At 40.8% G+C, this 576,716-nt stretch overlaps 2 protein-coding genes, 1 long non-coding RNA gene and 1 other non-coding gene across 26 annotated transcripts; 3 read left to right on the top strand and 1 right to left on the bottom strand.

Moving 5' to 3' along the window:
* The first annotated feature begins 35,579 nt into the window (after window positions 1-35,579).
* PTCH1 (patched 1) lies at window positions 35,580-105,763 on the top strand. 5 transcript variants are annotated; one of them, XM_061426134.1, is made up of 24 exons: window positions 35,580-36,032; window positions 45,889-46,081; window positions 64,282-64,471; window positions 67,498-67,567; window positions 67,661-67,752; window positions 69,463-69,661; window positions 69,951-70,072; window positions 70,879-71,026; window positions 71,848-71,979; window positions 72,405-72,560; window positions 73,233-73,331; window positions 73,830-73,955; window positions 79,618-79,736; window positions 81,031-81,433; window positions 81,855-82,164; window positions 86,781-86,923; window positions 88,938-89,121; window positions 90,592-90,872; window positions 92,304-92,441; window positions 95,239-95,381; window positions 98,926-99,025; window positions 99,598-99,852; window positions 101,455-102,016; window positions 102,882-105,763. In XM_061426134.1, exons 1-23 carry the CDS (start codon window positions 36,030-36,032, stop codon window positions 102,013-102,015), a joined length of 4,167 nt encoding a protein of 1,388 aa, XP_061282118.1. In that variant the 5' UTR covers window positions 35,580-36,029; the 3' UTR covers window position 102,016; window positions 102,882-105,763. The 5 variants fall into 5 exon arrangements, with proteins under 5 accessions (XP_061282118.1, XP_061282116.1, XP_061282117.1 ...); XM_061426132.1 differs by lacking the exon at window positions 35,580-36,032 and adding an exon at window positions 44,047-44,259; XM_061426136.1 differs by lacking the exon at window positions 35,580-36,032 and adding an exon at window positions 45,114-45,196.
* LOC133253007 (uncharacterized) lies at window positions 39,474-43,172 on the bottom strand. Its single transcript, XR_009738145.1, has 2 exons — window positions 41,409-43,172; window positions 39,474-39,891 (listed from the first exon to the last, which is right to left on the bottom strand). It is a non-coding gene; the product is annotated as an uncharacterized LOC133253007 (long non-coding RNA).
* A 121,402-nt stretch (window positions 105,764-227,165) lies between the features above and the next one.
* Window positions 227,166-574,453, top strand: FANCC (FA complementation group C). Of its 19 annotated transcripts, XM_061426117.1 has the most exons (21): window positions 227,166-227,396; window positions 239,549-239,616; window positions 320,832-320,911; window positions 335,834-335,962; window positions 341,168-341,248; window positions 341,803-342,005; window positions 342,980-343,038; window positions 351,013-351,255; window positions 354,681-354,765; window positions 364,962-365,056; window positions 475,134-475,247; window positions 476,147-476,211; window positions 492,569-492,733; window positions 532,639-532,795; window positions 542,381-542,436; window positions 543,779-543,878; window positions 550,461-550,536; window positions 552,728-552,803; window positions 561,313-561,493; window positions 565,860-566,066; window positions 572,960-574,453. In XM_061426117.1, exons 8-21 carry the CDS (start codon window positions 351,091-351,093, stop codon window positions 573,122-573,124), a joined length of 1,707 nt encoding a protein of 568 aa, XP_061282101.1. In that variant the 5' UTR covers window positions 227,166-227,396; window positions 239,549-239,616; window positions 320,832-320,911; window positions 335,834-335,962; window positions 341,168-341,248; window positions 341,803-342,005; window positions 342,980-343,038; window positions 351,013-351,090; the 3' UTR covers window positions 573,125-574,453. The 19 variants fall into 19 exon arrangements, with proteins under 19 accessions (XP_061282101.1, XP_061282103.1, XP_061282099.1 ...); XM_061426119.1 differs by lacking the exon at window positions 335,834-335,962 and having other exon boundaries at window positions 351,042-351,255; XM_061426115.1 differs by lacking the exon at window positions 335,834-335,962.
* LOC133253525 (U6 spliceosomal RNA) lies at window positions 571,473-571,579 on the top strand. The gene has a single exon (XR_009738318.1). It is a non-coding gene; the product is annotated as a U6 spliceosomal RNA (small nuclear RNA).
* Window positions 574,454-576,716: the final 2,263 nt, after the last annotated feature.

Raw genomic sequence — 576,716 nt, 5'->3', positions numbered from 1 at the left:
AATGCATAAAATACATGTAGATATACATTTAACATATAAAATACGTATTAATTTACTGTATGTGTTTGGTAAGGCTTCTAGTCAGTTCAGTTCAGTTGTTCAGTCGTGTCTGACTCTTTGCAACCCCATGAATCGCAGCATGCCAGGCCTCCCTGTCCATCACCAACTCCCGGAGTTCACTCAGACTCATGTCCATCGAGTCAGTGATGCCATCCAGCCATCTCATCCTCTGTCTTCCCCTTTTCCTCCTGCCCCCAATCCCTCCCAGCATCAGAGTGTTTTCCAATGAGTCAACTCTTCGCATGAGGTGGCCAAAGTACTGGAGTTTCAGCTTTAGCATCAGTCCTTCCAAAGAAATCCCAGGGCTGATCTCCTTCAGAATGGACTGGTTGGATCTCCTTGCAGTCCAAGGGACTCTCAAGAGTCTTCTCCAAAACCACAGTTCAAAGGCATCAATTCTTCGGCGCTCAGCTTTCTTCACAGTCCAACTCTCACATCCATACATGACCACTGGAAAAACCATAGCCTTGACTATATGGACCTTTGTTGGCAAAGTAATGTCTCTGCTTTTCAATATGCTATCTAGTTTGGTCATAAATTTTCTTTCAAGGAGTAAGCATCTTTTAATTTCATGGCTGCAGTCACCATCTGCAGTGATTTTGGAGCCCCCAAAAATAAAGTCTGACACTGTTTCCACTGTTTCCTCATCTATTTCCCATGAAGTGATGGGATAGGCTATTAGTAGGTAAGTTTGGAAGGAGTCAAAAATCACACAGGAATTTTTGACTGCTTGGGTGTAGGCAGCCCTAACTCACATGTATATGCATATGTACAAATATATATATAAAAATACGTGTGTGCTCAGTTGCTCAATAGTGTCTGACTCTTTGTGGCCCTGTGGACTGTAGCCTACCAGGCTCCTCTGTCCATGGAATTTTCCAGGAAAGAATACTGGAGAGGGGTGCCATTTCTTACTCCACATATATATATTACATATACATTATATTTTATATAATATGATATATTATATGATCTACATTAATACATTATATTTTATATAATATGATATATTATATGATCTACATTAGGATATATTATATGATATATATTAAGATATGTATCTCCTGACACTTCTGTTTCTCCCAAGAACTCTAATACACCAATCATTTCCCTGAATTGATACTGTTGAATATCTTATGTCTTAGGCTGGATTTCCTGAGAAAGATTTCTAGGAGTCTAACACATGTGGGCAAGAGGGTTATGCAGTAGTGCTCATAGGAGTAACACTCAAGTGAGTGAGGCAGAGTGAGAAATTGGATTGTAGGGAGTGCATGAACTGACAAGGCCCTTGAAAATCATCCCAAATTCAGGCTAGCAGACCAAGATTTTATAAATTGATCCCTCTTACAGTAGAGCAAAGAGGCATCATGCCTTGTGTCATGTAGCTTTCTTGGACTGAAGTCAGTTCCCAAAGAGCAACTTAGCTGTGAGTTGTTATCAGCCAACATTGCTGGCAGCATAGAGAGTAAGTGTCCCTGTCTTGAAGAGGGAATCTAGGCAGCACACTACAGCATCCACTACACACTGAATGTTTCCACCTTCACCAAATCAATTTGCAATTGGATTGTTTTGTTTGTTTACAGAATCAATCAAGAGACAAAAGTCATTCTTTTTAATCTGTGGAGATGTCTTCTTTAGCTATTTAAAAGCCTTAGTAAGCAAAGCTGAATAAGAAACAAAAAAGAAAATTTGCCCTTGCTGAGTGATGAAAGAATTCTACAGCAATTGGCAAGAACACTGAGGAGTTAGTGTTTAGATATTAAAACAAAACCTCTAAGGTACTTACACAAAACGCTGGCATTCAAAATGGAGAGTCTCACTCACATAGACAGGCAGGCTGACAGACTGACAGAAAAACCAATAGTTCTCAAGGCAAACATCTTAAGTTACAGCAGCTCTTGGCTTATTTATTTTCCCCATTAGATACTGCTTTCAAAAGACCTTCATGTGGTATACTAAAGATCAAAGTACATTTTTTCAAAGAACCAAAAAAAAAAAAAAAGAGCCAGCTATTCCAAATATACATATGTTCTGAGTTGTGAATATTTTTTCATCCTTTGTTATAGGAAAATAAGTTGAAGACAGGAAAGAACTAGGTGATAGAATCAATTGTGTACATATCATTGTCAAGAGAGGATGCCAAATTCAACACAATGTTAGCCTGTCTGTAAGACGAAGATTTCAGAATTTAAAATAATCTGTGACTCCCTTGTTTAGTATAGCTTTTGCTATTATTACCCTTGAGACACTTGTAAAAGATAATTTTCTTTTAGAGAAAAGCTACAGTATATTGATACTCAAAGATACCAAAGCATTTCATGGTGAGTCTCACTTTTTTTCCCTGAAGAAAACAGCTTTTTTCTGCAGAAAGTCATATTTCTCCTTCTATTTCAAGTACACTTTATATTAAAGGACTCCTACAACATTATCCTAGCACCTCTAAGAAAAGAAAAATCACACACCATATTCTTGAACTTTCCCCAATACAGAAGTACCCTAAATAGGACATATTCAGCAATACAGTTCAACACATATTGATTGTTGGCCTTCTATGTGCCAGATATTCTGGCAGGCACTGAGGTTATACCCATGACTAATACACAGTTCATGCTTTCAAAAAGTGAGGAAGACAGGCAATTTCAACATTAGGCAGGAAATTTCAAGACAGTATATAAAGGAACTATCACACAATGCCCTGGAAACCACCTAGTCTTGGGGAGGGAATTACAGATGAGAGATGATTTCATGGAAGAAATGTTGCAGGAGCCTAGACTTAGAAAATGAGCAGGAGTAGATAGGGGAAGAGTACTGGGAAGGGCCTTTCATGTTTGGGGAATGGGAACTACAGGTGACTCAGTGTTGTTGTATATGAAAGAAAGGAGAAGATGGAAGGAGATGAACTGGAGACATGAGCAGAGGACAATTACAGAAGGCTTTCAATGACATGCTAAGCAGTTTCAGTCATTAAAAAAGAACATGGCCAGATTTTCTTTTAGACCAGCTGTTCTGGCATCTGCCTCAGTCAGTTCTGTATCTCAGTCATGTCTGACTCTGAGACCCTATGGACTGCAGCATGCAAGGCTTCCCTGTCCATCACCGACTCCCAGGGCTTGCTCAAATTCATGTTCCATCGAGTCAGTGATGCCATCCAACCATCTCATTCTCTGTCGTCCCTTTCTCCTCCTGCCTTCAATCTTTCCCAGAATAAGGGTCTTTTCAAATGAGTCAGTTCTTCACATCAGGTGGCCAAAGTATTGGAGTCTCAGCTTCAGCATTAGCCCTTCCAATGAATATTCAGGACTGATTTCCTTTAGAATGGACTGGTTTGATTTCCTCGCAGTCCAAGGAACTCTCAAGAATCTTCTCCAACACCACAGTTCAAAAGCATCAATTCTTTAGTGCTGGGCTTTCTTTATAGTCCAACTCTCATATCCATACATGACAACTGGAAAAACCATAGTTTTGACTAGACAGACCTTTGTTGGCAAGGTAATGTCTCTGCTTTTTAAGATGATATCCAGGTTTGTCATAACTTTTCTTTCAAGGAGTAAGTGTCTTCTAATTTTATGGCTGCAGTCACCATCTGCTCAAGAAAATAGTCTGTCACTGTTTCCATTGTTTCACCATCTATTTGCCATAAATTGACGGGATCAGATGCCATGATCTTAGTTTTCTGAATGTTGTGCTTTAAGCCAGCTTTTTCACTCTCCTCTTTCACTTTCATCAAGAGGCTCTTTAGTTTCTCTTCACTTTCTGCCGTAAGTGTGGTGTCATCTGCTTATCTGAGGTTATTTATATTTCTCCTGTCAATCTTAATTGAAGAAAGTAGGGTAAACCACTAGACCATTCAGGTATGACCTAAATCAAATCCCTTACAATTATGCAGTGGAAGTGACAATAGATTCAAGGGATTAGATCTGATAGACAGAGTGCCTGAAGAACCACGGACAGAGGTTCCTGACATTGTACAGGAGGCAGGGATCAAGACCATCCCCAAGGAAAAGAAATGCAGAAAGGCAACATAGTTGTCTATGGAGGCCTTACAAATAGCTGAGAAGAGAATCTAAAGACAAGGGAGTAAAGGAAAGATATACCCATTTGAATGCAGAGTTCCAAAGAATAGCTAGGAAAGATTAAGAAAAGGCTTCCTCAGTGATCAATGCAAAGAAACAGAGGAAAACAATAGAATGGGAAAGACTAGAGATCTCTTCAAGAAAATTAGAGATACCAAGGGAACATTTCATGCAAAGATAGGCACAAATTAAGGACAGAAATGGTAGAGACCTAACAGAAGCAGACAAGATTAAGAAGAGGTGGCAAGAATTCACAGAAGAACTATACAAAATAGATCTTCATGACCCAGATAACCATGATGGTGTGATCACTCACCTAGAGCCAGACATCCTAGAATGCAAAGTCAAGTGAGTCTTAGGAAGCATCACTATGAACAAAGGTAGTGGAGGTGATGGAATTCCAGTTGAGCTATTTCAAATCCTAAAAGGTGATGCTGTTAAAGTGCTGCACTCAATATGCCAGTATATTTGGAAAACTCAGCAGTGGCCACAGAACTGGAAAAGGTCAGTTTTTATTCTCATCCCAAAGAAAGGCAATGACAAAGAATGTTCAAACTACCACACAGTTGCACCCATCTCACATGCTGGCAAAGGAATGCTCAAAATTCTCCAAGCCAGGCTTCAACAGTACATGAACCATGAACTTCCAAATGTTCAAGCTGGATTTAGAAAAGGCAGAGGAACCACAATCAAATTGCCAACATCTGTTGGATCATAGAAAAAGCAAGAGAATTCCAGTAAAACATCTACTTCTGCTTTATTGACTATGCCAAAGCCTTTGACTGTGTGAAAGTTGCTCAGTCATGTCCAACTCTTTGTGACCCCATGGACTATAGCCTACCAGGCTCCTCCATCCATGGGATTTTCGAGGCAAGAATACTGGAATGGGTTGCCATTTCCTTCTCCAGGAGATCTTCCTGACCCAGGGATTGAACCCAGGTCTCCCCCATTGTAGGCAGATGCTTTACCATCTGACTGTGTGGATCACCACAAACTGTGGAAAATTCTTCAAGAGACAGGAATATCAAACCACCTTACCTGCCTCCTAAGAAATCTGTATGCAGATCAAGAAGCAACAGTTAGAACCAGACATGGAACAACAGACTGGTTCCAAATTGGAAAAGGAGTATGTCAAGGCTGTGTGTTGTCATCGTGCTTATTTAACTTATATGCAGAGTAGATCATGTGAAATGCCAGGCTGGATGAAGCACAAGCTGGAATCAAGATTGCCAGCATCTGACTAGAGGAGAGATTTAAAGGAAACAATATAGGATTGGGGAGACTAGGAAGGTGATTCCTACAGTACTCTAGGCAAGAGATGGTGAGAGCCAATCTCATTAGGCAGGGGTACTTGGGAACTAATGAGGGGAATGCTTTGAGAACTACTTTAGGTGCAATAGGAAGATAGGTTACTGATAGGATTTAGGAGTAAGGGAGAAGGGTAAATTAAGTATGATTCCTAGTTCTTTGGATTGGGCAATTGGATGGGTGCACAACCATTAGACAAACAGGGAATTCAGAAGAGCAGGTATAGAACAAAAGCATAGGCGTTTGGTTTCAGATATCTCAAGTTTGAGGGACCCACGAATAATTAAATATAGATGTGTCTAAATCACTGAAAAGAGGGCTGAGCTAAACATGAACTTGTGAATCATTAGCATATTCAAGCATTATAAGGGTATTAATTTTTTTATTGTTTTTATGTGTTTTATTCACCGCTGTATATCAAGTACGTAGAACAGTACATACCATAAATATCTGTTAGATGAAGAGTAGTTTAACTTATGGGAGTGAAAGAATTGTCCAGGTAGAAATGCAGAATAAGGAGAAGTGGTCAGAGGACACTCACTCACATAGAAGGAGATAACTTGTTGGGGATCTCCACTGCTCACACTGCCAGCACCAAAGACCAATCCTGTATATTTCCAGTTTAATAGAAATTACAGAATTTCAAGATAAGGTTACACACAATAGGTTAAGTACATACTTTCTTGCAATTATCCCCAAATTAACACAGGATAAGAAGGGTACTTTCTTAATCTCCTATGTTGGGGAGAAAGCCCATTTTATGTATTTTCAACAAATCTTTATGAGCTAAACTGAATATTGTAAATGGATGAGAAACACACACATACACTTGCAAATACAAACCCTGCATATTTCATCTAATTTTTAAAATCTTGGAAAGAACAGGTTATATAATAATAAAAAGAACATCTTGGTGTCCAGATACGTATACTCATGCCATCTCAACCTCTCCATTTAGAAGACTCAAAGGCACTTCAAAATTATTATGTTGGAAAGCAAACTCACTTTCTTCTCTCAACAACAGTTAAGAGTTGTGAACTCACAACTCTCCATGCAGAGTCACAAGTCATAAAACTAAGAGTCATCTCTGACACCTCCTTCTCTCTTGCTTTCCATAGCTACACCATCCCCAAGTCCTGTCAACTTTGTATATCCCATAAATCTCTAGAATCTAGTCACTTTCTCTCCCCATCAACCCACTAAGGCACTTCCATCTCTCCACTGGACTTCTGCTATAGCCTACTAATTATCCATCTGTTCCCTTACTCTCTCCGACCCTACCACCAATGGTTTTTATGCCAATCTGAGTATTTTTATTTGTTCAAAACACAAACCTGATTACATTTCCCTTCCATATAAAGCCCTTCATTGTCTTCCTGTGGTTCACAGGATGAAGACATCTCCTTTTATGATCTAGAAAGCCTTCACAACAAGACCTCAGCCTTGTTCTCCAGTCTCATCTGGCTCTCTGTCCCCTGAGCTCTCTGTGCTCAGACCTTCCTTTAGATTCTCATGTAGGTTTCCTCCCTCTCACCTGAAATATTCTTATCATCAGGGTCTTTGCACTTGCTAGTCCCTCCTCTTGAAATATTCTTATCATCACCTCCCCACTGTCCAAGCCAATCCATTTAGCCTAGGTAACTCCACCTTACCTGCCTCCTGAGATATCTGTATGCAGGTCAAGAAGCAACAGTTAGAACTGGACATGGAACAACAAACTGGTTCCAAATTGGGAAAGGAGTACGTCAAGGCTGTATATTGTCACTCCGCTTATTTAACTTATATGCAGAGTACATCATGTGAAATGCCAGGCTGGATGAAGCACAAGCTGGAATCAAGATTGCCAGGAGAAATATCAATGACCTCAGATATGCAGATGACACCACCCTTAGGCAGAAAGTGAAAGAGCCTCTTGGTGAAAGTGAAAGAGGAGAGTGAAAAAGCTGGCTTAAAACTCAACATTCAGAAAACTAAGATCATGGCATCTTGTCCCATCACTTCATGGCAAATAGATGGGGAAACAGTGGAAACAGTGACAGACTTTATTTTCCTGGGCTCCAAAATCATTGCAGATGGTGACTGCAGCCATGAAATTAGAAGACAATTGCTCCTTGGAAGAAAAGCTATGACAAACATAGACAGCATATTGAAAAACAGAGACATTACTTTGCTGACAAAGGTCTGTCTATTCAAAGCCATGGCTTTTCCAGTTGTCATGTATGGATGTGAGAGTTGGACTATAAAGAAAGCCCAGCACTAAAGAACTGATGCTTTTGAACTGTGGTGTTGGAGAAGACTCTTGAGAGTTCCTTGGACTGCAAGGAAATCAAACCAGTCCATCCTAAAAGAAATCAGTCCTGAATATTCATTGGAAGGACTGATGCTGAGGCTGAGATTCCAATACTTTGGCCACATGCTGCAAAGAACTGACTCATTGGAAAAGACCCTGATGCTGGGAAAGACTGAAGGCAGGAGAAGGGGATGACAAATAATGAGATGGTTGGATGGCATCCCCCCTTGATGGACATGAGTTTGAGCAAGCTCCAGGAGTTGGTGATGGACAGAGAAGTCTGGTGTGCTGCAGTCCATGGGGTCGCAGAGTCAGACACAACTGAGCAACTGAACTGAACTCCACTTATCTTTCATAACACAGCAGAAACATTGCTTCCTCAGCTTAGATCAGATTTCACTATTAGGTGATTTCATAGGACTCCACTGCTATTGTGCTCCTTCAGAGCACAATCTCACTTTATAGTTATATGCATTCTTCACTGTATAATTATACATTCATTTATATACTAGATAAATAATACCCATTCTTTATGTATATTAATCAACTGTGTGATTAATATAATCAACAATTAATATAATTATTAATTATATTACTGCTTTTAGCAAATTATATTTATATATTATATACTACATATATTATTATAGTATTTTTATATATTTTATATAATATATTATATACATAATGTTCATAAAATATAAATATAATATTTCTTATATTCTTATAATAGTATATATACATTAAATTGGAGAAGGCAATGGCACCCCACTCCAGTACTCCTGCCTGGAAAATCCCATGGACAGAGGAGCCTGGAAGGCTGCAGTCCATGGTGTCGGAGCAACTTCACTTTCACTTTTCACTTTCATGCACTGGAGAAGGAAATGGCAACCCACTCCAGTGTTCTTGCCTGGAGAATCCCAGGGACGGGGGAGCCTGGTGGGCTGCCGTCTATGGGGTCCCACAGAGTGGAACACGACTGAAGCGACTTAGCAGCATACATTAAATTATATAATATATATTATTTACATATATTTTATATAGCAAATAATATATCAAATATATTACATATTAATAATAGTATTAAATATCATAATTATTATATAATTAATTATATTAAACTTCTGATTATATTAAATAATTAAGTATGTAATTAAATGGAGAAGACAATGGCCCCCACTCCAGTACTGTTGCCTGGAAAATCTCATGGACAGAGGAGCCTGGTAGGCTGCAGTCCATGGGGTCGCTAAGAGTCGGACACGACCGAGCGACTTCCCTTTCACTTTTTACTTTCATGCATTGGAGAAGGAAATGGCAACCCACTCCAGTGTTCTTGCCTGGAGAATCCCATGGATGGAGAAGCCTGGTAGGTTGCCGTCTATGGGGTCGCACAGAGTCGGACACGACTGAAGTGACTTAGCAGCAGCAGCAGCAGCATGTAATTAAATAAATAGTATATGCTCTTCCCTGTAGCTCAGATGGTAAAGCATCTGCCTGCAGTGCGGGAGCCCCGGGTTTGATCCCTGGGTTGGGAAGATCCCCTGGAGAAGGAAATGGCAACCCACTCTAGTACTCTTGCCTGGAAAATTCCATGGACTGAGAGGCTCCTCACAGCCTGGTAGGCTACAGTCCATGGGGTTGCAAAGAGTCAGACACGACTGAGCAACTTCACTTTAGATAATTAAATAAATAATACCTGTTTGGTAGTCATATATCTGTATTTTGATCACTATTTTATCCCCAGCTCCTAGATCTGTACCAGGGCACATAGTAAGTACTCAATAAATATCTACTAAAGTAATGGGGGAATGAATATGTGTATGCATGTTTCTATAAAATACCTATTTTGGACATTTGGAAGGCTTTGGAATTATTAATCAAAAAGTATCTCCCAAAACATGAGTACTGTATGTTTCTGCTTTCCTCTTTGTTATTACATAAGATTAAACAACATACGTGTATGTGTGTGTGTGTGTGTTAGTTGCTCAGTAATATCCAGCTCCCTGCGACCCTATGGACTGTGGCCTGCTCCTCTGTCTGTGGGATTTTCCACGCAAGAATACTAGAGTGGGTTGCCATTTGGTTCTCCAGTGTGTATACATAGTCCTAGACAAAGTGTTTATCTGTGGCTGATTCATATTGAAGGTGATTGGCTTAATGTATGTTTCCCCAGAAGTGACCTGGGGAAGGATCTGAGTGCAAGTGGCTTATTTGGGAGTGGCAAGTGGGGATGTACAGTAGGAAGAAAGGGACGGGAAGGCAGCCAATTAAAGGTCCATCATAATGAAAGTCATTGCTGTGGATAAATGAGATTCAATCCCAGTGGGAATTCCAAGGTCAAGGTTATTTCAGACCCACTGGCAGGAGAGCTGAGGTATTTATACACCAGTCAATCCTTGCTTGAAGGCTACTTCCAGAGGTACTCATTCTTCAGCTTCTCCAGCCTGCTGTATGAGGATAGCAGAACCAGTTTGGTGACCAGAGAAAGCCCTCTGGCAAAATTAAAAAAAAAAAAAAAATGCAGATACTGAAGTTGGGGCCAATATAGGCTGCAGTGGTGGGCACAAGGGAACAAATATAGCAGCGGCACCAAAAGTATCTGTCACGGTGATAAACTGTACAGAAATAATTCTCATTTATTGAGTGCTTGCTCTGTTCAGAACCCTTTACACTTAGGATTTTATTTTCCAACTCATAGCAGCACTGGGTGGTTAGTACTATTATTAAAATTTTACAGTTGAAGAGGGAAGATATTTAACTTCTTCAAGGTTAATGAACCACTAATGAACTGCACAATCTATCCGGCTCCAAAGTCTAAGTTCTGAACCACTACCCTGTATTAGAAGGATGTTCCCTGCACCCCAATAAATACATACATACGAACAACTCCACACACAGCGGAATTTTCGCAGGACCAGCGTATCCTTCCTAACTGTCGGGCACTGCACTCTTTGCCTTTACTGGTTCTTTCACATTGGCATTGAGAGCTGTGCCAATTATTCAACAGTCAGTTGACCAAATACAGGACAACTTTGTGCAGAGTAGCGGGGCTCTATGGGCCTTTGACTGAAACGTCCAAATGAACATTCCGTGTGGCCAAGTGCTCAGTGAAAAAGAAGGTCTAATGAATCTCCATGGTGTATGACTGAAAGCAGTGCCCGAAACACCCGAGCTTGAATATAATTATAAGGGGGTTGTCCCAGTACTCGGGGCACAAAGTAACTGTTATCTGAAGTTGGAAAGGAATTTCCTGAAGTAGCTGGGAATTGTACAATGAAGCACACCATAAAAGCTACTGTTCCCCAGTCCCTGATCATGAGGACAAAATTTGACCTGCTGAATTATTGAGCTAGACCATGAAATTATTTTTCAGAGACTTTCCCTCCAAATGAGAAAAATATACCTACCTAAAATAATCATCTTTTAGTAAACTGTTGCAGTAATCCAGGGGTTCATTTGATGAGTATTACTGTGTACATGGAAAGTGAATTTGAACCATCCAAATTCCCAGTCTTCTGAGAAACTCTAGTAATGACTTCTTATATATTCCTATGTTAAAGTCACAGCATTTTAATTTAGTCTTGATAAAGTCTTGAATTCTTTAAAAGTTACATTTGTAACTTCTCAGAGTTCTCATTTTTTTAATAACTGTTCAAAGAATCTCCCTAAGTTTCTTGTTTCTATGGAAAGCCTGCTTTTAAGAAAAAATTCATTTGTCCCTAATCTATTTTAAAAGTATAAAGCTATTCAAAGATACTTGAGAGACAGTTATAACAAATACATGATCAGATGTTTAGGAGGAGAAGCGAGGGGCTCAGCTGGCACAAACCTTCCGTGTTTTGCTAGTTATCTCTATCATGCAAAGTTGTCTACTACAGCTTGCACAACTCTGGATGAAAAAAAAAAAAGTGAGCAGGCTCCATTGTCTGAAACAATTAATTTTAAAAGAGTTTTGCTGCAGAAATGCACCTGAAACAACCTGAAAATCAAATTAGAGTGTGAAACGTTAGCGTCTTCCGTATTCCAGCCAATAAGGAATCCCCTAACATCTCTTCTAGAGGGAACTTTGTTCCCTTAACATAGACATTGTGAAAGAGTCAATGTATAGTAGATGAAAGAATATTAAAAGTACCCCTCAGAGGAAACCACTAAAAAGTGACCATGGGAATGATGGTTTTGTTATCCTGGTCATTGGCACCTCTAAGGTTTTTGCAGTGTCCTCCCCCATTTAAATGTCCACCATCGTCTCCTTTTCTTCAGGTCACAGTGGGCTTCCTTTAGAGACGTGCTATTCTGAAGTCAAACTCAAATGTACTGTGGTTTGTGTTCATTTTTAAAGGATATTCTTCACTACTAAAGCATTCTCATCCATATAGCAAATAGCTATAATTGTGAGACAAACTAAGCAGAGTTTGCATTAAATAGTAAGGTTCATGAAGATCCAGTCAGAATAAATGAAAGTGAGTGAAGACTTTGTGCTGTGAAGAAAAACTCATGGTATGGCCATCCCCATCATCAATGTTATCATTTTAATTATGGATTATGCCTATCAAATTACATCACCTGCTCAAATCAGCACAGATTTGGTGAAAATGCACTGCTGCTGCTGCTGCTGCTAAGTTGCTTCAGTCGTGTCCCACTCTGTGCGACCCCATAGACGGCAGCCCACCAGGCTCCCCCGTCCCTGGGATTCTCCAGGCAAGAACACTGGAGTGGGTTGCCATTTCCTTCTCCAATGCATGAAAGTGAAAAGTGAAAGTGAAGTCGCTCAGTCGTGTCTGACTCTTAGTGACCCCATGGACTGCAGCCTACCAGGCTCCTCCATCCATGGGATTTTCCAGGCAAGAGTACTGGAGTGGGGTGCCTGTGCTAAAAAGACTTTAAGAAATAGACAACTCTGTGTCTTTTTGTTGAAAATGGGGTGGGGGGTGAGGGTTGAGCTGTGGTTTTAAGTAGAAGATAGAGCAGTAGTTTGATATGCTACCTCTACATAGGCTTGGTATGCTAGTCTACTATACATAGACTTAATTATATGTAAAATAATCCTGAGATAAACAAAATTGAAAAATTATGATCGTCTCTGGAGAAGATAGGATTTGAAGTCAAGAGCAGAGCTAGGACACTTACTCTTCGTTCCATACATTTTGTGCTGCATGGCTTTTTATCATGGACATGTATTTCTTCTAAGTACTGAATATTTGAAAATGTATGGCCTACTTAGAAAGCAGGAGCAGAGAAATAGAAAAACCAAATGTGTAGTCATGGGTAGTGAGGAGAGGGTGATCCTGCAGGGAAACTCTGGACACAGCACAAGCCTCAGAATTATACAACCCAAAGCTGAGGGAGCTGGGGTATTGATGCACCAGCTCTGTGAGTCCACATTTTGCAACAACCCTTTCCCAGTGTGAGCTGCTGGGGGCAGGGTGGTTGTTGATTCCCAGGCCATAAAGGGCAGTGTAGATTTGGCTACTGGGGGGACAAGAATTCTCAGGCAGTTCTATGATCTGTTTCTACTCACAACACTTCTGACAGCAAATGTGTGAATTTTCCACACCAAGCAGTTCTCTAATTCTCTGTGGACACCAATTAGGTGTCCTAAAATTTAATTCAATTCTGATACTAACTTCCCAGAGTTAGCACAGGCCCCACCAGTTAAATTCTCAGACTGCCCCTCCACCTCAGCAGCCAGTTACAAATAGTGGGTGCCCATGTTACTCACACCTCTGTCCCCACAACCCCTTCCTCAGGTGTGATAATTTGTTATGATGGCTCACAGAAACTGCTTTACTTACTATTTCCAGTTCTACTGTAATATTGGAAGCAAATGAATAGCCAGAGAAAGAGGTACACGGGGAGAGGACCAAAAGGGCCCCAGTGCAGGAGCTTCTTCTGTCCCCATTGAGCTGGAGGGCACCACTGGCATATGAATGAGTTCACCAACCCAGAAGCTCCCCAGACTCTAGCATTTAGGGATTTTGTACAGGTGTCATTATGTAACCAAAGGTTTATTGAATCATTGACCATTGGTTATTGAGCTCAATCCCCAGCTCCCCTCCCCTTCCTGGAGATCAGGACAAGGGCTGGCAGAGGGGAGTGGTTTCTGGAAATTTCAATGATCTAATCACATGATTGGTTCCTCTGGCAAACAGCCCCCATCCTACAGGTCTCCAGGGGCTCACCAAGAGTCATCTCATCAGCACAAACTTAGGTATGAATGAAAGAGGCTTATTATAACACATTCCTCTCACCTCTATCACTCAGGAAATTCCAAGGGTTTTAGATGCTCTTGTGGAAGGAACTGGGGACAAAGACCAAATACATCTTTCTTATTATATCATCATGCCACACACAGAGATGCAGATTCTAGCAGTTGGAAACCTGAAGAGCACACCCTGCTCTCAAGTGAGTCTGGGAGGTAGGGAGAGGCACTCACAACACCCATTGTAAGCCTCATCTTTTGAGGTCAATCTAGTGGCCTGCCAACCACCACTGAGTATCTCTACCAGTTGGAACAGTTGGAATAATTCCCCACATTCCTGGGGTTTGACTCTAACCAGGTAGAGCTTTGCTTACAAGTCATTACAGGGGACCCTGTGGAAAACAACAAAGGAAATGAAAGGATTGGAAAAGGGGGTGAATACCAAGGCCAGAATAGGGGTAGAAAGCACAGGTCCTACATGCTATCTCCCCGATCACAGCAGACACCACTAGTCAGTCATGTCCCTTCCGTTTGACCTGTGCTGCCTCAGAATTCTCTTCAACATCAGATGATTGGCAGCCACTTTCAGGCTATCAAGATTGGCTCTCAAAATTTCAATTATTTGTCATGTCTTTACTGAGGGTACACATGGTTCAGCCAGACTATTCAGCATATTCAGCCAGGAAATATAAATAACATTTAAAAAAATGTTTTCTTTCTAAGCTCTTGTGTGTGGTCTCAGGGAACAGAGGGAAAATGGGGAAGAAAAAGATGAAGTCTCGTATGAGATTCCTGTTGCTGCTGTAACAAGCTATCACAAACTGAGAGGCTTAAAACAACACAGATGTGTTATCTTACTGTTATGTAGGTTAGAAGTCTGATGTGGGTCTCACTGGGCTAAAATCAAGGTGCCATCATCGCTTCGTTCCTTTCTGCAGACTCTGAGGAAAATTTGCCCTTTACGGGTGGCCACGATCTTTGGCTTGTGGCTCCTTCCTCCATTAAAGCCAGCAATGATAGGGGGAGTCCTTCTTACATGGCATTCAGCCTCTCCTCCTGGCCCCTGTCTTACTTTTAAGAACTCTAGTTTGGATCTACCCACCTAAATAATCTAGGGTAAATAACTCATCTTTCAAGATCCTTAACTCAATTATCTTGGCAAAGTCTCTTTTTCCAGGTAATGTAAAATACTCACAGGTTCTTGGAATTAAGAGATGGACATCTCTTGTTGCTGTTGTTTAGTCTCTCAGTTATGTCTGATTCTTTGAGAGACCATGGATTGCAGCCCACTAGGCTCCTCTGTCCACGGGCTTCTCCAGGCAAGAATACTGGAGTGGGTCGCCATTTCCTTCTCCAGGGGATCTTCCTGACCCAGGGATCGAACCTGTGTCTCCTGCATTGCAGGTGGATACTTTGCCACTGAGTCACCTGGGAAGGCCATGGACATCTGTGGGGGACCATTATTCTGCCTACCAGAGGCTCCTAAAAATAGTGTTTTATCAATGCCTTAATTTTTTCTAAAATGGATCCTGATTCCATGCCATCTCACTTATTCTTTTTAATCTGTGTAATTTTTGGAACTCTAACATCCACAACATAGCATAAAATTCCTGCCAAAGCTATTTCTGGATAAGTAGGCAGAAGTATATTCTAAAGGTTTGATTAACTATGTATTGTGAAGACTAACTCCAAGTGTAAAGCCATCCAGGTGTTCAAAGTAAATATAACATCCTTGAATACGCAGTTTCAGTCAGAATCTATCTTCTAAAATTGGATTTATTATGGAGGAGCTAACACCAGCAAACAGTGGCCTAACCCCTCTCCCCCAAAATAGACGAACACATAAAGTATCTCTGAGTCTAAAAGAGATATTTGCACATTTACATTTATAGAGGTGTTACAACAGCCAAAAGGTCAAAGCAACCTGTGTCTATCAATAGATGAACAGATAAACAAAATGTGGAATAGTCATACAATAGAATACTATTTAACCTTTAAAAGGAAGGAACTTATCACACATGTTGCAACATAGATGAATCTTGAAGATAGTATGTCAAGTGAAATAAGCCCGTCACAAAAGAAAAAATAATGTACTTATGGCCAGGGCCCCTGTGAGAATGAGGAGAGCAAAAGAATATAAGAGAAATTACAGTGGGAGAAGATATTGGATGAAGAAGCAGTGGTGACTTGTGAATTAGCATAGGCAGTGATCTGGGCAAAATAAGAAAATAAAAAATAAACATTTACATAAAGTGCCATTTACATAAAGTTGATCTGTGTGTGTGAGTGTGTGTGGAGAGAGAAAGAAGGCGAGGAATAATATTTTGGTGAGACAATAATTTTTATTTCAACATTTTAAGGTTAGGACACCAGTAGACAACTCAGGCAGAACTATAAAATTTCTGAGTATAAGGGGATTTAAGGAGAAGAACCTCTGGCTGCACTGTGTCCCCACCCCTACCTGGCAACAAAGCATCTGCTGGAGCTAAGTAGTTGCTGGCTACCCCGGACAAGACTCTTCAGTTTGCTCTATTGTCCATTGCTTCCTAGTGTTTCCCCTATATGAAGCTTGTATTTTTTTCATCATTCAGATATATTTAGTTTGTTTTTGTTTAAATTTTTTTTTTCTCTTATAGGCTATGAACTTCCTACCTCTGTTAAAGATCAAACTGCCAATATCCACTGGATCATAGAAAAGGCAAGAGAATTATAGAAAAACATTTACTTCTGTTTCATTGACTACCCTAAAGACTTTGGCTGTACAGATCACAACAAAGTGTGGAAAATTCTTAAGGAGATGGGAATACCAGACCACCTTACCTGCTTCCTGAGAAACCTCTATGCAGGTCAAGAAGCAACAGTTAGAATCAAACACGGAACAATAGACTGGTTACAAATTGGGAAAGGAATACATCAAGGTTTATTGTCACCCTGCTTATTTAACTTATATGCAGAGTATACTATGTGAAATGCCATGGTGGATGAAGCACAACCTGGAATCAAGATTACCAGGAGAAATATCAATAACCTCAGATATGCAGATGATACCACACTTACAGCAGAAAGCAAAGAGGAACTAAACAGCCTCTTGATGAAGGTGAAAAAGGAGAGTGAAAAAGGTGGTTCAAAACGCAGCATTCACAAAACTAAGATCATGATATCTGGTCCCATCGCTTCATGGCAAATAGGTGGGGAAACAATGCAAACAGTGAGAGACTTTATTTTCTTGGGATCCAAAGTCACTGTGGACAGTGACTGCAGCCATGAAATTAGAAGACGCTTGCTCCTTGAAAGAAAAGCTATGGCAAACCTAGATAGCATATTAAGAAGCAGAGACATTACTTTACCTACAAAGGTCCATATAGTCAAAGCTGTGGGTTTTCCAGTAGTCATGTACAGATGTGAGAGCTGGACAATTAAAAAGGCTGAGCACTGAAGAATTGATGCCTTCAAACTGTGGTGCTGGAGAAGACTCTTGAGAGTCCCTTGGACTGCAAGGAGATCCAACCAGTTAATCCTAAAGGAAATCATCCCTGAATATTCATTGGAAGGACTGATACTGAAGCTGAAACTCCAATACTTTGGCCACCTGATGTGAAGAATGGACTCATTGGAAAAGACTCTGATGCTGGGAAAGATTGAAGACAGGAAGAGAAGGGGATAAAAGAGGATGAGATGGTTGGATGGCATCACCAACTCATTGGACGTGAGTTTGAGCAAACTCTGGGAGATGGTTAAAGACAGGGAAGTCTTACATGCTGCAGTCCATGGGGTTGCAAAGAGTCAGACACAACTGAGCAACTGAACAACAACAACCTCTGCTAAAGAAGTTTTCTCCAATCCGAGGTCATGCTAAACTATATGATTTTTATTATTTTACTTTTCACATGTAAACATTCCAACTTTGCAAATATCTGAGATTAGAATACAATTACATTTTCTTCCAGGAGATATTTATTTAGGGCAGCACCATCAAAGTTCCCATGAAATCTTTTTCAAGCTACATCTTCTTCTTTGTTAAATATTAAATTCCTATATTCACTGGGATCTATTCCTATGTTCACTATTCCAGTTTACTCTTTTACTTTCCTTATGACTAGGAGAAGAAAGACTAAGCTCTGAAAGCAAGTCGGAGGATATAAATGAACCCAGGTTCTATCTACAGAATCTGTCTTGAGGTCCTTTCCAGGAAGATAAGATGAACAAAAAGATGATGGATACAAGTGAATAGTTTGGAGGTTGGAAAATGCAGGCAGTTTTGGTGACATTGAGTTCTGTATTCTTGGGAAGCAGCCATATGGTACTGGCTAGTTTGCCATTGAATGAGAAATCAGGAAAGGCAAATGAGGCTGATAATTTGAAACAAAGAAAGCTCTAGCTGTGAAACAAAAAGGAGATGAAGAGTGTGGGCCATAAACACCAAGACTATGATGCTGAGACAAATTTCCATTCCATTCAGGGAGCATTTTCTAGTATTTCTGCTGGGAAGAAACCAACCTGAATATGTGTAAGTCTCTTAGATGAGTGACTGTACCTGGGAGAGAGAGGAGAGAAGTGCAGGTCTTGACCAAGGGAAGCCCCATCTGTCTGCCTACAGAAGTCAAATTTACAAGGCAATTACATCTTCACTTTCCCTTTTGGCCAATCTAGACTAATGGAGCTCACATTTTAGCTGGTACAAGAATCACCATGAAGACTTGCTAGAGCACAGGTTTCTGGGCTCCCATCCCAGAGCTTCTGATTTAATAGGTCTGGGGTGAAGCTTGAACATCTGGAAGTTCACGGTTCACATATTGCTGAAGCCTGGCTTGGAGAATTTTGAGCATTACTTTACTAGCATGTGAGATGAGTGCAATTGTGCAGTAGTTTGAGCATTTTTGGCATTGCCTTTCTTTTGGATTGGAATGAAAACTGACCTTTTCCAGTCCTGTGGCCACTGCTGAGTTTTCCAAATTTGCTGGTATATTGAGTGCAGCACTTTTACTGCATCATCTTTCAAGATTTGGAATAGCTCAACTGGAATTCCATCACCTCCACTAGCTTTGTTCGTAGTGACACATCCTAAGGCCCACTTGACTTCACATTCCAGGATGTCTGGCTCTAGGTGAGTGATCATACCATCGTGATTATCTTGGTCTGAAGATCTTTTTGGTGCAGTTCTTCTGTGTATTCTTGCCACCTCTTCTTAATATCTTCTGCTTCTGTTAGGTCCATACCATTTCTGTCCTTTATCGAGCCCATCTTTGCATGAAATGTTCCCTTGGTATCTCTAATTTTCTTGAAGAGATCTCTAGTCTTTCCCATTCTGTTGTTTCCCTCTATTTCTTTGCATTGATCGCTGAGCAAGGCTTTCTTATCTCTTCTTGCTATTCTTTGGAACTCTGCATTCAGATGCTTATTATCTTTCCTTTTCTCCTTTGCTTTTCGCTTCTCTTCTTTTCACAGCTATTTGTAAGGCCTCCCCAGACAGCCATTTTGCTTTTTTGCATTTCTTTTCCATGGGGATGGTCTTGATCCCTGTCTCCTGTACAATATCACAAACCTCCATCCATAGTTCATCAGGCACTCTATCTATCAGATCTAGGCCCTTAAATCTATTTCTCACTTCCACTGTATGATCATAAGGGATTTGACTTAGTCATACCTGAATGGTCTAGTGGTTTTCCCTACTTTCTTCAATTTAAGTCTGAATTTGGCAATAAGGAGTTCATGATCTGAGCCACAGTCAGCTCCTGGTCTTGTTTTTGCTGACTGTATAGAGCTTCTCCATCTTTGGCTGCAAAGAATATAATTAATCTGATTTTGGTGTTGACTGTCTGGTGATGTCCATGAGTAGAGTCTTCTCTTGTGTTGTTGGAAGAGGGTGTTTGCTATGACCAGTGCATTCTCTTGGCAAAACTCTATTAGTTTTAGAAAAGGCAGAGGAACCAGAGATCAAATTGCCAACATCCGCTGGATCATCGAAAAAGCAAGAGAGTTCCAGAAAAACATCTATTTCTGCTTTATTGACTATGCCAAAGCCTTTGACTGTGTGGATCTCAATAAACTGTGGAAAATTCTGAAAGAGATGGGAATACCAGACCACCTGACCTGCCTGTTGGGAAACCTATATACAGGTCAGGAGGCAACAGTTAGAACTGGACATGGAACAACAGACTGGTTCCAAATAGGAAAAGGAGTACGTGAAGGCTGTATATTGTCACCCTGCTTATTTAACTTCTATGAAGAGTACATCATGAGAAATGTGGGGCTGCAAGAAGCACAAGCTGGAATCAAGATTTCCAGGAGAAATATCAATAGCCTCAGATATGCAGATGATACCACCCTTATGGCAGAAAGTGAAGAGGAACTAAAAAGCCTCTTGATGAAAGTGAAAGAGGAGAGTGAAAAAGTTGGCTTAAAGCTCAACATTCAGAAAATGAAGATCATGGCATCTGGTCCCATCACTTCATGGGAAATAGATGGGGAAACAGTGGAAACAGTGTCAGACTTTATTTTTGGGGGCTCCAAAATCACTGCAGATGGTGATAGCAGCCATGAAATTAAAAGACGCTTACTCCTTGGAAGGAAAGTTATGACCAACCTAGATAGCATATTCAAAAGTAGAGACATTACTTTGCCAACAAAGGTCCATCTAGTCAAGGCTATGGTCATGTATGGATGTGAGAGTTGGACTATGAAGAAGGCTGAGTGCCGAAGAATTGATGCTTTTGAACCGTGGTGTTGGAGAAGACTCTTGAGAGTCCCTTGGACTTCAAGGAGATCCAACCAGTCCATTCTAAAAGAAATCAGCCCTGGATGTTCTTTGGAAGGAATGATGCTAAAGCTGAAACTCCAGTACTTTGGCCACCTCATGCGAAGAGTTGACTCATTGGAAAAGACCCTGATGCTGGGAGGGATTGGGGGCAGGAGGAGAAGGGGACAACAGAGGATGAGATGGCTGGATGGCATCACTGACTTGATGGATGTGAGTCTGAGTGAACTCCAGGAGTTGGTGATGGACAGGGAGGCCTGGCATGCTGCGATTCATGGGGTCGCAAATAGGTGGACACGACTGAGTGACTGAACTGAACTGAACTGGGGTGAAGCAAAGAATTCATGTTTCTAACAATCTCCCAGGTAATGCTGATGTTTCTGATTGAGGGACCCCACTTTGAGAACCATTTGTCTAGATTGAGGGCAGAAGGAGAAAGGGACAACAGAGGATGAGATGGTTGGATGGCATCAACTCAATGGACATAAGTTAGTGCATACTCCAGGAGACTGTGAAGGACAGGGAAGCCTGGTGTGCTGCAGTCCATGGAGTCGCAGAGTTGGATATGACTGAATGACTGAACAGCTATACCAAAATGATTATTTATTACACTAATTAATAAAATTTAACATCAAAATGACTAATAATATTTGAGAGACTTAAATTTTGTAAGAGAAAATCTTATTTGTGAAGGTTTCTCTGACCCTCTCCTGCAGAATTTGTGCCATCTCTGTGTGTACTGATGAAGTGCCATTTGACTGCATCTTAAAGGATGTATGTAAAGGTAGAAGGTATAGGAAGTAGGGGCTTCCCATGTGCTATAGCAGTAAAGAATCCCCCTGCCAAATGCAGGAGATACAGGTAATGCTGATTCAATCCCTGGGTTAGGTAGATCTCCTGAAGTAGGAAACGGTAACCCACTCCAGTCTTCTTGCCTGGAAAATTCCATGGACAGAGGAGCCTGGCAGGCTACAGTCCATGGGGTCACAAAGCGCTGGACACGACTGAGAGACTGAGCACAAATTAAGTAGATGGATGAGATCCATTTGTCTCAGAAAGGCAGCATCAAAGGTACAGCTTAATTTCTTTCTTTAATAAAAATATTTATTTATTTGGCTGCATTGGGTCTCAGTTGTGGCACACGGGATCTTCATTGCATCATGTGGAATCTTTTGTTGCTGTGCATGGACTCTCTCTCTAGTTGTAGCATGTCGGCTCAGAAGTTGCAGTTTATGGGCTTAGCTGCTCTGCAGTGTGTGGGATCTTAATTCCCAAGGGAGCAAACCCGCATTCCCCTGCATTGCAAGGCAGATTCTTAACCACTTGACCACCAGGGAAGTCCCACAGCTTAATTTCTGACTGGCCAATGCATTAACAGAAGAGCCACTGATTGAAAGGAGCAGGTTTGGGGATGAGGCGGGGACAAGCAATTCATCCTTGTCCTGGAGCAGGGCAGGAATATGTTGTTTTAGGTACCTGTGAAGCAGGTGGCCAGGAGGCAGTTGGATATAGAGTCTAAATCTCAGGAAGGAGATTTGGGTGCCAGTGGGCTCATTCTCCAACCTACAAGGGCAAGAGGAACTGAGGTCAGTGATGGGCTCTGGGGAGCACCAACCTTTCAGGAGCAACTGTAAGAATGTGTGCATGTGTGCTAAGTCGTTTCAGTCATGTCTAACTCTTTGGGATCCCATGGACTGTAGCCCGCCAGGCTCCTCTATCCATGGGATTCTCCAGGTAAGACTACTGAAGTGGGTGGTCACACTCTCCTCTAGGGAATCTTCCTGACCTAGGGATCGAACCCACGTCTCCTGAGGCTCCTGCCTTACAGGCAGATTCTTTACCACTGAGCCACTAGGGAAGCCCAAGTGGAAGAATGCTGCTGCTGCTGCTGCTGCTGCTGCTGCTGCTTTAGTTGCTTCAGTCATGTCCTTCTCTGCACCACCCCATGGAGTGTAGCCTGCCAGGCTCCTCTGTCCATGGGATTCTCTAGGCAAGAATACTGGAGTGGGTGGCCATGCTCTCCTCAAGTGGAAGAATAGGAACCAGCAAAGGAAGCTGGGGAGGAACAGTAAGAGATGTAGAAGCAGAACAGAGGCCAAGGCAGAACAGAGCTTTACCATTAGGTGCTACACTTCATTCCTGAGCACAGCACAGTGAAGCGTCAGGACTGCCTCAAAGGTGAAAATCTGTCATCCAGAGGACAGCCCTGATGACCAGGGAGGCTGGAGCCTCTCCAGCCTCAAAGCAGCCTTTGCTGGAACTCCTGGAGTAGAGTGGGATGGGGTCCACATCTGAGGTCCCTATCAGCCTGCAGAATTTGTTGCTCTGTGCTGACAGTGCAGTAGAGCATCAGAGGTGCTGACCGTCAGTGACTGGAGGCAGTGCAGATAGTGAGTAAGGCTCTGAGAGTCAGCTGGGGATGGTCATGTTTCAGATGCTAGAAGTGGAGCTGGTTGGCATTGAGGGTGGGAGGCAGAAAACAGTCTCCAGAAATCCCAAATCTCTGTTTACACATATAATGAATCTGTCTCCTTTTTGCAACTGGTACACTATTTTAACGATGTCAGAGTTGGGTCACGGTGACTGTTCTAATCATGTGTGCCTACTCTGCAAGTTGGAGCTTCACTGTTAATTTGAAATGCTTGTTTTGAAAAAGTTCCATGATGCTATGGGTTGAATTCCACCCCCCCACCAAAGATATATTGAGGTTTTAACCCCTAGTACCTCAGAATGTTGCCTTGTTTAGAGTAGGGTTGTTGCAGATGTAATCAGTTAAGATGCAGTTGTGCTAGTCCAATACGACTAGTGTCCTTAGAAGAAGAAGAGACACAGAAGCAGACAAACAGGGAAAACATCATGGGGAGACAGAGTGAAACTGGAGAGACACATCTTCAAGCCAAGAAATGCCAAGAATTGCCAGCCATCACCAGAAGCTAAGAGAGAAGCCTGAAACCGACTCTCCCTCAGGGCTCTCAGAAGGAACCAACACTGCCAACACCTTGACTTCTGATTCTAGCTTCCAGAATGCTGAGAGAATACATTTCTGTTATTTTAAGAATGTTTTGTGTGATACTGTATTATAACAGCCTTAGGAAACAAACACATGGAAAACTTGAAACCCATTTACATTATCATAAGATATATCAATATGAAATTTGTCAAAGCAAGAAACATTTGCCTAACAAAGAATTTGTTAGATTCTTTGACTGTAATTTCAACAGGTGTACATCTGGGGGGTTTTATCTTTACTGAGTGACAAATAAAATAGTAAGATACTTAAAGTGTACAACATGATGTTTTGATATACATATGCCTTGTGTGTATATATATATATATACACATACAATATACATTGTGAAGATCCTGAGTTAATTACCACATCCACCATCTCACATATTTACTTTTTTTTTTTTTTGGTGAAAATGTTTAAGTTCTACTCTCTTGCTGCTGCTGCTGCTAAGTCACTTCAGTCGTGTCTGACTCTGTGCGACCCCATAGACGGCAGCCCACCAGGCTTCCCTGTCCCTGGGGTTCTCCAGGCAAGAACACTGGAGTGGGTTGCCGTTTCCTTCTCCAATGCATGAAAGTGAAAAGTGAAAGTGAAGTTGCTCAGTCGTGTCCGACTCTTAGCGACCCCATGGACTGCAGCCTACCAGGCTCCTCTGCCCATGGGATTTTCCAGGCAAGAGTACTGGAGTGGGTTGCCATTGCCTTCTCCATCTACTCTCTTAGCAAATGTCAATTATACAACACAGTTTTATCAACTATGGTCACCATGCTATACCCTAGCTCCTCAGACCTTATTTATCACTGAAAGTTTATACCCTATTACCAGCCCCTTCTTGTTTCTCCTACCCCCACCCCCGGAAAACAACTTTTCTATTCTCTGGTTCTTTAGGTTTGAGTTTTTAAAACAATATATTATCTATTTCTTCCTTGCTGCGAAGGCTTTCTCTAGTTGCAGTGAGTGGGGGCTACTATCTAGCTCAGCACTTGGGCTTCTCACTTCAGTGGCTTCTCTTGTGCACAGCACTCTCTCTAGGATAAGCAGGCTTCTGTAGTTGTGGTGCATGGGTTTAGTTACCCTGTGGTATGTGGAATCTTCCTGGGCCAAGGATTGAACCTGTGTCCCCTGCTTTGGCAGGTGGATTCTTAACCACTGGACCACCAAGGAAATCCCTAAGTTTGACTTTTTTAAAAAATTACTCTATATAAGTAATACTAAACAGTGTTTGTCTTTTTCTGTCTGGCTTATCTCATTTAGCATAATGCTCCCCAATTTCACTCATGTTGTTGCAGATGGCAGTATTTCCTTCTTTTTTAAAGCTGAATAATATTCCATTGTAATACTTCATTCATTTATTTATCTCGTAATTTTATAATATAAGAAGATATAAAATTTCCACTAATTCCCCCCATAGATAGATGTCTTCAAATCTCTTCCAGTTTATTCCACTGTGTTGTACCAACATTATCGTTTCTATGTATACCATGACATAAAACGTTGGAAAGAACTAGAAACACTTAAATAGAGGGTGTCAAGAAGTACTTGGTGGAACCAAATGGAATTAATTGTAAGTCTGCAGAAGTGGGGGCATGGAAAGGGGTGGGTCACTCAGTGAAGGGGGGCCTGGGAGCCTGTTTCAAATCAGAAAATTTAAAGAGAAGTGTTCATCTGTAAAAGTAAATCATGAGCTGCAATTTGTAAGCTGCCTTCACCTTCACTTCCTCCAGGCCAAGGCTTGTTTGTAACTGAATATTTCTTAAGCAGTCTGTCTGTCAGTTTATCCATAGCTGAATGACAGTTTCATAAAACATCCCATCAAAAGGCAAATTCTCCATTTTATGGATTTTTACTATTGTTCCCATTTATAACTCTTCATAGTGTTTATAGTAAACAAATATTGCCACCTTATACACGAAGAACCACTGAAATGTCACTATATGATGATCCCATGGAGGGATTACATGAATCAGGTTTTTTTAAACCCAGGTTTGGGCCCATAAAGTAACAGTACATTTGCACGTTTTCTGACTTGACTTGAAGCTTATATATCTTCATTTCCTAGGAAAAGACTACATGGGGTTCTAGTCCTTACCTAGGGCACTGTCATGATATAAAGAAAGCATGAAGGCTGTCCCTCACAGGGTGGACAGGATCAGGTCCAGAAGCAGGGGCTCGGTTCTAAGAACAGAATTTGCTCTCAGCTGCTTCAGGGCTCCCTGCTGCCCCATCTTGCTGTCCCTTCCCAAGGAGTGCCCTTTCTCTCTCCTTTTGATCTGGTCAGCAGTCTCCTCCTTTCTTAGCATCCCCTCTCCCCTTCTGCATGCGCTCAGGAGATGGGGCTCAGGCACACTCTCCCTATACTCTGTGGCTTCTGCACCTGTCATATTATTTGTTCTTCTTCACAACCCACCAGGCCACCCGTTTTTCTAGGGCTAGGAAGTGTGTGGGTGCTCAGTCAGGTCTGGCTCTTCGCAATCCCATGGACTTTAGCCCTCCAGTCTCCTCTGTCCATGGAATTTCCCAGGCAAGAATACTGGAGTAGGTAGCCATTTCCTTCACCAGGCGATCTTCCCTACCCAGGGATAGAATTTGCATCTCTTGAGTCTTTTGCATTGGCAGGTGGATTCTTTATCAGGTGGCTCAGCTGGTAAAGAATCTGTCTGCAACGTGGAAGACCTGGGTTCGATCCCTGGGTTGAGAAGATCCCCTGAAGAAGGAAATGGCTACCCATTCCAGTATTCTTGCTTGGAGAATCCCCATGGACAGAAGAGCCTGGCAGGCTACAGTCCATGGGATTGCAAAGAGTTGGACACAACTGAGCAACTAAGCACAGCACAGTGCACAGTGCCACCTGGGAAGCTGGGGCTAGGTTGATGTCTTTTTAAAAAATGTTTCTACTATGAAATTGATCATACATTTAAAAATGTACTTATCGCTTGTATGTACATTTTAAAGAACAGTAATGAATTGTTTTTGAAACTCCCCAATTCCTTCACCTATACCCCTAGAAGTAACTGTCCTTGAATTGGTTAGTGACAAGTTATGGGTTATTCATAAGTACTGATTTTGAACTTTATAAAAATGAAATTTATATGTGCATTCCCATGAAGCTTGCTTCTGACCTAGGTATTTCACCCAAGATAATGTTTGTAAGATTCATCTCTATTACTATAAGGTAACTATAGCTCATTTATTTTTACCTATTAGTCAGATTCCATTGTGTGAATTCTCCAGTGTATCTTTCCTACTTTGATTGACATTTCAGTCATGTCCAGAGTTATGCCATCACGAACAATACTGATGTGAACATTCGTGAATGCACATCCTGGACCTTGTTTTTTTCCTTAGAGATGTATCTAGGAATGGAATTCAACCTGTTTAGATAATGTCAAATTATTTTCCAAAAGCAATGAACCCAATCTACACTCCAACCAGCAGTGCCCAAAAGCTTTCATTGTTTCAGTGTTGCTCACCCTGGCTATGGTCAGACTTTTAAACTCTGTCAGTTTGATGCATATTTCATAGTGTTTTTAAGGAAGACTTCTTTCTCATTCCCCAATTCCTAGCACCTAACAGGATTATGCAAGTTAATAGAAGCTCACAAATCTTTCATTTGGTGGGAAAATAGCAATCGTGTAATGTGACAAGTACCATGATAGAGAAGAATGTTAAGAATACATGTGTAATTTAACCATGTGTCCCTTTGGTCTTCCAATCTAGCTGCACAACAGAATCACCTGGGTATCCTTCTCTTTTATCACTGGCATTTCATTGTGGAAAAACTTCAAACATACAATAAATTTGGGAGAATTTTACAGGAAATACGTGCGCCTAGATCCTACCATTCTCATTTTACTATGCTTGCTCTAGGGGGATCCTTTTGAAAAATGCCATTGTCCAAGGCCGGGATTCTGAATCTGTAGCTCTGAAATGGAAGAAAAGAACCTATTTTTGTTTCTTTGTTTTTGTTTTTAAACTCCCCAGGTGATTTTGAGGAGCAGCCAGTCTTGGAAACCACAGACTGAAGGAACTCGCTGCAATAAATAAAGACAGATTTATCATTAGCTAGCAGTGTTCATTCTTTGTGTGTGTGTTGGGGGTGGGGGGAGTTCTGCTGGGTGTCTAAAGTCATTTTCTCAGTCCACCAGCATTCTTAGGAAATGTGTCAACCAGCATCAGTTTTGCAAGGGTGTGGACAGGTTCTTGGGAGGTGGCAGACCAGGTCTTCTCAGTACTAGAAGCCAAGAAGTATCTGGCTCCAGCCCCTCTTGATTCCTCCCTCTGAACATCACAGGCAGAGAGAGGAACTCACCCTTCAGGTGCAAGCCAGCTCCTTGTCAACATTTGGGTGTTGTTATGGGCTGAACAAAATTTCCCCCAAAATTCATATGTTGAAGCCCCAGTGTCTCAAGAATATGACTGTACTTGGAGATAAGGTCTTTCAAGAGATAATTAAGTTAAAATGAGGTCATATGATGGACTTTGACCCAATAAGACTGGTGTCCTTACAAGAAGAGGAAATTCAAACCCAGACACAAACGTAGCCAAGTCCACATGAAGACCTAGAAGGCGGCCATCCACAAGCCAAGGGGAGAGGCCCCAATAGAAACCAACCCTGACAACTTGGACTTCTTGGACTTCTAGCCTCCAGAACTGTCAGAAAGTTAACTTCTGCTGTTTAAGACACTCTGTTTGTGGAACTTTGTTATGGAAACCCTGGAAAATGAATACAGGTACGGGGGGGGCGGGGGGGGGAGGCATCAAGCCTGGAGTCAGACAACAGGACAGGCAGACCCAGGCTCCTGCCTCCCGAACTCCCTGCTGAAGAGGCCTCCATCCACAACTGGCCAGAGTTGCCAGAGAAGGCACCACTGGACAGTGTCCTCCCCGTGGAGGCTGCAAGGAACAGAAGCGCACATCTCGCCAGGCACTTGCTCGTCAGAGGGTCCATTTCACAAGCGCAAGAAGCGCTGCTGTCTATATACATGAGAGGCCCTCAGAGACATGGGCAGGCCCACCTGCGGCCAAGTGGCCTCTGAACAGGGGGCAATGACAGGGCTCAGGGAGGCCTTACCCCTCCTGTTGCGCCTTAAACCGTCCCCCAAGCTCCACCAAACCTCGCCTTCACACAGCCTCTTTCTCTTATAGAGTAGAAATGAAATTGGGCTCACTGCTCCAAACCTTGAACCATATAGCACAAGGAAGTGAACTTTGATTCTACACCTTTTTTCACCAGTTTTAAGACACATGATCTGAGAAGCAACAATGTAAATTGTACAAAACAGCATCTTTTGTCATACTGAGGGTATTTGTTTCAGACAGTAAATTTAAAGTCTTCATACTTAAATAAAAATATAAATTATACAAGCATATATGAAAACAACTATTTTCCAAGGACATAGCTTTGCTTTGTATCCCTGTAGCAATAGTGCCGTTACTGTTAAATGCAAAATCAGAACTGTAAGTGTTGCTGTTTTTTAAAATTGAAGTATAGTTGATTTACAATATTGTCTTAGTTTCAGGTGTACAGCATAGTGACTCAATTATTTTTTTCAGATTATGTTCAATATAGGTTATTACAAAATATTGAATATCCTGCCTGTGCTATATAGTAAATCCTTGCTGCTCATCTATTTTGTGTAAACCAGTTTGTATCTTTTATATCCCATACTCCTAATTTCTGCCACCCTCTCCCCTTTGGCGAATGTAAATTTATTTTCTTGGTCTGTGAGTCTGTTTCTGTTTTGTATATAGAATTCATTTGCATCACTTTTTAAATTCTTCACATATGTGATATATGGTATTTGTCTTTCTCTGACTTACTTGACTAACATACAATATTCTCTAGGTCCACCCATGTTGCTGCAAATGGCACATTTCATTCTCTTTTATGGCTGAGTTTTATACACACACACACACACACACACATATATATATATATATATTATATATCACATCTTCTTAAGCCAATTGTCTGTTGATGAGCACTAGAGTTGTTTCCATGTCTTGGCTATTGTAAATAATGCTGCTGTGAACACTGGGGTGGGTGCATGTATATTTTTGAATTAGAGTTTTTGTCTTTTCTGGATAAATACCCAAGAGTGGAGTTGTTGGATCATATGATGGTTCAATTTTTAGTTTTTTAAGGAACCTCCAGAAGACACCACCATTATAGCAGAAAGTGAAGAGGAACTAAAAAGCCTCTTTAAGAAAGTAAAGAGGAGAGTGAAAAAGTTGGCTTAAAGCTCAACATTCAGAAAACGAAGATCATGGCATCTGGTCCCATCACTTCATGGGAAATAGATGTGGAAACAGTGTCAGACTTTATTTTGGGGGGCTCCAAAATCACTGCAGATGGTGACTGCCGCCATGAAATTAAAAGACACTTACTCCTTGGAAGGAAAGTTATGACCAACCTAGATAGCATATTCAAAAGCAGAGACATTACTTTGCCAACAAAGGTCTGTCTAGTCAAGGCTATGGTTTTTCCAGTGGCCATGTATGGATGTGAGAGTTGGACTGTGAAGAAAGCTGAGCGCCAAAGAATTGATGCTTTTGAACTGTGGTGTTGGAGAAGACTCTTGAGAGTCCCTTGGACTGCAAGGAGGTCCAACCAGTCCATTCTAAAGGAGATCAGTCCTGGGTGTTCATTGGAAGGACTGATGCTGAAGCTGAAACTCCAGTACTTTGGCCACCTCATGTGAAGAGTTGACTCATTGGAAAAGACCCTGATGCTGGGAGGGATTGGGGGCAGGGGAGAAGCGGATGACAGAGGATGAGATGTCTGGATGGCATCACTGACTTGATGGACATGAGTTTGAGTAGACTCCGGGAGTTGGTGATAGACAGGGAGGCCTGGCGTGCTGCGATTCATGAGGTCGCAAAGAGTCGGACACAACTAAGCGACTGAACTGAACTGATACTGTTCTTCATAATGGCTACATGAATTTACATTCCCATCAACAGTGTAAGTAGCTTCCCTTTTCTTCATACCTTCTCTAGCATTTATTTGTAGACTTTTTGATGATGGTCATTCTGAGTGGTGTGAGGTGATACCTCATTGAGTTTCTATGTTCATTTCTCTAATAATAAGTGGTACTGAGTATCTTTTCATGTGCCTCTTGGCCATCTGCATGTTGTGTTTGGAAAATATCTATTTAGATCTTCTTTCATTTTTTTTATTGCATTGTTTTTTTGTTACTGAGTTGTTTGAGCTGTTTGTGTCATTTGGATATATCCAACAGCTCAAACAACTCATCATTAGTAAATATTGTCTCCCATTTTGTACATTGTCTTTTCACTTTGTGATGGTTTACTTTGCTGTGCAAAAAGCTTTTAAGTTTCGTAATGTTCCATTTGTTTATTTCTGCTTTTATTTCATTTGCCTCAGAGACTGATACTACCATGATTTATAGCAAAAAATGTCTGTTTGTGTTCTCTTCTAGGAGTTTTAGGATGTCATATCTTATATTTAGATCTTTAAACCATTTTGAGTTTATTTTTGTATATGATATGAGGTAGTCAATCTAATTTCACTGATTTGCATGTAGCTGTCCAGCTTTCCCAACACCACTTGCTGAACAGATTCTTTCCTCCACTGTGGATTCTTGCCTCCTTTGTAATAGATTAATTGGCCTTAGGTGCATGGGTTTATATCTGGGCTTTCTGTTCTGTTACATTGATCTATATGTCTGTTTTGTGCCAATACCATGTTGTTTTGATTATTGTAGCTTTACAGTATGGTCTGAAGGATTTTATCTCCAGTTTTGTTCTTTTTCCAGACAGAGGGTATTTTTTATATTTACTACATTTAATATCTTTTTCAGTCCTCTTAAATACAATTGGAACTTTTTGATAATTCTTCTGACCTGCTTGATTGCAATAAGTTGTTTCCCCTGGCTCTGATCTGCCACCATCACCATCACCACCAGCCAGCCTGGGCACACCTGCCTCCCATACTTTAAAAATCTTCTTTGGCATTTCATTTCTTACCATTCTGCATTGGCAAGGCTGCCCCTGAAGGTCTCCATAGAGGGAGTCCTCTGATCAGAGAAAGTTCATGAGTAAACAACTTGGGTCAGTTTCGTTTTTTGAGGTAGGAGGTTCCACAGGTATTTCTTTTCCCTGCTTCTTTTCCTTCTGAGGTTATTGTCCTACCTTTGAATACTACAACATCTCCATATGTCTCCACATTTGGTAATGGTGGTCCTTAAAAGTCTTTGGTTTATGACTCCAACAGATCACACTCAAACAAAGCTCGTTTATGACACTCCAGGTCTCATTCCACCCATTTTGTTTCCAAGCTGTTTGTGCAGGTTTTTTTGCTCTGCAATCCTGTTTTACTTCTCATTGTTGTTAAAAAAAATTATTCTTTTTCTGTTTCAGCATTGCAGTTACCACTATAATTCAATTGTTCATTCAGTCTCCTAATTCCAACCAACCACCTTGAATGCTTCTTACCCTTCAGTCCTCAAAGCCCCAATTCTGTAAGTTGGTTTGTCTTGGGGTAGGTATCCTCCTGACAGGAAGAGAGGGTAGTCATTTTAGAATGGAAATCTCTACATTGGGCATAATTACTTTTTATGAAAGCTTGGTCTGTCTGATCCAGTATTAAAGAATGACCACACCAAGGGTGACTGACAGAGTATGAGAGTAGCATTCATCCTGAGATGGAGATGTTCTCAAATGTGGACAAATGTTTCTCCTGAACCCTCAGTTATTCATTTGAAACCCTCTAGTTGCTGGAGGTTGCAGCAGGGACGGGATGAGTAAAAGTGCTGAGGCACCCACATTTAGTGGACCCAGAAAGAGGGGAGCATAGAAAGAAGAATGTATGTGCATGCATGTGCCTGTCTGTGTGTTTATGTGTGACAAGGGTAACAACTGTATCTCAAGTAGCAGCAGATATTCAGAGACAAACAGCCAGGAATGACCTTGCCCATCAACAAATTTGATCATGCCCATGTGGTCTGTTTTCAGACCTGTTTCAAAAGGTCCCTCCATTATTCCATCCTCAGATGCCCCATGTGTCTCCAACTGGTCCTGCTTTAATGCCCCGAAATTTCCAACTTGGCAACTTATTCCTCTGGGCATGCTCTAAAAGTCCAAGTTAACTTACAAATGTGTTGTCTAGTGGCCTCATCAGCCACTAACATCTTGATGCCAATTGGCTTATCAGATCGGGCAGGCTACAACTGAGCTCTGCTGTCTGGAAGCCTTGACAGTCATTGACACCTCCATGTGAAGAGGGTTATCAGAGGAGGCAGCACTGGAGCTGGATTTGTAGGAAGGGATGAGACACAAACAACTTTAGAATGGTGGAGGCAGCTGCTTGATGAGAAAGAGCCCACTTACCCTGGCAAAGAGTCTCGGAGAAATGCCAGAAGGTACCAGTGCATGGGGGGATTGGAGAACACATGTCTCAGAAGTGATGATTTAATGTTTCTAACATCTAGGAGTGAAGAGAAGAGAGGGCATAGTACTGAGATAATTTTCAAAACCTGATTTCAGAAGAAGGAAAGGAAGGGCAAGCTGCTATTGAGGGAGAGTATTTCCAGTGTGCTCTCCTCTCCTTCCTGACCTTTCAAGTTCTGATACCAAAGGTTCTATCTCCCTGATTCACTAAACCACCACTGCCCAACTTCAACAGTTCACATTCAAACCAAGCTCATCTTTGCTCCCAACTATAAAGCATTTGATTGAACTGTGACATTAAGACCTTCAGTCTTAACTAGTGGAGGTGAGACCACAAAATCTGGGCAGCTCTGTAACCTCTCCGTTCTTTACTATAAAGGGGTAACTTCACAGGGGGCTCGTGAAGCTTCAGGGCCCCTCCTCCCACAGTTCCCCTTCAATGGCCCTGTACTTGATTTTGTTTGTAATTTGGACTTCCTGAAGAAGCTGTCTCCCCTTACCAAACTGCATATGCCTGAGACCCCACCAAACCTGGGTCCACCCCTCATTATCAGCCTTGGCTATACTCATGGAGCAGGTAGCCAAATGTGCTTGTGCGAGGGTCTTCATTTGAACTGGGAAAGGCAAACTCCACAATTCTGCTGGAATTTCCCTGCAAAACTAGCTTACCTAACAACTTTATATTCTGGGCCATTTAAAAGTTGTTCGCTAAGCTGTTTCCTCTTTTTCTTATCCCCTTTCCTCTTTCATATTCTAGATCACTCTACTTGTAGATGTACTTATACCTTCTTCTTCCTTGTCCCCACCCACTCTCCCCAACCCAGGTTTAGAATAGGGTATGAACAGAATCCTTTGATATGACACCAAAAGGTAGTCTTTCAGAGGGAAATGTTGGTGGGTTTGTTTTCCCAATCATTATAACACAGAATCCATGTTCAGCTAATATCCATTTGAGACCATTTTATACTAAAGTCAACTGGTATGAAATGATAACCACTTTTTGGACCAGCTTAATTCATAGGGCTCCCCAGTATGCCAATGTTTAATTACTTAATGTGTTTCAAACACAAACACCCTGTAAACTCAAATGACCCTGTTAAAGAATGGTATATCATCTTTGGGGTAAGGAGATGACTTGTGGTTTGGGGGGGGGGGGGCGCGGCGGCGGGGGGGAAGGACGCTACATGCGCCCAGTCCTGTCTGACTCTGTGTGACCCCATAGACTGCAGCCCGCCAGGCTCTCTGTCCATGGAATTTTCCAGGCAAGAGTACTGGAGTGGGTTGCCATTTCCTTCTCCAGGGGATCTTCCCCACCCAGGGATTGAACCCCTGTCTCTTGCTTCTCATGCATTGACAGTTGGGTTATTTACCACTAGTGCCACTGAGAAGCCCCTTTGTGATTTTCAGGTATTGTTTTATTTTGTTTTAATGACAACATGTACACACCCACCCACCTCTAATCACACTGTCAGCCCAGAATGAGGTGAAAAAAGGCAGGCTTTTCTTGAAGACCAGCTAGGTAACTTCCGATAGTTTCAGTAACTTGTTACCCCTCCCCCCCTGTATCTGTAATTCATCTTTATTCAAAACGGGGTACATTTAAAATAGCACCTTGCAGCGGTCTGAATGTGAAACAGTTTACCCTACAGGTTTGAGTAGATTAAACATTGCAGCAGAGTCTCTCCTGAATAGGACTTTCCATTTAGGGTAAGAGGCTGAGAGCCACAGCACTTCCGTCAAGCCCAATCACCCAAGCTGGCCTCGTTTGGGAAGGCAGCGTGGGTGGGAGCGTTTGGGTGGCATACCCCAAAAACCACAGTAATTGGAAGGGAAAAGAGCAAATATCAATTAGTGATTCCTCAGCCAGCTACCAATCTTGGTTTCCAAGGGATTCCACTTTAGTCTTACTTCAGAAGTAGCAGCTTCCCAGGGACCTCCGACAGAAGCTGCACGAATCCACATACATCTTAGTACACTGAACATTTCCCCGGGGAGACTCTTGTTATCTGCCCGGCTTCCCTGGCTCTCTGCCTCCCTGTCAGCCTGTGGGCCTGTCAACCAGAATGCTCCCAGCTTCTCGGGGCTTCCGTGGGAATGCGAGCGGGAAAGGGCTTTGAGAACTGAAGACAGGAAAGTGGTGTTCCTCTGCAGCGCTCTGGGCACCCCTCATTTCCCGGAGCGCCGAGGATGCTAAAATGAGCTTCCCTGCTCCCCCCAGCACCGCCCACTCGGGGGTTTGGGCAAGTGGCTATTTGTTAGCAAATAACGTGTGTGGGGTTGGGGAGCAATAGGTGCGGAAGGCGAGATGTTGAGCGGAGACCCCCCGCCCGGCGACCCCCCGCAGACAGAGCCGCAGGGGGCGGGGAGGGGCGGCAGGGGCTCGTTGGAGCTCGCTCGGCGGGGCGCCTCCCAGGAAGGCGGGGAGGGGAGCGCCTGTTTACCCAGGAGGGCTGTGCTGATAGCACGTTCCTCGAGTTTACTTTGCTTTCCTTGAGTTTATTGTAAAGGGGTAAAGTTTTCGGATCTGTCACGTGACCCTGACAGGTCCTGCCTATGGCGCGGCAGACCACCCACGCCGAGGGCCATGGAACTGCTTAATAGAAACAGGCTTGTAATTGTGAGTCCGCGCCGCACTCCGCCGAAAGCCTCCGGCGGCCCAGCGCGCCGGGGTTTTTACACTTTCCGTTCCTTTTGTAAAGACGGAGGAGGAGGAGGAGAAGACGAAGACGAAGAAAAAGACGACGACAGGGAAGACAAAGAGATCTGCGGCGACAAGACTAGGGGGAGACGAGGGAAGACGGGAAGAAGACGGAGGAGCAGAGGACCAGGAAAGGGGGGCGCGGGGGGGAAAAGGAATTGATGTGAAATCCAAGCGCAGCGTCCGCGCCATCGGCACCCGCGCTCCGGGCAGGGCTTGACGGCCGGCTATGGTGAGTGCAGCCGGCTCGGCCGCCGCCGCCACCTCGCCCTCGCGCGGCGTGCGCCCCGGGAACGCGGGATTGCGGGTACTGGCGGGCGAGCGGGCGGGGCGGGCGGCGCGCCGGGGCCGCGGGGCTGGGTGGGCTGCGCCGGCGGGGCTCAGGGGCGCCGGCCCGCGCCTCCAGGCTCGCTCGCTCGCACGCTCCGGGCCCCCGCCCCCCGAGGCCGGCCCCGCGGGGCGGGGAGGGGGCTGTCTGCGGCGGGCCCGGCCGGGGAACGGCTCCGAGGGGAATTCTCACGGAGGGGGTCGCCTGGGATCCCATTTTCACGCTTGAAAGGGTCGCCACCTTGGCTTCCGCTCATCAGCCTGGTGGTGGCTACTGACTGCCAGCGGAGGCAGAGCGCTGGGGATGGAAGGCTGGTGCGAAGAATGACAGCGCCGGGGGGAGGGTGCGGGCCGGGAGCGCGCGCACTCGGGCGAGTTCTCTAGTCTCCCGGGAGCTCGGGGAGGTCTGCCTCCCCTACGCTCTCGCACCCCTACCCAGTGTTCTCGGCACCTGGGCCTGGACTCTGAGTGGGACACCCAGGGCTAGGAGAGAAGTACCTTATCAAAACCCGAAGCGCAAGCATCCTTTCTCCCGGTCGCCGTTGGTGGGAATAAGGGCCAAAGGGGCTTTCCTGGGTTCAGGAAGGGGCCACGGGTAGGAGAGGTATGTGTTGACTCTTGCACCCACGGAATTGGGCATTCTGGTGCCTGCCAACCATTAAAGAGGTGGGCGGCTAGCCCGGTGCTGAGATGGCTAAGTAGGGCCTGAGGGGGATCCCTGAGGTGGGCCAGACTGATCCAAATCCATGTAGACCTGGTGCCAACCGTGGGACCACAAGACCTCCAGAGACTGTACCTCGGAGGTGACATATACTGTGTCTTCAGGTATTTAAGTTTCTGCTAAACATGATTCCTACTTGGTGGATGAGCAATAAACTCCAAATTTTCAGATCTCGATTTCCATTACCTAAGAAGAACCATATGGATTGTTGTCTATGGAAGACACCTAGAGACCTCTGTTTTCAGAGACATGGGAGAGAAGACTATCTTCTTTCCTTTCTAACCTTCCTTCCTCTCTAGGGAGGAACCATATGAAAGAACAGGAGGTAATAATAAAAACCCACTATGGGTGGTTCTAAGTTTTTAATACTTTGATACTGAGGTCTTGAACTCCCACAATAGTCCTTTTTCAGCATTTGGTGTGTTCGATTTTTTTTTTTTTTTTTTTGGCTCCAGTAGTTCAACATGCAATTAATTACCTCTACAAAGAAAGACAATGCCTTTTGGTGTCACCCTTTGTTACTGTAACTTCTTATATCTGGGTGGTATAAATTGTTGCCTCAGGTGCATTGTGTACCCATGTTGTAAAACAAGGGCTTTCAGTTGTGAGTTTGTGTGTGTTCCAGTTGTCACCCAGCTTCCTTCCACAAGACTGTTTCACAGCCTTTCACCTTTGAGTCTAAGACCTTTTTCTTTTAAAATGTTGAATCAAGGTAGACACCCATTCTCAATTTGGGGTATTAGCTTCATTTCAAACTCACTGAGAAGTATATCTAATTTCTGGTTATAACCTAGTCATAAAGTAACAAGCTATTTGAATAGGAATTAGCACCATTTGGAATTATGTTGTGACTTTAAAAAAAAATCATCTTCAACTTTCTACAGATAGAAAAACTAATGAGGCAAATCAATATAGGTTGAATAGATTAAAATATCTGTCTTCCCTATTTTGTCCTTTCTCTCTCTCTCTCACACACACACCTTTTATTTTCTCCCGCCTCTGCCACAGTGTATAAAGCCCTATTGAGACGTGTAGGCGTGATGTGTAAACCGGATTAGCAGTATGAAAGAAAGACACACAATGAGCTGGAATTGTTTTACTTCCCTTTCATTTCTCATGCCTATATCTCTAATAAATTTGTTGCTCCAGCAGTGGGTCAAAGGGATCATGTTGCTCAGCTTCTTTTTCATGCAAGACCCGATGGCAGAGATCACTGAAATGAATGGTGTGCCTTCTGCCAAATGCAGAGTTTGATATGGATGTATTAGATGGGGAGTTAGAGACGAGGAGAGAGATGGATGGAAGAATGTTGGAAGTTTGGGTCTTTCCAGAATACGTCTCTATCTCTTAAAGTAATGTGGCTAAGAAGATATATAGACAAGGGAAGAAATAAATATAAGGGTCAATGCTGTTTTCTTTCAAGTTCATTGTAGACTGAGCATTTTCTCTGCAGTTAGTGACATTCCCAGCAAGAGAATACCAATCGCTTTGGCACCGTAGAAAGTCTTAAGTCCCTTTTCCAAATTAGTATGTGTACCTGGAGTAATAAACATGAAGATTTCAGGGACCTTCTCGGGACATCTCCTTCTACCACCGCCCCCCCCCCCAAGCTCACTGCAAGCACACACACAAAAAAAGCCAGTGCTCCTGGGTTTGTGCTGTAGACCCCTCATTTACTCTTTTGTAGAATTGGGAGCAGCTTCCCATTAAAGGAGATCAGGGGTAATTAGCAGCATTATTTTGACAAGTTGGCTAGAGCTGTTCCCTTTCCTCCAGTTCTGGGGAGGGGGAAATACGGGAGGAAACAGAAGGTTGAAGGGAGAAGGGGAGGGGAGTCATTCTTAAGGGGGTTACATTCTGGGGCTGCTGAATTGGTTTTTTCCCTCCCCCTTTTAGACTCATTTTCTACCATCACCTTTAAGCAAATACAAAAGCTGCCAATGAGGAAATAATAAGGCACTCTTAGGGAGCCAAAAAATGGCTTGAATTGAGTCAACTCTTATCCAAGGTACCTGCTTTGAACTGCTCAGGTTCTGGCCTTTCACTCACATCCAGTGCCCTGGGCTCTCCATCCACAAATAGCATATCACTTTAAATCCCCAGTTCTCTCCCCATCACAGCCTCTCCACAGGAATACTTGTGGGACTTAATGTAATGTTTGCAATTCTTTGCATTTGTGGAAAAGAGTATTAAGCTCAGTAGATAAAATTATAACATGGCCCAAAGGTCAAATTACTAGAATACATCTACTCCTTCATTCATTTGTACTATGCAGATATTAGCTAAATTACATTAGATTTTAAAGGCCTAATTAGTTAGATCTGAGAAACCAGTGAAAAGTCAAGTTCCAGCGTGGTTTCTCATTACTCCACCAAGTGCAGCTCCCACAGTTTCTTATCACTGGAATGTCCAAACACAAAGGGCAGATGTTTTATTTCAATGTCATCATTGGGATAATCAGATGTCATTTTTGAGATGTGTGTGGTGTGACCATGGTTATTTGAATATTGGAGTAGAGAAAAGATAGGAAGGAATCATATTTTAAGAGTTTAAGGAATGTGTTTTGAAAACTACAAATTCCAATGAAGTCTTGGATCATGACAGAGAGACCAAAATGACAATTGATGCATTGAGATGGACTTTACTTGGAAAGGGAAAATGGGACACTCAAGAAAGAGGGCCAGCAACTCCTGCTGGTTGAAAAGGCACCAAGCGTCTCACTTGTTCAGTGCAGAAAGGCCACTAAAGAAGATTTTTCCCAGCAGACACCTTTGCAGCCCTGGCTCCTCCTGTCAGCCTCCTCTCAGGTCTGGAGAATCCCGGTTGAAGTTAACAAACCCGGTGTGGCGCAGCGGTGCCCTGCACAGGGCATGCATATTAAAGCCGACAATGCTTACAAATGTAAATAAGGGCAGATTGATTAGGAACAACATTATCGCTGGGAATGTCGAACTCACATGCATCAGCAATGAGGCAAATTGGGGGCAGCCTCAGCCCTGACCACCCAAGTCGAGCAGGCTTTTACACTGGCTCCTCTTCCTTTCTTAAAATGTTACAGAAACAAGGCCAATTAGATCCTCAAAGTAATTCATCTCCGTGTATGAAAAAAGCAGACCACAGGGGAAGCGGCCACTGGGGGTGGGGAGATTAAGATAGCGCTTGTTAGAGCCCAGGCTGGGGATTGCCGTCCTGGAACCCATGGTAGAATGTACAGGCCGAGACTATTGTCTGAGATACTGAAAAGTTAACCTATCAAACAGCGGGTGAGGGGGCTAAGGGAGCTGAAAACTGGGCCCAGAGATCAGTGTTCAGAACGTTTAGGAATTAAGTCAAACCCAGGGAGATGAACCCGAATTCAAGAGGTTTTGTCATCGAAATGGTGTACATGTAGCTGCGCGGGGAGTAATAGGAAATTGTTATGTGTGCATAGCTTATCATTTCATTTTAGAATTCCATAATCTATACTGAAATTGCAATAAAGGAAAAACTAATGTTTTGGTCTAAAACACTGTATAGAATTTCGTAAAGAAAAACATAGCACCCTGCCTATAGCTACATGGTTACCTTTGCCACACAGCAAGCCTCGTATATAAGACTGACGTGTCTTTTTAGGGGTACCACCCCCAAAACCTTTAAAAATTAATTTCCAGCGGCACGCACAAAACGGTCTGACTTGAAACGTCAGTAGAACCATTCAGTGAAAAAAATATATATATATCACGTGTCCCGATATGCTATTTACCAAACATAATAAAGACCAGGATATTGCTCAAAGATTAAGCTTGCTCTCAGTCGAGCCCAATATTCCTGCGATCTTATTTATTAACGTACTGTCATTGGAAATGCACGCTGCTGTCTTTTCTGAATTTTCGCAACCCTTCCTAGAGCCGCTCACAAAATCACGTGCTCCTTCGGAGTTTTAAGTTTTGAATTTACGCGCTGGTCGGGTACTCAGGTCCTCCTCCCGATCTCGTGAACACCGCCTCAGACACTTCTACTGTCTTTGTCTCTTTATTCTGCAGGACACCCCATTCAGCCCAGGGTACCGCACGCGTTTCGCCAGTTTGGGATTCAGAGGGCAGGGCCTCCCAGTGAAACCAGGAAGGAGAAAAGGCTAGAGGGAAGGTGGTGAGGCTGGTAGGAAGGGGAGAGAAAAAAAGGGAGGGTGAAAGACGAAGGAGAAAGGAAAGGGGAGATTGAAAGAAGGAGGGAGGAGGGAGCCGCCGAAGAGGAAGTAAGGCGGCGGGGAGGGCTGGCCGACTGGCCCCCTGCGGGAGCCGCGTGGGCCGCCCGGGTGGCCGGCGCGCCGGGCTGCAGTTCCTTTCGGGACGGGGCTGCTGAATGGGAAGGAACGCGAGCGATAAGCTATTGGCCGACCACGAGGAGGCCGCGCAGGCATTGGACGACGTAAGGGGGCCGGACCGCCTTCAGGAATGTACTACGGCGCGTCCGGCACGTCCGTCCGCGCCGGTGGGGCGTGCGCCTCCCTTGGGCTCCCGGGAGCCAGCGCTGGAGACTTGGAGCCCGCCTGGCGCTAGCCGAGCGCATCCAGTTCCCTACCTGCTTGACCAGGGTTGCGCAGGAGTTGGGAGTCCGGAGCTCGGCGCGCGCGGTAGCGGGCGCGCTCGGACAATCGCGCGCGCGCAATAGGCCTCCGGGCCCTTGGAGCGCGCGCCGACTGGGCCTTAGGTCACGTGGTAGCGTGGGCTCCGCCTTCTCCCCCGCTCCTCCCCCTTTCCCTCCATCTGGGTTTCTTTCTTTCCTTTCCTTTCCTTTTCTTTCTGTTTTTTTTTTTTTTCAATGAACACACACCGTGTGCATCTTAAAGCCACACTGCCCCATTTCACGGCTTCAGTCGGCTGCTTGCTGCAGGGAGTGCCTCTGCAGTTCAATACTGTTTTTAAAAAAGAAAGAAAGAAAAAAAAAAGTGGCGGTGAGGGGAACCAAATACTAAAATGAGGCAGAATAGAGAGTTTGTGGGTCTGGTCTCTATCTCGGGGAGGAACTTAACTTGCAAAAGAAAAAAAAACTCCAAAAAAAAATTTTTTTTAAATAAAAATCGGAGCCGTGTAGGCAGTTTAATTTGTCTCTGACCCCAGGATCCACCTTAGACTCGCAGGTTTTCTGCCCCAACGGGAAGCGAATCCCCCTGATGTCTCGGTGACACTGGCTGCAGTGTCCGGACAAGTCCTCGCAATCGGCGCACAATTTGTTTCAAATGAATCCAGCATCAAAGCCTTTATTCTCCTTTATGTCACGCTACTATTAAATATAACAGGATGCGTACCAGTTTGGGGGGGGGTAAGGTTTAAAAGATTTTAAATAGGGACTTGTAGTTAATGAAAAGGGGGGAGAGTCCAAATGAATCCAAAATAGGAAAGCTTTTCTCTCTTTCTAAAGAAAACATTTCTGTTTCTCCGGTTGTTAAAAGGATTCTGTTGTTTCTCCTCTACAAACGTCGCATTAAAGATTCAAATAAAAACGCCTCTGCCTCCACGAGACTGCTTCTGTGTCTGGATTCCACGTTTATAAAACACTGACTCCTTCAAACCTGGACTGTGCTGCCGTGGGGTTTAGAGAGGGAAAACGGAGAGGGGGGAGCGAATTTTAAGAAAGGGTGGCTTTTCCCAACGTCCTTACTCTCCTCTAACTTTCCATTTTGTTTATCTTAATGCGAGGCGTTGTTCCCTGCGAGAGCCCAAGTCTTCTCTTTGGTTATAAAAGAAAAGAGAGAAGGGGAAAAAAAAAAAAAAATCTGGCACACACTGGCGCACTATCCACCACCCTGTCATTATTGGTGCAGGCCTGGGAATTCAAGCTGGACCTCCCAGTATTTGCTGCAGCTTGAGGCCAAGGTGCCTCTGAAAGGGTTTTCTTTGAAGAAATTTCTGAAATTGTTTAAGCGCTTTAAAAATTATTACATTTCCCCCCGTGTCTATCGCGAGGCAAATACTCGTGTATGTGTGTGTGTGTGCGCGCGCGCGCACGAGCAAAGCATCTTACAAAAAGAAGACACTGTTGAAAAGAAAAGGAATAAGAAAGAAAGGGAGGGGGAGCATTCCTTAATGGAAGTATTGCATGCGAGAAGGTTGGCGCTCTCGGAGGCTCCCCCCGAAGCCCGGGATGCACACACTGGGGTTGCCTACCTGGGTGGTCTCTCTACTTTGGTGAGCTGTTGCTAAGCAGCTAATAATAGTCATGTTTGCTGAGTAATTTCTGCCCTCCGCGAGCCAATCGCGTTGCAGAAACCCAAGCCATCTGACAGCCCCGGGGGCGGGAGCTCCAGCCTTTTTCTCTTTCGCTCGCTCTCTCCCCCTCCACCCCCTCCCCTCCTCCTCCTCTTTCTCCAAATGGAGAGAGTTCTTTTTTTTCTTCTTCCATCTCATCTATTGAATCAAGGAGCTGCTGCGGCCGCTGCCCGCTGCACACACACACAGCGGAGTCCCCAGGTCCCGGGAGCGAAAGAGGCGCGCTGCACTGGGGCAGAATGGTCCAGCGGGTCAGCGAGGAGCACAAGAAAGCAGAGTCCGGGACCAAGCAGCCACCGAGAAGCCAGCAGCCAGAGCGCAAGCACCCCGAGCAGCCCGAGCAGCAGCTTCAGGAGCCGCCACCGCCAGCAACAACCGCCGCAACTGCAGCGGCGGCGGCGGCTGCCCCGGCCCGACAGCGCTGAGACCCGCCGGGCGCCCACGGACCCCTCGGCGGCGGCTCTGCCTTTACCCTCCGCGGCCGCTCGGGCTACCCGTGAGACGCCGAGAGAGTCAGCGAGGCCGGCGGGAGCGGCGGGGATTTGCTGGCGCTTTCTGCAGTGAAGGGGTCGCGGCGCGGGGCGGGAGGCGGTAGGGGGAGTTGGGGACAGCCAGCCAGGAGCGCCGCGCGAGCGACCGAAGGACAGGCTGGCTCCACGCGCCGGCTCTCGCCCTCCGGAGAACTGGATGTGGGCAGCAGCAGCCGCAGAGACCTCGGGACCCCCGCGCAATGTGGCAATGGAAGGCGCAGGGTCTGACTCTCCGGCAGCGGCCGCGGCCGCAGCGGCAGCAGCGCCCGCTGTGTGAGCAGCAGCAGGTCTGTCAACCGGAGCCCCAGCCCGAACTGCCGGCGGCCAGCAGCGTCCTCGCTAGCCGAGCGCCAGGGCGCGCCGGGAGCCCGCAGCGGCGGCAGCAGCGCGCCGGGCCGCCCGGGAAGCCTCGGTTCCCGCGGCGGCGGCGGCAACATGGCCTCGGCTGGTAACGCCGCCGAGCTCCAGAACCGCGGCGGCGGCGGCAGCTGCAGCGGGGCCCCGGGCCGGCCGGCCGGTGGCGGGAGGCGCAGGAGGACCGGGGGACTGCGCCGCAACGCCGTGCCGGACTGGGACTATCTGCACCGGCCCAGCTACTGCGACGCCGCCTTCGCTCTGGAGCAGATTTCCAAGGTGCATTTCAGTCTCTCCTCTCCTCCCACTCTCTCTTCCCTCCTCTTCCTCTTTGGAATCGTCCCCGCCACACACACACACACACACACACACACACCTCCAAGGGGGGAAAAAGACAAGTGGGGATTGAAAAATTCAAACCCTCCCTCCGGTCCTGGGAGGAAAGGGCTGTCGGAGGTCTGCAGGGGGTGGAGATTGTGTGTGTGTGTGTGTGTGTGTGTGTGTGTGTGTGTGTGTGTGTACGTACGCGCCCTCCCCAGCGTGCCTTTTCCGGAGCACTGGAAAGCGGTCCACAGTGGACCACCTCAAGAGCCGCAGCAGCGCGGCACTGCCCGATACCCCTAAGCCCCCTCCTCCTGCGCCCCTGCCCCTGTTTGCAGCCTAAACCCCTGTAATACTGCCACATTTCTTAACATCTTAGAGGGGGAGGCGGAGTGGAGAGAGGCGGAGAGAGGAGGGGGGGGAGGAGGGAGCAGAAATAAAGGTGGTTTCCTTTTTTGGCAGCCGGTTTTGCTTTTGTTGAGCATGAAATCTCTGCTCCCTTAAAAATTATCCTCGGAAGAGGGCATCTCCTCTCTTCTTTTCCAATTTTTGAGCCACTTCTCATAGTTTGCGGGGAAAGGGAAGTTGTAAACAAATTGCCACCTTAAATTCGTGGTGCGGGTCTGCGGAACGGCCGGGTTCATTGTGTTTACGAGGTTCGCTGAAATGTGTGGAATCTGGGGAAGGCAAGCACCCAGACAGGGGCCCGCCGGGGCTGCGGCCAGCGCAGGGGAAACGCCGCCGCCGGGAACAGCCAGCACCCAGTCAGGACCCCCGACTGCGTCGGCCTGGGCTCGTCCCCTGAGCACTCGGCTGCTTTTCGCGTTTAACCAGAAGGGAAGGGAGAGGAGGGAAAGATCCATGTGGCTGCCCTCTTCCGATCACAAATATTGTCGTAAGTTGCAGATGGCTGCCCCATTTCCTAATTCAGCTCACACGGCGTCTCCCAACGCCATGGAAATGCATCGCGAGTGAGCTCCGGCGCCCACGCTCACCACGTGGATCCCAATTTACTACCAAGTCGGGCGGGGGAATCAGAATGGGGGAGTCCGCCATACATTGTTCCCAAAGCGCTCTTGTACCCAGTCCCTGCCCTCGGCGGAGCACCCCGAGAAGGGTGAAGGCTGGGGCAGAACTTGCGGGCAAGGGCGCAGTGGTTTGCTTGTTCTTAAATGGGCTCCATCGCAGGGATTACGCAGCCCCTCCCTTCCCGGACCGGTGTGAATATTTCCTGTATTGAATGGTGTCTCTCCTCACTGCCTCGGCTTCCTCTTGTTCCCGCAGTCCCTCTTCCCAGACCTTAAAGTCACTCGGGGATGCTACGCAGGCTGCGCGTGGGGGCGCCCCTGCTGTGGCCGAGGTGCAGCTCCCACGCTGCAGCCTGACTTTGATTTATGACCAGCCCCCCCCCCCCCCCCCACGCCGCTCGCGTTTCCTCTGGCCGACCTGGGTTCCAGCCCGCTGGGCAAGCCCCCCCCCACCCCCCGCCATGCCGTCGCGGGATGCCGGACGGGTGCGCGCAAGCGGGCGTGGACGCGCGGCCCGCGACTCCCGGGCGCTCACTCCTCCCTTCTGCTTCATCCTCAGGGGAAAGCTACTGGCCGGAAAGCGCCGCTGTGGCTGCGAGCGAAGTTTCAAAGACTCTTATTTAAACTGGGTTGTTACATTCAAAAAAACTGCGGCAAGTTCTTGGTTGTAGGCCTCCTCATATTTGGGGCCTTCGCTGTGGGATTAAAGGCAGCTAATCTCGAGACCAACGTGGAGGAGCTGTGGGTGGAAGGTAAGAAACTCTGCGCCCGCCGCGGCGCCCTCTCGTCCCCCCAACCCGGGCCCCCTTCCCTTCCTTCCAATTGATAAAGATATTTGCCAGCATACACCTAGATCCCCTAGATCCTTTCTGTGAAGAGCGAAAACCCCCTGCCCGCACCAGGGGGAATTGTTTATTGTTTGGGCGCCTGGCCAGGAGCCAGGCCCGTCCGACAAAGGCCGCGCTGTAATCTACTCCGGGAGCTGCGCTTTGCGAGGTGTTGTGGGAGAGAGTGGCGAGGGCGGGCCGGCGGGGGCGCAAGGGGGCCCCTCCGCGGGACAGACCACTCCGCTAGGCCGGGGGGGCCCCCAGGTCCAGCCGCCACCACCGCTCGCCTCCGCCGCGCGCCCAGACGCGGCCAGAGGAAGGCGTCTGCTCTGCCTGCTCGCGTCCTCAGCTTCCTTCCCTCCCCCACCCCCACCCACGGCGTCCAAAGAGAAAGGAGGGTGGGGGCAGAGAGAGGCCACCCCTCTGGCTGGAGGGAGTGTGCGCGCCCCCGGCGGCCGTGGCCGCCGCGCGGAGGGCGGGGGGCGGGAGCAACGCGGGCCTGCGGAGGCGGCGGCGTGTGTGGTCCTGTTTTTGGACAGCTTTCAACTCTTGGGGAAAAAAAACATTTGTCTCAAGGTACAAAAAAAGGGGGGTGGGGTGGGGGAAAAGGAGTTGAAAAAAAACAGTAAAGCACAGACTGGAACGCTTGTTTGCAAAGTAGATTAATGTTTCCTCGCGGGTGGGGGCTTTTAAAATGGAATTATTCTGGGAGAAAGCAGTGTTTTGCAGGCTGAGAGAATAAAAAAAATGTGTTTTAAGAACGCGGGTTTGGAGGGAGGGGCCATGGGAGCTCTCCAAAGGTTCTGCCAGTCTTTTATCCACATTCCTCAATTTGGGGGTTCTTGAAGTCTTTTTTTTTTCAAGTGGTTGTAAATTTAAAATAGATCACCCATAGACAGAGACATACGCCGCCACCGCTGACGGAAACATTTTACATTCTTTGTGTAAATCTCTTTGATTCAGGGGTTTTGTTTGGGGCGGGGGAGAGAAGGGGGTTGTTTTTGTTTTGTTTTGTTTTTGGAAAGTAACGTTGTTGGTGTTTGGAAACATTTAACTCCTGAACACTACCTAGGTAATCTCTTACAATCAGATGGGAGAGATGGGTTGAGGTAATTATGTAGATACTTCAAACCGGAATATCTGAGGCATTCCTTGTGATATCTAAGACAAAATTTGGAAGCCTAAGAGTACATGCATAATTGCATAATTGATCCCTCTTCAGAATACTCTTGGAGACCTAGCCTTGGAGAATATTAAATCTTGCCTTGTTTGTGAAGATTCAGCTTTCAAGTGTTTTGCAAGCATATGGTGGAGTCTTTAGTTGAGAAGTGACAATTAAAATAATAGTCCAAATAATTAAGACCAGAAAACATTCTTGCCTTAAGTAGCTTAGTAATGAATACAACAGTGTTCTTTGGATTGAATCCATGGGGTAATTTACCTCGACTCAGCGCCTCATTGTCATTAGTAGATAAAAGAAGGGTTTTATTAAGCATATATAATGTCTTAACAGCAAGTTTACTGTGCATCTATAATGGTCCTAGCACGGTGCTGGGCACTGAAGGGACACTGAAGATATGAGACACTCCCTGTGCACAAATTCACACATTTACAACTATTAGAGTTGAATGTCAGACTTGCATTAAATTTGAAACTTAAATGGCAGAAGAAAAAACCTTCCATGGAGGTGGTGAGGCAAATTAGGGCAACCTAGAGCAGAGGAGGGAGGGAGTTCTAAGCAGAAGCTCAGAAAAGGGGTCAAAGGCCCAAGCTGAGTGGACAGCAGCAGTGGGAGGCCCCCTGTGGGGCAGGGATAGGGTGCAGTAGCTCTTTGGGGCCCTGGACCATTCAGAAATGATGTGATTGGCTAGACTGTGGGCAGCTGCCCCAGGTTCTAGGGCAGAGCAAGAGATGAGTAAATTTCCCTTTCTGCTACTTGGACCAACAAATTTGTTGGGTGTCGATGATGATGACAAAAGACCATATCGTTGTTTTGAGCAAGACTTGCCAGTAGATTTTGAATAAGTTTATAGACAACTAATGTTAACTTATTTGTGTGTGTGTTAGTCCAGCTCAGTTGTGTCCAACTCTTTGTGGCCTCATGGACTGTAGCCTGCCAGGCTTCTCTGTCCATGGAATTCTCCAAGCAAGAATACTGGAGTGGGTAGCCACTCCCTTCTCCAGGGCATCTTCCCTGCATTGTAGGCAGATTCTTTAGCATCTGAGCCACCAGGGAAGCCCCCACTTATTTGTATAACATTGTATAAATATTTTTAGAAGTAACTATGTTTGTGCATTACATAACTCATTTCAAGTCCTGGGAGGAGAAACAAGCTGAGGCTCTAGCTTAGTGATAGAGTGCTGGGAAATGACACACCTGAGATAAGACTCATTGTGCCTGCTTTGGACCTCTGAGCTATTTCCTTTCCCATTCTGTTTTGGCAGTTTCAGTGTGGCTCACTGATTCTTTGGCCAGATACTCCATACTATCACTTGTTAAACAACTACCCTTACCATTTATATTATCACATGCCTTACCACTCAGTAAAGTAGCTATCTATTATCTTTATTTTTATCACCTGATAGCCTTTGTAACATTTTTTTTTTTACTAGATGATTGAATTATTGTCCTATTTTGTATGTGAGAAATTATGGATCCTCTGTGTCTCCATGTCCACCCTGCCTACTGGTGACTTAAGTCAGCCTGATCTTCTGTTGCCTTGACCTTGATTTGCCATTCCTTCATTCCATACTCTCTTCCCCTGTAGAAGTAACAGTTTCAAAAGTGTAAATAAACCCAACCAAGGAGGCCACCATACCATTTTATAATTTTAATTTAAATTCAAAGTAAAGGTAACAATGAGGAAGTCTTGTTTGTGACATAGTGAGCTTAGTGTTTGTATCAACAGCAAATAATGGAATTATTTGCTTTTCAGAGTAAGAATTCTCTACTATCCTAAACTTTAGTAGAGTAAAATGAGAAGTAACTTGGAATGTAGGTTAATTTGCACTTTAGTGTCTTAGGTACATTCTTCATCACTATCAGCAAAGAAATCTGTTAGATAGTCATTTCTTAATAGAGACTGCAGATATTCTGGACATAAACAAGGGTGCTTGCTAAACCAAGTGAATGGAGGTCGCATATTTTCTTAGTTAAAAAGCAACAGAAGAAAGGAAAGCATAAGAGATTTCAAGGGGAGAGAGTGCTGAGGAACAATTTATAAAATGTTATTTCTTCTGTTGATAAAAATTGACATGCGTATATGCAAAAGCAACTATACATCTGTACACAGGTACATTCATATCTAGATAAGATTGATTTATAGATAATGTATTAATATCTTCACTTGCCTTTATATCTGTGTATACACATAGACTTACTACAAGTATCCTCATATCTGCCAAAATAATGTTATCTTTTTAATATAGTCAGCAAATTAAAGGGATCCACTTGATAGGCTGTATCTTTGATTTGGCTTTCATGCTTTGTTTAACATGCTGAGGAAACATGGCTTTATAAAGACAGTTTGAATACATTGGCCACAATGTGCAGCCAATATAATCTAGATAAGGAAGATGTTTTTTATGGCATTGGTGATAAGAATTCTTTGATTCTGTAGTTACAGTGTTCATACAATGATTGCTTTTTAAGAAACTGTCAATATACATTAGGTGCTAGCTTGGGTCTTAGGGTTATAGTATTTGCGAGTAAAAAAATTTCAAATCTAGATTGCTTGTGAATGGAGTCCTGAGGGTGGGTGAAATAATATGTGGAATGTTTCAGTAACACCAGCCAGTGGCAGCAAGGTCAGGGAGAGAGTGTTACTTAAAAATACTCATTCAGCACATGTTCTCAGTGACTGCTCTGTGTCAGGTACTGCCTAAAGCTCCAGAGTGATGTTGGTAAAAGACCCTCATCCCTGTCCTCAGGTGACTTCCGCCCAGCAGACACACAGACCAGTGGCAGGATAGCAGGGGCACCTTGTAGGATAGCCCTGAGGAAGGGGGCCTGAGTCAGGGGCAGGGCTGGTGGTGGGGCATTCCAGGTCAAAGGAACAGCATGGGCATAAGGCTCAGAGGACAGGGGGTGTGGTCTCTGGGAGAACTTCCAGTGCTTACCTTTGGTTGGGACCTCAGGTTTGAGGTGGGACACCTTGAGTCTTAGAAGGTCCAGCTATGTAGCAGGAAGGTCTCTGATGTGTTCAGGGTGTTTGGCGGGTGGTGTCAGCGGGGACTTGCCAAATCTTCCTTTAGCCATTCTTTGCCTGCCTTAAGGTTTACACTAGTGTATTTGGCCTCCAGCTCCCTCCTTGGTACCAGAGAGCTTCCCCAGGATCTCACAGAAGGGAAATGCTTTCTTTTTAATCTTGCCCATTTCTCTGTTGGTTTTGCATTTTTGCTTAGTGCTTTTATCCTTCTGCCTCACTTAGTATCTACCCCTCCACTCCAACCCTCTCTGAGACATGAGTTTGTTGTCATGATTCTCCAGTGACAGAACATTCATTTATCTTTTTGAGCTTTTTGTTTTTTTCTCTAAACATTGCCTCCTTTACTACAAAAGATAACAGCCTTGAAATGAATCCACATTGTCTTGTGTTTGGTTATTAACATCTCTGGAGGCCAGCATCAAAAGAGGAGGACACAAGTTATAACTTGGTTTTTTCTTAAGGCACATGGCCTTTTTTTTTTTTTTTTTAAATGCTTGCTTAGTATTTCTAAGTGCTCTAGAGTTTGTAGTTGCTAGCATAAGCCTTCAGTGCTCTTGGCTGTTTTTGGCTCTAACTTAGGCAGTTAGAGGAGATAATTGAGCTTCACCTTTTCAGTTTAGAACAGTGTTTCTCACTATTGACGTTTGGGGCTGGATGATTCTCTGTTGTGGGAGCTGTCCTGTGCACTGAGGTATGTTTAATAGTATCCTTGGATTTTACCCTCTAGATGCTGGTAGCACTCTCCTGGATGTGATAATTGTGTTTCTATTCATTGTCAAATGTGGGGGTGGGGGTTGCAAAATTGCCCCAATTGAGAACCAGTGGTTTAGATAATAGGTAATAGATTGCAGTTAGAAGACGGATGCTGATGGAAGGCTTTTATTACACTGCTAAAGCATTGCCATAAATGTGAAAGCTTTAAGATAACTCTCCCTCCCCATCCCTATATTTACTGACCCAGGTATCTAACTTTTTCCATGCAAATAATTTAAACTTTTGATTATCTTTAGAATTATATTAAGTAGCAAGTAAAAACATCATGAAAACTTGAGAACAGGTGGGGATAGGCCATAGAAGAAGGGAGAAGTGTTATATTCGGATACATTTTTTTTTCCTTTTCCTTTGGGTAACTTAATTTTGCAGATAGACCTCACTGGATTTCCAACACAGTAGACTGAAGGTTTTTAGCATGAATGTGACTTTACAAAAAGCAACAAAAGACACCACTGGACTTCGCTCATACAGCAATAACAGCTCCTTTCCAAATCCCACATAGTACATGGGCTCTTGATGATCCAGTTCTCCAGATGTTCCTGCCACACACTGCTTGTTGCCAGGTGCTCTTGTGCAGCAGAACCAAAGAAACAACGAAGGACTGAAGCCCATCTGCCAGGCAGGCGGTGCACAGGCTCTGCTCTTACTGCCCTCTCCAAGGTTATCAGCCAGTTTCTGGTTTCTGGGGCCGTCAGTTTGGGGGTTTTGGCATTTCACGAAGGAGAGAAAAAAAAAGGCAACAGCTTCTTTCTGCTCCTTGGTCCCCTAGGCACTTTTAAAATGAAGACTATGTGTTCTAGATGGTTATTCGATTCTGACAGTGGGCACATACATACAGGTGGAAGCAATTGTGGCATAGCTTTCATATCTGGAGAAAAACGATCAAAAAATAAATGCCCAACAATAAGTGCTTTAAAAATAACAGATAGCCTCAGATGCCATCTTCCTATGGCAGCTGACCCTCTAAATCCTTATATCTCTTTGGTGCCTGCCACTCTTGACCCTCTGACAAGTTTAGAGGTCAGGTTGGGCGATGGAGTGTTTCAGATATGTGGAACGCTGCTTGGAGGTTCCAGAAGATGACAGCTTCCAGATGTATGAACCGCCAGATCAGTTTGTTTGGATTATGCTCCACAGCTGATGGCGAGATTAACGCTGGCTGGACAAGCTATGGGAGATTTGTCTGGTTTCCACAATGCCATGTTTATATTTCATTGGGATTTCTCCTTCAAAGCTGACCTCCCCATGACCCCTGCAGCTCTGTCCACTCAGGCTGAGCTGTAACTTGTCTGCCCTCCTTCTCTTATTGGGGGGGGGGGGCGGGGATCACAGTTAAGCAGTGGAAGGGGCTGTTTATATGGCTGCCCCCCTACTTTGTTCACACCAGTAGGACTGAATCTGCCCAGATTTAACTCCTGAAGAGTAATCTATTCAACTGGTTGAGAAGAGGGGAGTGTTTTATTTTAACCTTTTTTTTTTTTTGCTTTTAAAACAAGTATGGAAATAGTTTAAATTATTTGAAAGGAGACCAGATTTAATAGAAGCCATTTTGCAAAAATACACTATTTTAACTTAGCACTATTTTAAAAAAAGGTTGAGAGAATTGTAGCTATGTGAGACTTCCCTAAATAATTGCCATACTTGAATGATTCTATTATTAAAATACTGTTATTTGCTTTGCTGCTCATCAGTTCCCAGAATCTTATCTCCATCCTACTTCCTCCCTCCTCCATCACCTGTATCCATCCCTTTGCTCTTCTGCCCTCCTCTCTTCTCTCCTCTCCCTCCCAACTGTCCATCTTCCCACCTATTCATAAACTGCCCAAATCCAATCCTAGTGGCTCTCTGGAATTACTAGTGTGAAATCTGAAATGGTAGTAAATCTGGTTAATCACAAACTGACAGGAAGGAATTCGAAAATGTATTGTTTCAAATCAGCTGTGGGAGATACTAGATGCAGAGCTACCATCTGCATCCTTAGGGTTCTTAGGTTGTATGAGAGTTGGTTTCAAGACTGTTTCTTTGATGGGGTCTTATCAGTAGATGTGCTTCTCCTATTGAAGAGTCATGGCATTTTAATGAGCTTTTGAGGTAACTTTAGAGTCCACTGATGTGTGGCCTATGGAACAAGTCCTAGTCCCCTGCGCTTAATGTGCCATATGAATGTGAAGAATTGGGCCCCATAGTGTTTCTGAGATGCTGAGTGAAACATACACCATGACATTCCAGCCCAGGTCCTCTACCTTCAGGTGTTCCCTGGGTGGAACTCTCATCAGAACCAAAGGTAGCATGGAGCCTGGGTAGAGGTGGAAGAGGACAGGTTTCCACATCCAAATTTTGGCTGATGCCACAGCATTAGATGGTCTGTCCTCATGAGAAATCTCAGTTGACATCCCGGAATGCAGACAGCGCTGCTCATGAAGGCATCTCTGGCAGCCCAGAAAGAGGAAGCTCTGTGGGATTTCCTTGGTGGAAACCTGCCTCGAATACACAGTCATCATCAGGGTCACCAAAATACAAGCATTTTTATTACTCTTCGCTTCTAAACTCTGCATTTAGGAGCTTTATGGTAATACTTTTTAGATTTCTTTTTCCTCTTAATTGGATATAGGCTTGTTATTTCCTTCACTACAATATCTCAGTTTTTCTCCATATGTCTTTAAGTTTGACCAAAATAACTAGCCTTTCAAAACAGTAGAATGCTGCCATTGAGGAACTGCTTGACTGTTGAGAGTTTTAGGAGTTCTATTTACAGAAAGATGCCTCCTGTCCTCAGTCCCTTCAAGACTGTGACCATTTTGTTGTATTGGGGGCTTAGAGCATAGTTGGAAAAACAGCTGTCATGTGTTAAGGAAACTTGTTGGTGGGCAGTCAGGTACCTGCTAATGAGTGACAAGTTTGTTGTTGGAGAGATTTATAATGTGGAGGCAGGGCCTTATTTCTAATCCAGAAACCCAGGTGTGAGTAGGCCCAAATGATCCACACTGCATGTGGGTCCCAGAACACCACTGGCTATGGAGGCAAGGCTAGTGAGAAGCAAGCCTCCATACTGCAGCACAAGCTTTATCTGTTATAGTTAAAATAAATGAAAAACAGGAGACTTCCGTAATTTAGCAACCAAGATAGTCTTCAGTTATTGATGAAGCATATATGAAAGTAAACAAAAGGAGCTGGAAGTGGGCTTTGTTAAGTCAATGTGCATGACTTTTTTTTTCCTTTTAAATCATTGCTTAAGGGCTTCTGGCCCCTAGCTCAGGAATCCTGCCCAAAAATGCCAGATGTATTACACAGTCAAGTACTGCAATGTAAACAGTCCTCTGTGCCATGAGACAGGGTGGTCCACCTCCTATTTAAGAAGAGCGAGAGACTGAGAGGGAACGAGAGGGGTAAGCCTTCTGCAGCGAGCACAGTAGTGATCCCATCATTTGTATTTTTAGCTGCATAGTCAAGATTTGAAACTACAAAAAACCCAGATGAGTTAATACTTTGGACTAGTAAGGAAAAGCAACTTGAATTGGGATGCCAAAGAGAGAAAGATGTGGCTTGTATAATGTTGCTTCATTGGGTCAGATATATTTATATAAAGTTGAACAGAATGGTGGGGTGAGCTGATAGGAAGAAAGCTATTGTCTTCATAGCAGCATCCTCAAGCTACTATGAGCCTTCCCCTTATTATTTGCTGCAAGGAAAAGCCAGCTTCTTTCACAATCCCTTTATACTGGTTGGTACACCTTCTGTGTATAAACCTAAGATTTATCACAAGACTGCTCTGGTCTTTTGTAGCCAGGGTGGGGGTGGGATAACCCAGGTTACACTGCAAAATGAATGACCTTCCAGTTTGTTCCCAATTTCTAAATTTAAATAAAGAATTTGCTAATTATGATCATTTGGAGGTGAGAAAGCAAGCACTTTGGGCCATCCCTTCCGTAGAATGTATCTTATGTGCTGTGGGCAGTTCAAGGAAATTGGAATGGCTAGACAGATCTGCACACCCAAATAATCAAATACTAAGCAGTGCTTACAGTGACTAGACTCAGTGGTTTTAAAAATGAATCGGAAAGTGTTTTGTGAGTTAGGAGGAAATGGGGTTTCAGCTTGGACTTCGGGAATTGTTAAAACAACCTATGATAATGTTACCTTGATTTAATAAATGGGTTCTGTAGAATGATCTGAGAAAATTGCTTTAAGAAACAATGATGATAAAAAGAGGAACTTTGAGATTAAGGAGAATGTAGGCTTTTTGACTCTCTCCTGCCTTCCTCCCGCCCTGCCTTCCCAACCACTTTTTTTCTTTTTTCTTTCTCTGAATTCTCCCATCTTCCCCACCCCCATTCCCTCCCTTGATTTCCTTTGCTCCTGCAGTGGCGAAACCAGAAAATCTCACAAAAATAGATGTAAGTATTACACAGTATCTTTTTAAATAGAAACTTTTTGAAAGATAAGAATTTTCCCAAATTACTTTTAAGACATTCTTCCTCTTACCTGATTTTCCCCCTTGAGAATCATACAGTGTTGTAATAAATTAAAAAAAATGATACCATCATTTTAATCCACACATGATCCAGAAAAGAGCTGCACATGTTTAATACTTTGCTTAATTGCAAACAAAGCTTGCAATTTGAGAGAATTGGGATTAGGGCTAAATATCTATTAACTGCTCTTTCTAGAGATTTGAGGGATAGGATGACCCTTTTTTTTTCTTTTTTTTTTTTTTTTAAATAGGCTACAGTTTCACATGGCTTCCAAAAGAAATCTCTCTCCCTTTTTGTTTCCCACACCAATTGATTTATCATTTTGCTTGCAAGCAGATCCAGAATGTTAGGGCAAGAACACACTCACTTTTTTCTCGTAACTTTTTTGTTGCGGACCGAAACCAGTTGACTTGAATAAATTTTTCTGAGGCCTGAATGTAGCCAGCAACGTGGAAAAATCTTGCCATTCAGGGCCGTCTGAATGTACATTTCAGCCACACAGTAAGCTGCATTGGTAGGCACTGGACTGCTAAATACAACCATTTTTCGCAGCAGCGAGTTAGACAGGTGATTAGCATAATTAGCACCGAGCAGCTATACATATGGTAATGCTGAGTGTGTAAATGCCAGCTGCGGTGTAAAATTTATGTCAGGGGTCGGCAGGGCTGTGCGAAAGTATTGTGTTCCAGCTGCAGGTCAGGGCCGCCAAAGCTTACCTCCTTTTCTCTTGTTGGTGAATACACCAAACAGAAGAGAAAGACAGAAATATAACAGATACGGCTTTGATGGAACAGCCTGGTTCTGTGCAAGAAGGACTGTTCTATAAAACACACGCACACACTCACACACACTTGCAGAAATCCCATTACTTTCTCTACAAATTGTGTTTACTTCATGCAGGGTCCACATGAGTGGTGGCGGCCAGAATGGGAGGCTTGGGTAGGTGAATGGGCCAAATGATGTCAAGGGAGGAAAACTTTTCTGTCGGTGAAAATGTTTAAAAGGAGTTTGAGAGTTGTGCTCTTGGTTTTGTCCCCATCCTCTTGTTTCCCCTGGCTTGCCCCACCCCTGATTCCATCCACGACTTGTGTCCATGGTGTTTTCCTTCAGATTAAATGGGGAAGCCTCCCCTCCTCCCTGGGAGAGCTAGTGCAAGCATCTCTAGAAGAATGAGAATTGACCACCATGGAGGTGTTTGTTCACCTTGAACATAGTAAGGTTCCAGCACTCTCTCTTCCCAAACTGCTTGACTGGTTTTAGCAAAGGGCCCTTGTGTTTTATGGTAGCTATGCTCAGTGACATTCCACGTACTGCCACTGGGAGACTCATGAAATTCTTTATGGATAGGAAAAGAATCGGGTAGGTTTCTTATTTTAAAAAGGAGACAGTCTTCAGTAGTTCATGTCCTTCGAAGTGTACCACAAGGGAATTTATTACTAAGAGGAGTTGAGGCAGTTTTGCCCTGGAAGCATTTTTTCTGCCACCTCCCTCCCAGCCCCACTTTTCAGTTGGTGGCTGTAGGGAGTGGTGGTGGTGGTGACAGAATATAGTTCACACCGTGCTGACCTAGTGATGAAACTTCCTCACAGCACCAGGGGGTCCTTATGCATCGGGCCCCTAATCCAGCTAATCCTGATGGCAACACAATCATGAAAGTGGCCCCCAGTGACGTGCGTCTCCCCACACAGATGCAAGAGGGAAGGGTCAGTGCAGGAGATGGAATTCCACAGGGGCCAGGGAGCCTGTGTGCGAAGGTGGGGACTCATATCGTCTCCCCCACCCCAAGCTGCTCAAGTAGGAGGCCAGTGAAAAGAAGCTCAGGCTGGATAATGGCAAGGAGACTGTTCAGAGCAGAGAGGTGATGTCAGCCTCACAGAAGCCCGGGAGAAGGGAACTGGGGTTAATGTTATGCAACAGCCTGAATGCTAGATAGAGAGCCTGCAGCTTTGCAAAGGCATTCAGTTTTGTTGTTGTTCAGTTGCTTTGGATTTTTATTTTTTTAAACAAGACAGTAGGAGGACTTAAACTGAGAACTTAGAACTTGATAACAAGAGGCTGTCTTGGATCCCTGGTTCTTCTTCCTGGCCCAGCATTGCCTCTGAGCAAACATGCCACCCTGTGTCAGACCCTCCTGGGCTTGCTCAGCTTCTGCAGAAGGACAGGACTGGGGTTTACATCTGCCTGTAGTATCATTTGAGCAGTTGGGGGAAATCACTGTAGGGCCTGGGACAGTTCACAGCTGGGCAAGTATGCACTTAGAGATAGAGCCAAGCTCCACTCTGCCACATTCTGCTGGAAGCCAAGGACATCTTGAGCTCTGCAGGCTTGACTTCACACGGCCCCTCTTAGGTGGGGTTGACTGCAGCCCTCATTTGCCGCAGCAGCAAGCGACCAGTGAAGAATGGGCCTCCTGACAGACGCAGTGTCATCTTGGGAATTGGTGGCCCTGTAAGAAATACCGGGTGGGAGGTGGGGCAGTGCAGGCAGCAGGTCCAGTGTGGGCAGAGCGCTGGGCTGACCTGATCGTGTCCGACAGGGCGAGCGGGCGGCTTCAGGAAAGCCATTCAGAGGAAGCAGCCCGGGTGGGAACAGATGGCACCACAAACAGCTGGTGTGGGGGCTAGTAGTAGGCGCATGCTCAGAGCCGCTGCTACCACAGCACTTGGCCCTCCTCGTCCCCCCACGCAGTCCCTGGGGAGGCGTTGCAATGTGTCTGTCCGGCTCTTGTCTTGTTTTTGCTGTTTTCATGGCACTGGGCTCTGTTCATGAAGACAGATTCTCTTTGGGCTATATGACTGTAGCATTTTCCCATGGCAATACCCAAGGGCACAATCCCACCAGGAGGAAAAAAAAAGCAGCCTAGAAGCTTAAGCAGCATTTGGCTAGTCATGAATAAAAGAGATGGGTAGAAGAGTGACTGAAACTCACAGCCCAGAAGTTTTCAGCCCATTGCCCAAATTACTGAATCTTCATTTTTTTCCAGTTTAGAAAATGAGCTGGTGCTAATAATTTTACAGTTACACTCTTTTAGAGATTTGTACTTTTTCATGCTCACAATTACCAATTGCAAGATTGAAAAGAGGACCTGAAGCAACTAAAGGGAGGAAAAAAAATCTGTCTAGAGGCTGTTAGATAATTCATGGGATTAATCAAATGCAAATGCCCCACTTGCATATACACAGACCCCATTTTCCTAATTGGACTCTGAGTGGGTACTTTTCAGGCTGAAAGGGTCATTTGTTTTGACTGATTGACTTTTGAGGCTTTGGGGAGAATTAATATCTTATACAGATGACTGCCTGTTCCCAAGGCTCTGTATTGAGGCTGTTCATTCATTTATTCATCCGACACACTGAGTGCGAGCCGAGGTGAGTGGGCAGCGGACAGTTCCTCCCTGAAAGGACTTGGAATTTATTGGGAAAAACACTTTGGTTGGTCCTTCAGAACATCTTTATGTGAATTACAATACGCTTTTGGCAAAAGCTTTTTGCATGAATGCCACAGATGTTTATTAAGCTCTGTGCGAAAGGCTGTGCTGAGGAAGGATCCAGCAGAACATCACAGGGAATGTCTGATGTCTGCCATGGACTGGAAGGGCACTGACCCAGAGGTATGGACCCCTGAGCAGAAGGGTTTCCCACCTATCTAATGGCCCTTCTTCACCTGGGAAAATTATACTTAGTTGAATTTGGGGAGGGAAGGATCAGCCTAACTTGATCAAGAACTTTTTTGCAGAAGTGATCCTTTATACACCACTTCTTTGAAAGAACTGGTTTAAGCCTCTGGTTGCTGAAAAATGAAATGGTAGACTTTGTAGGTCAGGGTGCCCTCATCACTCTGCTCCTCTAAGACAGCCCCTCTGGGGACCACAGGAAAATGGGGCCTGTTCACTGCTGCCCTTGGAGTCCTATGGAAAAAAAACTATCTCCTTGATGGTGGTAAAAAATCTGAGAGGTAACATTGCTGTCCTTTAAATAAAGATAGCAATCATTCGTCCTGTGTAATTCTAAAAGCTCTATTGGTGGTCTGGTATGTGGAATTGGGCACTCCTGAACTCGTGTCCTCGGCTGGTGCACAGAAGCCCCGAGGTTTGCAGGGCAGTTGGTTAAAGGTTGACTCCACCTTTGCTGTCAGCTGGGAACCTTGGGCAAGTCACCAAACTCTGCAGCTGTGTTTCCTGCTCTGTAAAGATGGGTGACAATATATGCCCTTCAGTAGACAGAGTAATTAATGGAGGTCTGCTCAGCTCCTGGTTAAGGGTTTGGGAAACTCCACCTAACTGTCAGTCTTCGCACCATCCTGTGAGGTCAGTAGTGCTATTTTTACCCCACGTTACAGAGAAGGTTACTGAGACTCAACTATATCCCAAACCAGCTCCTCAAGTGGCAAGGCTGGGACTCAGAACCCAGGTCTTCTGATCTCTGTTCCTATTGCCTATCCATCTACCTTGCTCCAGCTTGATGGGGTGGGTAGCACTAAGCAGAAAAGAAATGGCAGCCTGCTCCATCATTCTTGCCTGGGAAATCCCATGGACAGAGGAGCCTGGCAGGCTACAGTCCATGGGGTCACAAAGAGTCAGACACAACTTAGCAACTAAGCATAGCACAGCACTAAGCAAAATGTTTAAAGATAAGTAAATAATGAGTGTTGAAGGGCTTTGCAAATGGAAAGCACCACACGCATATAAATTTTATTTTGTATCCCAGGATCCTCAGTATCAGTTTTCCTGAGTCTTGTTCAAAAAGCTCAGTTGTTATTTTGTTGCTTTGTCTGTTGAGTTTAGGAGAAGGAAAAATTATGAGAGGACTTCAGACTATGATAGAGGTGCATAATATTCTTGCATTGAGTTTATTTTTAATTCAGGTGCCTATCAAGTAGCTTTCGTATTTTTCTCTTTTTGTCGCATGGGAATCTTAATTTTATATGTTCTTTGCAGAAGGATTAAGAAATAGAGATAAACCCCCCCAAAGGGAAGCAGGTAAACATTATTCATAAACCACCACATTGTAATAACCATGTTTACATGGTTGTATCCCCACATATGGGTCATTCTGCTCAGTAGTCAAAAATGACTATGCAGTATTGCACAAGTATGAGATTATTTTTTAAGTAATAATGAAGGACTTTGACCTTGACGATGGTGAAGAGAAGGGAGCAAAACATTTCCCCCATACCACACCTGTAATTTCAGTCACCTGAAATGGCTTCCTGAGACCACAGCTTCACACTTGTGCATGCTGATGAAGATGGTAAGACAAGGAACATCTCGGACACCGTCACTGAGCTGTGATTTTAGGATAGGCATTTGCTAGAGCAGCAAAAGTCAGTAAGTCCATAAAACTGCCCTGTCCAAAGGGGTTTCTGTTTCTGGTAGCTTCTTCCAGAGTGCCTTGACTGAATACTAATGTAAGACCATATGAATGCTGTGCGGTTTATGACACAGGTTCACCCGAGAAGGAGCTCAGTCTACCAGTGCAGCCAAGTGAGTGATTAGGTCATGGTCTCACCAAGCTCCAGCCACTCTTGCCTTCTTTCTCTCCCTGCGGCAAGGCAAACCTGAGGACTTTGTGATTGCTGGTTCTTCTGGCCAGAATGCTGTTCCCCCAGCTCTTCCACATCAGCATCAGCATTTCTTCCTTCTAGGTCTTCCCTGCAACTCCATCTGAATTGGCCCTTCCCCTGCTCTCCACCACCCAATAACTCACATGGCATTACCATCTTGATTTCCTCCTTGGTACTTGTCATGCCATGAAGCTACCACATCGGTTTGCTTGTGTACTGCCTGTTTGCTTCACTGGCCAGAGAGCCTCTTGGAATTGTCTTAGCCACCACACACCCCAGTGTGTAGCACATAGCACTTGACCCCTCAAATGCTTACTGGCTGAATGATTTATGGTACAACTGTTTATCAAAGCAAGTGGGTATCAACTAAACTTTTTAAAAAGTTACTGAATAGTTTTTCAAAAACATTCATGTTTGTTTGTGTAAGATGAAGTATTAAGTAAAATATGGTCACATAATATGGAAAAATAACAGTACTCAAAAGTAGGACATAGCATAGCCGGTTGAGAAAACTTTAGAATTCAGAGTCCTTCACCTCTAGTTGGTAAATCTGCCGGTGATAATAGTCTTGGTTAAAACTGGTTGTCACGTTAACAAAATACTCATATTTATCACTGGAGCAAAGAGGTGGACAAGCAAAAGGTTTTTAAGCCTATAGATATGACAAATACACCCCTTTATTAAAATGTAGGTGTTAAATATACATCTTAAAAATTCTGAAAAGATGTTATATAATTCCTGTCTTGCAGGAAATAGCATCATTTCTGAAACCAACTGTGATAAATGATCCACTATGAGGTTGGTCTAGAAGAGTTTTAAGTTCTTAGCAGCATGACTCTTGCATTTGATTTTTATTTTCGTGCGCACTCCTCTCAGGGCATCACCGTATTGGTTATAGTTACAGGCAGCTTCTTGGCCGGGGTGATCGAGGTGGGGGGAAGTGGAATGTCTGTGGTCCTGCTTTGATGTTGTTTGTTTTTATTGCGTGGTTTTAACTCAGATGACATTTTAAGCTTCAGTAAAGGTAAAGCAAGTACTACAACTTTGTAAACAGAATGAGAAATCATGTACTATGCCAGTGTTTAAGGAGGCAGGTAGAAATATAAATGATTGATATGTGTGGGGCATTGATGTCTTATGTCCAGAGAAAAGGAAGGGACTGAGCTTACTTTTTTTCAAAAAGGCTATTTGGAGCTCCTTGGTGTGCAACTCTGTGGTTTTCTGAAGTGACCTCTAGACTAGTAATTGGCTTTTTTTTTTTGGCCTCAAACAGCTTTTCTATCTCTGGAGAACGTGGATTGAGTGCAATTTAGTTCACTAGCTAATTGGTTGAAATAATGCATAGAGATTCCTGCCAGAAGGAGCTAGACCCTGCCTGCAGGCAGCTTTAGTGGAGGATCCTGAGAAGGCCTGTGGTGTTATGTAAATTCTTCCTCTATTGCAAGTTGTTTCCTAGGTTTTCCTATGGTCTTTAACTTTGCATTGATTGCTAGGGCCTCAATAATTCCCTGGGCATTTATCAAAATTTTCTACAGCATCTAAATAGTTTTTATAGCCAACTGATTACTTTTCTGTCTCTTCCCCTCCCTCTCTCTCCGCCTCTCTTCTCCCAACCACCCCTTCCCACTTAACCTCCCCTCCCCCTTCCTCTTCTCTCTCGAACACACACATAGTATGTTCAACCTCACCTCACAGAGTTCTGCGGTGGCCTTGGCCATCTGCGTGAACCTGCACAGATGACCCTGCCAGTCTGCAAATCTGGACTGGTGTTCCTAATGAGGGCATTATTTGCTTTTTATCCTGCTCTCTTGTTTATAAAATATGCCAAGAGAACTAAACAACCCGCTGTTCCCAGTACTTATTTAGTTGCTCAAACCAAATGTTTATGTCCTTGAATACTAAACTTGAAAAGGGATTTCTCCTCATGGGAAAACTGAGGTGATCCCTGAGGGTTCTTTCTGAAAGATAGCTGAAGGCCTGCCTTTCAGTAAACATTCAGCGTACAGTGCCTGTAGGAACTGGAGTGTGTGGGTGCTCCAGGATTCTCTTACGTTTGCTGCCCCTGTGGGTCTTCCCTCAAAGCCCTTACTTACCCATGTTGAATCAAAGCAGCCTCTTCGGCGCTTCTTCTCACAGCGCCCATCCGTGCCCATGGCCCATCTGCGCACACAGCCCCATGGGGAAGTGAGACTCCCTGCCACATGTTGCAGCATCCTGAGCTTGGCATGTTCTAAAGCCCTAATTGAAGTATAACCTAGGACCTGAGGAAGAAGACAAACAGTTTTTAGTAACAGCGTTACTTTGCTTTGTTGTGCTGGCTTTTCTCATCTCCAGCCATGGCTGCCTGCTGGAGATTCTGGGGCGGGGGTTCAGACTTACTAGGGAAGCTTCCAGAACACAGGCAGCCCACCCCCAGGTGACTCAGAACCTGACACCTGTACTTTCTGTATGCTGAACACGTGAGTCTGAGAGAGCAGGTTCCAGGGCCTCCCAAGACAGCCATGGCGGATCCATGTGGTTCCCCTCAAGTGGGATTTCCCCTTGTGCATCTGACATGAATCACATTATTTATTTTCTCCTGGCAAGTTTTGTGCTAAATACACATTTGCCACCTTTCCTTATTTCTTTTTCCAACAAGGAGAAACATTTCCTTGTTACCTTTGCCAGATTATTTAGGAGAAGAGTGTAAATTGAAGCCATTTATCTTGAAATGCACTGCAGGGCCACATTGTTTATACAAGTGAAAGAAATTGTAACAGGGGTATTTGGTCTGGTCTGCAAGGAAAAGGTGTCTCAAGTTTTCCTTCCCCCCTCCCCCTTATACATATGGTGTATTAGTTAGAAGGTGCACAAAGCACGCATGCATTCGGTTTGCGTATGTGACCGGCAGGACCATTGTTAATAGGTTTAGTGAGTATTTTTTATATGTTTGTTATTGGTAGAGTTAACATTGCCAATCATAATAAAGTGAATGTTACTCCTCTAACATCAGCCATAGATCTTCATGACCAGAGCTCATTTATCACGTACCCTGCTCCTTTTAATGAGATAATGGAATGTGAATTTGGGGATTTTGCTGTTCTAATTGAAACCTCTACGTGTTTACCAGTTGGTGGACGAGTAAGTCGTGAATTAAATTATACTCGCCAGAAGATTGGAGAAGAGGCTATGTTTAATCCTCAACTCATGATTCAGACCCCCAAGGAAGAAGGTGCTAACGTCCTGACCACAGAAGCGCTCCGACAGCACCTGGACTCGGCGCTCCAGGCCAGCCGGGTCCATGTGTACATGTATAACAGGTAAGGTGGTGGGGAGGGCAGCCAGCTTCAGACGCCTTTGTTGTAGGCAATGAAGTTGCTCCGGAAATACACCTGGAGTGTTAGTTAGTTCAGGTCGTTTTCCAGTGAAGTGATTTTTAAAGTCTTGATTTGTCTCTAGAGTTTAGTTAACATATGAATTACATTACTTTACAATGTATTTTCAGTAAGTATCTTGGCACTCTACCCAAATGAGTATGGTCCTTCAAACAGTCATTTGGGTGGCTGCCTGCCCATTCCAAAGATGTTTCACTATTTTAGATATTTCTGAACCAGTTACATTTTTGTCAATTCACAAAGAATAAGAAAGAAGTTACTTACTTCTCATTACTTTGTATTCAGTACAGTTGTTAACAATTGGTGTGTGTTACCAAAAACAACAACCAAAAAAATAGTTTGAACTCCTGTGGTGAATTCCTGGGGACAGGTAGGCAGAGTAAGGTGGATTAACACACCTTTGCAAAATACTACCCTTCAACTTCGTAGCTGATTTAGCAATGCTGTAGATGTAGTAAAAGCATAGGAAGTTCTGGAATGAAACCACTGGTCGTTTTTCTTACCTATCTAAACAGAGTGTAGGGACTACATCCTATCCATTCTTATACCCCAACACTTGGATCAGAGTGTAGGGACCACATCTTATCCATTCTTGTACCTCAGCACTTAGATGGGAGCAGGCACTTGGAGTTGCTTGACTGACTAACTGCTTGGATTGCTGAATTTAAACTGAATCTTCTCCTAGAACTGAAAATACCGCTGGGTTGGCATTTAACTAACTTTATCCTCTCCCCCCTCCCCCACCACCCCCATCATCAGACACCTCTAAACTGAGTGCTTGGCAAGTAGTTTTTCACAGGAGAGGAGAGGACGCAGCAGGGTAGGTACATTCATTGTCCAGAGAGAATGAAGGGTGGAGGGTAAAACCAAAATCTGTACTTGTCCCTCCTACTGTAACCTCCAAGTTCCATGGTCGTCATTGGATTGACTCTAAAACCCCATGCCGCTGGAGATCAAGTCCCCAGGCCCCAGCGCAGGACAAGTCATCTATCTTTGGCATACCTTTGTTTCCTCATCTGTGAACTAAGTTTGTGATCGTGGGTGCGTTCTTCTTCTCAGGAGGTTACCAGAAGAAGATCAGGTGCGTGGACATCTGGAAGGGCTCTGGAAAAGGGAAGGAGGGGTTTTAGTGCTGTTGTCAGGCAGACTTGGCCTGAGAGCCCATCTTCACTCTTCTCAGCACAGCCCTCTCAGTCTGTAAGGAGTGCTGTCAGGGAAGCAAGCCCCCAGTGCAGTTTTGCAGAATTTGCAAGTGGAGGCCCATAAAGAACCTGGAAATGGGTGTCCCAGGGCTGCTGTAAGCATGCCCAGTGCATTCCTAACAAAACGGGACCCTGCCTTAAGAGGGCTTGTCCCTTACGCACTTAAGGAGAAGGTGGGAGCATCTGTACGATGAAATTACCATCTTACACAACACTGGAACCAGAGAACTTTTATGCATTGACCTGAACTTTAAAGAACACCTCGGTCAACCCATTTCATTTTTTTTTTTTAGGTGAAAAAACTAGATTTGATTAATTAAAGCATCTGTCCTAGTTCAAATAGTTGTCAAATAGTAGTGCCAGGTTTCAAACCCTTCTGACTCTAAGCCCAGTGGATTTTTTGAAGCATAGCTATGCCCTTCTCAAGCAAGTGTAAGTAAGAGTTAGTTGATAAGTGATGTTGAGAACCTCCTAGTGCTAGATAGTATGTGTTGTGCTGTATGGAATTAAAATGTAAGTATATGTACAGATGGATGAGTGGTGGGTGAGTTGGGCCCAGCTCTCAGGAGCTGACAGCCTATAGTTAGGCAGAGGAAAGACAATACAGAGAAGCAGGTACAAAGCAAACACAGGCAGTTTCTCCTACAGGTGCTCGTGTCAACAAGGAGAGCACTGTTCTGGGTTTCAAGAGAAAGGGGTCACTTTCAATGGGACTGATCAAAGAAAGCTTAATAGAAAGGTGACATTTCAGCGAGGCACTGAGATATGTGGCACTGGGACATATGGGAAGTTTCCATAAGGAAGAGGGCAAAGTCCAGAATGTCCTTTTGGGTAACTGGTACAAGACAGAAAAAGGAGCCCAAAGGAATAGAGCAGTCTAGACAGAGTTTTATATATGTTTTTCTTTACTTGGAATTCTCATCCTTACCCTTTCCTAGTTTTCTCTTTTTTCGAATTGGACTTATTTCCCTAATACACTTGGGAAGAAGGTCTGGGTTTATTTAGCACTCTTTTAGGGATAACAAAACTCTATAATAATAGACAGATGATAGTTAATAGAGGTAATTGTTGATCAGTATATTTAATATAATTTCTATAGGACAAGAATAGAAGAATGTAAAGTGGGAAAGCAGTCTACCTGGAAATATTGTTTACATTTGTGGTTAAGAGGAGAAACATTAATTTTGAACACTGTTAATAAGGACATTACCTACCAATAAAAAAGTAGTATTTTCTCCACCTCAGTATATGTTAATACATTTTCAGTTCAGTTGCTCAGTTGTGTCCAACTCTCTACGACACCATGGACTGCAGCATGACAGGCTTCTCTGTCCATCATCTACTTCCGGAGCTTGCTCATCCAACTGATGAACTTCACTAATTTAGTCCCCACCTATTTTGATTTTCTGATAATTCAGCTCTGAATTATCTGCCCTAAAGTTGTTTAATGTATGTGGAAAAGCAGGTTAATGGTGTAAACAAGATTATTGGGAGAACACTTAAGAAAACAAGACTTTTCAAGTACTTTGGTAGCATTCATTTACATAAACACCCCACATGTTAATTACAGTTGTGTATTATCTATTCATTAAAGTAAGCTTGTTGAATCTGTTTGGGAAAGCTCTGCTCATTTTGACAGATACTGAAAAGTGATCAAAATTGGAGTTCTTTCTGTACATTCTGTAGTTCTGATTTTGCACAGATTTCCTTTATTACAAGAAGTATTTGTCTCTGCTTTTTATTTTATAGGCAGTGGAAATTGGAACATTTGTGTTATAAATCTGGAGAACTTATCACAGAAACAGGTTACATGGATCAGGTATATACTTTCTTTTTGTTTGCAAAAAATTCTCAAATAGCCCAGTAGTATACGTTAGCATAATGCATGGCCTGTTCTTTTCAATTTTGACAGATAATAGAGTATCTTTACCCTTGTTTAATTATTACACCTTTGGACTGCTTCTGGGAAGGGGCGAAGTTACAGTCTGGGACGGCATACCTACTGTAAGTGTGTGATCTTATTTTCTGATCTCTGTGATTTCTAAACCCTATAATCTTTCTCATGTTACTTTATCATTGCTTATTCTATTTTAGTTTTGAACAAAAAATAAAAACATTGAAATTCCATGTGCATGTTTTGAGTGAATAGCTGGGGGAGAGGGCAGAATGTTTTTCCTCTTTTCAAAAAAAGTTCTGTAGGCATCATTAAATTTCATTCACTTTTACCAGCCTATTTATATGCAAATAAAATGCAAATTATTTCAGAGTATGTGTGATTTTTAACTCTTTAAAATGTTTGCAGTTTTGCAGACCTAGCATTTACATAGGTTTAGCTTATTTTTTAAGGAGAGAATTTATTAGTGGGTTCGTGTTAAAGGTTAAGATCTTCCTGTTAAGTGAAATGCTAACCTTTCTTTGGATCACATTAATGACATTTAAGAGAGAAACCTACTATCTTTGAAGGCCATGGTAAGGGAGGCTTCACAGTTTAGCAGTTGAATATTATGTATACCACATCATTTAAGGAATAATTGTTAATTAATGTAGACATTTTCAGTTAATTATGCAAGAGTTAGTGCTTGGGTTATTGTTTCTCTTCTAGCTTGCACATATCTGCAAAAGCAATTTGCAGTGGCCATACCCTGACCTTCAGTGTACAGTTTTAGATGGGAAATAAGGGGTTTTATGTTTTCTGGTTGGGAGATTCTGAATAATGACTTCAGCCTGGTTGAGCAGCTACAGTGTGGTTTGAACCACATAACAGGCAGCCAAAAGCCTTTCTGGTCTGTCAACAGCACAAATTCAAAAGTGAGTGTGGAGGGAAGTGTCCTTCATGGCGGTGATGGCAGAGGCAGCAGGGGTCTTGTGGGGTTGACTGCTGGGCTGTCAGAGAACACTCATAAGTATGGGATTATTAAAGGTAACGGAGATCAAATATTTTTATTGATGACATTTACAAAGCATTTATTAGGCTGGCAAGTGCTAATTTGACTTTGTGATTTCCTCCCCACATTCCCTCCCCGCTTAATGTTGGGTCTTAGTCTTCTGCTTCAGAGCACCCATTTGGCTAATTTTGTTTTTAGGTATTAAATATCCTGTATAAGCAAGTAAAGATTCTTTAATGTTTTTGTTAATTTATAAGCTTTCTGCATGCCATGTCCATTCATGAATTATTTTCCTGATATAGTTTGCATATAGGCATACTGGAAAGGAGGATTCCCTGGTAGCTTAGCTGGTAAAGCATCCACCTGCAATGCAAGAGACCCCGGTTCAATTCCTGAGTTGGGAAATTCACCTGGAAAGGGGATAGGCCACCCACTCCAGTGTTCTTGGGCTTCCCTGGTGGCTCCGCCCATAAAGAATCCACCTGCAATTCGAGATACCTGGGTTCCATCCCTGGGTTGGGAAGATCCCCTGGAGGAGGGCATGGCAACCCACTCCAGTATTCTTGCCTGGAGAATCTCCATAGACAAAGGAGCCTGGGGGGCTGCAGTCCATAGGATCACAAAGAGTTGGACACGACTGAGTAACTAAGCACAGCATAGCAGCATACTGAAAAGGAGCATTTCATTTTTGTTCCAGGGTCCCAGAATTATAGTTGTATCCCCCCCAAAGCATCATACAATCCAGATGTAATCTGGATTCAGTCTGGTTATTTTACTCAGGGCTTAGATGCCTCTTTTTCATTGTCTCACCTCCTAATTTCTTTCACAGAGGTAAGCCTCCTTTGCAGTGGACAAACTTTGACCCTTTGGAATTCCTAGAAGAGTTAAAGAAAATAAACTATCAAGTGGACAGCTGGGAGGAAATGCTGAATAAGGCTGAAGTTGGTCATGGTTACATGGACCGGCCCTGCCTCAATCCAGCTGATCCAGACTGTCCCGCCACAGCCCCCAACAAAAATGCAACCAAAGTAAGTACAGCCATTGCATTCTCCTCAGGAGAGGAAGGGAGAAAAACTTGATATTTGCCCCCATTTTTAGTTCTCTTGTTTTTAAGATTTTGCTCTCAACTGTTTTGGTCTGTGGAACTAGGTTTGTTTAAAGAGCTAAATTTTGCTGTAAGATTTGCCATACACCTCTCATTAGCCTTGTTATTAATGTTCTCACTGAAACAAACAAGCCCTTAATGCACTGGATTTTAACAAGGCATGTGACCTGCCTACTAATTCCTGTAATTATGTGGCTGTCTTTTTATTTTAGCCTCTTGATATGGCCCTTGTTTTGAATGGTGGGTGTCATGGATTATCCAGAAAGTATATGCACTGGCAGGAGGAACTGATTGTGGGTGGCACAGTCAAGAACAGCACTGGGAAGCTTGTCAGGTAATCCACCACCAAGCCGCCTATTCTCTGTCCTCTCCTCAGAAACCACTTCTCTTCTGACATCTGCAAGTGTGTTTGTATTAATTCTTAACTGTTATCCTAGCTAGCTGTCTGGTGTATTCGAATATTAGAAAATATTAGTGACCAGACCAGCTCAAAAATCACCTTCTGGGGAACTTTTCAAAAACAGGTTTCTGATTTTCATCAAGACCATAGTGAGTGATTGTAGAGTTTTAGAAGATCTACCTACTACGTAGAAAATTGGGGAGAATATAAAGTAGGCAAGAGGGATTGGTCGTACCATGTGGAGTTAAGTGATACGAGCTGAACTCTGTCACAGACTGTTAAAAGGAAAGACCAACAACTGACGGCTAGATGAGAATTATCCTCTGTGCACTTGTGGACTCTGCTCCGTCAAGTGTCAGGCACTCCGTCTGAGATTTCTCCCTCGAGAGAGCCTTCGTCTGGGGTTTCTGCACAAGCAAGCATGCAATGCTGAGCCCAGCATATCTGGTCAAGCTATCTACTCCCCTACCCTTCCTGTTGCGTTGGATAGAAACTGAGAAAGGAAATTGCCTATTAATTTAATTTGGGGGTATATCTGTAAAAGGTTTGTAAGGTTACACCTTTAATATGGTACATCAATCTATTAAATAAAATAACCATCCAGGTTCCATTTTAATGGAAACATGTGCTCACGTAGGACAGGATGGCTGTGGTGAGTCAAGGGTGCTGGGTGGGGATTTTGCACAGTGAGAGCTGCTCCCTGGGGATGCTCATGTTGTGGCTTTTCCACCCCGTCACAGTGCCCATGCTCTGCAGACCATGTTTCAGTTAATGACTCCCAAGCAAATGTATGAACACTTCAAGGGTTATGAGTATGTCTCACACATCAACTGGAACGAGGACAAGGCAGCAGCCATCCTGGAGGCTTGGCAAAGGACGTACGTGGAGGTAAATGGCTGGTGTTCTGATGCCCTTTGAATCTTAGTATAGACCCTTTAGTTACTGAGTACTTCCTTTTCATGTTTTTAAAACATTGTTTACACTCGCATTTATTTTCATAGTAGATTGTAATTCTGGGAATCTGGTGGGATGAGACCTTTTTCCTTTTCTCTACTGAAAATCTTCCTAACTGGGTGATGCTAATTCTAACTGCAATGCCCTGAAACATTGTGAGGAACCAGTTGTGAACCCCAGAGCTGAAGCATAACAGAGTTTAAAAAAACACTTGGTTAGCAAGAAAAGGTATCTGGAAAACATTAGCAAGGCATAGAATCTGTTCACAGCTGCAGTCCCCTTGGTTAGGTCATGTGACAGGAGCTGGCCTTTGTTTCCCAAGCAGTGACCTCCACTGAGCTGCATGTGACCTTTTAAAAGTGGCCAGCAAATGAAAGGGGGCGGGAGGAGTGCCCATAAGAATGAGTTGTTTTGGATTAGTGGGGAACTGATGGACCTGCAGATCAGTTGTGGAGTTATGGAGAGGAGAATAGCGGTCTCAGATGCAGAGTAAATAGAGCTCTCAGAGTGAACTTCAATTACAGAGCTTACTGCAGCTCCACGTTCTCACTTGATTAGCAATAGCCTTCAGTGTCTTGGGCCCAGGTCATTTCATATTAATCCAAGTCCAAATACCAATCGTGTAGAACTCTTTTTAAGGCATCCAAAAGTAGTGGGGGTTAGGCAAAGGGGACATGTCACTTGAAGTCCGTGCTCTTGAAGCTCATTGCAGCTTAAATCCCATCTGGGAATTTGTCCTTGCATTGTGACCACAGGTGGTTCATCAGAGTGTTGCTCAGAACTCCACTCAGAAGGTGCTTTCCTTTACCACGACGACCCTGGATGACATCCTCAAGTCCTTCTCTGATGTCAGCGTCATCCGAGTGGCCAGCGGCTATTTACTGATGGTAACAAAACAGTCAGTTCACTTCTTCAGGGGAGGAGGGGGTTGGTTTTGTTTTTCAGTTTCTACCTCTTCATGACTGCCCCTGCTTTTTAACTGCTCTTAACACACACGTGCATCCAAGACAGTGAGAGCTCAGCTTCATAACGGTTTAAAAAGTGGTCATGTAAAGCATTTAGTACCATTTGCGGTTGCCCATCTTTGACTTGTACCATTTCGTGTGATGTCTGTAATGTAAATTTTCGTTGTTGTTGGGATGTAATAAGTTCTACCTTTTGATTTGGGGTGATGGGTGGGGGAAAACATTAGAATCTCTACACATTCTAATGTTTGGCTTTTGTTTTGTGTCTCCCCCTCCCTCTCCCCACCCTCCGATCCCCCGTCATTCCCTCACCTCCCCCGCCCCTGCCCCAACTGTTCTGCTCGCAGCTTGCCTATGCCTGTTTAACCATGCTGCGCTGGGACTGCTCCAGGTCCCAGGGTGCCGTGGGGCTGGCTGGCGTCCTGTTGGTTGCGCTGTCAGTGGCTGCAGGATTGGGCCTGTGCTCGCTGATCGGGATTTCCTTTAACGCTGCAACAACTCAGGTACCAAAGGAGCCATCCATCCGCTGTTGTTGACAAACGCCCCTCTCCAGGCTTGGCCTAGTCGGCCTCCTGTGTGTCCGTGTCACCTCAAGGGTCTTCCAGTCCTTTTTCGCTTGGATGCCCCATTCCTCAGAGAGTGCTGTCTCTCAATGGACCACTTGACAGTGGGCAGGTCCGAATGGGCTTGTTGATTAGTCAGAGATGCCTCATTTATTAGTAGAATTTATATCATGCATTCGAGCAGTGGGTCTTAATCTTGAATGTGCATTAGCATCACCTGGAGGGCTTGTGCAACCTAATCGCTGGGCCCCATCGCCAGAGTTTCTAATGCAGCCCATCTAGGGTGGGGGCAGCTAGCCAGCTCCTATCAGTGCTGGTCTAGGGCTCACGCTCTGAGAACCACTGCTTTAAATGAGTTAGATTCTGTTTCATTTATTAACTTAAAAAAATTATTATACATGGAACTTAGGAATGTACAAGATCTACTGTGAGCTACAACTTCTACATATGGGGATTTAACTATCAGATAAAAGTAGATTTTTCACATGAGTTCATGAAAGCTGTCCATTGGGCAACTATTAGGGGTGCTGGTGGCAATGTTTTAAATAGCTTTAGGATTCCCAGAGTTGGCCCTCATTTGTCTAATGTCACTGTGCTGTGTTTCCACTGCAGGTTTTGCCGTTTCTCGCTCTTGGCGTTGGTGTGGATGATGTCTTTCTTCTGGCGCATGCATTTAGTGAAACGGGACAGAATAAAAGAATTCCTTTTGAGGTAATACAAAAACAAAAGAAGAAAGCGTTGAGGAAAGCAGAAATCCCTCTGTGTTCCTTGAGTGTTTGTCCTTTCCCTTTTCTCAGTCTGGCCCAGTAACTATTTTAGTCCCAAGTCAGAAGATACATTACTGCCTGTAAATAAGTAAGTTATAAGAATCTTAGGACACTTGTTCCAGTATGCACATTTGTCTTTTTGAGTTTTTTGGTCACCTTATTCTCATTTCTCCTTGCCCCTTTTTAATCATATTAAAAATTTACTTAAATCATTATCTTGCAGCGTTGTGCTTTGGGTAGAAATGACCATGAACAACATGTGCCTATAGATAGGTTTTCAGTGTTGGTGTTAGAGAGAAAGGCAGAAATGTCCCCTCACATAAGCATTGTAAAATACTAGTTCTCTTGTTTTGCCACTTATTTTGAATTGTTAATTGTTCAGACAACATGTGGTCTGAGGCCCCACCTTGCAGCTCCCAGCATTGTGGTTTCTCTTTCTCAGGACAGGACCGGGGAGTGCCTCAAGCGCACGGGAGCCAGCGTGGCCCTCACCTCCATCAGCAACGTCACAGCCTTCTTCATGGCCGCGTTGATCCCAATTCCCGCTCTGCGGGCGTTCTCCCTGCAGGTGCGTCTCCAGGGACCGGGTCTGTGAGCACTGCTCACAGTGAGCCTCCCATGTCTCCTTTTCTCCACTGATGTGCTTACGGTTCTACCACCATGAAGTAAAGAAGCAGGCCAGTGTTTGGGGCTCTCTCTTCTGGGGTGGATGCTTCTTTAAACAGTGATGCTGGCACTCCCTGTGAGACAAAGTTCTAGGGTTCTTTCTTTTCCTTTCAAGCCCTGTAGCTCCAAAGCCCTGAGGCCTGGACATCCTCATAACCTACTGCCTTAGGGACTCGCCCTTTTCTTTAGAGTTAAACAAAATGGTACCAGGCCACTCTGTGGGATGCCTAGAAACCCCTGCTCCAGATGAACAGGAGCCCTTGGATTGGTCCCTGGTGCGGCCAGTTCTTAATCACCCCTGCTTCTAAATTCTGTGCTCAACTGCCCTCCCCTGCTGGCCACCCTCTCTTGATTTCCCTGAATGAAAGTGGAGAAAGTATTAGTCACTAAGACGTGTTTTACTCTTTGTGACCCTGTGGACTGTAGCCCGCCAGCTCCTCTGTCCATGGGATTCTCCAAGCAAGAAAACTGGAGTGAGTAGCCATGCTTTCCTCCAGGAGATCTTCCTGACCCAGGGATTGAACCCGGGTCTCCTCCTCCATTGTGGGCAGATTCTTTACCTTCTGAGCCACCAGGAAAGCCCTGATTTCCCTAAAGCAACCCCCAACACAAAGCCACTGCACAAAGCAGACTCACTGACATGGGATGAGGTTGCAGTATAGCCCAGGCTAGGCAAGAACCTAAGACTGATCATGAGATACTTCAGCAGGTGAGGAGATACTGGCCAGTCTCTGCCTGGGGGAGTTCCTTGGTCCCTTGTTTGCTACCTTTCCTTCCTTGGATAACCCCACAGTCTCTCCTGGTCCCTCTTCTCTTTCCTTTTGGTTCCCTACGCCATTCTTAAGCTGCCCCCAAAAACTCAGAATTCCTCTCCCTTTCTTATGCAAGTTTGTCCTTCTTTGTTCTGCTCCTTCCAAACCAGGCCCTTTCACACCTAGAGGCCTCTGAGATATTGTGCCAAGGAGCCAGCTGAGTTGTAAGAATGAAGAGTTCCCTCAACTGGGGATGCAGCTATAGTATGGGCATTGCTCTTCAGCTGCTTGAAACTCATGGGACATCCTGAAATTGGTCAACACAGCAGATAAAGAAGGCTACTTGACCAGTTTGTGACATGGTCTTCCTCAAGGATATTATTGAGGTTTTGTGAATTAAATTCAAATTTCAAAGCTTCAACTGTTGTCCAAGAAAGATTAAAGAAACAGTGACTTTCCTTTCTCTCTGTGTCTTACAATGCAGTAGTAACTCATGAGATGGCCAGGTTTTTAAAGGAAACATTTTATTGCCACTTTTTAAACTTTTGTTAACATCCATCCAGCTTTATTCATGCTGCTTTGCTCCTTTTAATGACCAAAAGGTTCTAAGGATTGTGACCAGGAGAAGAAATTGACAAATCATAGATTAGGTTTATATTTATATTTTTATTAACACACTCAGCTCTTTTTTAACCTTCCAATGTGAATCTTTTTTCACTAATCACCTATATAAGCCTAAGCAACTAGTGATCTTGCTAGCTGTGGACACTACACTTGTTTAACATTTGGTGTAAAATTTTGTACCCATCACTCTGACCACCAGAACCCCCAAAAGAGAAATACTGAAAAAGGTTAAGTTTTTATTATAAATATATAAAAAATATAGAAGTAGTGAGTGAATAAATGAACAAAGTTAAATCTGAAAGTGGGACCAGAATTCAAGGAAAATGAAAATACATCTAACTGCTCAGTAATACGAAAGGTAAATAACAGATGCCCACTAATTATTAGTATTTTTTGGTACAGCTGAAGTTGTAGGACGCCTTTTGCACAGGCGTACATGTGTGCACCACCCGTTGATAGCCTGCTCTTGTATACAGCAGATCCTGGCCCTGAGAAACTGCTCTAGAGTCTTTTAACAGTGGGCCCTCCCTCTTGCCTCTGTCCTTCTCTGCCTGCCTTTTCCCTCGCTGTTCTGGCTGCCTCACACTCCTTCTTTTCTTCTTGTCCCTCTCTCTCATTTTCTCCTGTTCTCTCTCAGTACAAACTGATGATTCATCAAGGCATACTCTCCTTTAATGATATCCTATGGTGTGGTGGTCTGAAAAGCTACATGAGTTTTCCTTACGTCTTTTAGAAAATCCAGTTCGCTAAGTTCTCCTAAGGTAAGCACCTTACTGAGATGAATTGAATGCTGTTGGTTTTGCACTTCTATTCCAGGGTACTGGAGTATCTAGAAAACTGCATCTGCAGCTTCTAGGAATCTTCATTTATTAAAAAATGGCCTCCTGTGATACTGGTTCATTCTCTGTAAAAAAAAAAAAAAAAAAGATGGAAAATGTAAGGAAAAAAAGCATGCCATGATTTTTGCAGTAGCCATCAGACATTTTATGCTTGGTTCCCTTTAAAATGTATTGACATTTGAAATTGACCATTATATAATTTATCTTTCCTTTAGTAACCATGTTAAGTTGAAACTTTGGTTATTCATTTGTATTTGTATATTCAGGATGCTATAGGTTAAGCATATGTCTAAAGGGACATATACAAAACAGTTTTGTCCAGTAATAAACCGACATTTAGAATTTTTCCCTGTCAAGTTTTTTCAATTGTGTAACCTTGTCAAAATAAATAGATTTTTTTCCCCAAAGAAACCTCTTTTTCAGTCTTTACCATCTGTCCAAATGCCACCTCTATACCAGAAAGCAGTGGCACTGTCTATAATTCTTTGAGAACCAATGCCGTGCACCAGGGTTTTGCTGGTAACTGAATGGTATTTGTTCTTCAATGAAAACTCCCGAAACGGGATGCCTTATTGTTCCAGATGGTAAGAGGGTTTAGATGAGGGCCCCTCTAGGCAGGCCAGTTCCTCTCTGCTCTGCAAGTGTCTCAGTGGGGCCACCCATAGATGCTTTGCAGGGGAATGGGACATTTCCTTTAGGCACAGCAATGAGAATTGATTGATGGTATAAAATCATCCCCTGAAAAGCTGGTATAAAATCAGCTTTTCGGATTTACCTAAAATTTCTTAAACTGCTCTTTGCTCTAGTGGTGACACTCCTCTTACTGAGAAATTCTTGCTGTTTGTTTTTACCATTTCGGTGCTCTTTAGAGGATATTGGAGTTCTACAACTTTCTTATCAGAAAATACCCTACTTGTATATTTAATAAGCTGTTGGACAATAAGTTGAGATGGGAGACTGCCTTGGGTTTCTTCTTTCATTGCTCCATTTCCACCACAAAGAGACCAAGCAAGATGCCCATCAAATTTCTTGGATGGATGAGGGCTGGTATCAGATACATCCCCCATCTACTGCAGAAAGCATCAGTGCTGTTCTGGCCACAACATCTAGGCCACCTGTATACATGTTCGTGTATATGAAGTTTTTTCACAGTCTCTGCTCCCATCCCGAGGAACTTCTATTCAAAATGAGATGCCCAGAGTTTCTTATTGTATTATACTCCTGATCTAAGCATGACTGTAATAAAAAGAGAAGCTGAAAGGATCCAACCCCCAAGGCTGAGGTTTCCTGGAAAACCCTTGAGAATCAGGCCCATTCTCCCCTCAGTTCTGATTGGTCAGGAATCCTACCTGTGCTACCCCCCCGCCACCCCCTCGCCCACCGGTCACCATTGTCTGTCCCCTGACACAGACACATCAAGCCTGAGTCTGAGTCCGATTTACTGGGAACCTCAGGTAGGTGGCCTTCCTCTGCACCACTGGTCTTTATTAGGTAACAGGGATGACAGCAGGGCTAATGTCGCCTCCTGGTTGCAGCAGGAATCAGATGGATGCTATGTAACTTAGCTACCTGACCTCCCATCACTCCTGCCCCTTTCTCTAACTCTTAACAGAATTTTAAACTTAGCAGTGCTTCATAGCTCCTAAACTCAGACACCACCTACTGAATTTCCTCCACACATCCTTCCTCCCTGGTTTTCCCAAAACCCTTTTTTGTATTCTCCATCTCCCAAGAAACCTTTCTTGACCACCCTCCCCACCCCCATGTGTACCCCCAACTTCTTGTTCCCCCTCCTCTGAGCCACTCTGGAACTCTGGCCTGCTTTTATTACTACATTTATCAGCCTAAACTGTAATTTGTTTCTAGCTGTGTCTTTCCTTGAGAACGGGACTTTTGTCTTATTTATCTTTGTGTCTTCCATATCTAATATGGAGCCCTGACTTTTTAAATTATTTGCCTGTTAGATTAACCCTCTAGTCAAAATAGTGAGTTGCTTGTAACATATTATTGGACAGATCTTTAAAATACCTTATCACAGTGGCCGGTTAACATGTTTCATATATTTTGAGTTGAAGAGTTTTCAAGGCAGATTAAAAAGAGAGGGATTGGGTCATTTTTAGGAGACTCTTGGTTATTTTTTGGTTTTATAGACTGCTGCTACTAAGTCACTTCAGTTGTGTCCGACTCTGTGTGACCCCATAGACGGCAGCCCACCAGGCTCCGCCATCCCTGGGATTCTCCAGGCAAGAACACTGGAGTGGGTTGCTAGACTGGACAGAGTATTAATCATTGAAAAGCATCTCTCCAAAACTTGGGCTTGCATTTCACCTCAAGCATAAATTCAAAAATTACTATCCAAAGACATTTGCGAAGTTTTCTGATAGTGTTTCATACCACTTATAATCAAGTTTTCTTTTCTCACCCTGAGACATTTACCCAGTTTGAGATGGTTTTACAACTAAGCAGTTCTTTGAAAAACCTCTTAAGAGGTTTTATTTTTCAAGCAAATTTCTGATGATTTCTTGGTTGCTTAGCATTCCACTCACATTTTTTCATCGTGCTCCTTCTTTCCATGCCTTTGTGAATGGGAGAGACTTTCAACTGTCCTCTGTTGACTTTCCCCTATTAACAGCCCAATTGTATAATTTTTACTAGGTCAGCAGGAGACTTGCCAAAGCACTACAGAATCGAGCCCCATGTTTATTCTAGGTTATGGAGTGACTTTTGAATCTGTACTTATTTATTCTGCGTGCTAGAGTCACACACAGGAATTTCTGCTTAACTCTCCTTGACCTTTTATGTTACTGTGCTCACACATACCCCCAGGCTACTCTAGAGGCTATTTGGAATGTGCCTATTAAAAACCTCAGGGGATGTGTTTGAAATTTTATTTCATGTTTTAAAGGTGACATTTTGATATACTCGATCCACTTTATATATAAAATTTCTAAGTGTAAAACCAGGGCTGCGTGAACTCTTAGGAACATTCTAGGAGGAAAATGTTTCTTTTTGTCTTAAAGTAAAATAACAAGTATTTTCTTTGTTCTGCCTTTGTCAGTTTGGTTTGGTTAGGTTGCTAGAAGATGTTAGTTTAGTTTAGTTCCTGTGTTTGTACCCCATGAACTCATGGAATTATTAGAGATGGAAAGGATCAAAATGATGAGTCCCTCCTATTACAGTCAAATGGTCTGTCAAAGTGATAAGAAATTCCAGCATCTATTTTGGGTTTAAATACCTCAGTAACAAAGTAAAAGAAGGATGTTGTTTAAAGCATCTTTATTTTTTCAAAGCAGTCCTCTGACTGGGAGGAGATGTGTTAGTGACCTCCACATTTTTTTTTTTCTCCCAGGCGGCTGTAGTAGTGGTGTTCAATTTTGCTATGGTTCTGCTGATTTTTCCTGCAATTCTCAGCATGGATTTGTATCGACGTGAGGACAGGAGATTGGATATTTTCTGCTGTTTCACAAGGTACATTTTCTGTCTTCTGTCGCCTTTATTTGTTGGGAACATAGTGGTAATGTTTAGAGAACTTTTTAGTCTGTGCACTTGGAAGGGAGTGTAGTTAACAGTGTGCTGGACACAGGGGAGATGATAGACAGAGGGTGCTTCCTCAGGGGGACGTCAGAGTCACGGTGTAGTTAACAGTGTGCTGGACACAGGGGAGGTGATAGACAGAGGCTGCTTCCTCAGGGGGACGTCAGAGTCACGGTGTAGTTAACAGTGTGCTGGACACAGGGGAGATGATATACAGAGGATGCTTCCTCAGGGGGACGTCAGAGTCATGGTGTAGTTAACAGTGTGCTGGACACGGGAGATGACAGACAGAGGGTGCTTCCTCAGGGGGACGTCAGAGTCACGGTGTAGTTAACAGTGTGCTGGACACAGGGGAGATGATAGACAGAGGGTGCTTCCTCAGGGGGACGTCAGAGTCACGGTGTAGTTAACAGTGTGCTGGACACAGGGGAGATGATAGACAGAGGGTGCTTCCTCAGGGGGACGTCAGAGTCACGGTGTAGTTAACAGTGTGCTGGACACAGGGGAGATGATATACAGAGGATGCTTCCTCAGGGCGACGTCAGAGTCACGGTGTAGTTAACAGTGTGCTGGACACGGGAGATGACAGACAGAATGCTTCCTCAGGGGGACGTCAGAGTCACAGTGTAGTTAACAGTGTGCTGGACACGGGAGATGATAGACAGAGGGTGCTTCCTCGGGAGGATGTCTGAGTCACGGTGTAGTTAACAGTGTGCTGGACACAGGGGAGATGATAGACAGAGGGTGCTTCCTCAGGAGGATGTCAGAGTCACGGGGTCTCTCCCCTCCCTCGAGCATCCTCAACAGCCCCGAGGTTGTGATACAGTGGTCATTGTTTATCACACACCAGTGTTGCTGATCATTGGGAGTGGGTTGTATCCCTATGGGCAGAACAATGGTTTAAAACCACTATCTGGAAAAAGTATCACCCTTTGGGTGGTTTGGTTTTTGAGTCTTTTTTTAAAGGAATTCTGCATTAAAAAGGTTCATCAGCATGTAACTTGATTTTTGTCAGCCAGATTCAGGATCAAGCATCCATTTGGCCCCCTTTGACTTACTTATGTCTCTGTCCAGATAGATAAACCAGATGATGTTTGTGGAGTTCAGTGATAACATTTTGTTCCTAAATCAGAACTATGTAAAGTGGATAGAATCAGTCATTGGCAAAAATGAAGGCATTGTTTCCTTGTTTCAGTATCCCACTGCAATATAATTCCCCCTCTTTCAGCCCCTGTGTCAGCAGAGTGATTCAGGTTGAACCCCAGGCCTACACAGAGACTCACGATAACACCCGCTACAGCCCCCCACCCCCCTACAGCAGCCACGGCTTCGCCCATGAAACCCAGATCACCATGCAGTCCACGGTACAGCTTCGCACAGAGTACGACCCCCACACGCACGTGTACTACACCACTGCCGAGCCACGCTCCGAGATCTCCGTGCAGCCCGTCACCATGGCTCAGGACACACTCAGCTGCCAGAGCCCTGAGAGCACCAGCTCCACAAGGGACCTGCTCTCCCAGTTCTCGGACTCCAGCCTCCACTGCCTGGAACCCCCCTGCACCAGGTGGACACTTTCATCTTTCGCTGAGAAGCACTATGCTCCTTTCCTCTTAAAACCAAAAGCCAAGGTAATTACCAAAACAGAAGACTCTATTCTTCAAAAAATAACAAAGCAGGCGCCTTTGAAATTCATTAGATTGCTTCTTCAGATGTGATACATTTCAGGCCTCCTAAGGAGTCAGCCCATTTAGAGCTGGAGGCCATTTTAATGAGCTCATCTTCTACAGGCATGAATCTATATGTGGCAAATGTTTCTTTCAAATTTGCATCAACTCCTTGCATTTTTAACATTTTATACTTTGTGAGCTTGTTTTAAAATGCATTTACCATGATTTTCTGTTTTTATTGCTCTGGAAAAACGACCCCTACATGCTATTTCCAGGCAGTATTATGGTAAGAATGAGGTATAAACCAAACAGCTCATCTTTGTCAGGAGAGGCTCGGTTATGTTCCTCTGGGTCTGATCTCGGGCCCCTTATTCTGTTGCAGGTCGTGGTGATCTTCCTTTTCCTGGGCCTGCTGGGGGTCAGCCTTTATGGGACCACCCGAGTGCGTGATGGGCTGGATCTTACAGACATTGTGCCTCGGGAAACTAGAGAATATGACTTTATTGCTGCACAGTTCAAATACTTTTCTTTCTACAACATGTATATAGTCACTCAGAAAGCAGATTACCCGAATATCCAGCACTTACTTTATGACCTTCATAAGAGTTTCAGTAATGTGAAGTATGTCATGCTGGAAGAAAATAAACAGCTTCCCAAAATGTGGCTGCACTACTTCAGAGACTGGCTCCAAGGTAAGATGCTGCTGGAGGGCACTCATCCTTTGTGAACATTCACCGTTTGGTCTTTGGTGTGTTCGATTTCCACAGGTTCTCTTTGTTCTCTTTACTCAAGTGTTAGATCATAATGTAACACTGACATGTTTCATTGAGTTCTAAGGATTGCTTAAAATTCTTATATAGACTCTGGGGCAGCTCCCAAATCTGGTTTTTACCTGTAAAACAATGCAAACAATTCAAATAGCCAATTGAGAAACTTCTGTAAGAATTTATGAGTACACAGTAGGAAATGGGAAAGTAGGTTATAAAATATGGAGCTGGATGCTTCTAGTACTCTTTTTTTTTTTTTTTGAATAGTGGTTAGTTTGGTGACCAAGTGAAATTCAAATGTTGATGGAATTTCTAGGCTGACTCGCTGCCAGATCATAGCTTACTACACCAGTAGTTTGCATCATTGGAGAATATAATTTAAAATTCCATATTTTGACCATCTCTTGACTTGGCATATGAAATAAACTTAAACGCTCAATGGCATCTGATAGTATATCATAAATAATCAATTCTGCTTTAAAATGTCTTTCTTCACTTCTTACCTTGTCCTTAGAAACATTTCTAGGAACTAGTAGTAAACTGGAGAGAAAGAGGGCCTAAATTTGCTCCTAATTGTTGACTGAATATGAATGTATTCAGTAATTCTAAGAACATCTGTTCATTTATTATGTGTTGACACATGCAAAGTGGAGTGGAGAATCAAGATAATTACACACACAATTCAAGCAAAAATATTCTTACCGAAATACCAAAATAATTATGGCCCCATCATTTTTTGGCTTAAGTTATCCAAATGATTGTCTTAATTTCCCACTTAATTAGGCTTGTTTAAATACAGATTTAAATGCCTTTTATGGTCTTAAGTCAGTACACTTGTATGTAAAGATTAAGCAGCCAGTTTCCCTGTGATTTTGCATGAAATGGTAAACAATGTAAATTCGATTGAAAATTGTTCAATACAGATTCTAGCTTTGACTCATGTTCCCAGAATTTTGTTCTTGTGTGTATTATCACATTTGAGCTCTTTCTCAGGAAGGCAAAAAGGACTACATGACATTAACAATATTTTTTAACATGCTTATGAGATTAACTTAAATTTGTTACAGGTCTTATTTTTTACAGTAGTATGGGAGGCTGTTTTTTTTTTTTCCCCAGATAGTGAATCAAAAGAGGACCCAGAAAGTTGAGAGATTCCCTGCTTTTCATTTTTCCCCCTTTGGCCAAAGACATGCAAATAACTTGCCACAAATAACAAAGAGGTCTGCAGAGCACTGCCAGTATCTGAGCGAAGAAGGGTTATTGTGGAATTGATTCCAGTGTCTTTGGCCATTCCTTTGGATGCTCAGTATGGCATGTTAGGCGGAGCTTGGGAAGGAGGCAGCAGGGCATTGTCTCCAGGCAGTGCAGAAAGCTAACCTTTTTATAGCGTATTATAAATTATCCTCATGCTTTCATCCCTTTAAAGACCTAAAACATTTGGACTTGAGAATCTTTTTAAAAGGTGTGCTTGAATCCTGTTTTCATTGCTAAGTGAACAACACCCATCTAGACCAAATAAGATCCATTCATGGCCCCTGATCTGGGTCCCAGCCAGACCAGATCTCTGCTTCTGACTCTGCCAAGGTCCAGCAGAGCACTGTACACAGAAGGCCAGATACTGGGACCACCAGCTGCCTAGATGCTTTTCAGGCCTTTTGTGTGGTTGATTTGGTCTTTGAACATTTATTTCTTCCAAGGAAGTAGTTGTCCTTGAATCCGCTTTCCTTAAGAACATTTTGGGTAGTTATAAGTGATGGGACCCCCATTAGAAAACCATGTCAATCCCATAGGTCTTTAGCAACATTCCAGTGGTCTTTTTAAGGGAGGAGGGGTTTACTCATAAAAATATATAATCGAAATACAGAAAGTATCTCAAATGTCACCTTTAAACATATATGCAAATGAGGTGGCCTTAGTGATAAAACCGTATTGCACAAATGGTGTTTGTTTATATTTCACACTTCATTACACAAATAAAATTTAGATTAACATTTTCTTTTTAAGCTCTTATATCAAAGAAAAATTGGCAATAGGGATAATTAACTCAAAACTTCACACTAGAAAATAATTTCTGGTATAAAATATTTTCAATGAAAAAGTTGGCCAAAATTTCATGTTTTGCTGTAAAATAAGTGAAACATCACAGTTCTTTGCTGCAGGGCATGTGTCGGAATATGAAGCGTTAGCCAAGGGAAGAAGCAAATTCCTGTTCCTTGTTTTGTGTCAAGATTCTGTAATTTGTGTGCACTTAGGCCAAAACTTATTACTTGAGTTTTTTGATAATTAGTCAGAAAATAATATACTAATTATGAAAGAACTTAGCTTTTCTATGAAGTCAGTGATTATTTCTCATTCATCCTGAAGCCCCAGTAGAGTGAATGGCGAGTAGGGGCCAGCAGCGTCAATGATGAGTTGAACTAAAATAAATAGCCAGTGGGGGGTGACCTCCCCAAATCAAATCCTTCTTTCTTTGTCTCACTCGAGGGTGTCTTCAGAGTATAAATATCCAACAACTGCACTCAGATTTTTGGGACCCCTGATTGCCACTTTGTATCATTGATGCCCATGTTAGCTCTGCTGTCTTATCCTTGAGGCTCCGACAAATGCTTCCTGGGCACTGCAGTGCATTCAGGGCAGTTCAGAGCATCTGTGGTTCAAGCCAACTCTGGAAGAGGCTGCCTCTTCAAAGGTTAACTCCAGCACTTAGCTGCTGTGTGACTTTCCTTACGTCAGTTCACCATTCTAAGCCTCAGTTTTCTCATCTGTAAAAGAATACTAGCAGGCTTAGAAACTCATGAGGTTTTAAGAATTAAATGAGAGGTAGTCAGTGTAAAATGCTTAGACAGCCCCACACTCACTATAAGCCTGAGCTGTTCCTCAGGATTAGCAGGTCAAGAGGAAAGGGTTAAAGTGCCATGGAAGCCACAAAGTGATGAAAATTCTATTACGGTGAGGAAACCAGAACAGGCCTCTTTTCTGGGGGGTTGTGGGGTAGAGGTGGTTTTTTTCTCTCCTGTTTGTTTTTTTTCAAAAACCAAAAAAAAAAAAAGGCTTTAGGTAATAAAATAACATCTGTTCAATACTGAGGGTTGTGTGCATGCCTCGCTATGAAAAACAGTCTGTGTGCAAGGGAAGCACAGCCGTTCCTGGTGGTCTCCCCACCCAGCGTTGCAGCCGCTCCACACTCCCCAAACAGGGCCTTCTTTCACCATGGAGCCCGCGGGCCTCATCCCCAAATTGTTCCTGTGAAAACAATGCCCACAGCAAAGGTTTAGAGAAGATCAGACAGAGAGGGACAGAGAGCACGAGAGAGGGTCTGTGCTTTCCTCTTCGCTCAACTTCAGCCCCCATTTTGAGCACGAAAAACAGAACCAGTTCTGTGTGTTGGGGGGAGTGGGGGGCAGGTGACTTTGAGGTGACTGAAGACGCTCCCTCCGTTCCTACTGATCACGGCTAACCTGTGCGTGTGCAGCTTGTTCAAAAGATGTGGCTTCTTAGGGGCTGGGACTCTGGCGTTCTACGTGGGAGGTGATTTGGGGGTGCAGGGCAACGAAAGGGGTGAGGGTGTCAGAGGAGACTGTGTGTGAGCCAGCAGTTGCTCAGCGCCTAAGGCCGGGTCACCAGGGCCCTGTTTTCTCTTCCAACACGCTTATCTCTTTACAGCTGTAGCCAAACCGTCAGGTCTGTAATGATGGTTTTGATTACAGAGGCCAAGCGCAGCTGTGTGTGGTGGGCTGGTGGGCTCGCCCATCCCCCAAGCCCACAAAGCTCTTTCCTTCCCCCTCCCCGGCCTTGCGGTTTGTCATCTGTTCTCACAGAGCCCCCTTGTATTGGCCTGTGGCTTCCTGTTCTCAATCTGATCCAAATTTACCCTGTGAGGTATTTCCCTGCACACACGCGCACACAAGATCCATCCTCCCCCTCCTTCACACCCCCTCTTCAAGGAAGGGTGGCAAAGAGGAAGAGAACAGTCGAGAGTGAATAGGTGTTGGCTGTGATCTTTACACAACCTGGCAGCCGATCCCACAGCTTGTGTTAGCTCCACAAGTCGAACAGATGGAACAAATTGACAGAATCATGTTCACTCACCCTGGGCTGGAGAAGCAACTCAGTTGCTGTTTGAAGTTGGGGGTTTGAATGTGTTTTTCCTGCTCTGAGTGGAATTTCTGGTTGTATTGAAGAACCCATGGCTTAGTCCCTAATGTATAACAAAACAGTGTTTGAGCCTAGTGTGTCTTCCTCACCCAGCTTTCTCTTGCTTTCTTATGACCTGGGGGAGAAGAGGGAGGAGTTTGGGGTCAAAACATGTGTATTTGTTTCCTAGAAATGAATATTCCCTCCCTTCTGCCTTTTGAAGCAGTGATTATCAGCATCCTGAAGTTCATTCACAAAACACGAGTATCACGTGAAGTCAAGAATAAGCAGAATACAGAATGCTTGGAGTTTATGGCGAACACTCCTCTGTCCTCAGTCCACCCCATTAGGACCAGGATCAATCTGGTTAAGAGTTATAATATATTACACACATTTGCCTTTTCTAGGACTTCAGGATGCATTTGACAGTGACTGGGAAACCGGGAAAATCATGCCAAACAATTACAAAAATGGATCGGATGATGGGGTCCTTGCCTACAAACTCCTGGTACAAACCGGCAGCCGTGATAAGCCCATTGACATCAGTCAGGTACTCTCACTGCCTTACACCTTGGGAGCTTCAGAGAGAGTTGTTGAGCAGGGCTTTGGGGCTTTTTATCCCACTGGATAACTGTGTGGCTGCGGGCAAACCAGGGTGCCTCACCTTGCTCATCTGTCGAATGGGGACAAGTGTGTTACTTATCTTCAGAGCAGTTGTCAGAACAAAGTATAGTTGAGGCAGTGCAGATTCTTTCAGATGTTAGACATACTGTGTTGCGTACTGTTCTCTTTTGAATTCTAGTCCTTGTTACCATGTCAGTCTTGGTTATATTCAAACTTGGAAAGGTGAGTCAGTTGGGTAGCAGAATTTGAAAGAACAGAAGTTGGGGTGATGGATGGGTTAGGAGAGATTACTAGCAGGATGGGAAGATTTGTTAGGTTTGATTCCTTTGGGTCACTGTGGCATGAGGGGTAGGGGAGGACAGACAGATTGCTCTGTCATGAGTGAGGCAGACGGAAATGCAGATCTTTGGACCCTTCATGGACTCACTGTTGTGCTTACCCCCAACGAAAGAAGAGCTGTTCCTGTTTGGTAATCATATTCTCCAGCTGCATTTGCCTCTTGGCTGTGACACTTGGATTCCAGCATATCCCCTCTGATTTCTTGGGCATGCTGCTGAGGGCATTTGGACCCTTCACATTTCAGAGGAGTCCAGTCCCACTCCTGGCTTCCCCAGGTCCTCCTCCCACTGTTCTTTGTAGCTTACTTGCTTCACCTTGAAGCAGAAAACCGTCATGCTAATGATCTTCCCAGCAGCTCTGTTTATTGTCTCCCCATTTTTGCTGGCATTAAAGGTGACAGATTTACAAAGTACATTGTTCAGAGTTATTATGGAGTGTGAACTTAGTGCTTTATGGCCGCATGCAGCGTGCTGTCAGGTTTGACAAGGATGCAGGCAGAGGAGTCTGTCTGAGAGATGGCAGGGGGATGCTGGGGGCTGGGTTGGTTTTAGGGACCAGGGACACCGTGGAACAAATGTGATTGGGCCAGGCCGCCAGACATCATTTCCTCTGCCTGGGAGGGAGAAAAGCGTGCTGGGTGCACGGAGGCCGTGTGAGCTGTACTATGTAATTCCAGAGACGGCTTGAAGACATACAGTTGTTACATATCCTGTGGATTAATTGAATCCAGATCCCTGAAATTTAGTTTTCTCCCTCTCCTCCACTTTCTTCCTTTACTCTTTCCCTATTAACTTCTGTCACTGGTGTTTTTCATTTTGTTAAAGATGAAAAGCATTGGAACCAGGTCTCCATCTGAAGTAAACAGGAAAAAATATATGCATATGTACATGTGTGTTTGTGTGTATTTGTCTCTGGATGTGTTTCACCTATACAAGGCCCGCAGACCAGCTCTAGAGGGAGCGTAGTATTTATTTGGCTTCCTCTTAGGATGTGGCACATATGCTAAATGTGACCACCTCGCTCAGACTAAGATTCCCAGAAAGACCAAGACTGTGCACCCGTCCCTTCTACTTTCTGGCGATGGACATCTTTTGAATACACAGGTCATAGGAGGCTAGTGTTAGCAAAATTTATACAGATGTTGTTTTATTTTTATAGCTCTCCTCCATTTACTGGGTGGCATTTCCTTCAGTGTTAACAGCAGAGGTTAACTGCACACAGACGTGTATGGGGATTCTTGCCAGGTTTTTTTTTCCCCTTTCCCCTCCTATAAATATGTTTCTCCAGATTGTTCATTCTCTGCCTTGGCTGCAGACACTCTTTTAGCATTCAGATTTAATTGGTTCAGTCAATTCCTGGGCCATCTGCCGAACTGTGTGTGTGTGTGTGTATGTGTGTTATAAACATGCCGATTGTTGCATTCTCTGATAAGTGCATTTTAAAAGGAACCAAAGGTGTTCTCATGGGATTTTCTGCACTTGCAAACAGAGACATTCTCTTCTTTGTTGCAAATGCTGGTGCAGTCTCTGCTTCTCTGTAGGCAGGAGTGCATTGACCCCAAGCCCCCACTCTGAAAGTCTCCTGTTCTACCCATTTTGCAGCTGACTAAACGGCGCCTGGTGGATGCAGACGGCATCATTAACCCCAGTGCTTTCTACATCTACCTGACTGCTTGGGTCAGCAACGACCCTGTAGCTTATGCCGCCTCCCAAGCCAACATCCGGCCTCACCGTCCTGAGTGGGTTCATGACAAAGCCGACTACATGCCAGAAACCAGGCTGAGAAGTAAGTAGCCCTCCACTGGACCTGCAAGCTGGTGAGGGCTCCTTGCACCCTGTACTTCCAAGCTCAGTTATAGCCCTCATCCGTTGACACCAATTAGGGTTCAAAAGTGTAAACAGAACAATGTATTTCTTTTAGTTTAAAACTCTGGGAGACAGATGAGGATGTGTAATCAAATACAACTCATGCTCTATCACACTGAGAAATAAGAGTCTCTAATCTCTCTTTGTGCCTTTGACTAAAACATCCACCAGGCATCTCTCTTTAATGCCAGCTGTTCCATGTGAAAGTTGGGGACGCCTCCAGGTTGAGTGTTGTTTTACTATTGCAGAGTTTTATCACTGGGGATTATATGTTTATCTTAACTTTGTCAACTCTGGTGTTGAAGGGATTTTTGGCAAGTTGAGTCATTCCTATAAGCCACCAAGCACCTGTACTCTGTCAAAGCTGTTTAAACCGGAGCAGAAAAGTCTGTATACAACAGCGTCCTCTTCCTTTCACCTCTCAGCCCCAACTTTGAAAGGTGGTTCTGGATGGATTTAATTTGCATTTATGTTAGAGGTATTAGTTGCTTATGCCTTGGGTATGAGGCTGAGGATGGACGTGAGAAAGAAGACAGTCCCTTTGCGAACATGGCTGGAGAGCAGGCGGGTTGTGCTTCCCTGTATCTAAACCTCAGAGCTTGGTGGCAAGCAGCCAAGGCTTGTCTTAATGAAAATTTATAGTTGAGATTATAATAGGGCAAATCATGTTTAGCAAGTCAGCTGAATGACCCCAAAGGGTCTGGAACACACAACGGCAGTAACTAAATGCTTGTTGTGTGAGGATTTCTTCCCCTGCTGCTGAAGACTTAGCATTGCATTAAAAAAGAAGCATGGAAGGTTTAAGTGTGTAAGATCACTAAAAGGATAAGAAAGTTAAGCATTTTTCTCAGTAAAGCATGACTTTTGAGTTATTTTGTTCTCATAAGTGATTAAGTAAAATGGTTTGAACTTAGTATTTTCACTTGTGTCAGTTGAACAGAAAAAAATGTTACCACAATTAAATTCTTAAGTTGTTTAGACCCATTGCAAACAAGGACTGCTTCTAGAAGATTAAAATCTAAGGGTAAATCAATATACAGATCACAGTCTCCTCCTCCACCTGCAACCCCCCTCCCCCAAAATCAAAAGTTCAGTATCATTTAAAATTTTTTAAACCAAAGACTGAAACTGTTAAGACCTTAAGACTATCAAGACCATCACTGGTATTGTTTGTCTTTCACGTTGAAAGAAGAGAAGTAAGCAGACTTTCTTGCTGAGTCCTTTCTCTCCTCATTGCACTTACGGAGAATCTGGGGACTCACGTCTGGGAGGCTAACGGTGGGACGCTTGCTGCCTTTTTTCCGCCTTCGGATGAAGCCTGTTTGCCTCTGTCAGTGTTGCCGGGAGCCCCTGACTCTTGGGCCCTCTCCCTGTTGTCTTTCCTGTGCAGTCCCCGCGGCAGAGCCCATCGAATATGCTCAGTTCCCTTTCTACCTCAACGGCCTGCGTGACACCTCGGACTTCGTTGAAGCCATCGAAAAAGTCAGAACCATCTGCAATAACTACACGAGCCTGGGGCTCTCCAGCTACCCCAATGGCTACCCCTTCCTCTTCTGGGAGCAGTACATTGGCCTCCGCCACTGGCTCCTCCTGTCCATCAGCGTGGTGCTGGCCTGCACGTTCCTCGTGTGCGCCGTCTTCCTCCTGAACCCCTGGACGGCCGGGATCATTGTGAGTTGATTCTAAGGGTCTTTGTGGAAGTCAAATTCCTTTCAGCATAGCTCTTTCTGCAGCCGGGAAGTTTTGTTTATGTCTGGGCCTCGGGAGGAGGGTATAGATTGCATCATCCATACTGTATTTATTCTACTGGAGGTGGCGAGGTTCATGCTTAGGTAGAGTCTTTAATGGCCTTAATCTTATGTCTCCTCTCCTATAGCATTAAACTTTTTAGGTAAAGATGGGGGAGTTTTTGAGCACACTTTCCATAATAGAGCTGAGTATATATTGATACAAACACTCAAAGCATAACTAATTTTTTTTTTATTCAAGTGTCATTTTGTTATGACACCCATACCAAATATAGAGAAGATTCTTCTAAATGGAGGGATAATTAGAGAAGTTGGGACGGTGGTATATGGATAAATCATTTTAGAGATGGTTTTGTGTGGTGTATTTGTTTTAACTCTTAGGGAGAAATGATAAAGTATTGCCAATCTATTTTTTTTACGTTCTTTCACCAAGTATAATGCTTGCAGGTTTGAAGCTAGTTTCGTGTAGAGTCTAATAAAATCATGGCAGTGTTTAAATTCCATGAACTGTGGTATAGCCTTCAAAATGCCAAAATTATAAAAACAGAGACCAGGTCTTGTTTCTGCACCATAAGTCTGTGCAGCAGGTATGTTTAAAGGTAAATGTTTAGTCTGTAGGAGTTTTCATGGTACTTAAGCAATTGATGTTATCCATCTTTCATTAGCTTATTAAAAGAAAGCAAAGGGGACTTTTATTGTTCTTGTCTGCTCGCCCTTCACTGCCTGCTGTCCCCCACCCCCAGAAGGAAAGATCATTCTCTCCTTCTCTTGTAAAGTTTATTGTTTTATTTGTATTTTCTCCTCTTTGGCCCAAAAAACTCCAAAGTCCACCTCACGGATTCTTTCCATCTCCCTAGAAATTTTTACAAGGCAGATGAAAGAACGGCAAATAAAAAAAAGCTTTTCCCTGGATTTAACTGTTTGCTTTGTCCACTCCAGTGACTCCACATTTCTTCAGAGTGAAGGGGCTGTAACCTGACCCGCATCAGCTGACCATACGTCCCCTTTCTCCTAAGTCATCCTCACTCAGCCCACAGGCTCTCCAAACAAAAGCAAAGTAACTTCTACGTAAAAGAATATTTATTCAGCCTGTCCTATCAACTTGCTTTAGGATGGAGGGCAAGGCAACCAAAAAAGTTTCAGCTCAGTTACAAGTTGAAGGATGGTCTCTGATGGTTAAGATCAAAACAGAAGGAAACGCCTTGTTTTAAACTATATTAAATTTGTAGCCAGCAATAAGTACATATCTGTATAACTCTTTATAGATCACACTCATGGAATAGTTTGGAAAGAATTTTTGCAACACCCAGAGTGTGTTTGTGCCCAGCCACTCATCCTGTGTTTTTTTTAAAAGGTGACAGTCTTGGCTTTGATGACAGTTGAGCTCTTTGGCATGATGGGCCTCATTGGAATCAAGCTGAGTGCCGTGCCTGTGGTCATCTTGATTGCTTCCGTCGGCATTGGAGTGGAATTCACTGTTCATGTCGCTCTGGTATGGGAGATAGTTTCAGTGAAAGCTGTGAAAAGGCAACCTATTTCCTCAAGCTCGTTTAGTTTACAAGTTGGGAACCTTTTCATTTTCTCCACCATCAAGGAGCACATCTGACACATCACAGCAAAAGGCTTGGGAGCACAGACACTCCCCAGGAGTGGCTGCAGTTCAGCTGGACTCCTTTCCCTCTGAGGGAATCTAAGAAGCAGGTCATCAAAGGTGGACGTTAGCCGGGCCATGTCAGCAGTAGACTGTGTCCTCGGTGTGTCCGAGTGGGCCCAGAAGGGTTCTGCTTATTTGGTGGTGTCAGTTGTGTCACGGGTCCTAAAGGTGTCAGCTGTTCCTAGACAGATGTTATATGAGTATGTGTGTGCACAAATACATAGTTTTTAAAACCACAGTAATGAAGCGGGAATAACATGAGACCACACTCGCAGGCATGGTGGGCGGGCATAGTTGAGAGTGAAGTGAATTGGCAGCTAAGGAAATACCCTGGGGCTAATGAACTCCCCATCTGAGCACCACCCCCCACCCCAGTTCCTTCGACCTCCCAGCCTCCAAATTCATGACAACAGAACATAAAAGAACTAGTGTTGCTCTCCATAGGAATCTCTCCCCTCTCTCTGTGGGCCCAGTCTTGTGAAAAAGGAGGGTAAACTTCAAGAGGAGTCTAATCCATGAGACAAGTCCTTCGTATACATTTATCAGAGAATTATTTAAAAGCCCCACAGTGATGTGTAAATTGTGCTCCATCCATACTTGTGTTTATAGCCTAAGACCTTGGGTTTACATAGGCATTCAGTAAATACTTGTTGACTGAATAAATACTGATGTTTGGAATCCTTGGCCAGGAAACCTCGCACTGGACTTGGATCAGATTACTTTTAGCCTTGCTTTTGCAGTCTCTAGCATTGGGCTCAACACATGGCCTCTGTGTGTCTACACACTGTCTACTACTTTCTATTGTCCTCTTTCAGGGCCATATTTATGCTACTTAGGGATTATAAACTTTTGTATTTCAGAAAGAATGTTCTGTTGCAGTTAACCTGTTCTTCCCCCAGTGTATAATAAAATGGTAATAATATAGAAACAGTTCTCTAAATTTTGAGCCTACCCAAATTGCTTTCCTCAGTTGAGCTGGGAAGAAGGAGAGGGGATTTTTAGAAAGAAGAGCTTAGAACTTAGAAAACACATAATATCATTTCTTTGAAAAATGAGAAAAATTTATATATGAGCTAAAAATCCAAAATCATTTTATTCTGTTGTGAATGAAAACCACTCTTTTTGGTGGCTATCATTACAGACAAGGGTGGTCCTAGATCAGATTTTTTTTTTTTTTTAGATCAGATTTTTGTGGTGGAAATGCTTAATATCTTTTCTTAAACTGTTGCAGCACCCTGGGTCTCTGAGGTAGTAGGAACATAAATATCCATACCAGTGTTGAATAAACAATGAAGGAACGCCTCTACTCCTCATGCAAGATTTAATCTTGAGAATGTAAGGAGTCTCAAGAGCCAACTTGGCTTTGTGCTGCTAGCCCAAGTCTTCATCAAGAGACTATCCACACACAGGACATGGCATTCTTACCACATCCTGTATGTGAAAGTCATCAAAGGATCAGTGGGCATCTGGCAGTTTATTGTTCCAGTAGCATAAGTTGTATGCAAGAAGATCAACTCAATTCTGGTGCTTATGGCCTCATGGCCCAAATACAGCACAGACAGCATGGTTCCAGGCCATTTTAGTGCTTTCCTCTCAGGAGAAAAAGATAACTACTTTGACCCTAAAGTCTCCTCAACTCTGAAAGAGCATCACTTACATAGACCCCACTTTAGAGAAAAGTAATACACCTTGGTACACTGTGTGTAGTTTTATTTCTTCATCCATTAAGCAGTCCTTAATGGACATGTCTTTCCCCAAGACGCATATGCCACCTGCAAGGGCTCCAGGCCCTCTTCTCAGCATCCCAGAGCAGCCTGCACTTTCAGAGAGCAAGCTTGTACCAGGCTCGGCCCTCCCTGTTAGGTCCCACTGAGGGGAACAGGCAGGGTGTAATAGTAACTAACCCACATTAAAATGGTCTTGGGTCATACTCTCAAGCCAATAGTGTGATATACCAAGACCTACATAAGGTTTCCATTTGGTATCAACAATGCCCTTGACCTAGAAGACCTAGAGAACACAAAAGAGTTGGACATGTCCACCCATATTTAGAACAGGCTTGATTGAATTTCTTGTGATACGTTAATAGTACTTACATGTCCTACATATTAGTCTGAATACAGTGACAGAAATTCTAACCTCAGTATAATCATGAGGAAATACGTACTTGGCACCTCGGTGCTAAGCCCATTTTAAAGTAAGATCTTGACCTTTCAAAAAATCGGGAGAAATGCTGTTGCTTTCACAACTAGAGATCTCCCATGTGAATAATGTAAGATCGCTCACATGGGGAGTGAACTCAAGGGTGAGTGACAGTGAAAAGAAGGGAACATTTTGCTCATTTTTATATAGTTTTGGCATCGTTTTTAAATTTAAATACGCTTTCCATCTTTTTTGTTGTTGTTCAAGATTTACATCAACACCAAATACAATCCATTATTATTAACAGGTCAATTTAGTGTAAGCCTAGATTTAGCCAAGATGAGCAACCCCAATTAAACATTCCAATAGCTAGACAGTAAGATCTGAGGGGTACAGTGGAGTCAGATGAAACCGGCTTATAGCATTTAAGACGAAGCTGGCCACTGACTAAATGAAATCCAGGAATCTGATCACCCGAACTCTCATTGTGCAGGCCTTTCTAACAGCCATTGGTGACAAGAACCGCAGGGCCGTGCTCGCCCTGGAGCACATGTTTGCGCCTGTTCTCGATGGTGCCGTTTCCACTCTCCTGGGAGTGCTGATGCTTGCAGGATCTGAATTTGATTTCATTGTCAGGTAAGCCTTGTTTTCTAATGTGTTCTCTGTAACTTATTTCCTTTTGTCTCTGAGCGATTGCAGCTTGTCTTCGTCTTCATTGTGACTACTTCCTACTGAGCCTGCCCCCGCCACAGCTTTACTGAGGAATAATTGACAAAAATTGTATGTATTTACGGAGTGCAACATGGTGTTTTGATATACATATATATTGTAAAGGGATGATTGTCACAATCTGTGACTCCACTTGCTTTTGAGTTTGTTAACTCCAAGGTGGCACAGTGGTAAAGGATCCACCTGCCAGTGCAGACGCTGCAAGAGACTTGGGTTTGATCCTCGGGTCGGGAAGATCCCCGGGAGTAGGAAATGGCAACCCACTCCAGTATTCCTTGCCTGGAACATTCCATGGACAGAGGAGCCTGGCAGGCTGCAGTCTGTGGGGTTGCAAAGAGTCGGACGCGACTGAACACGCATGCACACGCTGAGAGGCATAAGAACAGGCTCTCTTCTAGAGCTGTTTTGGGGAATATCCTGAGGACAAAAGATGGAGGGTTTGGGGCTAGAAACAAAGGCAGCTCTGCAGCTTGACACCACATCCCAGCTCTTGGTATTAAGGTTAGACATATCAACAGAAGGAAATGACCTGGTGCCCTTTGACTGACTAAATTTGGCCTTCCATTGGCCTTCAAAACTCCAGAGAGGAAAACACGCAGATACCTAAAATTTTCAGAAATTTTATTCTTTTAGGAAGTGAAGACAGCATACCTTGATTTCATGTTCAAGTTCCTTACAGTAAGATTTAAGAAACATTTACTGTGTGACTTTGGTGTCAAATTTTTAAAATCCAAGCCTCATTTGGATACATCTTTCTATTTGGATTTCATGGCAAGCAGTTTCTGGTGAATTTATTTAAGGACTTGACTTTGTGAAGTATGAAAGGAGAGCAAGTTTTCCTTTTGAAAAGAATTTGAGAACTACAGGGTGAGACCATTTTCTTCTCTGAAGAGCCTCCACAGCTTTTTTAAACAGCTGCTCTTAGATGTAACCCTGCTGCTCTGTGGAGGGTCGAGGCCAGAATCATCAATAAGTAAAAGATAGTCCAGAATTAGGACCATAGTAAAGCAGAATGAAATGTGAGAAATGACTGGATTGTTAGGCACACTTTGGTAATCTGGAGAGAGAATCTAAACCGGCTTTCCTAGTGTGTATGTTGTAATAGGACTTTCAATTCCAAGTGAAAAAAAGAGGATTTTAAGGATTTTAAATTGTAGCCAAAGTTTCTTTATTACGAAAGACGATAGGTCCTTGGCATCATTATGGAGATGTAGCCTTCCTAGAATGAGTGCCAGGGTTGGCTCACTGTCGTTTGAGTGGAGAGTGAGTGGAGAGGTGTAAACCAGTACTTCTCAAACTATAATGTGCTCATGAATCATCGGGGCTCTCTGTAAATGCAGATCAGACTTCATCGGGGGTGGGGAGCGGGATCTGAGTTATTAGCCAGCTCCCAGGTGATGGCCCTGTTGCTGATCTCTCAGCACAGAGGATTGATCCATTAGCAAGCCAATTAGTACACCTCGTTGGCTAGCATCAGGTAGATATATATGCCTAAACTAGAAGAAGGTTTTGGTCTGGGTTTTGTTGTTGTTGTTTTTTTTGGAGGGGGGGTTTGTTTTGAGCTCTTAATTTGATGTTGACTTTTCCTTTATTTGAGCATTAGTAGTTGTTTCTCTATGATGTACAAACGCTACATCCAGGAAAGATTCTTTTGTGTAATTTCTCATTCAACACTATGGTGAACACCTCATAAGTGCCATTTCACACACCAGCACAGCAGTAACGTCGTCCTTGTCCCCCTCTACATAGCTATGGTCTATGGCGGAGAGAGACAAGGTCGCAAGCAATTCAAAACCATGGGAAACAGAGTGTGATGGGATCTCAAAGGATCTAACTCAGCCTTGTTGGGGGATGCCAGGGGAGCAACAGAGAAGAAACTTAGCCTGATTAGAGCAACCATCTGGGACCTGGGTGGAGGGCAGGATCCCAACTCTCTCATCTAACCCATGGCTTCTTGTTCTCTCCCAGAGATAGCAGGGCTCTTATTTCAAGCACTTAAAAGGGCTTCCCATTTTCTAGAACTGGATGGATTAACCTGATAAAGCCCTCACTGAGGTCGACTAAATGAGCAGACATTGTATACACTAAGCCGTCAGAAATCTAATTGGTCTGTTTATTCTACCGTTAGATGGATGGGATGCAAATGTCTTAATGCCTGCTGCTGATATATGCCTAAACCTAAAGTTCCAGGAGTTTACATTAGTGCAAGACATCGGCTGCTTGGTTTTACTAATGCAGCTCAGAAGTTTCTAGTGTTTACAATAGCTGCGAGGTATTTGTATTTTTATAGAGATTCTCTTTCCTTTCATCTAAGAGCGAAACATATATAGGCACAGTGAAGTTTGGAGCCTGTTCCGTTTTATGATCAAGAGGACCATTAACATATAGATATCTTGCCCTCCCTCTTCCCAGAACATCCTGAGCTCTCCCCCACCCCAGCCCCCTTCCAGCAAAACTGCCCTAGAAACCGATAGTTAGAGAAACACATGCTTGCGTGTAGCCTTCTGCCTCCAGCTGTGTGGAACATCCGCCAGCCACCCTCCCTGGCTGACAGGTTCACCTTGGTATTCGTGAAGGATCCCAGACCTTAGCCCTCAATGGTGGGAAAGCAGGGCCACTTGTGCACTCTCCTCTTCTTCATGGTGCTGCGGCCTTTATGTCTGAATTGGCTGACGCAAAACAAGAGTATTCAGAGATGCTAAATTGTTCAACAAAAGATTGGCCAGCAGAGCAACCCGTCATTGTGGACCGCCCTCCCCCGAAAATGCCCCAGCAACCACAGAATGGGCAGTGTTTTCTTTGCGGAAAGCTGGTTCCAGTGTTCTAAAAAGGTCGCAGTTGGAGCTATTTGGTAAAACTGGAACTCACAGAATTCTAGGCAGAAAGTTGTGGTTAATGAAAGCCCAGGGAAAGCCTTACCTGATACACTGGAGACTTAATTAGAGATTCTGCTCTAAGATGCAGAAGCATTTCACAGTGGATTAGCTGCCTGCAGAAGTGGGCTGCTTTTCCTCCTGGGCTAAATTGTTTAAATTCTACACCCTTCACTTCATTTGTTTGCTTCTGCTGGGTTTTCGTGAACGGGGCCCCTCTGCATTGTATTTGTGCTTTCAGTCTGCTCAGCCATTCAGTTCACATTCCATATTTTTGTGTTTGTGTAACACATTCATAAATAACATTACATGCCATGAGATTTCAGCAAATTAACAACCTAATTTTTTTTTTTCTTCCCTTCATGAACTAACACTTTGGGTTGCGGAATGCAGTCCTCAAAGTCAGAAGGTTAAAAGAAAAACGAAAGTAATCCTGTGCTGGGTTTGAACTGAAGTTTTGTAACAGCCTTTTCACTGGTGTGGGTTTTGTTCATTTTTGGCTCTGACATTTGGGCACATGAAGGGTACCTTAATTCACTTGCCATGGTAAATGTTCCTGTTTCCCTTTTATGTTTAAGGTACTTCTTTGCTGTCCTGGCAATCCTAACAATCCTGGGTGTTCTCAATGGACTAGTTTTGCTGCCAGTCCTTTTGTCCTTCTTCGGACCGTATCCTGAGGTCAGTAATCGTTGCTGGTGTCATGTGCAGCCCACAGGCCATCTGTATGCTATTTTTCCTGGTGTCGGTCTTAATTTAGATATTTACGCTTTATCCCCATTTTCTGGTTGTTTACTTTTTCAGCAAACAACTCAATAACTATAGCCTTTTTTCTCTTCAGTTTATTAGTGTTGGAGGATGTTGTGTTGGTTTGGTTTGGTTTGGTTTGGTTTAGGTTGCTTTTATTTTGGTTTTTTGAAACCTGGTGATTGGCAACCTAAGTGTTATAGGTCTCTATCAATAAAGCATTTTCCACTCAAGATGAATATCTGGGTTTGAACAGGAGTGAAAAGGGCATAACCTGCCTTTCCAGTGTGTGAAAGCAGAGGGCAGTCCTTTTGCTCCATCTGTCATGCCCAAGGGTCCTCTAAGTGGCAAGGATTGGGCTAAGTGAATACAGAGTAGTGTGGGAGGCCAGGAGGGGGAGTGAGGGAGGGCAGCGACCCCTGAACAGTACTGTGTTTTGAACCTTGAGTGTAGCTCCCAGGTAAATGGATGATAACATACCTGACATACGGAACCCCCTTAAATAGGTGTCTCCAGCCAATGGGCTGAACCGGCTGCCCACACCTTCTCCTGAGCCACCCCCCAGCGTGGTCCGGTTTGCTGTGCCCGCCGGTCACACAAACAACGGGTCTGATTCCTCTGACTCGGAGTACAGTTCTCAGACGACCGTGTCAGGCATCAGTGAGGAGCTGCGGCACTACGAGGCCCAGCAGGGTGCTGGGGGCCCTGCCCACCAAGTGATCGTGGAAGCCACAGAAAACCCTGTCTTCGCCCGCTCCACTGTAAGTCACAAGTCACCCCAGGAGGCAGCCCCTGCCTGCTCTGAACAGCAAAACACAGGATGCAAAAAAAAAAAAAAAGTATAGGTTAGGTAGAATCATACTATAGAAATGTCAATTTCATATGGTTGTATCTCATATGGATTGAAAAGGGCAGGGGCCAGTATTGGAAACTACACAAAGCATCCATCAGCATATATCTTGTTTAAGAACCAGAGGTAAAGCATACCTTGCTTCCCTACCCACCCTCCCACCCTTATTTTAAAGTTACATAAATTTTAGGATGATATTTATTTTAAAATATAATGGTATTTTTATTGCCAGCAGAAGTTATTTTTTTCCCTTCCACCTCTGTTACCTTTAATTGCCCTTAGTATAAAATTACTTCAATCACTATTGTCTGAGACTTCACCAGAAGCTTTTATGGCTCCAAGCTCGCATTCTGTGTGGCTGGAAGGAGCGGAGAAGCTGAGAACCAGCCTTCAGTAATTCAGGAAAACCATGAGCGGCCCAGGAGCCTCTCCTCAGAGGCTCGGAGAGCCCCAGCTACATTCTCCCCTCTCTGTACTCCCTAGGATGTTCTCAGCCCCCCAGGCCTGGAGCACAGCACACAAAACCCAAGGAAGGTTCTAAGGCTAATGTTGCTCCAACTGGGGGCCTCCTGCTGTCCCTCCAGGAAATGGGTATTCCAGTCCCAGGCCGGAGCTGCCCTTCCATGAAAGAGAGAGAGGCCAACCAAATAACCTAAATTTTCCTCCTCTTACCCCCCGTGACGATGCCTGCTGAGCTGCAGTGTGAATCTGGTTTTGTTCAGCGGGAGCCTAAAAATAGGTACAAGCTGAACGACTTTGAAGTTGGTCACGGTCCTTTTGATTGATGTGGCCACTGTGTTGCTCCGTGCTTTGTATAGAGACCCAGAAACCAGATTCCTAACAACAGGACAGAGCAGTGCTGCCCCATAGAACTTTCTGTGACAATGCAAATGCTCTCTCTGCCTGCACTCTCCCGTGCAGCAGCCACTGCCCACATGTGGCTGTTGAGCACTTGAAATGTGGCTACTGTGACTAAGGGGCTGAAATTTTAATTTTAGTTAACTTAAATGTAAATAGCCATATTCAACAGTGTAGGTATAGACAGTCCTGGCAACGTCCTGCGTGTGGGTGAGCCAGGGCCAGGCACTTGGCAGTTTTAGAAGAAGAGGAACTCCAGATCTGACTACCCAGCAGGGTGGGGTGGCAGACTATGGGAGGGAGGCAGCTGGATGCTTAGACCACAGCCCTGCATTTATGGGCTGCAGCCCTATGCATCCAGCCAGCTGTGCCGGAGAAAGCCTACACGCAGGGTCCAAGTAGGGCGCTCCTCTGCCCCGTTGTTGAGGTTCAAAGAGAATGGGTTTTTCGTCTGTGGGTAGAAGGCCCTTGTTAGCTCCCCAGGGCACTCCCAGCCACTTGTGGGGTTGACTGAGCTCTAGTTCAGAAAGAGCTGTGTGTGGGTGGCCAGGCAGGAGCCAGAGCCAAGAAAGAAGAGGGGGCTGGAACAGCAGGGGGTGGCGCCCAGCCTGGGGTTAGCACTGGGCCTGTTTCAACCTGCCCTTGCCCTCTGTAGGTGGTCCATCCTGAACCGAGGCATCACCCACCCTCAAATCCTCGACAGCAGTCCCACCTGGACTCAAGGACCCTGCCACCTGGACAGCCAGGACAGCAGCCCAGAAGAGAAACCCCCAGAGAATGCTTGAGGGCGCCTCCATATAAACCGCGCAGAGACGCTTTCGAAATTTCTACTGAAGGGCATTCTGGCCCTAGCAATAGGGACCGCACGGGCCCCCGGGGAGCCCGTTCTCACAACCCTCGGCATCACAACCCAGCGTTCACTGCCATGGGCAGCTCCTTGCCCAGCTACTGCCAGCCCATTACCACCGTGACGGCCTCGGCGTCCGTGACTGTTGCCGTGCATCCTCCGCCCGCCCCTGGGCCTGGGCCCAGTAGGAACCCCCGAAGCGGGCTTTGCCCAGGCTACGAGGACTACCCCGAGACTGACCACGGGCTGTTTGAGGACCCCCATGTGCCTTTTAATGTCCGGTGTGAGAGGAGGGAACCCAAGGTGGAGGTCATTGAGCTGCAGGACGTGGAATGTGAGGAGAGACGCCACGGCAGCAGCTCCAACTGAGGTGGGCGGGGTCGGCGGGAAGGTGGGCGGGGCTCTTCAGTGGTCCCTCAGCTTCCATGGAGACGTGGGTTTGATCTCTGGGTGGGGAAGACCCTGTGAAATAGGAAATGGCAACCCACTACAGTTTTCTTGCTTGGAAAATTCCATAAGCAGAGGAGCCTGGCGGGCTACAGACCATAGCGTCCTGAAGTTGGACACAACTGAGCACGCATGCTCTCCGGGACTAGAGGGCTGCAGACAGAGTAACCTCTTAACCTACAGACAGGGCTTCCTGTTCAAGCTTAGTCATCCTTGGAGAATCAGTGGAATTCTAAATCGGGTCTGTCCCTTACTGGGCTTCCCTGATGGCTCAGAGGATAAAGTGTCTGTCTGCAATGCGGGAGACCTGGGTTCGAACCCCCGGTCGGGAAGATCCCCTGGAGAAGGAAATGGCAACCCACTCCAGTACTCTTGCCCGGAAAACTCCACGGAGGAGCCTGGTAGGCTGCAGTCCATGGGATCATAGAGAGTCGCACGTGACTGAGCAGCTTCACTTCTCACTTCACTTACTGTAAGCTTACAGAGGGGGAAGGTGTTGGTGCATCTCAACAATAATATTGATCGCTGCCCCTTCACCTCTTTTTCCGTCTTCTAATGCCATATAGCAGCTGTGTCTGATGAACACACATCACAAAATGATCACATCCCTGTCCCCAGCCCCAGATCGAGGAAGGGATCATAATCTGCCCCTGGAAGCCCCTCATGCCCTCACCCCAGCCCCCACCATCCTGATTTCTATACCTCAGACTTATTTTGCCTGTGTTTGTGTTTTATAAATATGAACTCATAGACCTGTTACTTTATTTGACTTCCTTTTTTCTTTAAAGGGTGAGTAAAATCTGAAGCAAAGAGGCCAAAGATTGGAAGCCCCTCCCTACCCCTACCCCACCCCACCAGAACTGCTTGAAGAGAAACGTGGAATTAGAAAGGTGTGCTGTGCCAGAGAGCAGTTCATCGTTACTGTAACCGATTGTATTATTTTGTGAAATATTTCTATAAATATTTAAGAGGTGTACACATATGTAACATACGAAGGAATGGATGTAAAGTAGTGTGATTTACTGGGGTTTCCCCACTCCTGCCTCCAGAGTGGGCAGTGGGGGGATCACAGAGGGGCCCTCCCTGTGTGTACATTGGTCTCTGTGCCACAGCCAAGCTTAACTTAGTCTTAAATTTCAGCATATTGTTGCTGCTGCTTAAATATTGTATAATTTACCTGTATAATTCTATGCAAATATTGCTTATGTAATAGGATTATTTTGTAAAGGTTTCTGTTTAAAATATTTTAAATTTGCATATCACAACCCTGTGGTAGTATGAAATGTTACTGTTAACTTCCAAACACGCTATGCGTGATAATTTTGTTGTTGTTTAATGAGCAGATATGAAGAAAGCACGTTAACCCCGATGGCTTCTCTAGGTGTAGTTGGGTGCGATTCTCCTGTTTGGCTGTGTGTGTGAACACGTGTGTGATTTCCTAATGTACTGTACTGTGATTTTTTTTTTCTTTTTTTTGTTTCTTTTTACTATCTGTAACCTTTGGTGGGCTCTACCTTAGGCCGAAGAGTCAGGATATTTCTAGTGCTAGTGGTGGTGGAGGGCTAGCCCTAAACATCGCCTTATCCTTTTGCCAGATTTGCTTCGAGTTCAGGGCATCTCTTAAGATCATTGGCTGCCATCCAGACACCCCAGCTCATGCTTCAGAGGAGATGAGTTCCTTTGCATGGACCATTGTGGTGTATGTTGGAACCTCAGGGTACAGAGTTCACACCTCTTCATCTTCATTGGTATTAAAACCTAGAAAAATTGCCTCGTGGGGAGCCTCAGCTGGGCTGTGAGCATATCCTCTAAGTATGCAGCCTTCATTATACCTCTCTTGGAACCAACACATAGCGCACACACACACACACACACACGCGCGCGCGCACACACACACACCCCACCACCACCACCACCACCACCACCCAAGTTTAAGAGTGGATTATAAGTCTTTTGGAGACAACGACCTCTTAATTCTGGGTCTACAATTAGCCCAGAAGTGATGTTTTGAGTCCCTACAATTTAAACTCCCTCTTTTGCTAAATTGCACAGTTGGTTGGGGCTTTCTGGATTTGTTTGCATCCTCTATATAGTGAGCATCCAATATGGTGGTACAGAGTCAGAAATTCTACAGGATATGAGCTTCAGAAGGATGATTCTCCACTTGTTAATACTAACATTATAGGTGCACGCTTCCTAAAGTAACTCATCTCCCTCCTCTCACCATCATTAGTACATTTATTGAAGACTAGGAAGATGCTAATTGCATACCACCCTCCCCCTCAATGAAGAATGTATATAGAGATATGTCTCTCAACCAGGCATTATTTTAAAAGATTTGCTTCCATATCAATTCTGTTGCCTTGCTCTGAGGTTTGATCTTCCCGGGCTCTCAGCCAGAGACCAGCAAGTGTTGGGAAGCACTTGGTACCCAGACTAAGCTACTGTAGGAGTGCACACATGGCAGCTCCCATTATGCCTCCTGTTTTACATGGAAAATGTTCATCGAAAGGCAACAGCCCCCAGTAGTACCAGCAGTGTAGTGACCTCAGACTCTCAAACTCGCCACTAGACCGTGGCTGCCAGATGTATGTGTTACTATGCCAGGGGCCCCATGGCCCCACTGCTACTGTTGGTGCCTCTGTCAGCTACACTGTCTGTCTACCTAACACTAGGCTCTGCTCAGAAAACATATATCCTGCGTTCAGGAGAGAGATGATGCAGAATGCAGAGGTCTGCTTCCCTCTGGCTCGAGGCATGCCTCGCTCCTTTCCTGAGCCCAGCTTGTGTGGTGCGTGACTGCTTGCCTGGCCCCTGCTTTCTGCACAGCATAGAACTTTCTCCGATAGTCACATTGGCAAAGGGAGAACTCGGGGGCTGGCAGACAACCAGAATTTCTCTCTCTCTTTTATAAAATAGTTTTATTTTGTCTGTCTTGTTTGTTCATTTGGATGTTTTAATTTTTTTTTAAATCTTTGCTGATATTTATAATTTTGTATCATAAGAATGTTTTCCTACAGTATTTGTCATGCCAGTTTATAACAGAAAAATGCAGGGATTTTATTTCTATTGGAAACACTATTACAGCTATGTTTTACTTTTGAACAGAATTTTTATTTGTATAGAGTGCTTACTAATGTTAAATAGTTCAGAGTATATAACATTTTCATTAAGGACTCATGGTAGGTTTTAGTGTAAGGAGTTTAAAGGAAATATTCAAACTGGGTCTCATTGTCTGCCAATTTTGGCAGGAATGGGTTTGTGTCATTTCAATTACAAAGATAAAAGTATGCCATATAATTTATTTATATGAAAATTTATTTTTGTAGTGTACATAGTAGTCATCAAGTCTTTTGACAGAAGTATATTTTTAAAGAATTTATATGTGATGAATCCATAATGTCTGGAACTTTGCTGAGACATGAGTGGGGCACACTTTTCATTGTAAAGTACAGCAAGGAAAAGAAAATGTCTTAACAGTGTTAAGAGAGTGAGATTGAGTGAATATTCATGGAGTTGTGGAATGTGTTGTATTAGTTACAATTTGTGACCTAGTGTGGTTCTCATTTTAAACCTCGGAAGGCAAAAATGTACAAACTCTCTAAATATTAATGTTCAAACACTGATAGAAATTCTAACATGAATAAAAAATAATATAACTTGTTGGTTATGTCTTTGTTTGTGGAATGTTTTTTAATTAGAATATCTTACAAAGGCAGCATGTCAGGTCATCATAAACTTTGTTGTTTTTGTCTGACTAACCTCGTTAAATACTCATTTTTGTTCTTCATGGAGGAATTATTGACATAGGAGGAGTTCTACATTTTTATTTTCTGTCACCAGGAAACCTCCTAAATTACCCTTCAAAATGATCCCTACTGTCATCTCTTAGCCTTTTTAAAATTTTGTGTGTGTGTGTGATGCCTAATAATTAGAGGGAATATTTATAAATCCAATTTAATGATTATTAAAGGAAGATATCATATTTAAAAACAGTATAGCTAACAATATGGGACTGATTGAACATGATACAAAGTATTTTTTCTGAGTATTTATCAGATGATTATACTCTGTCTTCATCATGTTCTTGTTCAATTACTAAGTCATACCCAACTCTTTGCAACCCATTTTTCTTCATCATAGGGCTGGAGAAAAGTAAGACTAGAAATAGCATCCTCATTTTACAGCCGAAAGCAGGGAGTGGTGGGAAGAACTCAAATTACTATCAGCGTATGGTGAGGGGTCAGCAGACTACAGCCTGTGGGCCACCTGTTTATATAAAGATTTATCAGAAGACACACACACCCACGCATGTAGAGATTGTCCACTTCCACTTACCAGCTACATCAGCAGAGTCGAATAGTTGCAGCACAGACCATACGGCCTGCTAAGCCTAAAATATTTACTAACTGGCCCTTAAGAAAGCATTTGCTGACCTATCTTAAGGTTACCATAGCCCAGTGTTGCTCACATGGGGTGCCTGGATCGGCAGCACTCACATGCTTTGGAAGTTTACTAGAAAAGCAGATCTTCAGGGCCACCCCAGACCTACTGAGTCAGAATCTTGGGACTGAAGCCCAGGAATCTGTGCTTTCATAAGCTGTCCTGGTGGTTCTGATGCACCAGCGAAGGCGATCTCTAAATTCCTTCCAGCTGAATGTGGCCTTGGTTCTATAATTTGACTCGGGCTGCATGGCCAATGCAGGCCAGATCTGGAAGCAGCGTAGGGATCCTGACTCTGTGTGGTCTTTCCACAAAAACACATGTTCGTCTGTGGGAGAGTGGAGGCCTGTGAACTCTGCGTTTGTGCCTGAGAGTCAAGAGACGAATTCGCTTTTCAGTGCTCTGCCGCAGCTGTGGGGCAGTGGAGGGCTGGGGAAGGGAGAGGTCCGCGCCAGGCCAGACCCTCTCCCACCCTTCCCTCTAAGAGGGCTCCAGCTGACCCACTGACTTGGGCAAGTCATTTGAAACTTCAGGGCCTCTGTGGCCCTGTCTGTATATAAATGCATGTCCCTCATAGACTTCTGAAGGTTGAAAACAATGTTGTGAAGAGGTCTGGACCAGAGGGGACAGGAAGAGTCAACTGAAAGAATCAGAAACAACCTCTGGACCTCACACTGAGTTTGGTTCAATCACCACCTTTTGGCCTCCAGGGCAACATGGGCCCTCTCATGTACACAGTGTGAGAGCAGCTAGGGAAAGGTTTTCAGGTGAACAGTAAACTGACCAGGGAATAATACAATGTCCTCTTTAATGGATACTTTACCTGGGGAGGGGGGAGGGGGGAGGGGGGGTGGATCATAAAATATTAAGCAGCGTTTTATATCTTATATAATCTCATTTTCTACCTCAGGGGTAAAGTTCATACAAAATGCTCGCTTGGTTCATTCAGAAGTCATGGGGAATCTGTACTCCCTGAAACCGAGCATGTAAAAGACTAATTACATTAATTGGGATTCAAATTGAGAGACACTTTCTTTTCAATGTGTTTTTTTATACCACTAAAATGACCGTTCACTGCCATCTAATTTTATATTCTTTATAAATTACATATACCTAAGTCAGCTAACTTAGTTTTTCATATTGGCCTAATATTTAATCAGATTTGTGTCCCCAAATCCACCGTATTTATTCAGGACTTAGGTAAACATAAGGCCCCATTTTTTTTGGCACGACAGACATATTTAACAGCTTCAGGAATGCTACATGCTGCTAAATTTCGGGCAGCAGCCACATTGATGTAAAGGCAGGTGTTTCATTTTTGGTAACTGGTAATTGACCTCCCAAAACGAGAAGTGGAGATGGCCTATTAATCATCCAAAAAGAATATTTGCCAAGTTTTAATTACTTTTAATGAAGGCTGCACCTAATGAAAACATGCCTTGAACACAAATCTGTTAAATTGTTCACGTCAATATGGAAGGCATGTTTGACATCTTTTCTGCATAGGTTCCCTGCTAAGAAATTACAATAACTGCCATAATAAGGATCTTGAAAGGACATTCTGGTCTGTTGGGAACATGGTGGACCTCAGGAAAACAGAGGGACCCAGGGAACTCTGCTACAAAAAGAAGTGACCAATAGAGATATCCCCAACTCAGCTTGATGTGGCCAAAGCAATAAATTCTACATGGCAGTGTTACTATCATTGGTTTATGCCTTCTCCTTAGGGGTTTCCTTTCTTTGGACAAAAGTAATGAGACCTTTCAGCCAAGATGCTGTGAAGGGAACCACATTGTAGAGGCAGCATTTGCCTGAGAATGAGACACCCCAGCAAGCAGATCAAGAAGAAGCAACCACAGCCAGATCTTTCTCAAAGTCAGTTAAATCCCTTTACATCCTTTTTTTCCCCTGGAAAATGTTCTCTTCATTCATTTCCTTCCTATCCACAGGATTGACGGTATAGAAGTGTGATATAAGCTACCAACGGGGCAAAAAACAAAGCCAAATAAGAGTTCACACACTGAAGTAAGCCCATGAAATACCTCTGTCAACAGCACCATCTCTGTACACAATGTACAACAGCTTGTATTTTGTGGAAAGAGGGGTGGTAGAAAAAAAAAGAAAAGCTTTTTTTTTATATATAAAAAAATATAGAAAGAAGAGAAATTGATGAGCAAGTCCTGACTAGTGAGTTGTTATATAATAATGAGGGTTGCAGCATTTAGCCTGAGATGCCAAAAGAATAATCTTTCTAATTACAAAGTTCAATCAGCAGCATGGGTAGGTGGACTCCTGTTGAGAGTCTCCTTTGAGCAAGAGAAGGAGCAAGATGAGGCAGGAACAGAGAAAAGCAGGAGGCCCCCTGCCCTGCGTTGAGAGAGAAAAGAGCTACCTCCGTAATTAGAAGAGAGAGAAGAGGCACCCACTCAGATGTCCAGAAAGTAAGGCCAACCCTATAGGAAAAACCATGAAAATAAGGGAGGGGTATGAAAAAGTTTGGGTGGAAGAAATTGTCAAGAGATGGTCAGAACACCCATAGGCTACAAGAGCAGTTGCCAGACCATAACACTCATATTCTGACTGCTGCAGTGTTGATAAGCTCACTTGGCCCTTCTACCAGTGGATGCTTTACCTTTTCCTGTACAGATCCCACCTTCCGTGGAATCATGACAGGTTATCATGAATCTTGGGAGCTGGACATGAATCATGGAAGACCAGGGCTTCCCCTGTGGCTCAGTGGTAAAGAATCCACCTGCAATGCAGGAGACTCAGGTTCAATCTCTGGGTCAGGAATATCCCCTGGAAGAGGGCACAGCAACCACTCCAGAATTCCTGCCTGGAAAATCCCATGGACAGAGGAGCCTGGCAGGCTACAGTCCATAGGGTTGCAAAGAGTTGGATGCAAATGAAGCAACTGAGCACACATGCAAGCACACACAGAAGACTAAAGCTATATGAGTCCATTGTCATCTTGTATCCAAGAAATCTGGAGACATCATGACACGCCTAACATAAACCAACACCTTCAGTCATCAAGTCAGATTTAGAACATCTAACATTCTTATTCTCTCTTATTGCCCTCATTCCACCTGCATTTCTTTCACATGATAATTTCAAAAGGATGGGTGACTGCTGTCCACACAACTGTAACAGAAGAGTTCCGGGACTCTCAGTCACTAACAGATCAGATCAGTCATTCAGTCGTGTCCGACTCTTTGCAGCCCCATGAATCGAAGCATGCCAGGCCTCCCTATCCATCACCAACTCCCGGAGTTCACTGAGACTGACGTCCATCGAGTCAGTGATGCCATCCAGCTATCTCATCCTCTGTCGTCCCCTTCTCCTCTTGCCCCCAATCCCTCCCAGCATCAGGGTCTTTTCCAATGAGTCAGCTCTTCATATGAGGTGGCCAAAGTACTGGAGTTTCAGCTTTAGCATCATTCCTTCCAAAGAAATCCCAGGGCTGATCTCCTTCAGAATGGACTGGTTGGATCTCCTTGCAGTCCAAGGGACTCTCAAGAGTCTTCTCCAACACCACAGTTCAAAAACATCAATTCTTCGGCGCTCAGCCTTCTTCACAGTCCAACTCTTACATCCATACATGACCACAGGAAAAACCATAGCCTTGACTAGATGAACCTTTGTTGGCAAAGTAATGTCTCTGCTTTTGAATATGCTATCTAGGTTGGTCATAACTTTCCTTCCAAGGAGTAAGCGTCTTTTAATTTCATGGCTGCAGTCACCATCTGTGGGCACATGCATGACCATGCACACAGAGTTTTGTCTGCACTAAATGTAAGCAGCTGCAATTGGGGAAGCAATTAGCAAATCTTTGAATTATCCTTCTGATTACACTTAAATTCCAAAAGCTAATTGGCTAAAATGTTCCTCCGTAATTAGAAGCAATTAATATGTGAAACTAGGTTTGCATTTCACAAGAGAGTTTGCATTTCATGATTGAAATCTCATAGTTCATTTACTAATGGTCTCTAATGGCCTGTAATCATAAGGCATACTCAATTACGGTAGACTTTTCAAAGTGTAAGTAAGGGAGGATGCCTGTATTCTTCCACTGCTGAGGGCATAGCCTGCATCCACCCTGGACTGCAAAGCACAGATCATGTTTCCATGTACTTGCCCAAACATATGCACATGCACAGGAAGTCCTGGCCCATCAACTTGGCTCATGCTTATGCTCAGTCGCTAAGTCCAGCTCTTTGTAACCCTATGGACTGTAGCTGACTAGGCTCCTCTGTCCATGGTATTTTTTCCAGTTAAGAATAATGGAGTGGGTTGCCATTTCTTCCTCCAGGGGATCTTCCCAACTGAGGGATCAAACCGGCATCTCCTGTGGCTCCTGCACTACAGGAGGATTTTTTACCACTGAGCCATTGGGTAAGCCCTGACCTGTCAACTTTGACCCCTTCCAAATTTACTCCTCTCTACTCTCATTCTCCCTCCCATAAGAAGGCTTGTTCCCTCAAACACTCAGTGGAGTCAGACTCTCAGCATCAAGGGCAACAGAAGTCTATCCAAAGTACAGATGCTAACAGTGGAGCTCCACCCTGGGTAGCAGTGACATTAGCAATAAAACCACGGTTTCTTGCTCAATATGTTTCAGGTCCTAATTTATTTCACCGAACAAACCCATTAAATATGACACTAAGAAGGACTGAAAATGAACAGGAAAGAGTGCTAAACTGCAAATAAAAACAGAAAACATGAGGAAGAGAGAAGGCTAGGGCAGTGAGGAAGGGAGTGAAGCAGCAGAGAAATTAGAAATTATGAAGGTGAATTAAAAGAGGAGGAAAAGGCAAAGCCTGAATTAGAAGATATAAACAGAGCTGAGGCCATGAAAGGAATTCCACACCATACACCAAAGGAATTTTTTGGCAGAGGTGGTGGTGCTCTAAAACCAAAGTGAGAAGATGAATTATAAAGAAACAGTACCTTTGTTTTATGTGTTTCTTTTTTCATCTTCCTTTCGTTTTCCCAAATCTTAGAGTGAAAGATGCATTTAGAGCAAGAGTCAGCAAACCACGGCCTGCAGACCCAATCCAGACACCACTTGTTTTGTAAATAAAGTTTTATTGAACTCAGACATGTTCATTCATTTGTGTATTGTCTATGCCTGCTTTCATGCTGCAATGGCAGAGTTGAGTAATTGTGATAGAAACCACGTGGCCCACAAATCCAACACTATTTGCTATATGACCATTTACAGAAAAAGTGCGCTGCCTCTGATTTGGGGTATGATGCCTCCACACCAAAGCCACTGTGCAGACAAGTAATGCTGCTACTTGCTAGCTCTCAAACACCCCAGGCACTATTCTGCCTCAGGACACTTGCACTTACTCTCCCTTCCGCCTGGACTGGACTTTCATCTCCCAGATAGACACATTACTATCTCCCTATCAAATCCGGGTCTTTGTTGAAATGTCACCTATTCAAGGACCCTGCCCAAGAATCCAGGATAAAATTGCAAATACAATCCCCATCCCTACCCCAGCACACCCCATTTCCCTTTTCTGCCTAATTTCTTCACAGCATTTAGCATTTTCTAACATCCTCTATGGGCTTCCCTGGTAGCTCAGTTGGTAAAGAATCTGCCTGCAATACAGGAGACCCTGGTTCAATTCCTAGGCCTGGATGATCCCCTAGAGAAGGGATAGGCTAACCACTCCAGTATTCTTGGGCTTCCCTGGTGGTCTGACTGTAAAGAATCTGCCTGCAATGTGGGAGACCTGGGTTCGATCCCTGAGTTGGGAAGATGCCCTAGAGAAGGGCATGGCAAACCACTCCAGTATTCTTGCCTGGAGGATCCCAATGGACAGAGGAGCCTGGCAGGCTACAGTCTATGGGGTCACAAAGAGTCAGACCCCACTGAGTGATTAAGCACAACACAGCAACATCTTGTATATTTTGCCAATTGTTACCTCTTTGAAGAAAGGAATTTTTGGCTATGATATTCATTACGGTATTCCTGGGCTTCCCTGATGACTCAGCGCTAAAGAATCTACCTGCCAATGTAGGAGATGCGAGTTCGATCCCTAGGTCAGGAAGATCTCCTGGAGAAGAAAATGGCAACCCACTCCAGTATTCTTGCCTGAAGAATTTCATGGACAGAGGAGCCTGGTGGGCTACAGTCTATGGGGTTGCAAAGAGTTGGACACGACTTAGTGCCCAAACAACAACTGTACCTCTAAAAGCTACAAGGGTGCCTAGAACACAGTTCTTCCTTAAGCAAAGTATTTGTTAAACAAATGAACTCTACAAAGTAACTACTCTAATTACTTCTGTTTTACAGATGAGAACCCTAAGACCCCTATGAGGTTAAAAGACTTGCCAGGGACAGTACTCTTGCCTGGAAAATCCCATGGATGGAGGAGCCTGGTAGGCTGCAGTCCATGGGGTCGCTAAGAGTCGGACACGACTGAGCGACTTCACTTTCACTATTCACTTTCATGCATTGGAGAAGGAAATGGGAACCCACTCCAGTGTTCTTGCCTGGAGAATCCCAGGGACGGGGGAGCCTGGTGGGCTGCCGTCTATGGGGTCGCACAGAGTTGGACACGACTGAAGCGACTTAGCAGCAGCAGCAGCAGCAATGCAAGGAAGAAGGAGAATTAGTAATGGACTTCTGAGCCTCAAGCCTTAAGCATTACTTACGGAAACTGTTTCCATTGCTGCTGTTTGCCTCTACTGTTCTTTACACAGCTAGTTATTAGGTATAGCACGCTATCTAGATCCAGGCACTGTTCTATATCCTGTGCAGTACTGAAAAAAAATATGACCACAATCCCTGAACTGAAGAACCTTAAAATTGATTTCTCTCTCTATATATGTGTGTATGTGTGTAAATGTTAAGACACATATATGTGCTTATTTGTTTTTGCTTTACTATGGAAAAATTTCCAACACACAAATAGAGCATAAAATGATCTCTATTCCAACAATTCATTCATCTATTTCCCCAATTAGCTTTTGTCTGTCCTCCTCCAATTTTTGGTTGTTTACTGGAGTATTTAAACACAAAGCTCGGACAATACGCCATTTCACATGCAGATATTTTCATAAGCATCTCTAACCAAGAATTTTTAAAATCTAACAACTCTGGCTATTATTACATCAAACAGAATTAACAATAATTCGCTCATATCATGTAATACCTAATTCATATTCAAATTCCCCTGATTGTCCTCAAAATGACTTTGTGTTTTTATTTTCTCCTATTTTTTGAGGCAAACATTTCTATAATTATCCAGAATAAAATTTAAAAGGAACAAACTTTTTTTATATTTTAAAGACAAATGTTAGATAAATTAAGAGATATAAACAATTGAATATTATATAATACAACGACTCATTTTTCTAAAAGGAATAAATTAAGCAAAATGGGGCATAAAGGGATAGATCAGGAAAGAGGTCCTAGAGAAGAAGGCATTTGAATATGGCCTGGAAGGATAGAATTTCAGCAGACAGAGATTATGGGAAGGGCATTATCAACAGAAGGAAGAGACTAAGTCCCAGAGGATAAGAAAATTGGAGTGGGGCAGGGCGCCCTGGAACGGGTTTGCCCTGAGAGAGGGGCCTGTGCCTTGGAAAGTGTCACGGTTCCGGCAGCATCCGGTGAGGTCTTGCTGGCCCTTGAAAATCCAGGGGAGAGGGTGTAAATCTCGCCCCGGCCGTACCCATATCCGCAGCAGGTCTCCAAGGTGAACAGCCTCTGGCATGTTGGAACAATGTAGGTAAGGGAAGTCGGCAAGCCGGATCTGTAACTTCGGGATAAGGATTGGCTCTAAGGGCTGGGTCGGCCGGGCTGGGGCGCGAAGCGGGGCTGGAGGAGGCGCCGCCACCCCCCCAACCCACCACCCCACCACTCCTGGGGCCGCCCCTGTGGGCCCTTCCCCACCGGACCCAGCTTGGCTCCCTCCCATCCCGCCCCCCGCTCCCCCCCTCCCCCCCTTCTCCGCGGGGGGCGGGGGGGGGGCGGTAGATGCAGAGAAAGCCTTTGACAAAATTAACATCCATTTATGATAAAAAATCTCTAGAAAGCAGGAATAGAAGGAACATACCTCAACATAATAAAAGCTATATATGACAAACCCACAGCAAACATTATCCTCAATGGTGAAAATTTGAAAGCTTTTCCTCTAAAGTCAGGAACAAGACAAGGATGCCCACTTTCACCATTACTATTCAACATAGTATTGGAAGTTTTGGCCACAGCAATCAGAGCAGAAAAAGAAAGAAAAGGCATCCAAATTGGAAAAGAAGAAGTAAAACTCTCACTGTTTGCAGATGACATGAACCTCTACATAGAAAACCCTAAAGACTCCACCAGAAAATTACTAGAAATAATCAATGAATATAGTAAAGTTGCAGGATATAAAATCAACACACAGAAATTCCTTGCATTCCTATACAGTAATAATGAGAAAATAGAAAGAGAAATTAAGGAAACAATCCCATTTACCATTGCAACGAAAAGAATAAAATACTTAGGAATATATCTACCTAAAGAAACTAAAGACCTATATATAGAAAACTATAAAATACTGGTGAAAGAAATCAAAGAGGACACTAATAGATGGAGAAATATACCATGTTCATGGATTGGAAGAATCAATATAGTGAAAATGAGTATACTACCCAAAGCAATTTATAGATTCAATGCAATCCCTATCAAGTTACCAACGGTATTCTTCACAGAGCTAGAACAAAAAATTTCACAATTTGTATGGAAATACAAAAAACCTCGAATAGCCAAAGCAATCTTGAGAAAGAAAAATGGAACTGGAGGAATCAACCTGCCTGACTTCAGGCTCTACTACAAAGCCACAGTCATCAAGACAGTATGGTACTGGCACAAAGACAGAAATATAGATCAATGGAACAAAATAGAAAGCCCAGAGATAGATCCATGTACCTATGGATACCTTATCTTTGACAAAGGAGGCAAGAATATACAATGGACTAAAGACAATCTCTTTAACAAGTGGTGCTGGGAAAACTGGTCAACCACTTGTAAAAGAATGAAACTAGAACACTTTCTAACACCATACACAAAAATAAACTCAAAATGGATTAAAGATCTAAATGTAAGACCAGAAACTATAAAACTCCTAGAGGAGAACATAAGCAAAACACTCTCCGACATACATCACAGCAGGATCCTCTATGACCCACCTCCCAGAATATTGGAAATAAAAGCAAAAATAAACAAATGGGACCTAATTAAATTTAAAAGCTTCTGCACAACAAAGGAAACTATAAGCAAGGTGAAAAGACAGCCTTCAGAATGGGAGAAAATAATAGCAAATGAAGCAACTGACAAACAACTAATCTCAAAAATATACAAGCAACTCCTACAGCTCAATTCCAGAAAAATAAATGACCCAATCAAAAAATGAGCCAAAGAACTAAATAGACATTTCTCCAAAGAAGACATACAGATGGCTAACAAACACATGAAAAGATGCTCAACATCACTCATTATCAGAGAAATGCAAATCAAAACCACTATGAGGTACCATTTCACGCCAGTCAGAATGGCTGCGATCCAAAAGTTTATAAGCAATAAATGCTGGAGAGGGTGTGGAGAAAAGGGAACCCTCTTACACTGTTGGTAGGAATGCAAACTAGTACAGCCACTATGGAGAACAGTGTGGAGATTCCTTAAAAAACTGGAAATGGAACTGCCTCATGATCCAGCAATCCCACTGCTGGGCATACACACTGAGGAAACCAGAATTGAAAGAGACGTGTACCCCAATGTTCATCACAGCACTGTTTATAATAGCCAGGACATGGAAGCAACCTAGATGTCCATCAGCAGATGAATGGATAAGAAAGCTGTGGTACATATACACAATGGAGTATTACTCAGCCATCAGAAAGAATACATTTGAATCAGTTCTAATGAGGTGGATGAAACTGGAGCCTATTATACAGAGTGAAGTAAGCCAGAAAGAAAAATACCAATACAGTATACTAACGCATATATATGGAATTTAGAAAGATGGTAACAATAACCCTGTGTACGAGACAGCAAAAGAGACACTGATGTATAGAACTGTCTTTTGGACTCTGTGGTAGAGGGAGAGGGAGAGGGTGGGATGATTCGGGAGAATGGCATTGAAACATGTATAATATCATATATGAAACGAGTCGCCAGTCCAGGTTCGATGCACGATACTGGATGCTTGGGGCTGGTGCACTGGGACGACCCAGAGGGATGGTTATGGGGAGGGAGGAGGGAGGAGGGTTCAGGATGGGAAACATGTATACCTGTGGTGGATTCATTTTGATATATGGCAAAGCCAATACAATATTGTAAAGTTAAAAAGTAAAATAAAGTTGGAGTGTATCTGAAGACGAGGGGCTCGTTTCATTGGAGCAAATGCTACCCATGAGCCATGGTTCTCAAACTCTGGTCCCAGGACTAGCAGCTTCAGCATAACCTTAGAAATTGCTAGTCATGTAAACTCACAGACCTCAGCTCAACATAACTGAATCAGAATCTCTGAAATAGAGGCCCAGAAACCTATATTTTAATAAGCTCTCCAGGTGATTGTTAAGTTACTGAAGGTTGAAGAAGCACTGCATGTAAGGCACGTTGGGAGAAGATGACCCTGAAATCTAGCTTAAAGAAAACGGTCTTACCTGTTTACCAAAACAGGGACACCCCCCTGAAGACTGTTGAACAGAGAGCTGATCATGTCTGTGTTTTCAAGCTCTGAAGGAAGGATGAACCATGCTAAAAGAGAATCTTGAAGCAGGAAAGCCACAGGAAACTTTTGCAGTGGCTGTGAAGTGGAACTATAGAGACAACCTATGGTTTATGTTCTCCAACATCCAAACATTCTGTGGATAACCAAGTTTCTTCCAGAGGAAGCATCCCATTCCCCATCTCTATTTGCTTCAAGTAGAGTTGCCTTCATCCCAGGATTCAGGATCAGTGACTCAGGCTGTCTGACAAGAGCATCATCTCCTGGCCATGGTGCCTGGTCCAAGGATCGGAGCATGAACCAGTTAGAACCTGTTAGGTGTTATGAAGCTTTCTCTGAAACTTCTAAGAGCAGATGTAAGATGTGTCTATCCATAGAAATGTGGGAGGGGTAGAGTTTTTCTGGGAGAGGAGTCAATATGGCAGAAGGCAGAGCCAAGGAAGGAAGAAAATGAAGTCAAGGCTGGCTACATCATTTCAAACCTGGATCAAGTTGTATCTAAAACTATGCCTGAAACTTTCAGTTCTGAAAAGGCTTTTTATGCTCAGGCCTAATGAAATCGGGTTTTTTGTCCCAAATGATGTAGGCTCAGCCATGACATTGGACTTGATCTGGGAGCCACAGATTCACAGGCCACTGTGACAGGCTTTGGATTGTCATTGAAAAGGGAAGAGACTGGGGATGTCAAAAGTGACAGACCATGTTGAAGGTTGAATTGCAGGAGAAGCAGACTCGGAGAAGGAGATTTGTGTACAGAGTTTTCCTGGGGAGTGCTCTCAGGGTCACAACCTGGGAAAGCGAAGCAGCGCCAGCAGAGGCAGAAGTCAAGCTGCCATGCAGCTGTTCCCATGGGAGCTGATGTGGCCTTTCAAAGTTGGCTCAAATTATGGCAAAGAGGCCAGAGCTTGACATCTCACGTTGACCAGTCACTGGGTGCAGGCTGCCGCCAGGAAAAGGGCACAGTCGAGGGCCAGTTGTCTTTCTTCCATCAAGTGCAACTCCCAGTGAGGGATGAGCCCAGACATCAGCCAACCATGGTCCCACAGCTGGGGAAGGAGTGCAGAGTCTGGTGTGGCCGGAGCAGTCCAGCATGACCAGCAGCTAAGTGTGCTACCTAGGTGAGCCGCTGTGAGGACATGGATGTCTGCAAGTGAAATGAGGGAGTGAGGGGGAGCAGACAGAGTTGGGGAGGACATGGATTTACTTTTGAACCAGTGGTATTTAAACACTTGAAAAGATGTTATTCCCAGAGGTCCAGAAAGATGTCAATCCAAGAACCACTGGAATAGAAACCATAGTTGATGAGTACCTGCCAAGAAAGAGGTTAGATAGAGAGAAACCAGGGAGGGTGGAGCCCAGGGAGTGCCCCAAAGAGGGAGCAGAGGAAGCAAAGGAACCCATGAAGTGAGAAATGAAGAACAGTTAAAGAAGTAACGTAACTAGGAAGAGCTACAAATTCCATGATAACAGTTGTATTAACTCATTTCTGGATATGGAATTTTAAAATGGTGATGGCCAATGAATCAGGCAGGAGTTCATCAGTTGATGAACATTTAATTAGGGAAAGACTCTGGAATCTGGGCTTAAGACAGGTATACTTGAAGCATGTGTATTTGCTGGCTAAAATGTAAAAGTCATAGCATGTGTCTGTTGAATAAATTTTATCTTTACTTTTTGGGTTCCTTTACTGTTAATAGCTTTATTGAGCTATAATTCACATATCATACAGTTCACCCACTGAAAGTATACATCAGTTCAGTTCAATCACTCAGTCACATCTGACTCTTTGCAACCCCATGGACTGCAGCACCTCAGGCTTCCCTGTCTTTCACCAACTCCCGGAGCTTGCTCAAACTCATGTCCATCAAGTTGGTGATGTCATCCAACCATCTCCTCCTCTGTCGCCCCCTTCTCCCACCTACAACCTTTCCCAGCATCGGGGTCTTTTCCAGTGAGTCAGTTCTTCACATCAGGTGGTCAAAGTATTGGAGTTTCAGCTTCAGCATCAGTCCTTCCAATGAATATTCAGAACTGATCTCTTTTAGGATGGACTTGTTGGATCTCCTTGCAGTCCAAGGGACTCTCAAGAGTCTTCTCCAACACCACAGTTCAAAAGCATCAATTCTTCAGCACTCAGCTTTCTTTATGGTCCAACTCTCACATCCATACATGACTACTGGAAAAACCATAGCTTTGACTATGCTGACCTTTGTCGTCAAAGTAAATATCTCTGCCTTTTAATATGCTGTCCAGGTTGGTCATAGCTTTTCTTCCAAGAAGCAAGCATCTTTTAATTTCATGGCTGCAGTCACCATCTGCAGTGATTTTGGAGCCCAAGAAAATAAAATCTGTCACTGTTTCAATTATTTCCCTATTTGCCATGAAGTGATGGGACCAGATACCATGATCTTTGTTTTTTGAATGTTGAGTTTTAAGCCAGCTTTTAGTGAACATACCAATCATTTTTGGCGTAGTTACTATTATGCAACCATCACCAGTCAATTTTAGGACATTTTCATCTCCATTTAGCTTTCACTCCTCTATCTACCCCATTGCCCCTACCCCCAGTCCTAAGCAACAACTAATCTGCCTTCCGCTCTATTTAAGATGTTTCAGATAAGTGGAATCATGTAGTATGTGGTCTTTTGCAACTGGGTATTTTACTCAACATAATGTTTCAAGGTTCATCCATGTTGTAGCCAGTATCAGTACTTCATTCCTTTTATGGTTAAATAAGATTTCACTGTATGGCTAGTCAATGTTTTGTTTATCATTGTTCAGCTGAGGAACATTTTGGTTGTTTCTGGCTTTTGGTGATTAGGAATAATGTTGTTATAAACATTCTTACACCAACTTTTGTGTGGACTTATTTTTTCATTTCTCTTGGGTATGTCGTAGTAGAATTGCTATGTCACATGGTAACCTTATGTCTCATCATTTGAGGAGAGAGATATACAGGATGAATGTGAGTGCGTCCCATCTGAAAATATGTGGGGCTTTACAGGTGGCACTAGTGGTAAAGAATCCACCCGCCAATGCAAAAACACAAGAGATATGGGTTCAATCCCTGGGTTGGGAAGATGCCCTGGCGTAGAGAATGGCATCCCACTCCAGTATTCTTGCCTGGAAAATTTAATGAACAGAGGAGCCTGGCACGCCACAGTCCATGGGGCTGCAAAGAGTTGGACACAACTGAGCAATTGAGTACAAGCGGTAATAATAAAACCAAACAAATGACCATCCTAAGGAGCTACTTAACCTCTGAGATTTTAATTCTTTAGTACAAAAGAGATGCCCCATTGGGTTCTCAGAGTAGCCATAAATTTAGCCATATACTCATCTTTTCCCATCACTGCTTGGTGGTGGAGTGAGAAAGGAGGACTAGGTTGAGTCCATTGATCCCAATAACACACATATTTTGCTTGCAAAGAGTATTATGCAGCTTATGAAAAAGTTTAAGATGCATTCAATTTAACCAATATCTACCCCAATCTTTTTGGGTACTTTAGTGGGAGCTAGGGAGGGAACAAATGATGCATAATGTAGTATATCAGATGATGGTGGTGGTGATGGTTTAGTTGCTAAGTCCTGTCCGACTCATGTGACTCCATGGACTGTAGCCTTCCTCGCTTCTCTGTCTGTGGGATTTTCTAGGCACAAATACTGGAGTGGGTTGCCATTTCCTTCTCCAGGAGATCTTCCCAACCCAGGGATCGAACTAACTTCTTCTGCAATGCAGGCAGTCTCTTGCATTGCAGGCGAATTCTTTACCACTGAGCCACCAGGAAAGCCCATATCAGATGATATAAGGACACTAGAAGGAACATAGGGGTTAAGCTTCAGGAAGAGGTAAACAAAACCTAGAAATTCAGAGGCAGGAAGCATCACTTTGAACTGGCAGTCATTTGTGGAGAGAGGACTGGCTTTTTGAGGTTACATATCTGGTAAAGCTATAGTCACCCTATGAATCAATGTCCAGAATTAGGTGGGAGCAAAATAGTTGACATCTTTGCCAGGTACTGTGCTTTGCATCCACTCTCTCATGTAATCCTTAGAGAGCAAGCCTAGTGTGAGACAGTAAGTCCTAAGATGCAATCAAACTGAGGTTCAGAGTGTGTATCAGTTAGGGTTCAACCAGAGAAGCAGAGGCAGTAAAAGAGAGAAATAAATGACAGATGGACAGATCGATAGATTTATTACAGGAAATTGACTTATGAAATTATGAATCTGGCTAAGCAAATCCAAGGTCCTTCTTTGTGCAGACAGGAAAAAAAGATCATGAGCAGGCTAGATAGAACCCCACAGGCATGAGCAGAAACTTGTTCACAGGAGAGAACCTCTAAAGTTGAGGAAGGCCTAAACCTTCTAACTGATTGGGCCAGGCCCACCCATAATAACCTTTTTAATGAACTTAAAGGTGACTGAGTAGGGATTTTAACCACATCTGCAAAATTCCTTCACAGTAGCACCTGTGTTAGTGTTTAATTGAACACCTGGGAGAAGGTGGGTGTTGGTGTTGTTTTTCAGTTGCCAAGTCATGTCCAACTCTTTGCCACCTCGTGGACTGCAGCACACCAGGCCTCCCTGTCCCTCACCATCTCCCAAAGTTTGCCCAAGTTCATGTCCATTGAATTGGTGATGTCACCCACCCATCTCATTCTGTTGCCCTCTTCTCCTTCTGCCTTCAATCTTTCCCAGCACCAGGGTCTTTTCCAATGAGTCAGCTGTGTGTACAAGCTACAAAATGGCCACTGCTTCCCTTCCATGCTCCGAGTCTGGAAGAGAACAAACCTAATCAGGAACACACTGGAAATAGAACGCTGGGGGACTGCAGTTAAGCCTAGTCAAGGAAACACACCAAAACCACCACAGAGAGGTTAAGCAGCTCTGTTGGCTCCATTACAAAGAGAAGAATCCATTCTTTGCAGGTTTAAGCAAAAAGAGATGTGTTACAAGGTAATGAATGATTGAGAATAACAGAATTATTGAGAATACCAGAGAGGAAAGCTGTGGGCTGAGTTTTGAAAAGCAGTGTCAGTACCACAGAAACATACTACCAAGAGGGTTTCTGCTTCTTAAAATCAAGAAGCCACCAGTCACACTGGAAAGTTCTTGGCACCATGCCACCACAACCATGCTTTCCAGGAGAAACACCAGAAACCACAAAAATATGGCCCTGAAATTCACTTCTGCTTCCTCTGACTGCCCTGAAGGGGTGGGATGAAACCACATCCTAACCACTAGCTGCAAAGGAGTCTGGAAAGTGTTTTTATTTCTTCACCTTGGAATGGATGCAGGGCACTGGTCCACCACAATTATATGTACCACCATCTCAGCCATTGAGGAGCAAAGACAGGATTCAAACTCAGGTCATGCTCTTAATCCCCACAGTGTACTTCTTCCCGAGATCCAGAATGGTCTTTCTTACTTTTTCAGATTTGGGTTCACTGTTGTCTAGGACTTGCCTACAAATATTTCTGATCTCTAAATTTGCATTTACCTATTACATCCACACTTTTTTGTCATCAGCTGCAGACTTTTCTGACACAGCCTATACCAGGGAAAATAAAAGCAATCAACCCTGTTTCTAGCCTGTCCTTATCACCTCAGGCTTGGGAAGGCTGTCATATGTATAGCACTCTCTTCTTCCTGAGCCAGTCATTTCAAAACACTTCTGTTTATGAAAGCCAGCAAAGCAGTTACTGGGCAATCAAGCCCAGTGGTCTTAGTGATGCTTGGAATTATAAAAAGCATTAAAAAAAAAAAAAAAAAACTTCTGACAATGATAATAAGAAATATCTGCAATGAGAAGCAAACATTGCTCAGTCTTTGTGTCTTAACTACATCAGTCCGACCTGTCAAAATTTGTAAATAAATCCAAGTGAACACACCTGGGCAGGCACATTGATGTAGCAACACAGAGTTGTCAAAGGACCATCACCATCTACTTCAGCAGTTACTGAATGAAGAAAGATTTGCACATGGTCAGTATGACTCATCAGAGAAGGCAATGGCACCCCACTCCAGTACTCTTGCCTGGAAAATCCGAGGGATGGTGGAGCCTGGTGGGCTGCCGTCTATGGGGTCACAGAGTCGGACACGGCTGAAGCGACTTAGCAGCAGCAGCAGCAGTATGACTCATATCCATTAGGAAGTTGTAAATAGACATTTTAAAGTCTCTAAAGGAAATCAAATCAGCATTTCTAACAAACATTCCCAGTATCAAATTTCTAGGTAAATGATACATAACTTCAAAATATGTAAATCTGAAAAAATGTACAGTTCTTCGTAGGGAAGAATCCATATAGTAAGCCCTTCTTTAAGAGATATAACCTTTTTCCCCGTGACTTGTTCAGTAAATACCACACATATAGTATATTTGTCTGTATATGCATAAGAGGGCTGATAAATGATATAGCAAAACTTATATACATATTTATTAGGGACAGTTTGATTATCTGAGAATTCAGAAAAATGTTTGAGGGTGTACAGAGACCAATAGCTACCAACACTGAAAAAGTTCATGATCTATCGATCAATTAAAAAACAGGTTACAAAAAGTTGGTATATTATAATTTTGTTTCTGAAAAAAAGTATCTTTGTATGAGAACAGAGGCAAAGTTGGAGGAAGGTGAACATTTTCATTATATTATTTAATATGCAAATAGTATTCAATATTGCCTGTCAATATTAATGTAATATTATTTGATAGTTATATATTATTAATTAATGTTTCATTATTATTATATTATGTCATCATATTATTGTTTGAGTGACATATTTTGTATGTATCTATATTTTTTAATTTGTCTACAAAGAAATCATCTTTCTGTTACAAAGCACTTTTTTGAAAAAGATTTTATCATCTTCCTTCCTCATTTGCTTTTCCCCCTCTTTCCCTCTTTCTCCACACTTCTTTCCTCTTTTCTTTTTCAAACTAACATTTTGAAAACTGATGTTTTTCAAGGATTTCTCACAGCAGCTGTGATTCATCATGGAAGCAAGGAGCCTCCTAGAATATCATGTAACTTTGTGAAGGATGCAGACGTGCTTTGGGAGAAATGAAGGCAGCTTGGGCCCTGGGAGATGCTGCAAAGCAGGCAAGACTGGGCTGGAGTCTGCCATCAGACAAAGGGACCACTGCGCATGGGAGGCGAGCAGATGCCAACAGACAGCTTTTGTGAGTCCCTTCATGTTAATTAACTTTTGTGAGAACCTTCATGTTAATTAACTTTGCTTGAGCTTTCCCTGGACTTGAAAGCTTTGGAGTGGTTTGTTTTTGTAAAATGCTTTGACTCCAGAGAGAGCCGCTTCAAGAGGGAAAAAAGAAGAAACAAAAAGAAAGAACGGGAAAATTTTTAAGTGGGGCTTTGCTTACCAGGAAATTTCTTCCCTTGTCTCCATCCCTCCCCTCCCCCTACAAGGACTGACTCAACCATCAGAGAGAATTTTAATGGCCTTTTTCTTACCCTAAAAAATAAACCAGAACCAGACTTCCACAGCAGTGGGAACTGGCTCTGCCTCACCCAGGGAAGACAGGTGTGTGTGTGTGTGTGTGTGTGTGTGTGTGATGCATGTGCACCCACAAAGGAAATAAATTCAAAGTATGTTTTAAAGGAAGTAAATTCAAAGTATGAGGAACTTTGGCCTAATTGATTCTAGGTTAGAGAAAAAGGAAATTGGAGTTTGATTTGTGAGGTCTGGTTCTATTAATGAACAAATTTGCCCATCCATGGAGCATTAGGACTCAAGTAAGACACAAGTAGTGGCTCCCTTGTTTCCAAGACTGATGTGACTGGACCAGATGTTAGATTCTAAAAGAGGGCAAGTAAAAAGAAAGTGCTGAAAAGTGGAAAATCTAATTGGTCCTCTAGTTATTTGTAAAACCTCCATAGCACCAAACTACCAATTTACCTTTCTCTTCTATCATTTTATTATGAAAATTTTCAAACATATAGAAAAAGTTGAAAAAACTATACAATTAATACCCATACCCACCACCTGCATTCTGTAATTAACATTTTGCTGTATTGCTTTTTTCACATTAGTCATCATCTATCTTTTGCTCTTGCTTTCCTTGTGGCTCAACTGGTAAAGAATCCACCTGCAATACGGGAGACCTGGGTTCGATCCCTGGGTTGAAAAGATCCCCTGGAGAAGGGAAAGGGTACCCACTCCAGTATTCTGGCTTGGAGAATTCCATGGACTGTATGGTCTATGGGGTTGCAAAGAGTCCAACACGACTGAGCGGCTTTCACTTTCCATCAAGTCATCTTATTTTCTAAGAGTTTTAAGATTGCTGACATCACCCTTAAACACCTAAACATACATCTATTAATTTGAGTTCAACATTCATTTATGATTTGTGGAATTTTTAAAATAAAATTTACATGTGATAAAATGCGCAAATTTGAAGTGGACCTCTTTTGATGTGTTTTAACAAATGCATACAATTCACTTTCTTAAAAAATAATTCCAAATTTAGCGAAAAACAATACAGAGATCTCTCATTTACCCTCTACCCAGATTTACTACATTTACCATTTACTAGTAAGTTGTATACATCATGTACCTTTTCATCTTAATAATTCTGAATGTATTTCCTAAGAACTGACTTTGATATGACACTTGGATCTAAAATACAGTCCCACAGTCCAACATATTGCAGTTTTGACAATTGCTCCAATAATTGTCTTTATAGCATTTTCCTTTCCAATATAGGTTCCAGTCCTTTGTGAATTATGGTTTTAACTTCAGTAATTGTCTTTCTTTATCTTGTTTAATGCTTTTTGATTTAAATTCCACTTTGTCTTGTATCACAATAACAATCCTTGAATTCTTATTGTTTCCACTAGCCTGGTAAATCTTTGTCCATTTCTTTGTTTTTACTCTGAATCACTGTGCTTTAGGTGTGTATTTTGATCACAGCAGAGAATTAGTTATATTATAAGCCAATTTGAAGATCTTTTCATATTTATAGACAAATTAGAGCACCTTCACAATATGACATATGTTTGGTCTGAATTTTGTCACACTATTTTATAATTAGAGTGTATATTATATTTTATTTACTATTTAGAAAATCATCTATATTCATTTTAAAGTTTCTTTCTGTATTTAAGAATTTTTTTGTTCTAGTTATTCCTTTTGTGATATGTGTGTGTGTGTGTGTATCTATATATAGATAGATAGATAGATACACATTGTAGTTCCCGAACTCCTTTTTTCCTATTGAACCTTTTATTATCCAACCCATCAATGGTATCATTTGACTCCCAGTTATCACAACAAGCAATGGTCTTATTCTGCTTTCCCCTACATTTGTCCTGTGTACTCCATTTTTCAGTTGTATTCTCTCTACTTTATCAGAATATATAATTTTTATATGCTTTCCTCTCACTTTCCCTCCCCCTTTTTACTCCTAACTCTACAATTAGCTACATAAAGGGCTCAGTTCAGTTCAGTCGCTCAGTCGTGTCCGACTCTTTGCGACCCCATGAACTGCAGCACGCCAGGCCTCCCTGTCCATCACTAAACTCTGACTCATCATTGGTTATTTTGCTGAATGAAGCTCATTTTCTAGTCTATTCTTCAGAAAGAAAATATGTACAGTATCCCATGCATGGTTTAAATGGCACAGATGGATATAAAATTCTTGACTAGCACTTTCGTTGAGTTTCATGAACATGCCGCTTCACTGCTGTCTTAATTTGTGTGAGTCTCAGGGGAAGCTGATGACGTGCCTGACTTTTCTCCTGTGAGTAACTGAATCTTTTTGCCTGGAGGCTCTAAGAATTTCTTTCCTTTATCCTAAAGTCTAATAGTTTAACAAGGATATGTCTTGGAAATCATTGTCTTACATCGACTTTCAGAGTTACACAGTAGTCTACTCTATATATTGATGGAATTTTTCTTTTATTTCCAGAAAGTTATCTTGGAATATACCTTTAAATACTAGTCCCATTCCAATATTTTGCTTGCTTCTTCAGAGACTAAAATTCTTCATGTCTGGACCTTTTTGTCCGCCTTCTGTGTCAGCCACTTTCTCATAGACGCTTTTAACTTACTTATTTCACTTTCTCTTGTTTGTTTTGCTTTCCTCAGTGTCCCTTGTTGAAATTTGTAATTTATTCTTAATTTCTGAGGTAAGTGAGTCTTTTTCTCAATATCTCTCTTGAATTTAATCAGTTTATACTGCATTTATTCCTGTCTTACATCCATTTATGTTCTTAGTTTTTTAATTTATGATTTCTAGGATTAATAAAATTCTATCTCCATATATTTGCTTTGGGATACTTAATTCAGTTTGCAGGGTTGTGCTGTTTCGTTCTGCTTTATGAATGGTTTTGGCGGTGGGTGGGGGGAGGATTTTTATCAACTCAAATCTTATGATGTACATTTGCTGTTTTCTTTTTGTAATTGTTTCATAGGAAACAATTTTCTAATTTATAAGCATTTGTGGGCAGGGTTCCTGCAGTACCTTCTCATGTCAGTTTATTGAAATGCATTTTCTTTAGTGGATAATGTTGTTGGCAGTTGTGATGGTGGTGATAGAGAAAGGGGATAACTTGGTGCAACAGTGTGCTGATAAATGTTTCACAATCAGATCCCCAGAAGGATCAGCAGCCTGATTTGTAGCATTTGTTAGTTATTGAGGTGTGCATACTCCCTCCATGCTCCACAGTGCTTTTCAAGCTACTACCGGGATGTCATTGAATACAGGATCATGAGCCATTGTATCTCCTAAACATTCTGTTTCTCTTTTGGTTTTTTCATGATCTTTAATTTTCTCTATTTTCTTCTGGTTCTTCATGGCAACATCTTCCAGGCCACAATCACTTCTCTGTCTGATTTTTTCACTGAAGCAGCAGTGCTTCTTCAAGGCTTCCACTTCCAGGGCTGCTCAGTTGAAACCCCTCTGCAGCAGCTGGCACTTTGAACTACCAAGTCCAGACATGGGTTCAGTATTTTTGACACTTACTGTTGGGCTTTTCTGGGGTGATTTTGCCTATATTTCATGTACTTTTACTTTTGTCTCTTATTTTTTTTGTGGGTCACTTAAGTCTCCATCTCTCTACTCTCAGCATTCACAAGCTTGAGGTGATGGTGGGATTCACCTGAAATTTGGTGTTTATTTCTCTATTTTCAGGTTATATGAAGGTCATGGTATTCTCGGTATACTAGTAATGTTGAAGGTGTGGGCTATGTGTGGAATTTTTGGTGTGTGCTACTTGGTGATTTTATGTTTGAGAATTAGATGTATAGTATATGTAGAGAGAAATCTAGATTCAGGTACCCATCATTAACCCAGATATGAAGATCTTTTTGGCTTGACTTTTTACTATCATTTGTTGTTGTTCAGTCACTAAGTCATGTCCAACTCTTTGCAACCACATGAACTGCAGCACGCCAGACTCCTCTCTGTTCACTACTATCTCCCCAAGTTTGCTCAAACTCATATCCATTGAGTCAGTGATACCATCCAACCATCTCATCCCCTGTCACCCCCTTCTGCTCTTGCCCTCAATCTTTTCCAGCATCAGGGTCTTTTCCAGTGAGTCTACTCTTTGCAGCAGGTGGCCAAAGTATTAGAGCTTCAACTTCAGTAACAGTCCTTCCAATGAATATTCAGGGTTAATTTCCTTTAGGATTGACTGGTCTTGTCTTCTTGCTGTCCAAGGGACTCTCAAGAGTCTTCTCCAGCCCCACAGTTTGAAAGCATCAATTCTTTAGCGTTCAGCCTTCTTCATGGTCTAACTCTCACATCCATACATGACTGCTGGAAAAACCATCGCTTTGACTACATAGACCTCTGTCAGCAAAGTGATATCTCTGCTTTTTAATACATTTCAATGTCACATTGATATAGGATGTGAAACTTTCACTTTGCCACACTTCAGGCGAGAAGTACAATATTAATATTAGTCAGAATGATTAATACAGTGAATAGTACATGTCATCTCCACAATTCTGGGTCAGTGAGGCTGATTAATTGATCCAACCAAAACTTTAGGCTAAGTCTCATCTACCTGTTCATGTCAGCCTGACCTCAATGTATGGCAATTAGGCAGAAATACTTGGTTTATTAAATGCATTTGTGAATACTGAGAGCCAGAGGAGCATTGAACAACTTTTAACTGAAAACCTGCCCCATGGTACCACACACCAAAATTAAAACTAGCTTCAAATTGCTATTATTTTGACATATTCACCCCACTTTCCCTCTAACACAGCTACCAAAAGCCAAATATTTCTGCCTAACTGCTATAGGTAGTTAGCACAGACTACAATTCCATATGCTCACACACACATTCATTCAGTCAGCTGATCACTCAATCATAAACGTATTTTGAGCACAAGCTCCAGGGACTGGTCTAAAAATTATGGAAAGAAGAAGTGAATCTGACATAGATTCTGCCTGGAAGTAGTTGGACCCTCATTTCCTTGCTGCCTTCTACCTCCAGTTTCAGTTCTGGGCATCTACTGTGTCTGTATAATACTAAAAAAAATTAATGGAAAGTCCAGTGTACTGTCTGTGTCTGTATTTTTTGTCTATACCTTTAGATTTTTTATTCAAACATTGAAATAACTCACCATTTTTATGTATCTGTTATTGAGATGGTAAATGTCAAATCTGACTTAATTTTCACTTTTCATTTCTCTGTTTTGATGTGTCATAGGCTCAACCACAGTTTTACGGGCCTGGAAAAAAACTCAATTTTCTGACTGGCTTAGAATGGAGTATCTGTCAACTAGTACATAAACACTTGTAGAATTTTGAATTTCATCTGAAAGAATTTGTTGTAAACCCTAGTATGTTGTTTTGATGGAAAGAGATAAATATGTCTACAGAAAGATTATAATGTTTTTGAAGATCTTATTCCAAGATTGCCTTCTGGTAATGGGAAAAAATTAATTAGGCTTCAAACTCACTGGCCCTGCAGTATTTGGTTTAGTGAGGTAAAATTCCAGATGGAAACCCTGAAATTGAAAGACAGTAACGGAAATCATATGTCCATCCAAGGGATTTAAATAATACACATACACACATACATGTAAGTACACCCTTTGGATCCTCAACAATATGATTTTCTTTGCAGTGATTCTCTTGTATATCATGATACAGGCCCCACTTGGCAAGCAGCCTGCTTTGAAGCAATCCATCATGCTTGACTCCTTAGATCTTGTAACCTTTCTTTGCTTGTAATACATTTACCAACATACCCCTCCTAATTATACATGCCACTGTGGACCCTTATTGTGCGGCTCCAGCTTACTTCAATGACTGAGTGAGGGAGACCCTGTTTGATTTCCTAGCTTCACTGATGTGGAGAAATGTTTCACTACCTCTCATCTTAAATGGAGAGCTAAAATGCTCCCTTGCTTGGGTTGTATTGAAGGGTTTATAAAGAAACAAGATGATTAAAGCTGGAAGGGTTTCACTGGCTGTTGAGATGATGGATGATTTTTTTTTTCACTATTTCTCTTTATTTTCCAAATTTTTTTCAATGCCTGTGTATTACTTTTCTCAAAACCACATAATCAAAATTTATTTTAAACACACACATGTTAAAAATTGAATGGAAACACACCAAAAGTATACACCCTGATGCTGGGAAAGATTGAAGGTGGGAGGAGAAGGGGACAACAGAGGATGAGATGGTTGGATGGCATCACCAACTCAATGGACATGAGTTTGAGTAATCTCCGGGAGTTGGTGATGGACAGGGAGGCCTGGTGTGCTGCAGTCCACGGGGTCGCAAAGAGTCAGACACAACTGAGTGACTGGACTAAACTGAACTGATACCATTATAGAGGAGTTGGAGTGTCCTTCATCCTTTTCAGTTCAGTTCAGTTCAGTTCAGTTGCTCAGTCGTGTCCAACTCTTCGCAACCCTATGAATTGCAGCACACCAGTCCTCCCTGTCCATCACCAACTCCCGGAGTTTACCCAAACTCATGTGCATCGAGTTGGTGATGCCATCCAGCCATCTCATCCTCTGTCGTCCCCTTCTCCTCCTGCCCCCAATCCCTCCCAGCATCAGGGTCTTTTCCAATGAGTCAACTCTTCACATGAGGTGGCCAAAGTACTGGAGTTTCAGCTTCAGCATCAGTCCTTCCAATGAACACCCAGGACTGGTCTCTTTTAGGATGGACTGGTTGGATGTCCTTGCAGTTCAAGGGACTCACAAGAGTCTTCTCCAGCACCACAGTTCAAAAGCATCAATTCTTCACCCTTTTAGTGTTTACTAAATATTATTTTTAAATGAGAACAATAACACAAAAATATCCATGAACTACCAACATAAAAATGATCCTTTTTATGGCAGTCAATAAGCATTATCAAGCAGTCTTAAAAATTCTAGATGTCGATTCTTATTGTGTTCATACTAGATTCCCATTGTGTTCATACTATACTTCAGATAACCCTTCTTGATAAATGTTAACGTTTAAAACCTTTCAACTTTATTGACTGTTTTAATGTTTCACTGCATGTGACTATTTACCACATCTCTGAGGCATCTGAAAAGCAAGTTTGCACTTCTTGGATATTAACAAGGCAGTCATTGGTGTATTTGTCTAGCTCTGCACAAAATCTACACTGTCCTGATTACTACATTGTTAAAAAATAAAATAAAATATTGGTATCTGGTAGAGCAGTTTCTCTAACTTTGGCCTAAATCTGCAGTGTCCTATATAGTAGCCACTAGCTATATATATTTGTTGAGCCCTTGAAATGTAGCTAGTTTAATCTGAGATATACTACAAGTATAAAATACATACCAAAGTGTTAATACCAAAAAAGAATGAAAAGGACTTCCCTGGTGGTCCAGTAGTTAAGAATTTGCCTTGCAACACAGAGGACACAGGTTCGATCTGTGGTCAGGGAACTAAGATCCCACATGCCCCAGAGCAACTAAGCCTGCATGCCACAACTAGAGTTTCCATTGCCGCAATGAAGGATCCCACAAGATGTAATGAAGATTCCATGTGCTGCAACTAAGACACAACATAGGCAAACAAATAAGTCATTTTTGAAAAGGAATGAAAAATATTTGTTAATAATTGCTGTATAGATCACATGTTAAAATGATAATATTTTTAATATATTGGATTAAATAAAATTCATTATGACTAAAATTTATCACACCTGCTTTTATCCTGAGTCATGTCCAACTCTTTTGATACCCCATGGACTGTAGTGTGACAACTAGAAAAATTTTAATTACACACATGGCTCATATTTTTGGCTCACGTTATATTTCTTTTGGACAAGCAGTGTTCTAGAACTGTCTGGTTTTTCTACTTTCTCTTAATTCAAAATTGGTAGTTTTTTTTTTTTCCCTAGAAATTTTTTCCATTTTGTCTAATTTTCAAATTAACTAGCATAAAATTGTTTGTAATATTCTCTTTTAATCTTTCTAATGTCTACAACATCTGTAATGATGTCTCTATCTTGATAAAATTTCTGATTTGAGTTTTTTATGCCTTCTCTTTTTTCTTGATTAGTCATGACAAGAATATATCAATCATCGATCTTTTTAAAGAACCAACTTTTGACCTTACTGGTCCTCATTTTACACATTTGTTTTGTATTTCACCAACTTCTAATCCTATATTTATTGCTTCCTTTTTAAAATCCTCTATTTATTTTGCTGTTCTCTTTCTAATTTTTGAGATGTATGCTTCAGTTGTTAATTTTTAGACTTTACTCTATTTTAAGATGTTTTCTGTCCCATATGTTTTAATATGTATTATGTAATTTTGGTTCAAATGTTATCTAATTTCGATTGTGACTTCTTTGACCAATAATATTTTAGGAGTGTCTTTATTATTTCCAACCAAATGGAAAAGTTTTATTTTAATTTTGGTTTAACTTTCAATGCATGCATGCTAAGTCACTTCAGTTATGTTCAACTCTTTGCAACCCCATGGACTGTAGTCCACCAGGCTCCTCCGTCCACGGAATTCTCCAGGCAAGAAGCCTGGAGTCAGTTGCCATGCTCCTCTCCAGGGATCTCTTCCCGACCCAAGGATCAAACTTGTATCTCTCATGTCTCACGCATTGCCAGAAGGGTTCCTTATCATTAGCACCATAGTCTTTTTAAGCATAACAAATTATAATTATGTTAGAATCATAATTTCATTGTGGTCAGAGAACATTCTTCAGTAAAATTTATTGAGACTCATTTTTATGGCTCATTAGGTTGTAAATTTTTATATGTTCCCTGTTTGCTTCAAAAGTGTGTATTTGCAATTGTTGGACATGGGTTCTACATATAATTTAGGCTGAGTTTGTCAACAATGTGCAAATCTATGTTGTGAATTTTTCTTTCAACGACTGAGAGAAATGTCGTTAAATTTTGTCCTGTAATCATAAGCATACCTATTTCTTATTTTAGTTGTCAATTTTTAATTTAAATATATTCAGTTCAGTTCAGTGGCACAGTCATGTCCAAATCTTTGTGACCCCATGGACTGCAGCACTCCAGGCTTCCCTATCCATAACTAACTCTCAGAGTTTACTCAAACTCAAGTTCATTGAGTTGGTAATGCCATCCAACCATCTCATCCTCTGTCATCCCCTTCTCCTCCAGCCTTCAATCTTCCCCAGCATCAGGGTCTTTTCCAGTGAGTCAGTTCTTCGCATCAGGTGGCCAAAGTTTTGGAGTTTCAGCTTCACCATCAGTCCTTCCAATGAATATTCAGGACTGATTTCCTTTAGGATGGACTGGTTGAATCTCCTTGCTGTTAAAGGGAATCTCAAGAATCTTCTCCAACACCACAGTTCAAAAGCATCAATTCTTCGGTGCTCAGCTTTCTTTATAGTCCAACTCTCACCTCCATACATGACTACTAGAAAAACCATAGCTTTTACTAGATGGACCTTTGTTGGCAAAGGAATGTCTCTGCTTTTTAATATGCTGTCTAGGTTGGTCATAGCTTTTCTTCCAAGGAGCAAGCGCCTTTTAATTTCACGGCTTCAGTCACCATCTGCAGTGATTTTAGAGCCCCCCAAAATAAAGTCTCTCACTGTTTCCATTGTTTCTCCATCTACTTGCCATGAAGTGAAGGGACAAGATATCATGATCTTAGTTTTCTGAATGTTGAGCTTTAAGCCAACTTTTTTTCACTCTCCTCTTTCACTTTCATCAAGAGGCTCTTTAGTTCTTCTCACTTTCTGCCATAAGTGTGGTGTCATCTGCATATCTGAGGTTATTGATATTTTTCCCAGCAGTCTTGATTCCAGCTTGTGCTTCATCCAGTCCAGCATTTCTCATGATGTACTCTGCACATAAGTTAAATAAGCAGATGACAAAATACAGCCTTGACGTACTCCTTTCCCAATTTGGAACCGGTCTGTTGTTCCATGTCTAGTTCTGTTGCTTCTTGACCTGCATACAGATTTCTCAAGAGGTAGATAAGGTGTCTGCTATTCCCATCTCTTTCAGAATTTTCCACAGTTTGTTGTGATCCACACAGTCAAAGGCTTTGGCATAGTCAATAAAGCAGAAATAGATGTTCTTCTGGAATTCTCTTGCTTTTTTTGATGATCCAGCAGATGTTGGCAATTTGATCTCTAGTTCCTCTGCCTTTTCTAAATCCACCTTGAATATCTGGAAGTTCATGGTTCACGTACTGTTGGAGCCTGGATTGGAGAATTTTGAGCATTACTTTGCTAGCATGTGAGATGAGCACAATTATGTAGTAGTTTGAGCATTCTTTGGCATGACCTTTCTTTGGGATTGGAATGAAAACTGACCTTTTCCAGTCCTGTGGCCACTGCTGAGTTTTCCAAATTTGCTGGCATATTGAGTGCAGCACTTTCAAAGCATCATCTTTCAGGATTGGAAATAGCTCAACTGGAATTCCATCACCTCCACTAGCTTTATTCACAATGATGCTTCCTCAGGCCCTCTTGACTTCACATTCCAGAATGTCTGGCTCTAGGTGAGTGATCACACCATCGTGATTATCTGGGTCATGAAGATCTTTTTTGTATAGTTCTTCTGTGTATTCTTGCCACCTCTTCTTAATATCTTCTGCTTCTGTTAGGTCCATACCATTTCGGTCCTTTATTGTGCCCATCTTTGTATGAAATGTTCCCTTGGTATCTCTAATTTTCTTGAAGAGATCTCTAGTCTTTCCCATTCTATTGTTTTCCTCTATTTCTTTGCCATGATCACTGAGGAAGGCTTTCTTATCTCTCCTTGCTATTCTTTGGAACTCTGCTTTCAAATGGGTGTATCTTTCCTTTTCTCCTTTTCTTTTTGCTTCTCTTCTTTTCACAGTTCTTTGCAAAGCCTCCTCAGATAACCATTTGGCCTCTTTGCATTTCTTTTTTGGGGAATGGTCTTGATCCCTGCCTCCTGTATAATGTCAGGAACCTCCGTCCATATGTCTTCAGGTAGTCTGTCTATCAGATCTAATCCCTTGAATATATTTCTCACTTCCACTGTATAATCATAAAAAAAAAAAAAAGTGAAAAATTGAAGTCGCTCAGTTGTGTCCGACTCTTTGCGACCCCATGGACTGTAGCCCACCAGGCTCCTCTGTCCATGGGATTCTCCAGGCAAGAGTACTGGAGTGGATTGCCATTTCCTTCTCCAGGGGATCTTCCCAACCCAGGGATCGAACCCTAGTCTCCCGCATGGCAGGCAGATGCTTTATCCTCTGAGTCACCAGGGAACACACATAATCATAAGAGATTTGATTTAGGTCATATCTGAATGGTCCAGTGGTTTTCCCTACTTTCTTCAATTTAAGTCTGAATTTGACAATAAGGAATTCATGGTCTGAGCCACAGTCAGCTCCTGGTCTTGTTTTTGTTGACTGTATAGAGCTTCTCCATCTTTGGCTGCAAAGAATATAATCAATCTGATTTCAGTATTGAACATCTGGTGAGGTCCATGTGTAGAGTCTCCTCTTGTGTTGTTGGAAGAGGGTGTTTGTTATGACCAGTGCATTTTCTTGGCAAAACTCTATTAGCCTTTGCCCTGCTTCATTCTGTACTCCAAGGTCAAATTTGCCTGTTACTGCAGGTATCTCTTCACTTCCTACTTTTGCATTCAAGTCCCCTATAATGAAAAGGACATCTTTTGGGGGTGTTAGTTCTAGAAGGTCTTGTAGGTCTTCATAGAACCATTCAACTTCAGTTTCTTCAGGTTTATTGGTCAGGGCATAGACTTGAATTACTGTGATATTGGATGGTTTGCCTGGGAAACAAACAGAGATCATTCTGTCATTTTTGAGATTGTATCCAAGTACTGCATTTCGGACTCTTTTGTTGACTATGATGGCTACACCATTTCTCGTAAAGAATTCTTGCCCACAATAGTAAATATAATGGTCATTTTAGGAATTAGTTCACTAATTCCTAAAATGTTGATATTCACTCTTACCATCTCCTATTTGACCACTTCCAATTTGCCTTGATTCATGGACCTAACATTCCTGGTTCCTATGCAATATTCCTCTTTACAGCATTGGACTTTACTTCCATCACCAATCAAATCCACAGCTGGGTGTTGTTTTTGCTTTGACTCCATCTCTTCATTCTTTCTGGAGTTATTTCTCCACTGATCTCCAGTAGCATCTTGGGCACCTACCGACCTGGGGAGTTCATCTTTCAGTGTCCTATCTTTTTTACTTTTCATACTGTTCATGGGGTTCTCAGGGCAAGAATACTGAAATGGTTTGACATTCCTTTCTCCAGGGGACCACGTTTTGTCAGAACTCTCCACCATGACCTGTCTGTCTTGGGTGGCCCTACTCAGCATGGCTGATAGTCTCACTGAGTTAGACAAGGCTGTGATCCACATGATCAGATTGGTTAGTTTCCTGTGATTGTGGTTTTCAGTCTGTCTGCCCTCTGATGGAGAAGGATATGAGGCTTATGAAGAGACTGACTGAGGGGGAAACTGAGTCTTATTCTGATGGGTGAGGCCATAGTAATAAATCTTTAATCCAGTTTTCTGATGGGCCAGGCTGTGTTCCCTCCCTGTTATTTGACCTGAGGCCAAACTATGGTGGAGGTAATGAAGAAAATGGTTACTGCCTTCAAAATGTCCCATGCTGGCACTGCTACACTCAGTGCTCCCAACCCTGCAGCAGGCCACCACCGACCCACACCTCTGTCGGAGACTCCTGGACACTCACAGGCAAGTCTGGGTCAGTCTCTTGTGGGGTCACTGCTCCTTTCTCCTGGGTTCTGGTGCACACAAGGTCCTGTCTGTGCCCTCTAAGAGTCTGTTTCCCCAGTCCTGTTTAAGTCCTGGCAGCTCTATGGTGGGGCTAATGGTGACCTCCTCCAAGAGGGCTTACACCATACCCAGGTCTACTGCACCCAGAGCCCCTGCCCCTGCGGCAGTCCACTGCTGACCCGTACCTCCTCAGGAGGAGACACTCAAACACAGGTCTGTCTCAGTCACTGTGGGGTCTCTGGGTCCTGGTGTGCACAAGGTATTTTTGAGCCCTCTGAGCATCTCTGGCAGGTATGGGGCTTGATTCTAAAGATGATTTTGCTCCTCCCACCATCTTGTTGGGGCTTCTCCTTTGCCCTTGGATGTGGGGTATCTCCTCAAAGTTGCTCCAGCACCGTGCAGCCGCAGCTCCAGAGCTAACTGTCTTGCTGGGGCTTCTCTGCCCTTGAATGTGGGTATCTCCTCATAGCCACTCCAGCGCCACTTCACTTCTTGTCCTGAAGATCCTAGATGAGCCCCCCAAGATGATGGCCTATGGTGAACGAAGTCAGATTCATGATCTCTGAAGAAGAAGATTTAGCTTTGGGACCAAAGATCAAGCTTTGGGCCAGGCTTGATCACTCAAGAGCTTTTGTATAGCAGAGTTTTATTAAAGTATAAAAAAGGAAAGAGAAAGCTTCTGACACAGACATCAGAAGAGGGATGGAGAGTGCCCCCCCTTGCTAGTGTTAGCAGGGGAGTAATATACTTTTTTCTTTTTTAATATATTAAGGCTATACAATAGTATTGATATACATATATACAAATTTAAAATTATTATTCTTGTAAATCTATCTTGTGTCATTATGAACTAGCTCTCTTTAACTCTCATATTGCCTTTGCCTCAAAGTCCATTTTATCTAATATTCATACAGGTATACAAATTTTCTTTGGTTAATATTTCCAGATATTTTTTCCATCCCTTATATATGTCTCTCTTAAACACCATGTAGTTGAGTGATTTTTAAATATATATGAAATATTGACAATTTTTTGTCTCTTATCTGAAATTAGTCCATTTATATTTAATATGATTCTTGGCTTATATTTTCATTTAAATAAAGCACCTTGTTGTGTGCCTTTTATTTATCCTATCTGTTTTGTGTATATTCTTAAACTTTCTTCCTTTTTTCTCATTGACTATTTTTATATCAATCCCATTTGATTATTCTTATATCAATCCCATTAACTTAGAAGTTATACATATTGTTTCTATATCGTGGTTAATTTTAAAATTACAGTATGCATATTTAATTGATAAAAGGTATAGTTAATACCTTTCTAATCATTTCTCCAGTGTTCACAGTATCAGTTAATGATACTTCTATTTTTCCAGTTGCTCAGGCCTAAAATCTTGATCAGGGTAGGCTTCAAGGACTTGTAACCTGTATGGTCACACAGCCTCCCACACACAAAAGGCCTTCAATTTGACTTAATGCCCGTTAGCAGCTGTCTTGAAATTCTTCACAAATTTTGAGCAGGGAGACTTGAGATTTCATTTTGTGCTGAGCTCTGCAAGTTGTATAACCATTCCTGACCTTGATGCATACTTCACTCCTTTTTTCTCTCATACCTCGCATCTATTACATTAGCAAATTATTTTGGCTTCCTTCCTAAATATATCCAGAATTTGACAATTTCTCACCATCCTCCCCCCGACCTCCATCCTAGTCCAAGTCACAATTATCCTTTGCTTGAATTTAGAGCCCAGTGATCCTGCTCAAACTCAAGTCAGATCATGTCAGTCTGCTCAAACTTTCTGAAGGTGTCCCATATTCCTCATGGTGAGACTTACTGAGTCCATACCATGACATAAAAGTCCCAAAGGATCTGGCCCCATTCCTTTTCTGATTGCATTTCCTTCTATTCTCTCCTTTTATTCAAATCTAGCCACACTAGCATTCTTCTTGTTTTTTGAGCACTCTAGGCTTGTTCCCACCTGAGAGCCTTTGCAGCCTTCTTTCTACCTAGAATGTTCTGTTTCTCCATCTGTCCCCTCCCTGTCCCACCTGACACACACTCGAGGTATCCAGTTGGCTAGCTTCCTCAGTCCTTTCAGACTGACTCAACAGTCACTTCTCTGTGCAGTCTTCCCTAACAAGGCCACATATAATGTAAAAGCCAGCACCCAATATTTTACATTCCTCTGACTTGTTTTAATTATTTCTGTACTTACCACTTTATACAATACTTTAAAAAATATTTTATGGTGTTGTCTATTTTCTTTGTTCATTGTAGAATATAAATAAGCTCTAAAAACCAGGATTTTTGCCTGTTCATCATTGCATTCCCAGTACCTAGAACAGTGTTAGGTACATAATAAAAGCTCAAATACTTTTGTTGAATGAATTAATTAATGATTAAATTTATAATATATAGTCTTTAGAATTAAAATCAGTAAGTATCTGCTGTTTACAAACTGTCTTAATTCTTTTCTCTGAGAATGTTTTTATCTCTTCTTCTCTTTTGGAAGATGGTTTTCCTGGGTGTGAAATTTTAGATGATAGTTACCTTCTTGCAACACATTGCAATGTTATTTCTCTGACTTTGGACTTCCATTATTGCTAATGAGCCTTCAGTCTAACTGCTAATCCACTGAAGAGAAATTATATTTATTCTGTGGTTACTCTTTTTTTAAAATTTGTTTTTCTGCACTTTCATTTCAATGTGACTATATGTGAGCTTTTTTATTACATTTAATGTGTGTGGTCGGTTGAAAACTGGCCCCTAAAAAAATACATCCATGTCAATCTCTGGAACATCTGAATTTATTGGAAAAAAGAATATTTGCATATGCAGTTAAATTATTTTGAGATGAGAAGGTTATATACACAGGCCCTAAATGCCACCACAAATTTCCTCATAAGAAGAGGCAAAGACAGATGTGACACAAATAGAGTAGGACTCACTGTGACTACAGAGGCAAAGGTTGAAGTGATATATCCACAAGCCAAAGCTGCCAGAGGCTAGAGGACGGAAGAAATAGATTCTTTTCAGAGTTTTCTGAGGCAGTACAGCCCTGCAATAGCTTGAGTTCAGACTTGCGCAGAAATGACAAACCTAGACGATGTATTAAAAAGCAGAGACATTACTTTACCGACAAAGGTCCATATAGTCAAAGCTATGGTTTTTCCAGTAGTCATGTACAGATGTGAAAGTTGGACCATAAAGAAGAACTGTGGTTTTGGAGAAGACTCGTGGAAGTCCCTTGGACTGCAAGGAGATCAAACCAGTCAATCCTAAAGGAAATCAGTCCTGAATATTCATTGGAAGGACTCTTACTGAAGCTGAAACTCCAATACTTTGAACACCTGATGAGAAGAGCTGACTCACTGGAAGAAAAGACCCTGATGCTGGGAAAAATTGAAGGCAGGAGGAAAAGGGGATAACAGAGGATGAGATGGTTGGATGGCATCACTGACTCAAAGGACATGAGTTTGAGCAAACTGCAGAAGATGGTGAAGGACAGGGAAGCCAGGTGTGCTGCAGTCCATGGGGTTGCAAAGAATTGGACACAGCTGAGTAACTGAACTGAACTGTGAAAGAATATATTTCTGTTGTTGTTTTAAGCCACATTTGTGGTAATTTTTTACAGCAGCCACAGACAACTAAAACAGCATGCCTGGGGCTTACTGTACATCTCAAATGTATATACAGATGTCTTTAGTCAGTTCTAGAAAATTCCTAGCCATTACCTTTTCAAATATTGCCTTTGCTATTTCTTTCTCTCTTCTCCTTTTGGAAATCAAGTATTTGTTATATTTATCAAACTACATTATAGCTCTTACCTTCTCTTCTCTATTGTCCATATTTATTGTCTCTTTGTGCTACACTCTGGGTTATTTCTTCTGATTTGTATTGCAATTCATGGATTCTATCTTCTTCTGCTAAACAGTCTTTTTTTTTTTTAATTATTTTATTATTTGTTCCTTCTGCAAATTTTGTTTGACTCATCTTCATATGTATACATGTTTGTCATATTTTATAATTTCTTATTCCACGTACATAAATAAGTTGGCATATAGGAGACATTTAAGTTGGATAACAGCTCCTAGGAGCTAAGGGATATGTGGTCCCACAACAGCCCAATGTGCCTCAATTAGCAGTAATTAAGTCTGGATAGAATGGCGTAAGAATCGTGGTATGGTTTTTGCAATCGTTGGACTGGACTCAAATACTTAAAAGCCTATAAAGTTTGTTGTTTTTTTTTTTTAATATTTATACTGGCTACAGTGCTACTAGCCCAGACTAAAAGGGGAGATATAAGAATGCTTATGTCTATAAGTGGTTATAAGATTTTAACTGATATTTATGATCCCCCCCATTATGCATTCCATGTTCTGTTTCAATTTGGGTTTTACTTTTCAGGGTCATTTATCCAATGGAGTAATCCCAAACGGATCTGAGCACTTGGTCTCACTGCACAGGGTTGCTGTGGTCTCTCATTAATTTTTAATCACTGAACATGGTGAAACCAGTAAGTGGATCCTCTGGATTCCCCTCATACTCCTCCTAGATTTTGCTAGGTGGCACAAACCAGCTTTCTCTGGAAAATTAGTATAAATCAACCTAATTAACAATTCAACTTTTGTCTGATCACTTAATAATATGAAGAACCTCAAACAATCAATGTGGAACTCACAGCTTCCAATTCAGTGGCTGTGTGCCCAGGAGAAGCACTCCTCTTTTGGGGTCTAAGATCTCTAAATCAATAGAGCCCAGAATCATTAAGGCAATAAACAAAATTTTGCAAGGGCAATAAGGGGAAATTTTCTAAGTAGGTGTTTGAATGTAATAATAAGAGTTGCCATACCTTCTTCAACTCATTAATTCTGTCAGTGGGGAAAAGCCACACCATTGGTCACTGATTCTAAGTATTTGCATATCTCATGAAACAACATGCCATTGTCACAAGGTGGTGTTGGCAATATACCTGTCTTCTATAGGCTATTTTGTTATGAAGTGAGATGCTTCTGGATATGTAGGAAGTGAAACTCATTTTTTATTTTTCAATTGCCTTACTTCTTTATGAAGTGAGCTTTTTTGTCAAAAACACAGAGATATATAGATATTCAGAAAGTCCACAAATGACATTGCTGGGAGAAGCATGGTGGGTAGGGAAAGCAAATCCAAACCCGAAGTAAGTATCTATGTAGGTTCATCAGCTGCACTAAGTGTACCACTCTGGGGAGGGATATTGATTATAGAGAAATTAGGCATATGTGGGCTCACAGGGTATATGGGAAGTCTCTGTACTTCTGGTGAATTTTGCTGTGGACCTAAAACTGCTCTACAAAATAAAGCTTACTTTAAAAAAAAAAAATTACATGCACTCTCCACCTGCCACAGGCAACTAGCTTGTCTTAACAGGCATGATACCTTGGCAGGGTTTCGGGCATGGTCACTACTTCTGGCAAGTTAGGCACTCCAGAATGAGGTGATCAGTCTTGGTGAAGGGAAGTGACATGGTTTTGTTCATTGCCAGCCTCCTTTCTTACTTCTATAGCCACTTTTTAAAGAAGCCCATAGAGTAAGCAACTGGTAGACTACAGAAAGAGGACAATTAATATCCTCAGGGTAGGTCATTTGTCCACCTGCATATTTGTAGCCACCTCTGTGGTACAGGCTTTAGTGTGGCCAATCACACGGAATACAAATATTCTTATACATTGCAACAAAGAAGTCTATTCACAATCTTCTGCAAGCCTCCTTGTTACCAGTCATCCGATCTTGGGCCTTCTAAGTCTCTGATCATTTTTCCAAATGATAGCTACTGCCTATGAAACAATAAAGATCCTTACTTCAGGCAATCTCACCTTTCACGAAATGTAAACAATGGGGCTTCCCAGGTGGTAAAGAACCACCTAGTGGTAAAGAACCCATCTGCCAATGCAGGAGACATGGGTTTGATCCCTGGGTCGGGAAGATCCCCTGGAGAAGGGCATGACAACCCACTCCAGTGTTCTTGACTGGGGAATCCCATGGACAGAGGAGCCTGGTGGGCTATGGTCCATAGGGTTGCAAAGAGTCAGACACAACTGAAGCAACTTCAGATCAGATCAGTTGCTCAGTTGTGTCTGACTCTTTGTGACCCCATGAATTGCAGCACGCCAAGACCTCCCTGTCCATCATCAACTCCCAGAGTTCACTCAGACTCACGTCCATTGAGGCAGTGATGCCATCTAGCCATCTCATCCTCTGTCGTCCCCTTCTCCTCCTGCCCCCAATCCCTCCCAGCATCAGAGTCTTTTCCAATGAGTCAACTCTTTGCATGAGATGGCCAAAGTACTGGAGTTTCAGCTTTAGCATCATTCCTTCCAAAGAAATCCCAGGTCTGATCTCCTTCAGAATGGACTGGTTGGATCTCCTTGCAGTCCAAGGGACTCTCAAGAGTCTTCTCCAACACCACAGTTCAAAAGCATCAATTCTTTGGCGCTCAGCCTTCTTCACAGTCCAACTCTCACATCCGTACATGACCACAGGAAAAACCATAGCCTTGACTAGACGAACCTTTGTTGGCAAAGTAATGTCTCTGCTTTTGAACATGCTATCTAGGTTGGACATAACTTTCCTTCCAAGGAGTAAGCGTCTTTTAATTTCATGGCTGCAGTCACCATCTGCAGTGATTTTGGAGCCCCAAAAATAAAGTCTGACACTGTTTCCACTGTTCCCATCTATTTCCCATGAAGTGGTGGGACCAGATGCCATGATCTTCGTTTTCTGAATGTTGAGCTTTAAGCCAACTTTTTCACTCTCCACTTTCACTTTCATCAAGAGGCTTTTGAGTTCCTCTTCACTTTCTGCCGTAAGGGTGGCGTCATCTGCATATCTGAGGTTATTGATATTTCTCCTGGCAATCTTGATTCCAGCTTGTGTTTCTTCCAGCCCAGCATTTCTCATGATGTACTCTGCATTTAAGTTAAATAAGCAGGGTGACAATATACAGCCTTGACGAACTCCTTTTCCTATTTGGAACCAGTCTATTGTTCCATGTCCAGTTCTAACTGTTGCTTCCTGACCTGCATACAAATTTCTCAAGAGGCAGATCAGGTGTTCTGGTATTCCCATCTCTTTCAGAATTTTCCATAGTTTATTGTGATCCACACAGTCAAAGGCTTTGGCATAGTCAATAAAGCAGAAATACATGTTTTTCTGGAACTCTCTTGCTTTTTCCATGATCCAGCAGATGTTGGCAATTTGATCTCTGGTTCCTCTGCATTTTCTAAAACGATCTTGAACATCAGGAAGTTCACAGTTCACATATTGCTGAAGCCTGGCTTGGAGAATTTTGAGCATTACTTTACTAGCATGTGAGATGAGTGCAATTGTGTGGTAGTTTGAGCATTCTTTGGCATTGCCTTTCTTTGAGATTGGAATGAAAACTGACCTTTTCCAGTCCTGTGGCCACTGCTGAGTTTTCCAAATTTGCTGGCATATTGAGTGCAGCACTTTCACAGCATCATCTTTCAGGATTGGAAATAGCTCAACTGGAATTCCATCACCTCCACTAGCTTTGTTCGTAGTGATGCTCTCTAAGGCCCACTTGACTTCACATTCCAGGATGTCTGGCTCTAGGTCAGTGATCACACCATCATGATTATCTGGGTCGTGAAGATCTTTTTGTACAGTTCTTCTGTGTATTCTTGCCATCTCTTCTTAATATCTTCTGCTTCTGTTAGGTCCATACCATTTCTGTCCTTTATCGAGCTCATCTTTGCATGAAATGTTCCTTTGGTATCTCTGATTTTCTTGAATAGATCCCTAGTCTTTCCCATTCTGTTGTTTTCCTCTATTTCTTTGCATTGATCGCTGAGGAAGGCTTTCTTATCTCTCCTTGTTATTCTTTGGAACTCCGCATTCAGATGTTTATATCTTTCCTTTTCTCCTTTGCTTTTCGCTTCTCTTCTTTTCACAGCTATTTGTAAGGCCTCCTCAGACAGCCATTTTGCTTTTTTGCATTTCTTTTCTATGGGAATGGTCTTGATCCCTGTCTCCTGTACAATGTCACAAACCTCATTCCATAGTTCATCAGGCATATCTATCAGATCTAGGCCCTTAAATCTATTTCTCACTTCCACTGTATAATCATAAGGGATTTGATTTAGGTCATACCTGAATGGTCTAGTGGTTTTCTCTACTTCCTTCAATTTCAGTCTGAATTTGGCAATAAGGAGTTCATGGTCTGAGCCACAGTCAGCTCCTGGTCTTGTTTTTGCTGACTGTATAGAGCTTCTCCATGTCTGGCTGCAAAGAATATAATCAATCTGATTTCGGTGTTGACCATCTGGTGATGTCCATGTGTAGAGTCTTCTCTTGTGTTGTTGGAAGAGGGTGTTTGCTATGACCAGTGCATTTTCTTGGCAAAACTCTATTAGTCTTTGCCCTGCTTCATTTTGTATTTCAAGGCCAAATTTGCCTGTTACTCCAGGTGTTTCTTGACTTCCTACTTTTGCATTCCAGTCCCCTATAATGAAAAGGACATCTTTTTTGGGTGTTAGTTCTAAAAGGTCTTGTAGAATGAATGGAACCATTCAACTTCAGCTTCTTCAGCGTTACTGGTTGGGGCATAGACTTGGATTACTGTGATATGGAATGGTTTGCCTTGGAAACGAACAGAGATCATTCTGTCATTTTTGAGATTGCATCCAAGTACTGCATTTCCGACTCTTTTGTTGACCATGATGGCCACTCCATTTCTTCTGAGGGATTCCTGCCCTCAGTAGTAGATACAATGGTCATCTGAGTTAAATTCACCCATTCCAGTCCATTTCAGTTCGCTGATTCCTAGAATGTTGACATTCACTCTCGCCATCTCTTGTTTGACCACTTCCAATTTGCCTTGATTCATGGACCTGACATTCCAGGTTCCTATGCAATATTGCTCTTTACAGCATCGGACCTTGCTTCTATCACCAGTCACATCCACAGCTGGGTATTGTTTTTGCTTGGCTCCATCCCTTCATTCTTTCTGGAGTTGTTTCTCCACTGATCTCCAGTAGCATATTGGGCACCTGCTGACCTGGGGAGTTTCTCTTTCAGTATCCTATCATTTTGCCTTTTCATACTGTTCAGGGGGTTCTCAAGGCAAGAATACTGAAATGCTTTGCCATTCCCTTCTCCAGTGGACCACATTCTGTCAAATCTCTCCACCATGACCCGCCCATCTTGGGTTGCCCCACGGGCATGGCTTAGTTTCATTGAGTTAGACAAGGCTGTGGTCCTAGTGTGATTAGATTGACTAGTTTTCTGTGAGTAAGGTTTCAGTGTGTTTGTCCTCTGATGCCCTCTTGCAACACCTACCGTCTTACTTGGGTTTCTCTTACCTTGGGCGTGGGGTATCTCTGGCTGCTCCAGCAAAGCGCAGCCATTGCTCCTTACCTTGGACGAGGGGTATCTCCTCACCGCCGCCCTTCCTGACCTTCAACGTGGGATAGCTCCTCTAGGCCCTCCTGCGCCCGCGCAGCCACGTCTCCTTGGATACCCGGCCACCGCCCCTGGCCTTGGTCGTGGAGTTGCTCCTCCCCACTGCTGCCCTTCGCCTCGGGCTTAGGGGCTTGGGGTAGGTCCTCCCGCTCGTCGCCCCTGGCCTCGGCCTTGGGGTGTGGGGTAGCTCCTCCTGGCTGCCGCCCCTGACCTCAGAAGCGCAGTAGCTCCTCTCGGCCGTTCCTATGCTGTCACAGTCTGGTACTCTCGGCCGCTGCTCCTGACCTCTGACGTGGGGTAACTCCTCTTGGCCGCCGCCCTTTGGGCATGGGCTCCTCCCGGCTTCTGCCCCTGACCCCAGACATGGGGTGGCTCCTCTCGCCTGCGCTTTGGCACACCCGTCGCAGCACTGCACAATTAAATTTCAGAAAACTGGGATGATTTTCCTCACCAATGTTCTGCTGACCCATTGAATTCACGTTTCAATAAATCACCCGAGAAGGCCATCAAGACCACTTCCAATTGTGCAGGCTATCCTAATGAGTCTAGATTCTTTGGTAGGAGATCTTGAAAAGTTCAGGTTTTCCATTATTCAAATAATTGTTATTCTAGAGAGTAGGAATAGAGGAAACAGAGGGAAAGAAATTAATAATGACATAATGTAAGAAATCTTCCTATAACCAAGGATACAGGTTTCTAGATGGAAATGGCTTAGCCCTACAGATGAAAATTAATCCATACCATGCCACTGTGAAATTCAGAACCTCCAATGTTTCAGAGACTATTTTTTAAGGTCACAATCTGATAAGACATAAAAATGCTCTTAGACGTCTCAGCAATAACATTGGAAACTAAGAGTAATGTAGCAATACCTCAAAAAAAATTGAAAGAAAAATTATTTCCTATCTAGGTTCTATATACAACAAACTATCAATTAGATATGACAGTAAAATAAAGACCAGTTCAGGCATTCTAGTTTTCAAAAAATGTATCTCCTACACATCATTTCTCAAGAGGCTACTAGAGGATACTTTCACAAAAATGAGGAAGTAAACCAAGGAAGAGGAAGATATGGGCTATGGAAAACAGGGCATTCTACATAGCGTAGAATCAAAGGGAGTCTAGGAGGCTTGTTAAGAGAAACCCCAACATACAAGTATAGCCAGTCCTGACAGAGACAGCAGGGCACAGGGAACATGCTCATCTCCACGTCCTCCGCCACTGTACACCTGTTTGTCATCCTCAAACTAACACATGCTTATAGCTTCAAAAGCCAAATAGTACCTAAACACATTCATAAAATAAAGTTTATCTGGCAATCAAAGCTACATGCAACAACATAGATAATCTCAAAAATATTTTTATATAAAGTTCTAGAATTGGCAAAACAAATCTAATTTATTGTGATGGATATCAGACCAATGGTTATTTGGGGAGTGTGGGGTGGCACTAACTGGGAAATGGCACAAAGCAACTTTTGGGGGTATAGAAATGGTATATATCTTACTTAGGAATATTCATTTATCAACTCCCCTGAACTATACAATTAATCTCCATGCCTTTTACTGAGTGTAATGATATTGTGTAATGATATCACTGTAAACTTAACATACACTATACATGTGGGTATACAGATATATGGGAGAAGGCAATGGCAACCCACTCCAGTACTCTTGCCTGGGAAATCCCATGGACGGAGGAGCCTGGTGGGTTACCGTCCATGGGGTTGTGAAGAGTCTGACACGACTGAGCAACTTCACTTTCACTTTTCACTTTCATGCAGTGGAGAAGGAAATGGCAACCCACTCCAGTATTCTTGCCTGGAGAATCCCAGGGACAGGAGCCTGGTGGGCCGCTCCTGTGAGGTCACACAGAGTCAGACACGACTGACGTGACTTAGCATACAGATATATGTGTATATGTATGTATCTGTGCTTTGTCCATTCCATTCCTCCCCTGAGAAGATGTAAGATCTAGGAACTAGGGAATATAATCCCTAGTCAAGGCAGCTACAAGGATGACAGAAAAGAAGTTTCAGGTGACATCTACACCATTGGCCCAGAGAGAAGGAGAAGGGAGGTCTGTAGGATCTCCAAGAAAATAAATGGAATGGATGGATTCCTTCATGAGGAAGCCTGAGGACTTTCCCTGTAGAAAGTTGTACCAGGAGGTTATTAAATGGTGTTGGAAAGAAGAAGAAAGGCAATCATTAACTTCAGGAGGGAAAAGGTTAAGGAAGAATAAAATGCTCAGCTAAGAATATCTGTACAGCCATAGTAATGGAAACACTAAGTATTGACTAATTCTAAACTTTGTGACATAATTATATTGGGGGAACAAAGGAAAGAAGGCTGAGGGGATGGCTCCCCTTCGTAGTAGTATGAAGTCAGTAGATAAAACAGATGAGTCAAAATAATTCACTCAGTTACATACATTACTTAGACATGGACATGTAAATGGCAGGAAAAACTAGCTTAAAAAACTGTTGTCCCTAGGACAGGAATGGAGGGATGAGGAGAGCAGAAACCACAGTTTTGGGACAAGCTGTTGAATACTGTTTCACTTTATAAATATTGTGCATGTACTGCATTGATAAAATAAAAATTACCTAAAAATAGTTGTGGACTTAACATTCTATTTACAGGGCAACATCATTCTTTTCCCACAATGGAGTTCAACTTTCTAGGGAGATTTTCTGAGCAATTTGAAGGTTTACTAATTCTGAAGGCTTATTAATTCAAGAGGACCTACAGATACATAGGACAGATTACTCATTTGTTTTCTTATTTTTAAAGGTTCAGACTAAAAACAAGTAAACAAACAAAATTTGAAAGTAGCTCTGAAGCAAAGAAGAGATCGGAGCTCATACCTCTTGGCTGTGAACGGGAGCCAGAGTCCCTCTTCTTAAGCAATTTGCAGACCTGAGATCCCTTTGCCCCTAGGGTCTTATTTATCCACCAGGCAATTCATTATAGCATTTCCTCAGTTCTAAGATTGTCTACTCTAGTATCCACCATCAATTTAATAACAGCTTTGGGGTAGGCAGAATGGGGAAGGGTTGGCAAGCCTACTTTAGCATGAACTGCAAAATGCAGCCCAATTTCGGATATATTAACTTGTGAAGCCTGTGTATCTCTCAACAGAGGGATACTTTAAAACGCCCTGTTTTCCGGTCTGGTTCATCTTGGCCTGAAGGCTGTGGTATTTTTATACACCGTACTGTGACTCCATCTCCCAGAGTCCCCTCCAGAACTGAGGCCCTGGTTCCCTAAGCTGCACTGAGGGTTGGCTGCCAACAGCTTTAACTGAGTGCCTCCCTACGGTTCTGAACAACAACCTTTCATGCCCCTTCCCCAGGACAGCTCCCATCTAATGAGTAGTGGGGCAGAAGGGTGAAATACCAGCCCTCAGAGGTCACTTCCAGCTCCAGAGCTGCTGGGGTTGGCTGAGGCCTGGGCTGAGACTGTCTGGCAGCTCAGTCCTGCTAGACTCCGTTCTCCCCCAAGGATGCAGATCCTAAAAATGCCCCTCAACACAACTGCAAAATGCAAATCTCCTGGGATCCGAATCTGGGAGGAAGTCTAATTTCAGACTTTGGCCTCTCCCTTCCGGGAGAAGGTAAGAATTCTGGCATTAAAGATTTTTAGGCCTGACAGGATCACTGTTGTCTGTGTGGAAATGACACCACCACACTGGAAGCTTTGACTTACTTCCTAAGGCCAAGGGCTGGTGGTTTTCTGGGCCAAAACTGATAGCTCCTGACCATCGGACTTAGACAGACACAGGCTGCAATCCTGCTTTTCTACTGATGAGACATCGTGGGTGCCTGCTAAGTCGCTTCAGTCATGTCCAACTGTGTGACGCTATGGACTGTAGCCCACCAGGCTCCTCTGTCCATGGGATTCTCCAGGCAAGAATGCTGGAGTTGGTTGCTGTGCCCTCCTTCAGGGGAGCTTCCCAACCCCGGCACTGAACTCACATCTCTCATGTCTCCTGCATTGGCAGGCGGGGGGTTTTTACCACTAGCGCCACCTGGGAAGGCCAAAGCTCCCTTCCGTAAACTGCTTGCTGTCCCCAAGCTTTCATGTCCTCCACGTAAAATGAGGACGAGTGGGAGAACTGCTGAAAAAGCACTCAGCACAGGTCTGGCACATGGCAGGGGCCCAGACAATAGCCTTCCCATTCCGGTCTCCTGTGCCCACTCCAGGTGGTACCATATCGCAGCCAGGTGCCCCTCACCGTGCCCTCTCTGAACATCCTACCTAAGATCAGGAAAATGGGCTCAGCTCAGGTTCAGAGCAGACGCCACTTGAGCCTGTAGCAGAGGGCAGGACGTGAGCAGACAAGCTTTTCCAGGCACGGTAGGCCAGCCTGGGCTCTCGCCCCAGCCCCAGGGAAGAGGCAACGACAGTGAGTGAACCCGAGGCACCCAGGAGGAGAGCTCAAACTGCCTCCTGTTCCCTTGGGAACTGGCAGGGGTGTCAGGATGCACCCCCTTTATGTGCTCAGCTGGGAATGAGCTGGTGGATCATTTCTCCCTCCAGCAGAGACTGCTCTTCCCCTCCCCCGCCGCCACGCCCCCACCCCCTCCCCAGCCCACCAGTTCTCTGGGCAACCCTGGTCTGCAGTTTGGGCCTTTCTTTCTACACACAATTGACAGGGAGAGCCCAAATCTGGTCCATTCAAACAGCACATGGAACACTATGTTTTTGTCACTCAGCTTCTAGAAACATGATCTTAGCCAACAGAGGCAAAATCCAACTAGCCAGTCCTCTTCCAGTTATAATGTTTGTGCCTCCTCCCGTGGCATGGTGTTTTCTGAAATTTATAGATTTAACATTTTAAATTATTTTTAATGGGGGCTCCTACATAGACACTAAGTTCTGGTTACTTTTTCCCCTAGTGCTGAAAAGGTTCGATTCTTCCATCTATCCATCAACAAATCGCATTGAATGACGGTGCTCAGTGACCCAGGATGCCACTGGAGACAAAACACACCATACATATTTTCTGGTCTCCCTGGAAAATTGGTGCAAACACTTTCATCACTGCAGAGAGGGAAAATATGCACAGAAGAGGTGAAGATTTGCTTTGGGTTTTTGTTTTTGTTTTTCTAAGAAGAGATCTCTCCCTCTTCCAAACAGTGAAAGTTATATTGTTCTTATTTGTCTGCAAATTAACCAGTTAACTTGAATTCCTGCGCATCTCACTCACTTGCTCCCAGTCAAGGTCCTCCTTTCTCCCTACCTTGTATTCTATATATGCCAGGATCACAGACTTTCCTTCTCTATAGTGGCTTGAAATTCGTTTCATTTTCCTCCTGCCTTGCTAAAAGTAGTGCTGAAAATATTTTAATTTGAATTCCTATCCTCTATGTCCCTCTTTTTAAACCCCATTTTAAAGAATCCTCTTTTGTTCAGGAAGGGCTTGTTTTTAATTCGGTTGGGTTGCTCAGCTCTTTTTCTCTCTTCTGCTAAATTTTCCCCTTTATGATGAGATACAATCTCACCCTCTGGAAATTAAGCGGGAGGAGACCTCGGAGCTCTGGGCCTCTTGGAAGCTCTCACGTTGTGCTGTCTGTGAAGTCGCCCGTCTGTGAGGTGGGGGGGGACAATTACTCTTACTATACAGAAATGGTGCCTGAATGCTTTAAGATGAAAATGTTTGTGTACAGGGTGGTCTATTTAAAACAGTTCCCCCATGATGCAATGCAACTTGAAAAGGAAACTCTTTCAGATGAGTCACTCATTTAACAATAATAATTAGCATTTGGGAATCTTGCTTGGAACACCCGGCAGAATATTTTATTGATTCCTTAAGAGTTTCCACACTCTGGCTGGGGCCTCAACAAAGCAACATATTAAAGACTAACATTCAATTTCTTTCGTAGGAGTTGGGAATGGGGGAGACCAAGTTTACAACAGTTCATGAGAAAAGAACTTAGGGAATTGAGAAGACTTCAGATTTAGATAAGCCATCAGGGGGACCACGCTGTTCAAAAAGCCAATAAAATGTTGGGATGCAATAATAAAAGTCTAACATCTAGAACAAAGAAAGTAATGGGCCCATTGTACTGTCTTATAGTCAGGCCATATTGGGATATTTTTGCAGTTATAGACAGTGGATTTTAAAATAGACTTTTATAAGAAAGCCCCAAGGAGGAGAATCTGAATAATGAAGGATCTGAAAACCATGCAAAATAATCACGCCTAGATTAGCTAGAAAACAGAGTTCTGAGTTAGATACAGTCCCAGCTCTATAACTTATCTGCTGTGAGCTTGGGAAAGCTACTTAACCTTGCCTCTGTATCCTCATCTATAAAAATGGAATAATAATAATAAACCTATGCATGCATGCGTGCTTAGACACTTTGGTTGTGTCGGACTCTGTGCAACCCCATGGACTGTAGCCCACCAGGCTCCTCTGTTCGTGAGATTCTCCAGGCAAGAAGACTGGAGTACGTTGCCATGCCCTCCTCCAGGGGATCTTCCCGACCCACATTTCTTAAGTCTCCTGCATTGGCAGTCAGTTTCTTTACCACTAGTGCCACCTAGGAAGCCCGTGATAATATATGTGAAGGCAGCTTATAAACTGAAAATTTGTGCACAACTATAAGGTAATACAATGACTATGTTTTGTTATCAATAATAATATCTAATATTTGCTGAACATATATTATATGCCAGGCCCTGTGCCACAATATATACATGAATGATCCATAGGATCATTTTAGTTTATACACTGGCTTCACAGATAACATCACATTTTCTCATGTTCACATTTAATGTGAGTTAGTCGTTACTAGCCTCATTTTAGGAAGAAGAGAACTTCATGTGTCCATAGGGCTTTTTCTTCCTTCTCAGCTGCTGAGCACTGATCTCCTATGCTACCACCATATTGTCCTCACAACCCAGAGTGGCATCCTGGTACCCAGCTGCTGACTGGGTGGAACAGTCCTACTCCTGAGGAGGGGGCTGTGGACAGCCCAGATGGAGAGTCCCTGACAGTCCATTCGGCTGGTGTTTTGATCACAAAGGCTTTGGTCAACCTGACCTTCTGTGAATGGCTATATCTGTAAGTGATAAATAGATTATTGTGCATTGTTGTCAAGCTCATTGCCTTGAGAAAAAACAGCACCCAAACTGGCAGCAGGAGCGCCTTGAGCAAGTAATTTAACATCTGTGCATGTTAGTTTCCTTAGCCAAGAAACAGAGACCCTTCCTGAATTAGTCAGCTTATGAATCAAATGTGTTAGCATGTGACAGTCTTCTGAAAATACCAGAAAGTGCCCACAACAGCATTGTCAATTTCAAAGCAAGTGAAACCTTTAAACACCAAAAACACTGTAGGTCAAGGCTATGTTAAACAGAGCAGACTTATGTAAGAGTCATTGGGCAGATATTGATAAAGAGACCTTCATGTGTCTGGAGTGGGGACCCTCACCTATGTCATGAGCCTTCCAACATAGCAACCTGGCTCACCCAGTCCTGCCTTGGCTGCCTACATAAAAGCCCAGGCAGGTACACCCTGACTCCTGGCCTCCCCACTTTCTTTGGGGAATTCTCTGGACTTTTCTAGTGTCCTAGTCTTTCACCCTATCTGCCCTTTTGCACTTCTGCTTTAGGCACCCTTATCATTACTGGTTATTCTTCTGGCACAGTTTCTGGCCCCCAGAAACCCTCTTCTCAAGCCAACTTCCAGTCCGTGAGGAAAGGAGCCAAGGATTCACTCTTCACCTTAGAAGGCACCTCAAGGACATGGCATCTCTGGAGCTGAGGTCTGAGCCTTAATGTGAGGTCTAGGGAAAAGCTCATGACTTTGGTCTTGGCAGTGATATCATGGACAAGACACCAAAACATAGGCATGAAAAACAAAAATAAACAAGTGTGACTCTACCAAGCTAAAAAGCTTCTGCACAGCAAAGGTAACCATCAATAGAATAAAAAGGGAACCTACAGAATTGGAGAAAATATTTGCAAAATATATATCTGATTAGAGGCTTAGTTCCAAAATAGATGAGGCACTCCTACAACTCAATAATAAAAAAAACTTAATAACCCAATTTAAAAATGGTCAAAGGATTTCAACAGACATTTCTCTAAGGGCAATATACAAATAAACAATGTGCTTAGTCACTCAGTTGTATCCACCTCTTTGCTATCCCATGGACTGTAGCCCACCAGGCTCCTCTATCTGTGGGGATTCTTCAGGCAAGAACACTGGAATGGGCTGTCATGCCATCCCCCAGAAGATCTTCCCAACCCAGGGATCAAACCCAGGTCTCCCGCATTGCAGGCAGATTCTTTACCATCTGAGCCACTGGGAAGTGCAAGAATACTGAAGTGGGTAACCTATCCTTTCTCCAAAAGATCTTCTGGACCCAGGAATTGAACCAGGGTCTCCGGCATTGCAGGCGGATTCTTTACCAGCTGAGCTACCGGGGAAGCCCCAAATAGACAATAGGTATAAGAATAAGCGCTCAATGTTTACTGTTCATCAGTTCAGTTCAGTCGCTCAGTCGTGTCCGACTCTTTGCGACCCCATGAGTCGCAGCACACCAGGCCTCCCTGTCCATCACCAACTCCCGGAGTTCACTCAGACTCACGTCCATCGAGTCAGTGATGCCATCCAGCCATCTCATCCTCTGTCGTCCCTTTCTCCTCCTGCCCCCAATCCCTCCCAGCATCAGAATCTTTTCCAATGAGTCAACTCTTCGCATGAGGTGGCCAAAGTACTGGAGTTTCAGCTTTAGCATTATTCCTTCCAAAGAAATCCCAGGGCTGATCTCCTTCAGGATGGACTGGTTGGATCTCTTTGCAGTCCAAGGGACTCTCAAGAGTCTTCTCCAACACCACAGTTCAAAAGCATCAATTCTTTGGCGCTCAGCCTTCTTCACAGTTCAACTCTCACATCCATACATGACCACAGGAAAAACCATAGCCTTAACTAGATGGACCTTTGTTGGCAAAGTAATGTCTCTGCTTTTGAATATGCTATCTAGATTGGACATAACTCTCCTTCCAAGGAGTAAGCGTCTTTTAATTTCATGGCTGCAGTCACCATCTGCAGTGATTTTGGAGCTCAAAAAAATAAAGTCTGACACTGTTTCCACTGTTCATCAGGGAAGTGCAAATCAAATCCACAATGAAATACCATCTCACACCTGTTAGAATGGTTTTTATTAAAAAAAAAAAAAAGATAACAAGTGTTGGCAAGGCTGTGGAGAAATTGGAATCTTGTACCCTGCTAGTGGGAATGCAAAATGGTGCACAGCTACAAAAAAACAGTATGGAGCTTCCTCAAAAATTAAAAACCATAACTTACCATATGATCTTAGATTCCTACTTCTGGATATTTATCCAAAAAAATTGCAGGATCTCAAAAACATATTAGCACTACCATGTTCATTATAGCACTATTGTCAATAGCAAAGATGTAGAAACAATCTACAGATAAATGGACAAAGCAAATGTGTGTGTGTGCATATGTGCACACAGGTGAGAGAGAGAGAGGGAGAGAGAGTCTAGCAGTTCAGATACACAAACATCCTGTAGTTCTGGGCAAGGTTAAACCTACATTCTGCTTTAGAATCAAGCTCATAGGATGGCAATGCCTGGAATAAAAATAAATATATTCAAAGTTAATCAGTTTATTTTTAAAAGTATTTTATGTGTATGCATATGTATCTGTGTGTCTCTGTGTAGTTCTCTCTAATAGGTTGAAAGTATTTTTGCTCTGTCTTTTCTCAATTTTATTTTCTAACTTAGAGAAATTTATGAAGAATTTCTATTACTGAACAATAAGAAACTCATAAGAGCTTTACAACAATCTGGGGCTATTGTAACTTGTTCACAGAAAGTAACATTAGAAATGTCCCAATTTCCAAACGATGGTGAATTGGCAGAACCTGATAGGGTCCATCCAATATCCATTCTCTCTCTGTTCCTTACCATCAATCTATGACTTTATTTGGGGCAGCACTGGGCCCAGAAATCACTCACCTTCTCTTGCAGCCGAGTGTGTTCACACAACCCAGTTCTAAATGACAAGATGTGAGCATAAGCCACGGGGTGGATCTTAAAGTTTATTCTTGTTGTGATTTTCTTCTATCATATGCCTGTGTTAACAGAAGCTTGTATGAAGTATGAATTCAAGCATTTTTCTAACCCAGGAAAATTTTAATACAGAATTGAAGATCATGAAAGCCAGGTGGGCAAACACCTGGAAATAGCATAGGGGCAGAGTCCTTAATAGGGTACAACACCCATTCGCCCTTCTCACAAGAATGTTGGACTGTGATTAGACTCCAAATTTGGAGGTCTTTTCAAATGAACTCGACAAAGCAGTGGCAGTAGACCAAGGGAAGGAAGGCAGGTGAGGTGTGAGTCTTTTCCTCTCCTAAATTCAGTAATTCTGAATGTCACAAAGGTTCTTTGTTTAAGAATGCTGCATGTTCCAAGCAATTCCCGGAATTTTTTAAATGGCTTCCACTTTCCTGGAGAAGAAGCTTGTAATGATCTGCTTGGCTCTCTGCCTTTAGAGCCTCTACTGGAGTCACTTAACCCCCAATTTGTAGGTTCAGCCCTGCTCTCAACCCCATCCCCAGGCAGGGGGAGTCCACCCAGTCTCTCCTGCCTGTCCTCCCCAGTCACCTGGCTCATCTATGAAAAGCAAGGATCCTGTTAGTCTCTGGTAGAGATGGCCATTTTACTCCTGGGTAGAAGTAAAAAATAAATGATTTGTTAATTTTTAAAGCCCATTTATAAATATAAAATGAAGGTGAAATCTTAAAAAAAAAAAAAACGTGTTCCAAAACACCCACCATGTATCCGCACTATGAGGTGGTCAAGGCATTTTTAACACGTGGAGACCTTCTTTTTCCAAATGGTCACAGGAGGCTTAGGCAATCCTTTAGGATTTATTCTGATTTTCCAGGAAACATCCCATTTAAAGGAAGAAAAAAATACTTTAAAAGAATTCCGTGAAGCCTCCACTATACAACCTTTAACATACAGACTCTTCCCTTAAAAACTTACACATTTCCATACTATCCCACTTTTATTCAGGCAGGTAAAAACTGTGCTTTTTTTTTTAACTTAAGGAAAGTAATTTGATGAAATTTAACAACCCTAATGAATTAAGCTGAGGAAAATGCAGAAGGCTTTAATAAGAGCAAACCTATTGAAATGAAAGAGCCTATACATTGTTCTACTGACAGACTTACTAGCGGAGCAAACCAGATGTAGGTTGCCAAGAGAAGTTCAGCTTGTAAATTGTAAGAAAAGAGTATACTGCCAGGCTCTGCTGGGCTGTTATTTCTTCATTAAAATGCACTGTCAATCAGGTTGAAAAGAAATGTCTAATTAACACCATAGGGCACCAAAAATTTAGTGTCAGAAACTCAACTGCTATCCCGTTTTACAACTGTATCTCTCTAAGCAACTCCATGCATCTCTTTCAACCTTCCTCCCCGAATAGAGCCCCCCTTCGACTCAATATTCTAGCTTATGATCAAAAGCATCTCAGAAATTGCAAAATACATTGCATTAGTCTCTTCTTTATAGCTATAAATTAACTAGAACTAAGGTTTCTAGCAACATCCCTTCTTTTGCATTAGGCCCTGCATCAATGTGAGGACCAAAAATACAATAGAACATAAACAACCAACAGGTTCCCCCTCCTAGATATGGAATAATTAAAAGAGCTCTAGCCTGGGAGAGTCTAGTGCTGGCTTCACCACTAAACAGCTTGTGTGGCCTGGAGGAGTCTTCTTTCATACTCCTAAGTCTCAACTTCACCACTCATCAAATAGGGATAAGTAACAAGGTCTTGTCAGCCTACTTCAAGGATTGCTTCCAGGATCAAATGAGATGGGGCCTAGAAGAGGGCTTTGTAATATTTGATGCACGATTATTAATACCCTGTGGCAGCGGAGTTGTGTAAAGTCCACATGTGTTTGGTTAGTAGGAAGCTTACTGCATCCTGATGCTTCCTGAGGGGTTACGTAGCTCCCCTCTGGTCACACATTGCTCATATTCAGGTCATCGGGGCCATTGCAAGCTCAGGATGAATCCAGGGATTTGGGTTGGGGTAAAAGTCCTAGGAGAAGGGAATACAAGATGTTAATCAGAGCCTCTAAGGCTTAGACTAGAATCCTCCCTACTCGCTTGTCATCCAGCCACCAAATATTGTTGGTTTCTCTATCAGGATTGCTTTTCTTCTTCCACAGATTCTTTCCACTCTCATTTCTCTTAGGAGCACACACCAGCACTCCTGCCGTGGAATTTCCAGTTGATCTTTATGACACCCTCTCACCTCTAGTCCCTTCTGCATACGGCTACCAGAATAGTCCTAGTTAAACTCCACTTAACATATGTCAGTCTCACAATGGCTCCATTATGTCTGTATACGAAGTACCATGTTTTTCACCTGGCAAGGCTCCCCACAGTTTTGCCACTACCTGCTTTGCAGGTTCATCTCTCATCACTTCCCTTTCTACATCTGCCTGGTCATTTTGAAGTCTCTTGCTCCTTATTTATACTTTTAATAGCCTCTTTCATGTATTCAAATATATTCAACATAGTGATTTTATGCTCTGTGATCACGTTAATATTTGGTATCTTTGCTGATCTGGATCTATGGTTTGTTATTTTACTATCACTCATAGTACATTGTTTACTTACACATTCTCTGATTTTTTTAAAAAATTTCTTTTTGCTGCATGTTCCCTATAATTTTCTCTAAAGAAGTTCTTAGAGGCCTGGTTTAAGAAGCATCCCTCCAGAGAGAATTTTAGTTTGCATCTGCCATATATCTCAGGCACTGTCAACCCTGGTTTACTCTGAACCAAATTCTTAGCTGAAATTTACCAAATCATGTGGGCAGTGTGAATTTAGGCCACACTCCTCCATAAGGAGCTGGCCTGCGGTTGTGAATTCTTGGTGGTGTTTTGTTTCTTTTTTTTTCCCTCTGAGCTACAACCAGAAGAGGACAAGTTTTCCTCCAGTCTCCCTGTGAGGGGGCAGATTTTTGTACAGATAACCCACTGAAGTAGTTGCAGGTTTACGTGGGAATCTCCACTCTGACATCCCTTGTCTTTGTCATCCCTGGACAGCCTGGCTCCAGGCAGTCAGGGGCTGACAAAGGCTCCCATGGCAGCAGCTGGTTTCAGTGCTCATTAATTCCTTACATCCATCCTTTTCATACATCTTAGAATTCAAAGGTTTCCCTTATTTTTTGAAAATTTAGCTATACATTTAAAAAGACGAATAATCCCAAATTTTAGGGACTTTGTAGGGGAGGAATTTTCAGGACATATTACTATGACTTCTACATAAGACCTCGTGGATCATCCACATAATCTTTTCTCCGTCCTGCCGTGCACCTTGCAGACTCCTCACCATAGCACGTCAGGTCTGGTTTGTTTGGAATACTGCAGCCATCCTCACCACTCCCACCTTGAGGCTTGTCTAAGCATTGCTCCTTTATGAAGGGCCAGCGAGGCCCACTTCCTCCAGAAAGCCTTTCCTCGCTACTTTCTGTGCTAATCTCTACTGCACTTTGTATCACCCAGCTGTCATTTACCTGTGCAATAATGCCCCCTTATCATGTTATTTATCTTTCATTGCAGTACTGAGGGCTTCTCACATGTCAAGCACAAAGCGAAGTACTTTTGATATATCATTTAAACTCATAAAAACCTTAAGTGACTCTAGCACCTATTTTTTAAGACTTTTTTTGAATAGCAGTCTTAGATTCTGAACAAAATTGAGAGGAAATTACAGAACTAGCCCATATGCCCTCTGGTCCCCCTACTCCCCATTCGTAGCCTCCTGCATTATCAATATCCCCCACCAGAAGAGTATATATTTGTTACAATTCATGAACCTACACTGACACATCATTATCACCCAAAGTCCGTAGTTTACATTATGTTGAACATTCTATGGTTTTGGATAAATGTATAATGACATGTATCCACCACTATAGTAAATCTTTTGTTCTCCATCTGTCTATCCCTCCCTCTCTGCAACCTCTGGCAACCACGTATCTTTTTACTTTCTCCAATGTTTTGACTTTTCCAGAATGTCATATAGTTGGAATTATTCAGTATGTCACCTTTTCAGATTGTTTTCTTTCACTTAGTAATATATACTCCAGGATTTTCCATGTCTTTTTATGGCTTGGTAGCTCAGTTCTTTTTAATGATGAATCATATCCCACTGCCTGGATGTACCACAGCTATCTATTCATCCACTAGAGGACATCTCGGTTGCTTCCAAGTTTTGACAACTATGAGTAAAGCTCTTATAAACATCTGTGTGTAGGTTTTTATATGCACATAAGTTTTCAACGCCTTTAAGTAAATACCAAGGAGCATAACTGCTGAGTCTTAGGATAAAATTAGGCTTAGTCTTTTTGAGAAACTACCAAACTATCTTCCACAGTAGTTGTATTGAATTCCCACAAACAATGAATGAGAATTCGCGGTGTTTCACATTCCCACCAGCCTTTGGTGTTGCCAGTGTTTTGAATCTTGGCCTTTCTAATATGTGTGTAGTAGTATCTCATTGTTTCAGTTTGCACTTCTCTTATGTCATACGATGTGAAATATTTTTCATATGCTTATTTGTCATCTGTATATCTTCGTGAGGTATGCTAACATTATTGGCCTATTTTTAAAACTGCATTATTCATTTTTTTAATTGTTAAGTTTGAAGAATACTTGTTTATTTTGGATAATGGTCCTTTATTAGACATGTCTTTTGCAAATATTTTCTCCAAGTCTGTGGCTTATCCTTTTATCCTCTTGAGAGTATCATTTGTAGACAGAAAGCTTTAATGAAGTTCAGCTAATTCTTTCTCTCATGGATTGTATTTTTGTTGTTGTATCTAAAAAGTCATTGCCACATTTGCCACAACATAGATGGACACAGAGGGTGTCACACTGAGTGAAGTAAGTCTGACAGAGAAGAAGTATTGTATGAAAACCCTTATATGTGGCAACAAAAAAAGAAACGATACAAATGAACTTTCTTACGAAACAGAAACTCACAGACTTCAAGAAGGAGTTTATGGTTGCTGGGGAAAAGCATAGGGAGAAGCGATGGTTAGGGAGTGTGGGATGGGCATGTACACACTGCTGTATTTAAAATGGGTAACCAACAAGGACCTACTGTACAGCACAGGGAACTCTGCTCAATGTTATGGGGCAGCCTGGATGGGAGGGGGGTTTGGGGGTGAACGGATACATGTATATGCATGGCTGAATCCCTTCACTGTTCCCTGAAACTATCACAACATTGTTTGTTAATCAACTATACCCCAATACAAAATAAAAAGCTTTTTAAAAAATAATAAAAATAGTCATCACCAAATTCAAGGTCCCCTAGATTTTTTCCGGTTGTCTTCTAAGAGTTTTTATTTTTATTTTTATCTTTTTTAAACACAAAACACATTTTGTATTGGGGTATAGCCAACTAACAATGTTGTGGTATTTTCAGGTGAACGGCGAAGGGACTGAGCCATACATACACATGTGTCCATTCTGCCCCAAACCACTTTCCCCTCCAGGCTAGCACATAACACTGAACAGAGTTCCATGTGCTGTACAATAGGTCTTTGTTGGTTACCCATTTTAAATATAGCAGTGCTTCATGTCGTTTCCAAAGTCCCTAACTATCCCTTTTCCCTGGCAACCATAAGTTCCTTTTCTCAGTCTGTGAGTCTCTTTCTCTTTTGCAAGTTCACCCATTTATTTTTAGATTCCACACATAAAGGATGTCAAAAGATATTTCTCCTTCTCTGTCTGACTTACTTCGCGCAGGATGACACTCTCTAGGTCCATTCATGTTGCTGCAAATGGCACTATTTCATTCTTTTTAATGGCCGAGTAATCTTCCACTGTATATATGTACCACACATTCTTTAGCCATTCCTCTGTCAATGGACATTTAGGTTGCTTCCACGTGTTGGCTACTGTGTGGTAGCAATGAACATTGGGGTGCATGTATCTTTTCAGGCCATGTTTTTCTCTGGATATATGCCTGGGAGTGGGATTGCAGGGTCATATGGTAGCTTTCTTTTTAGTTTTTGAATGCACCTCCATACTGTTCTCCATAGTGGCCGTATCAATTTACATCAATTTACATCTTCTTTCCACACACTCTCCAGCATTTGTTGTTTGTGGATTTTTTTGAGGATAGCCATTCTGACCAGTGTGAGGGGATATCTCACTGTAGTTTTGATTTGCATTTCTCTAATAACTAGCGATGTTGAATATCTTTTCATGTGCATATTTGCCATTTGTATGTCCTCTTTGGAGAAATGTCCATTCAGATCTTCTGCTTATTTTTTGAGTGGGTTCTTTTTTTGATGCTATTAACTGTCCTAGCTGTAAATTTTGAAGACTAATCCCTTACTGGTCACCTCATTTGCAAACATTTTCTCCCAATCTGTGGGTTGTCTTTTCATTTTGTTTATTGTTTCCTTTGCTGTGCAAAAGCTTTTGAGTTTAAGTAGGTCCCATTTGTTTATGTTTGCTTTTATTTCCATTATTCTGGGAGATGCATCAAAAAGATGTTGCTATGACTTATGTCAGAGAGTGTTCTGCCTATGTTTTTCTCTAGGAGTTTTATAGAGTCTGGCCTCACATTTAGGTCTTTAACCCATGTTGAGCTCATTTTTGTATACAGAATTAAGGAATGATCTACTTTCATTTTGTAACATGTGGCTGTCCAGTTTTCCCAGCACCGTTTGTTGAAGAGACTATATGTCCAACATTGTGTAGTCTTTCCTCCTTTGTCATAGATCAATTGACCATAGGTGCATGGGCCCATTTCTGGGTTTTCTATCCTGTTCCTTTGATCTATATTTCTATTTTTGTGCCAGTACCATACTGTTTTGATGACTGTAGATATATAGTATAGTCTGAAGTCAGGGAGCCTGATTCCTCCAGCTGTTTTTCTTTTTCAAGATTGCTTTGGCTATTTGGGGTCTTTTGCGTCTTCATGCAAATTTATTTTTGTTCTAGATTTGTGAAAAATGCAAATGGTAAATTGATAGGGATAGCATTAGATCTGTACGTTGTCTTGAGTAGTATAGTCATTTTGATAATATTGATTCTTCTAATCCAAAAACATGCTATATCTTTCCATCTATTTATGTCTTTGATTTCTTTCATCAGTATCTTATGATTTTAAGAGTACAGGTCTTTTGTCTCCTCAAGTAGATTTATTTCTAGGTGTTTTATTCTTTTTGATGCAATGGTCCATGGAATTGCTTCTTGAATTTCTCTTTCTGATCTTTTGCTGTTACTGCATAGAACTGCAGCAGGTTTCTATGTATTAATTTTGTAACCTGCAACTTTACCAGTTTCATTGATGAGTTCTAGTAGTTTTTGGGTAGCGTCTTTAGGCTCTTCTGTGTAGAGTATCACATCATCTGCAAACAGGGACATTTTAACTTCTTTTCCAATTTGGATTCCCTTTACTTCTGTTTCTTCTATGATTGCTGTAGTTAAGACTTGCAAAACTATGTTGAAAAAGTGGTGGTGAGAGTGGATACTCTTGTCTTGCTCCTGATCTTAGAGTGAATGCTTTCAGCTTTTCACCGTTGAGGAAGATGCTAGCTGTAGGTTTGTCATATATGGCCTTTATTATGTTGAGGTATGTACCCTCAGTGCTTCTCGGAGTTTTATACTTCTGTGTTACAAATTTAGATCTAGGATCTTGAGCTAGTTTTTGTCAAGCGCATAGGATCCATATCTAGATTCATCTTTTTTGCATGTCGATTTCCAATTGTTCCACCACTACTTATTGAAAAGATTACATTTATCTGGGTTTATTTTGGGGCTCTCTATTCTGTTTCATTTATATATTTGTCTCCTTTCACCAATACCACACCGTCTTGATTACTGGAGCTTTACAGTAAGTCCTGAAGTTGGGTTGTGTCAGCCCTCTTCCCAGGTCACAGACTTCTAGTTTTATCCTCACCTGGTGGATGGGGCTAGGGAATCTTATGGGATCTCTTTTATAAGAGTAGTAATCCCATTCATGAGGACTCTACCCTCATGGTTTAATCACCTCCTAAAGGCCTCACAAAGTAATACAATCACCTTTGGAGATTAGGGTTTCAGTATATAAATTTGGGAGGAACACAAATATTCAGATTTTAATATTACTTTAAATATTAATGATCTAAAATGCCAATTAAGAGACAGATATTAACAGTCAGTTCAGTCGCTCAGCCGTGTCCGACTCTTTGCAACCACATGAATCACAGCACACCAGGCCTCCTTGTCTATCACCAACTCCCGGAGTTCACTCAAACTCACGTCCATCGAGTCAGTGATGCCATCCAGCCATCTCATCCTCTGTTGTCCCTTTCTCCTCCTGCCCCCAATCCCTCCCAGCATCAGAGTCTTTTCCAATGAGTCAACTCTTCACATGAGGTGGCCAAAGTACTGGAGTTTCAGCTTTAGCATCATTCCTTCCAAAAAAATCCCAGGGCTGATCTCCTTCAGAATGGACTGGTTGGATCTCCTTGCAGTCCAAGGGACTCTCAAGAGTCTTCTCCAACACCACAGTTCAAAAGCATCAATTCTTTGGTGCTCAGCTTTCTTTATAGTCCAACTCTCACATCCATGCCTAACCACTAGAAAAACCATAGCTTTGACTAGATGGATTTTTTTAATGGCTTTAGGATCTGCAGGGATATCCCCGTTTATTCCTGGTTTTACTGGAGAATTTTACCAAACATATAAAGAAGAAATAATATCAATTTATACAAACTCTTGCAGAAAGTAGAGGAGGAGAGAATACTTTTGAACTCATTTTGTGAGACTGTTAGTCACTCAGTCATGTCCGACTCTTAGTGACCCCATGGACTATACCGCACCATCCATGGAATTCTCCAGGCAAGAGTACTGGAGTGGGTTGCCATTGCCTTCTCCATTTTGTGAAATTAGCCTGATTCCAAAACCACACAAAAACAGCCCCCAGTACTCCATATTAATATCTCTCATGAGCTTACACATAAAAGCCTTCAGTAAAATATTTGCAAACTGAATCCAGTAATGAATGAAAAGAATTATACCATGGCTAACTGGAATTTATTCTAGGTACAGAAGGCTGATTCAACATTTTAAAATTAATCAATGTAATCTACTAACCAATGGGCAAAAAAGAACTAACCACAATTAAATCAATTGATGCAGAAAAAGTATTTGACAAATCCAATACCCATTCATGATAAAAAAAAAAAAAAAAAAAAAACAGCAATATAGGAACAGAGGGACCTTCCATGACTTGATAAAGAGTATCCACCAAAAAAGCTGCAGCTAGCATTCAATAATGAATTACATAACAGTCTACCTCTGAGATCAGGAACAAGGCAAGAGAGCACCCCTCTTATTCAATATAATACAAAATTCTAGCCTCTGCTGATAAGATGAAGAATATACACATAAAATATACACATAAAAAGATATTCACCATTACACACCTATCAAAATGGCTAAAATAAAAAACAGAGAACACCAAACACTGACAAGGATGTGAAGAAACCAAATCACTCATAGATTTCTGGCCAGAATGTAAAAAACAGCCACTCTAGAAAACAGGCTGATAGTTTCTTATGAAACTGATCATGTCACTACCATATCATCCAGTAATTTTACTCTTGGGCATTTATTGCAGAGAAATAAAAACTTATATACAAAAATCTGCACATAAATGCTCACAACAGCTTTGTTTGTAATAACCAATGTGTGAATGGTTAAACAGACTTTGCTGCATCCAGAGCATGGAAAACTTCTCAGCAATAAAAAGGAATCATTGATATATACAACATGCAATGACTTGAATGAATCTCCAAAGAATTATGCTGAGTGAAAAAAAATTAATCCCCAAAGGTCATATACTGTATTATTCCATTTATATAACATTCTTGAAATGACAAAGTTATATACATGAAAAGCAGATTAATGATCACTTAGGACTTCCCTGGTGGCTCAGTGGTAAAGAACCTGCCTTACAATGCAGGAGATGGGAGTTTGAGCCCTAGGTTGGGAAAATCCCCTGGAGAAGGAAATGGCAACCCACTGCAGTAGTCTCACCTGGGAAAGCCCATGGAGAGAGGAACCTGGTGGGCTACAGTCCATGGGGTTGCAAAAAAGTTGGACATGACTTAGCAACTAAACAATAATAACAACAATGAGGGAGAAACTGGGTATAGCTATGAAAGGCAACAGAGAGATTCTTCTGGTGATGGCGTTGTCCTGTATCTTGACTGTATCAATGTCCATATTCTGGTTGTAATATTATACAGAGTTTTGAAAGATGTTACCACTGGAGGGTAACTGAATAAACAGTATATAAATCTCCCTATATTATTTCTTAAAAATATATGTGAATCCACAGTTACCACAAAATTGAAAGCTAAATTTTATTTTTAAATATTTACACACACATAGTAACAGGAGACAAAAATGCACACATGAGGAGGAGTGCTGTTCTCCCAGAGTTAAGTGGGGAATTAAGTTTTTATGGATGATACAGCCATTGACTTGATCTTACAAGCCAAGCAAATGTTCTCCAGATGAACAAAGGAAGAGAGAAAAGGCACTGGAATTAGAGAACATATTCCTCCAAGATGGGTAGACAAATTTGCCCAGAGAGGGGGAAAAAAGAAGTTCAGGATATATTATCTCCTTAATGATCAATTCCAGGAATGCCTAACACCCCCAAAAGAATCATCCAAGCATGGGGATAGTCAGAAGGTCAATTTAGCTTAAATGAAATTGTGTTTGTTGCAATCCATTTGAGTAAAATAAATTAACTTGCTGGTATAGAATTAGAAAATTTGGAGATAACTTCTGAATTATAATCAATGTAATCATTTTGTTGATAAAATTATATTTTCTAAAATATAATAAGGAAAAACAAATGAGTCAATGCTTTCACATGTGTGAAATCACATGTGAAATCACATGTGTCACAAATCTCTGTGACACAAGAGATTTCTAAAATAGCATATTTACTATAGGAGGATTCTGTTTTAGCAAAGTGACAGTGGCATTAAGGAAATCTAACCCTTCTGCTTTGTTCTATTCTGGGGTCTGAGATTTCAGAGCATGTCATCATTTTGAAATGCAGGTCAATACAAAGTTAGGATTAAGATAAGCAAATAAGCTTAACAACCACATGGAATGCAAGTTTTCCAAACAGTGGAATATTTCTGTGCTTACTGTTATCTCACCATCTCCTTTTCTAGAATGAATTAATCTGGTTAGAGAAGAATCCCATTAACCATCAAGGGTACCTGAAGACAGATTGTAATTGACAAAATCTTATGATACTCCCAAAGCTGCTTCATGAGACTCCCTTCAGCATCTTATTTTCTAGAAATAAAGAGAATATTTTCATTGTTAGGTATCTGCAAATTATTTTATTAATTGTGAGTATATCTATCAGATATGCAGATGATACCACTTTAATGGAAGAAAATGAAGAGGAACTAAAGAGCTTCTTGATGAAGGTGAAAGAGGAGAGTGAAAAAGCTGGCTTAAAACTCAACATTCAAAAACTAAGATCATGGCATCTGGACTGATCACTTTATGGCAAACAGATGGAGAAAATGTGAAAACAGTGTCAGATTTTATTTTCTTAGGCTCCAAAATCAATGCGTACAGTGACTGCAGCCACCAAATTAAAAAACACTTGCTTCTTGGAAGAATAGCTATGACAAACCCAGACAATATATTAAAAAGCAGAGACATCACTTTGCCAACAAAGGTCCATCTAGTCAAAGCCACGGTTCTTCCAGTAGTCATGTATGGATGTGAGGGCTGAACCATAAAGAAGGCCGAAGAATTGACGCTTTTGCACTGTGGTGCTGGAGAAGACTCTTGAGAGTCCCTTGGACACCAAGGAGATCAAATCAGTCCATCCTAAAGGAAACTAACCCTGAATATTCATTGGAAGGACTGCTTCTGAAGCTGAAGCTATAATATTTGGCCACCGGATGCAAAGAGTAGACTCATTGGAAAAGACCCTGATGCTGGGAAAGATTGAGGGGACGAGGAGAAGGGGATGACAGAGGATGAGGTAGTTGGATGGCATCACTGACTCAATGAACATGAGTTTGAGCAAACTCAGGGGAATAGTGAAGGGGAGAGAAGCCTGGCATGCTGCAGTCCATGGAGTCGAAGAGCCAGACAAGACCTAGCAACCAAACAGCTACAAAAGTACGAAGTTGGCAGAAATGCAGACATCAATAGTATTTTACACAGGGCTGGGGCATATTTGTAAATGTTATTCAATTAATTTCTGTTTTTAGTCTTTGGTTCATCTTGGATGCTTCATTTATTTTCAGACCCCAGGCTAAAGCTAACTTGTTGAACTTTCATTAGCCCTAGAAAGATTTAGAAGGAGACCAAGCTTACATTTGGCCACCATCTCATCTTCCAAAAGCTAGTTTTTCTCCTTCACCTCTCTCTAAAGCATCCAATATTTATGAGCCACCCCTCAAAATCTATTAAATCTTCTCCTATAAATTTAAGTGAATTTGACGTGTTGCCAGTCTGACCAGGGCAAAGGATCTGAAATGCAACTGAGTTGTAGATGAGCTTTCATTTTAAAACCACTCTGAGAAAAGACATAAGCCAAAATGTGGGGCCCTGGAGAAAGTCTTAATTTGATGGCTGTGTGATGACCCAATGCTGGCTGGTTCCCAGTTGTCAAATAACACAGTAGTGGACTTCAAACAACAAACCTTAAGTAAGCTCCTTTTATGTGCCTGAGACTGTGCTAGGTACTGGGAATAACAAGAAGATGTAACCTATGCCTTCAGGTAGTTCAAGATCTTTGAAGAACACAGGGACCAAGGGAAATAATTACAGCCCATCATTAGTTGCTCCACCTTAGAATTTCCATTGCATTAGCCACAAACAGCTGTTGGCACTTACCTCACACTATGGTTTCCTCAGGTCCTAACACAAAGTCAGGCATACAGCAGGCTCTCAAAAACACCTGATGAGCGGATGAGAGAACAAACAAGTGAGTAAGCAAAACACTGTTGAATTACCAATACAGAGCATGGCAGAAGCAATTAACTCTGGCAGAAAAAGGACGTCTTACAAGAGATGGTAATTTGAACAGAGGTTTAAAGCATGTCTAGCACAGTGTCTGACCTTGAGTAAAGTGAAAGTGAAGTCGCTCAGTTGTGTCCAACTCTTCTCGACCCCATGGGCTATAGCCTGCCAGGCTCTTCCGTCCATGGGATTTTCCAGGCAAGAGTACTGGAGTGGGGTGCCATTGCCTTCTCCAGGAGATCTTCCTGACCCAGGGACTGAACCCGGGTCTCCCACATTGTAGGCAGACCTTGAGTAGGCTCACAATAAAAGTCAGGTAATTCAATTAAGTGAAAGTTCAGGTGGAGAAAGAGGGCATGTAAAGGCAAGGATAAGGATATTCTAGGGCAAAAGAAGTTCCACCAGCGCTTAGTGTACATAATGCCTGGCATGTGGTGGGGACACAAGGTGTATTTATTGAAGGAATGAATAATGGGTGAATGAATGGATAAAAGAATGTAACTAACAGCAAGTACAAGTATTGTAAAAAACAAAAAGGGCACATTTAAGGAATGATATATATGGAAAATTATATAATTATAAAAGAGAGAAGAAAGAAAGATGGTTAGGGCAAAAACGAATGGAGTATATAAGAAAAACATGATGCAAGGAACAGAGCTGCTTGGAAACAGAGGAACTGGACAAGGAGAAAAGAAATTTTTTAATGAACACATGGGACTATTCCAGGGACTATGGAATTGGAGACCGGTGGCTGTGAGGAATGAACTTAGGTACATCGCAAGAGTCAAAGGAGGGCAACAGGGTTCTGACTGGGAAAGAAGTCAGCAAATTATTAACGAAAGATCACGCAAGGGAGCGCAGTCCAGGAGGAGCTGACCCTTCTTTATTTTCCATAAAGAAAATAAAAATGAAGACAGTCAGGGGAAAAAAATGATCGTCTTTAAGTTGGGGCAAATCTGACTGAGCTTTGTTAGTATGAGGTGAAGTTGCTCAGTCGTGTCCGACTCTTTGCGACCCCATGGACTGTAGCCTACCAGGCTCTTCCATCCATGGGATTTTCCAGGCAAGAATACTGGAGTGGATTGCCATTTCCTTCTCCAGAGGATCTTCCTGACCCAGGGATCGAATCCAGGTCTCCTGCATTGTAGGCAGACGCTTTACCATCTGAGCCATCAGGGAAGTCTGTTATCTAATACTGCATAACAAATTAACCTCAAAAATAGTGGCTTTTAAACAATAATACATATTTATTACCTCACACAGTTTCTATGAGTTAAGAATTCAGGAACAGTTTAGTTGGCAATTCTGGCCTCAGTCTTGTCCTAAGATTGCAATAAAAAGGCTCTCTGGAGCTTCATCTGACACTTGGCTGGGGCTGGAGAATAACTCAGTCACATGTCTGTAGGAGGCCTGAGGTTCACCTTACATGGAACTTTCCACAGAGCTTCTTGATGTCCTTGGGGCATGCAGCTGGTTTTCCCTGAAGCAAGTATTCCAAGAGAGGGCAAAGTGGAAGCTGCAATATCTTTTATGACCTAGCTTTGGAAATGAAGCCCCATCATTTCTGCAATAACTATTGGCTACATAGATCATCCCCATTCAAAGTGGGGCCTCCATAAAGGTGAATACCAGGTGACAAGAATCAGAGGGAGGCTATCTAAGAGGCTACCTTGGAGGTTTGTTGGAGGCTGGTTATTGTGTCCTCTGATTACTTGATCTGATGTAGTTCTCTAAATTTGTCAGGCAGGGAGGTTCAATAAGAGGTGACAAAAGTAGCTTTCCATAGCTCCAGGGTTATGATATCCTTGTCATAGATGGTACTTCTTTTAAAAGTAAAACATTACTTCTTTCTATCCAGGCTCCCAGCTTTGAGTCTCACTGGCATGTCTTGGTTCCAATAAAAAAACCACGAGCCCAATCATTGTGATGGGGTGGGTGGGGAGGTATCGACACAGGTACAGCTCTATCAGAACTGCTGGGCTGAGCATGACAGAGCCACTGGCAGTGTGGCTCCTGCTTCTGGCTTGATTCCTCCCAAAAGAAGACGTGTAGGGCAAATAACAGAAGAAGTGGCAAATGCCCTTACAACCCCAGCATAAAAATATGTCCACTCTGGCCATATCTAAGGTCTTCTTTGGCTGGAATAACATCACATCTTTTATCTCCCTGTCTTTTTTTACCAATATATTTTTATCATCTGAGTGTGCTGAAAACGTAAATATATCACCCAGCAAAATATGTGCAAGACTTGTGTGCTGAAAACTATGAAACATGGTTGAGAAAACTAAAGAAATTTAAATAAATTCAAAAATATACTGTGTTTAAAGATTGGAGACAGAATATTGTTACAATATCAGTTATCCCCAAATTGATCCATAGACTCAATGCAATCAAAATAAAAATTCAAGACCTTTTTTATGGTCCAAGTTGACAATAGGATTATAAAAGTTATATGGAAATGAAAAGGACTTAGAATAGCCAACACAACATTGAAAAAAAAAAAAGAGAGAATTTACTTTACCTTAAAAGCTACAATGATCAAGACAGTTTTTTATTAATGTACCAAAGGAATGTTTCATGCCAAGATGGGCTCAATAAAGAACAGAAAGAGTATGGACCTAACAGAAGCAGAATATATTAAGAAGAGGTGGCAAGAATACATAGAAGAACTATACAAAAAAAGATCTTCATGACCCAGATAACCACAGTGGTGTGATCACTTACCTAAAGCCAGACATCCTGGAGTGTGAAGTCAAGTAGGTCTTAAGAAGCATTACTACCAGCAAAGCTAGTGGAAGTGATGGAATTCCAATTGAGCTATTTCAAATCCTAAAATATGATGCTGTAAAAGTGCTGCACTCAATATGCCAACCAATTTGGAAAACGCAGCAGTGGCCACAGGACTGGAAAAGGTCAGTTTTCATTTCAATCCCAAAGAAAGGCAATGCCAAAGAGTGTTCAAACTTCTATACAATGGTGCTCATTTCACATGCTAGCAAGGTTATGGTAAAAATCCTTCAAGCTAGGCTTCAACAGTACATGAACCAAGAATTTCCAGATGTTCAAGCTGGATTTAGAAAAGGCAGAGGAACCAGAAAGCAAATTGCCAACATCCAAAAGCGAGAGAATCCCAGAAAAACATCTACTTCTGCTTCATTTACTACACTAAAGCTTTTGACTGTGTGGATCATAACAAACTGTGGAAAATTCTTAAAGAGATGGGAATAGCAGACCACCTTACCTGCCTCCTGAGCAACCTGTATGCAGGTCGAGAAGCAACAGTTAGAATCAGACATGGAACAATGGACTGGTTCCGAATTGGGAAAGGAGTACACCAAGGCTGTATATTGTCACTCTGCTTATTTACCTTATATGCAGAGTACATCATGAGAAATGCCAGGCTGGATGAAGCACAAGCTGAAATCAAGATTGCCAGGAAAATATCAATAAACTAAGATATGTAGATGATCACCCTAATAGCAGAAAGCAAAGAGGAACTTGAGAGTCTCTTGATGAAGGTGAAAGAGGAGAGTGAAAAGCTGGCTTCAAACATAACATTCAAAAAACTAAGATCATGGCATCCAGTTCCATCTCTTCATGCAAATAGATTAGGAAAAAAGAAACAGTGACAGACTTTATTTTCTTGGGCTCCAAAATCACTGCAGACAGTGCCTGCAGCCATGAAATTAAAAGACACTTGCTCCTTGGAAGAAAAGCTATGACAAACCTAGACAGCATATTAAAAAACAGAGACATCACTTTGACGATAAAGGGTCAGTCTAAGCTATGGTTTTTCCAGTAGTCATGTACAGACGTAAGAGTTGGACCATAAAGAAGGCTGAGTGCCAAAGAATTGATGCTTTCAAAATGTGGTGTTGAAGAAGACTCTTCAGAGTCCCTTGGACAGCAAGGAGATCATACCAGTCAATCTTATAGGATATTAATCCTGAATATTCTTGGATGGACTGATGCTGAAGCTGAAGCTCCAATACTTTGGCCACCTGATGTGAAGAGCCAAGTCACTGGTAAAGACCCTGATGCTAGGAAAGATTGAGGTCAGGAGAAGGTGGCGACAGAGAATGAGATGGTTGGATGGCATCACTAACTCAATGGACATGAGTTTGAGCAAGCCCAGGGAGATAGCGAAGGACAGGGGAGCATGACATACTGCAGTCCATGGGGCCACAAAGAGTCAGACAAGACTGAGCAACTGAACAACAAAAGACAGACATAGATTAGTGGAAGAAAATTATGTCGAGAAACAGACGCAAATATATACAATCATTTGACTTTCAACAGAAGTGCAAAGGTAATTCCATGAATAAGGACAATCTTTTCAACAAATAGTGGTGAAACAATTAAATATCTGTATGTTAAACAATGAAATTCAGTCCATATTTCACATGATGTATAAAAATAAACTCAAAATTGGTCACAAACTGAAATGTGAACCCTAAAACTATAAATCTGGTAGAAGAAAACATAAGAGGAAATCTTTGAAACTTTGGGTTGATCAAAAATTTGTTTAAATCACAAAGTATAATAATTTTGAAATTGGTGTCAGATTTTTGTCAAATTACGAACTTCTATTCATAGAAGTTCAAAGAAAAGAATGAAAAGTCATGCTGCAAATTGGGAGAAAGCATTTTTGAATTAGAAATCTGATAAAGGATTGGAATCAGAATATAAAGAGAACTTTCTCAAAATTTAACAATAAAAATAAAAGTAGAGCTTCCTAGTGATCTACTGGTTAAGAATCTGCCTGCCAATGCAGGAGACACAGGTTTGATCCCTGGTTCAGAAAGATCCCACATGCCACGGAGTAACTGTGTGCTCCATGTATGGAACCTGTGTGCACAAGTACAGACCCTCTGCTGTAGAGCCCAGGAGCCACAACTACTGAAGCCCGTGCACCCTAGAACCTGTGCGCCACAGGAGAAGCCACTGCAAGGAGAAGCCTGCACACCACCACTGTAGAGTAGCCCCTGCTCACCACGACCACAAAAAAGTCCGTGTAGCAACAAAGACCCACCCAGCACAGTAAAAAAAAAAAAAAAAAAAGAACTACACACTTGTTTTCAACTCTTAAGTGTTTCATGAATTGAGAAGGAGAGGAAGAAGCATAGAGACTGAGGAGTTTTCATGTTTAAATGGTAACACCACACTCCTATGTGACCCCAGGTGGTAGATAGGAAGGAAATCTTTGGCCTTTGGTGTAAAAAACAGGTTAACACTGGTTATTTCTCCCTATTTTAACATGGAGATCTGAGGAATTGTGTATAAATTATTAGCAATGGTTTGCCCCAGATGAAGTGGGTTCTGGGGAACTAACAAGGAGTAAATAACGTCTGAAATATGGAACTAGCAGAGACCACTTTGATTTCATTCAATATTATTTTAGCATTTTACCAATTTTATTTAGGAATTGAAGCAGACAAATTTTTTTCCTGGGTGTTTAAGGACTTACTGAATTTCAGTTTTAAATGACCAAATCTATCCGGTTTCTATCACTGAAAATTAGCTCAAAGTAATGTTTTTCCCTTGTTCCTCTCAAGGTATGCAAATATATTAAGCACAAAAAATTCTTCAGGCTTGGTCTCCTCACAAATCTTTAGAGTACCCACTCTTTATACAAGAGAGAAATGAATCCAGTAAACAAAATTGGCATGGTTGTCAAAAAATGATTATTCAGGAGGGACAAGTATACTCATCAGATGAAGATGTTGTGAATACCAGTTGAGAGAGACGATTCCAAAATACTTCCCAGCATTTCTGCCTGGTCATTAAGAAGAGATTCATTCCCAGGCCCTCTAAATCTGTCAGCAAAATCTCTTTCCCAGGTGATCTCTAGCCTGGTCCTAAAGTGGGGCTGTTCAAAGAAAGGGACTCATAACTTTTGGAAGAAATCTCCACATTGAATGCTGAGTTTTCACAATCATTTCCAAGATACAAAGTAGCAAGAGACAGAGTGCATCTAGTTGACATGTGATGTGAGTACACTTATGTAGGGCTCTCTTAGCCCCGGGCTTTGCAGGTGGCGCTAGTGGTAAAGAACCTACCTGCCAGTGCAGGAGACATAAGAGACTCAGGTTCAATCCCTGGTTGGGATGATTCCCTGGAGGAGGGCATGGTAACCCATTCCAGTATTCTTACCTGGAGAATGCCCATGGACAGAGGGGCCTGGTGGGCTACAGTCCATAGAGTCACAAAGAGTCAGACACAACTGAAGCAATTTAACACACACGCACACTCTTAGACCTGCAGTTTGCCAGCCCACACATTTTTCTCTGCAAATCCCAGAAGAAGGGAACAGGGGTGGGCAGAGTAGGGAAGAAGCATGCATGGATTCACGTGGTTCCAGGCAGGATGAGAGGGGTGCCTGAAAAGATGATGAAGACTTGGAATTCTGTAGACCCTGGGGGCTGCTGAATGTGGGAAAAGTCAGTTTTCATTTTACAACTTGTAGGAAATATCAAGAATATAGTGTTACCAAATGGGTATGTGCATGCACATTAAGTCTCCCAGTCATGTCTGACTCTTTGCAACCCCATGGACTATAGCCCACCAGGCTCCTCTGTCCATGGGATTCTCCAGACAAGAATACTTGGAGTGGGTTGTCATGCCCTTCTCTAGGGGATCTTCCCGCTCCAGGGATGAAACGCATTTTCTCTTACATCTCCTGCTTTGGCAGACAGGTTCCTTACCACTAATGTCACCTGGGAAGCCCCCAAAAGGGTTTGCCTTTACCTAATTCAGGGAATATTTATAAAGTCAGATTAAGTCAGAAACTGTAAGGTGCTGGAAACACAAAGATCTCTTTGGGCAGAAGGTAGGCAGATAAAGAATGATTCAGGAAGCATTGGTGGATATACAAATGACTGATACAGGTATGAGTATCAGCTAGGCTGCTTCTGACTGGAAATAATAGTAAAGTAACTTGGAACAGGCTTAAGAGATCAAAGAGCTCTACTAGTCCACTGAACTGAAAAGTCTGGAAATAGAACTGATCCAGAAGCTGCCTCATGTTAGCAAGGCCTCGATTCCTTTCCCGTTTTCGCTGATGCTTTCTGCTCATCCTGAGGTGGTTCCACCCATGCCCCCAAAATGGTTGCCACCAGATTCTAGGGCTTCAGGCTTTTGACCACATCCAGCAGAAAAGAGTGATTTTGTCACACCCATTCCTGTCAATGTCCTGAGAACAATGCTTACTGAACCCCATATGGAGCAATCTCTGTGGCCAGGAGATGAAATGCAATTTTGAAAAGAAATTATCTTAATTAACCTCTAGGTTGCATCTCAACACAAGGTAGGAAAATAGTTCAGTAGTTCAATTTATCAATAAACATGTGTGTGGGATGTTGGGTGCAAAAGATGAGGGGATATCTGACTCTGCCAGAGGAAAGGATGGTGTGGGTTGGAGAGAAGAGCTTGGGGAGTGCTTCACAGTAAAGGAGATGCCAGCAGGGGCCAGAATATAAAGAAGCTTGAATGCCAAGAATCTGGGCTAAGAATCTGCGCTAAGAATCTGGGCCTTCAACCTGTGATGAAAGATGTTGTTACAGCAAATTCATAGCATAAGCTACATGGACTTATTAGTATCGAGACATAATTTTCAAAAAGTTAAAACATGATTCTCATATGAATCTAGGATGTGTACATGTCAAAGATTTTATTCAGTTCGTTAATAAGGATCTGATAAGAGTGTGAAGATGGATGGAGCATCTCAGGGACAAGGGTTTCTATCACTCATCAGGAAAGTCATTTAAAAAAAAGGGGGGAAGGAGGTTAGAAGAATATTCTAACATAAACCATTCAGGTATGACCTAAATCAAATTCCTTATGACTATACAGTGGAAGTGAGAAATATATTTAAGGGATTAGATCTGATAGACAGAGTGCCTGATGAACTATGGATGGAGGTTTGTGACATTGTACAGGAGACAGGGATCAAGACCATCCCCAAGAAAAAGAAATGCAAAAAAGCAAAATGGCTGTCTGAGGAGGCCTTACTGTGAAAAGAAGGGAACCAAAAAGCAAAGGAGAAAATGAAAGATATACCCATTTGAATGCAGAGTTCCAAAGAATATCAAGGAGAGATAAGAAAGCCTTCCTCAGAGATCAATGCAAAGAAATAGAGGAAAACAACAGAATGGGAAAGACTAGAGATCTCTTCAAGAAAATCAGAGATACCAAGGGGACATTTCATGCAAAGATGGGCTCGATAAAGGACAGAAATGCTATGGACCTAACAGAAGCAGAAGATATTAAGAAGAGGTGGCAAGAATACACAGAAGAACTGTACAAGAAAGATCTTCACGACCCAGATAATCACAATGGTGTGATCACTGACCTAGAGCCAGACATCCTGGGATGTGAAGTCAAGTGGGCCTTAGGATGCATCACTATGAACAAAGCTAGTGGAGGTGATGGAATTCCAGTTGAGCTATTTCCAATCCTGAAAGATGATGCTGTAAAAGTGCTGCACTCAATATGCCAGCAAATTTGGAAAACTCAGCAGTGGCCACAGGACTGGAAAAGGTCAGTTTTCATTCCAATCCCAATGAAAGGCAATGCCAAGGAATGCTCAAACTACCGCACAATTGCACTCATCTCACATGCTAGTAAAGTAATGCTCAAAATTCTCCAAGCCAGGCTTCAGCAATACATGAACAGTAAACTTCTAGATGTTCAAGCTGGTCTTGGAAAAGGCAGAGGAACCAGAGATCAAATTGCCAACATCTGCTGGATCATTGAAAAAGCAAGAGAGTTCCAGAAATACATCTATTTCTGCTTTATTGACTATGCCAAAGCCTTCGACTGTGTGGATCACAATAAACGGTGGAAAATTCTGAAAGGGATGGGAATACCAGACCACCTGACCTGCCTCTTGAGAAACCTATATGCAGGTCAGGAAGCAACAGTTAGAACTGGACATGGAACAACAGACTGGTTCCAAATAGGAAAAGGAGTACGTCAAGGTTGTATATTGTCACTCTGCTTATTTAACTTTTATGCAGAGAAACGCTGGGCTGGATGAAACACAAGCTGGAATCAAGATTGCTGGGAAAAATATCAATAACCTCAGATATGCAGATGACACCACCCTTATGGCAGAAAGTGAAGAGGAACTAAAGAGACTCTTGATGAAAGTGAAAGAGGAGAGTGAAAAAGTTGGCTTAAAGCTCAACATTCAGAAAACGAAGATCATGGCATCTGGTCCCATCACTTCATGGCAAATAGATGGGGAAACAGTGGAAACAGTGGCTAATTTTATTTTTCTGGGCTCCAAAATCACTGCAGATGGTGACTGCAGCCATGAAATTAAAAGATGCTTACTCCTTCGAAGGAAAGTTATGACCAACCTAGACAGCATATTAAAAAGCAGAGACATTACTATGTCAACAAAGGTCTGTCCAGTCAAGGCTATAGTTTTTCCAGTGGTCATGTATGGATGTGAGAGTTGGACTATAAAGAAAGCTGAGCACCAAAGAATTGATGCTTTTGAACTGTGGTGTTGGAGAAGACTCTTGAGAGTCCCTTGGACTGCAAGGAGATCCACCAGTCCATTCTAAAGGAGATCAGTCCTGGGTATTCATTGGAAGGACTGATGTTGAAGCTGAAACTCCAGTACTTTGGCCATCTGATGAGAAGAGCTGACTCATTGGAAAAGACCCTGATGCTGGGAAAGATTAAGGGCAGGAGGAGAAGGGGATGACAGAGGATGAGATGGTTAGATGGCATCACCAACTCGATGGACATGGGTTTGGGTGGATTCTGGGAGTTGGTGATGGACAGGGTGGCCTGGCGTGCTGCAGTTTATGGGGTCGCAAAGAGTCGGACTGGACTGAGTGACTGAACTGAACTGACTGACTAGCTTGAAGGTAAAACTGGTTAATATGCTTCAGAGCAGTGAAATCATAACCTTTGGAGATATTTTTTCTATGGAAAGAAATTACCTGCACTTCTGTTGGATAGGATACACGTCTGCAAGTTAATAATCAACTGCATAAAGTCTGAATCTTTAGTAGTAGCTAGAGAAGTACAGTAACATAATAGCTCAACTTCCTAGACACAGAGAATGAAATAATCCTTAGACGGGCCTGCTAAACCATGCTCTGACTGTATGTGTTAGTCACTCAGTTGTGTCCGACTCTTTGAGACCCCACGGACTACAGCCTGCAAGGCTTCTCTGTCCATGAAATTCTCCAGGCAAGAAAACTGGAGTGGTTTGCCATTCCCTTCTCCAGAGGAACTTCCTAACCCAGGGATTGAACCCTGGTCTCCTGCATCACAGGGAGATTACTGGAGTGGGTAATCTAAGAATACTGGAGTGGGGCCATTCCCATCTCCAGTGGATCTTCCCAACCCAGGGATCAAACCCAGGTCTCTCCTTTGTGGGCAGATTCAAACCATGCTCTATTGCTATTGCTAAGTCACTTCAGTCGTGTCCGACTCTGTGTGACCCCATAGACGGGCAGCCCACCAGGCTTCCCCATCCCTGGGATTCTCCAGGCAAGAACACTGGAGTGGGTTGCCATTTCCTTCTCCAATGCATGAAAGTGAAAAGTGAAAGTGAAGTCGCTCAGTCGTGTCTGACCCTCAGCGACCCCATGGACTGCAGCCTTCCAGGCTCCATCCATGGGATTTTCCAGGCAAGAGTACTGGAGTGGGGTGCCATTGCCTTCTCCAAACCATTCTCTAGTATGACATTAAAAAGACATACACCTTCAGGGCTTTATTTCTAAGTTCTGGATAATTTTTGTTATTATCCAACACCACCAGAGCAATCTATTTAAGGTAGATTTTTTTTTTTTAATGGACTTCAGTCTTGTAGTACTTACATGTCAGTAAAAAATGTAATTAATTTAAACATAGTCATTAAAGGGGGCTTGAGGAGAACTACTGAGAGAAGGAAACATTTTGATTGATTCCTTGAGTGGAAAGTAGTTGAAGTTAGATCCCCTTCACTAGGAGGACACGGTGTCCTGCTACTGTCAGACTAGAGAAGAGTCGAGTAAGAGAAGTCGGAAGAAATGAGAAGGCCTTGGGACCTCCAGCGCCCACAGAGACAGTTGTTCCAGGGATTACTCAAAAAGCAGCTGGACTGGAAATCAGGTGAATCCATCCTAGACTGTGATAGTCCTATTTCCTGGCCCCCTTCTTGCCCATGAAATGTTTTGTTTAAAAGAGGGAAACGTTCTATACACTCAGTAATTAATATGGCCAAGCTAAGCCAAGCTTAGGCCCACATTTTTGGATAGCAGGTTTATTAATGGGCTGGTTGAGAGAACTGAACCATGTGGTGTTTGGGAAAATTGGAAATTTTAAAAATAAATACTTGGCATCTTTTCTCTCTGACTGTTAAGATATGTTCATTTACTAATTCTTAGGAATAAAATTTCCACATTGAAGATTAATTTGATAGAAAAATTTTAGCAGCTTTTCCCTAAAAATATAGTACAAAATATTAAAAGGCTATTTCCATTTTATAAAATGGGTAAAAAAATAGCTCACTTGTCCAAATACAATTTTTAACTTATTGTTTGAGCCTTAGGTATAACAGTTACTACGTCATAGAGAATATACACCTTCCACACCCCCTTAAAACTAGGGTTGCCGCATTTAGCAAATAAAAACAAAATATGCCCAGTTAAATTTGAACGTCAGAAAAACAATGAATACTTTTTTAGTATAAGTAGGTCCCATGCAGTATCTGGGACACACTTGTAGAAGGCAGAAAAATGACCCAAAGAGATGTGCACATTTTAATTTCTGAATCTTGTTTACCTTATATGTGTAAAGGGACTTTTCATATGTGATTAAGTTAGGTTCATCAGATTATCCTGGATTATCTGAGTAGATCCAATGCAATCATAAGGGTCCTGATAAGAAAGGTAGACGCATCAGAAACAGAGAGAGATTAGAAGATGCTACAATGCTGACTTTGAAGACAGAAGAAGGGTCCACAAGTCAAAGAATTGCCAGTGGCCTCTAGTAGCTGTAATAGGCAAGGAAAGAGATTTTACTTTAGAGCCTTCAGGAGGAATGCATGCCTGCTGACACTTTGATTTTAGCCCAGTGAGACCCAGTGGGATTTCTGGCACATAAAACTGTAAGATAATAAATTTATGTTGCTTTAAGCCACCAAATATGTGGTAGCTTATTATAGGAGCAATAGGAAACATACAGAACTTACACTAAAAATTGTTTATCTGACATTCAAATTTAAGTATGGTGTATTTTACTTAAAAGCAGGAGGCAGTGGGATGTGGTAGAGAACATGCTTGCATAGGAGACAGATGCCTGTTTTATTTTCAGGCCTGACTCCTCAGATGGAAAATGAGGAGCTTGGCCTGGATGATCACTGTGGTCCCCTAGTGGCCCCTGATTCCATTATAGAAACATTACTTGCCAAACAAAATAAAACAAACAGATGAGTTTCTAAATGTTCCTAGTTCAGAACAGTTGTCTTTGCCGACTGTGTTGGTGTTCTTTCTTCTCAGTTGTTTAGTCATTAAGTCATATCTGACTCTGCAACCCCATGAACTGCAGCATGCCAGGCTTCTCTGTCCATTACTATCTCCCTGAGTTGGCTCAAACTCATGCCCGTTGAGTTAGTGATGCCATCCAACCATCTCATCCTCTGTTGCCCTCCTCCTCTTGCCCTTAGTTTTTCCCAGCATCAGGGTGTTTTCCAATGAGTCAGCTCTTTGCATCAGGTGGCCAAATTATTGGAGCTTCAGCTTCAGCATCAGTCCTTCCAATGAATATTCAGGGTTGATTTTCTGTAGGATTGACTGGTTTGATCTTGCTGTCCAAGGGACTCTCAAGAGTCATATTCTCAGTAGTTCTCCTTCAAGTACTCACTCAGCTATGGATGACCCTTGCTTCCATTTGTGTGTTTGTCAATGACAAGGTATGGCCTTGCCTGTGTCCTGAGTTCTTGTGTTTCTTTCCCTCCTTGCTGCAGGTCTCTTCACACCTTCTCCTAACTCAAACTTTGTGATGGGCAACACTAGTTGGCTACTGTATCAGTATCCTAAAGCTTCTGTAGCAAATTATGCTTGGTTGCTTAAAACAACACAGATTTATCTTACAGTTCTGAAGGCCAAGATTTCAAAGTAAATCTCACTGGGTTAAAATCAAAGTCACAGTCACACAAAGTGGCACAAAGTGCAGTCATAGGGCTGCTTTCCTTCTGGAGACTCTAGAGAATCCATTTCCTCGCCTTTTCAGACTTCTAGATGTACTTACTTTCCCTGGCTCATGGCCCTACATCACTTGGACTCCTACTGCCATCATCACATCTCCTTGCCATCTTCTTTTAAGCACCCTTGTGATTGCCTTGTGTCCACCCAGAGAATCCAGGATAATATCCCCATCTGAAGAGCCTTAAATGAATCAAATATGCAAAATGTCTTTTTTCCCATGTAAAGTAACTTAATCACAGGTTCAGTGATTAGGGGATGGGGACATGTTTGGGGAGATGGTTAGATAGCATCACTGATTCAATTGACATGAACTTGAGCAAACTCCCGGAAATAGTGAAGGACAGGGAAAGCTGGTGTGCTGCAGTCCATGGGGTTGCAAAGAGTCACACATAGCTTATCAGTTGAACAACAGCAACAACAAATCTTTGGGAAGCCATTATTCTACCTACCACACCTACTCAATATCTATTCTTCCCTTCTTTCACTTTAACATTTTGTTCAGGGTAACAGTAAGACTGGCTGAAAAAATTTATTTATAAATTTCCCTGGAAGCTACATGTGGTCATGTGACATGTCTGCCCAGTGAGATGTTGGTAGAAGTCTACTGGCCCATAAGAAGTAGAATTCTGGCTTCAAGAAAACTGTTGTTTTCCTGATTAAAAGGGGCAGATTCAGCTGTCGCATACCATTTGCCCTCTTCCATTAACCCTGCTGCTGCTGCTAAGTTGCTTCAATCGTGTCCGACTCTGTGCGACCCCATAGATGGCAGCCCACCAGGCTCCCCTGTCCCTGGGATTCTCCAGGCAAGAACACTGGAGTGGGTTGCCATTTCCTTCTCCAATGCATGAAAGTGAAGTCGCTCAGTCGTGTTCTACTCTTTGCGACCCCATGGACTGCAGCCCACCAGGCTCCTCCATCCATGGGATTTTCCAGGCAAGAGTACTGGAGTGGGTTGCCATTGCCTTCTCCTCCATTAACCCTACATCCTGCATAAAAAATGAATATGATACCCAGAAGGGCAGCTTCATGACCATTCTCATGGTCAGCATGAGAATGAAAATCACACATGAAAGACAGCAAAGCAAAACCAGTTAAAGGATGTGAGATCCCTGATGGCATTGTGGGAATGCCTCATGAGCCCAAGGCTGCCAATCCCGAGGCTTGTTAGCTAGAACAAAGAAATCCCTAATCGCTGGCACAAGGGTAACCGTTCATACAACTCATTCACAATTGATGTGACTGAGGCACAGGTTCTGTCTGAATTCTCTCTGCTCAAGGTGCGCTCCCTGAACCAGCAGCAAGGGTGTCACCTGACAGTGTTACAGTGCAGAATCTACGGCCTTTCTCAAGATCAGCTAAATCAGAATCTGCATTTTAACAAGAAAAGTACGCACTTTCATTTGCTGGGGTTGATCTAGATGTACTTCAGAGCTGGAGGCATACCACTCTGGAGCTCACAGAGGTCAAGGAGGGACATTGTCCTGGGTTTTTCTCTTCTGGGCTGAAAGAGCCGGTCTGTCTAGATACAATACTACCCTTGGGATATACTGGGATAAACGTCAAATGTTGAGAGGTGGGTACAAAATTGTATATTTATGATCCTTTAGTTTGTTTCTCACTGCTTACTGCCTCTCTGCAGTGGTTACCCTGATTTAGTTCTTTTCTTGTTCCTGTTTAAAGCGGTATTTCATTGCTAGTCAGCCTAAGGCTGTATTTTATTCAATCAAGACCAAATTGATAAGGAGTTGAATACTGGGTGAAATCAGGAAAAGGAGAATGACTGTGAGTGAAAGTCACTCAGTCATGTCTGACTCTTTGCGACTCCATGGAATAGTCCAAGGAATGTTCCAGGCCAGAATACTGGAATGAGTAGGCATTTCCTTCTCCAGGGGATCTTCCCAACCCAGGGATCCAGCTCGGGTCTCCCGTGTTCCAGGCGGATTCTTTACCAGATGAGCCACCAGCGAAGCCCAAGTGAGGGCCTGCCCTCATCTCCTCTTTTAAAAACTCTTGGTGATTTGTAAAGACACTTGAAGTGTCTTTGGTGTGATCCACAACCCAGATACAGAAAGTGCAGTAAATATGTAAATTCACAGAGAGGGAAAGCCAAAGAACCTTTTAACACACTGCACTTATTCCTATGAAAGCTGTTAATTTATATAATTTAATATAAACTATAAATTATAGGCTAATTTCTTTGCAATGATTTCTATTAGAGTATTACCAAGAGACATAGAGGATAAAACACAACCACCAAGTTTCCTGGAGAATGGAGGGAAAACATCAAAGAAGCAGATCTTCTATTTTTTTAGTTTTATTTTTTTATTTTTGACTGTGCTGGGTCTTCGTTGCTGTGAGAGCTTTTTTCTAGGTGGAGCAAGCAGGGGCTACTCTCCAGCTGTGGTGCACAAGCTTCTCACTGCAGTGGCGTCTCTTGTTGCAGAGCACGGGCTCTAGGGCTGGTGGGCTCAGTAGTTGTGGTTCCCAGATGGAGTACAGGCTCAATAGTTGTGGTGCACTGATTTAGTTCCTCCACGGCATTTGGGATCTTCTCGGATCAGGAATTGAACCTGTGTCTCCTTGCACTTGCAGGCACATTCTTTACTAATGAGTCACCAGGGAAGCTTGGAGCAGATTTTCTGATTGAATTTGCCCTCTTGAAGACTGTTTTGTGTGTTTTTTTTTTTAATTTTAAAATTAATTTTTGAATAGATAAATCCAAAAGGCACAGAAGAATACACAGTGAAAAAAATCTCTCCCTCATTAACCCCTCCCTCCATCTGCCACATTTCTCTACGTCAAGGTAACCACTGCGACCAGTTTCTTGGGAATCCTACCACATGGGAACTTTGCATGTTGGAAGATGCCTAACAATGAGGTTGAAAACCGAGTGTAGGGTCGATTGCTCTGAATTGCGCTTGAGGCCATACATTAAAATTAACCCTTCTCATCATGCAAGTGCTTTCTGTTAAGATCTTATGCTGTCATTTAATTTTTTTATATTATAGATCTCTGTCAGGTAAAGATCAAGAGTCTTGCCACCTACTCATCTCAGAGAACTAAGGGGATGGTGCTCACAAAACACTCAAGAAAGGCTCAGAGTAAACATAAGCGGTTGCTATAGCAGAAGCTCCTTTCTATATAATTTGCATTTTATAACTCATTCCTTACCCCAAAGCCTACCACCCACTTTTTCCCCACTGCAGCACCTTTTAGGGGTGAGAAGATAATAAGAAAGGGTGATTGATATAAGGCAAGACTAAGGAGAATGCTTTGAGGATTTTTGACTTGTTTGCCTACAGCTTCCCAACCCATTGTTCTTCAAGAAACCTGGACTTTTTTCAAAAAGAGAGACACTTAATTGCATAACTTCACAGTTGTGTAGCTTTATTTAATAATTCAAATAATTTGAGAATATTTGCCTTTCTTTTAAAAAAGATCAGATCATATTTTACATACTTTCTTCTTTCACTTAGTAATATGGTCACTGTTCTGAACATGTTTAATCATGTATAGCATGAGTATTTGAAAATAAGAATAGCTGCTATTCTATTTATATATTTAAAGATGCATATAAAGAGATTTGGTTCACTTTTATACAGTCAAATAAATATATGTTTTAAGAGGACTTCCATGTGCCAAGACCAAAAAGACACTGCATAGACACCTAAGATATTTTCCCTGCCCAATACAAAACCTTCTGTCCAATACAAAACTGATTTGTGTGAAACTGAAAGATTCAGAGAGAGTTCTCTGGGAACTGAGAAATGCAGGTGGTTACTTAAATTGTAGTGTTTTGAGAAGACTTCTTGATTTTGTCCTAGATCATTTTGAATACTGATTACACTCCAGTGTACTGATTAACAAATAGGTGGACTTCTTAAAAAGATTAAAAATCCTGTACAAAGATGCTTAGAAACAATATGAAACTGACTCTGGCAAGGGATATACAAATTATAAGCAACTGAAGTAGATAGAAATTAGTAGACTTTATTTCCTTTTTAAATACAAGGCCTTTAATTAAAGCACTGTTGGGCAGAATGCTGCATGGTGATTTAAATCATCTGATTGGCCAATGTACAAAACAATAATTGCCATGTTCATTTCAAATCAAAGGGAATGGCCCATAAAGATAGTATTAAGAGTTTCTATTTCCTTCTCCTTAATTTTGTACTATAGCTAACCTCCCAGACCCAAGACATTTCTAGCAATTAATGATTGGTTGAAGTTAATAGTTCTGACAAAGCCTTAGTTCACTGATCCTCCTCAGATGGTCATTAACCTCTAGAAGCTGGTCATTAACCTCCAGAAACCACTAAATAGGATGCAAAAAAGGATTTTATTAGTATCATCTAAAAGGCTGTATAATTATTTCATATATATATATATTAATGTAAGAAGATGTCTCTCATATATGTATTGTGCATAGTAAAGTTTCTAGAATGTTCTTCCAATACAGAGGAATAATTTGACATAAATATGCTATGTATGTAGGGAGAACTATTACTAAGATCTGATATCCTGAAATGTTTTTGTTTGTCAAAGAAAAGGGAGTATAAAATTCCCCTTAAAGTTGGGAGTGTTTGTTTTTGTCCTTAATACTTTGGGTGAACTTTTAAAAGTCATAATGAGAGTGAATATTGGGTTGTAGGTAAAAGTCCACTTGAAAATGGTACTGTATGTTTCCAAAAGTCTTAAAAGAATTGAATACAAACTACTTGAAAACATCACAAACATAGGCTAGTTTATTATTATAACCTCAAATCATATTTTCACAGTAATCTGTTATGATGTGGGAATTTTCACAAGGAAAGATATGAAGTCTCAGTTGATCATTAAATTGCTTACTTTTTTAAAAAATAGTCTTTCCTCTGATTTTATGTCCTGAGTCCATGAAGCTTATTAAATGACATTGCAAAATTTCTTTAGATGGTGGAAGCTTTGGCTAAGTGAAAAAGCCTGTTGAGGTTTTTTTTTTCCCCTGTAGTTCCCTAATTAGGGCTTCCTTATTACATCACAAGCATTAATTACCACATTATCCAGTAACAGATCAGACTAACCCTATCTTTCAGATCCTCATTACTCTACCAATAAAGTTACGAGCTCCATTAATATGGTTACATTTAGAATGTTTCCCCGAAGCACAGTATACCCATTACTGGGCTGAATTATGCAAAATGCATACGTCTCCTTTAGGCTGGAGATGTTTCTGAAAAGTCAGCTCTGACAGAACAGCCTTCCCCACACTATCTACATAGGATTCCTACAGAATGTTTGCTTTATTTACTCTTTTAGCAGTGAAAGAATTCTCTCAGCAGGATCCAGTTTGCTTCTTACAGAGTCCAAACCATGTGCCGTTGTCCAGAGCTTGGCTGGTTTCCATTTGGAATGGTTGAAAAAGAATGTGAGATCTTCCTATAGTGTGATCACCTCATCAAGCAGAGGGAGTGCTGCCATTTCCTTGCAATCCTAAACCAACCAGTATTCCCTGAATGCAAGTGCTCCCAGGATGACTGACGGTAAAAAGGGCACAGCATTGAGCTCACCTGTCCATCGCTGAATGTGTCCAGTTCAGACGCAGAGCCTAAAATGGTCCTGCAGGAGCACCAGTCACAGAAAGGAAAGACTCTCCAGCCATCCAGGCAGTCTGTGGGTCTCTCATTTATGAGCTGTGGGCGTGGGGGATTTTCCTTCATAACCTAACAGAAGGAAGTCTCTGAATCTCTCAACTTAACTTTATCGAACTCACAGCATCGTTGCTGCATTTAGCAGTTACTTTTTGCCTTCTTATTTTCTGTAAAAAAGTAGATAGATTTCAGCATGCTGTTTCCTACAAAGGATGTCAAAATGAATAAGAAGTTAAGATATTACTATCTACATATGGTATTTATCATAAGACATTTAAGAGAGCTTACATAAATACAAGATACTCTCAAGAAATTTTTTAAAATTAGAAAATATTTTCCTGAAAAGAGGATATTGAAGTCAATGAATATTTTCTCCAACATGTCATCTAGATAAGACAAAATTCAGGCAAGATAAAGGAAGGGAAATATTCAATACAAACAGAGGTCTGTTAAAACAACTTAGTGATAATTTTTTTTAAGACCATGTCTCAAAGATTAGAAATTATGAATTTGTGAGCAGTCATGTAGTTATCAAATTTTTTAGAAAAACAATTTAGTCTTGGAATTTGGGGACTCGCTTCATTCTTGAGATCAAGAAAACCCTTTACTGTTTAGTAAGTGGCAATGAAAGGTAAGGAAAAATGAAATGAGTCTGGAAACAAATGGCCAGTTTCTTGGCTTCAGATAAGCATTTCTCAGAGTCTTTCATGATATTATTGTAGAGCACATGGAGAACTAAGGCCTGGGTAATGGTACAGTCTGGTGGATTTATAGTTGATTAAACCAAAGAGGTCAAACAGGCAAAGCATCAATGTTATATGGGAAAGAAGGCCTTTAAAGGAAAGGTCTGTATTTGAGCTTGCAATGGAGAAATGTGCTTCTCAGATTTGTAAAGTATGTAAAACTCATGATTCAAAAAGATCTCTAAAGACTAAAGAGATGGACAAAAATCAACAAAATGAAATGTAATGTACATGAATAAAAATTAAAACCTACATTTAGGCTCAGAAATCCCACTGTTAAAGTACGCACCCCGATGTTAAGTTTGTATAAGAACACACACACAGACACATTCTAGATGTTTTAGTTAATTTCAAGGGGAAAATGAGATGAGAATGTGAGCTGGTGAATGAACTAATGAGACCTTAATTTATATTAACTAAAGGATGGCATCCAGATCAAGGGAAATAACCATCCCAATAGGCGCGTCCCTGGTCTAGTCCACATCTGGAGTTGCAATTCTGTGCGCCACCCTGGGGAGGCCAGGCTGGGCTGAAGGGTAATGGAGAACAGGCAGAGGTCAGCAAGGAGGGAGGTCGAAGGGATGACTGGGGGTGATGCGGAGAGAGGCAGGCTAATGAGAATCTAAGTTTTTGAAAGCTCAGAAGTTTCCCATAAGAGGGAATGAAGCTTATTTCCTCGAGAATGAAGGTAGAACATTAAAGGGGCTGAGAGAAAATTTTAAATAAAGGAAATTCACTGTTACATGGTACTACAACAAGTAAAGCAGTAATCTGAAGTATTCATTAAGGGATTGCTTCAACAAGTCAGGGGCATGAAAAAGAAAAGGGAAATGGATGGATTTTGAAAGAGCCTTGAGAGATTTATAAATCAAATGAATTGTGTGGGCCTTCTTGATTCCAACAATTGTCTGGTAGATCAAAGATTTTTTTAGATAATTAGGGAGATTACTTTTCATAAAAGCTTTATTGAAATGAGTCACATGCCATAAAATTTACCCTTTGAAAGTGTACAAATCAGTGACTTTTCATAGAATAACAGTATTACACAGCACTAACCATTATTTAGGTCTTCCCTGGTGACTCAGACAGTAAAGTGTCTGCCTGTAATGCGGGAGACTCAGGTTCGATCCCTGGGTCAGGAAGATCCCCTGGAGAAGGAAATGGCAACCCACTCCAGTACTCTTGCCTGGAAAATCTCATGGATGGAAGAGCCTGGTAGGCTGAAGTTCATGGGGTCGTAAAGAGGCGAACATGACTGAGTGACTTCACTTCAACCATTATTCAATACCATCCATTTTTATCACCCCAAAAGATGCACCATAGTCATTAACAATCACTGCCCATTCCCCCTGATCCTAGCCCATAGCAAACATTAATCTATTTTCTGTCTCTGTGGATTTGCCTTTTCTGGACATTCATATGAATGGAATGATACAATATGTGCTTTTTGGGTCTGGCTTCTTTCACTTAGCATAATGCTTTCAAGATTCACTCACCTTGTAGCAGGGTAGCAGTACTTCATTTCTTTTTATGGATGAATAATATTTTTTTCTACAGATATGCCACATTTATTAATCCATTCATCAGTTGATAGACATTGGATTGTTTCCATTTTGCGGGTGATTATGTAAAATATTGCTATGAATATTCATGTACAAGTTTTGTGCGGACATGCGTTTTCACTTCTGTGGGATATAACAAGTGGAATTGCTGTGAAGCTCCATTTTAACATTTTGAAGAATTAGCAAACACTTTTTCCAAAGTGGCTTTGGAAAAGCCTTTTTACTTTCCCACCGGTGATGTCTGAGAGTTCAAATTTCTGCATGTATTTAATACTATCCATTTTTAACCTAGTTGGTATGTAGCAGTGGCTTATTGTGGTTTTGATTTGCATTTCTCTGTTGATTGATGATATTGTGAATCTTTTCATGTGCTGATTGGACCTTTGTATATCTTCATGAGAGGAATGTCTATTCAAATATTTTACTGATTTTTATTTTGGCTTATTTATCATTTTATTGTTGAGTTGTAAGAATTCTTTATTCATTCTAGATATAAGTCTCTCATTAGATATATAATTTGTAAATGCTTTCTCTGATTCTGTGGGTTGTTTTTTCACATTCTTGATGATATCATTTGAGGCACAAAGTTTTACATTTTGATGAAGTCTATTTTCTCTAATTTTTATTTTATTTGTGCTTTTCTTTATGTTTCTATAGTTGGATTTTTTCTTAATTTTATTTTATTTTTAAACTTTACATAATTGTATTAGTTTTGCCAAATATCAAAATGAATCCGCTACAGGTATACATGTGTTCCCCATCCTGAACCCTCCTCCCTCCTCCCTCCCCATAACCATCCCTCTGGGTCGTCCCAGTGCACTAGCCCCAAGCATCCATTATCGTGCAGCGAACCTGGACTGGCAACTCGTTTCTTACATGATATTTTACATGTTTCAATGTCATTCTCCCAAATCTTCCCACCCTCTCCCTCTCCCACAGAGTCCATAAGACTGTTCTATACATCAGTGTCTCTTTTGCTGTCTCGTACACAGGGTTATTGTTACTATCTTTCTAAATTCCATATATATGCGTTAGTATACTGTATTGGTGTTTTTCCTTCTGGCTTACTTCACTCTGTATAATAGGCTCCAGTTTTATCCACCTCATTAGAACTGACTCAAATGTATTCTTTTTAATGGCTGAGTAATACTCCATTGTGTATACGTACCACAGCTTTCTTATCCATTCATCTGCTGATGGACATCTAGGTTGCTTCCATGTCCTGGCTATTATAAACAGTGCTGCGATGAACATTGGGGTACACATGTCTCTTTCCCTTCTGGTTTCCTCAGTGTGTATGCCCAGCAGTGGGATTGCTGATCATAAGGCAGTTCTAGTTCCAGTTTTTTAAGGAATCTCCACACTGTTCTCCATAGTGGCTGTACTAGTTTGCATTCCTACCAACAGTGTAAGAGGGTTCCCTTTTCACCACACCCTCTCCAGCATTTATTATTTGTAGACTTTTGGATCACAGCCATTCTGACTGGCGTGAAATGGTACCTCATAGTGGTTTTGATTTGCATTTCTCTGATAATGAGTGATGTTGAGCATCTTTTCATGTGTTTGTTAGCCATCTGTATGTCTTCTTTGGAGAAATGTCTATTTAGTTCTTTGGCCCATTTTTTGATTGGGTCATTTATTTTTCTGGAGTTGAGCTGTAGGAGTTGCTTGTATATTTCTGAGATTAGCTGTTTGTCAGTTGCTTCATTTGCTATTATTTTCTCCCATTCTGAAGGCTGTCTTTTCACCTTGCTAATAGTTTCCTTTGATGTGCAGAAGTTTTTAAGGTTAATTAGGTCCCATTTGTTTATTTTTACTTTTATTTCCAATATTCTGGGACGTGGGTCATAGAGCATCCTGCTGTGATGTATGTCACAGAGTGTTTTGCCTATGTTCTCCTCTAGGAGTTTTATAGTTTCTGGTCTTACGTTTAGATCTTTAATCCATTTTGAGTTTATTTTTGTGTATGGTGTTAGAAAGTGTTCTAGTTTCATTCTTTTACAAGTGGTTGACCAGATTTCCCAGCACCACTTGTTAAAGAGATTGTCTTTAATCCATTGTATATTCTTGCCTCCTTTGTCAAAGATAAGGTGTCCATATGTGCATGGATTTATTTCTGGGCTTTCTATTTTGTTCCATTGATCTATATTTCTGTCTTTGTGCCCGTACCATACTGTCTTGATGACTGTGGCTTTGTAGTAGAGCCTGAAGTCAGGTAGGTTGATTCCTCCAGTTCCATTCTTCTTTCTCAAGATCGCTTTGGCTATTCGAGGTTTTTTGTATTTCCATACAAATTGTGAAATTATTTGTTCTAGCTCTGTGAAGAATACCGTTGGTAGCTTGATAGGGATTGCATTGAATCTATAAATTGCTTTGGGTAGTATACTCATTTTCACTACATTGATTCTTCCAATCCATGAACGTGGTATATTTCTCCATCTATTAGTGTCCTCTTTGATTTCTTTCACCAGTGTTTTATAGTTTTCTATATACAGGTCTTTAGTTTCTTTAGGTAGATATATTCCTAAGTATATAGTTGGATTTTAATGATAACTTTTCTATGAATTAATTTAATGCAGTTAAATATGTTGTTAAAATGGTGAAATAACCACTGTCATAATTGTGGAAGAGATGTTAAATACACTTCATTTCATTTTATTAAAGTAGTTTGGGACTGCTTACCAAGATTAAGATGATAAATTTCCCATGATAAACTAATCAGCTCATGTTTTTAAGCTCAATTATACCAGCAGTTTAACTATCACAATGATTTAGTCAAGTCTGGAAAAGAGTAGACCTTGGTGGAAATCATTGACTAAAACGTTATTGTTGTTCAGTGGTTCAGCTGAGTCTGATTCTTTGTGACTCCATAGACTGCAGCAGGCCAGGCTTCCCTGTCCTTCACTATCTTTCTGAGTTTGTGCAAGCTCATGTCCCTTGAGTCAATGATGCTATCCAGCAATCTCATCTTCTATCACCCGCTTTCCCTCCTGCCTTCAATCTTTCCCAGCATTAGGGTCTTTTCCAATGAGTCATCTCATCATATCAGGTGGCCAAAGTATTGGAGCTTCAGCTTCAGCAACAGTCCTTCTAATAAATACTCAGGGGTGATTTCCTTTAGGAGTGACTGATTTGATCTCCTTACTGCCCAGGGAACTCTCAAGACTCTTCTCCAGCACCACAGTATGAAACCATCCATTGTTTGGCACTCAGCTTTCTTTCTGATTCAACTCTCACATCTGTACATAACTTCTGGAAAAACCATAGCTTTGACTAGATAGATGGACCTTTGTTGGCAAAGTGATGTCTCTTCTTTTTAATATGCTGTCTAGGTTGGTCATAGCTTTTCTTCCAAAGAGCAGGCGTCTTTTAATTTCATGGCTGCTGTCAACATCCACAGTGATTTTGGAGCCCAAGAAAATAAGGTCTCTCACTGTTTCTATTTTTTGCCCATGTATTTGCCATGAAGGGATGGGACCAGATACTATGATCTTAGTTTTTTGAATGTTGAGTATTAAGCCAGCTTTTTCACTCTCTTTTTTTACCTCCATCAAGAGGCTCTTCTGTTTCTCTTCACTTTCTGCCATTAGGGTATCTGCATTTCTGCATATAGGAGGTTGTACATATTTCTCCTGGAAATTTTGATTCAGGCTTGTGATTCATCTAGTCCAGCAGTTTGCATGATGTACTCTGCATATAAGTTAAATAAACTGGGTGAAAATATACAGTCTTGATGTCCTCCTTTCCCAATTTGGAAACAGTTCCATGTTCCATGTCCAGTTCTAACTATTGCCTCATGTCCTGCATACAGGTTTCTCAGGCAGCAGGTAAGATGGTCTGGTATTCCTATATCTTTAAGAATTTTCCACAGTTTGTTATGATCCACACAGTCAAAGGCTTTAGCATAGTCAATGAAGAAGAAGTAGATGTTTTTCTGGAATTATCTTGCTTTTTCAATGATCCAGTGGATGTTGGCAATTTGATCTCTGGTTCCTCTGCCTTTTCTAAATCCAGCTTATACGTCTGGAAGTTCTCGGTTCACATACTGTTGAACCCTAGCTTGAAGGATTTTGAGCATTACCTTGCTAGTATGTGACATATGCACAATTGTATGATAGTTTGAACATTCTTTGGAATTGCCTTTCTTTCGGACTGGAATGAAAACTGACCTTTTCCAGTCCTGTGGCTACGCCTGCGTTTTCCAAATTTGCTGAACTATTGAGTGCAGCATTTTAACAGCATCATCTTTTAGGATTTGAAATAGCTCAACTGGAATTCCATCACCCCCACTAGCTTCATTCATAGCGATGCCTCCTAAGGTCCACTTCACTCTAGGATATCTGGCTCTAGGTGAGTGACCACACCATCATGGTTATCTGGGTCATTGACAGCTTTTTTGTACAGTACTTCTGTGTATTCTTGCCACCTCCTCTTAATCTCTTCTGCTTCTGTTAGGTCCATACCATTTCTGTCCTTTATTGAGCCTGAAATGCTCCCTTGGTATCTCTAATTGTCTTGCAGAGATCACTAGTTATTAACATTCTATTGTTTTACTCCATTTCTTTGCATTGTTCACTGAAGGCTTTCTTATCTCTCCTTGATATTCTTTGGAATGCTGCATTCATATGGGCATATCTTTTCTTTTTCTCCTTTGCCTTTCTTTTCTTTTCTTAGCTATTTGTAGGGCCTACTCAGATAACTATTTTGCCTTGTTGCATTTGTTTTTCTTGGGGATGGCTTTGGTGATTGCCTCCTGTACAATGTTACAAGCCTCTGTCCATAGTTCTTCAGGCACTCTACCAGAGCTAATACCTTGAATCTGTTTGTCACTTTCACTGTATAATCATAAGGGATTTGATTTAGGTCATACCTGAATGGCCTAGTGGTTTTCCCTACTTTCTTCAATTTAAGTCTGAATTTGGCAGTAAAGAGCCCATGATCTGGTCTTTTGCTGACTGTATAGAGCTTCTCCATCTTCGGCTGCAAAGAATATAATCAACCTCATTTTGGTATTGACCATCTAGTGACGTTCATGTGTAGAGTCACCTCTTGTTTTGTTGGAAAGGGTGTTTGCTATGACCAGTGTGCTCTCTTAGCAAAACTCTGTTAGCCTTCACCCTGCTTCATTTTGTACTCCAGGGCCAAATTTGCCTATTACTCCAGATATCTCTTGACTTCCTCCTTTTGCATGCCAATCCCCTATGATGAAAAGGACATCCTTTTTTTGGTATTAGTTCTAGAAGATCATGTAGGTCTTCATAGAACCATTCAACTTCATCTTCTTCAGCATTAGTGTTTGGGACATAGACTTGAATTACTGTGATGTTAAATGGTTTAACTTGGAAATGAACTGAGATCATTCTGTCATTTTTGAGACTGCACCCAAGTATTGCATTTTGGACTCTTTTGTTGACCAAGAGGGCTACTCCATTTCTTTTAAGGAATTCTTGTCCACAGTAATAGATATAATGGTCATCTGAATTGTTTGTTCATTCCCATATGTAGTATAAAATATACATTGTTTGAAAATTCTTTCCCTTGCCCCCAATTTCACAGGACAGTTATGCTCATGAATAAGAGGAAAAAAGATTGCTTCTAACTCGAGTATTCTTGCCTGAAAAATCCCATGGACAGAGGAGCCTGGCGGGCTACAGTCCAAAGGCCCGAAAAGAGTGTGACCTGACTAAGCAACTAAACACACAACACACACAACAAAATCATTCTTAACAAAGTGTTACCAGCTTCATCCGTCACCTGTTCTCCTTCCTACCCCAGCAGGGGGAACTAATTAGAATCTGAGGAAATGAGAAAATGTGATTTAAATAAATATATTTATTTAATGCTTCATATTTGAAAATTGCAAATAAAACCTTACTTTTGTAATTCAAAATATAGAATATAAAACAATAAATATATTCTATTCCCTTAAAGTAAATTTAACAGAAATGGCAAGGACTGGAAGAAAAGATGAGTTAAAAAAACTCATTTGTCCAAAAGAGATACTCGTTTAAAAATATTGAGAAACAGTAGCCCAGCAGAATAAATTATTAATGTTATAAAAGGTCGAATCACAATGCTTCCAGCCATCATTTGTTTAATGTTTAAGTGTCTTTAAAGACTAGATACTTTTAAGATAGTTTTGCATGAATGAGCATATGTGGAGTAAAACTTGATTTCATTTCATAATGTGTTCTGATGTAAACTCAAATCCATAATCTCTGGGTCATTATACATAACTCTAAAAATGTACAAACACTTTAAATACATGTATTAATCTTAATTAAATCGGTGATTCAGCTTCATTTATTCTATGGTGGATTCTTACCTTCACCAAACTGAAATTCACACAGATCAAAATCTTGTGATTAAAAAAAAAATCTTATGATTATTTGTAGTGTACAAAGGTATATATACATTTTATGAGGGTGAGCTGTAAATTTTAGTTTTGAAAGAGCATGATAAAATTCAAGAAATGACCCTCAAAAGAAAAATGAGTGTTTTTCTTTTATTTTTACACAAATAATATTTATATTGGTCTTAATGCAAATCACTTGCAATTAAATAATTTAATTTTTGCTCCCTCCCAAAACTGCATTAAAATAGGGCAAAATAAATTAGACATAAATGCAGAAGAATTAAAAAAAAAAAAAAAAACAGAATAGACAACAACATAGGCAAGAGCTTAACAAAACTTTGGAAGCTGGCAGGCAAACCAGTGGCTGTCATCTGTCTTAGCAAACCAAAGCTAAAATCTCCACCTGCTGAGAAGATCAGAAGTGATCAGATTTGCACTACTGAACCCTGGGATGGCCTGGGAATTGGAGCTGCTGGGTACTTCCGAAGTGTGGGTGCACAGCAGACCTAAAAGCAGGAGTAAAATTGGTGGTGTTTGTAAGAAATGGACCCCCAAGCCTTACTCCACCTCTTTCCACCACACAGATGGAGAATTACCCCACCCCCATGAAAGGTTGTTGTTGAACCATGCAAAGACACCAGGATCCTTGGCCTCTGGAGGAGAAGAATTCAATCCAGGGCCAGAGACGAGGCTTGATCATTCAGAGCTTTTGTGTAATAAAATTTTATTAAAGTATAAAGGAGATAGAGAAAGCCTCTGACATAGACATCAAAAGGGGGTAGAAAGAGTACCCCTTTGCTAGTGTTAGCAATGGAGTTATATACTCTCCAATAAATCCAAAGAATGTCTGGAGGTTGTAAAGACCTCACCAGACATACTCCCATAATTTACACTTTAAAATAACAGAATTAGCCAGAAGGTTTAATCCAGAGACTGTCCTCAGGCAGGATACATTATTATATAATCCTAAAGAATGTAGAGGAAGAAAAAGTTTGTCCTTTCTTCCTCCTTGAGAATTCCAGACTCCTCTCTCCTTGGGGACCCCTAGACTTCTTATCAACCTGCCTAGGAAGTGGCTCTCTCATTCTCCCCTTTTCTTTTAGGAGAATTATGTTGCCAAGGGAAAGGGGCGTCAGTTTCACTCCATAACTACTTCCTGCTGCTTAGGGGCGTAGTCCCTAAATTGTTGAGGCAACATCCTCAAGACAATGCCTTCCTGTCCAGTAGGTCTGGTGAGGTCTTTACAACCTCCAGACATTCTTTGGATTCATTGAAGAGTATATAACTCTGTTGCTAACACTAGCAAGCGGGTTCTCTTTCTGCCCTCTTCTGATGCCTATGTCAGAAGCTTTCTCTATGTCCTTTATACTTTCATGAAACTTTATTACACAAAGCTCTGAGCAATCAAGCCTCATCTCTGGCCCCAGATTGAATTCTTCTCCTCTGGAGGCCAAGAATCCCGGCGTCTTTATGTGGTTCAATAACAACTTTTCATCTTGGGGGCTCATCCAGAATTCTTCAGGACAAGGTAAGAATGCTTGGAGCTCTAGTTCTTTGTTCTCCAAGCGAACACTTTTTCTGCTGCACTTTACTAACTCTACGGTGTGCTTGCATGAATGAATGAAATGCCCTGTGTGAAGCAAGTGAAGAGCCCTGCTCTGCTGTTCTGCAGTGACCTCATACAGCTTATGGCAGAAACCTCTCGGGGGTTTATACCGACCTGCCAATGCCAAGAGGCACCCAACGTCTCCTTTGGGAACTGACCAGAAATGGGCAAAGCGTATGGACCAAACTCTCCTTTCTTGGTCAAACTTTTCAGTCTCTTTGACCATTTTATAACTCCTTGGAAATTAGAAATACTAACTTAATCTATCAGGTCATAGACTTTCAAGGGACTTGTGATCTATGCTGTTATTGTGTACTATGACTTAGGTCCCAAACTTGGATTGGTAGTCAGGAAGCTCCTAGCCTCGCTAGGAATCAAAAATTTGGAAGCTAGATGGAGCTCTAGCTACAAGAGCATCTCTGAGATTAAAGATTCCTTGGATTGGAACTGCAATGGGATTTTTTCTTTTGGTAGCACTGGCTCTTAGTGGACCAGAGGAGACTCTTATACTGGTGTGGTGATGCTTGGAAGGAACATCTCAGTTTTATGTACGTATTGGTCTTATTGTGGTCAGGAATATACTCAGGGTCATGCACAGGCACTCAGGTGACGAATGGTGCCCCCAGCGGTCTTAGCCTGGGAGGCATTCCGGAAGGTTACTCTGATTGCACCCCGGGTGGCATCAGAGGTAATGGTAAAGATCTGGACGTCAGTTGAGGATGCCATCAGGTCTACCCCTGGTGCATCCCCACCCCATCTCAGTGGTAGAACCGGGAGGGATGAGTACGGCACCTGCGTTGGTAAGGGACAGACTAAGTCCGACCAGGAAAGGAAAGCTTTGGTGTAGTCTGTCTACACCCCCATCTAGAGCAGGGAGGGACGACTCCAGTAGAAAGATGGCACTGGTCGCTTTTTTCTCTCTTACAGACTGTTAGCTCTCTTACAGATGGGAGCTAACAATTCCAGTCTCACTCCTTTGAACTGTATCCTGAAAAACTGGGATAGATTTGATCCCCAGGGTTTAAAGAAGACACATCTGGTCTTCCTATGTGATACTGCACGGCCACAGTATCCATTGGAGGATGGTGAATGGTGGCCGATTGGAGGGTCTCTTAAGTATAATACTGTTTTACAATTAGACCGGTTCTGTGGAAAACAAGGGAAATGGGTAGAAGTAGCATATGTGTTGCCCTTTTTCTCTCTGCAAAACATGCCAGACTTATGTCCTAAGGGTATAGATTTGGGTGTGACTCCTTCTGCTCCTTCCTGTCTTCCTACTTTGCTAGATGAGATGGAGGACAGGAGACAAAGAGATAAAGAAAAGCAGGTTTTGCCAATCTATCCCTGGGATCATATGTGAAGAGCAGCTGCCTGAGGAACAGCCACACAAGCTGTTGCCTCTTTATGAAGCACCCACTGGGAGATGTAATCAGTCTATCAGAGTTAATAAGCCTTTTTCTGATCAAGAAATACAAAGAATCAAGGAGGATCTGGGAGACTATTTAGAGGACCCAGAAAAATATATTAGAGCTTTTAAAGGTGTTACTCTGCTTTATGACCTTACTTGGAAGGATGTGATGTATATCTTGAAACAAACGCTAACTCCCAACTCAAAAAGTTGAGTTTTGGGAAAAGCGGTTGCTTATGGAGATGAATGGCTTGGTAATGAATCAGTAGGGAAGAGGGAGGACGAGATAATCACCCTCCGCACTGGGAATCAGGTGGTCCCAACTACAGAACCAGACTGGAGCTACAACATAGCTGAAGGAAGATGGGATCAGAGTCATTTTGTCAGATGTATTCTTGAAGGACTCAGGCAGGCACGCGCTAAGCCTTTAAACTATGGCAACTTGGCAAACATAGAACAGGAGGAGAAGGAAGCTCCTGGTAAATTCCTAGATAGACTAAGAGAAGCCCTTCTCAGATTCACTGAGATTGATCCCAAAAATGAAGACGGAAAAGTGATCTTATAGGATAGATTTCTCACTCAGTCGGCTCCAGATATCTGCCATAAGCTATTAAAATGGGCGTATGGACCAAATCAGTCTTTAGATAATCTGTTACAACTGGCTCAGACAGTCTATTATGGTAGGGAATATGAGGAAAAGAAAGAAAGGCAGAAAAAGACAAAGGAACAGGCAGAAGCCCTCTCAATGGCTATGAGAACCCTTCTTAAACAGCCTGAGAAAAATGCCCAGAGGGACCCAGGTGAAAAGGGATGGGCTTGCTATTACTGTGGAAAGGAGGTGCACCTCAAGCGGAATTGCCCTCAGGCATCTAAGCCACCCCCAGCTCCATGTCCCATCTGCAAAGGACCACACTGGAAGAGAGACTGCCCCCAGAGGCGTAGGTTTCAGGGGTTGGACTCTCAAAGACAATCAGGACTGAAGGTGCCTGAGGGTCCCCACACAAGCTCCCATCCTAATTACACCTGAGGAACCCCAGGTATCAATAACTGTGGGGGTGGGGGCCCAATCCGTTGATTTCCTTTTAGATACTGGGGCAACTTACTCCATGCTTACTGAAGCCCCTGGCCCACTTTCTTCCCAATCCACTTCCATAATGGGACTGTCTGGACAAGCCAAAAGATGGGCCTGATAATCTATGTGAGCCTAATTCTGCTGACTCCAAAAATCTTGAGTCTGCCGTTTGGCATTCCTGTCCTGGGCTCACTCCTACACTGCATTTCATAATCTGCTAACTGCTGGGTCTATGGAGAGGTCCCCTCTTCATCAGTGGAAGGTTTCCTGTGGTGGACATCTCCACTTCAAGAAAAAGACTTTCTCCAAGTGTGCAAATACCTTAGACAACAATCGCATGTGATGTCTCTTCTTAAACTGGTGACATCTAACAACCTTAAGAATGACTGATGTAACTATGGACATAATGTGACTTTTCATTTTGATTTTAACTTGTTTTAATGACTATTTTGCCTTGCATCTGTAGCTGTGTAATTGGATTTGTTTCTAGTCACATGAAGGTTTTTAAGTTACAAATGGTTGTCCAAGGTCCTACAAGTGCCACAGCCTCCTCCAACTATTACTTGGGGCCCCTGGATCAGAGACCCTCAATATGAGAGTTAGGAGAATATGTTGTCTCAACAATTTAGGGACCACGCCCCTAAACAGCAGGAAGTAGTTATGGAATGAAAACGACACCCCTTTCCCTTGGCAACATAATTCTCCTAAAAGAAAAAGGGGGAATGAGAGAGTCATTTCCTAGGCAGGTTGATAAGAAGTCTCAGGGTCCCCAAGGAGAGAGGGGTCTGGAATTCTCAAGGAGGAAGAAAGGACAAACTTTTTTTTTTCTCTACATTCCTTAGGATTATATAACAATAGTTTATCCTGCCTGACAACAGTCTCTGGATTAAACCTTCTGGCTAATTCTGTTATTTTAAAATGTAAATTATGGGAGTAGGTCTAGTCTTTACAGGATTATATAACAATGTATCCTGCCTGAGGACAGTCTCTGGATTAAAACTTCCAGCTAATTCTGTTATCTTAAAATGTCCACAGAATGATCTGTTCCTTTCCAAGGCAAACCATTCAATAACACGGTAATTGAAGCCTATGCCCCAACCAGTAACGCTGAAGAAGCTGAAGTTGAAGACCTACAAGACCTTTTAGAACTAACATCCAAAAAATATGTCCTTGTCATTGTAGGGGACTGGAATGCAAAAAAGAAAATGCAAACACTCTCTTTCAACAACACAAGAGAAGATGGTCAACACCAAAATCAGACTGATTATATTCTTTGCAGCCAAACATGGAGAAGCTCTATACAGTCAGCAAAAACAAGACCAGGAGCTGACTGTGGCTCAGATCATAAACTCCTTATTGTCAAATTCAGACTTAATTGAAGAAAGTAGGGAAAATCACTAGACCATTCAGGTATGACCTAAATCAAATCCCTTATGATTATACAGTGGAACTGAGGAATAGATTTAAGGGACTAGATCTGAAAGACAGAGTGCCTGATGAACTATGGATGGAGGTTTGTGACATTGTTCAGGAGACAAGGATCAAGCCCATCCCCAAGAAAAAGAAATGCAACAAAGCAAAATGGCTGTCTGAGGAGGCCTTACAAATAGCTGTAAAAAGAAGAGAAGTGAAACGAATAGGAGAAAAGGAAAGATATAAGCATCTGAATGCAGAGTTCCGAAGAATAGCAAGGAGAGATAAGAAAGCCTTCCTCAGCGATCAATGCAAAGAAATAGAGGAAAACAACAGAATGGGAAAGACTAGAGATCTCTTCAAGAAAATCAGAGATACCAAGGGACCATTTCATTCAAAGATGGGCTCGATAAAGGACAGAAATGCTATGGACCTAACAGAAGCAGAAGATATTAAGAATAGGTGGCAAGAATACACAGAAGAACTGCACAAAAAAGATCTTCACGACCCAGATAATCATGATGGTGTGATCATTCACTCACCTAGAGCCAGACATCCTGGAATGTGAAGTCCAGTGGGCCTTAGAAAGCATCACTACAAACAAAGCTAGTGGAGGTGATGGAATTCCAGTTGAGCTATTCCAAATCCTGAAAGATGATGCTGTGAAAGTGCTGCCCTCAATATGCCAGCAAATTTGGTCAGTTTTCATTCCAATCCCAAAGAAAGGCAATGCCAAAGAGTGCTCAAACTACTGCACAATTGCACTCATCTCACACACTAGTAAAGGAATGCTCAAAATTCTCCAAGCCAGGCTTCAGCAATACATGAATTGTGAACTTCCATATATTCAAGCTGGTTTTAGAAAAGGCAGAGGAACCAGAGATCAAATTGCCAACATGTGCTGGACCATTGAAAAGCAAGAAAGTTCCAGAAAAACATCTATTTCTGCTTTATTGACTATGCCAAAGCCTTTGACTGTGTGGATCACAATAAACTGTGGAAAATTCTGAAAGAGATGGGCATACCAGACCACCTGACCTGCCTCTTGAGAAACCTATATGCAGGTCAGGAAGCAACAGTTAGAACTGGACATGGAACAACAGACTGGTTCCATATAGGAAAAGGAGTACGCCAAGGCTGTATATTGTCACTCTGCTTATTTAACTTCTATGCAGAGTACATCATAAGAAATGCTGGGCTGGAAGAAGCACAAGCTGGAATCAAGATTGCTGGGAGAAATATCAATAACCTCAGATATGCAGATGATACCACTCTTATGGCAGAAAGTGAAGAGGAACTAAAGAGCCTCTTGATGAAAGTGAAAGAGGAGAGTGAAAAAGTTGGCTTAAAACTCAACATTCAGAAAACAAAGATCATGGCATCTGGTCCCATCACTTTATGGGAAACAGATGGGGAAACAGTGGAAACAGTGGCTGACTTTATTTTTTTGAGCTCCAAAATCATTGCAGATGGTGATTGCAGCCATGAAATTAAAAGATGCTTACTCCTTGGAAGGAAAGTTATGACCAACTTAGATAGCATATTCAAAAGCAGAGACATTACTTTGCCAACAAAGGTCTGTCTAGTCAAGGCTATGGTTTTTCCAGTGGTCATGTATGGATGTGAGAGTTGGACTGTGAAGAAGGCTGAGCGCCGAAGAATTGATGCTTTTGAACTGTGGTGTTGGAGAAGACTCTTGCGAGTCCCTTGGACTACAAGGAGGTCCAACCAGTCCATCCTAAAAGACATCCGTCCTGGGTGTTCGTTCATTGGAAGGACTGATGCTAAAGCAGAAACTCCAATCCTTTGGCCACCTCATGCAAAGAGCTGACTCATTGGAAAAGACCCTCATGCTGGGAGGGATTGAGGGCAGGAGGAGAAGGGGACAACAGAGGATGAGATGGCTGGATGGCATCACCGACTCGATGGACTTGAGTTTGAATAAACTCCGGGAGTTCGTGATGGACAGGGAGGCCTAGTGTGCTGTGATTCATGGGGTTGCAAAAAGTTGGACACGACTGAGTGACTGAACTGAACTGATGGGAGTAGGTCTGGTGAGGTCTTTACAATCTCCAGACATTTTTGGATTCATTGGAGAGTATATAACTGCATTGCTAACACTAGCAAGGGGATACTCTTTCTACCCCGTTCTGATGTCTATGTCAGAAGATTTTTCTATCTCCCTTATACTTTAATAAAACTTTATTACAGAAAAGCTCTGAGCTATCAAGCCTCTGGCCCTGGATTGAATTCTTTTCCTCCGGAGGCCAAGATTCCCGGCGTATTTGGGTGGTTCAGCAATAACCTTTCACCCACACTGGCTAAAGACAGAAAGATTGAATCATATGGACTCTGATTGTAAAACTGCACTCCAACTTATGGCAGGGTAAAGTTCTGTACTGAGAAACTCCAAACTGAAAGAACAGTAGCTCCATATATTCTGCTCAGGTCCCTTACCACTGGTAGCCAGGGATATGCTCCCAGGAAGGAGCTAAGAGGATTCTTCTCTGCTGAAAGACTAACCAGCCCCCTTCCCCAGATTCTACGGCTACCAATTTTTAAGGTTCCCAGGTGGCTCAGTGATAAATAAAACTGCCTACCAATTCAGGAAACCCAGGAGACGTGGGTTCAATCTCTGGGTCGAAGATCCTCCAGAGAAGGAAATGGTGACCCACTTGGGTACTCTTGCCTGGGAAATCCTATGGACAGAGAAGCCTGGCAGGCTACAGTCCATAGATTTAAAAGGAGTAAGACATGACTAAGTATGTATGCAGTCAGTTGGTGAGGTTAGTCATTCAGTTGCATCTGACTCTGCAACCCCATGGACTATAGCCCAACAGGCTCCTCTGTCCATGAAATTCTCCAGGCAAGAATACTGGAGTAAATATCCATTCTCTTCTCCAGGACATCTTCCCAACCGAGAGATCGAATCCAGGTCTCCTGCATTGTAGGTAGATTCTTTACCATCTGAGCCACCAGGGAAGCCCTCTCAGCTACAAAAAGGACAGACTGACACCTATCACTACCCAGTAAGGACCATCCATTAACAGGATCCAACCAGGTATGTGGGATTTCCAAAGAGTTTGTAGCGCCTCAATCTTAAATAGACAAGTAAATAGAATAGACAAGTAAAAGTTGTTGAGTCGTTTCCGACTCTTTGTGATCCCATGGACTGTACAGTCCATGGAATTCTCGAGGCCAGAATACTGGAGTGGTTAGCCTTTCCCTTCTCCAGGGGATCTTCCCAACCCAGGGATTGAACCCAGGTCTCCTGCATTGCAGGTGGATTCTTTACCAGCTGAGCCACAAGGGAAGCCCCATAAGTAGATGAAGTTCATCCCAAATTTGAAGAAATCTTTCAGTATAGAAAACAAAAACAGGAAATAGAGGAAAAAATCAGTTCAAGAAAACTTCAGAATAAGAGAACATATTGCACCCATGATACAAATGGGAGATAGTAACTATGGAACATTTTAGAAAATAAGAAAGTGCTTTTGAAAATAAAATATGATTGTAGAAATGTATAATTCAACCTAACATTAAAAAAAAGAAGAAGAAATATTCCAGTCATTAAAAGGAAAAAGGCAAATAGAAAATTGGAAGATAAGTTATAAGAAAAGTTGAGCATCATTCATTCATTCATTCAACCAATATTCATTGGAAGCCTGCTTTGTGCCAGACATTTGCCTGGGTATTCAGGATATATCAGTAAGCAAGCCAGAAGATCTCTACCCTCAAGGCTTTACATGTTAGTTGGAGGAACCAGAAAATAAACAATAAAGGTAATAAATAAGTAAATTACGTAACATGTTAGAAGACGCTTTGGTCAAAAAGAATAAAAATTGAGCATGATAAGGCAGTTGGGAGTGCTGGGAGGGTTTTTGTTTCCATTTTAAATAGGAGCTTCAGGATATACTTCATTAAGGAATACTAGAGCAAAAACATGAAAAATGTGAGAGAAAGAAGAAGTGACGGCTAATACAATATCTGCTGGATCATCGAAAAAGGAAGAGAGTTCCATAAAAACATCTATTTCTGCTTTATTGTCTATACCAAAGCCTTTGAACGTGTGGATCACAATTAACTGTGGAAAATTCTGAAAGAGATTGGAATACCAGACCACCTGACCTGCTTCTTCAGAAACCTATATGCAGGTCAGGAAGCAACAGTTAGAACTGGACATGGAACAACAGACTGGTTCCAAATAGGAAAAGGAGTACATCAAGGCTGTATATTGTCACCCTGCTTATTTAACTTCTATGCAGAGTACATCATGAGAAACGCTGGGCTGGATGAAGCACAAGCTGGAATCAAGATTGCTGGGAGAAATATCAATCACCTCAGATAGACAGATGACACCACCCTTATGGCAGAAAGCGAAGAGGAACTAAAAAGCCTATTGATGAAAGTGAAGCAGAAGAGTGAAAAAGTTGGCTTAAAGCTCAACATTCACAAAACGAAGATCATGGTCCCATCACTTCATGGGAAAAAGATGGGGAAACAGTGGAAACAGTGTCAGACTTTATTTTGGGGGGCTCCAAAATCACTGCAGATGGTGACTGCAGCTATGAAATTAAAAGACGCTTACTCCTTGGAAGAAAAGTTATGACCAACCTAGATAGCATATTCAAAAGCAGAGACATTACTTTGCCAACAAAGGCTCGTCTAGTCAAGGCTATGGTTTTTCCTGTGGTCATGTATGGATGTGAGAGTTGGACTGTGAAGAAAGCTGAGCGCCGAAGAATTGATGCTTTTGAACTGTGGTGTTGGAGAAGATTCTTGAGAGTCCCTTGGACTGCAAGGAGATCCAACCAGTCCATTCTGAAGGAGATCAGCCCTGGGAGTTCTTTGGAAGGATTGATGCTAAAGCTGAAACTCCAGTACTTTGGCTACCTCATTCGAAGAGTTGACTAATTGAAAAAGACTCTGATGCTGGGAGGGATTGGGGGCAGGAGGAGAAGGGGACGACAGAGGATGAGATGGCTGGATGGCATCACTGACTTGATGGACATGAGTCTGAGTGAACTCCGAGAGCTGGTGATGGACAGGGAGGCCTGGCGTGCTGTGAATCATGGGGTTGCAAAGAGTCGGACACGATTGAGCGACTGAACTGAACTGAACTGAAGATGGGACCTTTCACGTCATGCTCAAGGAAGAGCAAAAAGGTCAATGTTCTGAAGCCAAGTGAGCTAAGGGGGAATTCAGAGAGGGATGATGTCACAGCAGTAGTGAGAATTCAGACATGGTGGGCCTTGGTAAGCCAAGCTATGGACTTTGACTTTTTTTTTCCTGAGACACGCAGGGTGCAACTGGGGGATGTTCAGTGAAGTGTCAACTTTGGCTTTTAAAAAGGACTATATAGTTGCAAAGTGGAATCAGAGACATCCAAGAGCAATGCTGGGCAGTGATCCAGATGAGAGATGGTGACACCTGGGACGAGTAGTGGCAGCTGAGCAGTTCTTTTAGGGGGAGATGCAGATGTTAAAAAGTTTAAGAAGTCAATAGGGATAAACATGAATACAACCACTGCTGAACAAGCATATTGTATAACAGACTAGCAGAAGAAATCTCAAAGTATCCAGTGGAAAATAGGAAAAGAGAAAAAAAATAATGTATTCCTTGATATAAAACAGAAAATTTGAATTGGTTAATTTTTAATTTTTATTATTTCTTACTAGTTTACGTTTTCTGAAATAAACCTGCATTGCTTTTTAAATTTTAAAGAATTTAAAGGGTTGAGCCCTCCTGTGACTCACTTTGGAAAACTGGTCTTGGGCTCCTGGAACAGCTTCACCAGTCTAACATCTAGAAGTCTAGTATCTAGAAGCAGAGTTGGGTTTTGGGGGAGCGGTGGCCAAAAAGAGGAAGAAGGTAGGGGCCCACCTCTGTGATCTTGCTCCTTAACTGGTCCTTCTTTATTGTTGCTGTTCATTTGCTAAGTTGTGTCTGACTCTTTGCATGCCAGGCCTCCCTGTCCTTCACCATCTCCAGGAGTTTGCTCAAACTCATGTCCAGAGTCAGTGATGCCATCCAACCATCTTGTCCTCTGTTGTCCCCTTCTCCTGCCATCAATCTTTCCAAGCATAAGGGTCTTTTCCAATGAATCTGCTTTTCACATCACATGATCAATGTATTGGAGCTTTGGCTTCAGCATCAGTCCTAATGAATACTCACGGTAGATTTCCTTTAGGATTGGCTGGTTTGCTGCTGCTGCTGCTAAGTCGCTTCAGTCATGTCCGACTCTGTGCGACCCCATCGATGGCAGCCCACCAGGCTCCGCTGTCCCTGGGATTCTCCAGGCAAGAACACTGGAGTGGGTTGCCATTTCCTCCTCCTTGCAATTCAGGGGACTCTCAAGAGTCTTCTCCAGCACCACATTTCAAAAGCATCAATTCTTCAAAGCTCAGCCTTCCTTATGCAACTCTCACATCCATACATGACTTCTGAAAAGACCATAGCTTTGACTATACAGATCTTTGTCAGCAAATTGATGTCTCTGCTTTTTAATATGCTATCTAGGTTTGTCATACCTTTCCTTCCAAGGAGCAAGTGTCTTTTCATTTCATGGCTGCAGTCACTGTCCACGGTGATTTTGGAGCTCAAGATGATAAAATCTGTCACTGTTTTCACTTTCTCCACTTCTATTTGCCATGAAGTAATGGGACCCAATGGCATGATCTTAGTTTTTTCAATGTTGAGTTTTTAGACAGCTTTTTCACTCTCCTCTTTCATCCTCATCAAGAGGCTTTTTAGTTCCTTTTTGCTTTCTGCCATTATAGCGGTATCATCTGCATATCTGCAAAGTGAAAGTGAAAGTTGCTCAGTCATGTCTGACTCTTTGCGACCCTATGGACTATAGCCCACCAGCTCCTCTGTCCATGGAATTCTCCAGGAAAGAAGACTGGAATGGGTTGCCATTTCCTTCTCCAGGGGATCTTACTGACTCAGGAATCAAACCCATGTCTCTTATACCTCCTGCATTGGTAGGTGGGTCCTTTACCATCTCATCCACCAGGGAAGCCTGCATATCTGAGGTTGTTGATATTTCTCCTGGCAATCTTGATTCCTTCTGATCTTGCTCAAAATTTCCCTCTGTGAGGTACTCCTACCACAGAGCTGGCTCAGGCTTTCCCACAAACAATGCAGAACACCTAGAACAGGGACCACAAACTTGAATACTTTTGAGGTCAGTCGAGTAACAGATGTGGCAAGGCTGAAAATGTTAAATTATAGTATAATGTGGGAATGCACAGAAAATGCATGTCTTAGGCTTGTTCCCCAGAAGCAAGTGATTTATTAAGGATTGTCTGAAGAAACTGGGTAGGGGATGGAGGAAGAAGGACAAGGAAGAGGAAGAAACCAAGCAAGTGTTCAATTTCACAGTCTGTGCCTGCAGGTAAGGTGGCTCCAGGAGCCCAACTCCAGCTTTTCAAAAATAGTCCATGCAGGGCCTGACACTTAGCACAAAAGCATGTAGAACCCAAAGGAGGGGCACTAGAGTCAGTGTAAGAGGTTTAACAGGAGCTGGGGGATGCAGTGCCATGTTCTTAGAATTTCTTTATGTTTATTCAGTGTGGTCTTACTCATGAACCCTACCCTTTGGTTCATGGTGGGGGTGGGGAGTAGAGAGGGAGTTAAATTAACTGTTAATTCTACCTGGCTTAAAGATTATAGCAGTGTCTTTAGTTGTTGTTCTGTCTTCTCAGATAGAAATGTTTCTCACTTACCCCTCCCCGCTTGCTTCTCTTAAGACAATATCTTAAGATCTTAGGGGTAGAGTGTCTTATACACTCCTGTGGTGACAGAGAAGGGTTGGGATATCCAGTTGAGGTATACTTTGACTTCTCTGGCCTCTGTGATCATGGCTCTAGTCCTGTTTACAAGTTGCCTGGATATCCACCTCTGATTTGGTCTTCTTGTCATATTAGTCACAGTCTGGGGTAACCCCTCCAACCTGGCATCACACTGCCCTTCACTGACTGTAGATCTCACTGAGTCTATGTCACACATTCCCTCCAGCCTACAGGCTCAGCAGTCACAGGTCCATTTAGTGTCCACTAACTCTGACTATCAACTTTTATCTCACCCACACTATGTGGGGAGCCCAGAGACAAAAAAAAAATTTGTTGTGGCAAAAAATGTATAACATAAAATTTGCCATTTTAAGTGTACAAATCATCAGCATTAATTTGATTCAGTGTTATTGGACTTCCCTGTAGCTCAAACAGTAAAGAATCTACCTTCAGTACAGGAGACCAGGGTTCAATCTCTAGGTCGGGAAGATCCTCTGGAGAAGGGAATGGCAATCCACTCCAGTATTCTTGCCTGCAGAATTCCATGGGCAGAGAAGCCTCACCGGCTACAGTTCGTGGGGTCGCTAAGAGTCAGACATGACTGAGAGACTAACACACACATTATACAACCATCATTACAATCTCCAAAACTTTTTCAACATCTGAAACAGACCTTCTCATTACTCCTTTTTCCCAGGCCCTGGTCATGTCTAATCTATCTCTGTCTCTATAAATCTACCTATTCTAAATATTTCACGTATATATAATCATACAATATTTCAATATTTGTCCTTCTGTGCGTTTGGCTAATTTCACTCGTCATAATGTCCTCTACATATATCTATGTTGCAGCAAGGATGAGAACTTCATCCTTTTTTTTTTAAATGGCTGGATTATATTCCATTGTAGGCATATACCTAATTTTGTTCATCCATTCATTTGTCTTGGGCTGTTTCTATTTTTTGGCTATTGAGACTAATGGTGCAATGAACATTGTTGCACAATTATCTTTTTGAGTCTGTTTTCTATTTGGGGGAGGGGGAGAGGGGAGCTAGTAGGGAACTTGCTAGATCATATAATCATTCTATGTTTAGCTTTTTGACGATCTGCCAAATTGTTTTCCGAAAAGGCTAAATCATTTTATATTCTAAGCAACAATGTATGAGAGTTCCAATGTCTCCACATCACCACTAACAATGGTTGTTTTCTGTTTTGTTTCATTTTTATAATAACCATTCTGTGTGTGTGTGTGTGTGTGCGCGCGCTACTCAGTCGCATTCGACTCTTAGTGACCCCATGGACTGTAGCCTGCTAGCTCCTCTAGCCGTGGGATTTCCCAGGTAAGAATACTGGAATGGGTTGCTATTCCCTTCTCCAGGGGACCTTCCCAACCCAGGGATGGACCCAGGTCTCCTGCATTGCAGGCAGATTCTTTACCATCTGAGCCACCAAGCAATCTCAATAATCATTCTACCAGGTGCGAAATAGTTTTGATTAGCATTTCTCTGTTGACTGATGATGTTGAACGTCTTTTCATATGCTTATTGGCCATTTGTGGATCTTTGGAGAAATGTCTAAGTCCTTTGCCTCTTTTACATTGTGCTGTCTGTTCTTTTGTCAGAGGCAGATTTTTAGACAAGTGTGAGAACAAAAAAAACCCTTATGCCTTCACGTGGACCTTACAGAATCTACATATTTCTCTGGAGAAGGAAGGATGTTTAAGACATGCTCCCACCGTGGGCTGAAGGCCTTGTGCCTCTTTATTCTTCCCTGGTGTGTGTGTGTGTGTGTGATAGGGTTAGCCACGACCTTTGTCTAGAGCAGTACTTCTCAAATTTTATTTCATATCCACATCACCTGGGTATGCTGTTAAAGTGCAGATTCTGGTTCAGTAGAGCTTTAAACAAGCTCCCAGTTGATGCTAATGCTGTAGGTTCATTGTTACAGTTTGATTAGCAAGGCCTTAGAGAACAATTTACACATTAAAAATGTTTTGTGCAGATTTTCAAATAGTTTCTGGGCCAAACATAGCTTTAGGAAGCAAGTTCCACACTTGAAAAATAAGAGCATACTATTAGTATCACTAAAGATATCTACAGCATGTCTACTACAGAAGTCCCAAAGTAAAGTGCTTATTGGGGTCAGTCTAGGGTGGGATGGAGATTACCTAGATGGAGAACCTCTGCCTGTTTATAGGAGGTACTGCTCTTGAATATCAATAACCTCAGATATGCAGATGACACCACCCTTATGGCAGAAAGCAAAGAGAAACTAAAGAGCCTCTTGACAAAGTGACAGAGGAGAGTGAAAAAGCTGGCCTAAAACTCAACATTCAAATAAGGAAGATCATAGCATCCACTCCCATCATCTCATGGCAAAAGACGGGGAAACAATGGAAACAGTGACAGACTTTATTTTCTTGGGCTCCAAAGTCACTGTGGACAGTGACTGCACCCATGAAATTAAAAGACGCTTGCTCCTTGGAAGAAAAGCTATGACAAACCTAGATAGCATATTAAAAAGCAGAGACATTACTTTACCAACAAATGTCCAACTAGTCAAAGCTGTGGTTTTTCCAATTGTCATGTAGGAATGTGAGAGTTGGACCATAAAGAAGGCTGAGTGCCAAAGAACTGATGCTTTTGAACTGTGGTGCTAGAGAAAACTCTTTCTCCAAAGAGTGTCTTTGACTGCAAGGAGATCCAACCAGTCAATTCTAAAGGAAATCACTCCTGAACATTCACTAGAAGGATGGATGCTGAACTGAAGCTCCAATGTTTTGGTCACCTGATGCAAAGAACTGACTCATTGGGAAAGACTCTGATGCTGTGAAAGATTGAAGGCCGGAGAAGAAAGGGATGACAGAGGACAAAATGGTTGGATGGCATCACTGAATCAATGGACATGAGCTGAGCAAGCTCCAGGAGATGCTGAAGGACAGGGAAGCATGGCAAGCTGCAATCCAGTGGAATCAGAAAGAGTTGGACATGACTGAGTTACTGAACAACAACTGCTCTTGAACTATAGCTGATGGTTCTGTCAAGTCAGCTTATTTCTCTTTCTCTGTTCTTTTCTTGTCACAGCAAATATTAGGAGTGACAGACCAAAGAGTGTAAGATGACAGACAAGTCACAGCTCAGTTAGGCTCAAGCAGAAAGATATTTTATTAGACAGGTACTCCAAAAATACAGGAGCAAGCTGATCCCAAAGGAAGTCCTTCTCATTTTTCCTACTGAGCCTGTTTGGCTTCTTGCTTTCATCGTCCCAGTCTCCTTTTGGTTATGGTGTGTGCAAAGTAGAGCTTGTACACATCACCAGTCAACGAAAGGAAATGCAGTGGGGATACATTCAAGGCCAATTGACAATTGTAAGTTATACAACAGCAGACTGTGTTATTTTTGTCTTCCCATAATTCAGTTCAGTTCAGTTCAATCGTTCCATCGTGTCTGACTCTTTGCGACCCCATGAACCACAGCCAGGCCTCCCTGTCCATCACCAACTCCTGGAGTTTACTCAAATTCATGTCCATTGAGTCAGTGATGCCATCCAACCATCTCATCCTGACGCCCCCTTCTCCTCCTGCCCTCAATCTTTCCCAGCATCAGGGTCTTTTTAAATGAGTCAGCTCTTCGCATCAGGTGGCCAAAGTATTGGAATTTCAACTTCAACATCAGTCTTTCCAATGAATATTCAGGACTGATCTCCTTTAGAATGGACTGGTTGGATCTCCTTGCAGTCCAAGGGACTCTCAAGACTCTTCTCCAACACCACAGTTCAAAAGCATCGATTCTTCATCACTCAGCTTTCTTTATAGTCCAATTCCCATAATTCAGTCTGTTATAATTAGATATAGAATATTCATGAGCCCTTACTGGGCCCTTAACTGCCTAAGTTTACTTGGAGAATCCCCTGTGTTTATTGTGTATCCACTGTATGTCTAGGGCACATGTGCAGGAGTTGAAAAGTCTCTGTGGTTACTTTGTAGCATATCTGTGAGCCCTCCTGGGTGTGTCTGGGATGCATCTTAGAGATCAGCTTGCATCCCTTTCAGCCAGGCCTCCTCTTGTCCCTCATGTCTAACTTCCCACATAACAGTTCCCAGGCAGAAATGCTGGCCCAAGATGCCCATGTTTTCCATTTTATAAAGAAGAAGAGGGATATAGAGAATATTTTGTGAAATCTTCTGATTTCTAAATGTTTTCAATTCATTTTCTTTTCTCCAGCAGTCTTCAAGCTAAACAAAACAAGTCTGTTAGCCATATGCAACCTTCAGGGTGCTGGCTTATTCTTTCTGGCCCAATGTTTTGTTGGATCCTCAAGAGATACAGAAAAATAGGGCCTGATTTTGAGGCAGGAGATAGATAGGTCCGCCAAGGTAAAGTGATTGGAGATTCATTCCCTGTGGACTGAAACTCCAAAATATTAATAGTGGGACAAGTGGGAGAGGAGGCTGGGCTCTGGCCAGATAGAAGATAAGAGACTCCATATTTCTCCTTCTTGAAGTCAGAAGACCTCCCTGACTACACAATGTAGAAAGGCTCCTTGGAAGTCAAAAGGGGAGTAATGCTAACTATCCATAGGCCTCTTAAGTTGAATCCATCTTGGCTACGAGATGAGTGCGCCCACATGGGAGGATCCTGAGATATACCAGATATGGACTTTGAGCCAGGCAAATAAATATAATTGGCCAAAGGAAACCCAGAGGAAATGTCCCATAAAAGTAATTCAAACTGCCATGAGAGCGGGACTCTCTCAGAGTCTGCCCATGTGTCTCTCTACATGTAGTATCCTCCTTTTCCTCCTAATAAATATTTACTTGATTACTTTCCTTCTTTATGAGAATTCTATTTTTTGCAAAGCTTAAGGGCTAGGGCCTGTCACTGACCAATAATTGTTCTAGTGGTTAAGATTTGATGCTCTCAGCACTGTGACCCAACCTCAAACTCTGGCCTAACTGAAACCCGCTACAAGCTGCTGTAGGTTGAGGCCACTAGCAATCAGTTTTAGCTCTTAAGGTGACTGTAACCTTGCTGGGAACTAAGATACATACACATGAGGGCAGGGAGCAACACAAAGACAGGCATCTGTCAGTGTGAAAAACGAGATCCAAGCCATTTAAGGAAGCTGTGATCAAGCCCCAGAGAGACTGTGGATGATGATCTGTCTCTTGCTGTCCTAACTTTCTTTTTTACAGTTAAAATGATTTCTCCTGATGCACTCTCTCTTTTGGCTTACATGCAACATGGGAGTGACATTTTTAAAAACTACACTTACATGTGATGAGATTATGCCAGAAAAACTAATCAAACGAGACAATAAAAGTAATGTGCTTAGCAAAATGTGTGACATTATAGATGCTAGTTAAATGTTAGTTTCTCCCATTAAATGTTAGTTTCTCCCATTTCCCTTATAGATCTTGGACCCTGAGGAATAAAAATATAGTGCATATATGTAAGTGTATATATATATGTGTATGTGTGTGTGTATGCTATGCTATGCTAAGTCACTTCAGTCGTGTCCGACTCTGTGCGACCCCATAGACGGCAGCCCACCAGGCTCCCCCGTCCCTGGGGTTCTCCAGGCAAGAACACTGGAGTGGGTTGCCATTTCCTTCTCCAGTGCATGAAAGTGAAAAGTGAAAGTGAAGTCACCCAGTCGTGTCTGACTCCTAGCGACCCCATGGACTGCAGCCCACCAGGCTCCTCTGTCTATGTGATTTTCCAGGCAAGAGTACTGGAGTGGGGTGCCATTGCCTTCTCCAGTGTGTGTGTACACATATATATATATGTCATATTGGTGTCACTTTTGGGATTTCTTCCTTTATCAAGCAGCAGATTTTTTTCTAGCTTTTTTGAGTTATAATTGACATATAACATTGTATGAGTTAAAGTGTACAATATGGTTTGATACACATATATTTTGTGAAATGATTATCACAGATAGATTAGTTAACAGCTCCAGTTCAGTTCAGTTCAGTTGCTCAGTCGTGTCTGACTCTTTGTGACCCCATGGACTGCAGCACACCAGGCTTCCCTGTCTATCACCAATTCCTGGAGTTTGCTCAAACTCATGTCCATTGAGTCAGTGATGCCATCCAAACATCTCATCCTCTGTCATCCCCTTCTCCCTTTGCCTTCAATCTTTCCCAGCATCAGGATCTTTCCCAATGAGTCAGTTCTTCACATCAGGCAGGCAAAGTATTGGAGTTTCAGCTTCAGCATCCATCCTTCCAATGAAGTTAACAGCTCCATCACCTCACATACTACCATTTTTAGAAAATGAGAACAAAGAGATTTACTGTTAGTTTACTCAAAGATTTACTCGTTGTGACTCTTAGGCAGCAAAGAGTCAGATACGACTGAACGACTAACACACACACACTCTTACATCTCTCCATTTACCCACTCAGCAGCAGTTGTTTTATTGTATGATCTGACTGTACTGAAACCTTAATGTAGCACATGAATAAATGCAGTTAACTAGTCTTACTGGAAAATGCTAGGCAATTGAAGGGTCAATCTGAAACAGACACAAGATCGGGAAAACACTTATTTTTGACTTAATAGTTGCCAGAATTAATCAAATCATAAATGTGCATAATTTGCTATTTTTAAAGTGCTTATTCTTAGGAGTTCTTTACTATTAATTTCATTCCAAGTGAATCATTATGAAATCCTTATGAAGAAAATTATTTTTAAGCCATGTGTTTATTTTAAAATATAATTTATTATTTTTGCAGGCAATAAAAATGTGCTATGTTGGTTACAACACACCATGATTGGTGGGAATGCATGCTCTAAATAGGAATGCATTTTTTACTGAACTAAAAAAAAAACAGACTAAAACTGCCTTTAGATACATACATATATATGCATATGCATTGATGATAGTGTGTGTTCGTCACTCAGTCATGTCCAGCCCTTTGTGACCCCACAGACTGTAGCCCACCAGGATCCTCTGTTCATGGAATTTTCCTGCAAAGAATGCTCGAGTGGGTTGCCTTTCCCTTCTCCAGAGGATCTTCCTGACCCAGGATTGAACCCAGGTCTCCCAAATTGCAGGCAAATTCTTTACCATTTGAGCCACAAGGAAAAGCACATATATATATATATATATTTATGTAAAGTTTTTGTTGTTTTCTGGGAATGCTGTCAGAGATTGCAAAATGATAGTTATTTCTCCATTCTACATTTATAGGCTTTTAGTAAGAGTCCTTCCTGTTTCTTGAGGTGGTTTAGGATTCCCTCCTCTGGCTTTTTTGAATGAAACATAATAGTATTTTGAGTTTATCTTGTTTTGACATTTATGAGACTAGAAGAGAAGATGTTGATTAATTAAAAGAAGATCCCCTTCACTAGGCTAAGCTTCACAAGGGCAGAGAATATGTATTTTTTTCTCTTTCTTTTATTTTTTTCATCACAGTAACCTCAAATCCTATGTATAGTCTAACCTCAGCTGAGTTCAGCTGCTAGGAAGAGAGATCAAAAATAACCGTAATTGAAACAAAACAGATTTGTTTTTCTTTTTTCTAAAAGAAGTTCAGAGCTAGGCAAACCAGATGACTCTCATGATTATTGGGGACCCAGTGTCCTGAATATTCATTGGAAGGACTGATGCTGAAGCTGAAGCTCCAATACTTTGGTGACCTGATGTGAAGAACTGCCTCATTTGAAAAGACTCTGATGCTAGGAAAGACTGAAGGAGGCAGGAGAAGGGGACAACAGAGGATGAGACGGTTGGATGGCATCAACAACTCGATGGATATGAACTTGAGTAAACTCCAGGAGTTGGTGATGGACAGGGAGGCCTGGTGTGCTGCAGTCCTTGGGGTTGCGAAGAGTTGGACATGGCTGAGCAACTGAACTGAACTGAACTGAGGGTCCTTTTATTTCCTTTGTTCTGCCATCCTATTCCAAGACCACTGTCCTTGAGGTACTTTATGGTCTAAGATGACTGGACCTCTAGTAGAGGGCAAGAGAAAGGGGGAAAGGGCTAAAGCTCCTTACCTACTGTCTATCTTTCGAGAAGCCTTTCTGAAAGTCCCATGCAACAGCTTCCACTTTTCTCTCACTGGCTACAACTTTGTAACATGGCCACCCCCTAATAGCAAGGGAGTCTGGAAAATGTGGTCTTTTTTATTGGGCACATTGCCATGCTGAAAGTGAAAGTGATAGTCACTCAGTCATGTCAGACTCTTTGTGACCCCAGGGACTGTAGCCTGCCAGGTTCCTCTGTCCATGAAATTCTCCAGGAAAGAATACTGGAGTGGGTTGCCATATAAGTATTAATAAAAGCAGTGTTCTCATACTAATAAGGAAAGAGGAAGTGGTAAAATGAGATTAATAAAGACAATCTAATCAGTTTTTCATTAAGTGAAATTTATTCAATTTATAAGATTGTTCTTCGAGACTCTTTCCCATCCTTCTTTTTTTTTTTAAGTCAAAAATGTTTCTAAAAAATTGAAATAATGGTAGATTCTACCTTACTCCCCAAAGTTTTTATTTGACCTAATAAAAAGTTAACTCTTTTAGTGCTCTAATATTATTGACATTTTACTGGCCCACATCTAGGGAGCTCCTGGACTATAGAGGTGAGCTGTGAGATTTCTCCCAACTCCAGGATAGTTCAATGGTTCTGTGTCTTCAGTGCACCCTATATGCTTCATGCCTTCTGCTTGGGAGGTGCTCATGAGGTATCCACGGATTTATCAAGTAGTTTTATCCAAAGTGCTAATGCCCACTGACACAAAGAAGAGCTGCCACCTCCAGGTCCTTGATCAGGGCTTGCTTTGCAGTAAGGAAGAGAAATTCATGGAAGTCAGAATAAGTGAAGGAGTGATTGTTGCAAGGATATAGGGGAATCTCATGGACAACTAAAACAGAAAAATAAGCATGCTCAGTTTGCAACTGGGATTAAACATGGGAAGTTGGAAATGGAAACTACCCTCTCTCTCTCATGGAATAACATGATCTTTCAAACTTCTCTGTTTTTTTCTGCCAACCAACTTTGTTTGCTACTTAAATTTTTTCTTCCCTCAGTAACTATGGTTGGCATGAGGTTTGGCTTCTGTGATGCAGGGGTGGTACAATCAATCTCAGAGCTGCAACTGCAAATTCCCCAGCAAAAGTTTAATTGGTTCAGCAAATATCAGATTACTATTTCTGGTTCAAGTAGTTGTGGCAAGGAGTTGGGCAATTAGTACAAATATGTCTTTCTAAGGTTCATTCTTTTCAACAGGACCTACGGTATGAGCATGTTGAGGGAAGGGGCAGTACTATGCAACGGTTATAATACATTTCTCTTTTCTTGTTAATTTCCACCTCTGGCAGCCCTCTGTTTCCTGACCTCAGGTCCTTTCCCTCCTATCAGGGTGACAGATCAAAGACCTTCACTATTACTTGGACCATTTCATTAAAAAAATTATTTATTTGGCTGTGTCAGTTCTTTGTTGCCACACACAGAATCTTCACTGCATCACACAGTATCTTTTATTTTGGCACACAAACTCTCTCTAGTTGTGGCGAGTGGGCTCCGAAGTTGTGGCTCACGAACTTCAGAGCGCTGTGGTGCAGCTTCACAGTGCCCTGGCACACGGCTTAGTTGCTCCTCGGGGTGCGGGATCTTCATTCCCTGACCAGGGATGGGACCCATGTTCTGTGCATTGCAAGGCAGATTCTTAACCACTGGACCACAAGGGAAGTCCCTACTTGGAGCATTTCTCCATGCATTTCATGCACAAACATTATTACTACTGTTATCATTTCCATACTGTCAGCATTCATTTCCTCATTCAGAATGTTTTATACGGAAAGCAGTGCAGTGATGAACATGCATAGCCTTCGGGGTCACATCACCCCTCCCCCACCGCTGCACACTAAAACCTTGAGAAGTGGTTTGTTACCCAGATTGGGGCATAAGCAAGAGAACGGCAAGTAATAAGAAGCACCAGAGTCAATCTACTTGTATGTGAAGATACAGTATCTATTAGTAGAGACTGCTGTGTGCATCAGCTTCTTTATCTGTGAAACTGCAATATTATCTACAACATAAGGTCACTGTAAGAAGTAAAAATAATCAGCCTAGGGCCTGGGACTTAAACACTTATTAAATAGTCATAGATGAGGTACCAGCAGCAAATATCAGAGTCAAGGACAAGATAGTGTTAAGTGTTGTGAGAGCTGGAAACTAGGTGGTGTCTGGACTAATTCTGGAAATATGAGTCTTATTACAATGGCTACAAATGCCAGCAAATTTGGAACACTCAGCAGTGGCCACAGGACTGGAAAAGGTCAGTTTTCATTCCAATCCCTAAGAAAGGCAATGCCAAAGAATGCTCAAACTACCGCACAATTGCACTCACCTCACATGCTAGCAAACGAATGCTCAAAATTCTCCAAGATAGGCTTCAAAAATATGTGAACTACCAGATGTTCAAGCTGGTTTTAGAAAAGGCAGAGGAACCAGAGATTAAATTGCCAACATCCATTGGATCATTGAAAAAGCAAGAGAGTTCCAGAAAAACATCAATTTCTGCTTTATTGACTATGCCAAAGCCTTTGACTGTGTGGATCACAATCAACTGTGGAAAATTCTGAAAGAGACAGGAATACCAGACCACCTGACCTGCCTCTTGAGAAATCTGTATGCAGGTCAGGAAGCAACAGTTAGAACTGGACATGGAACAACAGACTGGTTCCAAATAGCAAAAGGAGTAAGTCAAGGCTGTATATTGTCACCCTGATTATTTAACTTCTATGCAGAGTACATCATGAGAAACGCTGGGCTGGAAGAAGCACAAGCTGGAATCAAGATTGCTGGAAGAAATGTCAATAATCTCAAATATGCAGATGACACCACTCTTATGGCAGAAAGCAAAGAATAACTAAAGAGCCTCTTGATGAAAGTGAGAGAGGAGAGTGAAAAAGTTGACTTAAAGCTCAACATTCAGAAAACAAAGATCAAGGCATCTGGTCCCATCACTTCATGGCTAATAGATGGAGAAACAGTGGAAACGGAGGCAGGCTTTATTTTTTTGGGCTCCAAAATCACTGCAGATGCTGACTGCAGCCATGAAATTAAAAGATGCTTACTCCTTGGAAGAAAAGTTATGACCAACCTAGACATCATATTAAAAAGTAGAGACATTACTTTTCCAACAAAGGTCTGTCTAGTCAAGGCTATGGTTTTTCCAGTAGTCACATACGGATGTGAGTTGGACTATAAAGAAAGCTGAGTGAAGAAGAATTGATGCTTTTGAACTGTGGTGTTAGGAAGACTCTTGAGAGTCCCTTGGACTGCAAGAAGATCCAACCAGTCCATCCTAAAGGAAATTGGTCCTGAATGTTCATTGGAAGGACTGATGTTGAAGCTGAAACTCCAATACTTTGGCCACCTGATGTGAAGTGCTGACTCATTTGAAAAGATCCTGATGCTGAGAAAGATTGAAGGCAGGAAGAGAAGGGGATGACAGAGGATGAGATGGTTGGATGGCATCACTGACTCAATGGACATGAGTTTGAGTAAACTCTGGGAGTTGGTGATGGACAGGGAGGCCTGGCATGCTGCAGTCCATGGGGTCGAAAAGAGTTGGACACGACTGAGCGACTGAACTGAACTAAACTGAACAATGGCTAGAATCCAAAACAGTTGATTTTATTTGTTTACTGAATGCTTCCTTTGTGGCTAAGCTGGTAAAGAATCCGCCTGCAATTCGGGAGACCTGGTTCAATCCTTGGGTTGGGAAGGTCCCCTGGAGAAGGGAATGGCTACCCACTCCAGTATTCTGGCTTAGAGAATTCCATGGACTGTTTAGTCCATGGGGTCACAAAGAGTCAGATCATCTGAGCGACTTTCACTTACACTTTATTGAATGCAGAAGGAGGATTTGGTAATGTCGGTTGCAGCACTCAGCTGTGATGTTTATTCCTAATAGAATGTAAAGATTCTAAAGGGTGGATTCCATTAGAATGGATTCTATTTCTAAGGATGAAACAGTTTTCACCTCTGCATGCCATTTTTCATTTTTGCTCTATTACCTAAATGTGATTTCACTCTATACTGTAATCAAAATTGTTTCTAGAAGCACACATACTTAATTTTCTATTGAGTTAAAAATAGGATTCATATCTAAATATTTTTCTCAGGAAGCTTTTCAGGCACTTTACAGAGTGCTCATCTCCTTAGTGCTTAAAGTATTAGGATAGCTCCATACATACGGATGCCAGATAAAATGAATGTCTATACTGAAAGTGAAAGTGAAAGTCACTCAGTTGTGTCTGACTCAGAATTTATACTATACTTGTTACCCATTTAAGTCTGCTGCTGCTGCTGCTAAGTCACTTCAATCATGTCCGACTCTGTGCAACCCCAGAGACAGCAGCCCACCAGGCTCCCCCGTCCCTGGGATTCTCCAGGCAAGAACACTGGAGTGGGTTGCCATTTCCTTCTCCAATGCAGGAAAGTAAAAAGTGAAAGTGAAGTCGCTCAGTCGTGTCCGACTCTTCGAGACCCCGTGGACTGCAGCCCACCCGACTGCAACACTGGAGTGGGTTGCCATTGCCTTCTCTGCATTTAAGTCTAAATTAGGCTTAATATGATGTTCTTTCATATACTGTTGAGTCATGCAACTCTTTATTAACTACTGAATTTAAAAGATATAAAACTACTATGGGTACTCCCGGGTGGTGCTAGGGGTAAAGAACCCACTTGCCAATATAGGAGAGGTAGGAGATGCTAGTAAAGTGATGCTTAAAATTCTCCAAGCCAGGCTTCAGCAATATGTGAACTGTGAACTTCCAGATGTTCAAGCTGGTTTTAGAAAAGGCAGAGGAACCAGAGATCAAATTGCCAACATCCACTGGATCATCGAAAAACAAGAGTTCCAGAAAAACATCTATTTCTACTTTATTGACTATGCCAAAGCCTTTGACTGTGAGGATCACAATAAACTGTGGAAAATTCTGAAAGAGATGGGAATACCAGACCACCTGACCTTCCTCTTGGGAAACCTGTATGCAGGTCAGGAAGCAACAGTTAGAAGTGGACATGGAACAACAGACTGGTTCCAAATAGCAAAAGGAGTAAGTCAAGGCTGTATATTGTCACTCTGCTTATTTAACTTCTATGCAGAGTACATCATGAGAAACTGTAGGCTGGAAGAAGCACAAGCTGGAATCAAGATTGCTGGGAGAAATATCAATAACCTCAGATATGCAGATGACACCACCTTAATGGCAGAAAGTGAAGAGGAACTAAAGAGCCTCTTGATGAAAGTGAGAGAGGAGAGTGAAAAAGTTGGCTTAAAGCTCAACATTCAGAAAACTAAGATCATGGCATCCAGTCACTTCAAGGCAAATAGATGGGGAAAGAGTGGAAACAGTGAGAGACTTTATTTTTCTGGGCTCCAAAATCACTGCAGATGGTGATTGCAGCAATGAGATTAAAAGACGCTTACTCCTTGGATGGAAAGCTCTGACCAACCTAGATATCATATGAGGGATGGTATGGGGAGGGAGGAGGGAGGAGGGTTCAGGATGGGGAACACGTGTATACCTGTGGCGGATTCATTTTGATATTTGGCAAAACTAATACAATTATGTAAAGTTTAAAAATAAAATAAAATTAAAAAATTAAAAAAAAAAAGAGACATTACTTTGCCAACAAAGGTCCGTCTAGTCAAGGCTATGGTTTTTCCAGTGGTCATGTATGGATGTGAGAGTTGGACTATGAAGAAAGCCGAGTCTAGAAGAATTGATGCTTTTGAACTGTGGTGTTGGAGAAGACTCTTGAGAGTCCCTTGGACTTCGAGGAGATCCAACCAGTCCATCCTAAAGGAGATCAGTCCTGGGTGTTCATCAGAAGGACTGTTGTTGAAGCTGAAACTCCAATACTCTGGCCACCTGATGCAAAGAGGTCACTCATTTGAAAAGACCCTGATGCTGGGAGGGATTGGGGGCAGGAGGAGAAGGGGAGGACAGAGAATGAGATAGTTGAATGGCATCACTGAGTCAGTGAAGATGGTTTTCGGTGAACTCCGGGAGTTGGTGATGGACAGGGAGGCCTGGCCTGCTGAGGTTCACGGGGTCGCAAAGAGTGGGACATGACTGAGTGACTGAACGGAATTGAAGAGATGCTAGTTCTGTCCCTGGGTAGGGAAGATCCCCTGAAGAAGAGCATGGTAACCCACTCCAGTGTTCTTGCCTAGAGAATCCTATGGACAGAGGAGCCTGCTGGGATATGGCCCATAGGGTCAAGAGTCAGACACAACTGAAGCAATTTAGCACAGTTCAGCACAAAACTATAATACGGCAGGACCTCAATTAACATTCAGTTCAGTTCAGTCACTCGGTCATGTCCTACTCTTTGTGACCCCATAAATCGCAGCACGCCAGGCCTCCCTGTCCATCACCAACTCTAGGAGTTCACTCAGACTCACGTCTGTTGAGTCGGTGACGCCATCCAGCTATTTCATCCTCTGCCGTCCCCTTCTCCTCCTGCCCCCAATCCCTCCCAGCATCAGGGTCTTTTCCAATGAGTCAACTCTTAGCATGAGGTAGCCAAAGTACTGGAGTTTCAGCTTTAGCATCAGTCCTTCCAAAGAACACCCAGGACTGATCTCCTTTAGAATGGACTGGTTGGATCTCCTTGCAGTCCAAGGGACTCTCAAGAATCTTCTCCAACACCACAGTTCAAAATCATCAATTCTTCGGCGCTCAGCTTTCTTCAGTAACAGAACATATTTTCTCTAAAGAAATACATAGTTTAGTGGCTTCCCTTGCTGGTAAACAAACCTAAACTTGCTCATATTTGTCACCACAAAAATGACTTTCTTCCTAAGGCCAAGGGGCATGATGAATGTCACTCAAGTATGTAGCTCTCTACCTAAGCTCTGCTGTGGATCTACCTACACTGAACTAAGTGAAGTGAAATGAAATGGCTCAGTCGTGTCCGACTCTTTGGGACCCCATGGGCTGCAGCCCACCAGGTTCTTCCGTCCATGGGATTTTCCAGGCAAGAGTACTGGAGTGGGTTGCCATTTCCTTCTCCAGGGGATCTTACCGACCCAGGGATCGAACCCAGTTCTCCCACCTTGTAGCCAGACGCTTTTACCATCTGAGCCACCAGGGAAGTTCTGGGAAGCCACCAGGGAAGACATTGAACTAGGCACACATCAAATAAGCACAGACCTCTTTAGCTGGCAGACAATATTTTCAAGAATATGTTTAACATCTCATTCCTTTATATAGCTACAGTTCTTGCTAATTCTGTCCCAAATTCTAGATAGGGTTCTTTTTGTAGCTCCTTGATTGGGTCGTTTAGGCTTTCCTGGTAGCTCAGACGGTAAAGTGCCTGCCTTCAATGCAGGAGACCCGGGTTCGATCCCTGGGTCGGGAAGATCCCCCAGAGAAGGAAATGGCAACCCACTCCAGTATTCTTGTCTGAAAAATCCCATGGACTGAGGATCCTGGTAGGCTACAGTCCATGGGGTTGTAAAGAGTCAGACACGACTGAGCGCCTTCACTTTTAATAAAAAAAAAAACAAAAAAACAATTTTTTTTGTTACAGTTATCCAACACATTAACTTCCTTACTTACAAATTTAATATATTATCTAATCCCTGAATCCAATTTATTTGGTAAAGTAGGTATTCCTTCATTAAAGAAGGCTGAAGGTGCTTGGTTATTTTTATTATGTGTGTACCTTGCCTTGTTTTTTGAAAGCACCTGTAAAATTGTAATTTTACAATTGTAAGTCATAGATAAAAAAAAGTTAAATCTTAAAAATATTTCCTCAAAAAAAATTTTTTTAAGAACTTAAACATTTATGAAAAAACTTCATGCATTACTAGGTTCAAGAATTAAAAATCCACCAAGACACGCTAATACGACAAAAATGGAAGTTTGTAAAAAAACAAAAAAAGATGCCTTCCATTTAAGTGGTTTAAATGCAGCGTAGAACTGATTTGAACCCAATCAAACACTGTATGGAACTGATTTTGCTGGTGGTGAGGGATCCAAAGAAAGATTCCCTTTTTTATGTGACTATACCTAGAAAATATTCTAGGTTTTGTTTAGTGGTTTTACATTCCTGACAAAGACTCAATTTTTCTTTTAAAAATTTTCTGCATTTTGAACAGAATCTTGAAATTGAGCAACAACCTATTTAAAAACCCAGGGTTTTCCCCCTTCAGGTCCTTCCTGCGGTCTACTTGAAACCCGCGACACCAGCTTAGTGCTCAGGAACAACTAAGGCAGCCTCAGTAGGACCCCTCGCCTAGGCCCGCCCCAACGGACCGACTTCCGGCCGAGCCTGGGCCCGCGTCCCGCCCCACGAGCACGAGATTCGTCGGAATTTTCCCGCGAGGCCGCCGGGGTGCAGGGTCGCTGGCCAAGCCCCAGAGTGCACTGCGAATACGTGCGCGCGCGGCTCAGCTGCCGAACAGCCGCGGGAAAATTCTAAGAGTCAAAACAGAACACAAAAACCAATACGAGGGAAAGTCAAATTTTCAAGCCACAGAACCCGGGCGGTTGGCAGCCTTGCCGCCACTGCCCAAACTGCTGAAGTTGCTCTGGCGCGGACCACCGGTAAGAGAGAGGCCGCAGAGCGCGAGTGAAGGCGTCGGCCTCCCTCGGGGGTCTGGCCGACACGTCAGCTTGAGGGTGTGGGTTGGGGTAGGGGGGAAAGGCTCGCGAGAACGTCCGCTGCGCGCACCGCACCTAGGTGAGTGAGCAGGGCTTGGGCGGTGAGCGGGGCTGCGAAGTGGATAGAGGTTTGAGGTGGGGCCAACCCTGGGGGGCGGGGCCGCAGGCTAGGGGCGTGGTTAGAGGGCGGGGCAGGCTCAGGGGGTGGAGCCGACCGAGGGGTCGAGCGGAAGGGAGCCCTCCCCATAGCTGTGGGAACTGGGGATTGCTGTTTTGCTTCTTTCTGTTCATGAAGCGGAGGCAGCTTAAAAGGACAGGAGCAAAGGTGACTTTCTTTGCCCTGGATCCTTGGGCGCTCTGAAAAGCTCGCCATTTAAAATTCATCACCCTTTAAAGCTGGCTGCCTGCTCGTCGCACCGCCCCCCGCCCCCAGAGTGCTGGGTGGTGGGGGCCCAATTAGAGGAGCCCGGGGCGGTTTGTTACCCTTCCTGCTTTCCCAGCTTTGCATCTTAGGAGGAGAGTTGGGTTCTGATGGGCGACAATTTCCCAGAAACTCACTTTTTTGGAATGGCAGGCCAAATAGCGTCCAAAGCCTTGGGGAGGTGGTTTTTTTTTTTTTTTTTTTTGCGGAGGGTTGGGGATGTTAGTTTAGCTTGCTTTTTCGGTAATTTTTTACGTGGACGCGTTTACAACATGAACCCTCTATGGTCATGTTGCATGGGCTGGAAGAGTCCGGAAAGGGAAAAAAGATTTGGAGTTTTAAAAACATAGGAAATTTGGGACCAGAATGTCAAGGAAAGGCTGAGGAATTTTCCAGCAAAGACCTATGTTGGAATGTTTGTCGTAATCTGAAATTGTTGGAAAGCTCTCGGGCTCCTGGTTTCATTCTAACCCTTTTCCCATTTAATGCATCATAACTGAGATGTGGTTGACTTTTTATCACATGAGTAGGGCACTTTTGGGCCACCAATATTCAGTTCTTTCCGGATGTCACTCACCTTTAGTGGTGTGCAGCTCAAAACATTTTTTCATTACTTCCCTCAGGAGGAGAGGAAAGATTGTTACAAATGGTAGAATTCATACCACGTGTTGGGATCACTTGTACAAAAACTTTGATAGAAAACATAATCATTGTGAGTTTATCCATTAAACTTAAAATGCTATTTCAATCTAATATACTGCACTAGATTCGTAGGGAAGTAAGCCCTCATATACGTTATTCATATGTGTACAAGAAAGACCGCATCAGAAAATAATTTGCTTTTCCTAGTTGTATCAAAGCCCTCTTTCTGGCAGAGTAAAAGTTAGACCCTGCTTCTTTAAAAGTGAGTTAACTATACCTTGGTATATTATATATTTTAATTCACCCTTTTCATTATTTAGTCATGTACCTCTTGATTTCTTGAAAAACACTAAGTAAACATGATTTTGGAAGATCTGAGTTTTCTATACTGTAATAAAAAACATTAACTTGATTGATTAGCTGAATGTGAAAGATGTGGTGCTGCTTGTATGTGAAACTGTGTGTGTACATTTAAAAATAAATGGTACTTTTAACTAGTTCCATATTTCACCAAGTAGTTCCAGTAACAATTATACAAATTTTGTATTTATGAAAACCAGTTAAAGGTAGGCCATCCTGGCCAGTAAAAAGTTGGATTGGTTGTCCAGGCCACAGAGACAGCCTAGGAAACCTCACATCAGTGGCAGTTTCAGGTTGGTAATGGTGGAGCCTCAAGTCAGCCTGGAAATCAGCATCAAATGTATTATTATTATTTTAAAATTGAAATATAGTCAATTTACAATATTGTGTTAGTTTCAAGTTACAGTGTTTTTGCAGATTATACTCCATTATAGGCATTACAAGATAATGGGAATAATTTCATGTACTATACAGTATAGTTGCTTATCTATTTTATATGTAGTAGTTTGTGTCTGTTAATCCCATACTCCTAGTTTGCCCCTCCCCCCTTTCCTTCTCTGCTTTGGTAACCACAAATTTGTTTTCTATATCTGTGAGTCTTTTTCTGTATCTATGAGTCTTTTTCGGTATTATACCTTCATTTTTATTATTTTTTAGATTCCAAATATAAGTGATACAATACAGTATTTTTTTCCTCTGTCTCATTTATTTCACTAAGCATAATATCTTCCAGGTTCATCCATGTTGCTACAAATTTCATTATTTTTTATGGCTCACTTTGTGTGGATCACAATAACCTGTGGAAAATTCTGAAAGAGATGGGAATACCAGACCACCTGACCTGCCTCTTGAGAAACCTATATTCAGGTCAGGAAGCAACAGTTAGAACTGGACATGGAACAACAGACTGGTTCCAAATAGGAAAAGGAGTATGTCAAGGCTGTATATTGTCACCCTGATTATTTAACTTCTATGCAGAGTACATCATGAGAAACACTGGGCTGGATGAAGTACAAGCTGGAATCAAGATTGCTGGGAGAGATATCAATAACCTCAGATATGCAGATGACACCACCTTTATGGCAGAAAGTGAAGAGGAACTAAAAAGCCTCTTGATGAAAGTGAAAGAGAAGAGTGAAAAAGTTGGCTTAAAGCTCAACATTCAGAAAACAAAGATCATGGCATCTGGTCCCATCAGTTCATGGCAAACAGATGGGGAAACAATGGAAACAGTGTCAGACTTTATCTTTTTGGGCTCCAAAATCACTGCAGATGGTGACTGCAGCCATGAAATTAAAAGAGGCTTACTCCTTGGAAGGAAAGTTATGACCAACCTAGATAGCATATTCAAAAGCAGAGACATTACTTTGCCAACAAAGGTCCGTCTAGTCAAGGCTATGGTTTTTTCTGTGGTCATGTATGGATGTGAGAGTTGGACTGTGAAGAAGGCTGAGTGCTGAAGCATTGATGCTTTTCAACTGTGGTGTTGGAGAAGATTCTTGAGAGTCCCTTGGACTGCAAGGAGATCCAACCAATCCATTCTGAAGGAGATCAGCCCTGGGATTTCTTTGGAAGGAATGATGCTAAAGCTGAAACTCTAGTACTTTGGCCACCACATGCGAAGAGCTGACTCATTGGAAAAGACCCTGATGCTGGGAGGGATTGGGGGCAGGAGGAGAAGGGGACGACAGAGGATGAGATGGCTGGATGGCATCACCAACTCGATGCATATGAGTTTGAGTGAACTCTGGGAGTTGGTAATGGACAGGGAGGCCTGGTGTGCTGCGATTCATGTGGTCACAAAGAATTGGACACGACTGAGCGACTGAACTGAATATTACATTGTTTTTATATAATTCACATCTTAATCCAGTCATCTCTTGATTGGGTATTTGGGTTGTTTTTATATCTCAGCTATTATAAATAGTGCTGCTGTAAACATTGGGCTGGATGTACCTTTTCAAATTAGTGTTTTTGTTTTTTCCAGAAACATACACAGAGTGAATCATATGGTAGTTTTATTCTTAGTTTTTTAAGGAGCCTTCATACTGATTTTCATAGTGGTTGGCACCAGTTTATATTTCTACTAACAGTGAAGGAGGGTTCCCTTTTCTTCACATCCCTGACAACATTTGTTATATGTAGACTTTTTGATAATGGCCTTTCTGATAGGTATAAGGTGATATCTCTTGAGGTTTTGATTTGCATTTTTTATAATTAGTGAAGTTGAGCATCTTTTCATGTGTCTGTTAGTCATCTGTATGTCTTCTTTGGAAAGATGTTTATTCAGGTCTTCTGCCCATATTTCGATTGGGTTGTTTAGTTTTTGATGTTAAGTAGTATGAGCTCTGTACATTTACTTCTTGTCATTTGCATAATTTGCAAATATTTTCTCGCATTCTGTAAGTTGTGGTTTTGTTTTCTTGATGGTTTCCTTTGCTGTGCAACAATGTTAAAATTTAATTGGGCGCCATTTTGGAGAACAGAATGGCAAACCACTCCAGTATTCTTGCCTTGAGAACCCCATGAACAGTATGAAAAGGAATAAGATATGACACTGAAAGATGAATCCCTCCAGGTTGATTGACTTCAGTTGGTCAGTTGTGTCCAACTCTTTGCAACTTCATGGATTGCAACATGCCAGGCTTCCCTACCCATGACCAACTCCTGGAGCTTGCTCAAACTCATGTCCATCAAGTCAGTGATGCTATCCAACCATCTCATCCTCTGTCATCCCCTTTTCCTCCTTCCTTCAATCTTTCCCAGCACCAGGATGTTTTCCAATGAGCCAGTTCTTCACATCAGATGGCCAAAGTATTGGATTTTCAGCATCAGCGTCAGTTCTCCCAATGAATATTCAGGACTGATTTCCTTCAGGATTGACTGCTTCGATCTCCTTGCAGTCCAAGGGACTCTCAAGAGTCTTTTCCAACACCACAGTTCAGAAGCATCAATTCTTCTGTGCTCAGCTTTCCTAATGGTCCAACTCATATCCATACATGACTACTGGAACAACTGTAGCTTTGACTGTACGGACCTTTGTTGGTAAAGTAATGTCTCTGCTTTTTAATATGTGACCTAGTTTTGTCATAGCTTTTCTTCCAAGGAAAAGCGTCTTTTAATTTCATGGCTACAGACACCATCTGCAGTGATTTTGGAGCCTAAGAAAATAAAGGCTGTCACTGTTCCATTGTTTTCTCACATATTTGCCATGAAATGATGAGACTGGATGCCATGATCTTTGTTTTTTGAATATTGAGTTTTCAGCCAGCTTTTTCTCTCTCCTCATTCGCTTTCATCAGGAGGCTCTTTAGTTCCTTTTGACTTTCTGCCATAAGGGTGGTATCATCTACATATCTGAGGTTGTTGATATTTCTCCCAGCATCTTGATTCCAGCTTGTACTTCATCCAGTCCAGCACTTTGCATGATGTGCTGTGCATATAAGTTAAGTAAGCAAGGTGACAGTATACAGCCTTGACATACTCCTTTCCCAATTTGGAACCAATCCATTGTTACATGTCCAGTTATAACTGTAGCTTCTTGACCTGCATACAGACTTCCCAAGAGGCAGGTAAGGTGGTCTGGTATTCCCATCTCTTTAAGAATTTTCTACAGTTTGTTGTGATCCACACAGTCAAAGGCTTTAGCATACTCAGTGAAGCGGAAGTAGATGCTTTTCTGGAATTCTCTTGCTTTTTCAATGATCCAGTTTATGTTGGCTATTTAATCTCTGGTTCCTCTGCCTTTTCTAAGTCCAGCTTGAACATCTGGAAGTTCTCAGTTCATGTACTGTTGAAGCCTGGCTTGGAGAATTTTGAGCATTACTTTGCTAGTGTGTGAGATGAATGCAATTGTGCAGTAGTTTAAACATTCTTTGGCATTGCCTTTCTTTGAGACTGGAATGGTAACTGACCTTTTCCAGTCCTGTGGCCACTGCTGAGTTTTCCAAATTTGTTGGCATATTGAGTGCAGCATTTTAACAGCATCATCTTTTAGAATTTGAAATAGCTCAACTGCAATTCCATCACCTCCACTAGCTTTGTTCATAGTGATGCTTCCTAAGGCTCACTTGACTTTGCACTCCAGGATGTCTGGCTCTAGGTGAGTGATCACACCATCATGATTATCTGGGTCATGAAGATCTTTTCTGTATAGTTCTTCTGTGTATTCTTGCCACCTCTTCTTAATATCTTCTTCTTCTGTTGGTCCATACTTTTTCAGTCCTTTAATGACACTCTAGGTTTATAGGTGTCCAATATGCTACTGGGGAGGAGTGGAGAGACAGCTCCAGAAAGAGAGCTGGATCAGAGTGGAAATGACACTCAGTTGTGGATGTGTCTGGTGGTAAAGGTAGTACTCTTGCCTGGAAAATACCATGGATGGATGAGCCTGATAGGCTGCAGTCCATGAGGTCGCTTAGAGTCGGACACAACTGAGTGATTTCACTTTGACTTTTCACTTTAATGCATTCGAGAAGGAAGTGGCAACCCCCTCCAGTATTCTTGCCTGGAGAATCCCAGGGACAGGGGAGCCTGGTGGGCTGCCGTCTGTGGGGTCGCGCAGAGTTGGACATGACTGAAGGGACTTAGCAGCAGCAGAGAACAATATTGCATAGGAACCTGGAATGTTAGGTCCATGAATCAGGGTAAATTGGATGTGGTCAAGCAGGAGATGGCAAGAGTGAAAATTGACAGTTTAGAAATCTGTGAACTAAAATGGATGGGAACGGGCAAATTTAATTCAGATGGTCATTATATCTACTACTGTGGAAAATAGTCCCTTAGAAGAAATAGAGTAGCCCTCATAGTCAACAGAAGAGTCCGAAATGCAATACTTGGGTGCAGTCTTAAAAATGACAGAGCAATCTCAATTTGTTTCCAGAGCAAGCCATTCAGCATCACAGTAATCCAGGTCTATAGCTCAGCTACTAATGCTGAAGAAGCTGAAGTTGAATGGCTCTATGAAGACTTAAAGACCTTCTAGAACTTACACCAGAAAAAAAAAAAAAGGATGTTCTTTTCATCATAGAAGGTTGGAGTGCAAAAGTAGGAAGTCAAGAGATACCTGGAGTAACAGGCAGAATTGGCCTTGGAGTACAACATGAAGCAGGGGAAAGGGTAACAGAGTTTTGTCAAGAGAACACACTGATAGCAAAACCCCTTTTCCAGCAACACAAGAGATGACTCTACACATGGACATCACCAGGTGGTCAATATCGATATCAGATTGATTATATTCTTTGCCTCCAAAGATAGAGAAGCTCTATACAGTCAGCAAAAAGTCGTGGAGCTGACTGGCTCAGATCGTGAGCTATTTATTCCAAAATTCAGGCTGAGATTAAGGAAGGTAGGGAAAACCATTAGGTCATTCAGGCATGACCTAAATCAAATCCCTTATGATTATACAGTGGAGGTAATAAATAGATTCAAGAGGTTAGTTCTGGTAGATGAGTGCCTGAAGAACTGTATTCATAACGTTGTGCAAGAGGCCGTGATGAAGACCATTGCAAAGAAAAGGAATGCAGGAAGGCAAAGTGGTTGTCTGAGGAGGCTTTACAAATAGCTGAGAAAATAAGAGAAGAAAAAAAGCAAAGGAGAAAGGGAAAGATATACCAAACTGAATCTAGAGTTCCAGAAAAGTGCAGCAAGAAATAAGAAAGCCTTCTTAATTGAACAATGCAAAGAATTAGAGGAAAACAGTAGAATAGGAAAGACTAGAGATCTCTTCAAGAAAATTGAAGATATCAAGGGAACATTTCATGCAAAGATGGGCATGAGAAGAGACGAAATGGCAAGGAGCTCACAGAAGCAAAAGAGATTAAGAAGAAGTCACAAGAATATACAGAAGAGATATACAAAAAAGGTCTTAATGACCTGGATAACCATGATGCTGTGTGGTTACTAACCTAGAGCCAGACATCCTGGAGTGTGATATCAAGTGGGCCTTAGGAAGCATTACTACCAATAAAGCTAGTGGAGGTGATGGAGGCCCATTTGTTTGTTTTTGCTTTTATTTATTTTTCCATAGAAGACTGACCGAAGAAAATACTGCTATATTTGTGTAAAACTGTTCTACCTCTGTTCTGTTTGGGGAGTTTTATGGTTTCAGGTTGTAAACATTTAGGTCTTTAAACCATTTTGAGTTTATTTTTGTATGTGATGTGAGGAAATAACCTAATCTCATTGTTTTACATATGGTTGTACAGTTTTCCTAACACCAGTTATTCAAGAGACTATCATTTCTCTATTGTATATTCTTGCTTCCTTTGTCATAGAGTAATTGAACATTGGTGCATAGATTTGTTTGGGGCTCTGTATTCTGTTTCATTGATCTGTGTGTCTTTTTCTGACAATACCATGCTGTTTTGATTACTGTGGCTTTGCATTATAGTCTGAAGTCAGGGAGGGTTGTACCTCCAGCTTTACTGTTTTTTTTCCTCAGGATGCTTTGGCAGTTCAGGGTTTTTTTTTGTGGTTCCATATAATTTTAGGATTATTTGTTTTCATTCTGTGAAAAATGTTAGGGGTATTTTGATAGGGATTACATTAAATCTGTAGATTGCTTTGGATAGTATGGGCACTTTAATAATTTTAATTCATGTCGTCCAAGCACATGAGTTAGCTTTCCACTTCTATTTTATTCCCCCTTTTCTTTTGAATCATTTCAGTTTCCTTCATCATTGCTTTATAATTTTCAGAGTATAAGTCTTTTACTTCCTTTGTAAGTTTATTCCTGTGTTTATTTTTTGGGGTACAATTTTAAATACGTTTATTGTTTTACTTTTTCTGATGTTTCATTATTAGTGTAACAGATTATTAATACAATAGATTTCTACATATTAATCTTGTATCCTGTAGTCTTGCTGATTTCATTTATACTTATAGTTTTGGGTGGAAGCTCTAACGTTCTCTATAGAGTATCATGTCATCTGCAAATAGTGACAGTTTTACTTCTTTCCTTCCAGTTTGGATACCTTTTATTTATTTTTCTTGTCTTATTGCTGTGTCTAGGACACAGCAATGGAAATGACAAGAGTGGGCATCTTTGTCTGGATTTTTAATTTAGCTGAAAGGGTTTCAGCTGAAACAGTTGAAAGTTTTAATTTCATTTAATAGTTGGGTCTTAATTATGTTGGCTGTGGATTTGTCATAAATGTCTCTTGTTATGTTGCGATATATTCCCACCATATCCAATTTTTATCATGAATGAATGTTGAAATTTGTCACATGATTTTTCTGCATCTGTTGAGATAATTGGACTTCCCCACTGGCACTGTGGTACTGTAAATAAGCATCAACAGTGGCTACTGCTGTCTTAGCAGGCCCACACCCTACAGACCCTCTTGTCGCCTCGGTGTCCCTAGATTGAATCTTTCCCCAGGTCCTGGCTACTCTAGAGCCAGGGCCAAGCTGTGACAGGGACAGAGAAGGGGCAGGGATTTTTCTCAGAGTGGAGTGGGGAATGTGGCAAGGGAGCAGCCTCTAAGACAGACCTCCCTCCTCCCTGTCTAGTGGTGAGGCAATACCTATGCACCTCTTTCTAGTGGAGCCTTGACTTCTTCAGTCTATCTGTCCTAGTAGCAGCCAAGGGGGCTTGTCTCATCCACATAGGTCCCCAGGACTGGGACACCCATTCTGTGGCTTGACCCACTCACTTTCACAGGATAAGTGTCTGCTTGTGTGATCTCCCTTTTCCTTTTAGTCCCCTCCCAGGGGCATAGGTCCAACTCATTACTCTTCTTTCTGTCCTGCCCGATTATGTGTGTATCTTTATTATAGCTTTGATTTTATAGTTCTTCTGCCAGTTTCCAGGTAGTTTTCCTTGAGAATTGTTCCACATATAGATGTGTTTTTGCTCTATTTATGGGGGAAGGTGACCTGCATGTCCTCTTATTCTGCCATCTTGATCCCCCCCACCCCAAAATGGATTTATTCAATTTTATTTTAGGCTGGGGTATGTACATTTTCTGTTTTTGTTCATAGATCTTGAAAGACTGATCTTTTAGTATGAAAGAAACATCTATAAAAGAAGTGCATTGACTTTGCAGTGTTTTAGTAGAGAAGGAAAAACTTTAAAAGTTCATCAGAAAATAAAGTAGATAAAAAGGCAAATCTTGAGCATTGAAAATTTTATACTAAATATCACACTTATTTTTTGGACTTTCTTTTTTAAGAACATGAAAAATACAGATCTCTATTTTTACATATCTTTATTTTACTTTGTTTGTAGCTGTAACAGGAAAAACGTTTACCTTAAAAAGATAGCCCAAACCTATGTAATAATGGTAGCAAGCCTATCACTACCCCATGAAACACATTAAAAAAAAGAGACATTTTTGGACTGATTTTTGAAGAGACTTTGCAGAGTTCCCTGGTCCATTCATTCTCTTAGGCTCTTCAATAAACTGTGCTGAGTGTGTAGAAAACATTTCCCTGTTAAGATAGGAACATCTATAATCTTCCTCTTACGTATCTCTAATAACAGGAAAGCAAAGTTCATATAAAAAAATCACCTTTTGGAACTGTATCCTCTTTTCTAAATAAGTGATTTTTAGTAAATTTAGAAGATTTTTGAGATTGTGCAGTGATCACAGCAATTCAGTTTTAGAAATTTTACATCACCTTAATAAGTTTGCCTCTGCAGGTTTTGTACTCAGACCTGGTGCTGGCTTTTAGCCTCAGGAAACCATTGATTTGCTTTCTATCACTATCAATTAGCCTTTTATGGAGATGGATTTATGAAATAAGTGCCATCTTATGTCTGGCTTCATTTAGCATAATGGTTTTGAGATTCATCCATGCTGTAGCATGTATCCGTAGTTTGTTCCTGTTTATTGATAAATAACCATTGTATGATTATACTACATTTTCTTTATCCATTCATCAGTTGATGGACATCAGTTGTTTTTACTTTCTGGCTATTATGAATAATGCTGCTATGAGCATTCATGTACAAGTCTTTGTGTGGACATATGTTCTCATTTTTCTTGGATAAATACCCATAAGGAGATTACTGGGTTGTGTAGTAGGTTCACATTTTAATTTTTTAAGAAACAGCTAAACTGTTTTCCAATATGGCCATACAGTATCATGTTCCCAGAAGCACTGTGTGAGAGTTTCAATTTTTCCATATCTTGACTTGTTACTGTGTCTTTTTTCATAGCCATCTTAGTATGAAGTAGTATCTCATATTAGTTTTAATTTGCGTTTCTCTATTGGCTAATGATGTTGAACAAATTTTCAAATACTTATATACTGTTCCTATGTTGTCTTTGAAATGTCTACTGAAATCTTTAGTCCATTTTTGGATTGGTTTGCCTTCTTATTGGGCTGTACACATTCTTTGTGTATTCTGGGTACAAGCCCAATGTATGTTTTATAAATTATTTCAGTAAATAATTTATTACCCAGTCTGTTGCTTGTCTTTTCATTTTCTCTGTGGTATCTTTTGAAATACAAGTTTTTATTTTGAGGAAGTCCAGTTTATCAGTTTTTTTAAAAAATAATGCTTTAGGTTCATGTTCAATTTCTACTAACTTTTGTGTATGGTATGCAGTATGGGTCCAAATTCATCTTTTTTGTGTGTATGGATATCCAGTTGTTTTAGCATTATTTGTTGAGGAAAAATAAAAAGATCCTTTTCCCATTTAATCGCCTTTGCACCTTTGTCAAAAATCAAGTGACCATAAATTATTTCTAGACTCTCATTTCTGTTTGAGTCATTGTTATGCCTCTTCTCATACCAGCACCACACTGTCTTGATTATACGGTATCTTTGTAGTTAGTTTTGAAATTGGGTAGTATAAGTCTTCTGATATTTTTTTCTTTTTCAAAATTGTTTTGGCTATGCTGGTTTCCTTAGATTTCCATATAAATTTTAGTATCATTTTGTCATTTTTTCCGAAAAAGCCTACTGTGATGGATTTTGATAGAAACTGCATATAATCTGTAGATTTGTTTGGGGGAGAATTGCTGTTGCCATCTTAACATGAACATGGACTGTCTTTCTGTTTTGTACGACATTTCATTTCTTTTAGCAATGTTTTGTAATTTTCAGTGCACAAGTCTTGCCCTTCTTTTGTTAACTTTATTTTGAAGTGTTTAACTTTTTTGTGCTATTGTGAGTAGAGTTTTTCAGATTTTGTTTTTGGATTGTTCATTGCCAATACGTAAAAATATAATTGATTTTTGTTTATTTATCTTGTGTCCTGCAACCTTACTTTACTATTATATTAAGCAGGGTTTTTTTGTGTGTGAATTCCTTAGAATTTTCTACATACAGTATCATGTCATTTGCAAATATAGACAGTTTTTACTTATTGTATCTCAGTTCAGTTCAGTCGCTCAGTTGTGTCCGACTCTGCGACCCCATGGACTGCAGCATGCCAGGGTTCTTGGCCATCACCAACTCCCAGAGCTTGTCAAACTCATGTCCATCGAGTCAGTGACGCCATCCAGCCAACTCATCCTCTGTCATTCCCTTCTCCTCCTGCCTTCAGTCTTTCCCAGCATCAGGGTCTTTTCCAGTGAATCAGTTCTTTGCATCAGGTGGCCCAAGTATTGGAGCTTCAGCATCAGTTCTTTCAATTAATATTCAGGACTGATTTCTTTTAGGATTGACTAGATATATCTTTGTATCTAGATGCCTTAATTTTTTTTTTTTTTTGCCTAGAACCTCTAATACGTTGTGAACAGAAGTAAGGAGCATGGATCTTATTGACTTGTTCCTGATCTTAGGAGGTAAGCATTTAATCTTGTGTGCCCAATGCACAGTGAGGCCAAACAAAATTGAAAGGTCAGTGTTTGGAGCAGAGAAAGGTTTATTGCCGCACCGTGCAAGGGGACAGGTGGCTTATTTCTCCCCGCAACCCCCCAAGTCCCAAACTCCCTGAAGGGTTACAGCAAAGCATTTTTAAGGGCAAAGTGAGAAAAGGGTGCCCTTGTGAAATGTTGTTGCTGAACCATGAAAGATGCTGGGATTCTTGGCCTCTGGAGAAGAATTCAATCTGGGGCCAGAGACAAGGCTTGATCACTCAGAGCTTTTGTGTAGTAAAGTTTTATTAAAGTATAAAAGAGATAGAGAAAGCTTCTGACATAGACATCAGAAGGGGGCAGAAAGAGTGCCCCCTTGCTAGTATTAGCAATGGAGTTATATACTTTTAATTAGTTATTTTAGTGAATCAAAAGAATGTCTGGTGGTTGTAAAGACCTTACTAGACCTACTCCCATAATTTACATTTTAAGATTACAGGATTAGCCAGAAGGTTTTTTTTTTTTCAGAGACTGTCCTCAAGCAGGATACATTATTGTTATATAATCCTAAGGAATGTAGAGGGAAAAACAGTTTGTCCTTTCCTCCTCCTTGAGAATTCCAGACCCCTCTCTTCTTGGGGACCGCTGGACTTATCAACCTGCCTAGGAATTGACTCTCACTTGGTTGGTTGGTTGTTGCAGACTGTTGGTGCAGGAATTCTTTGTTCTTGCAGCTGTCCACATAGGTCAGGTCATGATGTTGTAAACCTCCAACAAATGTTATTCCTTCTTCTGCAACTTTTTATCTGTATATGAATGGACTTTTAAAGATCTGCCTTGAAAATAGGTTATCCTATATATTTCAGACTATATGCAATCATTGTTAACTAAAGCAAAAGAAACAGGTCTAATGTGGAGTCAGATTTGTTCTTCCCTGTTACTCTTTTACCATTAGGAATGATGGTAGCACTGTGATCTTTTCAGAAATGCCCTTTCAGAAAGTTGGGAAACTTTCCTTCTGTTCCTAGATTGTTGAGAGTCCCTATCATGAACAAATGTTGGATTTTGTTAGATGCTTTTCTGCATCTATTGAGATAACCATGTGGTTAGTTACTTTATTCTATTAATATGACTCATTGCATTAATTGATTTTTTAATGCTATACTGGCTTTGCATTCCTAGGATAAATCCCACTTGGTCATGGTATATAATCCTTTTTATGTGTTACTGGATTTGGTTTAGTAATGTTTTGTTTAGGATTTTGTGTCTGTGTTTTTGAGGAATATTGGCAGGTGATTTTCTTGTGCTGTCTTTGACTGATCTTATGGCAATTCTGGCATTTTAATATGAGTTGGGAAGTGTTCTCTCCTCTTACATTTTCTGAAAGAGTTTGTAAAGGATTAGTATTATTTCTTCTTTAAATATATGGTGGAATTCATCCATGAAGTTATCTGTTCATGAATTTTTATTGGAAAAATTTAAATGACAACTTCAATGTCTTTACATGTTACAGGTCAATTTTGATTTTCTCTTTCTTCTTGAGTAAGTTTTGGTAAGTTGATTCTCTCTAGGATTTCCCCGCCCCCCCCTATTATCTAAGTTGTGTCATTTGTTGGCATAAAAGTGATCCTATAGAGTCAGCAGTGATGCCTCCTGTTTCATTTCTGATTGGGGTAGTTAGTATCTTTTTCTCTTCTTGCTCAGTGTAGCTAAAAGTTTATTGGTTTTGATATTTTCAAGAACCAACTTTTTGTTTCATTGATTTTACCAGTTGTTTTTCTGTTTTCATTGATTTCCGCTGTAATCTTTATTATAGCTTTCCTTCTGCTTGCTTTACGTTTAGTTTGTTGTTCTTTTTCTAGTTTTTTAAGGTAGAAGCTTAAGTTATTGATTTGAGACCTTTATTCTTTTCTAATACAACTGTTCAGTTACAAATTTCTCTTTAAGCACTGCTTAGGCTGCATCCCCCAAATTTTGATATGTTTATGTTTTTGTCATCAGTTCAAGATATTTTCAGTTTACTATGTGATCCCTTTTTTGAGCCATTGATTATTTAGAAGTGTGGATTTAATTTCCAAATATTTTAGGGTTTCATGTATGTTTATTGTTGATTTTAAGTCCATTGTGGTCAGAACATGTGCTTTTAAAATTTATTAAGGCCTCTTGTTTGATTGTATAACAACTAACTGTATTTCTGCCCAACAAGATAAAGCTATTCTTACAAGTGAAGACATTTTTTTCTTTCTCCAAATGAGCAAATGCACAATTCCAAGAGTCATTGTATTATTACTTACTATGTCACATTTCAAAATCAGCCATGGCTTAGTCACTCAGTTGTGTTTGACTCTGTGACCCCAGGACTATAGCTCACCAGGCTCCACTGTCCATGGGGATTCTCCAGGCAAGAATAATGGAGTGGGTTGCTATGTCCTCCTCCAGGGGATCTTCCCAACCCAGGGATCAAACCCAGGTCTGCCGCATCGCAGGCAGATTCTTTACCATCTGAGCCACCAGGGAAGCCCAAGAATACTGAAGTAGGTAGCCTATTCCTTCTCCAGGGGACAGGCTTCCTGACCCAGGAATCCAACCGGGTCTCCTGCATTGCAGGCGGATTCTTCACAAGCTGAGCTAACTGTTTGACTCAACAATTCCTTTGCTACATGTATATACACCAGGATGTGTAAACCTGTGCTCCAGGAGTGTCATTCAAAACAGCAAAATCGCCGGCTGGTCGAGGCCACTGTGGCGCTCCTCCTTCGCCAGTGTGCGCCGGCAGTCTGGGCACACCCACAGCGGCAGGTGTAGCATGCTGTTGCCCTTGGGCACCATTGACAGGGCCAGTTTGCTTACGGTCTTCACTCCACTCTCTAAGAACGAAGAGTCCTTCCGCACTCTTCTGCACAGGAGACAGTAACCCCCAGCGGGGTAGGGTGGTGGTCTATGATTCATGCCAAAATTAAAAGGAGTCTCTAAACGCTTTCTAAAATCAGCCATAGTCCCACTGAATGTTCTGTTGTGTAAAGACAAAATTGTAAAGCCATCTTCTAACAACTTGTCCATAAAATAAAAATGATAAGGAAAGAGAAGGAAATTTGTTAACATATGTATGTGTGTGTGTGTATATATATATAAAATAATGTATATTAATACATATATATACACATACACATATAATGAGCAAATAGAAAATATGTAAAACTTTTACAATCCTTGTTCCTCTAGTTGACCATAAGGCCATAATTGATATCCATGACTTCTTTGTACAACTTATTCCGTATTTCCTGGGCCCTCAGCCAGAGCCTTAGATGGTTAGAATTTTTTCCCGGTAAATGAGCAGACCTTTATCCTTGAAGGATCTGAGCTTCAGAGCCTTCTCTTGCTCTGATTCTACTCAAAGCAGGCAGCTTTACCCATGACTCTATAGATGGGTCAAAATAGTGCATGCAAATGTGTTGCCTTCAAAATTCAAAGAACTTATTGCACAACTGTGCCTCTTTTCATGATAGGTGGTACATTAGAGCAGCTTATATTTCACCTTGCAGAGTATATATCTTGCATGCTGTGGGTCTGATTTGGCCTATTACCTGTTTTTGTGTGACTTGTAAGCTAAGAATTTTTAAAAATATTTTTAAATGTTTGGGGAAAAAAAAAAAGAATAAAGGACAGAATCCGTAAAGCCTAAAATATTTATTATGTGGACCTTTATAGAAGAAGTTTGCTAACTGCTGCTTCAAACTATTAAACCCCATTTACTTCACTGAGGTGGGGGACCCATGAGTTTCTCGGGGTTTATTGGCATGTGTGTTAATAAGGCAACTAAAGGACTTTGTCATTTCTTGTTCATCAGATCCAGTCAGCATGGTTGTGTTCAAGTAGTAGACCAGTGTGATATTTTATGTACTGTCCGGTCAAGTGCCTCTCACTCCTGCAGCCCACATGACTTCCTCAGTGTCCAGCTTCTGTAGCTTGAGTGATTCCTCAGAGCTCAGCTCCCCGACTGCCTGGCTCCTGGGACCTGCAGTCCCTCTAGCAGGCTCCTGGGCATGTGCTGCTCCTCTGGTGCCCAGTCCTGGGGTGCAATGGGGCCAGTAGCACTTAGTCACCTGCAGCTTGCCCCAACATTCCCCTTGGGTGATTTTTTTTTTTTTTTTAATAGAGTGCCTCTGGTGAGACACTTGCTTGCAACCAGGTTTTCCTGGCACCATGTACGGTAGGTATCTGGCAAGTTACAAAAGGTGGATTTCCATCAAGTTCTACTGGCACAGCACCCATAGAGACTTCACTGTCATTTGGTTAGCCGTGGCTGTGTCCTCTCCAATAAGATTTAGATCTTATCGGGTGCCTGGTGGGTAGAGTCAAAGGGGGTGTTGTTCTTGGGTGCTGAATTCCACTACCAGAAAGTAGTGGGTGCTGTTTATATCTGCTATTCCTATATTCTTTAGATTTCTTTTTACTTTTGACTAGCCAGTCTCCTGGTTAACTCAGTTATAGTGAATAATTCTTTATATTTGATTTCCCTTATTCAAACTGCTGTGTGGTTTTTTTCCTTCTGATTGGACCCAGGTTGATCTATTCTCTTTGCTTCTAACTTCATAAGAGAAAGTAAATGGTGAGAGTAATTAGCTTATTCATTTTCTTGAACTGTGAAAGTAAAACTTGAGGATTATTATCACTTCCAAATCACAAAAGGTAGGTTTTGATGAGATTATGTCATGCTTTTGCGTAGTGATGAATTGGGCTTTATAGTTCTTTGCTTCTTTCAGACCTTTGAAAAATAGAGTATAGGTATCAAGGGAAGTGGGGTTAGGGAGTAAGAGGGAAGGGGAAGAGGAAAGGAATTGGTGTTGTGGTCAGTGTTATGGCATCCAGTGGGTAGGACCCCGGATGGCATGATTTTACATCTGTCTGGCTATACTTCTTATTATCCTTTATCCCATGGTTTTCATTTTTCAGATTTTTAGGACTGTAGTTTTTTCATTTTCCTTTAGAAGCCCAATGCTGATTTTGTAATACAGAATATATGTTATATGTAACATTTTTAATGTTTACTCTGTTTTTATATAATCTGAGATCTGGAGTCAGATATTCTGCTAACTACCCATAAGACAGTTAGAGACTGCTGTATTTTACATACACACACAATTATTCAGGGAAGGCATTATTTAAACATTTGAGTTTGGCTCGGTGATCCCTTACCTAGTCAGCTTTGAAGGTGTAGAATTGCTAAACTGATTGACTTCTTTCATGGGAATTTGGAGGGGCTCTTTAGCTTAATCACTTCCAACACCCTCTTGGAGCTGGTTCCTTTGTTGTTTTTTATTCAGAGTAATCACATTATACATCCTCCTTGTACTTAACCCTGATCCCATTTCTCTGATTCTGTGTGTACATTTATGTGCTGTTCCCATAGATCTCCTTACCAAGCCCTGGTTGCTTGATGATCATTTCTGGTCCTTACGCACTGTTGTTCATACTATTGTCTTATGTGTGTGTGCTGTATTTCCACAACTCTTCGCCTGCTGCTTCATGATTGTTGACCTTGTTGGGTGCCTACCCAGCATCTTTTCTTGCTTTTTTCCTTCCTAACAGTGCCTGGATTTTCTTTCAGAAGTCACTGTTACATAGACTCCGGGGAATACCAGTCTCACTACTAGCTTCTCTGGTAGACTCTGGTTGTCTTAAACAGTCTGCCTTAAATTAGTAAAATTTGCATGATCACAGTCATTGGTTAGGGATGGGCATAAGTTTAAGCAAATACACTCCAAAAAACATCTGAGGTCTTTTACTTGGGCTGCTAGAGCAGAAGTGTATACTCTCTTTTTGGGTGGTATGTTGTATAATGGGACTCCCATAATGACTGAACTATTTTGCTGTCATTAGGGGATTAGGATGGAGGTGGATTAATCATGAGGTCTGCCCTATCTCTAGATTTGCCAGTTTCTTTTTTATTTTCTTTCTTTTATAAAATTATTTATCTTTTGATTTAGTAATACATATCAGTTCAGTCACTCAGTCATGTCCGACTCTTTGCGACCCCACGAATCGCAGCACGCCAGGCCTCCCTGTCCATCACCAACTCCCGGAGTTCACTCAGACTCACGTCCATTGAGTCGGTGATGCCATCCAGCCATCTCATCCTCTGTCGTCCCCTTCTCCTCCTGCCCCCAATCCCTCCCAGCATCAGAGTCTTTTCCAATGAGTCAACACTTCACATGAGGTGGCCAAAGTACTGGAGTTTCAGCTTTAGCATCAGTCCTTCCAAAGAAATCCAAGGGCTGATCTCCTTCAGAATGGACTGGTTGGATCTCCTTGCAGTCCAAGGGACTCTCAAGAATCTTCTCCAACACCATAGTTCAAAAGCATCAATTCTTCGGCGCTCAGCTTTCTTCACAGTCCAACTCTCACATCTATACATGACCACAGGAAAAACCATAGCCTTGACTAGACGAACCTTTGTTGGCAAAGTAATGTCTCTGCTTTTGAATATGCTATCTAGGTTGGTCATAACTTTCCTTCCAAGGAGTAAGCGTCTTTTAATTTCATGGCTGCAGTCACCATCTGCAGTAATTTTGGAGCCTAAAAAAATAAAGTCTGACACTGTTTCCACTGTTTCCCCATCTATTTCCCATGAAGCGATGGGACCAGATGCCATGATCTTTGTTTTCTGAATGTTGAGCTTTAAGCCAACTTTTTCACTCTCCACTTTCACTTTCATCAAGAGGCTTTTTAGTTCCTCTTCACTTTCTGCCATAAGGGTGGTGTCATCTGCATATCTGAGGTTATTGATATTTCTCCTGGAAATCTTGATTCCAGCTTGTGCTTCTTCCAGCCCAGCGTTTCTCATGATGTACTCTGCATATAAGTTAAATAAGCAGGGTGACAATATACATATAAGTGGTATAAAATTCCCCATAGTGCAAAAACCTAACCTTGAACAATTACCTAGTTACCTTCCACAGAGCTTATCACTGTAACCCTAAAGCATATATTTTCTCCCTAAGGTGTATCAAAGCCTTCCTGTGTTTAGTAATACTAGTTAGCACTTGAGCCCTATGCTTAGGGGACATTTTAAACAGCCCCCTGTGGAACTGCTGGATCATATGGTAGTTCTACTTGTAATTTTTTGAGGAATCTCCATAGTGTTTGTTATAATAGTTGTACCAATTTACATTCCCACTAACAGTACACAAGAGTTTTCTTTTCTCTACATTCTCATCTACACTTGTTATTTCTTTTTTTTTAATAACAGGCATTCTAACATGTGAGATGATACATCATTATGGTTGTGATTTGCTATGATTTGGCTGTAATTGGGATGTGATTCGCCCTGATGACTAGTTATATCGAGCAATTCATGGACTTTTAGCCATCTGTATGTCTTTGGAAAAATATGCAGATCCTCTGCCTATTTTTTAGTTGGCTTGTTTGGGTTTTTTTGATGTTGAATTTGAGTTTGTATATTTTTTATATTAACTCCTTATTGGATATAGGATTTGCAGATGTCTTCTTCCTATCAGTAGGTTGCCTTTTTGTTTTGATGATAGGGAAGCGTCAGGGTGGGAAAAATTTTAGTTTGATATAGCCCTATTGCTTATTTTTGCTTTTGGTTCCCTTGTTTTAGGAGTCCACTCCAAAAAAAAAAAAAAAAAAAAATCACTAAGACCAGTGTCAGTGAAGTTATTGCCTACATTTTTCTCTAAGAACTTTATGGTTTTAGGTGTTAAACTTTTTCCCTTTCCAGTTTATTGAGATATAATTGACATCTTGTGCTCTGTAAGTTTAAAGTGTATAGCATAATGATTTGACTTATATGCATCATGAAATTATTATCACAGTAAGTTTAGTGAACATCCATCATCTCATATGGATACAAAATATTAAAAAATAGAAAATGATTTCTTCCTTGTGATGAAAAATCATAGGACTTACTCTCATAATACCTTTCTTGCATACCATAGAACAGTGTTAATTATATTATCATGTTGTACGTTACATTCCTAAGACTTATTTACCTTTTTTTCTAACTTTTTTTGAAGTATAGTTGATGTACAATGTTCTATAACTTTCTGGTGTACAACATGGTGATTTGCAAATTTTAAAAGTTATACTGTGTTTATAATTATAAACTATTGCATATATTCCCTGTACCTATTTATCCTATAACTGGAAGTTGTACCTTTTGATTACTTTCATCCAGTTCCCTTTCCCCCCCACCTCCTGCCTCTGGTAACCAGAAACCTGACCTCTTTTTCTGTGAGTTTCTTTATTTTTGAAGAATAACTGATTTACAACACCCTGTTAGTTCCTGTTACGCAAAATACAGATTTGGTATTTCTGTATTTTTCAAAATGATCACCATAAGTCTAGTTATTATGTTATCATACAAAGATATTACACAATTACTGACTCTGTTCCCCACACTGTACATCACCATCCATCTAATCTATCTGTGATTATTTTAAATTGCTGATCTCTTAAGCTCTAACACATTTTAACAATCCTTCATTTTTACTGTTTTTGACATATTTTACATATTTTTGTGTTTTGTATCTCTTAATTACTTATTGTGCATATAGGTGTTTTTTGGTTTTTGTCTTTAATCTTCCTTTTATCTTTATACATGGCTGATTTACTACCTTTACTGTGTGTTTGACCTTATCAATGAGACTTTACTTTTTGTAATTTTCATGTTTCTAGTTGTGGCCTTTTTAGTGTAGAGAAGTCCCTTTAATATTTGTTGTAAAGCTGGTGTGGTGGTGCTGAACTCAGCTGCTTGCCTGTAAAACTTTTGATCTCTCCTTTAAATCTGAATAAAAGCCTTGTCAGGTAGAGGAGTATTCTTGGTTGTAGGTTTTCACTTTCATCACTTTAAATATATTGTGCCACTCCCTTCTGGCATGTAGGGTTTCTGTTGAAGTTAGCTGATAGCCTTATTGGAATTCACTTGTTCTTAACTTGTTGCTTTTTCCTTTCTGATTTTATTAGTCTCTCTTTATCTTTAATTTTTGTCATTTTAATTATAATGTGTTGTTGGGTTGACCCTGTTTGGTACTCGGTACCTCCTGAACTTGGCTGGATATCTGTTTCCTTTCCTAGGTTAGGGAAGTTTTCAGCTATTGTGTCTTGAAATATGTTCTCTCTCCTTTCTTGCTCTCTTCTCCTGGGATACCTATAATGTGAATGTTAGTATGTTTGATGTTTTCCCAGAGGTCTCTTTATTCTTTTTTCTATTCTGCTTCAGTGATTTTCACTACTCTCTTTCAGCCTGCTGATCCATTTCTTTGTATCTTCTAATTTATTTTTGATTCCTTCTAATGTATTTTTCATGTATTCTTCATCTCTGCCTAGTTCTTCTTTATATTTTCCAACTCTTTGTTAAAAACTTCTGATTTCTCAATCTGTTCATTCAATTTTCTCCTGAGTTGTTTGAACATCTTTATAATCATTACCTTGAACTTTCTATTGAGTAGATTGCCTTAACTTCTGTTGAGTAGAATACCTTAACTTAATTTTTCTTCTGGGGTCTCATTTTATTCCTTTGTTTTGAACATATTCCTTTGTTGCCTCATTTTGCCTAATTTGCTGTTTTTATTTCTGTATATCTGGTTAGTTAAGTCACTCAGTCATGTCCAACTCTTTGTGACCCCGTGAACTGTAGCCTACCTGGCTCCTCCATCCATGGGATTCTCCAGGCAAGAATACTGGAGTGGGTTGCCATTTCCTTCTCCAGGGGATCTTCCCAACCCAGGGATCGAACCCAGGTCTCCTGCATTGCGGGCAGACGCTTTAACCTCTGAGCCACCAGGAAAGAAGCCTCATATATCTGGTAGGTTGGTTATATTTACAAACTTTGGAGAAGGACCTTTTGTTGGAAATGTTCTGTGTGTCCCAGCAGTGCATTCCCTTCTTGTCACCAGAAATGTGTACTCTAGGGATGCCCTCTGTATAGGCTGTGTGGGTCCTTCTGTTGTGGCTTGCTGAGTAGCCAGGAGTAGCTGGCCCTGGTCCAGTTGATTGCCAGGTCTGACCTTGTGTGCAGGCTGCCAGCCACTGGTGGATGGTATTGGGTCCTAGTATAGCTGGCTGCATGGCCAGAAGAATCCCAGTCCTGATGTTGGTGTACTGGTAGCTGGGGCTGGGTTGTAAAGTATATGACTGTAGAGCCCCTGGGATCCAAGAGCTAGTGTCAGCCTGCTTAGGTGGGGCAGTGGTCCCAGGGATCTCAGGATTGCTGTCTCTCCATTGGTCCTGGCTGGTCCCAGCACTAGTGGGACCCTTGGGGATGCAGCCCCATTCTGAGGTCTCTGGCTACAGAGCCCTGGGGGTCCCAGGGCTAGTGCCAGTGCATTGGTGTGCTGGGCTGGATCCTGTGCCCTCTGGTGATCAGGACCAATCCCAGGGTTCTGTGGGCTTAGATGGTCTTAAGGCAGCAGGTCTGCTGGTGGGGGTTGTGTCTCAGCCCTGCTAGTTGTTTGGCCAGAGGTATCTCAGTACTGCTGCCTACAGGTTGGTGGACATGCCTGAGTCTCAGCACTTATAAGCTAGAGGAGTGATTCCAAAATGGTGCTTATCAGCACCAGTGTCCACCAGGTAGAATGAGCTTCCCAAAATGGCTACCACCAGTGTCTGTGCTTCCAGAGTGAGTTCCAATTGCCTCCTGCCTCTCTGGGAAGCTTTTCAAGATCAGCAGCTGAGTCTGACCCAGGCTTCTTTCAAATGATTGCTTTTTCTCTAGGTCCTAGGATGTGTGAGATTTTGTATGTGCTCTTTAGGAGTGGAGTCTCTATTTTAGACAGCCTTCTGGCTCTCCTGAAAGTAATCCACTCTGACTTTTAAAGCCAAGTGTTGTGGAGGCTCATCTCAGTGCAGGACCCCTGAGCTGGGGAGCCTGATGAGTGTCTTGGAGTCCTTGCTCCTTGGAGAGAACCTCTGTGCAACTGTAATTATTCTCACATTTGTGAGTTGACTACCTGGTATGGGTCTTGACTATCCTGCATCTCCACTTCTCCTTCCCTTTGTGGTTCCATCTTTGGTTTTAGAAGGTCTTTTTTGCTAATATTTTCTAAATCTCACTTGAACATCTGGAAGTTCATGGTTCACATACTATTGAAGCCTGGCTTGGAGAATTTTGAGCATTCCTTTGCTAGTGTGTGAGATGAGTGCATTTGTGTGGTAGTTTGGGCATTGTTTGGCATTGCCTTTCTTTGGGACTGGAATGAAAACTTACCTTTTCCAGGCCTGTGGCCACTGCTGAGCTTTCCAAATTGCTGGCATACTGAGTGCAGCACTTTCACAGCATCATCTTTTAGGGTTTGAAATAGCTCAACTGGAATTCTATCACCTCCACTAGCTTTGTTCGTAGTGACCCTTCCTAAAGCCCACTTCATATTCCAGGATGTCTGGGTCTAGGTGAGTGATCACACCATCGTGCTTGTCTGGGTGGTTAAGATCTTTTTTGAATAGTTCTGTGTCTTTTTGACACTTCTTCTTTTTATATTCTGTTAGGTCCATATCATTTCTGTCCTTTACTGTGCCCAGCTTTGCATGAAATGTTCCTTTGGTATCTCTAATTTTCTGAAGAGATCTCTAGTCTTTCCCATTCTACTGTTTTCCTCTATTTCTTTGCATTGATCACTCAGGAAGGCTTTCTTATCTCTCCTTGCTGTTCTTTGGAACTTTGCATTCAAATGGGTATATCTTTCCTTTTCTCCATACATATGTCAAAACATATCAAATTGTACTCTTTAAATATGAATACATCCTTGAAACCATCACCACAATTAAGATAATGAACATGGATATCATACCCTCAACTTTCCTAGTGCTCCTTTGTCAACTTTTCTTCTACCTGTTTTACTCCACTCTCTCCTCCCATTCCCATATCAGATCAGATCAGTTGCTCAGTCGTGTCCGACTCTTTGCAACCCCATGAATCACAGCACGCCAGGCCTCCCTGTCCATCACCAACTCCTGGAGTTCACTCAGTCAGACTCACGTCCATCGAGTCAGTGATGCCATCCAGCCATCTCATTCTCTGTCATCCTCTTCTCCTCTTGCCACCAATCCCTCCCAGCATCAGGGTCTTTTCCAATGAGTCAACTCTTCGCATGAGGTGGCCAAAGTACTGGAGTTTCAGCTTTAGCATCGTTCCTTCCAAAGAAATCCCAGGACTGATCTCCTTCAGAATGGACTGGTTGGATCTCCTTGCAGTCCAAGGGACTCTCAAGAGTCTTCTCCAACACCACAGTTCAAAAGCATCAATGCTTCAGCGCTCAGCCTTCTTCATAGTCCAACTCTCACATCCATACATGACCACAGGAAAAACCATAGACTTGACTAGACGAACCTTTGTTGGCAAAGTAATGTCTCTGCTTTTGAATATGCTATCTAGGTTGGTCATAACTTTCCTTCCAAGGAGTAAGCGTCTTTTAATTTCATGGCTGCAGTCACCATCTGCAGTGATTTTGGAGCCCCCCAAAATAAAGTCTCTCACTGTTTCCACTGTTTCCCCATCTATTTCCCATGAAGTGATGGGACCAGATGCCATGATCTTTGTTTTCTGAATGTTGAGCTTTAAGCCAACTTTTTCACTCTCCACTTTCACTTTCATCAAGAGGCTTTTGAGTTCCTCTTCACTTTCTGCCATAAGGGTGGTGTCATCTGCATATCTGAGGTTATTGATATTTCTCCCGGCCGTCTTGATTCCAGCTTGTGTTTCTTCCAGTCCAGCGTTTCTTATGATGTACTCTGCATATAAGTTAAATAAACAGGGTGACAATATACAGCCTTGACGTACTCCTTTTCCTATTTGGAACCAGTCTGTTGTTCCATGTCCAGTTCTAACGGTTGCTCCTCCCATTCCCAGGCAATCACTAATCTGCTTTCTGTCACTATAAACTAATTTACATTTTGTAAAATTTCATATAAATTGATTCAGATAATACATCCTCTGTTTTGAGGGGTCTTTTTTCACTTAGTATAATTGTTTTGGTAACTGTGTTGTGTAGCTTGTGTTACTAGTTCATTTTTATTGGTGAGTAGTCTTTCATTATTTGGATATAGCAGTTTTTTGTCTCCTTTTCATGGACATTTAGGTAGTTTTCAATTTTTTTTATACAGATAAAACTTATGAATATTTATGTTAAGGTGTTTGGATGAGCATAGCTTTTATTTCTCTTGGGTAAAAGTGTAGGAGTGGAAGGGCTAAATTGTAGGGTAGGTAAAAGTTTAGCTTTTTAAGAAATTGCGGTTTCCGGTTCCAGATGGTAGAGTAAGACATGTGCCTATCTCCTGGGAGAGCAACAAAATCACAATTAGCTGTTGAACAGTGGTTGAACAATGGGGGATGCTGGAACCCAACAGAAAGAGATATCTTATATCCAAAGACGAAGAAGCTCCAACAAGGCAGTAGGAGGGACGCAATCACGATAAAATCAAATCCAATACCCTCCAGGTGGGCCACCCAAAAACTGGAGAACAATAATACCCAAGAAGTTCTCCCACTGTTATGAGGGGTCTGAGTCCCATGTCAGGCTTCCCAGCCTGGGGATCCAGCAAAGGGATTGGGAAGCCCTTGAAGGCCAGCATGATTTGATTACATGACTTCTACAGGATTGGGGGAAATAGAGACTCAACTCTTGGAGGGCACAAACAAAATTGATATGCACCAAGATCCAAGGGAAAGGAGCAGTGACCTCACAGGAGACTGAACCAGACCTACCTGCTAGTGTTCAAGGGTCTCCTATGGAGGCGTGGGTTGGGGGGCTTACTGCAGGGATGGGAGCACTGGCAGCAGCAGTCCTGGAAGCTGTCCCTTGGTTTAAGTACTCTGAGAGGTCACCATTAACCCTACCATGCATGACCCTATAGACCCCAGGGCTGGGTCAGTTCAGTTCAGTTCAGTCGCTCAGTTGTGTCCGACTCTTTGTTACCCCATGAATTGCAGCACACCAGGCCTCCCTGTCCATCACCATCTTCCAGAGTTCATTCAGACTCATGTCCATCGAGTTGGTGATGCCATCCAGCCATCTCATCCTTTGTCGTCCCCTTTTCCTCCTGCCCCCAATCCCTCCCAGCATCAGAGTCTTTTCCAATGAGTCAACTCTTCTCATGAGGTGACCAAAGTACTGGAGTTTCAGCTTTAGCATCATTCCTTCCAAAGTACACCCAGGACTGATCTTTAGAATGGACGGGTTGGATCTCCTTGCAGGCCAAGGAACTCTCAAGCATATTCTCCAACACCACAGTTCAAAAACATAAATAAAACCCAGGGCTGAGTCACCTCAGGACAAAAAGCTAACAGGGAGTACAGTCCCATCCATCAGCAGATAATTGGATTAATGCTTTACTGAGCAAGGCCCTGCCCACCAGAGCAAGACCCAGTTTTTCCCACACAACCCCTCCCATCAGGAAGCTTACACAAGGCTCTTTGCCTCATGCAGTAGAAGGCAGACAGAAGAAGCAAGAAGAACCACAATTTCACAGTGGCTAGAATGGAAACCACATTACAGAAAGTTGATGAGGATAAGAAAGCAGAGAGTTATGTCCCAGATGAAAGGAGAAGATAAAACCCCAAAGAGAACTAAATGAAGTGGATCTAGGCAACCTTCCAGAAAAAGAATTCAGTATAATGATAATGATGATCCAGGATCTCAGAAACAGAATGGAGAAAATGCAAGAAATGTTTGCCAAAGACCTACAAGAACTAAAGAACAAATAGAGATGAACAATATACTGGAAGGAATCAATAGTAGAAGAACTGAGGCAGCATAACAGATAAATGACCTGGAGGACAGAATGGTGGAAGTCACTGTTACAGAACAGAATATAGAAACAAGAATGAAAAAAAAATGAAGACAGTGTAAGAGACCTCTGGGACAATGTTAACTGCACCAACATTATAGGGGTCCCAGAAGAAGAATACAGAGAGAAAGCACTTTAGAAAATATTTGAAAAGATAATAGCTGAAAATTTCCCTAACATGGGAAAGGAAACAGTCAACCAAGTCCAGGAAGTGCAGAGCATTCCAAGCAGGATAAATGCAAAGAGGAATACACTGAGACACATAGTAATCAAACTGACTAAAATTAAAGACAAAGATAAAATATTAAAAGTGACAAAGGAAAAACAATAAGTAACATACAAGGGAACTCCCATAAGTTTATCAAATGATTTCTCAACAGAAACTACAGGCCAGAAGGGAATGGAATAATTTATTTAAAGTCATGAAAAGGAAGAACCTACAACCAAGAATACTCTACCCAGCAAGACTGTGATTCATATTTAACAGAGAAATCAAAAGCTTTCCAGACAAGCAAAAGTTAAGAGAATTCAGCACCACCAAACCAGCTTTACAACACTAAAGGAACTTCTCTAGGCAGGAGACACAAGAGAAGGAAAAGACCTACACAAAATAAACCCCAAACAATTAAGAAAATGGTAATTATATTGCCAATTACCTTAAATGTAAGTGGATCAAATGCACCAAACAAAAGATATAGACTGGCCGCGTGGATTAAAACAAGTACATGTATGCACTTCTGCTTACCACACTGCTCTACTTAACCCCTCCAAATTGTATGTATTTATTTTATATTGTTAGGTTAATCATGTTTCCGTTATGGCTTGCAATTGTAATTATCTTTTGTTTTTGTCTGGCTATTGATTGTGAAAACATCTTTTACTATTGTGATTATGTAACTATTATTAATTTAGTACCACTGTATCATGATTGGTCAACAGAAAATAATATAATTTTATATCACTAAAACTACCATTTTATAGAAAAACCTGTGACCACTTTTTAAAATCCAGATGGATATCAGAATTATCTTGGAAATTTTTGAAAAATACAGACGCTCAGATATTTCTTTTTTTTCCCTCCAAAGCTCCAGATAAACATATTTAATGAGCAGCCATGTTTAAAAACAACTAGACTTTATGATGATATTTTCATTTTATATAGTTGGTTTCACTTTTTCTGTTTCCTTTTCATTGCTCATTTATGTTTTTCAATTTTCTGTCTCTTTATTTATTTATTTTTCTATGTTCTTTCTCAAGTCTTTATTAAGCATAGTAGCAATCAGGCATAGTAGAAATGCTTTTGTGTGTGTATGTATATGTGTGTGTATATATGACTGCAGCCATGAAATTCAAAGATGCTTACTCCTTGGAAGGAAAGTTATGACCAACCTAGATAGCATATTCAAAAGCAGAGACGTTACTTTGCCAACAAAGGTTCGTCTAGTCAAGGCTATGGTTTTTCCTGTGGTCATGTATGGATGTGAGAGTTGGACTGTGAAGAACGCTGAGCGCCGAAGAATTGATGCTTTTGAACTGTGGTGTTGGAGAAGACTCTTGAGAGTCCCTTGGACTGCAAGGAGATCCAACCAGTCCATTCTAAAGGAGATCAGCCCTGGGATTTCTTTGGAAGGAATGATGCTAAAGCTGAAACTCCAGTACTTTGGCCTCCTCATGCGCAGAGTTGACTCATTGGAAAAGGCTCTGATGCTGGGAGGGATTGGGGGCAGGAGGAGAAGGGGACGACAGAGGATGAGATGGCTGGATGGCATCACCGACTCAATGGACGTGAGTCTGAGTGAACTCCGGGAGTTGGTGATGGACAGGGAGGCCTGGCGTGCTGCGATTCATGGGGTTGCAAAGAGTCGGACACGACTGAGCGGCTGAACTGAACTGAACTGATACATGTTTGTATGTGTAAGGATATATACATACCTTATTCAAGATGCCACATGGCATTTAATTGCATTGAGCAGTTTCAACTGCATACAACAAATTCTGGTAAATTTCTCTTTTCCTTTTTATTCTGTTACAAGTGCTTTCTATTTCCTTGTTATGACTTCTTAGGTAACACCCATCATTTGAAAGTAGACACTTAATTTCCAAATGCATGGGATTTTTAAAGTATCTTTGATATTAATTTCTCATTTTGGTATTAATTTCTTATTAAAATGTTTCTCTGTAATTACTGTCTGTGTTTTTTCAGTCTTCTGACTTTATTGAACCTTTCAGTGGCTAAGTCAAGATCTCTCTTGGTAAATGTCATATCACACTTGAAAATATGTGAGTTATTTTCAAATATCTTTTGATATTGATCTCTAATGTAATTCCACAGTGATAAGAGAACAGACTCTGTATGATTTCAGTACCTTTAGACTATCAAATTTTTGAACCTGGTCTTATGTCCCTGAATATGTTTTAGTGTCTCATAGTTTATAATCTGTGGGAAGTTGAATAGAATTTTTATTCTACTGTTTTGTGAAAATTATATAAATCTTAATTATGTTGAATTGGTTCATAGTACTTTTCAGGTCTACTATATCCTACTTCTCTGTATATTCATTCTATTAAGTTTTGAGAGTTTGATATTGAAACTCCAACTAAAAATCTTAATTTATCTACTTAAAAATAATTATATAGTAGAACTGTAACTTTGTTCTGTATTTTCCAAGTCTCCTGTAAGTGTGTTATCATATTTTCATAATTTAAAAAATAAAAAGTAACAGACAAAAAAATTACTGTGTACACCTGAAACTAATACAGTATTGTAAATCAGCTAGCTTACTTGAATAAAAAAATTGCTAAGTTATTTTCAAAAGGGGTTATACCATTCTATTCCCACTTGCAGTATATGAGAGTTTCCAGTTCCACATCCTCACCAACACTTAGGATGGTCAGTCTTTTTAATTTTAGCCCTTCTAATGTGTTTGTAGTAATATTGCACAATCATTTTAAATTGTATTTTTGTAATACAAGTCCTTTGTCAGATACATGATTTGCAAATGTTTTTCTCCCAGTTTATGACTTCCTTTTTTATTTTCATAATGGTATCTTTTGAAGAGCAAGAAGTTAATTTTGTTGAAGTCCAGTTTATTGATTATTTTACTTTAAAGTTTGTGCCTTTTATGTCCTATATAGGAAATCTTTTCCTAACCCAAGGTTGCTGAGATTCTTTTTTTTCCTATGTTTTCTTTCAGAGATTTTATAGTATTAGCTTTTACACTTTAGGTCTATGATCCATTTTGAGTTCACTTTTATATATTGTATGAGCAAAGGGTTCAGGCAATGGCATCCCACTCCAGTACCCTTGCCTGGAAAATCCATGGACGGAGGAGCCTGGTGGGCTGCAGTCCATGGGGTTGCGAAGAGTCGGACACGACTGAGCGACTTCCCTTTCACTTTTCACTTTCATGCATTGGAGAAGGAAATGGCAACCCACTCCAGTGTTCTTGCCTGGAGAAGCCAAGGGACAGGGGAGCCTGGTGGGCTGCTGTCTATGGGGTCGCACAAAGTTGGACACGACCGAGTGACTTCACTTTCACTTTTACTTTTATGCACTGGAGAAGGAAATGGCAACCCACTCCAGTGTTCTTGCCTGGAGAATCCCAGGGACGGGGGAGCCTGGTGGGCTGCTGTCTATGAGGTTGCACAGAGTCGGACACGACTGAAGTGACTTAGCAGCAGCAGCAGCAGCAGCATGCCTTGATTACTATAGCCTTTTGATGAGTCTTGAAATCAATGTAAATGTAAGTCCTTCAACTTTGTTCTTTTCAAAGTTGTTTGGCTGTTCTAGGTTATTTACATATATGCCCTTTATTGGGTTGTGGAAGTTTTTCTCTATTCCAGGTCTGATGAGATTTTAAAAATCATGAGCGGTTATTTTTGATATGTGCTTTTCTGCCTACATTGAAGTACACATAAGTTCTTGAAGATTGTATTCTCATATAACTGTTTTGACTGCCTTTGTGCTAATTTTATGGTTGTTTTCCACAGTCCCATATGTTTTGAAATTCAAGCCATGGTGTCTGTAATGGGATTGAAGATCATTATGTAAGCATTTGTCAACCAACTCAGGGACAGGAATCTTTGCACTTTTGATGCCTAGGTTCTTACTTGACTGAGGCACTTAAGTATTTACTTAGGCATTCATTTCACAAATATTCAACACAGTATTAGTCAAAGTAAATACTAGTTATGGTAACAAAATCCTAAATCTCAGTGGCTTAACATAATACAAGTGTTAATTTTTGCTAGTGTGACAGTTCAGTTCAGTTGCTCAGTCATGTCTGACTCTTTACAACCCCATGGATGGCAACGTGCCAAGCTTCCCTATCCTTCACCAACTCCCAGAGCTTGCTCAAACACATGTCCATTGGGTCAGTGATGCCATCCAACCATCTCATCCTCTGTTGTCCCCTTCTCCTCCTGCCTCCAGTATTTCCCAGCATCAGGGTGTTTTCCAATGAGTCAGTTGTTTGCATCAGGTGGCCAAAGTATTGGAGTTTCAGCTTCAGCATCAGTCCTTCCAACGAATATTCAGGACTGATTTTCTTTAGGATGGACTGGTTGGATTTCCTTGCAGTCCAAGGGTCTTCTCCAACGCCACAGTTCAAAAGCATTAATTCTTCAGTGCTCAGCTTTCTTCATAGTCGAATTCTCACATCCATACATGACGACTGGAAAAACCATAGCTTTGCCTAGACGGACCTTTGTTGGCAAAGTAATGTCTCTCTGCTTTTTAATATGCTGTCTAGGTTGGTCATAGCTTTTCTTCCAAGGAGTAAATGTCTTAATTTCATGGCTGCAGTCATCATCTGCAGTGATTTTGGAGCCCCCCAAAATAAAGTCTCTCAGTGTTTCCACTCTTCCCCATCTATTTGCCATGATGTGATGGGATTAAATGCCATGCTTTTAGTTTTCTGAATGTTGAGTTTTAAGCCAACTTTTTCACTCTCCTCTTTCATCAAGAGACTCTTTAGTTCCTGTTTATTTTCTGCCATAAGTGTGGTGTCATCTGCATATCTCAGGTTATTGATATTTATCCTGGCAATCTTGATTCCAGCTTGTGCTTCATCTGCCTGGCATTTTGCATGATGTACGTCAGTTGCTGCATGATGTATGTCAGGCCGCTGTATGTCAGTTGTCTCTCTTGTGCATGTTTTTATATACAGATTTCCTGAAGGTTCCCCAGTTTCTCTGGGGGTCCTTCCATTTTCTAGCTGCACTGATTCAGTTCTTTACTTCCAGCTTTGTGTTTTGGGGGAGAATTTAGAAGACTGCACAGGTTGTTTTAGAGGTCAGGCATGAAAAGGCATGTACATCATTTATACTCTCATTTCTTTGGCCAGAACTTAGTCATACAGCCAGCCTAACTTCCAAGCTGCTGGGAAGTATTCATTTGCCACAGATGTGGGGAGTGCTGGTAAACTCTGTCACATACAACTCTGATGACTTAGGCACTGTGCTAGGTGCTGGGGATGTAGTAGTGGACTTGATTCTTGTTCTGGCTGAGGTTACCTTCCAGGTTGGATTGGGAGTAGAGGGTGTTGTGGCATACCTGGGTATTTGGTAAAGGAAGAATCATTTACTGTCTTCCATTTGTGATTGGCCAGATGACTTCTCTTGCTTGATGAAGTTAAGGTAATAATTTTCGTAGGAAAAAGTAAACTGTTGAATATATTAACATGAATTATAATATAATTGAAGCATTAAAAATGTCACTAAACTTCTTATTAGTCTTGTAAGTAGTATTTTAACTAGATCTGTAAAGAACAAATATGGTAGATGTATATGGCTTGCATGATGTCTGAAAATTTTTTTGTCAGTGTGATCTCGGATGGCCTTGGCCTATAGTGGCTCCAAGCTGGATATCCGTTCCTGGCCAGAGATTGAGGTGGGGAGAAACTCTTCAACCTGGGGCTCATCTATCTGCTACCTCAATTTACCTACATTTAAACACTAAGTTACTTTACTTATCTTTAAGATGAAAGTTATTTTCAGCTTATCTTTAAGCTGAAAAGCAGTCTGACAATACTAAATCTGACTTTTTTTGGCAGCAGCTGGCAGGAGCTAAGTTCTGGCCATCTTCTTTGGATAGTCTTTACTTTTCTGGTTGCCTCAAGCCCATCTGATTGCTTTACTCATTTTACTGACCTCTTTTGAACATTTGAATTTATGACTTTTGTATGAAGTGATTTACTAACTTTTGGATCGTCTTGAAATGACACTTAGAAAAAGAAATGGGTAGTTCAGAACAAATGTATCATACTTATTGGGGAAATTGCTATAGTTAGTAATCTATGTTCTCTGATGAGTTCAAAGTTTCATAGTTGTAGGGAAGAAAAGCTTATTGTTATTCAGTTCAGTTCAGTTCAGTCACTCAGTCATGTCTGACTCTTTGCGACCCCATGAATCCAGCAATAATATACCATACGCCCTTTAGAAATCAGAGCTTTTGTTCTAATGATTTTTGTTTAAAGTTTATTGATTTTATAAGCTTGGTTTTTTTTTCACTATTTTTGGGTCTTGGTTCATTTCTAATATTACCTTGGTCATAAACCCTACTAAATGTGTTTCATACTTCATGAAACCATACGTACCAAAGTAAGACAGGTATTCAAACGAAAAATAGAGTGGAGCTTTTTCAAAAAAATTAATTTGGACCAGGATTAGGGGTTCTTGAGAGATTGCCCAAAAGAACATAGCTGCTGAAGAACTGCTAGGGTTACTTCTGTTGTACATCTTTTAAATGTGTCTTAATTCTTATGGCATGATAATGTTTTCAGTTACTAAAAGAGTCAACTGATTTTAGCAGAAAACATTCACCTTCAATAATAATTTCTCTTTGAAATGTTTACAGAGAAGGAAAATGAGGTTGCTTAGTGGCAAAGCTGTTGAGTGTTTTCCCGGGAAACTAACTCTTGTCTGGTGCTCTTTTCATTGCACCAGCAGCTCCATATCAAGGGTTTCTGATGCTTCCTATTGAAGCATTCTTAAGCAAGTTTTTGGCAGACTTTTTTGTTGCATCTTTCTACTGTGTAAATAGAGGCATTAGAAGAAATGTAACTTTTGAATACTGCTTAACCAGTTTCTGCTTGGTAATGTGCCCCAAGACCCTCAGTGAATGCCAGCAAACAAATTAGACCCACAGTGTATTTGATATGTATATCTTTTCCCCAAACAAAATTTGAATTCTACAAACACAAATTGAGTCATTTTCCAAATGTTTGTATATGAATGGAAGTTTTTGTCCCATCCTTCTCTAACCAATACCATAAAACTTCTGAAGGTCTATGATGCATTTGTTTTACAATGTTAATCCAAAACAAAACTTTATTCTGACTAAACTTGTAGCTATAGAGAGATACCAAACTCATTTCCATTGATCAGTACAACATGTTTGTACCAACTATACCCCAAAAAATGTGTAAAAGAGTGCCACGCTGTAAATTATAGTTGTAAACACAAGTGCAGCTGTTACAAATCTAGCAAAACCTCAGATTAAACAATTTAAAATTTACTGAAGATGACATTCCAGACCCATTTTTCATAATATAAACACTCTGGGACATGCCTTTGAAATGAGTGGGATTGTCATTAATATTAATGCCACTGAATTCAAGACTGGGAGGTCATTTCTTTTGAGCTTCATTTTCACTCCTAATTTTGGAATAAAATATGCTTTTAGCCTAAAATATGACATGTTTATTCACGGCCTGAAAAAAATTTGATCCTGTTGTTTTTGAATTGTAGGAATGCAAAAATATGGTATAAATATTTTATTCTTTATTTATGGCCTTATAACTTAAATGAATTTGTTATAATTAAATTTGGCAAAAATTAGCTGCTAGTGGAATTCAATTGCTTTGGTCAATTAAAAAAAATAAAAAGGCACTAAAAATAGTTGCTATTTTAAGATTGTATTAGTTTGACATTTTAGAATCCTGTACTTAAGGAATTTTATTTAAATGATTCTGAGCATGTTTCTTGTGGTTTTGCCTTTCAGCTAGACCAGGGTGGGACAAGCATTCAAAATCTGCACCACTCTAATTTGCTTTTCTCCTTATTTTCCACTTAGTGGTACGACTGGTTGAGTATCAATTCAGCATTATAATATTTTCTAGAATTACATTCTGTGCTCTGATATCTTTTGACATCTTGTATGAATTTTGAGTTTATAAGGATCAAATTTAAGCTCTTTGAATGAACTGGGCTAGTAGTTCTGGGTGGTAGCGGGTGGGGAGGAGAAGGCAAGGTGGTTGTTTTGGTTTTGTTTCCTTGTTTATTGTTGACTAGATTTTAAAATTCATTTGCCTTTTCTGAATTTCTTATCTAGAGTTTTGAGGGAGCGTTTAAATTGGGTAATGGAGCACTTATGTGACTGTTGATAAACTATCCCTAGTCCTTGAATAAAAAGAGGCATTTATCAAAAGAAGCCAGTAAAATCTCTCATTTACATTTGTTCTCTAACTTCAGTCGAACATATTTTTTTGATCAGGAGAATTGCCAGCCACTGTCAAGTATCATGTTGTAACCTAACATTGGTAGTTGTGAAAGCACGTAGCTGATCTTGTTATCCCTTATTCAGAAGAGCTTTGGATATTTCTGTCAACATAGAAGATTGGTATACCACAATGACTGCTGCTGTTGCTTTTGCCTTCCTCTTCTTTCTTTTTTTCCCCTTTCTTTTTACTTTAAGAGTTTGTGAAGGTTTAACTCTTTTGTTATTTACATGAGGTAGAAATCTGGGCAGATATAAATAACCCCTTCTTTTCTTGTTTAAAAGTTTCTTTGCAACCATCTGAGGATTTTTCTTCCTTATCATCCATTCTTCTATTCTTTGTCTGGTATTATATATATCTTCTCTTTACTGTATCCTCTTTGTTGGTTAACTCCTTGCTTTTGGGGGAGCACGTCTTCTAGTACCTTCTTAAAATGGTGTGTGGGAGGTTAATTATTTCTAGTCACTGTACTAGTTATACTCGATTGATAGTTTGTCTGGATATAGAATTCCAGGTTGGAAATCATTTTCCTTCAGAATTGTGAATTCTGAGTAATTTTCCTTCAGAGTTGTTCCATTTCCCTCTGTCTTCCAATTCTTTTACAGTAAAATCTTATAATGATGTGCTGTTGTATGAAACTTTTCATCCATTGTGATGGGCGCTTGGCTAGCCCTTCCAATCTGAAAGTGCTTGTCTTCTAGTTTTTTTTTTTTTTTTGTAAGTTTTGTTGATTATATCTTCCCTTCATTTTCTTTGGTGCTTGACCTCCAAATATTTAAAGTTTGCCTCCAGGAGTAATGCTTCTATAAGCAGGTTTTTTTTTTTTTTAGTATAAAAATGTTTGTTGTTTGATAAGTTGGGGGTGCTCAAGACAATCTCCAGGTTTGATAATTTACTAGGAAAACTCAGAATTCAGCATATAGTTGTTTCCATGCCTATGATTTATTGCAGGGAAAGAACACAAAGCAAAGTCAACAAAGGAAAAAGTGCATGGGATGAAGCCTGGAGGAAACCAGACACAAGCTTCTAAGAGTCTTTTCCTTGAGGAGTCACACAAAACACATGTAATTTCACCAGCAGAATTATGGCAACACATGTGAAATGTCATCCATCAGGGAAGCTCATTAGAGATTCAATGCCTAAGGTTTATTTTGGGGGCTGGTTGCATAGTCATCCACTGTCTAGCAAGTATCAAAATTTCAAACCCTTGGAAGGAAAGCAGATGTTCAAGATCAGTGACATTGTTTGTAAAGTTTGTGCAGAGAGAGTCCGTCTTAGCAGTTAGGTCAGTAGGAACTATTACAGTATCCAAGTTCCCAGACCCTAGCCAAGGGCCACCCTTGCAAGTTCTTTCTTTCTTTTTTTTTTTAACTTTTTATTTTTTATTGGGGTATAGCTGATTAACAATGTTGTGATAGTTTCAGGTGAACAGGAAAAGGGACTCAACCATACATATACACGTACTGATTCTCCCTCCAAACTCACCTTCCATTTGGGCTGCCACATAACAATGAACAGAGTTCTATGTGCCTTACAGTAGCTCCTTGTTGGTTATCCATTTTAAATACAGTAGTGTGTACATGCCCATCCCAACCTCCCAAACTGTCCTTTACAAGCTGTTCTTTCTAAGGAGAGCGGTCTTGGACCTGCTGTGCTAACTATTTTCTGCATAGTTAAAGAGGAAAGAAGTTATTTTTGAGGACCAAAGATAAGTTTTACTTTCAATGAATTTCAGAGTTGTCTGATGGCAAGGTTAAAACTTTACTCAGGTGTAAACTGGTCGTGTGGTAAGAGAAGGCAGAAAACTAAGCCTCTAGAAGATTATGAATTAAGGGCAGGAATATGGCTCATGAAATATTGGAACTCATGATAAAAAAGCTACTTAAGGGAGAATGGAAGATTGAGCAGAGACTGAATTTTGTCACCACCCCCCCAACCCCCCCGGAAATTCATACACTGAAGCCCTAACCCCTAGTGTGACTGTATTTGGAGATAGGCCCTTTAGAGAGATAATTAAGATTAAATGATGTGTTTTTGAAAAAGTTGGCTTAAAGCTCAACATTCAGAAAACAAAGATCATGGCATCTGGTCCCATCATTTCATGGCAAATAGATGGAGAAACAGTGAAAACAGTGGCAGACTTTATTTTTGGGGGCTCCAAAATCACTGCAGATGGTGACTGCAGCCATGAAATAAAAAGCCACTTACTCCTTGGAGGAAAAGTTATGACCAATCTAGATAGCATATTAAAAAGCAGATGCATTACTTTGCCAACCAAGATCTATCTAGATAAGGCTATGGTTTTTCTAGTAGTCATGTATGGATGTGAGAGTTGGACTATAAAGAAAGCTGAGCGCTGAAGAATTGATGCTTTTGAACTTGGTGTTGGAGAACACTCTTGAGAGTCTCTTGGACTGCAAGGAAATCCAACCAGTCCATCCTAAAGGAAATCAGTATGGAAGGACTGATGCTGAAGCTGAAACTCCAATACTTTGGCCACCTGATGCGAAGAGCTGACTCATTTGAAAAGACCCTGATGCTGGGAAAGACTGAAGGCAGGAGGAAAAGGGGATGACAGAGGATGAGATGGTTGGATGGCATCACCAACTCAATGGACATGAGTTTGAGTAAACTCCATGAGTTGGTGATGGACAGGAGGCCTGGCATGCTGCAGTCCATGGAGTCGTAAAGAGTCGGACATGACTGAGTGACTGAACTGAACTGATGTGTTAGTTGCTCAGTCATGTCTGAATCATGTGAACCCATGGACTGTAGTCCATCAGGTTTCTCTGACCATGACATTCTCCAGGCAAGAATACTGGAGTGGGTTGCCATTCCCTTCTCCAGGAGATATTCCCAACACAGAGATTCAACCCAGGTCACCTGCATTATAGACAGATTCCCAGCCTTCTGAGACACTAGGAAAGCCAGAGTGGAATCTAATCTGATAGGTCTGGTGGCCTTATAAAAAGAGGGAAGAGATCTCTTTTCCTTCACACACCAAAGAAGAGGTCATGTGAGTACACAGAGATAGATGTCAGGGAAGAGGATCTCACCAAGAACCAAGTTGTCCAGAACCTTTTGACTTTTTAGCCTCTAAAACTATTAGAAAATAAACTTGTGTTGTTTAAGCCACCCACCGTATGGTTTTTGGTTTTTTCACCCTGAGTTAAGACAGCTTGAGATCAGAATAGGACCTCAGCTTTATCAAGGTGAATCCTATGTGAACCAAGAGAATATTATCAATAACATGGTGCTGGATTTTTTGTTGTTGTTTTTTGTGTGTTTTGTTTCTCTTCTTGTCTGTTAGCTTTCAAACTTTGCTAACTTATCCACATACCATCTCTTCTGAATTAGCGGAAGTCATTAACCCAGTGTTCTAGATCTGTGCCATCCAGTATCATAGTCAATAGCCACACGTCATGATACAAATTAATTTAAATTAGTTAAAATTAAGTGTAAATTAAAATTAAGTTCCTCACTAGCACTAGCCACCTTTCATGTGTTTAATAGCCACCTGTGTTTAGGGATGTGGTTGTTGTTATTCAGTCACTAGTCATGTCTGACACTTCCTGATCCCATAGAGTGCAGCATGACAGGCTTCCCTGTCCTTCACCATCTCCTGGAGCTTGCTCAAACTCATATCTATTGAGTTGGTGATATCATCCAACCACCTCATCCTCTGTTGTCCCCTTTTTCTCCTGCCTTCAATCTTTCCCAGCATCAGGGTCTTTTCCAATGAGTCACTTCTTTGCATCAGGTGGCCAAAGTATTGGAGTTTCAGCTTCAACATCAGTCCTTCCAATGAACACCCAGGACTGATCTCCTTTAGGATGGACTGGTTGGATCTTCTCGAAGTCCAAGGGACTCTCAAGAGTCTTCTCCAACACCACAGTTCAAAAGCATCAATTCATCAGTTCCTTGGTGCTCAACATCCTTATGATACAACTCTCACATCCATACATAACTACTGGAAAAACCATAGCTTTGACTTTGTGGACCTTTGTCCCCAAAGTAATGACTCTGCTTTTTAATACTCTGTCTAGTTTGTCATAGCTTTTCATCCCAGGGGCAAGAATCTTTTAATTTCATGGCTGCAGTCACCATCTGCAGTAATTCTGGAGCCCAAGAAAATAAAGTCTGTCACTGTTTCCATTGTTTCCCCTCTGTTTGCCATGAAGTGACAGGACTGGATGCCATGTTCTTAGTTTTTGAATGTTGAGTTTTTTTTTTTTTTAATTTATTTATTTTAATTGGAGGCTAATTACTTTACAATATTATAGTGGGTTTTGCCATACATTGACATGAATGTTAAGTTTTAAGTCAGCTTTTTCATTCTCCTCTTTCACCTTCAGTTCCTCTTAGCTTTCTGCCAAAAGAGTCTTATCATCTGAATATATGAGGTTTTGATATTTCTCCCAGCAATCTTGATTTCAGCTTGTGCTTCATCCAGCCCAGCATTTCACATGATGTACTGTGCCAGATCTGTTGGATCATTGAAAAAGCAAGAGACCTCCAAAAAAACCCAGCTACTTCTGCTTAATTGACTACACCAAAGCCTTGACTGTGTGGATCACAACAAACTGTGGAAAATTCTTCAAGAGATGGGAATACCAGACCACCTGACCTGCCTCCTGAGAAATGTGTGCAGGTCAAGAAGCAACAGTTAGAACTGGACATGAAACAATGGACTGGTTCCAAATCAGGAAAGGAGTATGAAAAGGCTATATATTGTCACCCTGCTTATTTAACTTATATGCAGAGTATCATGAGCAATGCTGGACTGGATGAAGCACAAGCTGGAATCAAGATTGCTGGGAGAAATACCAATAGAAGACACCACCCTTATGGCAGAAAGTGAAGAAAACTAAAGAGCTTCTTGATGAAAGTGTAAGAAGAGAGTGAAAAAGTTGGCTTAAAACTCAACATTCAGAAAATTAAGATCATGGCATCTGGTCCCATCACTTCATGGTAAATAGATGGGTAAACAGTGGATACAGCAACAGACTATTTTCTGGGGCTCCAAAATCACTGCAGATGGTGAGTGCTGCCATGAAATTAAAAGCCGCTTGCTCCTTGGAAGAAAAGTTATGACCAACCTAGACAGCTTGTTAAAAGCCAGAGAAATTACTTTGCCAACAAATGTCCATCTAGTCAAAACTGTGGTTTTTCCAGTGGTCAAGTATGGTTGTGAGAGTTGGACTGTAAAGAAAGCTGAGCCCTCAAGAATTGATGCTTTTGAACTGTGGTGTTAGAGAAGGCTTTTGTCCATTCCTTGGACAGCAAGGAGATCCAACAGAGATCGTAAAGGAAATCAGTCTTGAATATTCATTGGAAGGACTGATGCTGAAGCTGAAACTCCAATAGTTTGGGCACCTGATGCAAAGAAGTGACTCATTGGAAAAGACCCTGATGCTAGGAAAGATTGAAGGCGAGAGGAGAAGGAGATGATAGAGGATGACATGGTTGGGTGGCATCACCAACTCAGTGAACATGAGTTTGAGTAAACTTTGGGAGTTGATAATGGACAGGGAGGCCTGGTGTGCTGGAGTCCATGGGGTCACAAAGAGTTGGACACGACTGAGCTACTGAACTGAACTGAACTCTGCAGGTAAGTTAAAGAAGCAGGGTAACAATATACAGCTTTAACTTACTGCTTTCTCAATTTGAAACTAGTCTGTTCCAAGTCCGGTTATAACTGTTTATTTTTGACCTGCATACAGGTTTCTCAGGAGTGCAGTTGTGCAGTAGTTTGAACATTCTTTGGGCTTTCCTTTTTTCAAGTGGTAAAGAATCTGCATGCAATGCGGGAGACCTCGGTTTGATACCTGGGTTGGGAAGATACACTGGAGAAGGGAATGGCTACCCACTTCAGTATTCTGGCCTGGAGAACTCCATGGACTGTATAGTCCATGAGGTTGCAAAGGGTCGGACATGACTGAGGGACTTTCACTTTCACTTTGAACATTCTTTGGCATTGCCCTTCTTTGGGATTGGAATGAAAACTGACCTTTTCCAGTTCTGTGGCCACTGCTGAGTTTTCCAAATTGGCTGTCATTTTGAGGGCAGCACTTTATAACAGCCTCATCTTTTAGGATTTGTAGTAGCTTGGCTAGAATTCCATCACCTCAACTAACTTTGATCAAAGTGATGCACCCTAAGGCCCACTTGACTTCACATTCCAGGACGTCTGGCTCTAGGTCACTGATCACACCACTGTGCTTATCTGGGTCTTGAAGATCTTTTTTGTACCGTTCATCTGTGAATTCTCACCACATCTTAATCTCTTCTGCTTCTGTTAGGTCCATACCATTTCTGCCCTTTATTGTGCCCATCTTTGCATGAAATGTTCTCTTGGTATCTCTGATTTTCTTGCAGAAATCTCTAGCCTTCCCCATTCTATTGTTTTCCTCTATTTCTTTGCATTGTTCACTTAAAAAGGCTTTCTTATCTCTCCTTGCTGTTCTTCATTTCAGTTCAGTGCAGTTCAGTTGTTCAGTCTTTGCGACCCCATGGACTGCAGCTTGCCAGGCCTCCTATCCATCACTAACTCACGGAGTTTACTCAAACTTGTGTCCATTGAGTTGGTGATGCCATCCAACTATCTCATCCTCTGTCATCCCCTTCTCCTGCCTTCAATATTTCCTAGCATCAAGGTTTCCAATCAGTCAGTTCTTTGAATCAGGTGGCCAATATACTGGAGTTTCATCTTCAGCATCAGTCCATCAAATGACTATTCAAGACCGATTTCCTTTAGGATGGACTGATTGGATCTTGCTGTCCAGGGAACTCTCAAGAGTCTTCTCCAATACCGCAGTTCAAAAGCATCAGTTCTTTGGTGCTCAGCTTTCTTTATAGTCCAACTCTCACATCCATACATGACTACTGGAAAATCCATAGCTTTTACTAGACAAACCTTTGTTGGCAAAGTAATGCCCTGCTCTTTAATAAGCTGTCTAGGTTGATCATAGCTTTTCTTCCAAGGAGGAGGCATCTTTTACTCTCATGGCTGCAGTCACCGTCTGTATTGGTTTGGAGCCCCATAAAATAAAGTCTCTCACTGTTTCCACTGTTTCCCTATTTCCCATGAAATGATGGGACCAGATGCCATATCTTAGCTTTCTGATTGTTGAGCTTTAAGCCAACTTTTTCACTCTCCTCTTTCACTTTCATCAAGAGGATCTTTAGTTCTTCTTCGCTTTCTGCCGTAGGGTGGTGTCATCTGCATATCTGAGGCTATTGATATTTCTCCCAGCAATCTTGATTCCAGCTTGTGCTTCATCCAGTCCAGCATTTCTCATGATGTACTCTGCATATAAGTTAAATAAGCAGGGTGACAATATACGGCCTTGACATAGTCCTTTCCCAATTTGGAACCAGTCTGATGTTCTATGTTCAGTTCTAACTGTTGCTTCTTGACTTGCATACAGATTTCTTAGGAGGCAGGTCAGGTGATCTGGTATTCCTATCTCTTTCAGAATTTTCCACAGTTTGTTGTGATCCACACAGACAAAGGCTTTGGCATAGTCAATAAAGCAGCAGCAGCTGTTTTATGGAACTCTCTTGCTTTTTTGATGATCCTTTGAATGTTGGCAAGTTAATCTCTGGTTCCTCTGCCTTTTCTAAGTCCACCTTGAACATCTGGAAGTTCACGGTTCACATACTATTGAAGCCTGCCTTGGAGAATTTGGACCATTCCTTTGGTAGTTTGTCAGATGAATGCAGTTGTGTGGTAGTTTGAGGATTGTTTTGCATCGCCTTTCTTTGAGCTTGGAATGAAAACATGTTTTCCAGTTGTGTGGCCACTGCTGAGTTTTCCAAATTTGCTGTAATTTTGAGTGCAGCACTTTCACACCTTCATCTTTTAGGATTTGAAATAGCTCATCTGAAATTACATCTCCTCCACTTGTTTTGTTCTTGGTGATGCTTTCTAAGGCCCACTTAGCATTCCTCTAATGTCTGGCTCTAGGTGAGAGATCATACCATGGTGATTATCTGGGTCAGGAAGATCTTTTTTGTAGGTCTTCTGTGTATTCTTGCCACCTTTTCTTAATATCTTCTGCTTCTGTTAGGTCCATACCATTTCTGTCCTTTATTGTACCCATCTTTGCACAGGCTTCCCTGGTGGCTCAGAGGTTAAAGCATCTGCCTCCAATGCGGGAGACCAGGGTTTGATCCCTGGGTCGGGAAGATCCCCTGGAGAAGGAAATGGAAACCTACTCTAGTATTCTTGCCTGGAGAATCCCATGGACAGAGGAGCCTGGTTGGCTACAGTCCCCAGGGTCGTAAAGAGTCGGCACAGCTAAGCAACTTCACTCACTCACTTGCATGAAATATTCCCTTGGTATCTCTAATTTTCTTGATGAGACCTCTAGTTTTCCCCATTCTGTTGTTTTCCTCTCTTTGCGTTGATCACTGAGGAAGTCTTTATATCTCTCCTTGCTATTCTTTGGAACTCTGCATTCAAATTGGCATATCTTTCCTTTTCTCCTTTGCCTTTCACTTCTCTTCATTTCATAGCTGTTCCTAAGGCCTCATCAGACCACCATTTTGCCTTTTTGCATCTCTTTTTCTTGGGGATGGTGTTGATCCCTGCTTCCTGTACAATGTCATGAACCTCCATCCATAGTTCTTTAGGCACTCTATCAGATCTAATCCCTTGAATCTGTTTGTCATTTCAACTGTATAATAGTAAGGGTTTTGCTTTAGGTTATACCTGAAGGGTGTAGTGGTTTTTCCTACTTTCCTCAGTTTTAGTCTGAATTTGGCAATAAGGACAGAATGGGTTAAAGATTTACTGAGCATGGCCCTGCCCATCAGAACAAGACCCCGGTTCCCCCTCAGTCAGTCTCTCCCATCAGGAAGCTTCCATAAGTCTCTTATCCTTCTCCATCAGAGGGCAGACATACTGAAAACCACAATCACTGAAACCTAACCAGTCTGATCACATGGACCACAGCCTTGTCTAACACAATGAAACTATGAGCCATGCTTTGTAGGGCCACTGAAGATGGACGGATCATGATGGAGAGTTCTGACAAAATGTGGTTGACTGGAGAAGGCAATGTCAAACCACTTTAGTATTGTTGCCTTGAGAACCCCATGAAAAGTATAAAAGGCAAAAAAAAAAATAGGACACTGAAAGATGAGCTCCCCAGGTTGGTAGGTGCCCAATATGCTACTTTAGATCAGTGGAGAAATAACTCCAGAGAGAATGAAGAGATGGAGCCAAAGCAAAAACAACACCCAGTTGTGGGTGTGACTGGTGATGGAAGTAAAGTCCGATGCTGTAAAGAGCAATACTGCATAGGAACCTGGAATGTTAGGTCCATGAATCAAGGCAAATTGGAAGTGGTCATACAGGAGATTGTAAGAGTGAACATCGACCTTTTAGGAATCAGTGAACTAAAGTGGCCTGGAATGCATGAATTTAACTGAGATGACCATTATATCTATTACTGTGGGCAAGAATCCCTACGAAGAAATGGAGTGGCCATCATAGTCAACAAAAGAGTCCAAAATACAGTTCAGTTCACTTCAGTTGCTCAGTCGTGTCCGACTCTGTGACCCCATGAACGGCAGCACGCCAGGCCTCCCTGTCCATCACCAACTCCCAGAGTCCACCCAAACCCATGTCCATTGAGACAGTAATGCTATCCAACCATCTCATCCTCTGTGGTCCCCTCCTCCTCCTGCCCTCAATCTTTCCTAGCATCAGGGTCTTTTCACATGAGTCAGCTCTTCGCATGAGGTGGCCAAAGTTTTGGAGTTTCAGCTTTAACATCAGTCCTTCCAGTGAACAGCCAGGACTGAGCTCCTTTAGGATGGACTGGTTGGATCTCCTTGCAGTCCAAGGGACTCTCAAGAGTCTTCTCCAACACCACAGTTTAAAAGCATCAATTCTCGGTGCTCAGCTTTCTTTATAGTCCAACTCTCACATCCATACATGACCACTGGAAAAACCACAGCCTTGACTAGATGGACCTTTGTTGACAAAGTGTTGTCTCTGTTTTTTAATATGCTGTCTAGATTGGTCATAATGTTCCTCCAAGGAGTAAGCGTCTTTTAATTTCATGGCTGCAATCGCCATCTACAGTGATTTTAGAGCCCAGAAAAATAAAGTCAGCCACTGTTTCCACTATTTCCCCATCTATTTGCCATGAAGTGATGGGACCAGATGCCATGATCTTCGTTTTCTGAATGTTGAGCTTTAAGCCAACTTTTTACTCTCCTCTTTCACTTTCTTCAAGAGGCTCTTCTTCACTTTCTGCCATAAGGCTGGTGCCATCTGCATATCTGAGGTTATTTATATTTCTCCTGGCAATCTTGATTCCAGCTTGTGCTTCTTCCAGCCCCGCGTTTCTCATGATGTACTCTGCATAGAAGTTAAATAAGCAGGGTGACAATATACAGCCTTGATGAACTCCTTTTCCTATTTGGAACCAGTCTGTTGTTCCATGTCCAGTTCTAACTGTTGCTTCCTGACCTGCATACAGATTTCTCAAGAGGCAGGTCAGGTGGTCTGGTATTCCCATCTCTTTCAGAATTTTCCACAGTTTATTGTGATCCACACAAAGACTTTGGCATAGTCAATAAAGCAGAAATAGATATTTTTCTGGAACTCTCTTGCTTTTTCAGTGATCCAGTGAATATTGGCAATTTGATCCCTGGTTCCTCTGCCTTTTCTAAAACCAACTTGAACATCTGGAAGTTCAGTACTTGGAACAATCTCAAAAATGCAGAATGATCTCTATTTATTTCCAAGGCAAACCATTCAGTATCACACTAGTCCAAGTCTGTGCCCCAACCAGTAATGCTGAAGAAGCTGAAGTTAAATGGTTTTATGAAGACCTACAGGACCTTCTAGAACTAACACCCCCAAAAGATGTCTTTTTCATTATAGGGGACTGGAATGCAAAAGTAGGAAGTCAAGAGATACCTGGAGTAACAGGCAAATTTGGCCTTGGAGTACAAAAGGAAGCAAGGCAAAGGTTAACAGAGTTTTGCCAAGAGAACACACTGGTCATAGTAAACACCCTCTTCCAACAAAACAAGAGAAGACTCTATGTATGGACCTCACCAGATATTCAATACTAAAATCAGATTGATTATATTCTTTGCAGCCAAAGATGGAGAAGCTCTATACAGTTAGCAAAAACAAGACCGGAGCTTACTGTGACCGGAGCTTACTGTGACTCAGATCATAAACTCATTATTGCCAAATTCAGACTTAAATTGGTATTCTTAGATCTCTGCATTCAGATGGGTGTATCTTTCCTTTTCTCCTTTTGCTTCTCCTTTTTTTGTCACCTGTTTCTAAGGCCTCCTCAGTCAACCATTTTGCCTTTTTTCATTTTCTTTTTTTTTTGAGGATGGTCTTAATCACTGCCTCATGTACAGTGTTATGAACCTCCTTCCATAGTTCAGGTACTCTGTGTATCAGATCTAATCCCTTGAATCTATTTGTCACTTCCACTGTATAATTGTAAGGGTTTTGATTTAAGTTGTACCTGAGTGGCCTAGTGGTTTTCCTACTTTCTTCAATTTAAGTCTGAATTTTGCACTAAGGAGTTCAGAGCCACAGTCAGCTCCCAGTGTTGTTTTTGCGGACTGTATAGAACTTTTCCATATTTGTTTGCAAAGAATTAGATGGCATAGATATAGAGCAAAAATTTTCATCATTGTAGAAAGCCTTTCTTAGCAGCACTTTTCTAAATAGTTGCTTCAGATGTCTCACTATTTTCTGTCTCAAAGGTTCCAGATTTCTATAGATTCAGGGCATACTTATGAATATTAAAGTTGTTGGTGGATATCCTTAAAATGTTTGAAACTAAGAAATGAACACCAGTTACAATGCTGCTGCTGCTGCTGCTGCTAAGTCGCTCCAGTCGTGTCCGACTCTGTGCGACCCCATAGACGGCAGCCCACCAGGCTCCTCCGTCCATGGGATTCTCCAGGCAAGAACACTGGAGTGGGTTGCCATTTCCTTCTCCAATGCATGAAAGTGGAAAGTGAAAGTGAAGTCCCTCAGTCATGTCCGACTCTTAGCGACCCCATGGACTGAAGCCCACCAGGCTCCTCCGTCCATGGGATTTTCTGGGCAACAGTACTGGACTGGGGTGCCATTGCCTTCTCCCTATTACAAAAGTGCAAATTCTGTTAAAGTATAATATGTCAAGCTCAGTCTGTAACCATATTTGCGATTATCAAGCTATTCTTTTGGTCATGCTTCTGTAGTATTTCCCCCTAGAAAGTGTTTTCTCCTCCTACTGGGCTTGCTATGTATCATAGGATGAACAACTTGGATAAACATGCCTTTATACCCTGACACACTGTTCCCTATTTTACTCTTCTGGATGTTTGCTCTGCTCTCTCCTGGAGGTAGTAGATGCAGGTGCTTTAGAAGGAAGCATCAGTATCCAGGTTGTTCTGCTGAGCACTAATTAACCTGAGGAATTATAGACTGAGGGGAGGTCAGTAGAAATGGCAGTCTGGCATTATTAGGAACAGAATGTTTCATGAGAGAATAAACTGTACAGAATTGTTCAGAAGGGTCATAGTCTCCATGGTAACTGGCTTACCAGTCCATATTGTCATATGTGGGACCTGGTCTTCAGAGTCCTCAAAACAACCCTGTGTGGTATTTATTGTTCCACTTCCAAAGCCAGTTGAAGGTAACACTCGGAAATTTTCATGTAGTTTTTCCTGGGCCACTGAACTAGTGAATAAAGATGCTGGATTCAAGTTCTTTCAGTTGATCTTCACAACTTGTGTTTTTTGTACCATAATGCAGCTAGGCTGTGTCTGTGGCACTTCCTCTCCACTGAGTGGGACAGCTGACTCAAAGCTGTGTTCTGTGTAAAAGGGGTTGTTTGTAGATTGAATACGCATTTAGCTTCCCAGGTGGCTTAGTGGTAAAGAATCCATCTGCCAATGCAGGAGAAACAAGAGACATGAGTTCATTCCCTGGGTCAGGAAGATCTCTTGGAGTAGGAAATGGCAACGCACTCCAGCATTCTTGCCTGGAAAATTCTATGGACAGAGGAGCCCAGTGCGCTACAGTCCATGGCTTAAAGAGTTGGACATGACTGAGTGTGCACGTGTGCGTGCACACACACACACACACACACACACACACACAAAGAGTGAGTGACCTGGAAGGGGATGTTTTTTCTTTTACTTTAAGGAATTTTAAGGGATTTTTGTTATTTTTGTTTTAATTACATTTAAAAATGCAAGAAAAATGTAAAAGAGGTAAAAATCACTCATAATATGACCATTTCTTTTGGAATCATTTAAAAACTTTTCCTTTGCTTGTAGAGGCATAATTTTGCAAAAATGTTAGCATGTTATTATACGTATCTTCTGCAACTTCTTCATTGACTTCAGAATTTAGGATGAATGTCTCTCCAAGTCAGTCAGGAATATTCTCTGTGTGGTTAACTGCTCTGTTACTTTAAAAATGTGTGTGTGTGTGTGTGTGTGTGTAATGGTTATTGTTATACCCACTTTAACCACTCTCCTTCATTTTAGCCTGTAGGTCTTATTTTTTCTTTGTATGGTGTTACTAAGAAGTAATCGTAGGAGGGGAACAAAGCCTTATATTTGGTGGCACTCAGCACCAAATAATTCCAGATGTTTGCTTTCCCTGTGTGTAGAGAGAACCCACGCTGATGCTGTGTTTGTTCTTTTCATCCTCCTTTGTCTTTATTTCTCTTCCATTTCATTTAATTTTAACCTCAATGCCAGACTTCTTTTGTGTAGTCCTTGGCCTGCTGCTGTGGTATATTTGCCACTGGCTCTCGTTCCAGCCCCCAGTCACTAATGTGTCTCTTGGCAGGGAATGGAAATGATGGTGGTCCTCTCAGTTGACTCAGGAGCACCCCAAGTCAGCAGTAATATTTGGCATAACAAGTACCAGGGTGGGATAACCACATGTCTGCGGACTGGGATTTTAAAGTTGTTAGTTGTACTGAGAGCTGTGGTTTAGTGATAATTTAAGCAAGAGATTAAATTTATTTCCTGCAGGCTTCTTCTTCTTGGTCATACATCCAACAATATTACCTTATTATTATCTTTCATATTCCTTTTTAATTTTTTTGGCTTAAATTTTCCTTTTACTTAAATTTTCATTTTACTTTGATTTCTTTTTCTTTTCTTTTCCCTATTTCTGATTCCTCACACTAATCAGATTTTCCTTCTGCTTGAATCTAATCTAGTTTTCAAGTGAGTGGGGACAGGAGGGTGAGACAGGAAGATGGTGGGGGTAAATATGCCACCTGATAATTGTTTAATATAATGTTAAACAGGGATATTAAGGAACCTAATTTCTTTTTGATTCCTTGTGTTTGGGAGAATATAGAGTCAGTTGGACACTAATATCAAGTGATTTTTGTGTGCAAAGCCTTACAAAGAGACAATAACGACAGATACTGTGGCTGTCACCCCTCACAAGTGGATGTGAGCTACCTGGACAGGTCAGTCCAGAACCTGGGAAACAACTCGTGCATCCAGCACTGGGGAGGAGGCTGGCCACAGCGCTCAGGCTGAAGGGTTCTGGAGCCCCTTTAAATGTGGGCCAGGAACCTTTCATGCCTGTAAGGAAGTGCCCATATGGATAAAAGAGTACAGCATATGAAATGTTGGGTTGGATGAAGCACAGGGTGGAATCAAGATTTCCAGAAGAAATAGCAACAACCTCACCTGTGCAGGTAATACCACCCTAATGGCCAAAAGCAAAGAGTAACTAAAGAGCCTCTTGATGAAGGTGAAAGAGGAGAGTGAAAAACTTTGCTTCAAACTCAACATTCAAAAAACTAAGATCATGCTATCTGGTCCCATCACTTCATGGCAAATAGATGGGGAAACAATGGAAACAGTGACAGACTTTATTTTCTTGGGCTCCAGAATCATTGCGGATGGTGACCGCAGCCATGAAATTAAAAGCCACTTGCCCCTTGGAAGAAAAGCTGTGACAAACCTAGACAGCATATTAAAAAGCAAAGACGTTACTTTGCCGACAAAGGTCCATATAGTCAAAGGTGTGGTTTTTCCAGCAGTCATGTACAGATGTGAGAGTTGGACCATAAAAAAGACTGAGCACTGAAGAACTGATACTTTCAAATTGTGGTGCTGTAGGAGACTCTTGGAGTCCTTTGGACCCCACGGAGACCAAACTAGTCTATCCTGAAGAAAATCAACCCTGAATTTTCACTGGAAGGACTGATGCTGAGGTTGAAGCTCCAGTACTTTGGCCACCTGATGGGAAGAGCTGACTCATTAGAAAAGACCCTGATGCTGGGAAAGATTTAAGGCAGGAAGGAAAGGGGGTGACAGAGGATAAGATGGTTGATTGGCATCATTGACTCAATGGACATGAGTTTGAGCAAACTCTGGGAGATGTAGGACAGGGAAGCCTGGCATGCTGCGGTCCATGGGACTGCAAAGAGTCAGACATGACTGAGTGACAATAACAGCAGCAACCCCATCAGAATCCCCTGTAGCATTTCCCCTCCTCTTTCTCCCAGACAGTAGGAATGGCACCACTCTTTTACCACAGACATTTCCCCTACAAATTTTCTTTTTTAAAAAAATTGAAAGACAGTAAATGACCACCTGTACACACACACACACACACACACACACACACACACACTTTTCATTTTCATTTTGCTAACATTTGTTAAGTGTGGATATGGTGGCATATCTCCCCACCCTGCCCACTACTTCAGTATTCATTGCCTAAGAATAAGGAGAAGGAAATGGCAACCCACTCCAGTGTTCTTGCCTAGAGAATCCCAGGGACGGGGGAGCTTGGTGGGCTGCTGTCTCTGGGGTCGCACAGAGTTGGACACGGCTGAAGTGACTTAGCAGCAGCAGCCTAAGAATAAGGACATCCTAAATGACCACAGTTGAGTTATCACACACCAGAAGTATAGCATCTGAAGTATGTTCCATATTAAAAATTTCCCGATTATCCACCCTGCTCCCACAAAGTCCCCATTTCCCATGAGTTCATGGTGTGCTGTGGGAAAAGGTACTTGCCTGTGTAGAAGGTGCAGGAAAAATATACCAGCAAAGGTCTACAAACACAATGGTAAGAAACTGGTATCAGTGACACGTACATTGTGAATGGATGATAGATAAAAACGGAAAGACTTTCAGAAAGAACTGCATTTTAAGTATATACAGATTTTATTTTGGTAATAGAGCTATATTGTTAGTATATATAGTGTACTGTACTTATTTGAAGAAAAGTTAAGTATTGACTAAGGCATAGCACTAGTTCTGGGCCTCAGAAAAAAAGATTTTGAATAATAATTTCGGTATGCAGTTGGACAAATTTTTACTAAAATGTGTTCTGAGTCTCGTTATTGAATATGTGCGTGCGTGCTAAGTCGCTTCAGTTATGTCCAACTATTTGTGACCCTCTGGACTGTAACCCGCCAGCCTTTTCTGTCCATGGGATTCTCCAGGCAAGAATACTGGAGTGGGTTGCTATGCCCTCCTTCAGGGGATCTTCCTGACCCAGGGAGTGAACCTGCATCTCTTATGTCTCCTGCACTGGCAGCTGGGCTGTTTACCGCTAGTGCCACCTGGGACACTTTGGTTATTGATTATATCTAAACTTATATCCAGGGCTTCCCTTGTGGCTCAGATGGTAAAGCGTCTGCCTACAATGTGGGAGACCTGGCTTTGATCCCTGGGTCGAGAAGATCCTCTGGAGAAGGAAATGGCAACTCACTCCAGTATTCTTGCCTGGAAAATCCCATGGATGGAGGAGCCTGGTAGGCTACACTCCATAGGGTTGCAAAGAGTCGGACACGACTGAGCCACTTCACTTCACTTCACTTCAAACTTATATCCGGAGAAGGTGATGGCACCCCACTCCAGTACTCTTGCCTGGAAAATCCCATGGACGGAGGAGCCTGATGGGCTGCAGTCCATGGCGTCATGAAGAGTTGGACACGACTGGGTGACTTCACTTTCACTTTTCACTTTCATGCATTGGAGAAGGAAATGGCAACCCACTCCAGTGTTCTTGCCTGGAGAATCCCAGGGACGGGGGAGCCTGGTGGGCTGCTGTCTATGGGGTCGCACAGAATTGGACACGGCTGAAGTGACGTAGCAGCAGCAGCAGCAGCAAACTTATATCTAGCAATAGAATAATTGTTAATGAAGCAGTTAACAACCAGTTAACAATCAAGATTGCCAGGAGAAATATCAATAACCTCAGATATGCACATGACACTACCCTTTGGCAGAAAGCAAAGAGGAGCTAAAGAGCCTCTTGATGAAAGTGAAAGAAGTGAAGTGAAGTGAAGGTCGCTTAGTCATGTTTGACTCTTTGCAACCTCAGGGACTATAGTCTGCCAGGCTCCTCTGTCCATGGGATTTTCCAGGCAAGAATACTGGAGTGGGTCACCATTCCCTTCTCCAAGGGATCTTCCCAACCCAGGGATCAAACCCAGGTCTCCCACATTGCAGGCAGATTCTTTACCATCTGAGCCACAAGGGGAAGTCAGGAAAGCCACTAGGAAAGTGAAAGAGGAGAGTTAAAAAACTGGCTTAAAACTCAAAACATTCAGAAAACAAAGATCATGGCATCTAGTCCTATCACTTCATGGCAAATAGATGGGAAAACAATGGAAACAGTGACAGACTTTATTTTCTTGGGCTCCAAAAATCACTGCAGATGGTGACTGAAGCCATGAAATTAAAAGACTTGCTACTTGGGAGTAAAGCTACAACCAACCTAGACAGCATATTTAAAAGCATAGATATTGCTGACAAAGGTCTGTCTAGTCAAAGCCATGGTTTTTCCATTGGCCACGTATGGATGTGAGAGTTGGACCATACAGAAAGTTGATTGCTGAAAAGTTGATGCTTTTGAACTGTGGTGTTGGAGAAGACTCTTGAGAGTCCCTTGGACTGCAAAGAGATCAAACCAGTTAGTCCTAAAGGAAATCGGTCCTTAATGTTCATTGGAAGGACTGATGCTTAAGCTGAAGCTGCAATACCTTGGCCACCTGGTGAGAAGAGCCTACTCATTGGAAAAGACCCTGATGGTGGGAAAGATTGAAGCCAGGAGGAGAAGGGAATGACAGAGGATGAGATGGTTGGATGGCATCACTGACTCTATGGACATGAGTTTGAGCAAGCTCTGGGAGTTGGTGATGGACAGGGAAGCCTCGTGTGCTGCAGTTCATGGGATCACAAAGACACAACTGAGCAACTGAACTGAACCTCTGGGTGAATCAGATTGAGTTTTTTGAAAGAACCTGTTTATCATCTTCGGGAAAGTTCTAGTTGAAACTGGAAAATTTTTAATTTTATTCTAGCTCATTACGTATTATAGGGACTTCAATATTGTTCATTCAAAAATTCAGTACATTTTAGAAACTAGCTATTAGTTGACCTTAGCTTTGTACATGTTTGTTACTTTGCAAGAGTACTCTTAAGGCTCAAATCAAGTTAAAATTAGGGTAGATGGTGTGTACCTATAAAGTCAGACTAAAGCTGTATTTTTTTCCTGTCGACACTTGAACAGAAAAAAGTAACCTAAGAATCATGCTACAGTGTACAGTCTTATTCAAAACCACATATACTATAGTATTTTTAAAACCTGGAACCAAAATGTAGAATCATTGTGTTTAATAGCAGTTAAACTACATCTGATATTACTTGTATGACTTTGCTGCTCTGTTTCAGCTTTTGGATTACATTAGTGGTATGAGAATGATTTTTATATTTAAGTAAGATACACTGCTTCACTGCACAGATGGTATCAGTTTTGAATTACAGTACTAAGTAAAAAAATTCTAGAACAACAATGATTTTGCCAGTCCGTTCTTACTGATTATTTATTTTGGATGATTGTAGTCCTTTTGAAGGTAGCAGACTTAACCTAGAAACTGGAGCCAAGAACCGAATGGGTGGGTGCTCCTCCTATTCCCTACTACAGGTCTGCTCATTTTTCCCAAGAGAATCAGTGCAAGTTCTCCGTGAATGCAAGACTTTACTTCCTTAACAAAACTACTGTCTTGATTAACTTCACTCTGCTCCTCGTTTAAATAACCACGGGTCAGGTAAGTACTCTGTAGCTCTCATATCCCTATGACCTTGGCACAGTCCCTTTTTTTTTTTCTCATTTTTTTTTCATCCTCCCTAGATTAGCTCATCCCTTTCCATGGCTACAAATACCGTCTATCTGTTGATGGTTCCCACATCCATGTCTTTAGCTCAGATCTGTCTCCTAGCCTACATACTCATTGGACATTTTCACTTGTGTGCCTCAAGTATCTTGTTCTCAACACGCCCTAAACTAATGCATCTTTCAATCTAGGTGTGTCCTTATTGTTCTGTTCCTTCTTTTAGTACACAGTGGTACCCTGCATCTAGTTCCCTGGTCAGAAACCCGAAAGTGAAAGTCACTCAGTCATGTCCGACTCTTTGTGACCCCATGGACCCCAAGGACTGTAGTTGTCTAGGCTCCTCTGTCCATGGGTTTCTCTGGGCAAGAATACTGGAGTGGGTAGCCGTTCCCTTCTCCAGGGATCTTCCCAACCCAGGGACTGAACCCGGGTGTCCCACATTGCAGGTGGATTCTTTACTGTCTGAGCCACAAGGGAAGCCCCGGAATGCTGGAGTGGGTATCCTATCCCTTTTCCAGTGGATCTTCCTGACCCAGGAGTCAAATCAGGGTCTCCTGCATTGCGGGTGGATTCTTTATCAGCTGAGCTACCAGGGATATACACCATCTTACCAGGGGACCTGAATGTTATCTTTAATTCCTCCCTCTTCATGTTCAGTCAGACACTAAATATAAATATTATATACACTATGTCTTCAGTGTCTCATATCTAGGCACTTTTCTTCATTCTTTCATGCATTAGACTAGGCCTCGATTACTAAAAAATGATCATCAGTCTTCCTGTTTTCTACTCATTTTACGTGCTGCTTCTATGTAATCTTTCTAAAATACAAATCTAATTACATCACTTTTGTGGTAAAATTCTCCAGTGGCTTCCTATTATTCAGAATAACGTCCAATATCCTTATCAATCTTATAAGGCTCTTTCAGTTCCATCTACTGCTTGCCTAAGCAAGGTGACAGCCTTGGTCAAATTTATTTTTTTAACCTGCAGTCCTCTTGACACTTATCATTCATAATGTTTTTCTTGTGAGAAGCCAGAAATTTTATTGTGGTCTACTGTCCATTAGTAAACCCCAGTCAGAATTGTGTTTTTCTTCATAGAGACACTTTGTACATATTGTAGCAGATAGTTGTACTAGCTGGCAAATTCCTTGAAAAAGCTCTACCTAGAAGTTATGCTTGATATTATTTCAATGTTTTTATTACTGACTATAAAGAAGCTATGTACTTTATTGAGCCCGATAAAGTAATAGAGGTGATTAGATGTCACCGTAGTCTGTCATTTTTCCCCAGACAAGGTGATAAAGAGTAAACATCAGCTTCTGTTGAAGCAATTGCTCAAACATGCCAACAGAGGTTGGTTGTAGGTAAGTCTCCTCTAAGAGAGTGGTGTTCCTGAAGATCTTAGGAAGGAAGGAAGGAAGAAAGAAAGAAATGTCTCCAGTGGAGGGATGTAAACGGTGAGGTTGAGACACAAAGCACTAATAGAGTAATCCTTTGGCTGGTCTCTATCTCTAGATGCCCTAAGATGTTTGTTTTCATGATTAAAAAAGAACTCACTGTAGGGCTTATCCAGAAAGGAGAGTAAGTCCTGATTTGGCAAGATCCTAAAACAGCTGCGTTACATCTTGTTAGTCTATTCTTTGTCTACTGACAGGTCCTCTTGCCTCAGTCTTTGCACACGCTGTTCCCGTTGCCTGTAACATCCTGCCTCCTATTCACTTGACGATCCCCCACATGCTGTTCAGGTCTCTTTCTTGACACCCTGGGGCTGGGTTAAGTGCTCTGCTGAGTCTGTCTTACTATGGGAACATTTATCACACTGCAGCTTTAGTTTTAAGTTCAGTGACTGTGACTAATCTTACCATTTAAAATGAAGGGGATTTTAGAAGTCTTGCTTTTTAAGAGAATTGACTAGAGTTATGAGCCATTTCTCCATTCCTGAAACCAGTAAAGCTATGAGTTGCCTTTGAACCTAATTACAACTTTGAAAAATTTGGGTGTAACACACCATAAGGTATTCTATGGATGAGAGCTAGCCTACCCCAGCCTAGTGCAAGTGTCTTGAATGTGAATGCTGGTGTTCTTTTTTTGGTGTGTACTCCGGTTGAAAAGCCAGCCCAGTCTTGTCCCAACACATGACTTGTGCTTATTTGGCTAATTCAATATATCCTACCTGCCTTTTCTCTACTTTCATCCTAAAAGTTCTCTTTGCCCTCTTTGGCACTTACCCCTAGATCTCCTCCTGTTAGTATGGATATTTGCTTTCATTAACTAGATGCTTTTCCTCAGGTGGTATTATCTAGAACTGTTGTTTTGAGAGCACTTTTATTTCTATGCTCAGAGGAGTTGAATATACTTGATATACCATAATCCAATAAGGATATATATATATATTTTCCTAACTTATAGAGAAACGCTGGACTGGAAGAAACACAAGCTGGAATCAAGATTGCTGGGAGAAATATCTATAACCTCAGATATGCAGATGACACCACCCTTATGGCAGAAAGTGAAGAGGAACTCAAAAGCCTCTTGATGAAAGTGAAAGTGGAGAGTGAAAAAGTTGGCTTAAAGCTCAACATTCAGAAAACGAAGATCATGGCATCTGGTCCCATCACTTCATGGGAAATAGATGGGGAAACAGTGGAAACAGTGTCAGACTTTATTTTTCTGGGCTCCAAAATCACTGCAGATGGTGATTGCAGCCATGAAATTAAAAGACGCTTACTCCTTGGAAGGAAAGTTGTGATGCACCTAGATAGCATATTCAAAAGCAGAGACATTACTTTGCCAACAAAGGTCTGTCTAGTCAAGGCTATGGTTTTGCCAGTGAGAGTTGGACTGTGAAGAAGGCTGAGTGCCGAAGAATTGATGCTTTTGAACTGTGGTGTTGGAGAAGACTCTTGAGAGTCCCTTGGACTGCAAGGAGATCCAACCAGTCCATTCTGAAGGAGATCAGCCCTGGGATTTCTTTGGAAGGAATGATGCTAAAGCTGAAACTCCAGTACTTTGGCCACCTCATGTGAAGAGTTGACTCATTGGAAAAGACTCTGATGCTGGGAGGGATTGGGGGCAAGAGGAGAAGGGGACGACAGAGGATGAGATGGCTGGATGGTATCACTGACTTGATGGACGTGAGTCTGAGTGAACTCCGGGAGTTGGTGATGGACAGGGAGGCCTGGCGTGCTGCGATTCATGGGGTCGCAAAGAGTCGGACATGACTAAGTGACTGATCTGATCTGATCTGATACTTTACTGGAACCCTATTGGACAATCCAAACAAATTACTTTTGGTTAAGAAAAAAAATACTTAAAGATATAGAAATCTGATGTGGAATCTAAAGGAGCATTGATAAAAAGAGAACATTTCTTTTCAAATATGTTTTCTTCACTTTATCTCAGTCTTCTTTGTCATTCAAAAGACATGACACCTGGGCCCTCTGTCTCTTTTCTGTTTTCCAGGCAATGAATCCTCCTGTTACATTAGATCAGTGTGTCTGTATCATGATTCTTACATCATTTTACATTGGAGTGTGATATAGAAGGTTTTCAATATAATATACAGTCGACTTGATATTTTCAGATTTAACATGTACAGTTCTGAATATTTGCAGTTGATTTAAAAAATCTATGACATGCAGTAAATTGTAGTTTTGCTGAGATTCATATTTGAGTAATAGATACTATGAGGCAAATTTGTGAGCCTGAAGCATTGACCTAGTGAGTAAGCTTAACTCACGCCTTACAGTCTGCCTCAGAGTGAATTTACTGTCTGCTCGGCATCAGAGTTTACACAATAGTTTTTATGAAGTAATAAAACATTTTAAAATGCATTATAAATAAAATGAACTACTAGTCCTATTGAAGAAAGAGAAGAGAAAATATTAAGATCTAAGAACATGTTGATTTTTTGGTGTGAATAGTGAAGTTTTGAATAAATTAAAGATTAGGATATCTAATTGTGATTATGAACTAAAATGTGAATGAGTCCATGGTAGTCATCAAGTTAGTGAACCTATTTCATTGAGTACTCTAGCCAGTGTGAAATTTGCTCAGGTGAATGAGAAATTGTAGAAGTTGAAGAGGTAATTGTGTACTCTGAAGACAGGAAGGAGAAGTCTGTTATTCTTTGTGGAAATTTTTTTGTAGAAAACCAGGGTCATGGATATAAAATATGAAACATCAAGTATTTGATGTTTTTGATTAATAGTCAATTTCTATTAATAAAATAACCTTTAGTGTGAGTAAAGGTCCATAATTTTGAAGGGGGGATAAAAATTATACTTTTGTTTTACTACGTATAGAAACATATGGAAATATCAAGGGAACATTTCACCCAAAGATGGGCACATTAAAGGATAGAAATGATAGAGACTTAGTGGATGCTGGAGAGATCAAGAAGAGATAGGAAGAATACATGGGAGAACTGTACAAAAAAGATTTTGATGAACTGGATAAGTACGGGCATGTGGTCAATCACCTAGAGCCAGACATTCTGGAGTGTAAAGTTAAGTGGGCCTTCTAGTCGATCTGATGGAATTCCAGCCAAGGATGATGATGCTATCAACGTGTTGCACTCAATACATCAGCAAATCTGAAAGGCCCAGCAGTGGCCACAGGACTGGAAAAGGTCAATCCTCATCCATTTCCCAAGAAGGGTAGTACTAAAGAATGTCCAAACCATTGGACAGTTGCAGTCATCTCCCATGCTAGGAAGGTCATGTTTAAAATCTTGCATGCTAGGTGTCAGCATTACGTGAACCAAGATAGGCAGGAGAAACATCAACAACCTCAGATATGCAGATGATACCACTCTAATGGCAGAAAGCAAAGAGGAACTAAAGAGCCTCTTGGTGAAGGTGAAAGAGGAGAGTGAAAAAGCTGACTTAAAACTCAAAGTTCAAAAAGTGAAGATCATGGCATCTGGTCCCATTACTTCATGGCAAATAGAAGGAGAAAAAGGTGGAAGTAGTGACAGACTTCCTCTTCTTGGGCTCCAAAATCACTGTGGATGGTGACTGCAGCCATGAAATCAGAAGACAATTGCTTCTTGGCAGGAAAGCTGTGAGAACTAGACAGTATGTTAAAAAGCAGAGCCATTACTCTGCCGACAAAGGTCCATATAGTCAAGGTTAGTGGTCTTCCCAGTGGTTACATACAGTTCTGAGAGCTGTAAAGAAGGCAGAGCACTGAAGAATTAATGCCTTCAAACTGTGGTGCTGGAGAAGACTCCTGAGAGTCCCTTGGACAGCAAGGAGACGAAAGCAATTGATCTTAAGGGAAATCAACCGTGAAAACTCATTGGAAGGACGGATGCTGAAGGTCCAGTATTTTGGTCATCTGATGTGAACAGCCAGCTCATTGGAAAAGTCTTTGATGCTGGGGAAGGTTGACGGCAGAAGAAGAGAGCATCAGAGGATGAGATGACTGGATGGCATCACTGATGCAATGGACATGAACTTGGGTAAACTTCGGGAGATGGTGAGGGACCGGGAGGCCTGGCGTGCTGCAGTCCATGGGGTTGCAAAGAGTTGGATGCGACTGGGCGACTGAAAAACAGCACGTATAGAAAACAAAGGCTAAATGAATAGTCACTAGACAATTTATAATTAACATGCAGAAGATGATTAGGAGATCTTTTTTTCCTTTTAAAGGTCTGCAGTCTTATGATCTGATTTTCTTTGTGTAACACAAAGTTAATGTGAAGCATAAAACAGTCCTAGTGTTAGGGACAAGTTTCCTCTTGAGTTCTAGAAGGTGAAGATGTTTTAAACTAGAAATGTGCTCCACAAGATGACAGAGACAAAAACAAGTGAAGGAGATTATGAATAAGCTGTATATGATTTTCAGAACTCTAGGAAGTAGTCTAATATAGAAGTTGCTAACTGCCATATTCAGTCACTCATTGATGAATTGAAGAATGCCTGAGCAGTAAATTTCTCATTAGCTCCATGTAAAATAAATTTGTAAAAATGTAGAAAGGGAAAAAATAGTTACTAAGTTTTCTTTAAGGGGCAGGGGATTAAGAGATAAAACTACTATGTGTAAAATAAATCAACCAGAAAAGATATACAGCAAGGGAATATAGCCAATATTTTATAATTTCTATAAATGGAGTATAACCTTTAGAAATTATTGAATCACTATGTTGTATGCCTAAAATTTTTATATTATAAAATTTTTATAATATTATAGCTAATTTATAAATTAGCTATACCTTATTTTTTTTTAAAAAAAGGAAAGAAAGCATCTACCACTTTCTTTGTTTTTCTCCTTTGAATTTTTCACATTATGGATTAAAACTGCCCCCCCGCCCCCCATGTTTTTTTCCACCACTTGTTTCTTTCCCTGATATAACTGCTTATGGCCATCCCACGGTCAGAAGGACCTTGCTGAAAGGTTATTACCTGCTCTTTTGTACCTTTTGTCTAGGAGGTAACTGGATGGCACAAGTAGTGATGGGCATTTTGTATATGGAATCTTACCATATGTGGCTTTTTGTGTCTTTCTTCTTTCAGTTACTATAATGTTTTCAGGGTTGATAATTGTAGTAGGTATCAATATTTCATTCCATTTTATGATTAAATAATAACCGTATTTTATCCCATTCATCAGTTGATGGATATTTGGGTTGCTTCCACTTTTTGATTATTATGAATAGTGCTGATTTGAACATATGTATACAATTTTTCTTCGAATACCTGTGTGTTTTTTTTTTGGGGGGGAGGCTATAACCAGGACTAGAGCTTCTGGGTCATATGGTATGTCTGTGTTTAACTTTTTGAGAAGATGCCAGACTATTTTCCACAGCTTGCTGCACCACTTTACCTTCTCACCAGCAACATACGAGGGTTCCAATTTCTCCCCAACTCATTAGCACTTGTTATTATCTTCTGTGTCACTAGCTTTACAAATGATTTTTTAAAATTATAGTTGCTTTGCAACATTGTGTTAGTTTTCAGTGTATAGGTTCAGATTCTTTTTCATTTGGGTTATCACAGGATACTGAATATAGTTCCATGTGCTATACAGTAAGTCCTTGTTATTTATCTATTTTATATGTAGTGATGCATACCTATTAATTCCATTTTGTTGTTGTTCTTCAGTCACTAAGTCTGTCCCACTTTTTCCGACCCCGTGGACTGCAGTTTGATAAGCTTCTCTGTCCTTCACTGTCTCCTGAAGTTTGTTGAAATTCATGTCTTTTAAGTTGGTGATACCATGACCATCTCATCTTCTGCCACCCTCTTCTCTTTTTGCTTTCAGTCTTTCCCAGCATCAGGGTCTTTTCCAGTGAGTCGGTTCTTTGCATCAGGTGGCCAGAGTATTGGAGCTTCAATTTCAGCATCAGTCCTTCCAATGAATAGTGAACTGAAAGTTGCTTAGTCATGTCTGATTCTTTGTGATCCCATGGACTATACAGTCCATGGAATTCTTCAGGCCAGAATACTGGAGTGGGTAACCTTTCCCTTCTCCAGGGGATCTTCCCAACTCAGGGATTGAACCCAGGTCTCCTGCATTGCAGGTGGATTCTTGACCAGCTGAGACACAAGGGAAGCCCAAGAGTACTGGAGTGGGTAGCCTATCCTTTCTCCAATGGATTTTCCTGACTCAGGAATTGAACCAGGGTCCTTCCAATGAATATACAGGGTTAATTTCCTGTTGGATTAACTCTTTGATCTCCTTGCTGTCCAAGGGACTCTCAAGAGTTTTCTCGAGCACCACAATTTGAAAGCATCAATTCTTCAGTGCTCAGCCTTCTTTACGGTCCAGCTCTCATATCCGTACGTGACTATTGGAAAAACCATAGCTTTGACTAGATGGACCTTTGTCAGCACAGTTGTAATATCTTCGCTTTTTATTTTTTTTTAATTTTTTTAAATTTTATTTTATTTTTAAACTTTACATAATTGTATTAGTTTTGCCAAATATCAAAATGAATCTGCCACAGGTATACATGTGTTCCCCATCCTGAACCCTCCTCCCTCCCCATACCATCCCTCTGGGTCGTCCCAGTGCACTAGCCCCAAGCATCCAGTATCGTGCAGCGAACCTGGACTGGCATCTCGTTTCATACATGATATTTTACATGTTTCAATGCCATTCTCCCAAATCTTCCCACCCTCTCCCTCTCCCACAGAGTCCATAAGACTGTTCTATACATCAGTGTCTCTTTTGCTGTCTCATACACAGGGTTATTGTTACCATCTTGCTAAATTCCATATATATGCGTTAGTATACTGTATTGGTGTTTTTCCTTCTGGCTTACTTCACTCTGTATAATAGGCTCCAGTTTCATCCACCTCATTAAAACTGATTCAAATGTATTCTTTTTAATGGCTGAGTAATACTCCACTGTGTATATGTACCATAGCTTTCTTATCCATTCATCTGCTGATGGACATCTAGGTTGCTTCCATGTCCTGGCTATTATAAACAGTGCTGCGATGAACATTGGGGTACACATGTCTCTTTCCCTTCTGGTTTCCTCAGTGTGTATGCCCAGCAGTGGGATTGCTGGATCATAAGGCAGTTCTATTTCCAGTTTTTTAAGGAATCTCCACACTGTTCTCCATAGTGGCTGTACTCGTTTGCATTCCCACCAACAGTGTAAGAGGGTTCCCTTTTCTCCACACCCTCTCCAGCATTTATTACTTGTAGACTTTTGGATCGCAGCCATTCTGACTGCTGTGAAATGGTACCTCATAGTGGTTTTGACTTGCATTTCTCTGATAATGAGTCATGTTGAACATCTTTTCATGTGTTTGTTAGCCATCTGTATGTCTTATTTGGAGAAATGTCTATTTAGTTCTTTGGCCCATTTTTTGATTGGGTCATTTATTTTTCTGGAGTTGAGCTGTAGGAGTTGCTTGTATATTTTTGAGATTAGTTGTTTGTCAGTTGCTTCATTTGCTATTATTTTCTCCCATTCTGAAGGCTGTCTTTTCACCTTGCAAATAGTTTCCTTTGATGTGCAGAAGTTTTTAAGGTTAATTAGGTCCCATTTGTTTATTTTTGCTTTTATTTCCAATATTCTGGGAGGTAGGTCATAGAGGATCCTACTGTGATGTATGTCAGAGAATGCTTTGCCTATGTTCTCCTCTAGTAGTTTTATAGTTTCTGGTCTTACATTTAGATCTTTAATCCATTTTGAGTTTATTTTTGTGTATGGTGTTAGAAAGTGTTCTAGTTTCATTCTTTTACAAGTGGTTGACCAGATTTCCCAGCACCACTTGATAAAGAGATTGTCTTTAATCCATTGTATATTCTTGCCTCCTTTGTCAAAGATAAGGTGTCCATATGTGCGTGGATTTATCTCTGGGCTTTCTATTTTGTTCCATTGATCTATATTTCTGTCTTTGTGCCAGTACCATACTGTCTTGATGACTGTGGCTTTGTAGTAGAGCCTGAAGTCAGGTAGGTTGATTCCTCCAGTTCCATTCTTCTTTCTCAAGATCGCTTTGGCTATTCGAGGTTTTTTATATTTCCATACAAATTGTGAAATTATTTGTTCTAGCTCTGTGAAGAATACCGTTGGTAGCTTGATAGGGATTGCATTGAATCTATAAATTGCTTTGGGTAGTATACTCATTTTCACTATATTGATTCTTCCAATCCATGAACATGGTATATTTCTCCATCTATTAGTGTCCTCTTTGATTTCTTTCACCAGTGTTTTATAGTTTTCTATATATAGGTCTTTAGTTTCTTTAGGTAGATATATTCCTAAGTATTTTATTCTTTCTGTTGCAATGGTGAATGGAATTGTTTCCTTAATTTCTCTTTCTGTTTTCTCATTATTAGTGTATAGGAATGCAAGGGATTTCTGTGTGTTGATTTTATATCCTGCAACTTATTCATTGATTAGTTCTAGTAATTTTCTGGTGGAGAGGATCATGTCATCTGCAAACAGTGAGAGTTTTACTTCTTCTTTTCCAATTTGGATTCCTCTTCTTTTTCTGCTCTGATTGCTGTGGCCAAAACTTCCAAAACTATGTTGAATAGTAATGGTGAAAGTGGGCACCCTTGTCTTGTTCCTGACTTTAGAGGAAATGCTTTCAATTTTTCACCATTGAGGATAATGTTTGCTGTGGGTTTGTCATATATAGCTTTTATTATGTTGAGGTATGTTCCTTCTATTCCTGCTTTCTGGAGAGTTTTTATCATAAATGGGTGTTGAATTTTGTCAAAGGCTTTCTCTGCATCTATTGAGATAATCATATGGTTTTTGTTTTTCAATTTGTTAATGTGGTGTATTACATTGATTGATTTGCGGATATTGAAGAATCCTTGCATCCCTGGGATAAAGCCCACTTGGTCATGGTGTATGATCTAAGTGTTGTTGGATTCTGATTGCTAGAATTTTGTTAAGGATTTTTGCATCTATGTTCATCAGTGATATTGGCCTGTAGTTTTCTTTTTTTGTGGCATCTTTGTCAGGTTTTGGTATTAGGGTGATGGTGGCCTCACAGAATGAGTTTGGAATTTTACCTTCCTCTGCAATTTTCTGGAAGAGTTTGAGCAGGATAGGTGTTAGCTCTTCTCTAAATTTTTGGTAGAATTCAGCTGTGAAGCCGTCTGGACCTGGGCTTTTGTTTGCTGGAAGATTTTTGATTATAGTTTCAATTTCCATGTTTGTGATGGGTCTGTTAAGATTTTCTATTTCTTCCTGGTCGAGTTTTGGAAAGTTGTACTTTTCTAAGAATTTGTCCATTTCTTCCACGTTGTCCATTTTATTGGCATATAATTGTTGATAGTAGTCTCTTATGATCCTTTGTATTTCTGTGTTGTCTGTTTTGATCTCTCCATTTTCATTTCTAATTTTATTGATTTGATTTTTCTCCCTTTGTTTCTTGATGAGTCTGGCTAATGGTTTGTCAATTTTATTTATCCTTTCAAAGAACCAGCTTTTGGTTTTGTTGATTTTTGCTATGGTCTCTTTTGTTTCTTTTGCATTTATTTCTGCCCTAATTTTTAAGATTTCTTTCCTTCTACTAACCCTGGGGTTCTTCATTTCTTCCTTTTCTAGCTGCTTTAGGTGTAGAGTTAGGTTATTTATTTGACTTTTTTTTTGTTTCTTGAGGTGTGCCTGTATTGCTATGAACTTTCCCCTTAGGACTGCTTTTACTGTGTCCCACGGGTTTTGGGTTGCTGTGTTTTCATTTTCATTCGTTTCTATGCAAATTTTGATTTCTTTTTTGATTTCTTCTGTGATTTGTTGGTTATTCAGCAGCGTGTTGTTCAGCCTCCATATGTTGGAATTTTTAATTGTTTTTCTCCTGTAATTGAGATCTAATCTTACTGCATTGTGGTCAGAAAAGATGCTTGGGATGATTTCTATTTTTTTGAATTTACCAAGGCTAGCTTTATGGCCCAGGATGTGATCTATCCTGGAGAAGGTTCCATGTGCGCTTGAGAAAAAGGTGAAATTCATTGTTTTGGGATGAAATGTCCTATAGATATCAATTAGGTCTAACTGGTCTATTGTATCATTTAAAGTTTGTGTTTCCTTGTTAATTTTCTGTTTAGTTGATCTATCCATAGGTGTGAGTGGGGTATTAAAGTCTCCCACTATTGTTGTGTTATTGTTAATTTCTCCTTTCATACTTGTTAGCATTTGTCTTACATACTGCGGTGCTCCCATGTTGGGTGCATATATATTTATAATTGTTATATCTTCTTCTTGGATTGATCCTTTGATCGTTATGTAGTGACCTTCTTTGTCTCTTTTCACAGCCTTTGTTTTAAAGTCTATTTTATCTGATATGAGTATTGCTACTCCTGCTTTCTTTTGGTCCCTATTTGCATGGAAAATCTTCTTCCAGCCCTTCACTTTCAGTCTGTATGTGTCCCCTGTTTTGAGGTGGGTCTCTTGCAGACAACATATGTAGGGGTCTTGTTTTTGTATCCATTCAGCCAGTCTTTGTCTTTTGGTTGGGGCATTCAACCCATTTACGTTTAAGGTAATTACTGATAAGTATGATCCCGTTGCCATTTACTTTATTGTTTGGGGTTTGAACTTATACACCGTTTTTGTGTTTCCTGTCTAGAGAATATCCTTTAGTATTTGTTGGAGAGCTGGTTTGGTGGTGCAGAATTCTCTCAGCTTTTGCTTGTCTGAAGAGCTTTTTGATTTCTCCTTCGTACTTGAATGAGATCCTTGCTGGGTACAATAATCTGGGCTGTAGGTTATTTTCTTTCATCATTTTAAGTATGTCTTGCCATTCCCTCCTGGCTTGAAGAGTTTCTATTGAAAGATCAGCTGTAATCCTTATGGGAATTCCCTTGTGTGTTATTTGTTGTTTTTCCCTTGCTGCTTTTAATATTTGTTCTTTGTGTTTGATCTTTGTTAATTTGATTAATATGTGTCTTGGGGTGTTTCGCCTTGGGTTTATCCTGTTTGGGACTCTCTGGGTTTCTTGGACTTGGGTGATTATTTCCTTCCCCATTTTAGGGAAGTTTTCAACTATTATCTCCTCAAGTATTTTCTGATGGTCTTTCTTTTTGTCTTCTTCTTCTGGAACCCCTATGATTCAAATGTTGTAGCATTTAATATTGTCCTGGAGGTCTCTGAGATTGTCCTCATTTCTTTTAATTCGTTTTTCTTTTATCCTCTCTGATTCATTTATTTCTACTATTCTATCTTCTAATTAACTAATCCTATCTTCTGCCTCTGTTATTCTACTATTTGTTGCCTCCAGGGTGTTTTTAATTTCATTTATTGCATTATTCATTATATATTGATTCTTTTTATTTCTTCTAGGTCCTTGTTAAACCTTTCTTGCATCTTCTCAATCCTTGTCTCCATGCTATTTATCTGTGATTCCATTTTAATTTCAAGATTTTGGATCAATTTCACTATCATTATTTGGAATTCTTTATCAGGTAGATTCCCTATCTCTTCCTCTTTGGTTTGGTTTGGTGGGCATTTATCCTGTTCCTTTATCTGCTGGGTATTCCTCTGTCTCTTCATCTTGTTTAAATTGCTGAGTTTGGGGTGTCCTTTCTGTATTCTGGCAGTTTGTGGAGTTCTCTTTATTGTGGCTTTTCCTCGCTGTGTGTGGGTTTGTACAGGTGGCTTGTCAAGGTTTCCTGGTTAGGGAAGCTTGTGTCGGTGTTCTGGTGAGTGGAGCTGTATTTCTTCTCTCTGGAGTGCAATGAAATGTCCAGTAATGAGTTATGAGATGTCTATGGTTTTGGGGTGACTTTGGGCAGCCTGTATCTTGAAGCTCAGGGCTGTGTTCCTGTGTTGCTGGAGAATTTGCTTGGTATGTCTTGCCCTGGAACTTGTTGGCCCTTGTGTGGTGCTTGGTTTCAGTGTCGGTATGGAGGCGTTTGATGAGCTCCTGTCAATTAATGTTCCTTGGAGTCAAGAGTTCCCTGGAGTCAAGGTTTAGACTTAAGCCTCCTGCTTCCAGTTATCGGTCTTATTTTTACAGTAGTTTCAAAACTTCTTCGATACAGCACCATTGATAAAACATCTACGTTAAAGATGAAAAGTTTCTCTACTGTGAGGGTCACTCAGAGAGGTTCACAGCGTTACATGGAGAAGAGAAAAGGGAGGAGGGAGTTAGAGGTGACCCAAATGAGATGAGGTGGAATCAATAGTGGAGAGAGTGGGGTAGCCAGTAGTCACTTCCTTATGTGCACTCCACAACTGGACCACTCAAAGATGTTCACAGAGTTATACAGAGAAGAGAAGAAGGAGGAAGGAGACAGAGGTAGCCAGAAGGATAAAAGGGGGAATGAAAAGGAGGGAGACAGATCCAGCCAGTAATCAGTTCCCTACGTGTTCTCCACCGTCTGGAACACACAGAAATTCACAGAGTTGGGTAGAGTAGAGAGGGGTTAGGGAGGAGACACAGGCGACCTGGTGGAGAAAAAGGAGCGTCCAAAGGGAGAGAGAGTAGTCAAGCCAGTAATCTCACTCCCTAGTGAAAAATGGGTCCTGAAGATTGGATTCTTAAAGGTACAAAATTGGTAACAAATACATAAAAGCAAAAATTAAAAATCTAGAGTAGAGTTTGGAATTTCAAAAATACGATGTTAAAGAAAAGAAGAAGGAAAAGAAAGAGAGAAAATACTAACAAAGAAAAACAAGATCACGAAAATTATAAAGAAAATACAGGTACAAAATTGATAACTAATACCAAAAAGCAAAAATTAAAAATCTAGAATAGAGTTTGGAATTTCAAAAATACAATGTTAAAAAAAAGGAAGAAGAAACATAAAGAGAAAACAAACAAACAAACAAAAACAAATAATGTCGCAAAAATTATAAAGAAAATACAGGTACAAAATTGATATAAAATACCAAAAAGCATAAATTAAAAATCTAGAGTAGAGTTTGGAATTTCAGATATACAATGTTATAAAAAGAAGAAGAGAAAGAAACAGAAAAAAAAAAAGTCACAGAAATTATAAAAAAAACTATAGGTACAAAATTGATAACATATACTAAAAAGCTAAAATTAAAAAACTAGAGTAGAGTTTGGAATTTCAAAAATACAATGTTAAAGAAAAGAAAAAAAAACAAGGTCAAAAATTATAAAATATATATATATGAAGTTTGCTGAAGAAGAAAAAAATAGGGTCTTTTTTTTTTGTGCAAAGTAATAGGTTATAAAAGTGAAAATTAAAGAATAGAGGACTTAAATTTTTTTTTTTAATTAAAAGAATGATCGTAAAAATAGTAAAAATATATCTAGGACTTTCTCTGGTTTTGTTATGAGTATTGTGGGTTCAGTTCATTTTTGGCTAGTTCCTTGGTCCGACTTATATTTTTCAAGATCTATAGGCCCCTTCCTATGTAGTCGGTAGTAACCACAGGGTTTAATCTATTGCCTGTAGCTTCCAAGGGGTTTCCCTCTGTTATAACTTCTTCTGTTTGCTGGTCTCTTCAGTGTCTGGTTTCCGCCCTGACACAAAGGGGACGGTGGAGGAAACTTTTTTTTTTTTTTTTTTTTTAGGCTCACTTGTTCAGTCGCGCTGTGGGGAGGGAGGGAGGGATGCTGCAAACAAGTAACACTGGCGTGCGCTCGCAGTGCCTCAGCCACACTGGGTCTGCCCCCGCTCACGGCGCGTGTAGCCTCCCTGCCCACACTGCTCGGGCTCTAGGTTGTTCCGCCAGGAACAATCCGAGGCCGGCCCTGGGCTACATGTACCTCCCAGGTCCAAGCCACTCAGGTTCAGGCACTCGGGTAGTCCTCAGAGGCGCAGACTCAGTTGGGCCTGCGTTTTGTGCTCTTCCCAGGTCCGAGCAGCTCAGGTGATGAGGTGTTTGGCGAGCGCCAATGCTGCGACTTATCGCCTCCCCGCCACTCTGTTATCTGGGTGTAAAACCGGCACACCTTCTCAGGCAGATGTTGACCGTCCAGACCCCCAAGAAGTTTTGGTTAGCAAAGAAGCCTGCTTATAGTTTTATAGATAATGTCTCTCTGGGGCTGCAATTGCCCCCTTCCGGGTCTGGCTGCCTGTCACTGGAGGGGGAAGGTCTGCAGCCAGCTATCTCTGTTCAGTCCTTTGTTCCGTGCGCGGGCCTGGCGGTGTCTTAGGTTGGGGCTGGCTTTTCGCGTGGTAGATATCCCTCAGTCTGGTTTGCTAGCCCAAATTATTTCGCTCAGATAGCGCTCAGGGTATTCAGGCCAGATTCTTACTCTCAGCGATGCAGCCCGCGCCGCGCCTCCCTGCCCAGCCCCCGCTTGCTAATCGCGTGTGCAGGCGTCTGCGCTGCTTCTCCACTGGGGGAGTTACCGTAGGGCTCGCAATCTGCGAGTTTTAATTGTTTATTTATTTTTTCTCCCTGTTATGTTGCCCTCTGTGCTTCCAAAGCTCTGCACAGATTCGGCAGTGAGAAGGTTTCCTGGTGTTTGGAAACTTCTCTCTTTTTAAGACTCCCTTCCCAGGACGGAACTCGTCCCTCCGTCTTTTGTCTCTTTTTTTGTCTTTTATATTTTTTCCTACCTCCTTTCGAAGAGTTGGGTTGCTTTTCTGGGTGCCTGATGTCCTCTGCCGGCATTCAGAAGTTGTTTGTGGAATTTACTCGACGTTTAAATGCTCTTTTGATGAATTTGTGGGGGAGAAAGTGTTCTCCCCGTCCTTCTCCTCCGTCATCTTGGCTCCTCCCTCTATCTTTGCTTTTTAATTCTCTGTCTAGGTTTGTCATAGCTTTCCTTCCAAGGAGCAAGCATCTTTTAATTTTGTGGCTGCAGTCATTGTCCACAGTGATTTTGGAGTCCAAGAAAATAAAGTCTGTCACTGTTTCCTTATTTTTTCCCATCTATTTGCCATGAAGTGATGGGACTGGATGCCATGATCTTAGTTTTATGAATGTTGAATTTTAAGCCAGCTTTTTCACTATTCTCTTTCACCCTCATCAAGGAGCTGTTTAGCTCCTCTTCAAGTTCTGCTTTTATCCCTCTTCCTCCCCTTTGCCCTTTGGTATCTTTAAGTTTGTTTTCTATGTCTGTGAGTCTGTTTCTGTTTTGTAAATGAGTTGATTTGTATTATTCTTTTAGATCCCACACATAAGTGATATTGTGTAATATTTGTCTCTCTCTACCTGACTAAAGATGATTTTGATTGGTACAGCAATTAAAGTCTGAAAGAGCCATTTAAAACTTTTTGTAATTTTTTTGCCCTGTGATTTACTTTAGTAGTATTGACAAAGGTCTCAAGGACATATTTCTTGTATAAGGTTTTTATATTTAGGAAATTTAATTTGTAACAGATTCATAACTAGGTTTTGAACTTTTCTTCTTTAAACTGTTTCTTCTGAATAGTAATCTAATATTTCCTCCTTTTTGCTATTATTTGGATTCTTCTTTTTTTCTTCTCACTTCTTGAGATACCTAACTTATTAATTAAATTTTTTTTCATTGTGGTAAAATATACCTAACATAAAATCTAAATAACATATAAAAGTATACATAACGTAAAAGTTTCACTGTATGTATACCCCACAGTTTGTGTGTCTGTTCATCTGTTGTTGCTACCTTTTGGCTGTTATGAACAGTGCTGCTTGAACACTGGTGTACATGTTCTGCTCACTGCTTTCAGTTCTTTTGGATATATACCCAGAGGTGGAATTGCTGGGTCGTATGGTAATTCAGTTTAATTTTTAAAGGAACAGTCGCATGCTCTTTTCCATAGTGGTTGCATCATGTTCCATTCATTCCAGCAGTGCTCAAGGGTTCCAATTTCTCTACAGTTTCACTGGCACTTATTTTCTATTGTTTGTTTTGATGATAGCCATCCTAATGTATGTGAACTGATAACTTTTGGTGGTTTTTAATTTACACTTCCCTAATGATTAGTGGTTCTACTCTTTTCATGTGCTTATTAGCCATTTGTATATCTTGTTGGGATAATGTCTATTTAAGACCTTTGCCCATTTTTTAATCAAGTTGATTTTGTTGTTATGGTTGAGTCATAGGACTTCTTTGTATATTCTCCATTTTAACTCATTAGAAACATGATTTCCAAATATTTTTTCATTCTTTATGTTGTCTTTTCACCCTCTTGATTGTATTCTTTGATGCCTAAAAGTTTTAAATTTTTATGAAGTTCAGTTTCTTTTTATACCTGTACTTTTGATGTCATATCCAAGACAACATTACTGAGGTCAGTGTTATAAAGTTTTTCTCCTATGTTTTCTTCCAAGTTTTATAGTTTTAGCTCTTATGTTAAAGTCTGATCCATTTTGAGAAATTTTGTGCATGAGATAAGGTTGAAGTGAAAGTGAAAGTGTTAGTTGCTCAGTCATGTCCAACTCTTTGCATCCCAGGGACTGTAGCCCACCAGGCTCCTCTATCCATGGAATTCTCCAGGCAAGAATACTAGAGTTGGGTAGCTATTCTCTTCTCCAGGGGATCTTCCTGACTCAAGGATCAAACTGGGGTCTCCTGCCTTGCAGGCTAATTCTTTACCATCTGAGCCATGAGTACATTAATTTTTAAATGTTTAAAAAATATACACAGTTATAGCTATAAATACTTTAATTATGTCCCACTTGTTTTGATTATGGAATTATTCCATTTTCTTCTTGGGAGTTCTGTCAAATTTTGCTTTATGTAGGTTGATACTGTATCATTTGGTGTATTCAAATTTAGAATGATTATAGTGTTCTCATGAGTTGAATTTTTGTCATGATGAAGTGAACCTCTTTCTCTGGTAATGATTTCTGCTTTAAAGCCTGTGTACATCAACCCTATTTTTGTCAGTGTTTATATCTATACTCAGCTTTTCTTGAAGTTTTAGTTGTCACCCTGATAAACACTATATGTTTGGATTTTAAAAATTCATTTTGATCATCTTTTTTAAACTAGATCATTTTAGTCTATTTACATTTGATGTGATCAGTGGTAAATCAGCTTTTTATTTCCATCCTTCTTTGTACTTTATTCTGCATTCTATTTTCTCTCCTTTCTTGCATTCTTTTTGATTGATAGTATAAAAATATAGTTCATAGTTTGTTCATGTTATTTTCTAAATTACCTAATCTATATCTGTGCTTTTAGTGATTATCCTAGAAGTTCTCCTCACTATATTCTTTCTCCACTTCCCTAACAGTTTACTTTCCAAATAAACTACTTCTGGGAAACCTCAAATAAGGCATTTATTGTTCTTGGGATTTAGAGTTCTAAGATCTGTGGATTAACGTGCATATTGATGATGGGAAGATATAATTGGAAGATGTTCAGTTTCCTTAATGGTAGTAGATATGGAAATCTGTGTATCAAGTCCCTTTAGTTCTCATGAGGTTTTTATATATTTTGGGTCATTTACCACTCCTCATGCTTGAATATTATTGTTTGGAACCCAGTGATATCCTTACCCACTCAGCAGGGAGAAGTAATTGATACACAGAAATCCTCACACATTCTTCAAAGTTTACTGCAAGATTGGATGGACATGAAGACCAGTTTTCTGGGAACATTCTCTTAGCAGGCCTAAACTTAAGGCATGTCTAAGCATCGTTCTGAAATTTGTATGCTACAGTAAAGGTTAAAATTAAAATTTTTAAAAAGTTTGAGAACAATGGAGGATTTATGAATATTAGAATTTATATGAATTCTGTGGAGAAGAGTGATTTATGAACTTTAGCATGATTAGAAGCCTTAGCTATTGATATTAACACATAAAATTATTATTCTGTTGGTATAAATGTAATTGTGGTTTCAGACCATGAATTTTAAATCATTATAACTAGGCTCAAACACATCTTTATTAAGCAAAATAGTAATGATTACAATCGACGCATTTTTGCCAATGAGAAATAGGTTTATTCCTGTAGCATAAAAATCTGTGCTTAGGGATTTGAAAAACTCTTGGAAAGCGTTTTCTGCATCCTGATGGTTGTAAAAGCATTTTCCCTGCAAAAAGTTGTCAAGATGCTTGAAGAAGTGATAGTTGGTGAGAGGTCAGGTGAATATGGAGGATGAGGCAAAACTTCTTAGCCCAATTTGTTCAACTTTTTAAGCATTGCTTGTGTAATGTGTGGTTGTGCATTGCCGCAAAGAGGAAGGGTCCTTTCTGTTGACCAGTGCCAGCTACAAGCATTGCAGTTTTTGGTGCATCTCATCAATTTGCTGAGCATACTTCTCAGATGGGATTCAGATCCCATACTTCTTTGCTGGGATTCAGAAAGCTGTAGTGGACCAGACAGGCAGCAGGCCACCAAACAGTGACCATGACTTTTTTTTGGGTGCAAGTTTGACTTTGGAAAGTTCTTTGGTGCTTCTTCTCAGTCCAACCACTGAGCTGGCCATCGCTGGTTGTATAAAATCCACTTTTTGTTGCACATCACAATCCAATTGAGAAATGGTTTGTCGTTGTTGTTGCCTAGAATAAGAGAAGATGACACTTCAAAATGACATATGTTGATTTTCGGTCACCTCATGAGATACCTACTTACCTAACTTTTTCACCTTTCCAGTTTGCTTCAAATGCCAAAGCAGTGGTCAGTGTTGAGTTCTTCAGCAACTTCTCATGAGGTTGTAAGAGGATCTACTTTGATGATCCTCTCAATTGGTTGTTGTCAACTTCTGACGGCTAGCTACTGCACGCTCTTTATCTTCAAGGCTTTTGTTTCCTTTGCAAAATTCCTGAACTGTACATTCATTAGCAGTTCCTGGGCCAAATGCATTGTTGATGTTGTGAGTTTTCTCTGCTGCTTTACGACCCATTTTGAACTCATATAAGAAAGTTGCTCGAATTCGCTTTTTGTCTAACATCATTTCCCTAGTCTAAAATAAATAAAATAAACATCAAGTAATGTCAGTAGCAATGAAACACAAACTGAGAAATGCACTTTAAAATGATGTATAACATAACCACATTTATTTAAGAATGTATTCCAATTTCAAACACCAAAGTTCATTACTGCAACCACAATTACTTTTGCACCAACCTAATAATACCCTAATAATTACTTTTGCACCAACCTAATAATACCCTAATAATACCAACCTAATAATACCCTGTGCAACCACAATTACTTTTGCACCAACCTAATAATACCGTAATAGTACAAGTGCAAAAGACAACTATCCTTTTATGGAGGGCTACCCTGGTGCTCAGATGGTAAAGAATCTGCCTGCAGTGTGGGAGACCCGGGTTTGATCCTTGAGTTGGGAAGATCCCCTGGAGGAGAGCACAGCAACCCACTCCAGTATTCTTGCCTGGAGAATCCCCATGGACAGAGGAGCCTGATGGGCTACAGTCCATTGGGTCACAAAGAGTCGGACAGGACTGAGCACAGACCCTTTTATGGTGTGCTCTTTTTATAATATAATCATGTTTATTTATTCAAGGTTCAATTGTGTAGTTTTTAGGTTCCTACTATAACTAGTAATAATAGGAAAAGGAGTACGTCAAGGCTGTATATTGTCACCCTGCTTATTTAACTTCTATGCAGAGTACATCATGAGAAACGCTGGACTGGGTGAAGCACAACTGGAATCAAGATTGCTGGGAGAAATATCAATAACCTCAGATACGCAGATGACACCACCCTTGTGGCAGAAAGTGAAAAGGAACTAAAAAGCCTCTTGATGAAAGTGAAGGAGGAGAGTGAAAAAGTTGGCTTAAAACTCAATATTCAGAAAACGAAGATCATGGCATCTGGTCCCATCACTTCATGGGAAATAGATGGGGAAACAGTGGAAACAGTGTCAGACTTTATTTTTCTGGGCTCCAAAATCACTGCAGATGGTGACTGCAGCCATGAAATTAAAAGACGCTTACTCCTTGGAAGAAAAGACCAACCTAGATAGTATATTCAAAAGCAGAGACATTACTTTGCCAACAAAGGTCCATCTAGTCAAGGCTATGGTTTTTCCAGTGGTCATGTATGGGTGTGAGAGTTGGACTGTGAAGAAAGCTAGTGCCAAAGAATTGATGCTTTTGAACTGTGGTGTTGGAGAAGACTCTTGAGAGTCCCTTGGACTGCAAGGAGATCCAACCAGTCCATTCTGAAGGAGATCAGCCCTGGGATTTCTTTGGAAGGAATGATGCTAAGGCTGAAACTCCAGTACTTTGGCCACCTCAAGCAAAGAGTTGACTCATTGGAAAAGACTCTGATGCTGGGAGGGATTGGAGGCAGGAGGAGAAGGGGATGATAGAGGATGAGATGGCTGGATGGCATCACTGACTCAATGGACCTGAGTCTGAGTGAACTCTGGGAGTTGGTGATGGACAGGGAGGCCTGGCATGCTATGATTCATGGGGTCTCAGAGAGTCGGATACAATTGAGCGACTGAACTGAACTGAACTGAATATAACTAGTGGAAATGCAAACACTCAGTGATTGTGTGAAAACTGTACCTGTTAATTTATATATACGTCAGTGGAAGGAGATAGTGCTATATGTAGGAAGTATATTCTTCTGAGCATTTACTTCTTCAGGGTTTTTAAAGGTTCAGAAAATTAAAAAAAAACAAAGACTGAATCCCATGTAATGCCTTTGACAAGCTGTAAAAGGTGCATTGTTGTTGTTTTTCAGTTGTTGAATTGATCCAACTCTGCGACCCCCAATAGGCTGCAGCACGCTGGCTTCCCTGTCCTTTGCCATCTCCTGCAGTTTGCTCAAACTCACGTTCATTGAGTCAGTGATGCCATTCAACCATCTCATCCTTTGTCGTTCCCTTCTCCTCATGCCGTCAATCTTTTCCAGCATCTGGGTCTCTATCAATGAGTTGGCTCTACGCATCAGATGGCCAAAGTATTGAAGCTTCAGCTTCAGCATCAGGTCCTTCCAATGAATATTCAGGACCAATTTCCTTTAGAATTGACTGGTTTGATCTCCTTGCAGTCCAGAGGACTCTCAAGAGTCTTCTCTAGTACCACAGTTTGAAAGCATCAATTCTTCAGCACTCAGCCTTCTTTATGGTCCAACTCTCACAACTGTACATAACTACTGGAAGAATCATAGTTTTGATTATACGAACCTTTGTGGCCAAAGTGATGTCTCTGCTTTTTAATAATCTGTTTAGGTTCCAAGGAGAAAGCATCTTTTAATTTTGTGGCTGCAGTCACCATCCACAGTGATTTGGAGTCCAAGAAAATAAAATCTGTCACTATTTCCACTTTTTCCCCATCTATTGCCATGAAGTGATGGGACCAGATACCATGATCTTAGTTTTTTGAATGTTGAGTTTTAAAACAGCTTTTTCACTCTTCCTCTTTTACCCTCATCAAGACGCTCTTTAATTCCTCTTCACTTTCTGCCATTAGAGCGGTATCATCTGTATATCTGAGGTTGTTGATATTTCTCCTGGCAGTCTTGATTCTAGCTTGTGAGTCATCCTGCCCAGCATTGCATTTTGTATGTTGTATATGCTCTTCATGTAGTTAAATAAACAGGGTGACAACATATAGCCTTGATGAACTCCTTTCCCAGTTTTGAACCAGTCTGTTGTTCCATGTCTGGTTCTGTTACTTCTTGACCTGCCTATACGTTTCTCAGTAGACAGGTAAGGTGGTCTGGTATTCCCATCTCCTTAAGAATTTCCCACAGTTTGTTGTGATCTACACAGTAAAGGCTTTAGCATAGTCAATGAAGCAGAAGTAGATGTTTTTCTGGAATTCCCTTGCTTTTACTGTGATCCAGCAGGTTTTGGCAATTTGATCTTTGATTCCTCTGCCTTTCTAAATCCAGCTGTACAATCTGGAAGTTCTCAGTTCATGTGGTGTTGAAGCCTAGCTTGAAGGATTTTGAGCATTACCTGCTGATTTCACATTAGTGAAATATAAATGGAGAAGCTATAGATTAAAATTAAATTCTTAGAGGAGCATAAAAATGAAAGAGAAATGTGATTGGAAATAAGAAAAAGAATGAAGTGCTATAGTGCTAATCAAATAGAAGCACTGAATGTGAATACTCAACAAATGAATCAAGATGGAAGAGCACAGGAAATCACAGGCTTGATAATGCAAGATGTTAGCACCAGTATTAAACACTGAATCCAGGTGCTAGGTGATATAACTATTACCTATTATGAGAATGCATACAAGGAAATTTACAGAAAGCATAAAAGCACAGACACCTGTATGAGAGTGCAACTTGCCAGGAGAATTTGTATCATGGCATGCTTGGACCAAGCAATAATCTTGACATGGTCCAGTGGTTTTCAAGTATTAATAACACATAGGCAGATAAATAAAATACATCAATGTCTAACTTACAACTATTAAGATCTGTTGGAGCAAATAGTTCCATAGCAAGTTTAGTTATCTCTTAACAGATCTATGGTTTTTCCAGTGGTCATGTATGGATGTGAGAGTTGGACTATAAAGAAAGCTGAGCGCTGAAGAATTGATGCTTTTGAACTGTGGTGTTGGAGAAGACTCTTGAGAGTCCCTTGGACTGCAAGGAGATCCAACCAGTCCATCCTAAAGGAGATCCGTCCTGGGTGTTCATTGGAAAGACTGATGTTGAAGCTGAAACTCCAGTACTTTGGCCACCTTGTGCGAAGAGTTGACTCATTGGAAAAGACCCTGATGCTGAGAGGGATTGGGGGCAGGAGGAGAAGAGGACGACAGAGGATGAGATGGTTGGATGGCATCACTGACTCAATGGACATGGGTTTGGATGGACTTCAGGAGTTGGTGATGGACAGGGAGGCCTGGTGTGCTGCAATTCATGGGGTCGCAAAGAGTCGGACATGACTGAGTGACTGAACTGAACTGAAAGAGAGATCATCTTACATAAAAAAGACACAATCACTTGGACAGTTCAGTTCAGTTGCTCAGTTGTGTCCGACTCTTTGGGTCTTTGCCAATGAGTCAACTCTTCACATGAGGTGGCCAAAGTATTGGAGTTCCAGCTTCAACATCAGCCCTTCCAGTGAACACCAAGGACTCATCTCTTTTAGGATGGACAGGTTGGATCTCCTTGCAGTCCAAGGGACTCTCAAGAGTCTTCTCCAGCACCAGAGTTCAAAAGCATCAATTCTTCGGAGCTCAGCTTTCTTCACAGTCCAACTCTCACATCCATACATGATCACTGGAAAAACCAATGAAATTGTATATAAACCCTACTTTAAAAATTATTCTTCCTTGCTGAAACATTAGCCTTTGTTTTAGAGAAAGCATGAATGTTTTTAGATAAAAAACCAATTTTAAAAATCTCATTCATTAGTGTTAAGTGTCAGACATTTTACTTTCATGTCAGATCCCCTGTTCTTAATACACAGATTGTCAGGAGCTCAGGACATGAATTTGTACAATTTACAAATTAAATTTCAGAGCTCTTGAGAGAAATTGTGACTTGGGCTTGGGAGGATAGGGAAATCTTATCAGCTGGAAAAATGGATTTTACTGTGTAGCAGTGGTAAAATCCCTTATCTTAGATATGTGTCTTGAATTTTTACTTAAGAAAATAGAAATGTATTTTATTCAGGAAAAAGCATACTGCAGGTATACAGTTTCTTTCTACAAATTCCTGCCTTTTTGTTAGAGATAAAATAGCAGATTTTCTAGTTTAACTTTTTGAGGGCAATTTGAATCGTTTCCATCTTGCAAATTATGCAATTTCATATTAAATAGCCAGTGGTGAGGTGGTCGCAGGGAAGTATTCAGTTCATTCAGCATCATCAGATTGATTTGACAAAAGGGATTCTTTTAACTGTGTGGAAAACATTTTTCTCCCTTTATCCTTTGGCAGAGGCAGACATTGTCTTTGGTTTCCCCACAGAAGTTTGGGTGGGTAGACTTGGGATGTGTAAATAGAAACAGCAGACAGAGAGATTGCCTCTGACAGTTGGAAGGACCCACTGAGAATTTTAGAATGAGCCTGTTGACCCTGATGATGTGGTATGGGATGGGGTTGTTAGAGAGATTTGAGAGAAGAATTAAGCAATTTGAATGTAAATGAGGAATGCAAATACTCAGAATAAAATGATAATTTATCCTTAAGAAAATAAGCCAAAATTTTTAGGTTGAGTCCCTGAAAAATTTTGCTTTTGTTAACAGATAAAAACAAAAGTTACTTTTCATATTCAGCTTTCATTTCCTTTTGTGACATGTCATCAGTGTTTTGTGATGTGGATGAGTGCTTGATCTATTTCTCAATGAATAAGATATGTGAACTTGGGCAAGAAATTGAATCTCTCTTTGCCTCAGTTTCTTCATTTATAAAACAGTGTTGTGGATATTGAGACATCAAAAGAGCTAATGGTTGTTGTTGCCATAGAATAAGCACTGTGTAAGTGTTAGCTGCTATAATCATCATCATTTTTATATCAAGAGATTGAGAAAGTCTGTTGAGGATGAAGTTATGTCTTCCTCTAATAACCTCAGTATATTTGATGTATTTTTATAGAAATGAATCAAGAATGAATTGTTCAGTGTTTAAAATATTTTGTAATATGTTCATGTTGCCTTTTAAAAATTAACTTTTGAAAGATATACATATTTTCTTAACTTTTTTCCTAATTAAAACAGCCAATAAATGTCACATAAAAAAAATACAGCCACATGGGACCATTTAGTTTTGGGGCAAAGAACTGTACATACCCCAGTAGTCCCTAAGGGCATTATTATATTACAAATCTATACAGCGGTTCTCAGTGATAGGCAGCCCCCAAGTCATCCAGATTTTAGGATGTGCTTTCAAAAAGACATGGAACTGTATGTTTGTTTTTGAAAGAAATCTCCATCATGAGGACATATAGCAAATCTGGGCACTTAAAATTCCTCTGTGATTTTAGCAAGCTCTGTCGGGTTTAGTGAATTCTTAAGTGCATTGAAATTAAAGGTTTCTGTGTTTTTTTCATGGCCTTGAAGTTAGCATGAGAGAAACAGAGCTCTTAGTCTTTGTTGCAGGTTTTCATACTCCTTTTGTAGTACTGTCAGTACATACTGTGTAATAGGGCAGTGATGGCTTGAAGTACTGTCTTTGTTTTTGTTTTGTTTAACCTGTGCAATTGGTCAGGTTTATGTTGTGGTGGTGGTAAGTTTGTTTTCTTGTTTAATAAACTGCCATTGAGCCAACAAATTCTCTTACCTGTGAAGAATAAAGTGGAAGATGGATGATAATTAAGATTTTTGTATTTAACTACTAAAGTTTACTAGTTTAGAACTCTTAGAAGTAATAGCAGACAATCTCCCAATTTAGAGATGGGCCAAGAAGTGCACAGTAAGTGTTCAGGTAAATGTATTTTGAATGACAAATAAATTAATCACATCTAGATGTTACCATTTTCTGAAGAATGCAGTAGCTCTCACACTTTCCTTCTCAGGAGCAAGAAAACCTTTCCTGGAGGCCTCTATCCCAGATGTCTCCTTGTATCTCCTTGGCCAGGATACAGTTATGGTTGTAACTTTACTCCAGTTAAGAGATGTGGGATTACCCTCATAGACTTAGCTGTAATAAGTGTTTTGGGTAAACCACAAGGATGACTACACTACTGGATATAAAAATAATACATTTCCTTTTATCTTGGGAAATTTAGAAAATAACGAGAAGTATAATTAAGCAAATAAAATCACCACACAGAGGTAACTATTGTTAACATTGCAGTATTTAGCTTTTCAGTTTTTGTTGCACAAATATATTTGTGTATATAAAATTGCAGTCATCCTGTGTATAGTATTTTATAGTCTTAAATTTAGTCATCTAACACAAGCATTTTTCCATGCCACTAAATCATGTCCCTCTAAAATGAGACAGGGGTTTGTTGGTACTTTTATCTGGCTATATTACAAATTAGTTAGTTGCTTGTTGGAAATTTAGATAACAGTTTTTTTGCTGTTGTATGCAGTGAACATCCTTATATATCACTCATTGTGTACATAGCTGGTTATTTCCTTAGGCTCTGTTCCTAGAAGTGGGTTTATAGGTGAAAGGGTGTAAACACTTTCAAAGCTTTTGGGATACTTTTCCTATTATCCTCCAGAAAAACTCGTACAAGTTACACTCCCATAAACCTGTATATGAGTGGCCATTTAACTGTATTCTTGCCAGCACTGGGAATTACTTTTTAACTGCTAATTTTATAGTCAAGAATTGGTATTCTTTTGTTTTACTCTGATTTTTTTTTCTGTTTTTTGTATTACCACTGTTATTGACTATTTTTTCATTTAATCAGCAGTCCAGATATCAGTTGATGAAAGAATAAATATGTGTTTCTTGATGTGATCTTCTTAACATGGCATCATTTTTACTTTTTAATTATGATATACATAAAAGAACATAATGTTAATGTTAAGTGTAAAACTTCATAGAATTTAAAACATTCTACTTTATGTTTACTTAAAATATTTATTTTATTTATAATATTGTACTAATTTAAAATTATAGTTTCTCTGAGCCAACTCTGGGTGAATTATTCCATCATAGTTGTAACCTTCCTGAAGTTCCTAATTACATATAAATTTCATCTTTGATACTGACTAAAAAATAGCTTCTTTTCAAAGTCTTTCATGTTATTTAGTAGATGTCTGTGATTTTTACTCACAGATCTTTGCTGCGACAACATAGCATTTTCTTTATCTTCACTTTCTCTCAGGTATAAAAAAAACCTTTGTTATATAGGAGGAATTTTTAAATGTCTTTTTAAGCTTTCCTCCTTACATCGTAGATTATTTTTTCTTTTTCTTCTTTTTATTGTATGAGTGTGTGTGTGTGTGTGTGTGTGTGTGTAGGAGTAATCTCAGAGCTCAAGTAAATGATGTTTTCCTGTGTTATTTATTAACAGTTACAGCTACTGCACATTGTCAACATTTGTCTCATTTAATCTACTTTTTATTTCTAGGCGATTGGTATCATTATACTTTTTGGTTCTAGGCGATTGGTATCATAACCCTTTTCTTTTAAAGAGATGAAATATTGTGAGCCACACAGCTGACAACGGTAGAGCTAGTTTGGAGCTCCGTTTCCTGGTGACGTGCTTGGATTTCACATTATTCGCTGTGCTGTGCTTGGTCTTGCGCATTAAAAGAGACTGAACTGAAGTTTTCAAGTTATCTTGAGAAATTTACAGTTTAGTTAAATTTGGTTCTCACTCTCAAGTAGACTCTTCTCCATATTATTTGCAGCTAGAAAAATAAAAGGCCTCAAATATAATTTAATATAACCATTAAGAACCATAGCACTTTTACAGTCATTTTTGTTATAAACGAGTGTTTATACAGCCCATGACTTGATAGCAGACCAAACCATCTTATATTACCATATTTTGAATGTAGCAGGAACTGGCTTAGCAAAATTTTGAAATCTCTGACTCTAATATTTGTGGTATAGTAAAACAAACAGCTCTGTGGCTTTCAGGTTTGTGTGGTGCAGCCTGTCCAAGGCACTGATGCTTATTCTCTGTTGATTCCCTAGGTTTCAGGAGTGCTTTTGCTGACAGGCATTTAAGTTCACCAGGAGAGATTATTTCTACCTAGTGGAGGAATCTTGGAGAAAGATATCATCATTGTTTGTTAGAAATGCCATAACTAATGATAGTAGCTAACATTTTTTGAGTGCTTACAGTGTGCCAGGCACAAGTCTAAGTGCTTTCTGGATAGTAATACATTTTATTATTCACAGTAATTCCTAGGTTTTCCCCATTTAAAGATGCAGAAACTGAGGCATGAGGAGGTTAAGTAATTTCCCAAGGTCACAGGGCAAAGTGAGAATTCAAACCTTGGCAGTCTACCTCCAGAGGCAGCCTCCTTAGTTACTCTGTTACACTGACACTTACTAGATGAAGAGGGAGAGGGTAGACTCATAAGTAGCTGTTCATGTTTTTGGAAAAGGTTAATCTTATTTCTAGTGGCAGTCAAAATAATTAAGCTATTCAGTTCAGTTCAGTCACTCAGTAGTGTCTGACTCTTTGCAAGCCCATGGACTGTAGCACGCCAAGCTTCCCTATTCATCACCAACTCCCAGAGCTTGCTCAAACTCATGTCCATTGAGTTGGTGATGTCATCCAACCATCTCATCCTCTGTCGTCCCCTTCTCCACCTGCCTTCAATCTTTCCCAATATCAGGGTCTTTTCTAAGGAGTCTGTTCTTCACATTAGGTGGCCAAAGTATTGGAGTTTCAGCATCAGTCCTTCCAATGAATATTCAGGCCTGATTTCCTTTAGGATGGACTGGTTGGATCTCCTTGCAGTCCCAGGGACTCTCAAGAGTTTCCTCCAACACCACAGTTTAAAAGCATCAATTCTTCAGCGCTCAGCTTTTTTCACAGTCCAACTCTCACATCCATACATGACCACTGGAAAAAAACATAGCTTTGACTAGACGGACCTTTGTTGACAAAGGATGGTCTCTGCTTTTTAATATACTCTCTAGGTTTGTCGTAGCTTTTCTTCCAAGAACAAGTGTCTTTTAATTTCATGGCTGTAATCACCATCTGCAGTGATTTAAGACAAGATGGTAGAGTAGCTATTGCCACTCATTAAATTCTTAACTCATAAAAATGAGTTGTTTTATGCCTAATATTACTGTGGAACCCAGTGAATATTTAGATAAACTTGCACTTCCAGTAAATAGTTTTCTAGAAAGATGGTGTTTAAAACAAAATGTAAAGAGTGGGTTCAGAATCAATGTGACAGTCACAGAATGAGTGATCTTGCTAATGCTTTATAATAAATATTGCAGACCATGCCTCATTGATTGTGTACTCTGTGCTTTATAACTATATCTTCCAGAAATGGCAGGCTAAATAATTTGGAATTGCCCAGGCTGGCTGTAGGCAGAATTTGCATTTGACCCCTTCTCGTTTCACCTATCATTGATTGGGACCTTCGTCTGTTCTTCCTTTCCCTGTTTCAGCATGCTCCTCCTGAGACATTGGTATTAATGTTTAAGAGTATGTTTCATCTTCTCAGGGTATTTGCGTTTAATAAAAACTCAAGGGCCATGCTGCAGAATTACTTCCACTATTTGCCTCATTCCTTGATGAGGCTCAGGAAATTTCTTCATATCATCATCTCTCTTCCAGCAGTCTATTTTGCTGTCAAGTCTAGACCTCAAGAAGGAGGCAGTGAATAGGGAGAAGAGTAGATGGAGAAAAGTCTAAATGAGATGGGAAGGCATGTGTGTAGATCATGAGTGGGAAAAGCAAGGGATCCCAGAGAACTCACGGAAGCAGGAAAGAATAATGCTCCGTTTGGAAATGAGGCAAGTAAGGTAAATTGAAGATATTCAGGACAGATGGTTCAAAAATGAAGGAACTTCTCCTGACTGAGTATAATACAATGAAACAAGAATATAGACACGTGATAGAGTTAAGATTTTGCAATAAAAATGCATATAATATAAGATTATGCATTTAATTTTTTATGAATTATCTTTTGAATTATTTCTGGTTCACAATTGATTAAAACAATGAAACATTTTATAAATTTTGAAACTATTAAATATAAAAGTAAAATTTTATGTGAATTGCCGCTGTTAAGGAGAGTAAGAGGTGATGGTGATATTTTTGGTGAGTGCCTTCAGAAATGTTATCAGTGCTCATCTTTTGAATGATCTCTTTGTTTTGCTTTGTAAAAGGTTTTTCATTTGATGCAGTCCCAATTAGTTTTGCTTTGGTTTCCTTTGCCTGAGGAGATATATTAAAATTTATATATTCCTGAAAACCACTGTCTGTTTTCTTCTAGGAGTTTTATGATTTCAGATCTTACATTTAAGGTCTCAATCCATTTTGAGTTGATTTCTGTATATAGTGTGAGAGTAATCCAATTTGATTCTTTTGCATGTAGTTGTCCAGTTTTCCCAATACTATTTATTAATGAGGGTGTTTCTTTCTCATTGTATTGTTTTACTTCTTTTGTTGTAGATTAATTGACCATATAAATACGGGTTCACTTCTGGGCTCTGTTTTTTGTTCCATTGATCTATATGTCTGTTTTTGTGCCAATACCATACTCCTTTGATTATTGTAAATTTGTAGTATAGTTTGAAATCAGGGTATGTGATTCCTCCAGCTTTATTGTTCTTTCTCAAATTTGTTTTGTGCTAAAGTCTTTCTGTTTCTACCCAAATTTTGGAATTATTTGTTTCAGTACTAAGATGCCATTGGTGTTTTGAAAGGAATTGCATTGAAGTAGTATGGTCATTTTGTAGTATGGTCATTTTAACAATATTAAGTCTTTAATCCATGAACATGGTATATCTTTCCATTTCTTTGTACCATCTTCAATTTCTTTCAACAGTGTCTTATAATTTTTCACATAGGTCTTTTACTTCTTGGTTAGATTTAGTCCTAGACATTTTATTCTTTTTGATGCAATTGTAAGTGGGATTGTTCCCTCTTCTTCCCCTCCCTGCTCCCCCCACCACTGCCAGGCATTTTATTTGTAGGTATTACATCCCTCGAAAAAAAAATCCAAGGATTTTCCTTCCTGTGTGTTTTCATCTTGCTTTTTCATGGTTCATGATGCCAGCTGAAGTTGTCAGTACAATGAAACCAAACTGACAGGATGGGAGCAGGTTATTCTGGCATTTTTCTAGATGTTAATCTGGGGCTGATCACTCCACACTTATTTAGCCTGCCTGTGAGGTTCACAGCAATTTTCCCAGCTCTGTGATGATCTATGATTTCAAATTCACCAATGTAACCATGCTTCACCATCATAGTTAGAAACCTGACGATGACTTTGGAGCACAGCCTAATAAGCACCTGGCATTTGCCTCTCTTTTCAGCACTGTTGATACAGGACATTCACACTTTTTCACTCTCCTCTTTCACCCTCATCAAGAGTCTTTTTAGTTTCCTCTTTGCTTTCTGCCATTAGAGTGGTATCTGCATTTCTGAGGTTGTTGATATTTCTCCCAGCAATGTTGATTCAAGCTTGTGAGTCATCCAGCCTGGCTTTTAGCTTAAAGTACTCTGCATAGAGGTTAAATAAGCAGGGTGGCAATTGACAGCCTTGACGTACTCTGTTCCCAGTTTTGAACCAGCCTGTTGTTCTATGCCTGGTTCTAACTGTTGCTTCTTTCCCTGCATACAGGTTTCTCAGGAGGCAGGTAAGGTGGTCTGATATTCATTCCCATCTTTTTAAGAATTTTCCACAGTTTTTTGTGGTCTACACAGTCAAAAGCTTTAGCGTAGTCAATGGAACAGAAGTAGATGTTTCTTTGGAATTACTTTGCTATTTTTAATGATCCAACAGATGTTGGCAATTTGATCTCTGATTCCTCTGCCTTTTCTAAATCCAGCTTGTACATCTGGAAGTTCTTGGTTCATGTACTGTTGAAGCCTAGCTTGAAGGATTTTGACCATTACCTTGCTAGCATGCGAAATGAGTGCAATTGTGTGGTATTTGGAACAGTCTTTGGTGTTGCCTTTCTTTGGGATTGGAATGGAAATTGACCTTTTTGAGTCCTATGGCCACTGTTGAGTTGTCCAAATTTGCTGGCACATTGAGTGCAGCACTTAGCAGCAGCATCTTTTAGGATTTGAAATAGCTTAGCTGGGACTCCATCACCTCCACTAGCTTTCTTCGTGGTAATGCTTCCTAAGCCAAAGGTTACAATCATGCTTAAGCTGTGAAAATTTTCAAGATTTTTACCCATAGTTATTAAGCAAATAGACTCATACTCTTTCTTTGATGTTTTAAATTTTTTATCTTAACCAGATAGATATGGTTAAACTTTTTGAGCATTGCCAGACCAAATACAGTTCTTGTGGTGTGACAGGGAAGGATCAGTAGATCAGTAGCACATTATTAGCCCTTAGGCTGGGCACATACATACCTACATAATTAACCTGTTACTTGAGATCACCTTGCCTCTAAACAAGTGGTCTTGAAAATGAGGTAGAGAAAGGTAAAAAGATCAGACTGCTTGTGACAGGGAGAGGAACATCTGTTAGAGGAAGGGTTTAAAGAAAATCTGGCCCGTGGAATTAATGCCAGAGGGCATGTGCTGCTGTAGAATATCCTGTAGTCTAAGTTGGATGAATAAACAAACCAAGCAACCAAAAAACCTTCATATTTTACATGTGAGAGGAGCTCTCCCTTATGAAATTCTTAGTTGACATTGGAAATGCATAGTATCTTGAGGGTAGAGTTAGGGGGAGACACAATAAAAAGCTTTTGTATTTTAATTTCCTGGTGGTTGAGGAGTCACATAGTAGACTTTGAAGCAGATAATACCTCACAGTATAACCAACACAAATTATCCTCTATGTCTGGAGGAAGCAAGCATCTGGCTGTCTGAATTTATGGAATTGTAACTCAGAGAACTGATTAATTTTACTATATAGGGTGTGAGGGCTGCAGCTGCTGCCAGGTAATAGTTGAGATCCATTTTTTACCTTTTTCACTCTGCTCCTGCTATTTCTGAACCTTATTCTTTGAGCGTCTAGAGTAGATTTGAGTTTTGTTGAGCCAAAATTGCTCCTGTCACCATGGCCTTTAAAAAAGACTCTTTTATTTTATTTTATTATAGAGGAGTTTTAGGTTCTTAGAAAAATTGAGTAGAAAGTACAGACTTACCATATAGTTTGTTCCCCTACATATGTACAACCTCCTCCATTATCAACATCCTTGCCACATTAACTGTACACTTGTTACAGTTAATGAACCTTCACTGACATATCATAATCATCCAAAGTCCGTCGTTTACTTTAGGGTTCACTCTTGGTATGGTACATTCTATGGGGTTAGAAAAATGTATAGTGACATATATCCAGCATTAGAGTATCATGCAGAGTGGTTTCGCTGTCCTAAAAATTCTCTGTATCCTGCCTATTTATCCTCCCCTCTTCTCAACCCCTATCAGCCTTTTTTTTTTTTTAAATTACCCAAGGAGCCAGTTCTGTTATAATTCCATTGCTCTGTACAACTGTTGCACTGTACTTTGATCACAGTTAGTTCAGAGGATTTTTTTCTTCTATAAGGACTGCTGATATCTTCTTTTTACTCCTTTCCTCAAAGTAATGGCAGGTCAGTGACCAGATTGTATAACAGAGATGGTTTTTTGTTTCCTAAGATTTCCCTGATAGTCTGCTAATTGAAGATACTTCTGGATATTAAATGATAAAACCTGAGAATACAGCCCTAAGTAGTAAGGTTTTGCTATAGACTCATAGAGCTAGAAGGAAGTTTTAGTGTCCTACTCTTTGTTTACAGATTGTGGTCATCTCTTCCATAGATCTCAAATACAGAAATGACGCAATTCTCCTGAGTGTCCTTAACTAAAAGAGCTATATAACTCTTGATTACCATAATGCACATGCTGATCATTTCCTCTTTGCCTACCTGCCTTTGAAGAATCTGCACAGACTTTAGTACCTGTCAAACACCAGTCTCTGTGGGATGAGCAGCTGACCCGGTAGAAAACAATTTAGAGACTTTGTTGAATGCATTGAGCCAATTAAATTTTCTTCCTGAGAATATGGACCCTGAGGGTCTGAGTTAATTAGATGATGATGAATCCTTTGACTGAAGGATCACAGGGACTTGTGACTCGGTTCTGAACTACACCGTAAAAGCCATGAGCTGGTCAGAGGGAACAAAAGTGCAGAGGAAGCCAGTCTAAAGTGAGAAGCTGTGGAGTGGAGCAGATGCACGGAGACCCATGAGAGACGGCGGCGGGAGCTTCTAGTTTCACTTCCCATTTGGTCCATCTAAACTCCATTTTCCTTTCTCGGATCTCCATGAGATCGTTTGTAGCTTTTCTGTAATGTGTTCCCTCCCCCCCCATTTGACTTGAACTAGTTGTGTGAATTTTTATTCTACAACTGAGATACTGCTAGTAGAATCTCATGTAAGAGAGTCTTTAAGACTCCTTGAGTTGAGTCTTATAAGGTCTTATTATAAGATCTTAAGAAAGGTCTTATTATTAGTGCAAAATAAGTGTACATCAGGTGGCCTCTAGCCAGTTAATGTTTTCTTCACCTCTAGGCATTTATTAACTCATTTACTGTGTGTGTGCTGAGTCAGTTGTGTCTGACTCTTTGCGGCCCCACAGACTGTAGCCCACCAGTCTCTGGCCATGGAGTTCTCCAGGCAAGATTACTGGAGTGGGTAGCCATTCCCTTCTCCAGGGAATCTTCCCAACCCAGAAATCAAACCCGGTCTCCTGCATTGCAGGCGGATTCTTTACTGTCTGAGCCACGAGAACGACCTTCTCTTCCCTTTTCTAGGCTAAAGAATGTCTATACAATTTCATCCTTTCTCAAAAGAGAAAAAAAAAAGGTTTTGTTGTTTTCTGATTCTATTCATCACATTTTTCTTCAGTCCTTTCATAACACCCTGGGTAGAATACTAGGGAGTTGGTGCTAGGAGACTTGGACTCTGTTCTTGCTGGGACTCCAGCCAGATGGATGGTCTAAGGAAGGTACTTCCTTCCTCATGCCCCCTGTTACCTCTGCAGTGATGTGAAAGGGCTGGGCCAAATCACTGACTTCCAACCTATACCTCTTGCTTTCCTTAAAAATAATAGTAACAGGTTCCAGGGATTAGGATGTGGATATGTATTTTAGATGGGGGAGTAGCATCTAGCTTATTGTAGATGAGATGGCATGTTTGAACCATTTTTTAAAATTTTGTCCCATATTCTTGATAAGACATTGATGAAGAGGGCCAAGAAATCAATCTACTTACCAGGTGGCATTTATCATACTGTAGATGAAATAAATATATCTTAATGTACCTTACATAAGATATATTAAATAAATATATCTTAAATATATCTTATTCTATATATAGAAATATAATTCATTTCTGTAAACGCAGTCACTAAGTGAAAAGCCAGTGAAGAAAAAGCTACCTCTTAACTTTAATGGAAAAATTTATTATGTGTTTCAACCTAAGATACCCAAACATTTTGCACAAATAGACAAATATAACATTGAGCAATGAAAGCATTTGTATATAAGAAGTAAATAAAATTTTGAAAATAACTACAGTTTATACATAAAATTTAATGATGCTTTGTTGCCTCAATAAATAAGAAAGAGGTGGCATGATAGGCTGTGGGAATTGATGGAAGAGGGAAGGAACCATTCTTTGCAAGATGGTAGAGAGTCAGGTTGGAGAAGGAAATGGCAACCCACTCCAGTGTTCTTGCCTGGAGAATCCCGGGGGACAGGGGAGCCTGGTGGGCTGCCATCTCTGGGGTCGCACAGAGTCGGACACGACTGAAGCGACTTAGCAGCAGCAGCAGAGAGTCAGGTGATGAATTTTCAGGCATGTGTTCAATATCAGTAGTGCTTAGTGATAATTTTTTTTTTCCTTTGGGACTTTGACAGAATAAACTTCTGATTGTGGACACCTTTGACATCAAAGAAGAAGTATTTTTTGGTACAAAAAAAATAGCAATATATAAGTTTACAATTCATATACCTCCTTGAAAGATGCTGCATTAATTGCCTGAGGCTGCTGTAACAAACAATTACCAATTTAGAGACTGAAAGCAGAAGAAAGGTATTTTATGGTTCTGGAGGCCAGAAGTCTGAAATCTGGCAGGACTGCTTTCCCTCTGGGGACACTAGAGGAGAATCCGGTCCTGGCTTCTGGTGACTGCCAGCGAAAGCACTTCTGAGCTCGTGACTACATGGCTCCGATCTCTGCCCACCTGTCTCCTCCTCTGTGTGTCTGCCTCATACTCCCTGTTTCTCACAAGGATACATCTGATTTCTTTTATGGCTTACCTTGGTAATCCATTATAAGTACTTCCTTTCAAGATTTTTAATCATATTATTTGCCATACAAAGTGAATATGAATTCACTCCTTCAAAGTAATAATTGCAGGTCCCAGGGAGACCATACATTTGCGGGGGCCATCATTTAGGCTACTATGTATGCAATGGCATTTGAATAATTTTAAAAATCTTTTCGTTCTGTCATATTCTTGACAAGAAACTGATGTGTTGAGTGAATTAATGAGTATTCTTTATCTGAAATTATAATGTCGGTATGTTGCCTTTAGTGATTTATGTAATATTCTATGAAGTGAAAAGATCAGGTAATGAGGAGAAAAAACGGAGTTATTTTCCAAAAAGTGGTCTATCTTTTTAAGAGCCCTCATGGCAAGGAGCCATCACCTGAAACCTGTGTTTGCCTACTGCACCTAATCCTAAGGCTGGCTTCTATATCATGGTGAGATAGCTGTGAGCGGCAGCTGGAACTCTTATTTCCTTCTTCACATCTGACAAGGAGAGAGTCTGTTCTCAGAAACTCCTGGGCTAGTGATCGAGTGTTCTAGCATGGGTGAGGGAGTGACATTTTGGACCAGACAGTTGCTGGTCTTGCGGACTGTCCTGTGTATTGTAGGAAGTGTAGTAGCACCCGTGGCCTCTATCCACTGGATGTCAGCAGCACACTCCTCTAGTTGTGACAACTAAAAATGCCATCAGACATTGTCAGAGGTCCCCTGTGGGTCAAGGTTGTCCCTGATCGAGAACCACTGCTTAACCCAATCAGAGCTCATTCTTGTCTCACCAAAATCTGCTGGCTAAGAAATTTTAGGTTCCTGTTAGGAAGGAGGAATGTAGAAAATAAGTGTTGGAGAGGTAACTGCAAATGTTCACTACATCTGAAATTCTAATGAGGGCCCAAACGGGGTCAAATCTAGCAGACCTACTAAATTTTTTCTAGGCCTCTGTTGGTATATTGTTGTCCAACTCTTTGTTGTGTCTGACTTTTTGCAATCCTATGGAGTATAGCCCACCAGCCTCCTCTGTCCATGGGATTTTCCAGGCAAGAATATTGGAGTGGGTTCCCCTTCCCTTCTCCAGGCAATCTTCCCAACCCAGGAACTGAACCTGCATCTCCAGCATTGGAAGGTGGATTCTTTACCACTGAGCCACCTGGGAGGCCCCTCTGTTGTCTAACATTATTTTTTAATAATATCTATTTTATATTGGACAAATAAAACCCAATATTATGTCTTTTTTTCCCCCCAATTCTATGGGCCTGTGAATCACATGTTTTTTTTTTTTTTCCCTGCTTTATTTCTGTCAACTAGTTGGTTGCTTTTTATCTTAGAATTTGCCTCTTTCTTGTATAACCTCATTCTTTCCCAGCAAGTCTCTCTGCTGAGGTTTTCACATTCAGTTGGATTTACCCTTCCTATGACACTGCTCTGGTTTCCCGTTGCTGCAGGGCTTTAACAAGCACACCATATAGTGCAAACTGCACTTAGCATAGCCATGTATGAACACAAGAGAACTGTGATTGGAATTTTTCTAGAGTATCCTCTTTTATTCTACGAAGCAATTGAAATAGAATAAAGACATATTTATTGCTTTGAAATTTTCAATGATTTCCAAGTTAACAAATTTGTACTCTTACAGGCATCAGATGACTGGCATTTTGGGGCGATGTGTTATTTCTTCCATGGTTGTGCCGTGTAGAGGATCCCCTCTATTTTCGTGTGAGTACTCTGGCTATGGTGGAACCCCTGACAGTAACTGATGACAGAAAGCACGACATGATCGGGATTAAACATGAGTTGCTGCTTTTTCATCACACTTAAGGCCTGGTAGAGGTTATGCATACAGTGGCTCATAAACAGAGTACCCCCATCGGACCAATAAAAAGTAACAAGACTACATGACATATAAGCTAGAATTTATGTGAGCTGTTCAAGCAAGTCTGGGTCAAGGATTTTGTAATTGGCAGTAACTAAGAGCTTCATGAGAGCCTGAGGGGCTACAGAAAGAGCTCTATTTTTGCCATGGCTTTTGCTTTATTCTGTATATATGCAGCATAGTAGAAACAATCTGCCTTACTATGATATTAGTTACACAACCCCCCAAACTGTCCTTCTCTGTGTATTTTCTTCTGTATTTTACTAGCAGCTCATTTGGCCTCCAGCTTTGCTGGTCTAGAACTTCTGTGTTCATTTTAAGCTCCTCGAGGGAAGGGGGGCTACTGTAATCATCTTCAAATGAGTTTGAAAAAAAGCACAATTCCCCAGTCTTAGTATTGTGCCTTGTGTGGTTTAAAATTTGACTGAATGACTTGATATATATCCTTTCTAGACTCATTAGAACCCATAGGTTGCCCCCTTGAGTTTTCTCTGCTTCTTGGAAAACAGATAGGAGAAGAGATCTAGAAATAGAGTATTCACTGAGATAGCTGAAGCTGAGTAGGATACTGATAGTAGCAAGACTCATTTTACTATGGTTATTAAAGCAAAAATGAGGGCAACGATTCCTTTTTCAGGAGGTCTTGGCAAGGACCCTAGTTTTAAACAAGAAAGAGACACAGCCAGTTATATTGAAATGATTTGAAGTCCATCCCTCCACAGTCACGTTTTTCTGAAGCCAAGGTAAACAGTTGGTTAGAGGTGGGTATAGAACAAGCCATTTTTTGGTAAATGGATAAATTGTCCCTTGGAACATTTCAGTAGGTGGTGCTCTTGTGCCATACTATAACAAAATTTTTAGAAAATTTATGAGACCCTGTGGCTAGTTCTAGAGCCTTTGTCCCTCTTGATCCCCTTGAGTGACTACCAGGTATACCACTTGGATAGCATGATGTGGGTGGTTTTAGTGAGAGATTTTATATCTGGAAATAAGGCAAATTCAGGTCTCTTACCTTCTTTAGCTTGGCTGAGTTCTGCTTTCCAGGGGAACCTAAATGAGAGGTTCACTAATCTTTATGAAAAATTGATGACTCTTGTTCAGTCGTTCAGTCATGTCTGACTCTTTGTGACCCCATGGGCTGCAGCATGCCAGGCTTCTCTGTCCTTCACCATCTCCTGGAGTTTTCTCAAACTCATGTCCGTTGAGTCGGTGATGCCATCCAACCATCTCATCCTCTGTCGTCCCTTTCTCCTCCTGCCTTCAGTCTTTCCTAGCATCAGGGTCTTTTTCCAGTGAGTAAGCTCTTTGCATCAGGTGGCCAAAGTACTGGAGCTTTAGCTTCAGCATCAGTCCTTCCAATGAAAATTCAGGGTTGATTTCCTTTAGGACTGACTAGTTGGATGCAGTGGCACCCCACTCCAGTACTCTTGCCTGGAAAATCCCATGGATGGAGGAGCCTGGTAGGCTGCAGTCCATGGGGTCGCTAAGAGTCGGACACGACTGAGCGACTTCACGTTCACTTTTCCCTTTCATGCATTGGAGAAGGAAATGGCAACCCACTCCAGTGTTCTTGCCTGGAGAATCCCAGGGACGGGGGAGCCTGGTGGGCTGCCATCTCTGGGGTCGCACAGAGTCGGACACGACTGAAGCGACTTAGCAGCAGTTGGATCTCCTTGCAGTCCAATGGACATTCAAGAGTCTTCTCCAGCACCACAGTTTGAAGGCATCAGTTCTTTGCACTTAGCCTTTTTTATTATCCTGCTCTCACATCCATACAGGACTACTGGAAACACCATAGCTTTGACTATACTAACCTTTGTAGGCAAAGTGATTAGTCTAGTCTTTATCTAAACAATTATGATGTGTGTTATATATTACCAGTTTTCTGAGACCAGTTGTTCTATTGGAAATCGTCTGTGGTCCTCCCGATAACTTCAGATAACGTCTGTTAAATGAAGATATTACCCTCCAGATAACATCTGTTATCCTTTCCAGATAACTCAGGCTTTCATTCTTGTTTCTTTATGCTTCCAGACAAGACGCAATGGAATGAAATAATATGTTGTAAAGAAATTTATAAGTGGTGAAGGATCAAAGACGAAAAACATCAAGTTCAGATAGCAGCTGATGATAACTAGAGCTGACATTGAACCCTGTTGGCATCAGCTCCTTGTCTCAGTTCTTTTGCTGTATGTGTAATGAGTCCATTGGTCTGAAGTTGGTTGTGATACCATGACGAACAAGACATCCAAAAAGTCCATGTTAGGGGCTGCTGGCAGAAACATGGTGGGCAAGAAAGAGAAATTTAAATCCAGACTACATGTCATTCCAGGGTGGACAAATCTCTTGTTGCTAGAAGTTTTTAGAAACATTTAAAGTTCTGCTTTTTCAGGAGGCTTTTTGTTTCTAAAATGAAAGACAGTCACCTCACTTTGTATCCACAAACTGTTAAGAAAGCGGCAAAATGCTCATGGGACTTTTGCCTCAGCATGAGCGTGCTGCTCTGAGATGCTTAATTCCCCATCGTCTCAGCTGCAGCTCTAGCGGCTTGTCTCTTGAGCCTTGCAGTCCAGCAGATCCAGTGATATTCAGGGTGCTTTCTGGTAGCTTTTGAGATTTTCTTTTTACAATTAATATTTTAGTCTGTGTGGGTTTTAAAAATTGATTTATTTACCTGATTATTATTTAAGTTGGAGTATAATTGTTTTACAATGTCATGTTAGTTTCTGCTGTACCACATCTGAATCAACTATTAGTATACATATATCCCCTCCTCCCATAGGCCCCCCTCCGGCCCACCCTTCTAGGTCATCACGGAGGACAGAGCTGAGCTCCTTATATATCTATAATTTTTAAATTGTCTTTTTCAGTATTTAGAATGTACTGTTAATCTAAGAACTCATGTATTTCTTGAATATTTCTTGCTTTTATCTCTTTAAGTATTGTTTCTCTTCCATTCTCTTTACTTTTTCTTTTTTTCTGTTTTGCTGTGACACCTTCTAGATGTTTGTTAAACTAACCTTTATGTTTCCTAACTTCTCTCTCATAATTTTTGATTTTCTTTCTGGGCTGCATTCTGAGTGAATTTCATAGTATTGTCTTCAAATTTTCTAGCTCTTTAGTTTTGCCTAAAGGATCTTGTGTACTGTGTTTTTAATTTTAATGACTGTATTCTTCACTTATATAATTTTCAATTGATTCTTTTTTAATCATCTATTGTTTTAACTCAGAGTTTGTGCTTTATAATTTCTTATTTTTAATTAAGTTTTTAACATCTTAAATACAATTACTTTGATTTTGAATTGAACTATAATTTACTTACAATGTTGTATTAGTTTCAGGTGTGTAACATAGCGATTTGATATTTTTGTACATTACAAAATAATGACCACAGTAAGTCTAGTTACCATCTCTTACCATACAGAATTATTACAGTATTACTGACTATACTCACCTTGCTGTATATTATATTCCCATGACTTATTTATTTTATAAATGGAAGTTGGTAGTTCCTCTTAATCCCCTTTACCTATTTTGCCATTTCTACTTACTCACCTCTCCTCTGGCAACTACTAGTTTTTTCCTGTGTTTCTATGAGTCTTTTTCTGTTTTGTTCTATTTGTTCATTTGTGGTGTTTTTGTTGTTGTTGTTCAGTTACTTAGTCGTGTCTTACTCTTTGCAACCCCTGAACTGCAGCATACCAGGCTTCCCTATTCTTCATATCTCTCTGAGTTTGCTCAGACTTATGTCCATTCAGTCAGTGATGCCATCCAACCGTCTCAATCTCTGTCGCCCCCTTCTCCTCTTGCCTCAACCTTTCCTAGCATCAGGATCTTTTTCAATGAGTCCACTCTTCATATCAGGTGGCCAAAGTATTGGAGCTTCAGCTTCAGCGTCGGTCCTTCCAATGAATATTCAGGATTGATTTCCTTTAGGATTGAACTGGTTTGATCTTGAAGTCCAAGGGACTCTCAAGAGTCTCTCCCAGCACCACAGTTCAAAAGCATTAATTCTTCGGTGCTCAGCCTTCTTTATGGTCCAGCTCACATCCTTACATGACTATTGGAAAAACCATAACTTTGGCTATACGGACCTTTTAAGACTCCACATATAAATGAAATTTTATGGTTATTTGTCTTTTTCTATCTAACTGATTTCATTTAGCATAATATCTTCTATGAAGAGATCCACCCATGTTGTTTCAAATGGCAAGGCTTCATACACTTTTATGGCTGAGTAATACTACATTGTGCGTGTGTCTGCATCTGTGCTTCTCCGTTGTGTGTATGTGTCTGTTTGTACGTGTCTCACATCTTTACTCATTTATGTATTAATGGACTTCTGGGTTGCTTCCATATTCAACTATTGTAAATAATGCTGCAGTGAACTCTGGTTTGCATATATCTTGTTGAATTAGTGGGGGTTTTTTTGGATAAATACCCAGAAGTGTTATTGCTGGGCCATATGGTAGTTTTATTTTTAATTTTTTGAGAAACTTCCATACTATTTTCCATAGTGGCTGTACCAATTTATATTCCCACCAGCTCTGTACTAGGGTTCCTTTTTCTCCACATCCTCACTAATATTTATTCTTTGTTATCTTTTGAATGATAATCATTCTGACAGGTTTTGATTTGCATTTCTCTGATGATGAATGATATTGAGTATATTTTCATGTGCCTGTTGACTGTCTCTATGTCTTCTCTGGAAAAATGTCTTCACGTCCTTTATTTTTTTAATTGAATTTTTAAAAATATATTGAGCTGTATGAGTGTCTTATATGTTTTAGTTATTAACCCCTTATTGGATGTATCATTTGCAAATGTCTTCTCCCATTCAGTTGGTTGCCTTTTTGTTTCGTTGATAGTTTGCTTTGCTGTGTAAAAGCTTTTTAGTTTGATGTGGTCTCATTTGTTTATTTTTGCTTTTGTTGCCCTTGCCTGAGGAGACAGATCAAAAAAAAATTCCTAGAAACCGATGTCAAAGAGCTTGCTGCTTGCTTTCTTCTAAGAGTTTTATGGTTTCAGGTCTTAAATTTAAGTCTTTAATTCAGTTAAATATACTTATTTTGTTGGACTATTTTATAATATTCATTTCATCTGAAATGAATTAGTGGTTTGATGGCTGATTTTGTTAGTTGCCTTTATTGGGATTAGATTTCCTCATGTACTTTAGAACTTTGGTTGAATGGCATGTTTTGAATGCAGCATATTTTTTAATTGCTTTCATTGATTCATTTTCTGCCTCTCTTTCTCCCTCTCTGCTTAGTCTTCCTTGTTTAAAGCAATTTATATTTGTCTCTGGGGCTTTCATGGAGCCCTAGTCCAGAATTGCTGTGGTGTTTCAGTTACTTGGGCAATCACAGGCTGCTTCATTGAATTCCTCATCTCTGGCTGGTCTGTGTTCTCCTTCCTCTCTAGGCCACAGCTCCGGATGAGATAACCAGTCTTCTTTCAGGAATCAGGAGCCCTCCTCCAGTTTCACCTCCAACCCTGCCTCAAGTAGGATGCTAGGTCTGACTCTGTCCTTTGTGGGTTATGCTTAGTTTGAGCAAACTCCGGGAGATAGTGAAGGACGAGGAAGCCTGGCATGCTGCAGTCCACGGGATCACAGAGTAGGACTCAACTGAGCAACTGAACTACCACCAACTTTTGTAGGTTTCATGCTTCCAGTTACAGTGCTTGTTTTTGGATCCTGAGCTTAGGAGGCTAAAGGCTTTAACCCTGAGGATTTACTCCACTCTGTTTCTGCCTCATACCTATTAGACAGAAATTTTTCTATTGTTTTTGAACTTGCTTGCATCCTTTTGGTTTTCTCTTCTTGTTTCCTCCCTCTTTGCTGTGTTTGGAGGAGAGGGGATCTATCAAGGAGTGAATTTACTTGCCATCTTAACTGGAGGTCACATGGGCTGAGGGTTTAAAGGAAACAAAGTGAGATATTTGGTTTTACATAGTACTAAAAGCTAACCACAAAAATGCTTTTCTGTTTGAGTTCAGTGACCCACAGCATACAATCATTTAAACTCCTCCTTCAGAGGCTTGCAGCCCCAAAAAGATGAGTGGGATTAAGCAGGTGGGATTTATTAGGATGCCATGGTTCTCTACAAGGATTTCACTTTTTATTTTTTATTTTGATGGTAATTTTAAGAATTCAATTGTTTCCAAACACCCACAGTTCTAACTAAATAGTGTCTTAAGACGTCAGAGCCTGCAGTTGTGTTTGTCTTGGTGCCAAGTAGCACTGCTTTTAGATGCTGAAACCGGAACAGAAGTGAAAATGTAAATAATATGTGTGAATGAGAGAGTGAGTGAGTGCTGTTCCTGGCCGGCTGGGGTGCCCCTTTTTGATGCTGTCTGTAGCATTCCATGTTTTCTTCTCTCCCAGCCCTTCCCAGAAAGAATTATGTTTTATCTGTTTGCAGTTCATGATTTCCTCATTAGCTATGGGTTGCTTGAGAGGAAATGGGAATGCTGCCATTTTTTTATTTGCAGTGTTTTTAGAGTTCCTGTCATATGGTAGTTGTCCAATAAATATGTGGGATTTTTTGTTTTTATTTATTTAGTAATAAATTATGAGTAGAACCAAGGATGGAAAGAGGCAGAAATAACTTGGAGCCAAGTTACTAATGACAAAGGCGAGAAGATTTCTAATATTTTAATATCGAATGTGCTTCTCAGCCCATTTTTCTTCCAATCTCACTGAAAGCTCACAGTCTTACTGTCTGTCAGTTAAGTGAACTGAGGACAAGAATGCAATGAAAGTAAGTCACCACTATTTCTAACAGAATGTATGTGGGAAGACTGATATTTCTCAAGTCTCAGTGATAGGTCCTTGCTGCTCTGATGGAAAACAAGGTCAGGAGTTTCTATCTGAGCAGCTTCAAAGGCAAGCAGTCCTAAAGGGATGTTTCTATTTGGAGGCTAGATCCAGAGAGCAGCTCGTTTTCCCACGTGGCTTGGGGCATGGATGGGAGAATGGAGCTCAGTAACCCCCCAGAAAGTTATCTGCTAGGTTAAGTTTCCTTAATTCTTTGCAAAACTGAGTGAAGAGTATGTACACTCTGCACCTGGATTGCAGTTGCCTCCTCTGATTTCTTTGGTCCAGGTTTTGTTTATGATTGGGGTTTGTTTGAAATTATCTGCAAATTTCAGGTCTGTGTTTTTGATTAGAGTGTCTCAGAGACAAAACACTCCTGACTCAACAGAGAAAAAGCCAGCTCCTCCTAGTGGAATTTTTCTTAAAACCTCATTGTTTTAACAGGAAAATGTGTGTCATTTGTTTCTTTCATAAGCACTTTATGGGAGCAAGAATATTTTATTGTGAAATTTTTTAAAGAAAGCTACAAATACATGGACAAATTTATCAATCCTGTTTAAAGTAATGAAGCAAAGAAACATTAAAAAGTAAATTGAGAATACTGGTATCAGGGTTTCAGTAAGGAAGAGGAAGGATATTGTCAAATTTAAGCATAGTTGAGCATAAATTTCGTAACTTTATATTTGATTATATTTAATGGAGGTTTTAGGTAGTTTCTGATAAGGCCATTGTACCCCTAGTTAATGACATTGACTGGAGGCTAGATATTTGTCTCTTTTCCTTCTCCCATAAACACTGTGTTTTCTAGCCTTCTGTCCGTAAATCTCTGTGTAGTGCTTATTTCATGGGAGAAGTGACTTCAGTTGATTCAAACTCAGGGAAAATGGGGGGGAAAAAACCCAAAACAGTGCTTTTTATCAGGTTGCCACTGAGTAGGTTATGGTCTATATTTGGCAAATGTAGACTTACCTCTCATACTTGGAGATTGTGCAGACCAAATGAAAGTAATTTCAGAACCTTTTGGCCACCCTGACGGGTATATAATACACAGCCATTTTTGATACTATGAGATTTATAGTGAACTTCGTTTTAAATGTTGACAGTATGGGAACTGCATGTCTTTCTGTCAGCCCCAAAGCCAGCATTTTATCTGAGTCTCTCCTCTACAGCAGCCTTAGTGGATTTATTTGTTTACTTATTTATTCAGCAAATATTTATTGAACTTCTACTGTGTGCCAGCTACATACATAGCCTTGGTTTTCAGAATGTGTTCAGCAAACTAGGTTCTGAGGAGATGTGCCAGCGAGGACACAGTTGACTGTAAGAAAACCCAATAAAAGGTGGCTTAAACCAAAAGGGAAATTCCAAGGTTGGCTGCTTCATTCCCTTAGCTGTGCTAGTGAGGGGACCCAGGTGCACCTTTCTGCTTTGCTGTTTGCAGCATGTTAGATTACTTACTCCTTGAATCCCTGGGTAACAAGAAGACTGCAGTGTATAATACAGGGGAAAAGTGAATTTATCCACTAATATTCTCCAGTGGAAGCTCAGTTCTTATTGTCCAGAGTTGTATAACATTGCCCATTCCTATAGTTAGTTGAAAGCCAAATGGAAATACCATGACTGGAATACACCAGCCATTCTGAAAATGTGATGTTGGGTATCTCTGAGAACTTTCAGAAGACTGATGAGGGCAAAACCGTTTTCATAGTGGTGCTAAAACGTCATTTGTGTTTCTTACTCTGATTTTCTCACTAGTCTACAGTAGAGTTGTTAAGAGTTCTTGATTTATGGTGATGTCATTGCTCTGGAATGTATTCCAGCTAGTGGAATATATTCTTGGGTTTTAAATTTTTCTTAGTTTTAATTTGTAATGTGGTAAATATTGATATATATAACTCACATAAATAAAAGTTGTCAGTAATGCCCTCAGTGATGTGTATGACTGTAAAGGGGAGTCTGAGAACAAAATGTTGAGATCCACTGGTCTCATTAATCAAGATTCACCCCTGGTGAGAAAATAATAGCAAATGAAACAACTGACAAAGGATTAATTTCTTAAATATACAACCAGCTCATGTAAGTAAATACTGGAAAAACAAACAACTCAATCAAAAAGTGAGAAAAAGACCTAAACAGACATTTCTCCAAAGAAGACATACAGATGGCTAATCAGATCAGATCAGTCGCTCAGTCGTGTCCGACTCCTTGCGACCCCATGAATCACAGCACGCCAGGCCTCCCTGTCCGTCACCAACTACCGGAGTTCACTCAGACTCACGTCCATTGAGTCAGTGATGCCATCCAGCCATCTCATCCTCTGTCGTCCCCTTCTCTTCCTGCCCCCAATCCCTCCCAGCATCAGAGTCTTTTCCAATGAGTCAACTCTTCACATGAGGTGGCCAAAGTACTGGAGTTTCAGCTTCAGCCTCATTCCTTCCAAAGAAATCCCAGGGCTGATCTCCTTCAGAATGGACTTGGTTGGATCTCCTTGCAGTCCAAGGGACTCTCAAGAGTCTTCTCCAACACCACAGTTCAAAGCATCAATTCTTTGGTGCTCAGCCCTCTTCACAGTCCAACTCACATCCATACATGACCACAGGAAAAACCATAGCCTTGACTAGAGGGACTTTTGTTGGCCAAGTAATGTCTCTGCTTTTGAATATGCTATCTAGGTTGGTCATAACTTTCCTTCCAAGGAGTAAGTGTCTTTTAATTTCATGGCTGCAGTCACCATCTGTAGTGATTTTGGAGCCCAGAAAAATAAAGTCTGACACTGTTTCCACTGTTCCCCATCTATTTCCCATGAAGTGGTGGGACCGGATGCCATGATCTCCATTTTCTGAATGTTGAGCTTTAAGCCAACTTTTTCACTCTCCTCTTTCACTTTCATCAAGAGGCTTTTGAGTTCCTCTTCACTTTCTGCCATAAGGGTGGTGTCATCTGCATCTCTGAGGTTATTGATATTTCTCCCGGCAACCTTGATTCCAGCTTGTGTTTCTTCCAGTCCAGCGTTTCTCATGATGTACTCTGCATATAAGTTAAATAAACAGGGTGACAATATACAGCCTTGACGAACTCTTTTTCCTATTTGGAACCAGTCTGTTGTTCCATGTCCAGTTCTAACTGTTGCTTCCTGACCTGCATATAGGTTTCTCAAGAGGCAGGTCAGGTGGTCTGGTATTCCCATCTCTTTCAGAATTTTCCACAGTTTATTGTGATCCACACAGTCAAAGGCTTTGGCATAGTCAATAAAGCAGAAATAGATGTTTTTCTGAAACTCTCTTGCTTTTTTGATGATCCAGCAGATGTTGGCAATTTGATCTCTGGTTCCTCTGCCTTTTCTAAAACCAGGGTGAACATCAGGAAGTTCACGGTTCACATATTGCTGAAGCCTGGCGTGGAGAATTTTAAGCATTACTTTACTAGCGTGTGAGATGAGTGTGGTAGTTTGAGCATTCTTTGGCATTGCCTTTCTTTGGGATTGGAATGAAAACTGACCTTTTCCAGTCCTGTGGCCACTGCTGAATTTTCCAAATTTGCTGGCATATTGAGTGCAGCACTTTCACAGCATCATCTTTCAGGATTGGAAATAGCTCAACTGGAATTCCATCACCTCCACTAGCTTTGTTCGTAGTGATGCTTTCTAAGGCCCACTGGACTTCACATTCCAGGATGTCTGGCTCTAGGTCAGTGATCACACCATTGTGATTATCTGGGTCGTGAAGATCTTTTTTGTACAGTTCTTCTGTGTATTCTTGCCATCTCTTCTTAATATCTTCTGCTTCTGTTAGGTCCATACCATTTCTGTCCTTTTTCAAGCTCATCTTTGCATGAAATATTCCTTTGGTATCTCTGATTTTCTTGAATAGATCCCTAGTCTTTGCCATTCTGTTGTTTTCCTCTATCTCTTTGCATTGATCTCTGAGGAAGGCTTTCTTATCTCTTCTTGCTATTCTTTGGAGCTCTGCACTCAGATGTTTATATCTTCCCTTTTCTCCTTTGCTTTTTGCTTCTCTTTTTTTCACAGCTATTTGTAAGGCCTCCCCAGACAGCCATTTTGCTTTTCTGCATTTCTTTTCCATTGGGATGGTCTTGATCCCTGTCTCCTGTACAATGTCACAAACCTCATTCCATAGTTCATCAGGCACTCTATGTATCAGATCTAGGCCCTTAAATCTATTTCTCATTTCCACTGTATAATCATAAGGGATTTGATTTAGGTCATACCTGAATGGTCTAGTGGTTTTCCCTACTTTCTTCAATTTAAGTCTGAATTTGGCAGTAAGGAGTTCATGGTCAGATGGCTAATAGACACATGAAAAGATGCTCAAACATTGCTCATTATTATTGACATACAAATCAAAACTACAATGAGATATCACCTCACACCAGTCAGAATAGCCATCATCAAAATGTCTACAAACAACAAATGCTGGGGAGGGTGTAGAGAAAAGGGAACTGTCTTACACTGTTGGTAGGAATGTAGATTGATACAGTACTGTGGAAGACAGTTTATGCTGTGCTTAGTTGCTCAGTCACATCTGACTTTGTGACCCCATGGACTGTAGCCCACAGGCTCCTCTGTCCATGGGGATTCTCCAGGCAAGAATACTGGAGTGGGTTGCCATGCCCTCCTCCAGGGGATCTTCCCAACTCAGGGATCAAACCCAGGTCTCCTGTATTGTAGGCATATTCTTTACCCATCTAGGTCACCAGAGAAGCCCAAGAATATTGGAATGGGTAGTCTGTCCCTTCTCATGGGAACTTCCTGACCTAGGAATTGAACTGGGGTCTCCTGCATTGCAGGTGGCTTCTTTGCCAGCTGAGCTACCAGGGAAGCCCAGAAGACAGTATGGAGACTCCTTAAAAAATTAGGAATAAAATCACCATATGACCCAGCAATCCTGCTACTCGGCATGTACCCTGAGGAAATCAAAATTGAAGAAGACACATGTATCCCACTGTTCATCACAGCTCTAATTGCAATAACTAGGACATGGAAGCAACCTAGATATCCATTGACTGATGAATGGATAAAGAAGCTATGGTACATATATACAGTGGAATATTACTCAGTCATATAAAGGAATGCATTTGAGTCAGTTCTAATGAGGTGGATGAACCTATAGCTAAGTATGTCCAAAAAAGAAAAACAAATATCATATACTGACACATATATATGGAATCTAGAAAGATGGTACTGATGAAATTATTTTCAGGGCATCAGTGGAGACACAGACAGAGAACAGACCTATCGATATAGGGGAGGAGGGTTGGGGAGGAAGGAGAAGGTGGGATGTGTGGAGAGAGTAACATGGAAACTTACATTACCATATGTAAAATAGATAGCCAATGGGAATTTGCTGTATGACTCGGGGAACTCAAACTGGGGCTCGGTAACAACCTAGAGGAAGTGGGTTGGGGTGGGAGGTGGGAGGGAGGTTCAAGTGGGAGGGGACCTATGTATATCTATGGCTGATTCATGTTGATGTTTGGCCGAAACCAACACAGTTCTGTAAAGCAATTATCCGTCAATTAAAAAAAAAAAAAAGATTCACCCCTGGTATTTGGGAAGATCCCAGCCTTCCCCAAGACTCAATAGCTATGAGATTTCTGGACAAAACTGATTCTCTTAGCAAAGAAGCAGTAGATGGGTTAAGGCTATTGGATGGGCAACCAGCAGTGTTTATGGAATTATTCTGAGGGAGGGGGCTTTGGTGGAAGGGCATGACTGGAACGCAGGATGTGCTCCAGGTCCTACCTCAGCTTTGACTGGAGTCACTGCTGGTCTATTCTTTTTTTTTTTTTTAATTGTGGTAAAATATAGAAACCATAAAATTTATCATTTTAGCCATTTTTAAAAAGTGTACAGTTCGGCAGCCCTGAATTACATTCACATTGTTGGGCAGCCATTACCACCATTCATCTCTAGAGTATTTTCTTCTTCCCATCTGAAGCTATTTACCCATTAAACAGTAAATCCCTGCCTTCTCCGTTTCTCTCAGCCCCCAACAACCACCATTCTGTTTCTGTCTCTATGAGTTTGCCCACTCTGTAAGTATCTCCTATTAGTGAAATCATATAGTATTTGTCCTTTTGTGTTTGGCTTATTCCTCTTAACATAATGTTAACACTGTATGGATTCAGGGTTCATCCATATATATATCAGAAACTCCTTCCTTTTTGTGATTGAATGATATTTCACTGTATATATTTATATATTTAGTTTAGCCATCCATCTTTTGGTGAATATTTGGGTCGTTTATACCTTTTGCCTATTGTGTATGCTGCTATGAGTATGAGGAAAAAATTATCTATTTGAGTCTTTACTTCTATTATTTTGGGTATGTAATAGAAGTGGATCAGATGGTAATTCAGTGTTTAATTTTTTAAAAGTAATCACCATACCATTTTTACATAGCGATACTGTTTTGCATTTCCACTAGCAGTTGAGGTTCCAGTTTCTCCACATTCTCACCAGCACTTGCTATTTTTTTTTTTTTTTGATGATAGCCAGCCTAAGGGGATTAAAGTAATATCTCATGGTGGTTTTGATTTGCCTTTACCTAATGATTAGTGTTGAGCTTTAAAAAAATTTTTTTTTCAATTTTATTCAAGTATAGTTGATTTACAATGTCCTGTTAATTTCTGTATACAGCAACATGATTCAGTTATACATGCACACACACGTACACATACTTATGTATTTATTCTTTTTCATATTCTATTCCATTATGGTTTATCACAGCATACTGAATATAGTTACCTGCCCTATATGGTAGGACCTTGTTGTTTATACATTCTGTATGTAACAGTTTGTATCTGCTAATCCTTATCTCCCAATACACCCCTCCTCCACTTCCTTTCCACCTAAGCTCTAGGATGTCTCTAGATGGAACCGCCATATGGGATGTGAAAGTGTCATTCAGTAGCAATACTAATTGAGGGCCAGAATATCACAGGTTAGATTATAGATTGTGTATTTTTTCACCCTGAAGCTTAGTAACTTAGGATAGGAAAATAATGTCACATAACATTAAACGAGAGGCTGAAGTTGCTCACGTCACTAGTGGTCACTGGTCCTAGCACTGTGGTACACTCAACATCCTCTGCATCCCTGCCTGTGGCTCTTTGACGCTGGGGCTGCGTCAATACTCAGGTGTTAACACACAACTTTAGGAGCCTACTTTGCTTTCTGAAAGATAATTTGAGAACCACTGTTTTAGGGCAGTCCCTTGCCAGGTTCTTAACACTTCTTGATTACTAAATTAAGGGAAATGTTTTTATTTTTAATGGATTAGGGCACTTTGCTCCAGTCTATCTCCCATTTGTTTATTTTTTGTTACCTTTCTTCCAACAGTGCTTAAGTGTTTTGATGCTGTTATTTCCTTCTTCCAATCTAATGAATTATGCTTGGTGAATTCCTCATATCTCGTGTAAACATTTCTATGAAATTTTTGGTTATATCCTATTTTCTAAAGAAAAATAGCACTAAGTCATGTCCAAGTCTTGCGATCCCATGAACTGTAGGCTGCTAGTTTCCTATGTCCATGGGATTCACCAGGCAAGAATACTGAAGTAGATTGCCATTTCCTTCTCCAGAGGAACTTCCCGACCCAGGAATTGAACCCAGGTCTCCCACATTGCAGGCAGATGCTTTACTGACTGAGCTACATGGGAAGTTTTTCTAAAGAGGCCAACATAAATGGGGAACTTTTAGCCCTAAAGTATTACCTCTCTCACCTGCTACACTCTGAATCTGAGCCCTGTCAATTTGGCAACTTTCAGTATGAACCTTTATAGACAGTTTATCTTTGTGCCATCATGATTTAAGTTCATAAAAAAGTGCTTTAGCAAGCAACAAAGTAGCTTTTGACCAGTTTATAAATGAGGGGGAAAGGACAAAGGCCCTTGATCCAAACCTGAGACATTTGGACTCTCTTTTCAGTATCTCAGATGTTTGAAGGACCCCAAGGCTGGTTTCCCTTGCTACTTTGTTTCTTCCCCTCCCACCTCCTGCTTTCCTCTGATGAACCCAAAACAGGGACATGAACAAGCACATGGGAGTCTTTCACAGGTTAGTCACTTCTATTCAGATGTCCAGGTCTTTCTGCTCATAGGACTGTTACTTTAGTTCAATCTACATGAGAATTTCTGAAGCTGATTTTATTTTCTTTGGGAAACATAAACTGAGACTAACAGTTACTGTTAATTTTAGTCTCTGTATGTGGAGAAGGTGAAAACATGATTTGATTCTGTATATTTAAGAAATGAAAAGGGAGATTTCCTTCTAACTTTCTATGCCCTTTGCTTTTGCTATATTAGTACATATTGGGGGGTTTGTGTGTATGGAAAATGCTTGATAAAATCCTGAGTTTTGAAGAAATGTCATTGATCATCCACCTTTCTTTTATGCTCTTAAATAAAAAATGCTAAATAATATTTTGTTAGTTGTTTGTATGAAATTAATATAGGCAGAGATATCCATGTGAAGGCATATATACTGAGCAGGACTCTAAGAAAGCCAAGGATTTACACTGGGGGCAATATCAAGGATTTGATATCAATCAAAAGTGTAGTTTTCAGTTCTCTAATTAGTGTGTATATTCAGTTTAGCTCAGTTCAGTTGCTCAGTCTTGTCCGACTCTGCGATCCCATGGACGGCAGCACCCCAGGCTTCCCTGTCCATCAACAACTCACGGAGCTTGCTCAAACTCACGTTCATTGAGTCAGTTTACCATCCAGCCATCTCATCCTCTGTCATCCCCTTCTCCTCCTGCTTTCAATCATTCCCAGCATCAGGGTCTTTTCCAAGGAGTCAGTTATTTGCATCAGGTGGCCCAAGTATTGGAGTTTCAATTTCAGCATCAGTCCTTCCAATGAATATTCAGGACTGATTTCCTTTAGGATGGACTGAATGGATCTCCTTGCAGTCCAAGGGACTCTCAAGAGGCTTCCCCAACACCACAGTTCAAAAGCATCAATTCTTTGGTACTCAACTTTCTTTATAGTCCAACTCTCACATCCATACATGACTACTGGAAAAACCATAGCTTTGACTAGATGGACCTTTGTTGGCAAAGTAATGTCTCTGCTTTTTAATATGCTATGTAGATTGGTTATAGATTTTCTTCTAAGGAGCAAGTGTCTTTTAATTTCATGGCTGCAATCACCATCTGCAGTGATTTTGGAGCCCCCAAAATAAAGGAGCAGTGACCCAACAAGAGACTGACCCAGACTTGCCCATGAGTGCCCAGGAGTCTCCAGCAGAGGCATGGGTTGGTGGTGGTTTGCTGCAGTGTTGGGGGCACTGAGTGTAGCAGTGTGTGAAACCTTTTGAAGGAGGTCTCCAATATCTTCATTACCTCCACTATAGTTTGGCCTCAGATCAAACAATTCGGAGGGAACATACTCCCGCCCATCAACTATAATTGGATTAAAGATTTACTGAGAATACAAGAATCCCTTAGAAGAAATGGAGTAGCCATCAAAGTCAACAAGAGTCTGAAACGCAGTACTTGGATGCAGTCTCAAAAAAGACAGAGTGATCTCTGTTTGTTTTCAAGGCAAACCATTCAGTATCACAGTATTCCGAGTCTATGCCCCAACCAGTAATGCTGAAGAAGCTGAACGGTTCTATGAAGACCTACAAGACCTTCTAGAACTAACACCCAGAAAAGATGTCATTTTCATTATAGGGGACTGGAATATAAAAATAGGAAGTCAAGAGATACCTGAAGTAACAGACAAATTTGTCCTTGGAGTACAAAACGAAGCAAGTCAAAGGCTAATAGAGTTTTGCCAAAAGAACACACTGGTCATAGCACATGCCCTCTTCCAACTTCACGAGAAGACTCTACACATGGAGGTCACCAGATGGTCAATACTGAAATCAGATTGATTATGTTCTTTGCAGCCAAAGATGGAGAACCTCTATACAGTCTGCAAAAACCAGACTGGGGCTGACTGTGGCTCAGGTCATGAACTCCTTAGTGCAAAATTCAGACTTAAATTAAAGAAAGTAAGGAAAACCACTAGACCATTCAGGTATGACCTAAATCAAATCCCTTACGACCATACAGTGGAAGTGACAAATAGATTCAAGGGATTAGATCTGACAGACAGAGTGCCTGAAGAACTATGGACGTAGGTTTGTGACTTTGTACAGGAGGCAGTGATCAACACCATCCCCCCAAAAAAGAAATGCAAAAAGGCAAAATGATTCTCTGAGGAGACCTTACAAATAGCTGAGAAAAGAAGAGAAGCTAAAGGCAAAGGAGAAAAGGAAAGATATACCCATTTGAATGCAGAGTTCCAGAAAATAGCAAGGAGAGATAAGAAAGCCTTCTTCAGTGATCAATGCAAAGAAATAGAAGAAAACAATTGAAAGGGAAAGACTAGAGATAGATCTCTTTAAGAAAATCAGAGATACCAAGGGAACTTTTCATAAAAAGATGGGCAGAATAAAGGGCAGAAATGGTATGGACCTAACCGAATCAGAAGAGATTAAGAAGAGGTGGCAAGAATACACAGAACTATACAAAAAAGGTCTTCATGACCCAGATAATTACCATGGTGTGATCACTCATCTTGGAATGCAAAATCAAGTGGGCCTTAGGAAACATCACTACAAACAAAGCTAGTGGAGGTGATGGAATTCCAGTTGAGCTGTTTGAAATCCTAAAAGATAATGCTATTAAAGTGCTACACTCAATATGTCAGCAAATTTGGTAAATTCAGCAGTGGCCACAAGACTGGAACAGGTCAGTTTTCATTCCAATCCCAAAGGCAATGCCAAAGAATGTTCAAACTACCACACAATTGTACTCATTTTACATGCTAGTAAAGTAATGCTCAAAATTCTCCAAGCCAGGCTTCAACAGTACATGAACAGTACTTCCACATGTTCAAGCTGGATTTAGAAAAGGCAGAGGAACCAGAGATCAACTTGCCAGCGTCCACTGGATCATAGAAAAAGCAAGAGAATACCAGAAAAACATCTACTTCTGCTTTATTGGCTGTGCCAAAGCCTTTGATTGTGTGGATCATAACAATCTGGAAAATTCTTCAAGAGATGGGAATACCAGACCACCTGACCTGCCTCCTGAGAAATCTGTATGCAGGTCAAGAAGCAACAGTTAGAACTGAACATGAACATCAGACTGGTTCCAAACCGGGAAAGGACTACGTCAAGGCTATATATTGTCACCCTGCTTATTTACTTTATATGCAGAGTACATCATGAGAAACGCTGGGCTAGATGAAGCACAAGTTGGAATCAAGATTGCCAGGAGAAATATGAGTAACCTCAGATATGAAGATGACACCACCCTTATGGCAGAAAGTGAAGAACTAAAGAGCCTCTTGATGAAAGTGAAAGAGGAGAGTGAAAAAGTTGGCTTAAAGCTCAACAGTCAGAAAACGAAGATCATGGCATCCTGTTCCATCACTTCATGGCTAATAGATGGGGAAACAATGAAATCAGTCAGAGACTTTATTTTTTGGGGCTCCAATATCACTGCAGATGGTGACTGCAGCTATGAAATTAACAAGATGCTTGTTCCTTGGAAGAAAATCTGTGACCAACCTACATAGCATATTAAAAAGCAGAGACATTGCTCTGTTATAAAGGTCTGTCTAGTCAAAGCTATGGTTTTTCCAGTAGTCATGTATGGGTGTGAGAGTTGGACTATAAAGAAAGCTGAGCACTGAAAAATTATGCTTTTGAACTGTGGTGTTGGGGAACACTCTTGAGAGTCCCTTGGACTGCAAGGAGATCAAACCAGTCAATCCTAAAAGAAATCAGTCCTGAATATTCATTGGAAGGACTGATGCTGAAGCTGAAACTCTAATACTTTGGCCACTGGATGCGAAGAACTGACTCATTGGAAAAGACCCTGATGCTGGGAAAGATTGAAGGCAGGAGTAGAGGACAACAGAGGATGAGATGGTTGGATGGTATCACTGATTTGATGACATGAGTTTGAGTAAGTTCCCTGATTTGGTGATGGACAGGGAAGCCTGGCGTGCTGCAAGTCCATGGGGTCTCAAAGAGTCGGACGTGACTGAGTGACTGAAGTGAACTGAGAATGGCCTTGCCCATCAGAACAAGATCCAGTTTCCCCCTCTCCCATCAGAAAGCTTCCATGAGTCTCTTATCCTTTTTCATCAGAAGGCAGATGGAATGAAAACCACAATCACAGAAAATTAACCAAACTGATCACATGGACCACAGCCTTATCTAACTCAGTGAAACTATGAGCCATGCCGTGTAGGGCAACCCAAGACGAACGGGTCATGTGGAGAGTTCTGATGAAACATGGTCCACTGGAGAAGGGAATGGCAAACCACTTCAGTGTTTTTGCCTTAAGAACCCCATGAACAGTGTGTAGATTAACTGGGATTTAAAAAAAAAACAAACAGTGCGTTTGTGAAAAAAAAGTTGAAATCTCCCTGAATCTGAAGAGCCATCCCTATTTTACAAGGCATTTCTTTCTTTTTGAGATGCCTTAACCCTGCCTGATGTATGAACACAGATCACCTCATGCTCTCACCAGTTATTCTCTTCTGTGTGGTAGATTGGATGTCTTTTCCTTCTTGTGGCAGTAGCCCTTACAGGGCAAAGCAGTAGCCATATAAATAGCTAAGGGACTGGATATGGAGGGAGAAGCCTTGGATTTTCTCTTCTTCAGAGCCAAGACTGGGAAGACGGAAACATTATATGAGGACAGGCATGAGAAAGACAAAGAAAGCACTGGAAATATATCCCTGGCCACTTCTGGTGGTTTTTAATTTTTCTAGAGAACTTAGCTGAAAATAGAAAATGCAGACTATTTCAACAATTTAAAACCTTTTATTGTGCTCATTTGGTAAGTTATGTCTTGATGGCTGCAGTCCATGAGGTCGCTAAGAGTTGGACACGACTGAATGACTTCACTTTCACTTTTCACTTTCATGCATTGGAGAAGGAAATGGCAACCCACTCCAGTGTTCTTGCCTGGAGAATCCCAGGGACGGGGGAGCCTGGTGGGCTGCCGTCTGTGGGGTCGCACAGAGTCAGACATGACTGAAGCGACTTAGCAGCAGCAGCAGCATTTATGAACTGTACATTTTCTTTTTTTCCTTACCTTTGGGGCGATGTCTGTACAGTAAATATGTAGCTGGAAGTTAAAAAAATTTTTTCCTGTTATTGTGGAAGGTAATACATACAGAAAAGTGCATAAGCATAATTTATACTTTAATAAATTAGTAAAACATTAATACCTATGTTACTTTCATCTAGGTCAATAGATAGACGATTGCCAGCATCCCGGAAACCATTCACATGTACCCTCCCAAAAGGACTGCCTTCTTTCCTCTAAAGGTAGCAGATTTCATGGCTTTTTTAGGGTAATCGCTACAGTTTAGTTTTGCCTGTTTTTGAATTATATAAAATTATATAAATGAATCATATCTTATGGATAGCTTATTTTTCTCAACCTTATGATTGTCAGATCATCTCTATGCCTATAGTAGTAGTTCCTATATTTTCATTGCTCCATAGTATTCCCTTTATGAATATTTTGTTTATTCTACTCTTGATCGGCACATGGGTTGTTTTCAAATTGGGCCTGTGACGAATAATACTTCTTTGAGCATTCTGGTAGTGTACATAAACACTTAAGTTCATAGGGTGCTTTGAGGGAAGATGTGTACTTTGTAGATCGTTGTCTGATTATTCCACAGTTTACTGTGAGATGTGTGGAAGTTTCTTGCTATGAGTCTCTGAAATTGCATGGGTCAAAAATTGAAAAAATAAAGGTTAGACTGTGTGGTTGAGGTATTGCTGGGGACGCTGAGCTTGAGGATAGTCTCTAGAGTTTTCTTTGAAAGAACATTTAGAAATGTTTTTTATTGATGCCGATTAAACTCATACAGGTAACAGGCAAATCTATGCTGTTCATTCTGATTTGGTAACTAAATGAACCAAAGTACCATTTGAAAGGAGGAAAGGAAAGAAAGAGAAGCAGGAGAAAGTGGAGGGGGAAGAAGAGAAGGAGGAAGATAAAGGGAAAAAGAAAAAGAGGGACCAGAGGTGCGAGACGGGACTCATGATCATGATTAGAGCCTGAATCCCTCATGTGAGTATCAGAAGTAGAAGACGAACTCTTAGGGTTTTGGGGTCAATCTAGACAAATTAATTCAAATGATAATATAAAATAAAGACTAGTTAATGAATCGTTCTTTAAAAAAAATTTCCTGCTGTGACTGCAGTATTTTCCTCGTAGTTATGTTATTTCTGTGTTATATTTTAAACTTTGCATTTTGTTTTACATTTCTATGTTATTAGGTGCATGCAGATTTAGAACTCTCACATATTCCTGGTTAATTCAACATTTTGTCATTACGAAGTGATCCTTTTTACCTCTAGTAAGCTTTTTGCCCCCAGAGTGTGTTTAAATAGAAACTGTTTGATTTTTTTGGTTAAGTTAGCATGGTATTTTCCTCCTATTCTTTTAACCTCTCTATAATCCCAGTACCCTTATGTTTTAGATATGTCTTTTATAACAGCATATAGCTTTTTAAAAATTTTCTAAACTGATAATATTTGGCTTTTGCTTGTAGAATTTAATCCATTTGTGTATTATGTAATTACTGATGTATTTGAGTTTAAAGTCAACCATTCTTATTGTGTATTTTTTCATTTGTTTTGCCTATTTTGTATTCCTTTTCTGTCCAGTCTTGCCCTCTTAGGAATTAAGTGTTTTTTACTATAAATTTTTCTCCTCTGATAACTTGGAAATTATATACTACCTTTTATTCTCTCATTAGTGGCTAGCATAGAAATTATGATATGCATTTTTGAATTATTAAAGTCAAACGTTAACACTTTTTTCCTCATTTTCCTGGATAATGCAAGAAATTTAGAACTCTATAAGTCTGTCCTTCTCCTAGAGTACGTACTATTGTTTGGTATATTTTAAATTTAAATTATATATTATATATATATATATAAAACTAATGATACTGTTCTTATTTTATACTCTAAGTACTAATTTTAAATTTCCCATGATACACTATTTTTTATGGTTTCCATTTCTTCTAACATCTCTAGACTTCCACCTGGGGTCATTTCCATCTGCCTGAAGAGCATCGTCTAGAGCAGATTTACTGGTGAGAAATTCTTTCAATGTGTCTGAAAGTCTTTCTTTTACCTTTTTATTCCTGAAGAATCTTTTCGCTGGATGTAGTATTCTCAGTTGGTCCTTTCTTCCTTTCATTGCATTGAATATATGCTTTCTAGCTTTTTCTTACTGTATTTCTATGTATCTTATCCATTCTTCTGTAATTTCACACTGTTTTTACTTTCTGTGTTGAATTCTGGTTAGTTTCTTCTAATACATCTTCCAAGTCCATCAAATCCCTTTGCAGCTGGGTCTAATTAACTGTCAGACCCATTTGTTGAATTCTTCATTTCAGTTTTTTTTTTTTTTTTTTAGTTCTAGAATTCTGCTGTATTGTTTCTTCATCTGCAGGGTCATTTTTTATAATTTTTAGTTTCTTGATGAAATTTTTTATCTTCACAAGGGACCCTCTTAGTTACTTTATATATTTTTTTAATTTATTTATTACCAGATAATTGTTTTACAGAATTTTGTTGCTTTCTGTCAAACCTCAACATGAATCAGCCATAGATATACATATATCCCTTCCCTTTTGTACCTCCCTCCCATCTCCCTCCCCATCCCTCTAGGTTGATACAGAGCCCCTGTTTGAGTTTCCTGAGACATACAGCAAATTCCCATTGGCTATCTATTTCACATATGGTAATATAAGTTTCCATGTTACTCTTCTCTGTACATCTCATCCTCTCCTCCCCTCTCCCCATGTCCATATTTCTGTGTCTGTTTCTCCATTTTTGTCTAGTTTTTAAACTATCTTGAGTCCCTCTCTGTTTCATTTTGTGTTTGTTTTTGTTCATTGTTTTGGGGCTTTTATGTTTTTTTTTCCTTTCTGTATGTTTGTCTTTAATTATGCAATTTTTGTTGGATTTGAAAAATTTAACTTTAGAAATAATTAGAAAACTACGATGATATTACTTTTTTTCAGAGAGGGAGTTGTTTGCATCTTCCAGGTGGCTAGCAGCATTAGTAACCTGGGACCACTTTAATTAAGTTTTGGTTTCATAGCCGGGCTATAGTCTCCATGTTGACGAGTTCATTTCTGGGCTACCCATGGTCTCAGGGTGCATCTCTGTGGGTGCAGTCCTCAGTGTGAGGTGGTTTACCAGGACCTCACTTTGACAGGCTTGGCCTCCTACTTTTACTCTCTAGTAAAGTTGTCAAAAGAGCTGCTTTGCCATTTAACCACCTCTGCAGGATTGGAAAAGTCTCCTTTGGCCTGTGCAACCTTATGTGCCAAGATCTTTCTCTGAAAATTCCACACTCTCTTGCTGTTTGATGATTTTTGAATTATGTTTTTATGTTTCACATAGCCTTATAGAATAACTTTCAGCAGGAGGTTGGTCTTAACTCTGTAGTCTGAAATAGAACTGAAATTGGGTACAATTTTAACTAAGTATGTTTACATTAAATATAGTCTGTATCATACTTTTGTCTGCCTCACCTATCCTGGTTAATCAAGAGAACGTGTTATAGATTTTACCTCCAGCCATTTTAGAGTGGCTAAAAGAGCCTGATAAAACGTATTTGGAAGATATTGGAGAACTGTGAATGTACTCACAACTCAAGGGTTTAAGATCTTGGGATGAAGGCAAGTCCTAAGTTCTGAGCAGACATTTTACTGCAGTTTTTCAACCTCAGGGCCTTGCCATTCCTTGAGAAGCTAGAACCTAGAAGAGGGCCTGTGCCACTAAAAGTGAGAAAAGTTAGCAGTATTTTTGTCAGTTTCACAGGATTGTGGAGGCATACATTGGAGTTGCAAGGGAAATTTTGTTAATCTGACTACCTAAAAATATAAAGCTTCTAAACATCAAGAAATATAAACACAGGAGAATGGATAAAGTTAGAAAAATCAGTATTTATCATCCTCTAATAGACCTAAAATGTCATCAGTGGATTCTAAAGCCATTAGCGAAAAAGTGGTGGTGAACTTTATAATGGATGGATTTGGTTGATAATATCTGAAACCACTCATCAGTTTCAACATTATGATATGTGGGACTACCAAATTATGTATACCTTCTCATTTAATTTGAAGAACACAAATCCACAAGTGAAATATTCTTGCAAAGGAATTGACTCTGAATCTAATGAACCTTCTAGATCTAGCTGTCAGTTTATGAACAATAAAGAAGAGAACAAAACACATCACACAATACCACAAGAATGCTAAATGTACAAGTATGAGAAATTCTGTAGGTCATATGTGTTGGTTTCTCCAGGGGTTAAATGAAAAGGTTAAAACAAATAAAAGTGGGATACTTGTTACAAGTTAGAGATTTACATTGTTTTGTTACAGCTTAAAGGAAAGATATCAGTATTGACTGCATGCAATGTGTTGATGTTGTTTGGATTGTAATATAAATAATCCAAATATAAAGGGAATTTTTTAAGAAATCTGAACATAGAAGGGCTGTTAGATATTATTAGTGGCTTTATTGGGTATGAAAGAGGTGTAGTTAAGTTTCTTTTTTTAAAAGTCTTTTAAAAAAAGATATAAATAAAGGTATTTTGAGTAAAGTGATATGGTATCTGTGCTTTGCTTTAAAAATGGAAAATCTCGATAATTGTTTGAACTGGTTAAAGGGTAAATAGGGTACATTTGGCTGTTTTCTCTACCATTTTTTTGTATACTAAAACATACTTACAGAACAGTTATCAAAAAAAAGAGAAGAATAAACATCATAAACAGAATTTCGCTTGTGCCCCATAATTTGTGTTTTAAGTGAGATCATTATAAATTACTCTCCTTATTGAGTGAAAGTATATGGTTTATGTCAGATCAAAAGTGCATAAACTTGTTTTATCTGTATAGTGTATTTCCCAGTTGTTAGTTGTATCTGTTAGACCCATGTAACTCTTCCAGTTCTGAGGAGGCAAACCTTAGTCTCATTAAAACCATGCAGAAGAGAAGGGAAGTTCTTCAGAGCAAAAGTGAGGTGCATATGTAGTTATCCCTCTATATCTGCAAGGTGTTTATTCCAGGACCTTCACAGATGCCAAAATCCACAAATGCTTAATTCCCTTATATAAAGTGGCATAATACTTGTATATAACCTATACACATTCTTCCATATACTTTAAATCATTTCTAGATTTCTTAAAATACAATGTAAATGCTATATAAATAGTTGTAAATATAAGATAAAAGTTATGTATATAGTAGTGGGTGCATGGTAAATTCAAGTTTTGTTTTTTGGAAACTTCTGGAATTAAAAATTTTTTCTATCCATATAGATGCAGAACCTGCAGATAAGGAGGGCTGACTATACATTAAAAGAACAGGATAGGGTGTTGGGGGGCAGAAACAACAGATATATCCACTGTCTCATGTTGGTTACTCAGGACATTTGAACCTATTGCTTTCCATACACAGAATTTTTAAAACAGTTTCCACTAACATAATTTAGCTCTCTCTTCCTTCCGAAAAGGGAGATAATTCAAAGTAATGCCTGGTTAATGCATTTAGCTTCAAGTCCAAGAGTTCTGGATAATGTCAGTTCCTCTTCCCATCTTTGTTATTTTCTGTAAATTATAGATTTTTAGCAAATCTATCCACTTATAATATACTTTATATATGCAGTAGTAGAAGGGGAAATAAAAGAGAAGGGAATTTTTAAAAGTTATATGACATAGCAAGCAAGACATATACAGATAGCATCCAGAAACCTCATTCATGCATTTTGACCCAGCAGGCGTAATTTGCACATGATGACAGAGTGCTGCTGGGCACACCCAGCTTTGTGGCTTGGAGATCAGTCCAGTCACTGAGGGCTGTTATAAGCTTTTTCCAGAATCCAGATCTTCCACACAGGTTTTCAAGAGCATAGGGTGTCGTAGCTGACCAGAGCTGGGTCATAGCTGAGTGGCAGAGCAGTTCAGTATGGACAGATAAGCTGTGCAGTGATTGTTGCTCTGGGCTCTACCCATATGTTCTCTTTCTCTGGCAAATGGATAAGCCAATGAGTGGTCTGAAACCCATGTAGTACATGTTACCTTCAGAATCCCAGAGGTATCAGCCAAGCATTTTGCCTCTTAGTGGGTGTGAGGTAGGTATAGCAGTTATCATTCACCTTATTTTTGTTTGTTTATTATTTTGAGTCAGTAACTAGTACACATGGCATTAAATTGAAAAAGTGCAAAAAAGTGTACAGTAAAATTACAGAAAAGATTTCCTTTCCTGCACTTACCTTCCAGCTACCTCGGCCTCCACAATGGAGGCAACCTCTGGTACTGGATTCTTGTGTATCTTCATTTTAAAGACACGTTGTCATCTAACACAGATCGTTGGATTATAAGAAACTTCTGGAGTGGCAGACCCTGTATGTTCATGTGATTTGTATCCCACCATATGGAATACAGACAAAGCACCTGTATCTTCATACTCTCCAGGTTCTGTCAGCCTGGTATCTTCACTGTGGTAGACCAGTGTAATGTGCTGTATCTGGAGTTGATATCTCTGAGGCAGGTAAAAGGCAACTGCTTTCTCATATCCTCAGTTTATCCCCATGGAGAAATGGAGATAACCCGTTCATAACTGAATTCTAGGTGCCAAGGGTATTAATTTGCCCCAGTCAGGACTCACATCCAAAAGTGCACCTTGAGTTGGAGTGACCACTCGATTATGACAGTGTGATATTGCTGAATAAGACCCATTGGCCCCTCATCTGGGAAGTGGGGTTCTCTCTTGAGTTGGAGTAACCACCCGATTATGACAGTGTAATATCACTGACTAAGACCCATTGCCCCTCATCTGGGAAGTGGGGTTCTCTGCAAATCATCAGATGTTTGACTGTTTTGATAGTCCAGTGCTTTCACTTAGCCATTCCTACTAGAATATCTTAATGATTCAGGGCCCTTGTGTGAAGGTGATGCCTCATTGATCTGTATTACCCTCTTCCATGGACTTCTGGTTTCCAGTTCCATAATAGGAACAGGAGTTTCGCTGCCATTTTACCTGACTTGGCCTAGGAGCCGTTCTAAATTCCCCTCCTTTCTGCAAAGATGTGTTGTCTGCAGCCCACTATCTGGTATCAGTTTGTATCAGATATTATATAACATCAGAGATATCAGTTTGTGTTCTTGTGTTAAAAATCACAGAAACCAACAGTCATTAATTTAAGCAAAACTATTATTATTGGAAGGCTCCTGGGTAACTGACCGAATCAAAGAGAACGCTGCAAACTCATAGTTTGTTAAGGACATGCATAGAGATCTAGATCAAGAGACTCTTTGGATGGCTTAATTCCACCCTTATCACAAGCTACTGAAGATTCAGATTCCCAGCAGAGTGTCTGCTTTGTTAAATTTGAATCATCCTCTCACTCCTTGGCTTGATGACATAGGTACCATAAAATGATTAAAGGATCTGCCAAGACTTGGGGAATGTAAGAGAGATACTTTCCTAAAGGAAGAGTAAGATGTTGTAACTAAAAATGGAGGAGGAATGGTAAACAGACAAAACCAACAGATGTCCTTTCCAGAATGTTCAGATTAGGTCAGCATTTCTCAGTTGGGGCATCACTGGCCTTTGGGGGAAGACCATTTTCCTTTTTGAGCTGTTGTTCCAATGCATTGCAGCATGTTCCGTGTCCTTGACTCTGGGATACGAAATGTCAGGACCACCCTTACTGTTCCCATCACAGCCAGAGCACCACCCATTTCACAATCACTACCATCAGGCTGCTCCCACTGCCACCCTCCCCAGATAGGCTGTGAAATAGAGCATCCAGGACCACTACACTGCATGATCTCTAACGCATTTTGTTATAACATTTAGCTTAGAACTATACTTTGGAAAATATTCCCTCATTCAACAGTTATTATTGGCCATGCTAATGCTAAGTCACTTCAGTCGTGTCCGACTCTGTGCGACCCCATAAACGGCAGCCCACCAGGCTCCCCCGTCCCTGGGATTCTCCAGGCAAGAACACTGGAGTGGGTTGCCACTTCCTTCTCCAATGCATGAAAGTGAAAAGTAAAAGTTAAGTCACTCAGTCGTGCCCGACTCTTAGCGACCCCATGGACTGCAGCCTACCAGGCTCCTCTGTCCATGGGAGTTTCCAGGCAAGAGTACTGGAGTGGGGTGCCATTGCCTTCTCCGATAATTGGCCATGCATGGGCTAAATTCAAGGATGACAGAGGATGTATTTACCAGTAGAGGAGATAGTAAGTGAGTGAACAAATAAATGCCCAGAGTAATTAACTGATTTGCCAAGAGCTGTGGAGGAATCAGCAGAAAGACCTGGAAGCAGGGTTTCATATGTTGGTAAATAGATGCAAGGCCTTGACTGGACTGGTCAGCTGGCTAGAGGCAACATAGGAGGTGGGTGGGTATGCTGGAGCTCTGTTTATCAAGGTCTTATTAGAGACTCTGGTAAGGAGCTGGGATAATTTATGCAAGGAGTTGAGATTTCTTTCCAAGGAACGTATTGAAGAGATTTTTAGGCAAGAGTGGGTCTGATTTACATTTGGGAAAGTTGTTTTTGTTGACAGTGTAGAAAATGAATTGGAGAGGAACAGGTGGGACCAGATAGAAGACTCTAGGAAAGAAATAGACAGGAATGGGGTGGGATAGCAGCAGTGGAAATGGAAAGAAATGAATGAGGTCAAATTAAAGCATGAATATTTATTTTAGGAATAGAATGAACAGGTATTGGTGATGGCTTGGATGAAGATAATAGGAGACAATAATCAGATGTCTGGATTTTTGACTATTGGGTGCCATTTGATAGTATGCATATATTCTCTATTATTAAACTTTTTAAGAAACTTTATGGTACTTTTCAAAACTAAATTTTTAGTTCTATTTTAAAATTTTCATCTTCCTGGTCTAGATTTTTTTCTTTTGCACTGTAGCCAAATTGTACGACCTTCTTATTTTTTTCTTACTTTCTTGTTTAGTAATGAAAACCTCCTTTGTTGATGTTTTTGGCATTTAATTGGGAGCATTTTATCTGTTAATTATTGCTTTTGAAGATTTAAACTCACTCACCCCTTGCAGAGTAGTCTTTTGAAATTAGATAGCTGACTATCATCCCTGCCCCAGGAAAGTAGGAGTCTGTAAAAGCCTGCACCTGCTGAAGGTAGCCTTCCATTCTCTCCCCTGTATGCTTCCTAGGACTGTGGGTGGCGAGGAGCTGGGGTGGTGGGGAGGCACCTGGAGTTTATTTACCCGACTCTGCCTGAGGCATATGTTCTCTGTGTATGTAACTCTACGATTCTTTTTAACATGTTCTTCAGATGTGTAGTCAGGTTTATGGGTTTTTATTTTCTGTCACTTAGGACAGATATACCTTCCCAATAATTAGAGTTTATCTTACTTTACCAAAATATGATTTCTTCTTGTGAATGGAGATGAAGCATACACAGCAGTCTTTAAATAAATTAAGCAGATTGTTCAAATCCGTGCATGTGGAATGAATTATTTTACTTTTTTCTAAGAATTGAGAAACCAGGAAGAAAATTCATTAGACAGTAATGCCCAGAGATTTTTTTTTTTTACACCTAAATGAGAAGCCAGAAATGCATATAAAACATAAGAACTTCAAAAACATTTCTTAGACACAGACTATTATGAAACTTCCATGGATGTTTTTGATTTCCCATTACATTAAAATACTCAAATGAACTTCATATTCAGAACATTTAAAAATAGCTCAATCTTAAATAGAAGATATAAAGTATTATCAGCTGTGCTTTTTGTACATAATTAGTGATGTGCCTGTGGAGGTATAATGACTTTTAGTGTAATGATATTACTCATGATAGAAAGTTCAGATGGTAAAAATTGGAGATACAGCTGGGTGACACATTTTAAAATAACTCAAAGATGACTTCACAGAAGGCATGCTGTTTTGATCCCTTGTAATCCTCCTTGTAACCCACTGTCAAAACTCATCAGTGGTTGTGAAGACACTGAGAAAAGATTCTTTCTTAATGTTTTATTTCCCCCTCTTTCTTACAGATTTGACATATGTTTACTGTTTTCTTCAGTGTGTAGCCAACCACCGTGAAGGCACAATACTTCGTCCCTTTTTCTGAGATGGCTGAAGACTCAGCAGGCCTTCCTTCTAATTATCAGTTTTGGATGCAGAAACTTTCTGTCTGGACCCAGGCCTCCACTTTGGAAACCCAGCGAGACATCTGCCTTCACCTGCCACAGTTCCAGGAGTTCCTGAGGCGGATGTATGAAACCTTGAAAGAGATGGTGAGTAGTGGATCAAAATGAAGTAATAGTGTTATTCTGTGACATCAGGAACTCTTCACCAGACTTCATTAAGCCTGAATGCAGTCAGGGACTTGTGGTATTGACCTCACATACTGAAGGATTAGACAGACAAATTACCTATAAGTAATGGAGACAGGAAGTGGTTTGCTAGTGTCTGATTTATTATGACTCCAGTCTTTTCCTTCTTGAAGAGTTATATTGTCACATGAGACTTCCTGACCAATCAAGTTGTTTTTAAATAAACAAGACTTTGACACTTGTTGTCAGGTCATAATTGGGGTTCTTTTAAAGGTCTTTGTATCTCTCAAATATTGAAGAGTTTGAAGAAATGCTTACTCTTTTCTCAACTCTGTTCTAAAATGGGCTCAACTAAGAGATGATAAAATTTAAGATCTCTTCTTTCAGGTATTTTAAGTGGACTTTTCTTGTGACTACTAAGATTATGAGTGTCTTCACTATTGTTATGTAAGTTATTGTGTTCAAAATTTGATGTATTTTTGTTTTGACATAAAATTTCTTAGTTTTATTGCAATAGGTATTTTTGTGAATTAGTGCATTTTCATATTATGAAAACATTATACTTATTTTCTAATTTCAAAATGAGAAGCAAAATTACCATTTAATATAGGTATTCTTGTGTTAAAATTTTCTTTCCTTAATCAAAGGAGCAAGTAGGAAATTTGAAGAATAATTCATAGTGATGATGTCAGTTCTCATGTCTCTAGAAAGTAGAAATGTTGCAGTCTGTATGAACAACTAATGCTAACTTTTTTAACAAGACTTTTGTAACTTGACCTTAAAGTGATTCTGGAAAGTCCAGGGCTGACACTAATGCTGAGACATATGTGAGGAATTTATTGCTTCAGCAGTAGGAAATGCGTATCATTTCAGCTTATGTGTACATTATCCCAATTTGGTCTTATTTCATTTTTTAACTTTCTTGAAAGGTAAAGAAGTAGGAAAAGGGGCATGTGTATGTTTGAACCTTAGGCTGTTTTCTATTTGATGGATATTTTTGTGTATGTTAGGTTTTAGGTTGTTGTGGACAAGTATGAGGTCATTTAGCATATAGTAATCACAATAGTAATAAACAGAGATATATATCTGTATGTTTTGGCTGCTCTTATTTCTTTTTACAAGTTCCAGAGTTCTTGTCCTTCTAAACCTTACTTGAGATAGTGCTACTGGAGCTGACACAGGAAGTTCTCTTATTATGTTAGAACTAAAAAAAATGAGGGTGAAGATATGGTGTTATGTAGATATTCAGTTCAGTTCAGTTCAGTCGTTCAGTCGTGTCTGACTCTTTGCGACCCCGTGAATCGCAGCAAGCCAGGCCTCCCTGTCCATCACCAGCTCCCGGAGTTCACTCAGACTCACGTCCATCGAGTCAGTGATGCCATCCAGCCATCTCATCCTCTGTTGTCCTCCTTTCCTCCTGCCCCCAATACCTCCCAGCATCAGGGTCTTTTCCAGTGAGTCAACTCTTCGCATGAGGTGGCCAAAAAGTACTGGAGTTTCAGCTTTAGCATCATTCCTTCCAAAGAACACCCAGGACTGATCTCCTTTAGAATGGACTGGTTGGACCTCCTTGCCGTCCATGGGACTCTCAAGAGTCTGCTCCAACACCACGGTTCAAAAGCATCAATTCTTCGGCGCTCAGCTTTCTTCATAGTCCAACTCTCACATCCATATATGACTACTGGAAAAACCATAGCCTTGACCAGATGGACCTTTGTTGGCAAAGTAATGTCTCTGCTTTTGAATATGCTATCTAGGTTGGTCATAACTTTCCTTCCAAGGAGTAGCGTCTTTTAATTTCATGGCTGCAATCATCATCTGCAGTGATTTTGGAGCCCCCCAAAATAAAGTCTGACTCTGTTTCCACTGTTTCCCCATCTATTTCCCATGAAGTGATGGGACCAGATGCCATGATCTTCGTTTTCTGAATGTTGAGTTTTAAGCCCACTTTTTCACTCTCCTCTTTCACTTTCATCAAGAGGCTTTTTAGTTCCTCTTCACTTTCTGCCATAAGGGTGGTGTCATCTGCATATCTGAGGTTATTGATATTGCTCCCGGCAATCTTAATTCCAGCTTGTGCTTCCTCCAGCCCAGCGTTTCTCATGATGTACTCTGCGTGTTCATCACCCATAATTTTTTTGCTTTTAAGCAGTCTTTGTTATTTTTTAATAAAGTGGCCTTTCTTGACTTAAATATGAGTAAAATAAAGTTAATTCTGCAACAAAATTGATTTTTACCTAAACTTGCTATAATTCTTAGTTTTAGTGAGCTGGTTTAAGGATAAAGTATATAGATTTAAAGGTAAATTGTCCAGGCCAGAATACTGGAGTGAGTTCAGTTCAGTTCAGTTCAGTTTCTCAGTCGTGTCCTTCTCTTTGCCACCCCATGGACCACACCATGCCAGGCTTCCCTGTCCCTCACCAACTCCCGAAGTTTACCCAAACTCATGTCCATTGAGTTGGTGATGCCACCCAACCATCTCATCTTCTGTCGTCCCCTTCTCCTCCTGCTTTCAATCTTTCCCAGCATCAGGGTCTTTTCAAATGAGTCAGCTCTTCACATCAGGTGGCCAAAGTATGGGAGTTTCAGCTTCAACATCAGTCCTTCCAATGAACACTCAGCACTGATCTCCTTTAGGATGGACTGGTTGGATCTCCTTGCAGTCCAAGGGACTCTCAAGAGTCTTCTCCAATACCACAGTTCAAAAGCATCAATTCTTCGGCGCCCAGCTTTCTTTATAGTCCAACTCTCATATCCATACAAGACCACTGGAAAAACCATAGCCTTGACTAGATGGACCTTTGTTGACAAAGTAATGTCTCTGCTTTTTAATATGCTGTCTAGGTTGGTCATAACTTTTCTTCCAAGGAGTAAGCATCTTTTCATTTCATGAGCTGTACCCTTCTCCAGGGGATCTTCCCAATCCAGGGATCGAACCCGGGTCTCTCACATTGCAGGCAGATTCTTTACCAGCTGAGCCACAAGGGAAGCCCAAGAATACTGAAGTGGGTAGCCTATACCTTCTCCAGCAGGTCTTCCCAATCCAGGAACCGAAGTGGGGTCTCTTGCATTGCAGGTGGATTCTTTACCAACTTAGCTCTCAGGGAAGCCCAAAATAAAGTTAATTTTGCAACAAAATTGATTTTCCTAAACTTGCTGTAATTCTTAGTTTTAGTAAGCTGGTTTAAGGATAAAGTATGGTGATTGCTTGTTAAACTTTATTAGAATTATTTACTTAAAGTTCTTCTCTAATCTGTTTTTCACCTATTTTTGTAAAATACACATGAAATAAGAAGCATTCAAGTTCTCTCAACCTATATTGACAGTTCACTATTTTTGAGTTGTGTAGTGTCCTTCTACTGACCAAATATAATTTTCTTTTATAGGATTCAAATGCAATCATTGAAAGATTCCCCACAATTTGCCAGCTGTTGGCAAAATCTTGCTGGAGTCCTTTTATCTTAGCTTACGGTAAGAATCCGAAGCGTGTCCTCTAAAAATCCAATCTTTTAATGATAATTTTAATCTTTGCATTGTTTAACAGCATTCAGAGCTTTAAATGATAAGCATTTCTCTTATTTTTCATGAAACAACTTATCAAATGTATTCCTTGTTCTTTTACAAAGATGGGATTCTTTTTTGTTGTCCATATATGTTTGTGTACATGTGTATGGATACACACACACACAGATGTGTAGGAGAATAGAAAGTCTTGAATTAGACAGCAGATGCTCCCGGATGATTCTTGCAGCCTCATTTTTTAATTCAGTATAAAATGATTATAGTGAAATAATTTTGTTTCACAATTTAATATTAACTCATGTGCTCTTTTCCATGTGTAAAATTCTTTAGTGTCTGAATCCTGCCTTGGCTCTGCCATTATTTAGGGAACACATTTTGGTTTTATCCAAGGTTAGGAGGAATTTGAAGACACTTTGAGGGAGGTGTCCCTTCACTGACCTCCTACCTACCTGTCTAGCCACATTTCCTGTTGCAATATCATGTGCCTTGTAGCTAGGTTAAATTAGTAACAGTGTTTGATGTTTGGGCCTGTGACATGCAGTTCTTTTTGCTTGGAACTTTGTTGTCATCTCAAATCCTCAAAACTTCTTTGAAATAGCTTTGCTAGGACTCAGTTAGGAACCTTCCTTAGTGTATCCACAGTTGCCAGCATCTCCCTTAATTATAACTCTTACTATACTGCTTTATAATTATTGGCTTGCCTGTCTAATGTCCTGGAAGACTGAACGTCGCAGGAAATGTGGTTTTTGTTCTCTTGGTTTTCACAGAGCTTAGCATAGGGTGGAGTAGGCATATCTGAAAGTGTACATAGAGATTTAATGTCTTGATTTGACTATGTTGTTAGCTAATAGAATCTTTACTTTTCATGTTTTTAAAAGTAAAAAACTAATTGCATAATATAATGATGCTGTGTGCTCAGTTGTGTCTGACCCCATGGACTATAGCCTGCCAGGCTCCCCTGTACTTGGAATCTTCCCACTAAAAATACTGAAGTGCGTTGCCATTTCCTCCTCTGGAGGATCTTCCCAACCCAGGGGTTGAACCCACATCTCCTTCATCTATGGGTAAGATATACCCATCTGAATGCAGAGTTCCAAAGAATAGCAAGGACAGATAAGAAAGCCTTCTGAGTGATCAGTGCAAAGAAATAGAGGAAAACAATAGAATGGGAAAGACTAGAGATCTCTTCAAGAAAATTAGAGATATCAAGGGAACATTTCATGCAAAGATGGGCTCAATAAAGGACAGGAATGGTATGGACCTAACAGAAGCAAAAGATATTAAGAAGAGGTGGCAAGAATACACAGAAGAACTATACAGAAAGATCTTCATGAGCCAGATAACCACAATGGTGTGATCATTGACCTAGAGCCAGCTATCCTAGAGTGTGAAGTCAAGTAGGCCTTCGGAAGCATTATTACGAACAAAGCTAGTGGAGGTGATGGAATTCCAGTTAAGCTGTTTCCAATCCCAAAAGATGATGCTGTGAAAGTGCTGCACTCAATATGCCAGCAAATTTGGAAAACTCAGCAGTGGCCACAGGACTGGAGAAGCTCAGTTTTCATTCCAATCCCAAAGAAAGAATGCTCAAACTACCACACAATTGCATTCATCTCACATGCTAGCAATTTTGAGAATGCTCAAAATTCTCCAAGCCAGGCTTCAATAGTACATGAACCTTGAACTTCTAGATGTTCAAGCTGGAATTAGAAAAGGCAGAGGAATTAGAGAGCAAATTGCCAACATCCGATGGATCATCAAAAAAGCAAGAGAGTTCCAGAAAAACATCTACTTCTGCTTTATTGACTATGTCAAAGCCTTTGACTGTGTGGATCACAACAAACTGGATAATTCTTCAAGAGATGGGATTACCAGACTGCTTTACCTGCCTCCTGAGAAATCTGTATGCAGGTCAAGAAGCAACAGTTAGAACCAGACATGGAAGAACAGACTGGTTCCAAATTGAGAAAGGAGTATATCAAGGTTGTATATTGTCACCCTGCTTATTTAACTTAGATGCAGAGTTCATCATGCAAAATGCCAGGCTGGATGAAGCACAAGCTGGAATCAAGATTTCCAGAAGTATCAATAACCTCAGATACACAGATGATGCCACATTTATGGCAGAAAGTGAAGAAGAACTAAAGAGCCTCTTGATGAAAGTGAAAGAGGAGAGTGAAAAAGTTGGCTTAAAACTCAACATTCAAAAAACGAAGATCATGGCACCTGGTCCCATCACTTCATGGCTAATAGATGGAGAAACAGTGGAAACGGAGGCAGGCTTTATTTTTTTGGGCTCCAAAATCACTGCATATAGCAACTGCAGCCATGAAATGAAAAGAAACTTGCTCCTTGGAAGAAAACTGATGACCAACCTAGACAGCATATTAAAAAGCAGAGACATTACTTTGCCAACAAAGGTCCGTCTAGTCAAAGCTGTGGTTTTTCCAGTAGTCATTCATGTATAGATGTGAGAGCTGGACTATAAAAAAAACTAAGTGCCGAAGAATTGATGCTTTTGAACTGTGATGTTGGAGAAGACTCTTGAGAATCCATTGGACTGCAAACAGATCTAACCAGTCTGTCCTAAAGGAAATCAGTCCTGAATATTCATTGGAAGGACTGATGCTGAAACCAAAACTCCAATACTTTGGCCACCTGATGTGAAGAACTGACTCATTTGAAAAGACCCTGATGCTGGGAAAGATTGAAGGCAGGAGGATAAGGGGATGAGAGAGGATGAGATAGTTGGATGCATCACTGACTCAATGGACATGAGTTTGAGCAAGCTCTGGGAGTTGGTGATGGACAGGGAAGTCTGGCGTGCTGCATTCCTTGGGGGCGCAAAGAGTCAGACATGACTGAGCAACTGAAGTGAACAGAACTGGTACGTCTTTTGAATTGGCAGATGGATTCTCTACCACTGAGCTACCTAGGAAGTCCCCATAATGGTAATGGAATCAAAAATAAAACGAATATTCCCCTTTCATGTTTTAGAGAATTATATAATATCTCTGTCCTCACCTGTTATAAGTAATTATAAGAAGATTGAACTTGATGGGGAAGGGACAGCATTTGCATTTACTTCCATGAACGTACATGTGTTGGTATAGTATGTATACTCACATTCATTCACTTTGCCACCGTCTTCATCTGTTGTTTTTCTTCTTCACTTACACTCTTCTTGCTTCCCCTTCTCCCTTGGGTTGACTCTTCCTCCCTTGAGTTGACTCTTAGCTTTTTCAAATTCTTGGTCTAAAATGGCAAAGGCATCACTGTATTTGTGTACCAGGGCCATGCCTGTCCTAAATTTATATATTTCAACTCAGCTAGTGTTTCTTAAAAACTTTTGACCAGAAATACATTTTCTGTACACGTGTATATATGTGTAGATACAGTTACACACACACACACACACACACATTTCATGAAAATATGCTTACTTTTATTACCTGCAATTCGTATTCACAATACCATTTTAATGGTTTTCATGACCCCAAACTCATTTTACAATCCATCAACGGATCATGACCAAAAGTTTGAAAATCATTGAGCTAGGCCATTGGTGGCAAGAGAAAGGAAAAGAAACTCTTGAATTTCCTCCATTTAAAGGCATAATTCATTGTTAGATACTTCATGAATTGAATAACCACTTTTTAGCAAAAGGAAATAATATGTCCTTTAAGTGTACCTAGTGGTGAGGAACTAAAAGCCTCTTAATGAAGGTGAAAAGGAGAATGAAAAAATTGGTTTAAAACTCAACATTAAGAAAACTAAGATCATGGCGTCTGGTCCCACTGCTTCATGGCAAACAGAAGGGGAAAAAGTTGAAACACTGGCTTTATTTTCTTGGGCTCCAAAATCACTGCTGCTGCTGCTGCGTCACTTCAGTCGTGTTCAACTCTGTGTGACCCCTAGACTGCAGACCACTAGGCTCCCGTGTCTCTGGAATTCTCCAGGCAAGAACACTGGAGTGGGTTGCCATTTCCTTCTCCAATGCATGAAAGTGTAAAGTGAAAGTGAAGTCACTCAGTTGTGTCTGACTCTTAGCGACCCCGTGGACTGCAGCCTACCGGGCTCCTCTGTCCATGGCATTTTCCAAGCAAGAGTACTGGAGTAGGTTGCCATCGCCTTCTCCCCAAAATCACTGCAGATAGTATGAAATTAAAAGACCTTAGAAGAAAAGCTCTGACAAACCTAGACTGCATAGTATAAAGTAGAGACTTCACTTTGCTGACAAAGGTCCATATAGTCAGAGCTATGGTTTTGCTGGTAATCATGTACAAATATGAGAGTTGGACCATAAAGAAGGCTGAGCAGCAAAGAGTTCATGCTTTTGAACTCTTGTGCTGAAGAATACTCTTGAGAGTCCCTTGGACTGCAAAGCAATCAAACCAGTCAAACGGAAATCAACCCTGAATACTCATTGTAAGGTCTGATGCTGAAACTGAAGCTCCAATACTTTGGCCACCTGATGCGAAAAGCTGACTCTGGAAAAAGACCCTGATGCTGGGAAAGATTGAGGGCAGGAGGAGAAGGGGACGACAGAGGATGAGATGGTTCGATAGCATCGTGACTCAATGGACATAAATTTGAGGAAGCTCTAGGAGATAGTGAAGGACGACATAGCCTGGCTTGCTGCTGTCCATGGGGTTGCAAAGATCTGGACACAACTTAGCAACTGAACAACGGCAGCAGTGGATATAGGACATATCCTTAATTCAGAAATGTTAATATGTTAAAAAGTTTGGGTTGTAGAATTGAAGTAAAATGAGCAGCGTTGCTCACTTGGTATTGAGCACTGTTCTCTACGGATTGCATAGTGGGTCTGATTGAATTCATGATAGGTTTGCAGGATAGTTATTTATGGATTACTATAGATATGCCACTTTTCTCAGAATACAGAACTAATAAAATTCAAGATTTGACTCCTCTAAAGCCTGCATTTTTGTAATGATCTGTTCCTGCGGATTATACCACTGTGGTTGAAATGTTCCAGTCCTGGCTTTACCATGAGCTAGCTTCATGTGAATGTATATATTCACTATTCTTTTAAAAAACAGCAAGCCTTAGGAAAACATGGCTCACAATTTCTGCACCCAAGGAGCTTCTGGTTAGGGAAAAAAGAGACCTAAGTAGGTCAGCCAGACTCAGGATGATGGTTGGTGCTGTGGAGCTTTGCATGAGTTGCTGAGGGGAAGGAGAGGTTCACAGGGGAGGTTTTGTGGGGACTAGCTCTTGAAGGACAGTAGATGAGATGGGATTTTCTAAGGCAAGCCACCCAGCTCACTGGATCTCAGATTCTTTATGTGTGAACGTGAGGGGCTGTACTGATTTATCCCTGTGGCCTTAAACTTGTGTCTGTCTGTGATCTCTCCTTAGCACCTAATCTCCATTACTTTGGCCCCTCTGACAACCAGAAGCAAATTCTCCATCTCTGTTTAAATGCTTATGTTACCTTTTGAATTGCCCATTAAATTTTAATTTCTTGAATTGCCCATTAAATTTCAGTTTCCTGCTTGAAGTACCCATTTGGTGTCAAGCTCCTGGAGGAGACTGACAGGCAGAGAACTCCATGAGTGAGCAAATCTTGGCTGTGTTGCCACTGTTGTTTGACTCGCTGGGCACTTTCTTCCAGGAAAGTATCTTTTCTTATGATTTCATAGTATCAAAATTACCTTTGAAATACAATACAAAATAAACAATTTCCATCAAGGAAAGAAGTAAGTTTCCCTTAATGGTAAGTGAAAATAAGATCAGAAATAAGGATAATAAAGAAGGAGGAGGGATTTGAAAATTAAAAGACACAAAGAGAAGAGAAAAATTAGATAATAGAAAGGGAGAAAACGCCTTTTATTCAGTGGTGTTCTCTGTGTAAAATTACTGCCTTCACCTTAGAGTTCTGGCTGGTAGGTTCTAACTCTGCCCTCATGATTCACATATTAATATCATAACTGTAGCCTCTTCTGGGAGAAGGCAATGGCACCCCACTCCAGTACTCTTGCCTGGAAAATCCCATAGACGGAGGAGCCTGGTAGGCCGCGGTCCATGGGGTTGCTAAGAGTCGGACACGACTGAGCGACTTCACTTTCACTTTTCACTTTCATGCATTGGAGAAGGAAATGGCAACCCACTCCAGTGTTCTTGCCTGGAGAAGCCCAGGGACAGGGGAACCTGGTGGGCTGCCGTCTATGGGGTCGCACAGAGTGTGACACGACTGAAGTGACTTAGCAGCAGTAGCAGCAGCAGCCTCTTTTACTCATGCTTTTTGTAATGCTCAAAATTCTCCAAGCCAGGCTTCAGCAATAAGTGAACCGTGAACTTCCAGATGTTCAAGCTGGTTTTAGAAAAGGCAGAGGAACCAGAGATCAAATTGCCAACATCCGCTGGGTCATGGAAAAAGCAAGAGAGTTTCAGAAAAACATCTATTTCTGCTTTATTGACTATGCCAAAGCCTTTGACTGTGTGCATCACAATCAACTCTGGAAAATTCTGAAAGAGATGGGAATACCAGACCACCTGACCTGCGTCTTGAGAAATGTATATGCAGGTCAGGAGGCAACAGTTAGAACTGGACATGGAACAACAGACTGGTTCCAAATAGGAAAGGAGTATGTCAAGGTTGTATACTGTCACCCTGCTTATTTAACTTATATGCAGAGTACATCATGAGAAACGCTGGACTGGAAGAAACACAAGCTGGAATCAAGACTGCCGGGAGAAATATCAATAACCTCAGATATGCAGATGACACCACCCTTATGGCAGAAAGTGAAGAGGAACTCAAAAGCCTCTTGATGAAAGTGAAAGTGGAGAGTGAAAAAGTGGGCTTAAAACTCAACATTCAGAAAACGAAGATCATGGCATCTGGTCCCATCACTTCATGGGAAATAGATGGGGAAACAGTGGAAACAGAGTCAGACTTTATTTTTCTGGGCTCCAAAATCACTGCAGATGGTGACTGCAGCCATGAAATTAAAAGACGCTTACTCCTTGGAAGGAAAGTTATGACCAACCTAGATAGCATATTCAAAAGCAGAGACATTACTTTGCCAACAAAGGTCCATCTAGTCAAGGCTATGGTTTTTCCAGTGGTCTTGTATGGATGTGAGAGTTGGACTGTGAAGAAAGCTGAGCACCAAAGAATTGATGCTTTTGTACTGTGGTGTTGGAGAAGACTCTTGAGAGTCCCTTGGACTGCAAGGAGATCCAACCAGTCCATTCTGAAGGAGATCAGCCCTGGGAGTTCTTTGGAAGGACTGATGCTAAAGCTGAAACTCCAGTAGTTTGGCCACCTCATGCGAAGAGTTGACTCACTGGAAAAGACCCTGATGCTGGGAGGGATTGGGGGCAGGAGGAGAAGGGGACGATAGAGGATGAGATGGCCGGATGGCATCACTAACTCGATGGACGTGACTCTGAGTGAGCTCTGGGAGTTGGTGATGGACAGGGAGGCCTGGCGTGCTGTGATTCATGGGGTTGCAAAGAGTTGGACACAACTGAGCGACTGAACTCACCTGAGAGTTTGCCTTCAAACTTGGCAACTGAAAACAATAAATATTTATTGTCTAAAAATATGCTGCTGTCAGTTTGAAACTATAGAATTAATTTAGCTTTCATTTAGACTTTCAGTTCAAGATATCAAAAAATAAAATAATTGGGTGACAAATACATGTTAGTATTCCTTTCCCCTACACTAATTTTTAGAATGCAGATTTGCACTGATGACTGCCCACATGATGAATCCCAGGCAATTTTCTATCCCCAGTGCCCCAGCCCTGGTACCTGAGCCTCCAGGGAAGAACCTGACAGATGCCATCCCCTGTGGACAGTGCTGGTGGCATTCATGAATAACAAGTGGTGGCTTTCATTTTTAAGTCTCTAAAGCAAAGTAAGCTCATTAATAGTACATTTCAGTGCATTGATTCTGGGCAAAAAAGGCACCTCCTTAAGGCTGGTTGAAAGTTATTCTGGCTCTTCTTGTTGAGAGAAAAGTAAAAAATAATACACTTGTTGAAATAAATGTGCAGAGTCACTTAATACCTGGGGAAAGATCTCATTTTTTGGATTTTTTAGATTTGTGCTTTATCGCTAACATTTTCATTCTTCGTCTTTTTTCTTTTTATTGGTGAAGTCTGATTTTTTGGAAATGCTTCCCATTGGGTTGCATTCTCTTTAACACAGGAAGTTGCTTGCATAAGCCTATCAATAGATGTATTATCACACTTGTGACATGCAGATAGTTATAATTTCTTCAGATATTTAAAACAGTACAACAGATTTTTAATCAATGGCATTGGTTCAGCCTGAAGAACTCTAGAATCTTCAGAGGGTAAATAACATGATTCTTGCAATAAACTGATTTCAGGCAAGCTAGTGATGGTATTTGAGCTCATAAAAACTAGGAAAAATATGAATATCTCTCAGGATAACTCCTGGTAAAGTTTGTTCAGAAATGTTAGTTATTAGAAGAGCATAGGCTTATGAATGTTTATGGGGGGGGGGTGGCGAGATGGGTTTAAAATTAGTATCAGAGTCCTTTGATGTGTGGTAGAAAATGCAGAGGTAGCTTACTATAGTTTGTGTTCTCCTTATTTCTTGTTAAGAAGCCATCAGAAATGCTCTGTTTATGAAATTGCAGTTGATAACAAAGTAAAGAGCATCAGGTGATCTGCAGAGGTGTGATTACAGGTGCTGGATTTCCTCAGCCTGAGCTCCATGGCCTTGTGGTAGAGTCCACAGTAGCTTGGCTCTAGTTCAGATACTGACATCTTCAGTTTTTAGGCCTCATTTTTGCTTTCCAGTTGTGTTCTAAAATCTCTAACTTGAATGGACTTAGTTGCCAAAGGAGAAAAGAGAAAATGGCTTACCAAATAGATGTGCTGTCCACATAGAAGATTTCAAAGGTCGACATTGTTATCACATATTTAGTAAAGTTTTACGCTTTAGAGTAAAGCATTAGTGAAATCAGGTGGCCTCAGCTTGCAAAAGCTTGGAGGGGGACTTGGGTTTCCAGCCAGAGACTGAGGCTGGGCTGTGGCGGTGAAAGCCCCAGATTCCTAGCCACTAGACCAGTGGTTAGTGACAAGGGCCCTGGCCCTTCAGCTTCGCAGAAAAGGATTCCCACAAGGACAGAAAGTGGTGAAACAAAGTATTTATTAAGAGGGGGAAAAAGTACAGTTGTGTGGATAGACACACAGGCAGACTCAGAGGGAGAATCCCTGAGTGCGTCCTTGTGGCAGTTTGAATTACTTTTGTGGGGCATTTCTTCCGTTTTTCCTTTGGCCAGTCATTTTGATTTACCTGGTTCACGGTCCATGTTTGGTCTATCTCAGGATCCTCTCGGGTGTGCACACACGTCTTAGCCAAGGTAGATTTTACTAAAAAGGTGTCTGGGTGGGGAACATCCTTTAATACAACTCTCCTTTGACCTCTGAGGAGCCTTTTCTTCAAGTGTGAGGTCAGGGAGGTCTCCTGACTTCGAGAATAAGAAATATGTGGATTGGGCAAGGCCCAGCCTTCTCCCTTAATTGTCCTGGTATCCACAAGGAATGAACCTCCAGTTGCTTTACTCTGAGAAGGAGCCCATCTACCTCCTGCCTCATGAGGAGCATGTGAAAGGCTTCTGTTTTGTCCAAACCATCTGGTATTGAAAAGAATGTTTTTTAAAACAATTCTTTTTGTTAAATTTATTTCTAACAAGTGAAGGTATTTTGGCCAATTAGATTAAATCATAAATATTGACTACCACTCATAGCAGTGATGTTGCCTTAAAAAGGTTGAAATTACTAATGGTTTGAAAATAAAATAAAGAACTGATCTTGAAAATAAAAAGGACTGATTCTCTTAGTTCCTTCCATCTTTCTCTTTTGGCTTTAAAAATTGCTTCTGTGACAGAAAAGGAATTGACCACACAAAGGCTAAGCATAAGTAATCCTTGAACCCAAGAAGGAAAAAAAAACCCACAAAATTAAGTTTCACACATGATCCCGGATGCTTGTTCAGTGAACCTTCGTAGTTTGTGATTTTTCTAAAACATTTATAATAAATGTGTTTCCTTTAAATATAATGTTTACAGATTTTATACTGATTATCTTTTCTTTCTATTTTATCAAGCCTACTTATTTTAACCTTCATTTCTGCAGATGAAAGCCCCAAAATCCTAATATGGTGCTTGTGTTGTCTGATTAAGAAAGATCCACAGAATTCTAGAGAATCAAAACTTAATTCCTGGACACGGGTAAGTGTACAAAAGCCCTGTACTGCTTTAAATTCAACTGATTATTTAAAAATGCTGCTTTGATAGTCTAGAAACTTTCAAACACATCCTTCACTGTTACATTATCTTGCTGGTTATAAAGTTTTTCAAGAGATTTCATTTTTGTTTGATTGTGACTTCCGTATGAGATAGATCCTCAGGGTGAACCTCCCTATGCCTACAAAAGCTAATTTTGAGCAGTTTTAGAAAGTTGCTCTTAGGTAATTGAAAGAATGTACTCTCTTTCCTTCTATGATAGCAACTGTTTCTTCCTACCAACCTACATTAAATACTTATATAATTCCTCTTCAGATACTTCTATGCCTCTCTCAGAATGCATTCCGTACTAAAACTGAATTTTGTAAGTGCCCTGGGAGCACTTTATTTTGTGTCCTGAAGTTGGTACTCTGGTCAGTGTGCTCAGACTAGCATCTGGTACTGATTGGCTGTTGCTGCAAACACCGTCAAATCAGTTACCCAACCATGCTAGTTCAGGCAGCTGACAGCTTCCTGAATTCCCGCTGTCTGTTTCTGCTTTCTTTTGAATGATGGGCACAAAGAGGAGAATTTTGTAAAGCTGTGCTTAGCTGCCCTCACCACCAGTAACTTGGCTGTTCTTTCTTACCTCTTGCTGTCCTGCTGCAGTAACCCCAAGGACTTACATGAATGTCAAACTCCACTTACTATGCATATGGTCCAGATTAGCTGCTTAGTATTATGAAATCACCCACCCAAATTAACGCACATGGTTTTGTCTGACTGGTGATATCATTCCATTCACTGCTTTTTACCATTCCTTTGTTTTATACAAAGTGGCTGGCAGAGATAACAAAGACAGTGTATTTTTTGTTAGATTAAAAGGAGAATTGGAAGGACGGTAAGAAGTGAAAAGGATTGAGTGAGGGAAGGGAAAAAAATGCACCTTTTAATTGGAAAGAAAGTTAATGTTAAGAGCTAAAGAAAGGAACTGATAAATAGAATTAGGGAAGAAAAGATCCGAAAAACAGGCTATAGAAGTAGAATAACATATTTAGTTTTTAAATTTCTTAATCATTGCTTTTGTTGAATGTTTGCTCTCTTAATGATTATTTAGGACATATATTTTTATTGGCTAGCTCATTCAGTCCTGGAATAGGCCATCTAATAAAGTATTTTTAGAGTGATCGGGTTCAGTTCAGTTCAGTCACTCAGTCATCCGACTCTTTGCGACCCCATGAGCTGCAGCACATCAGGCCTCCCTGTCCATCCCCAACTCCCAGAGTCTACCCAAACCCATGTCCATTGAGTCAGTGATGCCATCCAGCCATCTCATCCTGCCCCTTCATCTCCTTCTCCTCCTGCCCTCAATCTCTCCCAGCATCAGGGTCTTTTTCAGTGAGTCAGCTCTTCACATCAGGTGGCCAAAGTATTGGGAGTTTCAGCTTCAACATCAGTCCTTTCAATGAACACCCAGGACTGATCTCCTTTAGGATGGACTGGTTGGATATCCTCACAGTCCAAGGGACTCTCAAGAGTCTTCTCCAATACCACAGTTCAAAAGCATCAATTCTTCTGCACTCAGCTTTCTTTATAGTCCAACTTTCACATCCGTACATGACCACTGGAAAAACCATAGCCTTGACTAGATGGACCTTTGTTGGCAAAGTAATGTCTCTGCTTTTTAATATGCTATCTAGGTTGGTCATAACTTTCCTTCCAAGGAGTAAGTGTCTTTTAATTTCATGGCTGCAATCACCATCTGCAGTGATCAGGTTAACTTTCTTCATTTAACTAGTGATTATATTAGCCTAGTTTAAAATTTTTAGCCTTGCAGTTTATTCTGTAGGTTTCCCTTATTTAATTTTATGTCCATTTAATAAATACATACTCATTAAGAATAGCCCAGGCAGGTAAATTTATTTTATTTATTTTTTATTTTATTTTATTTTTAAACTTTACATAATTGTATTAGTTTTGCCAAATATCAAAATGAATCTGCCACAGGTATACATGTGTTCCCCATCCTGAACCCTCCTCCCTCCTCCCTCCCCATACCATCCCTCTGGGTCGTCCCAGTGCACTAGCCCCAAGCATCCAGTATCGAACCTGGACTGGCAACTCGTTTCTTACATGATATTTTACATGTTTCAATATCATTCTCCCAAATCTTCCCACCCTCTCCCTCTCCCACAGAGTCCATAAGACTGTTCTATACATCAGTGTCTCTTTTGTTGTCTCATACATCGGGTTATTGTTACCATCTTTCTAAATTCCATATATATGCGTTAGTATACTGTATTTATGTTTTTCCTTCTGGCTTACTTCACTCTGTATAATAGGCTCCAGTTTCATCCACTGCATTAGAACTGATTCAAATGTATTCTTTTTAATGGCTGAGTAATACTCCATTGTGTATATGTACCATAGCTTTCTTATCCATTCATCTGCTGATGGACATCTAGATTGCTTCCATGTCCTGGCTATTATAAACAGTGCTGTGATGAACATTGGGGTACACGTGTCTCTTTCCCTTCTGGTTTCCTCAGTGTGTATGCCCAGCAGTGGGATTGCTGGATCATAAGGCAGTTCTATTTCCAGTTTTTTAAGGAATCTCCACACTGTTCTCCATAGTGGCTGTACTCGTTTGCATTCCCACCAACAGTGTAAGAGGGTTCCCTTTTCTCCACACCCTCTCCAGCATTTATTATTTGTAGACTTTTGGATCGCAGCCATTCTGACTGGCGTGAAATGGTACCTCATAGTGGTTTTGATTTGCATTTCTCTGATAATGAGTGATGTTGAGCATCTTTTCATGTGTTTGTTAGCCATCTGTATGTCTTCTTTGGAGAAATGTCTATTTAGTTCTTTGGCCCATTTTTTGATTGGGTCATTTATTTTTCTGGAGTTGAGCTGTAGGAGTTGCTTGTATATTTCTGAGATTAGTTGTTTGTCAGTTGCTTCATTTGCTATTATTTTCTCCCATTCTGAAGGCTGTCTTTTCACCTTGCTAATAGTTTCCTTTGATGTGCAGAAGCTTTTAAGGTTAATCAGGTCCCATTTGTTTATTTTTGCTTTTATTTCCAATATTCTGGGAGGTGGGTCATAGAGGATCCTGCTGTGATGTATGTCAGAGAGTTTTTTGCCTATGTTCTCCTCTAGGAGTTTTATAGTTTCTGGTCTTACGTTTAGATCTTTAATCCATTTTGAGTTTATTTTTGTGTATGGTGTTAGAAAGTGTTCTAGTTTCATTCTTTTACAAGTGGTTGACCAGATTTCCCAGCACCACTTGTTAAAGAGATTGTCTTTAATCCATTGTATATTCTTGCCTCCTTTGTCAAAGATAAGGTGTCCATATGTGCGTGGATTTATCTCTGGGCTTTCTATTTTATTCCATTGATCTATATTTCTGTCTTTGTGCCAGTACCATACTGTCTTGATAACTGTGTTTTGTAGTAGAGCCTGAAGTCAGGTAGGTTGATTCCTCCAGTTCCATTCTTCTTTCTCAAGATTGCTTTGGCTATTCGAGGTTTTTTGTTTTTCCATACAAATTGTGAAATTATTTGTTGTAGCTCTGTGAAGAATACTGTTGGTAGCTTGATAGGGATTGCATTGAATCTATAAATTGCTTTGGGTAGTATACTCATTTTCACTATATTGATTCTTCCAATCCATGAACATGGTATATTTCTCCATCTATTAGTGTCCTCTTTGATTTCTTTCACCAGTGTTTTATAGTTTTCTATATATAGGTCTTTAGTTTCTTTAGGTAGATATATTCCTAAGTATTTTATTCTTTCCGTTGCAATGGTGAATGGAATTGTTTCCTTAATTTCTCTTTCTGTTTTCTCATTATTAGTGTATAAGAATGCAAGGGATTTCTGTGTGTTGATTTTATATCCTGCAACTTTACTATAGTCATTGATTAGTTCTAGTAATTTTCTGGTGGAATCTTTAGGGTTTTCTATGTAGAGGATCATGTCATCTGCAAATAGTGAGAGTTTTACTTCTTCTTTTCCAATTTGGATTCCTTTTATTTCTTTTTCTGCTGTGATTGCTGTGGCCAAAACTTCCAAAACTATGTTGAATAGTAATGGTGAAAGTGGGCACCCTTGTCTTGTTCCTGACTTTAGAGGAAATGCTTTCAATTTTTCACCATTGAGGATAATGTTTGCTGTGGGTTTGTCATATATAGCTTTTATTATGTTGAGGTATGTTCCTTCTATTCCTGCTTTCTGGAGAGTTTTTATCATAAATGGATGTTGAATTTTGTCAAAGGCTTTCTCTGCATCTATTGAGATAATCATATGGTTTTTATTTTTCAATTTGTTAATGTGGTGTATTACATTGATTGATTTGCGGATATTGAAGAATCCTTGCATCCCTGGGATAAAGCCCACTTGATCATGGTGTATGATCTTTTTAATGTGTTGTTGGATTCTGATTGCTAGAATTTTGTTAAGGATTTTTGCATCTATGTTCATCAGTGATATTGGCCTGTAGTTTTCTTTTCTTGTGGCAGGTAAATTTAAAACACTTAATTCCTGTGTGTGTTAGTCTCTCAGTTGTGTCCAATTATCTGGCTCTTTGTGACCCTGTGGACTGTAGCCCACCAGACTTCTCTGTCCATGGAATTCTCCAGGCAAAATACTAGAATAAGTAGCCATTCCCTTCTCCAGGGAATCTTTTCAACCTTAGGATCGAAACTGGGCCTTCTGCTTTGCAGACGGATTCCTTACCGCCTGAGCCACCAAGGAAGCCCCACTTAATTCCTACCTTCAGAGAATTTACAGACTCTACCAGGTCATTCTAGGGCAGTGCCAGTGGGTTATTGGTAGAGCTGTGTATAGGGGTGATGGTGACACAGCGGATGGACACTTGTTCAAACTTGGGCATTTGGAGACCTTTCCTGGGGGCATTATACATCAGCTGAGTTTTGAAGGATGACTAGGAGAGGTGCTGCTAGTGATAGAGTCTGCCTGCCAGTGCAAGAGACACAAGAGACTCGGGACCGATCCCTGGTTTGGGAAGATCTCCTGGAGTGTGAAATGGAACCCCACTCCAGTATTTTTGCCTGAAAAATTCCACAGCAGAGGAACCTGGCAGGTTACAGTCCATGGGGACACAGAGTCGGGCACAATTGATCACAACACATGATGTATTCTGGGAGCTTCAGGTGCTTAGATATGCCTGAGTTTGGGATTTTATAAGGTTGATAATGAAGCATAAAGCCTTATGTATGATTATAAGAAGTTTTTATTTTGCCTTGAAAGCAGTGGGAAAACCGCCAGAGTATTTTCAATAGAAAAATCATATGGCCAGGTGTGAGTTTTAGAAACTAAATAGCAAAAGGAAGTTGATTTGGAAGGCGTCAGGGATAGCACTTTCAAAGCTATTGTAGTGGTAAAAGCGAGAAATTGTGAAAACCTGAATGAAATGGAGAGGAGGGGCAAGATTTATGATATTAATAAGGTAAATATGTAAAGATATAATGACAGATTAGGTGCAGCTATACTTAGGCGTAGGTGGAGTTGAACCTAGTGTTTTCAGGAGAGTGGCTGATTTGCACATAGGCGTTGACAGTCCTCAGGATTTGGGAACAGTGAAAGCCCTGGATAGGGGTGAGATTACCCAGGAAGAGTATCTAGTGTGAGGAGGGGAACGGGCCTAGGGACAACCTTGGGAGACTCTGGCATTTAAGGAGTGAGTGGAAGAAAGTTACACTGCACACTAGAAAGGGGGAGTCCAAGAAGTAAAAGGGGAAAACAGCAGCATTTCAAGAAGGAATGAGTGGTCATTTATATCTAATACTAGTATGGCACTGTCCAACAGAAACAAAGTACATTCTAATAGCTGTTTTCAATTTTTTATTAGCTGCTTTAAGAAATGTAAAAAGAAAAAGTTGAGACTAATTTTAATAATTATTTTTATTTAGCCCCATATATCTAAAATACTATTATTTAAATACATAATCTATATAAAATTATTAATGTGATTATTTTATAATATTTTTGTATATTGAATCTTGGAGATCCAGTGTATATGTTACACTTAATTCAGTGTATATGTTGCCTCTTAGTTCAGAGGCTAAGTTTTCATTTGATATTCTTGATCTATTTTATAAAATACAGCATTGAAAAAGTAGGTTCACATATCCAAATTGTTTCAGAGAAACTTAAAACTGAATCAACTGTTTTCAAATTTAAATTTAATTAACAGTTAAAAACTCATTTTTCCTCATTATACCTGTTACACTTGAAACTGCTCAATAGCTGAAGTGAAGTGAAATGAAGTCGCTCAGTTGTGTCCCAGTCTTTTCGACCCCATGGATGGTAGCCCACCAGGCTCTGCCATCCATGGGATTTTCTGGGCAAGAATACTGGAGTGGGCTGCTATTTCCTTCTCCAGGGGATCTTCCCAACTCAGGGATCGAACCCAGGTCTCCTGCATTGCAGACAGATGCTTTTACCATCTGAGCAACCAGGGAAGCCCAATAGCTGAATAGGTCATAAAGAGTTGGACACAGCTGAGCAACTTTCAGTTTCTTTATGGCTGTTAGTATTTGCCTTAATATATTGGAGTGTTCCTGTGTTGAGTATATATATATTTTTATAATTGTTGTATCTTTTTTTTGGATTGATTCTTTGACCATTATGTAGTGTCCTTCTTTGTCTCCTGTAACAATCTTTATTTTAAAGTCTATCTTATCAGTAGTGCTTCCTTTTGATTTCCATTTGCATGGAAAATCTTTTTCCATTCCCTTACTTTCAGTCGGTGTGGGTTTTTTGATCTGAAGCTGGTCTCTTATAGACAACACATATACAGGTCTTGTTTTTGTATCTATTCAGCCAGTCTATGTCTGTTGGTTGGAGCATTTAATCCGTTTAGTGAAAAGTGAAAGTCGCTCAGTCATGTCCGACTCTCTGTGGCCCCATGGACTATACAGTCCATGGAATTCTCCAGGCCAAAATACTGGATTGGGTAGCCTTTCCCTTCTCCAGGGGATCTTCCCAACCCAGGGATCAAAACCAGGTCTCTTGGATTATAGGTGGATTCTTTACCAGCTGAGCTACCAGGGAAGCAATCCATTTATGTTTAAGGTAATTATTGATAGCATATTCAAAAGCAGAGACATTGCTTTGCCAACAAAGGTTCGTCTAGTCAAGGCTATGGTTTTTCCTGTGGTCATGTATGGATGTGAGAGTTGGACTGTGAAGAAGGCTGAGCACCGAAGAATTGATGCTTTTGAACTGTGGAGTTGGAGAAGACTCTTGAGAGTCCCTTGGACTGCAAGGAGATCCAACCAGTCCATTCTGAAGGAGATCAGCCCTGAGATTTCTTTGGAAGGAATGGTGCTAAAGCTGAAACTCCAGTAGTTTGGCCACCTCATGCGAAGAGTTGACTCACTGGAAAAGACCCTGATGCTGGGAGGGATTGGGGGCAGGAGGAGAAGGGGACGCCAGAGGATGAGATGGCTGGATGGCATCACTGACTCGATGGATGTGAGTCTGAGTGAACTCCGGGAGTTGGTGATGGACAGGGAGGCCTGGCATGCTGTGATTCATGGGGTCGCAAGGAGTCGGACACGACTGAGCGACTAATCTGATCTGATCTGATGTTCCTATTGGGGCTTCCCTGGTAGCTCATCTGATAAAGAATCTATCTGCAATGCAGGAGGCCCCGGTTCCTGTCCTGGGTTGGAAAGATCCCTTGGAGAAGGGATAGGCTATCCACTTCAGTATTCTTGGACTTCCATGGTGGGCTCAGATGGTAAAGAATCCACCTGCGATGTGGGAGACCTGGGTTCGATCCCTGAGTTGAGGATCCCCTGGAGAAAGGCATGGCAACCAACTCCAGTATTCTTGCCTGGAGAATCCCCATGGACAGGGGAGCCTGGCTACAGTTACGGGTTGCAAAGAGTCAGACACCACTGAGCAGCTAAGCACACTGAGTACAGCGCAGCACGTGTTCCTATTGCCATTTTCTTAGTTGTTTTGGATTTGTTTTTGTAGGTCTTTTTTCTCCCTTCCTCTTTTGTTCTCTTCTCTTGTGATCTGATGACTAACTTTAGCATTGTGTTTAAATTCTTTTTTCTTTTTTTTTGTGTGTGTATCTATTGTAGATTCTCAGTTTGCAGTTACCATGAGGTTTTGATACAGCAGTTTATATATAAACAAGATTGTTTTAAATTTCTAGTCTTCTAATTTCAAATGCATTCCCAATATCCTGCATTTGTGCTCTCTTCTCACAGTTGCTGATTTTGATATATTGGTGTGCAGATGATTTACTACATTTATGTTTGCCTTACTGGTGAGCTTTTCTGTTCATAATTTTCTTCTTCCGAGTTGTGGCCTTTTCTACTTAAAGAAGTTCCTTATAGCATTTATTACAAAGTTGGTCTGATGGTGCTGAATTCTCTTAGTTATTGCTTGTCTGTAAAGCTTTTGATTTCTCTGTTGAATCAGAATGAGAACTTTGCTGGATAGCATATTCTTGGTTGTAGGCTCTTCCCTTCCCTTTTAAATATATTGTGTCACTCCTGAACTTCCCTGGTGGCTCAATGGTAAATAATCCACATACAATGCAGGAGACATAAGTTCTATTCCTGGGTCGTGAAGGTCCCCTGGAGAAGGCAATGGCAACCCACTCCAGTATTCTTGCCTGCAAAAAAATCCCATTGACAGAGGAGCCTGGCCGGCTCCTCTGGCAGTCCCTTCTGTCTACAGTTTCTGCTAAGGTATCAGTTGATAACCTTACAGTATTCCCTTGTAGGTTATTTGTTGCTTTTAGTGTTTTCTCTCTTTAATTTTTGTCAGTGTGTTTAGTATGTGTCTCAGCATTTTGCTCCTTGGGTTTATTCTGCCTAGAACTCTGCACTTCCTGGACTTCAGTGACTATTTCCTTTCCCACGAAAGAGAAGTTTTCTGCTATTATCTCTTCAAATATTTTCTCAGGTCTTTTCTCTCTCTCTTCTTCTGGAACCCCTATAATGCAAATGTTATTGCATTTAATATTGTCCCAGAGGTGTTTTTAGGCTGTCTTCATTTCTTTTAATTCTTTTTTTCCTTTATTCTGTTTAATGGCAGTGATTTTCACCTTCCTGTCTTCCAGCTCACTTATCCATTCTTCTGCCTAAGTTAGTCTGTTATTGTTTGTTCTAGTTTATTTTTCATTTCAATTATTGTAGTGTTCATCTCTGTTTTTTAAGTTTTTCTACATCTTCATCAAACATTTCTTGCATATTCTCAAACTGTGCCTCCATTCTTTTTCTGAGATCTTAGATCATTTTCACTCTCATTACTCATTACTCAGATAGGTTGCCTGTCTCCGCTTCACTTGGTTGTTCTTCAGGGGTTTTATCTTTTTCCTTCATCTGGGACATATTCCTCTGTTTTCTCATTTTGGTCCGACTTTCTGTGATTGTATTTTCTGTTCCGCAGGGCTATAGTTCTTCTTGCTTCTACTGGCTGTCTGAGAGGCTTGTGATGGTGGGTAGGTCTGGATCCTGCTCACTGGTGGATGGATATGGGTCTTGTCTCTTGGGTGGACAGGGCTATGCTTAAGAAGACTTTAAGCAGGCTAACTGCCAACAGTTGGAGCTGTCTTCCTATTCTGTTTGTTGTTTGGCCTGAGGTGTCCCAGCACTGGAGTCTGCAGCCTGATAGGTTGGGCTAGGTCTTAAGGAGAAAATGGTGACCTCCAGGAGCGCTTGTGCCAATGAATGCTTTGCCAGAACTGCCACTGCTAGTCTTGTCCCTGCACCTCTGCAGGAGACTGTCAGATACTCACAGGTAGGTCTGGCCCAGTGTCCTATGAGGTCACGACTTTTGTCCTTGGGTCCTGGTATGTATGGGATCTTGTGTGCACCCCCCCACCAACCGTGGAGTTTCAGTTGCCCCCAGTCTTGTGGAATTCCTCTGATCAAACCCCACTGGCCTTCAAAGCCAGATTCTCTGGGGGCTTCCCTTCCTATTGCTAGACCCTCAGGCTGGGAAACCTGATGTGGGTCACTCCTATAGGAGAATTTCTGTGGTATAATTATTTCCCAATTTGTGGGTTGCCCACCCGGCAGGTATAGGACTTGATTTTATCTTGATTGTGCCCTTCCTACCATCCTGTTGTAGCTTCCTCTTTGTCTTTGAATGTAGGGTCTCTTTTCTGTTAGGTTTCAGCATTGTTGTTTGTTTTGGCAATAGTTTTTAAGCAGTCATTGGTGATTTTGGGGTTTTTTTTAAGAAGCAGTGAGCTCACATCCTTCTACTCCATCTTGCCAGCCCTCCAATGATGGCACAGATAGCATCCAATGGAAGATGGTGCAGAGGCAAATTCCATACTTGTCCTGGAAATTCTGCCTGATGCTTACTATAATGTTAATCTTTGTTAACATATTGTTTTGGAAATACATTAATTTCTCTGGAGTTTTACTAGTAACCACAAATGTACCATCAAATAATACCACCTCAATAGCTATTCTTACAGTTTAGAGACTGATTGAAGTCATAGGACTTTTTTCACATCTCTTTGGAATGCTTGGTTTTTGAAAAACTTAGTTTTACCAGTGAATCCACTGAACTGATACTTTTTGAGAACTTACTGTTTTCCAGGCAGTAAAGAGCCCAACGATACCATCATAGATGTGAAAATAGTCTTTTCTCAGAGTTTATAATCCAAATCTAGGCCTGCCAAATATAGGAAATACCTGTCTTCTTTGAATAAGATTATACCACTATTATTTTTAATCTGATGAGATGGAAATGGCAGAATAACAGAAGTGGAGATCAGTTAAAATGCTTTTATTCAATCTTTATACCATTTCAAAATGCAGTAGTAAGTAATAATCAGATGTTCCTGTATTCCTTCTGTCCTCTTCGTGATTCTTTAGAATAATAATGAAAAAACTTTAAAATTACAAAATCTAACCAATATACAAAACACTGCATGAACCATAAGTGCCAAGCTTAATAAATTGTTCCATATAAATATCCTTGCAATTCCCACCAGGTCAGGTAATAAAACAGAATATTGCCTGCCTCCTAGAAGCTACCTGTCCCGCGAGGGCCCTTTCCCATTTGTATGCTTTAGTGCATGGCTAACAGTAACTACTATCCTGACCTTTATTTACATTGCTCTAGCTTTTACCGCTTAATTATGCTGTTTGGCCTGCTATTTTAATTTGGTAAAAACAAAATAATGCAGTATGTGTTTGCACTATTGTGACTTATAAGAAATATCTATTTGGTCATTCAGATGATCAATATATATTTTTTATTTATTTTTTGGTCTTCATCTTCATTTCCTGGACCACAGCTCCCAAAACCCTTGGAATCACCTAGGTGTTGAGAGTGATAAAAGGTGTTTTGTGTTATGTTAATAAGGTGATGTTTAGAGGGTCATATGTTAGCTTTTGTTAATATTGTGTTGAGAGCTGGTTCCCAAGAAAACCAACCTTGTAAGCAGAAGGTTGGAGCTTTCAGTCCCACTCTCTGACTTCCTGGGAGGGAAGGGGGCTTGAGGTTGAACCAGTTGCCTTTGGCCAATGATTTAGTCAGTCATGGCTTTATAATAAAGCCTCCCTAAAAACCTGAAGGACAGCTTTTTGCCCCTTTTCAGAGAGCTTCTATACAGAACAAGAATGATACTGCATGCCATCTTGACAGGCCTCAAGTTCTACAAGGACAGAAGCTCCTTTGTTTGAGACATTGCCCTGTGCATCTCTTTATTTGGCTGTTGGTTTGTGTCCTTTAACGTCATTTTATAATAAGTTGATCATCTAGTGTGTAAATGGGTTTCTTGAGTTCTGTGAACCACTCTAATAAATTAATTGAACTCAACAAGGGAGTGTGGGGACCTCTGATTTAGCCAGTTGTTCAGAAGTACAAGTAATAATCTGGGTTTGGGGTTAGCATCCTGAGTTGGAGGAAGTCATTTGGACCTTTAGTTTGTAGCCAGTCCATCAGAAGCATAGGTAACTGCCGAGGACCAGCCCCGGCTGACCCAGGGTATTTGAAGGGGAGATGGCGTCGGCGACCTATTCAAATGGTAATTAGAGATATAAAGAGTAATAGAATGAGGATAGCTCAGTAGGAAAATTCAGTGGAGAAAAGAGGCTGAGCAGCTTGGTTTACGCGGAAAATCAATATAACCCGTGACACCAGGTTAGCTCTGACCACGGAGGCCGCAGGCGCCCTCTCGAATAGCGGAAGGTGCCCCACCTTAGACACCTTCTCGAGTGGGTCTTAGAAGCCCAGGCAAATAAGTGGTCGCAGAGGATATCCACGCTCCAGATGGAGACTTCAGCTGGAAGTTAAAGGAAAGAATGACATGGGGAGACCAAGCATTGGTGAGCAAGGCCCGTAGCTTTATTTTCAACAGGGGCTTTTATACCCTAAGTTACACATAGAGGATAATAGGGGATGCAAAGTCAGTAGTTTTTGATCCTTATCAAAAACCAGGGTTTCTTTCCTGCAAATTTACCGTATACAAATGATTTAGGTGATTTACATCATCTTCTGGCCAGAAGGCCTACTAACATTTTATGACTCTTGACAAGGACTTATCAACAAAGACTTATTTTCTCTAAGAGTAATTATTTTAAGGTTTGGCGCCATCTTCCAAAGATAAAATTGCATTCCTATAGGGCGGATGTGTAATGGGTTTACAACAAAGGAAAGAATTTATTACCTTAAGGGTCTAAAGTTACTAACACCAAGGCCACTACTTATTTTTTCTATATACCAACTATTAATTAATACATATTCAAGGATACAATTCAGGGGATGTGAAAACTTGGCAACAAGCATTGACTCATCAATGAAATCCTTTACTAGTTTATTCTGACAGTTTCTAACTCTCTGAGAGGTTCTAAGCTATTTGAATATCTTAAGCTTCCTGTGCCTCTCGAGGCTGGGAGACTGTAAACAACCGTATGCATAGCTGTAGGAGTCCGGGTAAACTTGTCAGGTGAGTTAGAGAGCCATCTGAGGGGTTTGGATTTAAACACTCCTAATTGCCCAGGAACTTTATTAATTGGAGCTCTAAGTTAACTCTTTGACAGAGAGAGAGAGATGGTGGTAGGGGACAGCCCCCAGTAAAGTCAGAGGTGAGAGCACAAAGCAATAAAGTAGGCAGACTCTGGTTTTTTTGGGGGGTAGATGCTCGAGAATATCCAGGCGGACTCCTGAGGCTCGATCCCGCCTTTGCATATGCCGAGCCTCCTTCCTCATGACCTTTGTCACGAGTGGAATGCCTCACTGGGTCCCGGCAGGTAACAACACAGGCTTTGATGATGATGATGAAAGTCATTCAGTCGTGTCTGACTCTTTGTGACCCCATGGACTGTATAGTCCATGGAATTCTCCAGGCCAGAATACTGGAGTGGGTAGCCTTTCCCTTCTCCAGGGGATCTTTCCAATCCAGGGATCAAACCCAGGTATCCCACATTACAGGCAGATTCTTTACCAGCTGAGCCACAAGGGAAGCCTAAGAGTCCTGGTGTGGTAGCCTATCCCTTCTCCAGTGGATCTTCCTGACCCAGGAGTCGAACCGGGGTCTTATGCTTTGCAGGTAGATTCTTTACCAACTGAGCTATGAGGGAATGGCCTCTAAAGTACCTGTCATGCCTTTTTAAGGATGACATTTAAAATTTTATTGTTGTGAGATTTATTAATCTTTTCCTCTGTGATGAGTAAATTTGTATCTTATTTCAGAAAATTTATCCCACTTCAGAATCATGAAAACCTACATTATCTTCTAAAAAAATATTTATTTGTGTTTCCCATTTATGTCTGTGATCTACCTGTAACTGTTTCATTGTGTGACCTAAGGTAGGAGTCTATTTTCACTTTGTTTCCACATAGATACCTCATTGTCCCAGTACCATCATTGAAGAGTCTTTATTCTTTCAGTGAATCACAGTTTGTTGTGATACACATAGTCAAAGGCTTTAGTGTAGTCAGTGAATCAGAAGTAGATGTTTTTCTGGAATTCCTTTGCTTTCTCTATGATCCAACAGATGTTGGTAATTTGATCTCTGGTTCCTCTGCCTTTTCTAAATCCAGGCTGTACATCTGGAATTTCTTGGTTCATATAATGCTGAGGCCTAGTTTGAAGGATTTTGAGCATTAACTTGCGAGCATGTGAAATGAGTGCAATTGTGCAGTAGTTTGAGCATTCTTTGGCATTGCCCTTCTTTGGGATTGGAATGAAAACTGACCTTTTCCAGTCCTGTGGCTACTGCTGGGTTTTCCAAATTTGCTGGCATATTGAGTACAGCACTCCAGCAGCAGCATCTTTTAGGATCTGAAATAACTCAGAGGGCATTCTATCACCTCCACTAACTTTGTGGTAGTGATGCTTCCTAAGGCCCACTTGACCTCACACTCCAGGATGTCTGGGTGTAGGTGAGCAATCACACCATCGTGGTTATCCAGGTCATTAAGATCTTTTTTTGTATAGATTTTTGTGAATTCTTGCCACCTCCTCTGTCTACCCTCTTGAAAAAAAGATGCAGTGATATCTGGGTATTAGCGTTTTTTTTTTCTAGTTAGAGATAACTCAGTAGCACTGGATTGTGCCCTGAATGGCTGCTGCAATTGTCATGTACTGTTCTACGTTCGGATCCTGTGCCTCAACAGCTAACAGTGCCTCCTAAGATAAAGAAAATTCGCTTGCTATTTCCTGTATCATGAATCTCCTTGCTTCTGCAGTTACTCCTTCCTCTTGTCTCTCTTCACTCTTTGTGTTGCACACCAAGGAGTTCAGTGACATTGTCCTCTTGCAGATCTACCCCCAGCTTTTCACTGAGAGTCACTAAATTGCTGAAGACCTCTTTGGACTCTTCATCCATTTTCTCAAATCCACAAAACTCATGAACAAACTGCAAGCAAAGATTCTTCCAAATCCCATTCATTGTGATGGCAGTAACCTCATGCCAGGCAAAGTCAGTGCCTGATTAGTCACTGCCTGATAAAAAGTGTGACATAAATAAATATTTTTTGGAAGTCACTCTAACTCTCTGGACCATAGGTTGAATGAGTACCATAGTATTTGGTGGTAGATGCAATACTTTGACATTGGGATGAAGGTCTCCATGAATGGAGCATTGTCAGGCAACAAAACAGTGTTGAATGGATGTAGTTCTCCAAGCAGTATTTCTCTACCTCCAGGATAAAGTGGTGGAAAAACCAGCCCTGGAAAATTGCCTGCATAAGCAAGGCTTTGGGATTATAATCTTCTACACAACAGGAAGGGAGCCCTTAGCTATGTTTTTTAAGGGCTCCTGGGCTCTCTCAATGGGTAAACTAAGAGAGGCTTCAGCTTCATATAGCACCAAGCAGGAGTTAGCGTGTCATTTGCTGCATTATAGCCTAGCATCAGCTTTTCCTGCTTACTGAGGTAATTTCAGTTTGACATCCTCTTCCAGTACAGTCCTGTCTCATCCACGTTTAAAACTTGCTCAGGTGAATATGCGCCTTCATCAATACTTCTCAGGGTGGTTCATGAAATTCCTGGACAGCTACCAAATCTGCACTTGCTGCCTTGTCATTTACTTTAATGTTGTGAATGTTGGCTCTGTCCTTGTTCTGATGAAACCAGCCATGGCTGGCATTAAAAGATATGCCCTCTGACTCTTCATCATGTTCCTTCTTCAGATCTTCGTAAAAGCTTTTAGCGTTCCCTTCAGTTGGCATTAAGCTGAATGGGACTTGATCCTACTGCAGCCACACACTGAGAAGTTTCTCCATCTCCTCTAACACTTTTCTATGCTTCTTTGATATTATTGTTGACATCATTAGCACAGCAGACTTCACACATTCCATGATATTATCCTTATTCTTTAGAATCATGCTGATGGTTGAACAATTTGTTTTATAGGTATAGGCGACATCTACCATCTTTTTGCCTCACTCTTCTCTCTCAATTATTTTCACTTTTGATTCCATTGTTATTGCTTGGCACTTCTTAGCAGTACTAGCGGCGTCACTGCTGCTTTTACACTTGGTTCTAGACATCCTGGGGTTGAAACAGAGATACTGTATGGTTGTATTGTATACAGTACTGTGCAGTAAAGTCCCCAAAGTACAACCACGTCTAGAGGATGCATGCACGTGACAGTCTACACCAGACGTACGAACTCACTTAGCTGACTGGACGTGAGAAAGTTTAAATTTTGAACGTTCATATGTAAGAGACTTACTGTGTATAGTAAAGGTAGTAGATTAATCACTTATAAAGCTAATATGAGGCTTAAAAGACAAAGTAGCTATGATTACAATAATTAGTTAAATGATACACAAAATAAGAATACAAAAAAAATGATATAAAATGTGTTATGGGGAGAGTAAAAATGCAGAGCTTTAGTGCATTCAAATTTGAGTTGTTTTCAACTTAAAATACAGTATTATAAATATGTTACAACTGACATCGATAAAATGCATAGGCTCTTAAGAGACCACATTGAACAACTGAACATACCAATAAAATGGACAACCTAAAAGAATGGATAAATTCCTAGAAACATACCACTTATCAACAGTTAATCATTAAGAAATGGAAAATCTCAATATTCCAATTACCAGTAAGAGGATTGATTCAGTAATTAAAATTCTCCCAACAATCAAAAGTTTAGAACCAGATGGCTTCACCGGTGAATTATAGTGATAGTGAAGTCGCTCAGTCGTGTCCGACTCTTTGCAACCCCATGGACAGTAGCCAACCAAGCTCCTCCGTCCATGGGATTTTCCAGGCAAGAATACTGGAGTAGGTTACCATTTCCTTCTCCAGGAGATCTTCCTGACCCAGGGATCGAACCAGAGTCTCCCGCATTGTAGGCAGACGCTTTACCATCTGAGCCACCTGAATTATACAAAGCATTAAAAAAATCAAATTACCAAAATATACAAGAGGAGGTAATACTTCCCAACTCATATTGTGAGACAAAGATTACCTTTATAACAAAACCAGATAAAGACATCACAAAAAAATTATGGTCCAGTGTCTGTGATGAATATAGATGCAAATATCCTCAGTATAATTTTAGCAAGCTGAATTCAAGAATACATTAAAAAGATCATACACCAAGATGACGTGGTATTTACTCTGGGATTTTTCAGCATTTGCAAATCAGTTCAGTTTAGTCACTCAGTTGTGTCCAACTCTTTGAAACTCCATGGACTACAGGATGCCAGGCCTCCCTGTCCATCGCCAACTCCCAGAGTTTACTCAAACTCATGTCCATTGAGTCAGCAATGCCATCCAACAACCTCATCCTCTGTCATCCCCTTCTCCTCCTGCCTTCAATCTTTCCCAGCATCAGGGTCTTTTCCAGTGAGTCAGTTCTTCACATCAGGTAGCCCAAGTATTGGAGTTTCAACTTCAGCATCAGTCCTTCCAATGAACACTCAGGACTGATTTCCTTTAGGATGGACTGGTTGGATCTCCTTACAGTCCAAGAGACTCTCAAGAGTCTTCTCCAACACCACAGTTCAAAAGCATCAATTCTTTGACGCTCAGCTTTCTTTATAGTCCAACTCTCACATCCATACATGACTATTATAAAAACCATAGCTTTGACTAGACGGACCTTTGTTGGCAAATGAATGTCTCTACTTTTTAATATACTGTCTAGGTTGGTCATAACTTTTGTTCCAAGGAGCAAGCCTCTTTCCATTTAATGGCTGCAGTCACCATCTGCAGTGATTTTGGAGCACAAAAAAATAAATGTCTCTCACTGTTTCCCCATCTATTTGCCATGAAATGATGGGACCAGATGCCATGATCTTAGTTTTCTGAATGTTGAGTTTTAAGCCAACTTTTTCACTCTCCAGTTTTATGTTCATCAAGAGGCTCTTTAGTTCTTCACTTTCTGCCATAAGGGTGATGTCATCTGCGTATCTGAGGTTATGGATATTTCTCCCGGCAACCTTAATTCCAGCTTGGCTTCATCCAGCCCAGCATTTCTCATGATGTACTCTGCATGTAAATTAAATAGGCAGGGTGACAATATACAGCCATGATGCATTCATTTCCTGATATGGAACCAGTCTGTTGTTCCATATCTAGTTCTAACTGTTGCTTCCTGACCTGCATACAGATATCTCAGGAGGCAGGTTAGGTGGTCTGGTATTCCCATCTCTTGAAGAATTTTCCAGAGTTTGTTGTTGTCCACACAATCAAAGGCTTTGGCATAGTCAATAAAACAGAAGTAGATATGTTTCTGGAACTTCCTGCTTTTTCTATGATCCAGTGGATGTTGGAAATTTGATCTCTGGTTCCTCTGCCTTTTCTAAATCCAGCTTGAACATCTGGAAGTTCATGGTTCATGTACTGTTGAAGCCTGGCTTAGAGAATTTTGAGCTTTACTTTACTAGTGTGTGAGATAAGTGCAATCATGCCGTAGTTTGAGCATTCTTTGGTGTTTCCTTTCTTTGGGATTGGAATGAAAACTGACCTTTTCCAGTCCTGTGGCCACTGCTGAATTTTCCAAATTTGCTGGCATATTGAGTGCAGCACTTTCACAGCATCATCTTTCAGGATTTGAAATAGCTGAACTGGAATTCCATCACCTCTACTAGCTATGTTCATAGTAATGCTTCCTAAGGCCCACTTGACTTTGCATTCCAGAATGTCTGGCTCTAGGTTGGTGATCACACCATCATGATTATATGGGTCATGAAGATCTTTTTTGTATAGTTTTTCTGTGTATTTTTGCCACCTCTTAATCTCTTCTGCTTCTGTTAGGTCCATACCATTTCTGTCCTTTATTGAACCCATCTTTGCATGAAATGTTCCCTTGGTATCTCTAATTTTCTTGAAGAGATCTCTAGACTTTCCCATTTTGTTGTTTTCCTCTATTTGTTTGCACTGATCACTGAGAAAGGCTTTTTACCTCTCCTTGCTATTCTTTGGAACTCTGCATTTAAATGCATTCAAACTCTGCATTCAGATTTGCAAATCATTCAATATGATTCCCTGGTGGTGCAGATGGTAAAGAATTTGCCTGTAGTGCAGGAGACCTGGCTTCGATCCCTGAGTCAGAAAGATCCCTTAAAGAAGGAACTGGCTACCCACTCCAGTATTCTTACGTGGAGAATTCCATGGACAGAGGAACCTGGTGGGCTACAGTCCATGGAGTCGAAGAGTCAGACATGACTGAGTGACTAACAGTATGATACACCATGTTAACAAACTGAGGGTTGAAATCATATATCCTTTCAATAGATGCAGAAAAAGCACTTGTCAAATTCAACATCCATGTATGATAAAAACTCCCAGCATAGTGAGAGTAGAGGGAATGTGCCTCATTGCCCTTCTTTGGGACTGGAATGAAAACTGACCTTTTCCAGTCATTGTGGCCTTTGCTGAGTTTTCCGAATTTGCTGCCATATTGAGTGAAACACTTTCACAGCATTATATTTTAGGATTTGAAATAGCTCAACTGGAATTCCATCACCTCCACTAGCTTTGTTCGTAGTGATGCTTCCTAAGGCCCACTTGACTTCACATTCTAGGATGTCTGGCTCTGGGTCACACCATCGTGAATATCTGGGTCATGATTTTTTTTGTACATTTCTTCTGTGTATTCTTGCCACCTCTGCTTAATCTCTACTGCTTCTGTTAGGTCCAGACCATTTCTGTGCTTTATTGAGCCCATCTTTGCATGAAATATTCCCTTAGTATATCTAATTTTCTTGAAGAGATCTCTAGTCTTTCCAATTCTCTTGTTTTCCTCTATTTCTTTGCATTGGTCACTGAGGAAAGCTTTCTTATCTCTCCTTGTTATTCTTTGGAACTCTGTATTCAAATGAGTATATCTTTCCTTTTCTCCTTTGCTTTTCACTTCTCTTGTTTTCACAGCTATTTATAAGGCCTCCTCAGACAGCCATTTTGCTTTTTTGCATTTCTTTTTCTTGGGTTGGTTTTGATCCCAGTTTGCTGTACAATGTCACGAGCTTCCATCCATAGTTCATCAGGCACTCTGTCTATCAGATCTAGTCCCTTAAATCTATTTCTCACTTCCACTGTATAATCATAATGGATTTGATTTAGGTCATACCTGAATGGTCTAGTGGTTTTCCCCACTTTCTTCAATTTAAGTCTGAATTCGGCAATAAGGAGTTCATGAACTGAGCCACAGTCAGCTCCTGGTCTTGTTTTTGTTGACTGTATAGCGCTTCTCCATCTTTTGCTGCAAAGAATAATCAGCCTGATTTCAGTGTTGGCCATCGGTGATGTCCATGTGTAGTCTTCCCCTGTGTTCTTGGAAGAGGGTGTTTGTTATGACCCTGTACTGCATTCTTGAAAGTTGCTAGTAGAGTAAATGGTGAAAATCGTTCTCACAAGGAAAAAAAGGTATGGTGATGGACGGTAACTAGACTTAATGCAGTGGTCATTTCACAGTGTACAGAAATACAGGATCATATGTTGTGCACTCAGAGGGGAAAAAAGTGATTCTTGAGTGAACCCCAAATTGTGTTTTGTTACTTTTAGTGTAACACATCAGCATCAGGGCATTTCTACAGAAAGCATTCTGCTTTGCTAGGAAATCAGTGTTTTTAGATACAATGGTGTTTTATACCTCAATATTTAAGAGAGGTAGGGGACTCAGACTGAGAAGGCCATGGCACCCCTCTCCAGTACTCTTGCCTGGAAAATCCCATGGACGGAGGAGCCTGGTAGGCTGCAATCCATGGGGTCGCTAAGAGTCGGACACGACTGAGCGACTTCACTTTCACTTTTCACTTTCATACATTGGAAAAGGAAATGGCAACCCGATCCAGTGTTCTTGCCTGGAGAATCCCAGGGATGGGAGAGCCTGGTGGCTGCCATCTATGGGGTCGCACAGAGTCGGACACGACTGAAGCGACTTAGCAGCAGCAGCAGGGGACTCAGAGGAAATGGACAGTGGGTTTGGTGCAGCATAACTGCACTAGGTATTGGTCAGCCAGGGGAACATGATTATGTCTGTGTTATTGGTGATTTCTACTATTATTTGTTTTTGTTCTGTTTTGGATTTGAAAATGCTAGCCTGGTGCAGCTAGGATATCAAAATTTAGGGAAAGAATAATTGTCCACATTTGAATGGTATTTTAAAAGTGAAAATAGCATTTTTCTGGGGGTGATTAGTAGAACAGGAGAGGCAAGGGGAAATTCTGGGAAAAGACTAGAATGAAACCTTATTTGTTCAAAATATACAGTGAATAAATAATGAATTCAACAAAATACTTTTAGTTTCTTAAAAGTTGCATTTATTGTTATTGTTCAGTCCCTTAGTCGTGTCCAACTCTTTGTGACCCCATGGACTGCAGCACACCAGGTTTCCCTGTCCTTCACTATCTCCTGGAGTTTGCTCAAACTCATGTCCATTGAGTCAGTGATGCCATCCAACCATCTCATTCTCTGTTACACCCTTCAGTCTTTCCCAGCATCCAAGTCTTTTCTATTGAGTCAGCTCTTTGCATCAGATGGCCAAAGTACTGGAGCTTCAGCTTTAGCATCAGTTCTTCCAATGAATATTCAGGGTTGATTTCCTTTTAGATTGAGGATCTGATCTCCTTGCAGTCCAAACGACTCTCAATAGTCTTATTGAACATCACAGTTCAAAAGCATCAATTCTTTGTCACTCAGCCTTCTTTATGATTCAGCTCTCACGTATATCACTTAACTACTGGGAAAACCACGGCTTTGAGTATGTGGATCTTTGTTGACAAAGTGATGTCTCTATTTTTTAACACATTGTCTAGGTTTGTCATAGCTTTTCTTCAAAGAAGCAAGCGTCTCTTAATTTTATGGCTGTAGTCAGCTTCTGCAGTGATTTTGGATCCCAGGATGAGCAAAAATTGCTTTAATTCATACTTTATTGTAAACATAGTTGTTTTTTCCACTCACTGTGCAACTTGTGTTTTGAAAGATGTGTTTGAAGAGGGTGTCCTTTAAAAGACCATCGTCAACATCATGGTGACATAAGACTTCCCTCAGTTTAGTCTCCCTATGACGTCTATAATTTGACAACTGTCTGTGAACAAAAGTGCCTCTGTGGGAGCTGTGGGATCTAGCACCATATACTGAGTGACCCAGGAGGAGTCTTACTGTTGGAGGATGGAGAGGATGAAAGTGCCCATTGAAATAAGAAGGCATCTTAAGATCGAAAAGTGAGTCAGGCAGCTCCATGTAATCAGTGGAGCAGTTTATTATAGGGTAAGTTACTCACAGATGGAGTCTATGTTGGGTGGATAATGATCCAGAAGCATTCACAGATCCACTCTGCATTGCTCAGGGGCCATAAAGTTAAAATTAACTTAAGGTATGGGGACAGGTGCTTGAAAATAGGATCTGCAGTCCTAAGTGAAGATTTATGAATAGGTAACTGGTCTTGTGAACTCCAGCAATGTGTCAGGAAAGGTTTTCATCATTGTTTGGGAGCTAGAATCCACTTTGTCCTAATGATTATTAAACAATATCCTTTAAGTACAAAGCCCTTGACAACAGACTAGAGATTCACTGCACAGTACAGTTCTGGGTAGGGTCAGTGAAAAGACAGGAGAAACTGTATGGACCCAAAGTAGCATCAAATATGCTAACAGCCATATGCTTGGTCACCTGTGTAGAAATAGGGTAAAAGGCAGGAAAACTCTGGTTTTGGAAGGGAACAGCAGGAGCCTGTGAACCTGCTCCATTTCTGGGGCACCTGGAAAACACTAACTTGGGCAGATACTGATGAATTCAGGAGCCTCATGGAAACCTAAGCTTCTAGAGGAGAAATTCCACTACTTTGTTGGAGAAAAAATAAATTTGGACACAGTGGAGTGGGGCCTCTGTGAGAAAGAACAAGTTGAAAATGGAACTCTAAGGCAAATGAAGCAACCCCAGTCGCTACGATGATCTCTGATTTTATGTTGGTATGGACTGTGATTTCAGACATTAGAGATTTAGAATCAGAGGAAATGTGGCTGGATTTTCAGCCAGTTTCTTTAGCATGGGTAAGACTAGGCCTGAGGAGCCTCTAGGAAGAGACAAAAATGTTAAAACATAATAGATCATGTAGTTCTCGTTGAATATAAATTATATTACTTTTCTTATAAGCTAGGAAACCTTGAGCATTCTTATTTATAAATAAATTAGAATATACTGTATATCATATATATTTATGCATACCACTAAGCATAATATCTAGGGAGTTGAGAGGGAGACTAAATTCTTTTTTATTGTCTTTTTCGGGTTACTTATTTGAGCCTTACTGACTTCACCTAGAAATGGAGATTATAGCAGATTCTACCTGATTAATTTTTTTGAAAATTAAATGAAATAATCTATGTAAAGCCCTTAAAAGAGAAAGAAAGAAAAAGAGGGAGGGAGGGAGGAAGGAAGAAGGCATCCTTCCCAGCCTCTGTACATTTTCAGTATTTTGCACACTTCTGAGGTGAGATCATGATATATTTGTCACCTCACACTCATTTCCATAGTAGCAGGCTGAAATGGCTTAAACTAAAATAATGAGTGTCACCACAAGATCTTGCCAAAAGAGAGAGTGGCCTTCAAGTGACACCTGACATCCCATATTATAGTTTGCCATACAGTAAAAGAGTGGCCAATATAAATTTCTTTGCTAAATATCCCTTTCTCTGATGTGTATCCCCACAAAAACTCTTCTTCAAGTCAGTTATGAGTGGTATACCTCTTGTTTTCTTCACATTTGAAGCTTTCATGTATAGTATAACCTTGATTTGGTGCATCATTTTTTAAAAAGCTTCTTTGCAGCATTCTTGGGAAAAGTGACATAACTTAGATATTTTATGGATGTGGTTTTAACTTTCTGCAAATACTGCAGTGTAGGCCATTTCAGGAAAATAATGTACAAGGATAAACTAATGTTCTAAAAATACTGTTTGCTAAGACTTGTAGATTCAAAGGTTCAGGCTTAAAACTGAATACTATAATAAAAAGTCAAATTGTTAAAATGGAGTGTAGTTACAGTAAAAAAAAAAAAAAAAAAAGACTTTCCTACTGAGGTTAGACAGTTTTGCAGTGAAGATGATGGTCCTTTATTCTTCCATAGGCCAGATGCAATGTAGAAAGCAAGATCTGTGCTTCTCCAGACTTCTGCCCATGAAAACAGCCTTGACCTGGTAAAATCACCCACTCACGTGAAAAGCATTTAGACTTGGCCCACAGTTCATATAGTATGTGTGATTGCACTGTGTCTACACTTCCTACAGCAGAACACTGGTAGTGACCAGTGACAGAAAGGTCTTTCACTGTCCTCCAAGCTGCTGGGGGCATCAGAAGGCAGAATTTTCTTCATGTGGCTTTGGAAAAATATTTCCACTTTTTCTTAATTGAATATTTAAAAAATTTATATTACTAAAAAAATTTAAGGAAGCACTGTTTAAGCAGTACTTGTCACTTTGTGTGCTGTGCTTAGTCGCTCACTCATGTCCAGCTCTTTGTGACCTCATGGACTGTGGCCTACCAGGCTCCTCTGTCTATGGGATTCTCCAGGCAAGAATCCAGGAGTGGGTTGCCATGCCCTCCTGCAAGGGAGCTTCTCAATTCAGATCTCCTGCATTGCAGGTGGATTCTTTACTGTCTGAGCCACCAGGGAAGCCACTGATCACCTTCAGTTCAGTTCAGTCGTGTCCGACTCATTACGACCCCATGGACTGAAGCACACCAGGCTTCCCTGTCCATCACCAACTCCCAGAGTTTACCCAGATTCATGTCCATTGAGTCGGTGATGCCATCCAACCACCTGATCCTCTGTTGTCCCCTTCTCCTCCTGCCTTCAATCTTGACCAGAATCAGGGTCTTTTCCAATGAGTCAGTTCTTCGCATCCAGTGGCCAAAGTATTGGAGTTTCAACTTCAGCATCAGTCCTTCCAATGAACACTCAGGACTGATCTCCTTTAGGATGGACTGGTTGGATCTCCTTGCAGTCCAAGGGACTCTCAAGAGTCTTCTCCAACACCACAGTTCAAAAGCATCAATTCTTCGACGCTCAGCTTTCTTCACAGTCCAACTCTCATATCCCTACATGACTACTGGGAAAACCACAGCTTTGACTAGACAGACCTTTGTTGTCAAAGTAATGTCTCTGCTTTTTAATATGCTGTCTAAGTTGGTCGTAACTTTTGTTCCAAGGTACAAGTGTCTTTTAATTTCATGGCTGCAGTCAGCATCTGCAGTGATTTTGGAGCCCCCCAAAATAAAGTCTCTCACTGTTTCCACTGTTTCCCCATCTATTTCCCCTGAAGTGATGGGTCCAGATGCCATAATCTTAGTTTTCTGAATGTTGAGTTTTAAGCCAACCTTTTCACTCTCCTGTTTCATGTTCATCAAGAGGCTCTTTAGTTCTTCACTTTCTGCCATAAGGGTGGTGTCATCTGCATATCTGAGGTTATTGATATTTCTCCCAGCAATCTTGATTCCAGCTTGTGCTTCATGCAGTCCAGCATTTCTCATGCTGTACTCTGTGTATAAGTTAAATAAGCAGAGTGACAATATACTGCTTTGATGTACTCATTCCCTATTTGAAACCAGTCTGTTGTTCCATGTCCAGTTCTAACTGTTGCTTCCTGACCTGCATACAGATTTCTCAGGAGGCAGATCAAGTGCTATAGTATTCCCATCTCTTGAAGAATTTCCCACAGTTTGTTGTGATCCATACAGTCAAAGACTTTAGCATAGTCAATAAAGCAGAAGTAGATGTTTTTCTTGAACTCTCTTGCTTTTTCGATGATCCAACAGAAGTTGGCAATTTGATCTCGGTTCCTTTGCCTTTTCTAAATCCAGCATGAACATCTGGAAGTTCATGGTTCACGTACTGTTGAAGCCTGGCTTGGAGAATTTTGAGCATTACTTTGCTAGCATGTGAGATGAGTACAATAGTGTGGTAGCTTGAGCATTCTTTGGCATTGCCTTTCTTTGGGGTTGGAATGAGTTAAATTCCACAGAATTGAGTTGTGTCTGTTTTCTTTATTGTATTTCTAGCTTATAGCAAGCACACAATTTAAGATTACTAAATGGATTAAAATTAAGTAAATTTTAATAATTTTGAAATATGTTCATTCTGTTTTTCCTAAAATATAGATTAGCGCATCTGTTTTGTTTTATTTTGAGATGAATCTGTTTCAGGATCAAACAGGGAAAGAGCCATGAAAGAGGGACAGATTGTTGTGGTGGGGAAGGGCATAGGAAGATGTGTGTATGTACATATGCTCTAAGTCGTCCTAAGCTTACATCTTTAGGTCAGACCTCTCCTCTGAGCTCCAGACTTATAACTGCTTCTTTGATGTCTGCACTCAGATGTCCACGAGCATCCTAAACTGAATATCTCCAAAATGAATTCCTGTCTTTTCCCCAAATTTGTTTTCCCTACAGACCTCCTTAACCCAGTTAAAATCAACCTTCATCCTTCTTATTTTTTAAATCAAAAACTCTGGAGTCATCTGTGGCTATTCTTTTTCTCTTACAATTCAGTTATCAACAAATCTGTGGATTCTCTCTATGAACTACATCCAGAATCTGACTACTTTTCACCAGCTTGAGTGCTACTGCCTCCATTCAACCTACCATCACTTCTCATCAGGACCACTGCAGTGTAGTCTGTCTGTCTTCCTGCTTTCACCTTGCTTTCCTATGGATTCAGCCTGAATGATCTTTTAAAAGATGCCTCTGCTTGTAAGAATTCTTTATCAACAATATATATATATATCAATTATTTTCTTCCAATGTGGCTTGAATTTTCATTTTCTGATGACTTTTCATTTCCCAATATACTAAAAACTTTGTTTTGATGCAGTACATTTTATCAGTGTAATATGTCTCATAGTTCATATTTTTTTGTGCCCTCAGAAATCTTGTCTGCCCCAAGGTCACAAAGATTTTCTCCTATGTGTTCTTCTACAAGTATTATAATTTTAGCATTTCTACTTAGGTCTGTTAATCACTTCAAATTCATTTTTGCATATAGTATAATGTAAAGTTTGAGATTAATTTTTTTTCCATATTATGCATTGGAGAAGGAAATGGCAACCCACTCCATTGTTCTTGCCTGGAGAATCCCAGGGACGGAGGAGCCTGGTGGGCTGCCATCTATGGGATTACACATAGTCGGACATGATTGAAGCGACTTAGCAGCAGCAGCAGCAGTATCTAATTGTTCCAACAATGCTTTTTAGAGACTATCCTTTTCCCATTAAATTTCCTTGGCACATTTGGTGAAAACCAATTGAGTGTGTGTGTGTGTGTGTGTGTGTGTGTGTGTGTGTGTACTGAGGGGTCTGTTTCTGGACTCTCTTGGTCCCTGGTATACATGTAAAGTAATTTCTGAGCTGTGAAAAATTTGTTAGTAACCCGTTTTCACCAGCACCACTGTATTGCTTGCTCTGTTCTCTGTGCTAAGTCTGTATGTCATATATATATTTCTGTCATTGAATATGTAATATGCTATAACTACTTGTTAATAATAATAATGATAATGAGTATATAAAATATGAAAGCTCCTCTGCTCAAAACTTTCTGATAGCTTCACGTATTATTCAGAGTGCAATGCAGTGTATGTTTTGCTTACAAGGCCCTGTGTGACCTGGCCCCAAGTGCTCTTCCTGATCTTCTCTCCCATTTTCTCACTTCACTCCAGCCATACTGGCCTTGCTATTCTTCATGTATACCCAGCAACCCCCTCCCTGGAGTTTATACAAGTGTTTCCACAACTCTTTCCCAGGGAGCCACATGGTTCTTCTGACACCTCATTCAGGCCACAGCTCTAATACCACCTTATCTGAGAGGCCTTCCTTCTCATCCTGTCTCAAGCACTTGCTCGTCTTATTTTGAACTATTTTTCTTCTTAGTGCTGATCATCCTCTAACATACTAATTTTTTTTCTGTCTCCCTGTTACCTTGCAACTAGGTTAGACGTTTCATAACAGCAGAGACTTTATTCTAAAACCTAGTACATAGTAAGCATTTACTTATTATTTGCTGAATTAGTAAATAAATGAGTACGATTTTAGATGGTAAAATATGGTAGTGGTGGTAGGTAGAAGGGGTTTCTACTTGGAAAGAAGAGAATGAACAGAGAGAAGGTTGACCATGGCCAAGAAAACACAAATACTCCTAAAAGTGAATATTTCCTAAGTAAATGTATTTATTTCTTAATTAAATATATGTATTTCCTTAATATATGGATGGATGTTTGAATAGCATCACCGATGCAATGGACATGAACTTGAGCAAACTCCAGGACATGGTGAGGGACAGAGAAGCTTGGCATGCTCCAGTCCATGGGGTCACGAAGAGCTGGACATGACTTGACTACTGAACAGCAACAAATTCCCTCAGTAAACATAAATGCAATAGTGGCTTTACTGTTGAAAATACATTTGAGAGTATATTAGGGCAGAACTTGATACTGATTAATTGTTAGGGAAAGGAGAGAGAAACAGTTAAGAGTAATGTTGAGGTTTGGGAGAACTAATAAACTACACCTCTGTCTTCTCCTGAGATAAGAAACAGTTAAGATGTAAAATATCAGAGGTAGGCAGTTGGAAGTCAAAACATCAGTCCCTTAACTGTTTCAAGAATGTAGCTTATTGTTCAGTTGGACTTCTCTGGATTTAGGCTCCTCATCACTGCTAAGATGAACCACTATAGCTATGACTGCCTGCCAAGGAATAAGCCTTCCTGGCTAAGCATGGTTCAACAGTAAATCAGATCACATCCTTTCTTCATGTGGTAAGTCAGAAAGACACATGGAGAGGAACGTGTGGTACTGAGCATTTTTAGTTTCTTCTCCCAGACTGACCAGTTCTTTTCCTGGAGAGGAGAGAGTGAGGGGATTGAAAGATGATGTCATAGTTTGGGCTCTCTGGGAATCTGACTTTGAGATAGAGTGTGCAGGGAGTGTCTTGGGGAGTGACAGTTGTAGAAGAAAAAGGAAGGAGGCAGGACAACAGAGAGAAAAGATTAGCTGCAATGTAGTCTCAATAGAAGCCTCTGCTGTGCAGGAACAGAGATGGGAGAGCCTTAAGAGCTGTCCTGTTTGGAGAAGGAGGACTGGGCCTTTATACCTCTGTGTTCATCAGTCACTGAGATATGGCCACCTCTGGGAAAGGGACGTGATCTTGGGTAAGGCAGAGACAGCTGAGAATGATGTGACTTCACAACATTCTTCACAGATACCAGAAGTATTCCTTCTCTGCTTTTTCCTCCTAGGAAGTGGGGAGGACATTTTATTTTCTCTGGAAATATGAGGACTGAACAATTTATTTCCCTCTAAGAGAGAACTCCTGGGTGTCTGACTTGGGCATTGTGGTGGATGGTAGTACTATTCACTGAGAAATGTAAGAGGCAGAGAAGGCAGGATCCTTGAAATAAGTCAAGAATGTACAAGAGACAGAAGGAGGAGATCAGGTCATCCCAGCTGTCCCCTATTCCTCTTGCATGCCATGTTCAAGCACATGGTCATGTAGAGAGCCTGTCTTCTCCCCTGCCTTCCTTACTGCTCTTTATTGTCCCTGTACATGCTTGGAACCATAGTGCAGGGAATATAATACAAACTGAGTCCTTTTCCATTTATCTTCATGTCTGTAATTGAATAGAACTGGCTGGGAACAGGGAAAGTGTGAAAAACTTTATAATTTTCTTCATGTATGCTTCCTTGGAAACCACCAGAGCTGTCTGCCATACTGTGTTTGGGCAGTGGAGTCTGGGAGTAGGCTAGGTTCAGCAAATACTTGTAAATCCATAAAACGGCATCTGCCTTACAAAATACAATGTTTTTAGTCTGATAAAGTTTTCTCAACATTTCATAGTTTTGCAGTGTAAATACAATGTTTAGGATTTTTCAGGGCTCTGGAAAATCTGAAAATCACTGCTATCCTCATTCCCAAGTATTTTAAGTTCATTTTATATGATCAGCAGTTCATTGCATATATAATGTCTAGTTGTGAAATTTTTTTTGTCTTTATATGTCCATGTTGTTGAGGAAGTTGAAATACACTGAACTTGTTATTAAACTTCCCATATTGAAAGTTTGCTTCCTCTGAAGGGACAAAATGAGATACCATTTGTGTTCATGGCTAGGTTTTTCTGTTTTTCATTTCATTTAGATGGAGTTCTGCTTATTATAACTCTAAATCGTATCAGATTGTTTTTTAGTAAGTTGCCACTGCTCAAATAGGCCAGATCAAGACATTTATTGCCAATTAGGAGCAGGATGTTTGAGATGTTTAGTGATGTTCTCCGGATGACCTGTTTTATGTTTTCTGTTTATTTTGTTTTACTTTTGTTTTATGATCATGTTGGCTTTTCCATTAAACTATAACTTTAATTGAGTTGGCTTAGTAAATAGAACATTGACCAGATCCCCTTCTCAGATCTCTCCTCATTCCACTCCCCCCACCCTCACTTCTCTTATTGTGCCCCAACCTTAGTCTGGAGTGAGTGGAATTTTTAGATCTGTGCATTACAGATAAAATATAAGTTTCTAAGATATAGGCTCACCATATTTCAATCTAAATTGCCTGGATAGTTCTTCTTGGGCTGTTTAGGGATAAATCCCTATGAAGAGCAAATTTAAACAGTAATGTCTGTAGCAAAGTGCATTTCTTAGTGAACGGCCACTGGTGAGGGGCTCTGTGGGTGCCTGTACTGCATGTGGCAGCATGGTCTCTACATCTGGTTTAAAGTTCAGTTATTTCCCAGACTACATGTGTATTTCTTTAGGAGACTAACCTCTCTCTCAGGATCAGACATTATAAGCTGGTAACTATAAGTGACTTACTCTTTTTGACCTAGACATTGTATACTCTGTCTTAGTTTGACTATTGTTCCTATCAGATCTGGTTCTGTTTAACAATATGGACAACATTGGAGTTTCCATAAATTAGCAGCATGACAAAAGAACCAGGCATATTTAAACCCATAAATCTTGATTTCCAGATCTTTTAAAAGCTTTGTGGTTTAAATAGTCCTTTACTCTATGGTAGACATAGCAGTACTTACCAAAATTCTGGCTATCAGAAGGCTTTCATAGTTCAACAGGAACTAAAAAATGACCTCAAATGAGTCACTCTTTTAAGAATCAGAAAATCCAAATCTGTTCTGGCCCTGCTAGTGAGACCTTTTATGAATCACATGCTCTCACTTCTTTGTTTTAAAAAAAAAGAATAACAAATACTGTATGATTCCACTTACATGAAGTATCTAAAGTAGTCAAATTCATAGAAACAAAGTATGGAAGCAGCGGGGAGAGAAAGAGGATTTATTTACAGGGCATAGTTTTAGTTCTGCAAGAAGAAAAGTTCTGGAGATTTATTACACAATAGTATAAATATACTTAATACTACTGAACAGTACATGCAGTACTACTGAATGGTTAAGATGGTGAATTGTATGTTATTTTTATCATAATTTTAAAATGTTTTTATTTTTTAAATTATTAGTGTTACTGTTAATTGAGTGCCTAGTGTGTGCCTTAGAAGCATTATCTCAATAAATATTCACAGCTCCATTAAGTGGGTATTATTACCCTGTTTTATAAATGGGAAAACTCATACTTAGTAAAGTAATCTACTGGCTAATAAGTGGCAGACCATTCTGGATCTAAGTGTGACTCTAAAGCAATTCAAAAAACAGAGTGCTACTGCTCAGCACAAACCAGACTGTGTGTGTGTGTTAGGCCTCAGTCGTCTCTGATGCTTTGAACCCCATGGACTGTAGCACACCAGGCTCCTCAGTCCATGGAATTCTCTAGATAAGAACAGTGGAGTAGATTGCCATTCCCTTCTTCAGGTGATCTTCCCACCTGAGGGATCAACCCAGGTCTCCCACATTGTGAGCAGATTCTTTACCATCTAAGCCATCAGGGAATCTATGAGTTTATGATTCTTAGATGCCCTGGGGACCCTGCAGAAACCTTGCAAGAAAGAAAAAAAAAGTTTCAATGTTTGGGTGTTCAAAGACTACTCCTTTATCATTTATAGTGAATAAAAATTGCCGTACTAGATTTAGTTTGTGGTACATCAGCAGTTCAAAGTGCTGTTTATGGTAGGCCAAGATGTAAAGAGCGATATTGCATAGGAACCTGGATTGTTAGATCCATGAATCAAGGCAAATTGGAAAGTGGTCAAACAGGAGATGGCAAGAGTGAACGTTGACATTCTAGGAATCAGCGAACTAAGATGGACTGGAATGGGTGAATTTAACTCAGATGACCATTATGTCTACTACTGTGGGCAGGAATCCCTTAGAAGAAATGGAGTAGCCATCATAGTCAACAAAGCAGTCTGAAATGCAGTACTTGGATGCAATCTCAAAAACGACAGAATGATCTCTGTTTGTTTCCAAGGCAAACCATTAAATACATGGTAATCCAAGTCTATGCCCCGACCAGTAACACTGAAGAAGCTGAAGTTGAATGGTTCTGTGAAGACCTACAAGACCTTCTGGAACTAACACCCCAAAAACATGTCCTTTTCATTATAGGGGACAGAAATGCAAAAGTAGGAAGTCAAGAAACACCTGGAGTAACAGGCAACTATGAACTTGGAGTACAGAATGAAGCAGGCAAAGACTAATAGAGTTCTGCCAAGAGAACGCACTGGTCATAGCAAACACCCTCTTCCAACAACACAAGAGAAGACTCTACACATGGACATCACCAGATGGTCAACACCAAAATCAGATTGATTATATTCTTTGCAGCCAAAGATGGAGAAGCTCTATACAGTTAGCAAAAACCAGACTGGGAGCTGACTGTGGCTCAGATCATGAACTCCTTATTGCCAAATTCAGACTGAAATTGAAGAAAGTAGGGAAAACCACTAGACCATTCAGGTATGACCTAAATCAAATCCTTTATGATTATACAGTGGAAGTGAGAAATAGATATAAGGGGCTAGATCTGATAAATAGAGTGCCTGATGAACTATGGAATGAGGTTCGTGACATTGTACAGGAGACAGGGATCAAGACCATCCCCAAGAAAAAGAAATGCAGAAAAGCAAAATGGTTATCTGAGGAAGGCTTACAAATAGCTGTGAAAAGAAGAGAAGTGAAAAGCAAAGGAGAAAAGGCAAGATATACCCATTTGAATGCAGAGTTCCAAAGAATAGCAAGGAGAGATAAGAAAGCCTTCCTCAGCGATCAGTACAGAGAAATAGAGTAAAACAATAGAATGGGAAAGACTAGAGATCTCTTCAAGAAAATTAGAGATACCAAGGGAATGTTTCATGCAAAGATGGGCTCTATAAAGGACAGAAATGCTATGGACCTAACAGAAGCAGAAGACATTAAGATGAGGTGGCAAGAATACACAGAAGAACTGTACAAAAAAGATCTTCATGACCCAGATAATCACGATAGTGTGATCATTCATCTAGAAATTCCAGACATCCTGGAATGTGAAGTCAAGGGGGCCTTAGGAAGCATCACTATGAACAAAGCTAGTGGAGGCGATGGAGTTCCAGTTGAGCTATTTCAAATCCTGAAAGATGATGCTGTGAAAGTGCTGCAACTCAGTGTGTCAGCAAATTTGGAAAACTCAGCAGTGGCCACAGGACTGGAAAAGGTCAGTTTTCATTCCAATCCTAGAGAAAGGCAATGCCAAAGAATGCTCAAACTACCACACAATTGCACTCATCTCACACGCTAGTAAAGTAATGCTCAAAATTTTCTAAGCCATGCTTCAGCAATACATGAACCGTGAACTTCAGATGTTCAAGCTGGATTTAGAAAAGGAATCAGAGAAAGAGGAACCAGAGATCAAATTGCCAACATCTGCTGAGTTGTCGAAAAAGCAATAGAGTTTCAGAAAAACATCTATTTCTGCTTTATTGACTATGCCAAAGCCTTTGACTGTGTATATCACAATAAACTCTGGAAAATTCTGAAGGAGATGGGAATACCAGACCACCTGACCTGCCTCTTGAGACACCTGTATGCAGGTCGGGAAACAACAGTTAGAACTGGACATGGAGCAACAGACTGGTTCCAAACAGGAAAAGGAGTATGTCAAGGCTATATATTGTCACCCTGCTTATGTAACTTATATGCAGAGTATACATCATGAGAAACGCTGGGCTGGAAGAAGCACAAGCTGGAATCAAGATTGCCAGGAGAAATATCAATAACCTCAGATATGCAGATGATACCACCCTTATGGCAGAAAGTGAAGAGGAACTAAAGAGCCTCTTGATAAAAATGAAAGAGGAGAGTGAAAAAGTTGGCTTAAAGCTCAACATTCAGAAAACGAAGATCATGGCATCCGGTCCCATCACTTCATGGGAAATAGATGGGAAAACAGTGGAAACAGTGAGAGACTTTATTTTTGGGGGCTCCAAAATCACTGCAGATGGTGACTGCAGCCATGAAATTAAAAGACACTTCTGGGAAGGAAAGCTATGACCATATTAAAAAGCAGAGACATTACCCTGCCAACAAAGGTCCGTCTAGTAAAGGCTATGTTTTTTCCAGTGGTCATGTATGGATGTGAGAATTGGACTATAAAGAATGCTGAGCGCCAAAGAATTGATGCTTTTGAACTGTGGTGTTGGAGAAGACTCTTGAGAGTGCCTTGGACTGCAAGGAGATCCAACCAGTCCATCCTAAAGGAGATCAGTCCTGAATATTCATTGGAAGGACTGATGTTGAAGCTGAAGCTCCAGTACTTTGGCCACTGATGTGAAGAGCTGACTCATTTGAAAAGCCCATGATCCTGGGAAAGATTAAGTGAAGGAGGAGAAGGGGATGACAGAAGATGAGATGGTTGGATGGCATCACCGACTCAATGGACATGGGTTTGGGTCGACTCCAGAAGTTGGTGATGGATAGGGAAGCCTGGCGTGCTGCGGTTCATGGGGTCGTAAAGAGTCGGACACAACTGAGTAGCTGAAATGAACTGAAGATGTTATTCAAATGTTGGAAAAATTAAGATGCTAATAGTGAGTACTTCTCTAGAAAGGCTTGGTTCTCAGAGACTGAAAAGGGTTTCCTTTTCATTATATGTATTTCTGCTTTTTGAATTTGTAATAACATATGTTTTGTTGAATGTGTTCCCCGCCAAATTCATGTGTTGAAATCTTAAATGCCAGTACCTTGAAATGTGAACCTATTTGTAAACAGGATCACTGTACATGTAATTAGTTAAGAAGAGGTTTGCTGGAATGGGGTGGGCTGCTAATCCAGTGTGACTCATGACCTTATAAAAAGGGAAAATTTTGACACAGAGGCACACAGGGAGAATGTCATGTGAAGGTGAAGTTAGAGATTGCAATTATACTTCTGTGAGTTAAGGAATGCTGAAGACTGTCGGAAAATCACCACAAACCAGGGCAGAGGCAAGTCACAGTCTTCCTTGCAGAAGGAACAAACTTTGATGACACCTTGATCTCAGACCTCTAGCCTCCAGAGCTGTGAGACAATAAATTTTTGTGATTTTAAGCTACTCAGTTTGTGGTATTTTTTTACAGCAGCCCTAGCATCCTACTATAACTTCTAAAGTGAAAAAGGAAAAAAAAATAAAAATGGAGAAAAAAAAGTTAGTTGTAGTTATTGGGGGTTTATCCCAAGCAATATTCAAATTTAAAAAGGATCTTAATACATGATGTTCATTATAATAATTTTCATGATTGGGAAGAATAAGTAACCCAAATATCTAGGCATTAGTGAATAACCAAATTATAGCATGTCTACTTGATGGAATATTCTGTTGTCATTTTATGTAGCCTAAGAGATATTGTGAAGAATGTGTATAATGTAAATATATAAAAAAGTTGCATGTAAAATTGCTTATATCAAATGATAACAGTTGTGCAAAGTATATGTGCCTTCACTAAGATCAGAAGGGAACACAGAAATGAAAAGTAGTGGGATCTGTGTAGATTTTTCCTTTTTATGTTTTTCTAAATTTGTTACTTTTATTACATATAATTATGATAATTTATTGTGGTTATAATATTATTTTTAATAATTAGCTTTATTGAGACAGATTATACATAGAATAAAATTTGCCCTTTTAAAGTGTAAAGTTGGATAGGTTTAATGTATACATCCTTATAACCATCATAGCAATCAAGAAATAAAGCATTTCTTTCATCATAGAATGTTCGCTATTGCCCTTTTACAGTCAGTCAGTCTCTCAGTCCTGGTCTTAGTCAACTCTGATCTGTTTTCTGTCACCACAGATTAGCTTTTTCTTTCCTATAATTTCTTTTAAACAGAGTAATATAGTATATACATTTCTGTCTGCTTACTTTCCTTTAGCATAATTTTGGTGAGCTTTATCCATGTTGTAGCTTATCTGAGGACTTCCTTAGTGGCTCAGTGGTAAAGAATCTGCCTGCCAATGCAGGAGACATGGGTTCAATTACTGGGTCAAGATGATCCCCTGGAAAAGGAAATAGCAACCCACTCCAGTATTCTTGCCTGGGAAATCCCATGGACAGGGAAGCCAGGCGGGTCACAGTCCATGGGGTCATAAAAGAGTTGGAAGTGACTTAGTGACTAAACACAAGTTTATCTGAGTAGATTTCTTTTTATTATTAAAGAGTATGTTCTTTAGTAGCTATACTAATTTGTTTACTCATTTATCTGTTGGTATTGATTTGCGTTCCTAATTTTTTACTATTAGGAATAGGTTGCTGTGAACATAGTTGTACAAGTTTTGAGTAGTCATATGTTTTTATTTAGCTTGGATAAATGCTTTGGATGAGAATTGTTGGACTGTGTAATAAGTACATGCTTAACATTGTAAGAAACTGCCTCACTCAGTAAAGAATACACCTGCAATGCAGGAAACCTGGGTTTGATCCTTGGGTTGAGAAGATCCCCTGGAGAAGGAAATGCCAACCTACTCCAGTATTCTTGCTTGGAAATCCCACGGACAGAGGAGACTGGCAGGCTATAGTCCATGAAGTTGCAAGAGTTGGACACAACTTAGCAACTCAACCACCACCACGCAGAAGAAACTGCCAAGTGGTGTATATTCTTTGCAGCAATGTATGAAAATCCTACTAGCTCCACAGAGTCACCAGCATTTCATATTTTTTGTCTGTTTTTGTTTTAGCCATTCTCATGGCTGTATAGTAGTCTTTGTTGTTTTAATATAAATATATCCGATAATTTGATATTAAAGCTTTTCCTGTGCTTATATTTTCATTTGTAAAGTGTCTACTCAAATATTTTCCTCATTAAAAAAATATTGCCTTCTTACTAAAGTGTAAGAGTGCTTTTTAAAAATTTTCCAGATAGTGTTGCTTTATCTTTCCTTAGAGCAAGTATTCACTCCATTTGTGGTTTGCCCTTTCATTTTCTTAATAGTATATATACCTCAAAGTGCAAAAGTTTTAAGTTTTGTTGAAATTTGTGTTTGTCAGTTTTCTCTTATGATTCAGAGTTGTGTGTGAAAATTTGCCTATACCAAGTTTATATAGGCCTTCTCATGTTTTCTTCCAAAAGTTATATAGTGTTAGCCTTTGCATTTAGATACACGATCTATTTTGTGTTAACTATTTTATGTAGATGTGAGGAAAGGGGAGAGATTTATTTTCTTCTAAATTGATATCCAGTTATTCCAACCATATTTATTAGCAGTTTCTTAAAAATTGTTTGAAATGATTTTGATTGGAATCTATAGATCAATTTGGGGACAATTTAGTGTTCAGTGTTGAGTGTTCTAATTTGTAAGCACAGTGTAGCTGTCCATGTCTAAGTCTTTAACATCTTTCATCAGTATTTTACAGTTTATAGTATATATTTCTTGGTTATATTTTGTTAAATTTATATCCAAGTATTTCATGTTTTGGAATGCTTATTATTAATTTAATTTTCCAGTCTTGTATGGCCAGTTTATGTAAATAAACTTTTAAAAATTGACCTAGTATTCTGGGACCTTGCTGTACTTACTAGCTCTACATAGTTTAAGATTTTGTATGTAGTCATGTTTCAGTATTTACTTCCCTATCTATGTGCCTTTAGCTTTTTCCTTGCTTAATTGAAATGGCTAAAACTGCACTACAGTGTTGAATACATGCTGTGACAGTGGACACCTAGCCTGTTTACTGATCGTAAAGCATTCAGCCTTTCAGCGTTAAGCATAACTTTAGTTTCCATAGGTATCCTTTATAAAGTTGAGGAAATTCCCTTCTATTTATAGTTCATTGAAAGTTTTACAACAAATCAATGTTGAATTATTTTTTAAATGGTGGTAAAATATACATTTATCATTTTAACTATTTAAGTGTACAGTTCAGTTGCATAAAAATTTGCACTGTTGTGCAACCACCATCACCATTCATCTTCAGAATTTTTTCATCTTACAAAATTGAAACCCTGTACCCACTGAACAAGAACTCCACATCCTGAAGCCCTAGGTAACCCTTGTGTTTTCTTCTTTAAAGTATTGGTTGTTTAAGAGTGTGTTGTTTTATTTCCATATACATGTGATGTTTCTATATTTTATTCTACTATTGTTTTCTAGTTTCATTCCACTGTGATTGAAAAAAAATACTTTGCATGATTTCTGGCTTTTTCAATTTATTAAGACTTGTTTTGTAGCCTAAGGTGTGGTTTGTTTTAGAGAAAGTTCCATATGCATTTGAGAAAAATGTGTATTCTGAGATTATTGGATGGAATATTCTGCACAAAAGGAAAAATCCTATTGGTAAGGACACATATGTAGTAAAGGTTGTAGATCAACCAATTATAAAGCTGATAGGAAGGTTAAAAGACAAAACAGTAGATTATCGACATCTGGAATAAATAGTTAAGAAATACACAAAACCAAAAGGTGCAAAATATAACATCAAAACATTAAATGGAGGGAAAAGGGTAAAAATGCAGGGTTGTTAAAATGTGTTCAAATTTAAGAGACTATCAACTTAAAATAATCATATGTATATATATGAACAGATACATATATATGTGTATATATATGCACACACACACACACATATATATAAATCTCATCATTAACACAACCAAAAGTCTATAATAGATATACAAACAAAAAAGAAAGGAATCCAAACTTAACACTAAAGATAGCTATCACACCACAAGGGAAAAGAGCAAAAGAAGAAGAAAGGAATAAAAAAGAGCTACAACCTGAAAATGATTAAGAAAATGGCAGTACGTACAAGTGAAAGTTGCTCAGTCATGTCCAACTCTTTGCAGTCATGTCTGATTTCTATACAGTCCATGGAATTCTCTAGGCCAGAATACTGGAGTGGGTAGCCTTTCCCTTCTCCAGGGGATCTTCCCAATTCAGGGATCGAACCCAGGTCTCCCACATTGCAGGCAGATTCTTTACCAGCTGAGCCACAAGGGAAGCATTAAGTGAAAGTTGTTCAGTCGTGTCCAACTTTTTGTGACCCCATGGACTGCAGTCCATGGAATTTTCCAGGCCAGAATACTGGAGTGGGTAGCCTTTCCCTTCTCCATGGGATCTTCCCAACCCAGGGATTGAACCCAGGTTTCCCACATTACAGGCAGATTCTTTACCAGCTGAGCCACAAGGGAAGCCCAAGAATACTGGAGTGGGTAGCCTATCCCTTCTCCAGCAGATCTTCCCGACCTGGGAATCAAACCAGGGTTTCCTGCATTACTGGAAGATTCTTTACCAATTGAGCTAAGAGGGAAGCCCTACTAAGTACTAACTTATTAATAATTATTTAAACATGAATGATTAGATGCTCCAATAAAAAACAAAGAGTGGCTGAATGGATGCAAAAACAATTCCCATATATGCTGTATATAAGAGACACTTCAGATCTGGACACACTTAGAATTATAGTGAGAAGTAATGGAAAAGGTATTCTATGCAAAGGAAATGAAAAGAAAGCTGGAGTAGCAATACTTCGATGAGACAAAATAGTACTTAAAGTAGACTATAAGAAGAGACAAATAAGGACATTACATAATGATAGAAAAATTGACCCAACAAGAAGATACAACAATTGTAAATACATATATATATATATATATGTTAACATAGGAGAACCTAAGTACATAAATCAAATATAAACAGATATAAAGAGAGAGAGTGACAGCAACATGGTAATAGTAGGGGACTTTAGCACTCCACGGACATCGATGGAGAGATCATCTAGGTAGAAAATCAGTAAGGTAACACAAGCCATAACACATTAGACCAGATATTGTATAATATTCCATTCAAAAGCAGCACAATGTTTATCTTTCTCAAGTTCACGTTGAATGTTCTCCAGATTGCTCAATTGGTAAAGAATCTGCCCGAAATGCAGGAGACCCTGGTTCAATTCCTGGGTCGGGAAGATCCCCTGGAGGAGGGATAGGCTACCCACTCCAGTATTCTTGGGCTTCCCTGATGTCTCAGCTGGTAAAGAATCCGCCTGTAATGCGGGAGACCTGGGTTTGGTCCCTGGGTTGGGAAGATCCTGTGGAGAAGGGAAAGGCTACCCACTCCAGTATTCTGGCCTAGAGAAGTCTATGGACTATACATGGGTCGCAAAGAGTTGGACACAACTGAGCAACTTTCTCTTCACTTCACTAGATTACAAAACAAGTCTCCATAAACGTAGGAAGATTGAAATCCTATCAAGCATCTTTTCTAACCGCAATGGTATGAGACTAGGAAAAAAACCACACACACAAAAAATAAGTCAAAGAGGAAATTTAAAAATACCTAGAGACAATGAAACATGAAAATGAAAACAAAAACACCACACTCCAAAACCTATGGAATGCAGCAAAAGCAGTTCTATAAGGGAGATCTTAGTGATACAAGCCTACTTCAGGAAGCAAGAAAAATCTCAAGTAAACAACCTAACCTCGTACCTAGAAAAATAGGTACTAGAAAAATAAAGAGAAACACACAAAAGTGAGTAAAAGGGAAGAAATCATAAAGATCAGAGCAGAAGTAAGTGAAATGGAGACTAACTATCAATAGAAAAGATCGATGAAACTAAGAACTATCTTTGAAAAAGTAAAATGATAAACCATTAGCCATACTTATCATACATATGGATGTGAGAGTTGGACCATAAAGAATGCTGACCATCAAAGAATTGATGCTTTCAAATTGTGCTGAATAAGACTTGAGAGTCCCTTGGACTGTAGGGAGATAAAACTGGTCATTCATAAAGGAAATAAACCCTGAATATTCACTGGATGGACTGATGTTGAAACTGAAGCTCCAATATTTTGGCCACCTGATGTGAAGAGCTGACTCATTGGAAAAGATGCTCATCCTTGCAAAGACTGAAGGCAAAAGGAGAAAGGCGCACAGAGGATTAGATGCTTAGATAGTACCACGAACTCAATGGACATGAGTCTGAGCAAACTCCAGGAGACAGTGAAGAACAGGGGAGCCTGGCATGCTTCAGTCCAAGGAGTCACAAAAAATTGGACAGAACTTAGCAGTTGAACAGCAACAACAACATACTCATCAAGAAAAAAAGGGTGGGGGGAAGCCCAAATAAAGAAAATCAGAAATGAAAAAGAAGTTACAACTGGCAGCACATAAATGAAAAGGATCATAAGAGGTTACTATGAATAATTATATGCCAATAAAATAGACAATGTGGAAGAAATGATTAAATGCCTAGAAACATACAATCTCCTAAGACTGAATTAGGAAGAGATAAAAAGTATGAAAAGACTGGTCACCAGTAATGAAATTGAATTAGTAATCAAAAAACATCTCCAAAAACGTAAATCTAGGATCAGATGACTTCACAGGTGTATTCTACCAAACATTTAAAGAAGAATTAATACCTTTTTCTTCTTAAAACTATTCCCAAAAACTGCGAGAAAGAATGCTTCAGAGTTTATTCTATAGGGGCAACATCACCCTCCATCTAAAATCAGACAGAAATAACACAACAATAAAAGGAAATGACAGGCCATTATCAATGATAGACATAGATGCAAAAATCCTCAACAGAATAGTAGCAAACCAAATTCAACAGTACATTAAAAGGATCATATACTGTGATCAACTGAAATTTATTCTGGGAATGCAAGGATGGTTCAATATTTGCAAATCAATCCACATTGATACATTGAAGACTAAAAATCATAATTTTCTCAAAAGATGCAGAAAAACGTTCAACAAAATTCATGATCCATTTATGATAAAAACTCTGAACAAAGTGATTATAGAAGGAGTGTATCTCAAAATAATAAAATCTGTATATGACAAACCATAGCCAACATTATATTCAGCAGTGAAAAGCTGAAAGCTTTTTCTCTGGAATCAGGAATGAGACATGAAACATGACATCACTTTATTCAACATTGTATTGGAAGTCCTAGACAAGACAAAGAAAAGGCATCCAAATAGGAAAGGACAACACAGCCACTGTTCGCTGGAGACATGAACTATGTGTAGGAAATCCTAAAGATGCCACAAAAAGTTTATTGGAACTAATAAGTGAAATCAGCAAGCTTGCAGGATACAAAATTAATATACTGAAATCTGTTGTGTTTCTGTCCACTAATAATAAACTATCAGAAAGAGAAATTAAGAAAACAGTCCCAGTTATAATTGCTTTTAAAAAATAACATAAATATGAATAAATTATACAAGGAGGTGAAAGACATATACTGGGAAAACCAGAAAACATTCATGAATGAAATGGAAGATGATGCAAAGAAATGAAAAGATATATTGTATACACAGACTGGAAGAGTTTGTATTGATTGCTAAAATGGCCAAACTACCCAAGGCAATCTACAAATTCAATGCGTTCCCTGTAAAAATCCTCATGACATTTTTGACAGAACTAGAAAAAAGAATCCTAAAATATATATGGATATACAAATCACCCTGAGTAGCCCAAACAATCTTGGGAAGCAAGATCAAAACTGGAGTTACTATGCTCCCTGATTTCACATTGTATTACTAGTCTACAGTAATCAAAACAGTATGGTCCTGTTGCTAAAACAGACACATAGATCAATAGAACAGGATAAAACCCAGAAATAAAACCACACTTACGTGGTCAGTTAATCTATAACAAAGGACACAATATACAATGGGGAAAAGTCAGCCTCTTCACTCAATATACGTGGGAAAACTGGACAGCTGCATGCAAAAGAATCAAACTAGATTAGTTTTTCATAGCATGTATAATAATTAAATGAATTAAAAACTTAAATGAAAGATCTAAAACCATGAAAAGCCTAGAAGAAATCAGGCATAATGCTCTTTGACATCAATTTTCACAATAGTTTTCTGAATCTGTCTCCTAGGGCAAGGAAAAAATGCAAAACTAAACAAATGGGACTGTGTCAGATTAGAAAACTTTATATATAAACTATATATATATAAACTAAATATATATATATTATATATAAACTAAATATATATATATTTATATATATAAACTAAATATATATATTTATATATAAACTAAACATATATATTTATATATAAACTGAACATATATATATTTATATATATAAGCTAAATATATATATTTATATATATAAACTATATATATATATGGAGTTAATATCCAAAATATGTAGGAACTCATGTAACTCAACATAAAAAAAAAGTAGGCAGAGAATTGAGGGGAGAACAAGATGGTGGAGGAGTAGATGGACGTGGGTACGTCTCTCTCGACGGATACGTCAGGAATACACCTTCAGACGCTGAACTGCATGCAGAACACCAGCTGAGAGCAGACAGGAGTACCTGACAAGTGGAACAGAATATATAGAACCTTGCAAAACTCCGTAGGATGAAGGAACTAGGGGGAAAACAGCAGTGTTAGTAGGACTGAACCTGCCCTCAGCAGGTGGGGGAACTGAAGCAGGGGTCCAGTCCCCACATTGGGGCAGTTGAGTCAGAGGAGAAACATTTAAGGCTGGGAGTGAAACAGCTGACCTGTGGCAGCCTAAATGGAATGAGAATCAGACAGTCTTTGCTGCAGCCATACATACTCCAGACAGGGACTCAGGTCCCCTGGAAGGTGCAGTGGCTGGGAGCTAGAATTTAGGTATTATGGAACACTCCCAAGGTGAGGGCTGCTGTTGACTGCAGAGAGACAGATAGAGGTATGTGAGGGAGGAGATTTGGAGGGAAATGCCTGTGGAGGAAAGCCTGGCAGCCATGGAAGCAAGTTGATACTGCTGAGTCACATGTAGCGGGTGGAGCCATCACCATAGCCTCTCTCTCCCCACACGCCAGTGTCATAGCAGCTGAACAGTAGAGAGACTGGCCCCATCAAAGGCCTGACACACTGAAGTACAGAATAGGACCCCACCCAGGGTGCCCCTTTAAGTGCCTGACGCACCAGTCTACAAAGTAGGACCCCAGCCAGGAGGGCCCCTCTATTTGCCCGATGCACCAAACAACAGAGAAGGACCCCAGGCAAGGGAGCCTTCTAAATGCCTGAATGGGTGGAGCTATGGAGAAAGAATGGCCAAAGAGGCCTTCTGATCGCCAGCTACAAGAGGCTCAAAAAAGACTCTGATAGGGCCATAACTCCTGCAGCGGAGGCAGACCGTGTCCCTGCACACTTTGCACCACTAGGGTCCTCGCAAGCCAAGCAGCTGCACCACCTTCACACTCAACTCTCACTGGGGCAGAGCTGCCTCAGGCAAAAAAAAATCTTGCATCTATGCACGCAGGGTCGCTTCAGTCATGTCCAACTCTTTCTGACCCTGTAGACTGTGGCCTGCCAGGCTTCTCTGTCAGGGGGATTCTCCAGGCAAGAATACTGGAGCATATTGGCCAATGCTGGTTGCCATACCCTTCTAGAGCACTGTATTTCCTGCTGCCCTAGCTACCCACTCCCCTGAGTACCTGGTTATGCCAGAATCCCTGCGACCCAAGCAGCTGCACCACCTCCACACCTGGCCCTCACTGGGGCAGACCCAAGTCCTCCAGGGCAGTCTCAAGAGCAAACTTCAGTGGAAAACCCACATGCAGAGGTGGAAATAAAACCACAATTGAAACTAAGGGGCAGTGTGGCTAAGGAAGAAGACCCAAAACCTTCCCACCAGCTGTACAAGCTGCAGCTTAAATCCACATGGTCAACTAGGCAGACTCTGCGTCTATGGAATATATAAAAGGACATTGAGAGCTCCCAAAAAAGAAAACACACTGGTTCTGATAGCTGTGGACATTGGAGGCAAGGACACACAGGAGTAGGACCAGATTAGAATCTGAGCTGCCCCAGCAACAGGTCCAGAGATCAACACAGTGTTGGAGGGCATCCTAGGGAGGTGAGGTAGACTGTGACTCCCAGTGAGCGAAAGGGCTCTGACAGCAGTGACTCAAGAAAAACATTTATTATTCTTATGTTTTGACTTGTTCTGTGGATTCTTTTGGATTTTTAAAATTTCTTTTCCCTTTTTTTCTCCCTGTTGTCGATTTTATTGGCACTATGAAATCTAATTAAGCTTTTGAGCTTTTTTCTCCCCGCCACAGTCACATTTTTATTGTTGTTATAAACCTCTCCCTCAACGTTGGGCTTTTGCAGTTCTGTAGAGTTTTCCTTTTTTTTTTCCTTTTCTCTTTTTTAAATTTTAATTTTTAAACCTATTATTATTTTTTCTACATGTTTTCCTTTGTTTGCTTTTCCTACTATTCTTTTCCCCTTGCAGTTAATCTTTATATAAATCTTCTTTATCTACCTCTATTTAGCTTTGTGTATCTATTCTTTCTTTTCCTCTCAACATATTTGTTAGTTTTATTTTCATTGCTTTATTCCACAATTGGTACCTTGCTTTACTTTTGTTTTCCACTTTGTGCTTTAGTTTTGTTCTTAACTGGTAGATAGAATTTTTGGTTTCCTTTGTTTTCCAGGTCAATCTGTTGTACTTTATTTCTGTTAGACTGTTTTGATTTTGCTTATGGGTATATATGTATATATTCCACTATTTTAATTATTATTTGCCTGATTTTGTAACTGCCATTTGTCTGGTGTTTATCTTTGGTTTCTCGTTTTGGGGTATTTGTTTTAATCTCACTTAATGCCATAACAAACCACTTATGGAATCTTTGTTCCTGACCAGAGATCAAGCTCTGAGCCTTTGGAGTGGGAACACTGACTCTAAGACCCTAGACTACCAGAGAATTAACCCTAGAGAGTATTTTACAGCTACATGTAAAAGAATGAAATTAGAACACTTCCTAACACCATACACAAAGATAAACTCAAAATGGATTAAAGACCTAAGTGTAAGACCAGAAACTATAAAACTCTTAGAGGAAAACATAGGCACAACCCTCAATGATGTAAATCAAAGCAAGATCCTCTATGACCCACCTCCTAGAATAATGGAAATAAAAACAAAAGTAAACAAGTGGGACCTGATTAAACTTAAAAGATTTTGCACAGCAAAGGAAACTATAAGCAAGGTGAAAAGACAACCCTCAGAATGTGAGAAAATAATAGCAAATGAAACAACTGACAAAAGATTAATTTCCAAAATATACAAGCAGCTCATACAACTCAACACCAGAAAAACATACAACCCAATCAAAAAGCGGGTAAAAGACCTAAACAGACATTTCTCCAAAGAAGATATACAGATAGCTAACAAACACATGAAAAGATGCTCAACATTGTTTATTATTAGAGAAAAGGAAATCAAAACTACAATGAGCTATCACTTCACACCAGTCAGAATGGCCATCATCAAAAAGTCTACAAACAATAAATGCTGGAGAGGGTGTGGAGAAAAGGGAATGCTCTTGCAGTGTTGGTGGGAATGTAAACTGATACAGCCACTATGGAGGACAGTATGGAGATTCCTTAAAAAACTAGCAATAAAACCACCATATGACCCAGCAATCCCACTCCTAGGCATATACCCTGAGGAAACCAAAATTGAAAAAACACATGTATCCCATTTTTCATTGCAGCACTATTTATAATAGCTAGAACATGGAAGCAACCTAGATGTCCATTGAAAGATGAATGGATAAAGAAGTTGTGGTACATATATACAATGGAATATTACTCAGCCATAAAAGGGAAGACCTTTGAGTCAGTTTTAAAGAGGTGGATGAGCCTAGAACCTGTTCAGTTCAGTTCAGTTTAGTCGCTCAGTTGTGTCTGACTCTTTGCAACCCTGTGAATCGCAGCACGCCAAGCCTCCCTGTCCATCGCCAACTCCCAGCGTTCACTCAAATTCATGTCCATCGAGTTGGTGATATCATCCAGCCATCTCATCCTCTGTTGTCCCCTTCTCCTCCTGCCCCCAATCCCTCCCAGCATCAGAGTCTTTTCCAATGAGTCAGCACTTTGCATCAGGTGGCCAAAGTATTGGAGTTTCAGCTTTAGCATCAGTCCTTCCAATGAACACCTAGGACTAATCTCCTTTAGGATGGACTGGTTTGATCTCCTTGCAGTCCAAGGGACTCTCAAGAGTCTTCTCCAACACCACAGTTCAAAAGCATCAATTCTTCGGTGCTCAGCTTTCTTCACAGTCCAACTCTCACATCCATACATGACCACTGGAAAAACCATAGCCTTGACTAGATGGACCTTTGTTGGCAAAGTAATATCTCTGCTTTTCAATATGCTATCTAGCTAGGTTGGTCATAACTTTCCTTCCAAGCAGTAAGTGTTTTTTAATTTCATGGCTGCAGTAACCATCTGCAGTGATTTTGGAGCCCCCCAAAATAAAGTCTGACACTGTTTCCACTGTTTCCCCATCTATTTCCCATGAAATGATGGGACAAGATGCCATGATCTTAGTTTTCTGAATGTTGAGCTTTAAGCCAACTTTTTCACTCTCCACTTTCACTTTCATCAAGAGGCTTTTTAGTTCCTCTTCACAGAGTGAATTAAGTCAGAAAGAGAAAGATAAATATCATATTCTAACACATATATACAGAATCCAGAAAAATGGTACTGAAGAATCTATTTACAGGATGGAGAAACAATCCATCCTGCAATGGAGAAACAGACAGAGAATAGACTTATGGACACAGGGAAAGGGGAGGAGAGGATGAAATGTATGGAAAGAGTAACATGGAAACTTGCATTACTGTATGTATAAGATAGCCAACAGAAATTTGCTGTATAGCTCAGGAAGCTCAAGCAAGGGCTCTATATCAACCTAGAGGGGCAGGATGGGAAGGGAGATGAGAAGGAGGTTCAAAAGGGAAGGTATGTCTGTATATCTTTGGCTGATTCATGTTGAGGTTTGACAGAAGACAACAAAATTCTGTAAAGCAATTATCTTTCAATAAAAATAAATAAAATTTAAAAATTGTAGCAAACAATTCCGCAAACATTAAAAAGCTCATTCACACAGACACACACACAAAACAGAGGATTTTAAAGTTGAGATGGCAGAGTAGGAGGAAATGGAACTTGTCTTGCCTTACAAGTACATTAAGCATATATCTGCAAATGGAACAGTTACCACAGAGCACCTGATGAATATTAGCAGAATACTTCAGACAACTAAGAAAACAATAAAAGTTTCCTCACAACCAGGTGGAAGAAAAGAAAGAAAAAAGGAATTGAAAAAGGGATTAGGAATCCTGGCAAGAAGTTGGAGGTGAGAGATTCCCAGTGGGAGAGATCAGCTGGGACAGAAAGGGACTTCCAGGGTATTGAGGAGGAATGCAGCAGATGGTCTGTGGAAGGCAGGACAATGTAAGGACTGTGGTCTGTGCCACAGTTCTGTGCACCGCAGTCTGAATGGTGTGTCTCCTGTTGTGGAGGGGGCCTATGTGCTGGAAAGTTGGATTTGGAGCATGAACCCAGGGAGGAGACAGCTGTTGGCTGTGAAAAGACAGCCCCAACAGGCAGGAGTAAGGAGATCCACAACTGGGAATTTATGAGGTAGCCTGGGACATGACAGAAGCAACGCATTGTTGTTGAGTAGCATGCAAAGGATGGGGCCCACCTGCAGCCTTCTGCTTCTGTGAGCACAAGGAAGGGCACCCATCTGAGCAGGCTTGCCGACCCCTCCAACCATGGCTTCCTCCACCCACGTAGACTCTGGGGTCCTAGGCACCACCCATGCCAAACCCTTGTCAGGAATCAGCCATGATGCCCCAGAGATAGGAATCTGCTGTTATTTCCAGTGTTAAAGCCTGGGGATAAAAAGAATATCCAGGGAAGGGACCACTGTTGGCTGCATGAATATAACAGGTGGGATGGGAGTGAGGGGCTCCAGAGCCATGAATGCTCCTAGAGGAAGCCTGGTCTGCCTAGGAAAGGAGGTGCCATTGTTGAATGGTATGCAGTGGGTGGGGCCACCACCACCCGCACACACCAGCCCCTGCCTCTGCGAGCACTTGGAGGGACTTGCAGCACAGCAAGGGTGCCCCAGTCTTTTGCAACTGCCTGCTGCTTTTCACTGTCACAGGCACTTGGCACCCCAGTCATGGCCACCTTCAACCTCCCCAACCTTGAATGAGTAAGTGTGCCCCAATCAGCTGCAGCTTTCACCCCCTCTCACGGACACAGGGAATGGATACCTGAGGGTGGCACACATGCAGAAGTGGGACCTAAATCAAATCTAAGCTCCAGGGGCTCTGTGAATAAGGAAGAGAAATGGAAATCTCTGTATGCAGCTGTACAAGCCAGGATTGGCTCGGTAAATCCTACATGTGTAGAATATCTGATTAGATAATGACTGTTCCTACAAGTGAGAGCAGTTTAGTTTTAGCAGCAGTGGACCTTGGCAGCAAGTACATGTGGAAGATGGACCAGCCAGGTCATAGTCTGAGCCAGCCCCAGAGTGCCCACAGTGGATCTAGAGACCCACCTCCAGGTATTGGATGGCCTCCTGGGGAGATTCTGGGTCACTGTGGTAGCAGGGACACTGATGGAGGAGGCCTCAAGATAATACTTTTATTACTGTTTTTCTTTCTTGTTTGTTTTGTTCAGTTTTGTTTGTTGTTATTATTTATTTTTTAATTTATCTTTTACTTTTTTTGTTCTTTTGTGTTTTTTCCCCTTGTTTTCATTCTTTTTTCTTTTGACCATTTCATGTGTTTGCTCTATTTTTTCTTCTTTTTTTTAGTTTGCTTTCTGTTTTTGTTTTTGTTTGCCATTTTTTTAGTTTTGTTAGTTTAGTCTTCACTGATTCTTTTCATTTCTGAGTTCTGTTCATTCTTCTTTTGTTTTCTGGTTTTTTTTTATTTTTTCTGTTTGCTTTTGTTTTTATCATTTGTCTTGGGCTTGGTTTATCTGTTGTTTTCTTTTTATGTGTTATTGCTGTTTGTTTTTGTTTTTGCTATTTATCTTGGGTTTTGACTTTTGTTTTCCTCTTTTTTTCCTTCTTTTTCCTTAGGCTGTGCTGTGTGGCTTATAGGCTCTTGGATCCCCTGCCAGGGGTTAGGCGTGGGCCTCCAGGGTGGGAGCACTAAGTCCAGCACTCTGGTTTGCTGAGAATTCCTGAGCCCAGTTCAATTCAGTTCAGTCACTCAGTCGTGTACAACTCTTTGCGAACCCATGAATAGCAGCATGCCAGGCCTCCCTGTCCATCACCAACTCCCGGAGTTCACCCAGACTCATGTGCATCGAGTCAGTGATGCCATCCAGCTATCTCATCCTCTGTCGTCCCCTTCTCCTCCTGCCCCCAATCCCTCTCAGCATCAGGATCTTTTCCAATGAGACAACGCTTCGCATCAGGTGGCCCAAGTATTGGAGTTTCAGCCTAGCATCAGTCTTTCCAAAGAAACCCAGAACTGGTCTCCTTTAGGATGAACTGGTTGGATCTCCTTGCAGTCCAAGGGACTCTCAAGAGTCTTCTCCAACACCACAGTTCAAAAGCATCAATTCTTCGGTGCTCAGCCTTCTTCACAGTCCAACTCTCACATCCATACATGACCACTGGAAAAACCATAGCCTTGACTAGATGGACCTTTGTTGACAAAGTAATATCTCTGCTTTTGAATATGCTGTCTAGTTTGGTCATAGCTTTCCTTCCAAGGAGTAAGTGTCTTTTAATTTCATGGCCGCAATAACCATCTGCAGTGATTTTGGAGCCCCCAAAAATAAAGTTTCTCACTGTTTCCACTGTTTCCCCATCTATTTCCCATGAAGTGATGGAACCAAATGCCATGATCTTCGTTTTCTGAATGTTGAGCTTTAAGCCAACTTTTTCACTCTCCTCTTTCACTTTCATCAAGAGGCTCTTTAGTTCTTCTTCACTTTCTGCCATAAGGGTGGTGTCATCTGCATATCTGAGGTTATTGATATTTCTCCCGGCAATCTTGATTCCAGTTTGTGCTTCTTCCAGCCCAGCGTTTTTCATGATGTACTCTGCATAGAAGTTAAATAAGCAGGGTGACAATATACAGCCTTGACTTACTCCTTTTCCTATTTGGGACCAGTCTGTTGTTCCATGTTCAGTTCTAACTGTTGCTTCCTGACCTGCATATAGGTTTCTCAAGAGGCAGGTCAGGTGGTCTAGTATTCCCATCTCTTGAAGAATTTTCCACAGTTTATTGTGATCCACACAGTCAAAGGCTTTGGCGTAGGCAATAAAGCAAAAATAGATGTTTTTTTGGAACTCTCTTGCTTTTTCGATGATCCAGCAGATGTTGGCAATTTGATCTCTGGTTCCTCTGCCTTTTTAAAACCAGCTTGAACATCAGGAAGTTCGCAGTTCACATATTGCTGAAGCCTGGCTTGGAGAATTTTGAGCATTACTTTACTAGTGGGTGAGACGAGTGAAATTGTGCGATAGTTTGATCATTCTTTGGCATTGCCTTTCTTTGGGATTGGAATGAAAACTGACCTTTTCCAGTCCTGTGGCCGCTCCTGAGTTTTCCAAATTTGTTGGCATATTGAGTGCAGCACTTTCACAGCATCATCTTTCAGGATTGGAAATAGCTCAACTGGAATTCCATCACCTCCACTAGCTTTGTTCGTAGTGATGCTTTCTAAGGCCCACTTGACTTCACATTCCAGGATGTCTGGCTCTAGGTGAGTGATCACACCATCGTTATTATCTGGGTTGTGAAGATCTTTTTTGTACAGTTCTTCTGTGTATTCTTGCCACCTCTTCTTATATCTTATGCTTCTGTTAGGTCCATAGCATTTCTGTCCTTTATCGAGCCCATCTTTGCATGAAATGTTCCCTTGATATCTCTTATTTTCTTGAAGAGATCTCTAGTCTTTCCCATTCTGTTGTTTTCCTCTATTTCTTTGCATTGATTGCTGAAGAAGGCTTTCTTATCTCTTCTTGCTATTCTTTGAAACTCTGCATTCAAATGGGTATATCTTTCTTTTTCTCCTTTGCTTTTCACTTCTCTTCTTTTCACAGCTATTTATAAGGCCTCCCCAGACAGACATTTTGCTTTTTTGCATTTCTTTTCCATGCGGATGATCTTGATTCCTGTCTCCTATACAATGTCACGAACCTCCATCCACAGTTCATCAGGCACTCTATCAGATCTAGTCCCTTAAATCTATTTCTCACACCCACTGTATAATCATAAGGGATTTGGTTTAGGTCATACCTGAATGGTCTAGTGGTTTTCCCTACTTTCTTCAATTTCAATTTGAATTTGACAATAAGGAGTTCATGATCTGAGGCACAGTCAGCTCCTGGTCTGTTTTTTGCTGACTGTATAGAGCTTCTCCATCTTTGGCTGCAAAGAATATAATCAATCTGATTTCAGTGTTGACCATCTGGTGATGTCCATGTGTAGAGTCTTCTCTTGTGTTGTTGGAAGAGGGTGTTTGTTATGACCAGTGCATTTTCTTGGCAAAATTCTGTTAGCCTTTGCACTGCTTCATTCTGTATTCCAAGGCCAAATTTGCCTGTTACTCCAGGTGTTTCTTGACTTCCTACTTTTGCATTCCAGTCCCCTATAATGAAAAGGACATCTTTTTTGGGTGTTAGTTCTAAAAGGTCTTGTAGGTCTTCGTAGAACCGTTCAACTTTAGCTTCTTCAGCATTACTGGTTGGGGCATAGGCTTGGATCACCGTGATCATTGGGAATGAACAGAGATCATTCTGTCGTTTTTGAGATTGCATCCAAGTACTGCATTTCGGACTCTTTTGTTGACCATGATGGCTACTCTATTTCTTCTAAGGGATTCCTGCCCACAGTAATAGATATAATGGTCATCTGAGTTAAGTTCAGCCATTCCAGTCCATTTTAGTTCACTGATTCCTAGAATGTCGATGTTCACTCTTGCCATCTCCTGTTTGACCACTTTCCAATTTGCCTTGATTCATGGACCTGACATTCCAGGTTCCTATACAATATTGGTCTTTACAACATTGGACTTTGCTTCTATCACCAGTCACATCCACAACTGGGTATTGTTTTTGCTTTGGCTCCATCCCTTCATTCTTTCTGGAGTTATTTCTCCACTGATCTCCTGTAGCATATTGGGCACCTACCGACCTGGGGAATTCCTCTTTCAGTATGCTATATTTTGCCTTTTCATACTGTTCATGGGGTTTTCAAGACAAGAATACTGAAATGGCTTGCCATTCCCTTCTCCAGTGAACCACATTCTGTCAGACCTCTCCACCATGACACGTGCATCTTGTGTGGCCCCACACAGCATGACTTAGTTTCATTGAGTTAGACAAGGCTGTGGTCCATGTGATCAGATTGGCTAGTTTTCTGTGATTATGGTTTCAGTGTGTCTGCCCTCCGATGCCCTCTCACAGCACCTACTGTCTTACTTGGATTTCTCTTACCTTGGACATGGGGTATCTCTTCACGGCTTCTCCAGCAAAGTGCAGCTGCTGCTCCTTACCTTGGACGAGTTCGCCCCTCCTGACCTTGAATGTGGAGTAGCTCCTCTCCGCCCTCCTGTGCCCATGCAGCTGCCGCTCCTGAGATTTTTAAATTAGTTTGTGCTGTGTTGACACTTAAGACCCAGCTCCACCCAGCTGCCTTCAGGCTCCAGTGCTGGACACCTCACACTAAACACCCAGAGAAACAGGAACACAGCACTACCCATCAGCAGACTGTCTGCCTAAAATACTAAGTTCACTGACACCCCAAAATACACCACCTGATGCAGCTCTGCCCATCAAAGGTAAAAGAAAGCTCCACCCACCTGAGTGCAGGAACTAGCCCTCCCACCAGGAAGCCTACACAAGCCCCTGGGCCAGTCTCACCAACGAGAGGACAGCAGAACAAAAGGAACTACAACCTGCAGCTTGTGAGGAGGAGACCACGAACACAGTAAGTCAGGCAAAAGGATACACAGAGAAATATGTTGCAGATGAAGGTGCATGGTAGAAACGCACAAGACCAAATAAATGAAGAGAAAACAGGCAATCTACCTGAAAAAAAAATTCAGATTAATGATAGTAAAGAAGATCCAGTATCTCAGAAATAAAGTGAAGGCACAGATACAGGAAATATTTAACAAGAACCTAGAAGAACTAGAAGGACTAAAGAACAATCAATGATCAACAAAAGAATAACGGAAATAAAAAATACACTAGAAGGAATCAATAGTAGACTAACTGAGGCAGAAGAATGGATGACTGAGCTGGAAGATAGGATGGTGGAAATAACTGCTATGGAGCTGAATAAAGAAAAAAGAATGAAAAGAAATGGAAAGGCCTTAGAAACCTCTGGGATATTAAACACACCAACATTTGAGTCCCAGAATGTTGAATTATAGGGATTCCAGAAGAAGAGAAAGAGAATGGGTCTGAGAAAATATTTCAAGTGATTATCATCAAAAACTTCCCTAACATGGAAAAGGAAATACTCACCAGCATTCGGGAAGTGCAGGAAGTCCCATAAAGTCAAACCCAAGGAGAGACACGCCAAGACACATATTAATCAAACTAACAAAAACTCCATATTGGATTGGCCAAAAAGATCCTTTGGTTTTTGAGTGAAATAAAGGACATTTTTCATTTTCAGAACTTTATTGAATGACATATCCACCATTTTGTTCCACTACCTTCTGCCACTGTTCAGACAGCTTCATAATGCCATCTTTCCAAAACTTTTTATCTTTCTGAGCAAAGAACTCTTCCAGATGCCTTTTGCAGTCTTCAGGGGATTGAAATATTTTTCATTAAGAGAATTTTATAAAAACCAAAGTAAGTGGACATCCAAAGATGAAATATCTGGTGAATATAGCCAGTGAATCAGAACTTCTCAGACAAGCTATAACAGCTTTTGCCTGGTCATCAGAGAAACATGTGGTCTTGTGTTATCCTGATGGAAGATTATACATTTTCTGTTGACTAATTCTGAATGCTTTTCATCATATGCTGCTTTCAGTTGGTAGAACTGGGAGCAGTACTTGTTGGAATTAATTGTTTGGTTTCCTAAAAGGAACTCACAATAGAGGACACCATTCTAGTCCCACCATATACACAACATCACCTTCTTTGGATGAAGACAGGCTTTTAGTGTGGTTGGTGGTGGTTCATTTTCCTTGCTGCACAATCTTTTCCATTCCACATTATTGTACAGTATCCAATTTTCATTGTCCATCACAATTTATTTTAAAAATGGAACAATTTCATTACATTTAAGTAGATAATTGCATGCAGAAATATAATCAAGGAGATTTTTTCCTCTTAGCTTCTGTGGAACCCAAACATCAAAGTTATTAACATAACTAAGTGGGTATAAATGATTTTCACTGTTTGATTTGGATATTTTGAATATGTCAGCTATCTCCCACATGGTATAGCATTGATTATTGTGAGTTAATGTCTCATTTGATCACTATCAACTTGAAGTTCAGTATTATTCAGCGTGAAACTTTGCAAACCACTTTTGACATGTTTGATCAATCACAGCACTTTCTCCATCCATATAGTGCACAAATCTTTTTTTCCATCTCAGTTGCGTTTTTACATTTCTTGAAGTAATAAAGCATCATATGCTGAAAATATTGCCTTTTTTCTTTTATTCTCAGTATTAAATTGATTACACAAAAATTCACAAATTTTGATACATCTTTATGGTGAATGCATGCTAATATTATAGCTGTCACAATACAATCTGACAAAATTATTCTGAATGAAGTTAAAGACAACTAAGTGCTGTTAGAGCTATCTTACAGAAAAAAACCAAACGAGTCTTTTGGCCAGTCTACTACAAAGAAAAAATATTAAAAGCACCAAGGTAAAAGCAACAAATTCAGTATCACCAAACCAGCTTTACCTAAAGAAAACCATATGATCATCTCAGTAGGCACAGAAAAAGCTTTTTAACAAAATTCAGCTCCCATTTATGATTAAAACTCTCCAGAAAGTGGATATAGAGGGAAAGTACCTTGACATAATAAAGTCCACATGTGACCAACCCACAACAGACATCATTATCAATGGTGAAAAACCAAAAGCATTTCCTCTAAGATCAGAAATAAGACAGTGTCCTCTCTCACCACTTTTACTCAACATAGTTTTGGAAAGCCTAGCCACAGCAGTTACAGAAGAAAAAGAAACAAAAGGAATCCAAATTGAAAAAGAAGTGAAATTTTCACTACTTGCAGATGACATGATACTATACATAGAAAATGCTTCAGATTGCACCAGAAACCTACTAGAGTTAATCAGTGAATTTAGAGAAGTTGCAGGATACAAAATTAGTACACAGAAATCTCTTGCCCTCCTATACAGTAACAATGAAATAGCAGAAAGAGAAATTGGGGAAACAATTCCACTTAGCATTGTAACAAAAGAAATGAAATACCTAGGAATAAAGGAGACAAACCAAAGACAACTACTTGGAGATGGAATGATATACCATGTTCTTGGATTGGAAGAATCTACATTGCAAAAATGACTATACTCACCAAAACACTCTATATATTCAGTGCCATCTTTATCAAATTTAGCAGTGGCACTTCTCATAAAATTAGAACAAAAAGTTTTTACAATTTGTATGGAAACTCAAAAGGCCCCAATTAACCAAATGAATTTTGAGAAAGAAAAATGAAGATGATGGAATCAGGCTCTCTGACTTCAGATTATACTACGAAGCTACAGTAATCAAGCCAATATGGTACTGGCAGAAAAACAAAAATATAGATCAGTGGAATAGGATAGAAAGCCCAGAGGCAAACCCATGCACCTATGTCACCTAATCTATGACAATGGATAAAGAATATACAATGGAGAAAAGACAGTCTCTTTCAAAAGTGATAGTGGGAAAACTGGATAGCATCATCTAAAGAATGAAATTAGAACACTCCCTAACACCATATGCAAAAATAAACTCAAAATGGATTAAAGACCTAAAGGTAAGGGCACACGCTATAGAAACTCTTAGAGGAAGACATAGGCAGAACACTCTTTGACATAAATTGTAGCAAGATCTTTTTTAATGCACCTACTAGAATCATGAAGAAAGCTGAGTGCTGAAGAATGGATACTTTTGAACTGTGGTGTTGGAGAAGACTCTTGAGAGTCCCTTGGACTGCAAGGAGATCCAACCAGTCCATTCTGAAGGAGATCAGCCCTGGGTGTTCTTTGGAAGGAATGATGCTAAAGGTGAAACTCCAATACTTTGGCCACCTCATGCGAAGAGTTGACTCATTGGAAAAGACTCTGATACTAGGAGGGATTGAGGGCAGGAGGAGAAGGGGACGACAGAGGATGAGATGGCTGGATGGCATCACCAACTCGATGGACGTGAGTCTGAGTGAACTCCGGGAGTTGGTGATGGACAGAGAGGCCTGGCGTGCTGCGATTCATGGGGTTGCAAAGAGTCGGACACGACTGAGCGACTGAACCAAACTGAACTGAGAATAATGAATATAAAAACAAACACATGGGAGCTAATTAAACTGAAAAGCTTTTGCACAGCAAAGAATGCCATAAAAAAGATGAAAACAAACAGCCTTCAGCATAGGAGAAACTATTTTCCATTGAAGCAACTTACAAGAGATTAATCTCCAAAATACACAAATAGTTCATGCCCAGTCAAAAAAATGGATGGAAGATCTAAATAGGCATTTCTCCAAAGAAGATATACAGATGGCTAACAAACACATGAAAAGATGCTCAACATCACTGATTATTGGAGAAATGCAAATCAAAAGTACAATGAGGTATCACCTCACACCAGTCAGAATCGCCATCATAAAAAATATCTATAGACAGTAAGTGCTGTAGATGGTGTGGAGAAAAGGGGAGTCTCTTACACTATTGATGAGAATGTAAATTGATACAGTCACTATGGAGAACAGTATGGAATTTTCTTTCTTATTTATTTTTTGCCTGTGTTCTGTATTTGTCGCTACGTGAACTTTTCTGTAGTTGCAGCAAGCGGGGACTCTGCAGTTGCAGGGCATGGGCTTCTCCTTGTATCGGCTTCTCTTACTGAGGAACATGAGCTCTAAGGTGCACGGGCTTCAGTAGCTGTGGCATGTTGGCTCTGTATTTGCGGCTCCCAGACTCTGGAGCATAGGCTCAGTAGTTGTAGTTCTTGGGTTTGGTTGCTCCAAGGCATGTGGAATCTTCCCAGACCAGGGATCAAACCCCTGTCTCCTGCCTTGGCAGGTGGATTCTTCACCACTGAGCTACCAACGAAACCCAAGAGGTTTCTTAAAAAGTAAAATGACCTGTCAATCCCACTGCTGTGCATATACAGAGAAGAACATAATTCAAAAAGGTATATGCACCCCAATATTCATTGCAGCACTATATACTATTGTAAATAGTATTTACTATTATAATAGCCAGAATAATGAAACAACATAAATGTCCACTGACAGACGAATGGATAAAGAAGAGTTGTGGTACATATATTCAATGAATATTACTCAGCCACAAAAGGGAATACAATTGAGTGAGTTGTAGTGATGTGGATGAACCTAGAACTGTCATACAGAGTGAGTAAGTTAGAAAGTTAGAAGAAACTTACTTCTCACTTACAGAAGTAAGTTAGAAAGAGGAAAACAAATATTATATATTAAACCATATATGTGGAATCTAGAAAAATTATATAGATGATCTTATTAACAAAGCAGACAGAGAGAGAAACATGTATGTAGACAACAAATGTGTGGGTACCAAGGGAAAAGAGTGGGTGGGAGATTTAGACTGGTATCCCTGATAGCTCGGTTGGTAAAGAATCCTCCTGCAGCGCGGGAGACCCTGGTTCTATTCCTGGGTCAGGAAAATCCACTGGAGAAGGGAAAGGCTGTCTACTCCTGTATTCTGGCCTGGAGAATTCCAGAGACTGTATAGTTTGGGGGCTCACAAAGAGCCGGACACGACTGAGTGACTTTCACTACACTACACACACACACACTGCTATGTATAAAATAGGTAACCAGAAAGGACTTACTGTATGGCACAGGGAAGTCTACTCAGTGCTCTGTGGTGACCAAATTGGGGAGGAAATCCAAAAAAGAGAGGATACATATATACATATGGCTGATTCACTGTGCTGTACAGCTGAAACTGACACAGCAATGTAAAGCAAATATACTCCAATAAAGACAAAAAGAAAAGTGGTCAGAGGACCTGAATAGACATTTTTCAAAGAAAACATATTATGGCCAACAGACACATGAAAAGATGCTCAACATCAATCATTAGGAGAATGCAAATTAAACCCAAATGAGCTACCACCTCACACCTGTCTAAATGGTTTCCATCAAAAAGCCTTGAAATTACAAGTGTTGCTGAGGATGTGACCAAGGAACCCTCATGTACTGTTGGTGAGATTATAAATTGTTGCAGCCAGAATGGAAAACAGTTTTAGGTTCCTCAAAAAATTAAAACTAGAGCTACCATATTTCACTTTTTTTATATTTACTCTCCCCTCCCCCTGAAAAAAAACAAAAAACACAATCACTAATTCAAAAAATATATGAAGCACAGTGTTCAATGTAGCATTATTTACACTAGCCAAGATAAGGAAGCAATCTAAATGTCCATTAAAAAAAAGATAAAGAATATGTTATAAGTATGTATAATGGAAATTCAGTCAACCATAAAAAATATGAAATCTTGCCATTAAGGGCAACATGAATGGATCTAGAGGGTATTTTGCTAAGTGAAACAAGTCAGATAGTGAAAGTTAAATGTTGCACTTATATGTGGAATCTAAAAAGCAAAACAAAAAACAGATTCATAGATAACAGAGAAAAACAGGTGATTGCCAGGAGAGAAGGGGTTGGAGTAAGTGGGTGAAATAGCTGATTGGGATTAAGTAGTATAAACCTCCAGTTATATAATAAATAAATCAAAGGGATATAATGTACAGCCTAAGGAATATGATCAGCAAATAATATTGTAGTAATTTTGTATGAGGGCAGATTGTTATTAGACTTATCATTGTTATGATTTCATAATGTATGCAGATATAAAATCATTATGTAGTATACCTGAAACTAACATAATATTGCATGTCAACTATATATATATATTTTTTTGCTTTTAGGAACATTCTAGTTCAAGATTTTATTTTTCCTGTAGTTTTAAGATATAATTAATATAAAATAATTGCATTAGTTTAAGGTGTACAACATAATGAATCGAAACACGTACATACTACAAAATGATCACATCAGTAAGTTTAGTTAACATCCATCAATCACTCATGAAATTATAATTTTTTTTCTTCTGATGAGAACTCTTAAGATCTATTCTTAGCAACTTTTATTTTTATTTTTTTTATATTTTATTTTTTAACTTTACAATATTGTATTGGTTTTGCCATATATCAACATGAATCCGCCACAGGTATACACATGTTCCCCATCCTGAACCCTCCTCCCTCCCCATACCATCCCTCTGGGTCATCCCAGTGCACCAGCCCCAAGCATCCAGTATCGTGTATCGAACCTGGACTGGTGACTCGTTTCATATATGATATTATACATGTTTCAGTGCCATTCTCCCAGATCATCCCACCCTTTCCCTCTCCCACAGAGTCCATTTAAAAACCTATCATAAAATCTTTCTCTTTAAAAAATAAAATGGGTTCTTATTCATGTATTGGAATGATGTTATTCCTTTATACTATTATTAGTATCACAAATTGCATTTACTGATTTTAGATTGTTAGCAACCCCTCTCATTCTGAGATTAACCCTATTTAGTGGTGTACCATAATCCTTTTTTATATATTGCTACTTTTTATATGCTAAAATTTTATTCAAAGATTTTTATATTTATGTTCATGAAGAATATTGGTCTCCAGTTTTCTTTTGTCTAGGAGGTTTTGATATCAGCATTCAGTTCAGTTCAGTTCAGTTGCTCAGTTGTGTCTGACTCTTTATGACCCAATGGACCCTGGAGCACACCAGGCTTCCCTGTCCTTCACCAACTCCTGGAGCTCACTCAAACTAACGTCCGTTGAGTGGGTGATGCCATCCTACCATCTCATCCTCTGTCATCCGCTTCTCCTCCTGCCTTCAATCTTTCCCAGCATCGGGTGGCCAAAGTATTGGAGTTTCAGCTTCAGCATCAGTCCTTCCAATGAATATTCAGGACTGATTTCCTTTAGGATGGACTGGTTGGATCTCCTTGCAGTCAAAGGGACTCTCAAGAGTCTTCTCCAACACAACAGTTCAAAAGCATCAGCTCTTCAGTGCTCAACTTTCTTTATGGTCTAACTCTCACATCCAACGTGACTACTGGAAAAACCATAGCTTTGACTACACAAACCTTTGTTGGCAAAGTAATGTCTCTGCTTTTTAATATGCTGTCTAGGTTGGTCATAGCTTTTCTTCCAAGGAGCAAGCGTCTTTTAACTTCATGGCTGCAGTCACCATCTGCAGTAATTTTGGAGCCCAAGAAAATAAAGTCTGTCACTGTTTCCATTGTTTCCCCATCTATTTGCCATGAAGTGATGGAATCAGATGCCATGATCTTAGTTTTTCAAATGTTGAGTTTTAAGCCAACATTTGCACTCTCCTCTTTAGCTTTCATGAAGAAGATCTTTGGTTCTTTTTCACTTTGTGCCATAAGAGTAGTGTCATCTGCATATCTGAGTTTATTTATATTTCTTCCAGAAATCTTGATTCCAGCTTGTGCTTCATCCAGCCTGGCATTTCGCATGATGTACTGCATGTAAGTTAAATAGCAGGGTGACAATATACAGCCTTGATGTACTCCTTTCCCAATTTAGAACCAGTCTGTTGTTCCATGTCCATTTCTAACTCTTGCTTCTTGACCTGCATATGGTTTTCTCAGGAGGCAGGTCAGGTGGTCTGGCATTCCCATCTCTTGAAGAATTTTCCACAGTTTGTTGTGATCCACACAGTCAAAGGCTTTGGGATAGTCAATAAAGCAGAAGTAGAGGTTTTTCTGGAACTCTCTTGCTTTTTCTATGATCCAGTGGATATTGGCAGTAAATCCAGCTTGAGTATCTGGAAGTTCATGGTTCGTGTTATTCACCTGTATTTTCTAAGTGTATATAGTAGCAGTATTTTTTTATTTCTTAAATGTTTAATTAATATGACTAATGAAACTATCTGGTTCTGATATTTTCTCAGTGGGAATGTTTTTAAATTATGTGTTTATTTTCTTTAATAGGTAATTCTATTAAGTTCTTAATTTCCTTTTCAGTCAGCTTTAGTAATTTTTCACTTCTCCATAATTTCTTCATCTCATCCTAACATTCATTTTAAGTACTTTAATTTCTAAAGGTTGTTGCAATGTCCTTACATTTATTTCTGACATTAGAACTTATGTCTTCTCCACTTTTTTTCCCGTGAAAGGAGCTCGGTTTTGAATGAATTTATTAAATTGTCTTTTAAAGAACCCAATTTGATCCTCATCAATTTTTATGTTTTTCATACATTTCTGTTTCTTTTATTTCTCCTATTATATTTATTTCCTTTTTCTACTTACTTTGGATTTGTTTGAATCTTTTTTCCCTCTAATTATTAAGCTGGAATTTAAATACTTTATCTGAGCCCTTTCTTCATTTGTAACAGTAAAAGTGAAAGCTATAAATTTCCCTCAAATCATTGCATTAGTTGCTTATAGATTTTTTCTTTGACTCATTGATTATTTAGAAATACGTTGTTTAATATCCAAGTATGTGAGGGTTTTCCAGATACACACACACACACACACACACACACACACACACACATACACATTTGTGTATATGTATGTATATCTGTTAGTGATATATAGTTTAGTTAGATTGTGACTAAGAAAATATTTTTATTATTTCAGTCATTTTTGGTTCTCAGAGACTGTTTTGGTGAGTATTGCGTGTAAACTTGAAGATAACATTAGATGGAGTATTCTATCGATGGCAGTTGAATCGAGTGGTTGAATGTTGGGAAGACTGTGAAAGGTCTGGGGTTTTCCCTGCTTGCAAGTTGACAGGGTAGTCTGCCACTGTTCAATGCCTGCTGTCAGGAGACGTAGACCTCCTGAGTCAGAAACAAAGGACTTTATCGCTCATAGCACAACGAACAGTGTGAGTTTGATGTTTGTGTCTGTTTCCTGTGTCCCCATATCTTATAGGGGAGATTCACAGAATCCCCGGTAAATACTGTTCATAGATGTGTTTCAGTCACAGCTAAAGAACCTTCATCTTGGAGTCCTCAAATCTCTTATAACAGGCTAAAGACAAATTTCATTTTACCCTGGAGGGATTCGTAATATATTGGATAGTAAACAAACTTGCCTTTAGCTTATGACTGAGACCCTATTTCTCTCTTCCAAAGCTGTTTGCTATAGAAGCATCCTTGAAAAGATAGTCTGGCAGAAAGGCAGTCAGTGCCTCTGTTCACAGAACATTCAGAATTACAAGAGACTCATGGAGAATTGTCTCTTAATAATAGTGTCATTCAAGTCTTCTGTAGCCTTACTAATTTTCTATCAGTTAATGAGAGACAGTGTTAGAGTCTTTAATTATAAGTGGGAGTTATCCACTTCTGTTTTCAATTCTGTCATTTTTTTTGGTTTCGTTTATTTTGAAGCTTTGTTATTGGGTACAAGCACATTTAGAACTGCTATGTCCTCTTGTTGAATCAACTGTTTTATTATTAGTGAAATGTATGTTTTTGTCCTGAGTAATACTTTTTATTCTGAAGTTTACTTTGTCTGATATTTAAAAAAAAAACAAAAACTCTAGCTTTCTATTAATTAGTGTTTACATGATACATCCTTTTTCATCCTTTTACTTTTAAACTATTTGTATCTTTATATTTAAGGTTGGTTTCATATAGGTAGCATGTAGTTGGTTTCTGGTTTTTATTAGTCTGACAATTGCTGTCCCTTCATGTTTAAAGTATTTAAATGTCTCTACTTAGTGTAATTCTTGATGTGCTGGGTTTAAATCTTTTGTACCAGTTGCTATTCTGAAGTAACAAGCTGTTCCAGAATTAGTGACATAAAATAATGATCATTTTAATTCTCTTTTGGATTCTCTCAGTTAAGAACTCAGAACATATGTTATGAATAGAAGTTCTGAAGACACCTGGGGTGCTTTAAAAATATCTGAACAAATTAATAAGGCTTTAAGAAATTTCCAAATCAGTTTTATATATTAGTGTGTATAGTAGGATGCTACTTGCCCTCTGTATAATTAACATTTTCAGATAACAAAGCTCTATTATAACCTATCCGGCTGCTGCTGCTGCCGCCAAGTTGCTTTAGTCGTGTCCAGCTCTGTGCGACCCCATAGATGGCAGCCCACCTGGCTCCACCGTCTCTGGGATTCTCCAGGCAAGAACCCACTGGAGTGGGTTGCCATTTCCTTCTCTAATGCATGAAAGTGAAAAGTGAAGTCGCTCAGTCATGTCTGACTCTTAGCGACCCCGTGGACTGCAGCCTACCAGGCTCCTCCGTCCATGGGATTTTCCAGGCAAGAGTACTGGAGTAGGTTGCCATTGCCTTCTCCATAACCTATCCTATAAGCATATAAATTGTAAAAGTTTGTAGAATGTATATGAAATGTTTTAAGAATCTTTGTTGTCAGATAATTGTCATTTGTTAAGACTGTTAAATTTTGAAAGAATTTTGGGCATTTACGTCAGATCTAGTAGTAATTATTCCAATCTGAGACTGTTTTATAATGAACGCACTGTGCAGCATAACTGTCTGGATTCAAATTCTGGGTCTGCCACTTCTTCAGTGAAAGTTAAGTTGCTGAGTCGTGTCTGACTCTCTGTGACCCCATGGACTGTAGCCTACCTGGCTCCTCCATCCATAGGATTTCCAAGGCAAGCGTACTCGAGTGGGTTGCCATTTCCTTCTCCAGGGGATCTTCCTGACCCAGGGATCAAACCCAGGTCTCCTACATTGTGGGTAGACACTACCGTCTAAGCCACCAGGGAGACATTAACTTGATATTAATTCAGGCAAGTCACATAACTTCTCAGAATTACAGTTTTCTTCACAAAGGGAAAATAATTTTACCACCTCATAGTGTTGTTAGGATAATTAAATGATTATATGTATGATATATGTGAATGTGGGTGTACAGGTGTGTTGTGTGTATATAAAGTTTTTATAGCAGTGCTTGACATTAAGTGATGATAAATGTTAGTTATTATTGTCATTGTGAGTGTCATATCAGGGGAATTAGTTTCTGATTAGATTAACATTTATTCCTCTAAAGCTCAATAATTTTTTGGTTTTTAAATTGTAGCATCCCTTTAAAAAAAAAAAAACCTATGTGTATCATTGTAGAATTTAAAGAATAATAAATATGTACCATTCAGCATTAGGAATTAGCTGTTATTAGAGTCAGCCATATTACTTTTCCCCCTCACATAGTTCATTCTCTCTCTTATCTTATCTTGATTTTTCTATTTATTACCTTGCTTTTTTAAAAATAGTTTGACTACATACTTATTTTGGGGGGCTCCAGAATCACTGCAGATGGTGACTGCAGCCATGAAATTAAAAGACACTTGGTCCTTGGAAGAAAAGTTATGACCAACCTAGACAGCATGTTAAAAAGCAGAGACATTACTTTGCTGACAAAAGTTAGTCTAGTCAAAGCTATGGTTTTTCCAGTAGTCGTGTATGGATGTGAGAGTTGGATTATAAAGAAAGCTGAGTGCAGAAGAATTGATGGTTTTGAACTTGGTGTTGGAGAAGACTCTCGAGAGTACCTTGGACTGCAAGGCAATCCAACCAGTCCATCCTAAAGGAAATCAGCCCTGAATATTCATTGGAAGGACTGATGCTAAAGCTGAAACTCCAATACTTTGGCCACCTCATGCAAAGAGCTGACTCATTTGAAAAGACCCTGGTGCTGGGAAAGATTGAAGATGGGAGGAAAAGAGAACAGCAGAGGATGAGATGGTTGGATGGTATCACTGACTCAATGGACATAAGTTTGAGCAGACTCCAGGAGTTGGTGATGGACAGGGAGGCCTGGCATGGTGTAGTCCATGGGGTCACAAAGAGTCAGACACAACTGAGTGACTGAACTGAACATACTGATTTAGTTATAAATAATACATAATGTAATTTCTATGTTTGAATTTCATATAAATATGATGATGTGTTATTCTCCTACTTGCTCAATGTCATATATATACTTTGAGCTTCATATATGTAGCTGTAGAACATTCGTTTTCACTACCGTATAGTGTTTTTCTTACTCCAGGTTTTGCTGTTACAAACAGTGTGGCTCTGAATATTTCTATACCTACCTCCTGGCATCCGTGTGCTAGAGTTTCTCTGAGTATATGTCTAGAAACAGACGTCTCAGGTTCTAATTTTCATCTGTCTGCTGGCGGAGAGCAGTCCAGCATGGAAGTACATTGTTGTAGTAGGCCAGGCAAAGGATTTTGGGGACTTGAACCAGAATGGTTACCAGGTGGTTAAAGAAAGCAGAGGTACTTCAGATTTGGTTTCAGAATTAACAGGTGTTAATACTGTATTTCATAAAATGGGGGACCATACAAGGAAGATGGGGCATCAAGGATGACTCTCAGGCCCCAACAAAGACACTGCATCACACTCAGGAGAAACGCAACTCCCCCAGGCTCCTGCTCCAGCCTCTCAGGTCCCTCTCCTACCCCGATAGGGTAGTGACAACTACTGCGAATAGGAAAAGCGTTGTTTGCACCTACTCTGGCTGTCACCCCTGCAACTCCAGCCTGAAGGGGCGTGTGGCTCATGCTCAGATCAAATACAGACCTCCCACCAAAGCCACTGGGCACATACAGACTGGAGAGAGAGGAATCATATTTTAAAAAAAGAACAAAAGAGAAAACCCTAATGAAACAGATAATACTTGATAAATAGTAAAACAAACAAAACCAGAAACAGTTTTTTTTTTTTTTAAAGGAATGGAAAAAAAAGACAAATTAAAAAAAAATCTAAAATATATATATATATAAAGTCAAGGTGAAGAATATAATAACTGAGAGGGAAAATATACTGGAAAGAATTAGCAGCAGATTAGGTGTTAAAGAAAAACTCATAAGCTATTTGGAAACTAAGAAAATGGAAATCAATCAGAACAGCAAAAAGAAAAGAAATGTTTTTGTTTTTTTTTAAAGGATAGTTTAAGAGACTTTTGAGACAACATTAAGTGTATGAACATTTGCATTTAGGGATCCCAGAAGGAGAAGAGAGAGAGAGGAAAAGAAAATGTACCTGATGAGATTATGGCTGAAAACTTCTTGAACCTGAAGAAAGAGACAGATATCCAAGTAGAGGAAGCACAAAGAGAGTCTCAAACAAGATGAACCCAAAAAGACCCACAATAAGACATATTGTATTTAATAATGCATTGGCAAAGTTAAAGATAAAAAGAGAATTTTAAAAGCAGCAAGAGGAAAAGAGAGGTTGTTAGTTGTCTAAGTTTCATATATGTGAAGTATGATCCTGTTAAGGTCTTTTGTCCAAATTTAAGTAATTTAAATGCAGTGACATTTGGAGGTAAAAGGTTATGGCTTATCTGTTAAAGCAAAGTGGGAAATAAGGGCCTTGGCAAATGAGATCAAGTCTGAAGCTCTCTGTTGGAATCTAGGCCCTACTGCTGATGACCTGTGTATTAATTTCCTATTTCTTTTTTAACAAATTACCAAAGATTTAGTGGCTTAAACAATACGTTTTTATCTTACTGGGAAGTCAGAAGTACAAATGGGTCTCAGTTCAGTTCATTTCAGTTCAGTCGCTCAGTTGTGTCTGACTCTTTGTGACTCCGTGAGCTGCAGCATGCCAGGCCTCCCTGTCCATTACTCCTGGAGCCTACCCAAACTCATATCCATTGAGTCAGTGATGCCATTCAACCATCTCATCCTTTGTTATCCTCTTTTCCTCCTGCCTTCAATCTTCCCAGCATCAGGGTCTGAATTTTCAAATGTCAGGTCTTCGCATCAGGTGGCCAAAGTATTGGAGTTTCAGCTTCAACATCTCACTGATCTAAAATCAGGTGTCAACAGAGCTGCATTCCTTTTAGAGATTCTAGGAGAGGATCCATCTCCTTGTCTCTTCCAGCTTCTAGATGCTACCCATATTCCTTGACTTGTGGTCCCTTCTTCCATCTTCGGAACCAGCAAGTCCTTCTCAAACTCCGTGTCTCTGGTTCTTCCTTTGTGATCTCCTTCTTCTACCTTTAAGGACGCTTGTGATTAAACTGAGCCTGAGTAGATTATCCAGGATAATCTCCCTATTTTAAAATCAGCTGATTAGCAATTTAAATTCCATCTGCCACCTTAATTCTCTTTTGGTGTGTAAATGACATGCTTACAATTTCCAGGGACTGGACTAGGACATGTTTGTGTTTGCATATACATACCTACACAAATTTAGTGTCCACAGGCCAGTCACATGGGCAATTTGAGCAGCTTTTTAATCTATGAAACTAATAATGATAATAATGCCACCACCCACCTGTGTGATTTGGACACACAGTTGTAGGGGTTTTGGGAGGACTTTAAAGAATAAACAACTTGCGAATGTTGCAAATGTAATTTTTGTTACAATTTGTACTGAGACCAGTATATAATACAAAAGACCCTTAAAGGCTCATAATCCACTTTAATCTTGTGTTTGTGTGTCCATAAATCAGGCACTTTTAAGGAGATTTGTATCAATTTTAGTGTATTCAGTATAATGTGTATAAGTGAAATATTTAACATATGTATGGTACTTCGCTGGTGGTCCAGTGGTTAAGACCCTGTTTTCCCAATGCAGGGGCTTGGACTTGATCCCTGGTCAGGGAACTAGGGGATATGCCACAACTGAGAATTTGCTGCCACAACTAAAGGTCCTGCATGCTGCGTTCCCATTCTTTCTGGAACCTGCATGCGCAAAGATTGAAGACCCGGTGTACCACAACTAAGACCTAGTGCAGCCAAATAAATATTTTTTAAAAAATAGGTGTTACACAGATTCTAATCCCTATTTTCTAACCAGGTCAGGGACAAATAACCTTATGGGCCCAAGACCTCTGGTTCTAAAATTGAAAACTCCTTAAACTTGAAACCGTATCAGGTTAAAAAAAAGAAGAAAACTGCCTTTGTATAAAATAGCAGTAAAGTAGTAAAGGATATGTATGGGTGACTTTTCTCTTAAAAGGCTTATGGATTAGCAGAAGTCATTTAAAGAGTTTACTACTTTGCTGTCCTTTACCTCCTCCCTGAATCTCTTGCCTACTTCTTAAGAAGTTTACTAGAAGATGGAGATTAAGAGCCAGACCAAAATGCTACAGCCAGAGCCATTCGTGTCATACTCATAGTCTAATCGGTATTAGTAAAATTCTAAAATAAACACCAAAAAGGAACTCTTAAACAATCTGAGGCCTTTAACTCAAAGACATAACTTTATAAACTTATATGTATATTTTTGTTTTCCCTTTCCTTGGAACTAAGTAAATTTAAGCTAAATTAAGCTTCTAAACATAAACTACTTTATGGTCTACACAGCTTTGTGTCATTTTTTTATCTTTGTAGCATTTTGCTACGTAATGAGGTAGGTTGCAGTGGGTCTCAGGAAGGTTGTGAGAGAGATACTTAGGATTGTTCCTTCTTCTCTCTGCCCCATCACTGAGTAGCAGAGCCATCTGCCATTCACAGGAGCATACATCCAGGGTAGCGATGGGAAATGATGTCTCCTGGAGGCCAGTACAGTTCAAAGTTGGTTTTCTCTGTCTTGGTCTTGTGGTTTGGGGGGTTTTATGGCTTTATGAGGTATGTTTGGGAGAGAAGGATCCTCATTCCTTGCTTAACCTATGCAAATAATCTTCAAGGACTTTGATCACTGGGAAGAAAAAAATGAGACTGTCATCTGTCCTCCAGATGAAAGGCTCATTTTGGCAGGAGCATTACAGAGATGGGTCCGATTTTTTGGTTGTTTTGATTTTATGCCTCTATAAAGGATCTTTTAAAAAATTCTTATGGTTATTTTGTTTTCTTTTATTCTTTCGGTTTCCCTCCTATTTAGTGATAAAAGCCATGGCCAGCTGTCTGTGTGAGCTCACTCATGCGTTCTTCCCAGGGCAGGGGCTCTGAAGTAGGCAGGTTTAGGTGGAGGTTTGGAGGTCTTTCTTACTTGTCTTTGGGCCAGTCCTGCCTGCCAATTTCTGGTTGAGCTGATCTTTTTTAAAAAGACCTTAAAGAAAAACCCAACTTCATATTATCCTGGCTTCTACAAAAAAGGCCTGCTATGCCTGAGTGACAGCTTCTTCAGCAAGGTGGGAAGGTAGGATTGGGGGAGGTTGGTTCAACAGCCAGGATTTGTAGCATTCCCATTCATTTAGTTCACATTATTTTTCTGAATGCCTGTTCTGGGTGTTCTGACTGACTTTTTCACACTACCTAATATTCCTTGAAAAGTATGTCTTTAAAACCACATTACCCTTGGGAAAATTAGAATGGAAAGCACATATTTTATAGACAACAAGTTTAGGGGTTAATAGGCTTGCAGAATTTTACAACTGTTGTATTCCTTGGTATTCTCTCATGTGTGTAATCACTGGAGAGATGTGAGGGTGAATTGTTCCTTGGTATATGTTTAACCTACATTTTAGCTACTTATTAAGGGGTTTAACTTGGGCTATATATCTTCTTTAAGAGGATTGAAGGGAATTTGGAGTGGCATATCTGTTTTCATTGTAGCTTTAGATGTATGGTAAGTTAAACCATTTTTGTGAAAGTTGAAAGTGTAATATTAAAAGTATCCAGTTTTCTAGCCATTTGTGCACATTAAAAATAACTTGCTATTCATGTTCAGTGGTTTTCCTATTAGACAGTGTAGGGGACTTGCCACAACACATGCAACGGATTATAAAAAGACTGCAAATTTAATAATTACAACATGGCACAAACCATGCTGGCAGATACTGGAGTACAGCACTCTCTTTAATCACGGTGCTTCCCATAGTGTGGGTGGTCACGGTCCACAGACATTTCAGGCCGTCCAGACCCCTTATGAGAGGATTGTGAAGCAGAGCACAAGTAAACAGTGCTTCACAGGCTTTTCAGGATTTTCATTTCTTTTCGGTTGCTTTTCCACTTTTTCTTCTCAAATCTGCTCCTTTTAAATTTTTGTTGCTTAAATTGTTCATTTTTCTCAGATGAAACCTTATTGCATATGCTTTTGCTTTCTTTGTTCAGCTTTTTTTTTTTGGCAACATAATAAAGTATAGTTTTAACACTTTAAAATTCTATGTCAGTCCAAAAGCTGGAAATGACTAGTAGGATGTTGCGATGATTACAAGTTAGTAGTTTCTCACAGTAAGCCCTGTAAAGTTGCATTTAATCAATTTATTTTCTAATTTTATTTTTTAAAACATCTAACTTTTGTCCCTTTTTTCCTTTGATGTTTGTTTGACTGAAAGGAAATTTGAATCATTTGCAAAGATTTTCTTCCTCATTCAAAAACATTGTGCTTGCTACCCTATTTTCTTCTTTAGTAATCTATTTTCCTTTTTCATAAGCTTTTATTGTCTTGATCCTTAACGTTTATGAATATCGATGAAAGCAGCAAGTGATGGAAATGCAAAGTTGCTGGTTTTTGTGCATTCATGAGAAATAATGGAATTTATTGAAACTCTTAGTCAGTTTCTCTAGGGAGGAGCTAAGTAGTAAATGTGTACAAATGGTTATTTATTATCTTGAAGCTTTAACATTTTCTCTCTGAGAGGGTGATTTTTAAAAGAAAGACTTGGAAAAATATAGATATGTTAGTAAAAGAGAAGTTAATGTTACAAATGTGTACCTTTACCGTCCTCTCACCTCTCTTGTCTTAAAATTATGGACAGTCTGTTACTAGTCTTCATATACAAAATTATAGGCAGACTGTTTCTAGTTGTTAATGTTTTAATTAAAACATACCATTTTAGTTGATATATTAGCATACATGATTAAGTAATATAAAGAAAGTATGTAAAAGGAGAAAATAATTTTCAGTCATATTTCATAAAATAGAGTCCCTAATAAAGTCACGTTATATTGTATTTCTTTTCCATAAACTGATTATAAATAAATTGCCTGTGATTCTAATTTATAATGACATTGTCAAAACCAGCTTAAAGAGCAAATAGAGTGATTATATGTTTTGGAAGAAATGAGTTTCTTTTAAATCATACCTGTAAAAAAAAAAAACAAACAATACTCTACATAGATCTTTGGAGAATTTTATTGCTGTTCATGAAAGCATTTAAAAAATACTTTAGTCATTTTCATTTATGATAAAGCAAATCTAATTCTGTGTTCTAATGCTACTTGCCAAGCTTTAGATCACAACGGCTTAATTTAAGAAAAAAAAAAAATTGCTGGCTAATCCCCTTTGGTATTTTGCAGCTATTTTGGGCGCCCTTTGTTCTATGGTACATTACAGTCTGTTTATGGGGAGCCATCGGGTGTTTGATGTGGGACCCTCTGGCAGAGAGGATTGGAACTTGAGAGTCTGGGTGCAACTGGGACAAGTTAAGGATGCTGAATTTAACTTTCTTTTGGATTTGTCTTTCATCTATAAATTGAAGGATTACTTTAATTTTAAATGGAGTAGGGGTAAGGCAGGTTGGTTTTGGTTTTAGAAATTACCATTTAGAGTTTAGTAACAATATCAAAAGCAGGGATGTTGACTTTTTTTTTCAGTTTAATAGTACTGGTTAAGATACATTTATGACTGAGTGTTCCATCTTCCTTTTTCTGAGCTTCCTGATGGTTCCCAGAATTTGCCTTAAGACACCAGCGTAAACCCTTCTTCACAGAACATGTGCCTTAGAGTCATAAATGTCTCTTTTCAGGCTCTTGTGTGGTTCTTCACTGCCTGAATCCAGAAGAGGTTCAGCAGACCTGTTTTCAAAGTATTGCTCCAGTTATGATTATGCTGATGTCCTCATGACAGAGATTCATGGGTTTATATAGATGTAGCCCCTTGAATTTCTTTCATAGAAAAGATATCTAGCAATTTGAGAGAGAAAAGTAATAAGAAGACTGAAAGATATTGTTCTGTATGGTTATTTATTTATTTTTTTGGTTTCTTGAGTGAAATTAAGGCATAACTACATTAGAAAGAAAGAAAGAAAGTGAAGTCGCTCAGTCGTGTCCAACTCTTTGTGATCCCATGGACTGTAGTCTACCAGGCGTCTCTGTCCATGGGATTTTCCAGGCAAGAGTACTGGAGTGGGTTGCCATTTCCTTCTCCAGGGGATCTTCCTGACCCAGGGATCGAATCCGGGTCTCCTGCATTGCAGGCAGACGCTTTACCCTCTGAGCCACCAGGGAAGCCCACATTACATGAATTTAAATTACTTTTCTTAAAACGTAAGACCAGAAACTATAAAACTCCTAGAGGAGAACATAGGCAAAACACTCTCCAATATACATCACAGCAGGATCCTCTATGACCACCTCCCAGAATATTGGAAATAAAAGCAAAAATAAACAAATGGGACCTAATTAAACTTAAAAGCTTCTGCACAACAAAGGAAACTATAAACAAGGCGAAAATACAGCCTTCAGAATGGGAGAAAATAATAGCAAATGAAGCAACTGACAAACAACTAATCTCAAAAATATACAAGCAACTCCAGAAAAATAAATGACCCAATCAAAAAATGGGCCAAAGAACTAAATAGACATTTCTCCAAAGAAGACATACAGATGGCTAACAAACACATGAAAAGATGCTCAACATCACTCATTATCAGAGAAATGCAAATCAAAACCACTATGAGGTACCATTTCATGCCAGTCAGAATGGTTGCAATCTAAAAGTCTACAAGCAATAAATGCTGGAGAGGGTGTGGAGAAAAGGGAACCCTCTTACACTGTTGGTGGGAATGCAAACTAGTACAGCCACTATGGAGAACAGTGTGGAGATTCCTTAAAAAACTGGAGATAGAACTGCCTTATGATCCAGCAATCCCACTGCTGGGCATACACACCGAGGAAACCAGAATTGAAAGAGACACATGTACCCCAATGTTCATCGCAGCACTGTTTATAATAGCCAGGACATGGAAGCAACCTAGATGTCCATCAGCAGATGAATGGATAAGAAAGCTTTGGTACATGTACACAATGAAGTACTACTCAGCCATTAAAAAGAATGCATTTGAATCAGTTCTAATGAGGTGGATGAAACTGGACCCTATTATACAGAGTAAAGTAAGCCAGAAAGAAAAAAACCAATACAGTATACTAATGCATATATATGGAATTTAGAAACATGGTAACAATAACCCTGTATACGAGACAGCAAAAGAGACACTGATGTATAGAACAGTCTTTTGGACTCTGTGGGAGAGGGCGAGGGCAGGATGATTTGGGAGAATGGCATTGAAACATGTATAATATCATATATGAAATGAGTCGCCAGTCCAGGTTCGATGCACGATACTGGATGCTTGGGGCTGGTGCACTGGGATGACCCAGAGGGATGGTACAGGGAGGGAGGAGGGAGGAGGGTTCAGAATGGGAAACACATGTATACCTGTGGCAGATTCATTTTGATATATGGCAAAACCAATACAATATTGTAAAGTTAAAAAATAAATTAAGACAACAACAACAACAAAAACTCATTTCCTTTCCTGGCCTATAAAGAGCATATTAGCATATACCTATGTGATATTTACATGCTCCTGTAAATAAGTAGTTTAAGTCCTGTAGTAGTCCAGTAGTTAAGTCCTGTGTCCCCCTCACCTCGCCCAAAGTGTAAATATTCACCACTGTGTTTTGTGTCGTTGATTAGCAGCTCTCATTAGCAGTGTGGTTCAAGGAAATTGGAATCTCCAAGATCCTTCCAGGAAGCCTGCTGTATCCTTCCTTTTCCAATTATGTATCTTTGTAATGCTGGATTTCCTTTATAAATAGAACCAAAACAACGTGTCAAAATAGACTGAATGCAGCAATAGACATGAGAACACAGTTGTCTTCTATTGTCAGACATTAAAGAAATTTGCCCCCAGAATGTAAAACCATGCACTCTAACTCAAAACTTTTTTATTTTGAGAAGTACAGTTTTTTTCATAAATAATATTAACATGTAAATGGTTTATTATTATCTCTAGTGAATTAATAGATAATATTGTAAATTTTTCTGAGATTTAATTACTAATATAGTAAATAGTGTCTATAAAATCTATATAAACAAAATTCTTTGGGGTCCTAAGATGAGGAAATTTAATAATTGTTATTATAGATATTGAAACTGTTTCAGTGGTTCTCAAATCAATCTTCCATTGGCTTCTCTGAGAATCTGATCCCAGTGGGCCTATAAAATATATAAAATTAGCCCACAGGTGTGAGGTTTTAATGAAATGTCTCCTTTACATTTTCAGGATGTTTTCATAATTTGTCTTTTTATAAATGAAGTATCTATCAAGTAAACTGCCAATGCCCTCTTGAAAATTTAAGGAACCTGTAGAGTTATGATCACTTCTACTTATTTAATTGATGTGCTTTGAAGTTTGACCTAATCTCCCATCTGTATACATGACTTTTAACAAACATTGTAGATTGCCATGATTCATATATGACTCTTATGGTAATCATAGCATCCATAAAAATTTTAATAAACATAGAATGCCTTGATGTTATGTGTACTTAGGATGTTTCTAACCACATTTGCATCAGTTACCTAACTTTTTTTATTTTTCAATTGATTTCTAGTTTGGGAATGAAGAAGAAAAAGAAAGTAATTGGCAAAATAACCATTACTTTGCATTTATTCTTATCTTAAATCTTTCTTTGAATTGAAGTATAGTAGCTGTACAGTATTATATAAGTTACAGGTGTACAATATAGTGATTCACAACTTTTAAAGGTTATACTCCTTTTATATGCTACGCTACGCTCAGTCACTTCAGTCGTGTCCAACTCTGTGTGACCCCATAGACGGTAGCCTACCAGGCTCCCCCGTCCCTGGGATTCTCCAGGCAAGAACACTGGAGTGGGTTGCCATTTCCTTCTCCAATGCATGAAAGTGAAAAGTGAAAGTGAAGTCGCTCAGTCGTGTCCGACTCTTAGCGACCCCATAGACTGTAGCCTACCAGGCTCCTCCGTCCATGGGATTTTCCAGGCAAGAGTACTAGAGTGGGGGTGCCATTGCCTTCTCCAACTCCTTTTATAGGTATTATAAAATATTGGCTATATTCCCCATCTTAATGGGCTTTTGTGGTAGCTCAGACAGTAAAGAATCTACCTGCATTGCAGGAGACGGGTTTGATCCCTGGGTTGGGAAGATTCCCTGGAGGAGGGCATGGCAACTCACTCCAATATGTTTAAAGGTTATACTCCATTTATGGTTATTATAAAATATTGGCTATATTCCCCATCTTACACTATACAATATACCACTGTAGCTTATTTTATACCTAATAGTTTTTACCTCTTACTCCCCATCCCTATGTTCCTTCTCCCCCTTTCCTTCTCCCCTCTGGTAATCACTAATTGGTTCTCTATGAGTCTGCTTCTTTTTTGTTATATTCACGAATTTGTGTTATTTTTTTAGATTCCATGTATAAATGATACCATACAATATTTGTCTTTCTCTGTCTGACTTATTTCACAGCATAATGCCCTCCAGGTTCATCCATGTTGCTGCAAATTGCAAAATTTTGTTCTTTTTTTGGCTGAGTAGTATTCCATTGCACACCCCATCTTCTTTATCCATTTCTCTGTTGATTGACACTTAGGTTGTTTCCATGTCTTTTGCAGTTTCAAACAGTGCTGCTTGTAAACATTGGGGTGCATGCAGCTTTTTGAATTCGTGGTTTGTGGTTTTTTTTCCAATATATACTCAGAAATGGAATTGCTGGGTCATATGGTAGTTCTGAGATTTTCTGAGAAACCTCCATACTTTCTCCACAGTGGCCACAACAATTTACATTCCTGCCAACACTGGATGAGGGTTCCCTTTCTTCCATATCCTTGCCAACATTTGTTATTTGTGTTCTTTGTGATGATAACTATTCTGACAGGTGTGAGGTGATATTTCATTATGGTTTTGATTTGCATTTCCCTGATGACTAGTGATATTGAGCATTTTTTTCATGTGCCTATTGGCCATCTGTTCACTTCCTCTTTGGAAAAATGTGTATTCGATTCTTTTGCCCATTTTTTAATCAGGTTGTTTCTTTGTTTAATGTTGAATTTTACAGGCTATTTATATATGATCTCTTATTGATCATTTACAAATTTTTCTCACATTCAGTAAATTGTCTTTTCATTTTGTCACTGGTTTCTTTTGCTTTACAAAAGCTTTTAAGTTTAATTAGGTCCCATTTGTTTATTTTTGCTTTTATTTCCTTTAAGAGAAGGATCCAAAGAAATATTGCTACAATTTATGTTAAAAAGTGTTCTGCCTATGTTTTCATCTAAGAATTTTATAGTATCTTGTCTTACATTTGGGTCTTTAATCCATTTTTAGTTTATTTTTATATATGGTATTAGTGAAGTGAAGGGAGAAGGCAATGGCACCCCACTCCAGTAGTCTTGCCTGGAAAATCCCATGGATGGAAGAGCCTGGTAGGCTACAGTCCATGGGGTCACTATGAGTCGGACACAACTGAGCAACTTCACTTTCACTTTACACTTTCATGCATTGGAGAAGGAAATGGCAACCCACTCCAGTGTTCTTGCCTGGAGAATCCCATGGATGCAGAAGCCTGGTAGGCTGCAGTCCATGGGGTCGCACAGAGTCGGACACGACTGAAGCGACTTAGCAGCAGCAGTGAAGTAAAAGTCATTGGGTTGTGTCTGACTCTGCGACCCCATGGACTACACAGTCCATGGAATTCTCTAGGCCAGAATACTGGAGTGGGTAGCCTTTCCCTTCTCCAGGGGATCTTCCCAGCCCAAGGATCATACCTGGGTCTCCCACATCGCAGACAGATTCTTTACCAGCTAAACCACCAGGGAAGCCCATACAGTATTAGAGAATGCTTTAATTTCATTATTTGCATGTAGCTGTGCAGTTTTCAAAGCACCACTTATTGCATAGGCTGTCTTTTCTCCTTTGTGTTTTCTTGCCTCCTTTGTTGTAGATTAAGTGACCATAAGTGTGTGGGCTCTCTGTCCTGTTCTGTTGATCTGTGTGTGAGTTTTTGTGCTAGTACCATTATGTTTTGATTACTGTAGTTTTTAAGTATAGTCTGAAGTCAGGAAGCTTGATTCCTCTACCTTTGTTTTTCTTTCTCAAGATGATTTTGGTTATCCAGTCTTTTGTGTTTCCATACAAATTTTAGAATTATTTGTTCTAATTCTGTGAAAAATGTCTTTGGTATTTTGTTAGAAATTGCAATGACTCTGTAGATTGCCTTGGGTAGTACAGTCATTTTAATGACACTGATTCTTCCAGTTGAAGAGCATGGTCTATCTTTCCATCTATTTTTGTTGCCTTTAATTTCTTTCATCAGTTTCTTATGGCTTTCTGAGTATGGGTCCTTTGTCTCCTTAGGTAGGTTTATTTCTGGTATTTTATTTTTGATGCAGTGGTAAATGGGATTGTTTCCTCAGTTTCTCTGGTAGCTCATTGTTTGTGTATGGAGATGCAACAGATTTCTGTTTGTTGATTTTGTATCCTACAACTTTATAGATTTGATTCATGAGATCTAATACTTTTCTGGTAGCATCTTTAGGATTTTCTGCTATAATATCACATTATCTGAAAATTGCCAGTTTTACTTCTTCCTTTCCAATTTGGAACTCTTTCATTTCTTCTTAAGGCTGCTAAGTCACTTCAGTCGTGTCCGACTCTGTGCGACCCCATAGACGGCAGCCCACCAGGCTCCCCCGTCCCTGGGATTCTCCAGGCAAGAACACTGGAGTGGGTTGCCATTTCCTTCTCCAATGCATGAAAGTGAAAAGTGAAAGTGAAGTTGCTCAGTCGTATCCGACTCTTAGCGACCCCATGGACTGCAGCCTACCAGGCTCCTCCATCCATGGGATTTTCCGGGCAAGAGTACTGGAGTGGGGTGCCATTGCCTTCTCCGCTTCTTAAGGCTAGGACTTCCAAAACTATGTTGAATAAAAGTGGCAAGAATGGGAATCTTTGTCTTGTTCCTGATCTCAGAGGATATAATTTCAGCTTTTCACCATTGAGTATAATGTTAGCTGTGGGCTTGTCACATGTGGCCTTTATTGTGTTGAGGTATGTTCCTTCTATGCCCACTGTGTGGAGAATTTTTATCATAAATGGATGCTGAATTTTATCAAAAGCTTTTTCTGTGTCTATTGAGATAATCATATGTGTTTTATTCTTCAATTTGTTAATATAGTGTATCACATTGATTGTTTTGTGGTACTGAAAAATCCTTGAATCCTTGGGATAAATCCCACTTGATCATGGTATGTGGTCCTTTTAATGTATTATTGGATTCAGTTTGCTATTATTTTGTTGAGCATTTTTGCATCTATGTTCATCAGTGATATTGGTCTGTAATTTTAAAAAAAAAATTTTTTTGGAATTTATTTACTTTTACTTGGATAATTGCTTTATAATATTGTGTTGGTTTCTGCCATATATCAACATGAATTAGCCATAGATGTAATTTTCTATTTTTGTCATATCTTTGTCTGGTTTGGTATCAGGGTGATGCAGGTCTTAATTGAATTTGGAAGAGTTACTTCCTCTGAAATTATTTGGAAATAGTTTAAGAAGGATAGATGTTAACTCTCTTCTAAATGTATGGTAGAATTCACCTGTGAAGCCATCTGGTCCTGGACGTTTGTTTGTTAGAAATTTTTAATTACCGATTCAATTTCATTACTAGTAATTGGTCTGTTCATATTTTCTATTTCTTTCTGGTTCAGTCTTGGGAGATTGTGCCTTTTTAAGAATTTGTCCTTTTCTTTTGATTGTCCTTTTTATTGGCATATAGTTGCACAGAAGTCATTTCTTATGATTCTTTGTATTTCTGTGGTGTTGGTTTTAAGTTCTTTTTCATTTCTGATTTTATTGGTTTGGGCTCCTACCCTCTTTTTCTTGATGAGTCTGGCTATTGATTTTGTTTATCTTTTCAGTGAACCAGCTTTTAGCTTCACCAATCTTTTCTATTGTTTTCTTAGTCTCTATTTTATTTGTTTCTTCTCTGATCTGTATCATTTCTTTCCTTCTACTAACTTTGGGTTTTGTATGTTCTTCTTTCTCTAGTTCCTCTATTTTTTTATATTAAAAAAAATTTTATTGGAGTATGCTGCTGCTGCTAAGTCGCTTCAGTCGTGTCCAACTCTGTGTGACCCCATAGATGGCAGCCCACCAGGCTCCCCCGTCCCTGGGATTCTCCAGGCAAGAACACTGGAGTGGGTTGCCATTTCCTTCTCCAGTGCAGAAAAGTGAAAAGTGAAAATGAAGTCGCTCATTCTTGTCCGACTCTTAGCGACCCCATGGAATGCAGCCTACCAGGCTCCTCCATCCATGGGATTTTCCAGGCAAGAGTACTGGAGTGGGGTGCCATTGCCTTCTCCTTATTGGAGTATAGTTGATTTACAATGTTGCCTTTGATTCAGGTGTACAACATGGTGAATCAGTTAACACACATACATATATCTAGTCTTTAGATTCTTTTTTCATATAGGCCATTACAGTGTATTGAGTAGAATTCCTATGCCATATAGTAGGTCCTTATTAGCTATCTATTTTATATATACGTATATGTGTATATGTCAATCCCACTCTCCCAATTGATCCCTCCCCCGCTTACCTCCTAGTAACCATAAGTTTGACTCTACTTCTATTTTGTAAATAAGTTCATTAAGATTCCACATATAGGTAATATCATATAATCACTCTCTAGAAAGTGGACATGAAGTGAACGTACCTGAACATGATAAGGGCCATATACAACAAACCCACAGCAAACATCATTCTTCATGATAAAAAGCTGAAAGCTTATATTTGTGTTACTCTCTTTGACTTACTTCACTCAGTATGATAATCTCTAATTGCTTTAGATATAAGGTTAGGTTGTTTATTTGAGATTTTTCTTGTTTCCTGAGATGAACTTGTATAACTATAAATTTCCCTCTTAGAACCAATTTTGCTGCGCCCCATTGGTTTTGGATTGTCACATTTTCATTTTCTTTCTTTTTTATTTTATTTTATTTTTTTAAATTTTATTTTATTTTTAAACTTTACATAATTGTATTAGTTTTGCCAAATCATTTGTCTCTGTCTTACCTTAAATCTTTTCTTTTTAGTTTATCTTGCTTTGTAACTAATCTCTTAGAATGTGATACTTCTGAATCAGAAGTGGCTAGTTGCCCTATGGAGTAAACTCCTGTATTGAAAATGGATTCATATAATATCTGATCCAGTTCCTTTGTCTCTACTTAGAATTATCTTAAACCTTTGGAACAAGTTATTGCTTATCTTCTATGTATCTCCAGAAACATGGAGTATTCCTTGGCAATTTATGGCTGAGTTGATTCACAGATCAATGTAGGAAGTTGTCTAACTTCTGACCTCTGCTGGGAGAGCTGGCTTTTTCTTAAAACTGGACTCTCTACACCTTGTCCTCTCTACTTCTGCTGAGGGAGTTTCCCTAGCCCTCCACACAGCCAACAACACCTCTGAAGTCTTCCATTTAGTCTCTAGTCACATGGATTAGGGAGGAAGTTTCCATCTTCTGAGGTTAATGCAGCAATTTTATATATTTGGTATTGTAGGTGATTTGCATGATAATTCAAATCTTATTATATCTTGAGTTCTGCCAAATACGTATCTAATTGATTTTTTTTTCAATTTTCTTCTGAGATTATAGTACTAAAGAAGCATCTCCCTTCTGTATTCCATGGGTACAGCTGTAAATGCTTTCTTTAAGTAAGCAAAATGTGTGTATCTTATTATAGAAAAGGTGTTTATTATAGAAAAGCAAAAAGTGTGTATATTATTATAGAAAGTAATGCAATATCATAATCTGAGGTTTGGAGTATTTAAAGGACTTCGGACTTTGGTTCTGGAAATATTTTTAAACTTGGAAACCTTTTAAACCTGCTATTACCTATCACAGATCACAGATCTACCAATCAGCAGATTAAAATTATATCTGCTGCTAAGTAGGTGGCCTTCTGTGTCTTGACTAGGATGACAGTGTGGTGTTTTCTTATGCATAAAGAAAGAACTTTAAATCACTAGGTGCTAAACCAACAGATTTCATTGTGGATTATTTAAGAACTATTATAGTTTTTGTTATGTAGTAACATAAATGGGTTTTTTCCAGAATTTTGTTTACTTAGAATCTGTCTGCATTCCTTAAACTTTTCTTTTTTTTCCTGAAAAAAGAAATAGCAGTTTTATTAGTGGGTTGCTTTGAAGAAAATGCAGAGAGAAGGCGGGAACTAGACTGGACCTGTGATTGCTTTTCATGAGTGTGGATAAGCATAGACTTCAGGGCTCACCAGGACTTTAGTCTTTGGCTTTTTTTTTTTTCTTAACATTTCCAAGGGTTTTGTTAGTGACTTTCAAATGGAACTTCAGATCTTGGATCAGTTCCATGAAAAGTTGTGTGGTCTTAGCCACAGTAGCAGCATAGTTTATTTTTCCTGTACTAATTTCACAGAGGTTAACTGAGCTGGAATTGATGAGAGACTAGCAGTGCAAGGGGTGTGTGTGTGTGTGTGTGTGTGTGTGTGATGTGCAATAAAAAATGCTTTAGCTGAATTAACATTTGCCTGTTGCTTAAAAAGGAAGCAAATAAAATGATTCTAAAATGGTTAATGTTACATTATTTAAAGCTTTTAAAATGATCTTTTATTAATTGTATTTTTATATTGCTTAGTACCAGATTGCATTGTGTGGATTTGCTTTCTTGTTAGGACATGTACTTCAGTTTCCAGCAAAGTATAATTTTAATCGACTTGTTCTAGAGAATATATTTTGATTGTTTAAATCTAAAAGAACATTTGACTATGTTCAGATCAGATTAGATCAGATCAGTCGCTCAGTCGTGTCCGACTCTTTGCGACCCCATGAATCGCAGCACGCCAGGCCTCCCTGTCCATCACCAGCTCCCAGAGTTCACCCAGATTCACGTCCATCGAGTCAGTGATGCCATCCAGCCATCTCATCCTCTGTTGTCCCCTTCTCCTCTTGCCCCCAATCCCTCCCAGCATCAGAGTCTTTTTCAATGAGTCAACTCTTCTCATGAGGTGGCCAAAGTACTGGAGTTTCAGCTTTAGCATCATTCCTTCCAAAGAACTCCTAGGGCTGATCTCCTTCAGAAAGGACTGGTTGGATCTCCTTGCAGTCCAAGGGACTCTCAAGAGTCTTCTCCAACACCACAGTTCAAAAGCATCAATTCTTCGGTGCTCAGCCTTCTTCACAGTCCAACTCTCACATCCATACATGACCACTGGAAAAACCATAGCCTTGACTAAACGAACCTTTGTTGGCCAAGTAATGTCTCTGCTTTTGAATATGCTATCTAGATTGGTCATAACTTTCCTTCCAAGGAGTAAGCGTCTTTTAATTTCATGGCTGCAGTCAGCATCTGTAGTGATTTTGGAGCCCAGAAAAATAAAGTCTGACACTGTTTCCACTGTTTCCCCATCTATTTCCCATGAAGTGATGGAACCAAATGCCATGATCTTCGTTTTCTGAATGTTGAGCTTTAAGCCAACTTTTTCACTCTCCACTTTCACTTTCATCAAGAGGCTCTTGAGTTCCTCTTCACTTTCTGCCATAAGGGTGGTGTCATCTGCATATCTGAGGTGATTGATATTTCTCCCGGCAATCTTGATTCCAGCTTGTGCTTCTTCCAGTCCAGCGTTTCTCATGATGTACTCTCCAGTCCAGCGTTTCTCATGATGTACTCTGCATCAGATCAGATCAGATCAGTGGCTCAGTCGTGTCCGACTCTTTGCGACCCCATGAATCGCAGCATGCCAGGCCTCCCTGTCCATCACCAACTCCTGGAGTTCATTGAGACTCTGCATATAAGTTAAATAAACAGGGTGACAATATACAGCCTTGACGAACTCCTTTTCCTATTTGGAACCAGTCTGTTGTTCCATGTCCAGTTCTAACTGTTGCTTCCTGACCTCCATACAAATTTCTCAAGAGGCAGATCAGATGGTCTGGTATTCCCATCTCTTGAAGAATTTTCCACAGTTTATTGTGATCCACAGAGTCAAAGGCTTTGGCATAGTCAATAAAGCAGAAATAGATGCTTTTCTGGAACTCTCTTGCTTTTTCCATGATCCATCGGATGTTGGCAATTTGATCTGTGGTTCCTCTGCCTTTTCTAAAACCAGCTTGAATATCAGGAAGTTCACAGTTCACATATTGCTGAAGCCTGGCTTGGAGAATTTTGAGCATTACTTTACTAGTGTGTGAGATGAGTGCAATTGTGCGGTAGTTTGAGCATTCTTTGGCATTGCCTTTCTTTGGGATTGGAACGAAAACTGACCTTTTCCAGTCCTGTGGCCACTGCTGAGTTTTCCAAATTTGCTGGCATATTGAGGGCAGCACTTTCACAGCATCATCTTTCAGGATTTGGAATAGCTCAACTGGAATTCCATCACCCCCACTAGCTTTGTTAGTAGTGATACTTTCTAAGGCCCACTTGACTTCACATTCCAGGATGTCTGGCTCTAGGTGAGTGATCACACCATCGTGATTATCTGGGTCGTGAGGATCTTTTTTGTACAGTTCTGTGTATTCTTGCCATCTCTTCTTAATATCTTCTGCTTCTGTTAGGTCCATACCATTTCTGTCCTTTATCGAGCCCATCTTTGCATGAAATGTTCCTTTGGTATCTCTGATTTTCTTGAAGAGATCCCTCGTCTTTCCCATTCTGTTGTTTTCCTCTATTTCTTTGCGTTGATCGCTGAAGAAGGCTTTCTTATCTCTTCTTGCTATTCTTTGGAACTCTGCATTCACATGCTTATATCTTTCCTTTTCTCCTTTGCTTTTCACTTCTCTTCTTTTTACAGCTATTTGTAAGGCCTCCCCAGACAGCCAGTTTGCTTTTTTGCATTTCTTTTCCATAGGGATGGTCTTGATCCCTGTCTCCTGTACAACGTCACGAACTTCATTCCATAGTTCATCAGGCACTCTGTCTATCAGATCTAGGCCCTTAAATCTATTTCTCACTTCCACTGTATGATTGAGAAAGGCTTATTCTTAGTTCAAATAAATATCATGAACTTAAAATAGGTGCTTTTTATTCCTTATGTTTTTAAGAAAAAAATGATCTACCATTTATATGTGATCTGCTTTTTATACATGTAAGTTATTTGAGGAATAGTGAATTTCTAAGGAAAATGAAACTATATTAATACTTTGGATTTGATTCTGTTTAGTAGATTTCAAGCCAAATGCATATGTAGCTCACTTAATTCTCACAACAACTTGTGATATCGCAGGGCAGATACAGTTATCTCTGTGTCATAGATGAGAGGAGACCCATAAAACATTTGCCTGAAACTTCTCATTTGGCAAATCAACTACTTCAGGGAACATTTTGCGATCTTCTGTGAAAGTGAAACAGCCACACTGCCTTATGGTTAGACCTCCTTTGTATTTTACATGTGGATGAAAAGTAGTAGCAGTACTGTTGATAACGCACACCTCCTGACCACATACAAAATGCCACCTACTTGGAAATAATGTCTTATCTCATTTAATCCTTCAACAACCTCCCTATTTTGTATTTGAGAAAACTAAGGTAAAGGGAGATTAAGTATCTTTCCTAAGGCTGTAAAGCCATTAAGTGGTGGGTGCCAATTTGAACCCCAGAAGTTTCAGGGTTCCTAAGTGCTGTCCTACATTAGCTCGCAGTAGTGGTTCATCTGCGCCAGTTTTCAAACTCCAAGTATTCACTAGTTGTTCTAATAGCATCTTTTTGCATTTGCCTTTAATATTAGAGATTTGACAATGAAAATTTAGAAATGAGAGGTTTTAATCTTCAGATTTACACCAAAAGACAGAGAAAACATTTGTAAATGTTAAATATCTATTACTCTCAGTAGATATGCTAACTAGCATAAGAGCAAGACCAGTGTTTGCTGAAAAAGAAGACTCATATGAGCTGTGAAAAATTTTACCTGATACGTGTCCTTTCTCTTATATAGAAGGTTCTTAATAATGTAAGACTTTGAGGGGGAAGTAAAGTATGGAAGAGTCTCTTCCAAGCAAGAGAGTCATTGTTCCAAGGTGAATATGTATCTTTCAAAACCCTGGAAGGATTCACAGCTGTAAACACTCATTCTTGAAATGGAAACCAGGGACCTCTAATGGTGTTTTTCTCTCTGTTCGTCCACTCAGTCGTTTACCAGATGGAATGCCTGTGTGTACCAGGCCCTGCCTATTCTGTGCTGAATGTACAGTGGTACTCAAACTGACCAGGTCCTGCCCTGTGGAACGCGTTTCCAGGGTGCAGACTGGCATCAGTCATTGCTCACTTAGACCAAGGGACCATGCCTGTGAAAAGGGGTGGGCCAGTAACATCATGGCAAATGGACATGAAGTGCTGTTGGCTGGAGCTGACACCTAAAGAGGGATTAGCAGTTTAGTAGGTTAAGAGCAGAGGGAAGGGGATACAGGAAACAGGCAACATGTAATGAGAGGGACCGTGATGAATATAAAGGGCTGAAGGAAGCAGTGAAAGCTGCGGGGTACAAGGTAGGGCTGCAGGGGTCGACTCTGGGAAGGCTTGTTTATATCTGAGCAACAATAAGAGGGCATGGATGGGATTTTAAGGGGTGTGGGAACTTTTAAAGTGTGACCTGAGTGCAGATTGTTTTAAGGAGATGGTAAATAGGGTGATATTTTTGCATACTAGTTTCTTAGAAAAGATATTTTATAATGCCACCATGGCTGTCCTGAAGTGAAATTCATAAATACTTTCTCTATTTTAAAGATAAATATTTAAAGAGAAATATTTCTCTATTTTCTCTGATACAAACATTGCTACTCCAGCTTTCTTTTGAATTCAATTTCCATGAATATCTTTTTTTATCCCTTCACTTTCACTCTGTATGTGTCTGTAGATCTGAAATGGATCTCTTGTAGAGAGCATAAATGTGGGTTTTGTTTTTGTATACATTTAACCATTCTGTGTCTTTTGGTTGGGGCACTTAATCTGTTTACACTTAACATAATTATTGATATGTATTTTCTCTTTGAGCTTTCTAAGTGGCTCTGTGGTAAGGAATCTGCCTGCCAACACAGGAGATGAAGGTTTGATCCTTGGCTTGTGAAGATCCCCTGGAGGAGGAAATGGAAACCCCCTTCAGTATTTCTTGCCTGGAGAATCCCATAGTCAGAGGAGTCTAGTGGGCTGCAGTCCATAGCGTGGTAAAGAGACACGACTGAGCAGGCAGGCATGCATATGTTCTTTCTGCCATTTTGTTAATTGTTTTATACATCTTTTTCTTTCCCCTTTCCTCTTTTGTTCTCTTGTAGTTTGATGACTACCTTTAGTGTTGTGTTTGTATTCCTTTTTCTGTGTTGCATCTATATAGATTTTTGTTTCTGCAGTTATGAGGTATTGGTATAGCAGTCTGTATATACATGATTGTTTTAGGTTGCTGGTATCTTACTTTCAAATACATTTTAAACATTCTGCATTTGTACTCTCCTCCTCTCAAAATTAACTGGTTTTGATATCATATTGGTGTGTACATGGTCTCCTTCCTTTACTATATGTTTGCCTTTACTGATGAGCTTTCCCATTTTGTAGTTGTCTTGTTTCTAATTGTGACCTTTTCTGCTTAGAGAAACTTCTTTTGCATTTATTGCAAAGCTTATCTGATGGTGCCAAATTCTCTTAGCTTTTGCTTATCTGTGAATTTTTTTATTTTTTTCATCAAATCTGAATGAGAGCCTTGCTGCATAGAGTATTCCTGATAGGTTTTTCCCTTTCAGACTTCAAATATATCTTGCCACTTTCTCTGGCTTGCAGAGTTTCTGCTAAAAAATCAGCTATAATCTTATGGGGATTTCCTTGTATGCTATTTGTTGATTTTTCCCATGTTGCTTTTAATATTTTCTCTTTCTCTTTAAATTTTAATCAATATGATTATTATGTGTCTCAATCCTTCTTAGGTTTATCCTGTATGTGGCTCTCTGTGCTTCCTGGACGTGGGTGACTTTCTTTCTCATGTTAGGAAAGTTTTCAGCTATTACCTCTCCAAGTATTTTCTCAGGTCCTCTCTCTCCCTCTTTTCCTTCTGGAACCCTTATAATGTGAATATTCCTGTGTTTGACACCGTCCCAAAGGTCTCCTAAACTGTCCATATTTCTTTCCATTCTTTCTTCTGTTCTGTGTCAGTGATTGCCGCCACTCTGCCAGCTCACTGATCCATTCTTCTGTCTCATTTATTCTGCTATTGATTCCTTCTAGTGTATTTTTCATTTTAGTCACTGAATCCTTCAGCTGTTTGTTTGTTCTTTATATTTTTTATTTGTCAAAAACTTGTTGCTCTGTGCATCCATTCTTTTCTTGAGTCCTTATATCATCTTTCAACTGTTACTCTGAACTCTTTCTCAGAGAGACTGTTTCCACTTCACTGAGTTGTTGTTCTGGGGTTCATTCATCTGGAACATATTCCTTTGTGATCTCATTTTGTTTAAATTTCTATTTGTATTTTTATGTATGTGTTAGGTTAGTTGTATTTCTTGACCTTGGAGATAGCCCTCTCTAGGGGATGTTCTCTATGTCCCAGCAATACACTCTCCTCTTGGCACCCAAGAGCCAGAAATCAGCTGGTCCCAGAATAGTTTCTGATCTCTGTTCGCAGACTTAATTCTACAGGCTGTGGGATGGTAGTTTCCTTGCTCCTGGTAGCTGCCTCCTGATGAGTGAATTTTGTCTAGAGGCTTGTGTAGGCTTCCTGGTGGGAACAGCCAGTGCTTGCCCCCTGGTGGGTGGAGCTGGGCCTTGGCCGTCTGGTGTCTGGTGGGTAGGGCTGTGTTAAGGGACTTGTCTAGAGGTGGCTGTGTACTCAGGAAGTCTTTAGGCGGCCTGTCTGCTGATGAGTGGTGCTGTGTTACTGCCATATTGGTGGTTTGGCCTGAGGCATCATAGCACTGGAGCCTATAGACTATTGGGTGAGTCCAGGTTTTGGCACTAATGATCCAAGCAAGGGTCTTGATGTGTACCTCCAGTAAGAGTTCCCAGAGATGAATAGTCCCCAGTATGTTCGCCACCAGCTTTTATAACCCCAGAATGAGCCAATGCTACCTTCTCCCCACCTCCCCAGGAAACCCTTCAGGACCAGCAGGTTGGTCAACCCCAGATTCCTGTAAAGTCACTGCTTTTCCCCTGAATCCTGGTATACTAGGGAACCTGAAAGTGCCCTCCTAGAGTGGAGTCTCTGTTGCCCACAGTCCTGTGGAGCTCCTGCAGGCAAACCCTACTGGCCTTCAAAGCCAAATGCTGTGGGGGCTTGTCCAGTGCCAGGACCCTAGGGTGGGGAGCCTGACATGGCACTCAGAGCTTTCACTCCTGTGGAGGAGCTTCTGCAATATAATTGTTCTTCAGTTTCTGGGTCCCCTACTTGAGGGGTATGGGATTTGATTATATCACAAGTACGCCCCTCCTAGCACCTTGTTGTAAGTTTTTTTCCCTTGTATGTATTTGGATGTAGAATATCCTTTTTGGTAGGTTCCAGTTGTCCTTTTGATAAGGAACTGGAAAGCAAAAGTAGGAAGTCAAAAGGTGCCTGGAGTAATAGGCAAGTTTGGCCTTGGAGTACAAAATAAAGCAGGGCAAAGGCTAACAGACTTTTGCTGGGAGAACACACTGGTCATAGCAATGCCCTCTTCCAACAACACAAGAGACGACTCTACACATGGACATCACCAAATGGTCAGTACTGAAATCAGATTGATTATATTCTTTGTAGCCGAAGATGGAGAAGCTCTATCAGTCAGCAAAAACAAGACCAGGAGCTGACTGTGGCTCAGATCGTGAACTCCTTATTGCAAAACGCAGACTTAAAGAAAGTAGGGAAAACCATTAGACCATTCAGGTATGACCTAAATCAAATTCCTTACGATTACACAGTGGAAGTGACAAATAGATTTAAGGGATTAGATCTGATAGACAGAATGCCTGAAGAATATGGACGGAGGTTCGTGACATTGTACAGGAGGTGATGACTAAAACCATCACCATGAGAAAGAAATGCAAAAAGGCAAAATGGTTGACTGAGGAGACCTTACAAATAGCTGAGAAAAGAAGAGAAGCTAAAGGCGAAGGAGAAAAGGAAAGATATATCCATCTGAATGCAGAGTTCCAAAGAATAGCAAGGAGAGATAAGAAACCCTTCCTCAGTGATCAATGTGAAGAAATACAGGAAAACAATAGAATGGGAAAGACTAGATATCTCTTCAAGAAAATTAGAGATACCGAGGGAACATTTCATGCAAAGATGGGCACACTAAAGCATGGAAACAGTATGGACCTAACAGAATCAGAAGATGTTAAGAAGAGGTGGCAAGAATACACAGAAGAACTATACAAAAAAGATCTTCATGACCCAGATAATCACCATGGTGTGATCTCTCATCTAGAGCCAGACATCCTAGAATGTGAAGTCAAGTGGGCCTTAGGAAGCATCACTACAATCAAAGCTAGTGGAGGTGATGGAATTCCAGTTGAGCTATTTCAAATCCTAAAAGATGATGCTGTGAAAGTGCTGCACTCAATATGCCAGCAAATTTGGAAAACTCAGCAGTGGCCACAGGACTGGAAATGATCAGTTTTCATTCCAATCCCAAAGAAAGGCAATGCCAAAGAATGTTCAAACTACAGCACAATTGCAGTCATCTCACACACTAGCAAAGTAATGCTCAAAATTCTCCAAGCCAGGCTTCAACAGTTCATGAACCAAGAACTTCCAGATGTTCAAGCTGGTTTTAGAAAAGGCAGAGGAACCAGAGATCAAATTGCCAACATCCTCTGGATCACTGAAAAAACAAGAGAGTTCCAGAAAAACATCTACTTCTGCTTTATTGACTACTTATTCTGTTCATCTTTATTGACTACTGCAAATGGTGACTGCATCCATGAAATTAAAGGACACTTGCTCCTTGGAAGGAAAGCTGTGACAAACCTAGAAAGCGTATTGAAAAGCATGCACATCACATTGCTGGCAAATGTCCATGTAGTCAAAGCTATGGTTTTTCCAGTAATGATGTATGAATGTGAGAGTTGAGCCATAAAGAAGGCTAAGCGTCCAAGATGCCTTCGAACTGTGGTGCTAGAGATGACTCTGGAGGGTCCCTTGGACAGTGAGGACATCAGACCAGTCATTCCTAAAGGAAATCAACTCTAAAGGAAATTACCTGCTATAGTAAGTATATTCAGTAAAGTATACACTTCCAGGTCTATCTACTTAGAGTCTTTCTACATTACATGATTATTGATATATTTTAATGCCATTGTTTGAATCATTCATTGGAAGGAGGGATGCTGAAACTGAAGCTCCAATACTTTTGCCACCTAATGTGAAGAGCTGACTCATTGGAAAAATCCCTGATGCTGGGAAAGATTGAGGGGCAGGAGAAGAAGGGGGTGGCAGAGGATGAGATGATTGGATGGCATCACCAATTCAATGGATATGACTTTGAGCAAACTCCAGGAGATGGTGAAGGACAAGGAAGCCTTGGCACGCTGCAGTCCATAGAGCTGCAGAGTCAGACATGACTGAACAACTGAACAGTAACAACAGAACACCCTTTAGTGTTATTCTGATGGACCGGAAATAACATCCATAGTCCCTATTACCCCAACCTATAAAACACTATGTGTTTGGAATCCTGTTTCATCTCCATTCTCATTTCATACCATTCTTCCCTCTGCTCACCACGGCCCGGGTCCACTGGCCTTCTTGGGTTTTTTTCTGTAGCACTTTCTTTCTTGCATTTGTTGTAAATTTGCTGATTGCTTGACTGGGAATGCTCTTCCTTCTGCAAGGTCAGTCTTCAGAGTTGCCTTTCCTTACTTATCTGAAGTAAATCCACTCTCCCCCCGCCTCTTTCCCCTACTTTTTTTTCTAATCACAGCATCCTGATTGCTTCCTCTATAACACCATGTCACTTCACTGTTGATCTCTTTATTTATTCATTTCCTCTTCCCCTTCCCCCTACTAGAGTAAAAACTCCATGATGCAGCAGTCTTGTTCACTGCTATGTCTTTCAAGTAAGGTACAAAATGAGTGCTCAGTAAATGAGTTTGCCCACCGCTAGGTGATGAGATGAGAGATTCTTGCTAATTGCGGTTTTTTCTTCAACTGTAGATGAGGAAAGGTCTTCATCAGGGAAGGGGGGCATGGTGTGATGAGAGAGAAAACATGAAATATTAATAATTGCTCAGGAAGTTGCCAAGCAGACTGACTAGAGAAGCATAGGAGGGTTGGAAGGCTGCACCAAGCCTGTCAAGGAATGTGGTAATGAAATCAGAGTCATCGGCTCAGGTGTCTGATGTTGTTAGCAGTTCAGCTTTGCAGGCAACTGGTGAAGAGAAATACAGAATTGAATTCACAAAGGTTTTACAAGGCATGTACCACAATACTGTAGAAAGGGGGGAGGGGTGCAGGGAATTGAGGATGTGGTTATTTAAGCTTGGCAAAGTATCAAACATGTGACCTGCTTATAGTAAGTATATTTAGTAAAGTATACACTTCCAGGTCTATCTACTTAGAGTCTTTCTACATTACATGATTATTGATATGTTTTAATGCCATTGTTTGAATCATTCAGATTGTTATGAACTAAAGTTCAGGCTTATTTTCTGAAGCCTTTTGATTTTGGTTTTTGGAAAGTCAACTCTATCCTCTCTCCCCTGCCCCCCGGAACTAATGAGTGAGCATGCAAGAGGTTCTGTAAGCAAAAGTAAAAAGTGCAGACTCTGTTATGATTGGTGCTATGTTTAGAAATTCTGTGAATTGTGTCATGTCAGCATCCTGCTCGTGGAGTAGGCTATGTAAACAGTGGGTGTTGGGAGGTTCATTGAATGAGCAGCCTTCCTTCATGCTTTACAAACTTAACCACTGTGATTCTCCAGATTTCTGAGTGTTTATTTCACAGTTAAAACAACAAAAAAAAGACTCTAAAAACACCTGGCCAGTTAAATTTTTATTGTAGATCACTTCATTTAAGCTGCAGTATGCTTTAGTCACTCAGCCATATCCAGCTCTTTGCGACCCCATAGACTATAGCTCACCAGGCTCCTCTGTCTGTGGGGTTTTTCAGGCAAGAATACTGGAGTGGTTTCAATGGACATATAAATTTTAAAATGAAAAAAAAAAAAAACGTTGAAAACAGAATTTTGAAGGAAAAGCTGCAGAAATCTGTCTGCAGTAATTTGTTTTGGCTATGGTTGTAAAAGTACAACAGGAATGGGAATAACTTTGTTCCAATTGATGTTCAAAGGATTCAAATAATAGCATAGCTGAATGCATAGTATGCCATTGTGAAAATATTACATATACCAAGTTTTAAGTTAAAAGAAATTATTTTTGAACTTGATTTTAAATATCATTATAACTTTGTATTTGTAATATTATTTTTAAAATTATAGAGGAGTATCATACCATAATTTTGAGTGTCCAGAGTGAAATGAGAAAAAGATTAAGAAAAGAGGCGGGGGTCCACAGATCATGCAGGGAAGGATTGTTTTTGGGGAGGTGTGAGGTACGCTTTATACAATGACAGAACGGAAACTGCAGGAAGTAGAAATTAGTAGGAATTAATTAATCTTTAGAGAAAACAGGCTCAAACAGTTTTTTAAGACTACATGGTAATACTGGTAGCAACAGTTTTAGGGATATAAGTGTTACTGATTGTATAGCCTTAAAAGTACGGACACAAATAATAAGTACAAGGGAAAAATAATGTTTTTTGCCTTTCACTGGGCAAGAATTTCTGCCTTCCCAGGAACTCAGGACCTTCTTCATGGGACTGAACAGTAGAGTTCTAAGCCTATGGTTCTTCCTAACTGTGTCCTCTGCCCAAAAGCAAAAATAGCATGAGAGGGGTGGGGGGTTCGGTAGGAGGCAGGGGCAAGAGCCAAGGTTAGTTTTTTATGGGAAGGACTGCATGAAAAATACCACCTTTTACGTACTCAGAAGCCATGGCCACGGTGACACATAGCTGCCTTCCTGGGATCCCTGAAAAGTGGACGTTTGGGAGAGAAAGAGGAACTTGTGTCTCTAATTTGGGGAAATTAAAAATACTTGATTGTTTTTTTTCTCTTTATCTGAAAATTTAGTATTATTTAACAATATGCTTTTTGGTTATCTATTTTAAATACAGCAGTGTGTACATGTCAATCCCAAACTCCCGTTCTATCCCTCCCCCCATTCTTACACTCTAGTAACCACAAGTTCATTCTCCTCAAGCGATCTTGCTACACAGGGTAGTCTAAGGCTTGTCTGGACTGCTGTTATAGTAGATTTTTGTGACAAGAGGAAGGAATGGCTCCAGCAGAGGTAGGGAGGTGATAGGGTGACCTGGGCTTCTCTCTGTTCTCTTGATTTTCTCCGCAGTGCACAGGAGACAAGTATACAGTGTGTTCAAATACCCAGTGTTTGGGCGGTGGTCAGGTGCTCAGGTCACAGTGCAGTGTGATGGCTGGTGGTCCTGATGGAAAAGCAGATCCTAGGGGTCTTCAGCCTGAGGTTTTGATTTAGTGGACTGTCTGCATGGTAGTAAGAAAAAAAGATGATTCAGATCAAGGTATTTACACATCACACCAGGAGAAACATTGAGGGAGGCAACCAGTTTTCACGTATGGGTCTTCCTGGACCTCTTCATACATTTCTTATTTGATTGTGGCAAACCTCGAGATGCTACCCTCACTGTTAGATCTAAGTGTATGCAAAAGCAGGCATTTATGGTGAGACAGAGAGCAGGAGGCCAACCTTGACTGTAATAGTGAAGAGAGAGAAGATTAAATATACTTAGAACCCAGGAATAGGTTCCTTTTTTACCCAAATGAGACAAAATATAACAGCAGCCATTGATGATGAAGGATATGCTGTGAGCTGACATGTTATGCTAGCCACTTCCCATGTGTATGCCTAACAATTTTATAGCAAACCTATAGTGTCAATTTTATAATCTGCATTTTATAGAAGAAGGAACTGAACAGACCTACACATGGTTAAATTAAAAAACAAATTACCCCAAGGTCATGTACCTAGGACTCAAATCAAAGTCTGTTTAACTTGAAAGCCCCATGATCTTTTTTCTTTTCTTTTTCACTATTTCTTAACTCATACAAAAATTCATTAATATAGTCTAATACAACCTACAGATGGGAGAAAACATTTGCAAATGCTGTGACCAATAAGGGATTAGTCTCCGAAATTTACAGTCAATGACTGTTATACTCTGGCTTCTTCCCTGGTTTGAAATCATGTTTGAACTTTTAGAGATCTGAGAGTGTGGTTTATGAAGGAGGCAAAATAATCAATGACTAACTACTTATTGAATTTTGCTTCCCAACCATGTATTAGAGAGAAAAGTGTTTCTCAACACATTTTCTTCATGTAGTTAGTTCTTCATGTATGGTTAGTTTTTCTTCAGTAGTAAGTTGTTCACTGAATTAAACTTTGTCCACTTATACTTAAGGAGATACAGACTTTGTAAAATTGGAAGTCATTTAACAGTCATTTAATTAAAATGAAAGTAACTCTTATAGTTGCAGATCTATTACTTTGAACCTGTGATGCTCTAATAAGACTAATAAGCAAGACCGTTACCTGTTGGAAACAAGCTGTTACATTCTAGGTTGGAAATTAGACATTGTTTTCTTTGGCATTCTTTAACTTAATTTATTTGGACTGCCATCTTGTGTTTGAAGGTAATAATGTGTTAAGTCCTAAGCTTAGCCTATTTTAATTACATAAAAAGTATAACCATCCATTATTATGCCTTTGCTGAAGAATACATTATCACAAATATTTGTAATGAAAACAATGAGGGCTTTTTCCTCAGAATAATTTTAAACTAATTTAGTCATGTCTGATTTTTAAAGAATGCATTAGAAATAAACCTATACCTTAATTGAGGACTCATTTCTTCTCCATTTTAATTATAGATAATTCTATTATTAGATGTACCAGTTGCACATTGAACAGTCTTTTAATCTGTAATTTATATTATAGAAATAATAAATACATGGAAGCTTAAAAATGTTTAAGAGAATCCTAAAGAAGTTTCCAAGCAATTTTCATCGTGATTTTTTTAGTTTTATCATCAGCAATGGGTTTGCATTATATCTCATATAATGAAAACAATCTTCCTTATTATTTCAGATATTAAGAAGGATTTCGGATTTTAGAAGAGTTAAAAGTCAAACTACATCATAATAATATTTCCTTCTTGAGAAGTCTCAGAATTACGGGTGCTTCATTCTAACAGGTGCAGAATAAGTATTGTGATAGTGGTGAAATATTTCATTTGATTTATTCCACTTTGTCTCTTAGAACCTGCGTCTGGAAGTAGTTTGAAGAATATGTAGTTCTGCCACTTGTCTATGTAGCCCTGATCAACAGCTTGCTTCAGTTCGGTTCAGTTCAGTCACTCAGTCATGTCCAACTCTTTGCAACCCCATGAATCGCAGCACGCCAGACCTCCCTGTCCATCACCAACTCCCGGAGCTCACTCAGACTCACGTCCATTGAGTCAGTGATGCCATCCAGCCATCTCATCCTCTGTCGTCCCCTTCTCCTCCGGCCCCAATCCTTCCCAGCATAAGAGTCTTTTCCAATGAGTCAACTCTTTGCATGAGGTGGCCAAAGTACTGGAGTTTCAGCTTTAGCATCATTCCTTCCAAAGAACTCCCAGGGCTGATCTCCTTCAGAATGGACTGGTTGGATCTCCTTGCAGTCCAAGGGACTCTCAAGAGTCTTCTCCAACACCACAGTTCAAAAGCATCAATTCTTCGGCGCTCAGCTATCTTCATAGTCCAACTCTCACATCCATACATGACCACTGGAAAAACCATAGCCTTGACTAGACAGACCTTTTTTGGCAAAGTAATGCCTCTGCTTTTGAATATGCTATCTAGGTTGGTCATAAATTTTCTTCCAAGGAGTAAGCGTCTTTTAGTTTCATGGCTGCAGTCACCATCTGCAGTGATTTTGGAGCCAAAAAAATAAAGTCTGACACTGTTTCCACTGTTTCCCCATCTATTTCCCATGAAGTAATGGGACCAGATGCCATGATCTTCATTTTCTGAATGTTGAGTTTTAAGCCAACGTTTTCACTCTCCACTTTCACTTTCATCAAGAGGCTTTTGAGTTCCTCTTCACTTTCTGCCATAAGGGTGGTGTCATCTGCATATCTGAGGTTATTGGTATTTCTCCCAGCAATCTTGATTCCAGCTTGTGCTTCTTCCAGCCCAGCGTTTCTCATGATGTACTCTGCATAGAAGTTAAATAAGCAGGGTGACAATATACAGCCTTGATGTACTCCTTTTCCTATTTGGAACCAGTCTGTTGTTCCATGTCCAGTTCTAACTGTTGCTTCCTGACCTGCATACAGATTTCTCAGGAGGCAGGTCAGGTGGTCTGGTATTCCCATCTCTTTCAGAATTTTCCACAGTTTATTGGGATCCACAGAGTCAAAGGCTTTGGCATAGTCAATAAAGCAGAAATGGATGTTTTTCTGGAACTCTCTTGCTTTTTTGATGAATCAGCGGATGTTGGCAATTTGATCTCTGGTTCCTCTGCCTTTTCTAAAACCAGCTTGAACATCTGGAAGTTCGTAGTTCACATATTGCCAAAGCCTGGCTTGGAGAATTTTGAGCATTACTTTGCTAGCGTGTGAGATGAGTGTAATTGTGCGGTAGTTTGAGCATTCTTTGGCATTGCCTTTCTTTGGGATTGGAATGAAAACTGACCTTTTCCAGTCCTGTGGCCAACTGCTGAGTTTTCCAAATTTGTTGGCATATTGAGTGCAGCACTTTCACAGCATCATCTTTCAGCATTTGAAATAGCTCAACTGGAATTCCATCACCTCCACTAGCTTTGTTCGTAGTGATACTTTCTAAGGCCCACTTGACTTCACATTTCTAGGATGTCTGGCTCTAGGTGAGTGATCACACCATCATGATTATCTGGGTCGTGAGGGTCTTTTTTGTATAGTTCTTCTGTGTATTCTTGCCACCTCTTCTTAATATCTTCTGCTTCTGTCCTTTATTGAGCCCATCTTTGCATGAAATGTTCCCTTGGTATCTCTAATTTTCTTGAAGAGATCCCTAGTCTTTCCCATTCTGTTGTTTTCCTCTATTTCTTTGCATTGATCGCTGAGGAAGGCTTTCTTATCTCTCCTTGCTATTCTTTGGAACTCTGCATTCAGATGTTTATATCTTTCCTTTTCTCCTTTGCTTTTCGCTTCTCTTCTTTTCACAGCTATTTGTAAGACCTCCTCAGACAGCCATTTTGCTTTTTTGCATTTCTTTTCCATGGAGATGGTCTTGTGTATGTTTTTAAACTTCATAGAAATAGAATAAAGCTATATGTTTACTTCTGTAATTTTCTTCTTTCTCTTAGTATGTGCTGTGCTTGGCTACTTGCTTTTCTATGTAAATTTTAGAAAAGTTTCTGAAGTTCTACCACAAAAATCATATTTAGAATTGTTGATGGTAGTATATTGAGTCTGCAAGACAGAGAATTGACATCTTTATGACATTGAATTTTTCTTGCTACAACCTGAATATCTCTTCATTTGTGCCAGTCTTTAGTACATGGTTTTTGTTTTTTGTTTAGTTTTATAACACTTATCTTTGTTGTTTTGTCATGCAGTGCTGTGTACAGAACATTTCTTGCCATTTTAGTACTTTATAGAGGGCAACTTTTCTTTTTAGTGAAGTAATATCTTTAGTTGATGCTTACATGTTGGTTTAGTTTCTAGAATGTCTTTGTTGGCAAGGAGAAATGATAATAAAAGATTGTATTATTAAGAAAAGTAGATGATTTTCACTATGCTATCTAATTTAGAAAAATATAGATCACTTAGCAGTGATTTATTGGGAATTTTAACATCACTTATGTAAACAAACAATTTCAGGATAATATGAATGTTTTATTAGATGTTTACATAAAATGTCATGGGAACATAAAAAAGGAAGTGACTAATTCAGTGTTTGGACACAGGTATTTTATATGTTGAAAGGACCTGCCAACTAATCAAAATGGCCCGTTTCTGCTGGCCAAAGTCAGAATACAACAGATACTTCTGTGAAAACTTGAGAAAAGAGAAGATTAAGGATGTTATCTTGTTCAGTTCAGTCACTCAGTCATGTCTGACTCTTTGTGACCCCATGGACTGCAGCACACCAGGCTTCCCTGTCCATCACTAAATCTTGGAGCTTGCTCAAACTCATGTTCTTTGAGATGGTAATACCATCCAACCATCTCATCCTCTGTTGTCCCCTTCTCCTCCTGCCTTCAATCTTACCCACCATCAGGGTCTTTTCCAGTGAGTCAGTTCTTCACATCAGGAGCCAAAGTACTGGAGTTTCAGCTTCAGCATCAGTCCCTCCAATGAATATTCAGGACTGTTTTCCGTTAGGATTAACTGGTTGGATCTTCTTGCAGTCCAAGGGACTTTCAAGAGTCTTCTTGTTATCTTTTACCTTGAAGATTAAATTTTGGAGCCAAAAATAATTGAATAAATTGGATCGAACCAACAAAAGCTTTGCTTTCTTATTTGAGTTTGCAGGGGGAAAAGATTTTTTAATGTATAATTTTAATTTAAGTATATTTGAGGCTGTTTTTTAATTTTCCAGTGCTTCTTTCAGAAAAGATGGCCCTTGCTACTCACTGCTTCTCCTGTTCCTTCTGGGTGCTGTTAGTACTGTGGCATTCTTATAGGTTGCCACAGGCTGAGTAGCAACAAAGCAGTGTATTTTTTAACAGCAGTTGGATATTATGAAAACATTTAAGGTCCCAAATCAGTAGTCTTTTTTTTTTTTTTTTTGACCCATGCCATGCAGTGTGCATGATCCTGGTTCCCTGACCAGAAACTGAACCTGTTCTCCCTGCAGTAGAAGCACAGAGACTTAACCCCTGGACCACCAGGGAAGTTCCAGAGCAGTGCATTATTCAGTGAAATTATATCCACATCAGTGTGCGAGATTCCAGGCAGTGTTGCCAAATTAAGTAAAATTCTTTGAAGTAAAAGTGCATGGCAATGTCATGTTTTGTTCCAATCATCTGTGGGTATTTCATGGACTGAAACTTGGGAAATCGTGAAAAGGAAAATTGCTCATTTTGTAGTGTAATGAGGTCACAAAGGAATCCTATAGTAATTTTATTTTTCAGTGAATGTAAATGAGCAGTTCATTCTATTGAGTTTTAATTCACTTTGGGTTTATTGCACACCTAGTATGTGAAATGCCAAGGGCAAGTTAACAGTTGCTCTAAAGAATATAAAGACTAGCTAAGAGAGTCCTTTTCACTGTCTTACTAATGAGTAGAAAGAGGAAATATAACTACAGCGCAAGGCAGAACTTGGAAGGCACTGTGAGAAAAATACAAATAGGATACCATGGAGATTTCAGGGAATACTATCTCATACTATTGCAAACTGGAACAAGAATCTTGGGGAAAGATAGATTTTGAAAGATAGGTATAATTTGGGCAGCTAGAGATGGGTGAGGGTTGTTGGGTTTCTCAGGAGAAAGAAATGATATGGGGAAAAGGCTGGGTGAGTTTGATGACCAGCAGAGAGTCTGATGTTTCCAAATCACAGGGATCAAAGAGAAAAATTGGGAGAAGCAAGTTTGACCAGATATTCTGAGGCCCCATAGGGGAGGCTATGCTTAGGAGTCCAGGGAAGTATTAAAACAGTCGAAGTGACAGAAGCATTTCCCCTGTCTTTGCCTACATACCATGGTCCCCTTTCCGTTGCCGTTTCTAATCCCGCTAAGCCATTTTTCTCTGTCTATCCCAGCCAACATTATAGACCATCTCTTTCTTTCTTTCCTATACCTCCTTCCCCAGCTGTCAGAATCAGCTCAAAAGTCATCATCTCAGGGAACACTCTGAAACCCTACAGTTGGAACTAATCATCACTTCCTCTGTTCCCACAGTGATTGTCTTACCCCTCATCATAGCACTTAATGCATTCTGTCTTGTATTATGGATATTTCCATCTCTGTCTCCCTTCATCAGACTGTAGTGGGCTTCCTATCACAATAGACCCAGTAGAGTGGCTTGAATATGTGTTTGTAGAATGAAAGAATGAATAAGGCATCCTTGTTTACAAAAGTTTTTATCTCTAATATGTGTAAAGAGATAGGTGTAATAAAGACCAAAGTGGTGGAAATTCTAAAAGACTTAAATGATCAGATGAAGAAATTGTTTGGAGAAGTATAAAATATGTGCTCTGTCTCAGTTCAAGAATATTGACCACAATTTGGCTCTGCTAACCCTTTGCCTGAGCAAAAACCACAGCCCTTCTTCCACACCCGTACCCTACGCCAAACCACAGCCTCACTGCTCCAACTTTCCTAACCCGCCTGTGAATGTGCTGCCTGTTACAAGATGGAGCAGATACAATGAGGCTAGAACAAGAAAGAACACCTGAAAACAAGGGAAATGGATTTTCCCTCTGATTTATTTACTTTTCTCCTTGAAAGTTCACTTTCATGGTTATAAGTATATTTAAATGGCTTTTCAAACTTTAGCAGAGTCCTCCAAACTCCTTCATGGATCAAAATTGGACTTAAAATGTTTTATGCACAGTTGTGTTGGTTCCTATACTTTCCACCCATGAAGGATTTAGATCACCAGTCAGGATGATGTATTTGCACTTTTTCTTTATGCCTTTCAAATTGGCATTTTTTTCCAAAAAAAAAATTCAATCTACATGCACATGTTTTTGTTGATAGTGATTTATGTATTTAGAAGCCCAGTTCCTATCAGTAAAATAAGCGGTTGGAGTAGAAGATTTCCAAGTTTTTTCAGCATTTTAAAATGAGTCAATTACTTGTGTGACTATAGGAATTAATTTTTGTCCAAGGGCCAATGCCTACGGAATCATATGGTTTTGGCTTTAGAATACTTACCACTAGGTGGCAGTAAGAAAAATTGTTCTTCTCAATGAGAAGTGCTTATCAATTTTTAAGTTTACTTTAAAAGAGAAATTTGGAGGTCCAAAGTTTCAGGTGTCTTTTTATAAGTTATGGAAACATAATAAGGCCTCAGTATGTTGTTTCTGGGACTTATGCTTATTTCATCCAGGAATAAATCTCTGTGTCCCTTCATAGCAATTTGCATTAGGGAATTATGAGAAAAAAAAAAACAAACAGACATAAGTTAATGATAAAAAGTATGATATAGTAAGTGTAGAAACTTTGGAGATACAGGTAGTATAAAGAAGAAATTTTAAATCACTCCCTGAAATAATGTTATGGTAATAATTGTCATGTTTCTTCCTAGTATTTTTTTGCATATAAAATCAGTACCACATTGAATATACAGTTTTTACACCTTGCTTTACAGATTAATGTCACGGTGTCTTTTCTGTGGCATTAAATATCTTTTTTACAGTGTGATTCATGCTGTTGGATAAACCATGATGAATTTCAGCCAGTATAGTGCTGTTGGGTACTTTGGTTGCTTCTAATTTTTCACTGTAAAAAGTAATACTGCCATGAACCTGAATTTTTGCTTAGGATATATTCTTGGAAATCAAGGTACTGGGTAGAGAGATATGAATTTTAATGCTTTGGTTACATATCATCAAGTGACTTCCCAGAAAAGCTTTACAAATTTCTGCTCCCAACAGCAATGGAGTGCCCCTCTCACCATATCCTTGCCAACACTAAGTATAGAGTTGTTTTTCTTTCTTTCTTTTTTTTTTTTAATTTTTAATTTCTTTTTTTCTCCATTTATTTATTTATTTTATTTTTTAACTTTACAATATTGTATTGATTTTGCCATATATCAACATGAATCCTCCACAGGTACACACGTGTTCCCCATCCTGAACCCTCCTCCCTCCCCGTACCATCCCTCTGGGTCGTCCCAGTGCACCAGCCCCAAGCATCCAGTATCGCGCATTGAACCTGGACTGGCGACTCGTTTCATATATGATATTATACATGTTTCAATGCCATTCTCCCAAATCATCCCACCCTCTCCCTTGTTTTTCTTATTATTAAAAAAAAAAAAAAAGCAGGAGGTAGTGGGGGAAACTAATCTTTATAGCAATTGATTTTTAAAAAATCAGTTTCTAACCATATCATTTTGGAAATTTAGGCCAGGACAGATCTGCCAATTAAGTTATTTTTGTGTTTCCAAGACCGTGTTACAGTCAGCTTGTATAATGCAGTTGTTGTGAATACTGTCTAGGGAACTGTTTATGGCTGTTTTAAACACTGCTTGGTAATTATTTACAGTACCTGATTGCACCCTCTAAGTCTATTGAATGTCCTAGATTTTTTTTTTTAACTTTCATTGGCTCAGTCTCCAGAGTAAACTCATGCAGTTTGGGGGAGCTAGCCTCCATGCACTCCATGCACTCCAACGCCCAGCATGTAAGTCCCTCTGGGCAGCTGGGATTAAAGGGGAAAACCTTTACATAGTTTTCCTTAGGACCTGCAGTCTTAGCTGACCCTTAACTGTTGCTGCCTTGAAACTGCTTTTCTTCTATTGTATATGCCCTGTTATTTTCTATCCCAGCTGGGTCTGTAGTAATTCATGCTTTAATTTCTAAGAGTCAACCATGTGAATTATGATAGTAGCCACCAGTTTCTTGTTCAGTCACTCAGTCATGTCCAATTCTTAGGGACCCCGAAGTACACCAGGCTTCTCTGTCCTTCACCATCTCCCAGACCTTACTCAAACTCATGTGCATTGAGTCGGTGATGCTATCCAACCATCTCATCCTCTGTCATTCCCTTCTCCTCCTGCCTTCAATCTTTCCCAGCATCACTGTCTTTTCAAATGAGTCGGCTCTTCCCATCAGGTGGTCAAAGTATTGGACCTTCAGCGTAAGTTCTTCCAATGAATATTCAGGACTGATTTCCTTTAGGATTGACTGGTTTGATCTCCTTGCAGTCCAAGGGAATCTCAAGAGTCTTCTCCAACACGACAGTTCAAAAGCATCAATTCTTTTGTGCCCAGCCTTCGTTATGGTCCAACTTTCACATCTGTACGTGAATACTGGAAAAACCATAGTTTTGACTATATGGACCTTTGTTGGCAAAGTGATGTCTCTGCTTTTTAATATGCTATCTAGGTTGGTCACAGCTTTTCTTCCAAGGAGCAAGCGTCTTTTAATTTCGTGGCTGCAGTCACTGTCTGCAGTGATTTTGGAGCCAAAGAAAATAAGGTCAGTCACTGTTTCCATTGTTTCCCTGTCTCTTTGCCATGAAGTGATAGGACAGGGTGCCATGACCTTAGGCTTAATTGAAACTTTGCTTAATTGAGTTTTATTAAAAACTGAATTTATTGGATTTTAAGTGAGATGCCATACTTAGAGAACATAGCCCAGTGCTTCATATATGGTAAGCACTCAAAAAAACTTTGTTATCATTTCTAGAAACCCTCAAGAAGCAACACTTAAGCAGGTAATTGGGCTATAAGAGCCCCCAGGTCTCCCGCATTGCAGGCAGACGCTTTAACCTCTGAGCCACCAGGGCAGACCCCGTCAGAGGGACTAGAACATACCAAAGCCTTAAGGGACCAAAGAGACTTCAGGTCCCCAAACAAGCTAAGAGGGTGAAATCAGCCCCAGACAGGGGCTGCAAAACCAGTGGGGCAAGGTTCCATCTTTTAGGGAGAGGTTTGAGCTTCACCCTAAGAGTTATTGGGAGTCTTAAGCTGAATGTTGACTTCCCTGTTGACTCAGTCGGTAAAGAATCTACCTGAAAGGCTGGAGACTCAAGTTCGATTCCTGGATAAGGAAGATCCCCTGCAAAGGAAATGGCAACCCGCTCCAGTATTCTTGCCTGGGAAATTGCATGGACAGAGGAGCCTGGCAGGCTATAGTTCATGGTGTTGCAGAGAGTCGGACCCCACTAAGGGACTAAACTACCGCCAAGCTGAATGTTGTCATGCAGTTCACTAAGTCATGTCTGACTCTTTTATGACCCCATGGACTGTAACCCTCCAGGTTCCTCTGTTCATGGGATTTTCCAGACAAGAATACTGGAGTATGTTGTCATTTCCTTCTCCAGGGTATTTTCCAGACTCAGGGATCGAATCCACATCTCCTGCATCTCTCCTGCATTGGCAGGTGGATTCTTTACCACTGAGCCACCAGGGAATCCAGTCAGATTTGCATTGTTTAACTATTCCAGCTGCTTCAAGGAGAACCCATACAGGGACATTCCTTATAAGGTTTTACCTTAAAGTAGGTAACCAGTCTTGGGCATGTTTCTTTCAGTGTGTCTCAGTTTCCTCATCAGTAACACATTCAGTAATAGCACTTACACCATAGGCTGTGGGGATTAAATGAGTTGCTCTCTGTAAATTGTTAGTACAGCTCACAGCATATAAATGCTTTAAATGTTTGCTAAATAGAATGCCAGTCTGGTAACAGAAAGTTAAACACTTCCAGTGCTGTTTTCCCTCCATCTAGCATCAAACTGATCTCCTCTGTGGGAAACCCAGCCTGCTCCTGATTCTGAGCCTTTTGCAGCCTACTTTCCTAATAAGGAAACTGTTTCCCTCTCCCCCTGCCTGGTCTGATGTGGCCACCTCCACATGGCTGCAGCATATGGTTAGCCAAGCCTGGCTGGACTTTTCCTTCACCAGAACACCTACACTGCACTCCCCACAGGGAGTCAGGTCCCACCTGCTGAAGGCACCATGTGTGTGCCCCTTGCTGTGGTTAACTAAGAGTCCACCAGTAAACACCTCCCCTCAAAGAATGGTACACTGACAGTAATTTACCTCCCCTGGCTCTGCCAACCTAACCACAACTGCTTGATCTCACCCAGAATGCATTTAGTGTTTGAAAATAACTGGGAGGTGAATTCTCCTGGGGCTGTTGTCAGCTCCTGTTTGCTTGCTATATTTATAAAGGATAGCTTTGAACTGAAAGGAAAAAAAGGCCAATACTTGGCAAGTAGCTTCCATCCAGACTTTTCTTCACTCTAGAAGGAACCTTTTCATTGTCTTATGTCTTATTAAAAAGCTCACTTTAACTCTGTAAGTTTCCTGTTTTTCTCCCTCCCCGGTGGTTTCATTTTTTGTGCGTCATATTATGCATATGGCTGAGTCTTTTTTTTTTAATTATTAATATCTTCTACTAAGTAGTAGTATTTCAAAGTTACTTTGTTAGCTTGCTATGAAATCTTCTAATTTGAAAACAGTAGGTTGGCTTTCAGGTAGGAACAGCAGAGAGAGACAGTTGTTCAGTCACGTCCGACTCTTTGCGACCCATAACCTATACAGTCCATGGAATTCTCCAGGCCAGAATACTGGAGTGGGTAGCCTTTCCCTTCTCCAGGGGATCTTCCCAACCCAGGGATCGAACCCAGGTCTCCCACATTACAGTCAGGTTCTTTACCAGCTGAGCTCTTTCAGCAGATTTCAACCTAAATATACTTAGTAGTGTTGTCTGGAGTTCTTTTTTCCTTCTTCTGAACTTTTTATTTTGTATTGGGGTATAGCCAATTAACAATGTTGTAATAGTTTCAGGTAAACAGAAAAGGGACTCAGCCATACATATTCAGGTATCCATTCTCCCCCAAACTCCCCTCCCATCCAGGCTGCCACGTAACATTGAGCAGAGTTCCCTGTGCTGTACAGTAGGCCCTTGCTGGTTATCCATTTTATCCATACATAGTAGATGTACATGTTCATCCCAGACTCCCAAACTATCCCTTCCCCCGACAGCTATAAATTCACTCTCTTAAGTCTGTGCGTCTGTTTCTGTTTTGTAAGTAAGTTCATTTGCAGCAACATGGATGAACCTAGAGAGTGTCATACTGAGTGAAGTAAGTCAGAGAAGGAGAAGTATTGTTTGACATCCCTTATATGTAATCTGAAAAGAAATGATACAAATGAACTTACTACCTGGAGTTCTGTTTTGAGGAAACTGAGGCAAGTCAGAGCTCACAGGGGGAAAGTATCATAATCTACCTAAAAGGGTGCCCACCGGACTAGGGTTGAGTTTTCCCCGGGGACGAATTGTAATGGGGAAAAGAGAGATGGCACAGAGGTCTTCCTTGATGTTTCTAATGCTTTATTAAGTTCCATGGTGGAGGAATTGTTGTATTATTTTGTATCTTTTTGAATATGTAAAATAGTTTGTAATAGAATTGACATGATGAGTTAGTAATATGTGCCCTTTGTGTTAACTGGCAAAGCAGAAAGAAGAAAAATATATAAACCCATAATAGCGCCATCCTAGAGACTTAATGTTTGGTGATATTTTTTTTCATTATTTTTTTGTTCCTATGTCTGGATTATTTTTATATTGATGAGCTCATTTCTGTATATACAATTTTGCATCTTCCTTTCTTCATTTAATATTATAACCATTTAAAATGATGTCATAAGTTCTTTATAAGCATTTAATGGCTTACAATGAGCCACAGTATTGAGGGTATCACAGATTAATAATTCCCTCCTGTTAGACATTTTTTTGCTATAAGAAATAACACTGTGGTGAACATCTTTGCACATAATCCACATTGTCATATTTTGATTTAGTTCCTTACATGTATGCCAGATACATTAAAAGTCCTGAATGCTTTTAAAACCTTTAATATACATTCTCAAGTTGTTTTCTATAAAGTAACCAACCTATAAGGTGTCTAAATGTTACCACTTATAACATGTCTACATGTTACAAATGTCTAGGCAAACATCAGATCAGATCAGATCAGTCGCTCAGTCGTGTCCGACTCTCTGCAACCCCATGAATTGCAGCACTCCAGGCCTCCCTGTCCATCACCAACTCCCGGAGTTCACTCAGACTCACATCCATCGAGTCAGTGATGCCATCCAGCCATCTCATCCTCTGTCGTCCCCTTCTCTTCTTGCCCCCAATCCCTCCCAGCATCAGAGTCTTTTCCAATGAGTCAACTCTTCGCATGAGGTGACCAAAGTACTGGAGTTTCAGCTTTAGCATCATTCCTTCCAAAGAACTCCCAGGGCTGATCTCCTTCAGAATGGACTGGTTGGATCTCCTTGCAGCCCTGTCAGTCCAAGCTTAGGGGTGGGTTATGGGCTGTGTTATACTCGCTCACACTCTGTGGGTGCCTTTGTCTGATTCACAGTAGCACTGATGTGTGATTCCATCTGAATTTTTCCAATAGCTGACACAGAACACCTGTTTCAGAGAACCCAGATTAGCCTTAGGTATTCATGTCTGTAAAAACTTTAATTCATTTACCCTTTTTGATTATGAGGCTAAACATTTATCCATGTGTTTCTTGGGCATTAGTGTTTCGTCTTAGGAATTATCTGTTCCTATGCCTTTTTAATGCTCTTAATATTTTTCATATGGTATTTTGTACGGTCCATCTAGCCAAAGCTATGGTTTTTCCAGTAGTCATGTATGGATGTGAGAGTTGGACTCTAAAGAAAGCTGAGCACCGAAGAATTGATGCTTTTGAACCGTGGTGTTGGAGAAGACTCTTGAGAGTCCCTTGGACTTCAAGGAATTCCAATCAGTCCATCCTAAAGGAGATCAGTCCTGGGTGTTCATTGGAAGGACTGATATTGAAGCTGAAACTCCCAATACTTTGGCCACCTCATGCGAAGAGCTGACTCATTTGAAAAGACCCTGATGCTGGGAAAGATTGAGGGCAGGAGGAGAAGGGGACGACAGAGGATGAGATGGTTGGATGGCATCACCAACTCAATGGACATGGGCTTGGGTGGACTCTGCGAGTTGGTGATGGACAGGGAGGCCTGGAGTGCTGTGGTTCATGGCGTTGCAAAGAGTCAGACACGACTGAGTGACTGTACTGAACTGAACTGAACACTACATTTGATTCTGTATCAGTGTGTGTAGTTGCTTCAGTCATGTCCGACTCTGTAGCCTGCTAGGCTCCTCTGTCCATGGGATTCTCCAGGCAAGAATACTGGAGTGGGTTGACATGCTCTCCTCCAGGGAATCTTCCTCACCCAGGGATCGAACCCATGTCTCTCACATCTCCTGCATTGGCAGGTGGGTTCTTTACCAATAGGGCCACCTGGAAAGTCCAAATTTGATTACATATGCAGTATTATTTGTTGTTAATATTCTTAGTTTGTTCTGGGAAACACAAAGTGTGTTTTTTTTGAGGGGGAGCTGTTTTGTTGTAATTTAGAACAATTGTTGATTTGCTCCCTTGACTTTGAGTTTATAAAGTTCTTCCCCATTCAGACATGTGAAAAGTACTTCTGTTTTCTTCTTGCTTATTATTTTATTTCAGTTTTACGTTGATCTCTTTAATTTATAGTAAATTCAAGTATATTTTGATAAGTATCATAAGATGAGAATATAATTTTTTTCAAGTAGTTTTTCCTAGTACCATTTATTGCATAATCTTTCCTTTCCCTAGTGATTTGTGATGTGTTCCTTGTCAGGTATTAAGTAATCATCTCTACTCTGATAAGAATGTTTCACTGAGTTTAAAACCAGTAAAGATCACATTTTTAGTGTAGTTAAAGCCTTGTTCATTAGTTATATGTATTTCACTATTAATGTTTTTTTAATTTACTTAATGTAATAATTTTATCACTAACTTATTTCCTCTTTATATCTGAATCAAAGTGAACTGAGTATTTGGAAAAATTATGATTATTCATTTCATTGAGACCACCCCATTTACAAATGACCCAGCTTCTTGGCCTTATACATAATAGGCACTTATTTCATTTTGAGACCTTTTTCTTTTTCTGTTTATGTTTTTTAGAGGTTGTTATCTCATATAGTTTCCACATCCAGATTTGATATAAAAGAAGTTGGTCTTTTTAATCAAGTTCTTGGGTATGCACCCACAGACTACTATCCTGGTTTACTTAAAAATGTGAGTATTTTTAATTTATTAGTATTGAAATTTTCATTGCTTAATGTACCATCTGCAAAAAAGGTAAATGGAAATATTTCACTCCTCCAGGAGAGATGTTTAACTTTTCTGTGTTTATCTCTTCTTACCTTGGGTGGACTCATGGCCATGTAAGGAAAAAATGTGCGATGAGAGATTAGAGAAGAAGAAGGAAACCAGGAGAGGTTATTCTAAATCAACCAACCTCTCTGTCCCTTAACACATCTCATTTATTCTCTCAAAGATTTCTGGGAGAAGAGACTTCCTTAACCAATATAAACACAGTCTTTTACTGTTGGACAAATTTCATATTTAAAAATAACCTGATGGGAATTTTATGTTAAGGCAAAATATTCAATAAATAACAACCTTCTATATATTTACATCTTAGAATTAAAGCTGTGATTTCTTCTGCCTTAAATTTTAGCCAAATTCAAGGAACAATTTATGGTCTTAGCACAGCTCTTTTAAAAAATGTTTGAGATTTTAATGTTTGAATACTGTTCTAGTCTTTTGGAAGCTGTATACATGAACAGCATTTTTAAAAAATAATAAGAAAGAAAAAAGTAAACTAACTCTAGCATGGTTTTATTTTTAATAGGTTTGGTTTTAATTTGGGGGAAATTAATGACTTGCCTAGTATTAATTTGCTTAAATATTTAGGAGTACAGAGTAACAGACATTAAACATAAAATCCAGATTATTAGTAAATGTGATTTGGCACTGCTTTCTTTTTATTTTGAAGAAGTAAAGCAAGGAGAGGATTGGTGGGGGAAGAGAGTGGGGAATCTCAACGGAAATATCACTCACACCAAGAAAAATAGAACTGATGTAATCCTGTTTGCAGCGTGAGTTAACCTGCAACTGATTTTGTTTTACAGATGGTTTTATCATTAGTGTCTGAACTCCGAGAGAATCATCTTAATGGATTTAGCAGTCAAAGACGGTAGGTGTTAAACTAAACATCCCCCTTCTCAAGTTTCAAAATGTATCAGTTTGTTATGAAAGAAAAGTTTTATAATTCTTAGGAAATGCATGTTCATAATTATGGTTATATTCTATGTAGAGAGATTATTTTCAGGGGGATACATGGCAAATTGGCAATTTTTACAGATTTTCTTTTTTTTAATCACTTTTCTCTCAACTCTCAGGTCGTTAAGTAGATCAAACAATGTCTCTTGGGTACCAATTGAGTAAAACTGATACCCACATATGCAGAATCCAACACAAAAGAAAGAATGCATGGCTCAGTGTGAGGCTGTATCATTCACACACACAGTTACACAATCAAAATTATTTACAAGGCAGCAGATATTTGGTATGCACAAATAACCTATTTTAAGAAACATAATATACCAAAATCTAGACTAACCAAATCAAATAGATTCAGACAAATTAAAATGCAATTAATCGTATTACAAAATATTTCTTCACTAAATGAAAGAATTCAAAGTTGTTTTGATTGGTGAGCATTTTTATTTTTAACAAATCATTAGAAGAATCTGGAACCAAAGAAATTTGTAATTTTTTTTTTTTAATAAAGCTGTTGCCAATTAAAGCTCTGTCTGAAATGGTGTTTGCCCTCAGCCTTTAGGAACCATTTGTATTAAATCCCTTAAAGTAAAATATAAAACTCTTAGATGAAAACACTGGAGAAAATGTTTATAACATGAGATTTGGCAGGGATTTTTTTGAATACAACACCAAAACCATAAGAAACAAAGCAGAGGTAGATAAACTGGATTTCATTACAATTAATACAATCAGTTGGGAATAATATATCTGATAAAGGATTAATATCCTGACTATAAAAAAAACTCCTAAAAACAACAACAAAAGCTCAATTCAAAACTGTGGCACATTCATTTCGATATTTGGCAAAACTAATACAATATTGTAAAGTTTAAAAATAAAATAAAATTAAAAAACAAAACAAAACAACAAAAAAAAACCAAAAATGATTAAGAGGCTTTATTAGGGACTTTATTAGAGACTTTATTATTTGTAAAAAGATGTACAACTGTCCAATAAGCATATAAAACGGTGCTTAAAATGACTAATTATTATGGAAATTCAAATTAAAAGTCACAGTGGGATACTACAATACGCCTAAGTAGAATGGCTATAATTTAAAAAACAACAAACAGAATGGAAAATGACATTTTGGCAAGGATGTGGAGAAAGTAGAACCCTCACACAATGCTGATGAGAATGTAAGTGGTAAAGCCCTAGTAGAAAACAGTATGGCAGTTCCTCAGAAAGTTAAGCATAGCATTTCCATAAGGATAGCAATCACTATAACTGGTTTGGTAGGCAGTGTGGTGGTTTATTATAAAGTTAAACACATTCTTACCATTGAACCCAGCAGTTTCACTCATGACAAAGAAATGACAAAGAAAAATGTAGGTATTCACAAATGTTTCTACATAAATATTCATAGCTGCTTTATTTGTAGTAGTTCAGAAACAGAAACAATCCAGAGGACCATCTTCAAGTGAATACAAAAATAAATTTAAAATTATCTGTTACCATTGTTTAAAAAAAATGAAAAGACAAGTCATAGATTCTGAGAAAGTATTTTCAAATCATACATCTGATAAAGAGCTCATACCCAGAATATACAAAGAAGTCAGTAATAGGAAGACAGATAACTCAGTTAAAAAACTGGTAAAAGATGGGAATGTATGTCATTGAAAATATATATACATACACCAGTGGCTAATAAGCACACAAATGCTTGTATGTGAATGTTCATACTGGCATTATTCATAATAGACCAAAAGCAGAGGCAACCCAAATATCTATCAACTAATGGATGGATAAAATATGCTCTGTCCATACAATAGAATGCTATTCCTCAGTGAAAAAGGACCAGTCTTCTGATTCCTGCTGCAGTATGTGTTAACATCAAAAACATGCTTGGACTTCCCAGGCGGTGTGGTGGATAAGAATCCGCCTGCCGATGCAGAGGACACGGGTTCTATACTTGGTCCAGGAAGATTCCACATGCTTAAGAGCAACTAAGCCTGTGTGCCGCAACTGCTGAAATCTGTGTGCTCTGGGGCCCGCAATGAAGAGTAGCCCACACTCTCCGCAACTAGAGAAAGCCCGCATGCGCCAATGAAAACCCAGTGCAGCCATAAATAAATAATCTAAATTATTAAAAACAAAACATTATACTTAAGCCAATCATGAAAGGCCACATACTGTATGGGTCCATATTTGTAGAATGTCCAGAATAGATAAATCATAATAGAGAGACAGAAAATAGAGTATTTGTTGCCTGGGACCAGAGGTAGGTAGAGGGGTTTCCTGCAAATGAGCACAAAAGATCTTGAGGTGATGGAAATGTCCTGAAAGTGGATGATGATGATGGTGGTTATCCAAGTCAATAAATTCATAATTCAATAAAATCTTTTGAATTCTACATTTTAAACAGGTACATTTTGTGGTATATAAAGTACACCTTAAAAAATAAGATCAAGTGCCCATAGGGTGTGTGGAAAGCACTTACCATCATTTATACATCAGGTAAAGACTTTGATTTAGCCTTGAGGTGAATGTTGAATAATGGATCTTTGAAGTAATAGAATTAAAAATTACTGAAGGGGATTTAAAAAGTCAGTAGGATGCAATGTGTATTTATACTCTACACCAAACTCCCACCATAGGTAAAGTTGATGATTTCTTAGAATTCAGTAAGAATAAATAGAAGCAATAACAAGAAGCTATTAAATAAATAGAAAAGAACAGCCAGATTTAGAAGGTATTTGCAGTTTATAAAACAGACAAAGGATTAGTGTGCAGACTATAGAAATGCTTCCTGCAAATTAATCATAAGGCAAACACTCCAGTATGGAAATGGACAAGATATAAGCAGGTCATTACTGAAAGAAGAAAACTGAAAAAATAATAAACATTTTAAAAATTCTTAAGGAGTGATGTCAGCAAGATAGCAGAATAGGAAGCATAAGTCTTGTTTCCCCACAGAAGCACTAATTTAATAGTAGTGTATGATCCAAAGAGCCTTTGTAAGAAATTCAGAAATCAATTATGAAGTACCCCTGGCAAGCTCAAAACCAAGCATAACCATATTGAAACATGTAAGAAAGCCATTTCATATCAACCACAGTAGCCCCTCCCCTAAGCTTTTCAGGCTTGGGGGATTGGAAGGAAAAAAATCTAGGTTGAAGCTTCTACCTTGGGAAAGAAAGAATGGCATGTGTCCAATGTTCTAACTTTTGGGAGACTACCTGAGGAACTGCCATCTGTCTTTCCTAACTCTGACCACTGACAGGAAACCAGCATACTTTTAATGGCTGGAGACCATGGAGAGTTAAACAGTGCTTAGCTGATTTTTGTAGCAACAGAGAACTGGCAGTGCCACAGACAGAGGCCGGCTGAGGTTAACATGATTAGGACAAAGTACCCAACTCACAATTTCTCTTTTCGGGTGGGGGCTAGGGAGAAGAGTAGAATGTACATACAATGTTTCAGCTTTTAAAGGGGCTGCTGCTGCTAAGTCGCTTCAGTGGGACCCCATAGACAGCAGCCCACCAGGCTCCGCCGTCCCTGGGACTCTCCAGGCAAGAACACTGGAGTGGACTGCCATTTCCTTCTCCAATGCATGAAAGTAAAAGTGAAAGTGAAGTCGCTCAGTCGTGTCCGACTCCTAGCGACCCCATGGACTGCAGCCCACCAGGCTCCTCCGTCCATGGGACTCTCCAGGCAAGAGTACTGGAGTGGGGTGCCATCGCCTCCTCCTTTAAAGGGGCTACCCTGGACTACCTTAGAGATTAGTTTCTGTCTCCCCTGACCTGAGGCAGTAAGGGAAGGAGTATACTTTGGATGCCTGAGGGGCTACAGAGAACAAAAGAGCTTAGTAGCTTGTTGTACCATCAGAGAATCTGTGGTACCACAGATAAACACTAGAGGGAGAAAGAGATAAGAAACTCTTGAAAAAGAAACTCAGAGCTCTCTAATTGGGAAATTATGTACACAAACATAGAGAAGATGCATCCCCAGAAAATGTTTGAAGGCCCCCCAGGTTCTCTAGACAGATTGATTAAAAATCTTCCCCTGTATAGAACCAGTCCATAAAGACCAGGAGAGGTGACTCTTCAAATTCAAAAAACACAACAAAAAAATAATAAGACACACAAAGAAACAGGAAAACATGGCCCAATCAAAGGAATAAAAGGAATCTCTACAAACCTACCTTAAAGAAATGGAAGTCTATGAATTAGCTGATTATTCAAAATGATCATTCTAAAAAAAACTTCAATGCACTGCAATAGAATACAGATAAACAACTGAACAAAATTTTAAAAAATGATGCATGAACCAAATGGGACCACCAGCAAAGAGAATAGAAGTTATTGATGAACAACCAAGCAGATATTCTGCAGCTGAAGAATACAGCAACTGAATTTAGAAATTCACTAAAATGGTTCAACAGACTTGATCAAGCTACTGGAAGACATGTTTTTTGAAATTATTAAATTAGGAAAATATAAAGAAAAATTAATACATAAAAGTTAAGCCTAAAAACTAATGGGACACCATGAAATGGACCAGTTATACACATTGTGAGAGTGCCAGAAGAAGAAAGAAAAACGTAAAGAGCTTATCAAATATGAGGAAGGAATTGGACACCCAAATTAAAGACCTTTGACAAGATAAACTGAAAAGGCCCATCTGAGAAATGTTACAATCAAACTGTCAAAAGTTAAAGAAAGGAGGTTGGAGGGGCAAAAAAGTCAAAGAAAGAGAATATTGACAACAGTAAGAAAAAACAAATCACATTCAAGGAAACTCACATAAAGATTATTAGTACATTATTCTGTAGAAACATTAAGTCCAGAAGGGAGTGGGATGATACATTCAAAGTGCTAAAAAAGAAAAACCTACCAACTGAGATGATTATATTCTGCCAACTGTCCTTGGTATGAAAGAGAAATTAAGACCTTCCCAGATGAGCAAAAGCTGAAGGAGTTCATCACCACTAAACTTCCTAGAAGAATCGTTAAAGGGAGTTTTTCAAGTTGAAAACAAAGGAACTCTAGACAGCAACACAAGAGCATCCCAACATACAAAATTCTCTGGTAGAGTAAATATATAAACAAATATAAAATCATGTAATACTGTAATGCTGCTAGGTCACTTCAGTCGTGTCCGACTCTGTGCGACCCCATAGACGGCAGCCCACCAGGCTCCCCCGTCCCTGGGATTCTCCAGGCAAGAACACTGGAGTGGGTTTCCATTTCCTTCTCCAATGCATGAAAGTGAAAAGTGAAAGTGAAGGCGCTCAGTTGTATTCGACTCTTAGCGACCTCTTGGATTGCAGCCTACCAGGCTCCTAACTTAAAATATAAAAATCATTAAAAAATGATAACTGTAAAACCATGTTAATGGATAAAAAGTATTGCACGATGTAACTTATGACATCAAAATCATAAAGCACAGCGAGGAGATACAAAGAAGTAAAGATTTTTTTTCCTACAACTGAAGTTGTCAGTTTAAAATAGATAGTACACACACACACACACAGAATGGAATACTACTCAGCCACAAAAAAACAGCAAAGTTTTGCCACTTACAACAATATGAATGGACCTGGAGGGTGTTGTGCTAAGTGAAACAAGTCAGACAGAGAAACACAAATACTTGTATGATATCACTTATATGTGGAATCTAAATAATAAGACAAACTAGTAGGTATAACAAAAAGGAAACAGACTCACAGATATAGAGAACAAACTAGTAGTTCCTAGTGAGGAGAAGGAAGATAGGGAGAGGCAAGCTAAGGGTAGCGATTAAGAGGTACTAGCCGCCGCAGCAGCAGCTATTATGTATAAAATAAATAAGCTACAACCTAAAGGGGTAGGATAGCGGGTGGGAAGGAAGTTCATGAGCTAGAGGATATATGTATACTTGTGGCTGATTCACACTGTTGTAAGGCAGAAACCAGCACAACACTGTAAAGCAATTATCCTCTATTTAAAAATAAATTTTAAAAAAGCTGTAAGGATATATTATACAACACAAGGAATATAGCCAATATTTTATAGTAACTATAAATGGAGTCTAACTTTTAAAAATTATGTACACCTGAAACTTATATGATATTATATATCAGCTATATCCCAATTTAAGAAAAGATAAAAAATAAAATAAATTGCTGTAACTGTAAGATAGTTAATGTTATCCCCATGGTAACAACACAGAGAATACCTATAGAAGTTGCATAAAGGAAATTGAGAAGGAAATCAAAGCATATCCCTACCAAAAAAATTTTTTTCAACTATACAAAGAAAGGCAGCAAGTGGGAAGAATAGGGACAGAATAACCAAAGACATACAGAAAACGGCGAAATGACAATAGTAAGTCCTTCTCTATTAGTACAGGAAGTCCCCTACTTGTGAATGAGGTCTGTTCTGAGAGTGTGTTCATAAATCTAGTTTGTTCCTAAGGCCAAGAGAGTTAGCCAGCTAACACTATAATAGGTTTATGATATGTTTCATACAAGTAATATGTAAAAAACAATATAAAGGAAGCATTTTTAATCTTATAGCAGAGTACCTTGAAAAGTACAGTAGTCCAGTGCAATAGCTGGTATACAGGGGCTGGCACTGAGTAAACAGGCAAGAAGAGTTACTGACTGGATAGGGAGAGGAGGCTGGGAGATGGTAGAGCTAAAAGATCATCAGCAATAGGAGATGGAAGGCAAGCTGCAATTTCACTCATGCCAGACATTGATGGCACATGTTCTGGTTCCTTGCTGGATTCAATTCTATCTACCCTGTTGAAAAAATGACCCAATGATGTCTAGGTAGCAGCTCTTTTTTGCTCATCCCAGATGACACAGAATGATATAGAATACACTGGGCTGCATTCTGATCAACTGCTATAGCCATCACGTTCCATTCTGCATTTGGGTCCTGTGCCTCAAAAGCTAACAGTGCCTCCTAAAATAAAGAAAATCCCCTTGCCATTTCCTGTCATGAATCTCTTTGGTTCTTCAGTTACTTCTTCATTTTGTCTCTCTTCATCCTTTCTCTGGTCCTCCAGTTCCATCTGGTCTTCATTAGTAAGCTCCTCGTGTTGCACAAAAATAGTACTCTACAGCAAAGTACACAAAAGCACAACCCCTTGTAAAGGATGCGTGAACGTGACAATATATGCCAGGCATGTGAACTAACATGATTAAATATGTGAACGCACATTCATATCTTCAAAAATTCACAACTTGTAAGTTCATATGTAGGGGGACTTACTGTAATTACTTTAACTGTAAATGCATTAAAATCTCCAATCAAAAACCATAGAGTGACTAATTGGCTAAAAAAATAAGGCCAACTATATGCTTTCTACAAGAAACTCATTTTAGGTGTAAGGATATATATAAAAGCTGAAAGTGAAAGGGTGAAAAAAGGTATTCCATGCAAATGGTAGCCACAAGAGAGCAGGGGTGGCCATACTTTTATTAGACAAAGTCAAAAACTGTTTCAAGAAACAAAGAAGGACGTTATATAATGGGAAAGGGGATCAGTTCTCTCAGAAGATAAAACATTTTAAAATACATATGCACCTAACAGTAAAGCACCAAAATATATGAAGCAAATATTGATTGAAGGGAAAACTAGAAAGCAGCACAGTAATAATAGGAAATTTCAATGCCCCATTTTCAGTAATGTATAGATCAACCAGACCAAAGGTCAATAAAGAAACAGAGGATTTGAAAAACATCAAAGATGAATAGGACCTTATAGTTATATTTAGGACACTCTATAATAGCAGAATGTACATTCTTCTCAAGCACACATAGAAATTCTCCAGGATAGATCATATATTAGGCCACAAAACAAGTTCTAACAAATTTAAGATTGAAATCATACCAAACATCTTTCTAACCATGACAGTACACAACTAAAAATCAATAATAGGAAAATCGGGAAATTCACAAATATGTGCAAATTAAACAATACACTATTGAACAATTAATATATCAGAGAAGACATCACAAGGGAAATTGAAGAATATCTTGAGACAGATGAAAACAAAAACACAGTATACCAAAAATTATAAGATGTAGGAAAAGCAGTACTAAGAGGGATGTATATAGTGATAAATGCCTTCATTAAAAAAGAAGAGATACCTCTAATCAGTAACCTAACTTTATACCTCAAGGAGCTAGTAAAAGAATGTACTAAACCCAAGGATTCAGAAAGAATGAAAAAAATTAAGATTATAATAGAGATAAACTAGAGAATAGAAAAACAGAAAAAAGGTTTGGTTTTTTTAAAGATCAACAAAATTGACAACCCCTTAGCTAGACTAACAAAAACAGAATATTCAAATAATAAATACCAGAAATGAAAGAGGAGATGTTACAACTGATGCCGTAAAAATAGAAAGGATCATAAGACAGATTATAGACCTTTATACACCAACAAAAAATGGATAAATTTTTATTGATATACCAAATTATAAATTTAAAAATCTGGATAAATCTATACTAGTAAGGAGATAGAATCAGTAATCAAAATCCTCCTCAACAAAGAAAAGTCTTGGACCAGATAACTTCACTGGAGAATGCTACTAAATATTTTAAAAAGAATCAAAAAATTAAAGAGACACTGCCTATGCTAATAGAATGTCCTCTAGACACTGACACATCTGATACATTCCTTATTTGCTCTCTAGAATGATATTTTCTATGAGGTTTTTTTTTTTTTTTTTTTCCTTTTAGAAAGAATTCTAGATTTCAACAGAAATTTCTTGTGGATATTTTTCTGAAAGCATTGAAATTTTAGAGAAATTCTGTCTCTTGGGTTAGGTTGTTATTCTTACCAGAAAGCTGAATTTAAAAAGGAATTTGATGCCCAACATACTTTTTGAGTCTCTTTATGAGTTTTGAAAATCCTGCTTTTAAGACCTAAAACCAGAAAGTTTGGTTCTACCACCAGAAAAGAACCTGGGTCCCTGAAAGCTTGTGTGAGACTCAGAACTCTTAAGTCTACAATTCTCTAGTGAATTCTGCCAAAGTGTGTTCTCTTGTCTTGAGCAGAAACTGATTTTGTGAAATTAGTTAGTGGAATGGCATCATGATATTTGAGAGAGCTGCCAAACATGCTGGAGCCATTATAGTTGTTACCGTCATAAGTTATTTATAATAATTAAAATATGTATCACAATAATATGTAAGTTTTTCCTACTCTGTGTCTGAAGTTATCTGTATATTTTTAAAATTTAAAAATAAAAAGATTTGAATTTGAATATAGCATTGTGGGAAAACTACTTTCTGGTACATTTGAATCCAGATATTCATTCCTATTATTTATGAAACTTGGGTTTTATCATTACTTTCCTTCTGCTAATATGGCTTCAAATGTTAAAGCAACTCAAAGACTCTTAACTTAAATCCCTCATAAACAGTGCTACACTGCTTTTTTCTGGGATTTGTTTTTTTATAGAGGGTTTCTATTTTCTTTCTTCTTGCCACTTGAATGTTTAAAGTTCATTTCAAAACAATTCTCAAAGCCTATAGAAAATATAGAAATTAATAACTTCAGTGCATAAATTGTCAGTGGAACAAAAGGAAAAAAATAGGAAAACCTATTTGGAATTTCCTTTTGCATTATTTTTAGAGGTCTGATAAATGATCTTGTCATAGTGCTTTAAATAGAGTTTCACTTGCCACCAACTAAAATCAACAATCTAATGACAGAATGTTTAAAATCTCTCTTGTTCTTTGCTATAAACTGTCTAGAAGGAGCAACATTCTGGACTTTCTGAGCATCATCAGTTCAGCTTGTATTTCTGTGGTTTGCTGCAGATGGTTTGGAAAGTGCAGTGCACCCACATGGGAAGGATATCTCTAGCAGTGTATGGTTACCATTGATTCTTCTGCAGTTGAATTCTTGTGCAAAAATCGTTTGGAAGTGCTGCTCTGGCAATCAGTCAAGACCTAATGCTTAGTATAATCCAGTCTGGAAAATATTGCATAAGTCTGGTTGAAGTTAAATCTCCACACTCCAGTAAAAGAAGGCTGTGAGCACTTTGGAAGATTATCATTTGGTCTGTCTGCATTTTGGTAGAATCAAGAGCTACCTCAGTTATCTGAGACGTTAGAATTTTTCAGGAAAATTATCTTGGACTTTTTCCAGCCTAATTAGGAGATATAATCTGCAGCCTGTAAGTGTCAATTCTTGATAAATGCCCTTGGTGCTGAGGTCATCTTTTTTACCCACTCAGTGACCAATAATAGTCTCTGACTCTCCTTTTTTTTAAGATAATGAGAGAAAAGTTGTACTTATAGGTCTTTTAGAGAAGAGAACTGATTGGTAAGGCTATAGAGACAAGAGCATCATGTACTCCTCCTGTATTTCAGAATTCTGGATTTATTATGAGTGCATGTAATGCCCAGGCATATTTTGCAATTTCTCAAACTTTCATGGAGCCTTTATTCTGTGCAAAATATTCTGCTAGCTGCTGTGCAAAATATACACACAAAAGAAGCAGCTTCCATCACACACAAACACAGTAGCTTTCTCTTTTCTTATCCTAACCAGTAAGCTCATATATTCCAAGAGTTTAAGGTATTTACAACTCAAGGTAAATATATCTTTTTGTTAACAATGTAGATTATAGACTCAAAAACACACGAATTAATTTTAGGTCTAAAACAATCTGGATGGTGAGTTAGAGAAAGATGATAGAGCACTGTGGAAGATAAATGCTGTTGAGAGACCTCAGCCATTTGGAAAAGTGGTAAAGAACAAGAAGTGAGTTTTAAAATGGGTGAATATTTAAGGAGAAAAGACAAACTGTTCACAATGAGAAGATATCATTGTGTTATTGTTGTTCAGTTGGAAAATCATCTCCGACTGTTGGCAACTCCATGGACTGCAGCACGCCAGACTCCTCTATCCTCTGCTGTCTCCTAGAGTTTGCTCAAATTAATTTCCATTGAGTCAATAATGCTATCTCATCTGCTCTCTCTTTCTCCTTTTCTCTTCAATTTTTCACAGCATTGGGGTCTTTTCCAGTGAGTCGTCTCTTCGAATCAGGTGCCCAAAGCATTGGAGCTTCAGCTTTAGCATCGGTCCTTCCAATGAATATTCAGGATTGATTCCCTTAAGGATTAACTGGTTTGATCTCCTTGCAATCCAAGGGAATCTCAAAGAGTCTTTTCCAGCACAGTTTGAAAAGCATCGATTCTTCAGTGCTCACCCTTCTTTATAAGATAACTCTCACATCTGTATATGACTACTGGAAAAACCATAGCTTTGACTAAATGGACCTTTGTTGGCAATGTGATGTCTCTGCTTTTTAATATGCTATCTAGGTTAATCATAGCTTTTCTTCCAAGGAACAAGTGCCTTTTAATTTCATGGCTGCAGTCACCATCTGCAGTGATTTTAGAGCCCAAGAAAATCTGTCATTGTTTCCACTTTTTCCCAGTTTATTTGCCATGAAGTGATGGGACTGGATGCCATGATCTTAGTCTTTTGAATGTTGAGTTTTAAGCCAGCATTTTCACTCTCCTCTTTCACCCTCATCAAGAGGCTCTTTAGTTCTTCTTTGCTTTCTGCCATTAGAGTAGTGTCATCTGTATATCTGAGGTTGTTGATAATTCTCTTGGCAATCTTGATTCCAGTTGGTGATTCATCCAGCCTGGTATTTTGCATGATATACTCTGCATAGAAGTTAAATAAGCAAGGTGACAGTATGTAATCTTCTCATACTTTCCTAATTTTTAACCAGTCTGTTGTTCCATGTCTAGTTATAAATGTTGCTTCTTGACCTACATATAGGTTTCTCAGGAGGTAAAGTAGGGTGGTCTGGTATTTTCATTTCTTTATGGATTTTCCATGGTTTGTTGTGATTCACACAGTCAAAGGCTTTAGTGTAGTCAATGAAGCAGAAGTGGATATTTTTCTGGAATTCCCTTGCTTTCTCTATGATCCAGCAAATGTTGGCAGTTTGATCTCTTGTTCTTCTGCCTCTTTGAAACCAAGCTTGTACATCTGGAAGTTTTTGATCATGTACTGCTGAAGCCTTGCTTGAAGGATTTTGAACATAAACTTGTTAGCATGTGAAATGAGTGATTGGCCATGATTGTATAATGGTTAGTACTCTGTGTTGTGAAATGAGCAAAACTGTACAGTAGTTTGAACATTCTTTGGCATTGCCTTTTTGGGATTGGAATGAATGTTGACCGTTGCCAGTCCTGTTGCCATTCTTGAGTTTTCCACATTTGCTGACATTATCGAGTGCAGCACTTTAACAGCATTGTCTTTTAGAATTTTAAGTAGCTCAGCTGGAATTCCATCACTTCCACTAGCTTTGTTTGTGGTAATGCTTCCTAAGATCCACTTGACTTCACACACCAGGATGTCTGGCTGTAGGTGAGTGACCAAACCATCGTGGTTATCTGGGTCATTAAGATCATTTTGTACAGTTCTTCTGTATATTCTTACCACCTCTTCTTTATCTCTTCTGCATCTATTAGGTCCTTACTGTTTCTGTCCTTTATTGTACCCATCGTTGCATGAAATAATACTTTGATATCTCCCAGTATTCTAGAAGAGATATCTAATCATTCTCATTCTATTGTTTTCCTCTATTCTTTGCATTGTTTATTTAAGAAGGCCTTCTTATCTCCCCTTGCTATTCTTTAGACCTCTGCATTCAGCTGGATATATCTTTCCCTTTCTCCCTTGCCTTTCACTTCTCTTCTTTCCTCAGCTGTTCGTAAAGCCTCCTCAGACAACCGCTTTGTCTTCTTGCATCTCTTTATCTTTGGGATAGTTTTGGTCACCACCCCTTGCACAGTATTACAAACCTCCATCCACAGTTGTTCAGGCACTCTGTTTACTGAGTCTAATCTCTCAAATCTGTGCACCAACTTCACTGTTAATCATAACGGATTTGATTTTAGGTCATACGTGAATGGCCTAGTGGTTTTCCTTACTTTTTTCAATTTAAGTCTGAATCTTACAATAAGGAGCTCATGATCTGAGCCACAGTCAGCTCCAGGTCTTGTTTTTGCTGACTGTATAGAGCTTCTTCATCTTTGGCTGCAAAGAACATAATCAATCTGATTTCAGTATTGACCATCTGGTGGTATCTGGGTGTAGAGTCGTCTCTTGGGTTGTTGGAAAAGGGTGCTTACTATGGCCAGTGTGTTCTCTTGACAAAGCTGTTAGCCTTTGCCCTGCTTCATTTTGTACTCCAAGGTCAAACTTGTCTGTTATTCCCAATATCTCTTGACTTTTGTATTCCAATCCCCTATGATGAAAAGGGCATCTTTTTTTGGTGTTAGATCCAGAAGATCTTTTAGGTTTATAGAACCAGTGAACTTCAGCTTCTTCAGTATCAGTGGTTGGGGCATAGAATTGGACTACTATGATGTTGAATGATTTGCCTTGGAAATGAACTGAGATCCTTCTGTCATTTTTGAGATTGCACCCAAGTACTGCATGTTGGACTCTTTTGTTGACTTTTTTTTTTAATCATTGTGTAGTTAGACAAAAAATTGTCTCTATGAGAATTTTGCTGTTATCAAGTAAATAATACAGCTAAACTAATAATTTATAAGAAACTAATAATAATGTAAACCTTATATGCAATTAAAGTATTCAGTTGATTTTTAGAGATTGATAACTAATTCTGGAGACTTTTAAAGAGTAGAGCAGTGTTTCTCAAACTTTAGTGTGCAGAAGATTACCCTGGAAAAATGTAAACAGATTCCTTGGCCTCACTTCTAGAGATGCTGCTGCTGCTGATTTCTAGACCTGTACTTTGAGTACCTCTGATATAGAAAACTTGGAAAAATCCTGAAGATTAATGTGCATAACCTATGACGAGTAGGAACTCTAGATTTAGCCAGAAGATTAACATGAAAATGTAATGTAAAAAATGAAATCAAGTGATGAACTAAGCACCTGAATGTCCTAGTGTTTACTTTATACTCCCAACTTCTATAATTTTAACAATTAAATACATAATACCACGAGAACGAGAGGGGGCTTTTGATGACCCTCAAATTATGAGAGAAGCTTAGAGTGGTAGGTAGGGGCATATTTTTAAGGTAAATATCACATCCCCAGAAGTTTGTAAGAGCATTTTTTTTTAGGGTAGATTCAAGAAATAGGAGGGTAGATGGCAGCCAACAAGATAGTAGTCCTTGTTAGTACTGCAGGAATAGCAGCCAGCTGGCCAGTCCCTCATCCACTCCTCCTCCTCACCCGCTAGCCCCAGAATAGAGACAACAGTGTCCTGTTTCCAGCAAATAGGAGGGACAGGAGCCTTTGAAAGAGAATAAGTATCAAATGGCTATCAACGCCCAGCAGTCTGGGGGGTGCTCTAGTGCCCAGAATGCAATTTATTGGCAACCGCAGCCAGCACCACATCCCTGACCCTGCCCCCTAGCGCTGGAGGGCAACTACACTGAACAGAGCATTCATGGAGAGGCTAATGTGGAATCCCAAATTCCAGAAAGAACAAGTGAAAACCACCAGATATTCATGAAAATTGACACCATAAGGAAAAATGAACCAAATGTAACAAACGGAAAATGCAAATATACCAATATATACATTTACAAGGATAAGTGATTGGATTTTTTAATAAAAAAAAGAATAATTATCTCATTATTCTTTAATTAGCCTAAAGGAAATCAACTCTGAATATTCATTGGAAGGCCTGATGCTGAAGCTGAAGCTCCAGTACTTTGATCTCCTGATGCGAAAAGCCAACTAATTGGAAAAGACCTTGATGCTGGGAAAGATTGAGGGCAGGAGGAGAAGGGTGCAATAGAGAATGAGATGGTTGGATGGCATCACCAACTCAATGGACATGAGTTTGAGCAAACTCTGGGAGATAGTGAAGGACAGGGAAGCCTAACATGCTGTAGTCCATGGGGTTGCAAAGAGGCAGACATGACTGAGCCAGTGAAAAACAACTATTAATTATCTTAAGAAGAGAAACTTATTAAATCCTTGAAATAGGAATGGTTTGTTTTTTTTTCCTAAAGAGGAGACATTTGAGGGGGGGAGTCAATAAGTTGGCTGAATAGAAGATAAAGCTAAATAACAATGATTCCAAAGATTGAGCTGAGTAGTTCTGCTAGAATATAATACAAAAGGACAAAGAAATCAAAAGTAAGAAAAGCTTATTTTTTGTTTTTAACTTTTTGATACAGACATCAGGGTAATGCTGATCTCTGTATCAAATTTGATATCAGGTTGATTCAGCTTTCAGGGTAATGCTTGACCAGTAATTTGTGGATAATGTCAGCCTTTCTCATGGTAGAGATAACCCATCACCAACCCTCTAGACCTCTGGCAGGCAGCTCCACTTGTGTTCCTAGACAGATTTTCAGGAATGAGTGTGAACAGCACTTGATGAATTTTAGTGTATTGTCAAACAAGAATATGTATAATTGTGTGAAGAGTCTATTATAACACTCCTGCCTTTTAAAGCTGACTGATGCATATCTATGTGGGACTAGACTCCATGTAATTCAACCGAAATAATGTATTGCAATAAATTAGATCAGATCAGTCGCTCAGTCGTGTCCGACTCTTTGCGACCCCATGAATCGCAGCATGCCAGGCCTCCCTGTCCATCACCAACTCCCGGAGTTCACTCAGACTCACGTCCATCGAGTCAGTGATGCCATCCAGCCATCTCATCCTCTGTCGTCCCCTTCTCCTCCTGCCCCCAATCCCTCCCAGCATCAGAGTCTTTTCCATTGAGTCAACTCTTCGAATGAGGTGGCCAAAGTACTGGAGCTTCAGCTTCAGCATCATTCCTTCCAAAGAACACCCAGGGCTGATCTCCTTCAGAATGGACTGGTTGGATCTCCTTGCAGTCCAAGGGACTCTCAATATGCACAACTAAATATAAGAATTCACTGTCTTCTTTCAAACCATATAGGAAAGAGATTTGTAAACATATAAAATAGTGCCACTCTTCTCACTAAATATTTTTTTGCTTTGTAAAATATAGTTATTTTTTAACAAAAAATGTTATTCATGTTAACATCAAATGGATTTTTTTTTGTTACTTTTAGCTAGTTAATAAATATTTTAGGTGTCTTTGTTTTAATTGCAAATTGTGATGAATATTGGTAGTTATAACCTCAGAAATGAAAGAAATAATTCAAAGAAATTAAAATCAAAAAATAACTCAAAGAAATAATTAAATTCTTTCAGCATGAAGATTTTATATGCCTTTAACTATGTGTGGCTCTAAGATTTTGGTACTTACTGCTCATTTTATTTATTCCATAGGATGTCTCCTGAACGAGTAAGGTCCCTGTCACGAATCTGTGTCCCACTTCTTACTTTGCCAGATTTTGAACCACTAGTAGAGGCTCTGCTCACCTACCATGGACATGAACCTCAGGAAGTACTCTGCCCTGAGTTCTTTGATGCTGTGAATGAGGCTTTTTTGCTGTAAGTGATGACCCTTTACTTCATCATCCAATTCTGTTTTCCTTTTTTTAGAATACTTCAGTATGTTGGAAATGTAATTTGCAAATGTTTTGGTCTCAGTACCACTGTATATTCCTAAAAATTATTGAGGATCTCAGTGACCTTTTTTAAAAATGTGGGTTCTATCTATCAATATTTACCATACTTGAAATTAAAAATCTTTTTAATATTTATCATTTCCTTTTAAAATAACAATAAATTGATTAAATATTAGTACAAATAGCATATTTTTTAACAAAAAACTGACCTTTTCCAAGAAAAAAAAATTGTCTAACAAGAATGACATTGTTTTTACATTTTTGCAAACTTCTTTATTTTTTGACTTAAAAGATGACAGCTAGGTTCTCACAGTATTTTTGTATTCAGTCTGATGCAGTGTTTTTTTGGTTGAAGCATAAGAAAATCCAGCTTCACATAGACATGCACTTGGAAAAAGCACTAGTATATTTTAATAGCCATCTCAGATTGTGGATATTTGAGGTGAATACCTCACCAAAAGTTGAAAATGGTGAGGTTTTTTAAAGGTTAGTTGCAAGGTGGATTCTGAAATTATGTAAATGAGCTTTTCACACTATTACATTAAAACCCATTGGTCTGTCTTGCACTTTTAATGGATTTTGTAGCTTCATGCATGGTTTATTTGGAAAATATTGGTTCATTAAGTTATGCAGATCTTCCAAACATTGACATATTTTCATTTTATCAGGAATGTCTTTTAAGTGTTGGGAAGCTATAAAGCTCACATTGGTGAAAGCAAAATTTTCCAAGATTCTAAGTCCTGCTTAAAAACTCAAATTTATCATTGGTTACAAATACCGTCAGTTGTTTTCCTTAGTATGCTAAGGTCACTTCTGTAATCTAGAAAAAGTATGTGCCAAATATTCAAGTCTGAATAACCTTTGTTTGTCCACCAGGCATTTTTCTCAAGTAAGTTTATGAAAACAGTGGCTAGTTGATCTCGCAGCTCAGCAAGTTGCACAGTGCTTTTCCTCTGGACAGTCATCACTTTTTGGTATATAGAAGAAATCTTTATGCATACTTTTCACCACACAGAATTTTTTTAAGTTAAAAGTATCCTCAAGGGTAAAATTAATATTTTATATTAATACTTACTGTGAAATGCATTTTTATGTGAAACTGGCAGTGTTTTTACTGTATGTTGTATCAAAGTGTACAGTGACCACTGTTGCTGCACTGATTTCTGTTAGGTACATTACTCAGTTTTTGTACTATGAATGCAAATGTCAACTCAGTTGTTCTAGGAAAACCACGAGATACAAAATAGTTATTTAACACTTCAAGTATTTCTGTACCATATGTGTGTATTGCTAAGTTCATCTAAAAAAAACTCCTGTTCTTAGTGCCAATACCAGGTGAATAGAAGCAACACAACTAGGTCAGCCATATCTGGAGATTCAGTTTTAAGGCAGAAGTACAGTTCTGTTGATGAAATATTAAGTCAAATACACATTTGAATTATTTAATTCCTTTTTTTAAAGACTCTGAATGATTGGTCTTAAATTAGTGCTGCAATTAGCTCGCACTATGATAGAATTTGAGAATATCCTATTAAGACACAGGAAGATACATTTACAGTTTTTAGCACAATACTTTGGACTAGATGTCCTACTCTCATGAGTCAGAGAAATCTCTGGTATTTTGATTTCATATTTCCCCATGAAACAGCTGTGAAATGAAAGAAGTCTTTTAATTCTCTTTTGTAAAGCAAATAATCCAGTTTTAATATAAGAAAATATAAAGTTTATTTTTGAATAAAATATTATTAAATTATAAGTAAAATGTTTTATTGATATAAAAATTTAAATATGTAAAATATATATCTAAAATAATATGGATACAATTTAGGAAATTTTTAAAAAGATGTTTGGATTTATTACAAAATAAGACAAAAATGCACTTGGGTTCTTGTTATGTTTCCATGTAGGCACAAGAGAAAACATCAGAGTTTTTATTTACTTATTACATTTTATTTCCCCCCAGCTTAATTGAGATATAAGTGATATATAACGTGGTATATTTTTTAAGATGTATGAATTAATTTTATACACTTTTAAGTTGCAAATGACTACCACTATAGTGTTAGTTAACACCTCCTTCACATCACAGGATTGCCATTTCTTTTTCTGTTGTTGTGAGAATATTTAAGATGTACTCTTAGCAACTTTCAAATACGCAATTCAGTATTATTAACTATGTGCCATGCTGTGCTGTACTTAGTCGCTCAATCATGTCTGACTCTGCAAACCCATGGACTGTAGCCCGCCAAGCTCCTCTGTCCATGGGGATTCTCCAGGTAAGAATCCTGGAGTCGGTTGCCATGCCCTCCTCCAGGGGATCTTCCCAACCCAGGGATCAAACCCAGGCCTCCTGCGTTGCATGCAGATTCTTTACCATCTGAACCACCAGGGAAGCCCATTATTAACTATAATCAGCATGATGTATTTTTAGATCCCCAGAACTTATTCATCTTATAACTGGAAGTTTTAAGTACTTTTTGATCAACATCTTCCCATTTCTCCCACACCCCCAGTCCCTAGTAACCATCATTCTAGTCTCTGTTTCTATGAGTTTATATTTTTTTAGATTCCACATAAACTGCTACCGTATTTGTTTCTCTTTCTAACTTACTTCATTTATCATAATGCCCTCAAGGTCTATCCATGTTGTCACAGCCAAGGATTTCCTTCCTTCTCATGCCTGAATAATACCTGATTGTGTGTATGTGTGTGTGTACAGATATAAATACCACATCTTTATTCATTCTTCTATTGTTGGACACTTAGCTTGTTTTTATATCTTAGCTATTTTAAATATACATAATAAACACGGGAGAACAGATATCTTTTTGATACCTTGTTTTTATTCCCTTTGGATATATACCCAGAACTGCAATTGCTAGATCATTTGGTAGTTTTAGTTTTAATTTTTTTGAGGAGCCTCTAGACTGTTTTCCATAGTAGCTGCACCAATTTGTGTTCCCACCAATGTTACGCCAAGGGTTCCCTTTTCTTCACATTCTCACCAATACTCGTTACCTTTTGTCTTTTTGTGATAGCCATCCTAATAGGTATGGGGTGATATTTCACTGTGATTTTGATTTGCATTTCCCTAATGATTAGTGATATTAAGTACCTTTTCATTTACCTGTTGGGCATTTGCATATCTTCTTTGGAAAAATGTTTGTTCATATGTTCTGCCCACTTTTTAATCAGATTGTTTCATTTTTTTTCCTATTGAGTTATATGAGTTCTTTATATATTTTGGATGTTTACTCATTATCATATACTTTGCAAATATTTTCTTGCCTTCTATAGGTTGCCTTTTCATTTTGTTGATAGTGTAGAAGATTTTTGCAGTATAGAAACTTCTTAGTTTGATGTAGTTCCACTTAATCTATTTTTGCTGTTGTTGCCTTTGCTTTTGTTGTCAAACAAGTCATTGCTAAGACTAATGTCATGCTTGTCCTCTATTTTCTTCTGGGAGTTTTACAGTTTTAGGTCTTAACATTCAATTCCTTAATCCATTTTGAGTTGATTTTTGTGTTTAGTATAAGATAGGGGTCCAGTGTCTCTTTTTTTTTGTATGTGGTTTATCCATTTTCCCAGTATCATTTATTGAAGCAACTGTTTTTTTCCCTATTGTATATTCCTGGCCCTGCTGTCATAATTTAGTTGATTCGTATATTTATGAGTTTGCTTCTGGGCTGTCTTTTCTGACAGATGTGTATATACCAATGCCATACTGTTTTGATTATTATAGCTTTGTGATATAGTTTACATGTACAGATGTGAGAGTTGGACTATAAAGAAAGCTGAGCGTGGAAAAATTGTGCTTTTGATGCTTTTGAACTGTGGTGTTGGAGAAGACTCTTGAGAGTCTCTTGGACTGCAGGGAGATCCAACCAGTCAATCCTAAAGGAAATCAGTCCTGAATATTCATTGGGAGGACTGATGCTGAAGCTGAAACTCCAATACTTTGGCTACCTGATGCGAAGAACTGACTCATTGGAAAAGACCCTGATGCTGGGAAAGATTGAAGGCAGAAGGAGAAGGGGACAACAGAGAATGAGATGGTTGGATGGCATCACTGACTCGATGGACATGAGTTTGAATAAGCTCCAGGAGTTGGTGATGGACAGGGAAGCCTGGCATACTGCAGTCCATGGGGTCACAAAGAATCGGACACAACTGCGTGACCAAACTGAACTGAACTGATGAGCCGTGCCATGTAGGGCCACCCAAGACAGATGGTGGGTCATGGTGGAGAGTTATAACAAAACTTGGTCCACTGGAGAAAGGAATGGCGAACCACTTCAGCGTTCTTGCCTTGAGAACCCCATGAACAGTATGAAAAGACAAAAATATATTCCACTCTGTTGTGGCATATATGCAAGCTAAGGACTGTTATCAGAGAAGGCGATGGCACCCCACTCTAGTACTCTTACCTGGAAAATCCCATGGACGGAGGAGCCTAGTAGGCTGCAGTCCATGGGGTCTCGAAGAGTCGGACACAACTGAGAGACTTCACTTTCACTTTTCACTTTCATGCATTGGAGAGGAAAATGGCAACAAACTGCAGTGTTCTTGCCTGGAGAATCCCAGGGATGGGGGAGTCTGGTGGGCTGCCATCTATGAGGTCGCAGAGAGTCGGACACAACTGAAGCGACTTAACAGCAGCAGTAGCAGCAGTAAGGACTGTTATATCTTCTTGGAAAATTGAGCCCTTTATCATTATTTAATCAGTTTCTGTATTCCTGATAATTTTCCTTGCCTTAATGTCTGTTGTATTTGAAATTAACATGACTACTCCTGCTTTCTTTTAGTGTTAAGCATGGCATATTTTTCTCCATCCATGTAGGTTTTTAAAAATTTATATACATTTAAATTTTTTACTTTGGTTGTGCTGGGTCTTTATTGCTGCACATGGGCTTTCTCTAGTTGTGATGAGCAGGGTCTTCTTTCATAGTGGCTTGTCTTGTTACAGATGATGGGCTCTAGGGTATATGGGCTTCAGTGGTTGCAGTGCGTAGGCTCAGTAGTTGTGGCACAGGGGGCTTAGTTGACCCATGGTATGTGGGATCGTCCCAGACAAGTTATCAAACATTTGTCCCCTGAATTGCCAGGCAGATTCTTAACCACTGAACCAGCAGAGAAGCCCCTGTCTGTCCATTTCGTTTTCTTTTTCTCTGTACTGGGTCTTTGTTGCTGTGTGGGCTTTCTCCAGTTGTGGGGAGCAGGGGCTACTCTTTAGTTTCAGTGCGTAGCCTTTTCATTGTGGTGGCTTCTCTTGTTTTGGCACCTCTTTTGAGCACCTGAGGCTCTAGGTGCTCAGCCTTCAGTAGTTGCAGCACATGAGTGCAGTAATTGTGGCTCTCTGGCACGGGAGAGAGTACACGGGCTTCATTGCTCCGAGGCATGTGGGATCTTCCCGGATCAGGGATCAAATCTGTGTCTCCTGCATTAGCAGGTGGATTCTTTACCACTGAGCCACTAAGGAAGTTTCCCATTTAGTTTTAATTATATGTATTTTTATATTTAACATGGATTTCTTTTTTCTTTATTAATTAATTTACTTTTTATTGAAGAATAATTGCTCTAAGAATTTTGTTGTTTTCTGTCAAACCTCAACATGAATCAGCCATAGGTATCTGCTCTGCTAAGTCACTTCAGTCATGTCCGACTCTGTGCGACCCCATAGACGGCAGCCCACCAGGCTCCCCTGTCCCTGGGATTCTCCAGGCAAGAACACTGGAGTGGGTGGCCATTTCCTTCTCCAATGCATGAAAGTGAAAAGTGAAAGTGAAGTCGCTCAGTCGTGTCCGACCCTCAGCGACCCCATGGACTGCAGCCTTCCAGGCTCCTCTGTCCATGGGATTTTCCAGGCAAGAGTACTGGAGTGGGGTGCCATTGCCTTCTCTGAGCCATAGGTACACATGTATCCATAAGACATATATACATAAGACTCTATACATGGACATCACCAGATGGCCAACACCAAAATCAGAGTGATTATATTCTTTGCAGCCAAAGATGGAAAAGCTCTATACAGTCAGCAAAACAAGACCAGGAGCTGACTGTGGCTCAGACCATGAACTCCTTATTACCAAATTCAGACTGAAATTGAAGAAAGTAGGGAAAACCACTAGACCATTCAGGTATGACCTAAACCAAATCCCTTATGATTATACAGTGGAAGTGACAAATAGATTTAAGGGCCTAGATCTGATAGATAGAGTGCCTGATGAGCTATGGAATGAGGTTCGGGACATTGTACAGGAGACAGGGATCAAGACCATCCCCATGGAAAAGAAAGGCAAAAAGCAAAATGGCTGTCTGGGGAGGCCTTACAAATAGCTCTGAAAAGAAGAGAAGCGAAAAGCAAAGGAGAAAAGGAAAGATATAAGCATCTGAATGCAGAGTTCCAAAGAATAGCAAGAAGAGATAAGAAACCCTTCCTCAGCGATCAATGCAAAGAAATAGAGGAAAACAACAGAATGGGAAAGACTAGGGATCTCTTCAAGAAAATCAGAGATACCAAAGGAACATTTCATGCAAAGATGGGCTCGATAAAGGACAGAAATGGTATGGACCTAACAGAGCAGAAGATATTAAGAAGAGGTGGCAAGAATACACAGAAGAACTGTACAAAAAGATCTTCACGACCCAGATAATCACGATGGTGTGATCACTCACCTAGAGCCAGACATCCTGGAATGTGAAGTCAAGTGGGCCTTAGAAAGCATCACTATGAACAAAGCTAGTGGAGGTGATGGAATTCCAGTTGAGCTATTCCAAATCCTGAAAGATGATGCTGTGAAAGTGCTGCCCTCAATATGCCAGCAAATTTGGAAAACTCAGCAGTGGCCACAGGACTGGAAAAGGTCAGTTTTCATTCCAATCCCAAAGAAAGGCAATGCCAAGAATGCTCAAACTACTGCACAATTGCACTCATCTCACACGCTAGTAAAGTAATGCTCAAAATTCTCCAAGCCAGGCTTCAGCAATATGTGAACCGTGAACTTCCAGATGTTCAAGCTGGTTTTAGAAAAGGCAGAGGAACCAGAGATCAAATTGCCAACATCCACTGGATCATCGAAAAAGCAAGAGAGTTCCAGAAAAGCATCTATTTCTGCTTTATTGACTATGCCAAAGCCTTTGACTGTGTGGATCACAATAAACTGTAGAAAATTCTTCAAGAGATGGGAATACCAGACCATCTGATCTGCCTCTTGAGAAATTTGTATGGAGGTCAGGAAGCAACAGTTAGAACTGGACATGGAACAACAGACTGGTTCCAAATAGGAACAGGAGTTCGTCAAGGCTGTATATTGTCACCCTGTTTGTTTAACTTACATGCAGAGTCTCAGTGAACTCCAGGAGTTAGTGATGGACAGGGAGGCCTGGTGTGCTGCGATTCATGGGGTCGCAAAGAGTTGGACACGACTGAGCCACTGATCTGATTTGATCTGATGCAGAGTACATCATGAGAAACACTGGACTGGAAGAAACACAAGCTGGAATCAAGACTGCCGGGAGAAATCTCAATAACCTCAGATATGCAGATGACACCACCCTTATCGCAGAAAATGAAGAGGAACTCAAAAGCCTCTTGATGAAGGTGAAAGTGGAGAGTTAAAAAGTTGGCTTAAAGCTCAACATTCAGAAAACGAAGATCATGGCATCCGGTCCCATCACTTCATGGGAAATAGATGGGGAAACAGTGTCAGACTTTATTTTTCTGGGCTCCAAAATCACTACAGATGGTGACTGCAGCCATGAAATTAAAAGACGCTTCCTCCTTGGAAGGAAAGTTATGACCAACCTAGATAGCATATTCAAAAGCAGAGACATTACTTTGCCAACAAAGGTTCGTCTAGTCAAGGCTATGGCTTTTCCTGTGGTCATGTATGGATGTGAGAGTTGGACTGTGAGGAAGGCTGAGCACCGAAGAATTGATGCTTTTGAACTGTGGTGTTGGAGAAGACTCTTGAGAGTCCCTTGGACTGCAAGGAGATCCAACCAGTCCATTCTGAAGGAGATCAGCCCTGGGAGTTCTTTGGAAGGAATGATGCTAAAGCTGAAACTCCAGTACTTTGGCCACCTCATGTAAAGAGTTGACTCATTGGAAAAGACTCTGATGCTGGGAGGTATTGGGAGCAAGAGGAGAAGGGGACGACAGAGGATGAGATGGCTGGATGGCATCACTGACTCGATGGACTTGAGTCTCAGTGAACTCTGGGAGTTGGTGATGGACAGGAAGGCCTGGCGTGCTGCCATTCATGGGGTCGCAAAGAGTCGGACACGACTGAGCGACTGATCTGATCTGATCTGATACATAACCCCTCCCTTTTGAACCTCCCTCCCATCTCCCTTCCCATTCCACCCTCTGGATTGATACAGAGCCCCTGTTTGAGTTTCCTGAGCCATACAGCAAATTCCCGTTGGCTATCTATCTATTTTACATATAATGTAAGTTTCCCTGTTACTCTTCCCATACATCTCACCCTCTCCTCCCCTCTCCCCATGTCCATAAGTCTATTCTCTATGTCTGTTTCTCCATTGTGCCCTGTAAATAAATTCTTCAGTATGATTTTTCTAGATTCCATATATATGCATTAGAATACAATATTTATCTTTCTCTTTCTGACTTACTTCACTCTGTAGAATATATTCTAGGTTCATCCACCTCATTAGAACTGACTCATATGTGTTCCTTTTTATGGCTGAGTAATATTCCATTGTGTATATGTACCACAACTTCTTTATCCATTCATCTGTCAATGGACATCTAGGTTGCTTCCATGTTCTAGCTATTGTAAACAGTGCTGCAATGAACAATAGGATACATGTGTCTTTTTCAATTTTGGTTTCCTCAGGGTATATGCCTAGTAGCGAGATTGCTGGGTCATATGGTGGTTTGATTCCTTTTATTTTATTTTATTTTTAAACTTTACATAATTGTATTAGTTTTGCCAAATATCAAAATGAATCCATCACAGGTATACATGTGCTCCCCATCCTGAACCCTCCTCCCTCCTCCCTCCCCATACCATCCCTCTGGGTCGTCCCAGTGCACTAGCCCCAAGCATCCAGTATCGTGCATTGAACCTGGACTGGCATCTCGTTTCATACATGATATTTTACATGTTTCAATGCCATTCTCCCAAATCTTCCCACCCTCTCCTTCTCCCACAGAGTCCATAAGACTGTTCCATACATCAGTGTCTCTTTTGCTGTCTCGTACACAGGGTTTATTGTTATCATCTTTCTAAATTCCATATATAAGCGTTAGTATATTGTATTGGTGTTTTTCCTTCTGGCTTACTTCACTCTGTATAATAGGCTCCAGTTTCATCCATCTCATTAGAACTGATTCAAATGAATTCTTTTTAATGGCTGAGTAATACTCCATTGTGTATATGTACCACAGCTTTCTTATCCATTCATCTGCTAATGGACATCTAGGTTGCTTCCATGTCCTGGCTATTATAAACAGTGCTGCGATGAACATTGGGGTACACGTGTCTCTTTCCTTCTGGTTTCCTCAGTGTGTATGCCCAGCAGTCTCCATACGGTCTTCCATAGTGGCTGTATCAGCTTACATTCACACCAACAGTGCAGGAGCATTCCCTTTTCTCCACACCCTTTCCAGCGTTTATTGTTTGTAGACTTTTTGATGAGGGCCATTCTGACTAGTGTGAGGTGATATCTCATTGTAGTTTTTATTTCCTTTTCTCTAATAATGAGCAGTTTTGAGCATCTTTTCATGTGTTTGTTAGCCATCCATATGTCTTCTTTGGAAAAATGTCTGTTTAGATCTTTTTCTCACTTTTTGATTGGTTTGTGTGTTTTTCTGGTATTGAGTTGTATGACCTGCTTATATATTTTGGAAATTAATCCTTTGTCAGTTGCTATTATTTTCTCCCTTTTTCTTTTCTATTTATATTATCTTTTCACCTTGCTTATAGTTTCCTTTGCTGTGCAAAAGCTTTTGAGTTTAATCAGGTCCCACTTGTTTACTTTTGTTTTTATTTCCATTATTCTAGGAGGTGGGTCATAGAGGATCTTGCTTTGATTTATGTCATTGAGCGTTGTGCCTATGTTTTCCTCTAAGAGTTTTATAGTTTCTGGTCTTACATTTAGGTCTTTAATCCATTTTGAGTTTATCTTTGTGTATGGTGTTAGGAGGTATTCTAATTTCATTCCTTTATATGTAGCTGCCCAGTTTTCCCAGCACCATTTATTGAAGAGGCTGTCTTTGCCCCCATTGTATATTCCTGCCTCCTTTGTCATAAATAAGGTACACATAGGTGCATGGGTTTATGTCTGGTCTTTCAATCTTGTTCTGTTGGTCTATATTTCTGTTTTTGTGCCAGTACCATACTGTCTTGATGACTGTAGCTTTGTAGTATAATCTGAAGTCAGGACGGTTGATTCCTCCAGCTCCATTCTTCTTTCTCAAGACTGCTTTGACTATTCGGGATCTTTTGTGTTTCCATATGAATTGTGAAATTTTTTGTTCTAGTTCTGTGAAAAATGCCATTGGTCATTTGATAGGAATCACACTGAATCTGTAGATTGTGTTTGGTAGTATAGTTATTTTCACAATATTAATTCTTCCTACCCATGAACATAGAATATTTCTCCATCTGTTTATGGCATCTTTGATTTCTTTCATTTGTGTCTTACAATTTTCTGTGTACAGTTCTTTTGTCTCCTTAGGTAATTTTATTCCTAGATATTTTATTCTTTTTTTTTGCAATGGTGAATGGTATTGATTCCTTAATTTCTCTTTCTGATTTTTCACTGTTAGTATATAGGAATGCAAGTGATTTCTGTGTATTGATTTTGTTTCCTGAAACTGCTAAATTCACTTATGAGCTCTAGTAATATTCTGATACTATCTTTAGGGTTTTCTATGTACAGTATCATGTCATCTGCAAATGGTGAGAACTTTACTTCTTCTTTTCCAATCTGGATTCCTTTTATTTTTCTTCTCTGATTGCTGTAGCTAGGACTTCCAGAACTATGTTGAATAATAGTGATGAAAGTGGATACCCTTGTCTTCTTCCTTATCTTAGGGGGAACGCTTTCAGTTTTTCACCATTAGAATAATGTTTGCTGTAGGCTTATGATATCTGGCCTTTACTATGTTGAGGTAGGTTCCTTCTATGCCCATTTTTTGAAGAGTTTTAATCATAAATGGGTGTCGAATTTTGTCAAAGGCCTTTTCTGCATCTATTGAGATTATCATACAGTTTTTATCTTTCAATCTGTTAGTATGATGTATCACATTTATTGATTTGTGTATATTGAAGAATCCTTGCATCCCTGGAATAAACCCAGCTTGATCATGTTGTTTAAGCTTTTTGATGTGTTACTGAATCCTCTTTGCTAAACTTTTGTTGAGGATTTTTGCATCTATGTTCATCAGTGATATTGGCCTGTAGTTTTCTTTTTTGTGTTGACTTTGTCTGTTTCAAGTATCAGGGTGATGGTAGCCTTGTAGAATGAGTTTGGAAGTGTTCCTTCCTCTGTAATTTTTTGAAAAAGTTTTAGAAGGATAAGCATTAGCTTTTCTCTGAGTGTTTGATAGAATTCTCCTGTAAAGCCATCTGGTTCTGGGCTTTTGTTTTTTGGGAGATTTTTGATCGCAAGTTGAATTTCAATGCTTATAATTGAGTTGTTCATAATTTCTTTTTCTTCCTGGTTCAGTCTTGGAAGATTGAACTTTTCTAAGAATCTGTCCATTTCTTCCAGGTTATCCATTTTACTGCCATATCAGACTGTCGCTCAGTCGTGTCCGACTCTTTGCGACCCCATGAATGACAGCATGCCAGGCCTCCCTGTCCATCACCAACTCCTGGAGTTCACTGAGACTCACGTCCATCGAGTCAGTGATGCCATCCAGCCATCTCATCCTCTGTTGTCCCCTTCTCCTCTTGCCCCCAATACCTCCCAGCATCAGAGTCTTTTCCAATGAGTCAACTCTTTACATGAGGTGGCCAAAGTACTGGAGTTTCAGCTTTAGCATCATTCCTTCCAAAGAACTCCCAGGGCTGATCTCCTTCAGAATGGACTGGTTGGATCTCCTTGCAGTCCAAGGGACTCTCAAGAGTCTTCTCCAATACCACAGTTCAAAAGCATCAATTCTTCGGTGCTCAGCCTTCCTCACAGTCCAACTCTCACATCCATACATGACCACAGGAAAAGCCATAGCCTTGACTAGACGAACCTTTGTTGGCAAAGTAATGTCTCTGCTTTTGAATATGCTATCTAGGTTGGTCATAACTTTCCTTCCAAGAAGGAAGCATCTTTTAATTTCATGGCTGCAGTCACCATCTGTAGTGATTTTGGAGCCCAGAAAAATAAAGTCTGACACTGTTTCCACTGTTTCCCCATCTATTTCCCATGAAGTAATGGGACCAGATGCCATGATCTTCATTTTCTGAATGTTGAGCTTTAAGCCAACTTTTTCACTCTCCACTTTCACCTTCATCAAGAGGCTTTTGAGTTCCTCTTCACTTTCTGCCATAAGGGTGGTGTCATCTGCATATCTGAAGTTATTGAGATTTCTCCCGGCAGTCTTGATTCCAGCTTGTGTTTCTTCCAGTCCAGCGTTTCTCATGATGTACTCTGCATATAAGTTAAATAAACAGGGTGACAATATACAGCCTTGATGTACTCCTTTTCCTATTTGGAACCTGTCTGTTGTTCCATGTCCAGTTCTAACTGTTGCTTCCTGACAGTTGTTCATAATAGTCTCTTATAATCCTTTGTATTTCTGCACTGTCTTTTGTAAGCTCTCCTTTTTCATTTCTAATTTGTTGATTTATTTCTTCTCTCTTTTTTTCTTGACAAGTCTGGCCAAAGGTTTGTCAATTTTATCTTCTCAAAGAATCAGCTTTTAATTTTATTAATCTTTACTATTGTTTACTTCATTTTTTTTCTACTAATTTTGGGGGGTTTTTTGTTCTTCTTTTTCCAGTTGTTTTAGTTTGTCTAGTTTAGTTTAGTTTAGTTGTCTGTTTGACGTTTTTCTTGTTTCTTGAGGTAGGATTGTATTGCTATAAACTTTCCTTTTAGAACTGCTTTTACTGCATCTCATAGGTTTTGAGTTGTGTTTTCATTGTCATTTGTTTCTAGAAATTTTTTGATTTCCCTTTTAATTTCTTCAGTAACCTGTTGGTTATTTAGAAATGCATTGTTTAATCTCCATATGTGTATGTTTTTTAAGTTTTGTTCCTTGTAATTGATATCTAGTCTCATAGCGTTGTGATCAGAGAAGATGATTGATATGATTTCAATTTTCTTAAATTTACTGAGGTTTGATTTGTGACCCAAGATGTGGTCTATCCTGGAGAATGTTCCATGTGCACTTGAGAAGAAGGTATATTCTTCTGCATTTGGAAGGAATGTCAGGAAGATATCAATGAGATCCATCTCATCTAATGTATCATATTAGACTTGTGTTTCCTTATTAATTTTCTGTTTTCATGATCTGTCCATTGGTATGAGTGGGGTATTAAAGTCTACTATTATTGTGTTACTGTCAATTTCTCCTTTAATGTTTGTCTTATGTATTGAGGTGCTCCTATGTTGGGTGCATACATATTTACAATTGTTGTGTCTTCCTCTTGGATTGATCCTTTGATCATTATTTAGTGTCCTTCCTTATCTCTTGTAATATTCTTTATTTTAAAGTCTATTTTGTCTGATATAAGGATTGCTACTCCAGCTTTCTTTTGCTTCCCATTTGCATGGAATGTATTTTTCCATCATCTCACTTTCAGTCTATGTGTGTCTTTAGGTCTGAAGTGAGTTTCTTGTAGACAGTACATATATGAGTCTTGTTTTTGTATCCATTCAGCCAGTCTGTGTCTTTTGGTTGGAGCATTTAATCTGTTTACATTTAAAGTAATTATTTATATATATGTTTCTATTGCCACTTTCTTAATTGTTTGGGTTTGATTTTGTAGATCTTTTTCTTCTCTTGTATTTCTTGACTATATAAGTCCCTTTAACATTTGTTGTAAAGCTGGTTTGGTGGTATTGAATTCTGTTAACTTTTGCTTGTCTGAAAAGCTTTTTATTTCTCCATCAATTTTGAATGAGATCCTTGCCAGGAACAGTAGTCTTGTTTGTAGATTTTTCCCTTTCAGTACTTTAAATATATCCTGCCATTACCTTCTGGCCTGCAAGAGTTTCTGCTGAAAGATCAGCTGTTAAATGTATGGGTTTTCCCTTGTATGTTTCTTGTTGTTTCTCCCTTGCTGCTTTTAATATTCTTTCTTCGTGTTTAGTCTTTGTTAGTTCGATTAGTATGTGTCTTGGTTTGTTTCTCCTTGGGTTTATCTTGTATATGACCCTCTGTGCCTCTTGCATTTGATTGACTATTTCCTTTTCCATGTTAGGGAAATTTTCAACTATAATCTCTTCAAAAATTTTCTCATTCCCTTTCTTTTTCTCTTCTTCTTCTGGGACCCCTATAATTTGAATGTTTGTGTGTTTGATATTGTCCCAGAAGTCTCTGAGACTGTCTTCAGTTCTTTTCATTCTTTTTACTTTATTCTGCTCTTCAGAAGTTATTTCCACCATTTTACCTTCCAGCTCACTGATTCGTTCTTCTGCTTCAGATATTCTGCTATTGATGCCTTCCAGAGTATTTTTAATTTCAGTAATTGTGTTGTTTGTCTCTGTTTATTCTTTAATTCTTCTAGGTCTTTATTAATTGATTCCTGCATATTCTCCATTCTGTTTTCAAGGTTTTCGATCATCTTTACTATCATTATTCTGAATTCTTTTTCAGGTAGTTTGCCTATTTCCTCTTCATTTATTTGGACTTCTGTGTTTCTAGTTTGTTCCTTCATTTGTGTAGTATTTCTCTGCCTTTTCATTATTTTTTTTTAACTTACTATGTTTGAGATCTCCTTTTCCCAGGCTTCAGGGTTGAATTTTTTCTTCATTTTGATTTCTGCCTGCCTAATGTTGGTCCCTTGTTTTGTGTAAGTTTCATATAGGGTGAGATTTGTACTGAGTTTTTTTGTTTGTTTTTCCTCTGATGGGCAAGGCTGAGTGAGGTGATAATCCTGTCTGCTGATGACTGGGTTTGTATTTTTGTTTTGTTTGTTGTTTAGATGAGGCATCCTGCACAGGGTGCTACTGGTGGTTGGGTGATGCTGGGTCTTGTATTCAAGTGGTTTCCTTTGTATGAGTTCTCACTATATGATACTCCCTAGGATTAGTTCTCTGGTAGTCTAGGGTCTGTTGGACTGTGAAGAAAGCTGAGCTCCAAAGAATTGATACTTTTGAACTGTGGTATTGGAGAAGACTCTTGAGAGTCCCTTGGACTGCAAGGAGATCCAACTAGTCCATCCTAAAGGAGATCAGTCCTGGGTGTTCATTGGAAGGACTGATGCTAAAGCTGAAACTCCAGTACTTTGGCCACCTCATGCGAAGAGTTGACTCACTGGAAAAGACTTTGATGCTGGGAGGGATTGGGGGCAGGAGGAGAGGGGGATGACAGAAGATGAGGTGGTTGGATGGCATCACTGACTTGATGGACATGAGTTTGAGTGAACTCCGGGAGTTAGTGATGGACAGGGAGGCCTGGCGTGCTGTGATTCATGGGGTCGCAAAGAGTCAGACATGACTGAGCGACTGAACTGAACTGAGTCTAGGGTCTTGGGGTCAGTGCTCCACTCCAAAGGCTCAGAGTTTAATCTCTGGTCGGGAACAAAGATTCCATAAGTGGTTTGTTGCGGCATAAAGTGAGATTAAAACAAATACCCAAAAACGAGAAACCGAAGATGAACACCATATAAATGGCCGTTACAAAATCAAGCAAATAATAATTAAAATAGTGGAATACACATATATACCCTTAAGTGAAATAAAAACAGTCCAGCAAAAATAAACTGCAATACATTGATCTGCCAAACAAAGGAAACCAAAAATTATATCTACCAGTTAAGAACAAAACTAACTAAAGCACAAACTAGAAAACAAAACTAAAGCAAGATGCCAAGTGGGTAAGAAAGCAATGAAACCAAAATTAACAAATGTTGAGAGGAAAGAAAGCAAGAATAGATAAGCAAAGTTAAATAGAGGTAGATAAAGAAGGTTTATATACATTAAAGATTGTCTATAAAGGGAAAAGAACAGTGGGGAAAGTAAACAAAGAATAAATGTAGAAAAATAATAATAGGTTTTAAAAAATTGAACATTAAAATTTAAAAAAAGGAAGGAAAAAAAAAAAAGAACTCCACAGAACTGCAGAAGCCCAACATAGAGGCAGAAGTTTATAACAATGAAAAATGTGAATGAAAAAAAAAACCTCAAAAGCTTAATTAGATTTCATACTGCCAATAAAATCGATAAATACAATAGAGAGAGAAAAAAAAAGAAAAGAAAAAAATCCAAAGGATTTACAGAACAAGTCAAAACATAAGAATAATAAATGTTTTTCCTGAGTCACTGCTGTCACAGTCCTTGTCCTCGCTGGGAGTCAGTCCACCTCACCTCTCTAGGGTGCCCTCTGACACTGCGCTGGTCCATGGACCTGCTGTGGGGGCAGCTCAGATTCTAATCTGGTCCTACTCCTGTGTGTTCTTGCCTCCAATGTCCACAGCTATCAGATCTAGTGCATTTTCTTTTGTGGGAGCTCTGAATGTCCCTTTATATATTCCATAGACAGAGTCTGCCTAGTTGATTGTGTGGGTTTAATCTGCAACATATACAGCTGGTGGGAAGGTTTTGGATCTTCTTCCTTAGCCACACTGTGCCTTGATATCAATTGTGGTTTTATTTCCATCGCTGCATGTGGGTCATCCACTGGGGTTTGCTCCTGAGGCTGCCCTGGAGGACTTGGGTCTGCCCCAGTGAGGGCCAGGTGTGGAGGTGGTGCAGCTGCTTGGGTCTCAGGGGTTCTGGCAGCACCAGATACTCAGGGGAGTTGGTGGCTAGGGGAGCAGGAAATATAGTGCTCTAGAAGGGTATGGCAACCAGTATTGGCCAGTACACCCCAGTATTCTTGCCTGGAGAACCCCACCTGACAGAGAAGCCTGGCAGGCCACAGTCCACAATGTTGCAGAGCTGGACATGACCGAAGTGACCCTGCTTACGTAGATGCAATACTTTTTTTTGCCTCAGGCAGCTCTGCCCCAGTGAGGGTTGAGCGTGAATGTGGCACAGCTGCTTGGGTTGAAGGGACCCTGGTGGCGCCAAGTGTGCAGAGACATGAACTGCCTCTGCCAAAAGGAGTTATGGCCCTAACAGAGTCTTTTCTTGAGCCTCTTGTAGCTGGTGATGAGAAGGCCTCTTTGGCCAGTCTTTCTCCATAGCTCCACCCATTCAGGCACTTACAGGGATCCCTTGCCTGGGGTCCTTTTCTGTTGTTCAGGGCATCAGGCACATAGAGGGGCCTCCCCGGCTGGGGTCCTTCTCTGTAGATCGGGGCGTCAGGCTCTTAAAGGGGCACCATGGGTGGAGTCCTACTCTGTAGTTCAGTGCAATCAGGTGTCAGGTGTTTGATGGGCCAGCCTCTCTATTGTTCAGTTGCTGATGCTGGAGTGTGGGAAGGGAGAAGCTATGGTGATGGCTCCACCCGCTATGTGTGACTCAGCAGTATTGTCTTGCTTCCATGGCTGCCAGGCTTTCCTCCACAGGCATTTCCCACCACGATCTCCTCCCTCGCATGTCCTCTATCTGTCTCTCTGCAGTCAACAGCAGCCCTCGCTCTGGGATTGCTCCATAATCCCTGAACTCCAGCTCCCAGCTGCTGCACCTTCTAGGGGACCTGTGTCCCTGTCCTGGGTATGTCTGGGGCTACAGCAAGGACTCTCTGATTCTTATTCCATTTAGGCTGTCACTGATCAGCTGTTAAACTCTCAGCCTTAAATGTTTCTCCTCTGACTCAAACAGTTGCCCCAGTGTGGGGATCAGACCCCTGCTTCAGTTCCCCACCCACCAAGGACAGGTCCAGTCCTGCTAACACTCCTGTTTTTCCCCCTATTCCTTCATTCTACCGAGTTTTGTGTGGTTCTGTGTGTTCTTTTCTGCTGGTCAGGTACTCGTGTCCTCTCTCAGCTGGTGTTCTGCATGCACTTCTGTGTCTGAAGGTGTATTCCTGATGTATCTGTGGAGAGAGAGGTACTCCACGTCCACCTATTCCTCCGCCATCTTTTTCTCCTCCTCTAACATGGAATTCTTGTAGACAAGCTATAATTGGTCTTGTTTTGATATAGTCTGTCAATGTCAATCTTTATTTGGTACATTTAGACCATTGAAGTTCAAAGTGCTCATCGTTATAGTTGGACTAGTATGTATTATGTTTATTACTGCTTCGTATTTGTTGTCCTTGTGATTTTTTCCTCTTTTGTCTTTCACCCCTTTTTCTGCCTTTGGTGGCTCTAATTGAGCATTTTATCTCATTTTATCTCCTTTCTTAGCATAGTTGTTACACTTCTTTTCTTACCTGTTTTAGTGATTTCCCTAGAGTTTGCAATATACATCAACATTTAATTCAAATCCACTTTCATCAATTCACTTTTTGAAGTTTACAGTGCAGAGGCACAAGCTTACTAAGTGCCTTATAACAAAGTAATCCTAATTCCTCCCTCTTGTCCCTTAGATCATTGCTATCATTCATATCACATGTATGTGAGTAAACATCAGCATATACATACACACATAAACATACATAATTGAATACAGTGTTCATATTATTATTATTGAACAAAGTATCATCTGTTACATCAATTAGGAACAGGAAAAATAAAAGCTTTTATTTTGGTTTCAGTTATTCCTTCTTCAATTCTCTTCATGTAGTTCTGAGTTTCTTCCCTTTATCATTTTCTTTCTCTCTAAAGATCTTTTAACATTTCTTACAAAGAAGCTCTATTGGCAACAAATCATCTTAATTTTCATTGTCTAAAAAAGTGTTTATTTCTTTTCCACTTCTGAAGGATAATTTCAGAGTATAGAATTCTAGATGGTTGTTTTTTTATCTTAACATTTGAATATTTTATTTTATTCTCTTCTTGCTTGCATGTTTTCTGAGAATTTGGATATAATCTTATCTTTGTTCCTCCATATGTAAGATATTTTCTCCCCTCTAGCTTCTTTCAGAATTTTTCTTTAATTTTTTTGGGAGGCAGTTTGAAAATGATATGCCTGTGTGTAAGGTTCTAGTATTAATCCTGCATGTGTTCTTTGAGCTTCCTGGAATTATGATTTGGTGTCTGACATTAATTTGGGAAAATTCTCATTATTTCAAATGTTTCAAATGTTTCTTCTGTACCTTTCTCTCTTTCTTCTTCTATTAGACCATTTGTAGCTGTGCCACATCCCTTGGAAATTTTTTTTTTCAGTTTTGTTGTCCTTGCTTTTCAGTTTTCAAGGTATCCATTCATATATCCTCTAGATCAGAGACTGTTTTCTCACCAAATCTACTAATAAGCTTATCAAAGGCACTCTTCATTTCTGTACAGTGTTTTTATCTCTAGTATTTCTTTTCGGTTCTTTTTTAGGATTTCCAACTCTCTGCTTACATTACCCATCTGTTCTTGCTTGCTGTCTACTTTATCCATTAGAACAGTGGTCCCCAGCCTTTTTGGCACCAGGGACAGGTTTCATGGAAGACAATTTTTCCATGGACTTGGGCATGGAGTGGTGGTTTGGGGATGGTTCAAGCCATTACATTTATTGTGCATTTTATTTCTATTATTATTATATCATCTCCACCTCAGATCATCAGGCATTAGATCCTGGGGGTTAGGGACCCTAGCCTTAGACCCTTAGCATATTAATTATTGTTGTTTTTAATTTTCAGTTGGATAATTCCAGCATCTCTGCCATGTCTGGTTCTGATTCTGTCTCTTCAATTTTTTTTTTTCTCTTTTCTTTCTGTTTAGTAACTTTTTTCTTAATAGCTGGACAAGATGTGTACTAAGTAAAAGGAACTGCTGTAAATTAGCTATTTGTAATGTGATAGTGAGAGGTGAAGGGAGGGGAAGTGTTCTGTAGTCTTTTTTTTTTTTTTTTTTCTGGAGTTGAGCTGTAGGAGTTGCTTGTATATTTTTGAGATTAGTTGTTTGTCGGTTGCTTCATTTGCTATTATTTTCTCCCATTCTGAAGGCTGTCTTTTCACCTTGCTAATAGTTTCCTTTGATGTGCAGAAGCTTTTAAGTTTAATTAGGTCCCATTTGTTTATTTTTGCTTTTATTTCCAGTATTCTGGGAGGTGGGTCATAGAGGATCCTGCTGTGATGTATGTCAGAGAGTGTTTTGCCTATGTTCTCCCCTAGGAGTTTTATAGTTTCTGGTCTTATGTTGAGATCTTTAATCCATTTTGAGTTTATTTTTGTATATGGTGTTAGAAAGTGTTCTAGTTTCATTCTTTTACAAGTGGTTGACCAGATTTCCCAGCACCACTTGTTAAAGAGATTGTCTTTAATCCATTGTATATTCTTGCCTCCTTTGTCAAAGATAAGGTGTCCATATGTGCGTGGATTTATCTCTGGGCTTTCTATTTTGTTCCATTGATCTATATTTCTGTCTTTGTGCCAGTACCATACTGTCTTGATAACTGTGGCTTTGTAGTAGAGCCTGAAGTCAGGTAGGTTGATTCCTCCAGTTCCATTCTTCTTTCTCAAGATCGCTTTGGCTATTCGAGGTTTTTTGTATTTCCATACAAATTGTGAAATTATTTGTTCTAGCTCTGTGAAGAATACTGTTGGTAGCTTGATAGGGATTGCATTGAATCTATAAATTGCTTTGGGTAGTATACTCATTTTCACTATATTGATTCTTCCAATCCATGAACATGGTATATTTCTCCATCTATTAGTGTCCTCTTTGATTTCTTTCACCAGTGTTTTATAGTTTTCTATATATAGGTCTTTAGTTTCTTTAGGTAGATATATTCCTAAGTATTTTATTCTTTCCGTTGCAATGGTGAATGGAATTGTTTCCTTAATTTCTCTTTCTGTTTTCTCATTATTAGTGTATAAGAATGCAAGGGATTTCTGTGTGTTGATTTTATATCCTGCAACTTTACTATATTCATTGATTAGTTCTAGTAATTTTCTGGTGGAGTCTTTAGGGTTTTCTATGTAGAGGATCATGTCATCTGCAAATAGTGAGAGTTTTACTTTTTCTTTTCCAATTTGGATTCCTTTTATTTCTTTTTCTGCTCTGATTGCTGTGGCCAAAACTTCCAAAACTATGTTGAATAGTAATGGTGAAAGTGGGCACCCTTGTCTTGTTCCTGACTTTAGAGGAAATGCTTTCAAATTTTCACCATTGAGGATAATGTTTGCTGTGGGTTTGTCATATATAGCTTTTATTATGTTGAGGTATGTTCCTTCTATTCCTGCTTTCTGGAGAGTTTTTATCATAAATGGGTGTTGAATTTTGTCAAAGGCTTTCTCTGCATCTATTGAGATAATCATATGGTTTTTGTTTTTCAATTTGTTAATGTGGTGTATTACATTGATTGATTTGCGGATATTGAAGAATCCTTGCATCCCTGGGATAAAGCCCACTTGGTCATGGTGTATGATCTTTTTAATGTGTTGTTGGATTCTGATTGCTAGAATTTTGTTTAGGATTTTTGCATCTATATTCATCAGTGATATTGGCCTGTAGTTTTCTTTTTTTGTGGGATCTTTGTCAGGTTTTGGTATTAGGGTGATGGTGGCCTCATAGAATGAGTTTGGAAGTTTACCTTCCTCTGTAATTTTCTGGAAGAGTTTGAGCAGGATAGGTGTTAGCTCTTCTCTAAATTTTTGGTAGAATTCAGCTGTGAAGCCGTCTGGACCTGGGCTTTTGTTTGCTGGAAGATTTTTGGTTACAGTTTCAATTTCCGTGCTTGTGATGGGTCTGTTAAGGTTTTCTATTTCTTCCTGGTTGAGTTTTGGAAAGTTGTACTTTTCTAAGAATTTGTCCATTTCTTCCTCGTTGTCCATTTTATTGGCATATAATTGTTGATAATAGTCTCTTATGATCCTTTGTATTTCTGTGTTGTCTGTTGTGATCTCTCCATTTTCGTTTCTAATTTTATTGATTTGATTTTTCTCCCTTTGTTTCTTGATGAGTCTGGCTAATGGTTTATCAATTTTATTTATCCTTTCAAAGAACCAGCTTTTGGCTTTGTTGATTTTTGCTATGGTCTCTTTTGTTTCTTTTGCATTTATTTCTGCTCTAATTTTTAAGATTTCTTTCCTTCTACTAACCCTGAGGTTCTTCATTTCTTCCTTTTCTAGTTGCTTTAGGTGTAGAGTTAGGTTATTTATTTGACTTTTTTCTTGTTTCTTGAGGTGTGCCTGTATTGCTATGAACTTTCCCCTTAGGACTGCTTTTACTGTGTCCCACAGGTTTTGGGTTGCTGTGTTTTCATTTTCATTCGTTTCTATGCAAATTTTGATTTCTTTTTTGATTTCTTCTGTGATTTGTTGGTTATTCAGCAGGGTGTTGTTCAGCCTCCATATGTTGGAATTTTTAATAGTTTTTCTCCTGTAATTGAGATCTAATCTTCCTGCATTGTGGTCAGAAAAGATGCTTGGAATGATTTCTATTTTTTTGAATTTACCAAGGCTAGCTTTATGGCCCAGGATGTGATCTATCCTGGAGAAGGTTCCATGTGCGCTTGAGAAAAAGGTGAAATTCATTGTTTTGGGATGAAATGTCCTATAGATATCAATTAGGTCTAACTGGTCTATTGTATCATTTAAAGTTTGTGTTTCCTTGTTAATTTTCTGTTTAGTTGATCTATCCATAGGTGTGAGTGGGGTATTAAAGTCTCCCACTATTATTGTGTTATTGTTAATTTCTCCTTTCATACTTGTTAGCATTTGTCTTACATACTGCGGTGCTCCCATGTTGGGTGCATATATATTTATAATTGTTATATCTTCTTCTTGGATTGATCCTTTGATCATTATGTAGTGACCTTCTTTGTCTCTTTTCACAGCCTTTGTTTTAAAGTCTATTTTATCTGATATGAGTATTGCTACTCCTGCTTTCTTTTGGTCCCTATTTGCATGGAAAATCTTTTTCCAGCCCTTCACTTTCAGTCTGTATGTGTCCCCTGTTTTGAGGTGGGTCTCCTGTAGACAGCATATGTAGGGGTCTTGTTTTTGTATCCATTCAGCCAGTCTTTGTCTTTTGGTTGGGGCATTCAACCCATTTACGTTTAAGGTAATTACTGATAAGTATGATCCCGTTGCCATTTACTTTATTGTTTGGGGTTCGAATTTATACACCATTTTTGTGTTGCCTGTCTAGAGAATATCCTTTAGTATTTGTTGGAGAGCTGGTTTGGTGGTGCAGAATTCTCTCAGCTTTTGCTTCTCTGAGAAGCTTTTGATTTCTCCTTCATACTTGAATGAAATCCTTGCTGGGTACAATAATCTGGGCTGTAGGTTATTTTCTTTCATCATTTTAAGTATGTCTTGCCATTCCCTCCTGGCTTGAAGAGTTTCTATTGAAAGATCAGCTGTTATCCTTATGGGGATTCCCTTGTGTGTTATTTGTTGTTTTTCCCTTGCTGCTTTTAATATTTGTTCTTTGTGTTTGATCTTTGTTAACTTGATTAATATGTGTCTTGGGGTGTTTCGCCTTGGGTTTATCCTGTTTGGGATTCTCTGGGTTTCTTGGACTTGGGTGATTATTTCCTTCCCCAGTTTAGGGAAGTTTTCAACTATTATCTCCTCAAGTATTTTCTCATGGTCTTTCTTTTTGTCTTCTTCTTCTGGAACCCCTATGATTCGAATGTTGTAGCATTTAATATTGTCCTGGAGGTCTCTGAGATTGTCCTCATTTCTTTTAATTCGTTTTTCTTTTATTCTCTCTGATTCATTTATTTCTACCATTCTATCTTCTAATTCACTAATCCTATCTTCTGCCTCTGTTATTCTACTATTTGTTGCCTCCAGAGTGTTTTTAATTTCATTTATTGCATTATTCATTATATACTGACTCTTTTTTATTTCTTCTAGGTCCTTGTTAAACCTTTCTTGCATCTTCTCAATCCTTGTCTCCAAGCTATTTATCTGTGATTCCATTTTAATTTCAAGATTTTGGATCAATTTCACTATCATTATTCGGAATTCTTTATCAGGTAGATTCCCTATCTCTTCCTCTTTTGTTTGGTTTGGTGGGCATTTATCCTGTTCCTTTATCTGCTGGCTATTCCTCTGTCTCTTCATCTTGTTTAAATTGCTGAGTTTGGGGTGTCCTTTCTGTATTCTGGCAGTTTGTGGAGTTCTCTTTATTGTGGCTTTTCCTCGCTGTGTGTGGGTTTGTACAGGTGGCTTGTCAAGGTTTCCTGGTTAGGGAAGCTTGTGTCAGTGTTCTGATGGGTGGAGCTGTATTTCTTCTCTTTGTTCAGTCACGCTGTGGGGAAGGAGGGAGGGATGCTGCAAACAAATAACACTGGCGTGCGCTCGCAGTGCCTCAGCCACACTGGGTCTGCCCCCGCTCACGGCGCGTGTAGCCTCCCTGCCCACACTGCTCGGGCTCTAGGTTGTTCCGCCGGGAACAATCCGAGGCTGGCCCTGGGTTGCATGTACCTCCCAGGTCCAAGCCGCTCAGGTTCAGGCACTCGGGTAGTCCTCAGAGGCGCAGACTCAGTTGGGCCTGAGTTTTGTGCTCTTCCCAGGTACGAGCAGCTCAAGTGATGAGGTGTTTGGCGAGCGCCAATGCTGCGACTTATCGCCTCCCCGCCACTCGGTTATCTGGGTGTAAAACCGGCACACCTTCTCAGGCAGATGTTAACCGTCCAGACCCCCAAAAAGTTTTAGTTAGCAAAGAAGCCTGCTTACAGTTTTATAGATAATGTCTCTCCGGGGCTGCGATTGCCCCCTTCCGGCTCTGGCTGCCTGTCACCGGAGGGGGAAGGTCTGCAGCCGGCTATCTCTGTTCAATTCTTTGTTCCGTGCGCGGGCCTGGCGGTCTTAGGTTAGGGCTGGCTTTTCGCGTGGTAGATATCCCACAGTCTGGTTTGCTAGCCCAAATTATTTCGCTCAGATAGTCTTATATTAGATCTCAGTCTTCTAGTGAGCCTATGCTTCTGCACTGTGAACTTTATAAGTTTTTCTCAGTTTTTTCTTCCTCTTAAGTGAGATAAGATGCTTAGAGCTGTCTAAAAGTGATTATTTCCTTTCTCCCTAATCAGTTAGGCTCTTATAATATCCCAGCAGGTTCAGTTTAGTTCAGTTCAGTTGCTCAGTCATGTCCGACTCTTTGCGACCTCATGGACTGCAGCACGCCAGGCCTCCCTGTCCATCACCAACTGCCAGAGTCTACCCAAACCCATGTCCGTTGAGTCGGTGATGCCATCTAACCATGTCATCCTCTGTCGTCCCCTTCCCCTCCTGCCTTCAATCTTTCCCAGCATCAGGGTGTTTTCCAGTGAGTCAGTTCTTCACATCAGGTGGCCAAGGTATTGGAATTTCAGTTTCAGCATCAGTCCTTCCTTTGAATATTCAGGACTGATTTGCTTTAAGATGGACTGGTTGGATCTCCTTGCAGTACAAGGGACTCTCAAGAGTCTTCTCTAATACCACAGTTCAAAAGCAGCTATTCTTCAGTGCTCAGCTTTCTTTATAGTCCAACTCCCACATCCATACATGACTGCTGGAAAAACCATAGCTTTGACTAGATGAACCTGTTGACAAAGTAATGTCTCTGCTTTTTAATACGCTATCTGGGTTGGTCATAACTTTTCTTCCAAGGAGCCAAGTGTCTTTTAATTTCATGGCTGCAGTCACCATCTGCACTGATTTTGAAGCCCAAGAAAATAGTCTGTCACTGTTTTCACTGTTTCCCCATCTATTTGCCATGAAGTGATGGGACTGGATGCCATGATTTTAGTTTTCTGAATGTTGAGTTTTAAGCCAACTTTTTCACTCTCCTCTTTCACTTTCATCAAGAGGCTCTTTAGTTCTTCTTCACTTTCTGCCATAAGGGTAGTGTCATCTGCATATCTGAGGTTATTGATATTTCTCCCAGCAGATTAGACTCTGGTTAACTAGTTTCCCATGAGGTCAGGCCTTATTAAGAAAACAGAGTGCTTTGTTGAATTTAAAAATGATTCCCTTTCACCTCTTCCTGCCTAAAGCAGGGGTGGCTTCTTCACTGGTATTTACCATGTGAACCTGGTGGGAACTCCTAGAGGTAAACCTCACAGTATCGTGGGGATCCTTTATGCCTGAGATCCCCTGGAGTTTTTAACTGTCACAGTTGTTCACACTGACCCTCCAGCCATTCACTAATTCCATTTCAGGTTTCCCTGCCCAGCACTGCTGCCTGTGGTCGCTTCTGCTTGTGGTTCTCTGCTCCAGTCAGCCATGATTCCCTGTATTCATTTATCTGTTATCTCCAATCTTGGGGACCAAGGTTTACCCTGTGCCCTCCCTTCTTTTAAGGATGCAAGAAGAGATGTTGATTTTCCAGTCTGTTCTGCTTTTTACTTTTGTTAAGACAAAGTGATGACTTCCAAGCTCCTTAAATGCAGACTGGGAAACCGGAAGTCTCTATATGATGCATTTTTTAAAAACATTAGCTACAATGCTATTATTATATCTTAAAATTGACACTGATTCCTGGTCATCACCACATATTTAGACACAAAACAAATTCTTCAGTTTTGTTTTTTGGAATTAAGAGTCCAAAGTCCATACATTGCATTTGCTTGATAGGTTCACAAATCTCTTTCAATCTGTAGGTTCTTTTTGTTTTGCAAATTATTTGTTGAAGTAATTTTGTTGGTTTTCCCCACTCTCAGGTTATAGAACATTCTACCATCTTGAATGTGATAAAGGGTGCAGTCACCCCCTCAACCCTCCACTGACTGAAGATGCTCCCTTGATCAAATAGTCTTCTCTCAATCAGTCATCTCTCAGTACACACGTGGGATTAACTTCAGGACTCCATGAGATGCTCAAGTCTCTTATATAAGTGGCAGAGTACAGTTGGTAGTAGAGTTAGCCCTTCTTATCCACAGATTGAATTATACTTAGTTTCTGTATGTATTTAAGCCTGTTTTATTATTTTATGTTCTGTTTCTTGGGCCTATAGTATATTCATGCTTCAGTACCATTTTGTTTTAATAACAGAATCTTTCTATTATGCTTAATATAAAGTAGGGCTATTTCCCACTCATCTCTCTTATTTTTCTGGGAATTCTTTTTTTGTTAACTCATTTATTTACTTATTTATTTGTTAGGCTGTAGTAAGTGGATCTTCTTCCCATTTTCAAATTGATTTATTACATTTGGAAAATGAATAACCTCAAAGCTGCCATCATTCTTTCAGAGGAAGTAATTACCAATAGACTATTTATTGTTTTTCATGTATAATTCTTAAAACAATTATAGTCTATATTTTAATTTCATTTAAAAAATTATTTATTTATCTGGCTGTGCTGGGTCTTTGACGCTGGGCAGGGTTTTTTGTCCAGTTGTGGTGTATAGAGACTGCTCTCTAGTTGTGGCTCTCAGGCTTCTCATTTCCATGGCTTTTCTTGTTGCTGAGCACGGGCTCTAGAGTACATGGGATTCAGGAGTTGCAGCTCCTGGACTCTAGAGCACAGGCTCCATAGTTGTGGCACGGGCTTACTTGCTCTGCGCCATGTGAGATCCTCCCAGATCAGAGATTGAACCCTGTGTCCTGCATTGGAAGGTGGATTCTTTACCACTGAGCTACTAGGGAAGCCCTTAATTTCTTTTTTTTTTTTTTTAATGAAATGTTATAACCTAGGAATTTGTTAAGGTAAGATTTAGAAAGAAAAAGAGAAAATTAAATTATTTGATGCTTTAAAAAAGGGTCAGAACATAATTTTCATGGTTAAAACCATGGAGTCTTTTTTCTGTCTACTCTAAGCTTATTTCAAAATTTACCCAAGAGTCTGAACTTTCTGAGGAGTCTGATTGCTTATCTTTGTTATATCTGTAAGATATTGGATGAGAATCGACCCAGAAGTCTGTATAACGCAGTAAGTGTTCTCCACATGCAGGTGCCCTTCACGTCATCCCCTGAGCATACACTGTAGGCTCCAGTGGCTCACCCCACCGCATGGGTGCCCTTCACGTCATCCCCTGAGCATACACTGTAGGTTCCAGTGGCTCACCCCACCGCATGGCATTTTCACCCTCCAAAGCAGTTTTTGAAAGTATTTACTTTTAAGCAAAATGCTCTTTGCCTTTCACCTTGGTAGCTATATTTCTGATTTGTTTAGTAATGCATTTTATTGACACATATGGTCTTAACAACCTGTATTTCCAGTGTTACTTTTTCAACAAGAGCTGAATTAAAGGGAACAAGGAGAATGCTCCTTGGCATGCTCTGCAAAACTGTGTGAAGCTGCTCCAGAACTTACTGGCGGGGAGGTGACCCGCTTAGAGACTAGCCACCCTTCTCCACCCACAGTGCTCGGATGGAAAGCTGAGGGCAGCAGCTCCATGAGTAGGCCTGGACTCCTTGCTGTTTATTTTACTTGTGATAGCATGTTCTCCCTCAGCAACTAATAAAATTTATTTAGTTTGGAAAATTATGTCTGCTAATCCATAGGGAACAGGCCATCCAGAAATGCTGGGTGGTCTTCAACTTGTCCAGTTCCTATGGCCTCAGCTCAGCAAGTTCCCCAAACAGTGGCGTCAGGCCTGGAACCTTTCCATGGACACTTTCCCATAGACGCAGCGTCCCAGCCACATGTTGACACAGGGAGGCTGATTCAGATTACCACCCCTGCACTCATACCCCCTTTCCTTCAGCCCCTTGAAGAGTTCCCCACATGGGCTGCATAGTCATTTAGAAACCACGTACTTTCTTTGACCAAGGTGCCCTGCCCTGTTTTTAGCCTTCCAACTATTTGCTTACCACAATCACCAGTGGAATTTCATCTGGTTTACAATTGGCTGGGTGTCTTTGGCCTTGGCCTCCAAATACAGTCGTGTATTTCCAGAAATGGACAGCCCGTCTTCTTTTAAACAGCAGATGATTGCTCCTCTCTGTCGTTTAGATAACCGAGAGGAAATTTATAATTTCTTGGCCTAAAAGCCAAGCCTGACTTCTTTAATCTATCCCTGGGGTTGCCATAATAGCCACCTGCAGGGTGCACATTGCATAAAACCTTTCTGGGAGGGCTACTGCAGTCCTCCCATAAATCTGTGGAGTACAAGTAATTCTGCATGACATGTCCTTTAAGATAAGCCTAAATCCATTGCTTCAATAATGTTGAGAAGTTTGATGACTAGCTGGAAAATCTTTTCTACATACCAGAATGAATGAGCCAGTGAACAAATGAAAGAGTGAGTGTATGACTGGCCAGACAACTAACCTCATGGGGCAGCTGTGAGTGTTAAAGAGGGTAGCCATACAATTATAAATTGTAGTCTGGAGTACTTTTGAGAGTTAAAAGAGGTGCCTGTTACAATTATGGTAGGATGACCCGTCCCAGGCACACCGAAACATATTTAAATGACTCCGGTGCCTATAGGGTACTTCCTACGTGGCTCAGCCAGTAAAGAATCCACCTACAGTACGGAAGACTGGTGTTCGATCCCTGGATTGGGAAGATCTGGAGAAGGGAATGGCTACCCACTCCAGTATTCTAGCCTAGAGAATTCCATGGACACAGGAGCCTGGTGGTCTATAGTCCATGGGGTCCAAAGAGTTGGACACAACTGAGTGACTAACACTTTCACTTTCGGTGCCTATAGAATGTTTAGCATGATGCCTGGTACTCAAAACACTCAGTAACTGTTAGCTGGTTGCTGTTATTATTGTTGTTGTTGACTTTAAATAATAATTATATTATTTTCTATAATGTTCTATTAGGCTTTTTCAAGCTTATATCTTTTCCTGCTAATCAAATTATCACTGAACTAAGGCCAGATGTAAATAAATTTTCAATGCTGAAAAAGCTAATATAGCCTCCAATGGTGCTTAAGAAGAAAAAAATAAATTATAAGAAAAGGCCAACTTCAGCCAAGTTTCTAGTTTTGTGGGTTTTTCTTTTTTTTCAGCTCAGATAAGAAAAACCAGGCTTTAAGAATTGCCAGAATTCTCTGGCAGCCCAGTGGTTAGGACTTGGCACTTTCCTTCTTGGGGCCTGGGTTCAATCCTGGTCAAGGAACTAAGATCCTGCAAGATGCACAGCACAGCCAAAAAAAGAAAGAAAGAAAAATCAGGCTTTAAATATTGTCAATATAGGTGAATGTCTAAACAAAGAAAAGCTAGTGTAATACCAAGGACAAAAAGTTAGCAAAGCAGTAGTAGTAACTAATACTCCCTTAAGTTTTTTACCTTACTAAGATATGATCACAAAATTATTTGTTGAAAAAGTTTACTTTTCAAGTAAAAACCTGCTGATGCTGATTTGTAATAGACATGCCAGTGTGTTTGGATTTGGATATTTCCTTTGACTGGTGTTGCTGCCCTTTGCTTTGAGAAGTGACTTCTCTGCACATATAAGTGATAATGATGGCACAGCTTCTTCAAATTTGATGTACTTCTCCGATCAGGTTGTCATGGAAATACATCTTTGAAATGTAAGAGAGAATATTCTTTCCAGTTCCTTGGGATTAAGTAGTTCTCCAGAAAAGTTGGTCTTGATTTTTGTGGGCTCCTCTGGCAGCCCACGCAGCCCTTGATCTCTTTCTGGTTTGGAAAGGGGGAGCCTGCCTGCGTTTGTCTCAAGTGGGGAGGCTCCCTCCCCTCCTCTGCTTCTCAGACAGCATTAGAACATGTACTTCACCTCTCAAGGGCCTTTCTGGCAAAGAATTGAGTTCCACATTCTGGTTTTTGTATTGAAGCTATACAAAAACACTTAGGACTTCCCTGGTAGGTAAGAATTTGCCTGCCAATGCAGGGGACAGGGGCTCGATCCCTGGTCAGAGAAGATTCCACATACCACGGGGCAACTCAGCCTGCCTACCACAACTACTGGAGCCTGCCCACTCCAGGGCCTGTGCTCTGCAACAAGAGAAGCCAGCGCAGTGAGAAGCCTGTGCACCACAATGAAGAGTTGCCCCGCTTGCTGCAACTAGAGGAAGCCCACGCACAGCAGTGGAGACCCAGGGCAACCAAAAACTAATAATTAATTAATTAATAATAAAAACATCTGGAGCCAAAATTATTTAACAAGTGGCTAGACCAGTTTCTTTACCTACTTCCTCCTTTTTGGAGAGGATGGGACACACAACTAACCCACTAAATTGAATATTTGGGGAAACAAAGTTCAGTTTTTAAATGTCCAGGAGGCAGTTGTCAGAAGAATCTTAATATATTGCGTGAGATGTTGGACAGGGCAGAGTGTTCTTGTCCAGGCCTCTCCTGCCCAGTGTCAGAAATTGTTATTTAAAGTCAGATATTCTATATGAAAGCGCAGACTGGGAGCCTACTCCTTGGTATGTTGCAGGAGAAAATTATAATGTGTTCCATGTAAGTCCCTATCATTTTCCCAAACCATAGCTATAATGCCTAAAACTTCCTGTGATTATTAGGTAGAATATTGGTAGATATTAGGTAGAATTAGGTAGAATTTTGGAGAGCCAAGTTTTTAATCATAAACTGTTTTTCTTGAATTTGTCATTTGATCAGTATCCAAGTTAGATAGCTAAAACAAGTATAGAAAGTAGGAAAAGGACAGCCTTAGAGTTTCTATAACTAACACATGGTGAGTAGAATGAAATTTTTCAATCTGCCTAAAAATATTTTTACTTTTTTTCCTTTACTAGCTCTTTAAAATTTCCACAGAAATACATACATTTTATCAGGTCAGGTCAAACAATGTAGACGTATACACAGAAAATGTCAATTACCCGCCTCCTTACCACCCTCCAGTCCTTCTCGTAAGCATACCTTATACTCTTATAAACATTAGAAATCTACATGAAACAATTTTCTCTTCTTCTTAAATTAGCTTTTAAAAAAAGAAAAAGGAAAAACAGCATCACATCATACATATGACCCTGGAACCAGGTTTTTTAACCAACAAATCTTGTGTATCCCTCAAAGGGTATAGATCTAACTCGTTATAAAATAGAAACATATATCCTGATATGAACGGATCTTAATCTGTTTAGCTCTTTGCCAGTGTGTGTGTGTGTGTGTGTGTGTGTGTGTGTGTGTATTCAGTCGTTCAGTCATGTCCAACTCTTTGTGACCCCATGGACCGGCCAGGCTTCTCTATCCATGGAATTTTCCAGGCAAGAATACTGGAGTGAGTTGCCATTTCCTCCTGCATGGGATCTTCCTGACCCAGGGAGCAAACCTGCGTCTCTTGTGTCTCCTGCGTTGGCAGGTGGATTCTTTACCACTGCACCACCTGGTAAGCCCTGTTTTCCAGTGGATGCATTCAAATTGTTTCTAATTTTCTGTTTATAATATTGCTACATGAATACTTTCTAGCTAGTGCTTTTATTTCTGCCACAAAGATTCATAAAAGTATGGTTATGACAGCCAAGGATATGTGTATTTTGCAGTTTATTAGGCAGTATCACATGACTTAACCAAAAGGATGAACCCATTCCCTGTCCTACATCTAAGAACACCAGTCACTTACACCTACTTTTATACTGGATGTTGTCATTCATCTAAACATTAGCTGATGTGAACACAAAAACTAATACCTCCTTGATATGTTAGTTTACCTTTCTTTCCTATTAATAAGGTTGAAAATCTACATATTTGGGGGGCATTTGCACTTCTTCTTTTATAATTTGCCTTTTTTCCTGGTTTCATTGAGATATAATTTATATATAATATAACTTTTAATTTCAGAACCAACCTGGTACAAATTTAGAACATTATATGTAATACCAATATGTTGGTCCAACGAAATTCTGTTATGCAGTGATTTCTTTGGTGATTTCTTAATCCAAGATCAGTTATTAAGAGTTAAATCTTTGATGTTTTAAAGAAAAATAGATTTTTTTTTTGTTAATAGGTGATCATATACTCCAGTGTTCAGTTCAGTTCAGACGCTCAGTCGTGTCTGACTCTTTGCAACCCCATGAACCGCAGCACGCCAGGCCTCCCTGTCCATCACCAACTCCCGGAGTCTACCCAAACCCATGTCCATCAAGTCAGTGATGCAATCCAACCATCTCATCCTCTGTCATCCTCTTCTCCTCCTGCCCTCAATCTTTCCCAGCATCAGGATCTTTTCAAATGAGTTAGCTCTTCGCATCAGGTGGCCAAAGTATTGGAGTTTCAGCTTCAACATCAGTCCTTCCAATGAACACCCAGGATGGATCTCCTTTAGGATGGACTGGTTGGATCTCCTGGCAGTCCAAGGGACTCTCAAGAGTCTTCTCCAACACCACAATTCAAAAACATCAATTCTTCAGCACTCAGCATTCTTTATAGTCCAACTCTTACATCCATACATGACCGCTAGAAAAACCATAGCCTTGACTAGATGGACCTTTGTTGCAAAGTAATGTCTCTGCTTTTTAATATGCTGTCTAGGTTTATTTTGTGGGGCTTCAAAATCACTGCAGATGGTGACTGCAGCCATGAAATTAAAAGACGCTTGCTCCTTGGAAGAAAAGTTATGACCAACCTGCTGCTGCTGCTGCTGCTGCTGCTGCGTTGCTTCAGTCGTGTCCGACTTTGTGAAACCCCATAGACGGCAACCCACCAGGCTCCTCTGTCCCTGGGATTCTCCAGGCAAGAATTCTGGAGTGGGTTGCCATTTCCTTCTCTGATGACCAACCTAGATAGCATAAAAAGCAGAAACATTACTTTCCCAACAAAGGTCCACTAGTCAAAGATACAGTTTTTCCAGTAGTCATATGTGGATGTGAGAGTTGGACTATAAAGAAAGCTGAGAGCCGAAGAACTGATGCTTTCGAACTGTGGTGTTCAAGAGTCCTTGGATTATAAGGAGATCCAACAGTCCATCCTAAAGGAAATCAGTCCTGAATATTTATTAGAAGGACTGATGCTGAAGCTGAAACTCCAATACTTTGGCCACGTTATGTGAAGAACTGACTCATTGGGAAAGACCCTGATGCTGGGAAAGATTGAAGGCAGGAGGAGAAGGGGACAACAGTGGATGAGATGGTTGGATGGCATCACTGACTTGATGGACATGAATTTGAATAAGCTCCAGGAGTTGGTGATGGACAGGGAAGCCTGGCATGCTGCAGTCCATGGGGTCGCAAAGAGTCGGACATGACTGAGCAACTGAACTGAAAGAGGTTGGTCATAGCTTTTCTTCCAAGGAGCAAGCATCTTTTAATTTCATGGCTGTGGTCACCATCTGCAGTGATTTTGGAGCCACCCAAAATAAAATCTCTCACTGTTTCCATTGTTTCCCCATTTATTTGCCATGAAGTGATAGAACCAGATGCCATGATCTTAGTTTTCTGAATGTTGAGTATTAAGCCAACTTTTTCACTCTCTTTCACTTTCATCAAGAGGCTCTTTAGTTCTTTACTTTCTGCCATAAGGGTGATATCATCTGCGTATCTGAGGTTATTGATATTTCTCCCCTCGTTCTTGATTCCAGCTTGTGCTTCATCCAGCCCAACATTTCACATTATGTTCTCTGCATATAAGTTAAATAAGCAGGGTGACAATATATAACCTTGATGTACTCCTTTCCCTATTTGGAACCAGTCTGTTGTTCCATGTCCAGTTCTAACTGTTGCTTCTTGACCTGCATGCAGATTTCTCAGGAGGCAGGTCAGGTGGTCTGATATTCCCATCTCTTGAAGAATTTTCCACAGTTTTTTGTGATCCACACAGTCAAAGGCTTTGGCATAGTCAATAAAGTAGAAGTAGATGGTAGATGTTTTTCTGGAACTCTCTTGCTTTTTCTATGATCCAACAAATTTTGGCAATTTTATCTCTGGTTCTTCTGCCTTTTCTAAATCCAGCTTGAACATCTGGAAGTTCATGGTTCACATATTATTAAAGCCTGGCTTGGAGAATTTTGAGCAATACTTTGCTAGTGTGTGATGAGATGAGTGCAGTTGTGCAGCTTGAGCATTCTTTGGCATTGCCTTTCTTTAGGATTGGAATGAAAACTGACCTTTTTGCAGTCCTATGGCCACTGCTGAATTTTCCAAATTTGCTGGCATATTGCATGCGGCACCTTAACAGCATCATCTTTTAGAATTTGAAATAGCTCAACTGGAATTCCATTACCTCCACTAGCTTTGTTCATAGGGGTGTTTCCTAAGGTCCACTTGACTTCACATTCCAGGATGTCTGGCTCTAGGTGAGTGATCACACCATTGTGGTTAATAGAATATTACTCAGCTTATAAAAAAGAACAAATTTGAGTCAGTTCTCATGAGGTGGATGAATCTAGAGTCTATTATACCAAGTGAAGTAAGTCAGAAAGAGAAAAACAAATGTCACATATTAACGCAGAGATATGGAATCTAGAAAATGGTACTAATGAACTCATTTGCAGGGAAGGACTGGAGGCACAAGTATAGAGACTGGACTTGTGGGCCCAGTGGGGGTGAGAAAAGACGGGACAGATAGAGAAAGTGGCATCGACATACGTACACTCTCACGTGTAGAGCGGACAGCTGGTGAGGAGTTGCTTTTTCACACACGGAGCCCAGTCTGGCGCTCCGTGATGACCTAGAAGGGTGGGGTGGAATGGGGGCGGGGCTCAGGCAGGAGGAGATGGGTGTGTAGTTGTGGCTGATACGTGTCGCTGTGCAGCAGAAGCCAAACAACACTGTAAAAATTAAAAAGTAAAAAATAGATGATTCAAATACTAAACATGGATCCATAAATTTAATCATTTACAGCAGTTTGTAGAGTGTGGTCTGAATCAGGAGTAATAAAAAAAAATTGTTAACATATACATTTTTCAAACTGTGTCTGAGAATAGAACAAAAATTATGTACTTGGTACTTGGTACAGAACTTATGCAACTCTTATATAGATTTGTAACTAAGCAGTATTTTCTAGTTCAGATATTCACTGGAACTACCATTCAGCTGCCTTTTACATTTGTTCATATCCATCTACTGTTCATCATTCTCAAGATTTCCTGCCTCTTTGCCCTGGGCACTGCCCAGCCATTGCAACCTCATGGTATTAATAGAAATCACATTTGTGCATGTTGCTGCTCAGAGGGCTTAGCAGTGGGGCTATCTCTGATGAACTCTCACTGAAGTGAGACACTTTTCTAATGATGTACATATTTATTTCAGTAGATGCTTTAAAAAAGACAAGGTGTGATTAGAGCAGGTCAAGGGAGGTCCCTGTTACTTGGGAAGGGAGGAGGAATTCTTCCTTCTGCACCTCAGAACCTCCCGCCTTCCAGGGGCTTTCTGGCTCTAAGACAGAGGCTATCCACACCCTCCCCCTGCTCCCAAAGGGTGTTCTTCCTCAAGAAAGCTGAACAGAAATCCCTTCCCAGGAGTTTGTTAATGTGGCTAAAATTGGCTGATAGCCTGGACTTTGGAAAAACTTCCTTAGACACTGAAGGAAGTGAAAACAGGCTCTAGGCATCTAGCTCACCCAGGAAAACTGTGTGCTCTCACCCCTGTGTCAGGCTCCAAATGGAAGCAACACCCTCCACTCTCCTGCCTGCAGAGAGAGGCTTAGGTATAACCTGAGGCACAGGACCAGCTCCAGCATCAGACCTCCTGGGTTTAATCAGGGCTGTGAGACCTTGGTCCCTCTCCAGCCTCAAAAAATAAGGGTAATAATGGTACCTGTTTCATAGGATTGTTATGGGAATGAAAACACAAGTAAAATGCTTAGCATTGTTCGAGGTGACAAAACAGTGTTAGTGGCTGTCATGTCCAACTCTCTGTGACCCCATGGACTGTGGCCTGCCAAGTTTCTCTGTCCATGGAATTCTCCAGGCAAGGATACTGGAGTGGCTCGCCATTCGCTTCTCCAGGTGAGCCCTTAATAAACAGCAGCTACTGGTCTTACAGATGACTCAGTGGGTAAAGACTCCACCTGCAATACAGGAGACATAGGGATGCAGGTTCGATCCCTGGGTCGAGCAGATCCCTTGGAGGTGGACATGGCAACCCTCTCCAGTATTCTTGCCTGGGAAACCCCGTGGACAGGAGGCTGGCAGGCTGCAGTCCATGAAGTCGCAGAGAGTCAGACCCAGCTGAGCATGTGGCACATACACACATGCTGGTCCTTCAGCCTCTCCCCCTCTGCGTCTGGCCCATCAGTATTCAGCCTAAAACACCACCTCTCAGGAGCACACCAGGCCACCACCCCTGTGTGGCTTCCTGTTGTCAGTCACTCCCAGCATAGTCATCCCTCTGAAGACCAGTCTGCAGTGCTGACTGCACTTCCACTCCTGTCTTCAATGACTTGCCAGCTTCCATCACCCCATCCAACCCTCAACCTGCTGAAACTCCTGAGGCACAGACCTGGGCCCTCTTTTCACCCTGCTCAAACCTCTTTCCTTTGGACATCTCCTTCATTTTCATGCTGCTCCATGCCAACTGACAGCTCCTGAATATAGATCTTCAGCCCAGCCCTCTCCCCAGAACACTTCCAACTTGGATATTCAAGGACCTATTTTACATCTCTGTTGGACTGTGCCTCAGACATTCTAAACTCACATACCCTAAACGGAGCTCTTAGTAAACCCTTCACCAATCTTTTCTTCCATTCTTTCCATTGAGTAAATGGTACATCTGTCCATCTTGTAGCTCAAGAAACTTGGAACAGTTTTGATTCCCACCTCATGTTCACCTCCTCTTCAAATTCATCACCAGTGTCTCTTGATATTACTGCTAAAATACATTTCACTCCTTCCCCCGTGCCACCCAGGTCCAAGCTCCCTCTGGAATTTTGTATCCACTCAGCACTCAGGTCTCCATGCAACAGTCAGAGTGATCTTTGAAATGTAAATTGGGTCCTGGCACTCCTCTGTTTAAAACCTTCTGGGCCAGAATAAAATACCGGATGCTGGCCTGGCCTTGGTCCTGCACAGCCTCATCACCGGCCGCCTCACCTTTGCTCTCTTCATCTGACTCAGTTGCAGCACCCCCTGCGGAGGCCTCCTCCCACTGCCCTCTGTGTTGCCTGCCCCACCACGCCGTGCATGCGCCTGCTGCCTCTTCAGTCGTGTCCAACTCTGAGAGCCAATGGATGGTAGCCCACCAGTCTCCTCTGTCCCTGGGATTCTCCAGGCAAGAATACTGGAGTGGGTTGTCATGCCCTCCCCCAGAGGATCTTCCCAACCCAGGGATCGAACCCATGTCTCCTGCAGCTCCTGCAATGCAGGCGGATTCTTTATCACTGAGCCACTAGGGAATCCCCCCCACCAGGCTGATCTCCAGCTAAACTCAACTGGAGAGGTTGTCCCTGACCACCTGGTCTCACCTGGGCCCCTCCTGATACTCTGTCCTTCCTTGGCCTGTCCTTTCCCTTCACTGTCTTTAATACAGTTTGATGTGTGTGTATGTGTCAGGGTGAGGGGGCGTCAGAAAGAAGGTCAGAGGAGGGCCAAGCCTCCCTCCCTTTCTCCTGCCCTACTGCCTGCTCTGGTGGACAGACCCTGAAACTCCTCAGCTTCTTCTAGTCTTGCCTCAGAGTTGATCTTGGACAAGGTCTACAAGAGTTATGCCAAGGGAGAAGAGAAAAAGAAACTACTAGCAATTCCTATGGAGAAGGAAATGGCAACCCACTCCAATGTTCTTGCCTGGAGAATCCCAGGGACGGGGGATCCTGGTGAGCTGCCGTCTGTGGGGTCTCACAGAGTCGGACACGACTGAAGTGACTTAGCAGCAGCAGCAGCAATTCCTACCCTGTGTCTTTGCCTGTTCACTTCTTCCCCCTATACCCAATTCCTGGGCTTCATGCCAGCTCCTGCAGAGAAATGGCCCAGAAGTGATGGTGGAGGGAAAGACACTGGAGGGGTTGTTGGGTAATGGGAAACATTAGTGCCCCTACTTCTGTTTGTCTTAGTAAAAGCAGTAAACATCTTTAGCAGAACCTGGAAGGTGCTGCAGGTAAAAGGGCAGGAGGCCTTGGAAAAGCAGGGCCAAGAGAAGAAGAACAAGTCTCACCAGGCCCAAATAGGCCCAGTGTTGACAGGGAGGAGCCCCCCCAACCCCCGACTGTGGCTCAGAGTAGATGGATGCCCCCTCGTGCCCCCTCCCAGGAGAAGCAGAGCCCCTGATTCACTGACCTGACATAGGAGGAACCTCCAAATACATTTTCCCATAGAAATGTAACTACACTCAGTGGTAAGTCTGTAGAGTATCATGCTGAGGATCAACTATGGATCAGCTAGGCCATAATCACCTTTTATGATATTATTACTAAAGAAAAATTTCAAGAGATTTATACAGTGGTTAAATATTTACTATGTGCCAAGAACTGTGCTCGTCATTGTCCACATGTTATTATTGCATTTGATCCTTCTTACAACACTAGGAGGGAAGTAGGCCCATTTTACAGGTGAGTAAACTGAGGTTTAGAGGTTAGCTTTCTTAAGGTCATACAGTGAGTAAGTGGTGGCTCTAGGACTCAAATCCAAGTTTGATTTCACATGTTAAACCACTGTGGTGAAATTTCAAACATAGCTATTTCTTAAAATAGGAACTACGTTTGCCTGAATATCTCAAGGCCCTTTTCCATCAACATTTTTTTTTAATCGTTCTCTTTATATCATCATTGTATATTTGTTTGTCCTTTTTGAACACATTTTTTTTCTTTGGTCAAAATAAGTTACTTGGTGAGTATTCATTTGATATTATAAATATTAACTGCTCTTGTGACCATGATGAAAAAAAAAAAGATTTGGATTTGTTATTGCATTTTGAAATCTTAATCTTTTTTTCAGAGACTCATTTATATTTAAAGTTTTATTTCTTACTGAAAGGAAGAAGATTTCTCTCCCCACGTCAGCTATACTCTGCCTCTGGCTTCGGCACCTTCCCAGCCTTGAAAATACAATGCTTCATCTTCTTGAAAAGCTCATCTCCAGTGAGAGAAATTCTCTGAGAAGGATCAAATGCTTTATGAAAGACTCACTGCTGGTATGTGCTGGGTTTGAGGAGGAGAAAAACCCTTAAGGAAGACGCTGTATATTCTCTCTTTTAATCAGCAAAAGGGGAAAATGTAAACAAACGAGCAGTTGGCACCTTTTAAAATCATCATCTATCTACATTTTATTTTTGAAATACCTAATGTCTGGGGCTTTTCTCCTTGTGTTAAAAATAGGGCAAAGGAATTCCCTAGCAGTGCAGTGGTTAGGACTCGGTGCTTTCACTGCCTCAGGCCTGGATTCGGCCCCTGGATGGGGAACTAAGGTAATGTAAGCTGAGTGGCACAGCCAGGGGAAAAAAAACTTTATCACTACAACTTCCCTGGTGGCTCAGATGGTAAAGCATCTGCCCGGATTTGATCCCTGGGTCAGGAAGATTCCCCTGGAGGAGGAAATAGCAACCCACTCCAGTACTCTTGCCTGGAAAATCCCATGGACAGAGAAGCCCGGTAGGCTACAGTCCATGGGGTCGCGAAGAGTTGGACACAACTGAGCGACTTCACCTCACGCCTTATATCGCACATTCACAAGAATTGACGTTTGGCCAACAAATTTCTCATTTCCGGCTTCCTTGGTGACTCAGATGGTAAAGCATCTGCCTGCAATGGAGGAGGCCTGGGTTCAGTCCCTGGGTTGGAAAGATCCCCTGGAGAAGGGAATGGCAACCTACTCCAGTGGTCCACCCTGGAGAATTCCATGGACAGAGGAGACTGGCAGGCTACAGTCCATGGGGTCGCAAAAGACTCACAGGACTGAGCACACACAGCACACACCCTATGAACAACGTGCTGTTCATTCTCCAAGCAAGAATGCTGGAGTGGGTTGCAGTGCCCTCATGCAGGGAATTTTCCCAACCCAGGGATTGAACCCAGATCTCCCATATTGCAGGTGGATTCTTTACCAGCTGAGCCACCATGGAAGCCCCTATGAACAAGAGGAGGAATCAATTAACAAAGAAAATCATTCAAAAAATAAACTTCTAATCCTTCACTGGAGGAAAAATCAAATACTTAAAAGATATAAAATGACACCCCCAGAAAAATGGTTAGAACAACAAAGTAACTACAAAGAATTCTGACAGCTATTTTGGTGTCAGGCTGCCATCCTCGAACCCCCGCCTCTATGCAGGGGCTGCCCAGGCTCCCCTCCACTCAGAACTCAGGCCTGGGCAGTGTGGTGCTCAGTGGACCAAATGGGCCCCATTGCCTAATCCAGTGTCAGGGGCCCAGGCTAGCAGGGTGTCCTCAGAACCTGACCGATCCAGTGTTTTCCCTCTGTGGGGGGCAGCTCTGGAATTTATGTGCATTTTTGTAAGAGTCGGAGTGAAGACCAATGCACTCTGAATAAACAAAGCTCTCCGGGAGGTGTCATGCTTCCAGGCCTCCATCTTACAGGAACCTCGTGGGCTCCAACAGGCTTTCTTACTCGCTTTTGTCACCGAGGGGAGATATGGTGCAGAGATTTGTTTCCTCTTGTACAGATGGAGAAAGTTAGTTCAAGAGAGATAGATGGTGAACACTCAGATCTTAAGTTGGTGGCCAGGAAACTGGACTGGAGAGTGTTCCCCTGCCCACTGAGCTGAGGCTTGTGTTGGGGGCAGGGTGTGTCTGTCTCTCATACAGCGCACTGAGATTGGCTGAGTTTACACAACATCCACCGAGATACCTTCTGTTTGGTTAATCCAGTTAGAACTTAGGTTTTCTCTCTCTTTCAAATTGGAGGCTGTGTGAGAGAATCATAATTGAATCTGCTGCCTTCTTCCTGTATCCCAGCTCTCTTTTTGGGTCCTGATCAGTCCCTACCAGGTCAAGAGTGTGACCACGGCCCTGCTTTACCTTCTCCCCGTCTCCCAGGCTCCTCTTTGCCGTCCCATCTTGGGGCCTTCGAGGGGACCGTGGATAGGGTCACAGTGACCAGCAGCCATGCTGCGTTCATCTGTGAGTTAGCTGGCCCAAATCAAACCCTACTGATCTAGACGTTTACAATGTTTGATAGAAAAAAAAAGAAAAGAAAATAGATATAAAGATTGAAAGAGCCCAAAGAGAAAGAGAGATACTTTTAGGGAAATTCTGCTTGAACTCATCTTTCAAAACAGTTGCATTAAAAAAAAAAAAAAGTTGCATATTAAGGTGAGAAATAAGAATGTACCTTATATAAGAATAACTATAATATTCAAAATAAACAAAGGCTTTTAGAAGTCCTGGCAGCCCATTCAAAACATTACCTTTATTGTCAGGTAAATCTATTTCTAACTGAAAGATACATGCTATAGTTTCATTTTCTCTGGTCTTTTTTCAGTGGCAAAATATAGTAACTGAGCTATTTCCTTGCTTTCAAGGTCCTTATTAAATTTTCTTTAAGTCTTCTCTCTATGGAAAAATTCCAGTTTCATCACCCTAAGTTGATTTGATTCTGCAACCTTGTGATTCTAAATCTTCTTTGAGCTCTTTTTACCTGTGGCCTTCAGGCCTGAGCCTATCAGTAAACCCAGGATGACAGAGAGAGAGAGAGAAAGCAGGCATTCCGGTTAAACATTGCATTGTATAACCTTCAGTCTCCACTTTACGGTTTAAAACCATTTTCCCCCAAACAGTTTTGAAGTCAGTTGATTTACAAAAGCATTTATCAGGATCATGTGTATAGAGATGCAGAGCTTCCATTATGGTTAAAGGGGGATTTCAGAGGGTGTTATTGTGTTTAATTTATTGTGGCATTGGCAGGATGTAACCCCTCTGTTGCCTTACGGTTCAAGGAGGTAATTACAATACAGAGCTGCAAGTCCTTGATTGGCGTGGGCTGCTCTCCTCAGGATCCTGGGCCCTCGGTGCCGCACAACCAAGCAGGCTGGAATAAGCCTGTGACGTGACCGAGTGATTGGAAGGGTAACCTGAAGAACGTGCTTCCTGATTGCATCATCTGCTTCACTTATCAGAGCACGGTATCTCGGGGCCGTGACAGGACCCTGCGGAAGTATCAGAAAGATCTGGAAGACTCGGATAGCATAGGACTGCTGTGCTTTCCTCTAGAAGTAACTTGATGCCTATTACATTAGAGTTAGATTCTGAGAATAATTAAAGTGTGATGGTCTAGTAACTTGTATTTTATATGGAGCACTGTTAATTATGTTTCCATCTCTTGGGACTATCCAGAATTAGCCCTAGAAGTTCTATAGTTACCAAGATGTTGCAAAAACAAAAGATAAACGTGTTGTACAGGTTGTACAAAGTGAAATGGTCTCTCCAAATGTTCTGTGGCCTCTCAGGGCCTCCAGGCTGGGTGTTTTCCATTAAGACTATGAATAATAAGGTGCTGACCTAATAGTCACCTGAATTCGAAGTGCATGTGTATGTTTTTTGACTTCTAAAATAAAAGTAAGTTTTCAAAACCTGTTTCCTTTTGAGGCTCGCTCTCTTGACTCTCTCAGGCTGGACCTCCCCCAAGTCTATGGCCACCTGCCACATTTGATGCTCCTGAATAAATCGAGGTCTTAGCCTCAGTTTGTCATCCACTGAGCAGACTGACACTTTGCAAAAGCAGATGGTCTTGTGTTTCTCTTGACAGAACAGGCAATGGAGGACCATAATCCATAGCTTCAGACCCGACCTTAAAAACTCATGTCACCAAAAGCAGTGAAAGCCACTTGCTAATTATGCAGCTTTCTTGGCACTGTTTGGTTTCCCAAGGCTGGCCCCAAATCAGAAGGATGTTGTGTTTTCCAGTTACAATTCTGTTTGTGGAGCCCAGAAAGCTATTGTTTATATTCTACATTTGAATGAAAAGTGCTGGCTGGGTGGCACTGTGCTTGGCTGCCCTGCTGCATGCCCGGGCTGGGATATACCCTGGTTCCCATGCCCTTCCATTCGATCCTTCGTTGGCTGGCCTCACATGCCGCCTGCCCCTCTAGCTGGGTCCAGAGATTTGCCCACGAAAGAGTGCAGCGGGAGGGGAAGGAAGGGGGATTGGTTTTGTTTATTCAGATTTTAAATCAGGAAACACTCCTGGTGTTTCTCTTCATAGCTGCACCAAAATTAGCTCTTTATCTTGTCAAGTGTACCTCAATAAAGATAGGGTTAAGAAAGTAGTTCTTGATCTAATAAGAGCTTAGGAATAACAAGCCTACAGATAACTCAGTGTCCTCCTTGACCTCCGTCATATGAGATAAGATGCATTCTTGTTTCCATTCTCCAGATAGTAATCATAGCCACTTCAGAAAGAAAAAGAGACTTATTTTACGCTGAACTCCAAACACAGTTCCCCTTTAATAAAAGATTATACCGAAGAATTAACTCTACATCCTGGGTGATGTCATTTTTCTCTGCTTGAATAACTTCTTACTAATGTTCTAGGGTTTTTTCTTTTCCTGCTTTCTCATTAGCAGTCTTTTAAACATTTCTTTTTTTTCTTTGAGCTCTTTAAAGTGATGCCTGTAATTTAACAAAAGCTAAAATAGATAATTTAGCAGTGATCCAATAGAGAAGTGTGGAGGTGGTTTATGCTTGTGGCTAAAAGGTAAAAAGAAACATCTGACAATAATTGCACTTTCCTGCATCGACCTCAGGGGGGCACCAGATCACCCAGCACTGTGAAGAAAAGAGACCTAGATGGCAAGTTCTGTTTTCACTGTTGGGAGGCAGGCCTTGGCAGCCAGTCAGAGATGAAGAGAGATAAACAAAAAAAAAACCCAAAACAGGGCAGTAGTTGACCTAGAAGGTCACTGCCACTCAGAGGCTGAGCCAAGAAGCAGCAGGGGGCTGAGGAGCCGTCTTCCCACCCAGGCTACACAAGCCAAGGGGAGAGAGGCTGCTGGGCCAGGCGGAGGAACTTGAGGTTTGGGGGACTTTGCTCGGCTTCCAGAGCTGGCATCCCTGTATCTTAACGTTCTCAGACAGCGCGGGTAAATTTAAAACACAAAAGTACATTTGGTACTTGTTAAGTTTTTTCTTTTTTTTCCCTTAAGCCCAGAAATGACAGATTTATCACTAATTAAACAATAATTTCATTATAGAGTACTGAAAAAAAATCCTGGTAGTATAAACAACATCTGGTAAAGATTAAAAAGAAAGAATAATTTTTCCAAGCTCAAATTTGATGAAAGTAACACAAATGTTTTGAAACAAAATAGATCTTAAAATGCAAAAGGGATATTTACAGTCTTAAGTTTGGTATTTTGAAAGTAGAAAAGAAGAAAATGGCATAATAAAAAATACATGTTTATAAAGGTGCCTTATTTTATATGACAGATATGAAGATTATTTTATATAGGTAGTTTTTTTTAGACCAAATTGTTTTTGAAGTCAAAAGAGTCTATTGAAATGAAACTTAAAAAAAAAATTTTTTTTTAAGAGGAGTGTTATTTTTTGATGAATAGTCACCTTTTAATTTACATACATAGATTAACACAAGAGGTCCTGCTTGTCAAGGGTTTGGATGAGTCAGATACACAGTGGGATATGTTGCTGGCCATAAAAATAGACCATGAAAGAGAATCTACCCCAGGCTTACTGAACTTCAGTTTATCTCTCACCTGAAACTTCTCTATTTTTTAGGAAAAATATGTGTAAAAGATGATAAATGAAGAAGGCTTGAGAATTTTGTTTCCATGTCTTCGCTGCCTTTTTGTTTTTTACAAGAGGAATTCACTTTTCTCAGTGAATTACCTCAAATCAATAGTTTAATTTCCCTTTCTGGCTTGTATTCTCTCTCCCCTCTCCCCATACTCTTTCTATCTCACACAGATTCAGAAAATGATAGGAAAAAAGGAAAGATTTCTTCCTGAGAATTCTCAGGTGGCTAGTAATAATCGTTGATGAACTGGGATGAAGATAACAGGTTAGGCACCAAGGAGGGCTTCTCGGGTAGCTCAGCAGCAGAGAATTCACCTGCAGTGCAGGAGCCCCAGGTGACACGGGTTCAATCCCTGCGTCAGGAAGATCCCTGGAGGGGGCATGGCAACTCACTCCAGTATTCTTGTCTGCAGAAGCCCACGGACAGAGAGGAGCCTGGGGCTGCGGTCCAGAGGGTCACAAAAGTGTTGGGTCACAACTGAAGTGACTTAGCACGCATGCATAGACACGAAGGACAGAGAGTGAGCATGGGTGTTATTTGTGCAGTTCATGGCACAGAGTGGCAAGCCGGCCTCTTCCTCACCTCTGCCTACAAAGCAGCCTCGAAAACGCAGCTGCTGCACACTTCTCTGTGTTGCTTAGCCTTCCCTTGTTTTTTTTTCTTCTTCTGAGTGATGAGAATGGGCTGTCTGTCTGAGCAGAGAAGAAACAAGCAGTAGAGTCCTGGGTAGCTGTAGAAGAGGGAAGAGAATGTGCCCCTCACGGCAAGCTGGCCCATAAGAAAAGGAAACCAGAGTCCAGGGCTTTCCCTCTTCTTCTGTTCCTCTTCTGACATCAGTGAGACAACTGGGGGCAGGGTGAGAGAAGGGAAGAAGGGCACAACCGCTGTTACTGATGGCCTCCTGGTAATGAAGTTTCCCTAGACTTGAAATAATCTGTACATGGAAATCATTAGACCAGATGGAGAAGAGAAGAGCTTGAGAAGGAACAGATTTTGGCAGGATGGGAAAAACAGACAAACAGATGGAATCCAAGAAAGGTTTTCTTTTCTGTCCTCATTCTAATAGGAAAGATAATTGCTTGGTTTGTGGGGTTTCAGAGCTAGGACCCAGAAGTTTGAGTTGCAGAGTGACCTGTTGTGTTACTTTGGAGACCTATTTTACAAATAAAACAGGACACAGAGGGGTTAAATGTTTGCCTCTTCCCTCACATGGATGTATAAAGATTTGGGGTGGGGGGAGTGGTAATTTATGGCTTCCAAAGAAGCATAAATTAAGACTTTAATTCTATTTGGAGGATTTCCTTGATAAGAAAAGCGGCTTAAGTTTGCTTTTGTGATTTGGTGTCCTTGGGACACATGCCTGGCCTGTGAGCACTCCGGGCTTCATGAGGGGACTCACTGACCCTGAAATTATGTGCTCGGAAAGTGTGAAGAGTCTCATTTTAAAAACCATCAGTAAAGGCTGCAGATGAGAAAGAGCTGTTCATAATTCTGGAGTGGCAAGGGAGACTGGTTTTTAAATCAAAATCTCTGCCATTGCTGTTTCAGTAGGGTTCCCTGGCATCTTATCTGTTTTGAAAGCTAAAACAGCTTTGTAGAAGCAGGTTAAGGGCAACCACAGTCTGAGCTGTTTGGACAGAAGGAAATCTAAGAGGAGAGTTGATCTGCATGGAGAGAACAGGCAGATTCCACACAGTCTATATATTTAAAACATTTGATTGAGCTGTTTCACTAGAAAACACTGCATGAAGGAAGAGCATGTCCAAGCTGTGGTCCTCTTTTCAACAGAGTCAGAACTTTCTTGCTTTCCTGCTTGCTTTTCAATGCAGCCCTGTTCTATGCATTGATCAGCCTTTTCTCTGCCATTTAGATATCTCTGTCATCAGGATAGATTGATTTTCTACTCGCATCAGGTTTATAGAGTGGTTCTGGAGTAGTTAGAAGAAAGGGAATGGTTCTATTTTACCATTTTCAATTTTAGTCTTATTTTCTGTCCGTGCGTTTTTAGCCTCTATGTGTCACATGACGGTGTTTGGTTCTCAAACACTCTTATTCAAGAGCCATATTGTCTATATATAAAACTTGGAAAAACTCTTCTGGCAAATTTGATGAGTCACATTTCTTCAAGATAGGCAGTTTGCTTTTCTCTTCTTGTTTGATATTTTCCATTATGAATACATAGAAACTTCTGTGATATTTTCTGGGCATATATCCAGGGACCTTTTAATAACTGTTAGTATTTACAGTGAGGCTGAGAAGCAGGGAGATAACTGACTTGTCTGAGATCAAAGTCAAAAAATACTCTACCTCTCTTCTGTTGAACCATCAATCGGCCAAATTACTTTCTTGAGTATGTAATGAATTTAATCTATGAAAAATTTTAGTTGGTTTCTTTTAGATAAAAATGGAAATCAACGAAAGATTAGGGAGTATTGACTACCTAGAAAGCAGAGATTTGCATCCTACAAATCATTAATCTCTTCAAATAAAAGGAGTTATCCCATCATTTTAACAAGTGGTAATGCTCTTTCCTGGAGCCTCTGTGACAGCTGTAATGGCGGTGTGTGAACACTAGGTGGCACACGTTCAATGTTATTGTACATTTAGAAATGCCAGCACAGAACAGAGTGGAAGCTACTGGAGAGAGGCACCATTCTTTAGTCTGGCCTAGAAAAGATAAAAGATATGTATCCTTTTTTCTACTTTTCTTGTTGAGGGGGTATGAAAAACTGTTCCCCAAAGTTCAATGTGACTCAAAGAAATTCCATATAAAGCCTAATTTACTAACCTGTGGATGCTACTGTATTATATCTGTTTTAGAACACACATGGCATCTTCCTCTGGCTTAATCTCATGGTATGAGCTCCAACCAGAATGATATGGGATCATGGAAATTTGCCCATGGTCCAGTGGTTAGGACTCTGCACTTCCACCAGCAACGGCCCAGGTTTGATCCCCGGGGTGGTGAACTAAGATTCCACAAGCCATGCGGCCAATAAAAAAGAAAAAAGCAAACAAAAAGATATGGAATCTGGGCTAGGCCCTCTGAAGCCCCACCCAGGCCACAGTAAGTTGGCTTCTGCAGATTTAAATCATCAAAACTCTCATAAAAATATTTGTGGATTAAATTAGATGGCTTTCCTAATTTAGTATGGAAAAATAAAGATGATAGTATCTTTATTTTTTTCTTCATCCTAAATAATTTAAGCTGCTAAATTCATAGTGCTCTAAGATGTAATATTATTTAGTCTGACATGGTGGTGGTCACTGCTTTCCTTAATAATAATTTGAAATCACTATGTACTCATTTCCTAATCAGCAGGAATGAAAAGATAACAGGTCTAGCTTTGACTTTGAGGCACTTTTAAGTCATATGAGGAGATCAGACACATAGGGGACGTTACCGAAAGCTAGCAACACAGGGCTTCCCTGGTGACTCAGATGGTAAACAATCCACCTGCAATTCAAGAGACCTGGGTTTGATCCCTGGGTTGGGAAGATCTCCTGGAGGAGGGCATGGCAACCCACTCCAGTATTCTTGCCTGGAGAATGCCCATGGACAGAGGAGCCTGGTGGGCTACAGTCCAGGGGGTCTCAAAGAGTCAGACAGGACTGAGCGAATAAGCAGAGCACAGCACAGCAACACAGGTAGGCTATGCGTCTTCATTATAGCCTGCTGGTAGGTGGTATTTTCTGATTTCCCATGATACTTATTGACTCTTTTTTGTGTATCATGTGGGCTTATTGTTGAAAATCTGGGATTTACAGAGTATAAGTTGAATAAAGAAGAAGAAGAAAGGTCCATAATCCCCTTACCCCAAGAGAACTTCTGTTTGTATTTGTATGGAGGGCTTTTGCCACGGACTAGTTGTTCTGTTTTTTCTAACTCAAAGGAATATATCCACTTTCTAGACACCAGCAGTTGTGGACAACTCATTTCCCTGATAAGAGCGAGTCATTATTGATGAAATGCTTCTGATATTTTACTTTCTCGTGGTCTTTTCCTTTATAGCCTGAAGCTGCTGCCTGCCACCCCGCCATTTTCAGAGTTGTTGATGAAATATTCAGGTAAATATTGTGCTGTTTCTGCTTGTGATTGGTCTAAATATGTTCAGCTTCCAAATATGAATAAAAAATTCTGTGGTAGTCTCTGGCTGTACCATGGGGAAATTAGATTCTAATTCCATCCCATCCTGCTGAGCTTTTTGGTAAAATGCAAATGTCAATGTGTATTTAAAAGCCAATGCCTGAGAACTAAGATAACTATCTTTTTTTTTTAACCTTTTAAAAATCGAATAATAATGGTTGAAAATCAGAATTGAATTAGATTTGGCATCACGCATTATTCATGTAGAGTTTTTCTCAATTAAAAATAAAGGGTAGTAGTGTTCTCCCTTCACCACATGAGGGCTGACCAATCTTTTTAAAGCTAAGGAATACTAAAAATAATAAATAAATAATGCCATTCTTAACAGAGCACTTCTGAAAGGCAGAATCAACTATGCATGTTATCTAACAGCACACTAATTTTTATTCTGCAAATACAAGAACTTCTTGGTAAATGCAGTGGATTTACAACGATGAAAGATGAGCCCACTGGACACCAGGTTGGGTTATGACTGACAGTTAGTGAGGGGCCAGACCCCACGCGGGGAGCTTACCCCCAGTGGACAGGTGGGTGGCCAGCCTCTTTCCTGGGTGCTCGTGCAGCCAGAGCCAGGGTATCTACCCTCTTTATCCAGTTCCCCTCAAACTCAGCAAATAGAGGCCCCACAGCAGACAGCAGACATTGGAAAAAGCAATTACTTGCTTTACAATAGCAAGTAATCCAGCACTCAAGTTGGTCTTGAAACATATGAGCTTTAAGCTAAATTAGTGTAGAAATAAGTCAGAATGCTGTTTTTAGTTTAAAGCTAGCAAAGTTTCAGTTCTATTTTTTTTTTTTTGGTGTTGTTTAAACAAACGTAAAGAAAAGTTAGTTGTATGAAAATGCATAGAAACCAAACCAGGAACATGCAGATTCTTCCACCCCTTTGCTGGATATCCCTGGGGCACCCCTTTCTCCACTTGCAAAAGCGAAAGTTCTGTGGATGTTCCATTTGTGGGTATACAGTGTGCAAATATTTGTAAAGAGCATCCCAGGCCCACGTGGAAGAGATATGAAGTGCTTAATAATTTAAAAACCAAGAAAGGGAGCTCTGCACATTGCAATTTTAAAGGAAGTCCTCAGAAAAGGGAGTGACAGATTTCTCCTGCTTTCACGCAAGAACTGAAATCTGATGAGCTGACATTGCTGCTGAAGCTTATGGCACAAAAAGAATGTTTCCGTGTTTCCCTTTTACATATTTTGGTTCACATATTTTCCAGATTAATCACTGAATGTGTTGTGATCTGGCCTTGCATTGTTCAGGTCCGCACTCCTGGAAACCGATGGAGCCCCAGAAGTACTAGCCGGCCTTCAGGTGTTTACACGATGCTTTGTAGAAGCTCTGGAAAAAGAAAACAAGCAGGTTCGTTATATTGCAGATATTATTCATTCCCCCAAGGAAAAAGAGGCTGTTAAGAGTATTTGATTAATCATCAGAAAAGAGTACTTTATTTTCAGTGATTTTGGTAGACTGTTTTGTTCATGGAGAAAGTTTCCAAACAAATACACCAGCAAAGGAAAAGCCATTTTGAGCGTGTACTCAGTCGTGTCCAACTCTCTGGAACCCCGTGGGCTGTAGCCCACCAGGTTCCTGTGTCCATGGGATTTCCCAGGCAAGAATATTGGAATGGGTTGCCATTTCCTCCTCCAGGGAAAATCATTCTAATTGAAAGTAAATCAAGATGGTTCCTATCTGTCCCGTGTCCTGGTACCCAGAAGCATTTATCTATTGCTATGCAGAGAACTCTACCATATGATCAGGTGCCACCCCGGAGGGTGAACTTTCTGGGCCCTGTGTTGTACACTGTTTGTTGAGTAAGACTCTGCCCCTCCCAGGCCAGAGAGGTATTCTAGAGTCTCTATGGCATGTGCTAAGAAGGAAATGGCACTTATTATAAAGCAATACTGGACATTCTTAATTATTAGTTTCCATTCATATCAGAGGCCTAAATGTGAATTGGATTCCAGGAGAGAGAGGAGGTAGTGAGTGTGACACTATTCTGTTATAATTTGAATAATTATAGAGGAGGAGCTGGGAATGGCCATGACCAAAACGTGTGAGTTGGACTCAGTCAGTAAGCAAGAAGCCAGGCCTAGGGACCTGCACTGGGAGGGCGGTCAGCAGAGGCAGCTGACCAATAGAGTGACCTGTGAAACTGGAGCCTTTTCTACCAGAGTTTTCACCTTTGGGAATTTTAATTGGCCTGCACTTCTAATGGCCACAGACCTGATGTCTGTGTGGTCCTTTGCCCATTGAAGTGCCTGAACCCACTGCAGTTTCTTGTGAGGTCATGGTCCCTTGGGATGCTTTCTGCAGTTTGCCTTAGGGGAGCAGTGCTGTGATGCCTGCTGTACTAAAATCCCATAGACCCCTATGCCAAGAAACCTCTCAGGTTTTAGCAGATGTTTCTGTTTTTAAGGCAGTGATAAATATTTATGATGTTTTTTTCCCGTCTTCTCCTTCCCTAGGGAAGTTAGCTAGACTGTAGCAAACAGCATTATCAATGGTGCCCAGCCTGGAATTCTGGAGGAGAGCTCTGCTGAAAGGCACTGGTTGGCCCTCATGCTTATTTTGAGGCAAACTATAAATATCTTTTATCCTCCCTGAACATTCTTTGTTTTTCCAGTTAGGAACCAACCTCTAAAAAACCTGCACCTTGAACTCCTGAAACAGACCGAGGTTGGGGTGGAGGGCACTGGTAAAAGACGCGTTGCTCTGTATCGTTAGCTTGAGTCTGTCTTTCTTATTAACTTTGTCCTTGAGTTGCAGGGTTGGCCCTAACACTTTAGATTCAGACTTACAGTCACTTTTAATTTAGGATAGTACCCTGCCCACGTGTCTGCCTGCCAGTTGTGGAGATGCAAGAGATGCAGGTTAGATCCCTTGGAGTAGGAAATGGCACCCCATTCCCATATTCTTGCCCGGAAAATTCCATGGGTAGAGGAGCCTGGTGGTCTGTAGTACATGGGGCCACAAAGAGTTGGACACGACTGAGTGATTGAACATACACCCTACCCAGGCTACACGTATCTGGTGGTGTAAGGGACACAGAATGGGTCCTGGTGGAAGGTGAAGCAGGGATCCAAAAAAAAAAAAGCCAGAAATTCACTGTCCTTCCCTTGGGCTCAGGATGCAAGAGCAACAACCTCTTCACTTTGTAGATGCCTTCGTCCCCATATGTCATGTCACGTCTCTTCCTGGGGCTGTTCCTGACTGCCTGCCTTTTTAGGCAGTGCCGTCCTCATCATCAATCCCCGGCCTTCCTGAGTGCCCCTGCATAGATTAATCATAACCCCTGATGCTTGACACCCTCTGTCCTATGATCCATGTGTAACCCTCTTTCTGTGTTTTATTCATTCATCCACATATTCATTATTAATAAATGAATATCTACCAACCTGACATCGATTCATGGGGTCGCAAAGAGTCGGACACGACTGAGCGACTGAACTGAACTGAACTGACATCTAACAAGACCTGGTCCCCTAGTAGAAACTTCAGGTTATTCCCATGCTCCTCTATTCTATCATCCTGACTTTCTCCCTTCAGGTAACTGCTGTCCTTTATTTTTTTCTGAAAACAGTTTGATCATGTATATGTTGTTGTTTAGTAGCCAAGTCATGTCCAACTCTTTGTGACCTCCTGGACTGTAACCCGTCAGGCTTCTCTGTGCATGGGATTTTCCAGGAAAGAATACTGGAATGGGTTGCCATTTCTTTCTGGAGAAGGTCTGTCCTCCCAACCAACCCAAGGATTGAAACCACACCTCCTGAGTTAGTTGCTGCTGCTGCTAAGTCGCTTCAGTCGTGTCCGACTCTGTGTGACCCCATGGACTGCAGCCCACCAGGCTCCCCCATCCCTGAGATTCTCCAGGCAAGAACACTGGAGTGGGTTGCCATTTCCTTCTCCAATGCATGAAAGTGGAAAGTGAAAGTGAAGTTGCTCAGTCGTGTCTGACTCTTAGCGACCCCATGGACTGCAGCCCACCAGGCTCCTCCATCCATGGGATTTTCCAGGCAAAAGTACTGGAGTGGGGCGCCATTGCCTTCTCCGCCTGAGTTGGTAGGCAGATTCTTTACCACTGAGCCACCAGGGAAGCCTGATCATGTGTATATGGTTGTTAGACGTGTTTTCTTTATTGACTGCTTTTGCGCTTTATAACGGAAACGGCAGGTGAAAGTGGCCCTGCGTGTGCAGCCTTCTGAGCTTTGGTCTTTCCAGCAGTGTGTCCCCAGGCTGGCCCTGGGGCGGTGGGCGGTGCTGGGGTTGCCTGTAGTGCTCTGTGGGGAGAGTGTATACAGCGTAGCTGTCTTCCTGGTGGTGAGCCTTTGGATTATTTCCAGATTTTGTTTTCTTTCCTAAATAGAGTCTCTCTGAACATTCAAGATATGCTTAAGAGCGCTAGTGCTGCCTCTTAGGTGTGCAGAGGCAGCTGTGGCGGGTACTGCCAAATTGTCGCCCTGCGTGGTTGTGCCAGTTTACACTCCCCCCAGCGGTTATGGGAAATCCCATCAATCCGCATTCTTTCCCATTGTCAAAAAATGTTTATCTTCAGTGCTTCTCATTCTCTTTTTTATCCTTTCCTCTCATCCTTGTTTTATTTGGAGAGCATAGTTGCAGCCCCATCAATGTGCCCAGTCAGACTAGTAGCCAAAAACTTAAGGCTGTCATGACAGGCCTTTTTCCTGAACTTGCCTAATGGCTCCAGGACAAGCAGCAAATCAGTTCAGGTTCTGGTTCTAGTAGTGACAGAGTTTAATGATGTATTGGACTAAATTGCCTGCAGATAAAAATTATAAACTCTGGAGAAAATATTTTTTAAAAACTATTTGAAGGTACTGGAAAGCAACCCAAAAAGCAGATTAAAAACTGGAGGGGTTTCAACTCTTGAAAATGTAAACCACATTGGGTAATCTTCTAACTTTTCCCAGAGGGCTCTCCTGTGAGGGGTGGGAAGGAGATTAAATGAGGCTGGGGGTGGCCCGAACCCAAGGCATAATCTGATTGGCTTGAGGTGTCAAAAGACAGAGCTGTGGGCTGCCAGAACAAAACACAGATGAGGCAAAAGAAACTAATCTCAGAAGATAAACCTAGGGACTCCCCTGGTAGTCCAGTGGTGAGGAACTCGCTCGCCAATGCTGGGGACATGGCTTCAACCCTTGGTTTAGAAAGACCTCACATGCTACAGAGCAGCGAAGGCCATAGCCACGACTTCTGAGCCTGCACGCCCTAGAGCCCGTGCTCCACGGCAAGGGAGACCACCGCAATGAGAGGCCTGGGCACCCCAGTGAAGAGTAGCCCCCTCACTGCAACTAGAGAAAGCCCATACACGTCAACAAAGACACAGGGCAACTGATACCTAAGTAAATAAATAAAAATGTTTAAAGATCAATTCAAATATACCTACAAGTACATTAATTACAAAAACTAAGTGAAAACCAACTAAATATACTAGGTAAAAAGGAAATATGTCAGACTGAATGAAAAACTAAGACCCACTATATGTTGTTTTCAAGAAATCCATTCTAATTATAAAGACACAGATTAAAAGGAAGGAAAGAGATATGTAAATAATAAGCACAAGAAAGCTGGTCTGGCTCTACAAGCAGCAGACAGATTAGGTTTTAAGATAAGGAGTGTGGACAAAAGAGAGGGACAGTTTATATAGTTCATCATGAGAAACACCAATTACAAATGGATATATGCCTAATAACAGAGGTCTGAGATACACAAAGTAAAAACAGAGAAGTAAAAAGAGAAACAGGCAACTCCACAGTAATACATAAAATACTTGGGAGAAAATTTAACAAAAGGTGTGTAAGATCTCTATGTGGAAAGCCACAAAATAAGAAAACTTAAACATATGAAGAGAAACCATAATCATGAATTGTTGAGATGCCTGGTTCAATGTGATCCTAGTTAAAATCCCAACATAGTTCTTAAAACAGAAATTGATAGGCTGATTCTAATGCAAAGAACCTAAAGTAGCCAGGATAATTTTGAAAACAAAAAAACCCTCCCCCCAAAATCAGAGGACTCACACTGATTGATTTCAAGACTTTAAGCTACAGTAATCAAATTCAAGACAGTGAGGTACTGGCAAAAGGATAGACCAGTGGAACAGAATCGTGTCTAGATATTTTCATGTAATCAACTGGTTTTTGACAGAGATGCCAAGGAAGTTAAATGTGGAAGGTTTTCAACAAGTGTCAGTGAAACAGCTGGACACCCAGATGAGAAAACATGGACCTCTACCTCTCAGACATGAAAATTCATGAGACGGGTCATAGACTTCAAAATAAATGCTGAAGCCATAAAGCTCCTAGAAGAAAATGAGAGTATCTTTTTTGACATGAGGATAATCTAATATTTCTTAGAAGGAATGTAGAAAAGCACTAAGAAGTATGAGAAAAATGGATAAATTAGACTTCATCAGAATTTAAAATGTCTGATCTTTGTAGACATCCTTAAGAAACTGAAAAAGCGATCCACCCAGCAGGTAAAAAATATTCTCAATACATATATCTAATAGGGGATTTGTGTCCAGAATATATAAAGATCTTTTACAACTCAAGAACATAAGAAACAACTCAGTTTTAAAAATGGACAAAAAAAAAAAAATGGACAAAAGACTTGAATACACACTTCAAAAAATATGTATAAAATGAAAAGTGAAGTTGCTCAGTCATGTCCAACTGTCGTGACCCCATGGACTGTAGCCTGCCAGGTTCCTCTGTCCAAAGGATTCTCCAGGCAAGAATACTGGAGTGGGTTGCCATTTCCTTCTCCAGGGGATTTTCCCGACCCAGGAATTGAATCCAGGTCTCCTGCATTGCAGGCAGGTTCTTTACCAACTATAAGGGAAGCCCAACAAGTATGTGAAGCAACTGGAATTCTCGTAAATTGTTGACCAGTTTGAAAAATTACATAGCAATTTCTTACAAAGTTAAGCAAGCATCTACTCTATGACCTAGTAATTCCATTCCTATGGTATTTACCCAAGAGAAATAACAGCACATGTCTACAAAAAAGAAATATGAATGTTAGTTGCATCTTTATTCATAATAAAACCCAAACTGGAAACAATCCAAATATCCATCTATGGCAGAATAAATAAACAGATTATGGTATATTCATACATAGTTCTACTTTAGAACAATTTCCTTAAAAAATGAAGTATTTAATCCACAGTAACAAGGATGAGTCTCAAAAGAACATGTTGAGCCAAGGAAGCCAAACAGAAAGAAACACACACTCTTCTGATTCCATTTGTGTAAAATTCAAGAATATACAAAATTACTCTCTCTCATCAAAATAAAAAAATATCAGATGCCGGGGTGGGGTGGAAGGATTGACTGTAACAGCTACAAGGGAACTTTCTGAGGTGATCGAAATGTTCTGTGTCTCGATTGGAATGATGGTCACGCTGAATTTACACATTTACCAAAAGTCATCAAATTGTACACTTAAAGCCCTTACAATTCACTGTAGGCAGATTTTACCTCAACTTTTTACAAAAGTGCTTCGGAGCTGCTGTGCCTTCCGAGGGCACGGAGGGTACAGCGCTTTGGCCCTCAGAGGATGTGTGACACCTCTGCTACTTTGTGATAAAACCCATCTCCCAGCTGCCTTGGAAACTCTCACATAAATAGATTTATGTATATAACTGGGTTCATGTGAGGTAAAGAACTGACATAAAGACATCAAGAGCATAACTTTATTTTTCTTAAGTCCTGGAAGGCATCTTTAAAAAGGTTTAATTTTTTAGAACATATTTATAAGATTATCAGAAGCATCTTTTATTTTTGATCAGTGTGCAAGAGATTATGACCACATAAAGTACTGGAATTTCTTTTGGGGGCAGAGGATGCAATATTTTATATTTCCTTAAACCTTTTCCAATGCTAATATTCAAACGGCTTTAAATTTTTTGTTCTATTATAGTTGAAGTTTGCACTCAAGACCTTCTTTCCTTATGCTTCTCCAGCTCTTGTCATGGTGCTCCTCCAACACCCGAAAGGTATGTGAAGGTTGATTCTGCCCATATTAAAATAATTTCTGGGAAAGTACAGGGACAAAATCATAACCCTTTCCTCCCAGTTCCTTATCTGTAAAACCAGGGAGATGGATAATGTTCCTTTAAACTCTCAGCATCACACATTCTGTGGATTTTGATATGAGAATTTGCTTGGCTTCCCAGTTACGATCATTTACTAAAAGAGAGGAAAACAATGGCCTCCAGTTGGGTTTTGACAGTCTGTTCTGGTTAACACAAGGCCTCTGCTAGTGCCAGGAAGGTCCACCTGGATGCCAGGAACAGGCTAAGACTTGGCTGATTTGGAATAAAACAGTACATTTATCTTTATTTCATTCTTTCTTCTCTGTGCCCCCTGCTGCAAATGAAAAGATAAAATGATGAAGGAAGCTAAGGAAATTTAGGGGAAATTTCTCCTAACCTAGCCAAGGGAAGTCTTTTGAAAGAATTCAGTAAGTATGTTAGACCACAGCCTTCTGTGATTTCATCTGCCAGCCTTCCAGAGGCCATATTCATCTGGGGAAGTGATGAATCTGTCCTCATTCAACTGATGTTGATCTATTAACATGCCTGTGAGCTCCTGTTTATGAAACGTTTCAGAAATAGAGAATACAGACATCCTTCCCCACTAATGCCTGAAATCTAAGAAGAGGTGACACTGAAACAAGACAGACTCTATGCTGTAGAAAAAGGCATCTCATCTGACCATGGGAAGATAGGAAGGACCCATAATATGTCCTTTCTGTGCCATTTTCCCCTACCTTTTTTTTCCTGAGACTTGAATAAGTAGATTCACTTGAGGAAAGTGTGATTTGAGGTTTCAGAGCATTTTACAAAAACAAAAATACTCTTCCCTTTTCTAAAAGATTAAGTTCTCACCCAAAGTGACCCACTGTCCCCTCAGATGCCAGAGGTGGAGGTGGAGACAGGCCTGGTGGGATCTCTGGTCAGCAGTTTTGTGAAACTTACACTGTGGGAACACAATGGGAAAACTTTAATAAGACAGGAGCATCAGTGATTCCCTTTCCAGGGGCAAGTCTCACAGCCTAGGTCAGATCAGCAAAGTCCAAGGTCAGCCTATGTAGTAAGCAGCTAAATGAGCGCCACAAAAAATATCAGGGTGGTTACTTTTTAAGTTTGGACATCTACAAACTAAAGACTATTTGTGCTGGTTCCTGCATAATTTTCTGCATATTACTTTTGGAAAAAATAATGTTATATCCACAGATTGAAGGGTTTCTTAAGAGTAGAGTCTTCTATTCATCAAAGATTGATTTTATGCCCACTGTAAAGTCCTATGAGGTATAAAAGATGAGTCACTTATGAACCCTGAATATCCAGGAGCTACAAGTAAAAGAGACATAAAATAACTATCTAAAAAACTAATAAAAGGAGAAAATGAAAATGCTTTGAAAAGCTGCAAATCAAGAGTTACGAGAACTCAGAAGAGGGAGAGAGATAATTTATGATTCTTTAATCTGTAGCATTTGTGGGGTAGCAGTGGTTCCTGTATCACTTACATTATCTTTCTGGTGTATTTAATTACAGAATCTATCACTACATGGAAATGTGATAACCTTTTTCAGCTGTTGTTTAAAACTACAGATCTATACATGCTCAGAAGTGTTTAAGACCATGGGAAAAATGTGAAACCAGAAAAACTTAAGAAAAGACATTTGTCTTTGTCTGTATAATATCCATATGTTTTTTTCTGGCCTTTTAAAATCATTGTAAACCTGAAGTCATATTCTAAATTCATCCCAATCATAGTTGGGAAGCACATTCCTAATTCCTTATTGACTATTTTTTTTTTTAATATATTTTGAAACCACAAATTATTAGTGAGAGATGAGGGGGTGGATGAGTAGAAAAGAAAAAAAGCCGGGCATCTTCAACATAGCCTTCCTAAATCCTACTGTGGGCTGCCTGTGCAGTCTCATGTACCTGAATTAAAGAGCCTTTGAAGTTTAACTCTGTGTAACACTAACAGGCCTTTCTTCCCAGGCCTGAGAGATGGATTCTGGGGGGATCAGCTTGAGGGTGGTGGTATGGATTCCGTGGACCGGGAAAACTAGGCCTTTCCCCTAAACGGGCCCCTTCTGGTCTCCACTGCAGTTGATTCCTACTAGGTTTGACTTTTTTTCAGCTTCTCTCTGATGGCTCTCTCCACCCACAGATATTCCGCAGGGACTATGGCACCAGTCACTGAAACATATCTCTGAAATGCTCAAAGAAATAGTTGAAGACCACGGGTAAGCAAAGACCGATGACTCCTAGATCTCTTTCACACGTGGTTTCTCTGGTATCCTTATCTTCCTGTGAGCAAGGAAAGATAGGGGAAGGCATTGCAAGCATACCTCGGAGATATTGCAGGCTCGGCTCCAGACCATGGCAGTAAAGGGAATCACGTGATCTTTCTGGTTTCCCCGTGCGTATGAAAGTTAGGCTTACACGGTCCTATAGTCTATTTACTGTTCAGTGGCATTATGTCTTAAAAAAACGTATACATACCTTAATTTAAAAGTACTTTATTGCTAAAAAATGGCAGTGACTCATAATCTTTTTGCCTTGATGATGACGCTGCTGAGTGATCAGGATGGTAGATGCCAAAGGTTGAAGTGGTTGCGGAAGTTTCTTAAGACAACGTGAAGTTTGCCACATCAGTTGACTCTTCCTTCACAAATGATTTCTCTGTAATGTGCAGTGCCTTTGGATAGCGTTTTACCCACAGCAGAACTGCTTTCAAAATTAGTCATTCCTTTCAAACCCTGTCCCTGCTTTATCATCTAGTGTATGTGATATTCTAAATTCTGTGTTATCATTTCAGCAGTGTTCACAGCAACTTCACCAGGAATAGATTCCACCTCAAGAAACCACTTTCTCTGCTCATCTGTAAGAAGCAGATCCTCATCTGTTAGAGTTTTATCATGAGATTGTAGCCGTTCTGTCTTCAGTCTCCACTTCTAGTTCTAGTTCTCTTGCTATTTCCACCACACCTGCAGTTACTTCCTCCACTCATGTCGTAAACCCCTCGTAGACATCCATGAGGGCTGGAATCAATTTCTTCCAAATCCCTGTTAATGTTGATATTTTGACCTCTTCCCACGAGTCCCAGTGTTCTTGATGGCATCCACAGTGGTGAATCCTTCCCAGAAGGGTTTCTGTTTACTTTTGCCCAGATCCCGTGGAGGAATCACCCTCTACACCAGCTATTTGTTTTGTTTTTAGTCACTAAGTCATATCTGACTCTTTGACCCCATGGACTGTAGCCCACTAGGCTCCTCTGTCCATGGGACTTCCCAGGCAAGAATATTCATCCAGGGAATCTTCCCGGCCCAAGGATTGAATCTGCATCTTCTGCATTGGCAGGAGGATTCTTTACCCCGAGCCACCAGGGAAGCCCATGGCAGCTACAGCCCTATGAAACGTTTTTCTTAAATAGTAAGAGTTGAAAGTCAAAATGACTCTTTGATTCATGGACTGCAGAATGGATGTTGTGTTAACAGGCATATAAACAACGTTCATTTCATTGTTCTCCATCAGAGCTCTTGGGTGTCCAGGTGCAATGTCAGTGAGCAGTATTATTTTGAAAGGAATATTTTTTTTTCTGAGTAGTAGATCTCAACGTATTCAGTATGTTCAGTCACTCAGTCATGTCCAGCTTTTTGTGACCCATGGACTGTAGCCTGCCAGATTCCTCTGTCCATGGGATTCTCTGGGCAAGAATACTGGAATGGCTTGCCATTTCCTCCTCCAGGGAAAATATTCAGTAAAACATTGTAAATAGACGTGCTGTCATCCAGACTTCATTGTTCCACTGACAGAGCATAGGCCAAGTACATTTAGCATCATTCTTCAAGGCCCTAGGATATCCAGAATGGTAAATAAGCATTGACTTTAACTTGAAGTCACCAACTACATTAGTCCCTAGCAAGAGAGTTAGTCTGTCTGTTGAAGCTTTGAAGCCAGGCATTGATTTTTCCTCTCCAGCTGTAAAAGTCCTAGATAGCATCTTATTCTAATATAAAGCTATTTCATCTGTATTGAAAATTTGTTGTTTAGTGTGCTGCTGCTAAGTCACTTCAGTCATGTCCGACTCTGTGCGACCCCATAGACGGCAGCCCACCAGGCTCCCCTGTCCCTGGGATTCTCCAGGCAAGAACACTGGAGTGGGTTTCCATTTCCTTCTCCAATGCATGAGAGTGAAAAATGAAAGTGAAGTCGCTCAGTCGTGTCCGACTCTTAGCAACCCCAGTGACTGCAGCCCACCAGGCTTCTCCGTCCATGGGAGTTTCCAGGCAAGAGCACTGGCGTGGGGTGCCATTGCCTTAGTGTAGCCAGCATCGTTAATAACTTACTGCAGCTTTTACACCAGCACCTGCTGCTTCACCCTTCGCTTTTGTGTTGTGGAGATGGCCTCTTTCCCTCATGAACCGATCCCTGCTAGCTTCAGACTTTTCTTCTGCAGCTTCCTCACCTCTCTCAGTCCTCACATAATTGAAGAGTCAGGGCCTTACTCTGGATTAGGGTTTGGTTTAAGGGAATGTTGTAGCTGGTTTTGATCTTCTATCTATACCACTACAGCTTTCTTCATATCAGCAATAAGACTGTTTTGCTTTCTTATCCTTCATGTGTTCATGAGAGTAGCACTTTTAATTTCCTTCACGAACTTTTCCTTTGCATCCATAACTAGGCTAACTGTTTGGTGCAAGAGGCCTATAGCTCTCAGCCTATTTCGGTTTAAACATGCTTTCCTCAGTGAACTTCATGATTTCAACCTTTTGAAGTAAGAGATGTGCAGCTGTTCCTTTCACTTGAACACTTAGAGGCCGTTGTAGGACATTGTTGGCAGTTGCTCAGTCGTGTGCGACTTTTTGCAACCCCATGGACTGCAGCATACCAGGCTTCCCTGTCCTTCACCATCTCCTGGAGCTTGCTCAAACTCTAATCTGTTGAGTCAGTGATGGCGCCCAACCATCTCGTTCTCTGTCATCTCCTTCTCTTCTTGCCTTCAATCTTTCCTAGCATCAGGGTCTTTTCCAATTGAAGAAAAGGGCATTGGTTGGACTAACTTGAATATTGTTGTGTCTCAGGGAATAGGGAGGCCCAAAAAGAAGGAGATAAGACAACTGACTGGTAGAGCAGTCAGAACACACAGATTTATCTTTTAAGTTCATCAGCTTATATGGGCACAGTTCATGGTACCCCAAAACAACAGTAGCAACATCAAAGATCACAGATCACCATGATCAATATAATGGAAAAGTTTGAAATATTATGAGAATCACCAAAATGTACATAAAGACAGGAAGTGGGCAAATCCTGTTGGAAAAATGAAGTCAGTAGACTTGCTTGGTGCCAGGTTGCCACAACCTTCAATCTGTGGGAAAAAAAAACACCATTTTCTGTGTTTCTGTGCAGTAAAATGAGGTATGGCTGCATGTATCCCCAAACAGCATACCCACTGCTGAGTAAGAAGTGGAGGGAGCACTGCAAGCAGCTCAAAATAAATAGGCTGCATGTGTAAATACCTGGCCTAGAAGCTGTTGAGAGTAATGGCTGGTGTTAGATCTGGAAATGTACAAGTATAACAATACATAGACTACTGCTGCTGCTGCTAATCGCTTCAGTCGTGTCCGACTCTGTGGGACCCCATTGATGGCAGCCCACCAGGCTCCCCCGTCCCTGGGATTCTCCAGGCAAAAACACTGGCGTGGGTTGCCATTTCCTTCTCCAATGCATGAAAGTGAAAAGTGAAAGAGAAGTCACTCAGTTGTGTCCGACTCTAGCGACCCCATGGACGGCAGCCTACCAGGCTCCTCCGTCCATGGGACTTTCCTGGCAAGAGTACTGGAGTGGGGTGCCATTGCCTTCTCCGATACATAGACTAGACCTTAGGAAAAAAGCACTGCTCACATGCTGCACCCCCCACCCACCCCCCTCCCCCTGGCTTGCAAAACAAGAATGGCATCTCTCTAGGCCCTTCTGTCTACCCTGCCTCTCTAGGGAAGGAAATTCTAAACTTCTCCTGCATGGTAGGATGAAATGTTTCTTTTCCTCCTCTTTGTAATAAATTTTTGTCTGAAATTAGAAAATCCATTCTAACATGATTTCTAATATTATATTAGATAAATATAATATTAGGGAAATAACACATATATTATTTCCCTAAGACCACTCACATTTAGACTTTGCTAAGTTCTTTGCAACATAGCGCCCTCTGCTTCCTCTTAACTTCCTTGCTTTTAGAGTATTTTATTCATTGTCTATACTAGTCTGTGCAGGTAGACGTAAGAGACCCGGTTCAATCCTTGGGTTGGAAAGATCCCTTGGAGAAGGAAATGGCAACTCACTCCAATATTCTTGCCTAGAGAATCCCATGGACAGAAGAGACTGGTGGGCTGCAGTCCATATGCTCACGCAGAGTCGGACATGACTAAAGCAACTTAGCATGCATGCATGCACACTAGTCTACTAAGACTGTCTTCATTTGTTCCCTTTGCCACTTTTCCTACTTGAAATTCTCTATAATCTCATTACTGGTCATCACAAATTGTGGCCGGTGCTCTTCTGCTTATCATCACTGATGCAGGTTTGGGTGCCAAGTACTCACCCCACCCCAAGACTCTTACCAGTAGGAGAGACAGAACCAGCAGGAGAGACAGACAGCCAAGTGGGCAAGTGGGCTGTATTAATGACCTTCCATGCCCTGGCAGCCCCCAGTGCACCGTCTGGTTATCTGTGTTGAAGAGCAGGATAAGGCCCCAGACTTCTTGGGGGCCCCACCTAAACCAGATCTCCCTCCACTAGGCTTCAGGCCACCTGCTGGGAGGGGTCTGTGAGTAGCTTTAGGCACCTTCTCAGCCAGCCCCATGGGACTGCCTTGCACACTCAGCTGCTAGAGGAAAGGAGGGAGCATTCCCAGGCCTTGAACCGTGATCCGCGCGGGATGCCCACGTGGGAGCAGGGGGCATGGGGGACCCTGCTCAGCTTACTCGTCTGTGAGGCCTGCAGGAAGGAGACCCCATGGAGCCTGTTCCTTACCTTGGACCATAACCCAGGCCACTACTCAGCATCAGCTCTCCCTCTTGTGGGGACAAGGAAGTAAGATGAATGCCCCACTTTTCTGTCATTGTTTGGCAAACTAGATTTCACAATTTACTCACTTGTTCTCGGGGGACAGGAGGAAAGCAGTGGCTCGAGGAGGTGGGGACAGTGCTGGCCCCAGGATTCCATGAGCCAAGCAGAGGAGTGTGAACCCAGATCCAGCAAGGACGGAGCACTGCAAAAGGGGCCCAGGGCTCTCCTGTTACAGGAGCTTCCCCAGTTCAGAAGGAGGATTCTGCCCCATGTGATCTCAGGCTAGTCCTGCTCCATTTCTCCCACGGGAGATGTTAGGCTGCTAGGACTGTCTCTAAGCAAAATTAGTGGGTCTTTACCTTAAGCAGAGTCTATCCTTTATTCCACCTCCCGGTTCCCTATGTGACAAAAGGACATCTTCACAAAAGCTTTAACTTTTCAGCACTGATCAATACATGATGAGAGGAAAGAATTTGATATACAGTTCATTGAATGGTTCTATGAAGACCTACAAGACCTTCTAGAACTAACACCCCAAAAAGATGTCCTTTTCATTATAGGGGATTGGAATACAAAACTAGGAAGTCAAGAGATACATGGAATAACGGGTAAATTCGGCCTTTGTATAAACGAAGCAGGTCAAAGGCTAACAGAGTTTTGCCAGGAGAACTCACTGGTCATAGCACACACCTTCTTCAAACAACACAAGAGAATACTCTATACATGGACATCACGAGCTGGTCAATACCAAAATCACATTGATTATATTTTTTGCAGCCAAAGATGGAAAAGCTCTGTACAGTCAGCAAAAACAAGACCAGAAGCTGACTCTGGTTCATATGATGAGCTCCTTATTGCCAAATTCAGACTTACATTGAAGAAAGTAGGGAAAACCACTAGACCATTCAGGTATGACCTAAATCAAATCCCTTAGACGATTATACAGTGGAAGTGACAAATAGATTCACAGGAAGCACAGGCAGCCATGTTAGTGGAGTGGTGGAGGGGAGAGCCTGTCTAGAGCAGAACACAGCGGCAAAGAAGGAACTGTGGTCAGCCAGCAGAGACAGCTCACTCAGAGCCTTGCGGTGGAGAGAGGCAGAGACACTGGACAGTGGGTGGGAAGGATGAAGGAGCCTGCCCTTTCCAGGGGTATGACCGTGAGTCCATTTGCTCACTTCCCCGTGCCTCAGTTTCCTCACTTGTAAAATGGAAAAAATAAACAGATTGTGTGAGAAAAAAAAAAAAAGGATTAGATCTGATAGACACAGTTCCTGAAGAACTATGGATGGAGGTTCCTGACCATCCTCAAGAAAAAGAAATACAAAAATGCAAAATGATTGTCTGAGGAGGCATTACAAATAGCTGAGAAAAGAAGAGAAGCTAAAGGCAAAGAAGAAAAGGAAAGATATACCCATTTGAATGCAGAGTTCCAAAGAATAGCAAAGAGCGATAAGAAAGCCTTCCTCAGTGATCAGTGCAAAGAAATAGAGGGAAACAATAGAATGGGAAAAACTAGAGATCTCTTCAAGAAAATTAGAGATACCAAGGGAACATTTCATGCAAAGATGGGCTCAATAAAGGACAGAAATGATATGAACCTAACAGAAGGAGAAGTTATTAAGAAGAGGTGACAAGAATGCACAGGAGAACTATACAAAAAAGATCTTCATGAGCCAGATAACCATGATAGTGTGATCACTCACCTAGAGCCAGACATCCTGGAATGCAAAGTCAAGTGGGCCTTAGGAAGCATCACTATGAACAAAGCTAGTGGAGGTGATGGAATTCCAGTTGACCTATTTCCAATCCTAAAAGATGATGCTGTGAAAGTGCTGCACTCAGTATGCCAGCAAATTTGGAAAACTCAGCAGTGGTCACAGGACTGGAAAAGGTCAGTTTTCATTCCAATCCCAAAGAAAGGCAGCTTCAACAGTATGTGAACCATGAACTTCCAGATGTTCAAGATGGATTTAGAAAAGGCAGAGGAGCCAGAGATCAAATTGCCATCATCCATTGGATCATTGAAAAAGCAAGAGAGTTCCAGAAAAAAACCTACTTCTGCTTTATAGACTACACCAAAGCCTTTGGCTGTGTGGATCACAACAAACTGTGGAAAATTCTGAAAGAGAGGGGAATACCACACCACCTGACCTGCCTCCTGAGAAGTCTGTATGCAGGTCAAGAAACAACAGTTAGAACTAGACATGGAACAACAGACTATATCCTAATTGGGAAAGGAGTATGTCAAGGCTGTATATTGTCACCCTGCTTATTTAACTTATATGTAGAGTACATCATGAGAAATGCCAGGCTGGAAGAAGCACAAGCTGGAATCAAGATTGCTGGGAGAAATATCAATAACCTCAGATATGCAGATGACACCACCCTTATGGCAGAAAGCAAAGAACTAAAGAGCCTCTTGATGAAAGTGAAAGAAGAGAGTGAAAAAGTTGGCTGAAAGCTCAACATTCAAAAAACTAAGATCATGGCATCCAGTTCCATCACTTCGTGGCAAATAGATGGGAAAACAATGGAAACAGTGAGAGACTTTATTTTCTTGAGCTCCAAAATCAATGCAGATGGTGACCACAGCCATGAAATTAAAAGACACTGTTCCTTAGAAGAAAAGCTATGACCAACCTAGACAGCATATTAAAAAGCAGAGACATTACTTTACCAACAAAGGTCCGTCTGGTCAAAACCATGGTCATTTATGGATGTGAGAGTTGGACTATAAAGAAAGCTGAGTGTCGAAGAATTGATGCTTTTGAACTGTGGTGTTGGAGAAGACTCTTGAGAGTCCCTTGGACTGCCAGGAGATCTAACCAGTCTATCAAAAAGGAAATCAGTCCTGAATATTCATCGGAAGCACTGATGCTGAAGCTGAAATGCCAATACTTTGGCCACCTAATGCAAAGAAATGATTCACCCTGATGCTGGGAAAGATTGAAGGCAGGAGGAGAAGGGGACGAGAGTGGATGAAATGGTTGGATGGCATCACTGACTCAATGGACATGAGTTTGAGTAAGCTCTAGGAGTTGGTGAAGGACAGGGAGGCCTGGCGTGCTGGAGTCCATGGGGCCACAAAGACTCAGACACAACTGAGTGATTGAACTGCACTAAACTGAAAAACTCACAATTGCCAAAATTGGCTAAAACGTTTTGTGAGTAAAGGAATAGCACATGTTTCCGCCTGCGTCCCTTCTCTGGGCTCTGTCTGGACCCCAGGGGGTCCCCTCATTTCTGCTCTGGGCTACCTGGGTGGCTGCCCTGTGGCTGGGGGCCCCGTCTCCACAGCAGCCCAGCTGTGCAGCCCAGGCAGAAGGCAGAGTGGCGCACCCACGGGCGCTCACCTTGCATCACTCTTGCTGGTCACGGGCCAAAACTTCCTTTCTCCAATGTCTGTGCTCACTCAGGGGCCCTGGGTGTCAAGATTTAAAAGTCTGAGGTCGTCAGGGTACGGGGGGTTTAGGGAAGCCTGCCTTTGAACATCCTGTGAGGGTTCAGGGTGGCGTTTTGAGCTCTCTCTCTGAGCCTGACTTGTATTCCTTACAAGCTGTACTTCAGTGGCTAAGAACAATTGAAGCCAACCATTCACAGACATTACAGTCTCTTTAAAAACCTAAAAGGAAAAGAAATCAAGTTGCCTAACTGCCCTGTGTTTTGTTTCTGTTCCAGGTCCTATGGAGGCCCCTTTGAGAGCTGGTTCTTGTTTGTTCACTTTGGAGGATGGGCTGATATCACGGCTGAGCAGTTACTGATGTCAGAAGCTGAGGCTGAACCCCCAGAGGCCCTGCTGTGGCTCCTGGCTTTCAGCTGCAGCCCAGGCGCCGGGCATCAGCAGAGAGCGCGGACCATGGTAGGTGGCGCGGCCCAAGGCCTGCGGCCTCGGGGGCGGTCTCTTGGGTGCAGAAAGGGACCCTGCGGTGGTGGGTTTGGCTTTCACTGACCTCCAGGCACTTCAGCAGGTACAGGAAGACGTGGGCCTGGAAGAGTGAGTGGGACCTGGGCGTGCAGTCAAGATATTTTCTTGCCCTTAGGAGTGGACCGGGAGGCCAGGTCTCGCAGGAGACACCGAGGAAACAAGTGCAGCCCTCCTGTCCCTGGGCCATTCTCTCTCCTTAGTCACTGCTGCTCTGTCCTGAATCACAGGCGTGCCGGCCTCGGGGCTGCACGCTCCAGGGGCCGTCATACAGGGTCTGACCCTCTTCTGAGGAGCACCATCCTCTTTCTTCCCTGCAGCCTGGCCCTGTCTGCTTCCCTCTTGACTTAAGTCCTTTCTTGGATCAGTCAGTAGATCCTCACAGTACCGGCTTTGTTTAGAACTCTTACTAAAGTAATCACATGATATTAACCACTTAGCTTCTGAAAAAACGACTTGGTCGTTTCCTAAATAGCAGAGCAGCGAAGTACAGGAGTGGCTAAGTGCCTATGGCAAAGACAGTTGTTATTTTGTGTGGAATATGATAATTACAGGAGCCATGTATTGATTAAAGGCATTTGCGCCTTCCTTACAAACATTTATTTGCTGGTTTTTAAAAGTTCAACTGCCACCGCTTTTTCCTGACTTTAATAATTAAAGGGAGTGGGTTTCTTTATGTAGAGAGCAGTGCTCCCATTTGCTTGATGTTTTCTGTTGTTTGAAAAAAACAGAGACTAGTTCAGTATGGCTGTATATTTTACTTGTTTAAAAGCATGTTACGTGGCAGGGGCGAGAAAAGTTTGTGATTTCAAAAAGTTGCAATTTGGTGATCATTCTGGATCCCAATAGAACATTTTTTTAAGAGAAATTAACATGTATTTCAAGATTGCTATCAGATTAAAAAGAGAGCTTACTATTTTTTTCCCTTTTAAAATATCACAGTAAAGAGAATCCTAATTTGTTTTCGGGCTTCCCCAGTGGCTTAGTGGGTAAAGAATCTGTCTGCAGTGCAGGAGTCAAAGGAGACGTGGATTTGATCCCTGGGTTGGGAAGATCCCGTGGACGAGGAAATGGCAACCCACTCCAGTATTCTTGCCTGGAGAATCCCGTGGACAGAGGAGCCTGGCCGGGCTACAGTCCATGGGGTTGCAAAGAGTCAGACACGACTGAGCACACAGCACATATGAATACTAATGATTTCTGAAGCTTTTTACATATATTTCATATTTGATTCTGTATTAGCTAAACTGGTAGGTTTTATGTTAAATTCTGTATGGATCATAGAAACTGACAGATTACTTTTGAAGTATAGAGAAGTAAATAGTCCCGTAAGATTTATTTTCTAGAGAGCTCTGCATTGGCATATCTTTCTACCAACTAAATGAGTCCTTTTTTGGTTTATTTTTTAATAAAACTTACACATAGTTCTCACTCAGGGGGTGCGCTGGCAGCCTGGATCAAAACAGATTAGATCACTCAGAGGAGCTTAGCGCCGGGACGTCAGTTTTCTGCCTAGCTGTTCTGTCCGAGGCGGCCGTCTGCCTGGGGCTGAGGCCCTGGTGTGGGTGGTATCCTGGGGAGCAGCGGGGCCCAGCTCTCCTAATTTAACTAGTAGTATTAATATACAGTTCTCACTCCCCTGGGTTTTGTGAGCTTAATCCCTTTGATGGGTCTGTTGGGTGACTTGAAAGACTGTGAACTACCTTTAAAAACATGATTATTGTTCGATTTGACTGAGCTTGGCACTGCTTGTGCTTTTGCCTTAAAGTGAAACTAAAAGAGTGAGTCGCTCAGTCGCGTCCGACTCTTCGTCACCCCATGCGCTGTGCAGCCCGCCAGGCTCCGCTGTCCATGGAGCTCTCGTGAGAATACCTGTGCTTTTGCCTTAAAAGGCGTAATTAAATCACAGTACTGACCTGGATGTGATAGTGTCCTGTGGCTGGAAACATCACCTCTGCTGGGCATCCTTGAGATTCAAGGTTGGGGCAGGTGGTGATGGGAGCTCGAGACGGGGAGCGACAAAGAGCAACCATTCCTGCCTGGGATGCAATACGGCCTGTGCAAATACCCACTCCTGTCTCTGCAGACTGTTCTCTGCCAGCCAGTGTTCACTTCCTTTTGTTAACTTTGAACTGAATCATGATAAAAAAAAAAAACTTCCTATGTTTGTATACTTTTAAAAATTAAGTGAGGGCTCATACACTTCAACCCTGTGGTTCCCCTTCTAGGAATCTCCTAAGGAAGTAAGTAGAGAGCTGCGCAAAGATTGATATACAGGATCACTGCAGTGTTGTTTGTAACTGCAGTAACTGGAAATGGCCTACACTTTTAGTAGTTAGGATATTACCTAAATAAATTGTTGGTGTATTACAGCCACAGAATGGGCTTCCCTGATAGCTCTGTTGGTAAAGAGTCTGCCTGCAATGCAAGAGACCTCGGTTCAATTCCTGGGTCAGGAAGATCCGCTGGAGAAGGGACAGGCTACCCATTCCAGTATTCTTGGGCTTCCCTTGTGGCTCAGCTGGTAAAGAATCCACCTGCAGTGTGGGAGACCTGGGTTCAATCCCTGGGCTGGGAAGATTCCCCTGGAAATCTTCCAGGGAAAAGGTAACCCACTCCAGTATTCTGGCCTGGAGAATTCCATGGACTGTATAGTTTATGGGGTTGCAAAGAGCCAGACACAACTGAGCGACTTTCACTCCACAGCCACAGAATGGCATTCTGCCATGAAAGATCGTGTTATCAAAGAACTTGTGCTATATAGATAATGGTAAATTGTTTATAGTGCACTGTGCAAGCCCTAGAATACAGTCCTTGTATTTAGTAAGTGCTGTGTTCACAATGCATAGAAAAAAGATGACAAAGATATAAACCTCACTTTTAATAAGTCTCTTTGAATAGTTGTTACCGTCATTTTGATTTTTTTTCTTTTTACTTTTTTGTTCAAATGTTTTACAGTAAGCATACGTAAATTTTCATACTGCAGGATAAAAATTAATACTTAGAGAAGAAAGCTTATATTTTTCTCCTTATAAGATTAGAAAGCATTAACGTTTTTGGCATATGAGGAAGGTATTTGAAGGGAAAGGTGGCCTGGAGTAAAAGAGAAAGAAACAAGGCAAGCCTCAGGGAATACTGGGTGAGGGGAGAAGATGAACAAGAAGAACATGATTATGGAGGCATCGCTTCCTAAGCCCTGACATTTTTGCAGACCAGCCTAGACGCAGGACAGCCATGGGCTCCTGTGGATGCCATCAGGGTGGGCCTAGACACGAGGTGGTGAGGGAGTGGCCCTCTCCTGTTAGGACGTGGCCCTCCACCACGGAAGGGCCCAGGGTGCAGTTTCTCATGATCTTCACTGTGGTCAGAGTTGCTCACACAACGCTGCTAGTATGTTGGAATTTATGACAGACTTCACTGAATGAAGCCTTAATTTTCAAAGAAAAAAAGGACTCACACAAAATCCATAAAATCGGTCATGGGAATTTTTAGAGTGGGCCTAAGTGTTCTTTCGAAAATGAGGGAACATAGCTGTTCATGAGTCCAAGTGGCATTTTGGATCTACAGCTTTCAGTTTTTGCTTTGTTTTCCAAGTCACAACTTGATGTACCATTCTTGAAGTCTCAGCATGAAATAAATATTTTTTATGCAGAAACAACCCACAGACCTGTAACAATCACTATTATTATATGGATTCCACAGACTTGTGACCTCTGCTTGAGCTTTAAATATGTATGAACAGTGTCCCAGTGTCTAAAACAAAACACATGTGGTGTGTGTGTATGTGTGTGTGTGTGTGTGTGGGTGTGTGTGTGTGTGTGGGTGTGTGTGTGTGTTTGAGCCGGCACTTCCTCCCAACCAAAGATGGCAAAAGGCAAACCTTATTCTTATCAGCACATTGACTCAGTGGAGGTCCAAGCACGGGGCTTTAATTGATCCATGGCTGTGATAGTGAGCAAGTTTTCAAGGAGCCTTTTGTTCTTTTTCCCACAATATAAAAATATGACTACATTCTGCTGAGGACTTTTCTCCATTTCCTTTGTACAACAACAACAAAAAAAGGTCAATTCCTGGCATGGTGCCCTGGCTGCTTAGTGAGCAAGACGAAAGTCAAGAAATTTCCATTACGCCCATTTGGGTTTGTGTGGAGCAGTGTAAACTCAGACATGGTCCACCCTCTCTAATCTTCCTCGGGCACGAGTCCTCTCCCGTTTCTGGGGCTGCTTCAGAGAATTGAATCATCCTAGCCCCACACATGTCCCAACCCTCCCCCTGATCTCTTCCTTTGAAATTATATTCCCAGGTGGAGGTGAAGACAGTGCTTGGCTGCCTCACGAAGCTGTTCAGGAGTCCAGCCCTCTCGGCCAGGGATTTGCAGGCTGCAGCTGGAGAGAACCTAGGTGGAGACCCCAGACCGCCTGCTTGTCAGCAGCTGGTCAGACGCCTCCTCCTGCACTTCCTGCTCTGGGCTCCTGGAGGACACACGATTGCCCGGGAAGTCATTACCCTCGTAAGTCTCCCCTTTTCTGGCATCCTGGTTCTCATTCACAACCCAAGGGAAGCGTGACTTATCACTCAAGGGCCTGGCCTTTGAGGAGCCTATGTTCCAGGATGCTGTCCAAGCATGGATAGACAGGAAGGGAAGAGACAGCCAGGCCAGATGGGGAGCCTGCCCTGTGCAACACCTGCATGGCACAGAGGAGGGAAGAGGGCCGCAGATAAGGAAGGAGACTGCTCCCAGGTCACACAGCTCATGGCCAGGATCCAAGCTGGAAGCTAGTCTCCCATCTCCTCAGGCCATCTTTTTGTTACAGTATGTGACTCTTCCTCCTTGTGAAGAAGAACAAGACTTCACTGAGAATGTGCTTACTGCAGTGGCTCAAAGAGTTTAATTTTTAAATTAAAAAAACATTTGCTAATTACAAAGAAATCCTTCCTTATTTCAGTCCAGTCACTCAGTCATGTCTGACTCTTTGCAGTCCCATATACTGCAGCACGCCAGGCTTCCTTGTCCATCACCAACTCCCGGAGTTCACTCAAACTCATGTCCATCGAGTCGGTGATGCCATCCAACCATCTCATCCTCTGTCGTCCCCTTCTCCTCCCACCATCAATCTTTCCCAGCATCAGGGGCTTTTCAAATTAGTCAGTTCTTCGCATCGGGTGGCCAAAAGTGTTGGAGTTCCACTTTCAGCATCAGTCCTTCCAAAGAATATTCAGGACTGATTCCCTTTAGGGTGAACTGGTTTGACCTCCTTGCAGTCCAAGGGACTCTCAAGAGTCTTCTCCAATACCACAGTTCAAAAGCATCAATTCTTCAGCACTCAGCTTTCTTTATAGTCCAACTCTCTCATCCATACATGACTACTGGAAAAACCATAGCTTTGACCAGACAGACCTTTGTTGGCAAAGTAATGTCTCTGCTTTTTAATATGCTGTCTAAGTTGGTCATTAGCTCTTATGCAAATGCAAATCAAATCAAATGCAAATCAAAGCCACAGTGAGGTACTGCTCCATTACCCGCTAGGACATATGTGTGTGCTCGGTCGCTTCAGTTGTGTCCGACTCTTTGTGACCCTATGGGCTGTAGCCTGCCAGTCTCCTCTTTCCATGGGATTGAATACTGGAGTGGGTTGCCATGCCCTCCTCCAGGGGATCTTCCTGACCCAGGGACTAGGACATATACTAAAAACCAAGTCAAACAAAATGGAAGACATGTCTTGGTAAGGACATGGAGAAATTGAACACTCACCTTTCCAGTTGGGAATGTTAAAATGATGCAGCCACTGTGGAAAACAGTTTGATGGTTCCTCAAAAATTTAAAGATAGAATCACCATATAATCCAGCTGTTCTGCTTCTGTGTGTGTACCCAAAGGAACTGAAAGCAAGGACTCAAACAGATACTTGTTCGGTCCTGCTTATAGCAGTGTTATGCCTAATAGCCAAATGCCCATCAACAGATGAATGGATAAACCAAAGATGCTTTGTACATACATACATACAGTAAAATATTATTCAGCCTTACAATGAATGAATGACACATGCTACAACATGGATGAACCTTGAGGGCTAAGTAAAATAATCCAGACACCAAAAAAAGGACAAATACTACATGATTGTACTCGTGTGAGGTACTGTGTGAGGTACCTAGAATAGGTAAATTCATAGAGACAGATAGTAGAATCGAGTGGGGAGTGGTGCAGAGTGCCCGTTTGGGATAATAAGCAAGCTATGGAAATGGACAGTAGCAGTGGTTGTACAACACTGTGAATATAATTCATGCCACAGAATTGTTCATTTTAAAATGGTTAAAATAGCAAATTTTATGTTATAAGCTCATCTCAAAAAAAAAATGCTGTTTTTTTTTTCTGTTTCTAATTTTTTATAATATATACATTAAAGTATAACTTGATGAATTTTCACAAACCAAAAACACCCATGCAAACCAGCAACCAAATCAAGAAAGGAATGTTCCCAATACCCAGAGGCCCCCTCCTGCTCTCTCCTGCTCTGTTTGAATGTGAACGTGAAGCAAGTCCCAGTGACCAGTGGGATTGCCAAAAACTCAGTCACCAGTGCCCAGAAGGTTCTCCTCGGTCCCAGGAGAACAAGGTATGTGGGGCAGGCAGGCCACACAGCCAGCCTGTCAGGCCATCCGCTAGGGCTCAGACAGAAGACCTCCCAGAGCCCAGGTGTGGCCAAGAGCAGAAGAGGACTTGCTTGTCACATGTGGGGTGCCATCTCCTCAGGGCCCACCCCAGCACAGCGATCTGTCCTGTGTGTTTATAAAATGCACATCTCACCTCAAAATCCATTTGGGGTGGGTTTCCTCATACCTGTAGAACTGGGTATCAACCAACTTTCCTCTCTGGCCAGGAATAAATTATACTAGTCGCTTGTCAGCCGCTGCCTCAGCCAGGTGATCAAGATCAACATCCGCAGTACTAAAGTCACCTTGATAGGAAGTGATAAAAATGGCACTTGACCTCTATGGCCTTCCTACCCCACACCCGTAACCCCAGTCTAGTGATGAAAAAAACAATTGGCAAACTCCAGTCGAAGGACATTTGACAAAAATACCTGACCAATACTCCTTAACACTGTCGAGGTCATCAAAAACAGGGAAGTCTGAGAAACTGTCATGGCCAACAAGAGCCTAAGGAGGGTCGACAGTTAAATGTAATGTGGTGTCTTAGACGGAATCTGGACCAGAAGAAGGACATTAGGGGAAAACTGAGGTCAGAATAAAGTCTGACCTAAAAGTCGGGTTAATAAAATGAATAGATACTGGCTCATTAATTCTGACAGATGTACTAAACTAATGTAAGATGTTTACAGGAAAACTGAGTGTGGGGGTATGGGATTTCTCTGTATCATCTTTTTGGTCAAACTATAAATCTAAGACTGTTTTAAAATTGAAAGTTATTTTAAAAGTTAAGGGGACTTCCCTGGTGGTCCACTGGGTAAGACTCCGAGTTTCCAACGCAGGGGGCCCAGGTTCAATCCCTGGTGGGGGAACTGTATCCCGTATGCCGCAACTAAGACCCATCACAGCCAAATAAAAAATACATATATATAAATGTATTTGTGTATATATATATATATATATAAATTTTAAAAAACATATATATGTGAGAAGTGGCGCTAGTGGTAAAGAACCCACCTGCTAATGCAAGAGAAGTAAAACACATGGGTTTGATCCCTGAGTCGGGAAGATCTCCTGGAGGAGGAAATGCCTGGAGAATCCCATGGACAGACTACAGTCCGTAGGGTTGCAAAGAGTTGGACATGACTGAAGCAACTTAGTACGCATATATAAAAGAAAACCTGTTTTCAAAAACAAAAAAGTCAAAGGCAGGCACTTCTGAATCATGCAAGCGTTGGTGGTATTTTTGTTGCCTGACCTCTGACCTCCTGCCCAGGCCCTGGAACCTGGGGGAGGGGCCTCAGCCCAAGGAGCCTGCTCAGGCCTGGCTGCCCTTCCTCCCTGAGCCTGTGCTCTCCTTCTCCTCCCACATCCTGTCCCCCTGGGGGTGGAAAGCAGGCCAGGGAGATCACAGAGTCCCAGCCCATAGGGTGTGAGAGAATCCAGTCTAGAGAAAGCTCCTCAGAGACACCCAGTTCTCTGCTTCCGTATTCCAACCATATTTCCCTCCATTCCAGGAACAGTCCACATTCACACGGACCACCCTCTCAGGTCTCACCCACAGAATGGCCGCTGTGACTCAGGAGCTGGTCATGTCACCAAGCTCAGGCTTGTCACCGATGCCAGAGGCCAATTCCCACAAAATAGCTCAACCCCAGTCAACACTGCTGATCTACACCTGAGCCTGGGGGAGCTCGGAAAACCCCCGCACATCTTTATACACTTTCCTAAGTCAGCTCAGCTGCAAAAAAAAAAAAAAATCATTAAAGGATGAAACCCGGTGTTTGTTTCCCTGTACCGGTTCCTAGGCAGGTGGGCGCTGGCCTCCCGGCACCTCAGAAGCGGTCGTAGCTCAGAGTGCCTCCTGGGCTCTGCCCTTAGAGATGTTCTGAAACTGCCTTTACTAACATACCGGCCTTTCCTACTTGAAGGCTTCCTGTAGTGCCACATGGTCTGTTGAAGCCAGCCCAGCAAGCACTGCTACGAGCAGGACAGATGCAAGGAGTCCCCCCAGCACTGGCTCCTCCTGGGGTCCTCTTCGAGCACCCTGGGAAGAGCTCCGGGCCAGGTCTGCCTGACTGGGAGCAGGTGGTGGCCACTTAGGAAAGCCTAGGCTTGGTGGGACAGCCTTTCTTTCCCAGGGGTTTGGGCATCACCACCCCCAGAACCCCAGCCCTGGCCTGGCTTTGGTGAGAAAGAGAGTAGGGAGCAGAGCCAGCCCCCGGCCGGGTCCTGGTCTTGCTGTCATCTGTGAGCTCTAGGCTCTGAGCCCTGTGCTCTCTGCACCGTGTTCCTTAGCCGAGTGGCCCCGTGTGCCGTCAGCTCACCTTCCCCCTCTCGTGGCCCCACACCCCAGCCTCTGCTGCAGGATGCTCCCCACCGACTGCTTCCTTGGGTTCACGCACAGGCCCCAGGGCTCAGCTCTGAGTTCCCACTGAATCCCTTGGTCAGAACCCTTGCCCTTCCCGCCCCTTGTTCGGCTTCTCTGCCCCCTGCTCCTGGTTTACCATCTCCACTCTCTCCTTCTTCGGAGCCTCTGTGATGAGGATGAGGCACAAGGAGCCCGGCTGGGGCCCAGGTTCCTCCGGCCCCTGAGGCCCATCCTCTCCTGCCCCCTCGACCTGCTCTGAGTTCACGTTTCCCTCTCGGTTTCCTTCCATCTTCTGTTGCTGGACCACAGCGCTCTCAGCCGAAAGGCAGCCCTGATCTGAAATACAGAGTTCAGTTCTGTCGTTGCGGAGCTCACAATGAGTTGAAGCCCCATACAGACGCCCTTGGCCAAGCGTCCCTCCCTCAGCGGCAGGGGGCAGGGTGACCAGAGACCTGGAGTGGAACGTGGGAGTTGAGGTGGTTTGCACAGAGCGTCGGTGATGGCTTCTAAATAAAAGCCAAGAGAGGATGATCTGGACACCAAGAGCCACATCGAATCCGCCCAGGCCGGCAGCCCGCCCCCGCCCCCAGCCCCTGCAGAGACCCTCTTGGCTTGGGCGGCTGCCAGTAGGTGGCCGAGGAGCACCAGCGTTGTATAGGGGGCCCAGGGTGTCCCCTGCTCTCACTCACTCAATACCCGTGCTGCCGAGTGATCTGCCTTGACTCACGGACAGAGGTGGCGTGGGACTGAAGGCTGTTCTGGGCCCTGGAGAGTCCCAGGTGGACCAGGGCAGCTGGTCGTCCTACCAGAAGGGCCCAGCGTGCACACGGGGAAGGAGCCTGGCCTTGGGCTGCTCAGGCGACTTAAACATTTGACTCACACAGCAAACGCATGCGTGGTGCTCACTTTGGCAGCTCACAGCCTAAAGTCTGAAGGAGACAGACATGATTAGCATGGCCCCTGTGCAAGGATGCCATGTCGATTTGTGAAGCGTTCTATATTTAAAAGAAACAAAAAGCATAGATTACTCTCAAAAACAGAGGTTCTTATATACTTCTGTCTGAAAAAGCACAGTAAATTCTTCACACAGATAGATTGTGAGATTCTCCCCCTTTTTGTTGAACCGAACTCTTAGGAAAATGGCACTTAAGGGCACCAACAACTAAGGCTGTATTCAGCAGAAACGACCGTTCCTGTGTTTCCTGCTTCCCGTAAGAGTCAAGCGTTAAAACCTTTGTTGTTGTTGCTTAGTTGCTAAGTCGTGTCTGACTCTTTGCAACCCCATGGTCACATACAGCATGCCAGGCTTCTGTCCACTCTCTCTCGGAGTTTGCTCAAATTCATATCCATTAGTCGGTGATGCTGTCTAACCATCTTATCCTCTGCCACCCCTTCTCCTTTTGCCTTCAGTATTTCCCAGCATCAAGGTCTTTTCCAATGAGTCTGCTGTTTGCACCAAAATATTGGAGCTTCAGCATCAGTCATTCCAATGAATATTTTGGGTTGATTTCCTTTACTATTGACTGGTTTAGTCTCCTTGCAGTCTAACAGTCTTCTCCAGCACCACAATTCAGAAGCATCAGTTCTTTAGTGCTCAGCCTTCTTTATGGACCAACTCATACATCCATACATGTCTACTGGAAAAACCATAGCTTTGATTATACAGACTTTCTGTCAGCAGAGTGAAGTCTCTTCTTCTGAATATGCTAAGTTTGTCATAACTTTCCTTCCAAGGAACAAGCATCTTTGAATTTCATGGTTGCGGTCACCGTCTGCAGTTATTTTGGAGCCCAAGAAAATAAAATCTGTTACTGCTTCCACTTTTTCCCCTATTATTTGCCATGAAGTGATGGGATTGGATGCTATGATCTTAGCTTTTTAACTGTTGAGCTTCAACAAAGCTGTGATCCATGAAGGGGGTCAAAATCTTAGGTGCCTATTAACAGACAAGTGGGCCAGCGAGCCCAAGAATGCCGTTTGTAAAGCTGTCTGTGTGAGAACAGGTGGCACTCTCTTTTCAGCATTTTCCAGTTCTCATATTAGAGTGAGCCTTTTGTAGAAAGTCAAGCATAGTACGCTCATTTGCCTCTGTTTCTCACAGCAAATAACCCCAGCAAAGCTGTGACAGGTGTTCCAAGAAATAAAGCATTTGTCTGTAGCTGTTGTGTGTCTGAGCTTTAGGAAATGACTCTGCTCACGAGTTGGCCAAGGTTTGAGAATGGTCTTGCTTTGCTCATCACCTTGAAAACAAACAATAGACCTTTGGAGCTGATCGGAATGCAGCTGCCTCTGGGAGACAGGATGGTTATGGTTGGTCCACTGGATGAAGAGACGAGTCTGTCTGCAAAGTGTTTTAATTTGTCTTCTTTTCTGTCCTCATTCCAGATGGCTCAGACAGATGCGATAATGAACGAGATTATTGGCTTCCTGGACTATACTTTGTACAGATGGGATCATCTTTGCGTGGAAGCCCATAGGTCGAGAAAACTGGCCAGAGAGCTCCTCACAGAGCTGCGAGAGCAAGCCTTGCCTGGGCAAGTTAACCAATGACTCCACACGATGAAATGATGGGGCCACTTCTTAACAGCCACAAGTTTGTAGAATGTGTTCCCTCTTCGCATTGTAAAAATGAGCCGTAAACATCTGGCAAGATCTGGTAGTACATGTTTTACAAAAAATGTCAGGTGAGATTTACTCACTAATGACAGGATTGTGGCTTCAGCAGCCCCTGTGCCTGCTCAGCCCACATGTCGATTAGAGAACCGCTAAAGAAAAGCCTAGATGGGAAAGAGATTTCCATTTCCTTTTTTCCGCATATCAAACCAAGACACACGACTATTATTTGGATGTTTCAAACTCTTTGGAACAAGAAGTTGGTCATGCACCATTGATCATTTTAGAAAATACTGTAGCCTTTTTCCACTTTTTTAAGAAGTCTGGTAATTGTTACCAGTGTCTCATCTTATCCACCAGGATGCTCTCTTGCTTTCCTAAGACGTCCTTCATCAGGGTAGTGTGGGTCCCTCGAGTTTCCCTCCCGTGGCCCCTGAGCAGAGCCCACTAAGCCCAGCGACAAGTGGTGGTGACGGGAGCAACATGTCTTAGCAGTGAAGTGACGCACGCTCTGGGGTCTTTTGCTTTACATCGCTAAGCACCGGTGGTTCCTGAGAGAGCTCGTGTTACCTCAAAGGTGGCTGACAGGGTAGGGTCAGGCTGTGTTCTGGAAGCATTGGAAGAGATTATATGTCAGCGTCTTGTTAACTAAAATGGGGGTTGGAAATTTCTAATAAAGAATTGGAACCTCAACAATATTTATTTCACATCAGTTAAAGACATTTTTCCCTTTTAGGTTTATGCTTTGGCCTTTTTGTGTATTATCTGTTGAGTGAGTCAGGACTTTTATGTCCACTTGGATTTATGTATTAGTCATCTCTGAATCTGCCTTATTCTTGGCGTCTGTTTGAGGATGAGTAAAGTTTTGTTGTATTAGACATTAAGCTTTTAGAGGAATTACTTGTTTTGGTATATGGACCCACCTGAAGGTCTGGAAAATTCCAAGACCTTTTGACCTGAGCCTTCCATCTGAGAAATGCTACAGTATGAAAGGTATGCTGTTAAAATGCTCTTATCACAAGTGCCATCATCACGCGCTTCCCTTAGAGTGAGGGTGCCTCTCCTCTGTGGATTCTTGCCGGGGAAGCTGTGACCAACTTCAGTGGACATGGAAGAAAGGCTCAGCTCAGTGGTAGTGAGTACCCCCTACACCAAGTGGCTACCGTGAACCAGCCCTCCTGGGGGGGTGGGGTATGCTTCCACGTGGACATCCATTCACACTGTATTTCACAGCAAATAATAAAAACAGGACAGTTATCTATCTCAGATTGTTTAATCTGCATTTCTGGAAATTGCCTTCCTGACCTTACTTCAGTCTGTCTGTAGTATTTCCTAAGTCCTTTACAAAGCCTCTAAGTTCTCCTAAGCTTTGGACTTAGATCAAAGAAGACAGAGCCCAAAACTGTAGGGAAAAAAATGTATTAAACGGCCACCCTTAATACAGAGGTGATGTTACTCATCAGGACTTCATGGTGTTTGTAGAGTTTGCCAGCTTTCTAAAATCTATAATTTGGTTTATCATTTGTCAGTCTAAGTAAAAGTCACATGGCCCCTAACTTTGTATTAAGTATTACAATTTTTCTCAGAAAAAAAATTTTCTCTACTACCCAATTATGGAAGCTTCAGGTTTCTCAAAACCTAGATAGGTCTGCCCCTAGAAAAGACCAATTATAATTTATCTCTAGGCCTAGGAAACTTGCCACTGGATATCTCAAAACTGCTGAGGAGAGTGGGTATAGGGTAGGCGAGTCAGCAGCAGCTGCTGAAACAAAACGAGATGCGTCGTAATACAGACCCTTTTTTCCCTGTAAGCCGTACTTAAATATTCCCACCGAGTGTAAGCTGAATTGATGTACGCATTGTGCCCCCCCTCAGTTTCTGAAGCGTGAACGCATCTGACAGCGCACAGCCCACCCTCCTGCTCACTCTGGTGTTTCAGACTCACAGCCCTCTCGCTCCAGCCTCCCCGGCTCCCTGGGCCTTGGGAAGGAGGGACCCCACCTGCGGCTCCACTCATCCTCAGAGCACATCCCCATGGCTCTCTCAGGATCTGGCTGCCCCCAGTTTTACCTCAAACAGCTTGCATTGGGCTCTCTGGACAATCACCCTGCTTCCTGACGTGGGGTACTGGGGGGCTCCTGTCATATCCAGGAGGCACCTGAGACCGCAGGGGGCATGTGGGGACGAGCTGCTGCCCGGGCGGCCCTGGATGCCAGTTCCATCTTCTATACCCGGCCCCGTTCTCACTGCTGGGACAAGGGCACCAGGCAGGATGAGAGGGGACAGCAGAAAGCCACATCCGTCGAGGCAGAGAAGTGAAGAACGGGGAATGGAAGAGGATCCGGACCTGGGCAGTGGGCAGAAATTCAAGGCAAATTGATACCGAGCCTGTCCCTGTTACCCAGAGGGGCCTAGTGTTCACACAGTAAGCGCAAACCTGAGGAATGTTCTACCTTATTCAACAAGGGATCCAAACTGTGCTCTCCAGGGAGGAAGACAATAAACTTGACTGCACCACGGTCCTTGCCTTTCTCTTCCTCTGCCGGCCCATCACCACCCCACCCACAGCCAGTGGTGCTGGTGATGATTTCCTTCCTCTGCCTGACACTGGGTTTTGTATATTTTGTATATTTTGTCAAACAATCCTGTTATTAATCATCACCAAACCATCTCATTCCTAAAGAACCAAATTTAAGGCAAAATAAATATGTGTGTCTCAGAGCCTTCTTCTAAGATCCAGGCCCACAGTTTGTTTATAGCATGGGGCCAAATCATATCCCTCGTACACAGACTGATAATAACAAAGGAAGGTTGTAACGTGGGACTTCCTTTTCCCCCAATCCTTGATGTAATTGTGCTAGCCAACCGTACTTGGTGTCTGGGGTAGGAAACTTGTATGCTTGGATACTGAGTTTCATACTTCGTAGATCTTCTATAGAAGCAGAAAGTCTCTTAAATCAGTGTTGAAAATCTCAACCTCTGGTTTTTCTCACAATGTGGTGAATCCATGTGCATCAAGTTAGGATTCTTGTTGCAAGCAACAGACACAATGTTGAAAGCAAAAGGGAAGTGATCCAGAGAGTACTTAAAAGCCCACAGAGGACTTCCCTGGTGGTCTAGTGGTTGAGAGTCCACTGGCCAATGCAGGGGACACGAGTTCGATCCCTGGTCTGGGAGGATTCCACATGCTTCAGGGCAACAGAGCCCACAAGCTACAACTACTGAGCTCGCGGCCCGCAGCTGCTGAAGCCCAAGTGCCCTAGAGCCTGTGCTTGGCAACAAGAGAAGCCACCGCAGTGAGAAGCCCACGCAGCAAGACTTAGAGAGTAGACCCTGCTACGCATAACTAGAGAAACCCACATACAGCAACCATGACCCAGCCAAAAAAAAAAAAAAAAAAGCCCACAGAACTGTCAAGCAGAGAGGGCTTAGCTCTAGGCAGCCAGCAGCAGTGCCCAAAACCCAGGTTCAGAGTGGCCAGGTGAGGAAATTCCTGCTGTTGCCACTGAATTCTGCAATTCAGGACCCT

Source organism: Bos javanicus, chromosome 8, assembly GCF_032452875.1.
Source record: "Bos javanicus breed banteng chromosome 8, ARS-OSU_banteng_1.0, whole genome shotgun sequence".
Lineage (NCBI taxonomy): Eukaryota > Metazoa > Chordata > Mammalia > Artiodactyla > Bovidae > Bos > Bos javanicus.
Note: the sequence above shows the minus strand (reverse complement) of the source record. Positions and strands in the feature narration are given on the sequence as shown.

What these genes read in the sequence shown, in the direction of transcription:
- PTCH1 (XM_061426132.1), top strand. Translation starts at nt 44,062, where the DNA reads ATGGCCTCGGCTGGTAACGCCGCCGAGCTCCAGAACCGCGGCGGCGGC. An exon ending in TGCGGGCGTTCTCCCTGCAG is followed by an intron (nt 73,956 to 79,617) that starts GTGCGTCTCCAG and finishes TTTTTCTCCCAG; the next exon opens with GCGGCTGTAGTAGTGGTGTT. An exon ending in GAATTTGATTTCATTGTCAG is followed by an intron (nt 95,382 to 98,925) that starts GTAAGCCTTGTT and finishes TTTATGTTTAAG; the next exon opens with GTACTTCTTTGCTGTCCTGG.
- FANCC (XM_061426131.1), top strand. Translation starts at nt 351,091, where the DNA reads ATGGCTGAAGACTCAGCAGGCCTTCCTTCTAATTATCAGTTTTGGATG. An exon ending in GTGAATGAGGCTTTTTTGCT is followed by an intron (nt 492,734 to 532,638) that starts GTAAGTGATGAC and finishes TCTTACTGAAAG; the next exon opens with GAAGAAGATTTCTCTCCCCA. An exon ending in AGCAGAGAGCGCGGACCATG is followed by an intron (nt 561,494 to 565,859) that starts GTAGGTGGCGCG and finishes TTATATTCCCAG; the next exon opens with GTGGAGGTGAAGACAGTGCT.